This window comes from Asterias amurensis, chromosome 1 (assembly GCF_032118995.1).
Source record: "Asterias amurensis chromosome 1, ASM3211899v1".
Classification (NCBI taxonomy): Eukaryota; Metazoa; Echinodermata; class Asteroidea; order Forcipulatida; family Asteriidae; genus Asterias; species Asterias amurensis.
This window is the reverse complement of record NC_092648.1, coordinates 3063538-3571186: the sequence shown is the minus strand read 5'-3', so window position 1 is coordinate 3571186 and position 507649 is coordinate 3063538. Positions and strand designations below refer to the sequence as shown.

At 39.1% G+C, this 507649-nt stretch overlaps 20 protein-coding genes and 7 long non-coding RNA genes across 53 annotated transcripts; 14 read left to right on the top strand and 13 right to left on the bottom strand.

Moving 5' to 3' along the window:
• Positions 1-7717: 7717 nt before the first annotated feature.
• Positions 7718-21444, bottom strand: LOC139944706 (potassium channel subfamily K member 1-like). Of its 2 annotated transcripts, XM_071941792.1 has the most exons (5): positions 20433-21444; positions 16241-16399; positions 15501-15536; positions 12065-12316; positions 7718-9066 (listed from the first exon to the last, which is right to left on the bottom strand). In XM_071941792.1, the coding sequence occupies exons 1-5, from the start codon at positions 20752-20754 to the stop codon at positions 8843-8845; spliced, it is 993 nt and encodes a 330-aa protein (XP_071797893.1). In that variant the 5' UTR covers positions 20755-21444; the 3' UTR covers positions 7718-8842. The 2 variants fall into 2 exon arrangements, with proteins under 2 accessions (XP_071797893.1, XP_071797892.1); XM_071941791.1 differs by lacking the exon at positions 15501-15536 and having other exon boundaries at positions 20433-21437.
• A 1843-nt stretch (positions 21445-23287) lies between these two features.
• On the top strand, positions 23288-29202 carry LOC139939894 (tubulin epsilon and delta complex protein 1-like). The gene is made up of 6 exons (XM_071936055.1): positions 23288-23434; positions 23810-24283; positions 25110-25208; positions 25720-25806; positions 26616-26798; positions 27712-29202. The coding sequence occupies exons 1-6, from the start codon at positions 23297-23299 to the stop codon at positions 28039-28041; spliced, it is 1311 nt and encodes a 436-aa protein (XP_071792156.1). The 5' UTR covers positions 23288-23296; the 3' UTR covers positions 28042-29202.
• A 1895-nt stretch (positions 29203-31097) lies between these two features.
• Positions 31098-48655, top strand: LOC139942685 (cubilin-like). Its single transcript, XM_071939497.1, is given in 7 exon segments — positions 31098-31331; positions 32899-32965; positions 34132-34247; positions 35017-42682; positions 42685-42827; positions 42829-44833; positions 46133-48655. Coding segments are annotated over 7 exon segments (10407 nt in total). The 5' UTR covers positions 31098-31202; the 3' UTR covers positions 46414-48655.
• A 10965-nt stretch (positions 48656-59620) lies between these two features.
• LOC139944550 (uncharacterized) lies at positions 59621-67286 on the top strand. Its single transcript, XR_011786974.1, has 3 exons — positions 59621-59690; positions 59936-60116; positions 66444-67286. It is a non-coding gene; the product is annotated as an uncharacterized lncRNA (long non-coding RNA).
• Positions 67287-96014: 28728 nt separating this feature from the next.
• Positions 96015-119527, top strand: LOC139942675 (presenilin-1-like). Its single transcript, XM_071939493.1, has 11 exons — positions 96015-96175; positions 101668-101930; positions 106365-106609; positions 107258-107399; positions 108688-108755; positions 109345-109565; positions 109872-109970; positions 110912-111004; positions 112682-112882; positions 113894-114006; positions 114677-119527. The coding sequence occupies exons 2-11, from the start codon at positions 101823-101825 to the stop codon at positions 114830-114832; spliced, it is 1446 nt and encodes a 481-aa protein (XP_071795594.1). The 5' UTR covers positions 96015-96175; positions 101668-101822; the 3' UTR covers positions 114833-119527.
• Positions 119528-125032: 5505 nt separating this feature from the next.
• On the top strand, positions 125033-155146 carry LOC139942650 (WD repeat-containing protein 64-like). 2 transcript variants are annotated; one of them, XM_071939482.1, is made up of 26 exons: positions 125033-125713; positions 127714-127844; positions 131698-131803; positions 133164-133270; positions 134008-134040; positions 135450-135560; positions 136029-136240; positions 136833-136875; positions 137641-137738; positions 138725-138944; positions 139990-140116; positions 140731-140879; positions 141614-141737; positions 142863-143038; positions 143644-143832; positions 144210-144334; positions 144919-145047; positions 145671-145855; positions 146585-146796; positions 147648-147753; positions 148566-148627; positions 149167-149279; positions 149783-149995; positions 150886-151063; positions 151963-152097; positions 152686-155146. In XM_071939482.1, the coding sequence occupies exons 1-26, from the start codon at positions 125560-125562 to the stop codon at positions 152758-152760; spliced, it is 3513 nt and encodes a 1170-aa protein (XP_071795583.1). In that variant the 5' UTR covers positions 125033-125559; the 3' UTR covers positions 152761-155146. The 2 variants fall into 2 exon arrangements, with proteins under 2 accessions (XP_071795583.1, XP_071795581.1); XM_071939480.1 differs by having other exon boundaries at positions 146582-146796.
• Positions 155147-155289: 143 nt separating this feature from the next.
• On the bottom strand, positions 155290-157116 carry LOC139942663 (testis-specific serine/threonine-protein kinase 3-like). Its single transcript, XM_071939488.1, has 2 exons — positions 156897-157116; positions 155290-156267 (listed from the first exon to the last, which is right to left on the bottom strand). Exons 1-2 carry the CDS (start codon positions 157002-157004, stop codon positions 155437-155439), a joined length of 939 nt encoding a protein of 312 aa, XP_071795589.1. The 5' UTR covers positions 157005-157116; the 3' UTR covers positions 155290-155436.
• Positions 157117-182520: 25404 nt separating this feature from the next.
• On the bottom strand, positions 182521-190559 carry LOC139940497 (uncharacterized). Its single transcript, XR_011786457.1, has 4 exons — positions 190407-190559; positions 189637-189859; positions 188484-188663; positions 182521-183287 (listed from the first exon to the last, which is right to left on the bottom strand). It is a non-coding gene; the product is annotated as an uncharacterized lncRNA (long non-coding RNA).
• An 86-nt stretch (positions 190560-190645) lies between these two features.
• On the bottom strand, positions 190646-192106 carry LOC139940504 (uncharacterized). The gene is made up of 3 exons (XR_011786460.1): positions 192032-192106; positions 191300-191384; positions 190646-190736 (listed from the first exon to the last, which is right to left on the bottom strand). It is a non-coding gene; the product is annotated as an uncharacterized lncRNA (long non-coding RNA).
• On the bottom strand, positions 192101-200055 carry LOC139940493 (uncharacterized). The gene is made up of 4 exons (XR_011786456.1): positions 199964-200055; positions 194441-194522; positions 193431-193784; positions 192101-192126 (listed from the first exon to the last, which is right to left on the bottom strand). It is a non-coding gene; the product is annotated as an uncharacterized lncRNA (long non-coding RNA).
• Positions 200056-205456: 5401 nt separating this feature from the next.
• Positions 205457-209477, bottom strand: LOC139940291 (uncharacterized). Its single transcript, XR_011786438.1, has 4 exons — positions 209138-209477; positions 208176-208293; positions 207819-207937; positions 205457-206932 (listed from the first exon to the last, which is right to left on the bottom strand). It is a non-coding gene; the product is annotated as an uncharacterized lncRNA (long non-coding RNA).
• A 35680-nt stretch (positions 209478-245157) lies between these two features.
• Positions 245158-254129, bottom strand: LOC139942590 (uncharacterized). Its single transcript, XM_071939451.1, has 8 exons — positions 253724-254129; positions 252509-252689; positions 251688-251827; positions 250742-250871; positions 249984-250197; positions 249360-249426; positions 248495-248613; positions 245158-247921 (listed from the first exon to the last, which is right to left on the bottom strand). The coding sequence occupies exons 1-8, from the start codon at positions 253911-253913 to the stop codon at positions 246362-246364; spliced, it is 2601 nt and encodes an 866-aa protein (XP_071795552.1). The 5' UTR covers positions 253914-254129; the 3' UTR covers positions 245158-246361.
• A 39-nt stretch (positions 254130-254168) lies between these two features.
• Positions 254169-262653, top strand: LOC139942608 (protein arginine methyltransferase NDUFAF7, mitochondrial-like). 4 transcript variants are annotated; one of them, XM_071939461.1, is made up of 12 exons: positions 254169-254280; positions 254940-255017; positions 255317-255480; positions 255965-256045; positions 256545-256658; positions 257173-257401; positions 257761-257819; positions 258004-258123; positions 259012-259155; positions 259750-259855; positions 260052-260119; positions 260892-262653. In XM_071939461.1, exons 2-12 carry the CDS (start codon positions 254942-254944, stop codon positions 261063-261065), a joined length of 1335 nt encoding a protein of 444 aa, XP_071795562.1. In that variant the 5' UTR covers positions 254169-254280; positions 254940-254941; the 3' UTR covers positions 261066-262653. The 4 variants fall into 4 exon arrangements, with proteins under 4 accessions (XP_071795562.1, XP_071795573.1, XP_071795566.1 ...); XM_071939472.1 differs by having other exon boundaries at positions 254209-254280; positions 254940-255072; XM_071939465.1 differs by having other exon boundaries at positions 254275-254411.
• Positions 262654-262787: 134 nt separating this feature from the next.
• On the bottom strand, positions 262788-281612 carry LOC139942602 (BTB/POZ domain-containing protein 9-like). The gene is made up of 11 exons (XM_071939457.1): positions 281566-281612; positions 275340-275931; positions 274691-275057; positions 273753-274017; positions 272186-272408; positions 271236-271355; positions 270316-270425; positions 269298-269487; positions 268251-268358; positions 267496-267574; positions 262788-266709 (listed from the first exon to the last, which is right to left on the bottom strand). Exons 2-11 carry the CDS (start codon positions 275522-275524, stop codon positions 266527-266529), a joined length of 1830 nt encoding a protein of 609 aa, XP_071795558.1. The 5' UTR covers positions 275525-275931; positions 281566-281612; the 3' UTR covers positions 262788-266526.
• A 1907-nt stretch (positions 281613-283519) lies between these two features.
• LOC139942559 (uncharacterized) lies at positions 283520-285845 on the top strand. Its single transcript, XM_071939403.1, has 3 exons — positions 283520-284100; positions 284330-284430; positions 284842-285845. The coding sequence occupies exons 1-3, from the start codon at positions 283601-283603 to the stop codon at positions 285843-285845; spliced, it is 1605 nt and encodes a 534-aa protein (XP_071795504.1). The 5' UTR covers positions 283520-283600.
• Positions 285846-285881: 36 nt separating this feature from the next.
• On the bottom strand, positions 285882-292887 carry LOC139942565 (isoaspartyl peptidase/L-asparaginase-like). 2 transcript variants are annotated; one of them, XM_071939422.1, is made up of 8 exons: positions 292633-292887; positions 291469-291700; positions 291054-291196; positions 290207-290367; positions 289174-289298; positions 288412-288522; positions 287316-287492; positions 285882-286815 (listed from the first exon to the last, which is right to left on the bottom strand). In XM_071939422.1, exons 2-8 carry the CDS (start codon positions 291686-291688, stop codon positions 286793-286795), a joined length of 960 nt encoding a protein of 319 aa, XP_071795523.1. In that variant the 5' UTR covers positions 291689-291700; positions 292633-292887; the 3' UTR covers positions 285882-286792. The 2 variants fall into 2 exon arrangements, with proteins under 2 accessions (XP_071795523.1, XP_071795514.1); XM_071939413.1 differs by lacking the exon at positions 285882-286815 and having other exon boundaries at positions 287101-287492.
• A 5159-nt stretch (positions 292888-298046) lies between these two features.
• Positions 298047-299720, top strand: LOC139942576 (dynein light chain 1, cytoplasmic-like). Of its 2 annotated transcripts, none has more exons than XM_071939443.1 (2): positions 298047-298112; positions 298628-299720. In XM_071939443.1, exons 1-2 carry the CDS (start codon positions 298103-298105, stop codon positions 298918-298920), a joined length of 303 nt encoding a protein of 100 aa, XP_071795544.1. In that variant the 5' UTR covers positions 298047-298102; the 3' UTR covers positions 298921-299720. The 2 variants fall into 2 exon arrangements, with proteins under 2 accessions (XP_071795544.1, XP_071795535.1); XM_071939434.1 differs by having other exon boundaries at positions 298093-298112; positions 298625-299720.
• A 1621-nt stretch (positions 299721-301341) lies between these two features.
• Positions 301342-366271, top strand: LOC139942481 (kinesin light chain-like). Of its 16 annotated transcripts, XR_011786689.1 has the most exons (18): positions 301342-301641; positions 308944-309210; positions 313233-313463; positions 313944-314013; positions 323568-323802; positions 324097-324184; positions 325328-325429; positions 326375-326458; positions 327423-327662; positions 330919-330992; positions 332055-332169; positions 332340-332558; positions 342939-343054; positions 344570-344611; positions 350113-350167; positions 353797-353848; positions 355889-355964; positions 357164-357211. XR_011786689.1 is itself a non-coding variant. In XM_071939305.1 (17 exons), exons 2-17 carry the CDS (start codon positions 308977-308979, stop codon positions 357223-357225), a joined length of 2034 nt encoding a protein of 677 aa, XP_071795406.1. In that variant the 5' UTR covers positions 301342-301641; positions 308944-308976; the 3' UTR covers positions 357226-366271. The 16 variants fall into 16 exon arrangements, 14 of the variants coding, with proteins under 14 accessions (XP_071795406.1, XP_071795415.1, XP_071795390.1 ...); XM_071939305.1 differs by lacking the exon at positions 350113-350167 and having other exon boundaries at positions 330919-330986; positions 357164-366271; XM_071939314.1 differs by lacking the exon at positions 350113-350167 and having other exon boundaries at positions 332340-332531; positions 357164-366271.
• A 1038-nt stretch (positions 366272-367309) lies between these two features.
• On the top strand, positions 367310-378809 carry LOC139939356 (uncharacterized). The gene is made up of 9 exons (XM_071935168.1): positions 367310-367461; positions 368421-368575; positions 369250-369326; positions 369981-370109; positions 371266-371343; positions 373421-373514; positions 375487-375563; positions 376031-376182; positions 377133-378809. Exons 1-9 carry the CDS (start codon positions 367377-367379, stop codon positions 378014-378016), a joined length of 1731 nt encoding a protein of 576 aa, XP_071791269.1. The 5' UTR covers positions 367310-367376; the 3' UTR covers positions 378017-378809.
• Positions 378810-383665: 4856 nt separating this feature from the next.
• On the top strand, positions 383666-387660 carry LOC139942197 (cyclic AMP-dependent transcription factor ATF-3-like). Of its 2 annotated transcripts, none has more exons than XM_071938970.1 (4): positions 383666-383741; positions 385435-385715; positions 386307-386414; positions 387493-387660. In XM_071938970.1, exons 2-4 carry the CDS (start codon positions 385455-385457, stop codon positions 387658-387660), a joined length of 537 nt encoding a protein of 178 aa, XP_071795071.1. In that variant the 5' UTR covers positions 383666-383741; positions 385435-385454. The 2 variants fall into 2 exon arrangements, with proteins under 2 accessions (XP_071795071.1, XP_071795079.1); XM_071938978.1 differs by having other exon boundaries at positions 383679-383741; positions 385438-385715.
• Positions 387661-389988: 2328 nt separating this feature from the next.
• Positions 389989-395177, top strand: LOC139939516 (placenta-specific gene 8 protein-like). Its single transcript, XM_071935487.1, has 5 exons — positions 389989-390180; positions 390771-390866; positions 392056-392119; positions 392617-392753; positions 393428-395177. The coding sequence occupies exons 2-5, from the start codon at positions 390777-390779 to the stop codon at positions 393524-393526; spliced, it is 390 nt and encodes a 129-aa protein (XP_071791588.1). The 5' UTR covers positions 389989-390180; positions 390771-390776; the 3' UTR covers positions 393527-395177.
• Positions 395178-396286: 1109 nt separating this feature from the next.
• Positions 396287-402694, top strand: LOC139942474 (placenta-specific gene 8 protein-like). Its single transcript, XM_071939278.1, has 5 exons — positions 396287-396463; positions 399495-399598; positions 400356-400419; positions 401036-401175; positions 401619-402694. The coding sequence occupies exons 2-5, from the start codon at positions 399518-399520 to the stop codon at positions 401715-401717; spliced, it is 384 nt and encodes a 127-aa protein (XP_071795379.1). The 5' UTR covers positions 396287-396463; positions 399495-399517; the 3' UTR covers positions 401718-402694.
• Positions 402695-402814: 120 nt separating this feature from the next.
• On the bottom strand, positions 402815-407709 carry LOC139942470 (uncharacterized). Its single transcript, XM_071939263.1, has 6 exons — positions 406672-407709; positions 405619-405723; positions 404987-405127; positions 404531-404620; positions 404026-404160; positions 402815-403686 (listed from the first exon to the last, which is right to left on the bottom strand). The coding sequence occupies exons 1-6, from the start codon at positions 406870-406872 to the stop codon at positions 403600-403602; spliced, it is 759 nt and encodes a 252-aa protein (XP_071795364.1). The 5' UTR covers positions 406873-407709; the 3' UTR covers positions 402815-403599.
• Positions 407710-412318: 4609 nt separating this feature from the next.
• LOC139942413 (E3 ubiquitin-protein ligase HECTD1-like) lies at positions 412319-465270 on the top strand. 3 transcript variants are annotated; one of them, XM_071939247.1, is made up of 44 exons: positions 412319-412643; positions 413736-413890; positions 423723-423957; positions 425636-425863; positions 426523-426789; positions 427320-427378; positions 431868-432082; positions 433011-433084; positions 433790-433888; positions 434745-434868; positions 435460-435649; positions 436538-436673; positions 437841-438017; positions 439109-439337; positions 439887-440062; positions 440650-440814; positions 441402-441539; positions 442416-442562; positions 443236-443327; positions 443721-443832; positions 444337-444471; positions 445060-445199; positions 445825-445968; positions 447420-447599; positions 448240-448412; positions 449227-449400; positions 450182-450373; positions 451636-451848; positions 453223-453459; positions 454650-454933; positions 455544-455697; positions 456164-456252; positions 456963-457093; positions 457406-457466; positions 458046-458228; positions 458788-458986; positions 459693-459775; positions 460265-460392; positions 460777-460978; positions 461854-461991; positions 462296-462912; positions 463635-463807; positions 464038-464188; positions 464679-465270. In XM_071939247.1, the coding sequence occupies exons 2-44, from the start codon at positions 413751-413753 to the stop codon at positions 464959-464961; spliced, it is 7467 nt and encodes a 2488-aa protein (XP_071795348.1). In that variant the 5' UTR covers positions 412319-412643; positions 413736-413750; the 3' UTR covers positions 464962-465270. The 3 variants fall into 3 exon arrangements, with proteins under 3 accessions (XP_071795348.1, XP_071795347.1, XP_071795349.1); XM_071939246.1 differs by having other exon boundaries at positions 455541-455697; XM_071939248.1 differs by lacking the exon at positions 453223-453459 and having other exon boundaries at positions 455541-455697.
• A 151-nt stretch (positions 465271-465421) lies between these two features.
• LOC139942449 (enolase-phosphatase E1-like) lies at positions 465422-474944 on the bottom strand. Of its 2 annotated transcripts, none has more exons than XM_071939249.1 (7): positions 474807-474944; positions 473842-473965; positions 473450-473551; positions 472541-472740; positions 471833-471965; positions 471117-471240; positions 465422-470755 (listed from the first exon to the last, which is right to left on the bottom strand). In XM_071939249.1, exons 2-7 carry the CDS (start codon positions 473959-473961, stop codon positions 470592-470594), a joined length of 843 nt encoding a protein of 280 aa, XP_071795350.1. In that variant the 5' UTR covers positions 473962-473965; positions 474807-474944; the 3' UTR covers positions 465422-470591. The 2 variants fall into 2 exon arrangements, with proteins under 2 accessions (XP_071795350.1, XP_071795352.1); XM_071939251.1 differs by lacking the exon at positions 474807-474944 and adding an exon at positions 474671-474783.
• Positions 474945-487156: 12212 nt separating this feature from the next.
• On the bottom strand, positions 487157-489306 carry LOC139939297 (uncharacterized). The gene is made up of 3 exons (XR_011786282.1): positions 489235-489306; positions 487719-487798; positions 487157-487200 (listed from the first exon to the last, which is right to left on the bottom strand). It is a non-coding gene; the product is annotated as an uncharacterized lncRNA (long non-coding RNA).
• Positions 489307-489937: 631 nt separating this feature from the next.
• Positions 489938-492217, bottom strand: LOC139942401 (uncharacterized). Its single transcript, XR_011786677.1, has 3 exons — positions 492120-492217; positions 491099-491198; positions 489938-490030 (listed from the first exon to the last, which is right to left on the bottom strand). It is a non-coding gene; the product is annotated as an uncharacterized lncRNA (long non-coding RNA).
• Between the last annotated feature and the right edge of the window lie 15432 nt (positions 492218-507649).

Here is a 507649-nt window from a genome sequence, read left to right as displayed (position 1 = left end):
GGCGAGACCTTAAAACGCGACCGGTTTAATGTACCGGTAGGGCCTATACATCTCTACATATCTGTTGATTAACAAACGGTTCTAAAAAAACAAAGGTATACTTTGTTATTTAGAATTTTACAAACTAGAAAATTGGAGATGGTAATTTTTTTTTTACAAGCACATAAACATTAGTCAGTGGATGTGATTTGTAAAAGGCTTTGAATTGTAATGGTTATCCCTCATGCCTTTTCATTTTCGGTCGTAAATACTATATAAGCACACGCCCCAAATTGTGGTTGTCGCATAAAATTGTCACAATTCCAGTATAATTTATGACTCCAAAAGAGTAAAATTGTAATTGATCGTGTTGTTCATGTACAATGTACTACACAGGTAGATGTGTTGCTGTTTAGTTAAAGTTCCGTTTCATCGCCCATGAGATGGATTTGACTGGTTTACGGTCGAGTTGGCTCATCGTGTCACTAAGCCCTATTTATTAACGTCTACTTTAATTATAAAAAAAAACATTTAAAGGGGTATGACATTGATCTGTGTATATTACACTTTGTTGCCCGGTGTATACACGAGAATAATCTTGTATTACATTTAAGCATGATTAATTAATGTAAATAAATAAAACAATAACAAAATGGCAACGGCAGCAGCAGCCACAACAACAGCAACAATGACAACAACAACATCATCATCAACATCAACAACAAAAGTGACAACATCAACATCAACAACAACAGCGACAACTACAACATGAACAACACTCTCTTTATGTAAAAGAGTGAAAAAGCACTCTTTGAAGAGCCATATGAAGGACAACTCTTTTTCGAGTGCGTGGTCTTCCACTCTTTTAGATTGAAGTTTGCATCTTTTTGAGTGATTTTTCACTCTGTCCTGGAGTGAAACCCCTCTAAAAGAGTGAAATAACCACCACTCTTTTTTAAGAGCCGTATAGAGAACAGCTCGAAATGTAAAGAGTGGTGTTTTTCACTCTTTTTACATTTAGAGAGCGGCTACAACTACAACATCAACAACGACGACGACAGAAACAACAACAACAAACAAACAAACAAAATTACTTCTACAAGAAAACTTGAGGGATGTTAGATGCAAAGCTTCAAACATCAAAACATTCCATTTTTTTTTTAGGTCACACAGCATGTGTGTTGCCACAAGGTCTTCCATCTTTTCATGACAACTACGGTCATTTACACAGAAACATTTGTAAAAGTTTGTTTGACTTTTAAAAATAAGGACATTTCTTAAAGCAGTGCCAATTCAGTAGACAAAACAAAAAGAACATAATCGTTTTAATGACACCGGATATGTTTATTCATTTGGTATTGATCTCGAAGCAACATTTCATTCATTACTTGTTTTCAATAACACTCCCCATGGTCATCGGTACGACAACTTATCGATTATTGTTGATATTTTTTTTTTTCATTCTGTTAAAGAGCGCAATAACACATGGCGACATTGAAGCTCGGAAGACACCGGAAATGCTTGAAGAATTTCGTAATTTTACGGAGCCAGAGGCGGAAAACGCCAACACGAAATAAAACATCAATGACATGCATTTCGTGACGTCAAATAGAGTGGGTGGGGGTACCATATGCATCAACAGACCATGTGGTCTATTACTAAAGCAGCGGCTTTGTACTCTCCGTGGCATTTACTGGCAGGCAACACTGTTGATTATTATTATTATTATTATTAATTCGGCATAAAAACACATACAAAATACAAACATAATCAAAACATAACAAAAGCCAGAGACATATGCCTGGAATTAAAAAAGTTTACAAAAAAACTAGCCCGAAGGCCTTCAATGCCAATATCCCTGGCCAAGAAGTTTACATTTTGTTGTATTGCTATCATACTGTTCACATAGAATCAAGAATTGACAACCGTTTTGATCTTAAGAGATGTTAAATTTGCATCGGGAATAAAGAACATTAATTTGGGGGGGTTTTGTACCCATACACGGATGTGTGTTGCACTATACACTCAGTTCTTGCTCGAGTCCTGTGAAAAAAATATCCCAGGCATAGTTTTGACCTTGTAACAATCCTTCTTTTTTGAGGCAGGGTATACTTTTGGCCATTGTTTCTTCCTAGTTGTTCAGTAATTTTTATTATCTTCTGTGTTTTTTTTATATGCCTTCTGTTGCCTTAATGTATTTTTGGGGATTTAGGAGACATACGCCTTTTGGCGATAGTTATTTTTTATTTTTACTTTTATGCTCTCCTGGGCACCCCACTGTTGTTTTACTTTGTTTTCATGAATATTGTTAATGTATGTACATGTGCTTGTACATGTGATTGCCCGAATAAATATTATTATTATTATGGGCATGGGTATACTTTCAGCAATAATGCCAAAGACTAGCCAATATTATTAGTGGCTCATGATGTCCTAGCAGAAAGAATAGTGTGAGAAACTCTGAGAAACGTAACTGACTGTAAAGCTTCTAAGATTCAAATTATGGGCGCTTACAAAACTGATATCGTTGTTTCATAACCACATCCCTTTGAACGTAAACGTTTCTCAAAAGCTTTATTTAATCGAATGCTGATGTTAAGGCTCTGAGCAAACAAGTTGTTATTGCATTTATTTTTAAGAGGGATTGCCAAACGTTTTTCCTTTTATAGCGTCTATTGATTTTTGTGTAAACTGGAAGGTTTGAACTAATTGTTTAATGGTTTAATGTTTTTTTAAGGTTCGGTTTAGTACCAATCCTTTCTCAACAAAAATTGCAGCAATAGTTAGAAGTTTAATTAAATATAGAGTCTGTCCCTGTGGATTTTATTTAATGGTGTCGCCATCCCAACACAAAAGGGTTGTTAATGTGGGAAACAATTTTAGCAGCTGTTGTACAAACAAAAGTGTGAAATGGTGTTACATCACAACAATACATTAACGCCACGTCACATCATTGTACAAACAAAAGGGGTCCCAGTGGCGTCGATATACCCATTGTTCTGCAATGAAGTTCTGTTGCAATACAATCATTTATTTGAGATATTACCCATACTTTCCCATCCCATTGACTTAAACATATTTTGCTAACCTTCAGAACAAACGTGTGGGCTGGGCAGTTCCGGTCGTTAACTCTCGATAGTTTTTTAGTAGACGGAGATCCTGTTATTTAATTTAAATTTTAATAGTTTTGTCGAGAGTAGGCCTATTCGAACATAAATAAACACACATCTCTGTCTAATTATTGTATACGTACATGATAAATCATCGTGTACGTACACGATGAGAGAGAAAGAATGTTTTATTCATGTGTCAGCACTAAAACGCTTCCGCACCTTTGGTAGATGAGTACATCGTAAAAAAATGAAATTTAAGCTGAAATTGGCATGAGGTCCGCTCTTTAATGGTATAAAAGTCGTTACTTTCCTGTTAAATTGTCCTTGAGCCCTCATGTTTGTTGAATGTTAAAGCTCCGTGCAGTCATGATAATGATTGCTGGTGCTCAAAAGTGCTGAAAGTGTTTGAGTTAAACTGTTCACCTGCGTTGACATTTATATCAAGTGTCACTCCTTGAGCGACAGCAGCTTTCATAACTCGTTGCAGTCTGCACATTCACTAACCAAGATTTTCAAAAAGTAGTCGAGTAGTGGTAATTATTCTTAATAATTTGAAGCATAAAAACTTACTTGGTAACAAGCAATGTGGGAAATGGCTTCCTTTGAAGTAACACCGCTGATTTTACAATGACTAGAATAAATATTGTCGTCTAGTTAATGAATCACATTTTCTTGATTTGTGTAATTCATAATCATAGACGTTAAACCAATGTTTGTATGAGAGAGATTGGTTGTTGCCAGCTTGGTGTTTATATATCCCGTGGGGAGTTTGCCGAGTTCCCTTGATGGGAAGATCATTCAAACACAAACAAACAAACAAACAAACAAACAAACAAACAAACAAACAAACAAACGAACAAACATATTTTTTGAGAAAGGTAATTTCAAACATATTTTAAAGACTTCAGGCCTGAACCTTTTTAGGTATCTGAAAGCACACAAACTTGTGCAACAAGGGTGTTTTTTCTTTTCATTATTCTCCTTCAACTTTGATGACAAATTGAGTCCAAATTTTCACAGTTTAGTTATTGTATGCATAATGTTCGGATACAACACCAAATATTGAACTTTGACAATTACCAAAGTTGTCCAGGGGTGGATTTCACAAAGGTAGTCCTAACTGAGGACTAGTCCTAGGCAATGCTAAGAGATAGGACTGGTCCTAAGTTAGGATGAGTTACTGGTCCTAACTTAGGACTGGTCCTATCTCTGAGCATTGCCTAGGACTAGTCCTCAGTTAGGACTACCTTTGTGAAATCCACCCATGTGCCTTTAAGGGGTTTTAATACAGCCAATAAACGATACAGCCAATAAACAAACGCCGATATGCCACAATTTTATAACGACGTGCATGACTGGTTCATGAGGAATCGGGATATATGCGGGTATGATATATAATAATTATTCCTACATTATAATAAAGTATATATGACTTAAAAAAATAGATATCTGGAAATTTTACCACCTATACCGCTCCAGCAAAAAGTGTAGTCAATGGAAGACCTTCATTATATATACAAACATAAAATTTGTATTTTGTTCATTTATTAATACCCAGACGTCGATGTGTGTTAGCAATGTATGCTCAGTACTTTCCCGAGTCCTGTGAACAAATGTCACAGGCATATTACTAGGGTGGGATTCGAACCCACGACCCTTGCACTTCTAGAGCAAGGAATGTAAATAACTTTGGATTGGTAGGTCAGTGAAGCTCAATATGCATGTATGCTTCGTTTTTGAAAAGGGCAAAACACCAAGGCATTCTCTCCTTAAATTTCTATTGGGGCACCCTAAATTTCTATTTGAACATTTCAAGGGCACCAAGGCAACCATTAGGCATGGAAGCTGTCCCCCCCCCCCCCACCCCCCCCCCCCCCCCCCCAACTGCCTTATTGAGACCTCTCTTTTTCTTTTTTTCTTCTGATTTATTCTCGGTCTTCGTTAACAAATGTTGAAACATCTGTTTCGCTGTCTGCTTTCAGATCCTTTTAAATAGTTTTCGTAATTACCGCATTAATATCTCATTGAATATTTATGAAATAGCCTATAACTACAGTAAAAATAACAATAAGGGAATAACAAATATAGTCATTGGAAGACTACTGGTTTAAGTGGTATGGTATAATAACGTGGTAAATATAACTAGGTCATACTTAAAGAGGTTTTCAGTTTAATTAAAGGGAGTGGACACTATTGGTAATTACTCAAAATAATTATTAGCATAAAGCCTTTCTTGGTGACGAGTAATGGGAAGAGGTTGATGGTATAAAACATTGTGAGAAAAGGCTCCCTCTGAAGTGCCATAGTTTTCGAAAAAGAAGTAATTTTCCACGAATTTGATTTCAAGACCTCAGATTTAGAACTCGAGGTCTCGAAATCAACCATCTAAACGCACACAACTTCTTGTGACAAGTGCTTTTTCTTTCATTATTATCTCGCAACTTCGATGACCGATTGAGCGCAAATTTTCACAGGTTAATTATTTTATGCATATGTTGAGATACACGAACTGTGAAGGCTAGTCTTTGACAATTACCGCTAGTGTCCACTGCCTTGAAAGGATGTTATAGTCATGGATGGTGAAAATTTGTAAGCAATATCTTGCCTTCTGAGATTGGGCCCTGGACCCAATTTCATAGATTGTTGCTGAACAGTTTCCTGCTTAGCAGAAGCAAGTAGGATACCAGTCACATGTACATGTGACATACAATGTGAGCTGGTAACCAGATTCTGGTAAGCATTACTATGTTGTTCTTAGCTACTTTCTGTGCCTAAGCAGCTGTAATGAAATTGGGTCTGGTTCCTATTTCATAGAACTGCTTAAGCAGAGTTTAAATAGCAGGATACCAAAAATGGTGCATGTGACTTGGAAACTTGGCTGGTGACATAATTCTGGTTAACACAAGTAAATTTTACCAGCTACTTTTTGTCTCCTATGTGGAATGGGGCCTCAGGTGCAATGGGAACTTAGTGCTAAAATGAAGTCAACGCTGGCGTGTTTTAATGCAACCTCTGATGCCGAAACCACGGCCACCACGCATGATATGAAAACCCACCTGAGACCTTACATTTCCCTTACATGTTAATTTGATAATATTGGTCTACCAGTTTATGATTTGGTGTTACTTTTGGCGCACAGAATTCAATTATTTCAACAACTCCACCCTTAGCAATGTCAGATCTTATTATTACGGTCATTGCAATGTGTTTCTGTGCGAAGCTATGATCTGTTTTGCAGGGAGCATACAGGAAATAGTTCTTCTACGTTTCCCCCCGGAAAGTGAAACACCGGAAATAGATGGCTGTCAGGACATAAAAAAAAACGTTTGACTTAAGATAGCACCTGAACACAGATATTGACAGAATAGGGAGACGGTCAACATAAGCTAGAGAGCTCGTTTGGTAGAGTGCCGGCATTTAGAGTGCCGGCATTTTAGGCCGGAGGTCTTTGGACCAAATCCCGTTCTAGCAAGTTTTTCTTTGTTCAACCCCAACTTGTTGTATTGATATAGTAATGTTTGCCGGTGTCAGATGCAATTGTCTCCTCCATGCAAAACTGTCCGCTCCGGCAATTTTGCATATGCAATCGTGTCCGGGGCTATGCAAAAACCGTCCGGTGGGCGTGCATGCGCTGAACCTACGTATTTTATGCAACATGGATATTCACGTATTTTATGATCAGCGAATATCCAACTGCAGAACATTTCCCATGACATTCATGACATGCACTTACATGTAAAAAATGGCGAACGTGTTCCGTCGACCAAGAGCGTTTAGTTTACTGCAAGGACGGTTTTGCACGGGGCGGACGCAACTGCATATGCAAGTGTGTCCGGACGGACACATTGTTGCATTTATGCAGCAGCGCCCGGGCGGACACGATTGCATATGCAAAACCGTCCGGCGGACAATATTGCATATGCAATAATGTCCTCCGGATAGTATTGCATAGAGGAGATAATTGCATGCGGCACCGGTAGACAAATACTTTGTGCAAGAGTTTGTAATGTTTAAGAAGATTTGATGTCCCTTGGAAATCTGTCCACCGGGTATTAAGTCCCTCATTGGGGTATAAACATGGACTGAAGGAGAATGACTCAAAAAGGGAAGAAGAATTTTGTACACAGGGTGCGTTCGATAAGTTTCCCTGGGTCGACCCCGCGGTTCTCACTCGGGTGATCCCCTGACAAGAGCTCAATCGAATGATCACATTCTCCCTCTTATGGTGACGTCATGCACCTCGGGTCACCCCCAAGTGACCCACTCCCCAAGCAGGGCACTTGGGGCTGACCCCGGGTGAGCCCCTGGAATAACGTCAAAGCTATTTGAACGCACCGGGGGCAGACCGGGGTCGATCCAAGGAAGGAAGGTAATCGAACGCACCCACAGGGTGTCACAGTTAGTTCGCCTTAGTGGGAGGGGGGCACACAGAGTCTCCTGCCACACTATTTTTAGAATAATATTTTGAGGGCCTACTGGTTTCTCCTTATTTGGTGGGTTTAACCCCCCAATTGCATGCGTCTGTCCTTTTCATCTGGCACCCATCACCACTCTGCCGTCACACCTTTTAAAATAAGACAGGAACCCGACTATATAATCGAATCGTGAAACATTTGATGCTATGGTTAGGTAGGACTACTTTATTTGCTCAAGATCGCTTTCAACCAACAAAGCGGGAGAAAGACAAAACAATTAAGTGTACAAAATGTTTCTTAATGTTATGATCAAAAAGATTGTGAAAATAATGTTTAACATGGCCAAAATCTTGATCATTCTGAGATAAGTGTATATTTTTTACTCTGAAATATTGTAAAATGGCATACATGGTATACTATTTAAAGTTCCTAATAACACATAAACATTAATTTAATATTTTACATGGTTTGATTATTTAATAATCCTTTACACAGCTGCAAGAAGCAACGTAATCCACACTTATCGCAAAAATGGAAGATTGTCTTTTTTTGGAAGTACCAGGGCTTACACATTAAACTAAAAAGTAATCATGAGTTGCTGACTATTGTTCATTATTTTAACAACATCAAATATGACATTGTTGGTTCATTAACTTCTACTCCGGAGCAGACGATACCCCAAGAGGGTAACGGCAATTGTTTAGTTTTGGCGTTAGTTGCACCTAGTTTGTCAATTAATTGATATTAGTCAATTGACACGAATGAGTCAATGAATTAAAAACATTCAATAAATTATAGTGATGACAACTTCCGACACCCCCATGTTCCAAAAACCCATTTTTCCGGGGATATACACACTGTTGTTGGTTGGGGTTAATTAGAGCAAGGGTTAGACAATTAACAGAGTGTCGTAACAGGGGCGTCAAAACTTAAAGCCGGCCTCAGGTCGACCTACGATTTTCTTGCGCCCGCAACAAACCGTCGGCAACGCGCAGTCAAATTACGCTTTTTTTTTGACGCAAGGTCGACCTGAAGCCGGCTTTAGTGCAACCAACTAAACCGTTACAGCCAATGGACTAAAACAAGCCTATGGATTAAAAAGAGTCAATGTATTAAAATGTTTCAAACACATCAAACTGGATGACTAATATGATTTCAGAAGCGCTTTATTAAACTTAAGTTGATTCAAATTCTCATTATATTGCAGCAAGTCTTGGCAATAAATTGTTTTGAGTTAATGGTGACAGGTACATAATTATTTATTTTACGCAGTGAAAGTTATTTTAAAAGATACTTAGGGTATAAAATAAATAACGATGAGTAGATGATCGAATATTATTGAGGAGGTTGGTCTGAGTTTATACTATTGTAAGTGGAGAATGGGATGCTTGTAATGTCAGTTTTCTCTGACCCTGTGTCGTCATCGTCGTCATCGTCGCCTGCTGTCGACGAGTCAGTCATGGGGACCATACTGGCGAAGATGCCGCCCATGATCTGTGGGATCTTGACCACCGTCTCGCAGAGAAGGAGAAGTGAACCGACGCCTATTAGAAGATAAGCTGGAAAGAAGACACAACAAATGTATTATTTAAAAAAAAACTATCCTAAAATTTAACAGCATTCTATAATAAGGGAATCAATGTGTGGTGAAGAACGCTTTTTACTGGTGCTATATCATCCGTTCAAACACCCCCACGTGATGCCCTCTCGACCAATCAGAATGGATAAACTGTCTTAGGTATTTATGAATGAAAACATCACACCAACTTATTGCAGAGAGGACGGTGAAGAAATTCAAGTTCTGTAGGCGTGGGCGGGAAAATCCTATAGAGAAAACCCACACTGTCATAAATGTTTTATATAGTAATTTCGGCTTGTATTTTCCCCGCTTTTTCTGAACACCTTCCCTCAATCCTTTGCTCCTCTGCCTCTGAAAAAGGTCTGGTTTGGATCGAAAGATGAGGTCAACTACCCTACTCAATATAATTATGGATTATATAATGTATTGATTGTTTTATTGATTATGAAACGTTTGGAGGGGTGTGCCCAACCTGTGGTGTGAATGTCCTTGGGCAGGACTGGTGGTTGACCTAAGGTTGTGAGCAAACACTTTCAATTGATTTTGAGAGGTTGAGATTTATGAGGGCATTGGTTGACATAGGGACCTGTTTACTTGGTATTGTACACATAAGACTGTCTTTCCATTTCAAACTGTACTGCAAAAACTGAGGTGTTGAAATTGACACCATTGGTACACATTATGCCCACAATAATCGAATTAAGCACCGTATGGTGTTAATAAAAAGGAATTGTGTTGGCAGATAAAAGTGTTAATTTAACACCCTGTGTTGTATAAAATGTTGATTTATTTCAGGTATCTACATGTGACAACACCCATGGTGTCAATTTTTAAAACGCAGTGTTTGCAGTGTGGCCCTCTATTGTTCCAAATTGGTACAGTTGCCCAAGCAGAATGTCGATTTTAACCACACTGACACTACCCCTTTAACGTACCATGTATATAGTTTCAGTTTATAGTTGTTAAACATGTTTGTGCTTCGCACGCAGTGCATAAGGCGTTTGTTGCCAGCTGCGGTTTATTGAAGCTGTATTGTCTTAGATCTAATTAATACATATACTGCTCGTTTGCTGGCCCACACAGATGTTTTTGTTATCGTCGAATCGTGGCCTTAAATTAGGATGCATGAATGGGTTGATAAAATTATGAATATGGTTTTATGGTTTTACAATATACAGCTTGTCATCATAGGGAATAGTAATACTGGCGATCAAATGAGACTGTTAAGTTTGAACCATTTGTTTTTGAATGAAGATGACGTGTGTTGTGTATAGGCACGATTGACACAGACTAATAATGTGAGCGAATAATTGCGACAAATTGGACGTCGCTCATTTAGTCATTAATTTTATGTTAATTATCAGGATGTTAATTTCAATCTAATAAATGTGAATGTACCGATTTTATGTCACCTTTTTGAGGTAGCAGTAAAATTTATTTCGTTCATTTATTTTATTTTATTACCTTCATTGACAAATACATCAAAAATGACATCGGTGCAAAAGGGAAACCCCGAACAGCAACACCAAAATTAGTGACAAACCTTATCAAAATAAGACATGACTATAGAAATAATAATTAAATACGTCCCGCTTTTTCTGGTCCCAAATGTCTTTGCTCCTCTTTTTGCTATAATTTAAATATTTATTTTGTGTGTGCGCTTGTCTATGCTTCTTGCGTGAGCCCGTTCCCATACAAGTTTTACAAAAAAAAAATCATGTAAAAAATTTAAAACAATTATGTATAAATTAACTTGAATTTGTTTATTTACGAATGAGGGGATAATTGAAGGAAACATACTGACACTAATAATAAACTTATAATAGATGTTAAATTTGCATCGGGGTAAAGAATATTAGTTCTAGAACTGCTAGAATTGCAAGGGTCATGGGTTCGAATCCCACCCGAGTAACATGCCTGTGATATTTTTTCACAGGACTCGGGAAAGTACTGAGTTTACAGACGTGCTAACACGCATTTGTGTATATACGGGTAAAAACTAATAACAATATACTTGTAAATGTGTGTTGTTGTCAAACCTGCCAGCTCGCAACATTTGGACCACAGTAGATGGATTGATAATGACGCCATTAACCGCCATCTTTGATGACAAAAAAATACACAAGACTCTTAGCCAATGGTAGCCTGCCAAGTGTGCACGTGCATGTTTCATTAATGAAACATCATTCCACCCGCCCATTTTCATTAAAAAAAAACAACATTAAAACCACATCGTCTGCTCGGGACTCAAGCTCATTAAATGCAATTTGTATGGATTTCATCAAATTGCTTTTAAATATTTTGGTGTTCGTGGTAAATGGCGTTTATTTGGATTTTCATGCCAAACGAGAGGGAAAAAGACATAGAAAATCAGTTTTGGACCAAGAGTGGATTTCAAACCATTTGTTTGGCAAAACGAAACTAAGTAGAACATTTTTCTAAGTAGAACATTTATTTGTTGACTTTGATTTAGTTTTTTTTGCATTTAAGATTTCATTTAATAACCTTTTGATTATTATGAGTATGAAATTGCACTTAAAGGCAGTGGACATTAGACATGTATTCTCAATTGTTTAATCCCAACGTTTGAATAAAATAACAAATCTGTGTAAATTTTGGCTCAATTGGTCATCGAAACTTGCAAGAAAATAATGAAAGAAAAAACACCCTTGTTGCACAAATAGATGTTCCTTCAGATGCCTTAATAATAAAAGACTTCAAACCTGAAGTCTTTTAATATTTGAGTGAGAAGTTACTTCTTTCTCAAAAAAACTACGTAACTTCACAAAGAGTTAGGTAGTTCTAAGTTAGGACTAGTCCTTGGAGATATAAACAAAACTTAAGGCTCTAGTCCTAAGTTAGGCATGTAACTCGTCCTAACTCGAGATAAGACTAGTCTTAACTCTTTGTGGAATCCACCCAGTGCGTTTAAAGCACTGCATGGGCTGAAGATATGACACTTTGTTTTAAGCACCAACCTGTACAACACAAGTAGTAAAGACTCCTGTAGTCTGCATACGGGCTGTCATAAGGCTCGTTCCCAGGCACGTAGTCTCCTAAACCAATCGTCGAAATAGAGATAAACACGAAATAAAGACTCTCAAGAAAGTTCCACGTGTTTTCCAACTTATCAAAGATGGCGGCCGGGATGACGAAGAACAACGTGAAGACGATGAGTGCGATGATGATCAAGTGAACAATGTGGATCCCAAGATTGTTGAACTTGTCCTCTGTATTTGGGTAAACGAACAAAGGGTGGAGAGTTATCTTGGAACTAGCAACTACCGGGAAGAAACTATAATACTGCCGTCGATTAGGGCCTACGCCAAACTCATCATAACTTCATCATAGGACACATTGAACCCGTCCTAACTCAGATAGGATTAATCCTAGCGTTTCGTGAAATCGGCTGCTGGTCCTCTAAGACAAGTATTGGCTTTATCTGTAAACTCATGTACGTCAGATTTGACTGCGAATCTCCATGACCATGAGGGACACGTAAATGAATGGGAGGTCAAAGGTGATTATGGATGTAGGCTCAAGGCAGATCTTTGGCGTAAGTCAAGAGCCTCGAAGTGTGACGTAAGATGTTCAGGCAAGTTTATAATGAACAACTCATGAATTATTTATTAAGTACCATGTCCGTGTAAGACCCAATGGCTATTTTAGAAACAATTTATTTATTGTATTTTTATTTTTTCTCCAGAAGGCGATCAGAGCATACTGATCGAAACGTCGAGTTGAATCCAACGGTTCTTTTCAGAACCACCTGACTCATTAGAGATAGTCATTACACGGTGTTACCGCGTAAAACTTTCCATATAATATTATAAACATCTCTGAAAAATGAATTGACAATTAAAATAATTATAGTTTCAATACATCAGGGAGTCCTTGTTAGTAAAACAGAACCATAACCAAAGACAAGTCCGTCCCACCACAAATACCACCAGTTGAACACAACAGAACGAACCATAAAATGACTTTGGGCAAACATTGGTTGAACAAACCTCATGTTGCTGAGTTACCAGTGGTTGGGCAAGTTATAGTGCAAGATTAGGAGATAAAAGCCAAACATAGGGGGGTACCGAAATAATATAACAGAGACATAAACTAACCTAGAGTAACAACTAATTGCAAGCTTATTTTGTGTATGTGTAATGGAGTTTTGTGTAGAAAACTTTGTATATTATTACATGAGTGTACCAGACGGGTGGGGATGCACTGTCTTTCGTTTCATAGGAAGACAATAGAAGATTTAAATTTATTTATTTTTTACGACGTTTTTAGGTATTGTTTTTGTCAAAATGGTAAACTTCTCGCTGTGAAGAGACTTTAAAAACAAGTTGTCGGTATTTTGAACTGTGTCCTTTGGGGGATTCTGAACCAGTGAAGGTCAGCAATAGACCTTTATCCAGTGCTGCCTCCATCTTGGTCATGTCCCTCATATCGAAAAACAATAACGAATGCTAATTATCATTTTGAAAATAGGAACCAGACTATTTTGTTTTTCCAGCCTCGGTTTGGTAACATGATATCAATGGGAGAAATTCAAGATGGCTGCACCATGGTAAAGGTCCATAGGGGAGAAGTTGGTGTGTGCTAGGTCATGTGGAGCACTCTTGAAGGACTTATTTTGAAGGGATTGTAAACGATCAAGGTTCTTCTTTGTGATGCCATTATGAGTAAGGAATTGTAGTTCAGCCGAGATGTTCTCAAGGCCCTTGTTATCCGTTGTTTTTATAGCCTCGAGCAAAGCTTGCATGCCTGTTTAGATCCAATTGTTCATCTGAGAGATTTTGTAAACTGTTTTGATCTAGATTCATGCTATAAAATGTTATATGGATATTAGTGTTATCAATGATTTTTACTCATGCTGCTGTGAGAACTACTGTGTGAGTTGGTTTGGCATGATTATAAATAACAAGTTTTGGTGTATGGTCAAATGTGCTCTCTTAAAGGCATTGTACACGTTTGGTAATCGTCAAAGACCAGTGTTCTCACTTGGTGTATCTCGAAGGTACCTTCCCTTTAACAGAGACCAGTTATTATTCCCCATGGTGTCAGTGGCCATGGTTGTTAATGTAATGACTATGAAGATTTTTTTTAGCCCCATGGTTGAACCTTGCAATATGTATAGCTTTTGTCAATTTCCAAAATAGGTTTTTCAAGGAAAATGCGTCAGGCTATCCTTGTTTGTATGTCATACAATACTGTGTGAATACCACTGCGTGCATGCATTGTTGGAGAAGGTGAAATTCGGACGGTTCCATTTCAGTCATTGGGAAAAACAGATTTCACCGAGTGGTTTATTTCGTTTACTGATCTGTCCCACACTCTGTTTTTCTAATGGAGAATGGCGATTAACCCTGTGGTTCTGGTTCACATAGCATGACAGCATGCACCCTTTGAATAGGGTTCATCCGGCTTGCAAGCAGTTATTAGGTGCACCTGATTGGTTTCGTGAGCAACATCATTATTTTCAATTTAAAGAAAAATTTGGGGTCCACAAGCTTTGAGCATGCTTTGAGCATATAATGACCACTGTAGTCCTTTCTTTATGCTTTGAGCTATTGAGCATATAATGACCACTGTGGTCCTTTCTCTATGCTTTGAGCTATACAAAAAGCTTTGAGCATGCTTTGCGCATATAATGACCACTGTGGTCCTTTCTCTATGCTTTGAGCTATACAATTCCGGCCATATCTCGTCCCCTTCCCCATTCATTGTTGGTTTCAATTGCCAATCGCATTCTAAGTTACAACGGGGGCGGGGGCACATTTTTGTTATGGAAAGTGGACAGGGAATTGTATTACATAACGTTAGGAATGGGTGGCCCAAGCATTTTGGCCAGGATTGTTGTCTGGTTCTCTTTAGCTTTGATCTAAAGAGGGAGCAAAATTTACTTTGTGTGTGTTTTTTTCGTGGCTTTTTTAGGGGAGCATGGCTCTGGCCTACGCTCCGAATGGACTGTTTGTTTCGGAGGAATAAATTGTTAATTTGAGAAATATATAGGGCTATATGCTTGAATTCGGTATTTTTGTAAACTTGTAGCTTTGTACGTATGTAACTAGGCGTTGACCTTTGCCCTTCAAATCTTCATGACTGACTATGTTTCATATGTATTAATTGTGTGTAATTAATTGGATGATTGAAATCAATTTAAGTTCAGGAGATCGTTTTATATCTTAGAGATCATCGTATGGATTTTGCTGCAGTTGGTGTTCTGTTTTTCAACTGACTGAATACAAATAACCTTCCATCGCCATCTTTAACGAAACCAAAAGACAACGGGATATCAGAAATAGTTGGTTATTATAAAGAGTAAAACGGCAAACGCCCTAACTCTAAACAAATAAAGGAATCTGAAACATCCCCCTTGCCATCCTAGAAATAAAAGGCGGGGCGACTTACCTTGGGCAGAGGGACTGCGTTTGTTTTCTTTCTTTCCTGGTCCGATTGCGGAACAAAAATAGGGCAAATATTTATAAAGACCTGTTTGAACCCCTTTCATTTCCTCGCATATAATTTTATTGAGTGGCTATATTGTGCAAAGAGCGGGTTATTAATGCACAGATAATAATTTTACTGGTAGGTTAGTATATATAATGCAGTTTCGAAAATACACTCATACCGTTGTGTATTTTAAAAGCACTGTTTACTCGGTACTTTTCTTGCGGGGTGTCTAATAAAATGACCGTTACATTTAATGGGTTTAGAAGTTAGCATTAACATATATGGCTACGAACAAACACTTTGGAACCAATACGTTTTTGCACCCACCCCAAGAATGAGATGTGAGCGAAATTGAAACAAATGTACAGTTGCAAGTCATCAACATGCCACTATGAAATTCCGTTTTTAGTTGAGTAACAAATCAAATGTGACAGTTAGAAAACGTGCCCATTCCTAGCGGGCTTCAAATAAGTACCCGGATCCCAAGCCGAAACCCGAGCCCAAGACAAATGGTTTCGAAAACGCCCAAGTCACTGGGTTATAGGGCAAACAAGAGATTTGCACAGTCTGTTCAGTCGGGGGAAACAGACAGGTTTAAAAAGTGTTTGATTTCTTTATATGGTATAAATGAATTTACTCTCAAAGGCAAATGTTACCAGAATGCTGCTTAAAACAATCGAGAAAGACATTGCACTTACGTAGTTTTTTAATGAGCCAATCGAGGAGACGCTGTGATGGTCGGTTGCATAGCGATACCATCATGCCAAGGAATAAAAATGTAAAAGGGATTCCGATCAAGGCGTAGAATAAAGTAAAGACTTTTGCTCCTTCGGACAGGGGAGTCATGTGCCCGTAGCCTGTGAGAGAAAAATAAAATAGAAACTTTAATATTACTGTTGGTGTATCGAGAACCATTCAGATTAAGGCATTGGAAGGCACTGGACACCTTTGGTAATATCGTCAAAGACCAGCATTCTCACTTGTATTGGTCTATCCTAACATAGGCCTATGCATTAAATAACAAATCTGTATAAAAATGGACTCAATTGGTCATCGAAGTTGCAAGAGAATAATAAAAGAATGAAAAACCCTTTTGGCAAATTGTGTGTGCCTCAAATGCCGAAAAATGGCTTCAGGCCCAAAAAGGTCTCACACTGTTACTTTTATCAGCTCTCCTTTGCTCGTGACCAAGTAAGTTTTTAGCTAACATAAGTAATGCTTTAATTAATTCCCCAATAGTGTCCAGTGTCTTTAAAGTCAAATTATTATACACTATATCCCAAGTATCATATCGTCTGGCAATACAGCGTCAAAACCAAGCGTAAACAAATGTTTGGTGGTCGGTGGTAGGTGATCATAAATCGCTCCATTTGTTTTCCACACAAACAAAACAATTGATTGGAACCCCCCCCCCCCCTCACCCACCAGTCAAATCTACATTACAGACCCTTGCACGAGTACCATGATAGTTTAGCCCCCCCCCCCCCTGGCCTCCCCCTTCTATGGTGATCAGGTTGATGCAGTGTCGTCTTGCTTTGCCTTCCACATCTAGGACCCCGGTTTAAATCCCATATGTAGATTGGGTTTTCAGTCCCTACTTGACTGACTGCGTGGGTTATCAATGGAATAATTCCCGGGGGTTTCCTCTCACATCTGAAACTGGGTCTCCTCTTCTACTCTGGCTTATAAGAGTGTTGAGAATAGCACAGTCCAAAAATGCACACACAACATTGAATAACTAATCCTTTACTTAGCAGTCCCTATTGACATAAACTGATTTCCGATTTATTTGCTTATGGTCGATAGCACAAGAATGAAGATCAACGGAGAAAAAAGACTCCCCACCCGCGCCCTTCTTCTCTGCCGTGTATCGCGTCGAAAAACCGCCGCATCTTATCTCCCACGCACGCTCCATTCACCCAGCCCACGGCTTTACTCTACCAGCTGTGCCATTGGATGGCCTTGATGTTTGGCAACATCAATAATTCATATCATGTCAATAAACGAATACTTGTACAGGAAACATGATGAGAAGGACCCAGATAAAGTTAGATATCAGGCTGAGTTTATTTGTGGTGGTGTGCTTGGTTGATTTATACTTTGTATATTATTATCTCCCTTCTCTAGGAAATGGTTCAGACAGAAAATATATTTAAGTTTGGACACCTTTAGTAATAATTGTCAAAGATAAATATTTTTTTTTTTTTAAATATAGAAGGAAAAATATAGAAGGAACGAATCTAGTTGCTAGATATTTTCCATCTCAAATTATTTTAAATGGAGTAAACATGGCGACTATACATAGCATCATTGTCAATCCAACGGGTGGGTCTATCACACAAACTTAATGGTATGTTGCCAACATAGTGTTATCTTATAACTGCATGACTTGGTTTATGTGTTGTAATACGTTACTCTTCACTGTAACTGGGCAACATAATAAACCTATGGTATGGACTTAAGATTCGGTAGGTTAGATAAACACCAAATCCTTTACAAGGTTGGTTCATGGTTCAACTATTCACCAAAGTCATTGGTAAAAAAACAAACACTTCAAGGGCAATAGGGTGTTGTCACCACACTGCGCTGACACGTCTCAGGTACGAGTTTTGGAGTCTGTAGCTAACCCCTCTCTCGTCATAATTTCTGTATTGATGTCTGACCGAAATCATTCCCTACATTATTGGATCTTCTTTCAGGATTAATATTGTCTGTTTTGGGTTGGGCTAAGCTATCTCTCCAACGAAGGTATTACAGAGGTAATCTCTCAAACCTCTGTACAGCGTATAGCCTTTTTGAGATACGGTCACGGGCGGACACTAGAGGATTGCACTGTTTGGTTTGGGTGTGCGTGTATCCAGACAAATTTACCCAAACTGTCGTATGTCTGTCATACAAAATGGCTTATAAAAACTATTTTGGGAGAAGTGCTGAAGATTTTGAGAGAAGAACCGGTGTGGTCTCGATGTTTCAAACAGTTTACTCATGTGAATTCTACTGTTTAGAGCACTCCACACACTTTAACCAACAATAATACCGTTTCATTATGTTTTTTCCCCTCATTATTCTCTTGCAACTGCGATGATCAATTGAGTCGAAATTTGCACCGATTTGTTATTTTATGCATATGTTGGGATACACCAAGTGAGAATACTGGTCTTTGACAATTACCAAGCGTGTCCAGTGCCTTTAGAGGGTTTTGATACCTTGTGTAGATCAAGTTTTTTGGTCATGACATGAATCGCTACTTACTGTGAACATGTAGAAGTTTCAGCTTCATGTGTCTTATCGTTTTTTAGGGGGAAAAAGTGAAAATCACAGAGTGATGTCTTCAGGAGAGTCGCGTAAAGCTACGTTCTAAATGCTAACATAATTTTCGTGACATTGTTTTACTCGTTTCTCAAAGCACCTAAACAAGTAATATTTTAAGGGCTGCAGCTTCTACCAGCATTCATTTTCAGGCGAAATTGAATGAGCTGGGTATTAAAATGAAGTGATTTTTTTGTTGAAATTGGCCATGAAAACCTATATAGTAGGCCTATGGGGGTTTTATCAATACATTGTCTCGTTCTCAGGCTGGTCCAGCTGTTGGCGCAAAACACTCAACACTCTCATTCATATCGATCTACTGTTTTATCATAACACAATATTTTGAAGAGTGGTGATTTGGGATCATCTGCTATAGTGTGTTTCGGACCTCATTTGCATATGACGTGGCTTAATTTAACGCTGATTTGGGATCTTTTGCTAGTGTGTTTTGGACCTCATTTGCATAATTTACATACTGCATACATTAAGACAACACTGAGTTGGGATCTTTTGCTAGTGTGTTTCTGGACCTCATTTGCATATGACATGGCTTCATTTACATACTGCATACATTGAGATAACGTTGATTTGGGATCACCTGCTAGTGTGTTTCGGACCTCATTTGCATACATGTGACGTGACGTAATTTGCATACTGCATACATTAAGACAACGCCATGTACAATCATGTTTGGTCGGGGTGACTGAAAATTACAGCCAATGAATGTTGACAGTTCAGGGCCCAACTTCAGAGCTGCATAAAAATGAGCTAAGCAAAACAAAATTTTGCTAAACAGAATAAGGTTACCAGCCAAAATACAATGTCACACGAACAATTTGTGACTGGTGTCCCGCTCATTATCGCTAAGCAGTGATATTTTAAGCAGTATTTTGTGCTTAAGCTGGCACTTGATACTTTTGGCAATGTTGTCAAAGATCAGCAGTTTCTCACAATGTTTTAGTATCAACAGCTCAGACTCCATTGCTCGTTACCAAGTAAGTTTGCTAACAGTTATTTTGAGTAATTACCAGTAGTGTCCAGTGCCTTTAAAACAGTTTGGATGCACATGTCTCGTCCGTACCTTTTAGCAAAACACTTAGGCCTACCAGTGCTTGCAACTCCAATAAGTAGTGATTCCCTTTCGATTATTCAAATAGTCTTGACTATCTACATAATTGTTTGCAAGCAAACAAAAACTAACCGACGGTTGTCACAGCATGATACTAACAGTCCAACCTTGTAAATTGTGTCCACTCCAAACAATTTGGACGCATACTATAGGTCTCAATGCCTTTTTGAAACACAGTGCTTGCAACCCCAAAAGTGATATCCTTTTATAAAATAGTATTCTTGACAATCTAAATAATTATTTGTCAAACCAAAAACTAACCGACGGTTGTCACAGCATGATACTAACAATCATACCTTGTAATTGTGTTCACTAAAAACAATTTGGACGCATCCCATGTTTCGTGCCTTTTTGCAACACAGTGCTTGCAACCTAAAAAGGTGTTTCCCTTTATAATTTATTCAAAATATTCTTGACTATCTAAATAACTATTTGGCAAACCAAAAACTAACCGATGGTTGTAACAAGCGTGACACTGTAGAAGACAGCCGAGGCAAAGTTCCAGACCGTAAAGGACGAGCCATCAGGTTCCAGCTTGATCCCTTTACTCCCCGCCGTCATAACCTCCTCCACGAACCCCTGAAGTTTCACCGGGTCCACGCAAGGGTTCTCGTGAAGGAATGTTCCCGTAGCATCCTGTAGCTTTCGTTTGTATTCGCTCTCCACTGGCTGTTCGAAGGCGACAAAAACTCCGGCACCGACACACAGGTAGGCAACATAGCCTAAAGTCAGCACCATAAATCGGAAGTAACTGTTTTCCGTAAGCGCAGACATCGTTTTCTCCTCAGTTATTTATAAATCCAGCATGAACTTAAAAAAGCTTCAAATAATTAGTTTCACGTTAAGTAGGATTTGAAACTTTGCATAGTGGAAAACCGATAATAGTGAAGGCTTGCGGTAACACTATGTGATGACGATCTCTAAAATGAGTTGGATGGTTCTATAAAAAGAACCGTTGGTTTCAACTTGACGTTTCGATCAGTATGCTCTGATCGTCTTCATGAGAAAGCTGATTTCACGTTGTAAAGTTGATAGCAATTACCACCGCGACCTCACTCCCGTTGAATTCGAGTTCTCCAACCGCTTCCACATCATGCTAACTCTGACCCACCGAACTTAGTAGCATCACATTAGAGATTATCAGCAGCTCCTAAATCAGACTTTTCTTCAAATAGAAAAAATTGCCTAAAGGTGTAGACCATGGAGGAATAACAAGAATACGTTTTGGCATTCACAAAGTTCATGTGGACACAGCTAGCCGACCCGTATAGTGTGTGTATGGGCTGGTGAACAAAAACCTAATAAACCTTCAGTTTTGTATGCAATAAAGGCTGGTCTCACACTGACTGAGCACAGCCTTGGTTGAGGGATGTGCACACAGGTCGGACACATAGATGCTGGTTTATTATTCCAGTGTGTGTAGGCCTAAATCTTTACCAATGGCAAACAGATGGTACCAAACTATAATACGGCTGTAGATGATTTGAGGATTATTATGATAATGATGTAGCAGAATACTTCTGATGGTTGGTCGCACAGCCGGAACGAGGGCACGCCCCCCCCCCACATTATCTGAGTTTTCCTGTCACCTCTTATGTGTCTCAGTCTCACTGCCAACTGTACCATAACATGTTATTTTTTATAATAAGTCTTAGTGCTTTCAGATCGTCATTAATGAATGGTCTACAATTCCTCTATAAAATAATCACGTTTGGGCTTCGTAGAAACATAATTGAGACATTATTTTCACATTCTGCAATGAGTGCGACAATTGTGGTGGTTATAATAGACTGATGGTAACTCGTCGCCTGACTTGAGCCACAAGTGAAAGCAAATACTCCATTTACCATTAATATTGTTCAAGAGTTCCTAGTATAAAAAAATACCCAGTTTTATTGTTCAATATAGGCCTATACACCTGCCCATGGAGGATGAAATCCCTAAACTCCAGAGTCACAGTAGGCTAGTTTGTATGTTTTTGTGAGGGGGGGGGGGGTGGGTTCCATCTTGTTTGTCCGTCCAAATGAAATTCCAAACAATGGCATTAATTATACAAGTGCACAGCACTTCGAGCACAATCATTTGATCCAAACAATATTAACTTTGGACCTCAAAATAGTATGAATTTTTGTTTTCAACAGAGCGCTTATTGTTATACTTGGAGAGGGCCCCGCCCGCACCCACGCCCCGCCCCCTTTTGACAGCCAGAGCCTTAAATAACTCTGCCAATGGAGGGCGCTCTTCAATACACATGGATTTCGACAAATTTAGGCGACGATTTTAAAACAGTGACTGCAAACTTCAGATAAGTTCGTAAGTATTAGTTTTCGATTTGTGAATTTCTTGTAAGGTGTGACTTAAGTATTAAATATAACATTGTGCTGGGAACAAAATCTTCAATGAACGTGTACTGTGCGGTTGTGTGTCCCCACCAAGCTTAGGTTCATTCATTTTGTAGTTTAAGTTCTGAATCTTGGGCACGCTGGGTGTTTGTGCACAGACAGTCGGTGACAGATACAGTGTGGTGACAGTGTGGCGTATCAGTGTGTTGGCACCACCAGGGTCTACGGATGGGGGCGGGGATAATTTTCCGTACGTCGCCACCAATTTATCGGCCCTTAATTAACTCCAAAACCACTGAATTTTTTCCTTACCTGAGAAGAAGGGTTACCGCATAGCTTTTTTGTATACTATAGGCCTACCATCCAGAAAAAAAAGAGAGAAAAATAACATCACAGTTTGTAAACAATGGTCAAAATTGGGCCGCTTTTGACTCGCAGTGACATGGAACTCCGCCATATTTATGCTGTATGTGTGTGCGAGTGTAAGTTGTGCAACATTCCAATCAGTCAGTCAAAGGAAAAATCAGGGTTTTGAGGTTTTATGTCTGATAATCGCAGATATCAACATTTTTTGATAATAAGATTACAGATCGCTTGATCTGTCACGCACCTCTCTGTATTAACTTCTATTGTTTTCAAGGTTTAACTTTGTCCTGTGGGTTGAGCTCTTCTTTCTGCTTGATGCAAGTTTTTTAGCAGCTTTTGCAAACAATATCAATCAGAAGTTTGGTTTTACCCATATTAATATGTGTGGGCTATTTAAACTCATTATTTCCTGCGTTCTGTGAAAAAAAATCACCTAGGCATATGCAATTCTTTATCCCAAATGCAATTTCATCATATCAGATGTATTTAGGGGCTGATGCAAGGTGGATTTTTAAGGCAGTATTGATGGGCGTACTGGGCTTGAAAAATGCACAATAAATACAATTTCTTGTTTTATTTTTGTTCGTCACTAGAGGGCAGTCTATTAGATGATGGCATCCTCAAGGTCATCAGCCGGACGGCCGAGGGACGCCATCGGGTCTCTATGTCAACTCCTGAATCTTAAAGGAATTACCGGACTCACCCCAGAGATCTTCAGGCAGGCCAAGTTCAACAAACCAGAAGCTGTAAGTATATTCATGGTTCATAGTTCAATATATTTGTCAACTGTCAACAGGGGCACGCTGCCTTCTACTCCTGGGGCTGAAACAGGGTAACCCCTCTACCATCATCCACTTGAAGCCTGACTGTTAGTGCATTACCATCCCATCTTTTTCAAGCAGTTATGGATAGTAGCCTTGCTCAAGGGTACAAGTTTCATGACCGGGATTCAAACGAACACTCTGCTGCTGACGACACCAGAGCAGGGGTCCATTAGGACTCTTTCTCTGTACTGTAGTATAAAACAAAAGTAAAAGCCGGCAGGGCTAGAGTCCGATGAGCTAGACCTCTTGGCAAGGACACCACAATAACTGATTTATTTATTTTATTTTTATTTTTAGGTTGCTCCGTTATGGTCACTCCTTTACTCCCTCGCCCACTATAACACCCACAAGTGCATCCCATCTAAGACAGACGCAGCACGCCACACAAGACCAACTCACCGCATCTCCTCAACAAAGCATGCTATGTGGGCAGAGGGTTATCGGTGTAACAAGCTATATCGCCTTCCAGATGACATGAGTGGGGGAAGTCGTGAGGTGCTTCTTGCATGCGCCTGGCTCTTGGCCAAGACGGATATCCTAGCTGATATCATTCTTGATGACAGGGCGATGGCGGTAGCCGACACGGCGCACTTACACCTTGAGGAGGTCGTAAAGGCCATGACGAGGATGAAAGGAGCTAGTAACTCCATCTCCGGTGACTTGCTGCCGAGTGACTGTGCTAAGAGGCTGGGGTGGATGGTCGGACGATGTAGAATGGCAATGAGGCGCTTGTACGTCCAACAACAGGAATTTTGTAGCCTCACTCACCAGGTAAAACGTAGTCTCTTGTAAGTTTTTGATACATTCGGGTTGACTGTGGGATTTCTTCACTGCCTTTCACATCTGTGGACCCGGGGATCAATTTCATAGCGCTGCTTAAAGGCAGTGGACACTATTGGTATTTACTCAAAATAATTATTAGCATAAAATCTTACTTGATTACGAGTAATGGGGAGAGGTTGGTGGTATAAAACATTGTGAGAAACGGCTCCCTATGAAATGCCATAGTTTTCGAGAAAGAAGTATTTTTCCACGAATTTGGTTTTGAGACCTCAGGTTTAGAACTTGAGGTCTCAAAATCAACCATCTAAATGCACACAACTTCGTGTGACAAGGGTTGTTTTTCTTTCATTATTATCTCGCAACTTTGATGACCGATTGAGCTCAAATTTGCACAGGTTAATTATTTTATGCATATGTTGAGATACACCAACTGTGAAGGCTAGTCTTCCCAATTACCAATAGTGTCCACTGCCTTTAATCGTAAGCAAATTTTGGGCTAACCATAATATAATAACCCTGTAGGCCTTTCACAGGTTAGCAAGAAAATTTAGTGACCAGTTTGCGCGCTTACCATGGATTTGCATTTTTATGTCATTAATTTGTATACATTTAGCACCATGCCTTTTCATGTGCTGACGGTAAGCAGTGCTATAAACTGGAAACTCTGTTAGTAAGCATAAATTTGCTGTTAAAGCTGGTTATTTAAAGAATAAAATTCTTTTATCATTTTCAGCATCTGCCTTCTAAAGTATGATTGTCAAAATATGCGCCCCTAAATCTTTTAATTATTACTGTAATTCCTTTCGTTTATCAGATTCACGTAGCAACCCAAGGATTAAGTGTTTCCATGGATACCTCGCATCTGTCACCGTTTGAAACCTTCATCACCAGGCATTCAGACCAACTCAAGACGGTAAGCGATTGATAAAACATTTGTATTTGCCGTTCACATAATGAATACGGTTGCCGCAGAAATACACGACATAACTCACCCTTTGAACCCCTTCAACTATGTTCAAAACCACATTGATAATGAATGGGTAGTCAGATGTTTCAGTGGGGTCCTTTGATTCCTAATTATCACTTCAATCTACTGAAATAAATATGACCCCCCCCCCCCATTAAGACTACTATTTTTGCCAAGAGCCTTCGTCTTTGTTTTGTTTCATCACTTGACTTGTGGACAAGTCTTTAATGGTCCCACAGGGTGAGATAGTCAAGTTGTGGCGATGCTTCACTGCTCTCGTGCGAACTGCTGGTTGCCGAAGCAGTCCGAAGCAGTTCGCACGAGTGCAGTGACCTGGCGAGAGCACCGCTGCAACTCGACCATCTCACTACGTGGGACCATTAACGACTTGTCCACAAGTCTATTTCATCACAAGAGTGAAAATAATAATAATTTTCATTGCGTGATTTTCTTGTAGCATCATGACTTCTTAGAGGCAGAGCAATCCAGACTTCACATCTGCATCCGATGGCAGGAGCAGCAACAAACCTTCTGGCAATGGATGGTAGGTTGGATCTGTCATACTAATAATTTATATGCAACGCACCTTTTTGGCAACAAATAATTCAGAAGATTGAGCTGTGCTAAATAAGGGAATCAATGTGTGGTGAAGAGGTTTTCAACTAGTGGTTTAATCCCAACGAGGCCTGGTTCTTGATAATTTTACCGAGACGAAGTCGTGGTAAATTATAAAGAACCAGGCCTTGGCGGGTTTAAACCACTAGTTGAAAACCGATTCAACATACTTTGATTCCCATTCATAAATACCTTTTCGGTCAAAAACATCATCACTTTTGGTCAAAAAGCAAAAATAAATGCAAAAATTATAATTGTTGAATGATTTCTTTCAACACAACACCCCTCCAGCTATGAAATGGTAAGGCCCTCCACCGCCCTGGGGTAAGCAACTCCTTATAAGGGACTGCTGTGCGCGTATCGCGTGAAGAAACTGTCTTAAAAGAACAAGTGCAAGGTCGCGTGTCACGCCAATGAATTAACACTTTTTACCGGTCATAAACAAAGGTTTATACACACCCACGTGACGCGCTCTCCACCAAAAGGAATAGCGAAACTGTCTGAGGTATTTTTGAGTACTTCTTCAAACATTTGCAGCAAATACAGGGCTGTGACTTCAAAATCCTTTAAGCGCAATCAGGAAGTATAAAGTGTGCTTTATTCCCTCTGCATTTTGGCGATATCTCAACAACCACTTTTTGAAATTAAATTTCATGGGTAAGTTTTATTGCATCATAGGATTGAAACATTCAAACAGTGCCAAAAAACCAATGGTATACTTTGCTTTTAATCTTGCAGGAGAGTGTGCTGGACGCAAAGCTTCAAGACTCTCAAGTTGATCTAGAGGAAGAAGAAGCCGATGACTCCACCAAACCTAATTCCTCACCGAGGTCAGGTGACCTCATGGAGATGCTTATCGATTTGGAAGGATGCACTCAGCAACTTGAACGCCTCGTTGACGATGATGGCTCTTCTGAAGATGTAAGATTATCAGGTTTTAAAAATTTTTATATGAACTATTTCAGTACCTGGTGGTTTTTTTTTGCGCTTCAGATTGTGTATTTAGTGGTTATTCTTCCTATTTGTACATAAATTTTTTGTGATATTTAAAAAATGGCACCTTTTGAAATAATTTGTTTAAAGACAGTGGACACTATTGGTAATTGTCAAAGACTAGCATTCACAGTTGGTGTATCTCAACATATGCATAAAATAACAAACCTGTGAAAATTTGAGCTCAATCGGTCATCGAACTAGCGAGATAATAATGAAAGAAAAATAACCCTTGTCACACGAAGTTGTGTGCATTTAGATGGTTGATTTCGAGACCTCAAGTTCTAAACCTGAGGTCTCGAATTCAAATTCGTGGAAAATTACTTCTTTCTTGAAAACAATGGCACTTCAGAGGGAGCCGTTTCTCACAATGTTTTATACCATCAACCTCTCCCCATTACTCGTCAGCAAGAAAGGTTTTATGCCAATAATTATTTTGAGTAATATTTTTTACCAATAGTGTCCACTGTCTTTAACATGTTAGTTTTTGGAGGACCAGATGTATATATGTACATCTACATTTTTATCGGATTAAACCAACCAAATGGTTCCAAATACCAATATTTATTGAATTTTTGGGGGGCAAAAAAGGTGATATCTTTTTCTATAACCCTAGGACTTTGAGGTGAAATGTTACTCAAAATGCATTATACTATCTTCTGTACTTCTTACCTCGTTTGTTTTTTATTGCCATTCATTCTTCAGAGTAATTACCATACGAATACAGACACTTAAAGGGAAAATTTTGTGATAAATGTGCCAATATGTTTTTTCAAACAGGCTAGAGACACTTTAAGGGAATTTTTTTATATGAATGTGCCATTGTGTTTTTTACAAACAGGCTAGATACACCTCTAAGCTGTCTTTGATTGCAGAAGACGTCAGGTCCAGACTCGCTCCACCTCCCACAGCAACTTCAACAAGACGACACTCTCATCAGACTACCAGGTTCCATCTCACAAGCAAACAATCTAAAGCGCCCTCTGCAGCTCAGAATGAACCAGTCAATAGAATCCACATCCAGGACGAGATCACGAGACTCTCGGCGGTCGTCGAGCAATTGAAAGTGGAGTTGGAGGATCTGAGGGAAGGCCATCGGTGTCGGATTGAGGACTTGACCTCTGTGCTCCCTGACGCTGTGTGTATTCCTCCCATGGGGTCATCAAGATGACATGACAGGCCCTCCGTCGATTCTACGTCCTAGACCGAGCCTTCTAGTGACCAAACTTAACCTGGCCACACTACCTGGGGCACATAGAGAATTAGACTGGCCCCTCGTCCTTACCCGCAAGGATGAGGACAGGTATTGGCTAATGTATACACATGTACATCGGATTTAACTGCAAATCTCATGAAGGCAATGTGAAATGATGCAAGGTCAAAGGCGATTATGTATGTGGGCTCAACAGCAGAATTCACAAGCCTCAAAGTGTGGCGTCAGGCTAACTGAGAATAAACCAACCAGATCTTGTCAGAGTGAACACCTCTGCTGAAAGAATTTATTTTTATGCAGTGCCAGTAAGAGTACCCCCAAAACTTATCAAGCTAACACCATTATGTGTACGAAAACCGCAGTCACCATGACACAAGTCCACATGAACTTTCTCCCTGATTACCCTGTATGGAAACAGCGTCAAGTTCACAACAACGAGTGCCCTTGAGAGATCATGCATCCTTAGCGTCAGAGGGGGTGTTTTAGAACTCAAGAAGCCCACATCGCAAATGAAACAAAATGTCAGCAAGGGGAACTCGATGATAACATGTGCGTCTGCAAAGTTCTGCAATAAGTATTTGCATTGTTCGTCAAGGCAACATTTCGTTCAACATTGTTCGTGAAGGTAACATGAACAGCATCACCTGCTGTGTTATGGCTGAGTGGTCTAGCACACAGCACACAGGACTCATGATATAACAGCTGTTTGAAGGGAATAAAAATCTCATTTACTCAGCAATATTTTGATAGGAAAACTTTTCATCAAATTTCAAAAGCAAACTACTCAACTATCTTGAAGATTTCGTTTTCTTTACATAATTAGGAGTTACAAACAAGTTTGTCATCATCCATTTTTAATCAATAGCCAAACCTTATCAAATTCTGTTACTTATGAATGGTTAAAAAAGCATGATAACTTACTGGTAGAGTTCTCAATCCAGAACCAAACAAAACATGGACTTTGATTGTCATGGCTTGGAGTGAATGCAGGAAAGAAGAACTGAAAATTGTGTGGTAATTTTATAAAAATTATCAATTTGAGGAAGATGGAGTGGAATTGTGAGGACTTACCCTGGGCATGACAAGACGCTCAAGGCATCACGGAGCAACAACATAACATATAGGTACTTATAGTTCCTTGAAAGACGGGATGGAGGAATCTTGGGTTCAAATCACACCCAAATAGTATTCTTGAAAGTGTAAGGGTTAAAGACAATGGACACTATTGGTGATTGTCAAAGACCAGTCTTCCCACTCGGTGTATCTCAACATATGCATAAAATAACAAACCTGTGAAAATTTGAGCTCGATTGGTCGTCGGAGTTGCAAGATAGTAATGAAAGAAAAAATTACCCTTTTTGGGTGCTTACCCTTTTTAGGTTGTGTGCTTTCAGATGCTTGATTTCGAGACCTCAAATTCTAAACTTGAGGTCTCGAAATCAAACTCGTGGAAAATTACTTCTTTCTCAAAAACTACGTTACTTCAAAAGGAGCCGTTTCTCACAATGTTTTATACCATCAACCTCTCCCCATTACTCGTTACCAAGCGAGGTTTTATGCTGATAATTATTTTTAGTAATAAGCAATAGTGTCCACTGCCTTTAAAAAAAAAATTGTGGAGGGGGGGGGGGGGCTGTCGTGCTGTCTTTACTACTATTGCAAATTTTTTTTTTCTTTTTTTTTTAAGAAGGCAATCAGCTTACAGATTTATAAACTATAAAGAGTATAAACTATGTTTTTCTTTTTTTAAAACAGTATTTGTTTATCATATATCCTTTTGAAAGGCGTACTTATGTTTTTTCATGGAGCACTCGGCATGTTATTTGGGAGTGGGGGTATGTGCCCCCACCTCGTACCTAGTTTGTTACTGAGGTGTTTTTTTACTGTCTTTAAAAGGGATTACCCCACCCAATCTTGTGGGTCCACTTCATGGCCTCTCATTTTTTTCCCATTTTCTAAGAAGGTAAACCTTAACTAAATAAGAAGTTGGTGTATCTCAACATAAGCATAAAATAACAAGCCTGTGAAAATTTGAGCTCAATCAGTCATCGAACTTGCGAGATAAAAATGAAAGAAAAAAACCCTTGTCACACGAAGTTGTGTGCGTTTAGATGTTTGATTTCGAGTGTCCACTGCCTTTAAAAAGAAAAAGCACTGGTCCTTTATCCATAGTATGTAAAGTATATGTCACCGCTTAGTACGATGTTGAGCCGAGTTTAAACTGCAACTGCAAAATTTAAACCAACATTTTCTGGTTGAAATGTGGTTTTCTTTTGAAAAACATGCAAATTCATGCGTTGACACTTTATATTATAGAGCATTCCTTTTTGAAGTCCATTTACCCTCAAAAGTTAACTGACATAGGGAGGATAGATGTTCAACTTTATTATTATTTTCTTTTGTTTTTTTCTTTCTTTTAAAACCCTTAAGTTTTTTATTGGGAGGAGGGGGGGTCCGAGTTTTGATAGGGTTGGGTTAGAATTTTTGGAAGGGTGACCGTTTTGGGGTGTTTTTTTTATCTTGTCCTGGTAAAACAAGTAATATTGTTACTGGAAACAAATGTCAATTTTGGAAAGACAAAACAAATTTCCTCGCTCAAGGAAAGAAAAAGAAACTAATTTAATAGAGTTCGGATCGCGTTTCTTTTATTTTGAACTGAAACCCTTTATATGGCTTAAGTCTGTTCCGCTTTTTCGAAGGATTAAAAGTGAGAAACTTTTAAATACCATGGGGTGGTCTTGAATTTACAGGCGTTAATCAAAAACTGCTGGGAGGGCCTTCGTAATTTTGATCGAATAAAATTTGGTTGTTGCAGGTTGTTGGGAAAACCCTTTCTGGAAACCTTTTCTTAATTTAGGCCGTGTTGCATCACTACCAATAATACAACTACATACAAGAGAAACGGTTATGCAAATTCGCGTAAGTTTCTTTCAAATTGCGGAATTCGCGCATGCCTGTGGTGGTCGCTACACGGCCTTTTGTACGCCCATTAGACCGATGTTGGAAGTCTACTCGGGCACAACTTCGCATCTTAGACTCGCAGAATTACCATTGTGACTCGATTTTTCCCCCGTTTTCCTTCTGTAACCTGCAGGATTTTTTGACAATCTGGGGGAATAATGTGGACTAAAATCTTGACTTTCTGCGTGGTTTTATTGCTGTATGGAGGCCGTGTTCGTGGCAGTCAAGACGGCACACCAAGAGACCATGCAAGGGTCCTTCAGTTTCTCCGAAACGTTCTGTCGAAGGTGAGTTTAAGAAATGGTCTACGGCGGAAGACATTCTCGCAGCCTAAAATGGACGCCGGTGTAACTTAAGAACATCGGTGTTGAATTTTAGAATTATTATTATTGCCGTAGTGTTTTTTATTCAGCCACTTCTTGGCTTCAAGTCCAACACCATTTGTTGGAATGAAAGCGTTCTCTTTTTAAATGAGAAATGGTTTAGTGAGCCACGCCGTTATAATGGTTTGAGAAGTCTATACTTTAACTTTAATAATTTGTTCAAACGGTGGGATCGTTATAAATTGATTTTTTTTAAGTTCGTACGCGAATAAGACGACTTCGTACGTCTTGAAATTTTAAAGATACGGCCATAAAATAAGCCCGTCAGCCTCATCTTTTGCCACCTTTTGTTCTTTCTCGTTTCTCCATCCTTATCTTGGAGAACCAGCCTTCCTTTCTCAAATGACAGAGAATGAGACGGAGAATTGTCTTATACTTTAATTTAAAAATTTAGGGGCCATCCAGAACATTGCTAATAATTAATAAATTAGATTTGTTTCTTTCTTGAAACGATGGGAGGTGGGCCAAAAGAAAAACCTGAAAATCGAAATTCATTTAAAAAAAAAAAAACGGAAGACAAAATATTCATTTCTGATTAATGTACACATAAAAGTTGTTTGTTTAAGCCAACATTTGTTATATTGATAACACTGATTAGAGACATTTGATCTAAAATATCTGTTCCGTTTGAGGCATTACTTTGTTCTTCAAAATATAGATTTATTTGAAGCCATTAGATATTTAAAAATCGAAATATTATGGCCTGAGTGGGTCAAAAAAAAATTGTTTTTAATTAACCATTGAAGGGCCACTGAGAGAGGGGGAAACAGTGACTTATATCACAATAATGCCTCAGTACAAGTCTTAATTATGACAGGTTCATTTTTAAAATGAAAAACACTTGTAAATGAAATTGCTTAAATAAGACTTCTATAATCTAAGGTATGACTTTATTTATTGGAGCATTTCATCGGGAGCTTACTTTAGGAAATGGTAATTTATAATGTCATATTGACTCTTAATTTCCTTTTTGGCCCTCGTACACATTGCCTTGGATCAGGCGAGTTGGTCTTTTAAAAGTGTTTGAAACCGTTATTAAATGCATATGGTTAGATAGATAATTTAAAAGCAGAATATAATGATCCACAAAAACATGCCTCAAAATTGCACGGTTTTCTTTATAGGTCGCGAACTAACACAGTCGGCCATTGTATTGAGTCAAAATTTTGACTCCACGAAATGGCCGACCGTGTTTGTTCGAACATAAAAGAAAAACTGTGCATTTTCGAGGCATGTTTGTGTAGATCATTATATTCTGCTTTTAAATTATCTATCTAACCATATGCATTTCAACGACCAACTCCACTGATCCAACAACATTTCCCTTTAATTGCCTTAAAAAGGTAGGGTATACTTTTGGTAATTTACATCTTTAGACTGCATTAGTTTTTGCAAATGTGGGTATCTTTTTTGTGTTTTCTGTGTGCTCGTCTATAATTCTTCTTTTTTTGATATCTTTTCTCTTTTCCAGGACTCCCAGCAGTCACAAATCTTCAAGAAACTTGCCCTCGGTCGGTCCCGCAGAGATGCAGAAAAAGGTAAGAAGAAGATAAATGTATGAAGTTATAAAGTACTGCAAAGTTTAGAGGAATGACAAATCTAAGACTTTTTAAAAGGTTTTGTTTTAGACTCACCCCTCCCTCAATGTTTGTAACATACTTTCTATAAAGTGGGGTGTGGTGGCCGGGGGCATGCTAGGGCGATAGACTTAAGTTCTGTATGTTTAAAGAATGTGAGTTTCGATCCTTGCCTCATCTGCCACGACACTTGTGTCTTTGAACAAGGATGTTATCATAATTGCTTTTCTCCACCCAGAAGTACAAATGAGTATTTGCGAGACCAGAGGAGTAACATGCGATGAACTGGTTTCCTGTCCCAGGGAAATATAAATATTCTCAGTCCTGAAAGGAAAATTTTGCCTTGGATCTGTCGAGTTGGTCTTTGAAAAGCGTTTGAAACCGTTTGAAAGTGTGGGTTCGAGTCCCAGTCGTGGCACCTATGTCCATAAAGACACTGGACACTCCTGGTAATTGTCAAAGACTAGTCTTCGTGTATCTCAAAATATACATAAAATAACAAACCTGTGAAAATTTGAGCTCAATCGGTCGATGAAGTTGCAAGATAATAATGAAAGAAAAAAACATTCTTGTCACACGAAATTGTGTGTTTTCAGATGCTAAATCTGAGGTCTCGAAATCAAATTGGTGGAAAATTACTTCTTTCTCAAAAACTACGTTACTTCAGAGGGAGCTGTTTCTCACAGTGTTTTATACTATCAACAGCTCTCCAATGGTCACTACCAAGTAAGGTCTTATGCTGATAACTATTTTGAGTGATTACCAATAGTGTCCACTGCCTTTAAGCAAGACACTTAACCATTGCTTCATCTTTGGATGGGATGTAAAGCCGATGGTCTCCCGTGTTGTGTAAAACACATACAATAAACCATACACTAAAAGAGAAGGGGTTCGTCCTAGTGTTCCTTGTTTGATTGACAGCATATTGTGCCACAGCACCTTGTAAACCATTACTCTAAAGAAATAGGTCTCATACTTCAAAACATAGCTCTACATGCCTTGCAGCTCAAAACACTGAGTGCTTTGATACGCCCCTAGGGATGTGATAAAGCACTATATAAAAACCTAGTATTATTATTGTTATTGTTATAATTATTATTACTATTATCACATTGTTTGGTTCTCAGAATGTGGTGGAGCAGTCCAAGTTGGCGTGGGATCTTTACAGTCTCCTGGCTTCCCAAGGGGATATGCACAAGACCTCCTCTGTGTATGGACAATACAAGCTCCAGCTTCAAAACAGGTATGCCACAAGGAACCACTCATCAAATTTATTTCAAATATCAATTAATATACCACAAGGGGAAACTGACTATAGGATTTGAAACTTTGCAAGGTGGAAGTTTAAATAAGAGAGGTTTTCCGGTAACACCATGTGAAAATTGAGTAGTGTTGGCTCTGAAACGAACCAGTGGTTAAAGACTCCACGTTTCGATCAGTATGCTGAAGAACGTCTTCAGGAGAACGCAATTAGGTATTCACATGGTGTTACCGCAAACCTCTCTTAGGAAACTGACCAGGATTTTTATTTTTCATATTTTGGGGTTCAACAAAGACAACTTTACTAGGTCAGGACTCTAAACGGATGGTTTAACATGCCGGCACTTTACCAACTGAGCTATCTAGCCCTATTGTCGGTCTCCCTATTATGTCAACTTGTTCGGGGTTGCCAGTTGTTGAACCATGCAACTGTTAGCTGTCCTGTTGCCAGGATTCACACCCAAATTTACAATACAACCCTTTTTATAGTATGCAACAGCCAGAGGACCACCGTTAGGGGAATTAGACTTTTGGTGTTGACAAAACAGATATCCGCAAGGATATTGACGAGCAAGTTGGTTTGAGTTCTGTTAAAAATAACTACAGGCATAATATTCATAAGACTTGGGGAAAGTGCTGAATATTCAGTGCTTTATACACACATTTGCATAAAACCAAATAATATTCTTTATGCCCCATGCTTATTTAACATCTATCTGTGTAACATTTGTTCTTCTTTCTTCCCATCACAGGTGCTGCTCCGCTTCATGTCGTTCGATGTCAAAGGGGGCTCTAGAGGTGTCTGCAACCCGGGAGAGGATTACGTCATGATGCGAGACGGCTCAAGAACGGGAAAGAACCTTGGGATATTCTGCAATGCTTTAATGTCCGAATCGCCCTTACCGTCAGCTATTCTTTCCGTCACCAATGAAGTTTGGATCATCTTCCACACAAACCGCAGAGACGAGGGGAAAGGTTTCCTACTCAGCATCCAGGCTGTGACCTCGGTGAAATTCTCGGATTACATTGCCGATCAGATAACCTTTGAACCAAGTACAGAGGCTGAGTCATCCTCGGCAGGCAGACCCTCAATGGAAGTCATTGAGACCACTGAAGCACCTACAACATTGCTGCATCGATCATCTGTTAATCCAGCAACCACCTCTCCTTTTACTCAAGAGAGTGATCAACTAACAATCGCACCAGGAGACAAATTTTCTTTTGAATCAGTTGCAATTGGTAATCCCCAATTGGGCACTTCTTTTTTCGGAAATAGCATGGGCTTGTTTGTAGGCTACACAAATCCACCTCCATCAGATACGCCTTCGACTGTGACTGACCTCAGCACGCAACCTGATTTAACACAGACCCTCCCTAAAGACGCAACTGATAGCAGAAGTCAACCACAAAGAACATCTCAGTTACAAACAATATCATCAACTGATGGGGTAACTTCACATCATGAACTTCAAACTGGGCAGCCTCTAACGCAATCAAAAGAGCATTCTACAGTATTAACCAGCAATAATAAACAGCAAGAGGCTACTAAAACTGAACAGCTACCCGTCACCCAAACCGAACTAAAGTTTCTTACTCGAACTGAGCAGATATATCTACTTCAATCTGATCAAGAATCTGTAAGTCCGCCTGACTGGCAACAAACAACTGGAGTTACGCTGCTACCTGTTACTGAGCCTGAACAATACACTGTGACTCAAGTTAGAGACGTTTCTGATGCTAAACAGCCGTCCGTCTCTAATACAGATTCAGTAACTAAGTCTTGGCAACAGTTTGTGACTCAAATCGAAGAGCTTCCAGTCACTGAAGTTAAACAGGAACCTTTAACTAAACCTGATGAGCTACAACCTTCAACAAGATCACTACCTACGGAACAAGAAACTATAACTCAAACGAAACAACAACTCTCTACCTCCAATCTGATACCAACAACAAAGCCTGGTACACAAATTGTGACTCAAACCGAAGAACTAACCAATCTGAATGGTTTACAGGAACTAACAAGCTCTTGGCAACAAATTTTAAGTCAAACAGTAAAGCTGCAAACTGATGCCAAACAGCAACCAGTTACTAAATTAAACGGACACCAGCTCATAACAACGATTTTGAAAGAGATAACTGTTCCAACTATACAACCATCAGTGAGTGAAATAGATAATCAAGAACCTGGAATTCAAACTGGAAAACAAGTTGGAACTGAGTCCTACAAAACTCAAACTTTAACTATGGCCAAAACAGATGTTCAGCAGCCTGTTACTCAAGCTGAACAACTTCTGACTGAGATCTATGAACTACAACCTGTAACCACGAGAAGGCAGCAATCTGATTCGCTGACTGGACCAGTTGATCCTCTAACAGACAAACCTCAGTATTTAACCGAACCGGATGAAAGTTGGATCAGAACTGAACAAGACATCGCTACTCAGACTCATGCTGGCGAAATTGGAACTCAACAGCTCACTCAAATGTTCACTTATCAAGAGCGAGGTTCTACTGCAGGATACCAACCCATAAGCACAACAGAAGTCATAGTTTCCAATGAGCCGAAAGAAACAATCTCCCAGCAGCATCTCCCCTCTTCAGCCAAGTCAGCATCCACTACTGAACAGCACCTTGATGTTAAAACACAATGGCAAGCCCTCACCACAGAACAGCGCAGGCCTATAACAGATCCAGAAGCTGAAAGACAGTTCACTGTTCCTCCATCAAGTCCTCCAACTCTACCACCGCCTCCTCCAACTCTACCACCACTGCTTCCAACTCTACTACCGCTGCTTCCAAGTCTAACACCACTGCTTCCATCGCCACCACCTTCCTTCTCCTTCCCAGATATTACCCTGGAACCGGGTTTCCCCTCAGAGGAATTTGACCACCCTCTCACTCAGTCTCTGTCCCAAGTATTTAACACTTTGGTCAATGTGAACTTACATGACAGAGAGAGCATAATACAGGCCTGCCAGAATCTGAGCGAGACAATGAATGAAACGCTGGAATCCTTCAAGTCTCTATCACGGCTGGTACAGGGTTTAGAATACACTAAATCATTACTCACAGCAAGCCTTCCAGTTGAGATGCTCAGTTTCAACTTCTCAGGGGATGCAGCTCTTGATAATCCGCAGTTGATCCAATTTCTGCTCATAGAGAGTTTGGAAGACGGCGTTTCAGAAATTATATCACAGGCCAGTCAGTTCTTGAATTACACCATTCAGAATGCTTCCCGCATCCAGTCAGATATACCTGAAGCATCATGCATTCAAGGTTACTCCCAGCAGCTTCTGAATGCTCTACAAAGAGACACAAGTATCAATGGTAGCCTTGCCTTAGTTGGGGAGGTGTTTAATGACCTGTTCGGAGTTAATGTCACTCAAAAACTTCCGCCTAGAGTTGATCAAAAACTTCCGCCTAGAGTTGATGATTACCAACCTGACTTAGCTCTGGACGGAGAGCCCTGGGACTTTAATCAGGTGATCAACAACCCCTCGGGTGAGCTTCAATCCCCAAACTATCCCGATGCATACCCCATGGGTGTTCGCTATCGTTGGAACATCACAACTAGACCACACAGATTAATCTCTCTCAATTTCACCCATTTTGATCTGGATTCGGCACTGATAGATAATCAATGTGACAGCCGATATGCACATATTACAGTTGTTGATGGATCTGGTCTAGAAACTGATAGGAAACATGTGTATTGCGGTCAAGAAGTACCTGAACGAATAGTATCATCATCAAACATGCTTATTGTGACGTTTATAAGTAGTTATGGATATGGTACAGGGTTCCATGCTGACTTTGCTATGCATAAACTGGGCGATTTTATGGGTAACCAGTATTCAACAACAGTGGTGCCTGATCGTGTGTGTGGAGGTGTTTTGACTCAACGGAGAGGTAGTATAAAGTCGCCAAACTACCCTGGCGATTTTGAAACCAGTGTTGATTGCCTGTGGATTGTAACAGTAGAATCTGGACTAACCATCTCCCTCAGTTTTACCGATTTCAACTTGGACTCGTTTCCAGTCGACAATTGGTGCAGTGAAAGCTACGCTCATGTGAAAGTAGATGACGGAAGCCATGGGAGTAGTCGTGTGTACTGTGGGCAAGAGGTTCCACCACTTTTCATATCATCGACAAATTCTATAACCATCTCCTTTGTTGGTATGTATGGTTCTGGTGGAAAGTTCTTCGCGTTCTACGAAGCTATCAAGCAAGATTCAAAGCCCCTCTTAACATCAAGTCCAGATGTTCCATCAACAGAACCAGTGCACCCCTGTGGAGGAAACCTGGAGAACTCAACAGGCTTCATCCAGTCACCAAACTACCCCGGAGATTTTGAAACCAGTGTTGATTGCCAGTGGATTGTAACAGTAGACTCTGGACTAATCATCTCCCTCAATTTCACTGATTTCATCTTGGATTCTTTTCCAGTCGACAACGGGTGCAGTGAGAGCTACGCTCATGTGAAAGTAATTGATGGAAGCCATGGGAGTAGTCATGTGTTCTGCGGGCAAGAGGTTCCACCATATTTCATCTCGACAACAAATACAATAAGCATCTCCTTTGTTAGTATGTATGGTTACGGTGGAAGGTTCCACGCATTCTACAAAGCTATCAAGCAAGATTCAAAGCCCCTAGTAACAGCAATAACAGAACCACAGCACTCCTGTGGAGGAAACCAGGAGGACTCAACAGGCGTCATTCAGTCACCAAACTACCCTGGAGATTTTGAAACCAGTGTTGATTGCCAATGGATTGTAACAGTAGAAGCTGGACTAACCATCTCCCTCAATTTCACTGATTTCAACTTGGACTCTTTTCCAGTCGACAACTGGTGCAGTGAAAGCTACGCTCACGTAAAAGTTATAGATGGTTTTCATGGGAGTAGTCATGTGTTCTGTGGGCAAGAAGTCCCGGCACTCTTCATCTCATCAACCAACACACTAACAGTAACTTTTGTTAGTTTGTACGGATACGGCGGAAGGTTCCATGCAGTTTACACAGCTCTTCGGGAAGATCGAATCAAACCAACGGAATCAGTGTGCGGAGGGAATTTCAACAAGACAAGAGGTGTCATTCAGTTGCCAGACCACTTGGAAGGAGAGTTTGAAATGGGTTTGCACTGCCAGTGGAACATTACAGTGGATATCACTGAGGTCATCTCCTTTATTTTCACCGAGTTCAACTTAGATTCTCTCCCCATTGACAGCAAATGTAACGAGGGTTATGCCCATGTTAAGGTAGTGGAAGGCTCAGGAAAGAGCAACATCTACTGTGGACAAGAGATACCTCTGTCATTCATCACCACCACAAATACGCTTCTTGTTGTTTTTGATAGTTCATATGGATACAGCGATCGCTTTCGAGCAGTTTATCGTGCTTACCAAGTGTATGATAGTGGCTCAGGAGACCCTAAGCTGGGTATTGAGCCTTCCTCTATGTCAGTAACAGAACCTCTGTGCGGGGGATCGTTCAACCAGCCAAGTGGTAGCATTCAGCTACCAAAGCAGACCAGCGATAACTGCAGGTGGAACATAACGGTTGAATCTGGATGGATTATTCTCCTAACATTCACAGCGTTCGATATTGATTCCTACACGGTGGACGGACAGTGTGACGAGAACTACGCTCATGTCAAAGTGACGGATCAGCAGTCGTCAAACATTTTCTGTGGCCAAAATGTCCCGCCTAAAGTCACTTCCAGATCGAGAACACTGATTGTGGACTATGTTGGGGTGTATGGTTATGGGGAAGGTTTTGAGGCATCTTACGTCATACGAGATGCTGATTTCGCAACGCTTGATGCCAGCCAAGTTACAGATGCTATTTCTTCCCCATCCGCATCGACCCAGGCACAAATACTAACTGATGAGACTTTGTACCAGTGTGGTGAAGACCTCAATCTACCATATGGGACAATTCAATCTCCTTCCTATTTGGGTGACCAAGCCACTGGTGGCAGAACTTGCAGATGGACCATCACAGTGGGAGACAACTTACTGATTCAGCTTGCCTTCACAGACTTTAATCTAGATTCAATGGCTATTAATGGCGAGTGTGACCAACGATATGACTATCTCAAGATAGTAGACGGCAAGACACAAGTTGGCAGTTCTGAGTTTGTTTATTGTGGTCAGGATATCCCAAACATTTACGTGTCGTCATCCAACGATCTGATTGTAATTTTCTACACCAGTTATGGATACAGTGGTGGTTTCACTGCCGAATACAAAGTCGTTGAGCCAGACAAGATCCTACCTAATACGTTATCACCTTCCACATCCAAGTCAACACAGGCACATCTAACTGATGAGTCTTCATATCAGTGTGGAGGAAACCTCAACCTACCATATGGGACAATTCAATCTCCTTACTTGGGTGACCAAGCCACTGGTGGCAGAACTTGCAGATGGACCATCACAGTGGGAGACAACTTACTGATTCAGCTTGCCTTCACAGACTTTAATCTAGATTCAATGGCTGTTAATGGCGAATGTGACCAACGATATGACTATCTCAAAATAGTAGACGGCGAGACACAAGTTGGCAGGTCTGAGTTTGTTTATTGTGGTCAGGATATCCCAAACATTTACGTGTCGTCATCCAACGATCTGATTGTAATTTTCTACACCAGTTATGGATACAGTGGTGGTTTCACTGCCGAATACAAAGTCGTTGAGCCAGACAAGATCCTACCTAATACGTTATCACCTTCCACATCCAAGTCAACACAGGCACATCTAACTGATGAGTCTTCATATCAGTGTGGAGGAAACCTCAACCTACCATATGGGACAATTCAATCTCCTTACTTGGGTGACCAAGCCACTGGTGGCAGAACTTGCAGATGGACCATCACAGTGGGAGACAACTTACTGATTCAGCTTGCCTTCACAGACTTTAATCTAGATTCAATGGCTGTTAATGGCGAATGTGACCAACGATATGACTATCTCAAAATAGTAGACGGCGAGACACAAGTTGGCAGGTCTGAGTTTGTTTATTGTGGTCAGGATATCCCAAACATTTACGTGTCGTCATCCAACGATCTGATTGTAATTTTCTACACCAGTTATGGATACAGTGGTGGTTTCACTGCCGAATACAAAGTCGTTGAGCCAGACAAGATCCTACCTAATACGTTATCACCTTCCACATCCAAGTCAACACAGGCACATCTAACTGATGAGTCTTCATATCAGTGTGGAGGAAACCTCAACCTACCATATGGGACAATTCAATCTCCTTCTTACTTGGGTGACCAAGCCACTGGTGGCAGAACTTGCAGATGGACCATCACAGTGGGAGACAACTTACTGATTCAGCTTGCCTTCACAGACTTTAATCTAGATTCAATGGCTGTTAATGGCGAATGTGACCAACGATATGACTATCTCAAGATAGTAGACGGCGAGACACAAGTTGGCAGGTCTGAGTTTGTTTATTGTGGTCAGGATATCCCAAACATTTACGTGTCGTCATCCAATTATCTGATTGTAATATTCTACACCAGTTATGGATACAGTGGTGGTTTCACTGCCGAATACAAAGTCATGGAGCCAGACATATTAACCAATACCTTATCACCTTCCACATCCAAGTTGCCAATGGCTGTTCAACCTCATGAGTGTGGTGGAGATTTCTCAACACCTACCGGGGAAATAAAATCTCCAAACTTCCCCGGCGATTACACCACTGGTGTCAACTGCGTATGGAAAATCACTTTGGATGCTAGCTCAAAGGTTGTACTGAGGTTCACGGTTTTCAATGTAGATTCTATGCCTGTTGGTAATGAATGTGACACAAGATACGCTCATGTACTTGTAGTTGATGGCAGCAGTGAAGAGACAAGTCCAAAACATGTCTACTGTGGTCATGATCTTCCAGAGGACTTTGTGTCAACCAGTAATTCATTAATCATCACTTTCATCAGTCAATATGGCTACGGGGGAAGATTCGAAGCAGGTTACTCTCCACTCGACTTGGAAGACGACTACCTCATACTCCTTCCATCGACTTCAATTCCATCCATTCTCGGCTGTGGTGGTATTCTGGACTCTCCTGATGGTGTAATACAATCTCCAGATTTATCCACAATGGAAAGGACCCAAAGCATAAACTGCCAATGGTACATAGAGCTGCAGGAGGCTGGCACCATCACCGTTGTCTTTGAATACTTTGACTTGGATTCTGTTTTATTTGAGAACGGATGTGAGGAGATGTATGCCAACTTAAAGATCATCGACACAAGAACCGGTGCGTCTCAAGTATACTGTGGTCAGGAAGTACCCCCAAGCTTTGTAGCATCAACTAATGAACTGTTGATCGTCTTCAGTGGATTGTATGGGTTTAGTCGAGGCTTCCGTGCAGAGTATCACTCTACTCAACCCCTTCGAGTGGTGGCCTAACAACTGTTGCTGTTTTACCAACATCTGGTTCAGCAGTAGGAAGTCAGCTTCCATCCTGCGGCAGTATGCTAAGAGAAGACTATGCTGAATTTTCAACCCCAGGCTATCCTAACTTGTACCCTCTCGATACCATTTGCTCATAGGCATATCTTTGTCGATAGCACGCACTTCATCGCCCTCAAGTTTCTAGACTTTGATATTGACAATCCCATGGTGCAACCGGATTGCTCTATTCACTACTCATACGTCAGAGTGAGCTACCAAGGAGAAAGCGGCATCCAGGAAGCCCATCTCCTGTGTGGAAGTGAACTGCCTGAAATATTGAAAATGAGAACGCATTCGGCGGTGGTGTATTTTGAAAGTAACCTTGGTATGGGACAAGGTTTTAAAGCTTCATATCAAGCATACAGTCAATCCAGCAGTGATGTTTGGACAACCGCAATACCAGCTGCTACTGTAAGTGTTATATCCCCCTTGGTCTTAACTGCACAATCTGGACAGATTCTCTCACCAAACTACCCAGTGCAGTTCCCGCACAATGTGGACAAACTATGGATTATTAGACCAGCTCGTCAGACATTCATCACTCTCATCTTTGAAGATATCGACTTTGATGCAATAACTGGTGAGAGCGGACAATGCAATACATTGTACACCAATGTGGCCCTCACTACCTACACCATCGACAGAGGAAACTCAGAATTTCTCATCTGCTCAAATCAAATGACGACCACTGTGTATTCGTACGGTGAGCTTAAACTGGCGTTCCATAGCACCTATGGCATTGGTCGTGGATTTAGAGCAACATACTCGTCTGACATTCGTTTTGGAGATTTTGGGTTTGTCACCGAAGAACCAGATACACCAACACCTATACAAAGCCAATCTACCTATAAGGAATATGTCATGAATACCCGGAATCCCATAGTGGAGATCACAGATGGGTGCCTGTATACCCTGACAAAAAGCAGAGGTCACTTTTCGTCGCCAGACTACCCCAGTATGTATCCACAGGAGGTAGTGTGTCAGTGGATTATGCTTGCTCCTAGTGGTTGGCTTGTACGTCTGGACTTCTCCCAATTCCTACTGGACTCTGACGACTCTCCTCCTTGCGATAATAAATACTCCCACCTTGTCATCACCACTTCTGACGCCTACGGTGGGAGAGACTACACTTACTGTGGTCAACAGCTACCGCCCAGAATCATCTCTCCAACTAACAGGTTGGTTGTGACTTTCAGAAGCATGTTTGGTATCGACTTTGGATTTGTTGCGGCCTATCAATTCATCAGTGCGGAGACATATCAAGGATCTTTCGGCCCAGTTTTCATTGACAGAGACGGAAATACAGGTCATGGGACAGATGCTGGGAAAACAACATCACCCATGAGCTCTCAGGAAGAGGACAGTGCTGCTCGGGTTACTGAAGGCAGTCTTATCGGTGATACTCCTTGTGAACGAGTTTTCAGTAACCCTGAAGGAGTGATCCGCTCGCCGTACTTCCCTCAGGGTATGCCTCAAGGAGAAGAATGTACCTGGACCATCACTGTACCAGGAGAGCAAGGAATTCATCTGTCTTTCCTGGACTTTGACCTGGATGACTACGAGGTTGACACATCCACTTGTTCTGAAGATTCCGCCTCGGTTCGTGTTTTAATGGATGGCAGTCTCTATGAGTTTTGCGGGAACGTCCCACCGTCTCCTCTCATCTCAACAGGGAACTCTGTCATCATCGAGCTTAAAACAATGTCAGGAAATGGTCCAGGCTTCAGGATGCACTTCATTGATGCCAGCCTAGTGTCTGCCGACTCAGTAACATCCCATAACACTGGAGACATCACGGAATCAGGTACTTCAGGAGTAGACTTCCGATTTCTTGGAGAGGATGGCATGACTGTCCCGCCCAATGGTGACAAGAGGGATTTTACGCGACCTGATAGGGAGCGTGTCAACGTGCCAGTTCCGCAGTCAGATGACCCTTCAGCCATAACTGCTTCAACTCCGGTGTCGGGTGTGGAAGATGAGGTGGGGATGACGGGTACTGTCAACACGAAGACGACCGTCAACAAGGACAACATGGAAACCTTGTCAGGGTATACCTCAGTAGCTAAGACAACTGGCACTGCAAGCACAGCTGATGCAGGAGGTAAATTTTCATCTCTCATTTATTTGTAGTTTATACTTTCTGCGAATGTTACAGCAAAACAAATTTTGACGCCACAGCCCTGTTTTTGCTGTGAATGTTTTGCAGGAGTTGAGCACATTTTCACCGATGCGAATAATTTGTTGCAAATTTGTGATGTCAAAGTTCGTATGGCATTTGCATTCGCAGAAAGTATGAACCTGGCTTAACTAGCGTCATACTTCAGAGAGGGCCTGGTTATTGCCAGAGTGCCTCTTTAAATCCTCTGCATAATAGGACTATCAGTCTCACTCTAAAAGGCGCTATTTACCCCCAAAAAGCCAAACGTGATATTCTTCCCACTCTAGTCTGATATCAGATTTGTTTGCCCATGGGAAAAAACACAAACAAATTTGTGGTTGAATAGAACGAAAAGTTCATTGAAACCTACACCATATTTTCCAAAGTTTCTGTCTTAAAAGATGTATTTGAATGATGAAACACAAGCAAATGTCAGCTTTGGAGCTGAGAGTGGGAAAACTTGCAAGGTGCAGGAATTACAAATGTTGGTGATGCAATAACTCTAATTGAATAGGCTGCAATATGTGTTCATTATAAGAATAATATTAGAGGTCCTATAGTTTCTCTTGTAAGGTAGCATTGAATCAAACATTCATGCAATAAGTTAGATTTGGATAATGTCTGAGACAATGATTTGCTTACTCACAAGTTCCCGTTTGAATTTGAATTCCTCAGACTAAAGAGACGGTTTCTATGTGAATTGGTATGAGGGAAGCTTTTGTATAGCGAAATCCAGATGGGCGAAGCCTGGTACCATTGTGCCATACACATGTGTTTTACAAGTTTCCAGTCTCAAGTAAAAGCTTGCCCGAATCATCTGACATGGCAACCGCCTCTGCCTTGTCTGATGAATTCAAACTTAAGTCGTGAATTGTGACTTGGCAGATAATTTGCCAGACACGATTCAAATCTACTTGTTCTCACTATGTTCTGAAAGATTTCTTGTTGCAAGACGATAGTAATGTGCACGGCGAGTAGGGGTCAATCAGGGGATTGCGATAGTTGAGTGAAAGTGCACCGAGACTACATTTTTCAAAATGAGTTCAGTGTGATGGGGGTATAAGCAATAATAGGCAGGATACCAGTCACATATGCTACTCGTAAAACTACTCGTACTGGTATTTTAGCTGGTAACCACTTTCTGGTAAGCGTAGTTGTGTTGAGCTAGTCTTTATCCTTAAGCAGCTCTATTTAGTGCATAAATGATTTTAAGCTCGTTGTGTGTGTGTTTTGCCCACTCAGATGTACTGACCAGCCACCAGCTGCGCGTCACAGCGATTGTCTGTGGCAGTGTGTCCTTCATCCTCTTCTTTCTACTCATCCTCCTCACAACCATCTGCATCTACAAGAGACGTAGGCGTCACTCCACCAAAACCGTCAACATGGGACAATCAGAGAAGAACTACTGGCAGAACTACAAGTCCTGGGCCCAGGAGTACTCCGGCGGTCCGAACAAGCCAGAGGTGGCTGATGAGGAGGGGGTAGAGGCCGTACCGATTCCAGAACAGGAGAGGTTGGTTTGATGGTGACTGTTCTCAGGCACTCTCGCCTGCAATGCCTAATTTCATGGCTCTGCTTAGCACCGAATTATGCACTTATGATCACCATTCTCCGCTTACTGTGCAAGCGCCAAATTTATGTGCTAGCTGTGTAAGGGAAGAATGCACACGCACAAGCAACAATTTCCTGCTTACCCATGAAATTTGCTTGATGTTAGTGCGGAATTCCCTGCTATTGTAAGTGTTGATGCTTTGCTTACGGTAAGCAAAGCCATGATATTGGGCTCAGGTGACCTCAATCCTCTGTTCAGGGTGGTGACTTTCATTAGGCCCACTTGCCTGTCAGTGACCTCAATCCTATGATTTTCTCTTCTCCTACGTCAGTTCACACCAATTTTTGCTCCAAGGTCATGTTCAGTTTGTTGATGCACTCGTTTCCCAAAAGATGGAAAAAGTTGCAAGCACCTTTACCTCATGTAGTTGTGTAAAAATCTCATTTCATTTGATACTCTTATCATGATGTCATCAGATTTCACAAAGAAATCGGTCTGTTATTCCAAAGAGGAAAATGTTTGCACTCTGTCAAAAGGTCAAATTCAATCTCTGTGTATAAACTCTACCAATTGGAAAAGTGAGTGCGCCACAAAGCTTAATTTGACATTGGAGCCTTCTTTAAGATTGAAATGCCTGACCCAGTGATAAGCAATTGTCATTTGGGTCTACAACCCTCAGTCCTTCTGAATCCTTCGTTACAGCAAAGTGAAAACAGCTGATAAGCAATTGTCATTTGGGTCTACAACCCTCAGTCCTTCTGAATCCTTCGTTACAGCAAAGTGAAAACAGAAGGATTCAGGAGGGTTAGGATTAAGGTAATGAATTATGCTTTTAGTAGTGATAGGTGAGTTTTGAATTTAAAAGCACAAGATAAGAAACTAAATGTGCTGTAAAGGGTCGGGAAAACAATATTTTCTTTTGATGGTCTAAAATTACTCTGGCAAAAATAATAACAATGGGAGACTTTTGAACACCAGGGCCCAATTTCATCTCTCTGCGCTTACGATCACGATTCCCTGCTTACATGCAAGCGCCGAATCTCTGCGCTAGCCTTGTAACTGTAGAACGCCTAGTAAGGTGGAGTGTGCACGTGCAGAAGCCAAAATACGCCGCTAACCCATGAAATACGCTTGCCGTAAGCACAGAATTCCCTGCTTCCATAAGCGCCGATTCTGTGCTTACGGTAAAAGCAGAGCCATTGGGCCCAGGTGGCAGCATACTTGCCAGGTTAATTTCCATAGACCTTTTTCGCAAATGGCCATTGCGCAAGCACTAACTTATTGTATGAGGTGCATGCTGGTCTAGCTACACCAGCATGCACCTCATTCCACACCTAATGTGCGCGTATCGAGTATTTGCAATAAGGTCTTTTGTTTATATAGTTCTGAGCATGAGCACATTACAGATAAAAATGGATTTAACCTTGTACATCTGCTTCCACCCACCAAGCATCCCGAAAGTCACCCAATATAATGCAGGCTCATTTCTATCTGGCAGAATGTTTAATAGATGGGTTGCAATACGCGTCGTTGACCGCCATATCAATGATCCATTTCGAAGTGAGACAAACTCTGCTACCAAAGTGTTTTGTTTATTTTCCTTTCTACAATGCAATAAATTATAAATTTATTTATTTATGTACAGTTAAAAGGTTATGAAGAGAAATTTATAAACTTTATTTAAGAATAAGATTGAGATGAAAAGATAAGATTGCTTTCAAGAATTCATAATAATTTTCAATTTGTATTTCCAAGAGAGAAAGAATATAGAGACTACAGTTTTGATTTGTCTGATAGAATTTGTTGTAAAATTTACACCATAAAAGGTTTAAAATCATTAAAAAAACTTTACAGGCATTGCACATTATTGGTAATTATTATAAAATAATTGTTAGCAAAAAACTTTAACGAGCAATGGAGAGCTGTTGACAGTATAAAACATTGTGAGAAACGGCTCCCTCAGAAGTAAGGTAGTTTATGAGAAAGAGGATATTTCTCACTCAAATATTAAAGGAACACGTTTCTCGATCCAAGAAGAGTCTTTCTCTTACTTTTTAGCCTTTGAGAAAGACTCTGCTAGGGTTGAAATAGTCAGCCATTTGAAAACTATTTTTTGTAGTTAAGGAAAGAATATATAAAAATCAAATGAATTAATGATGTACAGAAAAAAATAACAGAGTAAATTGAAATATTTCTGAAGTAATATTTTGTTACATTGATTTATAAAGGAAGGAATTTCAGTTGAATAAATAATTCTCTGTGAAATTATCCACTTTGAAAGCCAATTGAGTTATTTGCAGTTTGGAAGACACTCTTGTTAAGTGATGGTTAGAGAGTTAAAGGGTCACACCACCACACGTTTATGCCGATCAAGTGTTACTCACTGATTAATGTTTTGGTCTGAGGGGGGGGGGGGGTCAGGGGTTGACGCTATAAGCCATGCAAAACCTTTCCCTTGCCAACCAACCCCCACCCCTGAATGATTAGAGGATTAAAGGGGCCACACCACAAGATACTGTATGCCCTATGCAGAGGGAAGTGTACCATGAGAGCTGATGTTCATGCCCTTCAAGTATTACTCACTGATGAATGTTTTGGTCTGGAGGGGGTGAGGGGTTGAAGCCACTAAGAACTTTTGCACCCCCACCCACCCCTTGCCTAATACTACTAATACTAATGCATTTATTTTATCTATCTAGTGTACCAGACCCTATTCTGAGGCGCACAACAAAGAAAACAACAACATTAGCAACAAAGGAGAAACAATTACAGAAACAATGAAAATTTATACAATGAATAATCCAAGTCTAATAAATAATCTAAGTGTATGTTGAGTAAAATAAATAAGTTTTCAGCAAGTTTTTTTTACCCCCCCCCCCTTGCCCACCCCAAATGACAGAAAATTATGAAATAAGGCTATATATAAGCCTGAAGCCCCCCCCCCCCCCAAGCTCAGAACCCTTTACCCCTCTACCTGCAGGGAGGGGGGGGGGGGCTCAATCTAATAAAAACATTCATTTGTTTTTGTATTTTACTTTGCCTGAGGGATGGGGGGGGGGGGCATAGAGAGGTGGAAACGGCTTCTGAGGGGGGGGGGGGGATACATCACATTCCCCCTAGTTATGCCATTTACATAACCGCTATACCCTAAGTACCTCCCCCCCCCCCCGTCCTCCCCCCGCCCCGCCCGCCTCCCTCAATCCACTTGATTAGTTTGCCAGAAGTTTTTTACTTGCCCATTGCAACTTATTAGAAAGAAAGAAAAAAATAAGTCATTAGATTTTACTTTTAGGAAGGACTGATCGAGACAGTGGATAGTGTTTGGCAATCAAATTAACGTCAAATCAATACTTTTTCACCATAACTTCGGGGGAAATATTACCGAAGCCACATCTCCCATGCTGAAATATTTTGTAATTTAAATGCCCTAGCAGCGAACAGCGCCCTCAGTGTCTCGTGCCGGCCCCGCGATCTCTCCGGCAGCATGGCCGAACTGGTAGAAGAAGAACGGCCAAATGGCTCTGAAACAATGCCTGAAAATCACTTAAATTGGACCCAATTTGTTGCGACAAGTACACATTTCAAAAGGGTAGGTACTCTACTATATTGTGTGTTGTTAAAATTGCGAAATATTAGTTTACTTTGTTAAATATTACATTCATTCAGTTTCATGTGCCTTTTGAATTGAGCTTTCCTGAATCTGCCACAATTTTTCCACTCCTTTTTTACAAAATAATCTTACATTATTAATTAAAGTAAGTTATAGGCTTTTCTATGTTAGTCCCTATTTTATTTCGATTTTGGGGGCGAGTTTGTATTGAACAAATCTTTGATATAGTTAAATATTACATTCATGTGCCTTTTGTATAGAACTTTCCTGATTTTGCCACCCCTTTTCCACTGTCTCTTTTTTACAAAAATAATCTTATTATTAAAGTAAATTATAGGCTATATTATTTAAGTCCCTATTTTATTTCAAAAAACGGGGCGAAAAAGTAGTGACAGCTAATAATATTTCCCCTAGGGCTACGTAAGAATTGTGAGTCCACCTACACATCCTTGGTTATTTTTATCTGTATCTGTTCGATATCAACGGTGCGCGGTGGCTATAGTGGATGAATAGTGGGCCCCATAGAGGGTAAAGTAGGCCAAACTTTGATGTTGAAGAATACTACAAAAAACAGTGTTCAAACAACAGTGTTTAAAAAACAGTGTTTAAACAATTACAGACCATTTTCCATTGATTTGCCTGCACTTGTAAGAGGGGGTGGGGGGGGGGGGGTGTACATTTGATAGTTTTTTGGTACTCCCGTGAGCCTTACAGGGTACTTACATTTTTGGCCTCCTTAACGCTAGGTTGATTAGGCAAATATTATGTCGTTTTTGCCTCCAACAATAACTTTAATTTCCTTTGTTTATACACAAGTAAAACTTTTCCAACACACTAAATATGCATTCATGATGCTTGACGATTTCATTATCGAATCGTCCAGGCTTAGTGCCCTGCCTACCGCGTTGTCGCTGTGCACGATGGGCAGGGCACCTGTCTACATCAGAGTCATCTAAGAACACTCAACGTGATGGATGGTCTCAGTGACTGTCTTAAAAATCATACTTTTTCAGTACAAAAATCATCGTGGGTACAATTTCATGCTTGATGTTGCATCTCAAACATGTGGAGAGGCCAGTAGGCAGTTTTCAAGCTACTTCAATTGGTATTTTTGTCATTTGGGGGTAATTGTTTGTGCGACAATCATAGAAATTTGTGATTTCCTGGGTGACTTGCAAAATGAATCTGGGGCACGCACTAGTATGACCGAGAATGACAAGTTTTGAAAAGAGGTGTACAGCGCTCTGGTAACTGGGTCAAGTTTTTGTGGAGGTACCAATAAATTAAACAAAATTGATCAAATTTTGGTTTTTGAAATAAAAGTCTTGGTACATGAACCCACACTCCTGAACAGAGACAGCAAAAGCTGAAGTTTGGTGCTCTAATAAGTGCTCGGCCAAGACCCTAATCCACACTCTGCTGATCAGAAACAACAGAGCCTGTGTCCATTGTGCTTGACCACTTGGCAATGCTTGTTTTAAACTGAATTGAATAGTTGACTAATGGAAGGTATACTTTTCTTCCACAATCTGCTGATTCCTGTCAGTCGCTATAACCCTGACTGGTTTATTGAACTGAATTGAATAGTTGACTAATGGAAGGTATACTTTTCTTTCACAATTATCTGGTTCCTGTCAGTCGTTATAACCCAGACTGGTTTATTGAACTGAATTGAATAGTTGACTAATAGAAGGTATACTTTTCTTCCACAAGTATCGGTTCCTGTCAGCTGCTACCCAGACTGGTTTATTGACGAAGATGACAATGTCTACTCAAATCAGCTCCTTGAAGACGAGGCTAGCGGAAATGTGGAGGTTGAAGTGAACTTAAAGGTAAAATAAACTTGCATTTTGTAAAACATCATAACAAGAAATTATAGAGGTATCAATGTATACTTGGTTTGCGATAACACCATGTGTTTATGTATCTACTTGCCAGGTAGAGTTTGTTCTAAGAGAAGTCTTTTTTTATTCTACTACCGCGGAGTAGATTTATCGGATGTTCGGGAGACTTTTCAGTGCCGAGAAGAACTGTCCTTTTTTTTTTTAGCTTTTCTTTTTGTCTTTTAATAATATAGTCTTCCAAAATAGTGGTTCATGGAGCTAAGGAAACCTTCACTCCATACCTCTAGTAGTTTTGTACAGTAATTGAAATGTGGTACAATTTCTTGCCCAAAATAAGTTGCATGAGTTTTCAAGCAAGTGGCTTGAAGTAAATGTGACAGACAACCCCCTAAAAATACTCTTTTTAAATGAGCAGAACCTCATAAAATTAAGCGGATCCCTGTCATGACGCTTGTGCCAAATTGCTTTGTAAAAAGTTGGGAAGGTATTGCATTCTGCTCTACCAGCCAGGCTCTGTAGTTGATACCCATGCCTACTCATTACAGACAGAAATGGGTAACCATTTTAGCCCCATGAGTAGGTGGCAAAATGCCCCCGGTAGCAGTTGATTTAGGTCGATAGGCCAAAATAGTTAGGTAAGGCCCTAACCTTGTGGTGTAAGATGATCTCTCGTAAGAAAACAATATTTATAAAAAGATTATGACATTGAGTACAGGCACTGGACATCTTTGGTAATTGTTAAAGACCAGTCTTCTCACTTGGTGTATCTCAACATATGCACAAAATAACCAACCTGTGGAAATTTAAACTCAATTGGTCATCAAAGTTGCGGGATAATAGTGGAAGAAAAAACACCCTTGTCACATGAAGTTGTGTGCTTTCTGAGATTTCAAAAAATCAAATTCTAATAGTTGAGAGGAAATTTACTTCTTTCTCAAAACTTACAATACTTCAGAGGGAGCCGTTTCTCACAATGTTTTATCAACAGCTCTCCATTGCTTGTTACCAAGTAAGTTTTGATGCTAACAATTATTTTTAGTAATTACCAATAGTGCCCAGTGCCTTAAATGCATATGTATGCCTTCTCATTTTACAAGCTTTCCATTGGTACCATGTTTGATGTTGTGTTTGTGTAGGTGCTTTTTGTAAATATTTGTGTTTTTTTCTTGTACTTGTCCCAATAAACAAAAACATACTTCTGACAAGTTTGTTGTACTGAACTTTGTTGAAATAATTTGTGTTTTTTATAAACTATTTGACATGATTAGGCTACTTTTCAATGTGTAGTTGTGTCCAGTTAAACATTTTTTTGCACTGTGCTGTCTCGCCTATCCAGTGAGTAACTCAGATAAAAAAACACACTTGTGGCACAAATTGTGCTGATGTATTTTCAATGAACAAATTGATTTTAAAATCCCTTTTCGTAAGGTGTTTCTATTTTCACATACTTTGAACCATTGGTAGTTTTTATGCTCTTCTTAAAATGGATAACGACCCACTTTGCTTGATCGCATCACATTTTATTTTATTGGGTCTATCCCACATCCCTTTTTTTGATCACTTTGTTTTTAATATTAAAACTAGTCTTGTTACTTTGTGTTCCTGGAAAAGACCTTACTCGACAAGACAATCCTCCGTTTCAAACTCAATTTATTTAAAGGCACTGGACACTTTCAGTAATTACTCAAAATCAACAATGGTTAAGTAAAAACTTGCTTGGTAACAAGCAATTGAGAGCTGTTGATAGAGTAAAACAATGTGAGAAATTGCTGCCTCCGAAGTAATGTAGTTTTTGAGAAAGTGGTAATTTCTCACTCAAATAAAACAATACTTCAGGCCTGCAGCATTTCATTATGCATACTGAAAGCACACAAACTTGTGCAACAAGGGTATTTCAATATTTTCTTCCAACTTCAATGACCAATTGAATCAAACTTTTCAAAGGTTTGTTATTGTACGCATACATGTACGTTGGGATACAACAAGTTTAGAAAACTGGTCTTTGTCAATTACACAAGGTGTCTAGTACCTTAAAAGGGTCTAGTCCAGTTTCTAACGAATCATTGATTTTTGTACCAAAAATGTTCAGTTCGTTCCTGAGTTTGATGATATTCAATCAAAACGGCATTGAATTTGACTTTTTGACTGGTCCCAAACTTTCTCTTTGGAAGGATAGGGCCCCATGATGTCGTGTTTCAAACTTAGCTCTGAGAGAGCATAAAATAAGATGACGGGACAAGACTATTTTATCGATAGGTTAGATATTTGTATTTTTTTTCTACAAAATTCAATTTGACCTTGGAGCCCCTCTTTGACTCTTTTAGTTGTAGGTTTTTTCCCAATCCATGGTAAAACTTTGTAACCTTCCATGTTACTTTGTCGATAAAATATTGTTTTTAACAAAACATTTTTTCTTATAATACGCCAATTTGTATGATGCAGACAATAAAATGTTGTGTTCTATTAAAAATTGCAAGATCTTCCTTTTAAACTTAAGTATAGGTCATGTGTGGTGATATTTTTGTCAAGTATTAAACCACAAGGGGAACTGACTGAGTAAAAATGAAATTCTGTTTGTCTTGTCAGTATTATGGTGTTGCAAGTCTTGTGATTGTTCTATGCCTGTTCTTGCCTGTTCTTGTTATTTGGTCTGTTTTACTAGTCTGATTGAGTCTATTCCTCTAGTTGTGTAAGCTTGGGCGACTAGGAAAATTTACTACTGGACTACTTGTGCCTCAACTACTAGTGTTCGCCTGGACACACGGTTTTGGACAGGCGCTGCACCTGTAAAAAATTTTCAAAATACCAAATGCCCCCATTAAAAAATGAAGCACCTGATTGAAATCGTTGAGTGCCTGGGCAAAAATTACTTACGACGCTTTCAATGCGCCTTAAACTAGATCGATCTTTTGGTATAAATAGCCTAGTGTGCAGTGGGTGGTACCCAAAAGTCAGCTAGTTTGTAAAAGATATTTTTGCGTGCATTTATTTCTCTGTGTCACAAGGCATCCTGACTACATTTTTGGCCGATGAGCAGAAACTCTTTCCAACACTCAATAACTGAGTCGACCCCGTGCTATCATGAGAGTATTAGTATTGTATATTGTCCATCAGGGGCCCGAGATTGACAATTCTTTTTGATATTTAAAAACAGCTCGGTATCAGAGATCATAAAAAAATACCTGGATGCAAATCTGAAACTTGCATTCCAAGTAGAAGCTGTTCGGCAATCGTGCACTTTTTAGTTCAAGATCAGGAGTTTTCTTTATGCTCAAGTGGTTTGCACAAAAGTGTTTGCACAATCAGTCGTTCTGCATGAATTGTTTCCCCAATTTGACGATCTTGTAGGATTGGTTTAGCACCCAGACAAAGTTTAGCCTTGTGGAGAACTCTTCTCATATAGTCAAGAATAATTTTAAGATTGCAAGATGCATTGCAGCGTAAAGTTTGTCGCAGGCGCAATTAAGAAAAATTCGCGCTCAAAGGATTTGATGTCACTGATGTCTGATTGTGTTTTGCAAGTAAATTATGCTGTTGTGAATAGTCGTGATGAGCGCCACACAATTGGTTCATCAAGCAGAAAGTCACACTATCTTTGAAGTAGTCATGATTAACCGAGTAGTTGAATTGAATAAAATTAGCCGCGACTCGACTGATCAATCATTAGTCGTGACTTTGACACTAGCTGCACTAGTCGCCCAGGCTTTAAGTCTTGGGTTTCATTTGAGTTACCTTCAAATATCTAGAAGAGGAGACTGTAGAAGCCAAGGAAGAGAACCGCTTATCTTAAGAAATGGTTGCAGCTGGCCTGGGCGACTTTAATGACAAACATTGTCAAACACTCTACATTTAAAGCGAGTAGATGACCACGAAGATGGCAGGAAGATGGTTGCAACTCGGCAGGCATCTGTGACAGAGTTACCCACCAGAGTTGACCATCTGCGAAGATAGAGGTGAAAGTCAGGAATGAGGTGCTCTGATCTGCCAACTCCACAACTATCAGAAACAGATGTTCTGTGATTGACTGGCAACTATATGCGTACGCCTTCTCATCCAGCCTTTTGATGTTGGCAGACGGAAGTCTTTAACACCCAGCATTGCACGCCAGCCAATTACAAGTCATAACTTGGGAACTTATCCGATGGAGAGATGAACTGAGGGCATCATTTGAAAACCATTGTCAAGGTGGGACCAGGGTGTTGTTGAACTCCAGAAATGTGATGTATCCATAAGCACAACTTGCACTGGATTGATAATGATTTGGATGTCTTGATATATGTTTTTCTTTTAATTAACCATTTACTTTGAATCAGTTTGTGATTTGACAAAATTACAAACTCAAACAAACATGTTTGTTATGATGATTCATGTTTTCTTTTTAGAACTTGTATAAATTGTTACAATACATTATGGGAGGTGATCATTTTGTGTGGGCTTTGTTGATATAAAAACTTTTCCAATTTCTTGTCTATTGTTTTAATTGATTTTATTGTGATGATTGGAATAAAACAAAATGGATTTGCAATCAGTGGTATAGCTTTAAGAGGGCGAACTAACATTTCCTTCGCACAACATTTATAGGGGGTGCGATAGGAAGGGTGTAGTTGGTTGTGGTTCCTGAGTGGTTCTTACTTGAAAACTCAAAATAATGCTAAGATTTATCAACGACAATCTTTTCCTGGATGCCAACAACCCTAAAGCTCTGCCACTGATTAACATTGCCAAATAAAACAACTGTCTTTGAACTGTGTCATCCTCAATTCCATTCAATCTTCATATCCCTTGCGCTCCTTTGAAATAAGAAAAACACAAACTCACTTTAAAAGTACATGTATGTGTGTGATTTGACGATTAAAGGAGAATTACTTTGTTCAGTCTGTTGAATTTTTTCTCAACCGTGTCTTTCTTGAATTGTAATAAAATGTTCATACTACCCTTTTGAAAATGATACAAGTTAACACTCCACGTGACTTTCTAATTTATTGATGTATGAAGTTGTTTCTTAAATATGCATTGTGAATTCTGTGGTTTAAACAAATAAAGAGAACTGGTGTATTTTGTCTCGATAAACTAAATAATTATGTTACTGAATCTTGTCATTTTTAATGATTAAGCATGTTCTTTGTTTGTTTTGTGTTCATTGTTTAATGTTAGTTTTGTGTTTGTTCAATTGTTTGTTTTTATGAGGGGAGGGAAGGTCATTTTTTCTCACCAATGGTGATAAATTGTTTGAAATGTTTTCTGAGTGAAGTTGAAAAGTGTAAGTTCAATTTTAAACAGTTGTTGCCATTCCAAAGAGAGTAATTGTTACTGTTCACTAAAAGAATTTATTCAGTTAAAATAATCCACCATTTCATTTTGTGAATGTGAACCAGTTTTTGCCGTTCCAAAGTTCACTTTTCCCTATATTAAGAAGTTAATCAGTTTGATTGATTCAGGTTTCATTTTGTTATCGAGTCCCAAGGAACAAGCATCGAGTCTGAGCCAAAGACCATAAAGTCCGACATCATGAGTTATACTTGAGGAGTTGTCGTACAACACTGCTTTGCATGGAGGACTAACAGATTGAAGAGTCGACCTGGGACGAACTCAGCAGACGGCATCTACCACAGCCAACAGAGAAGTCCACTGCACATCCTACTTCTGTAACTCGTTGTCAACAGAGCAAGCCTTCACTGTGGTGACCTCAGGACTGACGAGCATCTCATCACTGGGTATGTTCTCATAAAGTAGCTAACACTAGGCCTGGGCAACTAGTGCGACCTATGTTGTATTCGAAACTATTAATTGCTTAGTCGTGTCGTGACTATGATTCCTTAGTCGAGTCGCGACTACCGTACATCATCAGTCTGGTTATATAGCACAGATACAGGCATATAGGGCTCTGGGCAACTAGTGCGACCTATGTTGTATTCGAAACTATTAATTGCTTAGTCGTGTCGCGACTATTGATTCCTTTAGTCGAGTCGCGACTACCGTACTTCATCAGTCTGGTTATATAGCACAGATACAGGCATATAGGGCTCTGGGCAACTAGTGCGACCTATGTTGTATTCGAAACTATTAATTGCTTAGTCGTGTCGTGACTATGATTCCTTAGTCGAGTCGCGACTACCGTACATCATCAGTCTGGTTATATAGCACAGATACAGGCATATAGGGCTCTAAAAAATGTTGTAAGTATTATTATTATTATTATTATTATTATTATTATTATTATTATTATTATTATTATTATTATTATTATTATTATTATTATTATTATTATTATTATTATTATTATTATTATTATTATTATTATTATTATTATTATTATTATTATTATTATTATTATTATTATTATTATTATTATTATTATTATTATTATTATTATTATTATTATTATTATTACCATTTTTTTGCAGTGCCAGGAAGCTTGAATCAATGGCATGGAGCATGACTGTATTGATACTCTGTGATGGATTGGTTAGGGACAGCATGCCAGTTTCATCACCATCCCCCATTGGTCGAGAAGTAAATGCCGGGATGTTGCTCAATTTCTCATTCTGTTTGTGAGTATTTTTCTAATTTATTTTTTATTTATAATAAACCACATTGGAAACTGACTGGGTAAGTTTTACCCCTGGAGTTCGGGGCCGTCTTTTGTGGTGAGCCCACGCATCTGGGTGATGGGCATAAGGCCCTGTGCGCCCCCCCCCCCCCCCCAGATCACTGGCAGTGTTCGCCACAAAGTCTCGGGATGGGCAGACGTACAGGCCCACAGGCCCTACAGCTGACCTCTGCCCCATGGGGCTTGAGGTGCTGTCGCCTTGGCAAGGGTTGAGGGAGTATGAGCAGTCTGTCCTGGGGGTCGTTGGACTGCTTGCCTACTCGTGTTCGGAAAAGACTTCCACACCAGATTTCACTTGATGTACTGGAGTCTCAGTTCCCCAGTAGTTGTCCGGGTTTTTTTTTCTTGATGGAGATCCTTCGGGGTTGTTCATAAAAGGGGGTTGGTGTTCTCACTGTTCATCCTCCTTTTCTTGCCCAAGCAACTCTTCGGACAGCCAGGGAACGCAACACCTTGGTGACAATTGTTCTCGAACTGAGTTTTTACAGGCTTGTCAGACCATTTTGGCCTCACTGTCAGCTTTTTTTACCCCCCGGCAGATGGCCGAAGTGGACTGCCCAGTGGCATCACACTGCTCAACCTGCCGTTGTTGGTCAGGGTTGGGTGGCTCAAGTACAAAAGGGACAATCCGCACACAATCCGCCATGCGCCATTGTCCCAGCCGGCCCTCAACCTGCATCCCTTGATGTCTCTTGTGGCTGAGGTCAAGCCTCCAGGCCCGACGTGGCTGTCAGCACCGCTTCGTTGGCGGGCCAGCTCCAGGGTCAACTTGGCCCACCTCTATGGGGGAGGCAGGCAGGCCAGCTCTAGGGTAAACTTGGCCCACCTCTATGGGGGAGGCGGCCTCAAGGAGGAAGAGGTAATTCAGATGCAGCACATTTCCATCGCAGAAACGGGGCTGTGTCTGGTGCAGTGTGATCATGTGTTGTGTGCTGATCAACTGCCTCTCGTGGATGGGTCGCATGGTTTTATGTTGATCACCTTCTGTCAGCAGAGTGCCCTATTAACTACTCTTAACTATAACAATCTCCATTTAGGGGATTAGATCGTGCTAATGTAGTTGATCTCAGAAAATTAATTATTTATTCCACATTTATTTGAATTGCAGCGTGTTAAAACATTTACCAGTCAACAGGTGGATGTCTGGGACCAACCTATGACAGAGTTCCACTTTCCAGTATAAGGTAATTTTTACCACTTTCCAGTATAAGGTTATTTTTTTCCAAAACATAAATTAATATGTGTTACATGTACATTACAGTTCATTTATAAAAAGGTTTGTTTGGTTTTCATTTTAGTTTTGAATGGCTGGCATTTTTGTTGGTTTTCTTCATGCCTTGTGTACATTAAACAATGTCATCCTGCACTTTTTGCACAAAAGAATTATGGCTTTCATAATTTGTTCTCATCCGTTAACTTTATATTTCAGAGCCAGAGGTTTAGCTAGTGGTTCCCTGGAATTAAGTGCAGATGGAATCACCACTACTGACAACTTAAAGGCTACAGGAAAAAGAGAGCAACGTATATGAATACATCGTTGTACTTGAGGCATCTTAGCTGTTCATAAAGAAATCATGACTGAACAACCAAGCAGTTTGTTGCCTTCAAAAGTAAGATATTGTAGAGTTTTTGGTTTAACGTTGTTATATTTTTTATACAGTTGGAAATAAGTACACCAGTGCCGTTCCACTGTTGTTTGATGAGCGCCGGCCTGTGGTGGTATGCCACTGGTTTGCTGATGTTGGTGCACTGTCATTTCTTGAGCGCCGGCCTGTGGTGGTATGCCACTGGTTTGCTGATGTTAATGCACTGTCATTTCTTGAGCGCCGGCCTGTGGTGGTATGCCACTGGTTTGCTGATGTAAATGCACTGTCATTTCTTGAGCGCCGGCCTGTGGTGGTATGCCACTGGTTTGCTGATGTCGGTTCACTGTCATTTCTTGAGCGACTGGCCTGTGGTGGTATGCCACTGGTTGCTGATCTCGGTTCATTGTCGTTTCATCAGTGACCGGCTTTTAGTGGTATGCCACTGCTGGTTTCCAATGATGCTTTACTTTTCTTTCTTGAGCGACAGACCTGTGGTTGTATGCCACTGGTTGCTGATGACAGTTTACTGTCGTTTCTTGAGCGATAGACCTTTGGTGGTATGCCACTGATTGCTGATGTCTGTTCATTCTCATTTCATCAGCGACAGGCTTTTAGTGGTATGTCACTGGTTGCCAATGTTGCTTAACTTTACTTTCTTGAGCAGCAGGCCTGTTGTGGTATGCCACTGGTTGCTGACGTCGGTTCACTGTTGGTTCTTTAGCAATAGACCATTGGTGGTAAGCTACTGGTTGCTGATGTCAGTTCACTTTCTTTTCTTGAGCGAGGTGCCTGTGGTGCTATGCCACTGGTTGCTGGCCGGGTTTACTGTCAATGTTGCTTTGCTTTACTTTCCTTTCTTGAGCAACAGACCTTTGGTTAAATGTCACTGGTTGCCAATGTTGCTTAACTTTACTTTCTTGAGCGACAAACCTTTGGTGGTATGCCTTTTGGTTGCCAATGTTGCTTTACTTTACTTTTTTGAGCAACAGACCTTTGGTGGTAAGCCACTGGTTGCCAATGTTGCTGAACTTTACTTTCTTGAGCGACAAACCTTTGGTGGTATGCCACTGGTTACCAGTGTTGCTTAACTTTACTTTCTTGAGCGACAGACCTTTGGTGGTATGCCACTGGTTGTTAATGTTGCTTTACTTTACTTTCTTGAGCAGCAGACCTTTGGTTAATGCTGCTGGTTGCCAATGTTGCTTTACTTTACTTTCTTGAGCAGCAGGCCTCTGGTAGTATGCCACTGGTTGCAAATGTTGATTTGGTTTACTTTCTTGAGCGACAGACCTTTGGTGGTAAAGCCACTGGTTGCCAATGTTGCTTTACTTTACTTTCTTGAGCGACAGACCTTTGGTGGTAAAGCCACTGGTTGCAAATGTTGATTTGGTTTACTTTCTTGAGCGACAGACCTTTGGTTAAATGTCACGGGTTGCCAATGTTGCTGAACTTGTTTTTTTGAGCGACAGACCTTTGGTTAAATGCCACTGGTTGCCAATGTTGCTTTACTTTACTGTCTTGAGCGACAGACCTTTTGGTTAAATGCCACTGGTTGCCAATGTTGCTATACTTTACTTTCTTGAGCAACAGACCTTTGGTTGTATGCCACTGGTTGCCAATGTTGCTTAACTTTACTTTCTTGAGCGACGGACCTTTGGTTGTATGCCGCTGGTTGCCAATGTTGCTTTACTTTACTGTCTTGAGCGACAGACCTTTGGTTAAATGCCACTGGTTGCCAATGTTGCTTTACTTTACTTTCTTGAGCAACAGACCTTTGGTTGTATGCCGCTGGTTGCCAATGTTGCTTTACTTTACTGTCTTGAGTGACAGACCTTTGGTTGTATGCCACTGGTTGCCAATGTTGCTTAACTTTACTTTCTCGAGCAGCAGACCTTAGGTTAAATGCCACTGGTTGCCAATGTTGCTTTCCTTTACTATCTTGAGCGACAGACCTTTGGTTAAATGCCACTGGTTGCCAATGTTGCTTTACTTTACTTTCACAAGCAACAGACCTTTGGTTGTATGCCACTGGTTGCCAATGTTGCTTTACTTTACTTTCTCGAGCTGCAGACCTTAGGTTAAATGCCACTGGTTGCCAATGTTGCTTTCCTTTACTATCTTGAGCGACAGACCTTTGGTTAAATGCCACTGGTTGCCAATGTTGCTTTACTTTACTTTCACAAGCAACAGACCTTTGGTTGTATGCCACTGGTTGCCAATGTTGCTTTACTTTACTTTTTTTTAGCAACATACCTTTGGTTGAACGCCACTGGTTGCCAATGTTGCTTTAATTTACTTTCATGTGCAACAGACCTTTGGTTAAATGCCACTGGTTGCCAATGTTGCTTTACTTTACTTTCTTGAGCGACAGACCCTTGGTTGTTTGCTGCTGGTTGCCAATGTTGCTTTACTTTAATTTCTTGAGCAACAGACCTTTGGTTAAATGCCACTGGTTGCCAATGTTGCTTTAACTTAATTTCTTGAGCAACAGACCTTTGGTTAAATGCCACTGGTTGCAAATGTTGCTTTACTCTACTTTCATGAGCAACAGACCTTTGGTTAAATGCCACTGGTTGCCAATGTTGCTTTACTTTACTTTCATGAGCAACAGACCTTTGGTTAAATGCCACTGGTTGCCAATGTTGCTTTCTTGAGCAGCAGACCTTTGGTTAAATGCCACTGGTTGCCAATGTAGCTTTGCTTTACTTTCCTTACTTGAGCAACAGACCTTTGGTTGTATGCCACTGGTTGCCAATGTTGCTTTGCTTTACTTTCTTGAGCAACAGACCTTTGGTTGAACGCCACTGGTTGCCAATGTTGCTTTAATTTACTTTTTTTTAGCAACATACCTTTGGTTGAACGCCACTGGTTGCCAATGTTGCTTTAATTTACTTTCATGTGCAACAGACCTTTGGTTAAATGCCACTGGTTGCCAATGTTGCTTTACTTTACTTTCTTGAGCAACAGACCTTTGGTTGAACGCCACTGGTTGCCAATGTTGCTTTAATTTACTTTCATGTGCAACAGACCTTTGTTTAAATGCCACTGGTTGCCAATGTTGCTTTACTTTACTTTCTTGAGCGACAGACCCTTGGTTGTTTGCTGCTGGTTGCCAATGTTGCTTTACTTTAATTTCTTGAGCAACAGACCTTTGGTTAAATGCCACTGGTTGCAAATGTTGCTTTACTCTACTTTCATGTGCAACAGACCTTTGGTTAAATGCCACTGGTTGCCAATGTTGCTTTACTTTACTTTCTTGAGCGACAGACCCTTGGTTGTTTGCTGCTGGTTGCCAATGTTGCTTTACTTTAATTTCTTGAGCAACAGACCTTTGGTTAAATGCCACTGGTTGCCAATGTTGCTTTAACTTAATTTCTTGAGCAACAGACCTTTGGTTAAATGCCACTGGTTGCAAATGTTGCTTTACTCTACTTTCATGAGCAACAGACCTTTGGTTAAATGCCACTGGTTGCCAATGTTGCTTTACTTTACTTTCATGAGCAACAGACCTTTGGTTAAATGCCACTGGTTGCCAATGTTGCTTTCTTGAGCAGCAGACCTTTGGTTAAATGCCACTGGTTGCCAATGTAGCTTTGCTTTACTTTCCTTACTTGAGCAACAGACCTTTGGTTGTATGCCACTGGTTGCCAATGTTGCTTTGCTTTACTTTCTTGAGCAACAGACCTTTGGTTAAATGCCACTGGTTGCCAATGTTGCTTTACTTTACTTTCTTGAGCAACAGACCTTTGGTTGAACGCCACTGGTTGCCAATGTTGCTTTAATTTACTTTCATGTGCAACAGACCTTTGGTTAAATGCCACTGGTTGCCAATGTTGCTTTACTTTACTTTCTTGAGCAACAGACCTTTGGTTGAACGCCACTGGTTGCCAATGTTGCTTTAATTTACTTTCATGTGCAACAGACCTTTGGTTAAATGCCACTGGTTGCCAATGTTGCTTTACTTTACTTTCTTGAGCAACAGACCTTTGGTTGAACGCCACTGGTTGCCAATGTTGCTTTAATTTACTTTCATGTGCAACAGACCTTTGGTTAAATGCCACTGGTTGCCACCGTTGCTTTAACTTAATTTCTTGAGCAACAGACCTTTGGTTGAACGCCACTGGTTGCCAATGTTGCTTTACTCTACTTTCATGAGCAGCAGACCTTTGGTTGTATGCCATTGGTTGCCAATGTTGCTTAACTTTACTTACTTGAGCAACAGACCTTTGGTTGTATGCTACTGGTTGCTTTACTTTAATTTCTTGAGCAACAGACCTGTTGTTAAATGTCACTGGTTGCCAATGTTGCTTAACTTTACTTAGTTGAGCAACAGACCTTTGGTTGTATGCCACTGGTTGCCAATGTTGCTTTGCTTTACTTTCTTGAGCAACAGACCTTTGGTTAAACGCCACTGGTTGCCAATGTTGCGTTGCTTTGCTTTACTTTCCTTACTTGAGCAACAGACCTTTGGTTAAATGCCACTGGTTGCCAATGTTGCTTTACTTTACTTTCTTGAGCAACAGACCTTTGGTTGTATACCACTGGTTGCCAGTGTTGCTTTACTTTACTTTCTTGAGCGACAGACCTTTGGTTGTATGCCACTGGTTGCCAATGTTGCTTTACTTTACTTTCTTGAGCGACAGACCTTTGGTTGTATGCCACTGGTTGCCATTGTTACTTTGCTTTGCTTTACTTACTTGAGCAACAGACCTTTGGTTAAACGCCACTGGTTGCCAATGTTGCTTAACTTTACTTTCTTGAGCAACAGACCTTTGGTTAAACGCCACTGGTTGCCAATGTTGCTTAACTTTACTTTCTTGAGCAACAGACCTTTGGTTAAACGCCACTGGTTGCCAATGTTGCTTAACTTTACTTTCTTGAGCGACAGACCTTTGGTTGTATGGCACTGGTTGCCAATGTTGCTTTACTTTACTTTCTTGAGCGACAGACCTTTGGTTGTATGCCATTGGTTGCCAGTGTTGCTTTACTTTACTTACTTGAGCAACAGACCTTTGGTTGTATGCCACTGGTTGCCAATGTTGCTTTGCTTTACTTTCCTTACTTGAGCGACAGACCTTTGGTTGTATGCCACTGGTTGCCAATGTTGCTTAACTTTACTTTCTTGAGCGACAGACCTTTGGTTGAACGCCACTGGTTGCCAATGTTGCTTAACTTTACTTTCTTGAGCGACAGACCTTTGGTTGTATGCCATTGGTTGCCAATGTTGCTTTACTTTACTTACTTGAGCAACAGACCTTTGGTTGTATGCCACTGGTTGCCAATGTTGCTTTGCTTTACTTTCCTTACTTGAGCGACAGACCTTTGGTTGTATGCCACTGGTTGCCAATGTTGCTTTACTTTCCTTACTTGAGCAACAGACCTTTGGTTGTATGCCACTGGTTGTCAATGTTGCTTTGCTTTACTTTCCTTTCTTGAGCAACAGACCTTTGGTTAAATGCCACTGGTTGCCAATGTTGCTTTACTTTACTTTCTTGAGCAACAGACCTTTGGTTGTATGCCATTGGTTGCCAATGTTGCTTTACTTTACTTACTTGAGCAACAGACCTTTGGTTGTATGCCACTGGTTGCCAATGTTGCTTTGCTTTACTTTCCTTACTTGAGCAACAGACCTTTGGTTAAACGCCACTGGTTGCCAATGTTGCTTTACTTTCCTTACTTGAGCAACATACCTTTGGTTAAACGCCACTGGTTGCCAATGTTGCTTTGCTTTACTTTCCTTACTTGAGCAACAGACCTTTGGTTAAATGCCACTGGTTGCCAATGTTGCTTTACTTTACTGTCTTGAGTGACAGACCTTTGGTGGTATGCCACTGGTTGCCAATGTTGCTTAACTTTACTTTCTTGAGCGACAGACTTTTGGTTGTATGCCACTGGTTGCCAATGTTGCTTTACTTTACTGTCTTGAGTGACAGACCTTTGGTTAAATGCCACTGGTTGCCAATGTTGCTTTACTTTACTGTCTTGAGTGACAGACCTTTGGTTAAATGCCACTGGTTGCCAATGTTGCTTAATTTTACTTTCTTGAGCGTCAGCAGCTTTGTCACTTGTTGCTGAAGTTGGTTCACTGTTGCTTCTTGCTTGTGCTGGTATGTCACTTGTTGACGATGTTGTTTTTGAGCGTTAAACCTTTGGTTGGACCAATCCGGCACAGGTGATAGTGAGATATCCTTCGTCCCACTACCCTCTACATTTTGGAAAGTACAGAGGCAAGCTAGATTTTAAACCTTAATGTCAAGACAAATATGTCGCTTTTGGTACATGTAGTTTTAAAGTGTGCATTTAAATTTGTTGGCAGATTTTAATTTCTGGTCTTCAAACTTGACCTTTCAGAGACGGAGATAAAGGGAATAGTTTCTTCAAAAGATTTTCAGAATGGAATCACCACGACTGATGTCATCAAGGATACTGGGTATAGAGCCACGCATATTAAAACATCGCGATCGTCAAGACATCTTTTATAGCTGGAAGCAATTATGGATGTAACAATCAGTTTGTTGTCTTCAACAGTAAGGTATTATAAATGTGTTTTTATCAACTGAATAAGTTGCAATGTATTCGGAACAATGCCGCCCGCTTTTGGTACAGTCTCCGAGATATCCCTATTCTTCGTTGTCTCCGTCTACTGGCTCCCAATCATGGACACTTGTGTTCAAGCTCACTTACAAGTCTCAACATGATCTCGCTCCTGCATGTATCACCGAACTTAAAAACTCGTATAAACCCCCTCGTCTTCGCTCATCGTCACAGTGTCTGCTGCAAGCTCCCCACAGAGTCTCTGAACTTTAAACCTCGTATACACCTCCTCGTTGTCTTCGCTCATCGTCACAGTGTCTACTGCAAGCTCCCCACAGAGTCTCTACTTCGCATAATGGGAGCCAATGCTGCTCCCATCTTAAGGAACAGTCTTCCTCTTATTGTTTGCCAAGCTACTTCGGTCACTTCCTTCAAGAGTCGCCTGAAAACTCATCTGTATTCGTTTAATTATGCACTTTTTGTGCTTTTAATTCTCGTTTTAAGCTGATCAATTTTTCGTTGTAATTATGGCCAGATGCTGAGGATCTTGGCTAAGGGTGTAAGTGCTGGTAACCTCTCCCCTTTTAAATTTATTTTCTTGTAATGGTATTCTTACTTTTGTGTAGAGGTGTGAAGGCACTGGACACTATTGGTAATTACTCAAAATACTTTTTAGTATAAAAGTTTACTTGTTAACTTGCAATGGAGAGCTATTGATAGTATAAAACAATGTGAGAAACGGCTCCTACTCACGTAATGTAATTTTTGTGAATGAAGTAAATTCTCTGCCAGATAATAAAACGCTTCAGCTGAAGCCTTTTATTATGCATCTGAAAGCACACAAAGTAATGTAACAAGGGTGTTTTTTCTTTTATTATGCTCTTGCAAATTCAATGACCAATTGTGCCAAAATTTGTTATTTTATGCATATGTTGGGATACACCAAGTGAGAATATTGGTCTTTGACAATTACCAAAGGTATCCAGTGCCATTAAGAAGTATCTTCATGTGTTATCATTTAAATTGACATCTTGTAAATGAGTACACCATTGCAAGCAAGCACAAATGCGCTTTGAAATTGCGATAAATTGTGAAATTGCATAATGCGCTTGTAAGCAAATTTAGCGATCTTTGTGGTGCGTCAGTTAGATTAAAGGGACCTGGACACTTGCACGTGGCATGTGGGGTCCTACTTCCGGCTCGGGCCACTGGGTGGTTGATCTTAAAGGTGCATTTGGGCTCCTCATCTGTCAGGATGGTGCCGGTGTTATCACAAATGGTTGACCAACGGAAGTAGTCCCTAGTCCTTTCAACTAGGGACCGCGTTAGTAAGAGTAGGGAGGCTGTCCTGGCGCCGAAGTTGGGACAGTGGACCGGACCCGTCCCCTTAAGGGGCGGTGCAATTGGCTCTTACGATCTCAGAAAGCGTGTGGGGCTGGTATCCTGGAACCTGCACGTTGGTAGCCCTGCTAATTGAACTAAGCTTACCCGGATGACAATCAGCAAAATCTGATGACAAAAAATACTTGCTATGGTGTACTTATGTATAATGTTGTACTTAAAAAGTTTTATAATTATAAGCTTTTATGTGAAAGAAGTTTAGTTCTTGAATATATCTGCATTATATGTTGTGCATCACAAACAAGGATTTGAAACAAAAAATGTGGGAGACATACAGCGTTTTGAAGGCATGTCACCCAAGTATGATGTCTTGCAGTGTATCCCATTATAGTCTGTCTCTTATCATGGGAGTGTCAGCTCCTATAATGGTGACATTGTGAGATTGCACTTATCATGCGAAGGTGCGTGCCACTTCTGCATTGATGCGGAGGTGTGTGCCACTTCTGCCTTGTGCGGAGGTGCGTGCTGCTTCTTAACAGTCAAACTCCCTTAGGCTCAGGCAAAGATAACCCATCAATATTTACTATTATGAATTAACCCCCCCCCCAAAAAAAAAAAAAAAAAAAAAATGTTAAACTTGGAATAGAACAACCCTTACCCTAGTCTTAGCAACAAAAAATACAGCAACTAAGGGAGAATCCATTGTGTTGAAGGCGTGTCACCCAAGTATGATGTCTTGCAGTGTATCCCATTATAGTCTGTCTCTTATCATGGGAGTATCAGCTCCTATAATGGTGACATTGTGAGATTGCACTTATCATGCAAAGGTGCGTGCCACTTCTGCATTTGATGCGGAGGTGTGTGCCACTTCTGCCTTGTGCGGAGGTGTGTGCTGCTTCTTCATGGTCAAACTCCCTTAGGCTCAGGCAAAGATAACCTATCAATATTTACTATTATGAATTGATCCCCCCCCCCACAAAAAAAAAAATGTTAAACTTGGAATAGAATAGCCCTTACCCTAGTCTTAGCAACAAAAAACACAGCAACTAAGGGAGAATCCATCGTGTTGAAGGCGTGTCACCTAAGTATGATGTCTTGCAGTGTATCCCATTATAGTCTGTCTCTTATCATGGGAGTATCAGCTCCTATAATGGTGACATTGTGAGATTGCACTTATCATGCGAAGGTACGTGCCACTTCTGCATTTGATGCGGAGGTGTGTGCCACTTCTGCCTTGTGCGGAGGTGCGTGCTGCTTCTTCATGGTCAAACTCCCTTAGGCTCAGGTAAAAATAACCCATGAATTTACTATGTTGAAGACCCCCCCCCAAAAAAAAAAAAAGTAAGGCCAAACTGAAACAAAATGCTTGTTGTGGTGTACTTTATGTAACTATGCATTACCAGTACTAGTTCTTTATTTGTGATGTTAAACTTTACAATGGGTGTTTACAGTACCTTTGGCTGGTTGTTTTTAGACCCCAAATAAGTATTCACTGGTTACATTTGTTTGTATAGAAACGAGGTTGCTGCTGAAAGGTTTGAGCGCGAGTCGTGCGGACATAACGTCGGCGTTGAAAATATTGCTGAAATATCGGATAGGTTTCGTCATATAGGTCTTGTTTGTATAAATGACTTACACTGCTCGCGTATATTCTTCATAATTCACAGACAAATTATAATACAAAATTTAACAAATAAAAATATAAATCATGAAACTAACTACTAATGGTTTGGGCTTCGTAAATAACAAAGTCTGTTTAATTAGAACAACTTACTTTGATTGGTTTTTTTTTAAACACTGAATTAGATCTTGATACCACTAACATCTCATAATAAATTAAATGGTTTTTATAGTTTAATTATAATACCTAATATGTAATGAAGGCTAGTTTTCGTATACTAACATTCCACAACTAAATAAGAACTAACCTTTATCAATGTCATTTGAATTTAAAAATTGCATTAACCAAAATAACATTACATTTTAACAGGTATGAACTTTATATATAATCAGTGGGGGATGCCAGGCCTACATGTGAATTAGTTTTATGGTTTAGTTTAAATGAAACTGTTTAATTTGGAAATTGAATATATAAAATTATCTGCGTTAACTTTTAGCATCACAAATAGGAATATTCATGCATGTCATTACTATATCAATATGTTATGAAGGCTAGTTGTCTTATACTAACATTCCACAACTAAATTAGAACTAACCTTTATCAATGTCATTTGAATTTAAAAATTGCATTAACCAAAATAACATTACATTTTAACAGGTATGAACTTTATATATAATCAGTGGGGGATGCCGGGCCTACATGTGAATTAGTTTTATGGTTTAGTTTAAATGAAACTGTTTAATTTGGAAATTGAATATATAAAATTATCTGCGTTAACTTTTAGCATCACAAATAGGAATATACATGTATGTCATTACAACAACAATATGTTATGAAGGCTAGTTGTCTTATACTAACATTCCACAACTAAATTAGAACTAACCTTTATCAATGTCATTTGAATTTAAAAATTACATTAACCAAAATAACATTAAATTATAATGATAAGGTATGAACTTTATATATAATCAGTGGGGGATGCCGGGCCTACATGTGAAATCATTATTAAGAACTTATTAATTTCAATAAATATAAACGGACACTGAATGAGTTACACTAAAGTGTAAGGTTGGCTTTGACAAGTTTATAACGTTTGCTTTTTATGAGCGCGCTCTGATATCGGACGTTAATGTGCATTTTATACGCAGTCGGTGCATTTATTATGTTGGGCAAAAAAAAGCAGCCTCGCTTCTGTAAGGGTATCATGTAATAAGGGTATCATGTAAATCATGTAATACATGTGGTAAGGAAAAGCAATCAATTATTTAATTAAATGCTTGAATATTAAATCAGTGTGTTTATAAAGTTAGAGTAAGCTTCATAAATGTAAAACCACTTTTATTTTGTATGACTAGGCTACATGAAATATTACCTTTAAGAAATGTTCTATTAATGAGGAATGTGTAAGAGGGTGCTGTTAGCAAATAAGTGTTTACGGGTTAAATTTGTTGGTATAAGAAAGAGGTTGCTGCTGATAGGTTTGAGCGTGAGTCGTGCGGATTACGTTGTCGCGCGTTGAATATTGCGAAAATATCGTATTTGTTTCGTCGTAGGTCTTGTTTTTATAAATGACTTTAATGCACTGGAATGTGTTATTGTTTTTTTAATTAGATCTTGCCTTTAACACCTGAAAATAAATTAAATAGTGTGTAATTATAATTACTTTAACAATATGTAATAAAGGCTAGTTTCTTCTACTAACATTCCACAACTAAAGTAGAACCAACATTTATCAATGTCATTTATCTAAACATTAAATATTAATAAGATGAACTTTATATTTAGTCAGTGGGGGATGCCAGGCCTACATGTAAATTAATATTATGATACAGTTGTAATGAAACAGTTTTATTTGGAAACAAAATATATAAAATTATCTAATTAAATATTAAAAATAAATATCTTTTATAGTTTAATAATAACTACTATAACAATGTGTAATAAGGGTAGTTTCTTTTACTAACTTTCGACAACTTAGTTGGAACTAAAAATTATCAATGTCATTTGAATAAAATAAATATAAATGTATCCTATGATAACAATTTCATGACAACTTAAAAATTACATTCACAAAATGGGGAAGGACAAAATTATTTTACTAACATTAAAACAATAAATACAGGTTAATTAAAGTTATTACAGGTGTGAACTTTAAATATAATCAGTGGGGGATGCTAGGCCTACATATGTATATTAATATTATGTTTAGTTTTTATGAAATGGTTTAATTTGAAAATTAAGTATATGTAAAATTATCTGCATCAATTTTGAGCATCACAAACAGAAAAATGCATGTATATCTCGTTACTAAAAACAATCTAACCGAGCTGTCTAGGTATATTATGGTTTTCAATTTATGCACCACATGTAATCATATTTGAAAATTAATTCTATAATTATATGAAATACTTAAGAAGAGCTAATTTACTTTACTAAATAGAAAGTGAAACTGATAGAGTTACACCTTAGTGTAAGATAGGCTTTGAGGAGCTCATAAAATCTTGTGTCGCGTCGGTAAAAAAAATATTGGTGTGTTTTTTGTGAACGTGCGCTGCGGATAGCGGACATCGGACATTAATGTGCATTTTAAACGCAGACGGTGCATCTATTAACCCGGGCAAAACAAAGCAACCTCTCTTTCTGTAAGGGTATCATGTAAAACATAAACTGTAATAAGGAAAAGAAGAAATGTTGTAATTAAATGCTATAAACATTAAATTGATGTGTTTATTAAGTTTAAGTAAGCTTCCCTTTTATAAAACCACTTTTAAGAAATGTTTTGTTAATGAGGCATGTGTAGGAGGGTGCTGTTAGTAAGAACGAATAAAATGGCAGCAAGATAGCGGAGCACCCTCTATGCAGTAACCAATTTAAATCTAAAACTATACCATATTGAAGTATGTATAAAATGCTTGCATTGCGAGCTCTGTGTAGTTCTTATTATAAATTTAATTAACTAGTAGATTTTTTAAATCTGATGGAGTAAATTGAGGGGTGGGGGGCGGCAACTTGATAAGAGAATGCAGTTTTAATTGTTATTAGGGGAAACTAATTTTGCTTTAAAATTATTAAGGAAGGCTATGCCATGAACTTTTGAAGTATGTATAAAACGCTTGCAGTGCAAGCTCTGTGTAGTTTATTATGAATTAAGTTAACTAGTATTATTTTTAACTCTGATGGAGTAAATTGAGGGGGGGGGGGGCAACTTGATAAGAGAACACAGTTTTTGAACTGTCAATAGGAGAAATTAAATTTTACTCTTAGATTTTTAAGGAAGACAAGTAATTTGTATTATGCTAATTTAGTTTGTACTTCACATAATGCACTGATAAACTTTAGAAGTAAAATGGTTGCAATACGCACTGTGTAGTGGTTGGGCCAATGCGCAACCTTCTTTGACCTGTAGTTGATTGCGCTTTACGCAAATGAAGTCAGGTGCATGAGGTCCGTTACTCTGTTAAGTATTTTGTAGTATTTATTTGTTAGTTTAAGTTGTAAAACTACTTGTTAAGGTTTTTAGACTTTGCGTTTACTTGAGAAACAAAATTGCTGTAATTCTTAGTAATTTTTGTATATTTTTAAATGTTAAACTACTTAATATGTAATGTATTCTTAATGGTCTTTATTTGTATCGTTTATTTTTGTTCTACAAATAAACCTTTATTTAACATACACCAACTGACATGTCTTTATTCTATTTTTCTTCTTGCAACTCTTGCTAAGGTCAAAGGTCATAGGGTTCATCTCATTTATTTTTTTATTCGACCTTTCCATTCTAAGGTTTAAATATTAGTTCCGAGCAAATTTTTTCAAGAGCCGCCGTGGCGCAGCGGGCTAGCTCACAGCCCCGGGAATCCTGGAGCTGTGAGCAGGGTGGGTTCAAATCCCTTTGGGGACCCTTTTTTAACAGTTAAAAAGAATTTTTTTACAAATCTTGTAAAAATGTGCAGGGCTTGAACCGGGGACCTTCCACTCTGTAAGCACTCTCTCTCACTGCTGTGCTACTGAGCTGTTATAAAAATCTAACGGTTTTTGGAGTGATGAAGTTAAAAATGGCTGACTTAGAAAATATTTCAAAATTTATTTTCCCTGGCTCAACCCTTGGATTTCTAGCTGATCTGAGAGCTGACCAAGGGCCTACAAGGGCCTACCAAGGGCCTTAGAGCTTGGCTGGAGGAGTAAAATTTTTAAGTGCTGAGGGGCCAAGGAGGTTGCTGAGTGGGCTAGGGTAAGGGTCTGGGAGGTTGCTGCAGCCAGTGGGCTCGGTTGGTTGGGATGAGGGCTTGGGCGATAGTAGGAGTGATGATGGGCTTGACTCTTTGGGATGAGGGCTTGGGGTGATGGTAGGAGTATTTGGCTGGACTGTTTGGGATGAGGGCTTGGGGTGATGGTAGGAGAGTGGGGTGGACTGTTTGGGATGAGGGCTTAGGGTAATGGTAGGAGTGATGATGAGCTGGAACCTTTGGGATGAGGACTTGGGTGATGGCGTAGGAGTAATTGGCTGGACTGTTTGGGATGAGGACTTGGGTGATGGTGTAGGAGTAATTGGCTGGACTGTTTGGGATGAGGACTTGGGGTGATGGTAGGAGAGTGGGGTGGACTGTTTGGGATGAGGGCTTAGGGTAATGGTAGGAGAGTGGGATGGGCTGGTTGGGATAAGGGCTTAGGGTAATGGTAGGAGTGATGATGGGCTGGACTCTGTGGGATGAGGACTTGGGTGATGGTGTAGGAGTAATTGGTTGAACTGTTTGGTTTGGGATGAGGACTTGGGTGATCGTGGGATAATGGGATGGACTATTTGGGATGAGGGCTTGAGTGATGGTAGGAGTATTTGGGCTATACTGTTTGGGATGAGGACTTGGGTGATGGTTGGAGTAATGGGATGGGCTGGTTTGGGATGGGGGCTTGGGTTAAGGATAGGAGTGTTGGGCTGAGACGGGCATGATGAAGCTTGGGAGGACTAGGGGTGCGTTGGGATGAGATGGTTTGTTTTAAATTAAAGTGGTTATTCTTAGATGTAATTAAAGGATAGGGGGTTTTCGTATTAAAGGTGTGGTATAATACTTTTTATTTAAAGTATGTAATGCGGTGAAACTTTTTAAATTAAAGTGGTTATTCTTAGACGTAATATTACGGTAGGGGTTTTTCGTATTAAAGGTGTGGTATGGTACCTTTTACTCAAAGTATTTATTGGGGTGGAACTTTTCTATTAAAGTGGTTATTCTTAGATGTATATTTATCGGTAGAGGTTTTTCGTGTTAAAGGTGTGGTATGGTATATTTTATTTATAATGGGGTGACACTTTTGTTATTAAAGTGGTTATTCTTAGATGTAATTTAACGGTACGGAATTTCGTATTAAAGGTGTGGTATGGTACCTTTTACTCAAAGTATTTATTGGGGTGGAACTTTTCTATTAAAGTGGTTATTCTTAGATGTAATTTAACGGTACGGAATTTCGTATTAAAGGTGGGGTATGGTACCTTTTACTCAAAGTATTTATTGGGGTGGAACGTTTTCTATTGAAGTGGTTATTCTTAGATGTATATTTATCGGTAGAGGTTTTTCGTATTAAAGGTGTGGCATGGTATATTTTATTTAAAGTATTTAATGGGGTGGAACTTTTTCTATTAAAGTGGTTATTCTTAGATGCAATTTAACGGTAGGGGTTTTCCGTATTAAAGGTGTGGTATGGTACTTTTTATTCAAAGTATTTAATTGGGTGGAACTTTTTCTATTAAAGTGGTTATTCTTAGATGCAATTTAACGATAGGGGTTTTCCATATTAAAGGTGTGGTAAAGTACTTTTAGTCAAAGTATTTATTGGGGTGAAAATGATCAAATTAAAGGGTTTTTGTAGTTAAGTTGTGGTACAGTACGTTTGTTTTTAAAGTATTTAATGAGGCAGAACTTTTAGCCCACAATACTCTTTTCTGCTGAAGTAAGAAGATCTTATTTGCTGCACTTTCTAACTTGCTGCAGACATCTTTGTTATTATTAAAAGTCTTTTAATGCTCTCAGTTTTGCCTAATATGGTAGACCATTACAGAATAAGGGAATGAAAAATATATTTCTTTCTTCATTTATAGAATAATTTTATTTCAAACTCTCAACAGTTAAAAACAATACAATTTTTTAAATACAAAATACATTATCAGTTTGAAAACAATGGTATAGAAGTAACTCAAACAAAATAACGCTGTGAAGAAAATTATCTGCCCTCTTTTACGAACAAAGCTTTTGGTGAGTACAATTATCAAGTAATCAATATTAAACTGGACAAAATCTTTGCCCTTTTTAACAATCAAAGTTTTCGGAAAGTTAATTTCTTTATCAACTATTTATCAATAATTAAACAAATTATAACTTGGTGGCATGTTAAATTTGACCCCAAATCACTCTTTTAGTGCCAGTTTTGTTTTGAATGCCCAGTCTTTTTAGGTTTTTCAAAACTCTGTATTAATAAAAATTTCTTGTTCACCACACACAATGTATCTTGCTGTTTTGCGTTGCCTTGGAACCTCCCAAAGTTAATACTATTTCTTGGAGGATACTGCCCTCTTGTGATAACATAAAAACAATATTACATGTACCCTAATGGCACTTTCAGAATACATACAAATGTGGTACTTTATTGTCACTGAAAGAGTTAACAGTCATTTAATTTCACCTTCATGTGTGAGCAATTGTGTTTTTTTGCATCAGGTGTCAAATTTGCAGCAACTTTTTTTGAAATCTGCAATTGTGCCTACTCCACTAAATTGGATGCCAATTTGGCATTGGTAAGTTCAATTGAATACTCACATACCTCAAAGTGAAATTTAATAACGGTTTTAACTAGAGGCAAAAATACTTGCTTTAAAGACACTGGACACCTTTTGTAATTGTCAAAGACCAGTCTTCTCACTTGGTGTATCCCAACATATGCACAAAATAACAAATAACAAACCTATGAAAATTTGAGCTCAATTGGTCGTCGAAGTTGCGAGATAATAAACCCTTCCCATGAAATATGTAAATTGCACATAGTGCGTGCGCACTAACGTTTTGGTTGGCAAAATGAGGGAACGTCACGCTGTTTTGTACACGGCTTATGGGAGCGTGACGCAGATGCAATTGCGCGTCTGCTTAGTGCACAATTCTATGGCATTTGCCAACCACATGGGTCTGTACACATGCGTGAATGTGATTAGCATATTTCATGGAATGGGTCCATAATGAAGAAAAAAAAACACCCTTGTCACACAAAGTTGTGTCCTTTCAGATGCTTAATTACTAGACCTTAAGTTCTAATTCTGAGGTCTCGAAATCAAATTCTTGGAAAATTACTTCTTTCTCAAAAACTTTGTTACTTCAGAGGGAGCTGTTTCTCACCATGTTTTATACTATCAACAGCTCCTCATTACTCGTTACCAACTAGGGTTTTATGCAAATAATTCTTTTTAGTAATTACCAATAGTGTCCAGTGCCTTTAATATAAATGCATTAAAATGAAACAGGCATCTATTTTGCACCACCAAAGCTCAGATTTCATGTTCAGGGTAATACTGCAAACCTTATCGGATTTCCTGGCATCCAAAACTATGAAAAAGGTAAAATATTTACCCAAGGAGCTACTTTGAGACTTTTGTGTCACCGTCTCGAACATTCCTGTTCACTCCCCTTTGCAACAATGTTCAGTTGAAGGTTAAAGTTCACAACCACTTTTTGTTTAACCCAGTCAAAGCTTCTAAAAAGGCTATCAAAAAGAAGATCTAATCTTTGACAAACATTTTTTTTTCCTCAAAAAGTTAACTATTAATACTCCTTTTTGTGGGATAAAATAAGTGCACCTTTCAAGCAATATCCTGGCAAGGTTTGTCCAAGCGAGGGCCAATAATTTCCCAAAATAGACATATTGTGACTTGCTTGCAGTTCACCGATCCAGTAGGCTCCGCCAAGGACTCACATGTGAGCAAGAACACATGCGCCTCTCCAATGCCATTCTGCGCAGAAGCACAACTCTGCTGCGCACACCAAGCATGTATTCACGCATGTCAGACTTTATAGTGTCAGACTTTTGGTTGTGCAATGGGTTGTGATTGGTCAATAAGCAATGGGGCGGAGCTTAATGGATCGGTCTATTGGTGCACTTACTTTTTACAAAATCATTGCAACTCCGTTACGTAACCCCATACCAGCTAAGGCAGGAGGTGACTAAATACATCACACCATTAAGATATCAACTTTCCTGATAAAATTGAAACTACAATAAGGCTACCACAATTGTTCTTTTTTTTTTGCCAAATTTATAAACTTGCAATGCTAACTGGCTTTGTAACATTAAATCATTTCAAATTTGACAAGGACATTTTGCCTAGGAATGTGAGTTATCCAAACTGATTTGGGTGATGGAAAGACTTGACAAATTGAAAATTATCCAATTATTCACAGGACTAACTTTTTAAGAAAGTTAAAGCAACTATTTCAAATTATAAGATAATAACATATTAACATACTTTTTAAGAAAAGGCATTAGGAAATTATAAAAAAATCTACACTATTCACTGGTTTTTGAGAGATGTATTATTATGCATTCAATTATGTTCTACTGCACATACAACTAATCTTTGAGTAATCAGTACACTCTCTGGAAAAAACACCTAAGGTTGTGTTAGAATTATAACCGTTAGAGGTAAACGTTAATAAAACATGTTTTTAGATTTTTCTAGAGTGTAATCAATCTGTAGGGAAAACCATTCATTTGGGTTAGGCTGATGCCAGCATGAAGTCCCCAAAATGTTGTGGCATGTGGCGTCGGGTTGCAGATTGTATAAGTGCTGCAAACACAGCCCACTTTTTTTATGTTAGTAGAAAAACCACATACCTCGGTTGTAACCCTGTACAAATCTAAATTGGTGAAAGATCCCAAAATCAATCTTTTTCGTGGTGGATTTCATCTTGAAGTGGGAAACCTTCGAAATAAAAACAGACAAAGTGGTTTAGACAACTTTAGTCAACCTCCTAGTCTACCAAGATTTCAAACAAAAACGCACCAAAAACAATCACAAAAGATGAACATTTTTATTTAAAGCTTTAGTTTGGTGAATCCTACACACCAAGGAAAATGTATCTCTTTAAAGTTGGTAACATAATACGAGATGCTCTCAATAGTCTTTCAAAATCAAGTGGAAACATCTGATATGCAAAACTTCAGTGCATTAAATTTATCTTTCAAACCACATGTAGAAAAAAAGAGATTAAAAAAAGGGATCTCCCTTTGATTGTGAAGCAAATATTGATGTTTTGTTTTGCTTTAAAATGTGTATTCCTTTGAATAACAAAGTGTTAAAAAAATATGTTTTTTTTTTGTGTTTTTGTTTTGTTTTTTTTTGTTTTCTGGGGGGGGGGGGAGACAGCAGAAACTTTACCAGAAGTGCCCTCCCCCCCCCCCCAAAAAAAAAGTTGCACCCCTTGTACCCCCTAAAATATTACTGTAGTTAAGGTACTGCACCTTGGCAATGGCTTTTCTCTACAGATCTACGTGTGTATGCCTCAAAATAGCATATTATGGCGTATGAGTTAATTGTCTACATAAACGCACTAATACTTGAATGGTTCTATTGAATTTACCTTCTATGTGAAGAGCCATCTCATAATGCTAGGTTGACATCCAGCGACAGACATCCACTTGGTTGTGATGAATCTCATTGATAAGCTTTCTATCTGTGCTGAACAAAACAAAAATACTTTATTGCACACATAGAGTTTTGTATGCGAGGGCAAGGCCATATTCATTACGCAAAGGGCACCTCCAATGGAAAACTAAGTCTAAGTCACCACGGCCAAAATCTGGGCAACAGAGACAACGGCATCAATGTTTCATTGTTGTTAAAGGCCAGTAAGACACTGTGACTTTTTTTTATGTTTTTAAAGGCAGTGGACACTATTGGTAATTACTCAAATTAATTATTGGCATAAAATCTTACTTGGTAACGAGTAATAGGGAGAGGATGATGGTATAAAACATTGTGAGAAACGGCTCCCTCTAAAGTGCCATTGTTTTAGAGAAAGACATAAATTTCCATGAATTTGATTTCGAGACCTCAGATTTAGAACTTGAGGTCTCGAAATCAACCATCTAAACGCACACAACTTCTTGTGACAAGGGTGTTTTTTTCTTTCATTATTAGCTCGCAAGTTCGATGACCGATTGAGCTAAAATTTTCACAGGTTTGTTATTTTATGCTTATGTTGAGATACACCAACTGTGAAGGCTAGTCTTTGAAATTACCAATAGTGTGCACTGCCTTTAATAGCAGTCGTAATATGTCACCCACTCTGCAAAAACATGCCAAAAGACGCCCAATATTGAATGGTTTAAAAATTTAGATATCGCAACAGAGATTCCTTGCAACAAGTTTGTTTTATCCCTCGCTATGATAATATGTAGTTTAAAAAACATTCTTTGTCTTTGTTAGGAGGGGGGTGAGCACAATTGACAAATTGTTTACGGTTTGTTCATGAAAAACATGATTTTTCAATACCTTATTTATCAAAAATGTTACATCGGGTTAACCACCCATAGGGGAACCTCTGACAAATTTTTCAATTTTGAATTAACTTGTTTTTCTAGGCTATTGACTTGTTCCATGTCTATTTCAAAGTTGTTGGCCTCGGTGCCCTATATACTGGCCTAGTGCATGTTGGCCTTGCCCCAAAACTTGTTTTGTAACTCCAGGCCTTGGTTTGTAAAATCGGTGTCTGTGGATTAACTGGAAAGTTGCTTAATTTGACAGGTCTGGCAGGACATTATTTGGAACCCCTATTATAAATTTGGTATCATCTGAAAGCTGTTCTCTTTCTAAATGAAATGTGTACTGTTTGGAAATAAAAAAATCAAGGCTAGTATTCATCGCAAGGCTGACGAAAAGTGGGTCCCAAAAGAAAAACTTGGAAAGGTAAAATGAACACACAGAAGTTTCACATGCCTGGAAATGTAAATTTCCACAGGCGTTTTTAAAGGCACTAGGCCAGGGGAATGAAGTTAACTCCCTTTGTTGCCCCTGTGATGTATCAGTCCTGGGCTTGATTTCACAAAGAGCTAAGACTGATCCAAACAACAAATCAATCTTAAATGCCTTGCAAAGTTTGATGTCACACTACAAGTCAGTAGGGAGTTTTCGTTTTTGACGACTGGTGGTTCTGCGAGGGTATGTAGTTTTCAGCCAAATGTTGTCGTTTTCAGCAAAATGCAGATTCATCCCAAGTATTGTTGTAGAAATTGAGAAACAACTGTCCTCGAAGCGACGCATGTGCAGATAACTCGATATTTCATTTTCACCGTCGCAGAACCATCCATCTTCCAAAACGAAAACTCCCTAATTTGACAACTCATCTTAAGATGAGTCTTAGCGCTTTGTGAAACCAGCCATTGAAGATAATCAATAGACTGAAAGTATTATGAATAGTTTTTACCATAAACTAGTTTGAATTACCTTTTAATGGAGAGATGAGTTCTTGCAGATACCAGACTCAATGTGTTTTCAGGCAAGCTCTGACAGTCATACATCTAGTTGCTGATGAGTGGATCCCTTTGGAGATGGCAACCCTCACTGTGTAAACCAAAACAAAATAGAAAATGAGAGTTTGTTTCTCAGAATAACAATAACCCATCATGAAAATGCTTAGCCAATTTTGAAATATTTATTCTCCCTTTATGAGATCACACTTCCTAACCATACATGTACATTGTTCACTTTAACAAGTGAACAGTATGTGTGAAAATATTGGTCATTTAAAAAACAAGTTTATATGCCTTGTGTGAGGAACTTTTAGAGTTTGATGTACTTTTTTTTGTCTGGTTCTGACTATTTTGTTCACATAAAGGATTAAACTTTTAGGTCAATAATATACTTCAGAACGCTAGGTTTTTACTCAGCCCCAGGTCAACTATCACCAGCAGGGTTCACAGCATGTGCAAATGTTGACGCCTGGGTTGCTTCACCCAAAGTCAGGACAAGGACTATTTTTATCAATAACTAGTTGTATCTCTCAGTTTTGCTTGTGCCCTCAAAATTCCCTCAACAGTTAAAGGTGACTGAAGTGGCCTTATTTACAGAAGATGGCAACTAGTGTCCCCTAAGCAACCAATCAGGTCCTGCAAGTATACTTTATTACAAAGTCAGTAGAATTCAAAAGTGTCAGACACATTAAACACTTGAACTGAAGTTGTCTTCCTGAAGACGAGCAGAGTATACTGTTCGAAACGTCGAGTCCAAACCGGCTCTTTTCAGAGCCAACACTCACTCATAAGAGATTTACACATGGCCGCACCCGCAAGTTTACTATTTATTTATAGTTTCTTCCTCTTTCTCCACACCATGCAAAGCTTCAAACAATACTTAGAAGTTTTTGTTCATTATTATTTGTATTCAATTAAAAAAAGAAGACCGCCAGACTTGTTGGTTGTCATAAGAAATACAATGATAGAATTTACCTTCATATTTCAAGAGGTGTCTAACATGTCATACTGATGTTCAGGGCTGGTCAGTTGAGCGAGAGGATGTCTTCAGCCGACGTCTTTTCAGGAAACTCTGATGGTCGCCATCCACGCATCCCAGTCCCACATGAGCGTCCTAAGGGCATATACATCCACTTTGTTGATTAATGAACCTTCACAAGCTTCACTAACTGTGTAAAACAAATCAAAAGTACTTTATTACAGATACGCAACTTCAGCTTTAAGAGGGAACAACCATTTTTTGTCTATTTTCTTTATATCTGGTACATTGGAAAACTTTTCACTGGACACCAATGCCACGATCAGAAAAACAGAGGACATGACACTGTGTTTTATTTATGGGACGAATGTCATAGAACTGTTTAAGAACACAAAGTAGCAAAGTACCAAATGGTTTTGCTTACTGGAATGAGATTACCAGCAATAATGACATCTTTCATCAAACCATTAATGGCTGCACATTTTTGCTTAGCAGAAGTATAAGAACCAGTTCATTTCAAATTGTCCGTAGCCTCCCACGTTAAAATATTTTTACTTGCTGCTTGTCTTAAGAAATACAATAATATAATTTACCTTCATATTTCAAGAGGTGTCTAACATGTCATACTGATGTCCAGGGCACTGTCAGTTGAGCGAGAGGATGTCTTCAGCTGTCGCCTTCTCGGGAAACTCTGATGGTTTTCTTCCACGCATTCCTGTCCAGCATCAGCGTCTAAAGGGCACATACTTCCACTTTGTTGATCAATGAACCTTCACAAGCTTCACTAACTGTGTAAAACAAATCAAAAGTAATTTATTACAGGCATGCAATTTAAGCTTTGAGAGGGCCAGGCCATTGTTGTTTCATTTTTGTTTTATCTTGTTCACTGGAAAACTTTTCACTGGACACCAATGCCAAGACCAGAAAAACAGAGGCCATGCCACTGTGTTTTATTTCTGGGCCCAATGTCATAGGACTGCTTAAGCACACAAAGTAGCTAAGCATCAAATGGTTTTGCTTATTAGATTAAGATTACCAGCAATAATGACACTTTTCCCCACAACATTAATGGCTGCACATTTTTGCTTAGCAGAAGTACTAGAACCAGTTCATGTCAAATTATCGGTAGTCTATTATCTCGGAATGCTTGGATAATGGTGAATAATGGTGAAAGCCTATCCATTATCGCGAATAGCTAAATATCAAGAGAGGGGGCGCTGTTGAACCCACACAAAGTATAGGCGATGCGTGCACGAGTCATGCATGACAACATATACTGCGGTAGTAAATCTACCCCATCTGCCTAGCCATAACGCATTGCGGTTCTGAAACTTGATATACCTTATGTTGTTTGCAACATTGGTACCACAACATGGAAAAAGCTAAGATCAATCTTAACTGTTTATCAATCCTATTGGCTAAGCAAAGTGTAATGTCCCAATACAAACCACTATTAATACTGACAACTCATCTTTCAAAAGATGAATCTTAAGTAGTGCTTTGTGAAATCGCGCCCGGGACAATTTTAAACTTTCATTGGACACTTTGAAAGAGCACCAAGGCATGTTGTCCTTTTGAGTTATCAGTCCTACAGGAATCGATACTAGACTACAATATGATTAAATAATAACAAAAAGAATACAAGGTGTTTATATAGCTCTCTAACTAGTACAATAATAATATTGAAGTCTTATATAGCGCAAGTATCTACCAAACAAGGTACTCAAGGCGCTGAGTATACAAACTTTCAGAACGATGGGTTAATGCAGTGATGAATTCTGAGACCCAATTATTTAGCACCTTATAAGGGTTTACAAGGTGCTACAGCGCAAACAGCAGCCAGAGCCAGGAACACCGGGGCGAACCCCTTCTCTTTTCGAGTGCACTGGGTTCTTTTACATGCTCTACACAACACATGGGACCAACGGCTTTACGTCCCATCCGAAGGACGAAGCAATGGTTAAGTGTCTTGCTTAAGGACACAAGTGTCACAGCTGGGGATTCGAACCCACACTCTGCTGATCAGAAACACCAGAGTTTGAATTCGTAGCTCTTAACCGCCCGGCCACGACACTTCCACTAACAAAGGAAAGTACCACAGTAAAAAATATTTTAATGTTTTTTTTGTGTCAGTTATACCTTGTATGCAAAGCAGAGATGATTTCTTTCGGACACCAGCCCAGACTCATTGTGTTTTCAGGAAGCTATGAAGGTCGGACATCTTGTTGCTGATAAGTGGATCCCTTTGGAGATGGCAACCACCAGTGTGTCCTGTGAAAACGTAGAAAAAAAAGCACAATAGAGTCAATTATTTTTTTCCAAACAGTAGGTTTTCACTGGCCAATTTCAACAAAAATCCATAATTTTTAACCGATTCAATTTCAATTGAAAATGAATACTCTTTTGAATCAGCACGCAACAGTCAACAGGAGTAATTCAATTTAACCAGTTAAGCATTCACTGGTCAAACAAGATCATTTAAATTCAATAGGCTGCAAGAATCATTCAATTTGGTAAAGCCAGCAGCAAGAGCTGGTCAACAGATTAATTTCATTATAATGAGCAAACATTCTCCAAATGTTTACATTCAAATTCAGAATTGTATGTCTCATTTCATAAGCTTTACCACATAAGCTTTACCACAGTGTAGCTGTGTACAAAGACAAAAACATACTTTATTACCAGAATGAAATTTTACCCTCGAGAGGACATGTAAGGCCAATTTCGTTCTGCAAAAGGCACATCCGTTGGAAAATCTTTAATCTACGGGAAACTCTTGAAGGGGGCACCAAGACCAAGACAAGAAGTGGCCCGCCACATCCTCAGTGTTATACCAGGCCCGTTAGTCACAGTCCTTTAGCAAAGGACCGTGTCTGTTATTTCTACGGGAACCATGTCAATGGCCACAAATGACATCAAATGACAAGACCAATGACAATACTGTCGAGAACTGTGAAAAAGGGACCGGCCAAAAGTCTCCCATTGAACAAATAGTTGACAGTATGAGGCCTAAAAGGTTCAATACTACTGTAGACTATAACAATACATGATATTTTTAAAGTGATTTTGTCACCTTTTTTACTATCAGATATATGTAGTTCCATGGACAGTTGTTTCTGTTTCTGTTTGTTTTATTCTCAAGGGTCCCCATTTAGTGGGCCTGTGCTGTGTGTCTGTTTGATGTTTGTGCAATAAAGGTAATGAAATAAAATAACTACCTTTTATGAGCTTCATTACAACTGCACTTTGTAAAGAAGGGATGAGTCCATGCAGCATCCGCCATCTGGTTGTTGGTGAATGCGTCTGTTTGGAGATTGCAACCCTCACTGTGTAAATGAAAACAAAATACAGAATTTTAAACTAACCCATCATGAACAAATAAAATGCCACTTGGATTTGTTTTTCCCTTTTAAGGTCATCATGCTAAACCATGACATCCCTAACTATTAATAGATGAACCGAGATAAATTAAAATTATTAGTAATTTTGTTAAATTTAATACCCTAGTGTTTGTGACTCGCAGCTATTGACATAGCGGGCACGTTCTATTAGTTTCAGCAAAATTTCTATAAAAAAATCATTTAAATTATTTTGGACTTGAGTAAAACTTGAGCCATACTACAGATGACTCAGACTTGAGTTGTGGCCATCACTGAGTCGCACTCGAGTCCGACAAGCCCCAAGAGTAAGGCACTGTTTTCAATCAAGGTTCAGCGAAACAAGTTTGTAAAAAAAGGTTCATCTCAAAAATCAAAAGACACGTAATTGTTACAATTATGGACGTTACATGAATGGAATGTCACAGTGAGATAGTCAAGTCGTTGTGGTGGTGTAACGATTCAGGTTTCCGCCATCAAAAACTGCTCTCGCGAGCTCACACGCGAGGCTGCTGGCTGCAGACTAATGGGACCTTAGCCATGACAGCAGTAGTCTAGTGGGACCAGCAGTCTCTTGGGAAGCCTTGAGAAAGTCAAAATTGCAGCAAGAGAGTCGGATCGATATCACCAAGCAGACAATTGATGACTTGTCCACAAATTTACATAATCACATGCAGTGGGGTTGTTGATGCTTTGATCATTGAAATTTTCTCATCAAAAGCCAGGAGAGCTAGGAGATATGTTTTTCGCTTTGAAAATTGTTTGCAATTTTATATTTGGACTAGAAAGAAAAAGTTGCGGGCAACCCAAAATGTTGGCTTCCTCAAGTAAAGCTTTTGTTTGGTGCACCTTGTGTTTATGGTGAACTGTCCTGGGTCCAATTCCATGGCTCTGCTTATTAGCGCATCAAGCAAAGAATTGGCGCTTGCATAAGCAGTGAACTCTGAACTTACGTCACTGGTTTAAAGGGGAATTTTGGCTAGTGCACATATGTACTCCACACGTTACTAGGCACGTTACTAAGAACTACACTTATAAAGCTAGCGCAGAAACTTGGCGCTTGCACGTAAGCGGAGAATGGTGATCCTAAGTGCAGAATGTGGCTGTAAGCAGATCCCTGGATGGTCAAGGAGTGGGAGGTGGGCGAGGCTTAAATTGATTTATCCTTTCCTGTTTTTGTCAGGTGAAATCAAACAAAGTGAACAATATGGGATATTACTTGTCTAATTACAAGTATCCAATGTACAGTATTTCCCAAAATTTATTAAACAAGCAATCATACTGAGTGTAATACAGTACATGTTAAATGTATAACAAATCAATGTCAAATTATTATTAGCAGCTCTCCAAAAAGACTAACCAAAACAAAATAAGTCCATGTACAGGGACATGATGTAACAGTAACCCAGTCCTAGAAACACCAGCATTCATCTGGGAAGCAAAGTGATGAGAACTCAGAAATATTACAGAGTTGCAAGGAACAGCAGCAGAGTGCAGACTTTGAGATCTTTGGCTGAGCATCTTGGGACTTACTTAAGATTGATGTTAACATTTGACTTGTTCTCTTTTTATGTCAGTCAAATATTATACATGTATGGTACATGTATTATGGTAACCTGATTCTGCTGAGCATCAATTTTTGTGCTTAGCTGCTTTTGTGCTTATTGCTCTTTGAAATTTGGCTCTTGGCCAAATGCCTCCATGAAGTATGAGGCCTATAAAGGCATTAATACTACTGTGGACTATAACAAAACATGATTTTTTTTAAGGTGATTTTGTCACCTTTTTTACCATCAGCTTTGTAGTTCCATAGCAGTTTTTTTGTCTTTTTTTTCTGTTGTCTCTGTTTTAATCTTATGTGTGATCAAGGGTCCCCCAGCCTCTGTGCCTGTTTCGGTTTTTGATGTTTGTGCAAATTAAGGTAATAAAATTAAATAAACTACCTTTTATGAGCTTCATTACAACTGCACCTTGTAAAGAAGAGATGAGTCCATGCAGCATGAGACATCTGGTTGTTGATGAATGAGTGGATCTGTTTGGAGATTGCAACTCTTACTGTGTAAATGAAAACAAAATACAGAATTAACTAACCCATCATGAACAAATAAAATGCCACTTGGATTTGTTTTTCCCTTTGAAGGTCAGCATGCTAAACAATGACATCCCTCACTTCTAATAGATGAACCAGTTATAAATTGAAATTATTGGTAATTTTGTTAAATTTAATACCCTAGTGTTTGTGACTCGCAGCTAATGACATAGCGGGCACGTTCTTTTAGTTTCAGCAAAATTTCTAAAAAAATCATTAAAGTCACCTGGAAATAGAATTGTTTTTCTTTCAAACATAAGAGTATATGCTTAACAATAAAACAATTTTTTTAGTAATTGTTTGTCACGATTTATATGTTTAAAAAATATATAAAGTTGTTTGGGGGGCTGACTCCGCCTACCCCTTTTGTGACGTCAATCCAGGCAGACTTTGCCTGCAATGCGTATAGTAAACACACGTACAAAAAACATGTACGTGTAAGTCGTGAGTTGGTACATTTCAAAAAGTGTTTTTCTGCATTCAGCAGCAATACACCTGGTCGGCATTGCCGGAAAAAAACATTTTTGTTGTTGAAACGTACAAACTCACGACTTGGTCCGTACATGTACTTTGCAATTGTGTTTACTCTACGCATTACAGGCAAAGTCTGCCTCGATTGACGTCACGAACAGCGCCCTCTCGCGTCGGGGTCTACTCTTAAATTTGTAAATAACATAAGAACTGATTTTTTAAAACCTTAGTTAACTGTTTATTCACATTCCACTCATCAAAACACATATATTGGTGACAAAAGCTTTATTTTGAAAAAATACCACTTCCAGGTGACTTTAAAATTATTTTGGACTTGAGTAAAACTTGAGCCATACTACAGATGACTCAGACTTGAGTTGTGGCCATCACTGAGTCGCACTCGAGTCCGACAAGCCCCACGAGTAAGGCACTGTTTTCAATCAAGGTTCAGCGAAACAAGTTTGTAAAAAAAGTTTCATCTCAAATAACAAAAGAACACATAATTGTTACACTTTTGGACAAGTCGTGAATGATCTGTCACTGTGATATAGTCGATTCAGGTTTCCGCCATCAAAAACTGCTCTCGCGAGCTCACATGCAAAGCTGCTGGCTGCCGACAAATGGGACTGTAGTCGTGAGAGTAGAAGTCTCGTGGGGGCTGGCAGTCTCGCGGGAAGCCCAGAGAAAGTCAAAATCGCGGCAAGAGAGTTGATCGATATCACCCAGCAGACAATTAATGACTTGTCCACAAGTCAACAAAATCGCATGCAGTGGGGTCATTGATGCTTTGATCATTGAAATTTTCTCATCAAAAGCCACTATTTGATCTCGCCACCTAGTTTGTTTTCAATGTGTATCGTCGACCAAACATTTCATTGCAAAAGAAGTTTTATACAACACAGACCTTGATAAAAAACTAAAATGGCAGAAACTAGAAGTGTTTTTCGCTTTGAAAAAAAGTTGCAGGCGACCCAAAATGTTTGTTTCCTCAAGTAAAGCTCTTGTTTGGTGCACCTTGTGTTTGTGGTGAACTGTCCTGGGTCCAATTCCATGGCTCTGCTTAGCGCATCAACAAAAAGAATCGGCGCATGCAAAAGCAGTGAACTCTGAACTTACGTCACTGGTTAGTGCGGAACTATGGCTTGTGCGCATGTCTACTCCACACGTTACTAGGCATTATATGCTTATACAGCTAGCGCAGAAACTTGGCGCTTGCACATAAGCGGAGAATGGTGATCGTAAGTGCAGAATGTGGCGGTAAGCAGATCCCTGGATGGTCAAGAAGTGGAAGGTGGGCGAGGCTTAAATTGATTTATCTTTTCCTGTGTTTGTCAGGTAAAATCAAACAAAGTAAACAATATGGGATATTACTTGTCTAATTACAAGTATCCAATGTACAGTATTTCCCAAAATTTATTAAACAAGCAATCATACTGAGTGTAATACAGTACATGTTAACGGTATAACAAATCAACTTCAAATTATTATTACCAGCTTTCCAAAAAGACAAACCAAAACTAATTAAGTCCATGTACAGGGACAGAATGTAACAGTAACCCAGTCCTAGAAATACTGTCAGCATTCACCTGGGATGCAAGTTGATGAGAACTCACAAATATTACAGAGTTGCAAGGAACAGCAGCAGAGTGCAGACTTGGATATCTTTGGCTTACCATCTTTGGGACTTGTTTATGATTCCTGTTAGTATTTGACTATACCTCTGTCTATGTGTAAGGGCAAGGCTACTGAAGTTCTCTTCGTAAAACATTTCAGCAGCAAACAGAAGTATTGAAAATTCTTAGCAACATCACTTGATGTAGAAAAGTTCAAAGAATATTTGCCTCTGCCCATCAGACTGAAGAATAGCTTTGTGTATGATCAACACATGAAGTGAGAAATGATCTTGTTTACATCCACATGTACAATACTTCATTGATGAAAGTTGACAACTACGGTCAATCACTACCAGCACCAGCTTAAGACTGGTGTCGATATTTCTGAGGCAAACAGCGGTGTTCGAAATACTGAAGATGTATCAATGGGATGTTATTATTGTAATTGTACAAGGAACTGTTGGATTTGTTCTCAACACTCTAGCCTGGCTGGTCATCCTTCGCACCAAAAGCCTTCATAATATCACAAACTACTTGCTGGCATATCTTGCTGTAGTTGACAGCATTTTTTGCTGTTATTTAAGTTGGATCCAAGCCCTGGTTCCACCACGGTTAATACCGGAGGGTTTCATTGCAAGAGAGATCTATTGTCGGATTCTCGCAAATGGCTTTATACAGCACATAACAAGGTACTCATCAAATTATGCTCTGTGTCTGGTGACCTATGAAAGATATGTAGGAATAGTACATCCACTGCATTATTCCAGAATGATGTCTCATAAAAAAGTTATCAAGATAATTTTCATAGTGTTAGGGTTGTCATTTCTTTTTTCAAGCCCAAGTTTGTTTGTAGTTGTTGCTAGCAATGATACCAGCTGGCTTAGTTGTGCAATTGCGTTTTCAACCTTGATGGATGTAATGGCTGCGTTCTTCATTTTATTTTGCGACCTGTTGCCCATCCTTTTTATGAGCTGGGCTTACTACAAGATCCAAGCCACTCTCAAGAGAAGTGCTCAACGATTCCAACAACAAAGTGTACAAGGAGCAGCCCTAGAACTTTTAAAGGCCAGACAGAATGTGATCAGCATGCTTTGGATTGCCATGGGTACAGTGATTGTTTTGTGGACACCAATTGTTTTCTATAGGATCATCTGCTTGCCACCTTCAATGGATGAGTGGTGCTACTTCAGTAAATTTTCAGACACAATGTATTTCGTATTGAATATCATGTCCTTCATGAACCCCGTGATCAACCCCATCATTTACGTTTTCCGATACAAGAAGTTTAGAAAGGGCCTTCAAAACATGCTGTGCCGTTGCTTTGGTCAACCTCAAAGGACAAACCGGACTGTTGTTTGGATTGCTATGAATAAACAGAACACTTATGAACCCTAGGAGCGCTCAATCACTAGAGTTGACTTTTATAACCGAAATTGTCATTTCATCCATCGTGATGATACTGACAATTGTGTTCAGGGTCTGTTCATTTTAAAGTTTTGAAAATGTTATCAACCTGGCAGTTGAGGCTCTTTAAAACTGAGCAATGCAGCATCTGTGACGTCACACTTGTGATGAAAGTGTCATACTATTTTTATGAATCTACATTTAACTGTAGATTCGTAACAAATCTACACAAAACTATCGATTTGTTACAAACTTTAATGTAAATAGTTCAACTTGAATTATGATACTGTCTTTCCAAACTGAGAGATAACATGGTGTGCAACAAAACACAGCTAAAAACATCTTATCTTTCAATTTTCAAAACAAAAATCAAATTTAAAGATCACCTTAAGTACTACAAGTGTTGTTAACTAAGCAAAAAATAACATTGTTGTACTCTATAATGTTGCAAGCACTAATTAAAGTATGCCTATGTATATTTTGCTAAATAGTTATATACAATGTTGCCAACCATCATTTGACAAAGTAAGCCTACACAAAATAAGACTTATAATTGTTAACTATTATTGAGAAACCCAAATTCGATTACAATCAATGGGAGAAATACTTTAAGTCAGAGAATGTATACTCTAAAGTGTAGATTTGTGCCATCCACGAATCTACACTTTCTCGTCCATTCTCCTTAACATAATGTGTGTAGTAAGAGGTTGAAATAGTTAGTTTTTTTTATGAGTATCCTGTGTGCATGGTTTGATAATTTACTGCAAGTGTCTTGCCAAGTATACCTCTAGCTGGAGTGCCATTTTTCAGACTGACAGATACCCATTTCCTCTTATAAGAACAAAGTCTGCACTAGTTAAAGGAACATTTCATTCCGATTTAGTTTTTGCTAACAACACAGTTGATGGCAGTATAAGCACATTATGTAATCCACTTTATACATAAACTGACATATCTGTAGAAGTTTGAGATCAATCGGCTATCTGGGTCACAAGAAAATAGTGAAAAACCGATAACACATTTTGCATGACATCAATATTTTTTTTAAATAAAACGCTCACTGAGCGATAAACTCCAAACAGGAAATTAGTTTCAGTTATTTCAGCAAGAAATATTTCAAGGGATGTTTTCTACTATCATCATTATTAGACCGTGTAAGTTTTATGTAAATCTGTGATCTAATGTAAGAGAAGTTTTTTTCTTACCAATTTTGTAATGTTTGTTAAAAAGATTTGTGTACTTTTTGTAACACAAAACACAATGTCCACAGACTTACATGTACCTTAAAAATATTACTTGCTCAATCTGAGGTGCTGTAGGTTTTGAGAAATGAGTAAAACAATGTCACAAAAGTATATTTTACATGCTCATTGTCTCCTGAGAAGAAAATTTTTTTTTTTTGTGACTTGCTTTACTCATTTCTCAAAAACTATAGGACCTCAACAAGTACTTTTTTAAGGGAACGCTTTCTACCATCAATATCTTCAAACTGTGTGAGTTTAATGTGAATCTGTGGACATTGTGTTTTGTGTGCTACAAGAAGTACAAAGACCCTTTAAGTTCAACTTTAAAATTATTTCAAGAAACAATCATATTATTTCCCATCAGAAGCATCATCTTTTTGTTTATGATATGATGCAAGGGACATTAATTTGTAGTATCCATCAACTGAAGTTGATCCTCAGAAAACAACTGAACTATGACTGACAGAATCAAGCTTATTGATGTATTACTCAGTCTAGAAAACATTAGCTGCTATCAGATAATGAGAAAACGGAACGGTTCAATTTGTAAAAAGTTCAATGAGGCGTCGTTCTTGTCACCTTTTCCCAATCAAGTTATAAATCTATATTATATTTCATTGTAAATAAACAGTGACTAAATATATATATATATTTTTTTTCATAGAGCTGCTTAAAGGCACTGAACACCTTTGGTAATTGTCGAAGACCAGTATTCTCACATGGTGTATCTCAACATGTATAAAACAACAAACCTGTGAAAATTGTAACTTAATTGGTCTTTGTACTTGCTAGAGAATAATGGGGGAAAAACACACTTGTCGCACAGTTAAAGGAACACGTTGCCTTGTATCGGTCGAGTTGGTCTTTGAAAAGCGTTTGTAATAATATGCATATGGGTAGAAAGATGCTGTAAAAGTAGAATACAATGATCCACACAAACATGCCTCGAAATTGCACGGTTTTCCTTTTACCTCGTCGACTAACACTGTCAGCCATTTATGGGAGTCAAATTTTTGACTCCCATAAATGGCCGACCGTGTTAGTTCGCACAGTAAATGGAAAACCACGCAATTTCGAGGCAAACTTGTGTGGATTATTGTATTCTACTTTTAAATTATCTTTCTAGCCATACGCATTTTATAAAAAAAATGGTTACACACGCTTTTTTATAGACCAACTCGTCCGATCCAAGGCAACGTGTTCCTTTAAGTTGTGTGCTTTCAGATGCCTTGAATTCTAGACTTCAGCTGAGGTCTCTCATTCAATTCAAATATTTTAGTGAGAAATTACTTCTTTCTCAGAAACTATGTTTCTTCAGACGGAGCCGTTTCTCTTAATGTTTTATACCATCAACAGCTCTCCATTGCTTGTTACACTTATTTTTGAGTAACTACTAAAAAGGCATCCAGTGCCTTTAACGACTGATTTTGTGCTTACTTTGCAATTTCTATTTCATTTCAATGTAGTTCTGCATTTTGTGGAAATGTGTTAGTGGAAATAAATGTGAATTGGAAATTTCAAAAAAGGTTTAAATCTTTAGTTTGTTTCGATGCTATGAAGCTGTACACCTCCTAACCTTGACTAGGTTTACATTATACCTTCATACAAAGCTTTCTTCTTGGTGAAGTTAGAGGTTTATTCTTGCAGGAAGAGGGTTGCCTTTCACCTCTGTGTACCTCAAGACCCAATTTCATAGAGTCACTTAATGGCCGATTTTATGTTTATTGTGCGATTTTCATTTCACAGCGCTGCTTACCGTAAGCAAACGGAAAGGCATGCTAACCTACGGTACTGGTTACTGCATGGAAATCAAATCCATGGTGAACGCGCATGATGGCAGCCTAATTTTCCTGCCAACCTGTGAAATACGCTTACACCTTCCCAAATATTTCTGCTACAGTAAGTGCGGAAATTTGCTTACTGTTAAGCATCTCTTCGAAATAAGGCCCTGCTGGTAAGTAAGAGAGAATGGAAGGATTTCACTAGTTATTTTATGGAACTTGTTAATGTTATCTCAAACGAATCATTACAGGAAACAATGAAATTTCATTGTTAAAGGCAGTGGACACTGTTAGTTAACTGCAAATATCATGACTTCAAACTAATGTTCCCAAAATCGATTTATTCAGCAATTTATTTTCCATTGAAAAGCGATCAGCGAAACTACGTTATTAGACACGTTACAAGTCCTGTGGGTAGGGGTTATGACCGCATTACATGTAGTTGCCGTAGTTTTCCATTCGTGCCATGGCAGGAACTTCTAGCTATATATGCACGTAAAAAAAAATCTGGCGACGGTTCGTGCCATTACCATGATTACATGAATAATGGAAATACGGGATAACTTTCCATATGGCGCCACCACTTTTCCACTCATTTTTACAAAAAGGATATCTAAATGAGGTAAATTAGATACTATTATTATTTCATATCAATGGAAAAAGTGGTGGCGCCGTACGGAAACTTTTCCGAAATACGAGTTAGACTGTGTTTATATGCATATGTTGAGATACACCAAGAAGTGAGAAGACTGGTCTTTGACAATTACAAATAGAATAGTGTCCAGAGTGTCTTTAATGTATAAACATGTACTTCTACATAGTCAGCGAGAATAATAGCTCAACAATTCTTCTTGCACAATACATTTGCGCACGAGTTGGTCACAGTACGAGTTGGTTGGGGTACGACTTGGTTTATTACACGTACGAGTTGGTTGCGAGCTGGTTCAGTTAATTGATAATAACCCAGTTTCCGTCCCGCCGTTGGAGTTCATCATGAAAACACCCGAAATTCCCGTGTGAAAATCTTTTCTAATATGAATAATCATTAGGAAACGTTTCCGTATGGCGCCACCACTTTTTCATTCGAAATAAAATAATATAGTATCTAATTTACCTGATTGACATATCCCTTTTTGTAAAAATGAGTGAAAAAGTGGTGGCGCCATACGGAAAGTTATCCAATCATTATCACAATAAGATTGTTAACTCACCGTGACATTTTATAAGTCGTTCTGTCTTGAAACAGCAGCAAAACTTGCATTTTGTTCGAGAGTGGAACGAAGCCAAATATGCAACTGAGATCGTCCATTTTGTCTTTGAAATTGCGCGCGGCACTCACATACTGAGCATGCTGGATGTATCATGTGGTCACGTACGTCATCATGCTCGAAACTAAAACTAATTAGCATAAAATTACTGAATGACATGGCCCTTAGATTTAGAAACCGATTTACATAACAACAGGACAAATTTTTTAGTTATAACATCATATTAATTCATTAGGTACAAGCCAGTTAACAAAAAATGAAACTCCTTTTTCGTTGAAATAATATGTTTGGAGATTAAAAAAAGGGGGCAGTTGAATATGGTGATTTGTTGTTAATTCAAATAAAACTGATATAACTTTCAGTAGGTTTTATCATAATATGTAGGGAAAACTATACTCCATAGATAAGCAGTACTACGAATTCAGTGGCTACTGAAATGCTAACATTCAAAGCAAAAACAGGGCTGTGACGTCAAAATTTTAATTCGCACTGAAAACATGTTGTTGTACATGTACATGTGTATATTCCGGGTATTTCTATCGAGTAGTATCTTTTTGTTCCAGCAGCAGCCGAAAATCCACCACCGTTAGCTGATGATAGGGCGCCCGCAACGGGAGGAAATTGGCGCATAACTGGGGAGATATCTCACTGGTGGACTTGCGCAAGTTTAATACACGGACCCGACTGTATGTGTTCCAGTGTTCACATACAGTCGTTTATGTTGTAATATTTTTAGGTGACCAGTCTTTTTTGGATGAGAAAGCCTCAGTCGACGTTTATCACGCACAACGCACAGACAAATGGGTTTGACATCACTTCCGCGATTGATAGGAAAGAGTGACTTTTATTAGAACTGTTGGTAAGTAAATACCTTTCATTTATGAAACCTTAGGATAATTATGTTCTTCTGACTGTTAGTGTGATAATGTCTCTATACCTTTGGTCGAAAAATAGAAACAATAGCCATGTGTCTGTGATTTGCGGTTGATCCATTTTCATTGTCACTTTGTCAGTTTTTTTTTTTTGTCCGACACATGTCCGACATTCCACAACTAAACAAAGGTAAAACATGACTAAAACAACACTAACCACTCCAGCAACAGCTCAACAAATGTCATTTTGTCAGTGCATGGAACTTTATAATTAAGTTATGTAAATTTCCATATCCTGCAACCACTTTTTCACTCATTTTAACAACTAAAACTAAAAGGGATTCTCATTGTTGAGGTAAAGTTAGATTATCAACAATATCATGGAGGAAGGAATACTTTATTATTTCATATCGAATGAAAAAGTGGTGGCGTGATACGGAAACTTTTCCTTTCAATTCAAGGGCATTCCCTTAAACATAGCTTGGGAAAAAGTTATAAATCATAATAAAGAAATCATTTGGAAATCCTGCCATAATTTGTTCAATCGTAAGTAAATTCTTGAATAATTAATATCTTATTTACTTTATAATAAAAAGTAAGATAGGAAAAAATATGTTGTTTGACAAAGACAAAATTACACCAGGATTGATATACATGGTATACTATAGTTTCAATAGAAAACAAAAGACAGTCATTTTTAAAGCCATTGGACACTTTCGATACAGAAAAAAAAAAAACCCACAGATTTACAAATAATTTACAGGGTTTACAAAAGGTAATGGTGAAAGACTTCTCTTGAAATATTATTCCATAAAACAATATCAAATCTCGATAGCGGAGTTACGGATTAATTTTAAACACAATACAATACTGTTTACCGAAAGTGTCCAATGGCTTTAAGCGCATATTTTTCTGGCACCAGCTATGTTTTGATGTTTATATAAGGCCAAATAAAAAAAAATACCAGTTGATCGTCCCCGCCCGCATCCTTTTTTTTACTATTTAGTATTTTTCAAATTTTTTTTAAAACCCATCTTTTCAAAAGGACTGGCCTAGGAGCTTTTCCCGAGTCTAACGTGATGCACTCGAACACTTGTGACCGTCTGTTTCATAAAACAATATTAGTGAATGCCTACCGGCAAATCTTTTTAGTGTTATCCGACCCTGGTGTTAGTGTTAACACAGGTCCTCATGTAACAATAGGTTAAATAACAAGTTTGCGATTGACTCAAACTGAAGAATTGGTGGCCTGTTTGATTTGAAATACTATTCAGCGGCCATCTTGAAAAAAAGAGTAAATAATAAGGCCCTCATCCTCCTCTTTTTTGGAAAAATCGGGACAATCAACTGGTATTTTTTTTTATTTGGCCTTATGTAGAGATGTAAATTGTAAGTAAATATTATAATTTAAAAAGCCGCAATGGCACTGTACATGCTCAGTGACTGTTTTCGGGGAACTTTACCAGTGTAAATGTTAGTTCAAGGTTCTGTCTTTACTGATTGTGTTATAATTATAGGAGCAGTAACTGGGGCATTGTAGTGTTACTTATATCTAAAACTTAACAAAAGAAGAACCATCATTTCATATCATGACCATTGGACTCTGTAACTCTATCTATCTTAAATAGTCATTATTTATTCAACTTCTTCTGGCTTCAGCCAGTAGTAGTACATGACAGATGGATTTTCTCTCCCCTTTAAACTCACCTGTTTCTTTTCATACCCACCTGTTACTTTTGTTATATGGCATATTTGTTGGTCTTTAAGAACATCTGTGGTATTGGGCAACACATGCCAGCCTGTTACACAATGTGTATTGTTAAATGTTATGCAATGGTCATAATGTAACATTGTGTCTACATTCCAAACTTATTATTGTTAATGTGCAGTGGGCACAGTGATTTGTGTAATTGCCTAACTGCATTGTGTGATGTTTTTAGCCTATATAAGACTGGGTATGCCTCTTGCTGGGTTACACTCATCACTCCGCCACCACCGAGTCAGCCAGGGGCTCTGCCCAACTCATACATTGATGGGTGTCACCACTCCAACCGTCGGCCACACCATTGTCCAGTATTGGTGTTTCAGCCACTGTTCCAGTAGAGACAGTCGGTCACAACTGTGCTCTTTCTCCTTCAAGTTGATGGCTTGAACCACCTGGGGTGCGTTCCACTTGCGCAAACGTTGCCAACAGTTGCGCACGTTCGCCAACAATTTCAAGTGGAACGAGTTGTTCGCCACCACCGTTGGCGAACGTTGGCAACTTTAGGCGAACATACTTCTGAGGTGTTGGCGAGTGGTTTTTAAAATGGCGGACAAGCATACGGTATTATTTCTTTGTCACAAACATAATTACATTGTATTTTCGGTGGATGATAATGCAGATTTGGAATAACAAAGTTAATTAGTTGATGTAATGATGTCAAAAAGAGGACTATTGCAGCAAAAACGAAGTTTAAAAAAAACTTTGTATGGTGCGCGCCATCTTCATTTCAGGGCGCCACCATATTGGCATCGTGTATACGCTTTAATCGTTCAAAAGATAAAAAACGTTTGCGCGAACAGTTGCGAGTCGTTTGCGCGAGTGGAACGCACCCCTGGTTCTTGCACTGAGCAGTGAGTCTGCTCTGTTCTCCTTCAAGTTGACGGCTTGAACCACATGGTTCTTGCGCTCCGATGGCCTAAAACCCACACCCGCCCAGTTTTGAGGCTCTTCTTCCTACATGTAGATGGCCTACATGTAAACCCATTGCAGGTTTGAGGCTCTCCGTAGATGCACCAACCGATGCTTAATCCGGATAACTTTCCGTATGGCGCCACCACTTTTTCACTCATTTTACAAAAAGTTGAGGTAAACTAGAAACTATTAAAATAATAAAATAATAATAAGACTTGTAATGCGCACATATCCACCCTGCTGGGTGTTCAAGACGCAGTAAAAACCAAAAACATTTCATATCTAATGAAAAAATGGTGGCGCCGTTTTCCCTCAATCTAGTGCCAGATGTCAACTTGGAAGAGACGCCCGTAACCAGCATGTCAAACCCAGTCATCAAACTTCCGGTACCTTGGGGTCTTTTACTTGAATTGTATTAATTTTGCCATGTACATTGTTAATTGTTTTGTAGCTTTAAAATAAATCATGTTGTTCGAGTATAAAACAAATTACTTTTGTTAATATAATTGCTGGTTAGGTTTCACTTACCTTTTCATTTGTCTCTGTCATGCATTAGTTCTTTTTTGACATTATGAATTAGCCGCATGTAACACATTCTCCTTTCTCAACACAATTTATGATGATTTGAATACCTGTCCTTAGACTCTCTTTAGCTGAATTATGATTTTGAATACCTGTCCTTAGACTCTCTTTAGCTGAATTATGATTTGAATACCTGTCCTTAGACTCTCTTTAGCTGAATTATGATTTGAATACCTGTCCTTAGACTCTCTTTAGCTGAATTATGATTTGAATACCTGTTCTTAGACTCTCTTTAGCTGAATTATGATTTGAATACCTGTCCTTAGACTCTCTTTAGCTGAATTATGATTTGAATACCTGTCCTTAGACTCTCTTTAGCTGAATTATGATTTGAATACCTGTCCTTAGACTCTCTTTAGCTGAATTATGATTTGAATACCTGTCCTTAGACTCTCTTTAGCTGAATTATGTAAAAACCCTTTGCAAAAATCTTAACAAATACCTGTTGGATGATTGCTACTTTGTTTGAACCGAAGGTTCTGTGAAAGTTGTTATTAAAACAAGGCTTCCGAAGCAGTAATTTTAAACAAGATTTAAACAAGATTTCTCCCTTGACAGGATTTTACCCCTTTGCTTTTGACCAATGGCTACCCATCTCTAAAGCGCATTCGTACATTCGCATTTGGTTTTTAAAATCATTTCACAACCAATCATGAGATTACATGCAGTCCTAACCCATTCAAGCTCACTGTCCCACGCACCCATAACAAGGCTGGAAAAAGAACTTTCACAGTCACTGCAGCAAAGGAGTGGAACAGTCTACCACGTTCAATCAAAAAATACAAATTCAACTGACAAATTCAAGAAAATTATCAAAACATACCTATTTCAACATAAATCAACTTATTGCATTACAAGTGACTTTCATTTCATTTAATTCAATTGATTTTTCATTTATTGTATTTAATTTCCTGTACAAAATAATTTTTGTAAGCGCTGTGATTTAGTTTTCTAAGTAGAGCATATTTAAAATGCCATTAATTATTATTAATAATTGAGTCGCAGCTACCGTTTTTTCAACTACTCGATTAATCATCCCGCCACGACTACTAAAAAAACAACCGCGACTACCTGTTTGGTGTTCACCAATTGTAATGCTCACAGCTATTCACGACAACATAATTTACTTACAAAGCATGTCACCGATGTCTGGTTATCAGACATCAATGGCACAATACTTCAATCCTTTCAACTTGTGTCTTGAGAGTTAAAAATTAGTCGTGACTAGTGTTGTAGTCTCAACTGTTTGAGGTGCAACTAGTCAAGTAGTAAATTTCACTAGTCGCCCAGGCCATCTGCGTACCTTACTACATGCAGGGTTGATACAGGCAAAGATTAACGAGCGCCGAAGGCGCAAGTTGCAGAACTGAAGCTTTATCTATTGTTGGAACGTGAAATATGCATGGGCGCCATTTCAGCAAGTGAATGTTTTGTTTCCCATTGATAGGAATGGTTATTGTCTGCACTGATCTGCACTGATAAATTGTTGTATCAGAAGAGTTACTTGCCGAATTGGCGTCCAGTAGGATTTCACATTTCGGCCCGAGTTCCACATCTTGCTCCTTTGGCCTCTTTAATCTTTGGATACAAGTCATGTACAGGCATAGAAAATGAACCCAGAGAACACTGAGCTTGGCCACCCTCTGAGTCAACTGTGGACGCGGTGTATGGCAAAATAATCATCGCGTGCGTCCAGTGGGATTTCACATTTCGGCCCAAGTTCCACATCTTGCTCCTTCGGCGCTCTATAATCTTTGGATACAAGTCATGTACAGGCATAGAAATAGAACCCGGAGAACACAGAGCTCAACCACCCTCTGGGTCGTCTGTGGACGCAGCATATCGATACCGCGCGGTACGCGTGTATGGCAAAAAAGTCATCGCGTGAGACGCGTGTATGGCAAAATGAGCATCACGTGACACGCGTGTATGGCAAAATTGCAAGATGTCAGCGCACATAGACCGTGGATAGTGTGATCATTGGTAAATGATAATGTCATTGTATGGCAAAACATTTTGCCATACACGCTTAACAAAAATGGTGTATGCGCATCCATAAAAATGGTCTCACAATGAAACCGCACGCACATTGAGATACTTGGCGTTCTCCTTGTTCTATTTCTATGTGTACAGTACACACAAACTATTTGAAGCTAACCTATACTTGAGTCCATATAAATAATGAATGACATCCTGTCTCTTTTCCTTGGATTACTACAGGAACTATCTGCTTTAGATCGTCACTGACTAGTCTGGTTAGTTGTCTGGTGCCCCACCCTTACACCCAACATCGAAAGTCCATTAACAGGAGTCAAGGAACTAGACCTTCGTGGGCCAAACCCATTTGGTGCTTCCACATGGTATGATATCGGCCTATGGCTAATCTGTGTGCAGAAAACACCACTCTATCAGAACGAAGTGGTCTAATGGCAGAGGTACATTATGCTACGCAGTCTTTAGGAGCTGGACGACCACAACCACAGGTACGTACATATTCAACTACATGTAGATCATGTCGTTGTTTTAAAGGCAGTGGACACTATTGGTAAATACTCAAAATATTTATTATCATAAATGCTTAATTGTATATTTGGTTTGTGGTAACACCATGTGTATCTACTTGCCAGGTAGAGTTTGTTCTTAGAGAACTGTTTTGCTTTATTCTACTGCCGCGGAGTAGATAACCGGAGGTTCGGGAGACTTCTCAGTTCTGAAAAGAACTGTCCTGCTTTTTAAACTATTACCAGGGCGGATGGTATAGAAAATAGACTGGACTACTACTTTAGCTTATATGATCAGAATTAACTGTACTGCCGCGGAGTCAGTTCTGAATTGGTCTCAACGTTTCGACTAGCTTGCTCTAGTCATCGTGACGCGAGTTTATAACGCCGCCCCGGCGCCCCCTCCCCCTCCCGCCCCCTTAGAAGAATCTGAAAAGTTGATGTACACGTACATTGCCTTAAAAGTCCATTAAAGTTTATACCATGTGTAATGTACATTTGTAAGCCAGCCCTTGTACATTGTGCACGTACTCAATATAATATTGCTACTTCTTTCATAAGGGCCAAATATTATGCCCATTTATAAAATACAATGTACAATGTACATGACAGTACATGTCTCATGGGAAACAAAGGCAGGCCTGGACTGCAATGCTATGATCTGTGAAGAAAGGAACACGTTGCCTTGGATCGTTCTAGTTGGTCTTTGAAAAGCGTTTGTAACCGTTTGTTATAAAATGCAATTGGGTAGAAAGATGTTGTAAAAGTAGAATACAATGATCCACACAAACATGCCTCGAAATTGCACGATTTTCCTTTTACCCAGCCGACTAACACGGTGGGCCATTTATGGGAGTCAAATTTTTGACTCCCATAAATAGCCAACCGTGTTAATTCGCACATTAAAAGGAAAACCACGGAATTTCGAGGCAAATTTGTGTGGATCATTGTATTCTACTTTTAAAACATCTTTCCAACCATATGCATTTGATAAAAAACGGTTACAAAGGCTTTTTATAGACCAACTCGTCCGATCCAAGGCAACGTGTTCCTTTAATAGCACAAGATATGGCCCTTGTATTGTTGGTGATATAAATATAAGATTTAGTATGCTCCATCAAAGAGTGTACAGTGTATGAGAAATAGAATGAGTGGATGTGTGTGTGACCACATGGTGACTCACCCCTCTATGTTATGAATGGAATTACGTACACACAAAGCACAACGGTGTCAGTTTGTACGTTAGTCCTGTTTCGTCACCCACTGGAAATAGATTGTGTCCAGGCAGACAAGGTTGGTGTCCACATTTTATTTAAAGAAACGATTTATTATAATTTTTGTAGTGTTTGGTTGATGGATGTTTTTATGGCAAATACGAATTTCAAACGATAAGGAACTGTGTGCTGAGTTCTGAATAATATTTAAAATGTTTCTGTGTGCATTGTTAAAGAAAATAATCACGCGGCAAAATCTGGCTTTTCCATTTCACCAGGGCCCAATTTCATAGCGCTGCTAAGCGGTAGCAAATTTTCCTGCTTACTGTATGAGAAAAAATGGCTAAGTTGTGGTAAGCATATTTCACAGGTTAGCAGGAAAATTAGGCCACCATCTTGCATAATCAGTCACCATAGAAATTATGCATTGTGTCATCATTCATTTTCGAGCAGTAAACATCAGAAGGTTAGCATGCCTTGTTGTGTGCTAACATGTCAGTTACCATCGCTATAAAATGAAAATCATATGGTAAGCACAAATTGGCCATTAAGCAGTTCTATGGAATTGGGCCCTGACTTCGCTTGTTAAATGGAATAGCCCAGGGCCCAATTGCATAGCGCTGCTTAGCGGCCGGTTTTTTGCTTACTGTGCGATTTCTTTTTCATAGCGCTGCTAACCGTAAGCACACGAAAAGGCATGCTAACCTTCCGGAGCTTACCACACGAAAATAAATGACGTCACAATGCAAATCCACAGTAAACACGCAATATGGCCGCCCAATTTTTCTGCTATCCTGTGAAATACGCTAAGGCTTAAGCAAATTTTTCTGCTACAGTAAGCACGCAAATTTGCTAACCGTTAAGCAGCGCTATGAAATAGGGCCCAGATCTCACTGAGTGATTAAAATCTGCATGCATCCAATATTTGAATAGCCTATAACATTAATACGGTTTGTCATAAATGAAAGTGGTCATCGGGTTACTCACACACACACGCACTTTGGTATTATTCATAATAATAGATTTGATAAATGCTGTGACCATCTTTGCTGAATACACCGATCCATAAGGCTCCGCCCCTGACGCACGTGTGAGCAAGAACACGTGAGCCTCTCCAATGCCTTTCTGCACGCATGTCGGACTTTATTCGTCGGACCTTCGTTGCGTTGTGATTGGTCAATATGCAATGGGTCTGAGCTTAATGGATCGGTCTATTCTCTGTGGTATTCAGCACTATTGATACTGATTTACGGTCAGGAATCCAATAATTCTGTTTTGCCGCACATGGAAGAAAGACAGCATGATTTATGTGTTATTGATTTACGTAAAGGCACAGGGGTCGATTTCACAAAGAGTTAAGACTAGTCCTAACTTAGGACTAGTCCTAGGATATATTAAAAATGTATGGCTAGTCCCTAACTCAAGATAAGACTAGTCTTAACTCTTTGTGAAATCCACACCTGGACATGTTTGGTAATTGCTCAAAATAATTGTTAGCATAACAACTTTCTTGGTACTGAGCAATGGAAAGCTGTTGATCTTATAAACCATTGTGAGAAACAATCACTCTGAAGTAACGAGCATATAATTTTTGAGAAAGAGGTAATTTCTTACTATTAATTGTCTTCTCTCTGGCTGTATCCCATCTTAACCATAAAATAAAAAGCCTGTGAAAATTTGGGCTCAATTGGTCATCGAAGTTGCGAGAAAATGATGAAAGAAAAAACACCTTGGTTGGACGCAGTTGTGTGCTTTCAGATAAGAATAAAAGAGTTCTAGCTAGAAGTCTTTTATTGTTTTAGTGAGAAATCACCTCTTTCTCAAAAACTACGGTACTTCATAGGGAGTCATTTTTTCACAATGTTTTATACTATCAACCTCTCCCAAACTACTCGCAATCAAGAAAGGATTTATGATAATAATTATTTTAAGTAATTACCGATAGTGTCCACTGCCTTGCATACATCTAACCTTAAATATTGTAAACACACACAAAGACCATGGATGGGGAATGTGGAGAGAGTGCAGTGATGTTACTGGATATGGACCGCCAAGACGTTGCCTTTGTCAGGAATGGAATTGAGCCAATGAGAAAGGTACTCAGTGCACGAGTGTCCCAATGTTGTGTGTGACAGTGAGTTGTGATACAGTGTGTACATTTGTATGTGGGTCCTACTAAAAGCAGACAACCCCAACAACAAGTACAAAGTGCCGCACACCCCGACAACAAGTTTCAAATACACATGTACCTCAAAAACCGCAAATACACCAAAGGCTTATTAGAACTATGTGTGCTTTATAATATAAACAGAAATGTAATGGCAAAACCTCACAAAAAGTCTACAATTTTAACCAGAAAAAATTAACTTACACGGCGAGCGGTCAGACGCCATCTTGGCCTTAAAAAAAAAACGGGTTTCGACTAGTGCATATTCATATTCTAACAAAGCACAGGTCCTGTTCTAATCAGTCTTTGGTTTATTTGCTGTTTTTTATGTATTTGAAACTAGTTGTCGGCGTGTTGTCGGCACACTGGACTTGTTGTCGGCTTTTAGTAGGACCCTGTGTACATGTATGTAGCTTAAGTTGATTGGATTTTATTTTTATAGCAAATTTAGAGAAGCTACTGTGTTGGTGAATGAATGATTTTATTTATACTTCGAGGACTTTTTCTAGATCAGCTCACCATGACTTTTCAGAGACCATAGCTGCCAATAAAGGGCTTGTTTAAAAAATATTCAAGCGATACACCAACTGTGAAGGCTAGTCTTTGACAATTACCAATAGTGTCCACTGCCTTTAACTTCCTTCCTCCATGGCTGAAGCGGAAGTTAACTTGGTGTTTCTTTTTTTAGTTTGTGTCATGTTGCATGTTGTGGTGGAATGGTTAACAGCACAAAACTCGAGCTGTGGTGTCTCCGATCAGCAGAGTGTGGGTTCGAGTCCCGATCTTGGCATTTGTGTCCTTAAGTAAGATAAATAACACTAGACTTCATGCAGACACGATTTGCACACAGTTCAATTGAAGAAAACATCAAATCGTATATTTCATAGTGATTGCATCAATTGTCTGATTTTCATTAAACGTCGGGCCATTAACTATTTTTTGCCTTTATACCCTCCGTCCTTTTGGTTGGTAAGTTGATTTCAACAGCTAATTCTATTTTCTAATTGTGTTACATTTGTTATCTAATCTATGTAGGATGACACGGCTCGTGAAGTGAGGCGGAATCGGCCTTCGGCAGGCTCCGAGTCGGACAACCATGCGTCGACACGCCCTCAACGGCAACGCAACCCCAGCGAGGAAGCGGAAGAAGAGGATGAGATGCTTAAGTATGGAGCCAAGCACGTCATCATGCTGTTCGTACCCGTGTCGCTGTGCATGATCGTGGTTGTAACGACGATATCGACTGTGTCATATTACACGGAAGCTGGTGACGGATACTTGTGAGTTTTTAATAATAATAATAATAATAACAACAAATTCTTACATGTATATTGCGCATTTCACAATAACCGTATCAATGCGCTTGGCTGTACATTAGTGCCTTGGTCGTAAGGGCCAATAACATTCCTTTTATAGGTTTCTCAGCTGCCTTGGGAGTATACAACCTGGGCAACCGTTAAGATCGCTCCAAATGCTTTTTCATTCACAATATCAACCTCTACCCTCACAGGTACCCATTTTACCACTGGGTTAAGAGAAGCAATTATAGTAAAGTATCCTGCTCAAGGACACACGTGTCACGACCGGGATTCAAACCCAAACTCTGGTGACTTAGCACCACAAATCGGCCATGACACTCTACAATCATCAAATTTGTTATTATTTGTTTTCACTCTTGTTTTGAGTTCTTAATTCTTGAGTCGCAGGCCCTTTTCGAAACCACGGCTTCGGCTCTCCAGATTCGGCTCAGGGTAACTTGGCCCTGCGGTTGTTTTGACAATTATTGCGTTTGCTTTGCGTATGAAATTGTCCTCCATTTTTCCCAGAGGCTCAAATCTGAGTCCAGTCCTTGGTGTCAAACACAAGTATTTCATTCCACAATGTTAAGATGAATTTTGACGGGATGTTAATTTGTTTGTTACCATCAGAATCTACACACCATTTCATGAAGACAAAGGAGGTGCTGGGACCAAGGCATGGAACGCTGTGGCCAACGCTCTTATCATCATCTCTATTGTACTGGCATTGACAGTCGTTCTTGTGTTACTCTACAAGTACAGATGCTACAAGGTAAGAATGCTCTCAAAGACTGTCATGGATCAGAATGGGTTTCGTCTTTAAAAAAAAGGTCCACATAAATACTATTCGGACGGGGTTGGAACCAATAACCAATGCTCTTATCATCATCTCTATTGTAATGGCATTGACAGTCGTTCTGGTCTTACTCTACAAGTACAGATGCTACAAGGTATGTAGGAATGCTCGTAAAGAGTGTTGTCTGTGGTGATAGAGAAAAATGGGTTTTGTTTCCACTAAAAAAGTCCACAGGCATTCTACTCAGGTGGGATTTGAACCAATAACCAATGCCATATTGCGCTTTTTACAAAAAATATGTTCATGCTCTTTATATTATTAGTTGAGTTGAAACTACCGGTTCTTTTCAGAACCACCCCAACTCATTTAGAGATAGTCATTATACATGATGTTACCGCAAACCTTTCCATATCTTATTTCCACCATGCAAAGTTTCAAATCCTACTTAATTATTAGTCCCCTGGTCATTGAGCGGGTATACAGCCCCAGTATGCCATGGCGCTCAATGGCTTTTTCAAACACACTATCAACCTCTACAGTACCCTCGCAGTATGGGTGAAGAGAAGCAAATATATAAAGCATCTTACTCAAAGTGTCACAACCGGGATTCAATCCCACACACCAACGACCTAACCACCAGAACTAGAATTCAAATGCTCTAAGCCACGTGGTCATGACACCCTACTGACATGTTACCTGTTACTTATCCTAAAGTCTTCTGACGGTGGGGGCACCCCTTGAAGACTTGTCAGTTAGTTTCCTCTATCCCTCTCGAGCTTGAGACTTTCTCAGGGAGTCATTCAGCGACAGACCTTTCCAGTCCATGATGTTGTCCTCCCACCTTTTTCTCTGTCTGCCTCTCCGTCTTCCTCCTGGTACAGTACATTGCAGGATGGTCTTTTAATAGCGATTCCTGATAATCGTGAAATGAGCCTATACCACTTCTGTTCACGTTTTTTCACAGTGGTCAGGAGATCGTCGTAGGGTCCAATGACTTGCCTGATTCTGTTCCGTACCTCCTCGTTGATTGGTCTTTGTAGGAAATGCCATGAATCTTTCTGTAGCATCTCAAAGGTAGTTCAGCATTAGACATGGCGACCAGTCTGAAGAATTACGCAAATAATTTCTATTTTAGAAGGTTGTTGACATTTTTTTAACAACTCCAAAGAATCCTTTATACTTGTTCGTTTGGAACCAAACTTTGATTTTCTTCTGTCTTCATTACATCTATATTGTTTGTTGATTGTTGATATTTCTTTTGTAGATTATCCACGGTTGGCTCATCCTGTCCTCACTACTGCTACTGTTTTTCTTTGCGTTCTTTTACCTGCAGTAAGTAGATTTCATTTTCATCTTGCGAGTAAATAATTACTTAGATTTCTTCAAAATTTGGGTAGTTACTCAAAATAACAGTTTGCATAAAAACTTACATGGTAACAAGCAATGGAGAGCTGTTGATAGTATAAAACATTGTGAGAAACGGCTCCCTCCGAAGTAACGTAGTTTTTGAGAAAGAGGTAATATATCAGTAAAATATTTGAGACCTCACGTGTGAGGTTGCGAAATCAAGCATCTGAAAGTCACACATTCTCGTGTGACAAGGGTCACATTATTATCTCGCAACTTCGACGACCAATTGAGTTTAAATATGCGCTGGTATTTTATTTTGTGCATATGTTGAGACACACCGAGTGAGAAGACTGGTCTTTAATGACAATTACCAAAGGTGTCAAGGGGTCCATTTCACAAAGAGTTAGGACTAGTCCTAACTTAGGACTAGTCCTTGGAGATATACAAATTGCATGGATAGTCCTTAGTTAGGACGAGTAACTGGTCCTAACTCGAGATAAGACTAGTCCTAACTCTTTGTGAAATCCAACCCAGTGTCTTTAATTGTCGAACTGGTTGTACTTTTGTACAGAGAGCTGATGTTAACCTACAACATTCCATTGGATTACTTCACGGCAGCCCTTCTCATGTGGAACTTTGGTGTGGTCGGCATGGTCTGCATCCACTGGAAGGGGCCCTTAAGGCTTCAGCAGATCTACCTGATTGTCATATCAGCCCTACTAGCCTTAACCTTCATCAAGTACCTCCCCGAGTGGACACTGTGGACGATATTAGCCGCTATCGCTATATATGGTAAGATTTGTGTCCATGAGCAAGTTATATATTTGGTTTATACATGTGTGTATCTACTTGCCAGTATAATAACATATCTTTCTGTACAAATTTATATATTAAGCGCCTTGAGTACCTTATTGGTATATTATATTATTATATTACACTGGTAAGGTCGATGGACTGCAATGCACAGAATGTTTGAGGGTACCTTGGTTTCGTTACCAGAAAGATTTAGAAATATTGACTACAGGATTTTTAGTCGGATAAAATCTCACTAGAACTATTATGATTAAACATTGTACCTCTTGGTTTTTGTTTTTACAGACCTGTTTGCCGTGCTATCACCCAGAGGCCCACTCAGGGTTCTTGTCGAGACTGCTCAAGAGAGGAATGAACCCATCTTTCCAGCCCTCATCTACTCATGTAAGTACTACTAATAATAACAGGCATCTATTAGATCCTGCCTGAGGGCAGATTTCTTACACCTGGTCCTGCACTTCGCTCTTCCTGCACTTCGCTCGTCCTGCACCGTTAGTAATTAACAATAGTGTCCAGTGCCTTTAAGTTGACAAAATCCAATCTACAAGGGCAATAGACCAATCCATTACGCCCCGCCTCCTTACCAGTTGACCAATCACAGGTGAAACCCGATCACCGTTAGTGCAAAGATCACCAAACGGTTCAAATGGTGATCAGATATCGCGGTTGTGATTGGTCAATGACAATTGGGCCTGGCTTGATGGATCGGTGTATTCCAAGCAAACATGGACCGGACACCAACAAAATCAAGTTTTTGTCACAACTTTCTTTCCACTTAAAAGTTATAGCTAACATATGAAACCAATTTATTTTTAGTTGTTGACAAGGAGTGAACCCAATTTTTCCAAATAAGAACTCAGCTTGGGCTCCATGTAGGTGTGGCTACATTGTCTGGAAAACTGTAATGCGACTGACCGTAATGTGACTGACCATGGTTTTGCTGTGTATCTGTGTATACCTAAAAGTTCAAGTTGCTGACCATTCATAAGTATCCTGTTGGATACTCATGTATAAGAGTTGTGTGTTACATAATAGAAACTTTTTTGCAAGCTTTTTGATATAGGAAATTTTTGAATTGTGACATGTGTGTTTTTTACCATGTCCTTTTTTTGTGTAATGCCACTGCCCGCTTTTTACAAAGCTATCAGTCTATGAACTTAGTGGAAAGAATATCTCACATAGAACTTCTAGCACCAAGATCCAGAAATGACACTGAAAAGTGTAATGCGACTGACCGTGGAATTGCCCACAACCATTGATCATTTATTAAGACTTCTCTCTGCTTCTTAAAAAAACATTGTTATTTTTGTGTTTTGGTTTTACAGCAACCATGGCGTGGATGGTTGGAATGGCCAACACCGATCCTAACCAGGGCAAAGGTCAAGATAACGAGGCTATGGAAACATCAACTGGCAACGGTAAGTCTGAGCTTGGTCAACGCTGATAAGTGTATGATCTTTGGTTATTGTCAAAGACCAGTCTTCTCACTTGGTGTATCCCAAGATATGCAAAACATAACAAACCTGTGAAAATTTGAGCTCAATTTGGTCATCGAAGTTGCAAGAAAATAGTGACAGGAAAAAAACACCCTTGTTGCACAAATGTAAAGGCTTTAGGCCTGAAGTCTTTCTCAGATTCAAATTTTTTAGTGAGAAATTACCTCTTTTTAAAAAAACTATGTTACTTCAGAAAGAGCCGTTTCTCATAATGTTTTATACTATCAGCCGCTTTCCATTGCTCATTACCAAGGAAGTTTTTATGATAACAGTTATGAAGCCTTTTATTAGACATATGAAAGCACACAAATTTGTCGAACGGTGTTTTTTCTTTCATATTATATTTGAGTGAGAAATTACCTCTTCCTCAAAAAAAATGTTACTTCAGAGGGAGCCGTTTCTCACAATGTTTTATACTATCAACAGCTCTCCATTGCTCATTACCATGTAAGTTTTTATGCTAAATACATGTCTTGAATAATCACTATACGTGTCCACTGCCTTTCACCCTAGCCCAAGTCAAGTAAAAAACAACTAAAGTCTATTAAAAACACCACTCCTCAACCTGCCCTGTGTGCTACTCAAAAATGTGCAACCTACCAGATTAAAATGCCCATATTCCTTCCTTTTTAGAGGTGAATAATGTATTTTTTATATGTGTTTTTAAGTGTGTAAATCAGCTTCATTTTATGTGTCATGGCTGAGTGGTTAAGAGCACTGGATTCAAGCTCTGGTGTTTGATCAGCAGAGTGTGGGTTCAAATCCCAGTCATGACACTTGCTGAGTAAAATTGGGGAGGTAGTACTTTCTGCTCTACCGGCCAATCTTCGGACTGATGATACCCAAGCCTACATCCGTATGGACTGTAAAAGGGGCAACCCTGTTTCAGCCCTAGGAGTAGGTGGCAACGGCCTCTGGAAAAAAATAATTGTAGCCCACACCTTGAAGTGGCCTTCAGGCCTTGTGTGTCTGGTGACTTGCATAAAATAAAAATAAATTAAACTGGTTGTGATTGCTACCATTAATACATCAGAAAGATATCAGTACATGTTTAAAAAACTGGGCAACTAAAACTTCCTGAGGCCAAGTAAAATGCATCTAGTTTAGTAGCCCGGTGAGCTACTTTACAAAAACCTCAACTGCAAGGCCTGAACAGGATTCAAACCTGTGACCTCCAGGTTTACAATCAAGTGCTCTGTAGGTAGACAAATTGTTCAAGTCCTGTCTCAAAATATTAAAGACACTGGACACTATTGGTAATTGTCAAGGACTAGTCTTCACAGTTGGTGTATCTCAACATATGCATAAAATAACATAGATATTAATGAAAGAAAAAACACCCTTGTCGCACCATAGTCTCACAAAGTTTTGTACTTTCAGATGCTTGATTTCGAGACCTCAAATTCTAAATCTGAGGTCTTGAAATCAAACTCGTGGAGAATTACTTCTTTCTTGAAAACTACGTCACTTCAGAGGGACCCGTTTCTCACAATGTTCTATACTATCAACCTCTCCTCATTACTCGTAATCAAGAAAGGTTTTATGCTAATAATTATTTTGAGTAATTACTAATAGTGTCCACTGCCTTTAACAATCTAGGAGCGAGCAACACGGATCAGGAAGATGAGGATGAGGACGATGCTGGGTTTAACGTGGAGTTCCGTCAGCGGCAACAAGAAGAACTTGGAGGTGAATTCAGCACAAACTCTGAGGAGGCTCGTGCCGCTGTGAACGCCTTGAGCCAGGGGCAGAATGTCCAGAGGAGGCCTCCACCTGTTGATGACGACGATGATGAAGAACGTAAGTCTGAAAATAAGTCAAGTTAACAATTAAAAAATAAAGTTTTTGTGGTGTTCACACTTACATACACTGGACACCTTTGGTTAATTGTCGAAGACCAGTATTCTTGCTAAAGGTCTGTGAAAATTTTAACTCAATTGGTCGACCAAGTTGCAAGATAATAATGGAAGAAAAAACACCCTTGTCACACAAAGTTGTGTGTTTTCAGATGCTTGATTTCGGTCTTGAAAAAATTCAAATATTTTAGTGGAAAATTACTTCTTTCTCCAAAAATATGTTACTTCAGAGGGAGCCATTTCTCACAATGTTTTATACTATCAGCAGCTCTCCATTGATCATTGACAAAGTAATTTTTTATGCTAAGAATTATTTTGAGTAATTACTGATAGTGTCCATTGCCTTTAAAGGTAGGGTCATACTTTCAAATGACACTGAAACAAAATTATGTATAATTTAAAAAACCACAAGGGAAACTGACCGGCTAAATTGGATATTGTCGGAAGCTTTCCTAGTTAGTTTCCCTTGTTGTTTATTCTTGATATAGTCCTGTCCCATCTGCAGTTAACAGCTGTATGGTTTCTTACTGGCACCCTGAACAAAGATATTAACATGCAAGTAAGGGAGACCACCCACATAGATTTAAATTGCTCAGTTGATGGAGCGCCAGTACATTGATCCGGAGGTCATTAATTCAGATCTCGCCCTGGTCATTTTTTATTTCTTCAAACCCAAAATTATTTCAAACTTACCCCGTCAGTTTCCCTTGTTGTTTATTACTTGATGTTTGAAACCTAGGTGTGGATCCCTGGCTATATGCAACAACAACGATCACGGCGCAAAGAGAAGGCATATTATTGGTTGAATGAGTGTGTGCGTATTCAGTGTGGAGCAATTCAACCAATAGAATGCGTTCTATTTGGGTCGTGATCGTTATCGATTTTGTTATCGCTGCAGTATGACTTGGCCTTCACATTCTGTATAACATCGACATTGACACTTTTTTATTTACAGGTGGTGTGAAGCTAGGCTTAGGAGATTTCATTTTCTACAGTGTCTTAGTCGGCAAGGCCTCTGCTCAGGGAGACTGGACTACTACCGTGGCTTGCTTTGTAGCTATTCTTATTGTGAGTACTTTTAAAATGAATGACTTTGTATTTGTCCTTAAGCAATCTCACAACATCTGTAAACAGTATTGTCCAAAGGCCCACACTTTGTGTATCACAACTTATATATAAAAAACAAACCTGTGAAACCTCAATCGGTCATCGGAGTTGGGAGAAAATAACGGGAAACCCACCCTTTGCTGGTCATGACATGTGTTTAAAATTAATCCGTTATTCTCGATATCGAGAATTGATATTGTTTTAATGTTTTCTCAAAAAGTAAAGCATTTCATGTAATAATATTTCAAGGGAAGTCTTTCAACATTACCTTCTGTAAACTCTGTAAGTTATTTGTAAATCTGTGGACTTTCAATTTTTGTTCTGTTCAGAAAGTGTCCAATGGCTTTAATTTGTCTCGGTGACTAGCTGGGAGGACCATTTAGCTTGTCATTTCACTGGTCCGTCATCGTTTTCACTTGGCCGTATTTCATAGTAAATATTGATGCTTTTTATTATGCTATTACATGGATCTATGTAAAGGTATAGATCTCAAACTTTAAAAATGTAGCTCCACAATACCTTGCAGACAAATACTAAAAGCGCCTTGAGTGTCACTAAGTGAGGGATATGTGCAGGATATGAGAACCACTATTATTATATTTATTATTGTTATTTTTATTCTTTGTCTCAGGGACTCTGTCTGACATTGATCCTGCTGGCGATCTTCAAGAAGGCCCTCCCCGCACTACCTATCTCCATCTGCTTCGGTCTGGTGTTCTACTTCTGCACCAGTCTTTTAGTGTTCCCCTTCACGGACTCATTAGCAAGCAATCAGGTTTTTATATAGAAGCTGTTGTCGCCGTCGCTGGGTACTAACAACAGGGGATGTGTTTTTGTAAAAAAAGGAAGACACAACTTTGTCAATTTCAACTCAGACTGCAAGTTTGAAATACATTCATCTATAGCCTTGGCGAAGAGTGCAACTAGTGTTGTAGTCAGGACTATTGATTGCTAACTCGAGTTGCAACTACTGCTTTTCAACAACTCGGTTAATCGTGCAGCCACAACCAATACAAAAGTAGTCGTGACTACTACAAAAACAGTCGCAACTACCTGCTTAGTAAACCAATTCACAACAACTTAATTTACTTACGAAACACAATTAAACATCAATGACACAATCCTTCAATCCTTTTCAGCGTAAATTTTACTCTACTGCGCCTGCGGCAATGCATCTGGTGAATTAAAAATTAATCGCAACTAGTGTCGAAGTCGCGACTACTTGAGGTGCGACTAGTCGAGTAGTAAATTTCACTAGTCGCCCAGGACTACATTCATTACAAAATTGTCATTCTCGCTTGACGTCACATGGTGTTAAGTCAGCCATCATTACGGGCATCGGTAGCCTTTTTTTTTTCTTCACGTAAGGTTTAAATAAAATCCGTGTACCGAGTTTTAGCAAACTTCTTTCCATGATTGGTTGGTGGACCACTCGGCTGTGATAGAAAAAGTTACTTTTTCAGTGCCCGCTTTTTGTTTGCATTTTGAGCCTAAAATGCCCAGTTTTTTGTTTGTTTTTTTGATTTGCGTATACAAAAAAGGATTTTTCACCAAACAAAATGTATCTTGATGGTCTGTATTGCATTGTTACATCCCAAAGCCAATAGTATTTCTTGAGTGATAATGCTGTCTCGTGATAACATGTATATTATGGGTTGTACATAATTGGTTTATGACATTTTTTGAGTACATAAAAAGATTGGACAGTAAATAGCACTCTCGTATATAAAAACATTTCAATTACGACCTTGAAATTGTTCTATCACAGTCTTTGCCAAAACTCAAGTTGTTTGTAAAGATAACGTCTATCTGGAACTTTTTAGAGATCCTCATGATTTTTGGGAGGAAAAAAAACAATTTTTTAAATAACTTATGTAGGGGATTTTTGTACAGGTCAGCAGTTGTTTGTAGTTCGACGCAAATGTTAAATTAATTACTTAAAATAAATTTAGTGCAGGCATTTTTCATTTATTCATGACAAATGCTCAATTTAATACCTTTTTTAGCATTGACATCAGGCATGCATTTTAGAATCAGCCGATAACCGCTTTTTCCTTTAGTTTTTGTTCCATAGGAATCCGAAAATCACTGCACAAATCGTCACAGATTGATAGAATCACGCTTGAAGTTTAACTATTTTTCAAACTGCTGTTTCGGAATTTGTCTTTACACTTTTACAGGCCTGATCGTTCACAAAGGCAACAAAGGCAATTGCCGCCTCGCCCCCTGGTCATTGCCTGGATGCCCTTTACTTTGTGAAAAAGAAAACACCTAGCTTTGTGTACATAACCATCGATTTTGAGATTTGTCACCTTGATTGAGCTCTAGGTGATTTTTACTTCCTTTTCTTGGGGGGGGGGGGGTTGAGGAACTTTACAAGTGTTCATCAGTATTTAAAGCCATTGGACCCTTTCGGTACAGAAACAAAAAGTTCACAGATTTACAAATAATTTACAGGGTTTACAGAAGGTAATGGTGAAAGACTTCTCTTGAAATATTACTCCATGAAATGCTTTACTTTTTGAGAAAACGGTAAAACAATATAAATTCTTGTTAGCGAGAATTACGGATTTGTTATAAACACATGTTATGACACGGCGAAACGCACGAAAACAGGAGTGGGTTTTCCCGTTATTTTCTCCCGACTCCGATGTCCGATTGAGCCTAAATTTCCACAGGATTGTTATTTTATATATAAGTTGTGATACACAGGATTGTATTTTATATATAAGTTGTGATACACGAAGTGTGGGACTTGGACAATACTGTTTACCGAAAGTGTATAATGGCTTTAAGCGTCACATACAAAGTAACCTTGCCTTATTGTCCATTCACACAAAACATTAATGAATACTTAAACGATTCCATTATTCTATTGATATTTATGCCAAAAACAAATTAAGGTTTTGCTCGATGATATAATGTGCTATAGAAGTATGGTTCCCAGAAGTGTTGTTTCAAGAAGTATAAGCTAACAATGGAAAATATAAAAAAATACTCAAGAACCAAACTGGCACCATACCAGATATTGGGCAAATGGTATCCTCCAATGTTCCCATACTTTAAGACACTATTCCCCCCCCCCCCTAAAATACTCTCATGTCAGGGTTTACCCTGAACTGAACACCAGTGACTGGCCAGCAGGACCACTTTAACTTGTCATTTCACTAGTCTATTAGTCTTGAAGTCAAGACTGTAATTGTTAAGCGCGGTGTGTAGTTACAGTGCGGTGTAGCTGCGGGGACGATACACACACCCTCGATCCCAGTATGTGTGTGTGAGTCAGTCGCCTCGCGCTACCTACGACTGTTGCATATGTAACATCGCACTGTGACTGTTGCATGAAAGGCAGACAAATAGGCAGCGCCTAACGGCTTGTCATCAAGTCTACTAGTCTATCAGCTTTGTCACTGGTCCATGGTTCATATTAACTAGGTCTTTCATAGATGCTTTTCAACACTGAACTAGCCAGTCGGAACACTTGGGAGAGACTTTTGCCTGGTCCTTTGGTATTTAAACTAGCATTTAGCCAGCGGACCACTGTTAAGAAAGAATGCTGGTCATATGACCATGATGCTTGTTATTTTGTACAAGTCAGTTTAGGTTACAGAACAATGTATATATGGACATAACTTCTTTGCCATGTTTTAGTTCTAATCAAAGTTTTTCATTTTATTTGTTCAGCTTTTTGTTTTTGTAGTTGAATCTTAAAGCAGAGAGAGAGAGCAAATTTTAGAAATCTCATGTTTGGAAAAATTTAATTTGCTTTTGGTTTGTTTGTATTTGTGTAGGATATAACCAGACCTGATGTCACTCATTTTTTTTCACTTGTAATAATAGCACAAAAATCAATTAAATCAATGTAAGACTTAATAAAAATCGAATAAAAAAAACTGAAAATGTATCAAAATGTTTGATGGAAATGTGGTTAATAGTAATTGACTTGGTTACACTGGGGTAGAAGGCACTGCAGAGGTTGTCAAAGTCCTGCTTTGCCCAACTACTGCGTCAGAGCCCAACTACTGCATCAGAGCCCAACTACTGCATCAGAGCCCAACTACTGCATCAGAGCCCAACTACTGCGTCAGAGCCCAAACTACTGCGTCAGAGCCCAACTACTGCATCAGAGCCCAACTACTGCGTCAGAGCCCAAATACTGCGTCAGAGCCCAACTACTGCATCAGAGCCCAAACTACTGCGTCAGAGCTCAACTACTGCGTCAGAGCCCAACTACTGCATCAGAGCCCAAACTACTGCATTAGAGCCCAACTACTGCGTCAGAGCCCAACTACTGCATCAGAGCCCAACTACTGCATCAGAGCCCAACTACTGCATCAGAGCCCAACTACTGCATCAGAGCCCAACTACTGCGTCAGAGCCCAACTACTGCGTCAGGGCACAACTACTGCATCAGAGCCCAACTGTAGGCCCAATCTTGTAGTTTCACCAATAAAAACTTTAAATGGGCAGACTCTATAGTTGGGATGGAGCACCCCTCAAAGATTTCAAAATTACAAAATAATTTTCAGCCTTTTACTCGCAGTCTTAAAAAAAAAGTGTGTTGAAAGGGGAAAGTTATCTACAGAAAAATGAGACAATGTTTGTGTGACTAGTAATAACTCAATGGTCACATTATTTTATTGTGAATGTATTTTTATTTTACTGTATTTATGATCAACATATTTTTTTAAAGTCTTGGTTTGTGTGTAGAAAATACTGATTTGACATTTTGCTGGCAGGTGTTTGTATCATCAAAAACTTTAACAAAGCCCTTGCATTATTGCATAGATAACAAGTCCAAACAGCGCCCTCAATAATGAAGACTTATCATTTGTTGAGAGTTAAGTGAACATTGTTTGACCTCGCACTCTTGACTTTTTCCGGGTCAGATTTGACCTGGATCCAGTTTCTGTTAGGTCTGCTGACCCAGTTCTAGGTCAGTTTGAATCGAATTTGGTTTAAAAAATAACCCAGAAATGGACCAATCTGATGCATAATCCAACTTAAATTTGTTTTCCTTTCCATTCTGGGAGTCAGGCTGATCCTGAAGTGTCGGGGGCCCCCACGGAGCCCGGATTTCAGGTCAATTGTGACCCTGGAGGTTTTAGAGTGTGGTGGTGGTAGCCAACGAAGGAAGCCAATTGAAGGACGGTTTCTTATTAGTGGCTACTGCTACAGCCGCATGGCTTAAATACTATCCACTTCATCATGTGTTGAAATAGGAAGTTCACAACAACACCATTTGCAATAGTGCCCGCAAATTATAGTACAACCTAGCACTTGGGAAAACTAGAATATTAATGAAACAATTTTGGTATACAATATATAGTGTCAAACGCAATCTTGCAGTTGGCTGCTCAGGATTAAATTGTGGAAAAAAATGTACACAAGTGTAAATGTTTTTTTCATAATCATTGCTATTATAAAATAAAATAATTAAACAAGTGTTTGTAGTTGTAACAAAACAAAGAATTTGAAAGACATCAATCTCATTAAACAATTGTTTATACCAATATTTGTGGTTTTCAGAATTCTGTCATGTAAAATGTCAACTTTCACCGTGACCAGTTAAAATGTATGTTCAGGTTTTTAGAAACTAACTAGGTTTTCAAGCATTCGTTTTGGAGCTAGAACATTTGTAAATATCACTTTTGACATTCATAGAAAATGGCATTATAATGCCGAAAGTATAGAACTAAGTAAAATTAGGGAGGTAGAGCTTTCTGCTCTACCGGCCAGGCTATCGTATGGACTGTAAAAGGGGTAACCCTGTTCCAGCCCTCTGGAAAAATGAAAAATAAATTGTAGCCCACACCTTGAAGCGACTTGCATAAACAAAACAAAAGCTATAGGCCCCCCCCCCCCCCCACAGAAAAATACTGTCAAATTTCACTCGCGCACATCAAAGAAAACCCAAACCAAAAGAATACTCAAAATAGTTGAGGTTTGCATCTGTTGCAGGCCTGAAATGTTTCTCAAAATGTTTGGTACTAACGGAAGCTGCTGTAGGATTCTAACTGACAGATACTATTGCCCATTATTATTGGACATTACAGAATTATTGTTTGCTAATCAAACAGTTGCTGGTAGTGTAAGTACTTTATGTAAGCCACCATTATACATAAACTGACAAACCTGTAGAAGTTTGAGATCGATCGGCCATCTGGGTCACAAGAAAATAGTGAAAAACTGAAAACACATTTTTGCCTGGTATTGATGCAAAACGAAAAATGTATACAACGCTCACTGAGCGAGACACTCCAAACGCGAAAATTAGATTATTTGTTTTTCAACAATATGACATTTCAGACAATAATATTTCATGGGATGTTTTCTAAGTATCATCATTATTAGACCGTGTAAGTTTTATCTTAAACTGTGATCTTCATGTTTTTTGTTTCTTACAAATTCTGTAACTCCCTTTAAGTGTGATTACCAAACGTATGCTATCCCTTTAAAGTACCCCCCCCCCCCCCCCCCCGATACTGAACTTAAATGCAGCAGAGCGTCACACGGCAGCTCTTTTCGCGGTGGTGTTTTTCATTGTTACGGACGCCCAACCTGTCCATAATTCGATCCGCACACCTTGCCAGTTGCCTCACTTGAACGAAGGTTATTTTAAAGGGGCTTGCTGGCTACGAAGTTGGCTATGAGAAGCATTTAATATGGTTTGGAAGAAGGTAGAATGATTCACATGAATAGCCTTTGGGGAAATGTGTGGTTAATTTCATGACAGAACACGCCATTTTGTTGTACCAAAATGTTGAATCTATGGTGGACCTTGTTCTGCTGTTTGTATTTCCAGGGGGCGTTTTTTGTTTTTTAATTATTATTGAGCGATGACAACATGAGACTTAAAGGCCATGTGCTGCTCTAAAGTATCAAGCCATTTTTGAGGCATACCGTCCCTTTAAAGAAATCGACACCAAGCGAAGCAGAGCGTAACACGGTAGCTCTTTTCACCGGTGGGGTGTTGCATTGTTACGCCTAGACCCAACCTTTTCTATAAATTCGATTCAGCACATCACCAAAGTGCCGTACAGTCGAGAGCGGGTAAACAGTAAACCATTTTTGCAAGCAAACCCAGATTAGTTTGTACACCAATCACATTCATCATAGCATAGAGTCCTTACTCTATGATCATAGACTAGTAGGCCTATGCGCAGATGTTTTGCCGTGCTGGAATGTGTCAACATTTGTGCCTCCGTGGTGTCGAATCCAATTCAATCAGCTGATGGTATTGAACTACATATTGCCGGATTAATTGATTTTTGTTAAAATGATGGTATAATGTGCCGTTAAGCTGTAGGTCTACGCTAAGCGAGAGGTATAGGTCCTGCCCATGACCTTTTATAGCCAAGGAATTCACCACCAGACCGTCGGCGTGAGCGTCTGTGAGTAAACGGGAGAGGATTTGATCCCTGGACTTTCACCTATGAACCACTGAGGAAGGAAATAGATCGAACTAAAGCGAGGAGGACGGGTGAAAGTTTACTACTATGGGCTGGTTCAGAATGTGGTCTACCCGTACGTTGTGTTTATCACTGAGGTTGATGGATGGGATATGACCTATTTAACTATGGAATTCAAGAAAACTGTACTCTTTGGAAATATGTTCACCGACCGTTTGACAGTTGATTGAAACTCTGAGATAGCTCCATGGTTTGAGCCATATTGCTGGCGGATCTTATCTGTGTTTGTGTCATAACATGGTCATAGCCTAGTCGAATTAAACCCGAGCCTAATAATGGAGGCAAGAGGAGGACATAATTCCGGAGCTAAAAAGACTGGCAAGAAAAAAGCTTCGAGAAAAAGCAGAGCTGCGAAAAGAAGAGATCGCGATCTAAAGAGTGGCGAAGCAACGACAATAACATCACAAGACACCCCGGAAGAGACGAGTGAAATTTTTCATGATGCTGATGAAGTGACTGAAATCGAATCATTGAGCTACGACCAATATTCTGTTGTAGCGCCCTCTGTTGACAGTTCAAGAAGCCATGAGAAAAACCAAACTCAAAGTGACAGCTCGGAAGTTCCTGAAATCCAACAGGCTTCTGGTATGAGAAAATCTTACTGGTTGAAACATTACCCACATTCTACTGGTCACAGTATCGGTATTCAAACAGCTGATGAAGACGAAATAAACAGGAGAAATCAACAGTTATCCACAGGCGACGAAGAGCATCTTTTGATGTCTTCTGATGTCTACGAAGATGCAAAGGAAACTCAGACAGATCAAGAATTTCATTTCGAGCAAAGTAAAGACCGCATAAAGAAGAGGAAAAACACTAAGAAAGACAGAGACACAACCCAAGCACTTTGCTCTAAAGAAGCATGTTTCAAGAACATGAATGCGGACTCCAGCCAACAGAGAACAACTGAGGCTCCTGACGACCAACAGGAAACATCTTGTTGTTGGTGCCTCCTCACTGCTCTCTTTTGGCTGGGCGTACTGATGTTTATACTTCTCTTACTGACACTGTTCTTCGTGGTCTTTCTGTTGTTTTCTCGGAACCACGGACTGGGTATCGGACCCTCTTTGCTTTACTCGGATGTGGATCTCGTCCGGTCAACTGTGAACCCGTCACTGGATTTGCGGCACAATGGTCCACCGCCGACATGATCATTAACACAACGACCCACAACTTTTTATCGAACTTCATTCGGTATAGGCCCTATTTATGTCACACCATACGTCAGCACCCCATGTCACAATAGAATAACTGAAATAGAGTGGTGAAGGGAACTGAAATTTAGCATGAAAATTAGCAATGTTTCTTGTAGAGGCAGTATTATTTGTGACAGGTGAGCCGCGCATCGCAGCACACTGGAGGGAGGTGTATACACACATCAGCCGAAAATAAAACACAAAAATAGTTCCTTTACGGTGCAGACCGAATTGTAACAGGCCCAATTCTTTTTCATTTAGACTATAGCACAGGCCTTCAAAAATTATTGTGTTTTCCACTGGTCGAAACACTAACCAGAATTTAAGATTGAGCTCGGCGTGCGTGCTGCACGATAGACTTGTAATACGTTTTACGTGGATCTATACACATGGATGGATGTGTATGTCTGTATAATTATTTTACCATTTTCCAGCCTTTTTTTCAATGATTTTAAGTGTAAGCTTTATTTCTTGTATGTGTGATAGCTTAAGAAATATTTAAGAATGTTTCAACGTCTTCCAAATTAATAAAATACGCTTTACCAACATTACACCGAACCCGCGATGCAAAAACAAAGTAGACAACTTTGATAATAGTAAGTTGAAGACAATTTCTGTAGAGCAAAATTTGTCCCTCAAAAACGCCGAAAAGAACAATAAGGAAGCGATCAAACGAGCAGGGCATATTCATAAAGACTTGAAAGCACAAAAACTTGCTAAGCACAGAAAAGTGTTGCTTAGTATAGAAATTGGTTACCAGCACGCAAAAGTCCATAAAGTTTACATTGTTGTAATTGTACTAACTGGTGCCCCATTATTTTTTTTGCTAAGCAGTATTTTCAGCGTAACGGCTTTATGAAATTGGGCCCAGGGAGAGGCTATGAATTTTTTTTGTCTTGCAGAGGCATGCTTAAAAATGGCATGTCAGCCGTGCAAGGTAGGTAGGGATAGTGTGTGGGGGGGGGGGGGGGGTCCGATGCAGGTAGGTAGGAGTTGTGTGCTTTCAGATGCTTGATTTCGAGACCTCAAGTTCTAAATTTGAGGTCTCGAAATCGAATTCGTGGAAAATTACTTCTTTCTCGAAAACTACTCCACTTCAGAGGGAGCCGTTTCTCACACTGCTTAATACCATCAACCTCTCCCCATTACTCGTTACCAAGTACGTTTTTATGCTAGTAATTATTTTGAGTAATTACCAATAGTGTCCACTGAACACGTTTGGTAATTGTCAAAGACCAGTATTCTCACGTGGTGTATCTCAGCAATGCACAAAATAACAAGCCTGTGAACATTTTGACTCAATTGGTCATCGAGTTGCAAGAAAATGATGACAGAAAAAACGCCCTTTTTTACAAAATATTGTGCTTTCAGAAATGAATAAAAGGCATCTGGCCAGAAGTCTTTTATTTGTGAGAAATTACCTCATTCTCTCCGTTTTATTGTAGTATTGAGTAATTACCAAACGTGTACAGTGCCTTTAAGCCAACCGGCCTCTATTCATTTTAGCTCAACTTTTATTTGTCAGCCGTTGAAATGATTTATAAATCAATATTGTTCAAATTTCTGTATATTTATTGCAGTGAAATATATGATAATAAGAGAACTGCATCAATCAAAGGGCGTAATTAGATCAGATGTTATAGATGTTCTTCCACTCAAGTTTTCTGGCGTTTCCGGTGTTTATGGTATAATAAATTTTAAGATTACACAAAAATGGTACTTGTTTCTTACTTTTTATTTCATTTAAAGTTTGCTGTCATGTCATGCACTAACTACACACAGACAAATGATATATAGAAAAAAAAACATCCTTTTTCACACCACTGAGTGTATTGTTTCGTTTTTATTGTAGTGTTCCTCTCAATTCATCTTTTATTTACCCAGTTTACCTTTTAATTTATTTAACAGCAATGTCACAACCGCGGGCATGGCTGTCACTCCATTCCTACCTTCCTACACCCAAGCCAGTTGCCTCAGGGCTGGCATTAAAGTCACACCTAATCTGTGACATACCCTATATCCCTCGAACATATCGATATATTCCCCCTCATCTTAAATCCTTCGTTAAAAGTGTCTTTCTTTGACCACGTCTCGGTCGATTTGTTATTGAATGTGTATGTAATCAGGAAAACTCAAGGGGTCGCATGCGTAAAAGTGGCAGAGCCCCCCCCCCCCCCCTTCCCTACCGCCATTACCCCCCCCCCCCCCCCCCCGCCTTTGGATGTTGGAAAGCCTCAGCAAGGGCCATGCCATTTGAATGCAAGTTATTAATTAAACTGCTGTTTAATGTACAGTGTTTGTATTAAATTTGCCGACAGTGATTATAATCAAGACATAGAATAGACACTAAGTGCTAAGTGCATTCAACTGTAGGCGTCTGTAGTCATGGGCACACGGTGTAGAAAGGTCAATGGACCGTATCTTCACACACACAACCGCGCTGTGTCGGTCGACTGTGTACTGTAAAGGCTAAGCATGCTTTGTGATAACCGGGACCGTCAACAAGTGAACATTTCTTGAACTGTTGTTTTGCTGTCATAGTATCTGGTTGAAATGAAACCATGAAATGATCGGTTACTTCAGAAAAGCTTGTTGATGTGTTGGGATTGACTGTTTACACCAGTGTCACCTAAAGTTAAACACGACTGCCATTTACTGAACACCAATGCTGAGAAACCAAAATCTGTGAAGTGTCGTCCGGCTATATTCTACCGCGCTGCTGCATACACCGCGCTGGTTTTCTGAAGTTCTCTTTTTGCCAGGATTTATTTGCTTTTGTTTGGGAATGATAATGATGGCAACAAGTGGAATTTATCAAACATGAAAGGCTGCATTCTTCAGCAATTATGGCATCTGTAGAGAAGGATTTTGGTGGACTGGGACGACCGTACACATCGCAGACGTTCACGCTAAAGTTGAAACAATTTGAGTCGTACATTGCGGAACTGACCCAGCAGGACAGCGAGGCTAGCGCAGAGGAGAGACGGCAGACACTCAACGGTAGGTCCCGCTGCTACTAGGGCTGCTCGGACCCACACACTCGCTTTGCAATACTGCCTGTCGTATCAATTTAGTTTGTTCAAATATAGGGCCAAATATAGTTGTGTGGTATACAGATGTCTATGTTATGTTTGGTCGTATTTTTTGTTACAAACTGCCATGGTCATGGTTCTCATTTAATAATGAATTGAATGTTGTTATTTGCTTGGCAAATGTTTGTTGTGAAGCATGGAGGTGTACAAATTTAATGTCTACCATTGTTTGCCGAAGATGGTTGAAGCATGGTAATTTTTCCTCCATGGATGGTTGAAGCATGCTAAGTTCAATGTTTGAAGCTTGTCCATGTTTTTTAATGTTTTTGCTGTCCTAGTCAAGTTGTACAAGGTTTTTTTTCTTCCATTAGTATCTCGCAAATTCGACAACCAATTGAGTTCAAATTTTCACAGGTTTGTTATTTTGTGCATTATGTTCAGATACACCAAGTGAGAAAACTGGTTTTGACAATAGACCAATCCATTAAGCTCCGCCCCATTGCGTATTGACCAATCACAAGCAACGAAGGTCTGACATAAGGTCCGTCATGCGTGCGCGTATCTTGGCGCATGTGGCAGAGTTATGCAGAAAGGCATTGGAGAGCCCAACGTGTTCTTGCTCACACGTGCGTCGTGGGCGGAGCCTACTGGATCGGTCTATTACCAAGTGTCCAGTATCTTTAAGACCAAGGTGACATGCTGCTGAGTGTTATTGTTTAAAACGCTAATTATTCTTGCTCAACAGAAAGTTGTTTTATTTAGCATGTTTTCAGCTAAGCAAAAACCGATTTTAATCGGTCTTAAAAGAGTGATGTATCAGTTGCAACAATGTAAACTTATTGGAAGTCGACTGGTCACATGTCTCTGCTAAGCGAGATTTGTCTTTTATTCGAAATTAGGCCTTGTGTCTGTGAACCATGAATGATTTGGAACCATGGTCGGGGGGGGGGGGGGGACTATGCCAATTGCTGCAATAATATGATGTCATTGTGGTGAATGCAACCATTCTACTGTCTGACATTATCTTCCAGTTTGCAATATGATATTGTGTGTGAATGCCTTTAGATTGTAACCCTATAGCCAGTTGCTTTATCTTCTTGTTGACAATGTTAACATGCTTCGATAAAATTAAAAACCTGTTGCTTGGACAATTGTATATTATTTTAATATTCAATATCCAGTGAATGTCCATTTAATTGAAAAAGTGTCAGCATAGCATAGCACTTAGCAGAAAGAGTTTCTAAGAAAATATCTGATTATGAATAATTGATTGTAATCAAAAGGGAATTAGTTTGAAAGATTCAATGGTATTGATTTATGCTATCACATGGTGAATGCTTCTGTACACAATACACAATTAATCCTCCTAATCATTCACTGTGGTTTTAAATGATTATAAACTATGTCAACCTACAATAACGATGTAATGAATGCATTGTTCTAAACAAAATCAACGCTCCCAAAGTTTTGAAAAAATTTATAAACAACAAAAATAATATGCCAGACTTGTGCAAGTGTCATGTGGTGAATAGGCCTGTAAATAACCCAATAGTACGTACAGCACACATGGCATGAACACAGTTCTAAGTTTATCCATGGAGGAAGCATGGCTTATCATAGAGCATGGGTTCTCTTAGTCCATATTCTGGACGTTCTAAACTAAATAACTAGTATAGTAGTGAGATGCCGCGCAATCCTCTGCATCGACGGCGGCACTGTGGTCGTCACCAGGCTCGTCATCTGTGGACTGTGTGTTGACACTGAAAGCGTAGTTGGAAAAGCTTTCTCTGTGCGTGGAGCCACAAGTATCTCTGCAAGAAAGCGGTCCACACCCTGGACTAGGGTTCTACATGGTGCCATTATGTACACAACCAATCCAGCTGAATTGTTTCATGGTTGGTCAACTTGCTTGAGGGCTTCAATTTTCACATTGCATTCAATTGAAATCTTTTGTTTTTCCATTTGTAGAGAACCTTCGCTTTGATGTTTTCTGCGATGCCATTCGTTCGTTATTTGGTCCGGATATACGCAGTCAAGACTTGAAGGCCATCTTCAGGAAGATCAGCACCAACCCTGATGCTAAGGTGGACTGGAGTGAAGTATGTTTGTAATAATAATAATAATAATGGCTTCTTATAGCGCTCAGGTCTGTCACGCAGTGACGCTCATGGCGCTTGTTACCCCTGGTCACTGGGCCTTAAATCATTTCTTAAACCATCTTAGCTCCCTGGGGAGTATACAGCCTTGTTCAACAAATGGGCTACTCAGCTAAATCAATCACAAGAACCATCTCTGCCCTCACAGGTACCAATTTACCCCTGGGTGGAGAGAAGCAACTATAGTGAAGTGTCTTGCTTAGGGACACAAGTGTCACGACCGGGATTCGAAGTAGCTTCCCTCAAAACTGAGGCAACCAGAGTAGACAATTATTACAACAGGAATTTGGTGTAAATTCAAATGAATGCCAGACATCCGCCCAAACAAAGTCACCCGTTGCCAAGGCGCCTCCCAGAAAAGGACCACCCCCTCCCTCCAGTAGCCCCTTGACTCTTTTTTCGTACATCACATACAGAATCGTTCATTTCTGCCGCTTGGTTTTTAATTTAATATCACATCTCAGAATCATTTAACTATAAAGCAAACGTATTTTCTTTTAGAAAAAAAGTAACCTACTTTATTCATTTACTATCATTTATCAACAAAAGTAACAGAACACTGGTGTAAATTTGGGACATAATTCCACAAAACCGCAGGGTTTGTACACTGTAGCTCAAGTTGTTGACCTGAACTGAATTTTTTTGACAGCCATAATATCAAAAATGAGAAAGAAGCTCTTGGTCTACAAATTTCGTTAAAACGAACAACAAACACTATATGGATTTGTCTTGTTTATAGTGTGTGTATACTTTGTCTAGTCTGATGAAAATCTTTTAATTCTCTTGAGTTACATGTATCAAAGTCAACATTTGAACACACTTCGTTTTTATTTAAGACACTGGACACCTTTGGTAATTGTCAAAGACCAGTCTTCTCACTTGGTGTATCTCAACTTGAAAATTTGAACTCAATTGGTCTTCGAAGTTGCAAGATAATTAATAATGGAAGAAAAAACACCCTTGTCACACGAAGTTGTGTGCTATCAGATGCTTGAATTCGAGACCTAAAAATAAATTCTGAGTTTTCGAAATCAAATTCATTGAATATTTTAGTGTGTGTGAAATAACTTCTTTCTCGAAAACGATGTTACTTCAGAGGGAGCCCTTTCTCACAATGTTTTATACTATCAACATGATCGCTAACAAGTAAGTTTTTATGCTAACAATTATTTTGAGCAATTACCAATAGTATCAAGTGCCTTTAAGGATACTAGCTACACAGAAATTAGGCATACTCGGTTGAGAAACACAAGATCACCAGACTTGTGTCTGAAGCTTACTGGCCTGGTGCAAACCACTGGCCCCAAAACCTAGGCTCCAGTTCCAAGTGTAAAAGTTACTCCACAAAATGGCGGGTTGACCTAGACTTGATGACAAGTCGTTAGGCGCTGCCTATTTGTTACTAACACACATTCATGCAACAGTCACAGTGCGATTATACAAGTATGCAACTGTCGTAGGTAGCTATACAGCACTATAACTACACCGCGCTTAACAATTACCGTCTTGACCTCAAGACTAGGGTTGACCTTGCATACTGTATGTTCCACTGGGTTATAATGTATTTCATGAGTCAAATTTATGGGTTTTTTTAATCACTACTCTTGCTCACTAATTAAATTACAACACACTGCAGGTATTTTGTGTGTGTTCAAACAACTCTTGAAAAGGATAAGATGCAAATCAAAAAAGTGAGCATTTTGAGAGATTTGAAGGCAATGAGCCCCTTTAAGCTAAAGATAGCCAAAATCCAGACAAAGAAATCGAGGACAAAAATTTGATTGATTGAAACTTTAAAAAAAAAAGTTTTCAATACTTCAATACTAATATCTCTTCTGAGATTACGCTTTGTTTGGTCAGTGTATTTGGGTACACAGCAAATCTCCAGTGCTGTTTGATTAGTTTACCCATAGAGCAAGGACCCTTGTAATCTCTAATCCCAACAATAGGATGCCCAGCAACCACTTGCTGCATGCTAGTTATGCAGCCTCTCTGAAAGGAAGCCAGTTTAGCAGCCATATGCGGCCTTTCTAAAAGGAAGCCTCGCTACTGCATGCCAGCCTTAGGACCCCATCCCCCCCCCCCCCCTCATGCCGAATATTTATCTTGATGGTTTTATGTCTACACTAAAGAATAGCGAGTAATTCGCTTCTGTTTGCCTTCGTTTTAACTTTTTTTTTCTTTCAAGCTTATTGATTAAAGTTATTTTGGGACTGAGATGAGTTTATAAAAAGCGCCGTCCAGATCGGGTTGGAGCGGTAGAAAATGACGGCCACTGCTTGAGAAAAAAGAAGAAAGAAAAAAATCTGTGAATAAATGCATACACTGTAGAAAGCAGATATTGCCACAAGACAAACAATAATTCAAAAGTTGAGAAGTTTTGATGAGGGCATGAGGGTCTTCTTTTTTCTTTCTTTTAGGGGCAAGGGAACACTACAGAATCTTAAAGCGACCATTCTGTTTTGAGTAACATTTATCTCATAAAGATTTAACACTCTAGATTTGTGCCAGAATTAGACATCAACATTTTGCAGATATTATGGATGAGGGCTATTTGTTTGATCCCTTTCCTGCATTTATACTCCCTCTTCTTTTGTCTAATTTAGTGAAACCAATAGTACACTTAGCAAAAATCTTATTCTTAAAGACAGTGGACACTATTGGTAATTGTCAAAAGACCAGTCTTCTTACTTGGTGTATCTCAACATATGCATAAAATAACAAACCTGTGAAAATTTGAGCTCAATCGGTCGTAGAATTTGCGAGATAATAATGCAAGAAAAAACACCCTTGTCACACAAACTTGTGTGCTTTCTGATGCTTGATTTCAAGACCTCAAATTCTAAACTTGAGGTCTCAAAATCAAATTTGTGGAAAATTACTTCTTTCTCAAAAACTATGTCACTTCAGAGGGAGCTGTTTCTCACAATGTTTTATACCATCAACCTCTCCACATTACTCGTAATCAAGAAAGGTTTTATGATAATAATTATTTTGAGTAATTACCAATAGTGTCCACTGCCTTTAAGCCTTCATGAGCACAATCCTGAGTTTTGCCCATGTTCACCCTCAATACCCAAGCTTACATTAATCGGAAAGAGGAGAAAGCCTAGTGTATCTCATCTTTCTAATAATAAGGTTGCTATTGTATTATGCAATCCTCTGAAAAAGGAGTGGAAAGATTTGAAATACCAAACAATGTATGGAGCACCATCATAAAGTATTTGAAAAACCAGATTGCTGATCAGAAAGGTCAAAACCAGACTGTATTTACATCATAGAGTTATATAAGAACTAGAGGGCGCACTGAAGATGCTTGCACAAATAAGACGGGACCGCAAGGAGACACGGGCGCCATTCTGTAAGCGCGTTGAATATGAAGTACACGTTGGAGTTTGTGTTTATTGAACACTATGCGATGCTGTTTTTTTCAGCTTACAAAATGGCCGCACAACCACATGCTGTCAATGCTGTTTTGTCAACTTAGAGAATGGCTGCATAGGCCAGTGCGCCCTCTAGTTCTATAACTCTATGTATCATTAAACAATGTATTAGACACTTGTGTATTATGTGCAAGGAAACAGTAAGTAATCTGTATTTGTTGCTCTAAAATTAAAAAAAATATGGTGACTGTTGCATTTATAAAATTGGTCGAGCTGTAAATTTGAATATTGGGCTTTACATTTGAGTGGCCAAACAGTGCGGTCACCAGTGGATGTCAAATCAATTTGGTATCGAGAGTGTTTTCATATTTAACTGTTGTAATGGATGCATTTGTTTTGTTTTGTCTTGGCAGCTATTTGGTTATTTTCAGTCAGAAGACGAGGAACCAGACCAGATCCTAAGTGAAGACATCAGTGTCTTCACTGTATCCAAGAAACACCGCATTGGAGAGGCTGCAGGTACGTTAAGAAGAGCACTTTCTCAGTATTTATTGTCTTTATTTTTTATTGTTAGAACCCTTCTTACCTGTCACTGATTCCAAGAAAATTGTGTAGGTCCAGACCAGTTAAAGGCAGTGGGCACTATTGGTAATTGTCAAAGACTAGCCTTCATAGTTGGTGTATCGCAACATAAGTGCATTTAAATTAACAAACCTGTGAAAATTTGAGCTCAGTCGGTCATCGAACTTGCGAGAAGTGAATGAAAGAAAAAACCACCCTTGTCACACGAAGGTGTATGCCTTTAAATGGTTGATTTCGAGACCTCAAGTTCTAAATCTGAGGTCTTGAAATCAAATTTGTGGAAAATTACTTTTTTCTCGAAAACTATGGCACTTCAGATTACTTGTCACCAAGAAAGGTTTTATGCTAATAATTATTTTGAGTAATTACCAGTAGTCATGGTAGTGTCCACTGCCTTTAAGCTTTGTCCGTCAGCTTTTTCACTAGTCCATGCTTCGTATTGAAAAGGGATGCTTTTCAACACTGTACTACAAAGTAGGCCTAGTAACTAGCCAGGTGGACCTTTGGAGTAAATTTTGGTCCTCAGGTGTTTAAACTGGTGTTCATTAATACCTCAGACAGTTTCGCTATTCCTATTGGTGGAGAGCGCGTCACGTGGGGGTGTTTAAACGGTTGATAATGACCAGCTGGAGCTCTGTTTATAACCGGCTGTTTTCGGATACTACTAGTCTTGCTAGTCTTGGTGCAAGACATTTCTTGTTACGGGCAATGTGGGCGCTGTCGGTGAGTTGGCCGGGCTGTGTGTGACAGGAAAAAGAGAATGTCTTGCACCAAGACTAAATGGCACGAACGGATCCGGAAACTGTTGTCTCGACAATAACAACGAAACACACGGACGTACAGAGCTCAAGCACGTCAGAAACGTATAAGTTTTACAGAGTTTCTTACTTTATTACGCCTTTTAACCAAAAAGGCATTTATGATTTAAAAGGCATATAATGGGAATAAAAGAGCAGGGTTGTTGCCGTGTGATAAAGGCCCTTGCTTCGGCTCAAGCCTTTATCACACGGCAACGACCCTGCCGGTTTTAAACGGCCGTTTAAGAACTTGTCGCTGCCCTGTTACTCCCTTATTAATTGGCCAGAGGACCACTGTAAAAGAAGAAGCTTCCTTTGCAAGTCTTTTGCGCACTTGGCACCAGTTTTGTAAAATTTCTGGTCCTTTTGGAGCCGTTTCTTTTTAACAGAAATTGAGGAGATAGTAATATGATAGCATTTACTCTTCACTGAAGACTTTTGAAGGATAATTTTTCACTTTTTAAAAATGTTCACTGCTTTTGTCGAAAACCTCTCTTCAGGTGACAAGAAGCGACGAGATGTAATTAGTGCAGTTACTCATAATCCTAACATTGATATCTACATATCCGCTTCACAAAAAGGTGCTATATCAGTCTGGAATAGTAAGGTAAGAACTACTATAAGAATATTAATTTTGGTTTTTACCCGCATACATGTACACCGATGTGTGTTAGCACTGTAAACTCAGTACTTTACCGAGTTTTGTAAGAAAAATCACAGGCATAGTTTTATTTCTCGGTTAGGATTCGAACCCACGACCTTTGCAATTCTAGAGCAGGGCAGGTCAGGCCTATATACGTTTTTGTTTTATTTTGTGTCAAATACCTTGCCTAAACCAAACCTCAAACCTTTGTAAATGTTCTCATACTCAAAAAGTAGATGTTTTATATTAGTGTATATTATTTCTGCAGTCCTGTATACTTCGTTTTTGAAAGGGCAAGGTCGCCACAATGCTTTTTTCTTCTTGGTAAAGGGCACCCTTTTAGGAAATTGTAAATTTCTACTGGAGCATTTTAAGGGCACCAAGGCAATGACCAGGGGGCATGGAAGCAATCACATACTTAGTGCATGAAATGGACCCAGTTGAAATCAACATATCAGGCCTCCTGATTTCTGTACATACTCTAAAGCTGTGTTACTTTGTCTATAAAAATATAATGCCTCAAATCCTATATATAAAAATAGTGTTTTTAACTAAATGATTGTTCTATTCTTAAATGTGCCAGTGGAAACAATTTTTTTGTCAAAATTTTTTGATGTAGTTTTTTTGTCAGAGAGTACATGTACCTAGATTTGGCATGAAGCATTCTCATTTAATTGAGTTCTTGTTGTTTCTTTGTACAGAGTCTAAGACTTCAAGCTTGCTGTGATGTCAACGTAAGTTCAAATCTTATGAAAACTTCCTTTTCACTGAAGTTAGAATTGATGTTCTCTAGCTATACTTTTTTCTAGAAGTAAGCTTTTTACTGTTAAAGACAGTAGACACTATTGGTAATTACTCAAAATAATTATCATCATGAAACCTTTCTTGATTACAAGTAATGGGGAGAGGTTGATAGTATAAAACATTGTGAGAAACAGCTCCCTCTGAAGTGACGTAGTTTTCGAGAAAGAAGTAATTTTTCACGAATTTGATTTCGAGACCTCAAGTTTAGAACTTGAGGTCTCGAAATCAACCATCTAAACGCACACAACTTCGTGTGACAAGGGTGTTTTTTCTTTCATTATTATCTCGCAAACTTGACGACCGATTGAGCTCAAATTTTCACAGGTTTGTTATTTTATGCATATGTTGCGATACACCAAGTGAGAAGACTGGTCTTTGACAATTACCAATAGTGTCCACTGCCTTTAATAACATACAATGTAAACATTCTGAAACAAACCCTATTTCTGACTAATTTCCTGATTTGGTTTCCTGAAGATAACAGAGCCGAAAACACAACAAGATTAGCAATGATTATACCAAGCCTGCAACTTCATATTTCAGAGGTCAAGACTATTTTCATTTTGCAAAGATTATTTTCATTTTGCAAAGCTTTTGTTACCCCCAGATTATGCAAATAAGCTGTAAGGTTAAACTTGAGGTTCATTGCTCCTTATGTTGGGGTATCCCCTCTGGGTCAAAAGTGCGCATAATAAATAATTAATATTGACCCCTTACAACCATGGCCAATTGGGTCCTGGCACCAAGCCCTTCATGAATATTTACACCAAGTTAAAAAGAACTTGAACAAATTTAAATGCAGTATCTCTGAAGGGCCTGAATGAATATTCATATAACATCCAAGCATTTGCATTTTTCTGTGACAGATTCTAGAATCTTAATAGGGCACCAAGGCCAAGACACTGGGGCAACACGTGATCTCCATGTAATAAACCCTTCCCATGAAATACGTAAATTTCACATAGCGCGTGCGCACTAACGTTTTGGTTGGCAAAATGAGAGAACATCGCGCTGTTTTGTACACAGCTATAGGGTGCGTGTAGCAGACGCGATTGCGCGTCTGCTTAGTGCACAATTCTATGGCGTTTGCCAACCAACAGGGTCTGTACACATGCGTGAATGTGATTAGCATATTTCATGGGAAGGGTCCATTCCAGGCCTGTTAAAGCCATGTGACCCTTTCGGTAAACAGTATTTTCAAAAGGCCCACACTTCGTGTACCGAAAGGGTCCAATGGCTTTAAACTGAAATCAATGGTCTCTAAAGGTTTGAGAAAGCTGGTCACTAATTTCCTTTTTGATGAAATTAATTGTATTTTTCCTTAAATTTGTCTGATCAGGAAACATCCTGGGTTACTGGTATTGACTATTTACCTAGCCTGAGACGAGTGGCTGCTGCAACTGAGCGTAGTATATGCATATGGGATCACAGGGCTAAAGGCAAGAACCAGGTTAGTGTTCAAAAGCTAGCTTGATGAAAAGTCAAGTTTCTATTTGTGTTGACTTCTTTTTTTCATGTTGTCTCCTTTGATATTGTACACAAAAGCAAGGTGTCCTTAATTGATTGAGTAAACAAATGTTAGCGTACTTTTCAAAATGAGCAGTGTGTTTTGGTGGGTATAAATGCTTCTTTCTTGACTGAAATGTTTCTCTGATGATCGATACTGGGCCCAATTTCATAGTGCTGAGTTAAGCACAAAAAGTTGCTAAGCACATCAAAATTATGCTTACAGGAATAAGATCACCAGCCAAACTCCCAAATCCCACGTACAATTTGTGACTGGTATCCTGCTTATTTTTGCTAAGCAGAAACATGTTAAGCACAATTCTCTGCTTAAGCAGCTCGATGAAATTGAGCCCTGGTATGGCTTTGGTTATTACTTCGTATGTAATATTCACCTGTGTTTATCCTATCTCAGAGTATCTTCAGCATCAAGCCGACCGATAACTCAGTACAGTGTATGACCTATGTCCCATACAACACCTCCATCCATGAAGACAGTATACTGTTTGGTGACGATCTCGGTTACGTCAATCTGCTTAGGATAGCCGCTAAGGACCTCAACACTAAGCATGCTAAGGTGGACAAGAGGAATGGAAACTTGGTTATTGAGCCAGCCACGCTTAGCTAGTAAGTCAACTCTTAAAGGAACATTACAGAATTGGTTTTGCTAGCAAAACAGTTGCTGGCAGTGTAAGCACTTTATGTAATCCACCATATACATAAACTAACAAACCTGTAGAAATTTGATATCTATCACCCATCTGGGTCACGAGAGAATAGTGAAAAACCGATTACAAATTTTACATTGCCAAAACAAAAATGAATCAAACGCTCACTGAGCGATAAACTCCAAATGCGAACTTAGATTATTTGTTTCTCATCAAATATGAAATTTCAGACAGAAATATTTCAAGGGATGTTTTCTACTATCATCATCGTTAGACCGTGTAAGTTTTATGTAAATCTGTGATCTGCACGATTTTTGTTTCTTACCAATTCGGTAACGTTCCTTTAACTTAGAGGAATAGTGATGAAGTTTTTGGCCTTGATGGATGTCCCTTCATCAAATTGTACCAATGCAAGTGCCCTTTGCAAATTCAATATTCTTGAATGATTTCCTCTGTAAACGATCAGCTTTTGTTGAAAGAAAACGAACAATTTGTAGATTATAGTTTATTGGGACATCTGAGAAACAATTTTTGTTTAATTATTTCCACAGCCCGATACAGAAGAGGAAGCTTCATGATGACTGGGTCTTAAAGGTAACTTTTCTATTTTGTTTTTTTCTTTGACAGTTTCTTCGATACTTTTTACCTTGAGTGTTTGGGTGAAGAATATTTCTTTCAAACTGAAAGACTCTTTTAGGACATTGATTAGTAGCATAGTATGACTCAATTTTGAGTCTTATTTGCACAGTTTTATAGAGCTGTTCAAGCAGAAGCAGACAATACTATATAGAAAGGTTTGCGGTAACACCATGTAATGACTATCTCTAAATGAAGTTGCGGTGGTTCTGAAAAGAACCAATGGTTTCAACTTGACCTATGCTCTGATCATCTTCTGGAGAAAGCTGGACAATACTGGTTACAAAACTGTTTAATGAGCAGAAGGAAGCAGGACACCAGTTGCAAATGGTAGATGTGACTTTGTATTTTGAATTTTATTCTAATTCTAGTAAGCAATACTGTTTTGTGCTTAGCTAATTTGTGTGCTTAAGCAGCTCTGTAACATTGGGCCCACCCCCCAGACTTCATTTCAATTAGATTGGTAACTTTATTATAGTAAGCAATATAACATTGGGCCCACCACCGGACTTGATTTCAATAAGATTGGTAACCTTATTATAGTAAGCAATATTGTTTTGTGCTTAGCAAATGTTTTTGCTTAAGCATCTATACTTTTTTATTAAGCTGCACCTTGATAGCAAACTCATTTTCATTTAAGAACTTAAACACAAAGTTTGTAATTTTTTGTTTTCCCCCCCCCCCCTTTTGGCTTGCTGACTTATTGTGACCTTTCACCCTTAGGTCAAATATCTGGCTGATCTTCGTTGTTTTGCTTCATGCTCACCAAGCAGCTCAACGTCATTTGTCCTAGAATCCATCGACAGATTAAGCGACTCAATGTAAGTTCTCAAGGGTGGAGTCGTTTTCCTCTTTATTTCATTTAATTTAATTTCAATCACTTCATTTATTAATTCTGCAGGAATGAGATTGTTCAGACTTTTGGCTGAATTCAGACTTTTTATCTCGGCCTGGTGAAGAAAATCAGACATTATTTTTTCCCTCAATTAAAGAAATCCTGCTCATTAGTCAACTTCTCTAGTGCTTTGGATAATGTTCCCAAAAGCCCCTTTGAATCTATAACTCCAGGGGTTACCAAACGGTAGAAAACACATTATTTCAACACACCTTTGAATTTTATTTCCAAGTTTCAGAATTTTTTGTGAGTAATGACTCTCACCCCTGATTCTGGTTCTGAAGCAAATGACTCTCATAAAGGCAAACTTAATCACCGTACTAGCCAACAGCCCAATGGAAGAGGACAAGGGGGGAACTTTCAGTTTTAGATGTGGGAGGAAAACCTCACAGAGTTATTCAAGGGGAAAAAACCCACAGTCAGGTAGGGACTGAAAACCCAATCCACTGGGACTAGTTTTACTTTCACCTCAGAATTCTTATGAAGTTCCTATTCCAGGGGTGGATTTCACAAAGAGTTAGGACTAGTCTTATCTCGAGTTAGGACCAGTTACTCGTCCTAACTTAGGACTATCCATGCAATTTGTATATCTCCTAGGACTAGTCCTAACTCTTTGTGAAATCGACCCCTGGTCTTGATACTTTTGGATACTTGTTATTAAAAGAATTAATTATTATAAGATCTAATAGATGTTAAATTTTAATCGGGGCAATCTCGGTAATCTAGTTGGTAAGACACTGCTTTAGAATTGCAAGAGTCGTGGGTTCAAATCCCACCCGAGTAATATGCCTGTGATATTTGTTCACAGGACTCGGGGAAATTACGGAGTATACAGTTCTAACACACATCGGTGTATCGGTAAAAACCAAAACTAATATTATAAGGTCATTCCATTTGTTTTCATGTTCACAGCCCTTGTAAGTCCTTGAGTATACCAAAAGGTGTCAATTGTTTTGCTTTCTGCGCCCACGCCAACGTGATCGCAACGGGAGGCAACGATAAGATCATTCGTATCTGGCATCCACATATATTCTCCAGACCCACCGGCAAGATGATCGGACACTTGTTTACCATCATTGACGTTGCTGTCAATGAGAAAGATCAACATGTCGTCAGCTTATCCACAGCAAGGGTGAGTTGATCCTCTTGGTTTTAGTGGATATTATGTCAAAACTATGGTGGCCCTGAAGGGACATCGCATATCGCAAACGTGTGGATTCAAAGGTATGCAACATGGTATGCAATAAAATTCACGACATCGCAAATAATATTCGCAGACGTGTGCGCACATATTCGCGATTTGTTTCACGACATTGCATACGTGTGCGCACATATTCGCGAATTGTTTCACGACATTGCATACGTGTGCGCACATATTCGCGAATTGTTTCACGACATTGCATACGTGTGCGCACATATTCGCGATTTGTTTCACGACATTGTATACGTGTGCGCATATATTCGCGATTTGTTTCACGACATTGCATACGTGTGCGCACACGTTTGCGTTATGCGATGTCCCTTCGGGGCCACCATACAAAACCAATTTGGGATGAACAGCCAGAGTGTAGACTGTGGGGGAGATGAGCTTTGCTGAATGAGTTGACAACTTAAAGTGTATGTCAAGGGGTGTCCTGCTTCAGCATGCCCATGTGGGCTCCAAGGGAATCTACACGGAAGCGGAAAGCTCTGTGTTATGGATGGATGCAGTGCAGTGTCCTGCTAGCTTGAGACCGCAAACATTTTGTTTTCTACTTATCTAATTTGATTCAATCCGTATTTAACCAAGGTGACCCATCAAGCAAAACTGATCATTTGAAGATAAAAATTTAGAATAACTTTGTTTTTTTTAATAAAAAATAAAGATTAGACCCAAAACAAAAGCCCAATAACACAAACAAACAAAACAAAAATGTCATGTCAATTTTCCTTTTGTATTTACTTCACATCTCTATTAACTTTTACTTCTCTTTTGTTTTCTTCTCAAAGCGCATAGGGACTTCTCTGTGATTGTGATATGCGCTCTACAAAAAAGGTTCATTATTATTATTATGGAGGAAATACAATAAGGCTTCGGCAGTAAAGGGCACAAATGGAACAGTTTAAAACTTGTTTGTTGAAAATGTTCAGACATTAAGGCAATGGTGTTCACTTTGGTCCATTGTATTTTTGATTAGGTATTCCGTGTGTGGGACATCCACACCCTGACTAGTTTACAGGTCTTCACTGATAATGAAGAACGACCAGGTGAGAAGAGGATCCACTGTATGGTGTATGATGAGAGACATGAACGACTCATTACAGGTATAAACATATTCAATAATAATACTAATAATGGTGTCTTCTATAGCCCCACCATATGTTGTGTAGTTATGGTTTGCACAAAGGTTGTATTGCAGCTAATAGTTATAGCTCTTCTGACTGGCACCCCCAAACAAAGATATTGGCTCACAAGCCTTTTTGAGTTATGGGGGACACAATGCTACAACACTGTAAAGTTGTGGTAAATTTGTGCGTATTGACCATAAAAATAGAACATATTATGTTATTCAGTGAAGTGTGCATTTTAGGCGATGCGGCGTTTACATGTTAACCTAATGACTACCAACATGGTGAGCGTAGCATCAGTCGCGGTGTGTGACACAAGTGTATAACTTCCGCCATACCACAAAAAGGCTTCTAGGGAGACCGCCAACAAAGGGCTGATTAGCTCAGTTGGTATAGTGCCAAGACGTTAATCTTGAGGTTGTTGGTTCAAATCCAACTCCAGTCAATTTGTCTTTGTTCAAACCCCAAATATTAATTTTAAAACTTACCCAGTCCTTTTTCCTTGTGATTTATTCACTTGATATATGTTATCTTATTGCCACACAGAAAGCAAAAAGTTCATTCTGTGTTAACGTTTCTTACTCCTGAAGGTTCAAGCGTTCTGGATTTATGGCCATTAACCAGGACGGTACAGGACACCATGCAAGTACCTCACACTCATGATAGACCTATAGCACAAGTCCTCTTCAATCTAGAACTCAACCAAGTGGTGACAGTGTGTACAGAATCTATCATCAAGGTAAGAAATGGATAAATCAGTTCTAGTTTATTTATTAGCCACCGGGCAATCTCGGTAGTCTAGTTGGTATTGCACTGCTCTAGAGTTGGAAAGGTCGTGGGTTGGAATCCCACTCGAGTAATATGCCTGCGATTTTTTTTCACAGAACTCGGGTAAGTACTGAGTATACAGTGCTGACACACATAGGTGTATATTGGTATTAAAGAACAAAAATTAACCACTCACAGTCCAACGACTCGCAGTTGAGTTGTTAAAAAAATCGCCTATACTTGACTGATTTGGGCTATCAATCTAAATTAACTGCCACCAGGGACACGTTGTCACCTACCAATGGAGATGAAAGATAGCGCCACAACAGCCCAGGGCTGTACACTTCCTTGGAGCTCAGAAAGATTGCTACATATTGCTTCACAAATTAAGTAGATTTTGGTACCAACCATCCCGGCCATATCTCGTTTGGGCCCCTGCACCACGGCCCCCGTGCCCCCTTTCAATGTTGGCTCTCCTTGCGCGGTCTTTGGCGCTTTCATTAATATTGAGTGGGGGACTAGTGAGAAAAATGTTTTTTGTCACGGGGGAAGTGGACAGGGAATGTTTAATGCGAATGGGTGGCCCAAGCATTTTTTTCAGGATTGAAGCTTTGTTTTGGCTCATCAATGCCTGGCCTTAAAATGTTTTATAGATTTCCGGAAAAAAATAATATACTTTGTATTTATAACTTTGTTAAATCTTAGGTATGGGAGTTGGAGTCAGGCAAGCAAGTGTACCATGTGACCGAGTCACATGGTCCTAATGTTGAAATCACGGCGATCGCTATCGACAAGACTGGCTATAGATTAGCATCAGGGGCATTAGATGGTAAGGGTCTACTAACGGAGTCAATATGAACACTACATTGTGCTACAAAATTGCGAAAAAAATGTATGCTTGAAAACGCATCTATTAAAAAGTGGCTTTATGGTCAAAATCAGTTGTGGTGTGTCTTGGCGCAGTTCTGTTGTTGTCGGCAACAAGTAGGGCTTTAAATCTCGGTCATGACACTTGTGCCTTTGAGCAATGCACTTAACCACAACCGTCACCAAAACAAGGGCTTAAATAAGTTTCTTGAATAGAGGTACATGTAGATACAAATTCTTAATTGTTTTGCAGGATACCAGAACTGAACGTCAAGTTTTTGGGGTTATTCGTTGTACTGTTGAATTGATTTTACTTCATATTTTTATCGCTTTTAAAGTATTACATTCCAAACATCACATTTAATTGTCATGGTTATAAACTACGTTTAAATAAAATAATAGACGACAACCAAATCTCGCCCATGTAAAACTCCATATGGTGTGAACCACGGTCACAAAAGCTCAAATACACGCAAAAATTGCAAATTCTGTAGCTAAATATCATTCTCATGACATCTGACTGTTCTAAACGCCGTGCTTGTCTTATCAAAGGCACAATTCCCTCAAATATTTCAAATATTTCCCCTGGCTGGTCCTATGTTGGTGAGCTGAACTTTTTCCTTTACAAACGACAATTTGTTGTCAAATCATTAAAGGGAAGGTACATGTTTGGTAACCATAAAATAATAAGCCTGTGAAAACTTGGGCTCAATCGGTCATCGGAATTGCAAGAAAATGATGAAAGAAAAAACACCCTTGTTGGACGAATTTGTGTGCTTTCAAAAAGGAATAAAAGACTTCTAGCTAGAAGTCTTTTATAGAGATATTTTGGTGAGAATTTACCTCTTTCTCAAAAACTATGTTACTTCAGAGGGAGTCGTTTCTCACAATGTTTTATACTATCAACAGCTCTCCAATGTTCGTTACCAAGTCAATTTTTAAGTTAATATTCGTTACCTTCCCTTTAAATAAGTTCATCTTGTATTAGTAACATCTACATTTTTGGGGGATTTGAAAAACGAGGCTCTTAATTCTATCTATTTAGAGTTTCTTCCTCTTAATTCAAAATTCTTTTTCAATTTAACAGGGTCATTAAAGGTGTGGGATTTTGGAAGTGGGCAAGAGATTAGGTCTTGGATGCCTAATCTGGAGTCGGAGCGAGGAGATGAGGACATTGGTGTGACCAGCCTGCTGTATATTGAAGTCAACGAGAGACGCTGTATAGTAGCGTCAGGTTGGAACAATAAGCTAAGATTACTAGAAGTAAGTGAACAACTTTGTTGTAGGCCTGTAGGGAGCATCTCAAAAATTGGAGCAGCAGGAATCTTTGAGGATAGACTTGTAAATTTGAAGTACAAAGACAAGAGCATGGCAGCTGCAGAAAGAGACCTGTCACCCCAGGAGTGTCGAGACTTGGGTTCATTGAGGAGAAGCATGTTACTGGATCAAAGATTCCTTAAAGCAGTTCTGAGATACAATAATAATATTAATAATCAGTTTTTATATGGTGCTTTTCACACCCTCAAAGCACTTCCAACATTATTACCCCTGGTCACTGGGCCATTAATTCATTCCTATTATAGTTAAGTGTCTTGCTAAAGGACACAAGTGTCACAATCGTGACTCAAACCCACACTCTGCTGATCAGAAACCAACAGAGCTTGAGTTTGGTGCTCTTATTCGCTCAGCCAGGACACCCTTGAGGTTAAGTGCCTTGTGGACAATGAGCATCATTGAAGTAGTGTTTTTACTAAAAATATAAGTAATTTAAACTGGTCCATTCTTGATAGTTGATACCACCATTTTTATATGTTTGGAATACAAACTTTCAAGATATTTTATTTATTTATTTATTATTTATTTTCTAGGACTCCCAGGATGTTGGTGACCTGACTTTGTATGCCGAGTTCTCTGATTTATTTCACCTCTCCTCGTCGGACAGTCCATCGTTACATCCAGGGAGTCTTAGCAGTCGTAGTTCCAGCTCGTTCAGTCGGTCCAGACCGCTGCCCGATATCGGCCACGCATCGGCGCAAATCACAAACATCAATAGAAAGGTACGGCAGACTATATTAAAATATCTTAATTTGTGGGATGAAATTTTTCAAAAGTGACAAGCAGAAATTTACCTCTCATGTCATTGAGAGTGGTGAAACGGGCCCAGTTTCATAAAGCTGCTTAGCCAAAAAAATAAGCTAAGCACAACAAAATTAAGACCAGAATAAGCTTTCCATTTTGTTCAGTTTGTGGCTGGTATCCAGCTCATTATTGCTAAGCAGGAATTTTGAAAGCAGTATATTCTGCTTAAGCAGCTCTATGATTGGGCCCAGGTCAACTCATCCCCCAGGCTCACTTGTACCCAAGTCAAATCCTTCCCAATGTTAACTTTATTTTCTACTATTGTTTTTTGCATATTTGCTTTTTTTCTCACCAGGAAAATATTCTCGAGAGTCATGAAGTGACGTGTCTAGCGCCCCTGACTTCCGACTCAATGGCGACTGGTTGTGCTAATGGAAACATTGTCATATGGGACACTGTTACTGCTACAGTACAACAGATGTGAGTATTACATTAAACTAAAATGACAACTTGCTAATTTGAATCCTATAACTAGACCCCTTCTCAAAACTGTTCTTCGTTGCGGAAAGGTTTATCCAAAAGGGGTAAATCATTGAGGATAAGATGCAGATGGATTTTTTTTCTTTTGGAAATAGATGTTTTCCCAGTTTAGAGCTCATTTTTTTCTCCAAGAATGTTGACAGACTACCCCCACTGAACAGTCTGGTTTTCAAGTTTTTTTTGTTTTTTTTCCCCCATACGTCATTCAAGAAAAGTTTGTTTGTTTAGATGATCTTCCCGTCAATGGAACTCGGCTAATTCCCACAACGGGGTATAAATGCCAAGCTGGCAACAACCAATCTCTCTCATATAAACATTGGTTATTAAATTTGATTATGAATTGCACAAATCAAGAAGTTGTGATTCAGTAACTAGACAACAGTACTTATTCCAGTCATTATGAAATAATGTCTCTCATGCATGTAGATATTTCTCCAGCTGTCCCAAACCCACAACCCACATAACCCCGGTACTGAGGTCGCTCCCATAAAAATGATTCATAAGTTTTACTCTCCAAATTGCAGATTTCGGTTGCCAAGCATGTCAGCTAATGATAAGAATGAACATGAAGAGAAGACCACACATCCACGACGGGTCAACTCATTACTGCTGATGGTACATCGGACAAGAAAACCTGATCCGGCATACATCAAGTAAGATCCACAAGGATGCTAAAATATGCATTTAATCCACCAGCCAATTCAGTAAACTCCTGTAACCTATTTTACTGTTACACACACACTGTTGTACTGCCTCTAGCTGCCAGGCAACCTCGGTAGTCTAGTTGGTAAGACACTGCTCTAGAACTGCAAGGGTCGTGGGTTCGAATCCCACCCGAGTAACATGCCTGTGATATTTTTTTCACAGGACTCGGGGAAAGTACTGAGTACACAGTGCTATCACACATCGGTGTAGGGGTAAAAACCAAAATTAATACAATTGTACTTGTTGTAGGTGGTATTTTTTTTATTCCCCTGTTTTAAAGCTGTTGTTTTGTTTCGTTTTGTAGGCTGCTCCTTGACAAGCCCAGCTTTTTGGAATGTGCCTTCACATTCATATATTGTTGACCTTTATTTTTTGATATAATGATATGATGAATTAAATTTTTTGAATTTGAATTAAATTGAATTGAATTGGATACAAACAAACTAGCATCCTCTGTCATCACTGAGGTTGAACAAAATCGCGAACGCATTTACTAACAACAAGTCTTACTTGGCCTCTTTACCAACAAAATTCCAATTCCAATTCCAAAATTCGAATTCCATTTGAACAGGAAGTTGACGGGCCACGTCTCCCCAAGTGATCACAGCTCAATGGATGAGGATAAAGAGACTGGTACTGAGTCGTTCACTGGTTCCCAATCAAGGGCTATGACAAGTGTGTCGCAGAGGGACGCTAGCACAGCAGTAGGAACTGCTGAGGAGATGGAGACCAACCAAGGAGAGGGAGGCATACCAGGTAAAAACAAAATCAGTAGACAATCTTTGGCATTTTCTGGCAGGCGAGATGTATAATGCTGGTCATAATGAGATGTGGGCTTGGTGTATTTGAGTCACAGGGGTGACAAGACATTTTGAGCTTTATACATAGCTGAAAAGAGCAATCAACATCAGCAAACTTATGACTGGACAAGTTCTTTTCTCTTTCAATTGAATAGCAATAGTAATTCTACAAGGCTATCAACAACCTTGCCCCTAGTTATCTTTCTGCCATGACTCGACTCCAGAACACTGGTTCCGCTGAACACAGACCAAGACTGCGCTCCTCCACTGATCGGACACGGCTTGTTGTCCGAAGATCGTACAAGAAAGCTGGTGACATGACTTTCACATCTACCGTGGCTCGTCTTTGGAATGAACTTCCGATCAGTCTTTGTGAAGCGCCGTCTTTGTCTATGTTTAAGCGGAAATTGAAAACTCATTTGTTTCCGTGATTCACTGTTCTTTTGTTCCTCTTCTTTGTTAAGCGCTCCGTTCTTCATGGGGCGCTATAGAAATGCTTGTGTATTATTAGTTATTATTATTAATTTACCTAAATGTGTCATATAATATCTTCAAATTAATGTTAAAAATAGAGGTTCAAAATGTTGACTATGAGTCTGATAAATATTTTTCAATTTTAATGAACATTGAAGTTTACTAAATTGTCATTGATTTTTTTCATTTTACTATTTTTTTTTACCAGCAGAAAAAGATTCGGTCAGTAAAGTAGAGCTAATGGAGGACAATGCGAAAGATGGGACAGAGAGACTGCCGACAGCAGAGGGCGCCGTCCTCGATGAGGATGCTGACGAGGAGTTGGAGAATATTGACCCAACGGCTAGGATGATCGTAACGACCTATGACCCCATCCTGGTGTCGTGTCATTCAGATGCTCTCATTCAATTCTGGAACATGAAGGTACTTGTTAGGCAAGAAATAAAAATGAGTAACAACCTGAAGAGTTCCTGTGGTAATAAATATTGCTGTGGTATTTTGTGTGGTAAGATCAGGTACCAATTTCATGGAGGTGCTAAGCACAAAAATTTGCTTACCATGAAATTTCTTCCTTGATAAAAACAGGATTACCAGCCAAATTTCCACGGCATTTTTAGGATAAGCAAACAACAACTGAATACCAGTAACAAGCAATATGCACCAAATGGAAATTTGGTTGGTAAGCCTGTTTTTATCAAGGAAGAAATTTCATGCTGATCGAATTTGTGTGCTTAGCAGCTCTATGAAATTGGGCCAAGGTACCAAAGAAAAAAGCAACTAACCAACAGCCAGTCTGTTGACATTACCACACAAGTTCCTCTGGTATTTAATATTCCTGTGGTTATTTAATATTCTTGTGGTATTTTGTGTGGTAATATAAGGGACCACAAGCATTGCCACATGACATTTTTGTAAGGGATGGTAAAAAAGAGGGGGTATGAGTGCTGTCAACTCAAGCCGCCTATGGCAAGAGAAGGGTTTATATAGACGATGTGACCTATGTTTACGTTCAAATCGCCCTCTGTTGACGAAACACTCTATACGTCATGTTTTGCCGGGCACTGAGTTGCGTAGTCATAGTAAGATTGCATACACTTTCTAGCTGGCTGCCAAAACAGAAAGGTTTTGCCCGGCGGTATGCGCGCAAATCATGTTATGGTTTTCGTGTGACGTCAGAGGTCACATCATCTATACTCTGCACTGTATGCACAAGATGTATTTATAGGGATGTAGAATACCCCCAGGGGCTAACCTTTGCCTGTTTTTTGTTTCAGGGAGAGATGGTACGTGAGATCTCGGCCATGACCCGGAGGCAAGGTTCAGCTGTTACTGCTATATGCGCTGATGAAGACTGCAATGTACTCATCACTGGAGACAATAGTACGTACACATCTTGCAATTGTAAACAGCAGTCAGGTTGGCTCAGTGGTTTATGTCCCTCGGTGGGACACCTCTGTGGACCCCGGTTCGAGCCCGGTTGGCTCAGTGGTTTCTCTATGCCTTGCACCTATTTTGACCCCGGTGTGAGCCCGGACCGGTGCCTTTCATGTGGACGGGTTTTTTCACTCCCTATATGGCTGCATGGGTTTTTTTCTATGGCAGTTTTCCTCCCACGGTTAAAACTTAAATTTCTTCATTGTCTTCTCTTGAAAAAGTTGGTGTGATGTCTCTCAATGTTCAATATTCTACTCATGCTTGTGTGATAATTATACGTATAGTATTATTATTCACCTAAGATGGTTGCATTGAACTGTAAGAGTGACTGCTACTTAAAGGCAGTGGATACTATTGGTAATTACTTAAAATAATCATTATCATAAAACCTTTCTTGATTACGAGTAATGGGGAGAGGTTGATAGTATAAAACATTGTGAGAAACAGCTCCCTCTGAAGCGACGTAGTTTTCGAGAAACAATTAATTTTCCACGAATTTGATTTTGAGACCTCATATTAAGAATTTGAGGTCTCGAAATCAAGCATCTGAAAGCACACAACTATGTGTGACCATGGTGCGACAAGGGTTTGTTTTTTCTTTCATTAATATCTCGCAACTTCGACGACCGATTGAGCTCAAATTTTTACAGGTTTGTTATTTTATGCATATGTTGAGATACACTACTTGTGAAAACTAGTCTTTGACAATTACCAATAGTGTCCAGTGTCTTTAATAATATGTGAATTTTGTTTTTCAGAGGGATATATCACAATGTGGAGTGTGGACATGTTTCTGGAGAATCCACAATCCGATGAGAATGTGAGTATTTATTCTTTCTTATTCCCCAAAATTTGTGAGGTACTTAAATGATTGATTGGATGGTTTGGAACCCTGGGCTTGTTGGAAAAGTACTACTAATCATTTCATTAATTTGATTTAATAGTATTTAAAGGAACGTTACAAAATTGGTAAGAAACAAAACTTACACGGTCTAATATTTGATGAGATATAAATAATCTAATTCCGCGTTTGGAGTTTATCGCTCAGTGAGCGTTTTATTCATTTTTATTTTTGGCATCGATGTAATACAAAATTTGTAATCGTTTTTTGCACTATTCTCTCGTGACCCAGATGGCTGATCGATCTCAAACTTCTACAGGTATATAGAAGTTTGAATATGGTGGATTACATACAGTGCTTACACTGCCAAAAACTGTTTTGTTAGCAAAAACCAATTCTGTAATGTTCCTTTAATTAAGCAACTGATTTTATTGACTGCTTTTATTTTGATTTGATGGCGGTTGTTAATGATGAGTTGGTTTTGATTGATTATTGATTGAATTATATTGATTTGATAGGAATTGATTAAACAGTTGATTAGTTGGAGGGCACACCTTAGCCGCATCGTGACCCTCGTCTACACCAATCACATGAAATCCATCATTTCAGGATCATTGGATGGATCCGTCAGGTAAAGTCATTTTCCTCTTTTTTTCTCTTCTCAATTGTCCAGAAACTGTGGAAAGACTAATATGGTTTTATGTTTGTATATTTGTTGTTGTGTCATGTGTACTTGGGTCGGCTTTCATGACAGGAAAGCTCCATCGAAGAAGAGGCCAGAATAAAAACATCCTTTTCCTCTGACAACTCACACCTGTTATCGCTATGTAATTCCTTTTCAAAACAGTGAACTTAATTGCTCGACCATTTAGTTTAAGGACCCAAGTAGTTCAATGTAAATACACCCACTTATTGAAAAGGATGTTTAATTTCCGAGTTTTTCAAACTCGACGACAAGTCGTAGCTTTCCCGTTATGCCATTTTGCGTGTAATTTTTATCATTTATAGGAGATTCTTATAACAGAAACTGATCAAGAGTTTCCCTCCCAAAATTTCCCTATGTTAGTTTTAAAAGTCTCTTTAGATGTCTCCCTATGTTTACATCAAACTCTTTTTGAAACCCATTTCTTTTAGACTCTGGTATGCTGAGGACCCAGCTCGTGGTCACTTCATGGGATTCTTCAGTCAACACCGTCCCTGGAACTTCCCGAGTCTAGAGAGGAGTAGCACCCCCGTGTTGCCTTATGACATCACCGAAGGGCCCCTCAGGCCGATGAAAAATGTCAATGAGAAGAAGCACAAGACAACTCAGAGCTACGAGTACCCGCTGGTGTTTGACGACAATAAGTAAGGGAAACAACAAATAAGATTCGGGCCCATCTTCATAAAGCTGATAGCAGAAAACACTGCTCAACAAATTTCTCTGCTATACCAAAAAATAGAGGGGCACCAGTCGCAACAGTGTAAACTTTATGGAATGTTAGCTGGTAGCCTGTTTTTGCTAAGCAATATTTTCCTGTGCTTAGCAGGTTTTTTGTGCTTACAGGCTTTATGATATTGGGCCATGTACCCTAGCAGTGTCCTGAGTTGATTAAATCGCCACACGTTTAAGACTGTATCAAAATCGAAATCCACATTGTAATGAATCGGCCACCACTTGAATTTGGTGTGCTAGACTGCTTTGCCACGTCACACAACACAACAGTAGATAAATAGCACAACAAGACTACCCATTCCTAGTCTACCTGTGGCAGTAGAGAAACAGCAGGAGGATAAGTTCTAATTTTCACACGGTATTTTCACGTTTCCCAATACTCCATAGCAGTTGATAACCAACAGGACTAGTTGTTATCAGAACTAGGTAGTCTCCTGATTCCCCATCTACTCCATGGCAGTTGATAAATAGCAGAACACGTTCTTATCAGAATAATCATCACATCAAAGTAGACTTATCACATAAGCCTTTTTGAGGTATGGCGGACACAATGCTACAACACTGTAAATTTTTGGTAAATTTGTGCGTATCAACCATAGAAATAGAACGTATGTTATTCAGTGAAGTGCGCATTTTAGGCGACGCGGCGTTTACACGTAAACCTAATGACCACCAACATGGTGAGCGTGGCATCAGTCGCGGCGTGTGACGCGCGCGTATCACGTCTGCCATACCTCACAAAGGCTTATGGTGTTGCCACAAACAGAATATTTATCCAACATTCTTGTTACCTTTTCAACAGATGGAAGCCATTCCGACGTTCAGCCTACGTCCAAACCAGAACCAAACACAAGGAACCGGAAGACATGAAGTTCTTTGAGGCCTTGCAGAAGCCACAGTTCTACAATGATCACCTGAAGAGTGGAAGGACTGGCGAGATGAGTCTAGGTGCTGTCTTCAGAGCACTACCTGTGTACACTGTGAGTAGTGCAATATTTTGTTGTGTATACTTTTGACTGTATAAACCAAGCTGCTATTTCAACAACTTTATCCTCATACACATTTATTGTTCAGGCCTGTATGCTTCGTTTTTGAAAGGGCAGGTACACCAAGGCTTTTTCTCCTTGGTAAAGGGCACCCTATGAGGTAACTGTAAATTTCTACTTGAGCATTTCAAGGGCACCAAGGCAATGACCAGGGGGCATTGAGGCAATTGCCTTCGTTGCCTCCATGAAGTATCAGGCCTGTTGTATTTTGGTTGTTCTTTGCTGTTTGTCTTTCATACAAAGGACATGTACATAGTTAATGTATTGCATAATGTTAAGCTCTGTTGTTTCTCTGGAGTGTGAGTTTGAGTTCAGGTCGAGTTCTTAAAAGCAAGACACCTAACCATTAATTGGTTTGTCGATAAGGTTCCCTGGGTCGACCCCGCAGTGCTCACTCGGGTGAGCCCCTGACAAGAGCTAATTGAAGGATCACACTCGCCCTCTTGTGGTGACGGCATGCACTTCAGGTCACCATCAAGTGACCCACTCCACAAGCAGGGCACTGGGGGCTGACCCGGGTGAGCCCCGTCAAAGCTTTTCGAACGTACCGGGGCAGACCAGGGTCGACCCAGGGAAGCTAAACGAACGCACCCATTGCTTTGTCCTCAGGACAAGCAATAAATCTGTTGAACCTATATATTGTGTAATGCATTAGAACCAGTACAATTACACTTATTGTTAAGACTAAGGGGTTTGCCCTGGCGTTTCTGGCATTCTGAATGAGCCGCAGCAAATTGAAAACCCTAATAAAAAGCTGCATGAATGGGTCTCGGTTTTAAAAAACATGTCTTTATGTCGTTTTCAAACAAAATGTTGTTGATGGTTTTTCTTAGGTGAAGACTCCAGAGCTTGTGAAAACTCCTTCTATGGAATTTGGTAATTCAACATGGACGACAGACTCCTTCCTGTTTGCCCCGCCCCCTTCTAAAACTAACAAGTCAACCTCTCCAACCAAGGAAGCAGGAAAGGTAGAAATATTTTGTTGTATTTGGGAAAGCTCCATTAAAGAGGGGAGAATAAAAACATCCTTTTCATCTGACAACTCACACCTGTTATCTCCATGTAATTCCCTTTACAAACAGTGTGCTTAATTGGATCATGCACAAACCAGTAGGGCTGCTGACTGCCCTAGACAGATTTATTGCTTATTCATGAAGTTCAATAACCAAAGTAATTCAATGTCAACACACCCACTGGTGAACATTATGTATAGTGTCTGAGTTTTTGTGGCGAAACTCGGAATGTCTCTAATGGAGCTTCTCCGTTAAGTTAATTTCATTGGTCAAAAGCTTGTATACTTTAATTGATAATAAAATGACGTCTTTTCTTGTTGACTGAACAGCGTTTTTACTTTATGACTAAAAGATGTCTTTTCTTGATAACCAAATGAAGTCTTTTCTTTATGACTAAAAGGCGTCTTGTCATGATGACTGAATGGTGTTTTTTTCCTGATGACTATATGGCGTCTTTACTTGATGACTAAATGGCATTTTTTCTCGACGACTAAATGGCGTCTTTACTTGATGATTAAATGACAATCTGTTTACTTGATGCAGGTGAAATCTCAACACAGACGCAGCGCGAAAGATCCTACATCCACGAGTCCCATGCCATCACCGAGGAAGAGGTAGTCATCCCCAAAGAGCGCCCTCTATCGAACCATGACAAGCAGAAGCTGACATCGGGTTCAGGTCAAAATATCTTGTTTTTGTTTTTTTACACTCAGATTTTCTAACCAAGTTATGCAATGTTTTTTTTATATATTCATGTTGTACATTTTTTACTTCAATGATCTTGAGCACAACTCTGATGTAACATTCACAAATTAATCTCTTATGTATATATTTTTTATACCTTTACTTTTTCATTGAATGAGATTTTATACAGTAATCATTGTAAAATTGTCACAAGTTTTTTTTATTTTGAAAAATCCACCGTCATTGAGCGTCTTTCTTAAAAATTACTCCTTGAGTCTTGCACAACGCAAACTTTTGTGCAAACTTTTGTGCAAACTTTTGTGCATGTTTGAGCACGATTTTGACTCCCAAACCGGCGGACGGGATAGGCGTGTTGTGCAAAGGGGCATGAGAGTTACCATGTTTATCCTGTTTTTATATTTATTTTTCATTTTTTATATGCAAGTCGCCAGACACACGAGGCCTGAAGGCCACTTCAAGGTGTGGGCTACAATTGTTTTTTCCAGAAGCCTATGCCACCTACTCCTAGGGCTGAAACAGGGTTACCCCTTTTACAGTCCATACGAATGTAGGCTTGGGTATCATCAGTCTGAAGCCTGGCCAGTAGAGCAGAAAGTACTACCTCCCCAATTTTATGTAGCAAGTGTCACGACCGGGATTCGAACCCACACTCTGCTGATCAAACACCAGAGCTTGAATCCGGTGCTCATAACCGCTCAGCCATGACACGCCATGTAAGTTATTGGCAAATGTGTGAGCATAATATTACCAATGTTGTGCACACCCTAAAAAGCCGATTAGAACAAAGAAATCTGTATTTTAAAACTTGTGTCGTTGAGACTTGATAATATTTTTTAACTAGAAGTCTGCGATCTGAACAAATTTGGGAAACTGCAGGAAATTGTACTCAAATCCAGGCAAACATTGTGTGTGGTACAATCATGTTTGAATAACTATTTATAAGAAGATTTTTTATTAAAGAATGTGATTCTATCTCTTGAATTTGAAAAGCTTTTTTTGTTGTTCATTTTTGATTTATTTTTGTTCTGTAGATTGTGTGTTTCTTTTATGGACTATTCTTCCTACAGGGACATAGCACCGGACTTTCGACAAAATCTTAAAATGCAACCACCCTTTTAAGTGAAATTTTCAGATGTGAGTTTAATTGTTTACATTTGTAAAGGATTAAAACAATGGAACGGTTGCAAAAAAACAAAGGCATACTTTTCCTGTAAGTTAGTCTTTCGAAAGAGTCTAACTCTGAACAAATACGATGATGATAGGAAGTTTTTGTTCAATTCATTTCTTCAAATAAACTCAAAACCTGTTTTGATTCATTAGTTTTATTTTATTAATCTCAATTCACAATTACAATTTCCTTCATAAACAAAATATTTGCATTAAACAATCTGTTTTTTTTTATATGCGGCTATATTTCACCATTTATTACTTATGTAGTTATTTGTGGTTTGGTTGGTTGTGTTTGAAGAACCATTACCATGATTCTGGTATTTTCTTGGAAATTCATAGTAAGTTCTAGACAATGGCATTTCAACTAGTTATGAAATTCCATAAATTATATTTTTGTTCAATACTTGTGAACCAGTTTAGTACTTGTGAAGCATGATTGTATCTTTTTTTTCCTTTTTTTGAATTTGCAAAGACTTGTGGTCATTTTTTTTCTTTCTCTAAACTATCAGTTCTTCAATGTATATTGCATCTTAACTGTTCTTTCCCAAGTTAGTTTGTCTCATAAACTGTATATTAAAATGAGTGGATCGCTCTATAACGGAAGTGTTAAAGGGGCATTGACACAAATTAATAATCATAACTTATATCCCATAGTTATTACTATAGTACCAGTCATAATAATGACTTCTATAATACTTATCAATATAAATTACATCTCATAAATATGACTATGTTATAAATATGTTTTAATTAGCACATGTTTTAGTCAATGGCAAATGTACTATGGCAAGAGGTGTAGCCCAACATTAGTCATGACTTTACCTTATATCATAATGAGATAATATCTCATAGTTATGATTGATAACAATTCATAAATCTGTGATACCAGGACACAAGTTCATAGAGCTGCTAAGTACAACAAAATTGCTAAGCATGAAATGTCTTCCTTGATAAAAACAGTATTACCAACCAAATTTCCATATTAATTTTGCGTATTGCTTGTTGCTGGTATTCAGCTGTTGTTTGCTTATCTTGAAAGTCATGCGGAAATTTGGTTGTTACTCCTGTTTTTATCAAGGAAGAAATTTCATGCAAGCAAATTTGTTGTGCTTAGCAGCTCTATGAAATTGGCTCAGTTATTAGAGATAACTTATGCCAATTCATAGCTATGACCTTTTTCTTCTGCTAAAAAACCCTTTAACACTTCCGATCTCTTCGATTTTTAACCTAAAACTTTATCAATGAGCATTAAGAACACTTTCTTCCACTTCGCCTTTTCTTTGAATTGAAACCCTTTCCCTTTTAATTGTCTTTGATCAATTTTGCCGAAATGAAGTTCTGGATTTCTTGTACCACCCACGATATATTGCAACACGTGGAAGTGTTACTAATTCTGTTCAGGTTTAAAAGTTTGCCTTATCACTGAGTTGTTGATGTTGTAATGAGGCTTGTAAACCAAGGATGCACCACAATGCACTGGATACTCTTTCTCAGGCTAACGTCAAGGGTCAGCATAGCTTTAATCAACCCCTTGCATTCCTCGCTTAGATGTACCCTGGAGTGGCCAGGAAACCTTAGCCCTCTCTGCTGAGACTCCAGAATCTTGGCAACGTTACGGACATCGTCACCGAACGGCATGTACCCAGTCGCAAGGATGAACGCTACAACACCGAGCGCCCATACATCACTCATATACGGATTGTACGAGAAAGAGCGGATGATCTCCGGTGCCGCGTACGCCGCCGACCCGCAGAAGGTCCGGCTTAGCTCACCCATCCCGACCCGACGGACAAAACCGAAGTCGCTTAGCTTTATATTCTTACGAGAATCAAGCAACAGGTTCTCGCACTTCACGTCGCGATGAGCCACACCTTGACCGTGCATGTAAGCGATTGCACGGGCGGTCTGTAGCACCCATCGCCTGGCGAGGGTCTCACCCACGGAACCTCTGGATTTGGTTCTGACATACTCCAAGACATCACCACACTCAGCTAACTCAATGATCTGGTATATCTTCTCGCTCTCTTCAAACCAGTCGTGGGTTTGGATGATGTTGGGATGCTTGAGGGTCTTTATGATCTCCAGCTCCCGGGGTAGGAAGGACCGTTGGTAGTCGGACGGTGCGCGGCGTCTGTCTATGATCTTTATTGCTACCTTGTGGAGGGATTCTTTGATGAAGGCGAAACGAACTTTGGAGTAACTTCCTGAGCCGAGCTTCTCACCGAGGAAGTATCCCCGTTTCGCCATAACCTACACATAGTTTGTAAAAAGATTCTGTTTAGAAATTCAGAAAAATAGTCTGAGTGTTTTCTTTAACTTCATGGAGATATCGAGTATTGATAACGAAGTTGAAACTTTCCAAAAGCGGCGTCAATGTCTCAGGGGAAAAAGGTTGTTACGTCCAAATTATTCATTAAAAATCAGATTTTTTTATATATGTTTTTTAAAGACGATCAAAGCATTCAGATCGAAACGTCGAGTTGTAGTCTACACCACAAATCACAACATCGGGTCTGTATTCAAATGACGAACGGTCGTCAGGCAAAAGGTCAAACTCTCGCTGTTTTTTTTTTTTTTTTTTTTTGAAAGGCAAGAACCAAAAATGTCCATTCCTTGTGTACGTACAGGCTGAAGTATTTTAAACGTAACGTCTTTTTGGGGGGGTAGACAAGTTTTCGCACTGGTTAAATAGAAATTTGAGCTTGATGTAAGATATAATAATATAATAATAATGGAAATTTATATAGCACCTATCCATGTAAACATGCTCCTGGGCGCTGAACAATTAAAAGAAGATACCTTTCGTACCATTTTAATAGGGACTTTATCTGTTGAAAAATGAATAGAAAAAATATATATATAATTCGTATCTACCGTACCTGTTTATCTGAAAGAGGACTGGCGTTCAAAAGCTGATTTCTCCGTGATTTGGCAACAGCCGTGTCACTCAGTGACTTGGATGATTTGTCCGCTGGCGAAGAAGCCATTTTTATTTCGTCGATATTACCGATTATACAACTCAGTTTTACCAAAGATAATATAATGTGTAGTTTACTCTCTGAATCATTCGTTTGTAATGATTAGTTTTGTTGTTTTGTGTATTTTGGTTTTGAGTCAAGGGAGATCCCGCTTGGCAACTTTGTGCGCGCTCACATGGTGCATTGTAACGTCACAACTCCGTTTTGCCATTTTACGCTCTCGCATGAGCGCTCGAACATTCTTTAAAGATTGGCCGAGTGAAGTGTTTCAGAGTCGAAGAAACTTGCAGAAAGATTTGAGAATCATCATAAGGAAAGATTCTACAATCTTATCAGATTAATCTGTAGTTGTATTGGTGCTTAGCTATTCAATACAAGGATCGTTAAGTTTTTCATTCGGAAATGTTAGTGTTAGAAGCTTAAACTTTGCACAGTGAAGAGTCCATGCTGGCCGTCAAAGACCGGATCGGTGCGTATGCGTGCGTGCGTCTCTGGGCGCCCTGCGCGGCCTTCGTGCGTTGTGCAACGCACTGATACAAACAACGTTGTGCCTGGAAGACAGGCGTACGCCCTTCTTCCAGGCACAACAAGAATCATTCTTCCATTCCTCATTGCCTCTCCATACCCCCCCCCCCCAAATTGCCGGCCCCATTATACTTCATTGCCCCTCCATACCCCATGATTGCCTCTCCACCCCCTCATTCCCCCTTCATCACACTGTCCCTCCATCCCTCATACCTATTGTCCATATACCAGTCCATCCCTCATTGCCCATCCATACCTCCATTCCCCATTGCCTCTCCACACATCCAGCCCCTCCATATCTCTATCCCACCCATTGCCCTATCAAACCTCATTGCCCATCCATATACCACCATTCCTCATTGACCTTTCATTGTCTTGCAAAGTAAATGCTTGGTTTATTATCAGTTGACACATGCTGTCAATCAGTCATAATTATAAACCCCTGCTGGATTAAAAAACATCATCAGAAACTGGCTCCGCTTAATGGCTAACTTGAATTTAAAAAAATACCAGCCTAATGGAAAGATGATTAATACATCAACTTGATCTCTCCAATTAAGATTATTGGCGTTGGTTGCCTGACAGGGTTGTGATAACAAACCCTTCATATTGTGGGGAATGGCTTATGGGCATCGTTGATGCTATTTATCATTCTTTAGATTGCAGTACAACAAGCGAGATACACGTACAATTTGTGTCAATAGGTGCACACGGTTTTACTTGAGACGCCTGATTGAGACTTTGAAGCAAAACGTGCGGTTCCAATGATCGGATCTACCACCTGTGTACAACTTCTATGCAACTTCTAAGTTGCATATTACTTTAAAGAGCGTAATCATCCTGAATTTAAAAATTGATTCTTCAGTTTAAACTTTTTGCACGAAGATTTTTCCCGGCTGATGTTTGTCTAGTCTGTGCTTGAGTTTCGCGCTCACCTCATTCCTCAGATAACTGTTTATTAAATTGGACTGCCATTTTGTTGTTGCTGATAAACTCATTGAGCTGACGATGAATACTACATTCACAGACTCTGTGGTTCTGTCCCCAGTCCTCATCGCACTCCGTACTTGCTTCATGGCCATCATTGCACTGCTGATTATATCTGGGAATATTCTTTCAATTGCTGTGACACGCCGTGTAACAACCTTAGCTGACAGCACTAAAGTTTTGATGACGTCACTGGCTGTATACGACTTCATGATTGGAATCATTGCACTTGTGAATGTGATACCTTCTGCATTGGATAGGTGGCCTTATGGTAACTTTGTCTGTGATGCTACTTCAGCTTTAACCACAGTATGTTTCACCATGTCAATCCTCACTATCATTTTTCTGAACATTGAACGGTATATCGCTATTACCAGGCCGTTTAAGTTCCCAAAATGGTGTACGAAACGTCGTGTTATCATTATTTTAAGTGTAGCTGCATGTTGGACTCTGGGCGGTCCCATTGCATTTAATTTTATAATATTTAAGTTGGAAGCTAGTTATATTCGAAACAGTGTAACATGCTATTATGATACAGGTTCGAATGCTTTTAATATAATGTACTTATGTTTTGCTGAAGTCATTCCCGTTGTGGTACTTGCGTTTCTTAACTATCGTATGATCAAAATCAGCCGTCGGCACGACGTGCGCGTTAATCAACATGAAAGAGCCGTTGGGGGAATCCATGACAAAATATTAAAGACATGCATTGCAGTCACTGTCTGTTATGCCGTCTGTTTTACGCCACTCAGTTTTTTAGAAACTGTATCTGGTTTATTAGATAGACCCAAACCTACATGGCTTGAATTCTTCTCGATGCAATTGTTAATTTGTAACAGCGTGTTCAACGTTATAGTCTACTTTCTATTGAATAGCACATTTCGTCAAACGGCTAAGAAATTACTCGCAGAGAGATTTCCTTGTTGCAGCAGATCGGTTGCACCGGTTGATATTCCTTTGTAGTTTGAGAGAACAACATCTTACGATTATGAAATCAAGTTAAAAGGTTTAGTGGCCATAGATGTTTTTTGTGATCGCATTTATTGGCACTGAACTTATAACAAAACAGTCAATAAAAGTCTTATGTGAAAAGTTCAGGGAGTACTTCGTCACCGTTTTCACGAAGGGCCAATATTGTAAAAAACCAATAAAAAAACTAATTTTGATTTTTTGGGGTGGTTTTAAACTAGCTTAACGGTATCTGACACTTCTCTAATTTATAGACCTAAAAGTCGTCTAGTTTCTTATATAGATATGCTAAGATGGTGAAGGACAAAAACCTCAAGATCCTTGATTTGCGTTTTCACGAAGTTTCCTTTTTGTGTGTTAAAGACACGGCTGGCACAGCACCAAAAACGAGTGCTCCGGTTTATATTCTATTCTATATCTATGGCTTATACCTGTAACCTACATTGTTTTACGCACGCGCGTCTCAAACGGGCACTTAATGGCCACAACTTGATTTTTCGTTTTCACGAACAGCCATTTTGTGTATTGCTCTAACGCGTGTAAATGTCCCCTTGCACTGCAAAAAAAAATAGGAGATCCGGCTTTTGTGTTTTCACGAACAGCAACACAGAGACCACCTTTTGTACAGTTTTTACGAAAAGGCACTCTTGTTAATTGAATACCTACTCATTAATTAAACCATTATGGACAAAATTGGAAACAGATTTGTATGATTTAGGATCTCTACTTTCCTGATATGTAAAAATTTCAAAGATTAAACATCGAAAAGTCTGCAAACCAGTGATCTCCAAACATACATTTTTGGCTGCAGTGGACAAAGTGCCCCTTCGTGAAAACGGTGACGACTTGCTGACGACAAAACAGCAACAAATTTCAACTGGTTGTTGCTGGTTATAACAAAAAGTAATAGTTATATATAAAAAATCATTGAAATCATCATTTATAGATATAGGTTTTATAAACGGAATTATGATTTGAATTATTGTTAGTTTTTAATAAAAACAGGTTCCCTTGTAATTTATGGCAAATAAAAAAAAACTGTAAAATTGTTGCCCCAATTCTCTTTCGTGTAATTCAAAAACTTCACTGATGTGAATTTCACTCATTGATGTCTATGCCCTACAAGGTGTCCCCGCCTATTTAAAATCTGGAATTATGAGATTATAAATAAAAAAGCGGGGGTTTTTCTGATTACACGCAACACACAGACAGTTTTTTGTACCTGGACGGAACTTCTTTTAACCCTTTAGTCCCTGCACCGCCCGAGTTTGCTGAAATCCCATTTTCTCAAGATTCTTGCAGTCGTAGAATCGTAGTTCAAATTTTAAAAGATAGCCATGGCTTAATGTGTATGCACAATTTTTTACCCTTTCGGTAATATTTGTATAAAAGTACAAGTTCTCATGGGAACAATAAATGCCTCTCGTTAAACGGCTACGGTAATTTTTATGGGGAGTATTTTTGTGCACGGATAAAATGGACACAATATCTTTGTCTGGCTCAATGCTCATACTGGTTAAATGCGAAGGCGTTAATTTGCGACAATATCATCATAAATGAACCCCCCCCCCCAGTGCACCGTGCACCCCTCGTCTAACGCCTACATAATGCCCCCTAAAATTGTATCTTTCGTTTGAGAGGGGGGGGGTTGAGGGGTGTCCGTAAAATGGTTTTGTCCTCTTTATTGGTTTTGTTAGGTTAATTAGGCTATTTTCCAAAGCATGGATTCGGCTTTGGATTCGGCTTCAGGCTCCGTTCTCTCGTCTAAAGCCCTGAGCAAAGCGCGCGCATTAACCGTCAAAACAACCGCGGGCGGGCCGCGGGGCCATGCTAGCCTGGAGCCAAAGCCGTGGTTTCGAAAGGGCCCACACTTTTGGGTGGACGGACCATGTCACGTGAGTGCCGGCCGCGCGCGTGGTTTTAAAGACAAAATGGACGCTGTCAGCTACACATCTAAGTGGCTTCTACTCGAACAAAATACAAGTTTTTACTGCAGTTCCAGGGACAGAAAGACCACAAACTACCACGGTGAGTTAAACATCTGATTGTGATAATGATAATTCTTGTTTGAAAGGAATTTCACACAAACAGTTTTGAGAAATGTACGGTATTTTTGGCTCAACAAGCTGCAAACCCGAAACCGTAGGACCTATAAAAAAAGCATGATAAGAAATACATTCGTTTGACCAGTTCTGGATCACTTTTTGAATTCACATTGTTTTTTGTTGCAATATCTTTGATATCTTAAACAAAAAAGTTTATCAGTTTACCTAAACATGACATAAAACTCACCAAGTATTCACTGACAAAAAACGATTAGTTCTTTCAAAGAGGCTTTGAGAAAAATATCGTCACCTGTTTGACCAGTTCAGGATCAGTTGAATCTATTCTGAATCAGTAGAGTGCCCTTTATTGCAAACCCATACTCCCATTCATAAAACTGTTCCTCAAGGACACGAAACTTCAGAGGTGTGTTGGCATGTACTTGGACTTCCTTTCTTTAGTGAATGTCATGCAAGTGTCTTCAATAGCAGCGCAAAAACCCAGCGACAAAACCACAAAACAACAGCAAAGGCAAATGAAAAAGTGAAGCGAACCTAAAAAGCATGATTGACTTCTCCAAGTTTAAATTTCTCACACAAAAACAAATCTACAAGAATTTGTTGAAGTAATGTTTCTCAAAATCAACTCAATAAACTTTCTATGGAGACTTAATAAACTGTAAATAAAAACAACTCAAGATGCATCAAAATACAACAGACAGGAATTCGAGTCAACTCGTCCCCAACCAACTCGTCGTACCCAACCAACTCGACCAACTTGTCTCAGGTTGGACTCCTTTGTTGCATATTAACTGAAGGTTTAGGTCCCCTGCCATTGCATGCAAATGTTTTGTTTTTATTTATTTATTTGTTTACTTTATGTAAGAAGTTTAGCTTTACTCACACATTCCTCATCAAAAAATACATCATGGGACGGATAACTTTCCGTATCATGGCGCCACCACTTTTTCACTCATTTTTACAAAAAGGGATATCTCATTGAGGTAAATTAGATACTATATTATTTCATATCAAATGAAAAAGTGGTGGCGCCATACGGAAACTTTTCCTAGTCCTGAACTATCAGCCTAATTTTATCCTTAGATGTCATTTATTTGTGGAAATACAATGGAAATTGAGGGCCCTGTTACTACTAGACTAGTAAAGTGAATTCTTAAATTTGTATATTAATATATGCATAACGACCATGATTGATTAAGTGAGCTCGACTATACTCCAACATGAGCTTACACTGTCAATTGGTACATGATGATAACAACACCAGTGCCTTCCTGTTTCAAAATTCAATGTTTAATACAAAAATACTTTGATTAAATGAAGGTATTTTCTAAATGAAGAGAGCCTTTCTTACGGGTAAAAAGGGAATACTTTTATAACAAGGCCGATTTTTATCAATCACTACCGGTTCGCTAAACATTGCGATGACTAGAGCAAGCTAGTCGATACGTTAGAACAATTTAAGAACTGACTCCGTGGTTAGTACAGTTAATTACGATCCCATAACCTCAAGTAGCAGTCCCAGCTTATTTTCTATACCATCCGCCCTGGTAATATTAACAATTTATTTTCAGAACTGAGAAGTCTCCCAAACACCCGAACAATCTACTTCGCGGTAGATACACACATGGTGTTACCGCAAACCAAATTATATATGAAACACTAATTGTTGCAAATTTTACATACATTTACTTTTATTACAGTAAGGCTGACCATCATCAAAGAGATCTACCTGTCAACAAAGTTTGGCTGGCCTGTTGTAAATGAGCTGCATGCACTGTCCAGTAGAAGGTAAATTTACCAACATTTTAAAAATTATTTACATCCAGTCTAAAAGTGTACTCGCCAGTAGTTATGCAGAATAAATAGAGTTATAGGGCACACTTGCCTATATACGCAGCCCGGCATGCGTGCATGCGGCCTTTTTTTAACTTGTCAAAATAGCATCGCATAGTGTGTGTTTATCAACACTCACATTGTGTATTTCACTTTCAACGCGCATACAGTGTTCAGTTTACAAAATGGCACGAGTGCCGCCTTGCGGTCCTGTCGTGTTTGTGCACGCAGCATCACCAATGTGCCCTCTAGTTCTATTACTCTATGGCAGAATATAAGTTATCACACAAGCCCGAGTGGAATACGGGGAAATTTAGTGCTTCTGCGTCCCATATCCAACGAGGATGAAGTATTTATCTTCAAGCAAACTTGGCGCGTGACACAGAACACACAAGATGCAAGTAGGGATATCAGCCGTGCAATATTATAAGTTATCACACAAGCGCGAGTGGAATACGGAAAAATATAGCGCTTCTGCGTCCCATATCCAACGAGGCCGAAGGCCGAGTTGGATATGGGACGCAGACGCGCTATATTTTCTGTATTTCCATGAGTGCGCGTGTGATAACGTATTTATCTTAAAGCAAACTTGACCACTCAAGATGCATGGTAGTGATATTAGCCATGCAATATAGGTTTTTATCACCACTCCATTCTGCCAATCTGATTGGAGGATTAGCGCGTACTTGAAGATAAAGGTTTGTAACACCACACCATTCTGCAAATCTGATTGGAGGATTAGAGCGTACTTAAATATAATGTCAGTTGTTGCTTTGATTTGAACCAACGACCTCCGGTTTAACGTGCCGGCGCTCTACCAACTGAGTTATCTAGCGGTAGTTGGCGGTCTCCCTATTTTGTCAATATCTTTGTTCGGGGTGCCTGTCAGACGCCATTCAACCGCAAACTGCCATGTAGCCAGGGATCACACCCAGGTATCACACCCAGGTATCACACCCAGGTATCACACCCAGGTATCACACCCAGGCATCACACCCAGGCAACGATACAACCTGGGAAGCGGCAGACAGGGGATCACCTTAAGGGGATGCGATATTTTTTATATCAGATATCAAATAATAAACCACAAGGGTAACTGACTGGGTACATTTTTAAATGATTTTGGGTTGAACAAAGATAAATTTTGTTTTAAAAGCATTTTGTATGATTTGTTCGTATTGCAGAAAGGCTTGCCATCACCACAGAAATCTACGCAACAAGAAGTATGCCGAGGGGCTTGAGACTGGACCATGATAAAGGAGCTGCATGATCTCCCTAGTAAAAGGTAAATAGTGCCAGATTTCTGCTTTTATTTCACATTTAAGACCGAGGTGTGTTATAAAACACATATTGACTAGCAACGAGGTAACTAGTGTCATCTATTCTCCCTCAGGTCGGTGAGTGGCCAGTAGAGAGGCCTTATTCCCTCGGCCTTCTCAAAGTCTCTTGGGGAATAGACGTACACTAATTACCTCATTGCCAGTCAATATTTTTATTATAGTAATGTGCAGAATGTCTGTAATTGTAGCAGTGGCAAAGTGCCTTGATGCTGGCCCTTTGCCTTAAAGTTACCTGGAAGTGGTATTTTGTCAAAATAAAGCTTTTGTCACTTAAATATGTGTTTTGATGAGTAGAATATGAATAAACAGTTAAGAGTCATTTCGGGTAAATAGTTGACATACTTGCTCACGGACAAAAAAATGATTTTTTTTTATACTTTGTGGGTGGAAGGGCCTTGGGCTGCAAGTAAACAAAATTGCATTTTCAGTTCCAAATATAGCCCGTTGCCATGCTTACGGCTCATTTTGTTTTTGGGCCATTTTAGGCCAATTTTGGGGTCTGAAAAACTGGTTTTTAGCTCATATTTACAACTCCACCCCACCAAAATGCAAAATTATTTCAAAAAACCTTGTATATCACTACAAAGTATCATCCTTGCCCTTCCCCCATGTTTTTGGGGAAAAGGGTCTATTTTTGAGACAGTACTGCTACATCAGGATACATTTGCCCAAGGTTTTCTTACAAGAAATAAAAAGAAAATTTTTTGCCCTATTCAAAACCGAAAGGAAAATGTTCTCCTGAAAAGAAAAAAAAAATTGAGGGCAAAAATATGGTAAAAATGTTGATTTTGCAAGTTCTAAAAACACACTCTAATGCACGTTCTAAAAATAGCACAAAGGTGAAATTTATAGCAATAATTTTTTGTCTCAAGTAAAGCCAAAGATGATAATTTGTAGTGATGGAAAAGGTTTTATGAAATATTTTTGTTTTTTTTGGTGGGGTGGAGTTGTAAAAATTAACTAAAAAACAGTTTTCAGACCCCCAAATTGGCCAAAAGTGGCCTAAACACAAATGAACCGTTACCATGGCAACGTATTATATAATGATTTGAAATGTTAATTTTGTTTATTTGGACCCCAAGTCCTTACCATCCACAAAGTATAAGAAAAATATTCTTTTTTCCCACCGTGGACGACATAAACAATATTATTTGAAAAGACCCTTAAAAAGCATATTTTCACGTTTTTGGGAAAAAAGTCTAGTTTTGAGGCAGTACTGTCACAACAGGATACAATTGCCCAAGTTTTTCTCACCAGATATGAAAAGACCAATGTTAGCCCTAATCACAGCCGAAAGGAAAATTTTCTGAGACCCCTGGCAAGTTGACATTTTGGGGTCCAAAAATAGGGTAAAAATGGCGATTTTGCAAATTCTAAAAACATACTGTAATGCATGATGCAAAAATAGCACAAGGGTGATTTTTAAAGCAATAATTTTTTTTTTGTGAAGGAAGGCCAAGGATGATACTTTGTAGTGATATACAAGGTTTTTTGAAATAATTTTGCATTTTGGTGGGGTGGAGTTGTAAATATGAGCTAAAAACCAGTTTTTCAAACCCCAAAATCGGCCTAAAATGGCCAAAAACAAAATGAGCCGTAACCATGGCAACGGGCTATATATGGAACTGAAAATGCAATTTTGTTTACTTGCAGCCCGAGGCCCTTCCACCCACAAAGTATAAAAAAAATTCATTTTTTGACCGTGAGCAACTATGTCAACTATTCACCTGAACTGACTCTTAACTAAGGTTCTACAAATTTAGTTTCCATCCATTTTATTAACAAACTTAAAAGTAGGCCCGACCCGAGAGGGCGCTGTTTGTGATGTCAATCGAGGCGCGATATTTGAAGCACGACGGCTCGAAGTGTTTGTTGGAAAAGACGGCGGACCGGACCACTTTGCAAACTGACCCCATTTTTAGCTGTTTTGCTGCCTCCAGCAGCAATACATCAGCAGCAAAACACCTGGTCGACATTGCCGGAAAACTGCAAGAAATAAACCTTTTTTTTTTCAAAACGTACAAACTCACGACTAGGACTTGCATGTACTTGCACATATGTGTGTAATAATCAACGAATCTCAACCTAAATATAAGCTTCTAATGGGCACGCAAAAAGATAACCATTTCTTGTATTATAATTACTTGATTAAGACCATAAGATTTAGAGCGTCTGTTTTGACAAGACCTGTATAGCACCCTCTTATGGTGGTAGGGTTATTGCATTATTGTTGAAATTGAAGGAAAACAACAACATACCATTTTTACAACATTATTTTTTTTGTATTTAGGCTGGCTACAGACAGGCCATTGCCATATGAAGTCCACCTCTTCAGAAGTAGATGCCTGATGTGATTGCAGCACATACCTGTACAAGATTCAACAATGTCTTCTCCATGAACAGGTAAATTTATGACACGCCATTAATTTGAGATGTGGTTTTTAAGGGAAGTTTGGTAGTTACTCAAAACAAATGTTAACTTTAAAACTGACTTGGTAACAAGCATTGGAGAGCTGTTGATAGTATAAAACATTGTGGGAAAAGACTCCCTCTGAAGTAACGTAGTTTTTGAGAAAGAGTTAATTTCTCACTAAAATAATAAAAGATCGACTTCTTGCTAGAAGTCTTTTATTCCTATCTGAAAGCACACAAATTCGTCCAACAAGGGTGTTTTTTCTTGTATCATTTTCTCGCAACTTCGATGACCGATTGAGCCCAAATTTTCACATGCTTGTTATTTTATGCTTATGATGGGATACACCAAGTGAGAAGACTGGTCTTTGACAATTCCCAAACGTCTACAGTGTCTTATATGTGATTAATTCTGTGAATGTCCTGGGGGGATTTTTATATCATTATTTTTTGTTGTTGAGATTATCGTTGTCACAATCAAACCATTCCTTTCACCAAGATAAAAAGACAACAAATCCTTCTCAAGAAATGCACCAGTTTTTTGTTTCTCTTTCAAGAGAATGTGGATTGTGTTCACCCTGAATCCACCCTGCCATTCCAAATACAATGGGGGCTGCCTATCAATCTCTTGTCATCATGTCAAGCAAAATAATGGAAGGTCTAGAAATAGTGCAATTGTTACAAAATAGAGATTATGAGCATGAGATCCAGTACCCTTTTCCCCTCTTTGTTATGGGGTAAACAAAGCATTAAGATTTTTTTGTTTCAACGTCTGCAACATCCGGAATGTTGGTTTTTACCCTCACAGTGACATGCAAAAGGTTTTGCGCACTGTGTGCTTTCCAAGTCCTACCAAAAATTGTAAAAAATCTCTCTGAGTTGCCTGACTATTCACTGCTTATCTTATCATACCACACAATGTAGTGAGGGTGAAACAAAAACAGTTTATGGTTAAAAGTGTGACAAATAGGTAAATGACAGGAAAAAAGCTAATCTCAAACAACAATTGCATTTCATAACTTGTAAAATGTTTAAACAAATATTAACTTAAAAACTGACTTGGTAACGAGCATTGGAGAGCTGTTGATAGTATAAAACAATGTGGGAACGATTCCCTCTGAAGTAACGTAGTTTTTGAGAAAGAGGTAATTTCTCACTAAAATAATAAAAGACTTCTAGCTAGAAGTCTTTTATTCCTATATGAAAGCAAACAAATTTGGCCAACAAGGGTGTTTTTTCTTTCATCATTTTCTCGCAACTTCGATGACCAATTGAGCCCAAATTTTCACAGGCTTGTTATTTTATGCTTATGATGGGATACACCAAGTGAGAACACTGGTCTTTGACAATTACCAAATGTGTTCAGTACCTTTAAAGCAGCTGAAGCATTATTTTGTTCTCTGTTTATATGATACAGCGAGGGTTGTCATCTCCACAGAGATCTACACATCAACCAAGTAGATGTCATGAGACCTGCAGTTGATGAGCTTCCTAACAATGTACAAAGAGTCTGATAAGTGAACTGCTCTCTCCTTGATAAAAGGTAAGGGAAACTCCTGAGTCTTGCACATTAGAACAGCTGTGAGTTCATAAATTTATCAGAGTTTTCTTCAAACTTTCCATGTTTTTCCTCTATTGTACCTCCTACTGGCCAACAAACTGTACAATTGAATGAGCTATTTTTAGGGGGAGAGGGAAAGTGACACTGTTTTGGGGAGAATCAAATGTCAAATTTCCCTTGCATTAAAATTTTATAAAAAACTATACAAGGTAGAACATAAATGACAGTGTGTAGATTATTTTGTCTACCGAATGTTGCTATAAGAAAAATATTAAGCAAAATTTAATATAAAATTATCATTTTGACCTTTTGCTTATAATGTGGAAGTTTGTCAACTTTTTGCAGCTGTTTGTGGTTGCTTTGGGCATTTTGTTACAAGCCCAGTCAACAGTGCAAGAAAAAAAAAACATGGGTCATTTTTGGTTGATATGCTTGAATTGCTAAAATCATACTTGTATACTTGTAGGAGGCCCTCTTATGGTCAGAACATTATCAAAGTGTTGCTGCAGATGATGAAAAACAACAACACACCTCTTTTACATAATATCGTTTATTCTTTTTAGCTACAGACAGATGCCATTTGTCAGATGGAGTCTACCTCTTCAAAAGTAAATGATGCACATGCTGCCAAGTGTCACAACAATGTCTTCCCCATCGACAGGTAAGAACCAGTTTCAACAGCATCGTTTGGCATAGACTTGCTTGCGCAGCCCCCTCGTCCTCAAATTGTAATGGGGGCGTGCCCCTAGAGTCGCTGCCTTTACCTGGTCTCTTTCAATCGCTGCTCTTCTCAGCTCTCCTTTCACTCCGCTTCTTTCACTCCACTTTGTTTAAACATGTCGGTTTAATAACTAACGGCGCATAGTGTTGCTTGTTTAGACTTTTTACAATCTTCGCTCAACAAAAACCACAGACAAAAAGGTTTTTTAAACATACATGCCAAAGATTCAGGGACTTCATCATCAACAGTTAAAGGAACGTTACAGAATTGATTTCGCTAACAAAACAGTTGCTGGCAGTGTAAGCACTTTATGTAATCCATCATAAACATAAACTGACAAACCTGTTGAGGTTTGAGATCGGTTAGCCATCTGGAATAATGAAAAACCGACTACAAATTTTGCATTGCATCGATGCCAAAACAAAAATGAGTAAAACGCTCACTGAGCGATAAACTCCAAACACGAAATTAGATTATTTATTTCTCATCAAATATGACACTTCAGACAGAAACATTTCAAGGGATGTTTTCTACTATCATCATCATTAGACTGTGTAAGTTTTATGTAAATTTGTGATCTTCACGATTTGGGTTTCTTACCAATTCTGTAACGTTCCTTTAATCAAATTGTATGAGCTTTAATTTTAGATTTTGGACAGTTCAAAGCTAGGTTTTCCTCCCCATAATTTTGTTGACACTTGATTCATGAAACTCTGCGTTTTGAGCAAACTCTGCAAAACTGATCAAAACGATTTCATCATTTTCATTTTCAATTTTATCAAACCATTTTGATTGAGTTTTACCTAATTATTACACATTCTTTCACCTTTTTATAAAAAGGAAAATACATATTCAAGTTGACCTTAAAAATGTTGAAGTTAATCTTTAATGGTAAATGTTCAAATTACCCTTGTACTTCATTACTTGCTATTATTTCAAAGCTAAATAAAGCTTCATTATATTTTCTGTTTGCATTGATAGTGGGGGCAGTCAACAGACAGCGAGGGCAGTCATCAGACAGCGAGGGTTGTCATCTCCACAGAGATCTACTCATCACCGCTTCCTAACCATTTACATTGAATCAGGTAAATGAACTGCTCTCCCCTTCCTTTACAAAAGGTTGCATAAATTATTTTGCACGTTACGAAGCTGATGGATCAATCATGAATCTATCCCAGTTTTGTTTTCATTAGTTTTTTTCACTACTTTGTCTTGATAGTTCATGCAATAGACCGATCCATTAGGCTCCTCCCTCAGTGCTCATGTGAGCAAGAACACAAGAGCCTCTCCAATGCCTCTCCAATACCATTCTGCACAACTCAGCTGTGCGCTCCAAGCATACACGCACGCATGCTGGACTTTATATTGTCAGACTTTTAGTTGCGCATTGGGTTGTGATTGGTCAATACGAAATGGGGCGAAGCTTTATGGATCAGTCTATTGGCAGTAGAGTAGCTAGACTTATAAAGTACGGTGTAAAGAGTTGGGTGGGGAATTCCACTGTACCATTCAAGCCAAACAAATCTATTAAAAACTGTGAATGATGTTCTTAATATATCTACAAAAATTTAAATAACAACATTTTCTTTTTTTTTTTGGGGGGGGGGATTTCGGAAGCAAATAATTTCAAATTTCTTTCTGAGAAAAAGTTCTGATACATTTAAACAAACAAATGTACACATACCTCAACATAAGGGTTGTAGTTTCAAATGTTTACATCTCATTATTCGATCTCAATCATCTTTATTATTTTGTTGAGTCCATGAAAAACTAAAATTACAAATTTAAAGTAGCATTCTTATTATACCTTAATAATAAACATATGTTTGTCTTAATATGTAGATGGTGTCTACCTGTCACACATTTCCAAGACCTGCAACTGCGTGGAGTCAGCCCACTGTCCACATATCACCAGTTTAGATATGTGAGGGTTACGCAAGAGGAAGGTAAAATACCTGTGGTTGTTTTACACTAACATCAAAGGGTGGTCTGTTTTTGCAGCACTCATACCAACAGAATATCTCGTCACATGCCACAACATTTTTGGGGATGAAATGCTGGCACCAGCCTAACCCGAAATGAGAGGTCTGTCCCTACAGATTGATTACAGATTTAAAAAATAGGAAACATGTTTTTGATTAACAAAACCCCTTTGAGTTAAAAAGGTTTTTAGTACAAACTATTGATATTTTTTCTCAAGTTACACCATCAACTAGGAATGAAATTATTTCGCATCGTATGATGATAAGTAAAAGATCTGGAATGTGCTGAACACCATGCCTGACCTGAAACAAATTAAAAATGTTTAGTTAAGGCAAATCAGATTCAATTTATTTAAGGTACACTTTGGCAAAATTTTTCTGAAAATCTAAATGATGTATAAATGGAGTCATCATTAATGGATCACCATATTTTGATGACAAGGGCAAATCAAGCGCCCCTAGTTAGGGTTAGTTCATTTAGTTCATAAATAATAACAAATATAATAATAGTGGCAATTTATAATGTGCCATGTCTGTCTTAAAGAAACTCCTGGCACGGGAGAGATGCAGAAGCAAGATTGCAATGAGTTACATAGTTAAGCATAAATAGAAGTTTTTGACTTCCTTTATTGTGTCCTGTTACGTCATGATCTTACATGTAGGACACCTCAATGTTTCCATTTCACAGCATCAATAAAGCTGATATCCTAAAAATGAGAGAGTGTAGCAAATAACTCTCATTACAATCTTGAAAGCTTCCCAAGTTGAGAGAAAAAGTAATATTATCGAAACCTCAAAGTATATAATAAAGGAATCCTAAATGAGCAAGAAGCTTGTTGATTTCATTTGTAAGAATTATTTAATGTCAGAGGTAGATGTAATCTAACATTCAAGTAAATGTTCTTGTAAAAAGTAAGTGTACCATTTGCAAGCAAGCACACAATGTGTGTATTTTGAACTCACAAAGTTGGAGAAAAATTAACTGTTTCTCAGGGGTAGAATACTTTTCGAAAGAGTGGATTTGCAAGCAAGCACACAATTTGTGTGTCTTGAACTCACAAAGTTGAAGAAAAATGTACTGTTTCTCGGGGTGGAATACTGCTCGAAAGAGTGGCTTTAAGATTTCAGAAAGATAGTGGGTCTGGTATAGACTTTTGTTACCAGGAGGAAAAAACCTTATCTTAAAATTAGGTTTTATATGCAAGGTACACATACTTTACTCCACAACTTAAAGCTTCATAAAATTTTAAAGTAAACATATAAATCAATAGTTATAAGTAGCCATATTCTTTGCGTTTAATTTTGTAGACTTTAAGGGAAGGTACATGTTTGGTAATTACTCAAAACAAATATTAACTTAAAAACTAACTTGGTAACGAGCATTGGAGAGCAGTTGATAGTATAAAACATTGTGGAAAACAACTCTCTCTGAAGTAATGTAGTTTTTGAGAAAGGGGTATTTTCTAACTAAAATAATAAAAGTCTCTAGCTAGAAGTCTTTTATTCCTTCCTAAAAGCACACAAATTCCTCTTACAGGGTTTTTTTTTGTTTCATCATTTTCTTGCAACTTCGATGACCGATTGAGCCCAAATTTTCACAGGCTTGTTATTTTATGCTCATTGTGGGATACACTTAGTGAGAACACTGGTCTTTGACAATTCCCAAACATGTACCTTCCCTTTAATTATTTAATGTCAGAGGCAGATATAATCTAACATTCAAGTAAATGTTCTTGTAAAAAGTAAGTGCACTATTTGCAAGCAAGCACACAATGGGTGTATTTTGAACTCACAAAGTTGGAGGAAAATATACTGTTTCTCGGGGTGGAATACTTTTCGAAAGAGTGGCTTTAAGATTTCAGAAAGAAAGTGGTTCTGGTATAGACTTTTGTTACCAGGAGGAAAAAAACTTATCTTAAAATTAGATTTCTTGCAAGGTACACTTACTTTACTCCACAACTTAAAGCTTCACAAAGTTTTAAAGTAAACTCATAACTTAATAATTATAAGTAGCCATACTCTTGCATTTAATGTAGTAGACTTAAAGGCACTGGAAACTCATAGTAATTACTCATTATAATTGTTCGCATAAAAACTTACTTGGTAACGAGCATGGGAGAGCTGTTGATAGTATACAGTGTTTTGAGAAAAAGCTCCCTCTGAAGTAACATAGTTTTAGAGAAAGAGGTAATTTCTCACTCAAATATTGCGCACCGTGTACAGTGCCTTTAAGAGGTATTATTTGCATAGTGGACAAAGATCTTAAAAGCAAATCATTATTTAAAAAAATAAAAGAAGCTAGACATTAAAAAAAAATGTCCTACACAAGTTTTGTCTGATTTGCGATAGGCTGACGAGACCCTAATCTCTGAGTCGATAAGTATTGTGATATTTTCTTGATATTAATGCAGATAAGTTTCAAGATGTGCTACATTGCAGATCTAACTTAAGTTGACCAAATAAAAACCTTGATTTAAAACCAAAACCTAATACCAGACATTGTAGTATCTTGACATGAATACCTGACTTGATGACAGAACTGTTGCACCATTATCAATTGGGCAAGAAAACATTCCTCATAATAGTAAAAAGTGTTACTTGCAAACAATCTGTTGCAAAAGCTTTTACTGTGATTTCTGGTATTTGGATTTTAAAATGTGCCCAATTTCATAGAGCTGCTTAAGCACAAAAAGTATTGTCAGCACAACAAAATTATGCTTACCAAAATATGGTTACCAGCCTTACTACCATGCTATGTAAACAACTTGTGATTGGTATGGTATCCTGCTCATTTCTGCTAAGCAGAAAATTGCTCAGCAATATTTTCAGGTAAAGCAGCTCTATGAAATTAGGCCCTTGGTAGAAATTTGAACTATTAAATAATAATAATAATATCAAAGTCTTATATAGTCTTTATTCATACTAAACAAGCTACTCAAAGCGCTGAGTGTATACAAACTTACAGAAAGATAGGTTATTGCAGTGATTAATTCTGAGAATGCATAAAATATCACTCTGCAAAAGATTCAAAGTTTTTGAAAAAAAGTAAATTAAAACTATTGTCTTACGCTGATAATGTTAAGATTACTTTATTTCGTTATAATATACTATTTGAAGTTTGAGTTGACAAATAAAATGATTCTATAAATGAAGCAAGAAATCTCTCTCATTCCCTTACTTTAATGTGCTATTGTTTTACATATATTGTGTTGTGGATTATAAGTATTAAAGTAAGACATAGAACCCTGTCCCTATCCTTCAATACAAATAAGTGATGACAATTAAATCTACATTGTGAAATGTACCTAACCTTTAAAACAAACAACCAGGCCCTACCTTTAAATTATATCTACACTGTGAAATGTCCCACACCTTTAAGACAAACAAGGGGGCCCTACCTTTAAATTAGATCTTAGAACAAAACCACTTTAAAACAAAATATCTGATAGTCCATCTCTACTCCATAAATACTTTGACTAAAAAGTACCATACCACACCTTTAATACAAAAAACCCTTAAATTACATCTAAGAATAACCACTTTAATAGAAAAAGTTCCACCCCATTAAATACTCTTTACTAAAAAGTACCATACCACACCTTTAATACGAAAAACCCCTACGTTTAACTACACCTAAGAATAACAACTTTAATAGAAAAAACACCCCATTAAATACTTTAAGTAAAATGTACCATACCACACCTTTAATACGAAAAACCCTACCGTCAAATTACATCTAAGAATAACCACTTTAATAGAAAAAGTTCCACCCCATTAAATACTTATTACTAAAACGTACCATACCACACCTTAAATACGAAAAACCCCTATCGCTAAATTCATCTAAGAATAACCACTTTAATAGAAAAGTTCCACCCCCATACGATACCACACCTTTAATACAAAAAACCCTATCGTTAAATTACATCTAAGAATAACCACTTTAATAGAAAAATTTCCAACCCCGTTAAATTACATCTTAGAATATCCACTTTAATTTCAAAATATATATAGATTTTTAAATGCATAGTTTCATTAGCCACTTTAAATCCAACTAGAGTCTACCCTTCAACGAACACCATCCCCACCCCCGGATACCATCTCATCCCAACGTACCCCCTAGTCCTCCCAAGCTTTATCATGCCCGTCTCAGCCCAACACTCCTATCCTTAACCTAAGACCCCATCCCAAACCAGCCCATCCCACTACTCCAACCAAGTCCTCATCCCAAACAGTTCAGCCCATCACTCCTACCATCACCCTAAGCCCTCATCCCAACAAGCCCATCCCACTCTCCTACCATCACCCCAAGTCCTCATCCCAAACAGTCCAGCCAATTACTCCTACACCATCACCCAAGTCCTCATCCCAAACAGTCCAGCCAATTACTCCTACACCATCACCCCAAGTCCTCATCCCAAACAGTTCAGCCCATCACTCCTACCATCACCCTAAGCCCTCATCCCAACAAGCCCATCCCACTCTCCTACCATCACCCAAGTCCTCATCCCAAACAGTCCAGCCAATTACTCCTACCATCACCCCAAGCCGTCATCCCAAACAGTCAAGCTCATTATCACTCCTACCATCACCCAAGCCCTCATCCCAACCAACCGAGCCCACTGGCTGACCAGCAACCTCCCAGCCCCTTGCCCAGGAGTCTCTGAGCAGAGGCAACCTCCTTAGCCCCTCAGCACTTAGAAATTTTACTCCTCCAGCCAAGCTCCAAGGCCCTTGGTAGGCCCTTGTAGGCCCTTGGTCAGCTCTCAGATCAGCAAGAAATCCAAGGGTTGAGCCAGGGAAAATAAATTCTCAAATATTTTCTAAGTCAGCCATTTTTAACTTCATCACTCCAAAAACCGTTAGATTTTTATAACAGCTCAGTAGCACAGCAGTGAGAGAGAGTGCTTACAGAGTGGAAGGTCCCCGGTTCAAACCCTGCACATTTTTACAAGATTTATAAAAAAAATCTTTTTTTGATGGTAAAAAGGTCCCCAGAGGGATTTGAACCCACCCTGCTCACAGCTCCAGGATTCCTGGGGCTGTGAGCTAGCCCACTGCGCCACGGCGGCTCTTGAAAAAATTCGCTCGGAACTAATATTTAAACCTTAGAATGGAAAGGTCGAATAAAAAAATAAATGAGATGAACCCTATGACCTTTGACCTTAGTAAGAGTCACAAGAAGAAAAATAGAAAAAAGACATGTCAGTTGGTGTACGTTAAATAAAATAAAGGTTTATTTGTAGAACAAAAATAAACGGTACAAATAAAGACCATTAAGAATACATTACATATTAAGTAGTTTAACATTTAAAAAGATACAAAAATTACTAAGAATTACAACAAATTTGTTTCTCAAGTAAACACAAAGACTACAAACCTTAACAAGTAGTTTTAAAATTTAAACTAACAAAATAAATACTACAAAATACTTTACAGAGTAATGGACCTCATGCACATGACTTCATTTGCGTAAAGCGCAATCAACTACAGGTCAAAAGAAGGTTGCGCATTGGCCCAACCACTACACAGTGCGTATTGCAACCATTTTACCTCTAAAATCTATAAGTGCATTAGTTACATTATATAAACTAAATTTGCATAATACAAATTACTTGTCTTCCTTAATCATTTTAAAGTTAAATTTAATTTCCACTATTGACAGTTCAAAAACTGTATTCTCTTATTAAGTTGCCCCCCCCCCCAATTTACTCAGTCAGAGTTGAAAATAATACGAGTTAATTAAATTTGTAAGAACTACACAAAACTTGCACTGCAAGCATTTTATACATACTTCAAAAATTCATGGCATAGTCTTCCTTAATAATTTTAGAGTAAAATTAATTTCCCCTATTGACAGTTCAAAAACTGTATTCTCTTATCAAGTTGCCCCCCCCCCCCCCCCCAATTTACTCAGTCAGAGTTGAAAATAATACTAGTTAACTAAAATTTATAAGAACTACACAAAGCTTGCACTGCAAGCGTTTTATACATACTTCAAAAATTCATGGCATAAAATTAATTTCCCATAATAACAGTTCAAAAACTGTATTCTCTGATCAAGTTGCCGCCCCCCCCCCAATTCACTCCATCAGAGTTGAAAATAATACTAGTTAATTAAATTTATAATAAGAACTACACAGAGCTCACACTGCAAGCATTTTATACATACTTCAATATGGTATAGTTTTAGATTGAACTTGGTTACTGCATAGAGGGTGCTCCGCTATCTTGCTGTCATTTTATTCGTTCTTACTAACAGCACCCTCCTACACATGCCTCATTAACAAAACATTTCTTAAAAGTGGTTTTATAAAAGGGAAGCTAACTTAAACTTAATAAACACATCGATTTAATATTCATAGCATTTAATTACAACATTTCTTCTTTTCCTTATCACAGTTTATGTTTTACATGATACCCTTACAGAAAGAGAGGTTGCTTTGTTTTGCCCGGGTTAATAGATGCACCGCCTGCGTTTAAAATGCACATTAATGTCCGATGTCCGCTCTCCGCAGCGCACGTTAACAAAAACACAATATTTTTAAGCTCCTCAAAGCCTATCTTACACTAATAGTAAATTAGCTCTTCTTAAGTATTTCATATTATAGCATTAATTTTTAAATACGATTACATGTGGTGCATAAATTGAAAACCATAATATACACAGACAGCTCGGTTAGATTGTTTTTAGTAACGAGATATACATGTATTTTTCTGTTTGTGATGCTCAAAATTGATGCAGATAATTTTATATATTAAATTTTCCAAATTAAACTGTTTCATAATAAAAACTAAATCATAATATTAATCTACACGTAGGCCTGGCATCCCCCACTGACTATATATAAAGTTCATACCTGTGATAATTTAAATTAACTTGTATTTATTGTTTTAATTGAATTAATTGTGTCCTTCCCATTTTGTTAATGCAATTTTTAAGTTGTCATAAAATTGTTATCATAGGATATATTTTATTTCTAATTTAGTTGTGGAAAGTTAGTAAAAGAAACTATCCTTATTACATATTGTTATAGTGTTATTATTAAACTATAAAAGATATGTTATTTTGATATTTAATTGGATAATTTTATATATTTAATTTCCAAATAAAACTGTTTCATTAAAGCTATATCATAATATTAATTTACATGTAGGCCTGGCATCCCCCACTGACTATATATAAAGTTCATCCTAATATAATTTAATGTTTAAATAAATGACATTGATAAAGGTTAGTTCTAATTTAGTTGTGGAATGTTAGTAGAAGAAACTAGCCTTCATTACATATAATTATAGTAATTATAATTAAACTATACAAAATATTTAATTTATTTTCAGGTGTTAGAGGTAAGATCTAATTAAATGTTAAAAAAACAATCAAAATAAGTTGTTTTGTGAAAAATAAGTTTATGCTTGTATTTGTTAAATTTTGTAATATCTACATTTGTCTGTGAATCATGAAGAAAAAACGATAACAAATTCCAGTGCATTAAAGTCATTTTACAAACAAGACCTACAACGAAACAAATGTGATATTTCTGCAATATTTTCAACGCGCGACAACATTACGTCCGCACGACTCACGCTCAAACCTATCAGCAGCAACCTCTTTCTTATACCAACAAAAATACTTATTTGCTAACAGCACCCTCCTACACATTCTTATTAATCGAAAATTTCTTAAAGGTAATATTTCATGTAGCCTAATCATACAATAAAAGTGGTTTTACATTTATGAAGCTTACTTTAACTTTATAAACACACCGATTTAATATTCAAGCATTTAATTACATAATTGATTGCTTTTCCTTACCACATGTATTACATGATTTACATGATACCCTTATTACATGATACCCTTACAGAAGCGAGGCTGCTTTTTTTTGCCCAACATAATAAATGCACCGACTGCGTATAAAATGCACATTAACGTCCGATATCAGCGCGCACTCCTAAAAAACAAACGTTATAAACTCGTCATAGCCAACCTTACACTTTAGCGTAACTCTTTCAGTGTCCGTTTATATTTATTGAAATTAATTATTTCTTAATAATGATTTCATATTAAAGCATTAATGTTTGAATTTGATTGAATATTGTGCATAAATTAGCAAGAGAAATGTACACATTCAGCTCGGTTAGATTGTTTTTAGTAACGACATACATGTATTTTGTTATTTGTGATGCTAAAAAAATAATGCAGATAATTTTATATATTTAATTTCCAAATTAAACAGTTTCATTTAAACTAAACCATAAAACTAATTCACATGTAGGCCTGGCATCCCCCACTGATTATATATAAAGTTCATACCTGTTATAATGTAATGTTATTTTGGTTAATGCAATTTTTAAATTCAAATGACATTGATAAAGGTTAGTTCTAATTTAGTTGTGGAATGTTAGTAGAAGAAAACTAGCCTTCAATACATATTAGGAATTATAATTAAACTATAAAAACCATTTAATTTATTATGAGATGTTAGTGGTATTAAGATCTATTTCAGTGTAAAAAAAACCCAATTAAAGTAAGTTGTTTTACTTAAACAGACATGGTTATTTACAAAGCCCAAATCATTAGTAGTTAGTTTCATGATGTATATTTTATTTGTAAAATTTTATATTATAATTTGTCTCTGAATTATGAAGAATATACGATAACACGTTCCAGTGCAGGTCATTTATATAAACAAGACCTATATGACGAAACAAATAAGATATTTCAGCAATATTTTCAACGCGCAACGTTATGTTCGCACGACTCACGCTCAAACCTATCAGCAGCAACCTCGTTTCTATACAAACAAATTTAACCATTGAATACTTATTTTGGGTCTAAAAACAACCAGGCAAGGTACTGTAAACACCCATGATAAAGTTTAACATCACAATTAAAAAAATAGTACTGGTAATGCATAGTTACATAAAGTACACCACAACAAGCATTTTATTTCAGTTTGGCCTTACTTTTTCCTTTTTTTTGGGGGGGGGGGGGGTTCTTCAACATAGTAATTTCATGGGTTATTTTTACCTGAGCCCAAGGGAGTTTGACCGTGAAGAAGCAGCACGCACCTCCGCACAAGGCAGAAGTGGCACACACCTCCGCATCAAATGCAGAAGTGGCACGCACCTTCGCATGATAAGTGCAATCTCACAATGTCACCATTATAGGAGCTGATACTCCCATGATAGGAGACAGATTGTAATGGGATACACTGCAAGACATCATACTGGGGTGACACGCCTTCAACGCGATGGATTCTCCCTTAGTTGCTGTATTTTTTGTTGCTAAGATTAGGGTAAGGGTCGTTCTATTCTATTCTGGGGGGATTTCTCTAACATAACTAATTGATGGGCTATCTTTGCCTGAGCCTAAGGGAGTTTGTGACCGTGAAGAAGCAGCACACACCTCCGCACAAGGCAGAAGTGGCACACACCTCCGCATCAAATGCAGAAGTGGCACGCACCTTCGCATGATAAGTGCAATCTCACAATGTCACCATTATAGGAGCTGATACTCCCATGATAAGAGACAGACTATAATGGGATACACTGCAAGACATCATACTTGGGTGACACGCCTTCAACGCAATGGATTCTCCCTTAGTTGCTGTACTTTTTGTTGCTAAGATTAGGGCAAGGGTTGTTCTATTCTATTATGGGGGATTTCTCTAACATAACTAATTGATGGGCTATCTTTGCCTAAGCCTTAGGGAGTTTGACCGATAAGAAGCAGCACGCACCTCCGCACAAGGCAGAAGCGGCACACACCTCCGCATCAAATGCAGAAGTGGCATGCACCTTCGCATGATAAGTGTAATCTCGCAATGTCACCATTATAGGAGCTGATACTCCTATGATAAACGATGTATAGTCTCCCACATTTTTTGTTTCAAATCCTTGTTTGTGATGCACAACATATAATGCAGATATATTCCAGAACTAAACTTCTTTCACATAAAAGCTTATAATTATAAAACTATTTAAGTACAACATTATACATAAGGACACCATCACAAGTATATTTTGTCATCAGATTTTGCTGATTGTCATCCTGGTAAGCTTTGTTCAATTAGCAGGGCTACCAACGGGCAGGTTCCAGGATACCAGCCCCACACGCTTTCTGAGATCGTAAGAGCCAATTGCACCGTCCCTTAAGGGGACGGGTCCGGTCCACTGTCCCAACTTCGGCGCCAGGACAGCCTCCCTACTCTTAGTAACGCGGTCCCTAGTTGAAAGGACTAGGGACTACTTCCGTTGGTCAACCATTTGTGATAACACCGGCACCATCCTGACAGATGAGGAGCCCAAATGCACCTTTAAGATCAACCACCCAGTGGCCCGAGCCGGAAGTAGGACCCCACATGCCACGTGCAAGTGTCCAGGTCCCTTTAATCTAACCGTCGCACCACAAAGATCGCTAAATTTGCTTACAAGCGCATTATGCAATTGCACAATTTATCGCAATTTTAAAGCGCATCAAAATCGCATTTGTGCTTGCTTGCAATGGTGTACTCATTTACAAGATGTCAATTTAAATGATAACACATGAAGATACTTATTAATGGCACTGGATACCTTTGGTAATTGTCAAAGACCAACATTCTCACTTGGTGTATCCCAACATACGCATAAAATAACAATTTGCACAATTGGTCATTGAATTTGCAAGAGCATAATAAAAGAAAAAACACCCTTGTTGCATTACTTTGTGTGCTTTCAGATGCATAATAAAAGGCTTCAGCTGAAGTCTTTTATTATCTGGCAGAGAATTTACTTCATTCACAAAAACTACATTACGTCAGTAGGAGCCGTTTCTCACATTGTATTATACTATCAATAGCTCTCCATTGCAAGTTAAGAAGTAAATTTTTATGCTAAAAAGTATTTTGAGAAACTACCAATAGTGTCCAGTGCCTTCACACCTTTACACAAAAGTAAACATACCATTCAAAGAAAACATATTTAAAAGGGGAGAGGTTACCAGCACTTACACCCTTAGCCAAGATCTTCAGCATCTGGCCATGAAAAACAACAACACAGAAATGATCCGCTAAAACAATAATTAAAAGCACAAGAAGTGCACCATTAACTCAAAGCATATTAAAAAAGGGGAGAGGTTACCAGCACTTACACCCTTAGCCATGATCCTCAGCATCTGGCCATAAATACAATGTAGAATTGATCAGCTTAAAACGAGAATTAAAAGTACAAAAAGTGCATCATTATTTTGAAAACAGATGAGTTTTCAGGCGACACTTGAAGGAAGTGACTGAAGTAGCTTGGCGAACAATAAGAGGAAACCTGTTTCATAAGGTGGGAGCAGCATTGACCCCCATAATGCGAAGTCAACTCTGTGGGGAGCTTGCAGTAGACACTGTGATGAGGAGCGAAGACAACGAGGAGGTATATACGAGGTTATAAGTTCAGAGACTCTGTGGGGAGCTTGCAGTATACACTTTGATGATGAGCAAAGGCGAGGGGGTTTATACGAGTTTATAAGTTCGGAGATACATGCAGGAGCGAGATCATGTTGAGACTTGTAAGTGAGCAACCATGGCTTGAACACAATGCAGTCCTTGATGGGCAGCCAGTAGAGACAGCGAAGAATAGGGATGATGTGCTAATATCTTGGAGACTGTACCAAAAGTGGGCAGCAGTGTTCTGAATACATTGCAACTTATTCAGTTAATAAAAACACATTTATAATACCTTACTGTTTAAGACAACAAACTAATTGTTACATCGATAATTGCTTGCAGCTTAGATGTCTTGAGGAAAGCGATGTTTAAAAATATGCGTCGCTCTCCTTTATACCGAGTATCCTTGTTGACATCAGTAGTGGTGAATCCATTCTGCACTTCATTTCAGAAAACTATTCCCGTTATCGCCGTCTCTGAAAGGTCAAGTGTGAAGACCAGAAATTAAAATCAGCCAGCAAATTTTAATGCACACTTTAAAACTAAACTTACCAAGAGCTACAGATTTGTTTTGACATTAAGGTTTAAAATCTAGCTTGCCTACGTACTTTCGGGTAGAGGTACTAGAGGGTAGTGGGACGAAGGATATCTCACTATCACCTGTGCCAAATTGGTCCGACCAAAGGTTTATCGCTCAAAACCAACATCATCAACAAGTGACATACCAGCACAAGCCTGACAAACAAGAAGCTACCGTGAACCAACTTCAGCAACAAGTACCATAGCAGAACAGGCCTGCCGCTCAAGAAAGTAAAGTAAAGCAACATTGGCAACCAGTGGCATATAGTACCAGAGGCCTGCTGCTCAAGTAAGTAAAGTAAAGCAACATTGGCAACCAGTGGCATACAACCAAAGGTCTGTTGCTCAAGTAAGTAAAGTAAAGCAACATTGGCAACCAGTGGCATACAACCAAAGGTCTGTTGCTCAAGTAAGTAAAGTAAAGCAACATTGGCAACCAGTGGCATACAACCAAAGGTCTGTTGCTCAAGTAAGTAAAGTAACATTGGCAACCAGTAGCATACAACCAAAGGTCTGTTGCTCAAGTAAGTAAAGTTAAGCAACATTGGCAACCAGTGGCATATAGTACCAGAGGCCTGCTGCTCAAGTAAGTAAAGTAAAGCAACATTGGCAACCAGTGGCATACAACCAAAGGTATGTTGCTCAAGTAAGTAAAGTAAAGCAACATTGGCAACCAGTGGCATACAACCAAAGGTCTGTTGCTCAAGTAAGTAAAGTAACATTGGCAACCAGTAGCATACAACCAAAGGTCTGTTGCTCAAGTAAGTAAAGTTAAGCAACATTGGCAACCAGTGGCATACCACAAAAGTCTGTCGCTCCAGTAAATAAAGTAAAGCAACATTGGCAACCAGTGGCATACCAGCAAAGGTCTGTCGCTCAATAAAATAAGTAAAGCAACATTGGCAACCAGTGGCATACCACCAAAGGTCTGTTGCTCAAGAAAGTAAAGCAACATTGGCAACCAGTGGCATACCACCAAAGGTCTGTTGCTCAAGAAAGTAAAGTAAAGCAACATTGGCAACCAATGGCATTTAACCAAAGGTCTGTCACTCAAGAAAGTAAAGTAAAGCAACATTAGCAACCAGTGGCATACCAGCAAAGGTCTGTTGCTCATGAAAGTAAAGTAAAGCAACATTGGCAACCAATGGCATTAAACCAAAGGTCTGTCACACAAGAAAGTAAAGTAAAGCAACATTGGCAGCCAATGGCATTTAACCAAAAGTCTTTTGCTCATGAAAGTAAAGTAAAGCAACATTGGTAACCAGTGGCATTTAACCAAAAGTTTTCCTCAAGAAAGTAAAGTAACGCAACAATGGCAACCAGTGGCATACCACCAAAGGTCTGTCGCTCAAAAAAGTAAAGTAAAGCAACTTTGGCAACCAATGGCATTAAACCAAAGGTTTGTCACTCAAGAAAGTAAAGTAAAGCAACATTGGCAGTCAGTGGCATACCACCAAAGGTCTGTTGCTCAAGAAAGTAAAGCAGCATTGGCAGCCAGTGGCATTTAACCAAAGGTCTGTTGCTCAAGAAAGTAAAGTAAAGCAACATTGGCAACCAATGGCATTTAACCAAAGGTCTGTCACTCAAGAAAGTAAAGTAAAGCAACATTAGCAACCAGTGGCATACCAGCAAAGGTCTGTTGCTCATGAAAGTAAAGTAAAGCAACATTGGCAACCAATGGCATTAAACCAAAGGTCTGTCACACAAGAAAGTAAAGTAAAGCAACATTGGCAGCCAATGGCATTTAACCAAAAGTCTTTTGCTCATGAAAGTAAAGTAAAGCAACATTGGTAACCAGTGGCATTTAACCAAAAGTTTTCCTCAAGCAAGTAAAGTAACGCAACAATGGCAACCAGTGGCATACCACCAAAGGTCTGTCGCTCAAAAGAGTAAAGTAAAGCAACTTTGGCAACCAATGGCATTAAACCAAAGGTTTGTCACTCAAGAAAGTAAAGTAAAGCAACATTAGCAACCAGTGGCATACAACCAAAGGTCTGTTGCTCAAGAAAGTAAAGTTAAGCAACATTGGAAACCAGTGGCATACAACCAAAGGTCTGTTGCTCAAGAAAGTAAAGTAAAACAACATTGGCAACCAGTGGCATTTAACCAAAGGTCTGTGGCTCAAGAATGTAAAGTAAAGCAACATTGGCAACCAGTGGCATTTAACCAAAGGTCTGTGGCTCAAGAATGTAAAGTAAAGCAAGATTGGCAACCAGTGGCATTTAACCAAAGGTCTGTTGCTAAAGAAAGTAAAGTAAAGCAACATTGGCAACCAGTGGCATTTAACCAAAGGTCTATCGCTCAAGAAAGTAAAGTAAAGCAACATTGGCAACCAGTGGCGATTAACCAAAGGTCTGTGGCTCAAGAAAGTAAAGAAAAGCAACATTGGCAACCAGTAGCATACAACCAAAGGTCTGTGGCTCAAGAAAGTCAAGTAAAGCAACATTGGCAACCAGTGGCATTTAACCAAAGGTCTGTTGCTCAAGAAAGTAAAGTAAAGCAACATTGGCAACCAGTGGCATACAACCAAAGGTCTGTTGCTCAAGAAAGTAAAGTAAAGCAAGATTGGCAACCAGTGGCATTTAACCAAAGGTCTGTTGCTAAAGAAAGTAAAGTAAAGCAACATTGGCAACCAGTGGCATTTAACCAAAGGTCTATCGCTCAAGAAAGTAAAGTAAAGCAACATTGGCAACCAGTGGCATTTAACCAAAGGTCTGTGGCTCAAGAAAGTAAAGAAAAGCAACATTGGCAACCAGTAGCATACAACCAAAGGTCTGTGGCTCAAGAAAGTCAAGTAAAGCAACATTGGCAACCAGTGGCATTTAACCAAAGGTCTGTTGCTCAAGAAAGTAAAGTAAAGCAACATTGGCAACCAGTGGCATACAACCAAAGGTCTGTTGCTCAAGAAAGTAAAGTAAAGCAACATTGGCAACAAGTGGCATTTAACCAAAGGTCTGTGGCTCAAGAAAGTAAAGAAAAGCAACATTGGCAACGAGTAGCATACAATCAAAGGTCTGTGGCTCAAGAAAGTAAAGTAAAGCAACATTGGCAACCAGTGGCATTTAACCAAAGGTCTGTGGCTCAAGAAAGTAAAGAAAAGCAACATTGGCAACCAGTAGCATACAACCAAAGGTCTGTGGCTCAAGAAAGTAAAGTAAAGCAACATTGGCAACCAGTGGCATTCAACCAAAGGTCTGTCACTCAAGTAAGGAAAGTAAAGCAACATTGGCAACCAGTGGCATTTAACCAAAGGTCTGTCACTCAAGAAAGTAAAGTAAAGCAACATTGGCAACCAGTAGCATTTAACCAAAGGTCTGTTGCTCAAGTAAGTTAAATAAAGCAATATTGGCAACCAGTGGCATTTAACCAAAGGTCTGTTGCTAAGTTAAATAAAGCAACATTGGCAACCAGTGGCATTTAACCAAAGGTCTGTTGCTCAAGTAAGTTAAATAAAGCAACATTTGCAACCAGTGGCATTTAACCAAAGGTCTGTTGCTCAAGAAAGTAAAGTAAAGCAACATTGGCAACCAGTGGCATTTAACCAAAGGTCTGTCGCTCAAGAAAGTAAAGATAAGCAACATTGGCAACCAGTGGCATTTAACCAAAGGTCTGTTGCTCATGAAAGTACAGTAAAGCAACATTGGCTGCTCAAGAAAGTAAAGTAAAGCAACATTGGCAACCAGTGGCATACAACCAAAGGTCTGTCGCTCAAGAAAGTAAAGTTAAGCAACATTGGCAACCAGTGGCATTTAACCAAAGGTCTGTCGCTCAAGAAAGTAAAGTAACGCAACATTGGCAACCAGTTGGCATTTAACCAAAGGTCTGTGGCTCAAGAAAGTAAAGTAAAGCAACATTGGCAACCAGTGGCGTTTCACCAACGGTCTGTTGCTCAAGAAAGTAAAGTAAAGCAACATTGGCAACCAGTGGCATTTAACCAAAGGTCTGTCGCTCAAGAAAGTAAAGTAAAGCAACATTGGCAACCAGTGGCATACAACCAAAGGTCTGTCGCTCAAGAAAATAAAGTTAAGCAACATTGGCAACCAGTGGCATACAACCAAAGGTCTGTCGCTCAAGAAAGTAAAGTAAAGCAACATTGGCAACCAGTGGCATTCAACCAAAGGTCTGTGGCACAAGAAAGTAAAGTGAAGCAACATTGGCAACCAGTGGCATTTAACCAAAAGTCTGTTGCTCAAGAAAGTAAAGTAAAGCAACATTGGCAGCCAGTGGCATTCAACCAAAGGTCTGTTGATCAAGAAAGTAAATTTAAGCAACATTGGCAACCAGTAGCATTTAACCAAAGGTCTGTTGCTCAAACAAGTTAAATAAAGCAACATTGGCAACCAGTGGCAGTCAACCAAAGGTCTGTTGCTCAAGAAAGTAAAGTAAAGCATAATTGGCAACCAGTGGCATACAACCAAAGGTCTGGGGCTCAAGAAAGTAAAGTTAAACAACATTGGCAACCAGTGGCATACAACCAAAGGTCTGTGGCTCAAGAAAGTAAAGTAAAGCAACATTGGCAACCTGTGGCATTTAACCAAAAGTCTGTTGCTCAAGAAAGTAAAGTAAAGCAACTTTGGCAACCAGTGGCATTCAACCAAAGGTCTGTTGATCAAGAAAGTAAATTTAAGCAACATTGGCAACCAGTAGCATTTAACCAAAGGTCTGTTGCTCAAATAAGTTAAATAAAGGAACATTGGCAACCAGTGGCAATCAACCAAAGGTATGTTGCTCAAGAAAGTAAAGTAAAGCAACATTGGCAACCAGTGGCATACAACCAAAGGTCTGTTGCTCAAGAAAGTAAAGTAAAGCAACATTGGCAACCAGTGGATTACAACCAAAGGTCTGTGGCTCAAGAAAGTAAAGTAAAGCAAAACTGGCAACCAGTGGCATTTAACCAAAGGTCTGTGGCTCAAGAAATAAACTAAAGCAACAGTAAACTAACATCGGCAACCAGTGGCATGCCACCACCAGACCTGCTCCTCATTGAATAACAGTGAACCAAGAATTGTGTACTTTGTTTACAAAATGTTAATTGTATTTAGTGCTGTAAAAATCTATCAAAAAATTAAACTGAAAACTCTACAATATCTTACTTTTGAAGGCAACAAACTGCTTGGTTGTTCACTCATGATTGCTTGATGAAAAGCTAAGATGTCTCTGGTATAACGATGTATCCATATGCATTGCCCTCTTTTTCCTGTAGCCTTTAAGTGTCAGTAGTTGTGATTCCACCTGCACTTGATTTCAGGGAACCACGAGCCACACCTCTGGCTCTGAAATTCAAAGTAAATGGATGTGAACAAATTATGCAAGCCATGATTTATGATGAGCAAAATCCATTGCAGGGGTGCTCCAAAATCTGTCGGAAACTCCGAACCCCCAAGTGTGGGATTGCGCACCATGTGACCCATGGCCAGTCAGGTTGCCCATATTAAACCATCACTCCCTGACACCATGCACCATGTGACCCATGGTCAGTAGGGTGGGCAGTCACAGGCCAGTGAGGTTGCTCATATAAAAGCATCACTCCCTGACACCATGCACCATGTGACCCATGGCCAGTAGGGTGGGCAGTCACAGGCCAAGTCAGGTTGCCCATATAAAAGCATCACTCCCTGACACCATGCACCATGTGATCCATGACCAGTAGGGTGGGCAGTCACAGGCCAGTCAGGTTGCTCATATAAAAGCATCACTCCCTGACACCATGCACCATGTGACCCATGGCCAGTAGGGATGGGCAGTCACCCACAGGCCAGTCAGCTTGCTCAAATAAAAGCATCAATCCCTGATGCGCCATCCGACCCGAACCATGATTTATGATGAGCAAAATCCATTGCAGGGGGTGCTCCAAAATCTGTGGGAAACCCCAAACCCCCAAGTGCAGGACTGGCACCATGTGATGTGACCCAGCCAGTAATGGGCAGTCACAAGCTAGTCAGGTTGCCCATATAAAAGCATCACTCCATGAAACCATGCACCATGTGACCCATGGCCAGTAGGTTGATCAGTCACAGGCCAGTCAGGTTGCTCATATAAAAGCATCACTCCCTGACACCATGCACCATGTGACCCATGGCCAGTAGGGTGGGCAGTCACAGGCAAGTCAGGTTGCCCATATAAAAGCATCACTCCCTGACACCATGCACCATTAGCGCCAGCGCCCATAGCCGATCTGTGGCTGAGGGTGGATGTACTGGAGAATATCATTTTAAGCCAAGTATTTTAAGTTTGTATAGAATTTACCTTCAACGAGGGTGCATTCATCCAGCTCCATGGGACACGAAACATTTTGTTCCTTAGAAAGTTCACTTTAAAGAGCAGCTCTTCTTGATGAACAGCTAAGACGTCTAGATGATAACAATGTTTTCATACGCATTGCTCTCTTTTTCCTGTAGCCTTTAAGTTGTCAGTAGTGGTGATTCCATCTGCACTTGATTCCAGGAAACCACGAGCAACACCTCTGGCTCTGAAATATAAAGTTTACAGATAAGACAAAATGATGCAATCAACTATTTATGATGTGCAAAATCCATCGCAGGGGTACTCCAAAATCTGTGGCAAACCCTGAACCCCCAAGTGCAGGATTGCACACCGTGTGACCCATGGCCAGTGGGCAGTCACAGACCAGTCAGGTTGCTCATATAAAAGCATCACTCCCTGACACCATGCACCATGTGACCCATGGCAGTAGGGTGACCCATGGCCAGTAGGGTGGGCAGTCACAGGCCAGTCAGGTTGCTCATATAAAAGCATCACTCCCTGACACCATGCACCATATGTGACCCATGGCCAGTAGGGTGGGCAGTCACAGGCCAGTCAGGTTGGTCATATAAAAGCATCACTCCCTGACACCACGCACCATGTGACCCATGGCCAGTAGGGTGGGCAGTCACAAGCTAAGTCAGGTTGCCCGCATAAAAGCATCACTCCCTGACACCATGCACCATTCGTGCCTGTGCCCGTACTGGAGAATATCAACATAAACCAAGTATTTTAAGTTTTCATGAATTTACCTTTTACGAGGGTGCATTCGTCCAGCTTCTTGGGACAGGGTGTGAACGCAAAACATTTTGTTCCGTAGAAGCTTCACCAGAAAGAGCAGCTTCTCTATCATGAGAGACCAGTCTCAGACATCTAGATGGGATGGATCTAGTTGGGATGGATCTAGTTGGGATGGATCTAGTTGGGATGGATCTAGTTGGGATGGATCTAGTTGGGATGGATCTAGTTGGGATGGATCTAGTTGGGATGGATCTAGTTGGGATGGATCTAGTTGGGATGGATCTAGTTGGGATGGATCTTGTTGGTGATGGGTAGATGTCTTTCAAGATGCTTAAGCCTGACTATAACACAAACAAAATTTACAATTTACAGCATTAAGATCATTATCCATCTCTAAAACAGTTATTTTGAGATCTTTTCCACATGATTGTATGGAACACAAGCAGCAATAAAATGGTTGGAGAAACTCATGCATTTTACGAGTATATTTATTTTTGCAAATAAGTAAAGGCTGAAACCAACATTAATTCGTGGGAAGGGGGGGTGGCTTATTTACAAGAAACAGTTCCACTGACGACTGGTGTTCGTGTTGATTTTCATCATCAGTTGGCTCTCAGAGTGAAACTTATCTATAAAATGGCATGCAAAATTTTCAACAGTTGAGATTTTGTCTTGATATATGGGTTAAGCACATGGATTTTTCCAAATCTTTCAAACCTGACCAAAAAACGAAACCCAGCCCTGTCAACTCTAAAATGATTGCAAAACAAAATGCAATCGTCTTTGAATGAATGGTATGTAGGCTAAAAGAAATCGACTTGTAAACTTCAGTTGAAAAAAGAGCAACAGAGCATCAGTTTGGACCAGGACTAATTTGGAAAAATGTTACTTTTCTCAAATTTACCTTTTACTGGAGGGTGGCTTCAACATAGGTTGGTCTTGGGCTTGTACATGTTGACGGGTAGATGCGTTGGAGGTGCTGAGCCTGACTGTAAGGCAACAACAGTATACAAAATTTGTAACATTAAATGTTTAAGAATGTTACCTCTTATTAGCTAGGTTCAGGGTCAGTTGCTTTTATGTACGCATGGTGGAAAAATACTAAGTAAGCAAGGTTTGCGGTGATCGACACCATTTAAAAATGTCCGTAGTGGTGGCTCTGAAAATAGACGGTTTGTAGCTACTGCTCGACGTTTTGGTCAGTGTGCTGAATACAACGATTGAGTTGAACTAATGCCTCTTTTCAGACCCAAACACTACTCACTTAAGAGATGTTTAAATGGTGTCACTGTAAACCTTACCACTTAACTTGCTTTTACATTTGATTTTTTTGTTAAATACACTTTCAGTAAAAAAATGTTCTGAGTCACTCATGCCATCAGGGGCCGATTTCACAAGCCAAGCCAAGCCAAGCAAAGTGTGATGTCACCATACTGTGGTAATACCGACACTTTGTCTTGCGATGAATTTCATCATTGCCTTGAGAAATCGAGCCCAGGATAATTTTGATTGCTTCAATCACAACTAGCAGCAGTAAATTGGGAGGTAAGATGCTTAGCACAGTTCTCTTGAGGATTAGTGTTGGTATGAAGCATTTTGGGCTGGGTGTTGCCATTGCCACGTTTTGGAAATTTACCATTTACTGGAACGAGCAGCTCTTCTACCATAGTCTTGTCTTGGACATCTAATTGTTGACGGGTTGATGTCTTTACCACAAACAAATCACACAACCTGCAACAATTACCCAATATCATTAAAACAAACAAGCTTTTAGATAAACTGTTTTTCCCCGACATTTATGTGCTTTCAATAAAAATGTCAATGAAGACAAAACATTAAAAGCAACTTCAAAATGGCTAGAGGAAATGATCAAGTCAGGATTAATTTGTTTGTTATAAGCAACTGTTATTTAGGGGACTTTCTCTCAAGTATTTTTGTGATAAGAACTTTATTTGAACAAAATTATTTTATTTTATTAGAAGTGTCGCGGCCTAGTGGTTAAGAGCACCGAATTCAAACTCTAGTGTTTCTAATCAGCAGAGTGTGGATTCGAATCACCAGTCGTTACAACTTGTGTCCTTAAGCAAGACAATTAACCACTGCTTCGTCCTTTGGATGGGACATTAAGCTGTTGGTCCCATGTGTTATGTAATGCATGTAAAAGAACCCAGTGCACTTACCAAAAAGAGAAGGGATTCGCCTAGGTATTCCTGGTCCGATCAGAAGCAAATTGTGCCACGCACCTTGAAAAACATTACATGGCGCTATCAGAACTAGGTCTCATAATTCAAACATAATCCAAAATCTTGCAGGAAATACTGTATATTACAGTGTAAGGAGTGTCACGGAGTGACGGACATGTGCGCTATATAAGAAGCCACAATTAATATTATTATAAACAAATCTAGCAATTGGCAAGAAGAATTTGAATAAGCAAATCCAAGGATTCGCTTCAATATCATGTTTAACATGAAGCACCCTTAGGGACCCCCCCTGAAAGCTTTTCAATTTTTGCTAAAAAAAATATAGCCCTGTCGTCAACTCTGATGAAGTGATTGTCAAAGATCAAATAAACATTTTCAGATGCAGCACTCCAAGAAAAAACAGTGGAACGTTACAGAATTGGTAAGAAAACAAAATCGTGAAGGTCACAGATTTACATCAAACTTACACGTTCTAATGACGCTGATAATAGAAAACCTCCCTTGAAATATTTCTGCCTGAAATGTCATACTTGATGAGAAATAAATAATTTAACTTTGCGTTTGAAGTTTATTGCTCATAGTCAGCGTTTTATTCAATTCTGTTTAGGCATCGATGCAATGCCAAATTTGTAATTGTTTTTTTTCACTATTTCCTTGTGACCCAGATGGCCGATCAATTTTAAACTTCTACAGGTTTGTCAGTTTATGTATATGGTGGATTACATAAAGTTTCTTTAAATCAGATTCACAACATGCATGCTGCACAATATTCTAAAACAGCTCCATTTTGGATCGGGGGAAATATTGAGAGTCAACTTTTCGTGAATTCACCTTTTCCTGGAGTTCAGCTCCTTCATCACCATCATCATTTTCGACAGCGGAGCAGGCAACTACAACTACAATGATCTTGGGCAAGTGTGGAGATTTTGCTCGCTCATAGGATGCATGCATCATCTCCAAGCAGAAGTTGAACACGTGTCAGGAATGCTGTGCATTGCAGAGCAGGGGACTACAAGCTTCTTCCAACTCTGACAATCTTGGGCATCCTCTCCAAACAGGCGTTGAACATGTCAGGAATGGTGTGCGTTGCTTTCCTGGTCTTCTTTTCCCAAAGTCCCTTCATGATGTGCTGGTCTTGGACCTCTATTGTTGATGAGTTGATCTTTGTATAGATGCTAAGCTTGGCTGCAAAACAAACAAAAAGCACAATTTGCAACGGTTAGTATATTAAGAATTTTACTTATCATTAAAACATCCTGATAAGTCAGTTTCACCTAAAGTCTTTTTCAATCAAAATTTTCAATCTAAATCAATTTGAATCAAATGCCTGAAACAGTTCTCTTAGCTCTCAGAGATAATCATATCTAGCAAAAAATGACAAACCACAACTTAAAATACCAAACAATTTTAGTTTTGATCTTTGTGTTTAACATGAAGCATTCTAAGGGAACTTTTCCAACCCAACATGTCAACTCAGCCCAACCTGTCAAATAATTGCCATAAAACATACAAACTGTTTCCAATTAATTGTTCATGCTTGGAATTGTATCTCTGAACATGTTGAAAGGGCAAGGGCATTTTAATTTTGAAAAGGGCATTTCCCCTCGAAAATCTTGAAAGCCAATGATAAAAATTTATGGGGGACAAAGGTCAAGATCAGGGGCAACGGAGGCGTTTGCCTTCATGTTATTCCAGGAGTGAAACTTAAAACGCTAATTAGCACAAAATGATTATTAGTTTCATCTATAAACCAAAGCAAATAAAGGCATTCTGCACAATTATTACAGACTCCATTTGATGGACCGGGAGTAATTATTTATAGTTAGCTTTTCAAGGATTACTGTGAAGGGCAGCTTGGTCATCATAGGCTGGTCTTGGACGTTACTTGTTGCTTGGTAGATCTTTGCAGATGGTAAAGCTTTTCTGCAACACAAACAATCACACAACTCTATTAGCTCTCAGAAAGATTGATTGATTGATTGATTGATTGAAAGAATCTTATTTGGCCTAAGCAAAAGAAACACAGATATCTAAGAGCAAGTTCGATTGGGCACAAATAGTCGACCCATGGTTGACTACAGACCAGCAACATATATACGCAGCGATGCACTCGCTAATTTGGAAGTCTAGTCAACCTTCTGCCTTTTCACTATAGTGTCAGTGGTTCCCTCTGTGCTGTACACATGTTAGATTGGAACATGCTGTTGGGTCCAGTGACCCTGGGTTTGAAAATACTGCTGCCCGCATTGTGACACTGTCTAGAAAATCCTGTTCTATCACCCCCATTCTGAAACAACTACACTGGCTTCCTATCTCTCAACGAATCATCTTCAAGCTGAGGCTCATTGTCCACAAAGCTCTAAATGGCAAAGCTCCCCACTATATTTCTGAACTGCTTCAAGTTTACACTCCATCTAGGAATCTTCGATCAAGTTCCATGCTTCTTCTCATTGAACCCAAGTCTCAACACTCATGGGGTGACAGGTCTTTTTCTTCAGCCGTGCCACGCATCTGGAACTCTCTACCACTTAATCTTCGATCTTGTGTTTGTACCGCAAAATCTTATGTCACAGGTTTTCAATGACTAATTTTGTTGTGTCTGTTTTTCTTTGTGTTGTGTTTTTGTTTTTGTTTTGTTTTTGGTTTTACTGCGCCTTGAACACCCAGCAGGGTGGATATGTGCGCATTACAAGTCTTGTTATTATTATTATTATTATTAACCACAGCAGTCAAACAATGGTCGAACAGCCTGGGTTCGAGTGCAAATGTTCAACCATTGTGCACACTCGAACTTGCTGTAAGTTGCCAAATACCAAAAACCTGTTTAAAGTTTCGCGTTTACCATGACACATCCAAAGTAATGGCGACCTTCCCCAAAATACATTGGTGAGCTCTGAAATGATTGCCAAAAACATTTAAACATTATGACACATGTATGAACACTTAGGTTAATAGAAAATGACACAAAGTGCATTCTTAGTGGTTTACTTTGTAGGAATTCAAATTTAACTGGGATGTGCAGCTCCTCTATTACAAGGGCCAGTCTTTGAAGATGGTAACCATTACAACCAAATAAACAAAATGCAACATGTTTAATATTTTGTGAATTGACAGAGCATAACAACACTCATCTACAAACAGACCTTCAAAAATTGAACATAAACCCTGTTATCATAACAACCTGTTAAGTACAACGAACTCTTGCTTAACAGAAACTAGTTACAAGCTGAAATTCCATAAAGTTCCCATTATTGCAACTGGTGCAACTCACTTTTGGCAGTATTTTCTGCCGAACAGCTTTATAAAGGGCCCTGATGGCTACATGGGGGGTTTGACATTGTTTTTTACCTTATTTACTTTCAATAAAACATAGAAGAAAACCACCGCTGAAAATAGCAAAAAAACGTTTGGTGGAACTCATGCATTTAGGGCGTCATGGCCAAGCGGTTATAAGAGCACCAAATCTGGTGATTCTGGTCAGCAGAGGGTGGGTTCAAATCCCAGTCATGACACTTGAACTATAATTGCTTCTCTCTGTACCTAAATGGGTAATGACATTGACCAGAAGTTGCACAAATTTTATAAACAAGCAAAAATGTATTGCTGCAGTGAAACATGCTTACAAAAGGTGTGGAATCTTCTGTTTTCCTAAAAGCTGATTTGACAATTAATCACAGTAGTCTTAACAATAAAATTGGAACAAAGTCTAAAATGTTGCAAGTCAAATATAAAGTTGGAATGTTAGACATGGGGTGTTTTTTTTAAACAAAGCATAACATAAAATAACAGCAAGGTCTTGTGACAGCTAGTTATACACAAGGAGATTTTCTTTTTGGCATCTTGGACAGGAATGCTTAGACTAAAGTCATCATATCGTGTTCTCCATCGTCTGAGTGGCTCTCCTTGCAGTGTATGTAGCTACACACATAAACATGTCAGGACTTCTGGAACTTGAATAGCCTCACAATCCAACTTGGCAGCGTTCGCTCTAAAGGAGCTGGATGTTTTTTCTTCATGCTTGGATCTCCCATTCTATTGCTGTGCAGAGACTCTCATGTTTCAGCTTCAGTGTAAGTGGAATCTAAGGGGTGTTTCCATCCTGCTTCGTATCTTCGGGTCCTGCAGATAGTTCCTTTGGCAGTGGCAGTATTCCTTTCCGAAGAGTGACTGATGGTTCATACATGTTGTCATTAGAAAGTCCTTCATATCTCATCTTGGTACGATAGTCGTACTTCCAACCACTCTGATGGGATGACCGTGTAATCACGAACTCCATCCATCCCTTGCGTCACTCTCAGCATTATCAATTGCTTTAGGTTTACTCATAGGTAAATGTGAGAACACCTCAGCATAGCTGGATCACTACCAGTCCTATATCATCTCCACTCTGGTTGGATGACATCAATGGCTTAGGTTCACTCCAGGTGAATGCTTTTAGCATAGCTGGATCACTACCAGTCCTAAAACATCTCCACTCTGGTTGGATGACATCAGTGGCTTAGGTTCACCTCCAGGTGAATGCTTGAACACACCTCAGCATAGCTGGATCACTACCAGTCCTATATCATCTCCACTCTGGTTGGATGACATCAATGGGTTAGGTTCACTCCAGGTGAATGCTTTTAGCATAGCTGGATCACTACCAGTCCTATATCATCTCCACTCTGGTTGGATGACATCAGTGGCTTAGGTTCACCTCCAGGTGAAGCTTTTAGCATAGCTGGATCACTACCAGTCCTAAAACATCTCCACTCTGGTGGATGACATCAGTGGCTTAGGTTCACCTCCAGGTAAATACTTGAACACACCTCAGCATAGCTGGATCACTACCAGTCCTAAAACATCTCCACTCTGGTGGATGACATCAGTGGCTTAGGTTCACCTCCAGGTAAATACTTGAACACACCTCAGCATAGCTGGAACACTACCAGTTCTACATTTCCACACTTTCACCCATTGGAGTTAGCTGCTAAGGGATTGCTCCCGCAGTGTAACGGTCAGATACCATGATTATACATCATTTGCCATTTTTATTTCCAAATATACCACCAGAAACAAGAACAGTTCATTTTATAATCAATTTATAACATTATAATGGAGCTGCTTACAGGCACTGGACACTATTCGTATTTACTAAAAATAGTTGTTAGCATAAAAGTTTACTTGGTAATGAGCAAATGGGGTGTTGATAGTATAAAACATTGTGTAAAAGTAATGTCGTTTTCATATTTTTTTCACAAAAATTTGAATTGAATTTGAGACCTCAGCTGGGGTTACTTTTGAGGGCAAATTGGTTTCCTTACTCTGACAAAACAACGAATCACAGTTCACAAAATAGACAGCACGACAAAATACTGACATGGAATAGACAAATTCACCTGGTCATGGTTTAAATTCCTTTTTTATTTTATTTATTATTTATATGTATATATATATTTTTTTTTCTGGGGGGGGGGATGGATTTACGTTCTTTAAGATTAAACTGAAGGAAAATAAATTACTGTTCTTTTGTTATAGAAAAGTAAACAAGTGTGTACTGAAAACATAATTAGTGAAGCTAACCACAACATTTGTTCCCTGGAGTAAACAAGAAGTGACTATTTTTGAAGTAGTCCTGACTATTTTTGTAGTAGTGGTGGTAGCACGATTAAGCAAGTAGTGGAAAAAAAATGGTAGTTGCGACTCGACTAATGATTTACGACACTATGACACTAGTCCCCCACCCCTACTGACAAACATCGGATAACCCCCCCCCCCCCCCCTCCCTCCATCCCCTCTTAATTTACTTGTTAAGAGTGGTGACATTTACAAGCTAAGAATCGTGGCAGACTGGGAACAAAAAGAACAAGATTGGTTGTAAGGGTACTCATTGGTTTAAGGGGAGGTATACTTTGATAATCACTCTTAAATAGAATGGCAATTAAAAACATTTGGCTAAAAGCCTACAGCAGTCTTCAACTGAATGAAGCATCTTGAGAAAACATTCACTTTGAAGGACAAAACACAACACAATGATACTGAATAAACAACAATTTACTCTTTAGGGTCTGTGAATTTAGGGCAAATTTATTTCCTGACTCAGCACAAGAAGTATCCATAGTCCATTCAAAATAAAGAGTGGAACACTATTTGTAATTGTCAAAGACCAGTCTTCTCACTTGGTGTATCTCAACATATGCATAAAAGAACACACCTGTGAAAATTTGAGCTGATAATAATGAAAGAAAAAAACACTCTTGTCACACGAAGTTGTTTGCATTTAGATGGTTGATTTCAAGACTTTAAATTCTAAATCTGAGGTCTCAAAATCAAAAATGGTGAAAAATTACTTTTTTCTCGACAACTATGTCACTTCATAGGGAGCCTTTTCTCACAATGTTTTATACTATCAACCTCTCTCCATTACTCGTCACCATCTAAGGTTTTATGCTAATAATTGTTTTGAGTAATTACCAATAGTGTCCACTGCCTTTAAAATAATATCTGGTGTTACATACATACATTGCTTTCAAGACAACCATTCTAATAACAAAACATACATCACAAAAATTATAAGGCACAGAATAAAAACCGAGACATATCTTAAAAGGGTTAGGGTTGCTAGAGTAAAGACACCTTCATTTGGCAACAAAGTTCATCAAATTTTCAGGTCTGGTTGACAATAAAACAAATAGTTACGGTCCATTAACAGTGACCAGCCCCAAACCTGGTCATTACTTCACAGTGAAGACCCGGTTCTTAGTTTGGCACTGTCTGGCCATCGATTGTGTATTTGGGATAACTTTCCGTATGGCACCACCACTTTTTCACTCATTTGTACAAAAAGGGATATCTCATCGAGGTAAATTAAATACTATTATTTCATATCGAATGAAAAAGTGGTGGCGCCATACGGAAACTTTTCCTGTATTTGATTAATAAAGCCACACCTTACCTTACATAAAATTTCAAAAACTATTTTCAAATGTTGACTTTGAGTTTGATTAACCATGTGTGTTATCTTTCATTTTTCCTGAACAAAAAAGCGTTATTAAAGAAAAATTACAAGACAATTAAGCAAATATTTTTTTTATTAATATAGTGGTTAGTCAGTGTCGTTCCATGTCTTTTTGGTATTAAAAAACTGTTCCAGCTTAGGGCATTGTCAGCACACACGTGTGTTTCAAAGACTGCCGCCACATTGAAGATACAAGATGGAGCCTATACCGCCACACACTGACCGCCCACTGAACAAAGCCAACCGCCACACTGAAACAGTTAAGCCAATGCAATGCAATGTTTGCTTCATTTTCCAGCCGTTTTGAACCCCTCATATTCACCTTAGGAACCCTTCAAATGCATTCTACAACTAAAATTCAACTCACCTCGCTCACTTTGCAGTGTTTTCGCCACCCGATTTGGCTAGAAATACGGAATGAATGAAGAGAAAACTTGCAGCATTTCCCGGTCAGCCATTTTGTCTTGGTGGAATAGGCCATCGCCTTACCAAAAAAATGTGCACATCAATGTTGTCTGATAACTTGACGTCGCACCACCAGGCTCGTATATGACAAAGACAGTGGACCAGTCTAAAATTAAAGGTACTTTGACTACTTTGCATATTCATGAATACAATAGTTCAGTCAAAGTATTTTATGAGAAACACTTTTTCCGGGATGTTCCCAAATTATGAACAAATTATCTATCCCGAAAATATGGGTTTAAAGTTAAAATATTTAGTAATGTCGATGACCATTTTGATAACTTGAAGCGTTGAGAAAGATGTACTTGGGTTAAAAATAGTTTGGGGTTTTACCATTCCTTATAAGGGATTATTAAGCTTATTGACCATTAGTGAAAGGACCCCCCCCCCCACCACGACCTTATTATTTTGACAACTGTCCAGATAAATTACCTGAATATCTGATAACCAGCGCTGGACCAATTTCAAAGAGCTGCTTAGCAGAGAATGTCTCTTTGCTATATTCTGCTTAGCAGAATGATAGGCCAATGATGATTAATGAAAAGTTTTTCCCGGAGACCAATAATTACTTCTTTGCTTGATAATGCAACAGCGCCCCCTACCCATCTCGCCTTTCCAGGGTCCAATTTTATAGAGTTTATAAACAGTCAGAGACCAGTCTCAAACTGAACATGATTCTGGAACCCAATGGTGACAATTGGTAACATTATTCTGCTTAGCATAATTGTTTTTTGCTTACTTTTTGTGCTTAAAAGCTACTCTTCAAAATTGGACCATGGACTGTGATTGTGTTTCAAAAGGATGCTTTTTGTGAAGCATTCAAAATTGAATGGTTTTTATAATCCGGGAACTGTTAAAACCAAAATATATTTTTTATTTAATAATCCTGACTTCACTTGCTAGTGGGTTACCAAAATAATCACTTAGCAAGAAACAAAGTTATTTTTTTACAGGATGGCAAAACAAGGTCTCAAATTTCAAATGAAACTGGGCCTAGTTTCATAAAGTTGTTAAGCAAAAAGTTCTGCAAAAAAAAACTGTTTACTAAGCTTAGCAAAAATTAAGTGGGTCACCAAACATTACTTCTAGAAACTTTAAAGCTAAGCTCCCCCATGAGAGTTTCTAGAAGTAACCAAACATCACAATGTAAAACTAATTCAATTTTGGCTGGTAATCTGTTTCTGTTAGACAAGACTTTTTTGTGATTATACGGCGCTTACATGCTTTATGAAATTGTGCCCTGTTCTTCAAACATGACCAAGAAAATTTTAATAATTATGTTTGCCATCATGGTCCTATGCATTAAATAATGCTGCCATTACATCAAAAGTCACTGTGAATAATTAGCAGTAGTGCCACATGGTGGTTAAGCCAAAATACTTATGTTTTGCTACCCTATGCATAAAACAATGTTGCCAACACATCAAAAGTCACTGAATAATTTACAAGCTTGAGCCTTTGTTCAAGTTCTTATTTACTCTTTTATTATTTTAACAAAAGATACTCTCAAAATACAGACAATCAACTAATTACATGTTGCTCTTTACTTTTTCGGCAAATACATAGTGCCACAGGATAAAAAACCAGAGATAACACTCAATGAGCAAAACCCTCTGGAAAACCTTGTGGCTGCCAGAAACTTGTAACTCTTTATGGTTTGCTTTTTGATATCAACCAAAATTGTCTGATATTTTTCAAATAATACTAATAGCTGTGTTCTAAACTGAAGTTACAAGCCATACCCAAATGGGCCTATAGCCCTTCTTTTGGTAGCAATTTTCCAAATACCATCTTTTGTCCCTCCCCTTACCCTTTGGAATTTTTTTTAATCAGACACATTTTGCTTGCTAAACAAATGCAACGCAGGCAAATAATACAATTACTCTAATCAAACACAACAAAGTATTAATACAAGAGAAATGAAGGCAAAGTTTTCCTGTACATTAAGTTCTGTCACAAAATGAGATTTGCTGACCAATAATGTCAATATCTTGTACAGTATTGTGAGTTTTTCCCAGTTCATTCATGACACACTTCTCATTGGAAAGATATTGTCAACAACTGTTTTATAAAAAGAGAAGTTTAATCTCTTTTGATTTGAGCTCGTATAAAAGGATCAAACACTCATTGAGCGAAAAAGCTCTGGAAAACCTTGTGGCTACCAGAAAATTGTACCTCTTTAAAATTTGCCTTTTTTTATATAAACCAAATTTGTCATTTGTATTAGCATTACATTACACAAACAACTTGGTGCTCTTCATTTTTTGGCAACAATATTATACAAAGTCCCACAGGACTAAAAACCAGAGATAACACCCAATGAGCAAAAACCTCTGTAAAACACAGAAAATTGTAAATCTTTATGGTTTGCTTTTTAATATCAACCAAAATTGTCTGATATTTTTTCAAATAGTTATATTAGCTGTGTTCTACTCTAAAGTTGCAAGCTATAAAAATTACCCATATGGGCATAACCTTCTTTTGGTAGCAATTTTCCAAATACCATCGTTTGCCCTCCCCTAACCCTTTGGAATGCTTTTTTATCAGACACATTTTGTTTGCTATACAAATACAACATAGGCATATAATACACTTACTATTAAGTAAACACAACTAAGTATTCATAAAAGAAAGCAATTTTTTTTCCTGTAAATTGAGTTCTGTCACAAAATGAGATTTGCTGACCCATAATGTCAAGGATCAACACAGTGTACAGTATTGTGGGTTTTTCCCAGTTCATTCACGACACACTCTGCATCTCATTGTGATATCATTGGAAAGATATTGTCAACAACTGCTTTATAAAAAGAGAAGTTTAATCTCATTTTGATTTGAGCTCATATAAAAGGAATGTAACACTCATTGAGCGAAAAAAACTCTGGAAAACCTTGTGGCTGCCAGCAAATTGTAACTCTTTAACATTTCCTTTTGTATATCAACCAAATTTGTAATTTGTATAATACAGCAATTATTACACAAATAACTTGTTGCTCTTCAATTTTTGGCAACTATACATAGTGCCACAGGATAAAAAACCAGAGATAACACTCAATGAGCAAAACCCTCTGGAAAACCTTGTGGCTGCCAGCAAATTGTAACTCTTTAACATTTCCTTTGTATATCAACCAAATTTGTAATTTGTATAATACAGCAATTATTACACAAATAACTTGTTGCTCTTCAATTTTTGGCAACTATACATAGTGCCACAGGATAAAAAACCAGAGATAACACTCAATGAGCAAAACCTCTGGAAAACCTTGTGGCTGCCAGAAACTTGTAACTGTTTATGGTTTGCTTTTTTATATCAACCAAAATTGTCTGATATTTTTCAAATAATTATATTAGCTGTGTTCTAAACTTAAGTTGCAAGCTAGACCCAAATGGGCCTATAGCCCTTCTTTTGGTAGCAATTTTCCAAATACCATCTTTGTCCCTCCCCTTACCCTTTGGAATGCTTTTTAATCAGACACATTTTGAGCTCATATAAAAGGAATGTACAAAATAAAGTTTACAGAACAATAATCATGTACCTCGTAATAAATTCCTTAATCTGATTGGTTAAAAGTGGAGCCTCCTTTTTCTGTCAAGATGACATTATAATTAACTGTGCGCGGGGGAACAACAATCGTTTGCGCCCGCCCTGAAAATAATTAAACACCCCAGTCGCAACACACTGTATTAAAATTCAAGGCCCATGCTGTAGACCTTGTCAGTTCAGGGAATCATTTAACCAATCAGATTACAAGAATTTATATTATTTGGTTTATACAAGGAATAATGACTTCTAAATATGCTGCGCACAGTTAAAATTATAGGCCCTCGGTGATGTTTACACCACGAGGGTCTAAAATTTTAATAATTATAACTGTGCCCCTCACGCTTTGTAACTGAGCCATTTTCTCTTCCAGTGGTGTAACCTGTGCCCAATTGCATAGAGGTGCTTAAGCACATAAACTAGCTAGGCAAAAAAGATGCTACTAGAATCAAGTTTTCAGCCACACTACCATGTCCCATGTACAATTTGTGATTGGTATCCTGCTCATTTCTGCTTATAAGCAGACAATTTTTAAGCAATACTTTATGCTTAAGCATCTCTATGAAAGTGGGCCCAGGGGGTGTTCAGAAACCTTGCCACCCCCCCTAAATAAAACACAAACTGAATTTGATAGGCCCCCCCCCCCCTCCCCGCCCAGTATGTAATTTTCCTCGCTTGCCCTCTTCCCAAATAAAAGTGTCTGTTTACACCGCTGATTTTTATATAAAGACCTGTTCTCATACCCATACTCTTTTTCTGACTCATTTTGAAGATTGCTGAACCATATCTTCATCTAGGATAATGCTGTGCAAGTTTATCACTTGGCTAAAAAGGTGCATTCGCTGTTATCGGTTATAATCACAAAACAAAGGCAACATGGCCATATTCCAAAAAGGAACTGTAGTTTACATTGGTTCAAATAGTTTTTTAAAATAGCCACAATGACATGGTAGTAGAAGTTTCCTGAAAACAGATGACAAAGATGCATACAATCACTACACCCAATCACTGTCCACTTTACGATCACCAACACACACAATCACCATACATTGCCAAAAGTTTCCAGTCACAACTACTGCCATGCTAAAGCAACCATGTCTTATAATATTGGATTACGTAAATTCACAGTGAAGTTTGTTGCTGCAAGCTTGAAAAAGGCGTTTTAACTTTAAATCTATGTACAAGATAATGAGTTGGACATAAAGTATCATGATGTACAAAAGTTGTACGTAATAGTATAAGTCTCACATACGATTTAATAAGTCATACATATCAAATAAATCATATGTATGTAAATTAGTCATATGTATGAGATACTAAATTATACGTACAAAGTGGTCAGTTGTACATGATACATGAAAAATAGTACACAAGACCTTGTGTACATATAATAGATACAAAAGGTAATAACTCATGTGTACGCGAAGTGACCCGTACACAGTACATGAGTTATCATTAATAATGTGTAATAGTTAGACTGCAAATAGCAGCTAACTATAGAGTCATACGCCTGAGCAGGAAGTCAGGCATATGAAACAATGACAAACTAACCATCTTGTACAGTGATTTCAGAAAAACTTAACTTTGCAACATAATTTTTGTGTTAGAATTTACTTAACTTTTTGTCTTAATACAGTCCCAAATGGCCACATTCACCTTTTGAAATAGTCTCTTTTGGTTGTAGTGTAAATACCACTAGATCTTTTCTTAAATGTTCTTATCTAAAATCACTTTTTGGATTTAAGGAGAGAGTGATATTGATTACAGGTCTTTGAGCAAAAGTTTCACATTGTTGGTTTAAATCAAAGTGCACCCCCCCCCCCACACCCAACATCACTGGACAGAAGGCTTTTTTTACTCAATGGGGGACTTTCGTGACGCTTTGGTGGCAGCAGACCTACCAGGTAAAATCCTTTGTTCACGGTAATGTGCGCACGCTCAGAACTACATAAACAATGAAATTTACCGGGTAAGTCTGCTGCCACCTAGCGCCTCAAAGTCTCCCATTGGTATTAACTAATAGTCATTGAAGAAATAACTAAGTAGGATTCTTATGCTAACTTCTTTACAAAGCTTAGATCAATGAATGATTTTCCTATTGTAGTTTAAAGGCACTGGACATGTTTGGTAATTGTCAAAGATTAGCATTCTCACTTGGTGTATCCCAAAATATGCATAAAATGATTAATCTGTGAAGATACTGGCACATTTGGTCAACTGCAAGTAAATAAACACCCTTGTTGCACGAACTTTGTGCTCTTTTAGATCCCTGAGAAAGAAATCAGGCCTGAAGTCTTTCGCAGATTCAAATATTTTAGTGAGTAATTAACTTTTTTCTAAAACATTAATACCCACAGAGAGTTGGTTTTTTTTCAGTGTTTTATACTATCACCGGCTCTCCATTGCTGTTACCAAGTAAGTTTATTATGCTAATTAATATTTTGAGTAATTACCAAACATGTCCATGGCCTTTAACTGCACATTAAAGACACACGTTGCCTTGGATCTGGCGCTTTTGCCGGTAAAAAGTGCTTGAAACATTTATTAAGAGACAAAAATGGTTGGAAAGAGGTTCTAAGAAGTATGCCTGTGTGGTTTCCTGTTTGCTTCATGAACTAACACGGTCCGCCATTTTGTGGAGTCAAAAGATTTGTTCCACAAAATGGCGGACCATGTTACATTAGTTCACAAAGTAGAACCACACAATTGCAAGGCGAAATTGTGTAGATCAATCAAAACACTCAATCGAAGGTAAAACGTGTCTCCTTAAAATTTTTCCCATGGGGTCTTTTCTGCCTTTCTTATGCAGTTTCCAAAAGGAAACAAAATACCAGAAACGCACTTTTTTGACCAGAAAATTAATTTGAGAATTTGTTGAAACATTTATTAAATTACTTTTTTCAACTGCATTCTGAATGGCAGAAAGACCCAGAGGAGGCAAAAAATAGATACAATTTCTCCAGGGCCCAATTTCATAGAGCTGTCTAGCGGCCAACTTTGTGCTTACTGTGCATGTTTCCATTTCATAGCGCTGCTATTAAACTGTAAGCACAAAAAAAGTTACGCTAACCTTTTGGTGCTTACTGTGAAAAATGAATGACGTAACAATACAAAGCAAAGGTGTATACGCAAGATGACTGCCTAACTTTTTGCTAACCCGTGAACTACGCTTATGCTTTAGCAAATTTTTCTGCTACATTAAGCACAAAAATTGCTTGCCATTAGTGCTATGAAATTGGGTCCAGGTTTGTCCTCAAGCAGCAGAAAGCAACTGAGAAGATCAAGACGGCACTCTGATCATCATGCGGGAGATAATCTTGAAACTAGGAGTCTCTGTGAAAGAAATGGAGAAACAAGACGAGTGAACTTTGAGCCTGATTAAGAAACAGTGCAATTTAAAGAAATCGCAATAAATAACCCAAAAAGACTAAAGACTTGAATTTTGTTTTAAAAGGAAAATAGCCAAACACAGCAGTACGCATACTTTTAAAAGGTGAAACAACAAGTCAAAGTGAAGGTAAAATTTGAAAAAAAGGGTTCCTTTTCGAAAAACCAAAACCCCCAAACTATTTAAAAATAGGGGTGAGGCGATCAATCAAAATGAGTCTTTTTTAGACCAGGGTAATTAATAAATATTTTTTACATTGATCAATGCTTTAATACTGTTAAATCCCATATTGATACCACTTTTGGTTCGAAATTTGTGGAAGTACAAACAGCGAAGTATGCAAAAGATTATTTTCTTTCCATGCTAATTTCAACCCCTTTTGGATGTTATTTGTCAAAAGGAAGTTGCCCCCCCCCCAAAAAAAAAAAAATAAGACATTTTGGCATTTAAATATAAACAAACATATTTTTGAAAATTGTATGCTTTTATTGGCATGTTTTGACTTGTTTCTTCATTCTGATATTTCCGACAAATGACCCATTTAGTGTGTAAGCATCACATGGTGCGTTTGATTAGCTTCACCGGGTCGACTGTGCGGTGCTCATTCGAATGAGCCCCTGAGAAGAGCTAAACGAATGATCACTCGCCCTCTCGTGGTGACACCATGCACCTCGGGCCAGCCCCAAGTGACCCGTTCCACAAGCAGGGCACTTGGGGCTGACCCGAGTGAGCCCCTGGAATGACATCAAAGCCATTCGAATGTACCGGAAGCAGATCAGGGTCGACATGGGGAAGCTAATCAAACGCACCCACTGTTATCTTTAGTTTTACCTTTGAACATCTATCATGTATCACAAGAATGAAGACTCATCAACATCAGGGTCCCAGAGCACCATCTCCTTAGAAAAATGAAATCATCCCAGCTCCTTTATGCATCTTGTATCAAACTCCTGTGAACAAAATGAGGTACTTTGTTAGATTGTTAAATATTGTCTTTAAAACCAGAGGCGTATCCAGGACTTTCCAAACAGGTGCAAATCCAGGATTTTCCAAACAGGTGCAAATCCAGGATTCTCCTTTATTTCCGACCAAAAAAAAGGGGGGTCCGCACCTAAATTTAAAAGAGGAGGATGTTTCAGGGCAAACAGAAGAAGAAAACAAAACACTTGTTTTGAAAAGGAATTTTACCTTAAAGGATCACAGCAGTATGCCTACACATCCCACACATCGTAGTCTCATCAAAAGCACCAACTCCTTGGGTGAATGGCATCATCTCAGTTACTGGTCCTGAAAGCTCCACAAGTTACTGTGAATCAAATGAGGATACGTTTGGTAATTGTCAAAGACCAATAATCTCACTTGGTGTATCCCAACATATGCTTAAAATAACAAACCTGTGAACATTTAGGCTCAATTGGTCCTTGACGTCCAAGAGAAGCTTATGAAAGAAAAAAACATCCTCGTTGCACAACGTTGTGTGCTTTCAGATGCACAATTAAAGGCTTCAGGTGAAGTTTAGCATTATTTGAGCAAGTACCTCTCTCTCAAAATCTATGCTATTTCAGAGGGATTCGTTTCCTCACAATGTTTTATATTATAAAACCCCTTACAAATATTCTGCCTTTTCATTGGTAATGAGCGCGTCACATTAAATGTCTTAGTTTTACTAGAAAAGGGGGCCATGTGATAGTGCATCAGTCTGACGACTTTCACACAAGGTGCAGTACCTAGACATCTTTTTTAACCACCTCGAACCAAATCAGTTGTGCATCTGTGAGTCTGAAGTGTACGAGGATAATAAATAGTCTGTTGGGGTGTTATAAAACATATATTGACTGCTTTAACTCGTGCTATGGTTAAAACTCATGACTACCTCGGTGATCCCTGGACCGTTCCATTTCCCCTCGGCTGCGCCTCGGAAAATAGAATGCAGTCAATATTTGTATACTATCAAAGGCTCTCCATTGCTCGTTACTAAGTAAGTTTTTTTTGCCATCATAAACATTACACCGACAGAGTACAACTTACTTGGGTAAGTTACATTATCTAAGAGACAGGTCCTCAAAGCATCTCATGCCAAAGTGCTATGGCATAATGAGACATTGGTTTACTTAAAACAAATTCAAAGTAAAGAAATTCTTAAATTTTACCTTCTACAGCTGAATAGTACATCCTTCATGGTAAGGCAGGTGTAACAAGAAGCCAAACTCGTTGCATAGAGCATCACCTACTCACAGGGTAATCCCATCCAACCTACAAGTTCTTAAAAGCTAAAAAAAAAAAGGGAAATTGTTGTTTCAATAAAGGCACTGGACACTGTTTGTAACTAATCAAATAATTGTTAGCAAAACAAATTAATTGTACCAAGCAAAGGAGAGCTGTTCAGAGTAAAAAAAAACATTGTGAGACTGACTCTCTCTCTCTGAAATAACTTAGTTTTTGAGAAAGAGGTAAAATCTCTATCAAAATACAAATGACATCAGCTTAGCCTTTTAATATGCATCTAAATGCACACAGAGTAATGCAAAATAAGGCTATTTTTTCTTTTATTATTCTCTTGCAAACTATGACCAGTTCAGCCCAAACAGGTATATTATTCTATGCAGGTGTTTGGATGCACAAAGTGAGAATACTTGTCTTCGACAACTACCACAGGTATGTACCTTTGAAACATAAACACTAAAGAATGAAAATTACTTGAAAAAAAAACCAAATTCTTCCCTGCACAACTTACTTCAAGGATCATCATTACAGTACACATCTAGTTAACCACAATGAGGCAGAGACGGGTGTCATGAGAAGCAAACATCATTAACGTTGGATTGACGGAGCACCACCTTGCAGAGTAAAATGTCTGCAGAACAAAATGGTGCTATTGTGCTAAAACGGCCACATTGGAGTAGTTCATGGAAATTGCCCAGAACATCTTCGGCTTGATGTTAAGAAGATTTCAGATGATCAAGAACAGAAAGATCCTAGAGAAATGGAGACGACAGACCCATAATGGAGGAGGAATGTAATCTCCTTCTGAGCCAGAACAAAAATAAAGAAGAACGAGTTCTTGATGAAGATGAGTCTCAAGTTGAGACTCTTAGTATAATGAAGGTGAAGTTGGCCAGTAGGTCTGACATCTTGATGTAAAGAAGATTTCAGTTGATCAAGAAGAAGACAAAATTCCACAATAAATACTGTATGAAGAGAAGTCTGTTATGTGAACAGTGATCTGGTGATTGGAGAACAAAAAAGAAGTGCTGGATACAAAACTTACTGACGTCAAAGCCTTTCATGAAAATCTTGGAGGTAAAAGTTGAAGATAGAATGTAGGAGAACTGTCACCTTCTTCTGGGCCCTAACCAGGCACTGACAGATGTTGAGCCAGCTTAGCCCGGGGGTTGCAGTTTATATTGTCATACTCCAGGACAACATAGTTCCGACAGTGGGGGGGGGGGGGGGAGGGGGGGTAACGGTTTGTTTGTAGATAGAACACAGGCTTTTATTTGAAGGAGAACATTTGCATTCTTTTAACTTCAAGTCTCCATTTTGAACAAAAGAGGTACTCTTGTAATCAGTGCTACAGATATGCAGCAAAGAGTTCAAACTTATTGCAACAGAAACATGAAGAGAAAAAAACGAAGAAGAATATCTTCTTGAAGAAGACGCGATTTGAAGAGGACTTCAGTTATCCAACGAGAGAAAGATCCACAACAAAAAGAAGAAGATAGGCCCATAATGGAGGAGAACTGTCATCTTCTTCTGGGCCCTAACCAGGCACTGACAGATGTTGAGCCAGCTTAGCCAGTGGGTGCAGTTTATATTGTCATACTCCAGGACAACATAGTTCCGTCCGTGGGGGGGGGGGGGGAACAGTTTGTTTGTAGGTAGAACGTGGGCTTTTATTTGAAGGAGAACATTTGCATTCTTTTAACTTCAAGTCTCCATTTTGAACAAAAGAGGTACTCTTGTAATTAGTGCTACAGATATGCACCAAAGAGTTTAAACTTATTGCAACAGAAACATGAAGAGAAAAAAACGAAGAAGAATAACTTCTTGAAGAAGATGCGATTTGAAGAAGACTTCAGTTATCCAACAAGAGAAAGATCCACAACAAAATGAAGAAGATAGGCCCATAATGGAGGAGAACTGTCATCTTCTTCTGGGCCCTAACCAGGCACTGACAGATGTTGAGCCAGCTTAGCCTGGGGTGCAGTTTATAATGTCATACTCCAGGACAACATAGTTCCGTCCGTGGGGGGGGGGGGGGGGGGGTAACGGTTTGTCTGTAGATAGAACACAGGCTTTTATTTGAAGGAGAACATTTGCATTCTTTTAACTTCAAGTCTCCATTTTGAACAAAAGAGGTACTCTTGTAATCAGTGCTACAGATATGCACCAAAGAGTTTAAACTTATTGCAATAGAAACATGAAGAGAAAAAAACGAAGAAGAATAACTTCTTGAAGAAGATGGGATTTGAAGAAGACTTCAGTTATCTCAAAATAGAAAGATCAACCAAAAATGAAGAAGATAGGCCCATATTGGAGGAGAACTGTCATCTGCTTCTGGGCCCTAACCAGGCACTAACAGATGTTGAGCCAGCTTAGCCCGTGGGTGCAGTTTATATTGTCATACTCCAGGACAACATAGCTCGTCCGTGGGGGGGGGGGGGGGGTTACAGTTTGTTTGTAGGTAGAACGTGGGCTTTTATTTGAAGGAGAACATTTGCATTCTTTTAACTTCAAGTCTCCATTTTGAACAAAAGAGGTACTCTTGTAATTAGTGCTACAGATATGCACCAAAGAGTTTAAACTTATTGCAACAGAAACATGAAGAGAAAAAAACGAAGAAGAATAACTTCTTGAAGAAGATGCGATTTGAAGAAGACTTCAGTTATCCAACAAGAGAAAGATCCACAACAAAATGAAGAAGATAGGCCCATAATGGAGGAGAACTGTCATCTTCTTCTGGGCCCTAACCAGGCACTGACAGATGTTGAGCCAGCTTAGCCTGGGGTGCAGTTTATAATGTCATACTCCAGGACAACATAGTTCCGTCCGTGGGGGGGGGGGGGGGGTAACGGTTTGTCTGTAGATAGAACACAGGCTTTTATTTGAAGGAGAACATTTGCATTCTTTTAACTTCAAGTCTCCATTTTGAACAAAAGAGGTACTCTTGTAATCAGTGCTACAGATATGCACCAAAGAGTTTAAACTTATTGCAATAGAAACATGAAGAGAAAAAAACGAAGAAGAATAACTTCTTGAAGAAGATGGGATTTGAAGAAGACTTCAGTTATCTCAAAATAGAAAGATCAACCAAAAATGAAGAAGATAGGCCCATATTGGAGGAGAACTGTCATCTGCTTCTGGGCCCTAACCAGGCACTAACAGATGTTGAGCCAGCTTAGCCCGTGGGTGCAGTTTATATTGTCATACTCCAGGACAACATAGCTCGTCCGTGGGGGGGGGGGGGGGGTTACAGTTTGTTTGTAGGTAGAACGTGGGCTTTTATTTGAAGGAGAACATTTGCATTCTTTTAACTTCAAGTCTCCATTTTGAACAAAAGAGGTACTCTTGTAATCAGTGCTACAGGTATGCACCAAAGAGTTTAAACTTATTGCAACAGAAACATGAAGAGAAAAAAACGAAGAAGAATAACTTCTTGAAGAAGATGCGATTTGAAGAAGACTTCAGTTAACCCAAGAAAGAAAGATCCACCAAAAATGAAGAAGATAGGCACATAATGGAGGAGAACTGTCATCTTCTTCTGGGCCCTAACCAGGCACTGACAGATGTTGAGCCAGCTTAGCCTGGGGTGCAGTTTATATTGTCATACTCCAGGACAACATAGTTCCATCCGTGGGGGGGGGGGGGTAACAGTTTGTTAGTAGGTAGAACGTGGGCTTTTATTTGAAGGAGAACATTTGCATTCTTTTAACTTCAAGTCTCCATTTTGAACAAAAGAGGTACTCTTGTAAGCAGTGCTACAGGTATGCACCAAAGAGTTTAAACTTATTGCAACAGAAACATGAAGAGAAAAAAACGAAGAAGAATAACTTCTTGAAGAAGATGCGATTTGAAGAAGACTTCAGTCATCCCGAAAATAGAAAGATCCACACAGCAATGAAGAAGATAGGCCCATAATGGAGGAGAACTGTCATCTTCTTCTGGTCCCTAACCAGGCACTGACAGATGTTGAGCCAGCTTAGCCTGGGGTACAGTTTATATTGTCATACTCCAGGACAACATAGCTCCGTCCGTGGGGGGGGGGGGGGGGGTTACAGTTTGTTTGTAGGTAGAACGTGGGCTTTTATTTGAAGGAGAACATTTGCATTCTTTTAACTTCAAGTCTCCATTTTGAACAAAAGAGGTACTCTTGTAATCAGTGCTACAGGTATGCACCAAAGAGTTTAAACTTATTGCAACAGAAACATGAAGAGAAAAAAACGAAGAAGAATAACTTCTTGAAGAAGATGCGACTTGAAGAAGACTTCAGTTAACCCAAGAAAGAAAGATCCACCAAAAATGAAGAAGATAGGCACATAATGGAGGAGAACTGTCATCTTCTTCTGGGCCCTAACCAGGCACTGACAGATGTTGAGCCAGCTTAGCCTGGGGTGCAGTTTATAATGTCATACTCCAGGACAACATAGTTCCGTCCGTGGGGGGGGGGGGTAACAGTTTGTTAGTAGGTAGAACGTGGGCTTTTATTTGAAGGAGAACATTTGCATTCTTTTAACTTCAAGTCTCCATTTTGAACAAAAGAGGTACTCTTGTAATCAGTGCTACAGGTATGCACCAAAGAGTTTAAACTTATTGCAACAGAAACATGAAGAGAAAAAAACGAAGAAGAATAACTTCTTGAAGAAGATGCAATTTGAAGAAGACTTCAGTTATCTTAAAATAGAAAGATCAACCAAAAATGAAGAAGATAGGCCCATATTGGAGGAGAACTGTCATCTTCTTCTGGGCCCTAACCAGGCACTGACAGATGTTGAGCCAGCTTAGCCTGGGGTGCAGTTTATATTGTCATACTCCAAGACAACATAGTTCCGTCCGTGGGGGGGGGGGGGTAACAGTTTGTTAGTAGGTAGAACGTGGGCTTTTATTTGAAGGAGAACATTTGCATTCTTTTAACTTCAAGTCTCCATTTTGAACAAAAGAGGTACTCTTGTAATCAGTGCTACAGGTATGCACCAAAGAGTTTAAACTTATTGCAACAGAAACATGAAGAGAAAAAAACGAAGAAGAATAACTTCTTGAAGAAGATGCGACTTGAAGAAGACTTCAGTTAACCCAAGAAAGAAAGATCCACCAAAAACGAAGAAGATAGGCACATAATGGAGGAGAACTGTCATCTTCTTCTGGTCCCTAACCAGGCACTGACAGATGTTGAGCCAGCTTAGCCTGGGGTGCAGTTTATATTGTCATACTCCAGGACAACATAGTTCTGTCAGTGGGGTGGGGGGGGGGTGTAACTGTTTGTTTGTAGGTAGAACATGAGCTTTTATTTGAAGGAGAACATTTGCATTCTTTTAACTTCAAGTCTCCATTTTGAACAAAAGAGGTACTCTTGTAATCAGTGCTACAGGTATGCACCAAAGAGTTTAAACTTATTGCAACAGAAACATGAAGAGAAAAAAACGAAGAAGAATAACTTCTTGAAGAAGATGCAATTTGAAGAAGACTTCAGTTATCTTAAAATAGAAAGATCAACCAAAAATGAAGAAGATAGGCCCATATTGGAGGAGAACTGTCATCTTCTTCTGGGCCCTAACCAGGCACTGACAGATGTTGAGCCAGCTTAGCCTGGGGTGCAGTTTATATTGTCATACTCCAGGACAACATAGTTCCGTCCGTGGGGGGGGGGGGGGTAACAGTTTGTTAGTAGGTAGAACGTGGGCTTTTATTTGAAGGAGAACATTTGCATTCTTTTAACTTCAAGTCTCCATTTTGAACAAAAGAGGTACTCTTGTAAGCAGTGCTACAGGTATGCACCAAAGAGTTTAAACTTATTGCAACAGAAACATGAAGAGAAAAAAACGAAGAAGAATAACTTCTTGAACAAGATGCGATTTGAAGAAGACTTCAGTTATCCCGAAAATAGAAAGATCCACACAGCAATGAAGAAGATAGGCCCATAATGGAGGAGAACTGTCATCTTCTTCTGGTCCCTAACCAGGCACTGACAGATGTTGAGCCAGCTTAGCCTGGGGTGCAGTTTATATTGTCATACTCCAGGACAACATAGTTCTGTCAGTGGGGTGGGGGGGGGGTGTAACTGTTTGTTTGTAGGTAGAACATGAGCTTTTATTTGAAGGAGAACATTTGCATTCTTTTAACTTCAAGTCTCCATTTTGAACAAAAGAGGTACTCTTGTAATCAGTGCTACAGGTATGCACCAAAGAGTTTAAACTTATTGCAACAGAAACATGAAGAGAAAAAAACGAAGAAGAATAACTTCTTGAAGAAGATGCAATTTGAAGAAGACTTCAGTTATCTTAAAATAGAAAGATCAACCAAAAATGAAGAAGATAGGCCCATATTGGAGGAGAACTGTCATCTTCTTCTGGGCCCTAACCAGGCACTGACAGATGTTGAGCCAGCTTAGCCCGTGGGTGCAGTTTATATTGTCGAACTCCAGGACAACAGAGCTCCGTCCGTGGGGGGGGGGGGGGTTACAGTTTGTTTGTAGGTAGAACGTGGGCTTTTATTTGAAGGAGAACATTTGCATTCTTTTAACTTCAAGTCTCCATTTTGAACAAAAGAGGTACTCTTGTAATCAGTGCTACAGGTATGCACCAAAGAGTTTAAACTTATTGCAACAGAAACATGAAGAGAAAAAAACGAAGAAGAATAACTTCTTGAAGAAGATGCGACTTGAAGAAGACTTCAGTTAACCCAAGAAAGAAAGATCCACCAAAAACGAAGAAGATAGGCACATAATGGAGGAGAACTGTCATCTTCTTCTGGGCCCTAACCAGGCACTGACAGATGTTGAGCCAGCTTAGCCTGGGGTGCAGTTTATATTGTCATACTCCAGGACAACATAGTTCCGTCCGTGGGGGGGGGGGGGGGTAACAGTTTGTTAGTAGGTAGAACGTGGGCTTTTATTTGAAGGAGAACATTTGCATTCTTTTAACTTCAAGTCTCCATTTTGAACAAAAGAGGTACTCTTGTAAGCAGTGCTACAGGTATGCACCAAAGAGTTTAAACTTATTGCAACAGAAACATGAAGAGAAAAAAACGAAGAAGAATAACTTCTTGAAGAAGATGCGACTTGAAGAAGACTTCAGTTAACCCAAGAAAGAAAGATCCACCAAAAACGAAGAAGATAGGCACATAATGGAGGAGAACTGTCATCTTCTTCTGGTCCCTAACCAGGCACTGACAGATGTTGAGCCAGCTTAGCCTGGGGTGCAGTTTATATTGTCATACTCCAGGACAACATAGTTCTGTCAGTGGGGTGGGGGTGGGGGGTGTAACTGTTTGTTTGTAGGTAGAACATGAGCTTTTATTTGAAGGAGAACATTTGCATTCTTTTAACTTCAAGTCTCCATTTTGAACAAAAGAGGTACTCTTGTAATCAGTGCTACAGGTATGCACCAAAGAGTTTAAACTTATTGCAACAGAAACATGAAGAGAAAAAAACGAAGAAGAATAACTTCTTGAAGAAGATGCAATTTGAAGAAGACTTCAGTTATCTTAAAATAGAAAGATCAACCAAAAATGAAGAAGATAGGCCCATATTGGAGGAGAACTGTCATCTTCTTCTGGGCCCTAACCAGGCACTGACAGATGTTGAGCCAGCTTAGCCCGTGGGTGCAGTTTATATTGTCGAACTCCAGGACAACAGAGCTCCGTCCGTGGGGGGGGGGGGGGGTTACAGTTTGTTTGTAGGTAGAACGTGGGCTTTTATTTGAAGGAGAACATTTGCATTCTTTTAACTTCAAGTCTCCATTTTGAACAAAAGAGGTACTCTTGTAATCAGTGCTACAGGTATGCACCAAAGAGTTTAAACTTATTGCAACAGAAACATGAAGAGAAAAAAACGAAGAAGAATAACTTCTTGAAGAAGATGCAATTTGAAGAAGACTTCAGTTATCCAACAAGAGAAAGATCCACAACAAAATGAAGAAGATAGGCCCATAATGGAGGAGAACTGTCATCTTCTTCTGGGCCCTAACCAGGCACAGACAGATGTTCAGCCAGCTTAGCCTGGGGTGCAGTTTATATTGTCATACTCCAGGACAACATAATTCCATCCGTGGGAGGGGGGGGGTAACAGTTTGTTAGTAGGTAGAACGTGGGCTTTTATTTGAAGGAGAACATTTGCGTTCTTTTAACTTCAAGTCTCCATTTTGAACAAAAGAGGTACTCTTGTAATCAGTGCTACAGATATGCAGCAACAGAAACATGAAGAGAAAAAAACGAAGAAGAATAACGTCTTGAAGAGGATGCGATTTGAAGCAGACTTCAGTTATCCAAAAATAGAAAGATCCACACAGCAATGAAGAAGATAGGCCCATAATGGTGAGAACTGTCATCTTCTTCTGGGCCCTAACCAGGCACTGACAGATGTTGAGCCAGCTTAGCCTGGGGTGCAGTTTATATTGTCATACTCCAGGACAACATAGTTCCGTCAGTGGGGAGGGGGGAGGGGTAACGGTTTGTTTGTAGGTAGAACATGGGCTTTTATTTGAAGGAGAACATTTGCATTCTTTTAACTTCAAGTCTCTATTTTGAACAAAAGAGGTACTCTTGTAATCAGTGCTACAGATATGCACCAAAGAGTTTAAACTTATTGCAACAGAAACATGAAGAGAAAAAAACGAAGAAGAATAACGTCTTGAAGAAGATGCGACTTGAAGAAGACTTCAGTTATCCCGAAATAGAAAGATCCACAAAAAAATGAAGAAGATAGGCCCATAATGGAGGAGAACTGTCATCTTCTTCTGGGCCCTAACCAGGCACTGACAGATGTTGAGCCAGCTTAGCCCGTGGGTGCAGTTTATATTGTCATACTCCAGGACAACATAGTTCCTTCAGTGGGGGGGGGGGGGAGGGGGGGGGTGTAACGGTTTGTTTGTAAGTAGGACACGAGCTTTTTTTGAAGGAGAACATTTGCATTCTTTTAACTTCAAGTCTCCATTTGGAACAAAAGAGGTACTCTTGTAATCAGTGCTACAGGTATGCACCAAAGAGTTTAAACTTATTGCAACAGAAACATGAAGAGAAAAAAACGAAGAAGAATAACGTCCTGAAGAAGATGCGATTTGAAGAAGACTTCAGTTATCCAAAAAAAGAAAGATCCACACAAAAATGAAGAAGATAGGCCCTTAATGGAGGAGAACTGTCATCTTCTTCTAGGCCCTAAGCAGGCACTGACAGATGTTGAGCCAGCTTCGCCTGGGGTGCAGTTTACATTGTCATACTCCAGGACAACATAGTTCCGTCGAATGCTTGTCATCCCGCCACCTGACAAGCTCGCCACCAACAAAACCGCCCCCTGCAGAGTAGCCCCCTACCCGGCTCGCCCCAGGTTGAAATAAAGTCGCCCCCTTGCAATGTCGCTCCCTAACAATGTCACCCCCTAGCAAAGTTGCACCCTGACAATGTCGCCCCCAGCCAATGTCACCCCCTAGCACAGTTGCCCCCAGATGTTGTTCAGAAAATAATTGAGGCTACAATAACTATGGTCAAAAAACATAGTTGAAACACTTTCAGAAAAAGTTCTGCATGAAGTAATGTGCTTGTGGAAGGTCTAACCCTAGCCCTAAACCTGACCCTAACCCTAACTCTAACACTAACCCTAACCCTAACCCTAACTCTAACCCTAACACTAACCCTAACACTAACCCTAACACTAACCCTATTCCTAACCCTAACCCTTAACTATTTTCTGGGGGCGACTTTGCTAGGGGGCAATCTTTGGCTGGGGGCGATATTGTCAGGGGGGCGACTTTGCTAGGGGGCAACATTGTTTTGGAGCGACATTGTCAGGGGGCGACTTTGTAACAGTTCGGGGTGAGCCGGTTAGGGGGCGACTTTGCCAGGGGCGACTTTGTTTGGGGCAAGCTTGCTAGGTGGCGAGATGACCAGCCCCCGTTCCATCAGTGGGGTGGGGGGGGGTACTGGTTTGTTTGTATTAAGAACATAGGCTAACATTTGAGGAGATTATTTGCATTTTTTCCTTTAACTTTTCATTTTAAGCAACAGAAACTTGAGAAGGAAAAAACGTAGAAGAATGAGTTCTTGAAGAAGATTAGTCTCAAACTGAGACTCTTAGTATACTGAAGGAGAAGTTGCCCAGTAGGTCTGACATCTTGATGTAAAGAAGATTTCAGTTGATCAAGAAGAAGACAAAATTCCACAATAAATACTGTAAGAAGAGAAGTCTGTTATGTGAACAGTGATCTGGTGATTGAAGAACACGAAAGAAGTGCTGGATACAAAACTTACTGACGTCAAAGCCTTTCATGAAAACCTTAGAGGTAAAGGTTGAAGATAGAATGTAGGAGAACTGTCATCTTCTTCTGGGCCCTAACCAGGCACTGACAGATGTTGAGCCAGCTTAGCCTGGGGTGCAGTTTATATTGTCATACTCCAGGACAACATAATTCCGTCAGTGGGGAGGGGGGGGAGGGGTTAACGGTTTGTTTGTAGGTAGAACATGGGCTTTTATTTGAAGGAGAACATTTGCATTCTTTTAACTTCAAGTCTCCATTTTGAACAAAAGAGGAACTCTTGTAATCAGTGCTACAGGTATGCACCAACAGAAACATGAAGAGAAAAAAACGAAGAAGACTAACTTCTTGAAGAAGATGCGATTTGAAGAAGACTTCAGTTATCCAACAAGAGAAAGATCCACAACAAAATGAAGAAGATAGGCCCTTAATGGAGGAGAACTGTTATCTTCTTCTGGGCCCTAACCAGGCACTGACAGATGTTGAGCCAGCGTAGCCTGGGGTGCAGTTTATAATGTCATACTCCAGGACAACATAGTTCCGTCCGTGGGGGGGGGGGGGGGTAACGGTTTGTCTGTAGATAGAACACAGGCTTTTATTTGAAGGAGAACATTTGCATTCTTTTAACTTCAAGTCTCCATTTTGAACAAAAGAGGTACTCTTGTAATCAGTGCTACAGATATGCACCAAAGAGTTTAAACTTATTGCAATAGAAACATGAAGAGAAAAAAACGAAGAAGAATAACTTCTTGAAGAAGATGGGATTTGAAGAAGACTTCAGTTATCTCAAAATAGAAAGATCAACCAAAAATGAAGAAGATAGGCCCATATTGGAGGAGAACTGTCATCTGCTTCTGGGCCCTAACCAGGCACTGACAGATGTTGAGCCAGCTTAGCCTGGGGTGCAGTTTATATTGTCATACTCCAGGACAACATAGTTCCGTCCGTGGGGGGGGGGGTAACAGTTTGTTAGTAGGTAGAACGTGGGCTTTTATTTGAAGGAGAACATTTGCATTCTTTTAACTTCAAGTCTCCATTTTGAACAAAAGAGGTACTCTTGTAAGCAGTGCTACAGGTATGCACCAAAGAGTTTAAACTTATTGCAACAGAAACATGAAGAGAAAAAAACGAAGAAGAATAACTTCTTGAAGAAGATGCGATTTGAAGAAGACTTCAGTTATCCCGAAAATAGAAAGATCCACACAGCAATGAAGAAGATAGGCCCATAATGGAGGAGAACTGTCATCTTCTTCTGGTCCCTAACCAGGCACTGACAGATGTTGAGCCAGCTTAGCCTGGGGTGCAGTTTATATTGTCATACTCCAGGACAACATAGTTCTGTCAGTGGGGTGGGGGGGGGGGGTGTAACTGTTTGTTTGTAGGTAGAACATGAGCTTTTATTTGAAGGAGAACATTTGCATTCTTTTAACTTCAAGTCTCCATTTTGAACAAAAGAGGTACTCTTGTAATCAGTGCTACAGGTATGCACCAAAGAGTTTAAACTTATTGCAACAGAAACATGAAGAGAAAAAACGAAGCAGAATAACTTCTTGAAGAAGATGCAATTTGAAGAAGACTTCAGTTATCTTAAAATAGAAAGATCAACCAAAAATGAAGAAGATAGGCCCATATTGGAGGAGAACTGTCATCTTCTTCTGGGCCCTAACCAGGCACTGACAGATGTTGAGCCAGCTTAGCCCGTGGGTGCAGTTTATATTGTCGAACTCCAGGACAACATAGCTCCGTCCGTGGGGGGGGGGGGGTTACAGTTTGTTTGTAGGTAGAACGTGGGCTTTTATTTGAAGGAGAACATTTGCATTCTTTTAACTTCAAGTCTCCATTTTGAACAAAAGAGGTACTCTTGTAATCAGTGCTACAGGTATGCACCAAAGAGTTTAAACTTATTGCAACAGAAACATGAAGAGAAAAAAACGAAGAAGAATAACTTCTTGAAGAAGATGCGACTTGAAGAAGACTTCAGTTATCTTAAAATAGAAAGATCAACCAAAAATGAAGAAGATAGGCCCATATTGGAGGAGAACTGTCATCTTCTTCTGGGCCCTAACCAGGCACTGACAGATGTTGAGCCAGCTTAGCCTGGGGTGCAGTTTATATTGTCATACTCCAGGACAACATAGTTCCGTCCGTGGGGGGGGGGGGGGGGGTAACAGTTTGTTAGTAGGTAGAACGTGGGCTTTTATTTGAAGGAGAACATTTGCATTCTTTTAACTTCAAGTCTCCATTTTGAACAAAAGAGGTACTCTTGTAAGCAGTGCTACAGGTATGCACCAAAGAGTTTAAACTTATTGCAACAGAAACATGAAGAGAAAAAAACGAAGAAGAATAACTTCTTGAAGAAGATGCGATTTGAAGAAGACTTCAGTTATCCCGAAAATAGAAAGATCCACACAGCAATGAAGAAGATAGGCCCATAATGGAGGAGAACTGTCATCTTCTTCTGGTCCCTAACCAGGCACTGACAGATGTTGAGCCAGCTTAGCCTGGGGTGCAGTTTATATTGTCATACTCCAGGACAACATAGTTCTGTCAGTGGGGTGGGGGGGGGTGTAACTGTTTGTTTGAAGGTAGAACATGAGCTTTTATTTGAAGGAGAACATTTGCATTCTTTTAACTTCAAGTCTCCATTTTGAACAAAAGAGGTACTCTTGTAATCAGTGCTACAGGTATGCACCAAAGAGTTTAAACTTATTGCAACAGAAACATGAAGAGAAAAAACGAAGCAGAATAACTTCTTGAAGAAGATGCAATTTGAAGAAGACTTCAGTTATCTTAAAATAGAAAGATCAACCAAAAATGAAGAAGATAGGCCCATATTGGAGGAGAACTGTCATCTTCTTCTGGGCCCTAACCAGGCACTGACAGATGTTGAGCCAGCTTAGCCTGGGGTGCAGTTTATATTGTCATACTCCAGGACAACATAGTTCCGTCCGTGGGGGGGGGGGGGGGGTTACAGTTTGTTTGTAGGTAGAACGTGGGCTTTTATTTGAAGGAGAACATTTGCATTCTTTTAACTTCAAGTCTCCATTTTGAACAAAAGAGGTACTCTTGTAATCAGTGCTACAGGTATGCACCAAAGAGTTTAAACTTATTGCAACAGAAACATGAAGAGAAAAAAACGAAGAAGAATAACTTCTTGAAGAAGATGCGACTTGAAGAAGACTTCAGTTAACCCAAGAAAGAAAGATCCACCAAAAATGAAGAAGATAGGCACATAATGGAGGAGAACTGTCATCTTCTTCTGGGCCCTAACCAGGCAATGACAGATGTTGAGCCAGCTTAGCCTGGGGTGCAGTTTATATTGTCATACTCCAGGACAACATAGTTCCGTCCGTGGGGGGGGGGGGGGGTAACAGTTTGTTAGTAGGTAGAACGTGGGCTTTTATTTGAAGGAGAACATTTGCATTCTTTTAACTTCAAGTCTCCATTTTGAACAAAAGAGGTACTCTTGTAAGCAGTGCTACAGGTATGCACCAAAGAGTTTAAACTTATTGCAACAGAAACATGAAGAGAAAAAAACGAAGAAGAATAACTTCTTGAAGAAGATGCGATTTGAAGAAGACTTCAGTCATCCCGAAAATAGAAAGATCCACACAGCAATGAAGAAGATAGGCCCATAATGGAGGAGAACTGTCATCTTCTTCTGGTCCCTAACCAGGCACTGACAGATGTTGAGCCAGCTTAGCCTGGGGTACAGTTTATATTGTCATACTCCAGGACAACATAGCTCCGTCCGTGGGGGGGGGGGGGTAACAGTTTGTTTGTAGGTAGAACGTGGGCTTTTATTTGAAGGAGAACATTTGCATTCTTTTAACTTCAAGTCTCCATTTTGAACAAAAGAGGTACTCTTGTAATCAGTGCTACAGGTATGCACCAAAGAGTTTAAACTTATTGCAACAGAAACATGAAGAGAAAAAACGAAGAATAACTTCTTGAAGAAGATGCAATTTGAAGAAGACTTCAGTTATCTTAAAATAGAAAGATCAACCAAAATGAAGAAGATAGGCCCATATTGGAGGAGAACTGTCATCTTCTTCTGGGCCCTAACCAGGCACTGACAGATGTTGAGCCAGCTTAGCCCGTGGGTGCAGTTTATATTGTCGAACTCCAGGACAACATAGCTCCGTCCGTGGGGGGGGGGGGGGGTTACAGTTTGTTTGTAGGTAGAACGTGGGCTTTTATTTGAAGGAGAACATTTGCATTCTTTTAACTTCAAGTCTCCATTTTGAACAAAAGAGGTACTCTTGTAATCAGTGCTACAGGTATGCACCAAAGAGTTTAAACTTATTGCAACAGAAACATGAAGAGAAAAAAACGAAGAAGAATAACTTCTTGAAGAAGATGCAATTTGAAGAAGACTTCAGTTATCCAAAAAAAGAAAGATCCACAAAAAAAAGAAGATGAAGAAGATAGGCCCATAATGGAGGAGAACTGTCATCTTCTTCTGGGCCCTAACCAGGCACTGACAGATGTTGAGCCAGCTTAGCCTGGGGTGCAGTTTATATTGTCTTACTCCCGGACAACATAGTTCCATCAGTGGGGAGGGGGGGGGGGGGGGTAATGGTTTTTTGTAGGTAGAACATGGGCTTTTATTTAAAAGAGAACATTTGCATTCTTTTATCTTCAAGTCTCTATTTTAAACAAAAGAGGTACTCTTGTAATCAGTGCTACAGGTATGCACCAAAGAGTTTAAACTTATTGCAACAGAAACGTGAAGAGAAAAAAACGAAGAAGACTAATGTCTTGAAGAAGATGCGATTTGAAGAAGACTTCAGTAATCCCCAAATAGAAAGATCCACAAAAAAATGAAGTAGATAGGCCCATATAATAATGGAGGAGAACTGTCATCTTCTTCTGGGCCCTAACCAGGCACTGACAGATGTTGAGCCAGCTTAGCCTGGGGTGCAGTTTATATTGTCATACTCCAGGACAACATAGTTCCGTCAGTGGGGGGGGGGGGGGTAACAGTTTGTTTGTAGATAGAACATGGGCTTTTATTTGAAGGAGAACTTTTGCATTCTTTTAACTTCAAGTCTCCATTTTGAACAAAAGAGGTACTCTTGTAATCAGTGCTACAGATATGCACCAAAGAGTTTAAACTTATTGCAACAGAAACATGAAGAGAAAAAAACGAAGAAGACTAACGTTTTGAAGAAGATGCGATTTGAAGAAGACTTCAGTTATCCCGAAAAAGAAAGATCCACAAAAAAATAAAGAAGATAGGCCTATAATGGAGGAGAACTGTCATCTTCTTCTAGGCCCTAACCAGGCACTGACAGATGTTGAGCCAGCTTAGCCTGGGGTGCAGTTTATATTGTCATACTCCAGGACAACATAGTTCCGTCAGTGGGAAGGGGGGGGGGGGTAACAGTTTGTTTGTAGGTAAAACATGGGCTTTTATTTGAAGGAGAACATTTGCATTCTTTTATCTTCAAGTCTCTATTTTGAACAAAAGAGGTACTCTTGTAATCAGTGCTACAGATATGCACCGAAGAGTTTAAACTTATTGCAACAGAAACATGAAGAGAAAAAAACGAAGAAGAATAACTTCTTGAAGAAGATGCGATTTGAAGAAGACTTTAGTTATCCAAAAAAAGAAAGATCCACAAAAAAAAGAAGATGAAGAAGATAGGCCCATAATGGAGGAGAACTGTCATCTTCTTCTGGGCCCTAACCAGGCACTGACAGATGTTGAGCCAGCTTAGCCTGGGGTGCAGTTTATATTGTCTTACTCCAGGACAACATAGTTCCATCAGTGGGGAGGGGGGGGGGGGGGGTAATGGTTTTTTGTAGGTAGAACATGGGCTTTTATTTGAAGGAGAACATTCGCATTCTTTTATCTTCAAGTCTCTATTTTAAACAAAAGAGGTACTCTTGTAATCAGTGTTACAGGTATGCACCAAAGAGTTTAAACTTATTGCAACAGAAACATGGAGAGAAAAAAACGAAGAAGACTTACGTTTTGAAGAAGATGCGATTTGAAGAAGACTTCAGTTATCCCGAAATAGAAAGATCCACAAAAAAATAAAGAAGATAGGCCCATAATGGAGGAGAACTGTCATCTTCTTCTGGGCCCTAACCAGGCACTGACAGATGTTGAGCCAGCTAAGCCTGGGGTGCAGTTTATATTGTCATACTCCAGGACAACATAGTTCCGTCAGTGGGGGGGGGGGGGGTAACAGTTTGTTTGTAGGTAAAACATGGGCTTTTATTTGAAGGAGAACATTTGCATTCTTTTAACTTCAAGTCTCTATTTTGAACAAAAGAGGTACTCTTGTAATCAGTGCTACAGATATGCACCGAAGAGTTTAAACTTATTGCAACAGAAACATGAAGAGAAAAAAACGAAGAAGAATAACTTCTTGAAGAAGATGCGATTTGAAGAAGACTTCAGTTATCCAAAAAAAGAAAGATCCACAAAAAAAAGAAGATGAAGAAGATAGGCCCATAATGGAGGAGAACTGTCATCTTCTTCTGGGCCCTAACCAGGCACTGACAGATGTTGAGCCAGCTTAGCCTGGGGTGCAGTTTATATTGTCTTACTCCCGGACAACATAGTTCCATCAGTGGGGAGGGGGGGGGGGGTAATGGTTTTTTGTAGGTAGAACATGGGCTTTTATTTAAAAGAGAACATTTGCATTCTTTTATCTTCAAGTCTCTATTTTAAACAAAAGAGGTACTCTTGTAATCAGTGCTACAGGTATGCACCAAAGAGTTTAAACTTATTGCAACAGAAACGTGAAGAGAAAAAAACGAAGAAGACTAATGTCTTGAAGAAGATGCGATTTGAAGAAGACTTCAGTAATCCCGAAATAGAAAGATCCACAAAAAATGAAGAAGATAGGCCCATATAATAATGGAGGAGAACTGTCATCTTCTTCTGGGCCCTAACCAGGCACTGACAGATGTTGAGCCAGCTTAGCCTGGGGTGCAGTTTATATTGTCATACTCCAGGACAACATAGTTCCGTCAGTGGGAAGGGGGGGGGGGGGTAACAGTTTGTTTGTAGGTAAAACATGGGCTTTTATTTGAAGGAGAACATTTGCATTCTTTTAACTTCAAGTCTCTATTTTGAACAAAAGAGGTACTCTTGTAATCAGTGCTACGGATATGCACCGAAGAGTTTAAACTTATTGCAACAGAAACATGAAGAGAAAAAACGAAGAATAACTTCTTGAAGAAGATGCAATTTGAAGAAGACTTCAGTTATCTTAAAATAGAAAGATCAACCAAAATGAAGAAGATAGGCCCATATTGGAGGAGAACTGTCATCTTCTTCTGGGCCCTAACCAGGCACTGACAGATGTTGAGCCAGCTTAGCCCGTGGGTGCAGTTTATATTGTCGAACTCCAGGACAACATAGCTCCGTCCGTGGGGGGGGGGGGGTTACAGTTTGTTTGTAGGTAGAACGTGGGCTTTTATTTGAAGGAGAACATTTGCATTCTTTTAACTTCAAGTCTCCATTTTGAACAAAAGAGGTACTCTTGTAATCAGTGCTACAGGTATGCACCAAAGAGTTTAAACTTATTGCAACAGAAACATGAAGAGAAAAAAACGAAGAAGAATAACTTCTTGAAGAAGATGCAATTTGAAGAAGACTTCAGTTATCCAAAAAAAGAAAGATCCACAAAAAAAAGAAGATGAAGAAGATAGGCCCATAATGGAGGAGAACTGTCATCTTCTTCTGGGCCCTAACCAGGCACTGACAGATGTTGAGCCAGCTTAGCCTGGGGTGCAGTTTATATTGTCTTACTCCCGGACAACATAGTTCCATCAGTGGGGAGGGGGGGGGGGGTAATGGTTTTTTGTAGGTAGAACATGGGCTTTTATTTAAAAGAGAACATTTGCATTCTTTTATCTTCAAGTCTCTATTTTAAACAAAAGAGGTACTCTTGTAATCAGTGCTACAGGTATGCACCAAAGAGTTTAAACTTATTGCAACAGAAACGTGAAGAGAAAAAAACGAAGAAGACTAATGTCTTGAAGAAGATGCGATTTGAAGAAGACTTCAGTAATCCCCAAATAGAAAGATCCACAAAAAAATGAAGTAGATAGGCCCATATAATAATGGAGGAGAACTGTCATCTTCTTCTGGGCCCTAACCAGGCACTGACAGATGTTGAGCCAGCTTAGCCTGGGGTGCAGTTTATATTGTCATACTCCAGGACAACATAGTTCCGTCAGTGGGGGGGGGGGGTAACAGTTTGTTTGTAGATAGAACATGGGCTTTTATTTGAAGGAGAACTTTTGCATTCTTTTAACTTCAAGTCTCCATTTTGAACAAAAGAGGTACTCTTGTAATCAGTGCTACAGATATGCACCAAAGAGTTTAAACTTATTGCAACAGAAACATGAAGAGAAAAAAACGAAGAAGACTAACGTTTTGAAGAAGATGCGATTTGAAGAAGACTTCAGTTATCCCGAAAAAGAAAGATCCACAAAAAAATAAAGAAGATAGGCCTATAATGGAGGAGAACTGTCATCTTCTTCTAGGCCCTAACCAGGCACTGACAGATGTTGAGCCAGCTTAGCCTGGGGTGCAGTTTATATTGTCATACTCCAGGACAACATAGTTCCGTCAGTGGGAAGGGGGGGGGGGGGTAACAGTTTGTTTGTAGGTAAAACATGGGCTTTTATTTGAAGGAGAACATTTGCATTCTTTTATCTTCAAGTCTCTATTTTGAACAAAAGAGGTACTCTTGTAATCAGTGCTACAGATATGCACCGAAGAGTTTAAACTTATTGCAACAGAAACATGAAGAGAAAAAAACGAAGAAGAATAACTTCTTGAAGAAGATGCGATTTGAAGAAGACTTTAGTTATCCAAAAAAAGAAAGATCCACAAAAAAAAGAAGATGAAGAAGATAGGCCCATAATGGAGGAGAACTGTCATCTTCTTCTGGGCCCTAACCAGGCACTGACAGATGTTGAGCCAGCTTAGCCTGGGGTGCAGTTTATATTGTCTTACTCCAGGACAACATAGTTCCATCAGTGGGGAGGGGGGGGGGGGGGTAATGGTTTTTTGTAGGTAGAACATGGGCTTTTATTTGAAGGAGAACATTCGCATTCTTTTATCTTCAAGTCTCTATTTTAAACAAAAGAGGTACTCTTGTAATCAGTGTTACAGGTATGCACCAAAGAGTTTAAACTTATTGCAACAGAAACATGGAGAGAAAAAAACGAAGAAGACTTACGTTTTGAAGAAGATGCGATTTGAAGAAGACTTCAGTTATCCCGAAATAGAAAGATCCACAAAAAAATAAAGAAGATAGGCCCATAATGGAGGAGAACTGTCATCTTCTTCTGGGCCCTAACCAGGCACTGACAGATGTTGAGCCAGCTAAGCCTGGGGTGCAGTTTATATTGTCATACTCCAGGACAACATAGTTCCGTCAGTGGGGGGGGGGGGGGGGTAACAGTTTGTTTGTAGGTAAAACATGGGCTTTTATTTGAAGGAGAACATTTGCATTCTTTTAACTTCAAGTCTCTATTTTGAACAAAAGAGGTACTCTTGTAATCAGTGCTACAGATATGCACCGAAGAGTTTAAACTTATTGCAACAGAAACATGAAGAGAAAAAAACGAAGAAGAATAACTTCTTGAAGAAGATGCGATTTGAAGAAGACTTCAGTTATCCAAAAAAAGAAAGATCCACAAAAAAAAGAAGATGAAGAAGATAGGCCCATAATGGAGGAGAACTGTCATCTTCTTCTGGGCCCTAACCAGGCACTGACAGATGTTGAGCCAGCTTAGCCTGGGGTGCAGTTTATATTGTCTTACTCCCGGACAACATAGTTCCATCAGTGGGGAGGGGGGGGGGGGTAATGGTTTTTTGTAGGTAGAACATGGGCTTTTATTTAAAAGAGAACATTTGCATTCTTTTATCTTCAAGTCTCTATTTTAAACAAAAGAGGTACTCTTGTAATCAGTGCTACAGGTATGCACCAAAGAGTTTAAACTTATTGCAACAGAAACGTGAAGAGAAAAAAACGAAGAAGACTAATGTCTTGAAGAAGATGCGATTTGAAGAAGACTTCAGTAATCCCGAAATAGAAAGATCCACAAAAAATGAAGAAGATAGGCCCATATAATAATGGAGGAGAACTGTCATCTTCTTCTGGGCCCTAACCAGGCACTGACAGATGTTGAGCCAGCTTAGCCTGGGGTGCAGTTTATATTGTCATACTCCAGGACAACATAGTTCCGTCAGTGGGAAGGGGGGGGGGGGGGTAACAGTTTGTTTGTAGGTAAAACATGGGCTTTTATTTGAAGGAGAACATTTGCATTCTTTTAACTTCAAGTCTCTATTTTGAACAAAAGAGGTACTCTTGTAATCAGTGCTACGGATATGCACCGAAGAGTTTAAACTTATTGCAACAGAAACATGAAGAGAAAAAAACGAAGAAGAATAACTTCTTGAAGAAGATGCGATTTGAAGAAGACTTCAGTTAGAATTACGTCTTAAAGAAGATGTGATTTGAAGAAGACTTCAGTTATCCAAAAAAAGAAAGATCCACAAAAAAAAGAAGATGAAGAAGATAGGCCCATAATGGAGGAGAACTGTCATCTTCTTCTGGGCCCTAACCAGGCACTGACAGATGTTGAGCCAGCTTAGCCTGGGGTGCGGTTTATATTGTCTTACTCCCGGACAACATAGTTCCATCAGTGGGGAGGGGGGGGGGGGTTAATGGTTTTTTGTAGGTAGAACATGGGCTTTTATTTAAAAGAGAACATTTGCATTCTTTTATCTTCAAGTCTCTATTTTAAACAAAAGAGGTACTCTTGTAATCAGTGCTACAGGTATGCACCAAAGAGTTTAAACTTATTGCAACAGAAACGTGAAGAGAAAAAAACGAAGAAGACTAATGTCTTGAAGAAGATGCGATTTGAAGAAGACTTCAGTAATCCCGAAATAGAAAGATCCACAAAAAATGAAGAAGATAGGCCCATATAATAATTGAGGAGAACTGTCATCTTCTTCTGGGCCCTAACCAGGCACTGACAGATGTTGAGCCAGCTTAGCCTGGGGTGCAGTTTATATTGTCGTACTCCAGGACAACATAGTTCCGTCAGTGGGAAGGGGGGGGGGTAACAGTTTGTTTGTAGATAGAACATGGGCTTTTATTTGAAGGAGAACATTTGCATTCTTTTAACTTCAAGTCTCTATTTTGAACAAAAGAGGTACTCTTGTAATCAGTGCTACGGATATGCACTGAAGAGTTTAAACTTATTGCAACAGAAACATGAAGAGAAAAAAACGAAGAAGAATAACTTCTTGAAGAAGATGCGATTTGAAGAAGACTTCAGTTAGAATTACGTCTTAAAGAAGATGTGATTTGAAGAAGACTTCAGTTATCCAAAAAAAGAAAGATCCACAAAAAAAAGAAGATGAAGAAGATAGGCCCATAATGGAGGAGAACTGTCATCTTCTTCTGCCCCCTAACCAGACACTGACAGATGTTGAGCCAGTTTAGCCTGGGGTGCAGTTTATATTGTCTTACTCCAGGACAACATAGTTCTGTCAGTGGGAAGGGGGGGGGGGGGGTAACAGTTTGTTTGTAGGTAGAACATGGGCTTTTTTTTGAAGGAGAACATTTGCATTCTTTTAACTTCAAGTCTCTATTTTGAACAAAAGAGGTACTCTTGTAATCAGTGCTACAGATATGCACCGAAGAGTTTAAACTTATTGCAACAGAAACATGAAGAGAAAAAAACGAAGAAGAATAACTTCTTGAAGAAGATGCGATTTGAAGAAGACTTCAGTTATCCAAAAAAAGAAAGATCCACAAAAAAAAGACGATGAAGAAGATAGGCCCATAATGGAGAACTGTCATCTACTTCTGGGCCCTAACCAGGCACTGACAGACTTTGAGCCAGCTTAGCCTGGGGTGCAGTTTATATTGTCTTACTCCAGGACAACATAGTTCCATCAGTGGGGAGGGGGGGGGGGGGGGGTAACGGTTGGTTTGTAGGTAGAACATGGGCTTTTATTTGAAGGAGAACATTTGCATTCTTTTATCTTCAAGTCTCCATTTTGAACAAAAGAGGTCCTCTTGTAATCAGTGCTACAGGTATGCACCAAAGAGTTTAAACTTATTGCAACAGAAACGTGAAGAGAAAAAACCGAAGAAGAATAACTTCTTGAAGAAGATGCAATTTGAAGAAGACTTCAGTTATCTCAAAATAGAAAGATCAACCAAAAATGAAGAAGATAGGCCCATACTGGATGAGAACTGTCATCTTCTTCTAGGCCCTAACCAGGCACTGACAGATGTTGAGCCAGCTTAGCCTGGGGTGCAGTTTATATTGTCATACTCCAGGACAACATAGTTCCATCCGCAAGATTGGAGGAGACTGTCACCTTCTTCTAGGCCCTAACCAGGCACTGACAGATGTTGAGCCAGCTAAGCCTTGGTGTAGTTTATTGTCATACTCCAGGACAAGATAGATTGGTGTCATCCGATGAGGGTGTGTCTGTAGGTACAGAATAGAGATGAAGCTCCGTATTTACCAGTAGGTGGGCGACTTAAGAAGCCTCTGCAAGTTGAAATGTCTTGCATCTGCAGTGAAAAAGACTATAATGTAATAATAATTTGGTTAGTTTTCCTGTGTACTATACCTAAGCTATGTAGATAAAAACATTTCACACAAAATAGTTTTTTTTTTAATTCGTTTTATATTAAAGGATCATGCTGCCTTGGATCGGACAAGTTGGTCTATGAAAAGCGTTTGAAACCGTTTGTTATGAATTGCATATTGTTAGAAAGACGTTTTAACTCTCTATTCATAAATACCCTAGACAGTTTCGTTACTCCTATTGATGTAGAGCGCGTCACATTGGGGGCGTTTAATTGGTTGACAATGACCAGCTAGAGCTGTTTAGAACCGGCTTGCTTTCGCGTGTCTAAGCGTGCGCGCGTACACACAAAGTCACTCTGTTTGTTTCAACCATGACACACCTAAATGAAAAGTACTCAAAACAAGAATTTAATTTTCTGTTTACTAAACCTAAATTCAGTCTGTATGTTTCAACAAGGCCACAACTACGCGTAAAACCTCAAAGCAACCTTTAAAGTATTTTTTGTTTACTAAACCTAAAGTCACCCTGTTACTTTCAACAAGGTAAAACCTGTTGACGGAAAAATCACAACAACCTTTTGTTTATTTTTTGTAAATGAACCCAAAGTCACTCTAAACGCTTCAACAAGGTCAACCTGCTCCCGAAATACTCAAACTGAGCTTTTTGTTTATTTTCTATTTACTTAACTTAGAGTCAATCTGTATGTTTCAACAACGACACCCCTAAATGCAAAGGACTCAAAACAAGAATTTAATTTATCTGTTTACTAAACCTAAGGAGTTACTCTGTTTGCCTCAGCATGGGCAAACCTCTGTAAAGTACTCAAAACAACCTTTTGTTCATTTTTTCTTTACTAAACCTAAAGTCATTCAACAAGGTCAACCTACTTGCACAATTACTCAATCGAGTATTGTGTTTATTTGCAGTTCACTAAACCTGAAGTCACTCTGTTTGTTTTAATATGGTCACAACTACGCCCAAAACACTCAAAACAACCTTTTGTTTATTTATTGTTAACAAAATCTTAAGTCACTCTAAATGCTTCAAAAAGTTCAACCTACTCGCGAAATACTCAAACAAGAATTTTGTTTATTTTTGGTTTACTAAACCTAAAGTCACTCTGTATGTTTCAACAACCACACACCTAAATGCAAAGTACTCAAAACATGAATTTAATTTTCTATTTACTAAACCTAGAGTTACTATGTATGCCTCAACATGGGCAAACCTACATGCAAAATACTCAAACGAACATTGTGTTTATTTACCGTTCATTAAACCTAGAGTCACTGAATGTTTCAAACGGGTCACAACTACCATCAAAACACTCATAAAAACATGTTGTTTATTTTTGTTCACTAAACCTAAAGTCACTCTGTATGTTTCAAAAATGACAAACCTAAATGAAAAGTACTCAAATCAAGAATTTCATTTTCTGTTTATTAAACCTTAAGACACTCTGTATGTTTCAACAAGGTCAACCTATTCGCACAAAATTCAAACTATTGTGTTTATTTACCGTTTACTAAACCTAAAGTCACTCAGTATGTTTCAATATGGCCACAACTACGCGCAAAAACCTCAAAGCAACCTTTATTGTTTACTAAACCTAAAGTCACCATGTTACTTTCAAACAAGGTCAAACCTATGGAAGGAAAAATCACAATAACCTTTTGTTTATTTTTTGTTAATAAACCCAAATTCACTCTAAACGCTTCAACAAGGTCAACCTGCTTGCAAAATACTCAAAATGAGCTTTTTGTTTATTTTCTATTTACTTAACTTAGAGTCACTCTCTGTTTCATCAATGACACATCTGAATGAAAAGTACTCAAAACAAGAATTTAATTTTCTGTTTACTAAACCTAAAGACACTCTGTATGTTTCAACAAGGAACCTGTTCGCACAATACTCAAACGAGTATTGTGTTTATTTACCGTTTACTAAACCTGAAGTCACTCTCTATGTTTCAACAATGACACATCTAAATGAAAAGTACTCAAAACAAGAATTTAATTTTCTGTTTACTAAACCTAAAGTCATTCTGTATGCTTTATCAAGGGCACAAAGGAAAACAATCATCAAAGCAACATGTTGTTTATTTTTTGCTTACTAACTCTAACCTCACTCTGTATGTTTCAACAAGGTTAACCTATTCGCACAATACTCAAAGGATTATTGTGTTTATTTACCATTTACTAAACCTGAAGTCACTCTTTATTTTTTCAATATCATGGTCACAACTACGCGCAAAACACTCAAAACAACATTTTGTTTATTTTTGTTTACTAAACCTAAAGTCACTCTGTATGTTTCAACAATGACACAACTACATGCAAAGTACTCAAAACAATTTAAAGTCACTCTGTATGCCTCAACATGGGCAAACCTCATGCAAAGTACTTAAAACAACCTTTTGTTTATTTATTGTTTACTAAACCTAAAGTCACTCTGTACTCTGTATGTTTCAACGAGGGCACTTTTAAGTGAAAAAAAAACCTCACAGCATCCTTTTGTTTATTTATGGTTTACGAAACTTAAAGTAACTCTGTATGTTTCAACATGGTCACAACTACCATCCAAACACTCATAACAACATGTTGTTTATTTTTGTTTACTAAACCTAAAGTCACTCTGTATGTTTCAACAATGACACAACTACATGCAACATACTCAAAACAACAATTTAAAGTCACTCTGTATGCCTCAACATGGGCAAACCTCATGCAAAGTAATTAAAACAACCTTTTGTTCATTTTTAGTTTACTCAACCTAAAGTCACTATGTAGATTCCAACGAGGTCAACCTACTCGCGAAATACTCAAACAAGTAATGTGTTTATTTACAGTTCATTAAACCTGAAGTCACTCTGTATGTTTCAATATGGTCACAACTACGTGCAAAACACTCAAAACATCATGTTGTTTATTTTTGTTTACTAAACCTAAAGTCACTCTGTACGTTTCAACAATGCACAACTACATGCAACATACTCAAAACATTAATTTAAAGTCACTCTGTATGTTTCAACAAGGGCACACCTAAGTGAAAAAAACCTCAAAGCAACCTTTTGTTTATTTATTGTTTACTAAACCTAAAGTCACTCTGTATGTTTCAACAATGACACAACTACATGCAAAGTACTCAAGACAAGCATCTATATTTCTGTTTACTAAACCAAGAGTTGATCTGTATGCTCAACAAGGCAGACCTAAGGAAAAAAAACTTTGTGTTCATTTACTGTTGACTAAACCTAAAGTCACCCTGTTACTTTCAACAAGGTCAAACCTGTGGGGAAAAAAATCACAGCAACCTTCTGTTTATTTTTTTGTTAATAAACCCAAAGACACTCTAAACGCTTCAACAAGGTCAACCTACTCGCGAAATACTCAAAATTAGCTTTTTGTTTCAACAACGACACCCCTAAATGCAAAGTACTCAAAAGTGAAGAAAATAAACTCAACGCAACCTTTTGTTCGTTTTCTGTTTACTAAACCTAACGTCACCCTGTTACTTTCAACAAGGTCAAACCTGTGGGGGAAAAAATCACAGCAACCTTCTGTTTATTTATTGTTTACTAAACCTAAATTCACTCTGTATTTTTCAATAGGTCACAACTACGCGCAAAACACTCAAAACAACATTTTGTTTATTTTTGTTCACTAAACCTAAAGTCACTATGTATTTTTCAGCGAGGTCAACCTACTCGCACAATACTCAAACGAGTAATGTGTTTATTTACAGTTTACTGAGCCTGAAGTCACTCTGTATGATTCAACATGGTCACAACTACCATCAAAACACTCAAAATATCATGTTGTTTATTTTTGTTTACTAAACCCAAAGTCACTCTGTACGTTTCAACAATGCACAACTACATGCAACATACTCAAAACATTAATTTAAAGTCACTCTGTATGTTTCAACAAGGGCACACCTAAGTGAAAAAAACCTCAAAGCAACCTTTTGTTTATTTATTGTTTACTAAACCTAAAGTCACTCTGTATGTTTCAACAATGACACAACTACATGCAAAGTACTCAAAACAAGCATCTAATTTTCTGTTTACTAAACCAAGAGTTGATCTGTATGCTCAACAAGGCAGACCTAAGGAAAAAAAACTTTGTGTTCATTTACTGTTGACTAAACCTAAAGTCACCCTGTTACTTTCAACAAGGTCAAACCTGTGGGGAAAAAAATCACAGCAACCTTCTGTTTATTTATTGTTTACTAAACCTAAATTCACTCTGTATGTTTCAATAGGTCACAACTACGCGCAAAACACTCAAAACAACATTTTGTTTATTTATTGTTTACTAAATCTAAAGTCACTATGTATGTTTCAACAAGGTCAACCTACTCGCACAACACTCAAACGAGTAATGTGTTAATTTACAGTTCACTGAACCTGAAGTCACTCTGTATGTTTCAATATGGTCACAACTACGCATAACACTCAAAACATCATGTTGTTTATTTTTGTTTACTAAACCTTAAGTCACTCTGTACGTTTCAACAGTGCACAACTACATGCAACATACTCAAAACATTAATTTAAAGTTACTCTGTATGTTTCAACAAGGGCACACCTAAGTGAAAAAAAACCTCAAAGCAACCTTTTGTTTATTTATTGTTTACTAAACCTAAAGTCACTCTGTATGTTTCAACAATGACACAACTACATGCAAAGTACTCAAAACAAGCATCTAATTTTCGGTTTACTAAACCAAGAGTTGATCTGTATGCTCAACAAGGCAGACCTAAGAGAAAACTTTGTGTTCATTTACTGTTGACTAAACCTAAAGTCACCCTGTAACTTTCAACAAGGTCAAACCTGTGGGGAGAAAATCACAGCAACCTTCTGTTTATTTTTTTGTTAATAAACCCAAAGACACTCTAAAGGCTTCAACAAGGTCAACCTACTCGCGAAATACTCAAAATTAGCTTTTTGTTTCAACAACGACACCCCTAAGTGCAAAGTACTCAAAAGTGAAAAAAATAAACTCAACGCAACCTTTTGTTCGTTTTCTGTTTACTAAACCTAACGTCACCCTGTTACTTTCAACAAGGTCAAACCGGTGGGGGAAAAAATCACAGCAACCTTCTGTTTATTTACTAAACCTAAATTCACTCTGTATTTTTCAACATGGTCATAACTACGCTCAAAATACTCAAAACAACATTTTAATTTTCTGTTCACTAAACCTAAAGTCACTATGTATGTTTCAACGAGGTCAACCTACTCGCGAAATACTCAAACGAGTAATGTGTTTATTTACAGTTCACTAAACCTGAAGTCACTCTGTATGTTTCAATATGGTCACAACTACGTGCAAAACACTCAAAACATCATGTTGTTTATTTTTGTTTACTAAACCCAAAGTCACTCTGTACGTTTCAACAATGCACAACTACATGCAACATACTCAAAACATTAATTTAAAGTCACTCTGTATGTTTCAACAAGGGCACACCTAAGTGAAAAAAACCTCAAAGCAACCTTTTGTTTATTTATTGTTTACTAAACCTAAAGTCACTCTGTATGTTTCAACAATGACACAACTACATGCAAAGTACTCAAAACAAGCATCTAATTTTCTGTTTACTAAACCAAGAGTTGATCTGTATGCTCAACAAGGCAGACCTAAGGAAAAAGACTTTGTGTTCATTTACTGTTTACTAAACCTAAAGTCACCCTGTTACTTTCAACAAGGTCAAACCTGTGGGGAAAAGAATCACAGCAACCTTCTGTTTATTTTTTTGTTAATAAACCCAAAGACACTCTAATCGCTTCAACAAGGTCAACCTACTCGCGAAATACTCAAAATTAGCTTTTTGTTTCAACAACGACACCCCTAAATGCAAAGTACTCAAAAGTGAAGAAAATAAACTCAACGCAACCTTTTGTTCGTTTTCTGTTTACTAAACCTAACATCACCCTGTTACTTTCAACAAGGTCAAACCTGTGGGGGAAAAAAACACAGCAACCTTCTGTTTATTTATTGTTTACTAAACCTAAATTCACTCTGTATTTTTCAACATGGTCAAAACTACGCTCAAAATACTCAAAACAACATTTTAATTTTCTGTTCACTAAACCTAAAGTCACTATGTATGTTTCAACGAGGTCAACCTACTCGCACAACACTCAAACGAGTAATGTGTTTATTTACAGTTCATTAAACCTGAAGTCACTCTGTATGTTTCAATATGGTCACAACTACGCATAAAACACTCAAAACATCATGTTGTTTATTTTTGTTACTAAACCTTAAGTCACTCTGTACGTTTCAACAGTGCACAACTACATGCAACATACTCAAAACATTAATTTAAAGTTACTCTGTATGTTTCAACAAGGGCACACCTAAGTGAAAAAAACCTCAAAGCAACCTTTTGTTTATTTATTGTTTACTAAACCTAAAGTCACTCTGTATGTTTCAACAATGACACAACTACATGCAAAGTACTCAAAACAAGCATCTAATTTTCTGTTTACTAAACCAAGAATTGATCTGTATGCTCAACGAGGCAGACCTAAGGAAAAAGACTTTGTGTTCATTTACTGTTTACTAAACCTAAAGTCACCCTGTTAGTTTCAACAAGGTCAAACCTGTGGGGAAAAAATCACAGCAACCTTCTGTTTATTTTTTCGTTAATAAACCCAAAGACACTCTAAACGCTTCAACAAGGTCAACCTACTCGCGAAATACTAAAATTTAGCTGTTTATTTCAACAACGACACCCCTAAATGTAAAGTACTCAAAAGTGAAAAAACAACCTCAAAGCAAACTTTTTTTCACGTCACCCTGTTACTCTCAACAAGGTCAAACTTGTGGGGGAGAAATCACAGCAACTTTCTGTTTATTTATTGTTTACTAAACCTTAATTCACTCTGTATGTTTCAACACGGTCAACCTACTCGTCAACCTACTCGCACACTACTCAAACGACTATTGTGTTTAGTTACCGTCCACAAAACCTAGGGTTACTCTGTAGGTTTCAACAAGGTCAACCTGCTCGTGTTTATTTACAGTTCACTGAACCTGGAGTCACTCTGTATGTTTCAACATGGTCATAACTACATGTACGCACAAAAACTCAGCTATTTGTTTCTTTACTGTTTACTATAGTCACTGTGTACTTTCAACAAGGTCAAACCTGTGGGGAAAAAAATCACAACCTTTTTAATTTTTTTTTTTACTAAACCTCAAGTCACTCAAAATGCTTCAACAAGGTCAACATACTCACTAAAGTCACTCTGTTTGTTTCAACAAGGGCAAACCTAAGGAAAGAAATCCCTAAAGTCACTCTGTATATTTCAACATGGCCACAACTACTCAGCACAGTAATTTGTTTATGTTTTGTTTACTTAACCTATTCAAAGCGACTGTTTCTTTCTTTACTTATTAAGAAATCTAAAGCCACCCTTGTATGCTTCAACAATGACACAACAAAATACTCAAACAACAATTTTATTTATGCTTACTAAACCTAAAGTCACCCTCTTACGAGGTCAAACATGCGGAGAAAAAACTCAAAGCGACATTCTTTTTAATTTTTATTTACTAAACCTAAAGTCACTGTAAAAGCTTCAACAAGGTCAACCTACTTGCAAAATACACAAACAAGCATTTTGTTTATCTGCTGTTTTTGCTGTTTACTAAACCTAGAGTCACCCTTAACATTTCAACAATGACAATTAAACCTACATGCAAAGTTCTCAAATCAACAATATAATTTTCTGTTTTCTAAACCTAAAGTCACGCTCTCATTTGTTTTAACAAGGTCCATCCTGCGCACAAAAAACCCTAAACACTATTATTATTTTTCTGTTTACTAATATAGAGTCACTCAATGACACACATGCAAAATACTAAAAACAAAACCTTTTTGTTTTTTGTCTTTACTAATCCTAAAGTCACTCTGCATGTTTCAACTTGGACACCCCTACGGGAAACAAAACTCACAACAAGCATTAAAGTCACTTTAAATGCTTCAACAAGGTCAACCTACTTGCAAAATACTCAAACCACAATTGCGTTTATTTTAATGGATTTTTTTTAATCTAGAGTCACACTGTATGTTTCAACCATGACATACCTACATGCAGAGTACTCAAAACAATGATTTTATTTTCTGTTTACTCAACCTAAAGTCACTGTGACTTTGTATGTTTCAAATGACACCCCTATATATGCAAAGTACTCAAAACAACCTGTCATTTATTTTTGGTTTACTAAACCTAAAGCACTCAGTTACTTTCAACATGGTCAAACCTGCGGAAAAAAAGTGATATTGAGTATTATAATTTCTGTTTACTAAACCTTAAGTCACTCTGTATGTTTCAACAAGGTCAACCTACTCGCAAAACAATCAAAACAGCATTTGGTTATAAAATAAACTCAAAACAGCAAAGTTTTTAATTTCCCCTGTTTACTTAATGTATTTGTATACAGTAACTTAGCATACAGGTACACAATAATTCTATATTTTCAACGAAGTTACACCTAGCGGAAAACAAACACCTGATTTTTATTTTTATTTTTATATATTATTTCCAGTTTGACTATAAAACCTAAAGGCACTCTCTGTATACAATAAATCTATTAATTAAACAGTTTGTTATTGTATTGCTCCCTAGGACCACATCTAGGAGGAAGTCCAGGCTTACACACCGAATTTTGTCCACATTTTTTAAAACATTCAACTCCTTTAATGACAACGCCAACAAATAAAACACACCACTTCTCCCTTTTCTTCTCGACCACTAGGCCCCTATTGTAAAAGTTTTCCTATCTCTTTTGAACAGACTTCATTTTATTCATGCCTTTACAGTAACCCTAATACAATTTGCACCTGTATTGCCACATGTCAACGTCTACATTCCAACTTTCATTGTTGGTGTCTAGCCAGACGATGTGCATGTCTATTACAACTTGGATTTTGCTTAGCCCCCTCCCCCCCCCCCCCCCCCAGCCAATCATTGGCTGCTAATCCACCTATTGTCTGGTTCAGCCAAAATGTTACATTAAACAATGTTGGTATAGAATTATAAATACCAGTCACCAGTCACCTATGACCTAGCTCCAGAAACGATTCATCTATTTTCAATGACCTATAATGGCTGAACTTAATTAAGCTATTGTGCACAAAACACTGCTTGACAAATTGTTTGGCTAAGCAAAACTTGGGAAGGGGATTTATTTTGTGAAAGGATGGCTAAAAATGGGATTTCCCAACGCAAGACGGGCCTGAGGAGTGTACGTTGTAATATTGGAATTGAGGCAATGGCATGTTTTAAAAATAATTACAGAACTAAAGGAAGAAACTTTGACGGCGAAAATTAAGTAAGAAATTTCACATAAGAACGTTTGGTTTGGCAGTCGTTTTATTTTAAAACACTACCATGGTTAATGTACAGCTTCGTGAACTTTATTTTGTCGGGACAGGGGTGGCTAAAAAAAAAACGATTTAGACTTGACGCTCGACGGGTATGACGGTATCTTTGAAGAAAAAAAAAAAAAAAAAAAAAAACGACATGAACGAAGAACTTTTTACGGCAAAAATTTAGGCTAGCGTTTCATGTGAAAACATTTCGTTTGGCAGTTGTTTTATTTTTAAAACATTACCATGGCTAATGTACAACTTCTTGTGAACTTTATTTTGTCGGGACGCTCGACGCCAGACGGGCAGACGGTTATCTTTAAAAAATAAAAAACAAATTAAAAAACCGAACCAAACGAAGAAACTTTTATGACAAAAATTGGGTCTGAAATTTCACATGAGAAGTTCAGTTTGTCGGGTTATTTTCTTCTTCTCCTTAAAATCTGTGCGTGTGGGGTGCGTGTGGGCAACTATTTTTTTGGCGCCAAAAATTTAGTCAAAAATTTCACAAAAGACAAGTTGTGCGCGTGGTTAACTTTTTTGACGGCAAAAAATAGTTTACAATTTCACAAAAGACAAGCTGGTTTGGCAGAGGAATTGTCTACGTAAAATCTGTGCGTTTGGGTAAAGTTTTTGGCGGGAAAAATTTAGTCTAAAATTTCACGAAACATTTTGGCTTGGCAGAGAATTTGTTTTCTTCAACTCGATGCGTGTGGGTTTGGGAGCAGTTTCTCTGCTTAATTTAATGGGTATTTTCTGACTCACCCCAGACGAACTCTTGAAGTTCGTCTGAGTCCGGCGCTGTGAAGTGTCATGAGTGTAGGGCCTGCCCTGCTGCCTCTTGTCGTCTGCGAGCTTCGTTTCGTCGGGGAGGAAGAACTCTCGGTCTGCAGCAAGAAAAACTTCTCACGGTTGTTGCCGCCCTGCGGGGAAAAATAACAAAGCAACATGAAAAATCTTTGCACAACTGTTTAGTTAGATACGCATTCTTTTGCAAGATAGGCATCGGTCTAGAAGTTTTTCGGCTGCCGGGAAAGGTGAGATGGATGTTGAGTTCTAGCCTCCCTTTTCAAGCTAAAAATTGGTTTAAACACGTAGTTTATTCTTACCTTGTGACAACAGAACTCTTTGGCTGGGTTTAGGGTGTGAAACAGCTCTCCAAACTTACGGGAAAATAATTTTAACAAAGGTTGAAATTTGACTAAAAGTTACCGCTGCAATAACACAACCACACCCGTTGAAATTCAGCTCCAGAGTGATTTGCCCGCCCAGGGCGTCCATTTATATAGGTCCAGCAGCATGAGCGACCGAATAGCAGTAATGAGGTTAATTTGTACACAAACATATGTAAATCTGGAAATCAGAGTGAACTTATCCCTCCGCTCGAGACATTTCTCTATACATTTAGACATTAAGTTGTAATTTTCCAAACAAATTGTGACTGAATTTCCTTTTTGAGTAAAAATCTCACAAATTGTCAAAATATTCTTCATTCCCAACGACGATTAATAGGTTTTTTGAGGTGATTTACGGGTCTAGTTTTCGGTCCGCACATTTTTCCAACCCAAAATGGTCGACTGTGATTGGTCTGGAGTGCAATGACATCATCGTTTTCAGAGTTGCAGACGATAAGTAAAAAACAAGATCCGGATCCGCGCCAAAAGGACGAAAAGAAAATTTCGACTTCCAAAGACAAAGGGACTTAATCCCTTAACAAAAGGTTGTTTTTCCAAACGTGTGCGCATCCACACCGGTCATGTCACGGACGTCTTTACTCCGACAGTGTACACATTAATGAGATGGGTTTGGTCGTGTATTGAGAGCGCTGCTAATTAATAGATACAATCGATTTTATCGGCAATTGCCAATAATCAATGAATATACGTTGTGATATTTCTCCTATATTAGCTAAGAAGATGTTTTATATTTCGAGGAATTTGACACATCTCACATCCCATGTCATTTTGACACATCTGAGAGATCTTAAAATAATGATAAAACTAAATAATTTTTCTAAGTAGGCCCCCAGAAAGCTGGTAAGCAGAAGATATCGCTTGACAAAATTCTTTGCTTAGCATAATTGAGTTGGGCACCAGTCACAACAAAAAAGTTAACTTACATTTGGCTGGTAACCTGGCAACATTTTCCTGTTGCGTGGCATTAGATGTCTGTGCTTAGAAATGTTTTGTGCGCATCCAAATCGGTCATGTCACGGCCGGACGCCATGGCTGTACACACTGTACACACTAATTGAATTGATTTTACTTGTCTGTGCATTAACAGCACTGTTAATTAAAATGGACACCATCTATTTTACCAGTTTTAAAAATGGTCAATAACGAAACAGATACGAGTTGGTGGTTCTCGTATATTGCCCAAAAAGATGTTGAACATTTGAGGGTTTGACAAGTTGACATAGAATCACCTCAAATAATTGTCAAACTGAATAATTTGTAAAGCAGGGCTAAATGACAGCAGGTAAGCAACGATTGAGTTGGGCACCGATATCACAACAATTTCAAATTAATGTAATTTTGGCTGGTAACCTGTTTCTGTTAAGCAATACTATTCTGAGCTTACCAATTTCATGAAGCCTGTTAGCATAACTGTTTTTTGACACAGAATAGTACTGCTTGGCAGGAATACTTCACCAGCCAAATTATATTAAGCTTGCTTTGTTGTGGATGGTGCCACCCTCAATTACTGCTTAGCAAGGAAATTTTGTCAAACAGTATTTTCTGCTTAACAGCTTAATGAAATTGGGCCCTGACAAAAGTCGGGTGATACATGGGAGGGGTGGTAAGGGGTCACAATTGTTGCTGTTATGCTTAGTGGGAAAAACTAATTACAGGTACAGGGATTGGAAAGGGGGATTAATTCTGATGTATTGAGAAAAGTGAATAATATAAAAATTTATCTCCATACCTACCACTCTCAAACTACCCAATACAATAGTGGTGGCCAGTTCAAATGGTGGTGCTGATGGGGTGGGGAGGGGCGGGGCTTAGGGTTGGAGAGGTGCATATTTCATCATTCCTCCCCAAAGAATTCAAAATACAACATCGTTTCATAAACAATGTTCATTTGCCAATTTATTTAAAATGTCTGGGTGCGGTAAGGGTGGGGCAGGGGTGGGGATGCTGCCTTATCTATTAATTTTATGTCAATCAAAATGATGATAATGATTTATGTCTGGTGTTATGATGGCACAATGTAGTGCAAAATAACGTACTCAAGTGCGCAAAATGTAGTGTGAAATAAAGTACTGAGGTGCGCAGTGTAGTGCGAAATGATGTGACAATCCTGGTGATAGTTCGGTTAATGGGTGGAGTAAGATGGTAGGAGGGGAATGTTCCTCTTCATTTTTTTTAGTTTAATGTAGCACATCTCAAGTTGGTATCACTGTATAAGAAAACCTTTTAGTATTAAAACAATTTGTTCTTCCAATTCTAAGTAAATAAAATTGTCTAACAGCCACCCCCCCCCCCACACTTCTCCCTTGAGAGCTATATTCCTCCGACTCCACCTAATACAGGGCCAAGTTTCATGCTTGAGAGGGGCTCCAGTCAAAACAGTGTAAACTTCATGGAACTTTGGCTGGTAACAAGCTTCTGCTAAGCGATATTTTCTTCTGCTTAGCAAATTTTTGTGATGACATGCTCAATGAAATTTAGCCGAGGATCTAGGTCTGAGTAAGCTAAGTAAAAGAAACTCTGCACAAAAATGATGACATCAATGAATTTATTTGCATACCCGTTGTACTGATCATTCCATTACATACATAGTGCAGGGGAAATATTACCGGTAGTAGAAAAATGAGTGCTCTTTTAATAATTCAACGTGAATTGTTTAATGACCAGCGAGTGGTCAATATAAAATAATTCTTTAATATGGGTGTTAAAGCACATGTATAACATTGGTAAATTTCAAAAACCAGTTTCAGCACTATATGTGACCCAACATATTAATTAAATAACAAACCCGTGAAAGTTAAATCAGACATCAGGGTCATGACAAAACAGTTTCGATGTTTTCAAACATTGAGTTTCATTTGGACGCACCTGATAAAGAAAAATTGTTTTATTAATATTTTCTAAAAATTGAAAGCAAAATTATTTCAAGGAAGATTTCCCGCTATGACCATCTCCATACCATTTATAAGCCATGTGTCCAAATCATTTATATTTTAAATCTTACCAATGTTGTACAAAGCCTTTTTAATGTGCTATTTTGTTTAATAGAATAGGGGCTACCTCCACACTAGTATTTTGACTGTTTCAAATAACTGCTGAATTCTTTCAGGGAAATTTCGCTTTCATGTGACGGAATGATTTTTATTGCTTAAATAATACACTACATACGTGTACCCTTAGATTTGTGTAATTTTAACTACTTCAAGTCATGATTGTTATGAAGTCCCCACATCTCCCTTGAGCTCATGGCCTACGTGTAATCTCGGGCCTGTGGACATGGAGCCCAAAATTTGTTAAAGTAGTTGTTTAAATATTTATAAATCAGTTACATTGAATGTTAGTTGATATAGTGAAATGCATTACATGCTGGTGGTCTGGAACATTAGAACATGTTAACTTAGTGAGCATGCACTCCCTAACTAGTTTTGTAACCCTCTCTCTCTCGCACAACGAGTAAAAAATAAAAAATTAAAAAGTTTGATAAAATCTTTTAAACCCCTTGCGTAAGGCGAAATGCTACACGGAAGCTGAGCTCATGCGAACGTTTTTACACACAAAGAACAACTAGTGCCCAATCAATTCCTTCCTTTGACCCCCGTGAGGGCGCTTTTGACCCCAGTGAGGGTTCTTTTTGAGTGGCGATGTCACATGCAAGGGGTATATGGATGGTTACGGGTTAATTAACAATATTAGAAATGTTCATAAATGGATCAGGTGAGAAACCGATCAATGGTTTTACTCTGTGCCTGAATTGTCTTTATTTTTTTTCACTGAGTTTGATCTGTACTTCCGTTGAGATCTTTTGGATTGATTCTTAAACTTATGAAACTTATTGCTGTGCTGTCCCTCGACATCATCCTGAGGCAAGTCTTCTACATGGTTTCCCGCCATTGCTCGAACCTGTGACATCTCACCGCTACAACTTGGCAACTGCGTACTGTCGTCGTTTGAGTTGAGCAGTGATAAAATATGACTACTCTCGTCTTGGCGTTCAGTTCCATGAAAAGAAGATGAGCTCGGATTTGAATCTAAAGTCACATTTGCGGGTGAGTTTGAATTGTGTACACTGGACTGCAATGGCGTGTGTACTGAAGCGTGGTCACCATCTGTAGTTCTTTGGTTTGGCATTGTGCTACATGATGGCGCTACAGAACCTTCTGGAAAGGTTCTAATACTGACATCTTGATGGTCCTGTGATATATTGTTTGATTCCCTCACCTCTGTCCGGGCATCTCCAAGGTTTAGAATATTCTCCTGCTGGAGCCTTTGTCTAATACGACTGATGGCAAGGCGCTGTTGGGTTGCCATGGCCCGTTGTTGGAGGTGCTCATTAATGCGTGTCATATCCCCTTCATTACCGCCTGAACGCACCACCCTGTCACCCGGTTGCCTGATTTTCCCTCGTAACACCTTAGAGATTGCTATCCTCTGCTGGAGATTGATAAACCTGTCCGTGTTGACTTCTTTCTGTCCAGAGCTCGGCAGACTCTCGTCAGAATCAGTTCCTGCTTTCCTCTTCTTCTTCTTGACAAACCTACGCAGCATTCGGCTTTTCGCTCGAAGCTCTTGGAAGTTCATGTCCTCGTCACTGCTTGAAGAGCCTGGGGAGGTAGAGCTGCTTGGCACCGGCCTATGCTTCCTCTTTGATGATGTACCCTCACTACCCCTTTGGGTCTTCTTATGAGCAGCACCGTTCTCAACAGGTTCGCCGACTCTTGACGTACCTGCAATCTCATCAGCAAATGTGCTGCAGTTTTCCCTCAACCCTGAGTTAGAGTGTGTTGCGGATGATTTCTCAATCAGTTCTGACTTTGATGTCTTCACTTCACGATCGTCATCGTCACTACTACTCTCAGTTAATTCAAGCACTTCATGAGCCGATGCTCTAGTGGCTGAAGTGAGGTTCCACAATGTTCTCAGCTGTGATGTAGGGCTGGTGTCATCGTTCCCTGCAGCCATCCTGACCACATTGGCCCGGAATGAAGCAACAGACGAGCCACTATTGGAGTCTCTACCATCTTCGCTGTCGTCGTCCTCACCAGCAAAATGTAGATAAAGGCTCTCTGGGCTCATCTCGCTGTCGTCCGAGTCACTGAAGCTCCGATTAATCTCCCGCTGCACCAGGGAGTCAAAGAAAGCTATCATCCTGGGATCCTCTTCCATGGATTGGTCTGCATAGTCGTGGGATAGAGCGGTGCCGCTGTTGATGACTAGATCGATGTATTGCTGGTGAGAAAACATCTGCCTTGGATTCTCATCATTCTCGGTGTTGGGAAAATCAAACGGACTCCACAGCTACAAGAAAAAAAAAAATAATAATAATTGTTTTGAATAAAGAGATTTAATTCATCTTACTATGCTCCCCTTAATCAATAAAATTGGAGTTAAGTATTTTTAGAAATAAATAGTTAACTTGCTTTACGTTACCACAGCGGCTCTTTTAAGAGCCAACATTCCCACAAAGGAGATTTTCACACGGTTGTTTCTGCAAGTTAACTATTTATTTATAGTTTCCTCTTACATTGGGGGTGTACTGAAACATTTAGGTCAAGTTTGAGTCTGAGGGGGAGTCATGTGAGTCGATTACTGGTGGTGAGCTTACAAAGGCCTAGACTTGATTCAAGTCCCGTTCTCGTGCGAGAGGTCCCTAAGCACACCACACCAACTAGCCAACAAGCCGTATAGCAGTGGGTCCTCACCATTAAAATGTAGCTATTGTGGTCCTGAGCAGTGCGTAGCACAGGTTGGGGGATGCGGGCCACGCACAAATTTTCAGCCGTTATAGGCGATAGGACTAAAAATGAAAGGCCCAACAAAGGCCCTATCTTGAAGACCAACTGCATTTCGCTAATTGATCTGTGAGCTTACCTTAATGATTTTCTCCACACCAGATGAGACAATGTTGTGGGTGCAAGTGTTAAATCGTACTTGGTTCACGATTGACCGATGGCCTTGTAGTACCAACTTGGCCTCTCCAACCCACGTCACTGAAACAAGTAAGGAAAGCCTCATAAAACACTAGTACTAATAATAATCCACATTTATAAAGTGCTTCTTACACATTGTAAGTGGTCATTATTTTCTTCCACAACAATGCATAGTACCACATAATACTTAAAAGTACTGCAACACAATCTGCAACCAACCATTTCAATAAACACAAGGGAGAACCCATTCACAAATGCTCTGGGTTCTTTAAACAACACAATACACAATACACAATTTATGTCTCATTTAAAGGCAAATCATTATAAGGTCTTGCCTGAGAACACATGTGTCAAGACCGGGTTCAAACCTACTCTCTGCTAGTCATGGGGCCTTTCTCAAAGCTCGGCTTGGGCTCCGGCTCAGGCTCCGCGTGCTGATATCTGTGTAACACGCGCTGCTCCAAAATGCAGGTTACAATGCAAGCTGCGTACACAGCACACGGAGCCTAAGCCTGAGCCGAAGCCCAAGCCGATTTTTAAGAAAGGCCCCTGAAACACTAGAGCTTGAGTCTGTGCACTTGACTGCTCGACAACAATTGAGCTTTTCTGTCATGTGGCTCAGAGTGTTGGAGGAACTCTACAAGAAGTTTTCTTCTTTCAAGTTCGATTTGATTGAATGTTCCTCAAACAGGTGGACAGAGCCCAAGACAGACCCTGAGCCTGACCCCTGCAATAGAAGGATTTGGGAGGGTTATTAGTTAAGACGGCAATCTCATGAAGAAGGCTTTTATTTCAAAGTGACTCACCATCTTCCGATGCCTCTGGTACTTCCCACATGTACAGACTGAAGTCATCAGATCCTGAGAGAACGTACTGAAAAAGCAAAAAAGGAAACACCTTAAAATCAATCAGGGTTATAGGCAGATTTCGTCAAAGAATCCCTCGCATTGGTCAACATCTTTGATGTCAAAAATGGAAATGAGCAAGCCTGTACAGGCTATGCACAACTCGAACAGCCAATGATAGCTCTTCATAGATCTGAGCGAAGGGGCTGTTTTGGGCTTGTGATGTCACATGCGCCTTTTCAGTCTTAGCTCCAACACTTTGGAACAAGCTACCCACCCACATTCAAACAGCTCCTTCCTTGAACCTTTTAAAACATTACTTAAAACCCATCTGTTTTGTCGATCTGGTTATAGCACTTAGAAACTTTGTATTTAGCACTCTTTAAGTGTTGTAATTATGTTATTATTTGTTATTCGTTTACATGCAAGGGGTTCATAATACACAGTTCTTATTGACTCCTTGCACCAATGTCACACACGGCTACTGTCTGCCCTACGCGTTATTTTTTGGGGGAAGTCAAATTTCTTATACAAATTATTGTAAGAGTGTAAATCCAGTTTGACTAAAATGCATATATTAAATACCTGGTCTCTGTCCCCAGCAAATGTACAGCTCTTCATTGTACATGAGTTGTAATAGCCGGAATGGTTGAACTGTATTGCAGCAGCACTGCTCTGTATGTTATACACAACGGGAGGTAGACGCCTACGCAGTGCCACTAGTCTGGTTCCCAGCTGGTTGAAGCGTACACTCATGGCATTCTGCTGTGTATACGCGCTGCCGTACCGCATCAAGCAACTGTAGAAGGAACACATGGGAAGAAAAACTCAGGGTTATTAATTTGGGACCATCGGGTGTGGCATCAGCATTTTAACAGATGTGGCTTAAAGCCAGGGTTCAAGCCTATTCACGAGGAGACATCACATTTGATAATTCTCAAAAGAGAACAGACAATTCTGGTGAATTTCATGGGAACAGTTCACGTTACTTTTTGTAGTCATGGTTTGGTTGTGAGAACGATACTCTCAACAACAAAAGCAGCTTTATAAATTCTGCGAAAAATATACTAGGCAGAGGCATGGGGAAAGACTTAATGTCATAATATTAATGACGTGACATGTGTAATGCCTCCTCCTGGCAGTTGTAGAGATAGAGAGAGAGAGACATCAGCTTAGCTGTGTGAACTTCAAGAGATTTTTCACATGAACAATTGGCAGACAATTAATTAGAAGGGAACATGAGAGAGGATTATATTCATGTATGTATGCATAGTTGAGTGTAACATCAACTCCTCGTCAAGGATTAATACAATAGAAGTGATGATTAATGAGAAAACTTGTACCTTCGAGGAGCTCGCACATCCCACAATGCTACTCCTTCCTTGGAGTTAGCAGTGGCCAAGAACTGCGGTTCCATCGGGTGGTGCACCACAGCGTAGAATGCTGTCTGGTAGTTTGCTATCACTAAGGGCTCTGTGCAGTAGAGGACAAAAAGCAAGAAAAAGTCTGATTATGGGTTCCTTAAAAACTCCCTATGTTTTAAAAGAAATTGAACATGAACTTGATCAATCACAATCTTTATAACAGATGGTGCAGTTTCAATGAATGAAAACCAAACAGGACAAACATGTTTGATTTGACAGCCCAGAGCCCAAATTATAAACCCTGTACGCACAAACAAAAACTTGCTAAGCGCATAGAAATCTTGCTTAGCAGAAACATGCTACCAACTGACACTCCATAAACTTGGCATTGTTGCGACTGGTACCCCACACGTTTGCTAAGCAGTCTTTTGTGCTTGTGAAATTGGACCCTGTTCTAAAAACCCTCCTACTCGAGGGAACAATTTCCAGTGAGTTTACCACTCAGTTGCAACCATTCAACTGCAAGGGTTGTGTGGTACAACTGTGCTCAAAACATGCAACTACTAATGGATTCTTTCAGTGCTATACGACTGCGGAGGTGATCCTCAGCAGGTTGTATTTACTCAGAGTAGAAGTCTGAGAAAATAGAACAAATAGCAATCACCAACCCATGGCACATCGCAGGCTGGCACAGCTAGCCATCAAAACCATAGTGGATGATATTGAATGGTCAAACAGTAGGAGGGTTGACTACGTAATAAATGCCTTAATAATCGCAGGCTGGCACAGATTATATATTATTCAAAGCCACAGAGGGTGATATTACACACATGTGAATGGTCAGACAGTAGGAGGGTTAGGGTTAAACCTAAGCCTAACCTACCAAGGGATGCATTTTGAGGCAATTCTTGAATAATATTCTCACCTTGATGACTTGGAACTCTTGTATCCCACTGCAAGATACGTCCATCAGCGCATGCACTGGTGAATATATGCGAATCTCTTGGATCTACTGCCAGACCATACACAGCGTCTTCGTGCAGAAACACGTTCAACGTTTCCTTCCTGCAAAAATATGTACAAATATCTTCCTCTTGAATCTAAACAAGAAGAAGGAAATTGGAGTGGACTGTTTCGCTGTTGTGTTTTGTGTAAGTGCTTCACTTTCACTGCAGTGACCTTTGACATTTTGTTGACTGGGAATGGGCACCACATAAAAAGCTTAAACATTATACCAGGATGCATATTCTTGTAAAATGTTCAAAGTTATTTTTGCAAAGAATTAGCAATGTTAATGTCTGAATAGATTACGTGTGTGATTGACAGGACAGCATGGCTTGTAGCTCAAAACTTTTATCGGACCAAAGAACGTTTTACAAAAATGAAATCAAAATGAGAAGAACACTAGTAGCCTACTATCTATCAACACAGTTTCAAATTTAAGCTGTTTTTGGAACAAGCACTAGGACTCGGAGGAGATTTATCTCAGGTTTCTTATACTAATACTTTACAGAATTAAAAGATATTTAGATTGTTTTTATTCAGAAAATAAACTCAGCCAGTTGCAAACTGCTTACCAAACAAAAGGACCTAGGGTATAAATGCACAAAGTACTTAGTAGCCTTACGTTTCAACCCTATCACATTCTTTCTTAGCCTTCAAAAATGACTCTGCTGTGGTTGAGATGTCAGGCCACTAGTTACTTTGTTTGCATTGTGTTCGTTCCTGAGTCTGATCTACACTAACCTTTCGATATCATGCACCAACACTTGGTCATCATTTCCCCCAGAGTATAACTTGGTGTTCTGACTGTCAAATGCCAGGGAGAAGACGTTGGAGTGGTGTTCACCTTTCATGACCTCGAATCTGCTGTCCAACGATAAAGCCTCTTGGATGTTCCACAGAAGAATACGACGGTCATCTCCACCTGTAGAACACAAAGGGCAAAGGTTATGCACCTTAGGAAAATATGTAGAATCTGATGCAGCCAACTAAAAAAAAATCTTATTCTGGTATGACTATTGACATTAAAAAAATATTGGGCCTATGATGATTCTGATGTGGGGCAATGAAACGTATCTGACTGACACTTCAATCTCTAAATCAGAGTCAACCACAGCTGTCCAAAAGATTACTATGTTCCGACACTCCTATAATCATGATAATGTATTGTCCTACATATAATTCTAGGAAAAGTTTCCGTATGGAGGCCACCACTTTTTCATTCGATATGAAATAATATAGTATACAATTTATCTCAATGAGATATCCCTTTTTGTAAAAATGAGTGAAAAAGTGGTGGCGCCATACGGAAAGTTATCCGTTCTGACACTCCTATAATCATGATAATTTATTGTCCTACATATATAATAACTCTAACCCTAAGTCAAATCCTAACCCTAACCCCAATTCTGGTGTAGATTATGAGAGTTTATCAGAAGACAGGGTGTCGGAAGAAAGAGTAGTCGATGTCCAGAAATGTTAACAGAATTAAAGAGGACCATGCCACGCACTTTGATCTAATTAACACAAAGTGTTGAAATGATAAAAACAAGCCCAGCTTCCGTGATGGTATTGACAACTTAATTTGATAAACACAATTTTCTTTAGTTCCTAAAACAATAATAATAGGTTGACAGGCATGACAGGTCAGCATGGACCCTTGGTAGGGGAATTGTTCCAGCCACGAGAGTAAAACCAAATGCACGCGCTTAAACTGTTTTAAATTCCTTGAAAACCAACCTCCATCTTTGTGTAATCCAACATCCATCAACCCCCCCCCCATGCCCCCGCCCTCCCCTTTTAAATGACAGGGACTGAGCATGCTGAGTAAAAGCCAGCTGGCCAGTGCAGCAGTGATGTGGGACTGTGCTGTGGGCGATTTTAGTTAAATTTATCTCAGATATTTAGCAATCTGTTCTGTATTTAATGTAAGGCATCCAGTGTAAATTTGTAACTTACCTGAAGCCAGAAATTGGCCACCTTTATTGCTGAATTCAATGGCATTCACACAGCCAAAATGCCCAACCAGATTGCGATTGTACAACGACTTCGCTTTGCACACACGGTCACGGAACAGTCGGTTACAAAGTAGTGGGTTGCCGGTAACTGCTCGTTCGTTGATGAAGCCAGTGAGAGAAAGACTAGCCATAACTAGCAATTGTCAAGAATCTATACCCGAAGATCGCATCTTCTATCCACAAACAAACCAAGGGAAGACAAGGAAACTGGGGTTTGAAGAGAGGACGTCGTCACTGTAAAGAGTTGGTCGTGAGTCTGATACGGCAGCCACACTAGATTATTAATCGATTACTTGCAGTTTGAATCTTATCGACTCTCGACTCGAAGTTGCGCTTCTAATATATTTTGCCGAGTTGTGACTGATCGACTCTGGACAACAACAGTTGTGTGAGGGCGCTGTGTGCAAAAACAACAACAATCAAAAGTTTCGTGCACTAAAGGAGAACAAGATGCAATAAAAACACTCATTGTGATCGACCAGTCGAGGGGATCGTTAAGTATGCTTTGACAGTTATATTATAATATAAGCTCCTGAAAATGCTGCCCTCCCTCTGCATTATTCTGAGAGAAGTTTATTTGTCAGTGTGACAGTGTCAAAAGTGTCAGTGTCACTTCTTTCTTACTAAAGGTTACTATTGGTTGTCGCTGTCAACTTTTAATAAAGTCTTAATTTCTTTTCTTCTGTTCAAGCACTGAGTAGAAACCATTTTTATTTTGGGGTTTTTCAAGTTGAATTAAATCTCAAGTCCAAAACCAAAATGAAAACAAGTAGGCCCCTACGCCTAGTTGCAGAACTTTAGAAACTAGGATGGCTCTAAAACTTAGCCTAGTTAGTAATACTAATAGACCTTAATGCACATGATGTAATTTCAGTACGGTGCCCCGGCATTGAGGTCAAAAGGAGGTTGTTCATTGGCCAATCTATGTGCGTTTCGATTGTTTCTTCACCATTTGACCTCAAAGATGGCGGCTGGTTGACGTCAATGCATACGCTCTATAGTATAGATTGGGCCTATATGTTTCTGTAGTACTGGTTCTAGTTCTATGGTATTGGTAGTGAACTTTATGTTTAGGCTGGCAATGCCAACAAATTTGTTCTGCGGAAATTCTAAAAAATTGACTGTGTGTATGTTTCTGTTTTTCTTCCTTTTTTCAGACATGGCACCACTCTTCGCTACCAACAAGTTGTGCTCTCTACTACTAAGAAATAAGTGTATCAGCAGCCCAAAGACAAGTGCGTGATTATAATTGGAGACTTTCAGGACGCTTGGTGGCAGCAGACTTACCAGGTAAAATCCATTGTTTTCGGTAATGTGCGCACGCTCAGAACTACGTAAACAATGGCAATTTACCTGGTAAGTCTGCTGCCACCTTGCGACTCAAAGTCTCCTATTGAATCTTTTGATTTTATGTTTTCATGACCCCCTCCCACACCATTCCTTGACTACCCACACACACACACACACATAGTACAGAACCCATCACATTAAAGCTAATAATTCTTTATAACTGCTGTCAACATTATCTGTGCAGGTTGTTTACAATGGCTGCGGGTAAACACCTGCTTCAGGCACTCCAGCTCTAAGACGAAGAGCCAAGAGACCCCTGTAGTCAAACATCTCAGACGTTGTATCCAAACCACTGGCCCTCTGACTGTTGCTGATTACATGAGAGAGGTGCTGACAAATCCAATCACTGTAAGTTCTCTCCAAACTTATGAGGAAAAAAACTTCTCAAACTTCTTAGACTTATTCAAACCGCAGTTGGGTGATTTGAATGATCAGATAGTAGGAGGGTTGACTGTGAACTTTGTAGATGCAGGCATCACACACTTTTTGATATTATACATGCTGACCTACTGTATCTTTGGTTCAAAACCACTGTGGATGAAAGTGAATGGTCACTCAGTAGGAGGGTTGACTGTGAACTGTGTAGATGCAGGCACCATTGCTGGCTGACCTAGTTTGTCATTCAAAAAAATCACAGTGGATGAAAGTGAGTGGTCAGACAGTAGGAGGGTTGACTTTTTGGTGTGTAGATGCAGTCACTGAAAGATACCATATTGCAAGTTGGCATAGTTTATCTATCATTTTCGGAAAAATTTAGACAGGTTTTCAACTACATTCATATAATTTACTTTCTTCCTGATTCTTCCAATCTTTGTCCATTTACTCCGTGCAGGGTTATTATATGAGCAAAGATGTATTTGGTACTCAGGGAGATTTTGTGACGTCGCCAGAGATTAGTCAGATGTTTGGCGAGGTAAGGGAAGTTTTTTAATTGGTAAAGTAGAGAAAGAAATATCTATGTTAATGAAAAAAACAAAGTCACAAACTTGGCTGATTTAAACACAAAGTGCAGGATTCAGTTTGTGCAAAATGCATGTTGTGCCCAGATAAACTCCATTAGCCTTTTCGAGGTATGGTGACGACTATAGGAGTGCACTGTTTGGTTTGGGTGTATACAGACACATTTACCCAAACCAAATAGTGTTACAGTAATGTGTCCACCATACCTCGAAATGGCTTATTTTTCGTGGTTCAATATCCTGCCAAACTGTCTGTTTCGATAAAATACCACAAGAGGTGGAGACTTTAGTCCAAGGTAAACAAGCTTAAGTTTTCACAATATACCAGATGTACAAATAGAATAAATCTATGCTCCGGAATTGCAGTCCAATTGTAGCCTAGAAGCATAATAAGCAAATTTTATTCCTTCTCAAGTTAAAGAAAAGTAAGTGAACTTGTTTACATTCTTTCAGCTCATTGCTTTGTGGATCATCCATGAATGGACCCAGTCACCAGGCAAGTCCTCTCCACTGCAAGTGGTTGAACTTGGTCCGGGCAGAGGGACCCTGGCTGATGATATGTTACGGGTAAGACTCCAATAGGAATCTTCCAAGTCTTCAATCAAAACAGCAAATTAGTTAATTTATTTACTCCATCACACATCAGCGCAAGGGCCAATAACAGGATGGTGATGGGATATGAGAGGAAATGTTCAGTTGGGAGGAAAATCCTAAATGGGGATAACCATGCAACAAGTGGGACTCTGAAAACCCAATCCAAATACAGGGCTCTGGTCTGAGGTGGGATTCCAACCGGGGTCCACACAAGTGAAAGGCAAGAAAAGACACCACCTAATAACTTGAGCACTAAAAGTTGAGATTGATGCACTAGACTGCTTGGCCCGAGATAAAGTCATACAATTTGAAAAATCTACAGGTAAGAACCTGCAACATTCAACAATCCTAGAGCAAATGTCTCGAATGCTAGACCCACCAAGCTGAGCTGTAGAGGAGATGCTAACATAATGCCAGCTCAATAAGATGAGGACCAGGTCGTTTTAGTTTTATCCTACACCGATCATGTTGTCTGCACACTTAACAGGTGTTCAAGCAATTCCAGCACATCACAGGCGACTTACTGTCACTTCATCTCGTCGAGGTCAGCCCAAAGATGAGTCAACTGCAAGAAGAGAAGCTGACCGGGCGACCAGGCTCAAGAGATGCAAGCTCAAAAGTAGAAGACAGTACAGAAGAGAAGGCTTATAAGAGTGTCCAGAGTAAGACTGGGGTTCCTGTGTCGTGGTACAGGAGACTCCAAGATGTACCAAAAGGTGAGAAAGCAAGTTAATTTCTCGTGTTTGAGTCCTCAATCCCCAAGTCCAAGTCCCAAGTGTTGACTCCATGTCCAAATCTGAGTCATTTACAGCATTCATTCTTAACAATTGGTCTGCTTGCAAAAAGGTAAAACATCTGATGACCAGTCAAAATTTTCTCTAAGCGGTCCGGCTGACTACATGTAGTTCAGTGTTGAAAAGCATCCCTATTCAATATGAAATATGGACCAATGAAAAAGTTGGCAGTCAATGCATTGGGACCCTCATGCATCAGATGTTCAGGCTATAGCTGCCACCAGCATCTCTATAGAAGTCTCATAGTATTAAGGTCCTTAATGTTTTTGTTTTTGCACTAGGAACATCCTGTTTTGTTGCCCATGAGTTCTTTGACGCATTACCAATACACAAGTTCCAGGTAAAGTATAAGTTTCATAATTTATTTTTGAAGATTATTACAGAAGTAATTCTATCATGTTTTTCAAGTTCAACAGATTGTTCAAATATTGTAATCATTACCATAAGCAAAACCTTTTATGACCATAACAATAACCATTATACTATGAATAACCATAACCTTGTCCCATAAACTTCTGGAACAGAGAACCAATAAAGGATGGCGTGAAGTGATGGTGGATGTAGACGATGATGAAACTAGTCCTCATCATCTAAGATTTGTCCTGTCACCCGCACCTACTCCAGCATCTATAATTTATCCACAGGTAAGACGCTGTTAATCACTGATGATGAACATTTTAAGCTTCACTTCATCATGGGGTGTAAATGTGCACCTGCGAGGTAGAGGTTGATATTGTGTTTGAAAAAAGCCTCTGAAGCACCACTGCAGCCCAAGCATAGAGTCAATCAATCAATCAATCAATAAAACATTCATTTCCACATTCACATCACATGGAGGCATCATCCTAAAAGCCGAGGCTTGTGGCGGATGTGCCCGTGCCCGTTACCGGATTACAGAACAAAACAGGAATACAGCACTAAATATAAGAAGTAGAGGGCGCACTGGTGATGCTTCTTGCACAAATGCGACAGGACTGCAAGGAGACGCGCACGCGCCATTCTATAAGCGCGTTGAATATGAAGTACACGTTGGAGTTTGAGTTTATTGAACGCTACGCGATGCTGGTTTGTCAACTTAGAAAATGGCCGCCTGCACGCATGCCGGGTCACCTATATAGGCCAGTGCGCCCCCTAGTTCTTATCTATAACTCTATGAGCCCAAGGCTGTACACTCCCAAGGGAGCTGAGAAAGATCAAAGGAATGTAATTGGCCCATTGACCAGAGGGCATTATGTCAAGCGGATTGGTACGTTATTTCAAAATGTAACAGCTAGTTATTATTATCATTATGATTATTACTCTTAACCCTACTCTGACCACTCAATATCATCAACTGTGATTTTAAATGAAAGATAACGCCAGCCTGCAGTTTCATACCATGTAGCGAATTACTAAGCACATAGTTCTGGAACTATGGTTGGAAGTACTAAGTTCTCAGTACTGGAATAAAAATTCCAAAATGGTTGGTCAACTCCCTGGTAATTGTATCTAAAAGTAATAGTGTTTTTTTCACTTGATTGTTTGATTCAAAGGAAACTGAAAAGAGAGATCAAGTTGAGATTTCTCCAGACGGAGGATCGATCATAGAAGAGATTGCAGAGCGGATCTTGCAGGACGGAGGAATGAGTCTCATTGTGGATTATGGTCATGATGGAACTAAAACAGATACACTCAGGGTGGGTTATTATTATTATTGACCATACAATTTGAACATAATCAGGCCTGCAATTACATGGTGGGGATGGCCTCTATAGACCGATCCAGTAGGCTCCGCCCACGACGCACATGTGAGCAAGAACACCCGGGGCACTCCAATGCCTTTCTGCACAACTCTGCCGCGCGCGCCAAGATACGCACACACATGTCGGACCTTATTTGTCGGACCTTCATTGCGTTGGCAGAGCTTAGTGGATCAGTCTATTGCCCCTAGTCTTGACCATTGGTGCCCCTTCAAAAGGTTTTCCAATGGAAGTGCCCTTTACAAATTAGAAATGGCCTTCCCCTTTCAAGCTTGAAGTTCCAGGCCTGCCTAATTGGAAACTGGTGGTAGTTATAATTTTTGTGTTTATCAAGGACTTCAATAATACAAAAGAAACCATATGGGTGACAGCCTGGGGCTGAAGTCGGTTCAGTTTGTCTACAAAACCAATTGAGACATTCCTAAAACGAGTCCAACGATGGGAGAACAAACAGAAGAATATATACAAAGTTGACAATCATACATGTGGGTGTGATTGTGATTCCTTTCTTTTTATTTTTTTTGCTAACAGGGATTCAGGAAACACCATCTACATGATGTGCTCTGCGAGCCTGGCACTGCAGACTTGACGGCTGATGTTGACTTTTCTTATTTCCGTCACATCGTTAAAAGCAAAGGTATTTAGTGGTTACATGTGAAGAGAAGACTATATTTTATGATCTAGCTTTGACCACAATTAAACAAAATGCAATTTAGCTCTTTTGATAAGTTTAGAAATAAGTGAGTTTTACAGTTTAATTTTGAAATGGACTGCCTGATGATCCGTATCAGTTTCAAGAGACACAATTTGTTTCTCTCTTTACTTTTCCTCAGTGTCGACTCATGGACCAATTACTCAAGAAGTTTTTCTGAAGGCCATGGGCATTGAGACCAGGCTTAAGGTGAGTCTTCAGTGCAACACTAACATCGGAATGATGAGTTTAAAGCGTGATGTCAAATATTAGGAAATACAATCTGGGCCCAATTTCATGGTGCTGCTAAAGGACAAAAAGTAGCTAAGCACAAACAAATCTGTGTACTAGAGAAAGTTGCAAGCCCAAATACATCTCACATGTGCATGTGCACCCTCTTAAAGACACTGGACACTGTTGGTAATTGTCAAAGACCAGTCAGTCTCACTTGCTGTATCTCAACATATGCATAAAATAACAAACCTGTGGTAATGTTTTATACTATCAACCTCTCCCCATTACTTGTTACGAAGTGAGGTTTTATGCTGATAATTATTTTAATTAACTACCAATAGTGTCCACTGCCTTTAAGCAGTTCTACAAAACTGTGTGTAAAGGTTCGGTATCCCCCACAGATGGGCCTTCATAGCAAGAATATTCACTCATTGGTTTTACAACAGATATCTTCAAGAATTGTTTATGAAAAGATGTTCAAAAGGTTTGATCTCCTAGAAAGATATAGTTTTCATTCAAGTTGTTTTCACGTTTCGACTGCGTGAGACTAGCACAGTCTTTTTGGCTCTGGGTCTAAGTTGAAGATCTCTTTTGTCTTCATTGGCTATAACCTTTAAATTAAACGTAGATGTATTATGTTAAATTCTGGATTCAGCTTTCATGGCATCATTTCTTTGTTTTGTAAATCTTAACAAATGAGCAGGGAACGCATCGCTTACTCTGCCTCATTTTTTCTTCCAAATTGTAGATGTTGTTGAAGAGTGCGACCCCTGAGCAGAGCCGAGACATGATAAGCGGGTACAAGATGCTGACTGACCCAGCTCAGATGGGAAACAGATTCAAGTTCTTTTCCATGATGCCTTTGAATCGACAAACACAGCACAACGGACTGCCACAAAACCCTGCTGGTTTCCCCAGTTGACCTTGACTCCTGTATTGCTAAACACAAACTTGACAGAAGATCAGGATTTGATCTAAATCTAAACTAACTTCTTAAAGAATGGCAACCTCATCCCTGCTAGTTGGCAAAAGGGAACATCACGCTGTTTTGTACCTGGGTAATGGGTGCGTGACGCAGACGAGATTGTGCGTCTGCTTAGTGCATAATTTTATGGCGTTTGCATGTTTCATGAAAAGGGTCCATTACATAGAAGCAATGTTAACGTAGTATATTGTCTCAAGTGGAGAGGTTTGAAGTTGGAATAAATCAGGAAATAAAAATAATTTTCTTCATATCAGTTTGCAGTGGACTTTATAATGATTTATTCAAACTCTTTTTTAAATATAATGATCATAACACACCAAACGAATAATATTTGTATATATTTGTACATTTTTATATATTATTAAGAAATTATAATACAATACAAACTCAGCTTCAACTTAAACCAGATCTGTAACATTCAGACCCAAAATGCATGTAAAAATGTTATGGTTTGTTTGTTTTCATGAAAGAAGGAATGACCAAAAGGACATCTTATTAATTTATAAAAAAGCCAACTCAAGTGGTTTTTAAAGGAACATGTTGCCTTGGATCGGACGAGTTGGTCTATAAAAAGCTTTTGTAACTGTTTTTTTATAATAAATTGCATATGGTTGGAAAGGTGTTTTAAAAGTAGAATACAATGATCCACACAAGTTTGCCTCGAAATTGCGTGGTTTTTCTTTTACTGTGCGAACTAACACGGATGGCCACTTACGACCCTGTTAGCCGACGAGGTAAAAGAAAAACCGTGCAATTTCGAGGCATGTTTGTGTGGATCATTGTATTCTACTTTTACAACATCTTTTTACCCATATGCATTTTATAAAAAATGGTTACTAACGCTTTTCAAAGACCAACTCGACCGATCCAAGGCAACGTGTTCCTTTAACTAGGATCCTTCCTCGTTCTAAAAAATCCAACACAGTTTTGTGTGTAAGTCAACAACAAAACTGTTGGAGTCTGATTATGATGGTATGCCTGATCCCATGTAGAGCATAATAAATTTACTAGTGCAGTCCTCAGTCCAACACCATACAGTAACTCAACACCCAAACTGTTGGACTCTGATTATGGTGGTATGCCTGATCCCATGTAAAGCATGATCAGTTTACTAGTGTAGTCCTCGGTCCAACACCAAACAGTAACTCAACACCCAAACTGTTGGACTCTGATTATGGTGGTATGCCTGATCCCATGTAAACGGTAAAGCATGATCAGTTTACTAGTGCAGTCCTCAGTCCAACACCATACAGTAACTCAACACCCAAACTGGTGGACTCTGATAATGGTGGCATGCCTGATCCCATGTAAAACAAAAAGTAATTACTGCATGTAGTGCAGTCTTCTGGGGGTATGTTTAAATACAAATGTGTATTTATTGCATCTTGATTATAAAAATACCACAAGTCCAATTATCAACACCACTGATGCATCAAATGGAATGACAAACCCATTTGACATTCCGAATCACTTTAAACCAAATCATCCAGGATGTAAAATAAAAAAAAAATAAAAAAAAAAAAAACGATTAATAAAATCCTTAACCACACAGATAGACTTATAAGGGCTCAGTTTCAGGGAGCTGCTCAAACTGGAAATACTGCGAAACCGTTTTTTTTGCTAAGCAAAATTGAGCAGGATGCCAGTCACGAACGGTAAAATGGTGTTTTGGCTGGTAAACTTATTCTACTAAGCATATTTATGTTGTGCTTAGCTACTAGTTGTGATTGAGCAGCTCTATAAAATTTGCCCCCTGAAATTGTCCCATCAATTTCAACAATACATGTGTACAAGCTGTGTTTTGATCATAGAAATAGAACCCGGAGAAGGCAGAGTGTCTCATTGTGCGTGTGGTTTCATTGTGAGACCATTTTTATGTACGCGCATGCACCATTTTTGTTACGCGTGTATGTGGCAAAATGATGACGTCATCAATGAACAATGAACACACTAGAAACGGTCTATGTGCGCTGACATCTTGCCATTTTGCAATACATGCCTCTTGCGCGATGATCATTTTGCCATACATGCATATCGCGCGGTATCTATGCGCCATCAACACAGAGGGTGGCCGAGCTCAGCGTTTTCCTGGTTCTATTTCTATGGTTTTGATCCAAGTGCCATAGAGGCTTTTTCACAGAACTACCAAAAAAATCCTTATTCGTTCGGAAAGGTTCATACTTCACACACAAATTGCGAAAGCGAAGCAAATCTCCCTGCGTCACAATTAGAAAATGGCGCTCACAAGATTGTTTGCGTTATGTAATTCGCTTTGTGTTCGCTTTCACATGAATTATGAACTGGGCTTAACAGTGTGTTGGAAAGGCAAAACCCAAACAGCAAACGAAAAACATTATTAAAAGTTGCATGCAAATTGAATAATAAGCAATTTCATATTCATAAATCTAGCAAAGTAAAAAAAGAAAATCTATAAAAGCAAAATTATAAGTGCAATAGGTTATTTAGAAACTGCAAGACAGATTAGGAGCATAATAAAATGTCAGTAGCAGTTAATAGGAAAACGTTGGCTTTAAATTTCAACTTAATTAGATGAGAAAACTAATACGGTTCTATTCAGAACCAAAATCAGATGAATTACACTGGTGGCTTTTACTGCATTTTGCATCACAAACTGACATAAATCTATTAAGGGAGTGTTCCCTAAAGTATCAATTTGCTATAGTGACACTGGGGTGGACTTGAACCCACACCCATTGAGTATAATGCCTGTAGCATGTGCAGTGCTAGAGGTTCCACATTGACACTGGTGGGATTCAAACCCACTTTAAACTCACCCAACAAGGTGTACATGTATCTAGAATGAACTCCATGTGTGGTACTATTTTGCTCCATAGTGACTAGTGGGACTCTAACCCACCACTATTGTCAAATTTGATTCACATAAGTTAACAACTTCACCCTGCGTTTCAATATTTAAAATGATTAAACACACCTTTTTCAAATCCCCACTGAAGCTAGCTCTGGTGGTCTTACACTTTCGTATTATACTACAATGATGTCCTGGAAATCAGGGTCCATTTCTGGGGCGAAAAATTTGTGAAGAATATATGACGACCACAACCCACCGCAGACATATGCCGCCATGGAATGTGAATCTGTTGAAATTAGTGGCTTGTTGCAGGTAAGATTTGAGTTATGAAGCTTTGAAAATGTTCAGCCTCAGAAACATGCCTTAATAGTTAGGACTCTGTATCTGTGTACAGAGAAAGAGTCCTATATAGGGCTACACTGAAGCCTACTAGCTTAAGTGCCCAAGAACCAATGATGAAGTATTGGACTTTACATTACATGCTGGAATAACCAAAACTTATACTTGCCCAAAAAATTGTCCAGAAATCCACCACATAACTATTTGGTTCCTTTACAAATGTCTCCATCTGAACACACTGTTATTTATACATGGTGTATTATATTAGAACATTCTACCAAAAATCCCAAGGAAAAACATGGAAATTTACAAAACATTGGATATACTTAAAACTATCCAAATCTTATGAGGGTTAGTGGGGGGGTTTTCAGTGAAATTTATACAAAATTAGTGATACATATTGCAGCATTTTTGTATTGATAGTGTGGATCAAGTTTAACCATGAGCTCTCTACTGCAAAAAGGAAATCATTCCAACAGAGGGCGATATCATCCCTTAAGCTGCTATTGTCCCATGCAGCGGCCAATCGGTCACTGATAAGTTCATTTCCGGAAGCAATGATTTGTATTCCTTGGCAAAATTCCTTTGCATTATTTAACAAATGAACCACCCCAACTCATACAAAGATAATCAATGGGTGCGTTTGATTGGCTTCCCTGGGTCGACCCTGCGGTGCTCATTCGGGTGAGCCCCTGACGAGAGCTAATCGAACGATCACACTCGCCCTCTCGTGGGGACCGGAAGTCATGCACTTCGGGTCACCCCAAGTGACCCACTCCACAAGCAGGGCACTGGGGGCTGACCCAGGTGAGCCCCTGGAATGACGTCCAGCTATTCGAACAGACTGGGGGCAGACCGGGGTCGACCCAGGGAAGCTAAACGAATGCACCCATCCCCATTACATGGTGTTACCGCAAACCACCACTATATCGTAATTCCACCATGCAAAGTTTCAAATCCTACTTACAATGAACTTTCCTCTAACATCAGTTTGTGGGGTAAACATGGCCCCAGTTAAATAAATCATAGACCAAAGTGGATGATAATGAATGGTCAGACAGTAAGATGATCAAATGGTTTACACAAAGTTGACAGGAACTGATTAAGGAACTACAATCCCGGCCATATATCTCAACACAACTCTTTTTTAATTTTTTGTTAAATATATATTTTTTAACTTAATTATTTGGCCTGGAATTTCATCTTTGAACATGTTGAAAAGAGCAGGGCCATTTTCATTTTGCAAAGGGCACTTCAAGTGGAAAATCTTAAAGTTAACGGGAAACTTTTGAAGGGCACAAAGGCCAAGACCAGGGGCAATGGAGGCGTGTAATTCCAGACCTGGTACGCCTCAGCCTGCAAGCAGTGAATGTTTTCTTTTTTTATGTTGTATTAGTTTTTAGAATTTTTCATGCGAAAAAAAAAAATTAAACACAATCTTGGCCCTACATGTATATCATTGGGCCCTGCCCCCAGCCCCTGTTCAATGTTGGCTCTCGTTACGTGGTCTCCCCTCCAGCTGGGGTTAACAACATACATTGAGTAGGGGGGAGAGGGGGATGGAGAAGGGTATGTTTAGTTTCACATGACCCAACCATTTTGGCCAGAATTGTAGTTTCCTGAATTGAAGCTTTTTTTATTTTTTATATTTTACATATTCATAAAATCCATCACATTTACATTTGTACAACAAAAATGGTGCCAGTCAGAAGGGTTTGAAATTGGCATAAAATCAATCAATAAATATGTGACTTACTCGGTTCCTATGTAAAAAGTATTATTCACAAGAAGAGAACAAGATACAGAAAAATATTTATAGAAATCAGTATGGAATTTGTTCTCATGATTACAAAGTCATGTTTGTGCTCTTTCATTTTAAAGTTAATGAATCTTTAAAGGGTCTGGATACTTTTTGTAGGACTCAAAACACAAAAACGCAATTTTCTCCTCATGAGACGAAAATTATTTTAGCATGTAAAATATATTTTCGTGACAGTTGTTTTACTCATTTCTCAAAAAACTGTAGCACCTCAGCAAGCAATAATTTAAGGTAAGCTTTCTACTATCTTTATCTTCAAACAGTGTAAGTTTAATGTAAATCTGTGGACATTGTGTTTTGTGTTACAAAAAGTAGCCAAATCCTTAACCATTACAGATTTAGGTTTGAGTATATTCATGAACCATTTTTGGCCTTTTTTTCTATTTTCTATGAAAGTCCCCGTGTGTCTCCTATATACCTTGATGTAAACTCCTATGTTGGTTGGATTGCGATGAAGAAGGTTGACCCGACAGCCCTTGAGGGGGGTTATTGTTGTCCCCGCCTGCAGCCTCTGGGGCAGGTGGGTTGTCATCCCCTGGGGGCGTGTCCACAGTTGATTGGGCGGGGCACTCAAAATGAACGCAGTGGAATACCTGACAGAGTAACGAGGACAGAGCAACGTGAACGTCAAATACAATATTTGTCAGTGTGTTATACATGGGTTAACAACTGCATTGGTTGTTTCTTATGTATGTTGTAACAAAGTAAACATCATACACAAAAAGCTAAGGGGACGTCTCAAAAGTCAAGCACATTCATGGCATGAAAGAACATTCCCGTTAACAACTTTGGGACAATTTACAGGCAACCAGTTCCAGGCAATCTCCATAAGACCATTCATTCACATTTCATTTTTTTCATCTATATTTTCTTGGGAATAATAATGCTAATAATATAAAAGGTTCTTATATAGTGCTTTATCACACCCCTAGGGGTGTATCAAAGCGTTCAGTATCTTTTCCTGCAAGGTATGTGGAGCACTGTTTTGAAGTATGAGACATATTATTCCTAGTGAGGTTAGCGAGTTACAGCTAAAAGAATGTCTCTTGAGCTGCCGAAGTGTTCCTTGTGCATGCAGTGCAGTTGGTTGGCTTCAAGTTGCCTGAAAACAGTGCCCTGTGTGACACAACCTTATTAAGGCCCGATCCGAATTGGCGGCTATGGCTGCGGCTACGGCCGGATCGCCGCGTCATCATGCATTGAAGTATAGGACGCTCTTAGCAACACCCCTGGCAACGGTCGTAGCCGCAGCCATAGCCACCAATTCGGACTCGGCCTTAGTCTGTAAAAACCAGCTTAGCCTGTAGTTAAAGTAACACAAGTTATCTTGATATTACCAATAAAGACCATTTTATGTCAACTGGTGATTTTCAACTTACCTCATTGGCTGTATTGCGAGTTCCAACAATTCTAACAAACGTGATGGCTTGCCTTTGAAATGTGAGATACTGCCAACCCCTGTGAAGAAACAGGTAATCCAGAAATCAATATCATTAAGGTCGTCGCCAGCTGTTAAGTATCAAGCCTGCGATTTCATCAACCTTGATCCCATTTCATAAAGCTCCCAAACACACAAATCTACTTAGCATGGATAATTCTGCTAAGTCAATTACCAGCCAAGTTGAGGTGAATTCAATATACTAATATGGAATCCACTACTGGTTTCCTATTAACCTTGCACTAGCTGCTTTAGCAGCCCTGGACCCTGATCTTAAAACTTAACTCAACTTAATTGCATTGATAAATCGCTTTAACGCTGTTTTGAAGCGCTGCGCAGTCAAATACATATAATACAGAATAAAAACATGAGGAGAAATAGCAATTTGATTTAAAATACACAACAATACACAAATACACAACAGTTAAAAAAGAAGCAACTGGAGTAGTTGAGTTTGAACATCTTTGTTGCATCTTCTGTGGGCGCTTTGTAACCTTGGGAAAAAGTCGCCTCATATAAATGCTGATATGTATGTAGGTAAAAACAAACACATTATATACAATAAAGCACAAAAATATGCGTCACGTGGACCCAGAGGAAATCCACCTCGATAAAGAGCAAGACAAATTTAATATAAGAGCAAGATCTCCTCTTCGACCGAAAAAAACGCACACATAAAAATTTAAGGGGACCCACCTGCAAGCCTGCTTGGTCTTATCAGCAACCTTGACCCATGTGTTCTGATCTGTAGACACTTCCACATAGTAGCTATAGGTCCTAGCATCACAGTCCCAAAGCAACATTCTAAAACAGAATACAACCAATTAATGTCAGAGGCGCTTTGATACACTCATCGGGCTGTGATTAAGCGCTATACAAAAATCAATTATTAGTATTATTGATATTATAATAACTAGACAGTAAGTGTTCTTAGAAAATGGAACACGGTTGAGTACAAAGAAAGATTCACTTAAGTACAAACACAAAAACTATATCAAAATTGTATTCAAAAAGTACTCATAAACCCAATAATATGATCCATTACAAATAATGTTTCTACTTGAACTTTCTGTTTGTTCAAGAAGGAAAGGTCAAATATGGTCAAGGGTGTAAAATAGAAATGTCATAATGTTTATTTCATTCATAGTCGAATGTCCACATAATTTTAGCAAAGACTAAAAGCAATTAAACAGTCATGATGTGGCATTTTGACAATATAATACTAGCAAAATGTACACAAATTATAGAAACAAGAATATAAGTCAACGATATATAATATTATGTTATGGATTTGAAATAGAAATGTCCTAAGTATATTTCCTTCAGTCACATACAATATCAAAAATAAAAACACAGAAAGAGCATTGGTTAGCAAACATCACCAGCAATAAAGGCAATCATGTGGCCATTTTACAATAGAATATACAAATAAATGTACACATAAAAAGTATACAACAATGGTCAAAACATCAAACTGAAGCGCTAAGGAAGCATATAAAATGTCAACAATAAACACAGTAAAACAGGGTTAAAGGAACATTACAGAATTGGTTTTTGCTAAAAAAAAACAGTTGCTGGCAGTGTAAGCACTTTATGTAATCCACCATATACATAAACTGACAAACCTGTAGAAGTTTGAGATTGATCGGCCATCTTGGTCACGAGAGAATAGTGAAAAACCGATTACAAATTTTGCATTGCATCGATGCCAAAATAAAAATATATTTTTCTTCTTCTTCTTACCTCATACAATCTATGACGTACGGCTGGGCTAACTGTACCACTATGGACCCACTTCCAAGTTGATGGCATGTGTACCCCGAGTCCCAATCGTAGTTCTTTGTATCACCGTTCAGTAGAGCATTACGACTGCGACTCACTCCTTCAATAACGCTAGCGCTGGCTTGGATGGTGGCTACACTCTCCTTCGGCACTGTATGGATGGAGCAAATTATTTATTTTAAATCTTTAGAAGTTTACACAAGAAATACAAGTTGAACAGTAGGACAGTTCTTTTCAGAACTGAGAAGTCTCCCGAACCCCCGAACATCTACTCCGTGGTGGTAGAGTAAAGCAAGACAGTTCTCTAAGAACAAACTCTACCTGGCAAGTAGATACACACATGGTGTTACCGCAAACCAAATATACATTGAACAAAAGAGGACAGAAAAGTTTGAAAACTGTCATCTTAAGATGTGTACAGCCAGACCCCTGCCAACAATAAACATATAATTATTTAATTATTAAAACGAAGATTGCACACAAAAGATCATGTCACACAGATAATTTACTGGCTGGACAAACATTCACATTCCAATTTTCATTGAGCATAATTTATGGGGAGATTATCAGACACTGCTATAAGACAGCAAAAACAAAAGTGTACAAATTTTGTACCCTGGCTATTGGTTTGTGTTTCCTGTCGTAAGCATGTCTCCTATAATATAGTCGAACTCCGCTAAAGACATGGTGACCACAGGTTTGTCCAATGTTAGAAATTTGTCTGTGCCATCCAGGCCGATCCAGGGCAGCTTGAACAGCTTGATCGTATTGTAGGCCTATGGCGTTGAGGTCGTCTATAAGCTGTGATATGTAGGTGCAGCGTAACCTTCCACCATGTCGAAAGGGTTTTGATGGCTGGTCAGATGTCTCCATTGCTGCACAGCAGTATTCCTTTTAGATGCTTTTCAGTTGGCTGCCTCCAAGTGGCATATTAAAATTACCCCGTGTGATAAAAAACTTTATTTTTTTCAAAACTTACCGACAAGGCCCTTCTCCAGTTGTAGCGTTTTGTCTGTGAACATGCATTCGAATGAGACTAGATGGAAAACCTTGTTGACTGTATTACGAACTCCAACAATGCGAACATACCTACACAAAGAGGAATAATCATTTATTAATAATAATAATAATAATGTTGACCATTTCTAGTGCGCCATGTCTGTCAATGATGACACTCCTGGCGCAAAAAACAAGAGCTATGCTAATACACAATGACACAAGACAACCAGAAGTTTACATGTATATACGCAACGGACATAAGTTCTGCTCAAAATCAAGAGTATGTGTTTAAATGGCAGGGATAAGGGATGGTGGTTTGGGTTTATGGCCGCTGTGGAGAGGGAGTGGTGGTGGTAATGGTGGCGATGGTGGTGGTGGAGAGGTTATAGTGGTGGAGATCGGGGATGGTGGTGGTGGGTTTGTATCCACATTCAAACCGGGTACCTATAACAAAAGGGACAATGGCTCCACGGTTGCTATCACAAAGGAGTACAATGGGGTCCACGGTTGCTATCGCAAAGAGTTGAACAAAGGAGGGTCCACGATTGCAGGGCCCAATTTCATGGCTCTGCTTACCGTAAGCACAGAATCGGCGCTTACGGAAGCAGGGAATTTTGTGCTTACGGCAAGCATATTTCAAGGGTTAGTAGCGAAGTTTGGCTTCTGCGCGTGCCTACTCCACGTTACTAGGCATTCTACGCTTACAAGGCTAGCGCTGAAATTCGGCGCTTGCACGTAAGCGGGGAATCGTGATCGAAAGTGCAGAATTCGGCGGTAAGCAGAGCCATGAAATTAGGCCCAGGTGTTTACACACTTGTGTAGGTGGGTGGGTTCGAAAGTGGTGGTGAGAGACAGCGATACTGGGGAGGGGTTGCTAAAATGTTGTTAATAGTAACTCACCTACAGACCCTAGGTGGGAAGAATAGCGTCTGCCAGGACCTGCATAGGTATTGTGAATGATCTACAATCCGCACCCAATCCTGTTCATCAATGGAAGCTTCAATGTAGTAAGAATACGACCTAGAGAAAAGACATTGAAATCAGCATCAGCTATTGAGACTGAGACTTTTATAGGATGAAAACAATAAACGACACATCAAGATTGTCAATGATCTTTAAAATGGTTGTAATAAATGTATCTACATTTATATTTAAAAAACACCAAGCATTACATAAAACCAAAGGTATTCTTTGCCTTGAAAAAATAAAAATAAAGATAGTATTAATAATGGAGACTTAAAAAACGCCATGTCTCTCACAGAATGACTGTCCTGGCAGGAAAGACCTTCACTAAACTGATATCCGAGAACCTTGTGCAAATAAACAGAAGTTGAAACATCTTATTGAAAGAGAGTTAATTCTTGAATGTAAGTGAGAAAGTCTCCTTTCTCAGTTTGATGGGGAGTGAGTCCCATAGGGAAGGACCGGACCGAAGAGAAAAAGCAGTTTCCCCAGGTGTGATGCAAGAGGGGCACTCCAAGAAGATTTGTATAAAATCAAACTACATTGAATGCATTTTGTATTGCATTGTCACGTTCTGTGAAATCTGGATTTCCATTTCACCAAGCAAGTGAAATAGTCCAGAGCCCAATTTCATAGAGCTGCTTAGCATAAAAATTTGCTCAGCATGAAATTTCTTCCTTGATAAAAACAGGATTACCAACCAAATTTCCACGTGATTTTCAGGATTAGCAAACAATAGCCAAGTACCAGTAACAAGCAATATGCAACAAATGGACATTTGGTTGGTAATCCTGTTCTTATCGAGGAAGAAATTTTTGAAATTTTTGTGCTTAGCAGCTGTATGAAATTGGGCCCTGATTCCACCGTTTTCCAAAATCATTTTTTACCTCATGTCTCGATCCCATAGTAGGAGTTTGATCTTGTTGATGATTGATGGCTTTCCGAGCTTTATAACAATCCCTTCTGGTTTGGCCGTGTCCTCGATGGGATGTCTGGTGAACCCTCGATCCAGGTCATAGTTCATACAGTCCCCATCTAGTAGAGACGCTCGCATGTCACCGTTGGTCACGGCCGCATTGTACTTGGCAGTGGCGATGTTTTCATTAAGTACTGAAAGTTTGAAAAGAATACTGTTCAAGTATGATTTGAAAGTTTGCATGGTGGAGACACCATCTAAACATGCATGAAATTGTTGGTGACCTAATGTTTCGACCCTTGCAGAGTCGTTCTCAAGGACTAAATGACTAAGCGACACACATAAACAGGGACACTGTACATTACTAAAGTTACAACAGCAGTCAAGTGGCAGGAAATGTTTCAAAAAAGCATTAAATGTTTCATTAGAAAACCACAAAAAGACATTGAGCAAAGTTTCACAAAACTATCCAAAGCCATCATAATGAACACTTTAACACAGCATGCACACTTAGTTTGATAGACTGGTTGCCAGTCCCACCATTGTCCTATGGAGATTGAACGTACAACAGTGACTAGGATAATGTGGATCAGGACAACAGACAATGTGGAAACAGACTGCAAAAGTCTTGCAAAATAACCTGCGAGTGTTCTTCTCTTTATTATAACATTGTTGAACCACACTTGTTGGGTCTGATACAAACCTTAATAATAACACCTAGTTCTTATATAGTGCAATGTATCAATGCACTTTACATTAGTGCCCTGCCGTCGATTTCACCAAACTCTTCCTAACTTAGGGTTAATCTAAAGGACTTAGGACGAGTCCCAGCCCTGCACTGTAGCATGCAAACCTTAAGATTAGTCCTAAGTTAGGACGAGTTACTCGTCCTAACTCGAGATACAATTAATCCTAGCGTTTCATGAAATCAGCTGCAGGTCATTGAGCCAATAACAACCATGAAATCTTTGTCAACATCAACCCTCGCAGGTGCCCATTTATACCCCTGGGAATTCTTTGAAAACAGCATATCATAAATCGTACAAATAAAGAACGAAACAGTAAAACAATAAACGGGTGTAAAATATTGCCAAATTTGTACCTGTCTCGAAGTCTGGAATAGTCGAGTTAGCATTTTTATAGGATAATAATAATGATTTGGGGGGCTAATCATCCTTACTCGCAGCTAAGAGCTGAATTGCGAAGGACGCGACTACAACGTGTTCGAGAAGCAGGCATGCAAGGGTGCCTCTGGCTGCCAGCCACATCAACCCATTATGACCACAGGGCACAGCCAAGATCGAAAGTGTTTGATTTTTCCTGGAGGGAGGAAAACCGGATGCTTTGAAAAACCCTCGAGGCACAGCAGAGAACTAACGCACAACTCAACTCACTTATGGCCCTGGTCCTAGCCGGGAAACAAACCGGGGTCACCTTGGTGAGAGGCAACGCTTTACGCACAAGCCAACCGCGCCAACCAAAGGATGCAGCAAGGCTGAGGAATTTATTTTTGTCGCAACCCTCTGCAGTCAGCTTACCTAAAGCTCCTCGGAAATTAAGGTCCACATTCCGGCTTTCCTGCTTGATCTTTATTGCATCCAAGATGTCGTCAGCGCTAAGCAGTTTTGTTGGTCGGACCACATTCAGCAGCTCCTTCATTGTCATCAGGGGAAGCCGGATAGCCTTGGCGATCTCACTGAAGTTACTGTCTTTGTTAGCACGAGTCCAGGCTTGAACCGCTTTGAAGATTGCAATTTCAGAAGCGTAGAAGGAGTCCCTGGTGATAACTTCTTTTAAAGCGCTCTAGCAAAATAATTATAAGAGAAAGATTCATGATGAAAAGAGAAAACGTAAACACCAGAACAATGTATTTGAGGATTTAACAGTTTTAGACTAGTGTCCAATTTAAGGGCTTAACCCATCACGATACCATTTCTGCCCTCTTAGGTTCCAATTTATACACCTAGGTTAAGAGAAGCATTTATGGTTAAGTGCCTCGTCAAGGTAGGTGTTATGAGCCGGAATCAAACCCCTAACTCTAATGATTCAGAAGAAAACAAATGCTTAACAATTTTCTGCAAAGCAGAAATGAGCAGGATAACAGTTAAAAAATGGGGCAAGTGACTAGGTGTCTTTATCCAGTAAGCATAATTTTGTTGTGCTTAGCTACATTAATGCTTAAAAGCAACTCATGAAATTCGGCCCAGAACTTAAGTCTGATGCCCTGCCTTTGATTTTATCAAAATCTTCCTCACTAAGGATTAATCTTAGGACTTAGGAGGAGTTAAGTTCCGTATCCATATAAGCATTAGGGAGCATTGAACCCATCCTAAGTTAGGACGAGTTACTCATCCTAACTCGAGATAAGATGAATCCTAGCGTTTTGTGAAAACTGCTGCACCGCTCGACAACAACCTGCCACAAACCACTGAACATGGTAATTGTTTTGTGAAGTCCAATAAATTATTTCCAGTACCTCGGACAATGAGAGGAAAGATTCACTGTTCATAACGTCCCCAGCGTTGGCTTCAATGAAGTGGTAGCACGTCTCCTTCAGCGCGTCCAACGTGTACAAACTCGCCACGTCGTAAATCAGACAAACGTTGTGGATGCTCAAGATGGCTCTCAGGTAGTCCGAGATGGATCCCTCTAGATCCACAAAGCCGTACTGGTGGGCTAGGCCCAGTACGTCTAGGAGGACGTCTTCTTTGAGGTCCAGGAGGTTGATCCTGCCCGTGTAGATGTACTTCAGAAGAGCCTCGAAGGCCTGCGCCGTTGTGTCTTGGAGTTCGATTTCATTGCAACCTGGGGCGGACTCTTTCATTCCACCAAAAAGTAAAGCCCTGTAAAGACAATGGGTGGAATTAAGCACAGCATTTATCAAACTTTGAAGGGGTAAGGCGGGATTAACCTATTTATTCCAATCCAGCGTTCGCCCCCTAACAGTAGTCCACTGGCCAAAAGGCTAGTTAAACAGGATGGTTGCAGTACCCGCTGCTAACAAAAATAATTCGAACTGCCTCTAGCCACCAGGCTAGCTTGGTAGTCTAGTGGTAAGACATCTGCTCTAGCATGTCAATCCATGCAACAGTCATCGGTTTGAGTCCCACCCAATTTCTACTCACCTAAAATACTGGCATCTTGCTGCCAGGATGACCCGATGGGCATGGAAGTATTTGTCCTCGACCACCAGCGTCACATCGCTGTAGTCTTCATTGGCAAACAGGTTCCCAATATCCTGGGACAGAATGTTAGCGTGCTCCACCTCTCCCATCGGCAGTTTTGGACGCAGACGATGACTGTCACTCATGACGAATTGGGAATCTCACCTCGCCATAGAAATCCTCATTCGGAATCAGTAAACAAAGTCCTTACACTACGGTCTCACCATGTGATAGTACCATGTGATAGTAACGCTCAATCAGAATCAGTTAAACAAAAAGCCCTACAGTTCGGTCTCTCTTCGAAAATCCAACACGACGCTGCTGTGGAAATATTCAGAACGATTGAATGTTGACTGTTTTGCAGATGTGCATTACGAAACCACGATGAACATTTGAACCTCAGTCTTAGTCATCGCTAATGTTCAATGACTCAAAATCCAGACGCATGATGCATTTCCAATGTTAGTTTTTTTTACGCAGTCCTGTGTCAATTTCTCTCACTGGTTCTCTTCTCTCTCACCCGTTCCAAGAAATAACTGCACTCATCAGCGCCCTGAATAAATAGAAAACAGTGGTGTCATAAGAATTCATTATAAACAATAAGTAAACTGTTGGGTACAACCATGTATAAAATCTCTTATGTGGGAGTGCTGGCTCTGAAAAGAGCTGGTGTGGTCTCGACGTTTCAAACAATGTACTCTGCCCGCTTTGGAATAATGTTTTTGCACCATGCAAAGCTTCAAACAACACACATGTGGTATTAGTTTAATTACAAAACAATACAATACAATTCAATGGGTTTTTATATAGCGCCATTTCATTTAGACCACAGCGCTTTAGACAAACAATAGCAATGCAGATAATACAATAAATGAACAATAAAGCAATAAACAGATACTAAGGAAAAAGATGTTTTTTAAGAGCTTTCTTGAAAATTGAGGTGCGTATTGTGATGGGAAGATGGTTCCACAGTCCTGGAGCGGCTAAGGAAAATGATTTATATGCAGCGGATTGAAGAGATTTGCTGCTTAATTGAATGTAATACCATGTTTAAAGCCAATTTGTATGTGCAACATGTGCAATGCAGCCATTTACAACCACCTGCAATTATTGTTTGATTTCACCTGCTCCTCCTAGTTCTTTGAAAAAACCAAGACCACCCTGAATCTTAGGCGATTTGGATGTTTGTTAACAGATCCAACAGCAGCCATCTTGTTTGGATGTTGCACGTCCAATGTACGCTATGTACTATAATCTGGAATTTCATGTTAGAACGATCACATTCAAAATCACACTTGTAAAATGTCAACAATCCTTGAACCTTTTGTTAAAGTACATGTAACTTTCGCTTTGCAATGAAAACAGCCCCATTCTTGAGTGATTGTTCATGCATAACAATTGAACAAATCCCCCTTTTCAGGATCTTGTATGGAGCTTTCAAGGACACATCCAACTGCATGGAACTAATGTGACCTGTACCCTCACACATTTGAGAGGTGCTACGTGTATGCAGCCGACACCATATAAAAAGCTGTTTCAATCTGTTTTTGAGATATCGCCGGAAATTTTACATTACTCAGTTTGGTGCATTTAGCATGTTTAAAATGACAGAGAGATGGTGAGAACATACCACTTGCTGCACAAATATAGAAATGTGTTCAGTCATTGTATGGGAAAACTTGCTGCTTTTGTAGCAGCAACTGTGGGCACTGGGCAGGGTTATTGTAAACGGTTTAGTAGCCTATTTTGGAGGATTCAGGAAGGTTTCCGGGGTCCCCTAAATGCAAATTCAGTGAGTTAAAAGGACAACGGACCATTCTGATGATAATACACACACTTCCAAAGTCACCATGGTCCAGTGATTTGACTACATACTACACAGGTCTTGGAATCGCATCAGTGTGAATTTGAATCTGACCAACTACTGTTCACAATGACTTTTGTTGTCTACTTGTGTCGAACACTGAATCACAATTTATTGATTCTTGCAGTTCATAATCATAGGTTAAAGACAGTGGACAGTACACTATTGGTTATTGTCAAAGACCAGTCTTCTCACTAGGTGTATCTATGCATAAAATAACAAACCTGTGAAAATTTGAGCTCAATTGGTCATCGAAGTTGCGAGATAATAGTGAAAGAAAAAACACCCCCTGTCACACGAAGTTGTGTCTCCCTGTCTCCAGTGTTTTATACTATTAACCTCTCCCCGTTACTCATTACCAAGTAAGGTTTTTATGCTAATAATTATTTTGAGTATGAGAGAGATTAGCAGTTGCCAAATAGGCGTGAACATGTATTTCCCCTTTTGGCAGCTTTGCCAAGTTCTCATGTACATAAATGTAATATCCCCCTTTGGGAGCTTTGCCAAATTCCCTTGTAGGAAGATCATCTAAACAAACAATGAATACGGAACATGGCTTCTCACCCCACCATCTCATCCAGATGACGCATTTTATTGCATTGTTTCACAAAGCAAGACCGAATGATACTGCATATTGTTAAAGCACAGAGAAAGGACTTCAATGGTTAGAGAAACCCCCAGTGGAAGTCCTTGCCAGACAGTGTGCAATTAGTACGTCCTGTTCAAGTTGATGAGCCACCCAGGAGACACACCTGTGGATATGTTGCATTAAGCTTTGAGTGATTCTAGTCTACAGTTTAGTGGTTAAAGGAGCAGTCTGTAATTAATTTGGTGGAGTGTGTCAATCCAATCTTCTAGTTTTCATTAATGAATTGTACCGTCTAACCAAACCTGTGAACATTTCATTAAAGGGTTTGAGTACTTTTTGTACGTAACACAAAATAATATTGACGTCTTATATAGCGCACGTATCTACCAAGCAAGGTACTCAAGGCGCTGAGTATATACAAACTTTCAGAAAGATTGTAGTGATGAATTTTGAGACCCAATTAGTTAGCACCTTAGGCGCATTTAGCAGCCACAGCCAGGAACACCGGGGCGAACCCCTTCTCTTTTCGATAAGTGCACTGGGTTCTTTTAATTGCGTTACACAACACATACATGTATAATATAAACGTCCACAGATTTACATTAGACTTACACGGTTAAAAGATAATGATGGTAGAAAGCTTCCCTTAAAATATTACTTGCAGCGGCGCTGCAGTTTTTTAGAAATGAGTTAACGCTTTCACCAAAATAATTTTCATCTCAGTGGAATGAATTATTTTAGCAAATGTACACTGCATTTACGCGACTCTCAAAACTTGACAACTAATGAAGCTGAAACTTCCACAACATCTTCGTTCACAGTGAGTGGGGATTCGTGTCATGGCCACTTCTTGTTAGAGTAAAGAAGAGTTCCTTCCTCACTCTAACAAAATCCAGTACTAGCCATCAGTGTGCACAAAACAAGTTTAAATATTTTTTTCCCTGGTAACATGTACACTGTGTATGTAAAAAGAACACAACTGCACACAACTGTACCTCCAAACAAGATGTGCAGTTGAATGGATTCAAGTGGCTGGGCATGGTGGGTGTGTCATTCTAATGATTGGTGCTGTAGGTTAATATACAACAACAAAATAACTTTAAAAGTGTTCATCAAAGTTTTAAATAAATAGTTCCCTGGATGTAGAGTGCCAGCGGGTTCATGTACATGTTCGACTAAACACAGTGTACTATACACTGATAGGATCGGGATAATTACCGGATATGATTCACGCTGTGTTATTGTCAATGTTACGAACATAGAGTCAGGATTCTCCCAGGTCTCCCAGGGTTTTAGAAAAGTTAAGGGTTTTTAGAAAAGCTATATTGAAATATTTAACATACAATGTACCTTAGTGCTATTTTTCAAAGAGTATACATTATTGACATTGCGTTTGTTTGTTGGGGGGGGGGGGGAGAAGGGGGTGGGTAGAGAGTGAAATATTTCACATCCTCTTGTTTTCAATAAGCATAGCAGTCTTTAAAGGCAGTGGACACTATTGGTAATTACACAAACTAGATATTAGCACAAAACCTTTCTTGGTGATGAGTAGTGGGGAGAGTTTGATGGTATTAAAACACTGTGAGAAACGGCTCCCTCTCAAGTACCATAGTTTTCGAGAAAGAAGTAGTTTTCCACGAATTTGATTTCGGGACCTCAGATTTAGAAGTTGAGGTCTCGAAATCAACCATCTAAGCGCACACCACTTCGTGTGGCAGGGGTGCTTTTTTTTTTTATTATTATCTTGCAAGTTTGATGACCGATTGGGGTCAAATTTTCACAGGTTTGTTATTTTATGCATATGTTGAGATACACTTACTGTGAAGGCTCGTCTTTGACAATTATCAACAGTGTCCACTGCCTTTAACCATGGATAGAATTCTACCTCCATGCTCCATGTCATCAAATTCAATGGTCAAAGTTTGGTGAAAAGGAAGCATTGAGTGTTTCATCTTTTGGCAAAAGTGCATAATTGATTTATGAAGGTGAGTTCACGCCTGGGCCCAATTTCATAGAGCTGCTTAAGCACAAAAATATACTTAGGACAATGAAATGATGCTTACCAGTTTAAGGTTACCGTCCAAAGTGCCATTCCAAATGCACCAAAGGTAGTTGGTATCCTCATTATTATTGCTAAGCAGACAACTGATAAGCAGTACTTAATGCTTTAAAAAGCAGCTCTATGAATTTGGGCCTCACGCGGTTGTGATAATCATAACCTATATAGGCCTAATCATCGTATTTCTTTCCATGGTCATCTAAGGGACTGCGATACTGCAGCTGTTCTTAAAGGGCTTATTCAGACTACAGTGATCGAAATATGCAACAGTGTTCAGTGGTTTGCCCTTTTATTTTTCAGTGGCTGTCAAGCAGGATCAGCTAGCTTAGCCTGTCAAATGTCAATTCACTGGTCTGTAAGCTTTTTCATCATCAGTCCAGATTTCCAATGAAATAGGGATGCTTTTCAGCACTGAACAAGCCAGCTGGACTTGGAGAGAAATTAAGGGAGAATGATCCAGTAATGTTAGGGTACGACAGTGTTTCAGATATTCTCAAACTTATAAAAGGAAGATAAAACATTGCCCAAGAAACAATGCCCTAGGATTTTTTTAGAACTCTCTTCACCACACACCCAGTCTATCTGTGTAGACAAAACAAGATCAAAATGTGCAAAGTATATGAACCAACACTCAATTTGCCGGGAATGACACTGTTCAAAGTGGACATTATAGCAACTTGATTTGATGATCGAACTTCCACACACCTATCAGATGTGTGAGTGTGAAGTTTGAGTTTTTGCACCGAGTCGGAAGGGACAACAAGGTTAACTGCAAAAAGCAAAATAAAGAGAGGGCGCTGTTGAACCAACACAAAGATATAGGCGATGCGTGCGTGAGTCGTGCATGACAACATACACCGCATAGCAAATTGTCTCATCTGCATACCCACATGATGAGTATAAAAAATAAATACAAAAACAGCATTTTCTTTTTGTGTTCTGCCACCACTTTTTCAGGTGTCATGAGATAAATTACTATCTTGTTTTAATACTCAAATAAGATTTCCCTTGGTAAAAATATCAGAAAAAGTGGTGGAAGAATGCACAATCTATTTTAAATAAACAAATCTGCCCCTTATTTTTGACTGATTGAAGTTGTACACACAAACAAGATCGTGGTCATTGAGTTGACAATTGTTGACACATGATGACATATTAAACATATTAAACAAAATTAAAAAAACACACATTCTACAGCCCAGGTTGGACTCCTCCGTTGCTTGCAACACGACGGACTGACGTCCTACCAGGGCTACACATTCTACTGCATTTGTAACCGTACTTTTTAATAATATTTATTAATCCTTATTGTACTTATACAATAAAAGGAAGGGGAGACTTTGACACGTTTGGAAAAAGCGGGTTTACACATGTTGGTCTTTTTGTACGCTGCATTTTGTAGGCTCAAGAATCGGTCGTGGAGAGGGGGAGTAAATCTTGTGGTTTATCGGCGATCAGTCCCCCCACCCACCCACAATCCTCCTCACAACTTCGATTTTCCGATTTCACCAACTCAAAACATAGCGATTAGATTAAGAAACTTGATACCAATTCCCAACAAATGTCACTGAAAGTCTATATTACCCATGTCATTTACAAACGTACACTTTGATGGTTAACCCCACTCCACAAATCAATAAAATGAACGAAACATCACAGTTGTTTCTAAACTTACCGTGTTCTGTTTGTTGTGTCGCCATGTTGGATTTGCATAGATCGTCCTAAATTAATAGCTAGTCGGGCACCTAAACATTTTCTGGTTACTATAGCGTCTTATAACGTATCAACCGACGTCTAGGTAACGGTCGTCTGGCAGCTACCCAAGATGACGTCATTAGTTTTGGCCTTAAAGGGGGGATGCAGTGACCGAAACTAATTCCTTCACATCGCCCATAAAGGTACAATTAAAAAGGGTAGTGGTCAACGTTGAATAGAAAACTTGAAAGTAAGGAGGTTAGCTTTGGAAGTTCTTGCCTTACATTGGTAACCCTGTGCTGGGAGGTTTTGTGTTGTTTTCTTTAGTGTTTATATAAAACAATTATAACCCACTGCCTCTGTACCGCAATATTGTGACCATCACGTGACTCAAGGCGAAATAAAAATAAATTTTCAAGAACCAGGCCTCGTTGGGATTAAACCATTAGTTGAAAACCTCTTGGCCACACATTGATTCCCTTATTTCCACAATAAAGTCTTTTTAAAGGCTTTATTCTCAAATCTCAAGATTCATCTTAACATTTGAGTCGCCATAGCAGAATTCATACAATTATAACATAATAGGTCGTGCCCGAATCGGCGGTTTTGGCTACGGCTTCATCATGGCGTCACTACGTTCCTACGTCCTCTTTGAGCCAACGCCCTTAGCAACAGCCGTAGCCATGCACGCCAATGGGACCTTTTTGGAAGTCATAATGTCAAACGCGAGCAATTCGGACTCCTCCCCCTAAGAGAAAAAAATACTATAGCGTCGTCGTTTTAGAGACATTTCTTAAAGGGCAGAAACCGAAATACCTTCTTCCTACTTTCCTAAGTATACCACTCAGAAAATGGATTTCGTTTCTGTAAAACAGGTACACAAATAAAGTGCGTCACATACATACATGATTGTTTTGTTTAAAAAATCAATTTCGCTTGGGCAAAGCTGTGCATAAAAACTACATAAAAAACTGATCTTGAGTTTTTGAAAATCACGATGTGGAAGGTGAAGGTAGTGTGTGTTTTTTTTAATTTTTATTTTTAAATAAATTACTGGCAATAGGCAGCAACTGATTCACTCTTCAATTATACTCCTTTCTATCAGGGTGTTGGGGCTACTGGGTTTTAAAACAAATAGGACACCAATAATAAAAGACATGGTGTATTTGTGGCACAAGCGGCTGTCTGTATAAAACAAATTGTTTTCCAGATGAGGTATAGGCCTAGGCCCCACCTCCAATGTTGAATTCATTTGTCAATTTAATAGGCCTAAAAAGCCACGTGTGTAAGTAAATGCTTTAAGTTTCCCGGTAGATCGGCCCAGTCCAAAAAGCTTGTACCATGGTCTACTCCACACAGCGGCATACGCATTGGTCAACTTGAATTTTACCATAAAAAGTTAAATGCAAGTAATGTGAGCGCTTTTATATGACTGAAAAAATCTACGGTACATTCATAAAAGTAGACTCATTGCATTGGCTGGTGTTGCTGATGACGTGCACGCACAAAGGGCTCTAATTGGCCGAGAGCCGTGCGAGCGCGTACAGTCGAGTGAACGTTTCCATCTGTTCCAAAGCCAACGCACATAGACCTTTTCGCAAATACTGGGGCGCGCGCGTAAAGCTTGGAATTAGATGCATTGTGGTCTAGCTGGTAGCAAAATTTGATTCATATCTATCCCACAATGCACCTCACTCAACAGTCTGCGCTTGCGCATTGGTATTTGCGATAAGGTCTATGGGCACTATAACGCGCCCACCGTATAGAACAACCGCGCCTATGTGACGCTGTAAAACCATGCATCTTGGCTGCATTAGAGTTGGCTGTGCGCCGGTGCAGCGGGCCGATGCGCCGGTGCTGCGTGGCGCGAGCGCCGGTCACATGTTTAATAACAACCAATTCTGTTTATAGCAACACGTTTCTCATAAAAAAAACTTGCGTTCAAACGAGTCGGCAGACAAATGTTTGCAATACACGTTCGAAAAGTGAAAAACATCGTGAATAATTCGTAAGAAATGCCTTCTGCCTTGAAGTTCATCAACTTGTTGGTCACCGGCGTAAGCCTTGGCCTAGTGTGCCCGACCAGCGGTTGCGAGGTGTTTGGGAACGTTTCAGCTGCTTCGCCCGATGTGTGGGAAACTTCCACGTCTTGGCAGCAGTCGACACCCAACAGTGTCTTGTTCATCAACAGCACCAACGAGTTTGTGGTTGATAAGGCATGCCACACCCAAGAACTGTCTTCAGTCAATATGTATAACTCACTATCATCCTTGGAAGACCCTAAAATAGTATTCTTCAAGCAAGGCACAATCTCCGGTACAGACATCAAAGAGAGCCGCGGCTTCCATTGGATGCGTTATGATGTCCAAAATACCATCCTCATTTCGGCAGGTTTGTGCCTTTGCACAGCAATCCTATTTGGGTTTATTTACTGGATAAGACCGGCAAGCCAATCGCCATGTAGTAGCTTCCAAACCAAGCAAACTGGACGTCAAGACCACCCCAGGATTGCCAGGTATTATATATTTCTGTAAATTCATATAAACTAAAACTAAAAGGCTCCCCGTGGGCCCTTAAGTTTCTAAAAATAAGTATTAATCACACGTTTTGTTTGTTCTTTTTAATCATATTTACCACAACAACAAAAAATACAAAAATATACCTTTGCATTTCATTTTAAATGATGCCTTTAATTGTGTCCAGTAACTAACACAGCATAACATGTATTTAACTCCCTCTACTAGAAGTAGAAGTTCACCTGACCGACGAGCAGAATCTAGTTTTGAAAGATGGATTGATCCTCTAAATTGTTTTCCACCTGTCATCCAGTCACAAACTACACAAGGTATGATGAGCTTTTAATGTTTTGTCTCTAGTTATAAAAGTCTCTAGTTATAAAAGTATCTAGTTTTGCTTTGCTTCAATTTTTGTCCAACCAGTTCTTCTTTGAGATATTTAAAGAGCAAACTAACTATCAACTTTCTAAATTATCTGTGGCATTAGGAATGCAGAATCGGAAGGCCATATCACACTAAGTAAATTACAGGCAACTTGTTCCAGGCTATCTCCAATAAGAAAACTCATCCACATTTAAGTTTCTCAATATTTTGTTGAGAATAGTGAGTATCTCATGCTGCCAAAGTGTCCTTGTGCATGCAGTGCAGTTGGTTGTCTCCAAGTTGCCTCAAAAAATGTGTACCTTGGCCTAAACATTAAAATTATGCATTATAAGAACTCTTGAATTTTTTTTTTCCAGTTTCTCAAACATTGGATATCTACAAGTCAAACCAACTGCCAAGCAATGACAACTCAAGAGAAACTTCCCCCAGAAAGGCACATGCCAAGAAACAGCATAAGTTTGTGCAGTGTGCATCTGGAAGATCACTGCCAACTCAGCAGTTTTCAGCAGCATCCAATGAACCTGTCCAGTCTATTCCACAGCAGCCTTCCAGCATCATCAGTCCTGGAAGATCGTCTCAGTTGCAGCCATCTTCACAGCTCAAGGTGTCCGGAGGGTCTCCTTTGCAGAGCCCTCATCAACCTGTTACATCTAGATCTTTAGGAACTGGTCACCCTAAGCAGTCATCACAATGCACCCCGCCAAGAAGGCATGCACCAAATCAGAAAGAAGGCCTTCCAAAACCAACTGGGTCGGTTTCGCCAAAGCAATCTTCACAGACCAACTTACATGGAAGTCCTGTGTTTATTCAGAAGCCCCATCAACCAGCTAGATACAGATCTTTAGGTAGTGGACACCCTAAGCAGTCTCCACAGTGCAGCCCACCAAGAAGGCATGCACCAAATCAGAAAGAAGGCGCTCTAAAACCAACTGGATCGGTTTCGCCAAAGCAATCTACACAGACCAACTTACATGGAAGTCCTGTATTTATTCAGAAGCAACCAAAACCGATTGGACTAACATTTAGAGATTCGATACCACTGAATGCCTTGCAGTGCAAGGGATGTGGGAGACTCAATCGACCTCAAACACCGTCATTGCTGCCTATTGGAAGCTTGCTGCAGTCGAATCAGCGGCTCAGCTCTTGGGTCAACGAATCAACTCTCAGTGACCAACTGGGCTCTAAGCCAGCACAATCTACTGCTCAAAAATCCCTCAAGCATTCCCAGCAAAATGGACTGGGTGGCCCTGTGCTGATTCAGCGACGTCCAAAACCAATAGGCCTTAAATTTAGAGATTCAATACCATTAAATGCTTTGCAACTCAAGGGATACCGTGGACTGCTAATTACACAGTACTAGAAGCAATCTGGATAATAAGAAATGGCTACAAAATCAGATGTGTAGTGTAAACAACTTTTATTGCAGCATCATATGGTTTTCTACAAGATTAAAACAAGGATCATTTCTGCAGCAGGTTTAAAAGATAGTCCAATAACATATTAAACTAAAAAAGAGAAAACAATTCTCAAAAAGTGTGACCAACTAGTAAGATAGCCAGGATTAACAGAGCTGGACACAATTTCATAAAGCAAGTAAAGCATACAAATTATTTGCTAAGCACATACAAAATCTTGCTTTACAGAAACTGGTTACCAGTTTAAGTTCCCTAAGGTTTCCATGGATCCAACTGGTGTCCCACTCATTTTTGCTTCTCAAACAAATTTGCTAAGCAGTATTTTCTGCTTAACAGCTTTAAGAAATTGGGCCCTGGTATCCATATCTAGCTAGCCTTTTGTCAAGACCTTCGTGGCTCGGACAGCTTCATAGAGCCGCTATCATAGGTGACTGGAGGAGAGACCATGCACTGAGTGACGCAGCACAAGGGCATTTGACAACCCATTTGCAGTTTGTTATGTTTTTCTTTATAAATCTCAACTTTTGCTACCAAATCGGTAGCAAAGTTCCAAACCAATCAGAAGATACATGGGTCAGTGTGGGTCGCTATGGATCGCAGCTCTACGAACCTGTCTAAGCCACAAAGGCCCTGAATACAGGCTAATATCACACTGAAAACTTAACAAGTTGACTCAGTTCAAAAGTGGGGCTTTATGAAAGATAAAGCAGAGAGTAAAATTTCAAAACACTTTGTCCAAATAAAGCACAGACACGCCCCTGGTACACAGTGTCATGGCCGGACGGTTAAGAGCATCGAATTCAAGTTCTGGTGGTTAAGTCACTGGAGTGTGGGTTCGAATCCCGGTTGTGACACTTGTATCTTTGAGCGAGATACTTGATATTGCTTCTCTTCACCCAGGGTATAAATGGGTACCTGTGAGGGTAGAGGTTGATATTGTGAATGAAAAAGCCTTTGGAGCAATATAAACTGTTGCCCAGGTTGTATACTCCCAAGGGAGCTGAGAAACATTAAAAGGGATGTTATTGGCCTAATGACCAGGGCACTAATGTAAAGCGCATTGATACTGTTTAAAGCCAAATGCGCTACATAAGAATTTGTTATTATTAATAATTATTAGTTATTTTCGTATTTACAGTTTTACAAATCATAAAGTAAAATGCCATTTGGAAAGGCTTTCATTTTTTTTTTTTAATATGGTTGTTCAGCTGCAGTCCATAAAAACAGTTCTAAATCTCATGAAGTAAAATGTCCATTTTGAAAGGCTGGTTCTTTTTTTCTTTTTTTTCCGCTGCAGTCCATAGAAAACCTAACAATAAATATAAATTTAACACTTATTGTTCATATTGTGTGTATTTGTATTGTATTTATTTAATGATTTAAAAAAAATTAACTGATTACAGTGAAATCTTCACCTGGATTTATACCGAAATGCATGGAACCACTCTTAGCCCAAGCCCAGGCCATACGCTCTGTACTAAAGCTTATCCCGATGTCACCCGTTTTGCTCACTGCAATGGTTCCCCCTGAGCCGTGCACCCTGCTTGACATGTATGAGATGGCTCTTTCCGCAGCTTGCTGGGCGTTGTCACCTAGTGGGAGAAAATGTTATAATATAATATACAAATGTTGACGGCCTTGAGTGTTATTATTAAAGGCAGTGGACACTATTGATAATTGTCAAAGACTAGCCTTCACAGTTGTTGTATCTCAACATATGCATAAAATAACAAACCTGTGAAAATTTGAGCTCAATTGGTCGTCGGAGTTGTGAGATAATTTGTTGTGTGCGTTTAGATGGTTGATTTTGAGACCTCAAGTTCTAAACTTGAGGTCTCGAAATCAAATTCGTGGAAAATTACTTCTTTCTCGAAAACTATGGCACTTCAGAGGGAGCCATTTCTCACAATGTTTTATACCATCAACCTCTCCCCATTACTTGCCACCAAGAAAGGTTTTATGCCAATAATTAGTTTGAGTAATTACCAATAGTGTCCACTGCCTTTAAAACTATGACTCCAGAAGTGACCCATCAATTTTAAATATTATTATCCATGAAGCCGACGGAAAATATAACCCTCAAGAAAAAATGTTGATTTATAGGCAAAATTATCAAGAAAAGTACAATAAAATTCACATGTGAAACTTCCAGATTAATACCATGTCTATTCCTGAGAAGATAGCAAAACCTGCCATGGTATTTTCACAAGAACGTTGAATCCATCCACTTCTAGCGAGTTGACAGCCGTTACCAACTGCATTCACAAATCAAAGCCAACCCTCACAAAACTGAGACACAATTCATGCATGAATCATTTCTCAGACTCAAATGCTTTGGGGTGAAAAACTATCCAAACCATATTACTTCGAAAGGGAATTAATCTTTCTCAAAATTTGTTTATACTTTCAACAGCTGCAGTGCTTTTCATCAAGTAAGTTTTTATGTCCATCCAATTTTGGATGTTTTACAAATCTGTGACTCTACCTTTAAGATAAACTTCAGCTACGTACCATTTTGCATGTTGTACAGAACCTGCCTTGCCAATGTGACTTTAACGATGGACTCTCCATGACCTGTGGTGGAGGCTGCTCCTGACGCATTATCACAGTATGCACCACTTCCTTTAAGATTAGAAACAAAGATCTTGACATTGTATCAACCTGCAGGGTTTGGGTTTAGATATGTGAATTGAATTTGGCCATATTGCACATTTTAATGAGACAATTCAGGGAATATACACCTCTTTTAATATTTATGCATAGAGTACATCACAATTCTAACCCAAAACCAGGCTTTAGGCGCAGCAACTGCAAGTGGTGGCGGACAGGCCCCTATAACCTCTTTTTGGGTAAGAATTATGACGTCATGCATGAATATTAAGAGAGGCGTATGAGTGAGCAAGTGCTATCATGTTTTGCATAAATTTATGCAAAACACAATGTGTTTGCACACTGGCAGGTAGATTTTAGTACAAGGCTGTTCAGATGTAAAGTACAGGTATGATATTCTTTCTACTTTAGTCTTATTTCCAATACTTAGACATTGGGGAAAATCAGACAAATTATAATTCAATAGCATAAAAAGTGAATTTTAAAGCCTACACCATGTACATGTAGATTGGCCCTTGCAGTTCTCAATAAAATATTCCTACTTATTTCCCAAGGACTGACCAAATCATATCATGCCCACAAAGGGCACATGGTCAACACTAATTGTAAATTTTGGGGCAAAGTTTTTCTTTTAAAAACAGAGTACATTTCCAGCGCCCTTACCAATGATGGGACTGTCACCGACTCTGCCAACCATTTTAGCTGAGATTCCTCCAGTAGATGTGGCACATGCTACATTACCGTGTCTGTCAACGGCTACGGCACCCACTGTGTCGTGGCCTTGAGATCTGAAAATACACAAGAATCAAAATTCAATCATGAACAACCCTTCAGCCAGGATAAAAAAATTGTAAAGTTCAAAAAATCACTCGCGACAAAGGACAAGTAGCCGGTGAAATTGCTAGGAGTCAGCGCTTCTTGCAAACACTGTTATTTCAAACATTACATTGTTAGACCTTTTGGCACACTTCTGAGAGAGCACATCATTTTGTGTTGTTATACCTCGGTAACAAATTGTGAAGTTTTATTGATCCAGAACCAATCACGTGATGTGATACAAAGATGCATGTTCCATTGCTGCACAGCGCGGAGGGTAACATGAGCTTTGTAAACTGGTACACCCTTGGGGGCAAATGGTACCCTCCGCTTTGCCTCAGGTGCCATTTTCCCCTCGGATGTACAAAACAACATGGACCCTGTCACAGCATGCAACAATTGTAGAATGTTCCGTGGCCAAAAAAATGGCACTTCTCAGAACTAGTGAATAGCAAAGACACCTAAACATCAGCCATGATATCAATGTAATGTGTTGTCTTGAACATTGTAATTGTTGAGAAATACTTCTTAATCAAGTGTTATTTTAAAGCTCTTCTTCTTATCTATTTGAAGAGCAAATAAACTCAGCTACTGCATCGTGGAGTTTCCTGTTGGGGCCACATTTTCAAAATTACAAAACGGCGATAATGAACCCAATAGAGATATGACAAGGAATGAAGTTTCAATTTTAGATCTTTGAGGAAAACCCCAGATAAATATTCGAGAGAAAACCCCTGCAATCAGGTAGGTAGTAGGGACTGAAAACCCAATCGTGCCCAAGTGTGATTTGATTCAGGTTTCTCGAGGTGGAAGGCGATGAAGTTACGTATTTTCTAACATATAATTAACTAAGAAATAAAGACGAATCTCCTAAACGTACCTCGAGTGAAAACAATGATCCACAACCTTTCTAAATTTTTTAAAGTTCTGGAAATCTTCCATGGCCTTGGCGTTTATAAGAGTAGACATCGGTACCTCATCCATCCCCATGGCTTTTGCGAACTTATTGGCTCCCTCGCCGACAAGCATAGTGTGATCTGTCTGTAGAAACAAAGGCAATTTTTTAGTTCATTCGTTATAATCAAGCAAAACAATCTTGCACTGAGTGGTCGGGTTGGTGTAGGTGCATCTCTCCTCGCCTTCCACCTCTAAAACCCTGGTTCAAATCACAACGGGGCACTATGTGGACTGGGTTTTCAGTCCCTACCTGACTGTGTGGGTGTTCTCTGGAATAATTATCTGAGGTTTTCCTCCCACATGTAAAACTGAAACTTCCTTTCTTGTCTTTTCTCTATTGGGTTCTTGGAATAAATGAAATGAAAAAAATTAAATGAAATGTTTGAAGCTTTGCATTGTGTGGATAAGTACACACAACAGTAGACTTGACTCAAAGTCCCAATCCCGTGCCATCCCAAGGAAACTACAGTTTGTGATGCTCTGCATTCCAAAACCTGTTCCCCATTCTCGGGACATTTTGACCGTAAGCACCCAATGTGTTGTTTTATAGTAAGTTGGGGTAATATGTTTAACTACCTCTCACATGAGAATGGGACTTGTATCAAGTCTATCTCCTGCCACACCAGTTAACTTAGAAACCCTGCATCAGTCATTTTCAATTTGAATTAGAATTCACTAGAACCGAAAGTCACAAGTTATGTTTAACCATTTAGAAAACAAATGTATACATGCATAACCCTAAAAAACAAATTAACACAAGGCCAACAAACCTTTTCCAAGACTAGTCTTGCCAGTTTAACAGGATTTTTAATGTTTTTGACGCAAGCGATGGACCCTGCTTTCAGCTCCCGTCCTTCCATGACAACAGAGTCCATTTCCACCTCACCCTCTTCATTCAGCACCGAACCCGTACCTACAAAGTAAGAACAACAATTATTTTAAAAATAACCTCATCTAGAAAAAAATAAATGTGCAACTCCCTACTATTATATCTATATATAAATTTGTGTGGATCATTGTATTCTACTTTTTAAACATCTTTTTATCCATGATGCATTTAAAAAAAAAACAGTTACAAGCTCTTTTTATAGTCCAACTCGTCTGATCGAAGGTAACGTGTTCCTTTAAAGTTTATAAGCCCAATGACAGGTTCTCCAAGATTCCTCTATCCCTGCTAAAGCTTACCCGCATCAAATGCTGGATCATCTTCTAAGACACACACTGCAGCCACTACAGCATCTAAGGCAGTCCCTCCTGCCTCCTCCAGGGTTCTGTACCCAGCCCTTGCTGCATTCTGCACCCCTGCTTTACTATCCTCAACTAGATCATCAGGTATCGCCCATGCACCCCCATGTACCAAGACGACTGGATTCACACCCACGCCATTAACCTCATTGAAAGACATTCCTGCTGGATTCTGAATAAACATAAACATTTATGGAAAAGCTATTGAATCTACCACATTTTAAATATTTATTAAAAAAAAACACTTAAGGCCTTCTGGCTGTGTCGACATTTAGCATGAAGTGAAACTTTGTACGGGTCTTCTGTACTTCTTAAAACTATATTGCTCCCACCCAGTGAGAGCTTTTTAAGTTTTACTAGTTTTTTTCTAGTATTATTATAGCAAGGAGTAGGTCTTGTGTGTATTTTGTTGGGCGCGATCGGTCAATCTGCGCAATCGGTTGATGTGTGACGTCACTATATAAATCACTATGGTGATAATGAAAATTTGTCCTGCTATGAATTTTATTGCTTTGAGAAATCGCCCCAAGGAATAGTTTACCTGCACGATCGGTCGAACGCGCGAAACCATTCCTGCACAATCGGCCGATAGCGCAAACCCATTCCTACACGATCGGTAGATCGCGCAAAACTTTTCCTGCACAATCGGTTGATCGGGCAAAACCTTTCCTGCACTATCGGTCGATCGCGCAAACCCATTCCTGCACGATTGGTAGATCGCGCAAAGCCTTTCCTGCGCGATACGCTGATAACGGGGAACAAACTCGTAGCGCAATCGGTTTGCCCAAAGATGTCATTGCGTCGACCGATTGCTACGCGACCAACTGATCTTAATTTGATCATTCAATAGGGCAGCGCGGTTGATCATAGAGATTGACAGATTGACAAGTAAGTTCAATAATCTCACAGTTGAATTGGTTTTGTTTACAAATTTTAATATCTTGAACGTTTGACTGAACTGAGTTTGAGGTTCATCCCGCTACTATATGAAACCTCATCATAGTTCTAGGAGGACTAGAGGGGGAGACGCACACAATGTCCTCCTTCTCTTCCTCCGTACGCACACATGAATCATCAAATAAGTAAACAAAACAGCAGACTTACATTTTGCACTTTCTTATCTTACGACACATTCAATTTCGTCTGTATCTCGACAGCTTTCCTCCTGAGACGATCTCGTTTGTTCTGTAGATACTGCCTGTATATCGTATTGCACCTATAGCCCACTACTGTTCCGATCATAAAGCTAACGGTTAAAGATATTGCCAAGACTTTTCCAGAGATTTCTGCCATACTTTTTAATGACCCGAGAAGGACGACAAGTTTGTTTGGGAAGTCTTCCGAAGAGCAACACGAGTGTTTTCTTTGGAGAATTTACACAGCGCCCTCTTCGGCTAGATACTGCTAGGTTGGTTCGCATTGTGATGTCCGATTTAGGGGTCATGGGGTGCGAGTTTTTCAAGGGCCAGTTTGTGGCCATGCAGCCAGCTTCATCTGTAATAATCATTCTGAGAAAAACAAAATTCGTTAAAAAATGTGTTTTGTTCCCAAAGAAAATCGGATCGTGCATATCCTAGCACCCATTTAAAGTAACCGCAAGGATTGTTTCATGTTGAAACTTCATCACGCCAACCCGATTCTAAAGTCTGCTCTTTTATTATGTGTATATCAAAATATAATGACTTCAATGCAATTCATAGGAATGAAACTATCGAATACGTTCTGAAATAAAATATATACATTTTCGGTCTTTGTTCTTTGAAGTAAATACGGTTTCACAAAACAATTCTTCCCGGTGCGCCTTCTGCTAGTTTTAGGCAACTACATTAGGCATACGTTATTCAGTTCGCCGAAATGTGTAAGGATGTTGTACTGAGACTGTCGGCAAAAATAGTAGCTAGACCTATTGTGTATTTTGTAACGCCAGGCATAAAACTATGGATCAATAATCAGAGATGCCAAGTCCAGAGGCCAGCTATGCGTGAGATTTTTCAAAGCTCAACCTCCCCCCTCCCCCCGAAAAAAAACATTGCCAGTTTTAGAAGGCTTTTCGAATTCGCCGCCCTTTTTCTTTTTTTTTTTTTAATAAAAAAAAATAGAAATTTAATTTTGGACAAAAAAGTGTTCCAGAATGCATCAAAAACCTCTACATAGTAATTAAAACTAACATGAGGTACACAGAATATGTTGATGGTTAATGTGGAGGTACGATTGTGTCAGATTATTTCCTTCCAAACTAAAAAAGTCAATAGGAAACTACACAACCATACACAAGTCAATGGGAAACTACACAACCATACACAAGTCAATGGGAAACTACACAACCATACACAAGTCAATGGGAAACTACGCAACCATACACAAGTCAATGGGAAACTACACAACCATACACAAGTCAATCGGAAACTACACAACCATACACAAGTCAATCGGAAACTACACAACCATACACAAGTCAATGGGAAACTACAAAACCATACACAAGTCAATGGGAAACTACACAACCATACACAAGTCAATGGGAAACTACACAACCATACACAAGTCATGGGGAAACTAAACAACCATACACATGCCAATGGAAAACTACACAACCATACACAAGTCAATGGGAAACTACACAACCATACACAAGTCAATGGGAAACTACACAACCATACACAAGTCAATGGGAAACTACACAACCATACACAAGTCAATGGGAAATTACACAACCACACACAAGTCAATGGGAAACTACACAACCATACACAAGTCAATGGGAAACTACAAAACCATACACAAGTCAATGGGAAACTACACAACCATACACAAGTCAATGGGAAACTACACAACCATACACAAGTCATTGGGAAACTAAACAACCATACACATGCCAATGGAAAACTACACAACCATACACATGCCAATGGAAAACTACACAACCATACACAAGTCAACGGGAAACTACACAACCATACACAAGTCAATGGGACACTTCACAACCATACACAAGTCAATGGGAATTGACACAACCATACACCACTCAATGGGAAACTACACAACCATACACAAGTCAATGGGAAACTACACAACCATACACAAGTCAATGGGACACTTCACAACCATACACAAGTCAATGGGAATATACACAACCATACACAAGTCAATGGGAAACTACACAACCATACACAAGTCAATGGGAAACTACACAACCATACACAAGTCAATGGGAAACTACGCAACCATACACAAGTCAATGGGAAACTACACAACCATACACAAGTCAATCGGAAACTACACAACCATACACAAGTCAATCGGAAACTACACAACCATACACAAGTCAATGGGAAACTACAAAACCATACACAAGTCAATGGGAAACTACACAACCATACACAAGTCAATGGGAAACTACACAACCATACACAAGTCATGGGGAAACTAAACAACCATACACATGCCAATGGAAAACTACACAACCATACACAAGTCAATGGGAAACTACACAACCATACACAAGTCAATGGGAAACTACACAACCATACACAAGTCAATGGGAAACTACACAACCATACACAAGTCAATGGGAAATTACACAACCACACACAAGTCAATGGGAAACTACACAACCATACACAAGTCAATGGGAAACTACAAAACCATACACAAGTCAATGGGAAACTACACAACCATACACAAGTCAATGGGAAACTACACAACCATACACAAGTCATTGGGAAACTAAACAACCATACACATGCCAATGGAAAACTACACAACCATACACATGCCAATGGAAAACTACACAACCATACACAAGTCAACGGGAAACTACACAACCATACACAAGTCAATGGGACACTTCACAACCATACACAAGTCAATGGGAATTGACACAACCATACACCACTCAATGGGAAACTACACAACCATACACAAGTCAATGGGAAACTACACAACCATACACAAGTCAATGGGACACTTCACAACCATACACAAGTCAATGGGAATATACACAACCATACACAAGTCAATGGGAAACTACACAACCATACACAAGTCAATGGGAAACTACACAACCATACACAAGTCAATGGGAAACTACACAACCATACACAAGTCAATGGTAAACTACACAACTATACACAAGTCAATGGGAAACTACACAACCATACACAAGTCAATGGGAAACTACACAACCATACACAAGTCAATGGGAAACTTTATACTATGTGCCAATCACCAAGAGAGGGCGCTCTTCACCAGGTAATGTCAACAACTAAGGAATAGGAGAAGCATGAGTGACGGTCACTGACAGCAAATACCTTGTGTTTTGCGTGTTTTTGATTTTGTATTTTAGATTTAGCCAAACTGTATTTTGTTTTTCATAACACATTGCCAGCATAAACCAAACTGTTCTGGAACAGGACGTACTGGACACGAGTTCCCCAATGATAACGAACGGTGTGCATGAGTTTTTGGGAGTGTTTCTTTTAGGGTAATTAGCAAAAATTCCAAAATGCTGACCTACCAAAAATTGAGGAGAAATCTGAAGTTTAGTTGTATGACAATGTATCTGATTTAATTTTCAAGGGGCTGAGAGACTTCTAAATATTTTTTGAGTATTTTTGAATTTTTAGCATTTACCATTGTTTGCTATAGGAGTTGTGCACCCTTACCTGGTAGGTCTGCTGCCCTCTAGTGGCAGAGCTTTCAAAAAGTCTCCCATTGGAAACTACACAACCATACACAAGTCAATGGGAAACTACACAACCATACACCAGTCAATGGGAAACTGTACAACCATACACAAGTCAATGGGAAACTACACAACCATACACAAGTCAATGGGACACTTCACAGCAATACACAAGTCAATGGGAAACTACACAACCACACACAAGTCAATGGGAAACTACACAACCATACACAAGTCAATGGGAAACTACACAACCATACACAAGTCAATGGGAAACTACACAACCATACACAAGTCAATGGGAAACTACACAACCATACACAAGTCAATGGGAAACTACACAACCATACACAAGTCAATGGGAAACTACACAACCATACACAAGTCAATTGGAAACTACACAACCATACACAAGTCAATGGGAAACTACACAACCATACACAAGTCAATGGGAAACTACACAACCATACACAAGTCAATGGGAAACTACACAACCATACACAAGTCAATGGGAAACTACACAACCATACACAAGTCAATGGGAAACTACACAACCATACACAAGTCAATTGGAAACTACACAACCATACACAAGTCAATGGGAAACTACACAACCATACACAAGTCAATGGTAAACTACACAACCATACACAATTCCAGAGATGCCAAGTCTAGAGTCCAGCTAGCTATGCGTGAGATTTTTCAAAGCTCAACCCCCCCATCCCGAAAAAAACATTGCCATTTTTTGAAGGCCTTTCGAAATCGCCGTCCAACTTTTTCTGTTATAAAAAAATACAGCAATTTAATTATGGACAAAAAAAGTGTTCCAAAATGCATCAAAAACCTCTTCATAATAATTAAAACTAACATGAGGTACACAGAATATGTTGATGGTTAGTGTGGAGGTACGATTGTGTCAGATTATTTCCTTCCAAACTAAATTTTGTTTTACTAAAAATGATGTCCAAAATCCTCCGCTCACTTCCTCTGCCTGTTGTGTCTTCGCTAGTGGAGCGTGAGAAAATGGTTACTGTGCGTGTGAGCGTGTGAGCGTGAGACAGAGACCAAATGCGTGAGTCTCACGCCTAATGCGTGAGACTTGGTAGGTCTGAATAATATATTGCGAAAAAAATAAGGAATGCATAATGCAACTAACACGTATGTCGTTGGCAGTGTTGTTGTAACCAAGTCATTTTTTTTCTCAAGTCAAGTCAAGCCGCAAGTCAAATTTGCTCAAGTCAAGTCAAGTCACAAGCCAGTTCTGCCCAAGTCAAGTCAAGTCACAGGTCATTTTTGCTCAAGTCAAGTCAAATCACAAGTCATTTTTTGTCCAAGTCAAGCCAAGTCGCAAGTCAACAAAATTGCTGACTCGAGTCTGACTTGAGTCCAAGTCACCGACTCGAGTCAACAAGACTGGTCGTTGGTGAAAAAAGGTATCCTAAACTACAATTGCTACCAAAACAAGTATGACAGTACCGAGCCACAGGTTTGGTGATAACTCAACCTTAACATTGCATTATTCATTCTGAACCCGATGGAATGTTGTTTACTTGAAATTTTCTTTGTCCGTCGGACCGTAAAAGAACGCTAAACTTTCTAACCCTTTGTAGAATCCGTAATGGGGTAGCTGTCACACTCACTGAATCTTGACCAGACCAAACTACCGCAACCAAAACGAACTATTGTCCAATCACGGACTGCCCTGCGAGTCAATAACCAATCAGCGCACGAGCCCACCCACTCGCGTAAAATGAAAAATATTAATAAAGATTTGTCAAGTTTTATCACTTATTAAAAACAAAAATAACTCAGCTCAGATATTATTCTGTTTTGGGGAACACCAGATAACAGCTCGTCATTGTCATCAATGAAAAAGAATTCATTCCACATATGCAGAAAGGTGAGTTTGTAAATCGGACGTTTAGACATACAAAACAGTTAAAATCAGCAACCATCGTTTCAACTGTATCAATTGAACGTTTCAATAAATTTGGCTTACACAAAATAAAACAATAGGGGAAAAGATCGTCCCATAATGATGTCGAAAGTTCTTGGACAGAGTTGTCAACAGGACAGTTTTGCTTATCTGTATGAGCACTGAGCAGGACGGGGAGTTACTCGCAGGTCATGGATCAGCCATGGCCGGCCTCCGTTGTCCCTGTGACCTTGTGCCCTTCGAAAGTTTCCAGTTGACTTTAAGATTTTCCAAATGATCATGCCCTTTGCAATAGAATGGCCTTGCCCTTTCTATGATGAAACTCTAGTCGTGCTATAACCTAAGACAAAACAAAACGGTGTTTAATCATTAGGCCTAGGCCCTACTACAAGAGGTGTGCCATGCCAATGGGGATAGGCCTGTCACCATCACTTCACATGGGTGTTTTTTTCTTTCTTTTTCCTTCTTTCGCCCAGCAGTCTTCACCAATCTCACAATCATGACTGATCATAAGAAAGCCTTGGTTAAGAATGCCGACATGTCAGACAACATGCAACAAGACGCTATCTACAGCGCTAGAACGGGCATAGAGAAGTTCAGCATCGAGAAAGACATCGCAGCTTACGTCAAGAAGGAGTTTGACCGGAAGTATAACCCGACCTGGCACTGCATTGTGGGAAGAAACTTCGGAAGTTACGTCACGCATGAGACTAAGCATTTCATCTACTTTTACCTCGATCAAATTGCGATTCTCCTCTTCAGATCTGGATAAAAGTGGCCGTCGTATTATGAATTGTGACATTTAACCATTGACACACAAAAGAGACATTTCAGAGACACCTTGGGTTATCATTAACGTAAAAATATCTCCGTGAAAAGTTTAAGGCATTAATTTTAATCTGAGAAGCGTCACCGCGTAACGCTTGTCACAGATTCTGTAGGCTACTCCCTTTTTTGTAGTGATTATTCGACATAAAAAACGTGACCATCCTTTGAATAAAGTTTTCAGATCTTGGTCTTTATTGTGTATTAGGAATACAGTAATAGTCGAATGGTTCCAAACAAAGGTATACTTTGTCAAAGGAAAAATATTGTTTATCATAAAACTTTCATTTATCAACAGTTGTGTTGCTACAAGTATTATTAAATTAGTAATAGGATAGTTATTGCAATCTACGGATATGCGGGTTGTGCCGAGATATTATAAGCATTGTATGATCCAAAATCTCAGTAGTATAGGGTTTGCTTGATGATGCGGGCCTTTCTCCCACCAATTCAACAAAAACCATGAGGGATAGATATTATCTTGCAGCTTTCTTCTGCAACGAAACCTGCTCACAGTCAGCCAAAGGGATCATTAGCTATTTCCAAGCTAGCGATCGTCTTTATCAATCTTCATTAATTATCAAATGATAGGAGGGGGGTCATACTGGGCGAATTCAAGCGATGTGTGACTGTGCCCCCGTACCGTTTTGAACGGTCGTTGCATACAGCTCGAGAGTTTCAAAATAATATTTTTATTATATACTGTGTTAGGCAACAATTATCAGTATGTTGTAGAGCTAAAGTCGATGTAACTGTATGACGAGAATGGTATGTTTACCACCTTTTGATAGGGTGGGGGGGGGGGGGGGGTTCAACATCTTGCTGATAAACTTACTTCTCTTACCTGTCTTTAGCTTCTTCAGGGAGCCACTTTGAGATTCGTGGCTCCCGGGGCTGAGTTATATGAGTAACATCCGCTCAATGTGATTATTTTTCAGGGACGCTGGTCTATCATTATTTTACAGTAGGCTATTATACTTGTTGAAAAATAATTTATCCGTTCCGAAATTTGGCAAAGGGGTATTTTGGGTACGTATTTGAAGTCATGGTGTGCAACTTGCAGCAGTCGGACGTGAAGTAAACGTTTTAAAATAACCAAAGCCAACCATTACTGCATAAAGTAAGTAAAGTGACGTTACACTAAAGATTTGCATAAGTGAATAATTATTTTAAAACGTTTATTTCACGTCCGATTTGAAGACTACTTGCCACCATGACTTCAACTACGTACCCAAAATACCACCTTGCCAATTAATTTATGTTAAATAACATTGAATCATGTGTTAACACTGTTGATAAAATGACCAACGCCCAAGGAGAACACAAAATATTACCCCGGGGGCCATGATACAGAAAGTGGCTCCCTAAAGAAGCTAAAGTCAGATGAGAGAGAGTGAGAAGACAATAAACATCCTAAACAAAACTGGTACTCATACTTGACAAGCGAAACACGTTAATCCTGTGTATATTCCCTTATTAAAGCACTTACAATCCTTTAAAATGTCATACCTGCCCACTTTTGAAAGGGATTATCGTCGTAAGTAAAATTACGAATAAAGTTGTTTACAAAAAAACCTCCCGAAAACTTGTGTGTTTTCCTTAACCATGTTGCTGCCCAAAGCATGGCGAGTCACACAGGAAAAAATCCATTAATTTGAAAAGTAGTCAAAATGTAGCGTAATCAGGTTTGTTGTCATTTGTCCGGCAGTTAAATTAAACTTTGCATGTTGTATGACGCTCGTAGGCATTATTATTGTCTGCGGGTGAAGGACCACAGACATTAAAAAAAAGCAGTGCGTGCAAGAGACCGTTAAGTATGCATAGCGCCCTCTGTTGGTTTCGAATCATTATACAGATCGGTGTGAAGGAAGAAGGTAGCCTTTATTATAGCCATAATCCCTGAGAAAACAGTACACGCCACTACAAACAAATTCTTCTTTGTTACATTAAAAGTCACGTTCAATTAATAGGCCAATACAGAATGTGGCTCAGATGATTAACTGAGGGGCTTGTTGAAAATGCAACCCCGCCCACTCACTCTTTTCCGTCGCGCACACAATCGAACCACTAATTTGGAATACTGCCCTCTTTTGTTAAACATCTCTTACACTTTCAGTCTACCCTGGCAATTAATCGACATTCCTTGCCGAAACAAAAAACAACCGACTCTTTTACAGAATCGATTCCGACTTTCGTTATCTTTATGCCACTTTTGCCTATAGATTAGCGTTACCTTTTCAAAAATTAGTGTTCTTTAAAATATTCGACTCCAGTAATCGGCTAGAGTTTCGGTTATTTCTATTATTTGGAAATCGGTATCATTCATTGCAATTATTAAAATTAGGAACCGCCATCTTTGTTATTTTTTCATGCCGGGTGTGGAGACTGAAAATTGCTTCGTGGAAAAATACATCTGTCACCTTTTTTTAGGTCGTTGTTTTTTATCCTTTGGAAGGTTAGCGCTGATGGCAGACTTAAGTAATTAACTGCATTTTCTGCAGTTATTTCCTACCGAAAATTCCGTCTTTGGCTATCGTGGACTCGCAATTTCATCAGGTGAATTTCAACTCTTCAAATATTCAACAACGGGGAACGGGGCCGACCGTGGGAAACACTCCCCGTCAGTTTAGCCAGCAGCCTGGGCGGCAGAAGGTTGGGCGTGAGTGCGGTAAGTGTAAAGTTAGGTTAATTAATTATTCGAAATGTTTACGATAACTTATATGACTTGAACATTTTCGCATTTAGGGAAAGTTTCCGAGTCCTGACGAGTATTGTTGTCACTTGGCTTGTTTGTCTTGTCAAAAATAATATTATTAATCATGTTTAATTAAATATTTAATAACTTTTCCTAAATCTATAATTTTTAACTTTATTTAACTAAAAATAATTTATTTTATTTTGTTATTGTTAATTTTTATTTTATTTACCTCAATGAGATATCCCTTTTTGTAATAATGAGTGAAAAGGTGGTGGCGCCATACGGAAAGTTATCCGAATGGGTTTTCCCGTTATTTTCTCCCAACTCCGATGACTGATTGAGCCCAAATTTTCACAGGTTTGTTATTTTATTTATAAGTTGTGATACAAGAAGTGTGGGACATGGACAATACGTTTACCAAAATTGTATATAATGGCTTTAAATAATGTTATACAGCATAATTTTAATAAGGATTTTTATTGTATTTGGTTTCTTGCCGAGTTACTCCTTTAAAACTAAACTTCAGGCCTGTAATTTATTTATTTTTTAAGATAGAACTACGCTCTGGTCTTGAGTGGAATGAGCTGAAATGTTAATGATGTGCGGAAAATTTGTCTTTTATTTTGATTGTCATCTGGTGATTAGGCACTCTAAAACTCGATAATTATTTAGTAAAATCAAGTAAAATGTGGGTTTATTTTGTTTTACAACTCAAAATGTAATGGATAATGGCCTATGTGCCTTTTCTATTTTCACATTTTTGGCCTTGGTGCCCTGGTGAAATTTGAGGCCTGCCCTATCAGAGCAATGACAAGGGCCTCCGGGGCTAGCCCCCTGTTAAGTCTGTCACCACCAAATGTATCTGAACCTAGACCCAGGTTATTCAGTAACTGTACTCCTTTGTAAAACAACTTTGACATCTTTGTTGTGGTTTTTTTTTATGGCTGGGTGTCTTGTTGGGCAAAATTATAGCAAATTAAAATATTGCATCATTGCCTCCCAATTTTTCCCCTAAATACGTAGTGTCAACTAATGTTGATGGTAGAGCACACATGTTAAAAACTATAAACAAATCTCAGCCATCATTTTCTTCTTCATAAATCTTGATAATGAATGATTAAAGGCAGTGGACACTATTGGTAATTACTCAAAAAGTTTATTAGCATAAAACCTTACTTAGTAACGAGTATTGGGGAGAGGTTGATGGTATAAAACATTGTGAGAAACGGCTTTCTCTGAAGTGACGTAGTTTTCGAAAAAGAAGTATTTTCCACGAATTTGATTTCGAGATCTCATGTTTAGAATTTGAGGTCTCGAAATCAACCATCCAAAAGCACACAACTTCGTGTGCAAGGGTGTTTTTTCTTTCATTATTATCTCGCAACTTCGACGACCGATTGAGCTCAAATTTTCACAGGTTTGTTATTTTATGTATGTTGAGATACACCAAGTGAGCAGACTGGTCTTTGACAATTACTAATAGTGTCCAATGTCTTTAATAATTTTAGTAAAGTACGCAATGAGAAAATAAAAACTGACAATACTAGCTGTTGCCATTTTCAGACCTGATAGTGATACTTCACGGAGGCAACAATGGCGATTGCCTCCATGACCCTGGCCATTGTCGTGGTGCCATTGAAATGATCCAAGAGAAATTTACAATTTCCTCATATATACGCCTTTCTTAATATTTATGCATGAGGTACGTCACAATCGATTATACTCTTAAATTCAGTGGACACTGTTGGTAATTACTCAAAATAATTATTAGCATAAAACCTTTTTTGGTGACGAGTGATGGGAAGAGAGGTTGATGGTATAAAACATTGTGAGAAACGGCTCCCTCTGAAGTGACGTAGTTTTAGAGAAAGAAGTATTTTTCCACGAATTTGATTTCGAGACCTCAAGTTTAGAATTTGAGGTCTCGAAATCAACCATCCAAAAGCACACAACTTCGTGTGACAAGGGTGTTTTTTCTTTCATTATTATCTCGCAACTTCGACGACCGATTGATCTCAAATTTTCACAGGTTTGTTATCTTAATATGCATTTATGTGAAATACACCAATTGTGAAGGCTAGTCTTTGACAATTACCATTAGTGTCCACTGCCTTTAAATTGTTGAGTTACATTTGAATGAATTCAAATGTAAATCGGCTGCTGTGCTGCAAGATTTGAGTGTCTCTAGCAAACCAATTTAATTATAATTGATCGATAATATAAACAATCTTTTGGTTTCGCTTTGACAATACATTCCTACAATTTCTGGCCTTCAAGTGAATGATTAGTCTATTTCAACACTTGACGGCTTTAACGTAACGATAAAATTGTAAACAACACATGTAATACAAAGAAAACAGTGAGCATTTTTACTTACAACACCCTGTGTGTGGGTGTGGTGCTGGTGGTAGTTTGGGGGGGGGGGTGCCTGGCCTGCATGATTCTCTATGGGCAAGGCAATGGGTAGCCTGAACATCTGACGTAACACATCAAGGCTTGTGAATACCGCCAGAGACCGGCCTTTAGCCGGCGCGTGTACATCCACCTTTGAGCTACATTCATTTCACATGGAGATACGCAGTCAAATTCTACACCAACATTTACAGGCAAGTACATTGTACATGTACATGTACATGCACATGCACACATGTACTGTATACAACGCACTTGCATTCGTTCACAGCATGCAGCAGACGACCGAAAGTAAGCTTTCCATATCTGTGATTTGATTGGTCGTCCAAGGTGACCTCAGACCAATCAAAACAAACCCAGATACGGTAGCTTTTAGTCACTGCATTTATCCAATGATATCATTGTGTCCAATGGAATCACTGGATCTGAGTAGCAGGTACCTGTCTTTACCCTTGCGGATAAAGACAGGGGCTCAGTCTCCATGTAGGCAATGGGAGCATGTTTTGGGACAATGGGTGGCAGCAGACTGAACAGGTAATCAATTGTTCTCTGCAAGGTAAAAGGGTGTAAAAATTTGCTGGAAATTTAAGAACTGGCTGTCGAAAGACACACGGACACCCCTCACGCTAATACTATGGTTTTCTGGAAATGTGAGCATGCTTAGAATATGTATACGTAAACAATGGAAATTTACCTGGCAAGTCTGCTGCCACCTATGTACATTTAGTGCTCCAAAGTCTGTTAATAAATCTAAATTTATAGACATTTCAAAAGACACTCCTCAAGGCAATGACTTGGGTCTCCGATGCCGAAGAAATAATGGGCCTAAGGGGAAAGGAAGGGGAAGGGGAGGATTCTTACAAGAACTTTACGATCCCTCATGTCCTGTTGTCCTGTTGTGTGTTAAAACAATACAGTGTACTGTTGATAAGTCAATCATAAACCAGGTCCACTTCACAGTACACGATCAAACAGTTATCAGAAGCTCATTGGAATTTCATTGAATAAGTAATTGTACACATGCAGTAAATATTTTGAGCTACAGTACTACATGTACAAGCCCTGCAGTCTTGATGTTAATGAGGATTTACACAGTACAGGGAGTCCATGTTTTTTTGTGGATCAAAACAACATCTCTCTTCTTGTGTCTTACATTTTACGTGCATTGCCTGTCAAACTCAATGTCTAAGTCCAGTGGCTGCAGTCATTGCATATTGCATCATGTTTGTACTCGGACAGACAGTGCCTCCGGCAGGCAGTGATGTAGCCTTTAATCAAGGCGGCACCCCCAGATATCATGCATGAAAAAAGACAAGCGCGAGCATAACATGTGGGGGTGCTGCGTGCGCCTTGACTAAAGGCTAGCAGTGATGATGTGTTCAGACGTCTGTAAACTAGCCGCCACAGTCACCTTTTGGAGACTCTCTCACAGTCTGGAGTTTAGAGAATTTTATAAAAAAATCTTTTTAATTGTTCACTTTTTATCAAGTTTATTGAAGTCTTGTCTAATCGTTGGATTGTCCGTTTCTAATTGAACTGAAACAAAATGGGTAGGTTTTTATTTTTTATTTCAAATTAATTGAAGTCTTGTCTTAGTTTTGGATGGTCCGTTTCTAATTTAATTTTAAGGCCTACAATGTAGGTGTTGTGAATTGAAATTCATTCAAATTCATCAAGCATTTGTTGTCAAAATCTAAAATCTGAATTTTGATGTTATCCAATCAATTAGCATTAAATTTTACTGGTGCTAAAATTCCTCAAATTTTTAAAGTTAGCTATGTTTCAAATTCACTCTGAAAGTGAAAGACTTGTATTTTTTTGCTCAACTTTCACTTTCACTTTCATTATTTAATGGAAAATGAATTCATCTCCAAAAAAATTGCGTTAGGTTATAGATCCACTAAACAGTTTATTCCAGGATACTTGCAGTAGGCCTATATACTGGCTAAGTTAGGTTTTAAAGTTATTTATTTGTTAGTCTTGGAATAGACCCTTCCCATGTAAATTGCACATAGCGCGTGCGCACTAACGTTTTAGTTGGCAAAATGAGGGAACATCGCGTTGTTTTGTACATGGCTAATGGGTGCATGACGCACACGCGATTGCGCGTCTGCTTAGTCCACAACTCTATGGTGTTTGCCAACCAACAGGGTCTGTACGCATGCGTGAATGTAATTAGCGTATTTCATGGGAAGGGTCCATTACATTTAATTCATGACTGTAAATGATGCAGTCATACCTTTAATTTATTTATAAGTTACGTACATGAGTTGCGTCATACATGTACTACGAATACTAATTTATAACATTGAATGGAATTGCCTGGTTGGAGATACTGTAGTGACATGAAAATTAATTCACTGCATGCACAAGCTGACTTGCAAAGCGAGATTGCTTTTTATAAGTAATAATATTAGATATCAAATATATCAAAAATTTGAATAAAATAAAGAGAGGTGCACATGAACATATGAAAGAGAAGACAGTTGGTTGAAGAGAAGTCTTTGAACGGAAAAAGTTAAAACGAATAAGCGTGTTTGCGATTTAATCATCAATCTGTTTATGTCGTCAAGTTTTTTTTTTATCAAGAAGAGATCCTACCAAGACTATACAATTATACAAACATAATTGTACAATTCATATTAGATTATGTAGGTCTGACAATGATCTTATTAAATTGTTATTAATGTAATTAAAGACAATGGACACTAATGGTAATTGTCAAAGACTAGCCTAAACAGTTGGTGTATCTCAACATATGCTTTTAACAAACCTGTGAAAATTTGAGCTCAAATCGGTCATCGAAAGTGCGAAATAATAACGAAAGAAAAAACACCCTTGATAAAAACAAAGTTGTGTGCTTTCAGATGCTTGATTTCGAGACCTCAAATTCTAAATTTGAGGTCTCAAAATCAAATTCGTGGAAAATTACTTCTTTCTCGAAAACAACATTACTTCAGAGGGAGCCGTTTCTCACAATGTTTGATACTATCAACCTCTCCCCATTACTCGTTACCAAGAAAGGTTTAATGCTAATAATTATTTTGAGTAATTACCAATAGTATCCACTGCCTTTAACTAACTGTACACAAGTTTGTTGTGATAGCATTCAAACTGTTTTGCATTAAAATGTTAAAAACCACTGCATTTTCTGAGGAGATATTCATTCCACAGAGTCAAAACAAATTGTATTTTAATAAATTCCACCCTGGCCCCCTAAGAGGTCCTCACTGATGCACAGACATTAAATATCCTCTACACATTCACACACACACTCATACAGAGAAGAGCTCACAGACACTAAGTATAAATATTCCAAGTAAAAAGACCCGAAGCCATCCTCTCTGACGAATCAGAGAGCAGATGACGTCAACTGCAAGGATGTATTTTTTTCCACCTCGGGAGGTGAAAATCATGAAGCCGTATGCATGAGAGCAGTGGGTTGATGCTGTATTTTTTACATGCAGTGCACGGAGCCACTGTTAGATCCTGCATCACATTTATGAGGGAGTGGTAATGATTTTAGAGTGTAGTTGCGGATGGGGTGACCAGTGCATGAACAATTGGCTGTAAATATCAACACTGACCAGGTAGGATGGGTTATTGTAGGGGACTCTACCCACTGCTTGACCGACTGGTGTTTGACTATGGGTTTTTGTGGTGGGAAATTGTCCGTTTGTGCGAGATGCTCGGGTGTTATTCGCTGTAGTGCATGTGTAATTAACATATTTCAAAACCTTGAACGTGCTTCGCGAATTCAACAGATAATTGAGCAAGTGCATCGTGCATGCAGTTGTATAATTTATGTGTTTGTCAGGGTACATCTAGATTGGGTTTTGTAATGAGAATGCTAAAAATAAATTGATAAAATACAGTATTTTGTGTAGACAAATACATGCGTTTACATAGAAGATGTTCACAGCTGTTGGTGTGAGCAATTTATACAATTTTCACACTGATGTCAGTCCGAACACACAAACATTTTCTTGTTTGTTGTCATTTTTCGTTTTGTTCGGGTATTGGCATCTAGCCTATAAAATGTGAATAATATGGACACTGCGCAAAACTGTTCTGTGATGACAGCATACTTCCTATAATTATGACTTATTTTCATTGTACAATTGTGTAGATTTTTGAAAAAAAGTTCAAGTGTTTAAAAATGGTTAATGCTTCACCTGTATTGATTGTACACAGTATACATTGTACATTGTGCAATGTAGTAACGTTAGAAATGAAACATAATTTCTTTTGCCTACGAATGAGATTGTCTCAATGTAGATGTGTGCATGTAACAAACAAACGCCATTGAATAAATATTCGCAGTTTGCTTATAGTGTACATGAAGCACAGATGCTGCACCGTACCTGTTCATTATCAACGTGCACCATGCCAAGCCATGTTCACAGTCACATGAAAAATCCCGTGTTTCAATCAGCCTCTGTATCATGGGCAGCGCGACGTATCTTGTCGTTAACCAATCAAAGGGAAGCTCTTAGAATCAACGCTCATTTGCTGACCAAAAATGAACACAGGCCTGTCAAAAAAACGTTTGATCGCTTGTTGGGCGCGTGTAAAATGCACATTTTTGTACGCAATACATTTCAAATGAATCACTGTCTACGTGAACACCCCCAGATACAATACAAATAGACGTATCACAAGCTGAAAAAATGAGAGGGGACCAGTTGCTCTTTGATTTGATGGGTCTTTTGATAGTGCACTCTGCCAAGTCTCTAAAACACAGGACAAAACAAACCCATCCATACTCGAACAAAATAGCCATTTTGAGCCCTGGATTTAGGAGGGTAAGGGTTGTGGAGACTTTCTCTCATTGTTTTCCCCATCTCAATCTCTCAACAGATCTACCATCTCTAAGTTCTTCCCGCATCCAAGATGTCCACCACCCAGACGCAGACCCTTAACCAGGAGGCCATCAGCAACGGCACCAAGGAGGTGATCAAGGGCCTGGAGCAGCTGAAGAATGAGCACAATGACATCCTCAACAGTCTCTACCAGTCCCTCAAGGTAGTCAAGAAGGACCATGGAGACTCTAACCTGGTGGAGGAGAAGACGGGGATCATTGAGAAGTCTCTGGAGAGCCTCGAGTTGGGACTCGGCGAAGCTAAGGTTAGTTTTAGTTTTCATAATCGTTGCAGAATTATGCAGATTGTATCTGTTTGTTTGTTTGTTTGTTGGAGTGTTTGGTGGGGTGTTTGGTGGGGTGTTTGTTTGTTTGTTTAGATGATATATTTCCTTCAAGGTTGTCAAAGGAACTCCGCAAACTCCCACATGGGATTCAGTCTCCAGCGCCAAAATAACATGGGATGAACAGGAAAACAAAATTGTAGAAGATCAGCCGTCGATTTCACAAAACTCTTCCTAACTTAAGATTAATCTTAGGACTTAGGACGAGTCCCACCCCTGCACTATAGCATGCAGACCTTAAGATTAATCCTAAGTTAACTCGTCCTAACTGGAGATAAGACGAGTCCCAACTCTTTGTGAAATCGACTGCAGATTGACAGGAGATAGACCAAAAAGATCTTTGAAAGTGATGGTTTGTAACTTGAATACAAGTACGTTGAATGAGTTTGTACCCTCTGAATCAGGGAAAACGTTCGGTTATAATAATCTTAAAGAAGTGACTGTGCTTGAGTCATGTAGTCATCTAGTCATACGCAGTGTGAGGCTTTGTATTGTAATTTGTAATGTATGAGCTCATCCAACTGGACACATTACGGTGGCTCTTTGCTCTTGATATGTGTGTGTGCACATGTAGCAGTTATCGCGTAGCTGTCATTGTCAGTTCCGCTTCTGCCGTTTGGACTATTCTTCCAGTCAGTTTCTTGTATTCCTCCTTGGACTAGAAGTCTTAGGTAGTCTAACCCAGCTGTGCTTTGTAGACGCTTGCCTACTGTCTTGAGGTCTTGGTTGAGCACCACTATTAGGGTGATACAAGGGCGAACATGTCACTAGGGGCATTGGAGGCCCCCTGGTGTTCGCCTTGGTGCCCCTTGACATTTTCCTGGATAGTTGATTATTATTTGTACATCATCTTAAAGCCAAAGTTGATTTGCTCTGACAATGTATCAAGTATTTTTATAAAATCTTTAAAGGTTATTCTATTCACAAACTGTAAAAGTAAAAAAAGAAAAAAGAAAATTAGTTTGCACACCAATGACATCTAATAGGCCCTATTTAAGGAAAGCAAGACAAAAAATGGTAAAATAGCAAAATGTACAAATGTTAACAGTGCAAAAGTTACCTTTAATTTTTTGTTTGTTTGTTTTAATCGGAGTATTGCACAGTTGTCTGGCTGTGTTTGTTATTTCATCAGTGGAATTTAGACATCGAGGGCAAGGGATGCATATATTGAGGATTGTGAACACTTTACTAGGCACCGAGGTTACCACATGTAGGCACATCTGCCGCTTTTTATAATTATTTATTCTCAGAAATCAATAAATTCCATTCCTACTTGGACTTATTTGCTGCAGAAGTCTGCAATGCACATTTTAAACAAACACAAAATGTTAATTTTGGTTTTTACCCATACACCGATGTGTGTTAGCACTGTATACTCAGTACTTTCCCGAGTCCTGTGAAAAAATATCACAGGCATATTACTCGGGTGGGATTCGAACCCACGACCCTAGCAATTGTATACAGTGCTAACACACATCGGTGTATGGGTAAAAAACAAAATTAATATTCTTTATCCCCGATGCAAATTTAAACACAAAATACTAAACATTTATAATAAGAATGATAATATTTTTTGAGCTCTCTTTATACTGTGGCACAGTGCTTATTTTACATGCTTTACATGAGTACTTACACTATTTACATCTAGGCTTTTAGTTTGAATGGCATTTCTGCTGTGGCCTTCAAAGAATTAAAACCAATGTAAATTGATTGTTAAATTCTTGTCAATCTTTCTCTGAAAGCTGACATGGGCAATTTGTTAGTTGAAATTATTTTTCCTCAAAATGCATTCCCTATTTTGAATTATGACTGAGTTTTCCTGGTTTTTTTTTTGTGTGTTTCTTTCTGTGGCTTCAATTATGCTAATTGTCCATTATAGAGACTCATTTGCTGGAAAATTGGGAGGAGACTGAAAATAATTGTTGTCAGCCACGTTTTGGGGACATCTGCTAAAAGTAGTGAACAATAATACCATGGAACAAAAACCATGCTGTTTATTGTCTGTGTACAACATTACATTTACATGGCATTAGCTGTGTACATTTGCGGTTCTTTAGTCAGCAAATTTGTAAAACTGTATCTGTCTAGCTGCACTGCAGGAGGAAAGCCGTGACACTTGTGTCCTTAAGCAAGACACCTTGCACCATTGCTACGTCCTTCGGATGGGACGTGAAGCCGTTGGTCCCATGTGTTGTGTAACGCATGTTAAAAGAACCCAGTGCACTTTTCAAAAAGAGAAGGGGTTCGCCCCGGTGTTCCTGGCTGTGGCTGCTGTATGCGCCGTAGCACCTTGTAAACCATTATAAGGTGCTAAATAATTGGGTCTCAAAATTCATCACTGCAATTACCTATCTTTCTGAAAGTTTGTATTATACTCAGCACCTTGAGTACCTTGTTTGGTAGATACATACGTGCGCTATTTAAGACTTCGATATTATTAAAGCCTCTTCACCAATTCTCCATTTCACTCTATCCTGCGCTGTCTGTTGCCAAGCAATGCCCAGGGTGTACTTAGTTCATCTCTCCATCTTCTGGTTGTCTCCCTCTTTGTCTTGTTTGGTTTCTTGGAGTTCAGTTGGTTGTTTTGCATGCTGTGGTCATTTTTCGTGCGGAGTAGAATGTATACAGTGCTTTAAAGTGTCCCAATCATACAGCAGTCACACAATACATACAACAGTACACTTTTAAAAACACAGTAATGCAATATTGATTAGCTCTATTTTGAAGGACACACAACAAAGGAAATCTCAACGCAATACTTATTATCTGTCTGTGTGGCTCTTTCTTTACCATGTAATATTCATAAAGCATACTCTGTTTTGTGATTTTGTAAATTGATAAATTCCATTAGGCCTATAATTTGCACCTACAACATGTACTTGTCTGAAACATGAGAAACTAAACACAACTCTACACAAGATTGAAAGTATGGGAGATTTTAAATGAGTTGATACCATTATAAAAATCAGCACATCAGTACTTTACAAATTAAAAATCCTCTTTAGTAGATTTTCACAAAGAGTTTAAAAGACGTAGTCTTATCTTAACTTAGGACTAGCCATGCGTTTTTAATATCTCCTAGGACAAGTCCTATATCAGGACTAGTCCTAATTCTTTGTGAAATCAACCCCTGAACCTGCCACCTCCCGATTGCCGCACGAGTGCTCTTCCAACTGAGCTAACTAGTCCTACATATGCATGAAGGTGGGCAATGTTTAAGATCATATAATGTTATAAATCACCGTCGAGGCCCAACACAGGGGAATATCTATTTGAAGGGTTTGGCTGTCTTATAGGGCCCAACACAGGGGAATATCTATTTGAAGGGTTTGGCTGTCTTATAGGGCCCAACACAGGGGAATATCTATTTGAAGGGTTTGGCTGTCTTATTTAATTTGTAGCTCACAGGCCAAGTTACTCGGCCCTACATTGTACACGGTGGATGGCTTCCAATCAAGTATCGACCTCTGCATATAAACTCGTTGACGTTAATGCGTAGCGTACAACATGCATCTATTCTGATGCATACTGTACACATCATGTCAATTCAGATAGGCTACACATTTATTTCCATTACTTCCATGAAAAATAACGACAAGTGCATGCAATTGATGGATTAAAGCCAAAGTAGCGGTTAACAAGATAAATTTATGTTCATTTTGGTTTTTACCCATACACCGATGTGTGTTAGCACCCTTAGTATTTATGACTAAAAATGCTGAGTCAAACTGCGGCGATAATGAAAACGATCACGACGCAAAGAGAAGGCATTCTATTGGTTGAATTGATCCACGCATAATACGCAAACGCTCATTCAACTAACAGAATATGTTCTCTTTGCGTCGTGATCGTTATCGTGTTTGTTAAGGCTGCAGTGTGACTGGGCCTTAAGACGATTGGTGTTGCATAACACTAATTGGTACTTTGTGTCTGTGTGTGTACAGGTGATGATGGCCCTCGGTCACCATCTGAACATGGTGGAAGCTGAGAAGCAGAAGCTGAGAGCGCAGGTACGGAGGCTCGTTCAGGAGAACGCCTGGCTTCGTGACGAGCTGGCGGCCACCCAACAGAAGCTTCAGACCAGCGAGCAAAACCTCGCTGAGCTGGAGGAGAAGTACAAACATCTGGAGTACATGAACTCCATCAAGAAGTACGATGAGGACAGAACACCTGATGTGAGTTGCAAGTTGTGTGGTTTGATTTGATTTTGTCGCAAATTATTGCCCTACATGTACAGTATACAATTGTTGCACGTTGTGGCGGGGTCCATGGTGTTTTGTGTACACCCGAGGGGGAAAATGTGGCGGGGTCCATGGTGTTTTGTGTACACCCGAGGGGGAAAATGATGAGGGGTCCATGGTGTTTCATGGCACCCGTTACATGGCACCCGAGGCGAAGCTGAGGGGTGCCATTTGCCCCCCGACTGTGTACAAAACCCATGGACCCCAATCACAGCGTGCAACAATCAGTTTGTTATACCTTGGTAACATTGTTATTCCTCTTCTCAAAGTTCTGTTGTCATCTTCAAACATTATTAGGACAGAGTATGCATTTAGTAAGCAGACAAACAGTTGTTCCAATACGTCAATAGTTTAAATAATATCAACCTGTAGCAATCCCAGAGTATTGATGATTACTTTATTGATGTTACACAGAGTGAAGAAACAGCAGAGCCACTAGACTTGGGCTTCCCTGAAGATGATGATGATCAACAGCAACCAGAAGGTAACTATAAATAATAATATTAATAATAATCACTAATTCTTACATTATGTCGCCCATTTTACAATAATGTGCATGTATCAATGCGCTTTACATTAGCACATTGGTTTTTGGGCCAATAACATTCCTTTAATCTTTCGGGAGTACACAGCCCCAAGCTGCAGTGGTGCAACAAAGGCCTTTTCAAACACAATATCAACCCTCTACCCTCGCAGGTACCCATTTATACCCCTGGGTGAAGAGAAATAATTATAGTAAAGCATCTTGCTCAAGGACACAAGTGTCATGACCGGGATTCGAACCCACACTCAGATGACCAGAACTTGAATTCGATGCTCTAAACCGCTCGGCCATGACACCCCACTGTACCAAACTACTTCAGTATTTGTCAATTTATTTGGACTAGGTCTAGGAAAGAAAATGTATGAGAAAATACAATTAGCTGTTGCCAACTATTAACCAACCATAAGGACCCTATTGCAAAAAATAATTAATGGTCTGACATTAGTTAATGGCCTTTGAGACAGGCTTTGATTGAATGGAAACGCTCTGCCATTAACTATTTTTTTTCCCAAAGAATTTGTGTCTAATGTGAGTAATTATGAAAAATTAGGGTGGGGAAGCCTATAGCTACGTACTGTATATCGGTCAAGCGTGAGTTTAATCATGATTTCTAGAACACCAAATTGAAAGTATAATTGGTAAGTGGCCGTGAAATACACATGTTAAAGAAAAGGAAAAAAAAAAAATCATCATCCAGGCAATGACGGCCAGCTTTGAGGTTTGAGATTTTTTTTTAAAGAGCCTTTTTGAAAGACAAAACCGCTGTTTAACGTTTCATCGCCTGTAGGGGCGGTAAGGCTGTTCCATTAGTGGGAGGAAATAGAACAGGCCTGGCAGAGACAAGAATTCCACAGTAGCTGTGAAGTTGTGTCGTGCCGAAGCCTGTGGATAGATTTGCTCTTGCAGAACACACAATTGTACAACCAAATGTTTTTTTTCTTTTCTTTTTTCTTTATTCTCTTGCAACTGCGATGACCAATGGAGTAAAAATGTTTGCAGATTTGTTATTTTATGCATTGGTTTGGAAACACCAAACCAAGTGAGAACACTGGTCTTTGACAATTACTGAAGGTGTCCAGCCGTCGATTTCACAGAACTCTTCCTAACTTAAGACTAATCTTAGGACTTGGGACAAGTCCCAACCCTGCACTGTAGCATGCAGACCTTAAGATTAATCCTAAGTTAAGACGAGTTACTTGTCCTAACTCGAGATAAGACGTGTCCTAACTCTTTGTGAAATCGACACCTTTGCCTGTAACATACATTGCAAACATTTGCCTTCTGAAATTTCAATCCTAGTTTTAGACAGCAATGACTCTCAATCCTGCTTTTTTCAACGCCTCTCCTTCTCCAAAAATAACGCTCACCCATTTAATATAAATTCACCCAGGAGGAATGAAACAAAAAACTGACAATTGATTTTATTTTAATGCCATGCGGCGGCGGAGGGATGCATAAATGTCAAGAGCTTTATGTATAAGAACCATCGGCACGATTCCCAAGATTGCAATCTAAAAGGGTCGAATCTTAATAACACACTGGCTGACAGAGAGAGGACTCTTTCGGTTAAAGGCAATGGACACTATTGGTAATTGTCACCGACCAGTATTATCACTTGGTGTATCCTAACTGATATGCATAAAATAACAACTCTGTGATAATTTGGGCTCCATTCGTCATCAAAGTTGCAAGATAATGGGCCCAATGAAAGAAAAAACACCCTTGTTGAACAGAATTTGTGTGCTTTCATATCCCTAAAAAGGGCTTCAGGCCTTAAAGACACTGGACACTATTGGTAATTTGTCAAAGACCAGTCTTCTCAGTTGGTGTATCTCAACATACAGTAATGCATAAAATAACACACCTGTGAAAATTTGAGCGCAATTGGTCGTCGAAGTTGCGAGATAATAATGAAAGAAAAAACACCCTTGTCACACGAAGTTGTGTGCATTTAGATGGTTGATTTCGAGACCTCAAATTCTAAACCTGAGGTCTCAAAATCAAATTCGTGGAAAATTACTTCTTTGTGAAAACTATGTCACTTCAGAGGGAGCTGTTTCTCACCATGTTTTATACCATCAACAGCTCCCCATTACTCGTTACCAAGTAAGGTTTTATGCTAATAATTATCTTGAGTAATTACCACTAGTGTCCACTGCCTTTAAGTCTCTTATCAGATTCAAATATTTGAGTGAGAAATTACCTCTTTCTCAAAAACTTTGCTACTTCAGAGGGAGTCTTGTTTCTCACAATGTTGTATCACAACTCCCCATTGCCAAGTACCAAGTAAGTCTTTATGCTTTCAATAATTTTGAGTAATAAGTGTCCAGCAGCCGATTTTACGAAACCCTAGGGTTAATCCTATTTCTAGTTAGGACAAGTAACTCGTCCGAACTGACATGATGTACATGTAGGATGGGTTCAATGTGTCCTAACATCTATGGATACGGAACTGAACTCGTCCTAAGTCCTAAGATAAATTCTAACTTAGAAAGAGTTTGTTGAAATCGAAGGTACATGTAGTGCCTTTAAGGGGAGTAGGGGGGGGGGGGCTGTTTTCGTTAGGGTGACATTTAAGCCATGACTCAGACTGATTGTAATAACGCACAGAGAGGAAACCCATCTCTGCAAGGAGTGCATTAGCATTTTTTTCCTGGAGAGTCCTGAAGCGGACGTGCAGTCAGACTGAATGAGTTTTTTTTTTCTTCAGCGGTTGTACTTAAGTTATTCAAGTTTGGCTGCTGAATGATTTGTTTGCAAGACATGTTGACTTAATGCGCGGCGGACGGAGAGCTATGGTTCAACCACTCCTTCACAGCATGTGTTTCCTTTCTTGTCAGGCCTACATAATGTAATAATAACAACAGCATTTATATTGTGCGTTATGGATTAAAGATTTTGATGTATGTAGAATAGAATAGAATAATGATTTATTGTCACTTGTAAAAAAACAAATATTTGTACAGTGAAATTCGTCTTGGTGTTGCTTGTCCAAAAATGTGGTATATAAAAATCACACTACAAATTTAGTTTGGGTCTTTGGGAAAAGACTATGCTATTGTCGAAATGTCAGACTAAATGATTTCTGCATTTAGATCATACTGTGATTTTGGCTTGTAAGCATTGCAATTAGCAAGTCGAAATCTAGAATTTCTCATGGCATTTACCATGATTTGGCACAGCAACGGAAAGGTCAAAAGGTTACTCTATGGACCAATTTGTGGTTTGCATGTCACCATATGGAGAGCATTTTCTCTGGATACTGCTGGAGAAAGAAACATTTTGAAATACTGAGAAATCAAGCATCTGAAAGCACACAACTTCCTGTGACAAGGGTGTTTTTTTCTTTCATTATTATCTCACAATTTTGACGACGAATTGAGCTCAAAACTTTTACAGGTTTGTTATTTTGTGCATATATTGAGATACACGAAGTGAGAAGACTGGTCTTTGACATTAACCAATAATGTCCAGTGTCTTTAAGCCAGAGCCAGTCACATTGTACTATAGATGTGCAATGCATTTTGTCTTGTTTATTAACCAGGGTAGCCCCATCAGCAGTGTATAGAAGAGCTGATCTCCCTTGGGGTCCTGGGGTCACATGAAAAAACATGTAGTTGAGTCCCTAATTGAAAATTTTGCCTTCTAAACTGGAGGCTTAGAGGGTCTCCAAGGTTGAATTCAGTTTTGTGATCCGCTCATTTTTCAATAGAGTCTTCATTAAAATGGAAACAAAAGTACAAGTAAGAGTAACTATAAATATAAATACGTATGAATAGTAGACTTGCGGGTACAACCATGAGTAAAATCTCTTTTGAAGGAGTGTTGGCTCTGAAAAGAGCTGGTTTGGTCTGGCCGTTTCGGAAAAGTACAAGTTTCTACAAAATAACCTCTTGTTTGTGTAAAATGCCACTTTGTTTTGATACTCTTCAAAAGGTCATACCTTTAGAACAAACAGATACACAAAGTGTCCAGGCCTCGACATTACCCACGGCACCCACAGCAGTTGCCATGGTACCCTATGCTTTTGCTGTAGTGCCCTTCGCAAAGTTCACATACAAATTGACTTTTTCCTCACAGAGCTGCCCCTTACCTTCAGAGGAAAATTGCTTTGCCACTTTAAAAACAAAATGCAAGTTCTAAGAGTGTCTAAGATATGTCGAAATGAGGCTTGTTGTATGCTCATTTAATCTGTCTATAAAACTTGGAAAGGTAATATCCCCCCCCTCCACATGTGACTCCATTTTACAGAGCCCACATCTGTTTTTGTTGTCCGTTGATGTCATGATTCAAGTTTCACTCTGGAAGAGTTTTAAATAAGTTGATTTTAGATCCTTTTGAAGGAGAGGTTAGAGACTTTTGCCCCACTTTCATGAAGAATTTATTTATTTGAAAATAAGTGCATCACAAAAACTGCATCTGCATCTGGGAGAGCCCCTCTTTAAAACCTGTTGAAACAGCATGTTATTGTCATTTGGCTTCACTGTGTATGAGCTGTACTCAAACTAAGTGATGGGAAAATGTTGACTTAAAAAGGCCCTGTCGCACAAGGCAAATTTACAGGCAACCATCAATTCTAAGCAACCTTTGAGGATGGAAAAAGCAGTCCATTTCACAGTTGACATAATTTTCTTGAAGGATGGCTTCGTCTACGTGTGGATCTTGTGGAACTGAAGTGTTTACATAATGTATTTGAAATGAAGTGTAGGTGGTTGCCTTTAAGATGCCTACATAAAAATAGCTTTATATGACGAGGCCCTTAGCATAGATGACAGAGCGCTGAAGGTGTAAGATGGAGAATAAGCCATTTGTGTGTTAGATTTGAATATTGTCTGGTACAATGAGGTGCTTGATCACAAGTTACCACTTAATAAATTGAGGCAGGATTTTCTTAGCTTACATGCAAATGCTACATACACAGTCTTAGAAGATATGACATGCTTTTCATCTGACAACTAACACTCGGCTAAAATGTTGCATGCCTGAAGTATGTACTCAAGTGATGGTAGTAATAATAATGTCTTCTTAGAGACGATGTGACCCATGTTTACATTCAAACCGCCCTCTGTTGAAAAAACACTGCAAACGTCATGCTTCGCCGGGCAAAATGACGCCCGTCATGGTAAGATTACATACACTTTCTAGCAGGCTGCCAAAATACAAAGGTTTTGCCCGGCGGAATTTCAAGTGACGTCAGAGGTCACATCGTCTATAGCGCCTCTATCCGTCACTCAGTGACTCTCCTGTCGCTGTAACATACAGTATTTCCTGCAAAGTATGTGGGACTACACTTGAATTATGAGACCTAATCCTTTAAAGGAACACGTTGCCTTGGATCGGTCGAGTTGGTCTTTGAAAATCGTTCTGTAACCGTTTGTTGTAAAATGTATATGGTTAGAAAGATATTGTAAAAGTAGAATACAATGATCTACACAAATATGCCTCAAAATATGCGTGGTTTTCTTTTTACCCTGTCGACTAACACGGTCGGCCATTTATGGGAGTCAAAATTTTGACTCCCATAAATGGCCGACCGTGATGGTTCGCGACGTAAAAGGAAAACCGTGCAGTTTCGAGTGATACTTGTGTGGATCATTATATTCTACTTTTAAAACATCTTTCTAACCATATGCATTTCATAACAAACGGTTTCAAACGCTTTTAATAGACCAACTCGTCCGATCCAAGGCAACGTGTTCCTTTAATTAGTTAAGTGCCTTTGGATGAGCGATAGACATACGCAATGACCTTGAAGCTCTGTCTTGTGTCGATTGCAGTTTGTGTAGAAATGCTATTTTGCATAACCTTGATCTTTTTAATGACCCAAGTTCAATGAATAATGAGTCATCTTTCAACATCTGCTTCAACTTACCGGTATTAGTTCAATTTAAAATCAACAGTTTCTTGTCCTGATAAAAGAACCTTTAGTTTTTTTAGAAATCCAAGAACTTAGAAGACATGTTTTCCCCACAAGATCCATTAACTGATGTAGACCCGTTGCATTGACCCCCATCTTTGATGCGGACTCTCGGACTACGATAGGTCTAAGCACCCTGAACATGGCAAATTTATTTCAATGGCCCACCCAAATATTTAACTGCTGGGCACCCCACCTTGACCCTGACTAGATACGGCGACAACTCTATGGGTAATTGTACGTTAAAGGTAAAGATACAGAGTCTGTAAACCTTCTGAATTGTAACATCTGAACAGAAAAGTTCCAGATCTAGAATAAGGGGGACCCACTAGACCTGCAAGCCATTTTTCAGAATATTTGTCTTCCATCCATCCTGTTCCTGAAACAAGAGAGGCAGTGAAAAATGTCTTCCGTGATAAATTTGTGTTTTCAGAAGTATTTTATACAATATTTTTTTAATGGCCGAGGCGACTGTTGTATAAAGAAGCAGTTGGGTACGAGAAACTGTTTTATTTTTCTATTTGGCCTAATTGACAGTCATTTCAAATGTTCCAGACAGGTGTAATTAGTCGGCTGTTAGGGCAGTGAAGGTTTCATCAGCATCTTCAGCACTTCACCAGTAATTGCCTTGACTTGTATTTCAAACCACACTGCCAGTTGTTTTTCCTTTATTATTGGCAATACAATTGTACATCTGTTTGTGTCCTTTGGTTTAAAACAATTGTTGCTACATTAGCTTTGAAGTACAAAATATTTTGCTCCTAGTATATATGTTTAATGTGATTCTGAATTTCTTCCCGATTATTGTACTGTCTCGATAAGATTATTCGACTCTGATTAACCCATATTTATTTAAATATTAACCCAAATTTCAAGTTGAATGTGGGGGCCCAATTTCATGCCTTTGCTTACCGGAAGCAAAGAGTAGGCGCTTACAGTAGCAGGGAATACCGCGCTTGTGTCAAGCGTATTTCACAGGTTAGCAGGGAGTTTTTGCTTGCACGCATGTGTACTTGTGTGCATGTTACGTAGGCATGTTTTGATTACACAGCTGGTACAGAAATTAGGCACTTCTTGCACAGTAAGCAGCGAATGGTGAATGATGATCGTAAGCGCAAAATACAATAACGGCGGTAAGCAGAGCATTGAAATTGGGCCCTAATCTCTAAACTCAAATCCGATTCCTGCACTAAGTCTTTCTCCTCCTGGGGTCTAATTAACCCAAATTTCATGGTCAACAGTTTTCTGTGAACGCTAGGGGGAGAATACAGCTCAATCTCCCCAAGGGGGAAGCTCGGCAACTCAACCAGTGAAATATTCATCCCTACGAGATCGATCTTCTCGTAAGACAGGGATGTCATCTAAAGTGCTATTCACACGACAGCAATTTAACTGGGGTCCCTCGCTTAATTTTAGCATGGTTGTAAAATGTAGCAATGTTTGACAAGATTTTGCAAGAGAACTTGGACAGAAGAAAAAATGGTTGTCCTTTCACACGAGGTACATTTTGTAAAGTTCTACAACCAGGCTGTAATTTAGCAAGGGATCCATGCTAAAGTGCTTTCGTGGGAAAGGACTATTAAAGTCTGTGCCGAGGAAGTGAATCTCATTTCAGCTCATGGGTCCCGATTATTATAACCAGCGTGCGGTTAACGTGTCGATCAGCGTGTTTGTTCTGGGGACCTGTACAGGGATTCTATTAACCTTTCCTCATTTCCTGGATGGATTATGTTTGGTTAGTTCAACTTTATTGATTCTAAGGTGGACCCTTGTACAAGATCTGGAAAATCAAACATAAATGGTTTTGGATTATTTGTTGGAAGGATAACAAAGGTCAGACCAGAATTGGCGGCTACGGCTCTGACTTAAGGTGTTGCTGAGGACGTCCTATACATCAACACATGATGACGCGGAAATCTAGCAATGGCCATAGCTGTACTCCATTTCAGACACGACCTAAAGATTTGGTTTTTTTGAGCTAGTTAAGCAACTCAACAATTGAAATATTCATCCCTATAAGATCTTGTAAGACAGTGATTTCACCTTAGAGTCAGTGCCGAGAAAGCGCATCTCATTTCAGCTCATGGATTCTGATTATTATAACCAACGTGTCGATCAACTGAATGTGTTTGTTCTGGGGCCCTGTAGGAAATCAATTAACCTTTCCTGGTTGGATTATGTTGTGAGCAACCTGGGCTATGGAAGAGATCTGGAAACTTCAAACAAGAATGGTTTTGGAGTATTTGTTGAAAGGATTATAACGAAGTCTACTTGGTTACCTTGTTTAGTGGCATAGTGAAAAGGCACTGAACTAACAATGAACAGATTAAAGGCACTGGACACTTAAGATAGTTGTCAAAGACCAGTACTCACTCTTGATGATCCCAACATGTGCATAAAATAACAAATCTGTGAAAATTTGGGCTAACTACAACACCTTGTACATGTAAACCATTTAAGTATAAACTATTTGATTTTAGGTATCATACTTCCAAAATCCTACATTTAGCTCCACTTTATACCTTGCAAGAAATAATACTAAACGCATTGAATATGCCCCTAGGGGTGTGATGAAGCGCTTTATAAGGACCTGGTAATATTATTATTATTATTACGTAAAGAAAACCTGCCATTACAAAACAACTTTCCTCAGTTGCGGTCGAATCATTGATTGAATTGTACATGAACCAGTAATGATCATCTAATTAGATTACTGTTAAATTCAACGTGTACACATAAAGCTTTCCACAATACGTAATTTCGGATCCTATCCCTCCCCCCTTAGGCAAGTCAATATACAGCAACCTTGAGCGGACTGAATTCTCAATCTAGTCGGTCGGTCGGAGGATGCCGTCATCTCGTTCTATACGCTCGGAAAGACGGTGCCGTCATGTATTATAAGTACATGTGTAAAGATGCAGGTGCGGGCTGCATTGGGGGAAAGTGTATTAAATTAAATTGACCTAAATTCTTGCAAGATGCAGACTCCCATGTACATTGTAAGAGCAGGTGCCGAGACAGTGGAATTGATTTGGTGGACTGTCTTATCCGTCGTCTGATCACGAGCAAACAAGTATTGTGTGGGGGTTGGATTAAGAAACGATTTAGATTTATAAACTTACTCATAATTTGTATACATGTATGGTGTCATGACTGGCTGAGTGGTTTAGCAGCATCATATTTAAGTCGTGGTTGTTAAGTCATTAGAGTGTGGGTTCGAATCCTGGTCATGACACTTGGTTCTTGAGCAATAGGGTTTACTACTGTATAATTGCCTCTCTTCACCATGGGGTAGTATACTCCCCAGGGAGCTGAGGAAAGTTCTCATAACAAGCAACCTTGTTTACAGGTATCCTCAGGCTTGCAAGCTACAGCAATTAAGTTTACTTAAAAGGCATCTTTGTTTTCATTACCCAAAATGCTATAATAATTTATAATACCAATAAAGTATCTAGTTGTATAGAGTGAATTTTTCAATGTCAAGACCAGTCATCCTGAGGAGAGTAATTCAAAATCCTGTTTCTAGTAAGATGAAATTAATTTAATTGGAACAACTTTTTGTTTTGTTTGCCAACAGACCAATACCCGCAGCAGCAGGCCAGTCCAGGTGCTGCAGCAGCCGCAGCAGGCGGCTACGAGATCCCAGCCAGACTACGCACTCTACATAATCTTGTCATCCAGTATGCGTCGCAGGGACGCTACGAGGTCGCCGTGCCACTCTGCAAGCAAGCCTTGGAGGATCTGGAGAAGACATCAGGTCACGATCATCCAGACGTGGCCACGATGCTCAACATACTTGCACTGGTCTACAGGTGGGTTGACTAATATTCACACAATGTTAAGCCTGGGCGACGAGTGTGACTACTGTCAAAATGGCCACTATTGATTGTTTAGTCGAGTTGCGACTACCGTTTTTCAATTACTCGATTAATCGTGACACCTTGCCTACTACAAAAATAGTCTCCCTGCTTGTGTTGCTCATGAATATTCACAACACCATTATTTAATTATTAAAGATCATCGTAAGAAACAAGCAAACACTAAACCGTTCTCACTAAATAAGACTAAATAAGACCCTCAATGTTATTATTTATGTTTCCGTACAGAGATCAGAATAAATACAAGGAGGCCGGTAATTTATTACATGATGCTCTCGCTATCAGAGAGAAGACCCTCGGACCTGATCATCCAGCAGTAAGTACAAACCTTGAGACTAAGGTCATGAGATTCCTCCCTTCTTCAAGTTCCCATATCCCTATCCCTGACTGCAGCTTCTTCCATCATGCTGGCCTCACTCTCTGGAACAGTCTCCCACCTGCCCTTTATCAAGCTTGCCTTGTATTATTTACAATTTTGTTTCATATGTCTCTGTATAGTTTGTATATTACATTAGGTTTTGTAATTTGTTGCCCTAGTCGTATAAATTTCGTACATTAGAGCCTTTGTTCTGCAATGAGCTCTGTGTCGTTGGAGTCTTTCACAAAATAAAAACAATCACTGTTTTCACTACTTGTAGGTAGCAGCGGCGTTGAATAAAATTAAATTTAGATTTGAATAATGTCTGGAACGACTTGCTTAGTCACAGGTTACCTGCTAAATTTGAGTAGTTATAAAAATGTAAGTGTCGTTTCTTACGAGTGATCTCGGCGATTCTAAACAGGGTTGCGATTTTTGGAGGAGGTCTTGATCCCGGTTGTTTATTACGCGGGTCCGTGGTGATTTCATCGCACGGGTTCATTTCACACGACACAAATTTGTGATTATATAACGGGAATGTGATTTCACTCCCAAAGACCATGGTTTAGAAAGCTCGTGTGAAACGGGCTTAAGAGACAGCGAACACCCATACGCAATTTTGAAATTCCTGTGGCACAATGGTACAAGGCTTCACCCATCTGGGTCTAATTTCATAGAGCTGCTAAGCACAAAAATTTGCTTAGCATGAAATGTTTTACCTTGATAAAAACAGGATTTCCCAACCAAATTTCTACGTGATTTTCAAGATAACCATACAGCAGCTGAATACAAGTAACTAGGAAATGCAACAAAATGGAAATTCGGTTGGTAATCCTGTTTTTACCAAGGAAGAAATCTCATGCTAAGCAAATTTTCATGCTTAGCAGCTCTATGAAATTGGGCCCCGGAGGTTTCTGTACAAAAGCCTGCCCCCAAGCTTTGGACATGTACAAGTAGCAAGTGTCTGAGGAATTCATGTTTGAGCAGTGACTAAGCAAGTCATATTACAAGACATTGTAATCTAGCTCACGCATGGCATACATGTATATAGAGAGTACATGTACTTTGCTGTCTAACAATGACTTTTTTCACTACTTGTAGGTGGCAGCGACATTAAATAACCTTGCTGTGCTGTATGGTAAGAGGGCCAAGTACAAGGAGGCTGAGCCGCTGTGCAAGAGAGCTCTGGAGATCAGGGAAAAGGTAAACAAATCCATATTGACCCCTTGCACGCGCGTCTCACGCGGCGGCTTATGCCCACTCACCATGTTGGTGGGCAGTTAGGTTTACGTGTATTAACGCCGCGTCGCACTTCACTGCATAACACACGGCATAGAGTTATAATATAAAAACGCACAGTGAAATTGCCCACCAGTATGGCGCATTCAAGATTTGTCTGATGATGACGTCAGGTGAAATGGGTCAATAGATCATTATTCTGCACTTTCACATGGTGTGTCATGGTCCAGCGGATAAGAACACTGGACTCAAGCTCTGGTGTTTCTGATCAGCAGAGTGTGGGTTCGAGTCTCTTAACCAGTATTGTTGCGTAATTCGGATGGGACCTCAAGCTGTAGGCCCTGTGTGTTAGAAAGAACCTAGTCACTTATCGTAAAGAGAAGGGGTTCGCCCCGGTGTTCCTAGTCTGATCAGCAGCATATTAAGCCACCTTACTACATAGTGCTTTAAAGGAATTGGGTACTTTTTCAAAATGTCCATAGATTTATATTAAACTTACAGGGTTTGAAGATAATGATTGTGGAAAGCTTCCCTTCAAATATTACTTACTGAGGTGCTGTAGTTTTTGAGAAATGAATACAACAATGTCATGAAAAACGTTTGTACATGCTTACAATAATTTTCGTCTCATGAGACAAAAATTATTTTCATGACATTGTTTTACTCATTTCTCAAAAACTACAGCACCTCAGCAAGTAATATTTTTTAGGGAAGCTTTCTACTATCATTATCTTCAAACCGTGTAAGTTTAGTGTAAATCTGTGGACATTGTGCTTTTTGTCCTACAAAAAGTACATAGACTCTTTAATGTGCATTATAAGTACTTGTATTACCTCTCATGGCATGTTGAACATTTCTCTTGATCTGTGTTGGTTTTACTTCAATACTAATTCAATTTCTGGTTGATAGGTTCTGGGAACGGGACACCCGGATGTCGCCAAGCAACTGAACAACCTTGCACTCCTCTGTCAGAACCAAGGCAAATATGAAGAGGTAATTCAGATTGTATTAAAACTGACACTTGAGTCTCGGCTTCTCATTAAGTTGTCCACGTTCAGGTCCTCGACTAGAATCAGCATACATTTGCAGTTTGTGTGATATACTTTCAGTTTGTTGGGTGTCATGGCCGAGTGGTATAGGGTAGTAGACTCAGGTTCTGTAGTTTACAGAATGTGGGGTTGAATCCTGGCCTTGGTTTGATTTCACAAAGCAATAAAAGCCTGACAAATTTTCAGTATCACCATAATAATAATAAATAATAATAATTAGAGATTTATAAAGCCCACATATCTGCCTAAAAAGGCACCCAAGGAGCACAAGAAAAAACACTAGAAACAGTAATTAGCAGAATGACAAGTATGGAAATGACAGTTAATCGTTGGATTCCTTAATGAGATATGTTTTCAGATGCTTGTGGAACAATTCTGTAGTTTTGCTAGTTTTGACGTATGTGGGAAGTGCATTCCACAAAAGTGGGACTGCGGCAGAGAAAGACCTGTCACCCTAAGACCTCCTCGTTCTAGTTTCCATAGTGATTTGTATTGTGACATCACACTTTACTTAGCAACTACGATTGATTTGCAGTTACGATCAATCTTAGATCTTTGTGAAATTGGCCTCTGGTCAGTGCTTCTACCACCCAGTCGAACAAATGCATACCGGTGAGAGTTGGGGAGTAACCTGCGATTGACTGGCATCCTGTGCGGGGGGAATAGAAATATTCTCAGTCGCTTATGCCAAGGAAACCTGATACAAATATCGGTCTGATAAGTCATATTGGCCCGGGGCAGACTTGGATTTGGTAGGGCTTGAGTCTGGGAAGAAAATCCACTTGTACTTTATGGAACATTTTTACTGGACCAGCAAGACCAGTGAAAAAGACTTGGAAAGGACTTCAAAGCTGTGCGCACTACATGTACTAAATGTTGTTCCTTTCTGGACCTGATTGGCTCTTTAGGTGGAATGGTACTACAAGCGTGCTCTGGAGATCTATGAGACTAAACTAGGTCCAGACGACCCCAATGTCGCCAAGACGAAGAACAACCTGGCCTCGGCGTACCTGAAGCAAGGGAAGTACAAGGCAGCTGAGACGCTGTACAAGCAGGTCTTAACCAGGGCTCATGAGAGGGAGTTTGGCGGCACGGATGACAAGGATAGTAAGCCCATATGGATGCAGGCTGAAGAGAGGCAGGAGAAGGTAGGGTCTGTTACATGTATGTTTGTTTTGTACACAAGCATAAGGGGAAAAGTTGACCAAAAGCGCATTGTATGCTCAATCTTTTTTTCTTCCCATTGTTGACACCTAATACAAAGACCATTATAAGGGCAATTCCACGTCATGGACATTACGTTTTGAGACATTTTTAGAACTTTGTTGGTCAGTTAAACACACCAAGTAGCTTTGATTTATAGTTTTGTGTTTGATACTAGTATCTTGTGTCCTAGTAAGTCAAATGATACTATGTATTTGGAAAAGTTCAAATTAATTAAGGAGTCAGAGCACTACTAACGAGCGTCATGGACATTACGAAAAACGGAAGTGGGTTTTGGGTACAACACACTCAATTCCAAAACTCTGTGAAGTTAAAGTTCAAAATTTTTAGAATACCTTTTTATTTGCTAAACAGGGAAGTAGTTAACATGAACAGTGATAATATTTTTAAGAAAACCTGTCAACTTTCTTGTTACACGTCTTAATAGAGCGTCATGGACATTACATTTTGGGTTATTTTTAGCGTCATGGACATTACGTCAAACTTGTAAAATGATGCATCATGCTTTTACCCTGAATTTGTAAACCCATGTGCTGCCTTGCTCTTAATATGGGTTTTAAACTATAATGAATGTCCCTATCTTAATGTTTAACCTCTTCCAAACATTTTTAAGAACCAAACCTCCCCCAGAATCTCACTTAAACCCCGCCCCTCGGTAAGTCCCCTTTTTGCACTTTCCGTCCACATCCAACCAGGCTGGCTTCTGCTTTGGAGTAGTTATGATAGACCAGAGATGTAGGTATACATGAAGTAACCTTTTTTTCCCAATTATCTTTAACATAATTGGTGATTGGTGATAATAAGGTGATAATAAGGTGATTGTTCATCTTGAGTAATATACTGAACATCTTGCGTCAACATTTTGTGACGACAGTAAATGGAAATTAAACATCAAAGGTTTCTGTAATTTTCAAAGTTGATCTGGATACTGCTATGTTCAAGACTGGGTGAACAACTCCCAGAAGATCAGTTAAAATGAGTTGGGAGGACTTCTTGGGAGGAACAGGCCAAACGTAGATGCTTCCTTAGTTTTCCAAATACGAGACAGTCATTGAGGTCATCCTCTACACGTTCCACCTAGATTGACATGCAAAACAAGAACGGACAACAACAAATGAGGGAAAGATTGGCTGCATGGGGCTTTGTTTATCACAATCATGTTTCCATGTTTTGTCTTGTTTTCTCTCTATACCTTTTCTGCCTCTCTACTCAAGTCTTAGCCATTCTGAAATTATGTAAAAATAAAAAATTACTTTATGTATGACGTCTTTGTATCCAAGCTATCCGTAGATGTGTACAAATCTGCATTACGCCTAGGCCTTGAGAAGTCTTCTTTGATGATAAAGTGTGTGTATTATGTCCTACATTCATTTAAACTTGTCTCAGCAACAGTTTACATACATTTCAGTATGAAAATGTCACTTGAATGTTTTTAGGAAAGATCAGTTCCATGAGAAAACTCACCTGAAAATCTCGGATTTGGGCTGTCAGTTTGTAGAATCTGTGCACGATGTTGCCACTAAACGCGCTGCTAAAAAAGAGCTTGAAACAAATTTCTGATGAGGTCTATGACAAATGTTCTCTTTGACTAGTCCAGGTTTACCTACAATAGGTCCAATTGATAAATTGTAGCATTTACCTTCAAAAAGGTAAGTTTCATGTGACATGTAATGTCCATGACGAAATGTCCATGACGCTAAATGTAATGTCCATGACGCTCGTTAGCACAGTTGTAATTAATTTTTTATTAATTTTCTTGCATTATTGGATTCGCCCATAAAAACTAGCTTTGCGTATGAAGTCTCATGAAAATATCTCTTACTGGCTTTAAAATATAAAACTAAACACCATGCAATGTCATGGACATTACATTTCATAATTGGTAATTAAGGGCTAATTAAAACGAGTGGCAGCACCCTGTGAATAAATTGACAATGAAGTTTCTTTAAAATTGTGAATACTTACCACTAGTTATATGTTTTAAGCCAAGAATAATTGAAATATCATCTAAAATGTAACCAGGAGGGCATTTAAGACAATTGTGCCAAACATTTCCCAAAAATCATGAATTTGGCACAAAAAAAACTTTTTTAATAAACGATGAAAAACATGGAAAACCAAGGGAAAAAAATGAAACAAACATAGATTTGAAATCACTAGGTATCACTCTTTCTTGCTACTTTAAATTTAAATCCACAAATTTGACTTCAATTTTTTGGGCTGAGGACACTTTTTGGTGGAATTGCCCATAAGCTGACAGTTTACTTGCCTGTTGACGGAAAGCAACTTGTTCGCTTGATGCAGAGTTGACACAGAACGTTTTTTTGCATATTTTGTTTTGATGTTGCACCCATTGCTCAAAAATCTTTTTGACGAGAGAGCACATTTTGCAAATTACGTTAAGGGGGCCATCGATTGGAAGTATACTGAAGTTTCACTTGTTTGTTGACGGAAATCTTTTGACACGGAACACTGTTTGTTTAAAGTTTACTTCTGTTTTGATGCACATTATATGCTGGATGGAGATAAATCTTGTTGACAGGGAGTGCTTTCTGCAAATAACGGCGCTACTGACAGGAAGGATATGCCTGCTGTGATGATGGCGTCAGGTGAATTGGGTCATAAACACATTGTACAGACCATATGACCGTTATTTACTATAAGTGAGATATTGTACATTCTTGGGTTTTCTAACAAGATAATGCACTGGTCATATGGGAAAATCCAAGAGTTCTTAAAATAACAGTTTTACAAGATTTGTGATGTGTCCCCTCTAATCATATTAAAAGTTGAAAACAAGTTAGAAAATTAGAATGTGCAATCTTCATCAGATATATTAAGATGTTTTCTTCCATTGAGCTGTGTACAAATCAAGCTTGCAGGAAGTCCAGGCTCGGTGGCTTTTTTGTAAACATGTGATGTCACAGGTCACATCGTCTATATAACTTCACAAGCCTAAATCAGTCCCTTCACAATCCATTGACATGATTGGTTTACATCAAAGATGGCGGCCAATGCAAGGGGTTTATAATATCACACATCCTATTGGCTTGTACTTAACATGTCCCATCAGCTCACATCCGCCGTTTAATAAAGACTTACTAACAAGCACTTCTAACATATGAATGTCTTTTTTCCTCCTTTTTTGTTTCTATTTCCCCCCTTGTCATTGTTACTTAGGGAAAGTTTAAGGACAATGCTCCGTACGGTGAATATGGTGGCTGGCATAAGGCAGCCAAAGTTGACAGGTACAGGTATATTCCCCGCACATTCCTCTGCGATCTTTATGTAGTCTTGTGTCCAAGTCTGAATGTTTTTGTATCTTGTCCTCGTTGAGTGTTAGATTACAAGTAGGTGGCGGAATATCTCTACTCAGGTAGGCTGTTCATTTTTCCCCCCAAGTGGGGGAATACTTCTACAGCGTAGTTACACGTTTGCATGCTGCTTTCTCAGGTAGTGAATATGAGGTACCAGACGATGGTGTTGGGGTGGGGGTGACTTTACTTCTTGTTGTTTTTAAACCGGTTATTGTCATCTCTACCATTTTGGCTGCATGTAGTTTCTTCTTCTCAAATAGGTAGAGGTAGCTTCTAAAGAGAGTTTGTCGAGCAATTTCATTGAGCTAAGCATATTATGGGGGCAAAAACAATATGGAAATCTTCTAAAATTTTTATAGATGTCATAATTGCATTGAGGGTGGCGTCTGTAAAATGTTCACAGATTTCAGTGCTTAAGGGATTCGAACTGGCTTCTCATTGAGCGGTCAATTCAGGGATTAAGACCTACTCTAGAATTGCGGAGGTCATGGGTTCGAATCCCACCCGAGTAATATGTTAGTAGATTTTCCACCCACAAAACTCATGGGTAGGGGTGGGGGAGGAGCATTCAGTACAAAGCTCATTCACACATTTATGTATGGTCAAAACCCAAATAATATTATTGATTTGATTAATTACAGTATTGTATGAAATATTCCGTTTAGGCCTACAAGTACTTTTTACTTAAGAGATTTTGTAGTCGGTTTTGGATATTTTCTCTGATTATGGGTACCTTCATTATGAAGAATAGTTTGAACAATGATGGCGCAAGGCAGGGTTAGATTGTTCACAAAGCGGAGAGATTGATCTTAACCCTAATTACACCAAACCCATACAATTTTAGGGTTCAGTGAGTTAGGGTTCAGACCAGTTAGCCAAAGCAGCGATCGTAAATGCCAAGCAAAACACAATATCGCGAATCAATTCAGTTTTTTTTATACGGATCGAAAAAGTATTCTCACTTACTCATTTTTCGTTGGATCTTTTCCCACATTACAGTAGTAGCCCCACAGTGACGACAACTCTGAAGAACCTTGGCGCCCTCTATAGACGACAGGGTAAATACGAAGCTGCCGAGATCCTGGAAGAATGCGCGTTAAGGTCCCGAAAGAATGTAAGTTAACAACCTCCTCTAAATATCTCAAAATAGGGAGTACTCTTTGTAGGTTAAGAGTTCAAGTGATAATTTTGAGCCCTGCTTAAACTGAATGAATGATCTAGACATTGTGTGCCTAAAATATTTTTGTCATTGTCATTCCATTTTTTTTTAATCGTAACTTGAAGGCGATGGATGCAGTTAAAGAATCCAAAGTGCGAGAACTCCTGACGAAAGATCTCTCCACCGACGTCCCACGCCATGAAGCCAGCCAAAGAGACCGCAGCAAACACGACCATCGGCGCAGCAGCGGCGGCTCAGGGTCGCGGAGAGAGAGCACGGACAGCGTGTCGTACGAGAAACATGACGGCGCCGAGGAAGTGAGTATTGGCACAGCGTGGAATGGGGTGAGTACTGCAGTATTCGTTTGACCACGCAAAGGCACAAGTGTTTGTTCTTTCAAGACGCACAAGCAAAAAAAAAAACTTTTCTTTGAGTGTGGTTTCAAAGGGAGCTGTCTTAGAGTACTGGGGTTTCGAGGCAGGGTTTGGTTGGAAAGGGAATTGAGAAGCATGATTTAGGGCTTGGTGAAGAGAGCTGTCTTTCTTGTGGTAGCTTAGGGTTTTAGCTTTTCCTGATAGCGGCAGATCAGTGCGATAGATTGGCCAGAGTTGGGCTGTGTCTGATGGGAGTGGCTTTGGCGATGCGATGGCTGTCCCCCATCTCATAAAGCTGGTAATAGACCTTATGCGCATGATGTCATATCAGTAGGGGGCCTTCACCTAGAGGTTAAAAAGCAGCCGTTCATTGGCCAAACATGTGGGCTGCGCATACAAATGTGTGCATTTTTTTTCTTTTTTCGTCTTCGTTTTACCTCCAAGATGTCAATGATGCCAATGCATAAGGTCCGTTGGGAAAATTTTGCTAAGCAAAGAACAATCTGGGCACCAGTTATTTCCTTGCATACTGCATGTCATTTTGGCTGGTATCTTTTTCTGCTTATTTTTGAAGGAGCAGATTTATTTGCTTTATGAAACTGGTTCCCTGCCAGCTTGGTAATGCTGAAGTAGGGGGGCAGTCAGAGTACCAGCCGAAGCTCTCATTTTCAGACACGGCCAAATGTTTTGCTTTAAAGCTACGAGTTAAAAATACATACTAACAAAACTATCCATCCTTTAGTACATGTACTCTCCGTCCACTGATATCATCTAATCCAATGGAATGTATTGTTTTTTGCTGATTTTTTTTTCTTCTGCAAATGTCCCATGTTGGTTTATAACTACTTGCTGATAACTTCCTCCCCTATCATGCAATGTCTGTGATCTGGTTTATTTGCACATGAGATTCATATTTGCAAGTGTCACTGCATGCCTCATTTACTGACAAAAAAAACCCCAAAAGGATGCATTGATGGAAAAGTTTCCCTTCTGTGAGTTTTCTCTGGATGAACGAATACAGGCATTCTGTTTTTGATCCTTTTTTCCTTTCTGATTTGATCTTTCGCACTGTGTTGAAATTTACCTTAATGAACAATCCTACTTGTAGCTCGTCTTGTGTAAAAACGAACAAACCTACGTAGCATGTCTTGTGTACAAAGCAAGTCATTGTACCAGACTTTATTCAAATCAAACTCGCAAATGGCAATAATTAGAGAGACAGAAAATCTTCACAACAAAGTTAGTACACGACATGCTGTCAGAAGCACTTTAAGAACCTTTAAGAGACCAAAGTGACCATGCAGCATCTGTTTGCAGCCACCCTCTGCGAATTTTGCATAGGTTTAGTTACACTTGCCTAAAATGCCACCACAGAGACCCGCTAAAAAAGAAGCTTGCAGTGTGAAAACATAAGCACACATTGTAGTACTCGCAGGATACATGCATTACATTACCAGCCCTGTATTCTTTGTGTTTGAAAGGGCAAGGGTACCAAGGCATTTTCTCCCTGGTAAAGGGCACCCTTTGAGGAAATTGGATTTTTTTTCTGGAGCATTTGAAGGGCACCAAGGCAATGACTAGGGGGCATGGAGGCAATCAACTTCGTTGCCTCCGTAAAGTATCAGGCCAGCCGTCGATTTCACAAAGAGTTAGGACTCGTCTTATCTCGAGTTAGGGCGACTCGTCCTAACTTAGGATTAATCTTAAAGTCTGCATGCTACAGTGCAGGGTTGGGACTCGTCCTAAGTCCTAAGATTAGTCTTAAGTTAGGAAGAGTTTTGTGAAATCGACGGCTGGTGTTTTAATGTATCCCGATGAAGAGTGTTGGTCAGAACATTGCAAATTTCGGTGTTGAAAATTTTTTGGAAGAAAAAACATTAGTTGCCCTCCCTGGAACAAATATTGGTGAATATTTTTGGTGGTAGTGGGTAACAGCCTTGCTTTGTGCCACTGCACTTGTCATTTTCACATCATCCACATATGTAGATTGTTATGGAATGGTAGAATAGCGTAGGCTTCTGTAAAACGCTCTCTGTTCTGGCGACTCTCCCCTGATTCTCCATTGTTTATTTGTTCATGAGAAGAAACTTGCAGTGGTTGTATCGTAGAGTTATATATTAATAGAACCAGAGGGGGCACTTGTTATACATGTACACACATATAAAGGCTGTGAACTTTGCTCTTGAAGAGCACAGCACTTCTATGAAGAAAATGTTAACTTGCATTGGAATCTTGCAGAGGGCACCAAAGCAAAAGCACAAGTCACCACAGCAATTGCTGTGGGTGTTATGGGTTTCGAGACCTGTACATGTAGACAGTACTGTCACACCATGGGCATGAATCCCATGTGTATTGCCTACAGAAGCCCACTTACAAAATGTTGGTTGTGTGAACTGGTTCATGACCTGGTAGGTTCAGCTATTTTCTCAGTTGGCAAAAATCCTATTTGTCGGGCTTTGTTACATGGTTTTGTACGCCCTCTAGTTCTGATAACTCTATTGGTTTTATCATACAGAGTCATTTGAAATTGACCGCGCAGTATCAGAGATAGACCTACCCTATTTTTGGTTTGGACAGAAAACCTAATGCATGTGTTATTTTGGCATGTGTAGCGGAGCTAACATTTATTTGTACTCGTTGTTGTTTTCAACATGCTTCAGGTTTTACAACTGGAGTTTGCATATATTCTAACATTTGTAAATGTGTACTGTATGCGGCTACGTTCTTTTCATTCTGATTAATTTGCCATTCGCTAACATCTCATTTTCCCAACTAAATTTCAGCATTGCATCACTGGAGTAGTTTTTTGTCTAATTTGGAGACGCCAATGTCAAATATAATATCAAGTTGGTTAGGAAACAAGGTAGACAAATGGCCTACATTTAGCGATCCATTTTTATTTTTTATTAACCCTTTCATTACCATCTAGGCGACTTTTGTCATCGCATAAACAAAAGCCTCACTGAGCAAAAAGGTCATTTTGTTATAAAGCTCTTGGTTTGTCTGTGTTCACCCTCCATACCCAAGCTTGCCATCATTTGAAAGAGAATATCAGATCTTTCTAACGATGATAAAATAAAGCAATCCCATCAAATCAGAGTGGAAAGATCCAAAATGTTATGCCAAATGCATGGAGCGCAGTACAAAATGTCTTTGAGTTTACAGATCACACTGAGGAAACACAGACAAAGAAGTTGGACATTTATAGACCTATCTCAATGTTCTATGGATTATATGAAAGGGAATTTTTAAAACAAGTACATTGTACATGTACATATAAGAACTTTTTTGTTTCTTCTTTTGATGTAAAACTATATCTTCAAAGTAATAATAGCGTTTGTATGAATGGCTTACCGAGAATTTGTGCTTTACACTTGAGAGTGGTCAAACAACGCAGTCACCAGCAAATGTTTATGTCAAAACAATTTGGTAATAAAAGGGTTAAGTAGAGGTAGTCCCAGCACCCATCTTACAACATGTTATAGATGTGTCACCACAAAGCTTCAGGAGTTAACAGAGCCTCTGCCAACTCGACCTGAGTCTGCAGAAAGTTCCCTGAAAATAAACCAATCTTTCCATGTACTGATGAAAAAATCTGGAAATCTCCTTGGCAAATGTTGGCAGCTCTAGAGTTAATCCTATCCCACCTCAACCACCGCCCCATCTCTCTCGCCCCCCCCCCCCTATCTCATGCCCTCGATTAAAAAATACATTAATACATTATTTCCAAGCCACTAACCGTAACAGTAAGCGTTGAAGTATGAAGCAGTTACAATAACGATGTCATGCTACGCACAATGAGCTGTGACTCAAAACCCTTGCAGACACGCCACCCATAAGACCCGCTCTGGCCAAACCATTTAAGCGACACGCCCATAAAATGTCACAAATTGACCACCAAGGGCCAGCAGGAGGATTTTCACATCGTATCATACATATGTGGAGCATTTTCTCTATATTCTGATGGAGATCTGAAACTTTTGGGGGACATCGTTAAGTTCCATTGTCAATGCCAAGTTCTCATTGAAGAAAATCAGGTCAAAGGTTAAAGGTTTTGCCAGAGTCAGTCACATTATTAACATGCAGGCCCGATACTTCTTGGGGCAATTGCCTCTATACCTTTGGTCATTGCCTTGGTGCCCCTTTGAAATGTTCCAGTAGCATTGAAAATTTCCCTGCCTTGAGGAAACCTGCCTTGCCCTTAGAAGAAGGAAGTGTCAGGCCTGTATATTACCATACACAACTCCTTGGGGCAGAATCACACAACCACACGCTGCTTGAATCTCACACAGACAATGCATCATTATTAACAAGGCAAAGTTTACCCCCAACAGTATCAATAGACTGTGCAAGTCTCGTACGTTTTTGAACATTTTAGGGAAATTAATGGGTTGTTAATTTACTTTGAAATGCAAACAAAGTGCCGCTCTTTAAAGGTAGGGTCATACTTTGGTAATGATTCTGAAATAAAATTGTGTAACTTTTATCCAAAAATCTACTGCTTGTGAAAAGTGTATGGTTATAAGCATCCTGCCGAATTGTTTTCACCTGAAGTGCCCCTGTTGATGAGAAATCAATGGAAGTATGTTTAAAAAAAGTTGAATTTCCAAACATTGCCTGTTTGGTGCCCGTTTGAATGCTGCCCTCAACACAGCTACTAGAGACGCTGAACCGTGTTGGTACCCGCTGTGACCTCCTTGAACATGGATTTATGCTCTTGATGAAAATACCCAAGTGACATTTTTTTCCTGTTTCCTCAACAAGTACGCAGACGCCGTTGTCAGCTGAAACTTTCACAGGTGACTGTTTTTGTGCGATCTCTCTGGAAAATTTTTCCTATAAATCGACAAAAATCAACAAAAAATAGACAATGATCCTACCTTTAATAGGTTCCAGTGTTCAAACATGTGCGAACATGTGCTAGGCTTGCACAGTCTCTATGCAGTCCATGAGTTTTACTGTTAACAATCATTGCAAGGGTTCTCTCCATTGCAAACTAGTCTAATGTACACCAGGTTTTTTTTCTCCAATTACTGACGCCACATTTAACAACTCTAAGAACTGTATCCCACATGCCCCCTTTGTGACGTCATATGTAAGGGGTCTCTTGTTATGTGCATGTAGTTTTCTTTGCGTGCTTCACTACAAAAACATAATTAAATCAAACATTTTGTCAAAAATTACACTTTTGTAATCTGTTAAAAGTGTAATTTCAAAATGTGCATTCAGTTAAATGAAAGAGGGTACGGCATGTGCATCTAGTGAATGGGCGGTATGCATTTTACTTTCTGCTGTTGTTTTGCTGAAAAGGGAACTGGGAACTGGGGAAAATGCACGCTGTCAACAAAATCTTGAGTCTAATTCACAAAGCTTCTTTGTAAAAGGGGAAGACAAAACTACCCCAAATCATGCCACCGCTGGTCAAGCATACTACAGTTCTATGCCATACACATTGTTAATTCTTAATCATTTCTGTCACGTCTTACATTTTCTTTGCCTCTTTGTGTTTTAATTAATTTCATCTTAACGAGGGAGCCGAGAGATTGTTATGTCTCAGAAATTTGACACCGTGTTAATTTTCTTTTAACAGATACATTTACATACACCTTGGTTCATCAAAGGAACATTGCTAACCTTTTGTATTTTTAAGGATTGTATTTTCAAAATGGAATTTTTTTCTTCTTTAATGAACAAGGAAGCTGCACGTTTATGAACCCGGGATTCTAACCCTTTCATGAAAAACTCAGAACTCAAGTTTTGGGCTTAAAGCAGGTCTCAATTGTGATGCGATTAAACAAAATAAAGTTGTTTGTCAATGCATGTAAATTTCCATTTTGTTGTACATTTGAAAAGAGCATAATCTATGCTTGATTCTGTTGAAACCCCATGTTAATACTACCTTTGGTTTATGCAACGAGAAAACACCATGAGATTTGAGAGAATAGAACTGAGAAAAGGGGTTTTTTAAAGTCAGTTGTTTATTAAAAATCCATGGATGAATTTTGTCTCATGCTAATTTTAACCCCTTTTTGAAGGAACTTGCCAATACAAAATAAATTATTTTGTACTGTAGCATTTAAATTTACACAAATTTTCTTTTTGAAAAATGTCACCCCTCTCGGCCTGTTTTGGCGTGTTTTTCCATAATACTAATATTACTGACAAACTCATTTAACTTGATCGCACCACATTTGTATGAATTTACCTGACGCATTCGTTTGAGGTTCAATATGCAAACCTTTGGAGAGAAAAACATAGCAATGAAAATAGTTCAGATGATTATTAAATGCAAAGGGGGCAGTGTTTCTTCTGAACATTCAAATATGAGACAATCCAATCCTTCCCTTTCAAATTTGGTTCCATTTTAGTATGGTTTCTTTTGTAGGTACTGATAGAAAAAATAAGTAAAGTTAATAACTTTTTATGAAATCAATTTGAAAAACTTGTGTATAAACTGTTTTGGAATTCCTGTATTTGATGTGTGTATCATAAATTGAATTGATCATCCAAGTGCTATGCATGTGACACCTGCTCTGGACTACTGTGAACGTGTACTATTAGCACTCATGCTAAAACAAAAGTTCCTTTATTTTGTTTTGTTTTGTAGAATTCTTCTTCCAGGTTTGGAGTGTTTTGTGTTTTGTTAAAATGTTTACGGCTGCACTTGTCGGCTGTCTTTGATTGTTCTATTCACTATGATTTTTTTATTTCAGCGACGATTCTACAAGACATTCTTTTATTAAAAACTGGTGTGAGTGTAGCAAGGCATTGTTAAATGTGCACACGCCCGGTAGCGTCAATGCATGCTTGTTTATTTTATTGGTTCACGTTGCATCTAGCGGATCAGCAGAATTGTTTGTTCACCTTGGCATACCTTCCAACTGTCCCTATTTTCAAGGGACCGTCCCTAATTTGGAGAGTTCCAATGTCAAAAAATAGGGACAGTCCCTAATTCTGAAAATCTTGTAATATTAAAATATGCAACTAAAACATTTGATGTGAATTTGGTAACGAAACTGTCTATCATAATAACTGATGGCCATGATCTTAACTTTCTGGATGTTACAAATGCCTGAATCCATTGAATTATTTTGTTTCATGCCTATTTGAGTCTTTGCGCACATCTACTTACAGACTGTAGGTGTTGGTGCCTAGACACACATCTGGCCAGTGTCCCTTATACTGACTCTGCTATGTTGGCAGGTATGCCTTGGGTGATCAGAGCAGGTCGTATTAAAATGACGAAATGAATAAATTGGAGCAGGTTCCGTTTCTAATGAAATTCCACTCTGCTTAAATTGGAAGGGAATTCAGAGTTAATTTTGATGCTGACTTTTTTTGATGAAATATTGTGAACATTTAGAGGGAGGTTCTCTGAGATACAGTGGCTCTGCTCTGAGTTTATTTTATCCAAATCTAAACGGCAAATTTCTTCACACATCAAAGAACTTACTCCATTATAAACCTAATCATTTTCTAATTCTGGCGGGACTGTGGGATTTTCTTAAGCCAGAGGTGAAATTTTTTTCTGTTGCTTTATTTGAAGGAAAAAAATAAACAAAAATTGGGGCATGCCATTTTTTTAAAATCAGCGTCAAGTCAGCAATTACAGAAACAGATTTTTTTACAAAGCAAGACGAGTTGCTTGGTATGTGGTTGTTAGGAGTGCAACATTTGTCTGGAAATTATGTTGTCTTGCATCTGTCAATTGGTTTTTGTCTTTGTGTTTATTTTGTTGAGTTTAATTTGGTTGAAGGCAGCAATTAGTTGAAAAGAAAGGAAAACCCCAAAATACAAACAAAAAACAAATTATGTTAGTCCGACATAAATAAATCCTAGAAATCTGTTCAAATTCTTTGGAGAGGCTAGAAACATAAGCATCGCATTTTTAAAATTTATCTTGGCTGCCCCTTCTCCAAAGAGCTGTAATTATGGCTGAATCTTTGTGAGCAAGTTTATTTGACTTAATACACGTTGAAAAGCACAGAGATGAGTAGAAGATGATGAAGAAATGTTCAGTTTTACATGTAGATGTGGGAGAAAACACCCACCACAATCAGGTATAGACTGAAAGCCAAACCCATTTCACCACGGTTCCGGGCCTGGAACCCTAAGGTCCATGATCCAAACCAGGGTCTGGATCCAAACCAAGGTCCGAGGTCCAAACAGGGTCAACAGAAAGGCAGGGAAAGAAACCACTGTGCCAATCTAATCCTTGAAGTTGTTTTGCTGTTGACCATAAATGAACTTTTCTTCATTTCTCAGAAATGTGAGATTTCTTTGGGTTGAAATGCGATGCAGCCAGCATGGTCAGTTTTTTTCTTTTGTTTGAAATCCAAACGAATGTGACAACAATTTTAGAATACAATTTTTATGAGTGAATGCTTGTGTTTGTACATGTAGCATGTGCTAAATCATGCTTTGTACCTCCCCTCCATGGACATTATATGCATTGTTCTGCATCAACCACAAAGAAGCAAAATTTAAAAAGCTCAACGCAACAAAACAAACAAAGCATAGTGCCTGAAATAATTGTAGCTACTCTACATGCATGACAGATACTAACATGCTATAAAGCTTTGCAGTATTTTGTAAAAGAATTTATACTCAAACAATGAAAAAGTTGTTTGTGTTCATTGTGAGTTTGGGTCGAGTTTATGTATTTATGGTAGAGGTATGCTTGTCAAAGGTTTTTGGAATACTAGAAAAAAGACGGGAGTAGAAAGTTTGTGTTTTTTGTGGTCGCGGTTGTAATGATTGTCAGCCATGTTGTGTCATAATGGTGAACAAGGAACCAGACCTGCTTTCACAAAGGTGTACTTCGGTTGCAGCAAAATCGGATCCACCATTTGTTGCTGTTTTACCCTTACGAAGATATGCATTTATACAGTCCCTCTGAAGCAAATATATTGTAACTTTCCCAGAACATTAGTATCACATTTAAACAAAAAAATGAAATTGACGTCATCTTTCAAAAGTCACTCGACCCCTCCGTCTTCTTCATTAGTGTCCAGACAGAAGCTAAACACAGTTTATTGCCCCATGGTTTAATCCAAACCAAACACATTCTTAAGCTTTGTCATTTTAGAAACCCTCCTTGAAAAAAAAGTTAATTAAATTACATGCTAGATAAATAAATGAGGAAGTCGTGTCTAGACATTTAAACTATCCCACTTCTGACACTGTTTCTGAGTGCTATGCATACTTATATGTCACTGTTGACATCAGATTTTGATTGCATGCCCGACTATCCTACAACTGTTTACTGATCAATGATCAATACACTTTGGCATGTATGGGAGCCTACAATCTGATAAATGATACGATGAATTATAAATTCAATGCATGTTGTAAACAATACGGTGTCCAATTTATAGGTTTCTCAATATCCATTGAGGACTGACAGTTTGTTTGCTTTTGAACAAACAGTTAATTATATGTAGCAGAAGAAAGGGTGGTAGAAATGTATATTAAAATGTCTCTTTTTGTACAGGTATAAATCACAAAGTTTCTAATGAGAATTCTAGTGTAACTTGATTAAGGGTCAAAAGAATGGGAGACTTTTGGGAAAACAAGGTGGTAACAGACTTCTCCGCTGAAATTATTGTTTTGGGATACGTGAGCAGGCTCAGAACTAGTGGGAATGCACCATAGAGTTATATATAAGAACTAGCATGACTAGAAGGCGCAATGGTGATGCTACATGTACGTGCACAAACGCGACGGGACCACTAGGAGACATGTGCGCCATTTTGTAAGAATGTTGTACGCCGCGTTGAATATGAAGTGCACGTTGATGTGTGTGTTATGATAACGCTATGCGATGCTGTTTTGTCAACTTAATAAATGGCCGCACACCGGCCGCGTATCGAGGCCAGTGCGCCCTCTAGTTCTTATATATAACTCTGTGGAATGAACCTACATGTAGTAAGTCTGCTGCAAAATCGCATTCCAAAGTCTCCCATTGCATGTATTTGCTTTGATTGAATTGTATATATTTGACTTTTTGTTTACAATGACTGCGAAAAAGCCCGCCAAAAACCCTGCAGGTTTCTTGATCATTGAAAATGCTGATTTTATTTTTTCCTTTTCAGGTCATATTTTAATCTCTCTTCCTTCGTTTTCTTTTTTTACTTTCAGCTTGTAGTGCATGAAATAACGAATGCCGCACACTTTTTTTCTCATACTTCTGCCACCACATTGTTTAGGTTGTTTTATCCGACTGATTGCATTTTTCATCCCAACTCTCTCTCTTTCTCTGTATTAGATTTTTACAAAATCTCTGAACTTGTTTTGGAATGTGTTTTTTGTTTTTTTATCCTGTTCGTTTAAACTTCCCAATAACTTCAGAATGAGAACGGCCTGAAACGTAGCGGCTCACTGTCCAAGCTCCGGGCGTCGGTCCGTCGCAGTAGCACCAGACTCTTGAACAAATTGAAGGGGCGGGAGTCGGAGGATGAAGGAGGGTGCGTATCTGCGTCTGCTCATTGTCACCCTATTAACCCAAGTTTCTATAGACATAGCTTCCCGCCCGTTAAGTCACTGCTCAGGGCCTACAACCCGTTTGGCGCTGGGGATGTTTTTAGTGAACTGGACACTGAATCTTGAAAAAACAAAACATAACCTGTAGTTTAAATCCAGCTGTGGTGGTACCTTTTGTGTAGCCGTCAGTGTGCCTGTTGTACACTCGGGCCACGAGATAGAGGCCTTATTGTTTTGCCGTGTAGTGCAAAGCCCTGGCTATGGGTGATTCCACAAACCTCCGGGGTTGGGGGGAGGGGGTCGGGTTGGTTATACATGTGTATTAACATAATCACAGAAAATCCAAATCACTGCACAAAGCCAAGCCAGTCAAATGGTTTTGGTCGAACTTGTCATCTCATCGTAATGGGTTCACTGGTAGGGGTTAAAGGCCTGGACACGTTTGGTAATTTCTCAAAATAATTGCTAGCATAAAAACTTACTTGGTAACGAGCAACATAGAGCTGTTGATGGTATAAAACATTGTGAGAAACGACTTCCTCTGAAGTAACATTGTTCTTGAGAAAGAGGTAACTTCTCACTTAAATATTTGAATCTGACATGTCTGAGAAAGCATTTCTCAGCCATCTGAAAACTCACAAATTTGTGGAATAAGGATGTTTCTTCTTGCAACTTTGATGACCTGTTCAGCCCAAATGTTCACAGATTTGTTATTTGATGCATATGTTGGGAAACACCAAGTGAGAACACTGGTCTTTGACAACTACCAAACATGTCCAGTGCCGTTAAGCTTCAAACCTGTAACAGTGCAAAGGAGGTACCCATAGCTAGGGCGTGTATATAACCTTTCCCAGTTCAATCTAGCTAAAGCTCTTTGTCAGTGAATATCTAGTTAGTGTAGTGACGGCAGTGTAACAGTGACATATCTCCTTACATTACTCTCTTCCATAGAAACTTGTACTTAACTCATAGTGTGGTTTTGTTTATGGTGGATAGTGTATTAACATTCTATTACTAAAAAAAATTACTTCATTCACATTAGACTAAAAGACCTACGTCTGAGCCGTAGAAGTATAACGAATAAATCGTGTCCAAGCCTTCAGCAATTTTATCTTTAAGCGTCTATTTAGCTATGCAACAATTTTTACCTAATTGGCTGTTAAACAGCATTAACCGATATCTTTTCTACTAATTTTATGACGATGTCAAACAAAAGTATAGCTACTTTTTCTTTTGCAAGGACTCAAAAGTTACCTCCGAAAACTAGAATTTTGCCAATTTCTACGCTTAGATATTTTGCTCTTATTGTAGAAGTTTTTCTCTGTCCTTTTTAAAAAACCAAACCAACCAGTGTGCTTCAACAAAACCGCCTTATATTTTTTTTTGTACTGTGATTAGTTTTCTAGAAATATTTACGAATAATTAGAGTTAAGGTTGGATGCATTGGTACTTTTTACTGAGCTGTTTCATGCTTATCTTAACTTTTGCACGACCCAAAGGTCCGACATTTTTGATGATTTTGTGGATATGGTGAAATCGGGGTGAGTGGCTTCGTGTAATGGAACGATCATCCAAGTATTGTGTTGTCATAGTGATTCAATCAAACTTGAAATCCAGTGAAAAGTGATGTTACCTGAACATGGAAGAAGCATGAAATTACATTAAACTTTTTAAGGGGGTTTGCTAGACAGATTGTTTGTTCTTTCCCATAAACATTTGGAAAAAAATTCAACTGCTAAACATTGTTAAAACTAAAAGGAAGCTTAAGTTTGAAGAGAAGAAATACTAATATGAATAAGTTTGATTTCCTAGTTTACCCAAGTCATGGTCTGAAACTAGTTGTGTCTGCACAGCATTGCTAAGTAGTTACCCAAATATTGATGGAAAAAAACAAAACATTTTTGAAGTCAGACAACATAATGTAATGTTACTCTGAAATTTATTCACATTTGATTTCTCAAGACATGTCTGCCCATCTAAGCGAAATTATGGAATCTTTGCAAAACTTATTTTGGTTTGAAAAATGGCTCACAAGATAACGATTCATGTGCTAAAGCTCACTTTGAAGCGGGCAATCCCAATAAACCTTAAGTAAGCTGGACAACAGCTGAATTGTATGTAGAAGGGTATCCTTCTCACATGACAGCAATTTAGCAGGGCTCCCTTGTTTAAACTGTCCAAGGTCCCTAGTTTGATCTTCTCAAATTTGCGGACAGTATCAACATTCTTGTCCTTTTCACATGAGGTTTCAATTGGTAAAGTTGTGCAACCATGCTAAAATAAAGCAAGGGATCCTTGTTTAATTATTGCCGTCTGAAAGGGCTTTAACAAAAACTTATTCATGTCAAAAGATTAAGAGCCTTAAGAATATTTCCAACATTACATCATGGAATGATGCTTAAAGTGTAAACACTTATTTGCTATTCGTCCTCTTATTTTTAAGGGATATACTTAAAGTGCAAGTGGGTCATCTTTTTCTGTTCTTGTCAAAGCTTCTCAATTTCCACGCAGTTTCTTCTTCCATGTTCTCTCTCTGTGTTTTGTGTGCCAGTTTAGTCGGTTGTCTTTTAATATTGTGCTTGTTGTTGAAGAGACAAATCTTGACAAACAATCTCGTAAATACTTCATGAGGAAACTTGTCAACATTTTATCGTAACAAAGTTTTTTGTTGAAGATTTTTGAACTGTTTTAGAAGTAGCACTACTATATTTTTTTCTGTGTACGTGTAATTTGTGTGTTGAATGTATGTATGTACATCAGAACGAAATCACATAATTTTTTTTATATTGAGCACTGTGCACCTTTTGCAAGCATTCCAGAGATACATGTGTTATTATTTTTTTACTCCATTTTATTTCTTGTTATTCATGTAAGTTATTTATCAATCAGTTTCCTTTTGCAGCGATTTCAAATTTGTCTGAAAACATTTTTTTTCTTCTTGCTTGTTGATTTACTCATTCAGATTTTATCAGTTCTCCAGCAATAAGTTATAAGCTATTTTTTCTTTTCTAAAAACAATTCTAAACTTCTTTGGATCACTGACTTTCTCACTTATTAAGAGTAAACAATTAGTTGTAAACACTTTGGCTATAAATTTCCATGTGGAGGATCAAACGCAAAGAAGAAGAGTTGAACATCGGAGATTGATCATTAGTTCTCTAAGAGGTTATTTTGTAATACTTTTTTATATTTTAAAATCAATTGGTTGTCTTTGTGTTTCATGTGGCGAGCTGATTTTGTCTTTTAGAGAATGTTGGTTGGGATGAATTGCCAAGTAGCAGATGATGGATTTTTTTATGGTTGAGATTTGCTGAGGTTACTTTTGAATTTTGATTTAATGGAATGGATCAAGCGATCTTTCAGGGATAAGATATTTCAGACTTTCTTTATTCTGCCTTGGAAACTGAAAATGGTGTGTTTTTCTCCCCCCTAAAACCAAGTCTCTTTGATCTACTTCTTGAGCACTGAGGATACTGTTCCCCAAAGCTCCTTGGATTCTGTAACTCAAGGGTTATCAATCGACCGCAAAGACAGCAAGGGTCTGTCAGGCCGATCTCCTGTGTCCACATCCTACAGCCTCACGGCACATGTAGTCGATTTCGCTAGGCCGGCCAAGTTGTTGGGCCCAGGATGATCAAGGGTGGCCTCTAGGTCTCTTCCAGCCAGGAGACGGTGCTAGGCCTCCCCTGGAGTTGATGGTGATACTTACAGCCTTTTTAGCTGGGATGTTGTCAGGCGAGTGACATGACCGAAGAAGGCAGAGCGGCGGCGGTGAATCAGTTGGTTGATGGGGGGCAGACATGTTCTTTGGGTGACCTCATTGTTGTTGACGAAGTGGAACCACTGGATGCCGAGAATTGATCGTTGACACCTCATGTACCTCCTAAGATCTGGATCCCAGTTTCAGTCTCTGGTCTTTACTTTGAGAAAAATCTGCACTAAAATCGTGTGTTTGATTTCGCAGGATTTTTTGTGATTTCTTCAAGATTTGTTTTCAAAATTCCCTTGAGCATTGTAATTTCTTGAAGTTACCAGCGGGAGAAAAAGAAATACATGTAGTCCACATTGAGTCCAAACCTGTAGATTTGTATTTCTGGTGATGCACCAAGTCTTTTAACCACCTGGAGGTTTTGTGTCTAAAATAAGGGGACTCCAAGCCTGCAAGTAATTTTTCATGAATTTTCACATTCCATCCTGCAAACTGCATCAAGTTGGTGTGTTTGGAAATTTGGTGCTGTCAGTCCATTCCAGTTCAGGCATTGAACTTCGCTCTTGAAGGGGCACAGCAATTGCCCTCTTCAAAGGGGCACTTCTATGAGGACAATTGTACATTTGTATTGGAACTTTGCAAAGGCCACCACGAGTGATTTGCCTGAATTCTTTTCGGGGGAAGTACTGAGTATACAGTGCTTCATACACATTGGTGCGGTAAGAGTGAAAACAAATGATACTAGAGAGTTGTTTTCCATCAGAGTTGACTTGAAGGTGGGTGTAGCATAAAGACGTCGTTTCTCTATGGGTGATGGTTGAGTTACTGGAAAACAGTGATATCGGAGTAGTCGTTGTAGCACATCCACGGTCCATACCTGTCAGTGGGCATAGCTCCTGTCATTCATCAGCTATTTGTGCAAGACGTCAAATGATCCAAAGTGCTCCTGCAGTCCTGCTGATATTGTGTAGCTCTACAAAAAACCTCACCTTTGATATTTTCCGTCTCTCAATTAGTCTCTCATCTCAAGATTAATGAAATTGGAAGTGCGTGTGTTGCAGCTTTATGTTTGCTGAGAATTGATAGTTATTAGGGATGTGATATTTTGATCAGACTTTTATCTTAATTCAGACTTGTTGAACGTTGTTTGTTGTAATTTTCTCTTGATTCGCATTTGCTCCACTAATGGTACTGTTCCTGGAAGCTTCATGAAATTTGTAATTCCATGGGGACGATTTCACATAGAGCTAAGATTGATCTTAACCGTGTATCATTCTGAACTGCTTAGCAAAGTGTGACAGCACAAAACAAATCACTGTAATAATATTGGCAACTCATCCTAAGATAAATCTTAGTGCTTTTTGAAATTGAGCCCTGGGTTAATGAAGGTGGAAATGCCATCATTTCAAAATACTTCCTAAGATCTGGAGCTAAATTACAGATTTTTTGGCAGCATTGACTATCCTGTTTATCTCACTCAATCCTAGATTTGTTGTACTTTTTAACACTTCGAAATAAGTTGGCTGTGTGTGGTGGGGCTGTGGAAGGGGGGTCCTTTGTTAACTGAAAAGGATTAATTCATCATAATAGAACATTTTAGGTTTTTCTCATTCGGCCGTTTTACAGTGTCCAAGAAACTTTGTCAAATGGTGACACTGCTGTAATAATTAAACACATACACCATACGTATGCTTCATTTTTGAAAGAGCAAGGGCACCAAGGCATTTCCTCCTTGGCAAAGGGCACCATATGAGGAAATTGTAAATTTCTACTCGGGCAATTCAAGGGCAATGACCAGGGGGCATGGAGGCAATCGCCTTTATTGCCTCTGTGAAGTATCAGGCCTGACACGACATTAGCTTGATGTCAATGAGGACACTGTTCATCAGCAGTATCTTGGAAACGGTAACCAGTTACTTATTCACATTCGCATTCAAGTTGTTCAGGGGGGAGTCACCAATTAGACAAAGTTTCAGTGACACGTACTTATTATTTTGATATCCAAAGCCCCCTCATGTTTGATTGCTTTGCAAATGCATGGTGTGTTTTTTGAAGCAATTGCAACACTGCATGATGTCTTGAAAAGTTTGTTGGGCATTGTGCATACCTCCCCCGCCCCCGCCCCCTCCCCCAGCCTCTTTTACCCTTCCATTACAATCATGACCAACATCAGTCCTAGGCTTTCTCTAAAATTTCAAACAAATACTCATCAATTATGGTCACCGGTTCCACTACATTGCGCATTAGACTTGTGCTTATACTTGCAACTTCATTATATTGTTCGAAAAAACTGAATTTTTAAAGAGCTTTTTAACAAATTTTTATTACTGCATTTACAAACAAATAATCACAAATTATGTTCACCGGTTCCACTTCAATGCGCATTATTCTTGTGCTGATACATGTACATGTACTTGCAACTTCATCATTCATCTAATACTACAGTACTAGTTCGTAAAACAGACATTTCTGAGAGCTTTGTTTTCTTTAAAATTACTGCATTTACAAACAAATATTCATAAATTATGGTCACTGGTGGGTTCCACTTCAATCACATTAGACCTGTGTTGATACTTGCAACTTCATAAATCTAGCTTGAAAAAAAATTCTGAGGTTTTGTTAAAGAGTTTTCAATTGTTTTCATAGTAATGGGCTAAAAGAACTTCATGCAAAGACGAAAAACTTACAAAAACTTGATTTTATTGAGGTATTGCACCCTGTGTCATGCTGCTTGTTCCTGTGTTGTGCATTTTCCTGCATGCAGCACCCAACTAATCGGCAGCAACTGACGTCTTTTATAAAATTTAAAAAACATGTTTTAGAGCAAAGGAACATACCATAGACAAACCGTGAAAGTGGAAACTTGACAGTCCTGTCTGAGCCTGAGAAGATTTGTGTAAGGATGTAAAAGAAGAATTTCTAGATCTGTGATAAGAAAGGATAAGTAAAGCTCTTCTACCACCCACAAATGTTATGGACAGGGTAAATTTTGACATTTTGTTGACCTTCAGATTTGAAAAAAATGGTGAAGTCAGATACCCAAAAGATCAATTTTGTTATCATTTTTTTTTTTTGCCTGAAACTTTTGTAAAAAAAATGTAAATTTAAGTCTGCCCTTCAAACTGAAGAAGTTTGCATGAATTACATAAATATCAAAAAATGCTTTAAGTTTTTTAATATGGCTATTGAAGCCGTGATTGGTTTGTTAATTTCGCTAGTTCTTCGTCTTTCGATTTCGTTCTCTTCATACATGAAAAAAAAAAAGCTTAATGTTATCTCTTTTTGTCTCTCGTCCTATTTGTTTATCCCATTTCACGTACCACCCTGACCCAGTTTGCATAGAAGTAACTGCATAGAAGTTTCTAGAAGTCTCTCCGTTCCTATAGAGGTACTAGTATCACCCTGTGTGTCACACCTAGTGTCACCCTGTGTGTCACCCAGTGTGTCACACCTAGTGTTACCCAGTGTATCACATAGTGCACCACCCTCTGTGTTCTCACATTGTATTTTAAGTGTCTCTGGAATGCAATCAAAAGCAAAAGAAAAAATGTGCACAGCCTGGCTTACTTTGCAGGGATTGCTCCTTTAGCTTGGCTCAGGGGAGCCAATGAAATGGAGAGGTTGGGGTGACCTCACCTGGAGCAATATCTGGAAATAGTCGGGTTTCTCTAAAATGATGACCAACTATTTGAATGTGCGTACAACAGTTTTGTGGCGGCATGATCATCCATCTTGTATTTTCTACCTTTATTTAAATGTGACTTTTATTTTATTTTTTTAATCGGTTACATATATTTTTTTATTAGGTATAATGTAATTCTATATTTGCTGATATTTACTGGCCGTGTTTTTCAACAACCAACATATTGATCCTGTCAAATTTTTGTTTTCAAAAAGGAAAGAAGTAACTGGAAACATTTATTCAGTTTAAAAATGGGTATAGTACATGCCTACTGACATATAATACAGACATACTAGTATAATAGACAGGGATATACAGTAAGTATCAATATGCCAATAGTACTTCTTGGTAACAAGGACATGTATCTCCACCATGAAAGTTTCAAACCCTACTCATGTACATGATGTCACCACAAACCTTACTACATTACATCTCCACCATGAAAGTTTCAAGTCCCACTTATGTACATGGTGTTGTTGTTAACTTTACTAAATGGTATTTCCATTATGAAAGTTTCAAATCCTACTCATGCACATGGTGTTCGGCAAACCTCGCTACATGGCCGAGTGGTTAAGAGCACCAGATTCAAGCTCTGGTGTTTGATCAGCAAGTGTGGGTTCGAATCCCGGTTGTGAAACTTGTTACGTAAAATTAGGGAGGTAGTGCTTTCTGCTCTTCCGGCCAGGCTTCGGATTGCCGAATGGACTGTAAAAAGGGTAGCCCTGTTTCAGCCCTAAGAGTAGGTGGCAACAGCCTCTGGAAAAAAATAATTGTAGCCCACACCTTGAAGTGGCCTTCAGGCCTTGTGTGTCTGGCGACTTGCATACAAAAAAAATTACATCTCCACCATGCAAAGTTTCAAATTCTTCTCATACATGGCATTACCACAAACCTCGCTACATTGTATCTCCACCATGCAAAGTTACCAAGTGTATGGTGTTCCTACACACCTTACTACATTGAGTCTCAACTATGCAAAATAACAAAGGTACAGAGCAAACTCATGAACTTAGTGTTACAACATAATTCTTACCATGCAAAGTTATGAAACCTACTCATGTACTTGGCGTAATCACAAACCTCTCTACATTATATGTCCGCTTTACAAATTTACAAATCCTATTTCAATATTACAATCATAAGGGTTATCGCAAGCATTTTGTTGGTCTCTCATTTTCATTGTAGTCTCACAAACTTCATGAGATAATTAGGGACATGTTCAGATTAGGCTTTGCAGAGATATGCAGATTTAACTTTAAAAAAATAATCGCTAATTTGATTTGAGGAAAAGATATTCGGAATATTTAGGAATAGGAGTAAGTCTTGTAAATATCACCTCTTGGAAAGGTTATTTTGTTGTTACATAATAATTGTTACATTATTGAATGGTAATGAGATAATGCAGAATTTCTGCCTGTTTGTGTAATTTTTTACATTTATTTGGTCACATTTTATTTTCAGTGGATATATTTCTTTTGGATTCAAGACCGATCCAAAGTGCATGAATTTTCATTTTAATTGTACAGAGAACATTCAGCTGATTGTATATATATAAATATATTTAAGTTCTTTTTTGTTATATAAAGTATCTTGTCATATTTCTTTGTTTGTTTAAAAATGTGACGATATACCAAGATATAAACTTATGCGAGAAATAAGGCGATTTTAAGTTGAGATGTTTATCATTATCACACTAATATTTAAAGGCAGTGAAAACTATTGGTAATTACTCAAAAAAAATATTAGCATAAAACCTTACTTGGTAATAAGTATGGAGAGCTGTTGGTAGTATAAAACATTGTGAGAAACGGCTCCCTCTGAAGTAGCGTAGTTTTCGAGAAAGAAGTAATTTTCCATGAATTTGATGTCGAGACCTCGGATTTAGAATTTGAGGTCTCGAAATCAAGCATCTGAAAGCACACAACTTCGTGTGACAAGGGTGTTTTTTCTTCCATTGTTATCTCGCAACTTCGGCGACCAATTGAGCTCAAACTTTCACAGGTTTGTTATTTTATGCGTATGTTGAGATACACCAAGTGAGAAGACTGGTCTTTGACAATTACCAATAGTGTCCAGTGTCTTTAACAATTGGATGAGAAAGAACCATCCCCAGTAGTCATGAAGTGGGCTTATGTTCCTCATGGTGAAATATTTGTCAATCTTTGAGAGGGTCAAGCAAAACAAAGATCAAGAAAAGATGAAGAACAATCAAGCATTTTGACGACGATTCTTTTTAAAAAGAGACAGTCATGTTTCAGTTTCATTATTTCAGGGCTGTATGGTTTGGAAAACTGGTAGTGCTCTCCGTTTTTCGAACACAGCAGAGTCTTTTTTTAAAGGCTGAAAAAAGTGTACACTTAAAAAAAAATCAATCCTAGATAATGTAGGATTGGTGTTGGTTGTTTCCGTAACTTCCTACTCATGTCTGATGAAGCCACTAGTGTAGTGGTGAAATGTCACTGAAAAAGTTACGAGTTCGTTCTCAATTTTTCATCCATATATTGGAATTGGTGAAATGAACAATTACCAAACTTTACACGTGTTTCAAATTGTGACCGTCCAAAATGCTCATTGCTCTTCAGGCTCCCATCTGACGAATGCTTTGCTTCAATTCTGAATAATAAGTCACAACGGCCCACCTCCATATTGTGTTGTTTAACGTCAAACCTGCAACATAATCCACTGTACTCCTCCAACTTCATGCGAGATATGTGCAGAACTCAAGCCTACATCCGTATGGACTTTTAAAGGGGTAACCCTGTTTCAGCCCTAGGAGTAGGTGGCAACAGCCTCTGAAAAATAAAATTGTAGCCCACACCTTGAAGTGGCCTTCAGGCCTTGTGTGTCTGGCGACTTGCATACAAAAATAAATTTTAAAAAAAGTAACAATATGAAGGGCATTTCTAGCAAAAAATTCCATAATTTGATCATCATCATTCAGCAAAGACTCGAGTCTGTGGCTGCCTCATCCTCAAATTGTAATGGGGGCGCACTCCTGGAGTCGCCGCCATCACTTGATCTCTTTCAATCGCTGCTCTTCTCAGCTCTAATTTGTTGTTTAACTCCAAACCTGCCAGATATACTTGGTATCGTGAGTTTGGTTTTTAAACAAAAAGGATATTTTTCAACTGGAAAACATGTGGATGATGTTGTAGTGTTGAAGTTAGTTCCGCCAAAGAAAAAACACACAAACATCTGATTTTTTGTTTTGGTTCGACATCCTGTAATTGCATGTGAGTAGTTCTTGAAACAACTAACAAAGCGAGATGTTTTTTATCTGTGTTCTAATTCTAACGTTGCCCATTCCCCTGCCTTCCTCTCCTTGCTTTTTACAGCATGAAACGAGCTAGCTCCATGTCAGTCCTCACCAGTCGGGGAAATGATGATGTAAGTAGACTTCTCAAAAAGACATTTTAAAAAACCGACAACGTCCAGAAAAATTACCCGTGAGAAATATGAAATTGCTCTGAAAATAAACCTGGGAATAAAGCCCTGTTCTTACTTCCTGCAAATGCGAATGCGATACAAAATTTGATGTTACAAATTGGCAATGAATATTTCGCATCAGTTGAAATGTGCTCAACTCCTGCAGCGAAAACATGGCTGTGACGTCAACATTTGTATCGCATTGGCAGGAAGTATGAACAGGGCTTTATGCTCTTTAAGAATGTAATGTACTGGATATTTATTCAGACCCCAAAATATGTTTTATGAAGATAGTGAAGAATCAATGAAACATTTTTTCGTGTTTTTGGGGTGTGTAACCAAACAGAGAAATATTGTATCATAAGTTTGTGCTTACTGTGAATTCTGCGCTTACAGCCGATAGGATCTCTTAATAGAACAATGTAAGCTCAAATTTCCATGGTAAGCAGTAAGCAGTGCCTTGAATTTGGGACCTGATTGCATCTTTGAGCAAATAAAAATCTCTGCCCTTAGATATGGTCAGTTATAATCCTAGATGAAGAGAAGCAATTTAAGGATTTTTCTGAAAACTTTTAGTTGTTGGCTAACTCTGACATTCAAACCAACAACCGACTCATTGATTGAGCTTAACCACACAGACTTTTTTTTTTTTTTGGGGGGGGGGGGCATTTATTGTTCAAGCAGCATTCATGTAGTTGATTGCCAGAGACAGAATCTAACACTTCATGCTTAGCTTCTTCTGCATAACTCACCTAGGCCCTGATTTCATTAAACTGCCGAGAAACGGACAAACTTGCTTAGCAAAAGCAAGCAGGGTACCAGCCACAAGGTCCACACACCACATGACATTGTGGCTGGTAACCCATTTCTGCTAAGCAAGATTCTTTTGTGCTTAGCGTTTGATGAAATCAGGCTCTAGTTGTCCGAGTGCATGCTTATTTTTCAAGTAGACATACCATACTTTTCATAGTGCTTATTGCATTACCACTCCCTCGAGAAAACCTTTATTATTAATAATAATTGATAATGCCGATTGCAAACACTCGTTCATTTTGGTTTAACTCGTATACATCGTTTTTCACAGAGAACTCAGGAAAGTACTGAGTATACAGTGTTAAAGGAACACGTTGCCTTGGATCGGACGAGTTGGTCAAAACAAAAGCGTTTGTAACCGTTTTTTATATAATGCATATGGTTGGAAAGATGTTTTAAAAGTAGCATACAATGATCCACACAAGTTTGCCTCGAAATTGCGTGGTTTTCCTTCTACTGTGCGAACTATCACCGTCGGCCATTTATGGGAGTCAAAATGTTGACCCCCATAAATGGCCGACGTGTTAGCCGACGAGGTAAAAGGAAAACCACGCAATTTCGAGGCATGTTTGTGTGGATCATTGTATTCTACTTTTACAACATCTTTCTACCCATATGCATTTTATAAAAAACGGTTACAAACGTTTTTCAAAGACCAACTCGACCGATCCAAGGCAACGTGTTCCTTTAACACACATCAGTGTATACGGGTAGATCCAAAATGATTATTCTTTATCCACGATGCAAACTTAACATCTATTAAGATCTTATCGGATTTTTCAGGAGACTTCTCAGTTCTGAAAAGAACTGTCTTGCTTTTTTAACTACTACATATACCTAGGTGGAAGGTATAGAAAATTGGCTGGGACTACTACTTTAGCTTATAGGATCGTTATTAACTGCACTACCGCGGTGTGAGTTCTTAAATTGGTCTCAACGTTCCGACTAGCTTGTTCTAGTCTTTTCAGAACTAAGAAGTCTCCCAAACAATCGGATAAATCAACTCCGGGGTAGTAGAATATATAGCAAGACGGTTCTTTAAAGAACAAACTCTACTTGGCAATAAGTAGATACACACATGGTGTTACCGCAAACCAAATATATATTGATACCTCACCATGCAATGCCTCAAATGATATGTTAAGATCTTGATGAGTTTTTTCTGCTTGATGGTTTTTACCCTTACAGGCCGGCCCTCCAATACAGCTCAGTCAACGTGGGCGAGTGGGAAGCCATGACAACCTCTCCAGCCGACGCCAGACAGGTAACTTCTGACCACTCAACTCTTCTTCGTCTTCTGTAACATAAAACACTATACAAAGCTTCGCTGCGGCGGGCAGGTCAAAATTCCAGTTGAATCTAGTTAAAACTGGGTTTAACTGTTGAAAACCAAGTGATAAACTAGTTAAACGTGGTTAAAACCAGGTTGTTTAATATGTAGACTGGACAAAATCAGTTGGTTTATACAATTAAGCATAGTTAACATGGTTAAACATAGTTCAAACCAGTTGGTTTTATATATAGATTGGACAAAACCGGTTGGTTTATACAAACAAACATAGTTATCCTAGTTGAAACCAGTTGATTTTTAAAGGAAATTGGACACTAATCCGGCTAAACTAGTTGACCCAGTTAACTGGGTTTAACTGTTATTTTGACCTGGGTAGGGATCAGCCACCACGACCTTGCTGACCCACGTCGTGTATTTTGTCAAAACAAGGAATGTATATCAGTGTTCTATTCGCATTGGAAGCACAATTAATTACAGTTGGAAAGAATTGTACAAATTTAGCCATCAATGGTGTTTTATTAATAACGGTGACCGTCGCGGCAATGTATTCAAGATCCATGTTGAGTTTTGTTATGGTGATAGTTTGTGAACGACGATGCTTGTGTAATAACAGTTCCATGCTTTAGAAACTGGAAAACTAGAAGGAACAGGGTTATGGAAACAAATGTTGACTTGAATACTAACTCGCATGGACTATAAAGGTGGGGACCTTTTCAGCCCCAGGAGTAGGTGCGACAGCCCTGGAAAAATAGTTGATTTCTAGCCCACACCTTGAGGTGGCTGGCCTCCAGGTCTTGTGTGTCTGCATAAAAATATATATATACATGTACATTAAAACAAAACTTGCCTCTGAAGAAGGTCCGGATTGGATTGAAAGCTAAGGCCATCTACCCTATTCATTATAAAACAAAACTAAGGTAAATTTAAGCTAGAATCGTGAAGCTGTGACAGTATGAACAAGTTTGGGCTACAATTTGAAACTTTAGCTACCTATAGCTACCGAGCAACCACGGTAGTCTAGGTGGTAAGACACTGCTCTAGAATTGCAAGGGTCATGGGTTCGAATTCGAAAGTACTGTGTATAAAGTGTTAACACACATCGGTGTATGGGTAAAAAACCAAAATTAATAATTTGAAACTTGTTGTTTTTTTCACATTTTTTTGTTTTCTAGATGTCCTTAGTGTTGAAATAGAAGGATCACAGGAGCATGTCGAAGAACTTCCAATAGCTTAAAAAAAAGGTTAACATTATTTGGTCATTTTACCTCAACAGAAATGCCACTCACGTACTAAAATAAAACCACAGAAAACCTTACGCCTCTCATCCCCATGTATGGCTTTGGTATTTCCTATCATGGAGCCAATGATACTGAACCCATTTGGTCTCATTTTGTATCATTCCCGATTACTCCAAAACTTGCAGATGTTTTGGAAAGTTGTCAGAGTTACCTGCTATCTGTCTTTGACAAAAAACAAACTCACATCGGGGAAAGTTTTACTAACAAAAACTCCTTCCACTTGCACTTGACATATCATTCCTCATCACATTGTTATTTAACCAGATCAAATATTCCTATAACAGACTCTTTGGTATGTTTTATAAATCCGGGATCAACAAATTTGTCTTTTTTTTTTTAACGGAAACCTTTTTTCAAAAGTTTGTTGAAATTGAGGTACAAGTCAGAATCTGTGGCTACTTAGAATTGCTTTTGATTTTAAACTATAGTCCTATGAAATATATGAAGCAAGAATACTCAACTATAAAATCCTGCCAAATTTTCAGCAATTACTGCTTTGTCTTCTTGCTTAAAACAAGCATTATTTCGTTCACTTTTACATCTTGGTCAAGAGGCTCCATGGGAGGGGGGGGGGGAGGTCTGTACCATTCATCATTCAATCACCCAAGGAAGAACATCATAGAAATGTAATTTCTTTCGTGAGCATGAAGGAAGAAAGTGCAATCGTTACATACAATTTGACTCCTAAAGTGGCAAACTAAGGGGCAGACAGTGCCCTCTTGTGACATCACTGCAATGTTTTTTTTTATTGTTGGACTATTAGTCAATAGTCAGATCCCCCTATTCCCCCCCCCATTGTTATCATTCATAGTGAAGTCTGGAGAATATACAAAAACCAACTTGGACTGTCATAATAATAATTACAAAGACTTTTAATGCGCACATATGTACCCTGCTGGGTGTTCAAGGCGCACATCATACAAAGTGCAGTCGAGGCTAGAGTATAAACAAAATCAACTTGATTGTCCTTGAAAACATTGCTTGCAGTGGGTTCTTCGGGTACATGTACATACTGTCATCTCGCTTACAAAAAAAACTATCGCACAAACTGTCATCTTGCATAAGCTATCACCGTATTCACTTCATAACATGGATGTCAGTGCATTGTCATGGTGACCGCTATCATTATTATTGTATATATTAAATCTTGTCTTATCTGGTAATGAAATAATTATAAATGCTTGGTACTTACATTAATTGGCATCCATTTTGGACTGGACTTTGAGATTGTAACCCTCATGTTTAAAAGGGCAAGGCCATTTTCACTTTGCGAAGGGCACTTCCATTCGAGAAACTGAATGTCTATGGCACACTCTTGAAAGGGCACTAAGGCAAAGACCAGGGCATCGCAGCACTCCGTGTTATTCTAGGCCCGGTGACTGTAAATGAAATGGTTCTCGGTTTTGGGTATGAGGTTGAGACAATAAAATGCTTTAATCAGTGATTTTTTCAATGAGGAAAAAGGGAAAAATTAAAGTTTTAATCTCAAAGTCCAGTTAACCAAATGTCATTCCTCTATGTTCTTGAGTGGGAGCTAATGAAGAATACGTGGCCCTTTCTCACAATAGCTGTCTTCAAAAGAATTACTAACAAGTCCTTAAAAAGCACTGTCCCACTCCGTCCTTTCTTGCTGTTTTTAAAGATGGAAAGTCTAAGGCCGTGTCTGAAATAGCAGCTTCATTGTACGGCTATGGCTAGATTTCCGCATCATCATGCGTTGAAGTATAGACCATGTGAACTTTGTTTACAATACTGTGTGACCTTGTGCATTCGTTGGGTATTGATTCTGGCAGGCAAATTACTACACTAGTCCTATTGGAAACGTGGCATTTTGTGTCATAATTTCCACATAAATCCAGGAGTTATGAAAGTAAAAGCTGGACAGGTTTTGAGATGTGCCCCCCTTTCATCATATCAAAAGTTGATAAGAATTAGGACAGTGCAGTTTCCATAAAATAGAAGATTATGTTTTCTTCCATTGAGCTGTTTACAAATCGTGCCTGCAGGTTCTTTGGCTTTTTTTGTAAACATGTGATGTCACAGGTCACATCGTCTATAGAGCGTCCTAGCAACACACTTAGTAACAGTTGTAGCGGTAGATCTAGCCGCCAATTCAGATACAGCCTTACCTCAAAAACAAGATTTAAGTTGGTGTGTTAACTCTTTATCTCGCACCAATTATTTTCTTGTTCAAATTCTGCTGAGAGCTGAATGTTGACTCTATGTCTGGTACCCAGAAGGCAGCAACAGAAAAAGGCCATGTATTCCAATTAGACTGGTTCATCACAACCCGACTGGTGTATTTCTTGTATTATTGTAACCATAGTTTGACAGTATATAAAAATATATATGTACACTATAGTGTTCAGTGTAAATGTGTAATTAATGTATGCCGGTAAACACATGCATACGTACATTAAGCGATTCGCTACCAGTATTTTTTGCAGTGAAAATGTGTATTAGGAAGATCTGCTCCGTTTGGGGCATTTGTACACAACTTTTGCCTTTTGAATACAGAATTTAGGGAAGAATTTGTTGTGGATGAGTGAATGAAAAGTTTTATTCCATAAAGGAAGTCATGAGAGATTGTTCTTAATGTAAGCATTAAACAGGCTCAGAGCTTCATCGGGCACGCGTTATAGACAGGGCAAGGGCACCAAGGCATTTTCTCCTTGGTAAAGGGCACCCTTTGAGGAAATTGTAAATTTCTACTGGAGTGTTCAAGGGCACCAAGGCAAACCAGGGGCATGAAGGCAATCGCCTTTGTTGCCTCTGTGAAGTATCGAGCCTGCTACATTATGTGGACTTCGGAAGTAGACAATTCTCTACATTGATTTGTAACAAACTATGGTCCGAAATTGTGCAACTTGGCATCATTTAAAAAGTCCAGCACAAAAGCTGAAAATCTTTTGGATGGTTATTGTCATTCATTGATGAAGCAGATCTATACATTTTCACTCCAAAATGCAGCATTCTAAAAAAGGCCATAGTCTTGCTCAAATCTTTTTTTTTTTTATAGACATCAGGATCGACATAGGTATATCTTCAGTAGACGCTTTTGGGGATTTTTTTTTTATAACTTTAAAATATGAGCATTAAAGAAACAGTCAGTGTCGATGCTTTACAAATTGTACATAAAGCTGTGCCTTTTAAATTGGGTATAAATTGGTAGTTATGGTATTTGTCAACCCATTGTTGTACATCTGGATGGCAGGATTAGGTAAAAGAGTACATGTATATGTTTGAGGAAAATCTTGGGATAGCGTTTGGTATCTGTCAGTGTCGCTGTTGAAGTAGAATTTGTTCTCATGTTTTTGTTAGCATTCAAAATCACTGAGGCAACATTTTGCCGTTTGTGGTGGGTTTTTTTATTATTAGAACTTCCAAACAGTGTATGCCAAAATGTGCTCCCAAGCATGTTGCGCCTGTATGATAGAAAATGTTGTTAAAAACTGAAGAAATAACTCAAAAGCAATACGGACAATAAATGTTTGAGTAATTACACATTTTAAATCCATTGATTATTAAAATGCTTACTCCCTGCTAGATCATTGAACCTTTGGTGCACTGGACCAGTAGGAACTAATTTCATAGAGCTGCTTAGAAGCACAAAAAGTAGCTAAGCACAAAACAATTGTGCTTACCGGGAAAAGGATACCAGTCAACTGGTTATTAACATCCACATTAACTAAATCAACCAGCCAAATATAGTCGACGATTTCAAAGTGGTAAACTGAAATACCTTTTGGTGTATATCATGGTTTTCCTTTGAATTGTCTACTGGTCCTGATTTGGAAGATGATACAGACAAGCTGGAATTTTGGGAGTGTTGTATTTGTACTTGGAAAGCAACAAACTATCAATGTTTTGATACCTCATTTTTAAGTATTTTTCTCTATGAAGTACTTGTACTTTATACCATTTATTTTGAAGTATTTTCCTTTATAAAGTACTTGTACTTATAAGGATCCATGTACTTGGTACTCATTTGTTGGACTCTGTTCACAGAATACTTGGTACTTGGAGACTTGCACTGGTACTCGATGGTCCAAGTACTTGTACTTGATGGTCCAAGTACTTGTACTTAAGTACTACTCTGCAAACCTAGTACTTGGCAGTACTTGATACATGACTGAAAAGTATTTCTACTTAGAGATCCGTGTACTTGGTACTCATTTGTTGGACTCTGTTCACAGAATATTTGGTACTTGGAGACCTGCACTGGTACTCGATGGTCCAAGTACTTGTACTTAAGTACTACTCTGCAAACCTAGTACTTGGCAGTACTTGATACATGACTGAAAAGTATTTCTACTTAGAGATCCATGTACTTGGTACTCATTTGTTGGACTCAGGTTTCAGAATACTTGGTACTTGAAGACTTGCACTGGTACTTTGTTCAAGTACTTGTACTTAAGTACTACTCGGCCACCCTAGTACTTGGCAATACTTATACATGACTGAAAAGTAGTTGTACTTGGAGATCCATGTACTTGGTATTCATTTGTTGGAATCTGTTTTCAGATATCAGAATACTTAGTACTTGGATACTTGCACTGGTACTTGCCAATACTTGATACATGACTGAAAAGTACTTGTACTTGGAGATCCATGTATTTGGTACTGAGTTGTTGGACTCTGTATTCGGATATTAGAATACTGAAATTTTGTAGCAGTTTTGGGGTCCCAATGAATAGCATACTAATAAAGATAATAGCTGTTAATTAGGATTAGAAAACCATCCTTGCTAATTTTTTAAACAAACCTTAAGCAATACATAAATGTACAGTGTAAGACTGTTCAGTTTTTTATAATAGATGAAGAAATCAAGTCTCTATACACTATTGGTAACACCTCTGACTATCCCAAATTTCCTTTAAAAAAAACACATCAAAAATATTGGGGGTTTTCTTGTTCTCTTTGGTGAGTTGTGTATGTAACTATTTCTTTATAAATAGTTGATTTACAAATTGGTTGGTTTCATTTAACCGTCTCTAAGAATTAACAAACTGGAAAATTTGTATTTTTTTTATATTTTTAAATCTTGCTTTTAGTTCCTTGTGAAACACTTTAAAAAAATTTAATGATGCTTCTCGAACCTTCTGGGTTGATGAATTTACAAACTGGTATAAAAACTTTATATTGTAAGTTATCACACAAGCGCGAGTGGAATACGAAAAAATATAGCGCTTCTGCGTCCTGTATCCAACGAGGCCGAGTGCTGGAAAGATAAGTTTTTTTAGTTTTTTTTCTTGTGTATTTGGTTTGCGGTAACACCATGTGTATATCTACTTGCTACGTAGATTATGTTCGTTTGAGAACTTGTTTTGCTGAGTATATTATACTACCCGGGAGTAGGTTTTTGGGAATTCGGGAAACTTCTCTACTACCGCGGAATAGATTTTCAGAATTTGGAATACTTCTCCACTGTTGCAAACTAGCTTTTAGAGTTTGAGATTCTTCTGTCCTCTTTTTTTTTATACCTGTTATGGAGTCTAAAATTGAGTCGTTACCAAAAGTGTATATGGACTTTATTTGTTTATTTTGATTAACTACCTGTGTGTTTTTTGAGTTGAAGATAACTCCTTCATACTCGTGTACCCTACGTGTATCAAATGCAATATAATCCTGGTAGATGACATAACTAGACAGATAGACATCAATTTATGAGTTGTAGGTTGACTGTAGTCGTAATACTTGCATGATACATCCCTCTCAGAAGAAGCAGGGTTTAATATCTGTCTTTGAAAGGCAGGGTATTTTTTAAGTATCTGCCAAAGACCATTATGCGCACTTTGTGCATAAAATAACACACCTAAAAAGTTACAAGAAATTAATGAAAGAAAAAACACCCTACACCCTTGATGCAAGAAACTGTGAGCTTGCCTGAGCTGAAACCTTTTTAAGATGCAACTTTTTGGTGCTTCAGGGTGTAGTTTCTAACAATACTTTCTAATATTGACAGCTCTTCAGTGCTCTTTACCTAGTAGGTTTTTTTTTTTCATTAAGTATACCCTGCCTTCAGGCTGAAGATTATGAAGAAAGGGGAAAAAACATATTTGGATGGATCTAAACCCTGCTTCTTTTGAAGTTTTATACTAGATCATATTTTTGTCAAGCAATAATTTCATAAGCAAGGTTGGTTCAATTGTGTTTGTCCTTTTTGATTTTGATTTTTAAGGGAAGTTGGTATTACCATAGTCTTGATTAGTGATGCTGTTTTTTGCATTTAGTCACTAGGCTGGCTCAGAGGGACTGGGCAAGTCTATGAATCTAAATTGAAATTGGGCAAGATGTTTGTGTGATGCAGATATCTCTTCTCCAGTAATTCATGTTGCACTATTGGCAACCACAGTAACAAAACAAACGTCGCAAGACTTGTACTACCACAGACTGGCAAGATGTATTTTGAAGCAAATACTTTAAAATATGAGTTGGAAACCAGTTTGGATTTTTGTTTATGTAATTTTTGTCCCCTTCTCGTTTTGGGAATTTTATATCCTATGATTTGTGTGTGTAGGTTGGTAAAAGAAGTAACAGATTTTGAAGCTCAAGCATATACATGTACTCTTAGTATAAGACTCGATATTATAAGTGTATGGACTTTGCGTCTTATAAAGCTCCTAATGTAATACATTACATTCCAAATGTTCAGAATTTCCCAGTTAACATAGCACCTTGTACAAACCTATATAGTTGTCAAATGTTCATACCTAGAACATTCAAGCTAAAAGATAAATGTACATCTACAGCTGGGAAATTATGTATCAATTTTAAATGTAAAGAAATGGTAAAGAAATGGTAAACTTGGGCAGTTTTCATGGCTGCTTTAAATTCAGATTCTATGCGCTTACAGTCACATAGAGCTGCTGAAGCGCAAATGTAACTAAGCACAAACAATTATGCTTACCAGAACAACCATGTGGCATGCACCTGGTATCCTGCGTTTTACGCTGAGCAGGAAATTGTAAAGCACTGGCATACAGCTAGACTTGACTCAAGTCCTAATCCCGTGCCAGCGCCACAGAAAACAACTGTTTTCCAGGCCCCAACCTGTTCCGCTTGATCGCTGCTGCAATAACTACATTTTGACGATGGGGGTGCACTTGTCTTATGTGACTGCTGGCGTGTTACGTGTTTGGGACCTCACACTATAAAGGGACTTGAATCAAGTCTAGCATACAGCCAACATTTCGAATGATATTTTGCCCGGGACAAAAGTTACTCATTTAAATTATATGTAAATTTGTTTGTAGGTAGTGTAAATTGGACATAATTACATGTAGCGTCACTGTTCAAATGAATTTTACCAATTTTTGCTGTTCGCAATGGCAGGGCTGCACATACATCTTCCCAAATTAACTTATTATTCAGATGTGTGAGGGTTTTTTATGATTTTATTAATTTATAGATATTTATGAATGTTTCTATTTGTCTCCTTAAATAAGCTAAATATAACACGGTACAGGGCACTATCTCAGCAGGGCTAAAAAAAAATTGCGGGAAATCCACAAGACTGCATGACTTGTTGCCCAGAATCTTCACTGGGCCGGGATTTTTATTTACAAGTCCAGAATCAAAATGAGAAGAGACTAGAATCAGAATGAGAAAACGGTTTTATCATCTAATTTGTTTCATATTTAAACAAAACAATAAGAGAAGATTAATCTATTCTGTTTAAAGACAGTGGACACTTTTGGTAATTGTCAAAGACCAGTCTTCTCACTTGGTGTATCTCAACATATGCATAAAATAACAAACCTGTGAAAACTTTAGCTCAATTGGTCATCGAAGTTGCAAGATAATAATGAAAGAAAAAACACCCTCATCACACAAAGTTGTGTGCTTTCAGGACGATAGTGTTCACTGCCTTTAATGGGTGATACTCAGCAAAATTGAAAGATATTTGTTAGACTCAGACTCAACATTTGAACACCTTTTTTTTTAGAGAAAGATGTTGAATTGGGAAAGACCACTTGACTTGTCCTGTCTTGAGTTTACTGGCCCGACACTGAATCATTGGCCTTTGGGCCAGTGGTCCAGTGTAAAATTTGAGCCCTGTGTTGGAAATAACAAAGAATTGCTAAAGCATTTTCACTGAGTGTGTTCGTCGTCTGCTGATGGCTGTCAAATTATCATCGGTGGCTCGCTCAGAGTGAAATTATCTAGGAATATCATTCAAGATATTGGAATATTATGTGGACTCGACAATCGCTAATAGTTGCTTCATAGAAATTGTATAGGTTAGAAATGATCCGTAGATATACTGTCCTCAAATTGCTGCTGCTTGTTAGAGGATCCTATTAACCAGGGCCCAGTTTTGTAAAGCCTGTAAGCACAAAAACTTGCTTAGCACAACAACTTTTGCTTTATAGGTCACCAGCCTGTTATAACAGCTGTGCTGGTACCCAGGTCAGTTCTTGCTTAGCCAAGAAATTTGCTTAGCAGAATTTCTGCTTAACAGCTTTATGAAGTTGGACCCAGTAGATTCTTATCATGGTATGGCCATCTTTTTTGGATCTCTCGAGTACACACACGCATTGACGGCTATGGGACCAGACTGTTGGTTATCCTGTTTACAAACTGACAAAGACAGTTATAAATCTTGTCTCATAAAAAGGGACCTGACTGTTGGGTTCCCTGTCACACATTGGCCAAGATGGTTATCTAATCTTGTTTCATACAAAGGGACCAGACTGTTGGGTTCCCTTTTCACACATTGGAAAAGATAGTTATCTATCTCATTTCAAACAAAGGTACCAGACTGTTTCGACATATTACCCTCACTTCAGTAACATTAGGATGAATTTGATAAAAAGAAAGATGGCTGTGCCGTGATAAGGATCTATTCTGTTCAAGTTGTCTTGCTTCAAATGAAACAGCTCGACCAAAGATTGGTGGACGTTTGTGTGAGCCATGGGTAATTTTACATAACTATAATTATTTCAATGTGAAATAAAGATAAATTAATGCTGTATGAAATGATGCTTTTTCTTGTTTTTTATTTCTGTGTAAAAAGACTCCTTGCTATAATTATGACGTCAAAAGCGCAAACAGTGTCCTTGCCTGAGGTCAAAAGGAGAGTGACCCATCATTGGCGCGTACACACATTCACAATCTCATTGTTTGACCCAGTGATGTCTGACTGTGTTGACTGGTCTGAAAACAAGCACAATGAAGGCTCGTATCACCCTTAACAAATTACTGGATCTGCACATACCAAGTGGCGCGAGCGGCCAACGAGTAACCCCTTGTCCCATTTTTTTTTTCGAAATGGTTGGCAAGCAACTTCGCTCTGAGTCCGCTAGAGTGGGTACTGGGTATACAATGGAAACAAACGAAGACAGCCCAATGTTCATGGGAAAAGCAAGGTTTCTTCCCAGTGCTTCTGTCATAAAAGATGGGAAATAGCTGGATTCACTCTTGCTTGGTCTGGTCTTATGTTGGGGGGGGGGATAAGAAAATTTGGAGAGGGCTGTATATCTTCAGCTGTCGCACTGTAGCATGCATACCTTAAGATTAATCCTAAGTTAGGACGAGTAAAGTTACTAGTCCTAACGACGAGTAAAGTTACTATTCCTAACTCGAGATAGGATTGATCCTAGCGTTACGTGAAATCGGCTGCAGATCCCCTAAGATGTTTATATTGTAAATGTTTTCTCTTCTTGTATACTCTTATCAAAAGTGGCTATGTAGCCTTCTTCAGGTAGACCTTGCATAACAAAATGTTCCAAACTTTCCAAAAACTACTTCGTTTTAATTGTTTATTGATTCATCTTTTCAACAGTTGATGTTTTTCCATAATTCTGAGTTGTATAATAGATTTGATATTAGAGCACCATAAAAACAACATTTTGTGATGGGTAATGATTCCCAAATAAGACCTGTATATTTTCCTTCCAGAGATTGTTTGGCAACCCCCCCCCCCCCCATTTGCACCAACCAGACACGCCCACCCCTTCTCTGTCTTGCCTATAGAGGGCGCTACGTTTAAAACGTGAAATTCGGCCCTGTGCTACACCCAGACGTTATCGTCTGTTGATTAAACGTGCTCAACGATCGCGACCAATCTACAAGTAAAAACAAGATGTCAGCCTCCATGTGGAACCGATGTGAAGTGTCTCCGCCACCTATTGCAAGCTGTTCCTACGATTGCTACGAAGTTGAAGAAGGTGTGTAAAGCTAGTTTGAATCTCAATAAGATAACTATTTCATCTAGTGCAGTAGAAGTATGAATTATGACGCCTTACTGCTAAATTTACATGCGTTTTTGCTTGTTCGAAATTTGGTCATGGACGTACGACAACGAAGACGTTGTTTGGTCATCTCGCCCCCTAGCAAGCTCGCCCCAACAATGTCGCCCCCCCCCCCCCGCCCTCTCCCTGCAAAGTCGCCCTATAGCTAGCAAAGCAAAAATAAAGTCGGCCCTAGCAAAGTGAGTCGCCCCAGCCAAGATTTTAATTTTTTATTTAATTTAGTTTGGAAAATATTGTCCTTTTCCTTCCTCCATCCATGCTGGCTTGGAGCAAACTCTAAATGGAACAAACACATCATTGTTTGTAGATTTCAGAATTAAATTAACATATTTTGTTTGAATTGATTTTAAAAAAAAATGGTTTTAAAATTAATATTATTATTAGTCTTACTCTTAGTAGTAAATTAGTAGTTATGGTACGGTATTGTACGGTATTGTACACAATTTCCAGCCCCATTCCTTCAAAATCCTATGTTTAGCAATTGGATATTCAGCGTTATTAAAGACACTAGACACTAATTGTTAATTGGCAAAGACAAGTCTTTTCACTTGGTGTATCTCAACATATGCACAAGCACAAATTAACAAACCTGTGAAAATTTGAGCTCAATTGGTCATCAAAGTTGCAAGGTAACTCTGAAAGAAATAATACCCTTGTCACACAAAGTTATTATGAGGTCTCGAAATCAAATTCGTGGAAAATAACTTCTTTTTCAAAAACTACGACACTTCAGAGGGAGCTGTTCTCACAATATTTTGTACTATCAACCTCTCCCCATTAATCATTACCAATTGAGGTTTTATGATGATAGTTAATTTAAGTAATTACCAATAGTGTCCACTGCCTTTAATACTAAATATGTTTTTTGTTCACAGATGATGTGGGTAGACTGAAGACAGCTTTGCAGGCATTACAAGTGTCTTATTCTGTTGGAATACGTCTCTCTAGTGAGGAATACACCTTGAACAGATTGTTGTACAAAGTCAATAATCAACAAAGACAATGGAGGTGGCACCAGATGATGAAAAAGGTGAGTAAAACAGCCACAGCTTCTGTAGCCTTTGGTTAAAAAAAGCTCTTGTTGTATTAGATAGGGCCCAATTTCATAAAGCCTGTTAGCACAAAAACTTGCTGAGCAAGAACAAGCATACAACCCAGAATACCAAACAGTTACCATTGCTTTGACCACTGGTACCCTACTAATTTCTTGCTTAGGAAAACAAAATTGCCAAGCAGTATTTTCTGCTTGTTACATCTTTATGAAAAAGGGCCCTGCCGTCGATTTCACCAAACTCTTCATAACTTAGGATTAATCTTATTCTTAGGACTTAGGACCGGTTGTGAATGAGCTCATGTTTTTTAGTGTTGGTACCAGACAAGGGCCTAATTTCATGGCTCTGCTTATAAATGACCACCACATTCCGCTCGCTGTGCAACCGCCAAATTTTTGTGCTAGCTGTGTAAGTAAATGATGCCTAGTAAAACTGGAGTACACACACGTAAGCAGAAGTTCCCTGCTAACCTGAGAAATACACTTCATGTTTCCCTGCTTTCGCTAAGTGCTGACTCTTTGCTTTCAGGTAGCAGAGCCATGGGCCCAGAGCAACATCTCAAGTAAGATCACTGTGATTCTTGTTATTATAGAATTAAAGTTATCCATAAAGTTATTCATAAGCTCTGATTTTTATCATTTTTACTCGATAGATCCAAAAGTGTTTGATCAAACTCCAATCCACACTTCCTGTCAAATTTATCGAAGATGCCGTCTGCTGTTGTCAAATGTAAGTGATGAAAACAGTTTCTGACTTTTATGAATATTTTTTATACTGTATTTACTATTTACGGTTGCTATGGTTTAACCTGAGATGCCAGAGGAGTTCCCTGGAACATTCCATTTTCCCAAGGCGAAGTTGAGAGAAATGGAATGCCCCGAGGATCACTTTAAACGAAGTGGACACTATTGGTAATTACTGGAAATAAATATTAGCATAAAAACTTACTTGGTAACAAGCAATAGAGAGCTGTCGAAAGTGTAAAACATTGTGAGAAATGGCACCTTTTGAGAGAGAGATAACTTCTCACTCGAGTAATAAATGACTTCAGCTGAAGCCTTTTACCAGGCATCTGAAAGCACTCAAAGTAATGCAACAAGGGTGGTTTTTCTTTCAATATTCTCTTGCAAATTCGATGACCAATTGAGCCAAAATGTTCACAGATTTTTTTATTTTACAAATGCTAGTTGAACATCAAGTGAGAATACTAGTCTTTGACAATACCAATGGTGTCCACTGCTTTGAGAGAACAACCTATTGATTCAACTTGGTATAAAACTCTCGGGTTTAATCACATATGGACTTGACCAATAACCATTTGAGTCTTGAAGTTGTGCAGCAAAATTTGAAATAAATGTCTGTTTTGTTTGACCTCCCCTTTAGTACTCATGATGAGAGAAGTTCTACCATCCGGCTCCCATCTCGTCAGATGCTGGAGTACATTCTCATCAAGTTAATGGGCCAGGCTAAACTCTGTGTATACATCCTCAATATGGCAGAGTCTGTCTATGTGTATCCTTATTCAACATATTCCAGCAGGCCAATTCCATAGCACTTCTTAAAGCCAGTGAACACTATTGGAAAATGTCAAAGACCAGACTTCTCACTTGCTGTATCTCAACATATGCATAAAATAACAAACCTGTGAACATTTGAGCTGGATTAGTCTTCGGAGTTGCGAGATAACTATGAAAGAAAAAAACACCCTGGTCACACGAAGTTGTGTGCTTTCAGATGCTTGATTTCGAGCCCTTAAATTCTAAACTTGAGGTCTCCAAATCAAATTCGTGGAAAATTACTTTTTTCTTGAAAACTACATTACTTCAGAGGGAGCCGTTTCTCACAATGTCTTATACCATCAACAGCTCCCCATCACTCGTTACCAAGTAAGGTTTTATGCTAATAATTATTTTGATTAATTTAATAGTGTCCACTGCCTTTAACTATAGCAGAAAAAAATGAGAACACAGTATTGTCATCTAAAATGTTTCATTTGAACAAAACACTAAGAGAAGATGAATCTATTCTGTTATTTGCACAATTGAAAGATATTTGTGAGACTATAACTCAACATTTGAACATCATTCAGTTAAAGGGAAGGTACACTCAAAACAAATTATTAACTTAAAAACTGACTTGGTAACGAGCATTGGAGAGCTGTTGATAGTATAAAACGTTGTGGGAAACGACTCCCTCTGAAGTAACGTAGTTTTTGAGAAAGAGGTAATTTCTCACTAAAATAATAAAAGACCTCTAGCTAGAAGTCTTTTATTCTTACCTGAAAGCACACAAATTCGTCCATCAAGGGTGTTTTTTCTTTTGTCATTTTCTCGCAACTTCGATGACCAATTGAGCCCAAATTTTCACAGGCTTGTCATTTTATGCTTAAGATGGGATATACCAAGTGAGAAGACTGGTCTTTGACAATTACCAATAGTGTACCTTCCCTTTAATGGTAAGTCCAGTTGTTGTGATTAAAGCAATACCAATGTTATATTATACCAGGATGATGGATGTTGAATTGAGGAAAAACCACAACCCCTGGACTTGTCCTGTCTTGGGTTATACTAGCCCGACACTGAAACCACTGGCATCAACCCGATGGTCCAGTGTAAAATTCTTCAAGTTTAGTATCAAATGTACTACTACCCTTAACCATACCATGTAGATTTGCTGTTCAGAATATCACATGTGGGCAATTCCTGGGACAAAACATGATCTACTCGTCCATAGTGAGCAGAGTATGGTAAGTTCTGATCAAAACCAGCATTGGCTTCTAATTTTAACATTTAACAGGGATGAGATTGATCAGACTTTTGGCTGAATTCAGACTTTTTATGTCGGCCTGGTGAAGAAAATCAGACAATATTTGTTTCCACAAATCAAGAAATCCTGCTCATTGGTCTACTTCTCTAGTGCTTTGGATACTGTTTCCAAAAGCTCCTTGGAATCTATAACCCCCAGGGGAAATTGCATCATTTCAACATACCTTTGAATTTGTATCCAAGTTTCACACATTTTTGTAAGTAATGACTCTCACCCCTGATTTAAAGGGGCACGTTGCCTTTAAATCTCTCAACATTATTGCTGTTTGGAATTACTATTTATGATTTTGAAGAGTTATTCATTCACTCAAAATGAACAGTTTGTTTGTTAAATAGTAAGTAATGATAAATATGCATCTGGAAGAACAACCAGCGGAACATACTGTCCACCATATGTGGAGTGAAAAAATACTTTATAAAAAAAATACACTTTTGAAGGTTTATTTATGTGAGTCATATACCTTTTATAGCCCATAGCGCCGGATGCAATGTGCCCCTTTGAATGTTGGGTCTGCTTCAAACAACAAGAGCAGGAGCTTTAATTACTTAGTAGAGTAGATTTGAAAGCATCCCAAAGTCTTGGAAGTGTCGTGGCCGAGCGGTTAAGATCACCGAATTCAAACTCTGGTGTTTCTGATCAGCAGAGTGTGGGTTCGAATCCACAGCCGTGACACTTGTGTCCTTAAGCAAGACACCTAACCATTGCTTCGTCCTTCGGATGGGACATAAAGCCATTGGTCCCATGTGTTGTGTAACGCATGTAAAAGAACCCAGTGCACTCATTGAAAAGATAAGGGGTCTGCCCCGCTGTTCCTGGCTGTGGCTGCTTTATGCGCCGTAGCACCTTGTAAACCCTTATAAAGTGCTAACTAATTGGGTCTCAAAATTCATCACTGCAATAACCTATCTTTCTGAAAGTTTGTATGTACTCAGCGCCTTGAGTACATTGTTTGGTAGATACGTGCGCTATATAAGACTTTGTTATTATTATTGGATAAGCAGACTTTTAAGCAGATTAGTTGTCATCCCTCAAAGTTGCTGTCTTAGTTTTGGATATCCATGGCCAAATGTCATAGCCTTAAGCATAAAAACTTGCTAAGAACAGACAAATTGTGCTTAACAGAAACAGGTTACCATCCATAACTTCATATGGTTGACATTGATCCAACTGGTGCCTGACCCATTTTTTGCACAGCATAGAAATTTGCTAAGCATTTATTAAATTGGGCCCAGGTCTCCAGCTAGCTCTTGAACTCACAAGGTTCTACCTCGGCTTTAGTTTTCCAGGGTCCTACTGAGGTTGTTGACTTCAAGGTCTCTAGCTAGTTTATCTGGGGGGGGGGGTCTATCTCAGTGTTGCACTTCCAGGTCTCTTGTTTCAGACGTTCATATCATATCCAGATTGTCTGGTTCCCAGCCTCAGTGCGCGACATTGGTGTCTAGACACTAGACACTGGCAAGCGCCAAACACTTCTTCACCAAAGTACCCTGCACTTTTTTGATGTTATAACACCCCTGCTACGAGACTAAAGGCACTGGACACTACTGGTTGTTACTTAAAAAGAATTGTAGCTTAAAAACCTCTTTGATAACGAGCAATGGAGAGCTGTTGATAGTATGAAACATTGTGAAAAAGTAATGTAGTTTTTGAGAAAGAGGTAATTTTTCACTGTTGAATCTGAGAAAGACTTTCGGCCAGATTTTCACAGGTTTGTTATTTTGTTCATGTACATAAGTTGGGATACACCAAGTCAGAATACTGGTGGAAAATTACTTCTTTCTCGAAAACTATGTCACTTCAGAGGGAGCCGTTTCTCACAATGTTTTATACCATCAACCTCTTCCCATTACTCGTCACCAAGTAAGGTTTTATGTTAGAAATATTTTGAGTAATAACCAATAGTGTCTACTGCCTTTAATTATACTCGAGAGTGGAGTAACCAGCTGGAGTGTTGGTGGCTGGATGGCCTTAATAGTAGAAGTGGTTCCTTCCTGTAGGGTAATGATGCGCTCCATGCTGAAGGACATGACCTCCTGGTACTCACACCTCCTACCCTGGATGGACAAACTCAAGGCTACACTAATGCAATGGGTCAGTATAAAGTATATATCAGCCTTAGGAAACAAGGGCCCTAATTTCATTGTAATACTTAAAGGCAGTGGACACTATTGGTAATTACTCAAAATAATTATTAGCATAAAACATTACTTGGTAACGAGTAATGGGGAGCTGTTGATAGTATAAAACATTGTCAGGCGGCTCTCTCTGAAGTAACGCAGTTTTCGAGAAAGAAGTATTTTTCCACGAATTTGGTTTTGAGACCTGAAATTTATAATTTGAGGTCTCGAAATCAAGCATCTGAAAGCACACAACCTCGTGTGACAAGGGTGTTTTTCCTTTCATTATTATCTCGCAACTTCAATGACCAATCAAGCTAAAAATTTCGCAGGTTTGTTATTTTATGCATATGTTGAGATACAACACGTGAGAAAACTGGTCTTTGACAATTACCAATAGTGTCCACTGTCTTTAAGCCCTGTTCGGAATGGACTTAATTTGGTTAAACTCACCAAGCCAGTTGTGCATACCACGCACACCCATTATTAGAACTGCACCAACATGCGCTACGAAACGCAACATTGGATGGTATTACGAGGACATGTTCCACATGGGCATAGTATGCAAGCTTGGCGGATGTCCTGCACTACTAATGTAATGTGTCATCAGTGGGAAGGCTCTATTGTCTGCTTGCTAAAGTGTTGTTAAGCACTCAAATCCATTAGCTTACAAAATAATCAACAAAGCTGATGATATATTTTTGTCACTAATTGTACAATCACTCTTTTGCTTGTTAAGTTGACGAGAGAGCTGACTCGTTTACAACAGGTGACCCAAGGTCACCTGTTCGAGTCAGTTCAACTGTTCGAAGGTCACCTGGTCAAGTGACCTGAGGTCAGTGCGAGTCACCTGTAGTTGATGATTCAAGTCAAGTTTGAGTGTGACTCAAAATTGACTCAAAGTTACTCAATTGGTAAGCAGTGACTAGAGTGATTGCTCACAACTTGAGTCATTTCAAGCACAGTGCATTGTCTTCGTAAAAATTTTCTCACGGTCTGTGGATGATGTCATGGTGCCTAGACTATACTAGACTGACCTCAAATAGACCTAGAAACTAAACCTGGATATTTCCTGCACCTCAAATAGAACCTGGGTATTTCCTGCACTGGCAGGCTTACTTCTGTGTTGTTATATATAAAGTTAACCTCCACTTGACACCAATTCAACTTTAAGATAGTGTACCCTCAGACCAGGGCCCAATTTTATAGATTTGCTTCAGCACAAAAAAGTAGCTAAGCATAAAAAAATGATGCTTACTAGAATAAAGATACCAGCCAAAATAAGTTGTCCACATTTCTGTGACTGGTGACTGGTATCTTGCTTTCTTTTGCCAAGCACAAGATGATTTTGAAGTAGTATTTTCTGTTTGAAGATTTTGTTGTTGTTGAAATCTTCAAGCCCAATGATATTTATGATTCTGGGGTGTCGTGGCCGAGCGGATAAGAGCCAGAACTTAAGCTCTGGTGTTTCTGATCAGCAGAGTGTGGGGTGGAATCCCGGTCGTGACACCTGTGTCCATGAACAAGACACTATACTATTATTGTTTCTCTCCACTCACGGGTAAATGCACAAAATAACAAACCTGTGAAGATTTGAACTCAATTGGTAGTCAAAATTGCGAGATTATAATGGAAGAAAAAACACCCTAGTCACACAAAGTTGTGTGCTTTCAGATGCTTGATTTCGGGACCTCAAAATCTAATTCTGAAGTCTGGAAATCAAATTCAAATATTTTAGTGGAAAATTACTTCTTGCTCGAAAACTATGTTACTTCAGAGGGAGCCGTTTCTCACAATGTTTGAAACTATCAACAGCTCTGCATTGCTTGTTTCCAAGTAAGATTTTATGCTAACATATATTTTGAGTAATTACCAATTGTGTCCAGTGCCATTAACTAAAAACAGCAACTTATCCCTCTTCATGTTTTTTTTCCTGCTATCGATAGATGACAACGGAAGACGCGTTTCCCCCAAGTTTACTGTTATGGTTAAAGCCGGACTATGACCCTGCGAGATACGATATGTAAGTATTTCTGATTTTTTTGTATTTCATTTGTACTTATTTATTCTGGTTGTGCAAAAAAGCGAACTTAATCCATTGGCATGTACATAGCCAAGAACCCAATTGGGTCTCAAAATTCATCACTGCAATAACCTGTCTTTCTGAAAGTTTATATAAACTCAGCGCCTTGAGTACCTTGTTTGGTAGATACGTGCGCTCTCTAAGACTTTGATATTATTATTATTAATGGAGAGAAGACGAGGAAGAAGTTTCAGTTTTAAATGTGGGAGGAAGTATAATTCCAGGGAAAAACCCTGGAGTCGGGTAGGGACTGAAACCCAATCCACATAGTGCCCCTAGTGGGAATTGAACCGGGGTCCCAGAGGTGGAAGGCGAGGTAAGACACCACTTCACCAACCTGACCCAACCAGTACCAACTTTATGACTCATAAAAGTAACACATTTTGCATGATTATCCACATTCTCAGAAAGCAACCTTCGAAGAAAAAACCCTCCACTTTGTTGGACAGCATGTTTGCTGATCAAGCTGATGGCAAGGCATTGAAGAACGAGACTGAGGAAAAAGAACATAGCCTGGAGGAGTCTCTGACAACCAAGGAACCTGTATTGGACCTTGGAGGTAAGGAAAAACCAGGCTTTATGTTTAAATCTGTTTTGGATGCCCTCAGAAAAACAATAAAAAGGCATTGTCAAATTATGGAGACCAGCAACATAGGGCTCAGTTGGTAGCGTGCGTAGAGTTATATATAAGAATTAGAGGGTGCACAAACGCGACGGGACCGCAAGGAGACACGTGCGCCATTTTGTAAGATGAAGCTTGTACGCGCGTTGACTGTGAAATACATGTCGTGTGTGTTGATAAACACACGCTATGCGATGCTGTTTTGTCAAATTACAAAATGCCCGCATGCCGGGCCGCGTATATAGGGCAGTAGATCCTGTAATTCTTGTATACAACTTTTTGGTCGCGTGCCAGCATGTCATATGTATAGGTGTCATGGCCAAGGTGTTAAGAGCATCATATTCTTGTGTCTGAGTCTTCAGGATGTGTGTTCGAATCCTGGTCATGACACTTGTGTCCTTGAGCAAGACACTAAACCATAGTTGCTTCTCTCCACCCAGGGGTGAATGGGTAACTGTGAGGGCAGAGATGGTTTTTGTGATTGATTTAGCTTAGTGTGCTACATATTTGGCAGCACAGGCTGTATACATCAAAGAGATAGTTTATGGAATTAAATAAAATGGCCCAGTGACCAGGGGTAATAATGTTGAAGGGCCTTGAGTATCACTGAGTGATGGACCTGAGCGCTATATAAGAAGCCACTACTATTATTAATATGTCACAGGTTCAAGTCCTGCTGTAAAAACAGTTTCTTTGTTCAACACAAAATTGTTTCTTAAAATTACCCCAGTTTGTTTCCTTTGGTTTATTACTTGAAGTAAATTTCATTTCAACTTCATTTGAGGGAAGTTGACTGAGGAGAGAAGAAAAGAAGGATACAAATTTACGTCTTATCAATTTTGAATCGAGTATTCATATTTACAATTGTTATGTTTGTTGAACTGCAGAGCCAGTGGCATTAGATGAGGTTGCTCAGAAGAGGTCAAAGGTCAAATTGAAGAGGAAGCGATCAGAGAGCCGTATTGTTGGAGAGCCTGCGACAAATCTATCTCGGCTAGAGGAAGAAACAATTGCTGTGGACGCCAATGGAATGTACCCACCACGTGTTCAGTTAGAGGATGATGCTGATGAGAGATCTGCAGAAACAGAGCAGACGTTAAGTTACAAATATGAAGACACAAGAGATGCTCATCCTAAGAAAAAGAGAAAAAGATTTGAAAAGCGTGAAAATGAAACGACCATTGTTGAGGAGGATGAAACATCTGTACCGGTCGGGAAGAGACTTAAGAAACTCCTGACGCATGGTCTCAAGAAGAAATTGAAAGAAACATTACGCAAGAAAAAAAGAGAAACTGCTGTGACAGAGCAGATGGTAGATTGTGAATCTGAAGACATGGGAGATGCTCATTCTAAGAAAAAGAGGAAAAGATTTGAAAACTTGAGGGACAAATTCAGATTGACAAAGAAAAAGAAGAATAGAGAAGGTCTTAGTCAAGATGTTAAACAAACTGAAAGGCAAGCAAACAAAGAATCTGTAAAGCAACAGAACCATCAGAAGCTGGTTCTTGAAAAACTAAAGAAGAAGAGTAAAGGATTGATCAGTAAAGAAGTGCAGGAACTAGACTCGTCACCATCAAGGACAGTTAATGCACAGTGGGGCGGGATCAGCCAAGATGCACCTCCCGGAGGCAGTGGTGTTTTGGAGAAAGGATACAAGACAAAGAAAGTGAAAGCATCCACCCTGGTGTGTGAACTTGACAAGATAAGTGAAACCAAGTCGCTAACAAGTCGGACCTCGGATATTGACGACATATTTGCCTGTTTGGAATGAGAGAATACTGGTATGATAAGACTTTGATGCAATTTTTATTGACCTGTGAAATGTGCAATATTTGTGCAGGTCCAGTCCCGAAGGAGTGGGTTAAATCTGATTTGAAAAGGAAGAACATACCAGTCTTATTATAGTTACAAATACTCAAATATCTGCCCACAACGTGGCGTCTGTGTAACAGTAAACATAAATGTAATAAATAAAGTAATTATACCGAAGTCTTATATAGCACACGTATCTACCAAACAAGGTACTCAAGGCGCTGAGTATATACAAACTTTCAGAAAGATAGGTTATTGCAGTGATGAGTTCTGAGACCCAATTATGTAGCACCTTATAAGGTGATACGGCGCATATAGCAGCCACAGCCAGGAACACCGGAGCGAACCCCTTCTCTTTTCGATAAGTGCACTGGGTTCTTTCACATGCGTTACACAACACGTGGGACCAACGGCTCTACGTGCAATTCGAAGGATAAAGCAATGGGTAAATAGCTTGCTTTTAAAGGACACAAGTGTCACAGCTGGGGATTCGAACCAACACATGTGTGGGGCTGTTTTGATTAAGTTGGGATCCCGACACTACTTCATTGTTTAGTTTTTTAATTATCTGCCACTTGGCTTTGGCAGATTGTTTCTTGCAATAATGTAAACGAAAACTTGTAACTTGATTGAATCTATGAAAATATGAATTTGAACTTTAAATCTAAATGTTCGCATAAAACCCACAAAGAAATGGATCTAGCATCTTAAAAGGAAAAGGATACTCTGTTGAATTTTTGTAATCAAGTAGATATTTACAATAAAAGTAACCTGTGAAAATTTCTTTTCAAAAAGATGATATATGTATGTATATCTTTTTTGAGATATCGCAGTTCCGTCCAAATAAAAAGTCTCTTAGAAATCAACAAAAGTTAGGTCTTAGCCTAAACTTATGTTGAATGTAACGAAAAGTTAAAACGGATCAAGAAAAAGGTCATAGTCCGTGAATAATTGTCACAAATTTTGTTACCTGACCGTCAATATTTGTTTTCCCATGGTAGAAATGTGTAAGATTTGTTGCCCTTCTTTGATGTATGTAATCATAAAAGAAATGCTGCTCATGTACTAATAGACTGGTCCCCTGTCCTTAGGATAAGGACATGTATTGGCTTTATGTATACACATATACGTCAGATTTAACTGCGAATCTCCAGAACCATGAACGCCATGTAAAATGATGCAAGGGCAAAGGTGATTATGTACGTGGGCTCAACGGCAGATCTCTGGCGTTTTTTTAATGTATGTATGCATACAAGAAATGCTATCGCCCTGATAGACTGGTCCCCTGTCCTTAGGATAAGGACATGTGTTTGCTTTATACATGTATGTACACATGTACAGTGTAAACACATGTGCATGTACGTCTGTTTTAACTGCGAATCTCCAGATGAACGCCATGTGAAATGATGCGAGGGCAAAGGTGTTTATGTACGTGGGCTCAACGGCAGATCTGTGGCGTATTTCACTAGCCTCGAAGTGTGACGTCAGACGGTTGTTGCACTGTCTAGTTCGGCTCTTGACTATTTTTTGTATCATTAGATATAGTGTAATGAAACCAAGGATGCCTCATAAGTAAAGTCAATCACAAAAGCCCCAAGCCTGAGGAAACCTGTTTGCGAAAGTATAAACGAAGAGGAGTACGAATCATGATACAGTTATACCATAAAGGACCACTCAATGGTTATACCGACGGTGTGTGTTTGGCTACCAGTTTATGGCACTCGGTGCCAAGAAATTAATCACTTACTTTTAGTTGTTACATGAATGACAAGTCAGTGATGACAAAAAAAACGTCTGCTGTAAACGATGACACACACAAACAGAAAAGTTTTCCCCGCCTTCCAAACTAAAACATCTCGTTGCCATAACACTTAACCCATCCCCATTATTTCACATTAAGTGTAGGCGCCATTGTTTGCACAACCCTCCCAAGGTTGAACCCTCCCATAGGCGTATATTATCCGGTCACGTGTCTTTCGTCCAATCAGGGAACGCCTTTCATGCTGAGATACTTTCGATAGCGCGGTTATGGAGGGATGTACCCTTTTCCGGTCTACTGGTATCCTGTAAATGAAAACGGTTGTTTACTACAAAGTTTTTACTAAAAATATAAATGAAAGATGTTGGGAAATGCGTCAATTGATGAGCATGTTATGATTCACCCCAAAAATAGACCACACTAGCCCAATTCTGTTTGGCTGAGGTGCGCCGTTGCACACTCGGGCAAGAATTACATTGCACTACTTTTAGGCTGTGTTCACCCCCGTCGTGTAGACGCCATTCATGTATATTTCTTGCAGTTCTTGTCCATGTTGTTCCTGTATAAACCCTGATGTCATCTCCATCTCAATCTTCTTCTCTGTCTACCTCTTTTCTTTCCCCTGTCCCGGTGGTTGTCAATCCATAATTCTTGTTGTCCATCTGTTGTCATTTCTTCGGGTAGTGTGTCCAGCCCACCTCCATTTTAGCCTGGTTCATTGTCCTAACACTGCACAACTCTTTGCTTATTAGAGATACCACATTGTTGTTATGTTACTGGAGTCACGGTGTTGACATTTTTTTTAGTGTGTCTCTCCTGATGGAGTCTCAGCTTGATTAACGATGATGTGTGTACACCATTAGTCCATTTGTTCAAGTTCTCTTGTTTTACCCCACTCTCTTAATGTAAAAGAGTGAAAATTTTCACTCTCTTGTCCGCGTGGTGTCAGTTTCGTTTTTTTTGGGAGTGAAAGTCAATCTGTGTCACTCTTTTTGAGTGAAATCTGAACAAACTTCACACTAAATCGAGTTGAAAGTACCCGTCTTTCACTCTTTAAAGAGTTGTACGCCATGGCTCTTTGCAATAGTGGTATGGCGGAAACGAGTGGTTTTTTCACTCTTTTACATTAAGAGAGCAAAGATACGTGATATAATATAATATAATAATATTAAGTCTTATATCTACCAGCAAGGTACTCAAGGCGCTTAGTATATAATATACATTTTTACAGAAAGAGAGGTTATTGAAGTTATGATTTCTGAGACCTAATTATGTAGCACTTAGTTGCTAAGGCGCATACAGCAGCCACAGCCAGGAACACCGGGGCAAACCCCTTCTCTTTTCGATAAAGTGCACTCTGTGGACGAAGCATTAATGTTTTAGTGTCTTGCTTATGAGGACACAAGTGTCACGACTGGGACTCGAACTTAACCCACAATCCGATGCAATTGTTGCATCATTTAGACCGATAGGCCTACATTGAAGGCCGAAAGTACTGGCGCTAAACACACATCGGTGTTTAAACTAAATATATATATAATTTTTTATTCTCGATGCAAATTTTAAATCTATTAAACCATTGTTGTACCCGCTGCTAAAACATAGGATTCGAACTGCCTCTAAGCTAATCTCGGTGGTCAAGTTCGTATGACACTGCTCTAGAAATAGAATTGCAAAGGTCGTTGGTTCGAATCCCACCCGAGTAATATGCCTGGGTTTTTTTTCACAACTCGGGAAAGTACTGAGTACATGTATACAGTGATAACACACATGAATTTTGTGTAAGGGTGAACAAAACAAAATAAATATCTTTATCCGCGATGCAAACTTAACATCTATTGTGGTTTATATTGATATCTATTTAAAAAGGCCGAAATGTTCGTGTTTGAATATACACCTTGGGTGGATTTCACAAAGGTAGTCCTAACTTAGGACTAGTCCTAGGCAAGGCTAAGAGATAGGACCAGTCCTAAGTTAGGATGAGTTACTGGTCCTAACTTAGGACTGGTCCTATCTCTTAGTATTGCCTAGGACTAGTCCTAAGTTAGGACTACCTTTGTGAAATCCACCCGATCGTCTTTTTTCTGCCTTAGACATCAACAAATGTTTACAAAACAAGCTGTCATTTGGTTTACTGTTACTCCCTTGTTTATTTATTTATTTGGATTTCTGTTTATTGTTTACTTTGGAGGAAAGAAACATCCCACGATTTGGAATCTGGTTACGCCGCGAAGAGCTGATACGCGCAGGCCTGCGGTCGTTAGGCCTAATTAAATTTCCTGGAAGCCATTTTTTTTTTCCGGGTTTGAAAATATGACGTTCCACCATTTCCGTATTTTTGTTAGGATTGCATTAAGCCTCACAAACGAAACGTCATGCCTTTAACTTTTTGTTTTGCATTTATACAATAGTTACCTTTTGGTTGTTGGTAGTTGTTTGCGACAGGAGTTCTATTTTCTCAATCAGTATTTCGTAGGATGTTTTTGTTTGTAACGTTATTGTGGAGTTTTAATAACTGACACTCGTTGACTTTCACTTGCGGTAATTTTGTATGACCACCGAAGTTGTTTTAAAAAACGTGCATACATTTCGTATGAAACATTTGCTGAGATGTTTTTTTCTTCAATCATCTGAGCGAAACCCTCAACCATGATTCAAACGTTTTGAGCATGTGCTCCTGTGTGTTAACACAAATTAAAATATCGTTTTCGCTCTTCGTCTGTTAAGTTCAAGAAAGAAAGTTACTTCACTTCACTCCAGCCGATTATTCAAAACACAAAGCGAAGAAAAAACTCTCTTAAAGGGAACTGGACTTATTTGGCAAAGACCAGTCTTCTCACTCGGAGTACCCCTTCATATGCATGAAATAACTAACCTGTGAACATTGGCTCAATTGGTCATCAAAGTTGCAAGAAAATAATGAATGCAAAAACACCCTTGTGTGCTTTCACACGCCTGAGAAAGGCTTCAGGCGTGAAGTCTTTCTGAGATTTTTTATGTCAGTGAGAAATTATCTCTTTCTCAAAAACTATACGTCAGAGGGAGTCGTTTCTCACAGTGTCTTATCAACAGTTCTCCGTTGCTCGTTTTTTATACAAATAGTCCTAACTTAGGCCTATGTCCTAGGAGTTAATCAAAACTTAAGGCTGGTCCCAAGTTAGGAGGAGTCACTCGTCCTAACTCGAGATACCACTTTGTGAAATCCATCCCAGTGTCTTTTAACTGGTATCCAAGTCAAAATGCATGAAGTTATAGACGTAGAGATGGGAAAGATATTGTTTGACCTGTATGAACCCTAGACTTGGTTCAAGTCCCGTTCTCGTGACGTGTGAGAGGTCCCTCATAAGCATGCGCCTATAGCAAACAACCCGTATAGTGCGAGCTCGCCGTCAAAATCATGGTCCCGAGAATAGCATTGGAAATGCAGATCATCATAAGTTTTCTTGCGATGGCACGAAATCGATACTTGACTCAAGTCTATATGAACCCCGGATACAGTCAGCCACTGTTGAGTTTAGAGACAACGAACTTTACTGGCTTGAACACTTTGCCAATATTAAAATTTCACTTCAAGCAACACTCATCAACGTGCCAAGTCATGTGAGGCTTTGTCATCGCAAAAACAAAAGACAACCCCGGCTGTTGTTGCTGTTTAAAATTCATTGCGGTTCATTTTTTTGGGGGGACACCAATTTTGAAGAAAAAAAAACCTGTGAGGGAATCCCGGAAGGATGCGTTAGTCACATCTATCAGAGGACAATCCCCAAACCGCAGAACTGAGTCACTGTACCACAGATTCCAAGCAAATATAAACAGGAGGCAAATCCTGAACCCTGGCAGAACTTTAGAACTCGGACAGTGGGACGCTTCGGTTTGGAGAAGAGATCAACTTGAGCGGAACTTCCAGCTGCACTTTTTTAAATTGGTAAGTTGATTGTTATTATGGTATAAAAGGAATAGGTATAGGCTTATATATTGCAACATTAATTCAGGATACCATGCACTTGTGTTTAATAGTGACTACTTGTCAAGTTTTCGAACTTCGTACCCAATTGCCTTCCTCCATGTTCGTATTATGCATAACTTTCTAAACGCTAGTCTAGCTAAAACTTGGCGAAATGTTATACAGTTATGGACACTTCGTAATTGCTCAAACAATTCATAGCATACAAAATTGCTTGGTGAGAAACGTCTCCCTCTGAAGTAACGTTGTTTTTGAGAAAGGGGTATTTTCTCACACATAATATAATACTTAAGCTGAAGCCTTTTATTGTGCATATCTGAAAGTACACAAAGTTGTGCAACAAGGGTGTTTTTTCTTTCATTTCTCTTGCAACTCCGATGACCATTGAGCTAAAATGTTCACATTTTTTTTATTTTTTGCATATGATGGGATACACCAATTGAGAATACTGGTCTTGACAATTGCCAAACGTGTCCAGTGCCTTCAAAAAGATACCAAAAACAGAATCAAAATTTACACCATATTATGATGTTAAAATGCCATCAAATCCTTCAAATACAATTACATTGGTGATAACACCGTGTGGTGTTGAATCTCTCCGGTTTATGTGACAACACCAATGCTGTCGAATTCTAACACCCCGTGTTTTTTTTTGCAGTGTAGGCTTTAATAAGCAATTTCAGATTTGTCATTTACAAACAAAACGTATTGGTTTGGGAAGTTATTGCATTCGAAAGAACAACAGATCGATTCTGCAGGTTGCATTCAGGGCCAGGTAGCGGGTTACACAAAGTTCGGCAAACGTGAACTCGCACACTGATGCCAATGTAGACCTTGTCTTTACCCGCAAGGATGAAGGCATGTACTGGTCTTAAAATCCAACTGATTTCATTGGATCCATAAACGTGCAGTGACGTAGAAGTTGTCCATATCTGCGTTTTGATTGGTCCAAGTTGATCTCACACACTGATGTCAATGTAGATCGGTCCTTTGAACAGGTACTTGCTTTTTAGAATCAGTGATCAAATTGGATCTGAACATTTTATTGGATAATTGGCAGTGACGTAAGCATTCTGTATCTGTGTTTTGATTGGTCCGCCGAGGTGACGTTTGGCAGCAACACTTGCGGTCGTCTGCTCATGATGAATCTAGGTGAAAGGTGAAAATGATGATCTACGCTAGGGGCCACTCTCTGGCGTTATTCACGCGTCTCGGATCGTCAGATGTTCTGTCTAATGTCAATGTACCTTTATAATGATGCTCTCTACATGCTATTGTCTATTTCCGGAATCCAAAAACCCTTAATATGTTTTGCAGAAGTGATTTGTTTAACATGGCCCCGGGAGGTCACTTAAAGGTTTGTGTAGTCTTCATTGCCGACACTGTTTTTTGTATACTAGTCCTCGGTAGAGGGCGCGGCATCAACTGTTTTGGAGACTGACTCGGAGGGACTGTTAAGTCTATGAACTTAGCTCGATCATTTTGATCTAGATGTTTGTGTGATACAGATATCTCTGCTCCAATAATTCATGTTAAACAATTATTATTTGTTAAAAAAAGATTCGTAAAAAATAATGAGTGTACACTTTCATCAACAAAGTGCACTTTCATCAACAAAGTGACGTCAAACAAATCATGTTTAATTTTCTTTCAGGAGATAGCATTGAAACTAACATGGAGCGAATTGTCATGCCTGGTGACGAGCTTTGGGATCCGGCTGGCGGCTTTGACTTGACCGCTAACGGCTTGCCTACACTCAATAATGGCTTCGACCCCGTGAGCCCGCCACCCCAGCAAACTAACACTGAGACTGATGCGGAGTTCATGCATCGTACAATGTTACGGGAGGAGTTGAGGGTTAATATACTACAGAGGAGATTGCAAAAAGGTCTCGGGGCGGTCCAGCTTGACTGGAGGTTCACCAAGCCTGAAAATGTAAGGAAAAGTGCCGCAACATATAAACAAAAACACACACACCTAAGCACATGTCGTTTTGGTCTTGTTTTGCGTCTACCACCAAAACTCATGACTAATGTTCCCTCTTGAAGTATTATTTTAAAAAGCGGTGGACGTATTATTAACTTATTTAGAATCTAAACCGCACTGCATTTTTAAAAAGGAAGAAACTAAAACAGAGCCAACACTCCCACAAAGAAAATTTACATATGGATGTACCCGAAAGTTTAATATGTTTGTTTTCTGAGTTTTTTCGACGTCAAGATTTTGTTGGTTTCCAAGAGCTACAATCTATTATGTAGAAAACTTCATGTACGTGAACTTTCTGGATGTCTATTTTGATGTCCCACTGCCCCTAATATATGTTGGGAAATGGCATTGGTCTACGTCAAATAAGTGTAAAGGTTGTTTTTTATTTTTGCAAGAAATAAACAAATTCTTTGATCGGACATGCATCAAATTGTTCCAGAGGCCTTTCCTTAAACTTTACCTGGTTACACTATTGATAGAACTTAAATTACAGGGGGAAATCGTTATTTGATATTCTTTTTCGGAATTTGTCTTTTTCAGCTGACACCAGAAGAGGAAGATCGAAGAAAACTTCGCCGAGAGAGGAACAGAGTTGCTGCCTCAAGATGCAGGGAGAAACGACGAGAGAGGACGTATGTTCTTGTCAAGGTGAGTCTAACACCCACAGGCACTCCATGAGTCGCGCCGAACTAAAATCTGAATTAATTACATGAAAAGTTTGACGTCCTCTGAAACAGTTTTAGGAGTGACTGGACGCGCTAGAAGTCGAAAGATCGACGGTTGCATCTGGAGCGACTTCGTTTTAGACGTGAATCATGTCATGGATAGAGCCAATGTAAATGTTATGTTAAGTTTGTCAAGGCTTTGGTGGGGGTATCTGGGACGGGAGACCAGGCAAGCGATTGGTGAAGCCATTCGCTTGGGATCGGGACCCTCCAAGGCACGAAGACATTGAGAAAAGGCTAACCATGGAGGAAGAAAAAGCCTTAGTCTAAGAATTAGCAGTGGTTTCAGCAGCACAATATAAAAAACGATTCGCCACTTCAAGGACAAACTTCTCTACTTTATTTCCAATCTATAATATTGTAATCATAAGTGCACTCAAAATGCTTGGTAAAGCGCTACGAAATGGCCCTGTTTTTTTTTTTCAGGATGCCTGGTGCATCGAAGGACACATTACAATCATAGGGCCTTTTCAAAACCACGGCCTCGGCTTTGGGTTCGGCTTCAGGCTTCGTCCTCTCGTCTGAAGCCCTGAGCGCATACGCAAATGTACGCGCAGTTGTCAAAACAACCGCAGGAGCCGATCCAAAGCCGTGGTTTCGAAAAGGGCCATAGCTAGTTTTATGACTACCCGTCGTTGTGGGTTACCACGAGAAACCGTGAGAAACCGCTAACACGTGACGATTACTACATACATGTAGCCTTTGGAGATACGAGGACACTTTAGAAATGACTGTTTTGTGTGGGTTTTATACAAAGAATGGTGTACAAAGTGGGTTGTGAAAATAATATAAACTACAGTCTTCTCCTTCTCCTGAGGGAGAGCAGAGTCTTCTCCTGAAGACGAGCAGAGTATACTGCTCGAAACGTCGAGACCCAACCGGTTCTTTTCAGAGCCAACACTCACCCTATATAAGAGATTTACACATGGTTATACCCGCAAGTTTTCTATTTGTTTATAGTTTCTTCTTACAGTCTTTATGCTTCACTCTTATCATTGCAGGAGACCGACCAACTTGAAACCAGCAATCAGGAATTAATCCGAGAGATACAACAATTAGAGACGGAGCGCCAGGAACTTCTGGCAATCCTGTCCTCCCATCAGCAGACGTGTGGCTGCAGCCCTCCCGTACTCAACTCTAGTCTCGATGACCTCCACATTGACCCATGAACATAAATCTTCACAATTTTTTTTTTTTTTGTAAAATAATATTTGTAAATTTTGAAACGCAGTTGTGACTGAAACATATCACACTGCAATGATGTATATTAATTTCAACTTGTACAGTTTTTATAAATAAAGAATATGTTTAAGTGTATGTGCACCTTAGCCAGATATTCTGATTATTTCTTTTGTAAATGTAGTTGTGTATCCTATTTTTCACATTATGTGGGGAGGGGGGGGGGGGAGGGGGGAGCGATTCGGAGTTCCAAGTTACGTACCAGCGCAAACGTACCAGCGCTATGAAATGGCAATCGCGCAGTAAGCACAACTTAGGCCGCTAAGCAGCTCTATGAAACTGGGCCTTGGTCATCAGAAAACAACAAATAACAATATTCTAGAGTTATTAGAATGTTTTTTTGATTGTTATGAGTCAAGGATGTGTGACTAATTTATATGGGTTGGGGTTTAAATGTTGAGTACGGTGAACGCCATATACAAAAATAGCTGTAGAGCCGTCGTCAATATGCTATAGCAGTGGTTTCAATACGCCTCTCTTAATATTCATGCATGACGTCATAATTCTTACCCAGAGAGGCTAACGGCGCACGTCCGCCACCACTTGCAGTGGCTGCACCTATGGACTCGTTTTCTGTTAGAATTGTGAAGTACTCCATGCATAAATCTTAAGAGAGGCATATAAAAGAACCCTTCCCATGAAATTATGTAAGTCGCACATCGCGCTTGCGCACTAACAATGCCGGGGCCAATTTCATGGAGCTGCTTAAGCAAACATTTTTCTTAAGCACGAAAATAGCTTGCTTATTTTTTAACGTGTTACTGTAAAGCCGTCGTCAATATGCTATAGCAGCGGTTTCATGCCATATTCATGTACATTGCTTGTGACTTGTTTTTAGCTGTTGTTTACTTAGCATAACAATTGAGTGGTGTCTTGGCCTGTAATCTGATTTTACTAAGCAAGGATTTGTTTGCTTAAGCAAAATTTTGTGCTAAGCAGCTCTATGAAATTGGGCCCTGGTTTGCAAAGGGAGGGAACAATTTCTTCTTCTTCCTTACAAGTGCTGCTTCATAAGTGAAGCTTATACCGTGCCATCCGAATTGGCGTCTACAACTACGGCTACGGCTGTTGCTAAGGGTGTTTCTAAGGACGTCCTATACTTCAACGCATGATGACGCGGAAATCGAGCCGTAGCCGGAGCTGTAGCCGCCTATATGTTTTTAAATAAACCATACAGCAAAATATTCGGACACGGCTCTGCCTACATGTGTTTGCCAGCCAAGTGTCTGTGCGCATGTGCGAATGTAATTACCATATTTTGAGGGTGGGGCCAATTACAAATCCCTGTGTGAAATCACAGCAGCTTGACTGTCTTACCACACTAGTCATGAAATCTTCAAAACGAAGATAGAAATTATCAAGGTATAAACCCTTTTCACACTACTTGTCCAATTCCCCGGGATGATTGTGAAACCCCCGGAAATCCCTGGGGTGTTTTAACCCTACGGCTTACTTTAAGTTTGTTTCACTTTGATGCAATTTTTGTTTGCTGTGAAGAAAAAACACAAGCAATTGGTACTTTTTGCCCGGGAAATGGCTATTACCCAGGAGGTTGCTGGGTCAGCAATTGTGAAAGGGTTAGCTACATTTTTGTCGTGGGAATTCCCTGGGAATCTCTGGTATGAAAGGGGCTTTTAGTGCAGGCCTTTTCGAGACACCCCAAGTTTCATCACCTAAAATCAACCCTCGAAAGCGACTTGTTGAACTATGTTGTTGAGACTGCACATTCAATCCCCACTGCTGCAGGCCAAGTAAACAAAATAACAGTTGATCGTCCAGGTTTTTTCCACAAAAGAGGAGGATGAGGGTCTTTTTATTTGCTATGTTTTATTTCTTTTAACGGGTGGCCACCAAGCCTTTTAATTCAAACTATGACCACCAATTCTTCAGTTTGAAATTCACCACTTAATTTATGTAGTTACAAGTTCTTAAAAGATTTGCAAGTTGTGCACAGACAATTTGTCTTTTTGAAAACAAAATGTAAAGAAAAAAAGATGTGGTCTTAAAAAAGACGAAGGATGGACGACCAACTGGTATTTCTTTTTATTTGGCCTTATTGTAGAAACCTTCTAGTGAATAAACACACTCTTTGCGTAGGTGTTCCTCAGACTGCAATAATACTTTTTCTAGTTGTTTACGTAAACCCTTGGTAAAAAAAAAATAGTACCCTCGACATACAATTCAACAGACCAAAAGGGCCATTGTGGCAACAATAGAAGTCGGTTGGCATTACCATATAAATAGCTTCATGTTCATGGACTTCAAATTTTAAATAAAAGAATTCTTTCTGAATGCTGGCACTACTGGCTTAAAAAAAACCAACCCATTGGTTTTTGGCATAGAGCTTGGTGTGGGTGTGTCATATACTTGGTGAACATTTGGACTTGTTGCTTATTCCGTCGACAGAAAGCTGTTTTATCTGTTATTCGGAAGCTCCCCTCAACAACTTGGTAGGTACAGAGAATGTCAATTGTGTGTTTTCATATCAAGATATGTTTTGGATTCATGCCATGTTCATGTTTTTGTGATGATTTATCCAAAGAAACTGAAGTTTTTTTGTGCAGATATGTTTGGTCTTGGACAAGACTTTGTAAATAAATTGACAAAAGTGGCGTCTACGTGGGAAACGCTTGGCAATCACATTACACGCTTCTTCATTTTGTTTATACCCTCCCAAGCTTTGAGACGCCCTTCGGTTGTATAAAGCGCTATGATATAAAACCGATTATTATTGTTCTAAAGTAGGCATAATTAATCTAGCAAAGATCATTATAAAAATGTTAGGATTGATGTATATTTGATAATAACTCTTAAAATGAATGGCGAAACAAACTTCTGGTTGCAAGCCGAAACACCCAAAGGTGCTACATAATTGGGTCTCAGAATTCATAACTTCAATAACTTATCTTTCTGTAAAAACGTATATACTTGTATATTAAGCGCCTTGATAGTACCTTGTTGGTATAGGCTATGTGTGCTATGTTATGAGACTTCGATTTTATTATTATATTGTATTCTGTATTGTATGATGTTTGTATAGGACACCATGCAGCAGCAGACCACAACCACAGTCACTGAGACTACCATCATCAAGGACCAGCCTAGCGTAGGAGAGAGCCGTACCGTCATAATCCGCGTAAGAATAATGGCCTTCGGAAACCCTTTTCGAAACCACGGCTTCGGCTTTGGATTCGGCTGCAGGCTCCGTCCTCTCGTCTGAAGCCATGAGCGCATACGCACAGCACTCGTAGTGTCGAAACACGGGGCCAAGCTAGCCTGAGCCGATCCAAAGCCGAAGCTGTGGTTTCGAAAAGGGCCATATAGTGTTAGCCGTAGAGGGGTGTGTCCCTTTTGAAACCACGGCTTCGGCTCCAGTTTCGGCTCAGACAATTGTTTTGACAATTTTGCAAGTGCTTTGCGTACGTGCGCAGGGCTTTAGACGAGAGGACGGAGCCTGAAGCCGAATCCAAAGCCAAAGCCGTGAAATCGAAAAGGGCCAGAGGTGTGTCTGGGTGTCTGGACCCACATATATATAATATTGTTTATTTGGCAATTCACAGAAGAAATACAAAATTGCAAATAATTTTTATACGAAAAGGATAAAGCTCTTAAAAACATTAATTATATAAATATATACATCTGGATTGTAAAACAGAAAAAAAATGGGTACACATTAAGATATAAAAAACTAGGGCAGGCAGTAAAATAGATTCGTTTATGAATGACTTCTGATTTGTTGCATTAGAGTCTTCCATACCAAAGAACTGACGACAAGTTGTTCCAGTTAAACTTTGAAATGATTAAAAGCACCAGACACCTTTGGTAATTGTTCACGACCAGTATTCTCACTTGGTGTATCTCAAAATATGCATCAAATAACAAACCTGTACAAATTTGGATTCAATTGTTTGTTGAAGTTGCGAGAGAATAATGGAAGAAAAAGCACCCCTGTCGCACAAGTTGTGTGCTTTCATATGCCCTGAAATTCAGTGAGAAATTACTTCTTTCTCAAAAATTACGTTACTTCGGAAGGAGCCGTTTCTCACAAGGTTTTATACGGCTCTCCATTGCTAGGTACCAAGTAAGTTGTTAAAATAACAATTATTTTGAGGGATTACAAACAGTGTCCTGGGGTGGATTTCACAAAGAGTTAGGACTCGTCCTAACTTAGGACTATCCATGCAATTTGTATATACTAGGACTAATCCTAAGTTAGGACTAGTCCTAACTCTTTGTGAAATCGACCCTAGTGCATTTAAACTTTGAAATGATTAATGTTACATAAAAGAGATAAAATGTCAATATTTGTTGTGATTTCCACACAGGGCCCTCAGCATGAGCATGATTGGTCATCTGGACTATTTGAATGCACCAAAGATAAGAAATCATGTAAGTTTGTAAAATTCATAATCTTTTGCGAAATGTTATAGTTCTTTTATTTAGATGATATTTTCGTTCATAGCGAAGAAGTTTTCAAAGTGCACAAACTTTTACTTTTCGCTTGGCGAACATATTTAAGCAAACATTGACTGGGGAACCAATTAGTGTAATTCTAGCTGGATACCTGTTCTGTTAGGCAATATTTTTCTGTGCTTAGCAAGTTTGTTGTGCCTACAAGCTTTAATACAGGACCCAATTTCACAAGGCTGCTTAAGCACAAAATTTGCTTAAACTAAACAAAACCTCTAAGTAAAATCAGATTACCTGCCAAGACTCACCTCAATTGTTATGCTATTGTAAACAGCAGCTAAATACCAGTCACAAGAAATGTATATGGCATCCATTTTTTGGCATTGACTTGTGTATCAATAAGAATGCTATTTTCGTGCTTATGCAAAGTTAAGCAACTCGATGAAATTGAACCCTGTTAACATGTTTATCTTTAGGTTTGATGTCATTCCTGTGCACATGGTGTTTTGATTGCATGCTGGCCAAGCGACTCAATGAGAGCTTCTTGATAACCTGCTTCCCCGGTGCTGAGGTTGCCATGCGCGCCAAGCTTCGCACCTCGGAAAATATTAAAGTAAGATCCCACCCAATTACCGGCCATCCTCAAAAATTTTCCTAATAAATCGATTTAGAAGAACAAAAAATTCCCCACTGAAAAGCAACGTGGACAGTGGCAATTGTGATGTACATAATTGTGTTTTATGTAAAGACCGTCCTGTCCTCCCATCGACAACAGTTGAGTTGGACAAGAGCCTTTTGCCTTCTTGTGACCCCATGGGGGCGGTGTTCGGTCATTTTGGTCAGTGTTATTTTGTTCAGGACACTCAGATTTGTTTGACAGTTTGAAGTGGTTTCCTTGGAAACCACCAACTATGTTTGCGAACACATTTAAAATCGGCCTGTTTGCAAACAAAACTTGTTTTAACAGTACTTGTTTTAACCGGTTACTTTTTCAAACAACACTTTGTTTCTGGTTACCTTTTCAAGCAACGCATTTTTTAGCCAGTTACTTTTGCAAACAAACAACATATATTTGAACCGTTCCTTTTTGAAACACCACTTGTTTATCTGGTTGGTATCTTTTTCAAAAATCACACTTGTTAACCAGTCACTTTTTCAATGACACATCTTATAATCGGTTCCTTTTTTCAAATAGCACGTCATTTAGGCATACTTTCAGTGAAATCTGAATGAACATTGTCAAATCTTCACTGATTGATTTTGTCTTATTCCATCAAAATCACACAGGGCTCCATCTGCAATGATTGCTTGACCTGCTTCTTCTGCCCGTGTTGCACTCTAGCCCAGATGTCTCGCGAGTTGGACCACGTCGACCACAGGATCTAAAGACAGTGTCCACCAGTCGCCTTCACACGAGAGCAAATTAGCAAGCGTCCTTTGCTAAATTGTAGCATGGTTAAAGTTTTTCAAAAAAATGTACCTCTCGTGTGACTAATCGAATGTTATATCCAATGTATGCCTCTTATAATTACAGACCTTTCTTGCCGCAATACTCGCTTAACTTTAGCTGAACAAAATATACAATTTGCAAAAACTAGTATAATTATAACTATTAATTGTTAAATGCTTTAACGTGTAGAGTACAATAAATGTAAGTGCTTATTTTAGGTTATATGTTTGCAAACACTTCCAACTAGTCTTCGTTTCGGCGTTGAAAATGTGTTTTAAGAAGGCTTGTGACTTAGTGCTAATTTAGCGGTACTTAAACTTTTGCTGCGTTTAGAAGGGAGACTACCTGTAACCATAGAGCAAGGACAATGCTGAACTAAGTGTGGTTTTGGGGAGGTATGTCGAGTGGTCTTTCTAGTGCTTGTTTTTCTTATTATATTTTATGCGAGATCAAGAATGCGTCATACTTAATCGATTTCAATTTGAACATGAAAATGACATACTATGAAACCGTAATGATCTGGGTGACTTTAAAGGCAGTGGACACTATTGGTAATCACTCAAAATAATTATAAGCCCAAAACCTTTCTTGGTATTGAGTAATGGGGAGAGGTTGATAGTATAAAACATTGTGAGAAACAGCTCCCTCTGAAGTAATGTAGTCTTCGAGAAAGAAGTAACTTTCCACGAATTTGATTTCGAGACCTCAGATTTAGAATTTGAGGTCTCGAAATCAAGCATCTGAAAGCACACAACTTCGTGTGACAAGGGTGTTTTTCTTTCATTATTATCTCGCAACTTTGACGACCAATTAAGCTCAAATTTTCACAGATTTGAGCGTTTATGCAAATGTTGAGATACACCAACTGTGAAGGCTAGTCTTGGACAATTAACAATAGTGTTCAGTGTTTTTAAGGACATGTCCGAATTGGCGGTTACAACTGCGACTCGATCGCTGCCTCAACGTGTGTTATCCATATAACACCCCTGAGCAACATATATACAGTATATGGTATTTACTGTTGATATATGAATGAAACTGCAGTGTATGGGACAGTCCGTTTAAAATCCATGCATAATATAACGCGAATTTTTGTGGACACACTGACACAACAATATACGACCCAATGTAGTACCATGCCTGCCAAAAAGGCCTTGGCATGTTTAAGGTCACTCTTTGTGTACAAACAAAGGTTACGAGGTCTTTACTTAGCTAATGTTGAGGCCAACATATTTGTTTTTCAATTATTATTAATAAATGCATTGCATTGATGAGCCATTGAGATGGAAGTTCACAATAGACTCTTATTTTACACGGTACCATATTATTCGCTATACATTAAATGCACTGAACACCTTTGGTAATTATTAAAGACCAGTATTCTCACTTGGTGTAACCCAACATATGCATCAAATAACAAACCCGTGAAATTGCGCGATTATTTTTGAGAAATTACCAATAGTGTCTAGTGCATTTGGTGCCAGGTACTTTTTGTTCAGGAAAAGAGTCAATAAAATTTATCCCCGAAAGGACAAGAAGCCAAATAATTGTAAAGTTTTTTTTGTTTTAATCCACGTTTTGGGATTAAAAAAAGGCAATCAAAACTAACTTGTGAAAGTGTTTTAATGGTATGGTTTTATTATCAACATCTATTTCCTTAATGTGGAATTTTTAAGCGTTGACCATCAAGGGGCGATCCAGGGAATTGAGGGAGGGGAGTATCAATGCCACTTGTTGGACACTCAACAACCCCAACCCCAATCCACCACACCCCCACCCTGCCCCACTCCCGACGACCCACCCAGCCCCACCACACCTCACCCCAAACCAACCCACCACACCCCAAACCCTATCCACCACACCCCAAACCCTATCCACCACACCCCACCCTGCCCCAACCCCGACGACCCACCCAGCCCCACCACACCCCACCCCAAACCAACCCACCACCACAACCCCAAGCCCACCCCAGCCCCACCACACCACGCCCAGCCCAAACCCCAATCCACCCAGTCCCACCACACCACAACCCATACCCCGACCCACCCAGGCCCACCTCACCCCACCCCACCCCAACCACCCACATCCCAACCCCAACCCATACCTCAACTTTTACCCCAACCCAACCCCAAAACACCCACCCCAACCCCCGCACATACAGCCTACCGGACGAAGGACTGGGAAACTCTTGAGAAAACTAGGCTCTCAAAAACTAGCCACCCCCCCCCCCCGACTGGCGAAATATCCATTGTACCTCAGATACAAATAGTTCACCCCTACTTGGGAGATTTCCAGTGAAGTAAAAAACAACTGACGGCGTAAAAATTTCAACAAAAACTGTGCTTGCATTTTCTTGGGTTTATTTTCCCGGCCGACAATTGGCTCGCATTTCCCGGCCGAGAATTGGCTCGCATTTCCCGGCTGAGAATTGGCAAGCATTTCCCGGCCGAGAATTGGCTAGCATTTCCCTGCCGAGAATTGGCAAGCATTTCCCTGCCGAGAATTGGCTAGCATTTGAAGGGAATGGCATGGCGTGTAGATGAACGTACATGTACTGTAGATATACTTATATACTTAAAAATGTACTGCAAGGCTGAGAAGGCACCCCATAGCAGCACGCAGGGTACCTCATTACCATATTAATGTCTTCGGTATAGGGTTCACTGCTTCTCGCAACAACATCACCATATGAACTGTCCTATGGTATGCCGCACCATAGGACTGAGCTAACAATGTACGGTACTATGGCTCAACTGGTCCTCGCGCTAATGGTTTGACAGCCAGAAGCATAGCTACTTTACATGGGCGTGCCATTACAACAACCGGTATAGGTTACGAGGATTGAGTATCGAAGGATAGGAGTTCGAGTATCGGTAAATATAGCTTTATTGCTTGTATTGTCAATTGTCTCTAACACAGAGGGATCAATATGCAGATCGATAGTGTATGTTTCAATTGTGTGTGATCGTTGTCAAATCATCTTAAAAGTGAAAGTGTTGGACGTTTGTTTGTTTGGTTCATATGAACGCACACCAGTATAGTGTACAATCATGTACGTACATTGTGTACGTATAGTTTAGACCACTGTCAAAGTGCATGGAGGTAAAACGAGCACAACATGGAGGTTTGTGACAACCGTCGATTGCGCCAAACTCTTCTCTATTTTTGTCACCCCATGCTTAGGACTAATCTTATGGACTTAGGACGAGTTCAGTTCCGTATCTGAAGACGTTAGGACGCATTGAACCCATCCTAAGTTAAGACGAGTTACTAGTTAGTATTTACTAGTATGTTTTACCAACAACATCAAGAAAGGCCTATAGGCAGCTTGGAGGCAACCAACTGCGATGTTACAAATGTACTCAAACGAATATTTTGGTAGCACCATGGCCATTTGTAAAACAATGTCTTGATCTTGCTATCGGTGTAAGTTGAGATGCCAATTACGACTATACTCCTCTTTAAGATTGCGTGTGAATTATTTTCTCTTCGTTTGTCATTGCCCCCAAGGTTCAGTATAGGTGTTAAATCATGGTCGAACAATTATTCCCCTGGGTAAACTTTTCTCATGGGACGTGTTTGTATTTCTTTATAGTGTTGCCTATACATGAGCACTACGTGTTCAAAAACAAATGGACCCTCTTTCTTAAAAAAAACCTCTTCAGTTGTGGGTACAACTTAAAGGCGTCATGCGCCTCATTTTGAGCACACAGGTTTGTTTGTGCATTGCTCTGTATACGGTAGGCCTTCTTTAAAATGAAGTTGTCGTGTACACCATACCCGCACCCTTGGCCTTTCAACCCTATGTGTTGTCCTTGTACTTTTATAGGGGCTAAACCACATTTACCTTTCATGAGTTTATTGATGTAGGACCATGAAGTGAAGGTAACGAATAAACCATGCAAGGTCGAGTACTACATTTATTAGTTATAGTAGATGTTAAATTTGCATCGAGGATAAAGGATATTCATTTTGTTTTTACACTTATAACAGATATGTGTATAAGCACTGTGTACTAAGTACTTTCCGATTCCTGTGGGAAAACAAAATTACAGGAATATACTTGGGTGTGTTTGTGTCACGTTTTTTGTGTGTCAATTGGGCTCAATGTCATGCGACAATAACATTGACGTTGACGGTTTGTTCACGGAACTTTGGGAACATTTTTTTAGCTTTCTTCAGGCCCAAAGTCTTTCAGATTCAAATAGTGTAGTGACAATTTACCTCTCTCTATAAACCACATCACTACATCGCTTTCGTCAACAGCTCTCGATTGCTTTTTGAGTAATGACCAAACGTAATCAGCATGTTTTTTAATACTCAATCGTGGTTGACTTCGAATGAGCCTAGACTTGTTTCAAGCCCTGTTCTCGTGCGAGATGTCCCTAAGCATATCGTGCCAACTAGCAAACACAATGCATAATGTCGTCCAGGTCGCGCAGTTTTTGTTTACGCTATAGCCAATGGGACTGAAAATAAAAGGACACTGACGGGGTTAGGACTTGGGTCAAGTCTATGAATGAGTCTCACACGTAGACTGACCTTCAGGACACCACAACGCTCTTTTGGGGTAATTACATTTTACACCAACACGCCAGCTTTTCCTATCAGGGGTGTCAACAATCTTCGTGTCCAAAATGGTGGCTACAGCTTCGGCTATGGCTAGATTTCTGCGTCATCAAGCGTCGAGGTATAGGCCGTCCTATAGCAACACCCTTAGCAACAGTCGTAGCCGTATCTGTACTGCCAATTCGGATCCTCATGTCCAATGTCCAATGGTGGCTATAGCTTTTGATACGGCTAGATGTCCGCGTCTAGTTTGAAAGTATACGACGTCCTTTAGCAGCACCCTTGGCTACTGCCGTAGACGTAGCTGTGAGCCGCCCATTCGGATGAGGCAATTTACAGCCCTTTACATTTCAGTGTTCCCATATTTTTCGTTTTATTTTTTTGTATGGATCGTAAAACTTTGTTTGAAAGAATGGCTTCTGCTCTACCAAAGTGGTCCTGTAGCAAACACTTCAGTTGGTTTCCTCCAACTTACCCAACGCCCCATGAATACGTTTTTAAAGCATTTAAGGTTCCAAAACATGATTCTCCATGTACAAGGAACGAATTTTTTTATAATACTAAACCTAAAGCTTTGTGAACACTTCCGAGTGCATTCTGGTCCTACTGTTTGTTGTGTTTGTCCTCGAAAATAAATCTCTATGATAACCATAATGTATATTAATCAACATGTGTTTGTGGTCACGTTATTCTCACCTCATGGTCTGTTTGCACAGGGCTACACGTATGATTTCGCTTTTCCCCTTTATATTATATTATTTTCGGAAAAGTGCAAGCATTCACGCGAAAAAGTAAACCGTTATGGCTAATCTGTGCGGTCAGTTGGAATGAAAGCTTCAATTGGAATGATGTGTAATGTGAAAAGTAAAAAGGGGGTGGCCTTAAAAAAATCAATATCGTATTCTGTTAAAGGCAGTGGACACTATCGGTAATAACTCAAAATAATTATTAGCACAAAACCTTACTTGGTAACGAGTGATGGGGAGCTGTTGATGGTATAAGACATTGTGAGAAACGGCTCCCTCTGAAGTAATGTAGTTTTCGAGAAAGAAGTAATTTTCCACGAATTTGATTTCGAGACCTCAGATTTAGAATTTGAGGTCTCGAAATCAACCATCAGCAAAGCACACAACTTCGCGTGACAAGGGTGTTTTTTCTTTCATTATTATCTCGCAACTTCGACAACCAATTGAGCTCAAATTTTCCTAGGTTTTTTATTTTATGCATATGTTGAGATACACCAAGTGAGAAGACTGGTCTCTGACAATTACCAATAGTTACCAGTGTCTTTTAAAGCACAACAAGTAGTGAATTTTTTGCTTGTTTTATCTAAAGTTCATTTTTAGAACTACGTTACGATGGAGACTACTTCCACAACAAGGACGACGGTAATAAGTGAGCAGCCACGAGAGGGACAGAGCCGATCTGTCGTCATCCGGGTAAGAGTTTTTTTGTATCTATGTAATTATTTTGTATTGACTTATTTCATACATTATCCAGAAAGGAATGGATATTTTGGTTTGTTAATTAACAAAAGGACAACAATATATTGTACATACATGAACATACAACAAACACAGTTAAAGGCAGTGGACAATATTAGTAATTACTCAAAATAATTATTAGCATAAAAACCTTACTTTGTATCAAGTAATGGGGAGAGGTTGATGGTATAAAACTTTGTGAGAAACAGCTCCCTCTGAAGTGACCTAGTTTTGGAGAAAGAAGTCATTTCCACGAATTTGATTTCAAGACCTCAAGCTTAGAACTTGAGGTCTCGAAATCAAGCATCTGAAAGCACACAACTTCGTGTGACAAGGGTGTTTTTTTCCTTTCATAGTTATCCTAGCAACTCCGACGACCGATCGAGCTAAAATTTGAACAGGTTTGTTATTTTATGCATATGTTGAGATACATCAAGTGAGCAGACTGGTCTGTGACAATTACCAATGTTGAGATACACAAGACAAGGGCTCCACCTATAATTATGAGACCTTATCTCAAATACTCGGCACTCGCGATTTAGGCATGGAATGAGGTGCATGCTAATCTTGCTAGCGCTCAAGTTTGATCCCTAGCTAGTTTACACTGGGCGTTTTGACCCTTACAATTATACGTATATTTCCCAAAGATTGACAATACAAAAAGCACAACAAATAAAGAATAATGGAGTATGTTATACTATTTTTATTGCAGGGGCCCAATACAGAACACGGCTGGTCTACAGATCTGTGTGACTGTATGACAGATCCAAAGTCATGTGAGTATACTGTAAAATGATGTGCATGTCGTGACACCTGTGTCCTTAAGCAAGACACGTAACCATTCCTTCGTCCTTCGGATGGGACGTAAGGCCATTGGTCAAGCGTGTTGTGTAACGCACGTAAAAGAACCCATTGCACTTATGAATTTAAAGTGTCCTTTGGAAGGTTTCTTAAGTTTCCAAGCAGTTGACATTATTTGTATTCTCCTCAATAATAAATGTAGGCATAATATTGCTACTACTAATTATAACATTCTGAGTTTTATCATATTATTTATGTATAATTTGTTTACACCAACGTGCAGCAAAAGTACATTATGTTCGTCTGTCCTATTGTATTGCACGTCTGTCTGTTTGTTTGTTTTGTTTCTTTGTCTGTATGGCTGTTTTTATTTACGAGCTTTTGTTTATCAAAACAGCCGCTTACTCTATTTATTACAACTATCCTGCTTACTACTACAACTTAATGTTAGTTTTGTTTTACTCCATACAGTTACATTCAATTGTTGATATTTTTCATGGAAGTATGGACATAACTGTCGAAGGAAATCGTGCTGAAATTTCTGGACAGTTTATAATATTGACGTCAGATTTGTTTTGATATTTTTTAAAGGTTTGTTTGCCTTCTTTTGTCTGCCGTGTTTTGACTGTTACCTGGCTACTAGAATGAGGGAAGCCTGTTGTATACCAATCCTGGTACCCGGCGGTGAGACTGCCATGCGGACAAAGCTTCGAACACAGGAAAACATCTACGTAAGTCTTGCGGTTCACATCCCGATGAGGACTATTTTGATTCATCTCTCATTCCATAAGTGGTTATTTCACTTTTATTATGATTAAGGCACCATACCATATCAAAGAATATTGCGTTTGTAAGTCTATGAAGAAAGTATAAAGGAACATGTACATGTACACCCTCACATCGCTAAACGCACACCGTACGACTACTGTGCACAAGTCATCCGCACTCGTACCACTAACCCGCATGCGGAGGGCCGACGCATGCGGATAGTGTACTGGGGCATCGTGTCGTGCGGTGTGGTTATACGAACAGTGCATACGGGTGGGGGTTTTGTATACATGTAAACACCGGCGGTCTTTTTTCGGAGTGAATAATTCGACTGCCTTGAGCAAGGCTACTCTCGCAGTGAAATGTTGCCTTCTGATGTTGCTTTTCTCCTTTTTCCTGTCTACAGGGTTCCATCTGTGATGACTGTCTGAAAGTTAGCTTCTGTCCCTGCTGTGCCTTAGCTCAGATGTCACGAGAATTGGACCATATTGAGCATAAGATCTAGCGCAAGTAATCTTCGCCAAGAAAATATATGTATTCCCCTTGCCTCTGTAATCGTAGTCGCACATATTCGCTTTAAGTGTATAGGATCGGATTGTTGCAAAGATATCATGAACACTTTCTTTTCGAAATTGTAGTCCACCACTCATAAGAAGTATGGCTAAATTACTGTATGTTAAAGGCACTGGATACCTTTTGTTGTCAATGACGTAAGCTTTCTAACGTATATCTGTGTTTTGATTGGTCTGAGTTGACGTTTAGCTGCTGCACTTTAGGTCGTCTGCATAGTAGCTGGGATTGACCTAGGCTTGAGGCCACTCTCTGGCGTTATTCACTAGCCTCGAAGTGTGACGTCAGGTGCTAAGGCTAGGTCTTCATTGATCTCAGTGAGTGAGTGAGGGCACTGTTTGGGTCTTATGGCGTCATGTGCAAACGGGTACACATGTACACGTACATGTACATTCACTGTACTCGTATAGGGCCGAATCTAGGGCTGGACTTTGCTCTTTGACGATTGTTTTCCATACGTATTTTAAATAGGGTCGTCACACTTTCTGTAGGCCTATAAAACTTGTGTTTACTTTTTTTCAACAGAAAACAATGTATGCTTTAAATAAACAGGTAGGTCACTACGTAGACTAAAGACCAATGATGTATAATGACTTTTCTATATTTAAATACTGTAGGCATCAGACAAAAACTTTGGATTCGGTGAAAACAAAGAACACAACACCAGAAATTCTGTTAGTAAGATCTAAATCGCATAGTTTATATCAACACTATTATGCTACTGTTTTTATATGTAATTATTATTGCTGTATTTATTGTTACACGGTAATAAACAAGCAGCTCAGGTCACAGTTTAGATATTATTGGCATCTTCCAATCAATGGATATTAACCGTTTCATATACATGTAGGCTAGCAGTGCCTTAGTTACAGCCATTTTGTATCTGATAAATTAAACTTCTCTTGTTTTTTTTATCGAAAGTGTGATATTGGCATTCATTACCTGTATTGTATTATATGTTGTTGTATCACAACCCGTATCTACAAGACGTGTACGTTCAAAGGCGCTGGGCACCTTGGGTAATTCTCACTTGGTGTATCTCTTTAATACGCATCAAATAACAAACCTGTGAAAATTTGGGCTCACTTGCTCATCAAAGTTGCAAGAAAACTAGATACTTCCGAGGGAGCCGTTTCTCACAATGTGTTGCTTTCCATTGATTGTTACCAATAGAGTCAAGTGCCTTTAAATACAAGGGACATACGTACGCCACTTTCGCCATACATACTATTACTAATTAATTTGATCGCCACAGTTATGGTAACATTACTGATACTCGGACATAATTTATACACAAAAACTGACCTATATATATACAAAACTACAGTACTGTAAACGTGAGTGGGGTTTAGAATCCTCCCCCTTCAAGAAAATAAACAAATGGTTCGGTAGGCCTTCATTAAATAGCACCCCTCAAAAACAAACAAACAAACAAACAAACAAACAAACAAACAAACAAACAAACACCCCGAATGCATTGTTCTCCCGTAACAGTTATGCCAGCTCAAAGCACCTGGCTGATCGGGACTAGTCAAAATTATCTCTAGTGGTCCAGCTGTGACTAGTAGCTCAGTGCTGGATACCATCCATAACGGACGGGCCAGTGAATTGAAAAGCTAACTGGTCCTGCTGGCCAGGCACTCACATGCAAAAAGTTAAATGCCAACAGTCTTTTACTCTGCCTGCCCCCCCCCCCCCCAAATGGAAACGGCTGGTTACGCCCCGGTTTTGCGGTCGTACCCAACATACCCATGATCGTTTTTATGTTTCTGATTGCAGAATGAGTCAATACCATCTCTTGGACCTGCATGCATGTTTTACTGAATTGAACAAATTGTGCTTTTATTCTGTTCCAGGGTTGTAGGAAGGTTGGATTTCTTGTTTCGATGTAGCCGGTCGATCACCTGTAATAAAAGAAACAAACAAGACTTTGATTCCCCACATAGTTTAAAGCAAAAAATCATAAAAAAGCACAAAAACAAGCGTCTAAAGCCATAATAAATAGTAATGTAATATATTTCTCTCCAGGACCAGTTTGTTCGAGGGCGAAGACTTTCAGGGGTCGGGGTTACAGAGCTTACGTACAAGAGGGGAAGAGTGTGTACAATCTTTGGACCATTTTTTGGAAACCGTCTACCACATATCTGCCATGTTGCATTAGGGCTACAATTCCAGCCGAAATGCATGGGCCACCCATTTCCAACTTTGTTCAACCCCCCAAAATCATGTTATATTTTACATACCGCAAGACACTCCATGAAGTCCAAGTCACTGGATCCATCAGCGTCTATTTGTTTGACGATATCTCTAACCTGCTGCTTGGTGAACAGTAAACTGCTACTCTCCAAGATTCGGTCAAGCTCATCTGCATCAATTGTCTATTTATAGAAAATATTTATTTAAAAATGAAAAAATAATTAAAGTGGGATTTGGACCATCAACTCAATGACAATATATTTGTTTTAAAAATGAGAATTCCCTGAAGACTATCAGAACATTTACCAATTTACCGCAAGTTTCTCACTCGTTTACCGGAAATTCCTCATTCATTATTACATCGAGTCATGTTTCTCGCTATTTTACTTCAAGTTCATCAACACTCTTTTACCCCAAGTTCCTAACTCGCTTACCTCAACTCGCCACACAGTCACTTCACATTCCTCTTTATAACTAAAAGTGCACTTTGTGCTTTGGACAATCAAGTTTACCGTCGGCAATAATTACAGTTCATTTTATGTGTTAACTTACCCCATCTTTATTGGAGTCAGCTTCTATAAACTTCTTTTCAGCGACAAGCAGGACAGACAGCTTCAGTTCGGGATAGGTCTGGGCGATCTCCTATGAATTTCATTCACACCAAGGAATAGTCAGTTAAAATCTGTATTAACAGAGGGCAGAGGGTAGAGGGTATCCACCCCCCCCCCCCCCAAATGTCCACTACCTTAAAGGCACTGGATATGTTTGGTCACTTGTCATTGACCAATATTCTATTATCACTTGGTGTATGGTGTATTCCCAAGTGTAAGGCCGACAGGGTTAAGGTTTTGGAGGCCGGCTGTGCAAATGTTTTCTGACGTTAGGCGATGTGACTGAAAACAAAATGACTCTCATTAAATTTGGGACTTAGTCAAGTCTACGTTTACGTAAACATATTCACCACTCTTCTTCACGTTATAATAATATTCCTATAGAGGGCGCTCATACCTCATAGTACTTGTACGTATCTTTCTTTTCCGCTTCCTTTGCCACTTCGACCTTAATTTCCACGGGAGGTTTGAGACCCTTCCTCGGCTTCTGTCTTGGGTTGGCATGCTTGGCTGTCTTGGGACGAACTTTGCGGCCGTTCTGTTTACCAAGTAAAGATAGGACAAAATAGCTGTAAGACATTTAGAACTGCACAGGTTTTGGTGTCAGGTCACTTCTAACATTTCGTACCCGTGTGTCGATTTCATGAAGAGTTAGGACTAGTACTTTAGGACTATAGTCCTGAGAGATATTAAAACTTAATGCTAGTCTTTTAGTAGTACGATTAATTCGTCCTTACTCGAGATAAGACTTTATAGTCATAACTCTTTGTGAAATCCACCCGGGGTCGATTTCACAAAAGATAGTACTAAACTTTGGACTAGTCCAAGGAGCTATTCAAAACCTAAGGGTAATCCTAAGTTTGGATATGGAGCAAATATTCTGTATATTATTGCTCCATGGTTAGGATGAGTTACTCGTCTTATCTCTTTGTGAAATCCACCCCTGACCACTTATGTATTACTTGAAAGACAATGATGAAGTGATAACAATAGATTATTCATTTCGAACCAGCCATTTTGTTCTTTTACCTTAGGTGTTGAGACTGGCGTGTTGCCTGCTGCTGGGCTAGCAGATGGAGCTTGTATCTTATCTTTGGTTTCTGACTTGGAACCCTTCCCCTTCAACGCTTTCAGCTGAAAATGTAATTAATAAAGAAAGCACATAATTAAAATGATAATTATATACTATAACTTATAAGCATTTAAAACTGTGTTAATATGCATGCAAGTTGATTTTTATTTAAACTTACATGAATGTTAAAATCAACAATAAACGCATACAAATGTTTTATGTGTTTTTCTCCTTTACAAAAACACAAGATCAAAAACACGTTTGAAGCATTGCATCGCATTACATTAATTTCAATACGCGTCATTTTTGGAGGGGGGGGGGCGTGCAATAGGTTTGAGACAGAATTTCTTGAATTAATCTTGAATTGAAGTTCATGAAACAAAGACATTTGTTTGCAGTTGTATTCATAAAGGTATATCTTTTGGGAAGTTTTTAAATGCAATACAAGTTTCTACAACGGTGTGAGTTTGTTGTGCATTCTCAGTCAGTCAGTTGTATTTGACTCAATCGTGGTTTGAACAAGAAACTTGACGATTTTCAAAAGGCCTTTACACAAAATCACCATTTATTTTTGCTACTCAATTAGCATTCTGTGTGCACAAAATCTGCTATGCAAAAGTGCTGATGAAATCATTCGATGAGAAACTGTTCATTATTTTTATATGCAGAAATTACAGCAAAATCGTATTTCCATTGATTAGTTATCAAATGTAAATACATATCAGATGACCACTGCGATAGTAATATTTGTATAACGGTGACAGGTTCTGTGTTGCTATGGGTTTGTACGCAAAAAACTAGTCCCTATTTATTTACATTGACTGCACGTACGTCTAATAACATAACGGCTCCATAAAAAAAACGCCTCCATAAAAAAAAAAAAAAAAACTTATACAATGTGATTTTATCATTAGTGGGCTTTTCGACATTTTGAAGAGGATTTATGTTATTAGATTTTACTACCGGCGTCCGTGATTGTATCAATATAAAACAATAATAAATTGTTATACCTCCGTCTCCAATTTGTCAATTTTCTGGTAAAGTTCGAAAGATGTACTCATGGCACTATTGAGGGCCTTTTCTTTCTCATCTAATGCAGTTTTCAACGCTTCCTTGTCTCGTAGTAAAAGAACAAACTCCGAGGTTTTCTGTGTGCGTGTTTGGTCCCCACCCTCCGGTGCTTCGGTGCCGTTTTCCCCGGTGTCAGCCATCCTGAGCTCTGGTGGTCACCGAATACAATGTAGTCCGGTTTCGTAGGAGTTTCTCTAAACCGGTTCAAATCGACTTTTCCTAATGCGTCCGAAACGGAATGTGTACTTTTAGAAGACCTTTTTCGGCAATCCTGAAAGTTCAGTTCCCTTTTCTCTCTTGTGTCATTGATATTCCGCTGGTGTCACTGATGTTCCTCTGGCGTAACTGATGTACCGCCTGTGTCACCCTTTAGTGTCATTGGTAATTCATTTTTGTGTCGCGGCTGATATTGATGGTGTCACGATGCTCCTAGCGTGTCACTGAAGTTCCTCTTGTGCCACTGATACTACACTGGTGTCACCAATGTTCCTCTTGTGTCACTAATGTTCCTCTTGTGTCACTGATATTCCTGGTGTCACTGATGTTCCTCTTGTGTCACTGATGTCCCTTTGGTGTAATTTGTGTTCCTTTTGGTGTATGTAGATGTTCCCCTGGTTTCACGCGGTGTTGTTATGCCTTTCCTCTGTAAATACCCATTAAATACCTCACCACAGATATTCGATGAGTCGACTTTCGACTTTGAATGAGCCGGATAATGCTTTATTATTCGCCTTCTAAGTAAGTAGTCGCCAATCGATGAACTGTGTATCAACAATCAATAAGTTCTGAATGCATTCTGTTACAATCGCTGCACGGTATGAACTTTGTCATCCTCCTGGAATGGTCGTTTACATGCGTGGTGTGACGTTTATTTAGTTGCTATCATGTTTGTTGGTAGCTACAATAATGCATGGGGATCATCCAGCTTGAGATTTTGTTTGCTCTCTTGCCTTTAGTGGATCTTTGTGGTTTTGTCACGGCTGTGTGAATGGCAGATTTGGTTGGCCTATCTTTGCCTTGTATTTGCGTAACAAGGGGACGGGAGTTTGTGTTGACAGCAGTCTCATGAATAATTACATTAAATCCCGGCGATAAACAGCTACGCAGTGCTATCTGTTCATAGACCAAGGCTCTTCTGTAAAGTTTCTCTTTTGTTAGAATCGTCCTCCCTTGATGATCAGAGACCCTGTTCATTGACCCAGAGACTAATTGGGGGGGGGGGGGGGGGCACGGGGCTGGTTTCTAGGTGGGTCTGGTTTAGGGTTGAGTGGGCATGGTGTCCTTGCTCTGGGTTGAGTAATAACCACAGAGTAGATATTGTACACAACTCTGTTCTCCGTGTAAAGTTTCCCCTTTGTTAAAAATAATACTCGATCTGTGCATTTTTCCAGACACTCATTAGTGATAATAATAATGACAATAAGACTTGTAATGCGCAATATCCACCCTGCTGGGTGTTCAAGGCGCAGTAAAACCACAAACAAAACAAAAACAAAACACAACACAAAGAAAACCAGACACAACAAAATTAGTCATTGAAAACCTGTGACATAAGATAAGTTTTGAGAAGAGACTTGAATTTTGCGGTACAAACACAAGATCGAAGATTAAGTGGTAGAGAGTTCCAGATGCGTGGCGCGGCTGAAGAAAAAGACCTGTCACCCCATGAGTGTCGAGACTTGGGTTCAATGAGGAGAAGGATGGAACTTGATCGAAGATTCCTTGATGGAGTGTAAACTTGAAGCAGTTCAGAAATATAGTGGGGAGCCTTGCCATTTAGAGCTTTGTGGACAATGAGCATCAGCTTGAAGATGATTCAAGTGATGAGCACCAACAGGAGCTGGTTTCTTGGCAGGTCTTGTGTAAGGGTTGAGCAATGAGCATAAACCCCTACGTCATTCAAATTGAGTACAAAGGAAAGGTAGGCATATTACTGGGAAGGGATTCAAACCCACGACCTTTGTGCAATTCTAGAGCAGTGCCTCCAGAATTGCAAAAGTCGTGGGTTCGAATCCATACCCAGCAATATGCCTATGATACTCACAGAACTCTAGTGAGTACTGGGTGCACAGTGCTAACACACATCGGATGGGTAAAACAGAGATGCCAAGTCCAGAGGCCAGCTATGCTTTTTTTCAATATTTTATTTATTTTTTTTATACAAAAAAATCAGAAATTTAATTGTGGATAAAAAAGTGTTCCAAAATGCATCAAAAACCTCTTCATAATAATTAAAACTAACATGAGGTACACAGAATATGTTGATGATTAATGTTGAGGTAGGATCGTGTCAGATTATTTCCTTCCAAACTAAAAAAGTCAATTGGAAACTACACAACCATACACAAGTCAGAGGGGAAACTACACAACCATACACAAGTCAATAGGAAACTACACAACCATACACAAGTCAATAGGAAACTACACAACCATACACACGTCAATGGGAAACTACACAACCATACACAAGTCAATGGGAAACTACACAACCATACACAAGTCAATGGGAAACTACACAACCATACACAAGTCAATGGGAAACTACACAACCATACACAAGTCAATGGGAAACTACACAACCATACACAAGTCAATGGGAAACTACACAACCATACACAAGTCAATGGGAAACTACACAACCATACACAAGTCAATGGGAAACTACACAACCATACACAAGTCAATGGGAAACTACACAACCATACACAAGTCAATGGGAAACTACACAACCATACACAAGTCAATGGGAAACTACACAACCATACACAAGTCAATGGGAAACTACACAACCATACACAAGTCAATGGGAAACTACACAACCATACACAAGTCAATTGGAAACTACACAACCATACACAAGTCAATGGGAAACTACACAACCATACACAAGTCAATGGGAAACTACACAACCATACACAAGTCAATGGGAAACTACACAACCATACACAGGTCAATGGGAAACTACACAACCATACACAAGTCAATGGGAAACTACACAACCATACACAAGTCAAAGGGAAACTACACAACCATACACAAGTCAATGGGAAACTACACAACCATACACAAGTCAATGGGAAACTACACAACCATACACAAGTCAATGGGAAACTACACAACCATACACAAGTCAATGGGAAACTACACAACCATATACAAGTCAATGGGAAACTACACAACCATATACAAGTCAATGGGAAACTACACAACCATACACAGGTCAATGGGAAACTACACAACCATACACAAGTCAATGGGAAACTACACAACCATACACAAGTCAAAGGGAAACTACACAAACATACACAAGTCAATGGGAAACTACACAACCATACACAAGTCAATGGGAAACTACACAACCATACACAAGTCAATGGGAAACTACACAACCATACACAAGTCAATGGGAAACTACACAACCATATACAAGTCAATGGGAAACTACACAACCATATACAAGTGAATGGTAAACTACACAACCATACACAAGTCAATGGGAAACTACACAACCATACACAAGTCAATGGGAAACTACACAACCATACACAAGTCAATGGGAAACTACACAACCATACACAAGTCAATGGGAAACTACACAACCATACACAAGTCAATGGGAAACTACACAACCATACACAAGTCAATGGGAAACTACACAACCATACACAAGTCAATGGGAAACTACACAACCATACACAAGTCAATGGGAAACTACACAACCATACACAAGTCAATGGGAAACTACACAACCATACACAAGTCAATTGGAAACTACACAACCATACACAAGTCAATGGGAAACTACACAACCATACACAAGTCAATGGGAAACTACACAACCATACACAAGTCAATGGGAAACTACACAACCATACACAGGTCAATGGGAAACTACACAACCATACACAAGTCAATGGGAAACTACACAACCATACACAAGTCAAAGGGAAACTACACAACCATACACAAGTCAACGGGAAACTACACAACCATACACAAGTCAATGGGAAACTACACAACCATACACAAGTCAATGGGAAACTACACAACCATACACAAGTCAATGGGAAACTACACAACCATATACAAGTCAATGGGAAACTACACAACCATATACAAGTCAATGGGAAACTACACAACCATACACAGGTCAATGGGAAACTACACAACCATACACAAGTCAATGGGAAACTACACAACCATACACAAGTCAAAGGGAAACTACACAAACATACACAAGTCAATGGGAAACTACACAACCATACACAAGTCAATGGGAAACTACACAACCATACACAAGTCAATGGGAAACTACACAACCATACACAAGTCAATGGGAAACTACACAACCATATACAAGTCAATGGGAAACTACACAACCATACACAAGTCAATGGGAAACTACACAACCATACACAAGTCAATGGGAAACTACACAACCATACACAAGTCCGGCGAAACACATCCGGAGACGTCACTGGAGGGGCCTCCGCCAGACCGCACGTTCCACCCGATCCCTCCGCCCTCCTCCGTCAACACAACATTTTTGCCAGAATAATTTTGTTGTGTGTTTTCCTTCGTTTCGGGACCGGCGTGGACATGTACAGGGAGCGGCCGTGTCGGGCGGGGTCCCCGCGCTGTGGACCTGGCGCGGGTCCTTTGTTCGTTCCTCGTTAATGATCATTCCGCAGGTTCACCTACGGAAACCTTGTTACGACAATTGACACAACCATACACAAGTCAATGGGAAACTACACAACCATACACAAGTCAATGGGAACTGACACAACCATACACCAGTCAATGGGATTATACACAACCATACACAATTGGAAAACCAGTTAATATTCTTTATCCCCACACCAAGTAACATCTATCTATAACTACTTCTTCTTTCCAACACCATGCAAAGCTTCATACAAACTTTTACTATACTATTTCCCTTTTGGTTTGAGATGTAGGGCCATACAGTCAGTGTTTCTTCAAAATGTAGTTATAGTTTCCCGTCATGGCAGATTGTGTTAAAGTTATGTTTTTTTTCCCACTGGAAAGTTAGTTTTCCAGTTGGTTTGCAAGCCAACTCGAACGGTTTATAGAGTTTTTTTTAACAAAATAAGTATAAAGAAGTTTACATAAACACACACAAATTACACTTTGTCCAATTTTACATGGGTGGAGGACTTCAGTTTTCAATTAAACACGACTTATCATTGACAATCTTTGTGCAAACACATCAAACGAAAGCTTGTGACATTCTTAAAAATCTAAAAGAAGTGCCACATAAGAAGTTGAACTTAGCAATAAGTGAGTCATCTAAAACAAATCTTTTTTTTCTTCTTACATTCAAAAGTTCTATCAGAAAAAAAATGTGAGTAAATCATTCTATAATGTCATTGGAAAATACATTTTGAAGGATCGATTAATATGAGACAAAAACATTATTATAATCCCAAAGTTGTCTTACTTATTTCGTTTGAGGGCGCCCTTTAGTGTGGCTTGAATTCCAACTCCTCTGTCAAACCGAGCGACGTGCACAAGTCTAATAATTAAATGCAAAAAATTATCCATACGTCCGTCGTGTACGAAATGTGCAGACAACATAACAACGAACTCGCGGAAATCTGAGACAAATTTTTGCTGGTAAATGGTTGTTCTTACCCGACCCAAAGAGTAAGAATTAAACATTCCTATGATATAAGTTTGCTTCTATCGCCAGTTTTCTGGTGAATATTGGAGTCTTATGGTCACAGAGGCAACATTTTGACTGGAAATTCTTCGCCGGAAATTCTGAAGTTTTGGACCGTACGTTCTCGTCTGCTCAGCTTGGCTTGGCGTTCGTCCGTTCATCCACGTTGTTTGTTGTGCTGCATGACTGAATGAACAACAAAGTCTTCGGTGCAAACTTCACAAGGTGATTTGGAAACAAGTTCTTTGTCTCATGTCAGGAACTTCCTCGTGTTTATTTTATTGCTTTCCTTTGTGTATCTTGTCCGGATAATATACATTTTTTGAAGGGGTTTTTCTTCTCCTTTTTTGTTGGGTTGACTCAATTTGTTTGTTGTGTCTTTCTACATAATTCGCCATGATGGTTGTTGGGGGGGGGGGGGGGGTTGCATAACTATTGTTGACTACCAGCAATTCCTCATTAATTTGTTAATTATCGTTTTTACAAATTCAATTTCAGTAATTATGAGTAGGCCTATCTATGACCAGAGCGTGACAAACCGTCCAAGAATTAATCAATTGTTTTCCCTTCCTTCAAGTTCTTCCATCCAAAAACCCAATAATTTTCTGAAATTACAAACAAAGTTTCATTTCTTTTTTGGCAGAACATGAGTGAAAAGAATTTGCATCTTTCCCAACATTTTAATTTGTATTGTAGGACCACGTCTTTTAAAATTAGATCCTGTAATGAGTGTAAGTTTTATAAACAAATTCCAAAGCAAACTTCAATACATAACGTTTACTTCAATGAGTTTATCAGAGTGGAAACCAGGTTCATATTTCCTGCGCATGTGAAATGCAAAGCGAATTTTGGTGGAGCAAAAATCGGTAGGCACTCCCTAGTTCCCTTTGTGAAGCAGTGAAATTCGCTTTGCACGAAGTATACACAGGAAGTTTGAACCGGGCTTAAAAGTAACCGTTTGGAAAAGTTTTTGTATCGCGCCACTACTTTCAATGATCCCTTTTTATTAAAATTAGTGAAAAAGTGGTGGTGCCATCTGGAAAGTTATCTTACTGTTTTAGGGGATTTGAGGGTGAAGAATTGAGCAAGGTAGGTTTTTTGTGTGCAAATTTTGTTAGAAAAAGGTTTACATGTAGATTGATAGGCCAACATGTACATGTACCACTGCACTGGCTGAAGTAAGTGTACGTACATGTACTTGTGTATAATTACCATTTAACTAATATCAAATGTTGGTGTGCGAATGGTTCTTCAAACCTATATACTTTGCCTTTAAAAAATGTTGTTAACAAAATTGTATTCTTTGTTTGAAATCAGGTTGTGACTCTGAAGATGGCTGACGTAGATCCAGAGACGCTATTGGAATGGCTCCAGATGGGCCAGGGGGAGGAACGAGACATGCAGCTAATTGCTCTAGAACAACTCTGCATGCTGCTTCTCATGTCAGACAATGTAGACCGCTGCTTTGAAAGGTGAGTAGTTGTTGTTTACACACTCCCCCTGCCTCAACTCAATGAAATGTTATTACTATCCAGCGACGAATGGTCACCAGGTCATTGTCAGTGGATTCTCAGTACAGGCCTGCATGCTATGTTTTTGAAAGGGCAAGGGCACCAAGGCATTTCCTCCTTGTTAAAGGGCACCCGATGAGAAAATTGTAAAATTATACTGTCACTGGGGCATTTCAAGGGGTCAAGGCAATGACGAGGGGGCATGGAGGCAAAAAAGTCGATTGCCTCCACGCCCCCTGGTCATTGCCTTTGTGCCCTTGAAATGCCCTGACCGTAGAAATTTACAAATTTCTCATCAGTGCCCTTTATGTGTATTACTTGACGAGGAATCATGTCTAAATGGCTGGAACTTTTTAGTTGAGTCCGGTGGACTGAAAGCATGGTCATAACACCATAAGGGTTTAGAAACATTTTGCCAAGTCATGGTGTATTGGTTTGACTCCTACAATATATAATTTCCAGCCATGTTTACTTGTGTGATTGGTTGATAGAACATTTGCATGTAAAGCAAAACTTTTAAATAGTCACTCTTGCCATTTTAAACAAACAAGTTGTTTTTCTGCAGAGAATATTGTTGCAGAGGATGTCGATGCATGCAAGCGTGCTAGATGAGTAAGCGTACTTTTGAAATGGGCAAAATTCCAAATTAATTAGCCTTTTAGATCTGTGGTGGACATAGGAGTGCAGTGGTTGTTATGGGTGTAAACAGAGGAATTTACCCAAACCTGCACAAAGTGTATGTATTGTGTCATAGCATTACATCCTCTCAAACTGGCTCATGGATGGATGCTTGTTTGCTTTCTGTTTATCTTCGGTTGGAGTCGTTGTGGTTCTTTTGAGGTTATGACAGAGTAATTTTGAAACTTTAAATTCAGAAACTTTGTGGTGTTGTCGCCATGAATGATTTCTCTATTGAGTTGTATATTTAGTGAACAGCTGTAACTGGTCATCATTTGTACAAAAATATAGTGGGACACCACTTTATTTTAAACTTTTAAATTGGTATTGTTACGATTGTGGTTTGTTATGTACACGTGTAGTCAGAGCGCAAACAAACTTCTCTGCCAGTGAGCAATCAGGTCTTTTTGCTCCGAACATTCACTGAATCAGAAAAAAATCCTTTAAAATGTTTTACAGACTTTTCAACATGATTTGCGCTTTTCAACAAAAAGGGCATAAATGGGAATAAAAGGCCTCCATGTAGTTTGTAAGTCTTAAAAATTTCCATTTAAAACCGGGTCATGGCCAAGTGATAACGGACTCTCCGCTCAGACCTTTATCACAGGGCCAGAAGGTTCCGTGCACTCAGTACATTATTAGATTGGGGAACACATGACTAATTTGTTTGCCAAGCTCATTATTTATTTTTCACTTATAAAGAGGGTCAAAGGTCATGACTTTTGAATTACCTGTCTGGTTTTGGGCATTGGATTGTTCAACAATGCCAATGAACGTGTTGAAAATGTAGAGCAAGGACCACTTGTTCTATGGTCTGATGGATTTATACCAGTTTGTATGAAAAATAATGAAATAAGAAATCAAACTTATTTAGACTAAAAAAACCATTATGCTTGTGTGTGGCGAGTGTACTACATAATGTACGTATACGTACAAATAGAACTTTTCATGAAAACAATGACCTTGTTACCTACAGGTACATGTAAATGTAACATCATTTATGTACATGTGTTTCATCGTTTTTTTTAGACTGAGGACCAGTTACATACTAATGTAAATTCAAGTGTACACCATTTGAGTACATGTTATATACATGTACGTAAGCATTCCCCTACACGGACAGCATTCACGTACAGTGCATGTGGTGATGTCGTGATGTACCATTCATGTGACTGTGTGTCCTTCCCCATACCACATCACATAAAGGGTTAGATATTCATTACTAAGAGCATGAAGGTTATGATTCACAAACAGGAGTGTTCATACATGATGCATTTACCACCATTGATAAATGAGCCACTGGATAGAGGTGCACCCAGAACAATGAATACACAGTTTTGTAGTCATCCAAACAATGCATTTTAATCTGATGATTCAGGAAGTATTTGAAATAGTGAAATAGAACAAAGGAAACTGGTGATTATAGTAACAATAGCTTGGGTGCAGATTATAGTTCTTAATCGCATCATTCGGGAATGGTTTTGTGCTGTAATTTTGCCTCTGAAATTCATTGTGATTGAGCTTTTGCTTTATAGCAAATGATAAATAATAATAATAAAGACTTGTAATGAGCAATAGTGTAAAACCATCTGCATGGTAAAAACCAAAAACAAAACGAAAGAAAGACACACACAACAAAATTACCCTTGAAAACCATGACATAAGTTTTTAAGTTTTGAGAAGAGATCTGAATTTCACAGTATGTATGAATGAATGTATGAAGGAAATCATTCACTGCACAGACAGACCAATCAATGAAATCAGGTGGTACTGCCATTCATTAGTGGGTAGGCAATGATGTTTGTATTTTACAGCAAAATACACAAATGTGCCAGGTCACCCAGGTGTGGTTTTTGTGTATGTGAGTGTGTGTATTGCGTCCCAGTATGGGGGCATTTTTTGACAGTGACAAGACTTAAATACAGACACATTGTACATTGACACATGGTACACATGTTTGTAAATATAAATTAATTAATTACTCATCAAATACAATAGACCCTTCCCATGATATGTAAATTGCACATAGCGCGTGCACTAACCTTTTGGTTGGCAAAATGAGTGCGCACTAACCTTTTGGTTGGCAAAATGAGAGAACATCGCGCTGTTTTGTACACGGCTAATGGATGGATGCGTGACGCAGGACGCAGACGCGATTGCGCGTTTGCTTAGTGCACAACTCTATGGTGTTTGCCAACCAACAGGGTCTGTACGCAAACGTGAATGTGATTAGCATTTTTCCTGGGAAGGGTCCATTGAATTGTTCATTTGGTACTATACGTGTCAACATTACACAACCTGACAAGGAGAGTTTGTCAAGTTATTTACTTGATTTGAAAATGTACAATTTGACATGATCACACATCTGAGATTCCTCCATGGCATAATGTTCATGCATACTATGCAAAATGATAAACGTTGGCAATAACAAGTTCAGAGTCGGCTAAGTACCAACCGTACCAGTCTCTGACCTTTGAAAACATTCAAAAATGTGCACTTCACTCTACATAATGAATGTAGAGTGAAGTGCACATTCAAGAAATAAATACACATACCATAGGAATACCTAGGACTGGTATCAACAGGACACCATGTCCACACGTCTCATGCATGTTGACAATACATTGTCATTGATATGAGGATGACTCATGTGTAAAAATATCAGCCAGTACACCCATACACCATAGAGATTATTAAGGTCAAGAGCTCTTTGCACTCTGTCACAGTGCATCGATTCTACGAATCAAAATATCATCTCAATGAATTCATCATCGGGGTTGTTGTAAATGTTGATTCAGGCAGATCATGTGCAAATTGATAATTTTATAAAACAAAGTCATGTAGTCGTATCATGAAGGCATTGCGTGCATTGCGTGTTTAGCACAGTATGATTTACTTAAGTATCATACAACAATACAAATTTGTAGTTTAGACATCATGTAAGACTGATCAGTGGCAAGTCATTTTGTGTTCATGTCACATGGTACATGTATACATGTAGCCAAAGTATTCAGCAAAATTGTGTGCTTAAATGTTAGATCTTTGCTTCTGCGTTTTTCTTTTCTGCTCCATCATGTTCAGTACATGTACCAAAATAACGATGCTACACAATGTGTAATTTTATGTGGTTTTGGTGCACATTTTAAATGCAAAAAAAATATTTTCAAATACTTAATTGATCTTGGTCATAGTTCAGCTGAATGTTATCAAGCTTTAAGAAAGTGAAAATATCTTATTTTTTCCCATTAGGCCTAAATATATTTTTAGATTGAGTTGACCCCTTATAGCAAAAATCTGTACCCTTTTTGTTAAGAACTGTCAGAATGGGTAACCAGTCAATTAAAGCTTTTCAGGCTGAGAGTATTGCCTATACGCAATTATCCAAAGGTGTGATATTTTGCTCATAGATTTTGAAGCCTGTTCCTGGCCAGAGTTGTCATTGAATTTGTTGACCTCAGTACCTGGGAAACACGAATGACAGTTCACTACTTGGCCTCGAAGAATAAATTAGTATTCTGAGTCCCCCTGTTTTGTAGGGAACTAAGATCGTGCACAAAAAATTGATTGATTGTACATTCGTCGTGACATTCATTATTATGTTCAACATCATCCCACGCCAAGCTCTTCTGGGAAATTATAATCCTGGCAAATTTAAATGAAATGACAACTGAAGCATCAACTACAATTGATATGAATGTGATATAATGTGTTCAACATTCTATTAAGAAATATGGGCTACACATTATCAGGTCTAGAATTACATGGAGGCCATGGACTGACGGAGGCCATGGCCCCTGTTGCCCTGGGCCCAATTTCATGGCTGCTTACCGTAAGCACAGAATCGTTGCTTACAGAAGCAGGGAATTCTGTGCTTACGGCAAGCGTATTTCATGGGTTAGCGGTGAATTTGGGCTTCTGCGCGTGCGCACTCCATTTTACTAGGCATTCTACGCTTACAAGGCTAGCGCAGAAATTCGGCGCTTGCACGTAAGCGGGGAAACGTGATCGTAAGCGCAGAATTTGTTTGGCGGTAAGAGCCATGAAATTGGGCCCTGGTCTTGGCCTTGGTCACTGCCCCTTCAAAAGTTTCCCATAGAGACTTAAAGATTTTCCAACTGGAAGTGCAGGCCTGTTTGCTTTGTTTCTGAAAGGGCAACGGCACCAAGGCATTTTCTCCTTTGCAAAGGGCACCCTACAAGGAAATTGTTTTGTATTCAAGGGCATGAAGTCAATGACCAGGGGCATGGAGGTGTAATTGCCTCCATTGCCTCCATGAAGTATCAGGGTCAGGCCTGGAAATGCCCTTTTTAAAATGAAAAAAGGCCTGAAATTCCAGGCCTTTATTATTTTCCCTAAAAATAAAAGCTCTTCTTTACAGGCAAATAAAACGTATTGAATTGTGAAACAAAGTGCCTTGTTTTAGGGCCTAGATACATAAAATGTATAAACAAAGAGCTTACATAAACTGGCCCCTCATCACTGAGCATGCTCATTGGTCTACTGGTTGAGACACCTGCTCAAGAATGCTGTCGTCGATCTCACCGTGACTCTTCCTTTAAGTAAGGATTAATCTTGGGACTAAGGACGAGTTAAGTTTTGTAACCATGGGAGTTACATTTAGAATGCATTGAACCCATCCTAAGTTACAATATGTAGGACAACTTAATGCTTGTCCTAACTCAAGATGGGATTAATCTGAGTGTTTTTGCACCCAAGTACAGTAGCCTGTATTTTTTTTCTTCTGCAGAACTAAGGGGAAAGCACTCATTACTGCTTCAAAGCACACATCTTTATGATGAGTAAAACAAACAAATTTGATGGTATTCTTTATCAGGGTTTATGTAACATTCCCCAATATGAGTTTTATTTTCACTCGGCATTGCAGTGGTCTACAAATGGTAATTTGCATTTCATTATGTGAGCACTGACAAGACAAATCATTCATTTTGTAGGTGGTTCTACACAGGCCTGATACTTCACTGAGGCAATGAAGGCGGTTGCCTCCATGCCCCTGTTCTTTGCCTTGGTGCCCTTTAAATGCTTCAGTTACAGCATGTACAGTAGAAATTTACAGTCATAAATTTCCTCCAGTCATAGGATGAAAATGCAGTGCAATTTGCCCTTTTAAAAAATGAAGCATTAGGCCTACAGGCCTGTGTACAGTACTGTACAAATCTGTAGGCTACATGTACCTTTCTACATGTACCTCTCAGTGCATACATTCTACACGGCACACATTATGCGCAAAAGATGTCTTCAGACCTTTAAATCTCCCAGATTACAGAGTCTGAGGGATTTGACCTGACCTTTACCCTAAACAAACAACTGTACAGATTGCTCATTTCATGTGCACACTGTATGAGTAGAATACATTTTAGTGCATATCCAATGCTAGGAGCAGATGTTTCATATGCCTGCATACACATTGAAACTAATTACAGAATGTGAGGGTTGTAGCGCTGTAGAATATTGGCAGTGTTGGGTCAAATATCTGATGGCCGGCCTAGTATGCTTCATTTTTGAAAGGGCAAGGGCACCAAGGCATTTTCTCTTTGGTAAAGGGCACCCAATGAGGAAATTGTAAACTTCTACTGTAGCACTTCAAGGGCACCAAGGCACTGACCAGGGGGCATGGAGGAAATACTGCCTACAACAAGCACTGTACATGCTTTCATGAAGTACATCCCTATACATGTATCAGGCCCGTCTACGTCTGTGATGGGATGTTTGTTTCATGTGGTGGATGCTTAAATAATTTTCATTTAGGCAGCAGCACTGATTGGCAGGGCTCCGTGACAGGCTTGGAATTTCATCTTCGAAAGGGCAAGGCGATTTTCATTTTGCAAAGGGCACTTCCATTATAAAATCTAAAAGTCTATGGGACACTCTGGAAGGGGTTCTACAATGTAAGGCCAAGACCGGGGGCATTGCCAGGCCTGCTTATTAATCATTTTTTGTTTGGCAGCAGCACGGATTGGCAGGGTTCCATGAAAAACATCATCCTAATTCCTAAGATGTTGGCCTTCATTTTGTACACTGCATCCAGTGCACAGTAACTCATACCTTTTAACATTGCAATATTCAGCATTAATAATATTCTTGATTTAGCAAAATCTCAATTTTGTTCTTAAATCCAGGCTATTTAAAGCGAGATGGTTGATGCTTTGGTAATTCACGCATAACGTTTGTTATTTTAGGAGATACAACGTTTTTGCACTCATACATGTACGATGTTCCATTGATAGTGTTTTTATGAATAATTTTTTCAACGGTCTGAGCCATCCATAAACTTATTTGAAATCATACGAGTACAGTAGGAAATCCCTCTCGAGAATGTGGCATTCCTCAATTTGGGTACAAAACTAAGCGTACTTAAATTACGTTTGTTCTGTGTAAGTATTAGCCTAGATATAAATGGTACAATATCATTCCAAACCAAACAATGTGTACACTAACTAGAAGGACATGGTCTTTGCCTTACATGTAAAATAGTCTGCTTGAAGGTACAAACGCAGGTCATGCAATTTATGTACATTCTGTGAATAAATTCAATAAAACTCTTTAACAAATTTGTATTTTGTATGCAGTAAAACAATTTACATGTTTCTGTAAAATGGAGACCTGTTCTACAATTTATTAAATTAAATTTTTACATTAGCATTGCATATTTTTTTTCCAGAGTTCACCAGGGTCCAATTACAGTTTGGCTACACTTTATGTACAATAGTGTACTGCTAAAAGCATTGGAGGTTATTATGACTTATCTTGGCAATGTACTGAGTACTGTGGCACAGTTCTTTCACAATTATTCACCACCAATGATAAAATGACTCCGTATGTAAATTGTACATCACTAGTACATGTAACAGTACACTCTGTGCACCTGTGTTTCCAATCAGTGATTCATACCTACATGTAGTTGGTACAGTTAAAACTGTAATAATATTAGCACAATGAAAAACACAGGCATTGTGAAGGTGTACACCAGATCAAATGACACGCTTCAAACTACACGTACTCAACTCAACAAAATGACGTCTCAAAAAACAGCAATTTTTAAAAACCTTGCAGGATCGTGGCTGTGCCGAGGGGCATAGATGACATTTGACTACCCAACCTGTGTAGCCATGCACTTACATGTAATCAGGCTCATTTTTATCATTTAAATGCACTCTGATATAAAACAAAATTGGGATTAAGAATTACAGGACTGTTCATGTAATTTTTTTATATTTTTAGAATTTGCCACTTTTTTCCAATACCTTAGCTATAAAGTAATCGTTACCAGAAGATAAAGTTCTGTCTCTTTAAGATTTTTTTGGGGTTTAAAGGCAGTGGACACTCTTGGTAATTACTCAAAATAATCATATATAGCATAAAACCTTACTTGGTAACGAGTAATGGGGAGAGGTTGATGGTATAAAACATTGTGAAAAACGGCTCCCTCTGAATTAATGTAGTTTTTCGAGAAAGAAGTAATTTTCCACAAATTTGATTTCGAGCTCTCAGAAGATTTTGATGTCTCGATTTTGAAATCAAGCATCTGAAAGCACACAATTTTGTGTGACAAGGGTGTTTTTTCTTTCACATTATTATCTCACAATTTCGACGACCAATTGAGTTCAAATTTTCACAGGTTTGTTATTTTTTGCATAAAATATGTTGAGATACACATGTACACCAAGTGAGAAGACTGGTCTTTGACAATTATACCAATAGTGTCTAGTGTCTTTAAATGTAGACAAGTCAAGAAAGGTAGCATGTTTGGCCAGATCGTTATAGTTTCTTATACAGTGAATGTATTTGTTTTTAAATTCCTTCGTTTAAAAACCGAACAAACAAATATGCATTAAGTGAACAACGATTCAAGCGAAAAGCTATTTCTGTTTAAGCCTTCAGAATAAGCTGTGTTGTTGTCCTTAGTTGATTCTGTTAAACCCTTGACTGTCTTGAGATCATACATGACTAATGACATTACTACTGGCTTGTTACCCAAGGCCAGGCTCCAGTCCTTGAGTAACCAGCACTATTGTATTGCCAGACGTCATTAGTCATTTGCCACTTTTTGATGAGATGTGAACAGACAGTGAATAAAAGTCAACACCCGTAGGCCTGTATGCTTCGTTTTTGAAAGGGCAAGGGCACCAAGACATTTTCTCCTTGTTAAAGGGCAGCCTCTGAAGAAATTGTAAATTACTAAACTGGAGGGCACCAAGGCAATGACCAGGGGACATGGAGGCAGTCACGCCCGTTGCCTCCATGAAGTATCATCAGGCCTGCCACAGCCTCATTCATCCATTTCTTTACAAATTCAAAACAAAGGAGCAATAAATTAAAATAAACTAAATTGCTCCTTTGTTTTGAATATTGTAATGAAATGGGTGAATAATAACAAATTACAGACAAATTACAGACATTTTTGTCTTTGAAAAACTGACACTTTTATTCAGAGTTTCATAATTTTCAGTTAGTTAACACTGGGAAAGCCTTCCTCACGCTAACAACATCTATCCCTAATGGCAACTCAACACCCAAACTGTTGGACTCTGATTATAAATTTAATGACCTCATTGAGCAGGGTATTCTTTAAATGCTGATACAGTTATGTATCTTATTTATTTTAAAAGTTGCAAAGCTGTTTCTTTTTAAGCTGAATCTGATTTTGTTAAGAATTTTTTTATTTCAATAGCAGTTTGTATATTTGCAACTTGTCACACCATCGTGTACACCACCTGTAAATAATTTCTTGATTAATTTACCTTTGTGCCTCATAGCTCAGTTGGCAGAGCATCTGCCTGGAGTGTCAGGGGTCTTGGGTTCAAAAATAACAATGAGGACCATTTGATTTTTCTCTTATCCCGGATCCCATGTTTGGTTATTTCACTAGGCACCATACCAAACATTGTGTTTGTTACTTTGCCCTGTTAAACATCATGAGAAAAATGTGGTTCTTACTCTGGGGAAAACCTGAGGGAGTAAACCCCGGTGCCTCATAGCTCAGTTGGTAGAGCATCTGCCTGGAGTGTCAGGGGTATTGGGTTCACATCCAAATGAGGACAATTTGATTTTTTCTCTCATCCCATGTTTATATATTTTTTCGTTCCTCCCCTTCTAGTTGCCCGCCAAGAACCTTCTTGCCTGCCCTATGTCGTATCTTCCTTGATGAGCATGCCCCTGATAATGTCTTAGAAGTGACTGCCCGGGCTATCACCTACTACCTGGATGTATCGGCAGAGTGCACGAGACGCATCGTCGCAGTCGATGGCGCTATTAAGGCTCTATGCAACCGCCTGGTTGTGGTGGAGCTGTCGTCTAGAACCAGTAAAGACCTAGCAGAACAGTGTATTAAGGTGAGGGTTTAGGCTCATGTATAATGATAATGATTACGATAATGGTGGCTATTTACAGTGCGCTATCCGTCACTCAATGACGCTCAAGGTGTTTTAACTTTTCCTGCAAGGTATGTGGGACTACGTTTTGAATTATGAGATCTACCTTTGTTTTACGTACCATGTAAGGGTGTACAAGGTGCTGTGTCGCAATGTGCTGCCAAGCAAACCAGAAACACTGGGGCGAACCCCTCTCTTTTCCATCAGTGCTGTGGGTAATTTTATGTGCGCTACACAACACACAGGACCAACGGCTTTACGTCTCATCTGAAGGACGAAGCAATGGTTAAGTGTCTTGCTTTAAGGGCACAAGTGTCACGACTGTGACTTGAACCCATACTCTGCTGATCAAGCAGAACAAAACCATTGATGAATGAATGAAATTGCTGAAGGAATAAAATACAACACCAGTATTTTATTTTATTTGGTGTACATGTTCGGTAGTAGAAATTTTAATTAAAACTAACTGGCACTACATAGACTGCGTGTGGGCTGACATACATGTAGCATGCGTGTAAAATGTTGGAGCACCACAAGTGCCACTGAGTGGCGGATGTGAGCCCTATATATAAGAAGCCACTTATTATCTTAATACAGGAGCTGCTGGTACAGTTAAATGTACACATTGACTTGTGGGTGTTTCATGTTAGTTCAGGAAGCTACAACATGTACCTCAATACACATGTGCCTGTATAATGCTGTTAACTTTTCATACTCCATTACAAGCTCCTATCCAACCTAACAAAACTAAATTATTATTCTCATCATGTAAAACTACACAAACTCCAGGGGAAATTCCTCTTGAATTGTGTGAGTACATGCGTAAACAAAAAAGCTTCCCTGTTTCGTACCCTCATTTTGATTTATATTGCAATTGTAAATAATTCTTTTAACAGGAAGTACTGTTTGATAAATGTGTTGAAGCATGTCAAGTGGAAATGTGTTACAAATTATTTAAATTAAATTCATAGAACTTAATGTAGTTTCGATTTGTCCCAAAAATTATTATATATACATTGCTCGCCCATGTACTTGTATGCACATTTTGGCAAGCAAGGAAATGTATTGGTTCATTAGATGAATACTATACATCACTTGTAATTGTGTTTTATACAAATGTTTTAATGCTATACGAAGTATGGACCTGAGAACAGAAGAGGTACACATAATGCAGGGACCTGAAACACTCTGTGGACTTAACACACTATGTCCACACAGTGATTTTTTACAGTGTTGTAGAATTAAATTTAAGTGTACAGAAAAAAAGGAATGTTCATCCACAAGAGTGACTGCAACAGAGCTGTGTGTATGTATTGTGTACACTGCTTTTGGTCATTAATAATTGTTGTACATGTACCTTAAACGTGCTCAAACAAAGTAGAAAGTAGAAATTTACAACTTCCTCATAGGGTGCCCTTTACCAAAGAGAAAATGCCTTCCTGCCCTTGCCCTTTCAAAAACAGGGTATACTGGCCCGATCCCGCGCTTAGAAATCCTGTGTTACAACTTGCATGTAAGCACTACATAAATAAAAGCTATTATTAATATTATTATTTTATATTTTAGGCAGATTTTCTGACATAGTGGAATTTAATGGAGTAAATTATCGTTTGATTTCCTCCCCTTGTGTTTATCCTAGGTCCTTGAGTTGATGTGTACTCGTGAATCAGGCTCCATCTTTGAGGCAGGTGGACTCCACTGTGTGTTGTCGTTCATACGTGATAATGGCAGCCAGGTACATAAGGATACTCTTCACTCCGCCATGGCCGTGGTGTCCAGGCTGTGTGGCAAGATGGAACCCAGTGACCTGTCTCTAGAGACCTGCGTGGAGTCCTTATCTACACTGCTCAAGCATGAAGATTCACATGTGAGTCAAGTATGATATCTTTTTTGTTAACGTCAAAGGTGTAAGTCACTCCAACCCGTAAGGTTCGCTGCCATCGGTTGGCCCACTCTGCTAAGGTCGAATAATCTGCCATATAAGTAATAATAATAATATGGATTTATAATGCCCTCTTCTCCAGCAAACCGATCAAGGCGTCTATACAAAAAGAATTATACAATTGAAAATGAAGAATAGGCCTATAAAATACTTGTAGTTAAATTAAACTCAATTAAAGACATTGCCTGTAAATAGGAATTTGTGTACAGCTACATACAATGTCAAACAAAATAAAAATTCAGTTGGATTGCTGGTGTTTTCATTCAGGAAACTTAACACTAACACTTCCGCTTTGTATTTTGCACTTTTGTTTTGTAACATTCATCATACAACATGAAAGGTCAATGATATAATTTCTTCTCGCGCTATACAGATAAAATGTCAGATTGCAGTGAACTTTCCGAGTGCTTCTGTTTATCCAACACATTTACAGAAAAACAGACTTAAGTGCGTAAATTCTCCTTTTATTTTGATATAAACAAAAGAGTTGAATCACATAATGGATGGATCTAATAGGCAAGCTTGATTCCCCTGTGGTTACTTATCTTTATGACGACATCATCTCCTATATGTTTGTTTACCAGGTCGCCGACGGCTCACTACGCTGTTTTGCCTCATTAGCCGATCGCTTTACCCGCCGCGGAGTGGACCCCCTTCCATTAGCCAAGCACGGCCTGCCCGAGGAGCTCTTAGAAAGATTGGCCAATTGTGGCATGACTGCAGCCATGGCAACGGGAACAAAGACAGCCGGGGCAGCAGGGACCACCCCGGATGCAAAGGGTAACCCTAACATCTCCACCGTCATCAGTCTCTTGTCAACCTTGTGCAGAGGATCCCCGAGCGTCACGCATGTGAGTGATTTTCTGAGATTATACTGAGAAGTGAAATGTTTCTCAAAATCCTATATGTACTTTGAAACGCTGATGCTCTAGGCTTTTAACGAAAGGTTTTTATCGTCAAAGACCAGTATTCTCACTTGGTGTATCCCAACATATGCATCAAATAACAAACCTGTAAACATTTTGGCTCAATTGGTCAACAGAATAATGAAAGAAAACACCTTTGTTGCAATAGGCCTACTTTGTGTGGTTTCAGATGCATAATAAAAGGCTTCAGCTGAAGTCTTATTATTTGTGTGAGAAGTTACCTCTTTCTCAAAAACTACGTTACTTCAGAGGGAGCCGTTTCTCACAATGTTTTATACAATCAACAGCTACATGTCTCCGTTGCTGGTTACCAAGTTTTTATGCTAACAATTATTTTTAGTATTTACCAATAGTGTCCAGTGCCTTTAAGAGTGATTACCAGACTAATACCTTCCATTGAAGTTGCAGATAAAGAGATGTGACGCATTGTTTTTGCTTTGTTTTCCTACCAACAGGACTTACTCAGATCAGAGCTTCCAGATGCAATTGAGAAAGCTTTGCAGGGAGATGAGAGGTAAGACTTACTTCCGTTTAGTTTCTTATTTTAAATGTCACAATTTCCATGAACCTACATATATATTAGCAACCGCACTGCCGGTCATTAGCAGAAAGGAGAGTTTGTTTAAAGACACTTGACTCCTTTGATAATAACGGAAGAAAAAGTACCCTTGCCACATGAAGTTGTGTGCTCTCAGATGCTTGATTTTTAGACCTTAAAATCTAACTCTGAGGTCTTGAAATCAAATTCATGGAAAATTACTTCTGTCTCAAAAACTACGTCACTTCAGAGTGAGCCGATTCTCACAATGTTTTATACCACCAACCTCTCCCCATTACTTGTTTCCAAGTAAGGTTTTATGCTGATAATTATTTTGAGTTATTACCAATAGTGTCCACTGCCTTTAAGTTGTGACATCAGCTATAAATGGCATTTTCTGGCTTTGTCACAAGAAATTCTGATCTTACATTTTTTGACTTTCTTCCCCAAGTTTTTGAAGTTTCACTTCAGACAGAAGTTAAGATCTAGCAGAACGCTACTTTGAACTTGCCCTTTTATTCTCTGGATGAAACCTCTTCGTACAGCATATTTCAGAACAAGTGCTGATAATTGTGGTTGAATGACAAAGATCGCGCGGTGTTCAAAATTTGTGCCTGAGCTATTCTGGGTAAATTTTAAAATTTTGCAATGAAACAAAGTTTGCTAAAAAAAAAAAAAATGACACACCGCGAACATTTTGTTAAAGGTCATGTGCCCAACAGTGCATTGTTTGTTTGCTAATTACTCAAGACTGGCGTTCTTGCTGAGAACTTTTGGAATCTGAATCTCCAGCAATTATTCTGTTAAAGCCATTGGACACTTTCTGAACAGAACAAAAATTACACAGATTTACAACTTAACTTAAAGGGTTTCAAGAAGGTAGTGGTGAAAGACTTCCCTTGAAATATTGTTCCATGAAATGCTTTACTTGTTGAGAAAACATTAAAACAATTATAAATTCTCGATATCGAGAATAATGGATTAATTTTAAACACATGTCATGACACGGCGAAATGTGCGGAAACAAGGGTAGGTTTTCCCGTTATTTTCTCCCAACTGCGATGACTGATTGAGCCTAAATTTTCACAGGCTTGTTATTTTATATATAAGTTGTGATACATGAAGTGTGGGCTTTTGGACAACACTGTTTACCGATGTTGTGCGAATGCTTTAAAACCCGCCAAGTACTCTTAGACCCACAGGGGTCGGAACAAGATGAGATTATTTATACATTTTAGCAAGTATGGCCATGGCCTAATAGAGGTGCCCTTCACTAAAAAAGAAAGTGCCTTGCCCTTTCGAGGATGCAGTCAAATCACTTTTGTGTTGGGTCTCAGAACCCAAAACATAGAAACATTGTGCTCTGCTCTTGTTCAGTAACTTCATTTATTTGTTTATTTATTGCAGACCATAGCCCATCCAGTGTAGTCTGATCATTTGGGGCCATTATGAAATTAAAATAATAAATAAAAACAATAAAGTGTGTCAACCAATTACATCGGAGTGAAATCATTCAATATACATGTAAAAATTCTAAATCTCTTTTTGAATGAAACATTACATGAGAGCATTTTAAGTTTACATACATGTGCCAATTATAGTAAATGAAACCTACATTACTATACATTTGTATACCATGACACTTGATACATCCAGTGTACCAAGAACTTGAAAATCTGGTGTTGAATTACTGTATTGCCTGGGATTTTGTTAGCGAGAGGAAATCATTCTATGGAGGTACATTAGTGTTTTAATGTCCTGTATTGTGAGGCCTGGGTTGAGGCCAACCTACAATAATGTGTTTACAGGTAATGTAAGTTGTGTTTCCTGCACAGGCTAAGCCAGTTACGCGGAAAAGGATTTATCTAATATCACACCGTGTACAAGTCACCTTCACAATGATTAAGGGAATTATAAATAAGGCCTTTAGTTCCCAACAGTGATTTCATTAAAACTTCTTTCATCCAGCGCAAAGCAGCATACTTTTGTGAAGACTTTTGGTGGGGGTGTGTAAAATTCAGTATGGGAGTAGCCGCCAATTTCACCGAACTCTTCTGTAACTTAGGATTAATCTTAGGACGAGTTCAGTGCTGTATCTGAAGACGTTTGGATGCATTGAACCCGTCCTATGTTAGGAGGAGTTACTCGTACTAACTCATGATAGGGTTAATCCTAGCGTTTTCTGAAATTAGCTGCTGGGTTGGATTTCACAAAGAGTTAAGGCGTGTCTTCTCTCGAGTTAGGACGAGTAACTTACATGTAGGACTAGCCTTTAGAAGCTTTTAATATCTCCTAGGACTAGTCCTAAGTACATGTAATGTAAGGACTAGTCATAAAAATTGCCATTTAGGCAGTGGCTGGTTTTCTGCTTCAATTTTGTTTCTCTACACATCTAATTTATTGACTTGAATATCTCTATGAAAAATATCTGCTAAGAGCTATCATTACCAGATGTGCACCTCTTGAATGTTATTTCAGGACAAGTGCACTTAAAAGTGTAGTTCAAGTACATGTATTAAATTGGGTTCACTTCCTCGGCTCCTTTCCAGTCCCCAAGCTCTACATTAGTGCGCCTCATTAGACTAAAACCTACTGGCAATTTATATCCACTTCCTCAATCCTGCACATTGATTTCTTCCCATTAACTCATGCTTTTCAAAATAAACATTTTGCGGATGATCCTCCTTGGAAAGACTCTTGTCTGAGAAAGTATTGATTATAATTTCAATTATGTACTTGCATGTACTTAAGAAGCGGGTACATGCTTTTATGGGCTCAGGCCTTGAATTAACCCATGGCAACCTCATCAATTGCCGTGGTTCCCTGTGCTGTAGTGCCCTTTGCAAAAGCTCAAAATACAAATTCACATTTTCCTCACAGAGTGCCTCTTATAAGAGAAAACATTGCTGTGCCTCTTCATAAGTGAAGGTCAAGGCCAAAGTCATTTGGGTGTTAGATTTGAAAATTGTCCGGTACGATGACGTGCTTAATGGCAAGTTGCCACGTAAATTTGAATTCATCAGACTACATTTGAAAAGTTCAAATACAAATTCACATTTTCCTCATAACCAGAGAACAAAAAAATTGCCTTGCCCCCACTAAAGTGAAGTTCAAGGCCTTTGGCTTGTTTTACTAATTGAGGATTGCTCTGTATGTACATTAGATATCACCTTCAGCTTAGCACAAAACAATTTTGACTAAGCAGGAAAAGGTTAGGATCCAAATCACATGTACACTGTATCATGTCTTCGCTTGGTGACTGGTTCCCTGCTTATTTTTAAACAGAAAATATTTTTGAGCAACTGTCTGCTTAGCAGAAATAAACAGGATACCACTGACAAATTGTTCATGTGAGATGGTACCTTGGCTGATTACCCTGGTCTGGTATGCATAATTTTTCTGCGCTAAGCTACTTTTTGTGCTCTAAAAAATAGGGCCCTGATCGTCTTTGGGAGAAAAAAAAACACACACCTCCTCTTTTACTTATATTCATGAGTAGATTAATACTCCCAGGGTATTCAATCGGCATTGGAGATTATTGAGTTAGATTCATTGATGCAGCTTCTCCCATGAATAACGTTAACACTTGAAGTCCTTCGAAGCTTTCTGAATCGCTTGCAAAGTAATTCAATTTCCTAGGGTCAGACGGGGTCTTTAATTCCTGGAAATCAATTTTAAATTCAATGCAAAGAAAATTATTATTGTAAAAATATTTTGAGAGACGGAAAGTGTTTATAGCTAGGATGTAATTCAAAGATTGTTTTATGGTGCAAATAAGTTTTTATTTAAAGGTACTAGACACTATTGGTAATTACATTGTGAGAAACGGCTCCCTCTGAAGTAACATACTTGTAGTTTTTGAGAAAGAAGTAATTTCTCACTAAAATATTTGAATTGATTTTGAGCCCTCAGCTGAGGTCTCGAATTCAAGCATCTGAAAGCACACAACTTGTGCGACAAGGGTGTTTTTTCTTCCATTATCCCCTCGCGACTTCGGCGACCAATTGTGTTCAAATTTTCACAGGTTTGTTATTTTATAAATGCATGAAATACACCAAGTGAGGAGACTGATTTGCACAGTGTCAACAGCAAGTAAAAAGCCAAAATTCAGTCAATAGTTTAAAAAGCACAATTGAAAAGAGAATGTTGGAAGAAACTATAAATAAATAGTAGGAAGAAACTATAAACAAATAGTTTCTTCCTATTTATCCACTCCATGTAAAGCTTCAAACAATACTAAAAAGAGAATGGTTTAAAAAGTATTTCTATTGACTTAATAATAATAATAATAGCAACCAGTTTTTATAGCACTTTTCACACCCGAAGGGCTTCTCAAAGCGCTTACACATTATTACCCCTGGTCACTGGGCCTTAAATCATTCCTTAAACCATCTCAGCTCCCTGGGGAGTATACAGTAGACTTTGACTGACAATTGTTTGTTTATTTCTTTGTCCTTCTGTCCAGGTGTGTTTTAGACACCATGCGATTGGTAGATCTTCTTCTTGTATTACTGTTTGAGGGTCGGACAGCCTTACCCAAGTCCAACATCGGCACCACGACGCGCACCATGAGTGGCATACGACGTCTTGATAGTGCTGGGGAACGCTCACATCGTCATCTCATTGATTGCATACGAAGCAAGGATACCGACGCTCTCATAGATGCTATAGATACTGGCGGTAAGGGAACCAGTGATGGTGTAACTGCACAGAAACCTTTCGATTTACCCAAATCCAGGGAACGATTTCATCCTGCATTTTTGCATAGCAAAATGTTTCGACTGAACAAGTTTTTGCACACTGAATTGTAATATTGGGTAGAAAATGATGATTTTTGAATAGCAACTGATACATTCTGCATAGCATTTTACTCTGCTATACAAGAGAAACTGTTCGCTGCCCAAATCGCATCATGGGGTGTCGTAGCCAAATGGCTAGGGCAAGGACTAAAGTTCTGTAATTTACAGAATATGGGTTCGAATCCTGGCCTGCTAAGTTGCGAGACTTGTGTCTTTTGAGCAAGGCACTTTACCATACTTGGTTCTCTCCACCCAGGAGTACAAATGGGTACCTGGCAACCAGGGCCCAATAACATGGCTCTGCTTACCTCCGAATTCTGCGCTTAAGATCACGATTCCCCGCTTGACGTGCAAGCACTGAATTTCTGCGCTAGCCTTGTAAGCGTAGAATGCCTAATAAAGTGAAGTATGCACGCGCAGAAGCAAAAATTTACCGCTAACCCGTGAAATCTGCTTGCCGTAACCACAGAATGTCTTGCTTTCGTAAGCACCGATTCTGTGCTTACGGTAAGCAGAGCCATGAAATTGGGCCCTGTCCAGGGGAAATAGAAATATTCTTAGTCATTTAATGCCGAGGAAACTGGATATATAAACACCAAACTGATGAGCTATATTGGCTCGGGACAGACTTTACTTTTCAAGATGAAACTATTTCTCTGTTTGCTTGGGACTGCTTTGAACTGTTTTATCCAAGAACTTTTTGATCAAAATTTAATTAAACCACTTTCTTGCTTTGTTTACTAATTTATCTTCCTGAACTTTCTCCTTTAATATAAAGTTCTTTCTTTCTCTTTTCTTTATTTTGACAGTGGAAGTTAACTACATGGATGACGTTGGCCAGACGCTTCTAAACTGGGCGTCTGCTTTTGGAACTCAGGAAATGGTAAGAACATGTTTCAATTTCTGTCCACTGTTTGTTTAAAGGCAGTGGACACTATTGGTAATTACTCAAAATAGTTATTAGTATAAAACCTTACTTGGTAACGAGTAATGGGGAGCTGTTGATAGTATAAAACATTGTGAAAAATGACTCCCTCTGAAGTAAAAGGGAAAGAAGTAATTTTACACGAATTTGATTTGGAGACCTCAGATTTAGAATTTGAGGTATCGAAATCAAGCATCTGAAAGCACACAACTTCGTGTGACAAGGGTGTTTTTTCTCTTTCATTATTATCTTGCAACTTCGACGAACGATTGAGCTCAAATTTTCACAGGTTTGTTGAGATACACCAAGTGAGAAGACTGATCTTTGACAATTACCAATAGTGTCCACTGTCTTTAAAGGCAAATTATACATTTGGTTTTGGGGGCTGTTCGATTGTTTTAAAACCTGTATAATGTAGATGTATACAATAAAGTCATACAAATATGTCCATGCATGAAAAAGAATTCCTTATATAGAAATACACAATCTGAGAAGTGTTACTGCAGCGAAGCTTCTGGGATTCAAATTTGAGCTCGAAAAAAATAACTAACTTTTTACATAACCACATTTCTTGGAAGTGAAGTGTTTTGCATAATAATTGAGAGTTTTCTGCATGTAGTTCATGTTAACTGATTGATGTTCATGCTCTGTTTAATATCAAAGGTTGAGTTTTTATGTGAACGAGGAGCTGATGTCAATCGAGGTCAGAGGTCATCTTCACTGCACTATGCAGCCTGCTTTGGGCGACCCCAAGTAGCCAAGGTAATTTCCTTCAAAGTCTCTCCCATCTTTCATTCGCTGTAAACCTCTTAATATGTAACATTATGTAAAATCAGGACTCTTCATCTACAGACCAACAGAAAATTGCTGTCCATTTTTCAGGATGTTTCATTTTCTTACAACCGCTGATAACAGACATTCAAAGGATTGTTAGAATGAAAATGTTTGAAAGTTTCTTTGTGATTTGGGTTTAATCATAGAGAAGTCAGAGGTCATCTTCACAGCACTATCCTTCAAACCGGCATAAAGCAATCCCTCCTGCTTGAAAGTTTCTCAGGAAAACTTAAAATGTACTTCTTAAACATGTATTCACAAAGCCAATAGTATCTATTTATTTATCTGTCTGGTGTCATCTGTCAGTCTGTCCTTTTCCAGTCCAAGTCTTGTCTGTCTCAGGGAAAATATGGAAAAGCACTATGGTTCACATTTTCCTTGCATATTGGTAATAACGTTAACAGAGTATCATAACCATGTACATGTAATAATGATGTTTCAATTGATGTTGTAGTTTGTATGTAATGGTTAAATTACATTTTATACATTTGTTTGTTGTTGCCAATATTGGAATAAATGTCTAAACTATAAAAGGATAAAAATTGACTATGAGTGGGAATTGAACTGACGACTGCCGGATAAACGTGCCAGCGCTCTACCAACTGAGCTATCTAACCCCCAGTCAGCAGCCATACGACCATGTAGCCAGGGATCATACCCAAGTTTTAATACAGCCTGGAAAGCATCAGCCAGGGAATCGCACTAATTTTGTTTCTTTAGATATCAAATAATAAGCCGCAAGGGAAACTGACTGTTTTTTAAAATTTTTTATATTTGTTATCAGACTCTTCTACGACACGGTGCCAATCCAGATCTGCGAGATGAGGACGGTAAAACTCCTCTAGACAAAGCTAGAGAGAGGAACGATGAAGGTCACCGAGAGGTCATGCAGATACTTCAATCACCTGGTAAGCAACAAATTATGATAATTGATAAATAATTTTAATAACTTTTTTAAGCTCTGGTAAAGTAATGCTAAAAGTATGGTTGGAACACTAGGCACCAATTTGAAGGGACCAGAGAAACTTCTAGGTGAGAGTGGCACAACTGTGGCACAGCAACCATTCAAATTTTTGACAATTACTTGCACTCAGTTGGGAAGGTAGTGCATGCTGCTCTACCAGCCAGGCTCCTAGCAAATGATACCCATGCCTTCATCTTTATAGACTGTGAATGGGGTAACTCTGTTTCTGCCCCAGGAGTAGGTGGCAATGTGCCCCTCATGAAAGTAGATTTGGGTTGGCTGCCCCAAATCGGTTAAGTGTAGTCATCACCTTCAAGTGGTCGTTGAGACTTGTAGTGTGAGGCGATTTATCATTAAACAAAAATTGAAATTTGGGTTTTGCAAGCTTCCTTTCTCACTTATTTTATGAGCAAACAATTCCTATATGAATTTCAGCATAAAGTGCCTGGTTTTGTTATTCAGAAATGTTGTAACAAACAGAATAAGGACCTACAAATGTAAACACCCCACTAATTAGATGGTCTCTCCCCCATAGGTGAATGGATGGTCCCGGTAACACCCACATCTGATGCAGCAGTCTCAAGCCCGGAAGAAGCCACTAAGCCAGAGGGGGAGTCTGACTTTGCAGAGCCAAAGGGCGACCCAGAAATGGCACCCGTCTACCTCCGCAAACTTCTGCCTATCTTCGCTCAGGTCTACAACAACACCATGATGCCTTCTATAAGGTACTGTCCTTAGCTTCAACCCAACTATTGCATGTATTGAAGCATTGTTTATGAGAGGTATAAATTAGTTTAACAGAATTCTCAACTGTTGGGTGTTCGGGTTGGCGTAGTGGTATCTTTCCTCGCTTTCCACTTCTAGGATCCCTGTTCGAATCACGACGGGGCACTATGTGGATTGGGTTTTCAGTCCCTACCTGACTGTCAGTAGTGGTATCTGTCCTTGCCTTCCACCTCTAGGACTCTGGTTCGAATCACACCGGTGCACTATGTGGATTGGGTTTTCAGTCCCTACCTGACTGTCAGTAGTGGTATCTTTCCTGACCTTCCACCTCTAGGACTCTGGTTCGAATCACACGGGGGCACTATGTGGATTGGGTTTTCAGTCCCTACCTGACTGTCAGTAGTGGTATCTTCCCTGACCTTCCACCTCTAGGACTCTGGTTCGAATCACACAGGGGCACTATGTAGATTGGGTTTTCAGTCCCTACCTGATTGCGTTGGTTTCCCTGGAATAATTTCTCTCCTGTAGCAGAAAATGCCTGCTTAAATGTTTTATAAAATTGGGTTTTCAGTCCCTACCTGATTGCGTTGGTTTCCCTGGAATAATTTCTCTCCTGTAGCAGAAAATGCCTGGTTAAATGTTTTATAAAATTGACTCCAGGGCCCAATTTCATAGAGCTGCTCAAAAGCACAAACATTAACGAAGCACGACGAAATTATGCTTACCAGAATAAGATTACCAACCAAAATATCTTGTCACATGTATCATCTGGGTCTGGTACCCTGCTTATTTTTGCTTAGCAGAAAACTGTTAAGCAATATATTCTGCTTAAGCAGCTCCATGAAATGACTCTTGATGTCTTAATCTTATTGTTTTTCACTCTACAGGAAAGCTAGCCTTGCTTTGATACGTAAGATGCTTCACTATACACCGTGCCCGCTACTGAGCGAGGTGTGTGTTGGGGAGTTAGGCTGCTTCACTCAGGTACTAGTTGAAGTCTTGGCTGCTGTACTGGACCATGAGGTAAGCTCTTCCTAAGTGCCATCTAGGGGCCTTTCTTAAATTTGGCTTGGGCTCCGTCTATGTCTTAGGCTCTACGTGCTACATGTGCAGCGGAAACACATTTCGGCCTTCAGGCATGAGCAGTGTGTATTTTGCATGCGGTGGTTTGAACATCAGCAGACAGAGTCCTTAGCCCAAGCCAATGTTTCAGAAAGTCCCCAGGCCTGATTTACGCTCTGTTTACCCTGGAATTATGCGCATTCAGTCACCATTCTCTGCTCACATCCAATTGCATTTAAAGTAAGCACCAAAAACCTTCTTAGCATAGAATAAATCTTACTTAGCTAAAACAGGTTTACTGCTTAAATTTCATACCGTTAACATTGTTACCAATGGTTCCCAACTCATTTTTCACTGAGTGAAAAAATGCCCTAAGTAGTATTGTCTGCTTAGCAGTTTCATGAAACTGTGCCATTGTAAACACTATGTAGCAACTGTTTATTGGTATTATTAAGGGTCACAAGAAATCTGGTTAATGCAAGCTGAATTCTTTCTACTTTAGTCTGATTTTTTAATTCTTATTCGCAGTTGGGAATTTCAGGGAAAATCATGATTAAATAGCCCAAAAGGTCTATCAAGGCATACACCTTGTGTACATGTAGGTCAGCCCTCACACTCAATGAAATGTGCCTACAGTACCTTTGCCCCAAGGACCAAATATCATGCCTGTTAATGCCTTTGTATTTTTAATACTTCTATTTATATAGAAAGGTTTGCGGTAACACCATGTAATGACTATTTCTAATGAGTTGTGGTGGTTCTGAAAAGAACCGTTGGTTTCAACTCAGGCAGAGTTGAAACCAACGGTTCTTTTCAGAACCACCCCAACTCATTAGAGATAGTCATTACATGGTGTTACCGCAAACCTTTCTATATCGTATTTCCACCATGCAAAGTTTCAAATCCTACTTAACTTATATTTATTGAGTTACATGTTTACTAACAGGTTAACTGTTTTTTTTTTTACTCCTAATGTTATAATTCTGTTTCTTATTTTTGTATTTGTCCATTACTAATGCCATGTTCAGTGCCCTAGAGCATGTCAACATTATTAAGGCACTATATAAGTGTTGGTATTGTTATTATTAATGCCAATGTTAAAGTCATGCCTTCTGATATGTGATACAGGATGATGACGATGGTCACCTGACAGCTCTACAGATCATCCAAGACATCATGCGTAAGGGACAGGAGCTCTTCTTGGATCACTTTGCACGGCTGGGTATCTTCAGTAAAGTCTCGTCACTAGCTGGTCCTCCTGAAGTCATTGAAGAGGAAGGGCCGATGGTCCACGACAAGAAACAGGTAAGGACAGATGCATCTATGTGATATTTCAACTCTGGTAAGGGGCACCTTCATAAGGAACTATTAAATTTGTGTAAGAACAAGGCATTACAGCAAAAGCACAGGGCACCATGGCAATCGATGTGGGTGCTGTGAGTTATTTCGTGGCCTACATAGGTACCACAGACTGCCACAAAGTAGCATGGCCTCTAGGCTAGCATTTGGTGCATGAACTTCTTCTGTTCAAAACAGTGGACACTATTGGTAATTGTCAAAGGCCAGTCTTCTCACTTGGTGTACACATCAACATATGCATGACATAACAAACTTGTGAAAATTTGAGCTCGATTGGTCGTCGGAGTTGCGAGATAACTATGAAAGAAAAACACACCCTTGTCACACGAAGTTGTGTATTTTTTTAGATGGTTGATTTCGAGACCTCAAACTCTAAACTTGAGGTCTCGAAATCAAATTCGTGGAAAATTACTTCTTTCTCGTAAACTATGTCACTTCAGAGGGAGCTGTTTGTCACAATGTTTTATACTATCAACCTCTCCCCATTACTCATAATCAAAAAAGGTTTTATGATAATAATTATATTTCAGTAACTACCAATAGTGTCCACTGCCTTTAATACCATTGGTAATAATATTATGGGGAAACCCAATGGCTTGTGTAACATTTCATTTTGGTTTAAAGAAATGGGTGAGGAGTTCTGGAACTAATGTTAAATTTTTACTTGCAAAAAACTTCTAAACAAGGAACTTGTAGACCATGTAACCTTTGTTTACAAATTAGTAACCTAGTAACTTTCAGGGCCTCACTGGCAGGCAGGATACTATGCTAGTCATATTGACAAATTTGCATTTTGTGTCATAATTGAAACCTAAATTCCAGAGTTCTACAGATAGAATTGAGCGGTATACAAATTGTGCATGCAGAAAGTCCAGACTCTATGTTTTTTGTGTGAATATGTGATGCAACAGGTTATACAAACATAGAAAATGATTACTGAATTTGCAAATACATTGGAGCTTTGCACCGATTTTGATTCTCTAAACCACTCAGCCATGACACCGTGTATAATAACATTTGTTTGTGTGTGTTTTTAGGAAACTGGCGATCAGGAGATGGAGGATGCTAAGGAGATAGTAGCCGGTCGTCCCTACCACTGGAAGGACTGGTGTATGGCAAGAGGCAGAGATTGCTTGTATATCTGGAGTGATGCTGCGGCATTAGAGCTGTCAAATGGCAGTAATGGATGGTTTAGATTCATACTGGATGGTAAACTGGCTACCATGTACTCTAGCGGGAGTCCGGAGGGTGGATGTGACAGCTCAGGTAGGCGCAATCAATCGGTCAATCAATCAATCAATCAAGTTTTGATGTCTATAGGGAGGTCATTCCATAACATTATGATTGTTAGCAAACTTGAAAATGCACAGCCGCCATATGAATTAAGTTTCCTTTTGGGAACGTGGAAAAGTGTATGGCTGAAAGGCCATGTCACGAGAGGCAATTTACAAGCCAACAATCCAGGCAATCTCCAAGAAGTAAAGTCTTTCAAGAAGTAAAGGCAATTCACATTTCTTGTGGATCGTAGGGTAATGCTCCAAAATTCACTCATGTGCTACCAGTTGGTTGCCTCCAAGTTGCCTGTAAAAGTTGCCTTGTGTGACAGTAAAATAATAAATAAATGAATAGATAAAAAGAAAAAAAAGAAGAAAATAATAATTCTGGAAAGGCAAAATAGTCTGGTCACTGTTGGTTTTATTACGAAAGTATTCATTATAGCTGTCCCAGACAGGGAATATGACCAAGATGGTGGTGTTATGACAAAGGTGTATAGATCAACTTATTACTGATCCTATCACTCTGTTTGATTTACAGAGAGCCGTGGAGAGTTCCTTGAGAAACTCCAGCGTGCTAGAAGCCAAGTGCAAGCAGGATCATGCAGTCATCCCATCCTAAGCTGTGTTGGACCCACTAAGCTGGTAGTCGGTAACTGGTCCCTGCAGAGCAAGAAGGATGGGGAGGTCATTGTCAATAACTCTGATGGACAACAGGTGAGTGGATTGAAATAAGGAGGTGTCCTAAATGTATGTAATAATCATGTGGGAGAAGCAAAAGAAACAAATGTGATGTTATCAAGCATTCATCCCATCCTAAGCGGTGTCGAACCCAGTAAGCTGGTAGTCGGTAACTGGTCCCTGCAGAGCAAGAAGGATGGGTTGAAGTTTTGGGTTGAAGAAAGACAAATTTACTACAGCCGGATTTGAACCAACAACCTCTGGATTAACATGCTGGCACTCTACCAACTGAGCTATCTAGTTCTAATGATTGCATTCTCTCTGTTTTACGGCATCACATGTAGCAGTCCTTTTTAGCGCCTGAGATTCAAGTGCTTCCATTCTGTAAACATAAAAACTTTCTAAGCACAACAAAGTATTGCTAAACAGATACAGGTTACATGCCAAAGTTACCTTAAGTTTACATTTCTGTGACTGGTGCCCCGTCAAATTTTTGCTTAGCAAAGGGATTTGGCGAGCAGTGTTTTTCTGCTTAACAGCTTCATGAAATTTGGTCCCACATCACCCACCCAATCATTTCCGAAAACTACCACAACTTTTTTTTTTACATATCATGTTAACAGGCAACTATCCTACGTGAGGATCTGGCTGGGTTTGTGTTTGAATCCAATCGCGGCACCAAGCACACCTTCACAGCGGAGACGTCCCTAGGCCCTGAGTTCTCCACCAGCTGGACAGGGAAGAGAGGCAAGAGGCTCCGCTCCAAAGTGGAGCAAGTCAAACAGAAAGTACGTTGCAGATACAGAACTTCCAACCTTTCCTGATTCTACAGAAAGTTCCCTGAAAATAAACCAATATGTATTTTCTATTGTGAAGCTTTTAATAACTATTGTAATATTTTTAACGATTGTGAATTATGTCGCAGCTCAGCAGTACGCGATTACTTTTTAAAAATCAATAAACCATAAACCAATCTTTCTATGTTCTGATGAAGAAATATAAACATCTCCCTATAGAGTGCGTGCATTTTTATCGTTGTCATTTTTTTTTCTCGTTATCGGGGCCTGTGTGACCGGGCCTTTACCCTGAATAAAGCCCAATTCGAACTTCCTGCGAATGCGAATCGAATTTGATGCCACAACTCTGTTTTTCGCAGCGATATTCGTAAGAGAGTTGAGCACAACTCAACCCTCCTGCGAATTATTCGTTGCAAATACATATGTGACGTTAACATTTGTATCGCATTCACATTCTCAGGAAGTATGAACCGGGCTATGAACATGTTCGTACCTGTTTAGCCTTATACTCTCAATACTAAATGAATCTCCACAAAGACCCTTTTAGAATAATGTACTCAAACATGGGTTTTTTTCAGGTGAAGAATCTTGCACGTGAGTTGTACGACTGCCACTTTAAAGCGGCAGAGTCACACCCTCGGGACATTGTGGCTAAGCTCCATAGCATCGTACAGCACATTGAACAGGCATGTGAGATGCACAGTGATCTCTCCAAGGTAAGACACAAATAGATCAAAAATCATCCTATCTTTATTTTCTTATCTATTTTGGTAATATGGGATTTGGGGCATTTTATTTTGAGGTATAAATATATAATTGGTCTGCGGTAAAACCATGTGTGTATCTACTGGCTGGGTTATTATGTTCTTTTGAGAACTTGTCTTGCAATATAATCTACTACTGCTGAGTATACAGGTATACTGATCAAAATGGTATTCTTGAAATAAGAAAAACATCTTATTTTGAGAAAATATTGCTTGTGTCACTCCCTAGAAAAGTTTCTAGGGAGTGACGCAATAAATATATTCTCAAAATAAGATTCTTATTTCAAGAATACCATGTTTAGCAGTGTAGAATTAACGTGACTCAGGAGACTTCTCAGTTTAAAAAGAGCTGTCTTGCTATTTAACTACTACCTGGGCAGAAGGGAGAAGGTATTTCTGGTAATTTTTCAAGAATCCTTGTAAAAAATCTGGAAACAGATGCTTATATTCAACATATATTTATTATCTCATGCAATTCATTAACTATTGGAGAACAGGTTATGAATACAATAATAGACAAAATATTGGTCAAACGATAGGTCAAAACAGGCTGACAAACAGACAATTACTGGATTTCTTTTTAGCAAGATGATAGTAAAGACAAAGAGCTGAATAGAAGATTGAAATAAAGGATATGCTGACTTCTTTCTCAAAAACACAACCACCTTTTGTAATTAAATTTTCACAGGTTAACTTTTATTGTAATCAACTACGTTTTTTATTGGATTAAAACAATCAAAGGGTTCCCAAAACCAAAGGTATACATTGTCATTAAGACTGTCTGGTACACAGCGCTGTATTAAAAAAAACTTGTGTTATGTTTTTCAGCCATCAGAGGGAGAGCAAAGTTGGTCCGAGCTACTAAAGACCGCTCTAGAGTCCCTGACAATTCTACTCAAAGATGAGAATAACATCTCAGCATATGAGCTTCATAGCAGTGGTCTGGTTCAAGCTCTGCTGTACTGTCTAAACAATGTAAGTCTGGATTGAAAATTTTTTATTTGACTTAACCCTCCTACTCTTGGTACCATTTTGTTCAGGGTATTAAACAATCTTTTAAAACCATTAAATGCAGTATTGTGTTTGTGGCACAAATGTGCACATAGCTATCTGAGTTCTGTGTAGATTATGCATTTACCGGATGATATCATAATGCAGGTTGGCATAGTTTATTTATAGTTCGGAACCACAGTGGAAGGTATTGAATGGTCAGATAGTAAGAGGGTTGACTGTGTACTGTACGGATGCATTCAACCCGTAATATAATAGTTTATAATTCAGAACCGACGTAGATGATAATGAATGGTCAGACAGTAGGAGGGTTGACTGTGTACTGTACGGATGCATTCAACACGTAATATAATAGTTCATCATTCAGAACCGATGTAGATGATATTGAATGGTCAGACAGTAGGAGGGTTGACTGTGTACTGTTTGGATGCATTCACCACATAATATAATATTGCAGGCTGGCATAGTTTATCATTCAGAACCAACGTAGATGATAATGAATGGTCAGACAGTAGAAGGGTTGACTGTGTACCGTTTGGATGCATTCACCACATAATATATTAGGGCAGGCTGACAGTTTATCTATCAAAGTTTGAAACCCTACTGATGTCTTGAATTGATGGTTCTTTCGTTTCAGGGTTTTGATCACGTTGCATCTCATGACAGACATCTTAGAGAGAGGATCAGCCTCTTCAAGGCGGCATTCAGAGACACCATGGATGAGCAAGGGTAAGCAGAGTTCACCCTAGACTGGTCCCCTGTGAGAACAGCTTTTACAGAACCAGCGATATCATTGGATACAACGTACATGCAATGATGTTTTATATGTAACTGTGGCGAAGAATTTGATTGCAAAGTGAATGCGAGATCTACGGTACATCCGTACCACTTGACCGTCAGAATATTGATTCAGGCTCAAGGCCATTCTCTGACGTAATTCACGAGCCTCTAAGTGGGACAACGGATGTTTAGGCTAGGTTTTCCCTTAACTGTTTCAGTGACTGTCCAGCAGGACCAGTTAGCTCGTCCTTTCGGTAGTCCCCCAGCTTGTTCACTAGTTAGTCCATACTAAATATTAAATGTATTTAAGTTGTTTTTGTTTGACTGTTTTTTTGTGTGTAGTGCGGTGACTCCAGCAGTGATGCTAATCAGGAAGCTTGTTGCAGTCTTGGAGTCCATAGAGAGATTACCGATGTTCTTGTATGATACACCAGGATCAAGCTATGGGCTACAGGTAAGAATGTATTCGGTACTATGTAGCACGCCCTCTGTTAACAGCTTTGGGAACCATTTTGCTAAGCCGACCCCTTGTCTTTATCCACAAGAATAAAGATAGTCACTAATTTCAATGGATGCAGTGGCGGGTTGGCATAGTGGTAACTTTCCTCGCCTTCCATTGAATTGGGTTTTCAGTCCCTACCTGATTGCAGGTTTCCCTGGAATAATTCTCTAGGGTGCACTCCCACATCTAAAACCAAACTTCCTTCCCATTCCCAAACTGAAACTTTCTTCCATTGGGTCCTTGGCTAGTACACTGATTAAGTTGGCTTTTTTGAGAGTCCTTTGCTTCACAACCAGAACAAATGAAAACAAATTAATTAAAAAATGAAATTTTTTAAGGATATGTACTCCAGGGGGTGGATCTTATAAAGAAGACATTACATGTAGGTCCACAAATCCTTGATGGAAAACGCTCATCATGATTTAGATATATTTATTTATATATATTGTTGTTTAGGTCTTGACGAGGCGGTTGAGGTTTCGTCTAGAGAGGGCGTCTGGAGAAGCGTCTCTGATTGACCGCACCGGGCGGACACTCAAGATGGAGCCACTGACCACCGTAGCTAGCCTGGAAAGATACCTGCTGAAAATGGTAAGAAGAGAACAGACACCTCATCCAAGATTTAAATAGTGTCATAGAAGTTTTGAGTCTAAGTGTTCTAAAACGTTCAATTAAGAATAATGTAGTTCTGATAAAGCGATTTATCATATCCGATGGGCATCTCCAAGCTCTCGGTATTGTTTCATGCAGAGTATGCACATCGGACCGGAGCCTTGCATGTGGATTGGGTTTTCAGTCCTTACCTGATTGTGTGGGGTTTCCTTCCATATCTAGACATGAGCTTTTTGAGATAATTGTGCTGTTGGATTCTTAATTTTAAAAAAGATTTAAAAAAAAACACCAAGATTTCTTGTTGGTCACATTTGTATTTATTCACCAGGCAAGCATGATATTATTTCTACTTCAGTCTGATTTCCTGTCTTTTTGGGGGGCAGTCATAAAAATCAGCAAAATTGAGATTAAATAGCCAGAAAACACTATTAAATTCTGTACCATGTGTACATGTTGGTGAATCCTTGCACTCATTAAAATGTTCATTCTTTCTTAAGTGACAAGTATACCTGACTAGGGAAAGCAAACTGTTACTAACAATGTTTGTGGTTGTGTTCTTTTTGTCAGGTTGCCAAGCAGTGGTACGACTACGAACGTTCTAGCTTTGCCTTCATCAAGAGAATGAAGGAAGGTTCTGCAACCACCTTCAGACATACTCATGACTTTGACGAGAACGGAATTATCTACTGGATCGGAACTAATGCAAAGTAAGAAGCTGTAGATAATAATTATGTGCCCTTCTTGACAATGATAAAGAGTTCTCAACAGTGTTTGGTTTGCATCAAATGAAACTATGGAGTATGGTGGCCATGTGGTGTAATGCACTGTACTCGAATTCTGGGCCCCAATTTTTGAGCTGCATAAGCAAAAAATATTGCATAAACAATTTCTGCTTAGCAAAGTGCTGTATAACAACTGAGTAGTATTTTGGGGGAATAAGACATTTTGGGGGGAATTCCTGTTTAAGGTGTGGTCTGAAATTATATTTCACAAATTGGCCTAGTCTGAACTACATGTAGGTGTCTACATGTAGGTGTCATACAGAAATGAACTTGAAAATAATGCATTTTGAAATTTAAAGCAAGATTGTCTAATACCATTGCCATGTTGTGTTTTTTGTAACACCATAATTCATTTATGGGATGTGAGGCATTGCATGGTGAGGTATCATGTTGGTTTGCGGTAACACTATGTGTATATACTTGCTGGATAGATTATGTTCTTTTGAGAACTTTTCTTGCAATATACTTAACTGCCTCATAGTAGATTTTGCGAAATTCAGGAGACTAATTTCTCTGTACTAAAATGCTATTAACTGCCCTTAATCCCTAGGACTGGATATGAGTGGGTGAATCCAGCCCAGTATGGCCTGGTAGTTGTCAATTGCTCAGAGGGACGCACCCTTCCTTACGGCCGGCTGGAAGATATCCTAAGCAGAGACACATCAGCTTTGAACTGCCACACCAATGATGACAAGTAAGTAGGAAGAGAGATATAGGACCCTGCAACAGGGGAGGTGGTGTCTCTTTGGTCTCACCATTGCTGAGTGGGACTTGCAGCTCTAGTAATGCACCGTTATACATGGTTACCAAACAGGAATGAGCAGTCAAAAAGCTTGGTATTTGATCAGCTGAAAAAGTAATGCACCATTATACACGGTTAGACATTACCAAACGGGAATGAGCAGTCACAAATTGTGGTATTTGATTAGCTGCAAAAGCAGGTATTAGCACAATCCAAAATGTCCTGAGAAATCCACTGTGGTTTGATCAACCATCATTCATAAATACCTCAGTCAGTTTCGCTATTCCTATTGGTGGAGAGCGTGTCACGTGGGGTTGTTTAAACGGTTGATAATGACCAGCTGGAGCTGTTTATAACCGGTTGTTTTCGGATACGTTGAGATGCATACTTCTACGCCCACGAATGCATATCCGAAAACTGTCTCAGTCATAGAAATGCAACACACGTACAGAGCTCAAGGACGTCGTCAGAAAATAAGAGAGTAGTGACTCGTTCTTAAATTGCCGTTTAAAACCATGCAGGGTCGTGGTCCTGCAATAAAGGCCCTCGCCGATCGCACGGCCACGACTCTGCCACGACTCTGCCGGTTTTAAACGGCAGTTTAAGAACTCGTTGCTACACTTTTATTCCCTTCACTAGACAGGACCACCAGCTTAAGTACACCATAGCAGATCATCCTTTCAATATATATACAGGTTCTCAATCGAACCACCCTCACCACCAGTCTATTTGCTAGTTATCAGCACTCTTAGTCATGCCTAGGTGCTCTAATGCCAGCTCCAGTGATCTGTAATCATCTTTGCTATTTAACTTGAACATTCCTCTTGTGTTAAAATCACCTGCAACTTGAACATTCATTGACGGTGCCGGATATACCATTTTAGTGTAGGAATCAAGCACTTCATAAGATAGACGTTTACACTTAAAAGGCTCTTGACACTATTGGCAATTCCTCAAGATAATTGTTAGCATAAAAACTTACTTGTTAACGATCAATGGAGAGCTGTTGATAGTAGAAAACATCGTGAGAAACGGTTCCCTCTGAAGTAACGTAGTTTTTGAGTTTTCCTCTAAAATATTTGAATTTGATTTAGAGACTTCAGATTTAGATTTTGAGGTCCCAAAATCAAGCATCTGAAAGCCCACAACTTCGTGTGACAAGGGTGTTTTTTCTTCCATTATCATCTTGCAACTTCGACAACCAATTGAGTACAAATTTTCACAGGTTTGTTATTTTATGCATATGTTGAGATACACCAAGTGAGAAAACTGGTCTTTGACAATTACCAATAGTGTCCAGTGTCTACCCAACTAAACGACAAGTGTAGATTGTTGTTTGCAACACACACATCACCACAGACAACATGTTTATTTACTTTTTACTACATCTATTTATCCGACAGGAAAGCATGGTTCTCAATTGATCTTGGCCTTTGGTTTGTCCCGTCCGCCTACACCTTGCGTCACGCCAGAGGCTACGGGCGATCAGCCTTGAGGAATTGGTTATTCCAAGTATCCAAGGACGGCCAGAACTGGCTGACATTGATTACTCACTCTGATGATAGCTCACTCAATGAACCGGGGTAAGAATAACAATTAAGCAGACAGATAAAGACTATATGTAGGGCCCAGTTATAATCATCTACTTACTTAATAATAGTGGCTTCTTATAGCACTCATATCCGTCACTCAGGGACACTCAAGGTGCGTTAACATTTAGTATGGTACGTAAGGTATGTGGGACTACATTTGAACTATAAGACTTTTTCCTATAATGTACATAGCACCATGTAATGGTTTACAAGATGCTGTGGCGCAATATGCTATCGTTCAGACCATGAACACCGGGGCGAAACCCCATCTCTTTAAGAAAAGTGCACCGGGTTCTTTTACGTGTGTTACAGAACACAGGACCAATCGTTCTACCTCCCATCCGAAGGACAAGGCATCATGGTTAATTGTCTTGCTTAAAAACTAAGACTGTTTATGTGGCAAAGTTGGTGTCAGTAATTGTCTTAAGTAACAATTGAAGTCTGGTTGTTTGGACCTTTAAGGACACAGATGTCTCAACTGGGACTCACACCCACACTCTGCTTATACTTTAACCCTTTGTAACTTTGGTCAACTGAACCTCTGACCTCCTCTTTCTCATAATTCTGCCCAGTTCTCTTCTTACCTCGCAAAGTTTCAAACCCTACTTGTGTGTTATTGTTAACCTTGCAGTTCAACAGCCACCTGGCCCCTGGAGCCTTCTAAGGATGAGAAGCAAGGATGGCGCTACATCCGACTGCAACAGACCGGCAAGAATGCTAGCGGACAGACACACTACCTGTCACTCTCTGGTTTTGAGCTGTATGGAACAGTCACTGGCGCTATAGAGGAATCACTCGGCACTAGTAAGTCATTCATTCTTTAACCCTTTAGAGACCACTCATGGTTTTCCTTTTACCTCGTTGACTAACACGGTCCGTCATTTATGGGAGTCAAATTTTTGACTCCCATAAATAGCCGGCCGTGTTAGTTCGCGACGTAAAAGGAAAACCATGCAATTTTGAGTAATACCTGTGTGGATCATTGTATTCTACTTTTAAAACATCTTTCGAACCATGTGCATTTTATAACAAACGGTTACAAATGCTTTTCAAAGACCAACTCGTCCGATCCAAGGCAACATTCATTTAACAAATCTACTAATCTACACGTACTGTAGATTCATAACGAGTCTACACTTAATTGTGTAGATTTGTAACCAATTCTACAGTTGAGTGTAGATTCATTATTAACTAAATTAAGTTGGTCAACTTGAAAATTACTGTCTGTCTATACTGAAAGATGGCATGAAGTGCAACAAAACAAATAAATATCTTTCAATTTAATGTGTTTATCCATCATGTTATTGGTGCTTGTGCTTTGGATTTGGGTGAAATAAAATATAAAATAAATAAAACACACAAACAAATAGGCTTCATTTACACACCTTGGATCTTGCTGTACATAAGTATGCTGTCTGTGTGAATGATAGGGCTTACAGTTTACAAGAGGACTTTTCTGCTCTAAGCGCGGGAACACACACTGCTGCGCACCTGGAACTCCTACACAATACAGCTGTTTGCTGCCAGCGCGCATTAAGCCCCACCAGCCTGACTGACTCCGCAACCTTTTGATAAACTTTACAATATTAATGTTTTGTGATCCTCATTCATTTGACAGGCAAGGCGGCTAAGGACACAGAGGCAAGTGCACGTAAGCAACGTCGCTTGATTAGATCACAGGTTTTGAGACAGATGGTAACAGGCATCGGCCGTGGACGAGGAATGGACTGGAAATGGCGCGAGCAAGAGACGCAACTACTTGAGGGTGTAGTTTTAGCTGAACACCGAGAAGGTAAGACACTTTTCTTTGTTTTGCATTCAAACATTTTGGGGAACTACCGGCTTCAAAGCACATTGCTTTAAATATCTTTTGAAGGATTTTATCTCATCTTACTACTGTTGCTAGTCATCGACGTATACATATAAAACAAACACTCTTATTCTTACTTGTTGTACATAGGTGTTTGTAGGTGTATTTTGTTTATTCGTCTATTGTTTCGTTTTTTAGACTGTTCCTTGCCATGCCCCGCTTTTTGGAGTGAGCCTCGGCATTCATATATAATGACTGTACTTTTTTTCTTTTTCTTGATGATGATATGTAGAAATAAACATTGCTTTGAATTTAATTGAGTTGACGATGCCCAACCATTGAAAACATAAAATTTCCTTTCAAATAACACACAAAGCATTTTGGGCCACAGCAGCACAACAAACGTAAAGTCTAATTTTACAGAGATGAGGTCCAGCATTTTGACTACAGGTAGTTATACGCGTTGAATTCAGTTGAAGTAGCTTGAAGTCCGGCTTCTTCCAGTTTGAAAAACGATGCCTATTGCGATAGCATTGATCTATGCAAGAGCAGATGTCGAACTTGGCTCTTGAAGGGGTACAGTAATTTTCCTACGATAAGGGGGCATTTCTATGAGGAAAATGTAAATTGTATTAGAACTTTACAAAGTACACCACAGCAAAAGCAAAGGGCACCATGGCAATTGCTGTGTGTGCTGTGTGTTAATTCAAGGCCTGCAAGAGTAATTTCCTAACGATCCTGCCTGACTGGATTTATACCTTAGCTGTGGTAGCATCTAGCAGTAAACACACAACGTCAAGCAGTGACCAGACCTCTGGAGATAAAACCCCAACAGATAAAGGCCCAGCAGCAGGCGCTACAGGAGGATCAGGAACGTGCCTAGTAAACAGGAAGAGCAGCTCTACCCCAAGCTTAAATGAGTCCGCTGTAGGGTCACACAGACCGGCACCTAAAGGTAAGCTGCACATTACTCCATGAAGTCTAAGACCTTGAACTATGCTCTTGAAGGGACACAGCAATTCTTCCTCTGGTAAAGGGCACATCTATGAGGAAAATGTCTGATAAATAATAATAATATTAAAAATTACAACATTTATAGAGCGCTAAATACGGATGTTTCTAAGCGCTATAACCAGATTGACAAAACAAATGGGTTTTAAGTTGAGATTTGAAAGTGTCCAATGAAGGAGCTTAATTGAGTTGACGATGCCCAACCATTGAAAACATAAAATTTCCTTTCAAATAACACACAAAGCATTTTGGGCCACAGCAGCACAACAAACGTAAAGTCTAATTTTACAGAGATGAGATCCAGCATTTTGACTACAGGTAGTTATACGCGTTGAACATTTATAGAGCGCTAAATATGGATGTTTCTAAGCGCTATAACCAGATTGGCAAAACAGATGGGTTTTAAGTTGAGATTTGAAAGTGTCCAATGAAGGAGCTGCTTGAATGTGGGTGGGTAGCTTGTTCCAAAGTGTTGGAGCTATGACTGAAAAGTCCAGATCGCCATAGCGTGTCATGGTGCAGGGTCCCGGGGAAAGCTGGAAATGAGCGATTGAAGAAGAGTGAAGGCGTCGGGTAGCTGATGAAAGTGAAGAAGAACGAAGGGCTATGAGGTCTTGGAGATATACCGGAGCCAACTTATGAATAGCTTTATACACAAGAAGAAGAATTGGAAATTTGCAAAAACACAGGGCACCACAGCATTTTGCTGTGGGTGCCGTGGCTTATTGCAAAGCCTGCACTCTAGTACTCCAGTAGATGTTAGCTGGGATTATTATGCTAGGAATCAAGGCCTCACTTAGCCAACAAAACCAGAAGCACCACTTTCCCTACCCTGAACATCTGACGTCACACTTTGAGGCTCGTGAATTACGCTTGAAATCTGCGTTGAGCCTACGTCCCCGTTTATAAGCATCTTTGACCTCGCATTAATTGTACATGGAGATTCGCAATAGAATCGTACAAGAAATGCACGCGGCTGCATGCAAACGACCGAAAGTGCAGCCTTCAAACATTACCTCGCACCAATCAAAACACAGATATGGAAAGCTCACATCACTGCACGTTTGTCCAATGAAATCATTGTATCAAATGAAATCACTGATTCTGTAAAACCAATACCTGTCATTTTCCTTGCAGATAAAGAACTCTGAAAACTCTTGTAATAGTGTAGCAAATCCTTTAAGAGAGTATCAATATTGCTTTCAGATCGTGATCATGCCTCGACCTCTGACCTGACTGCCAGCATCAACATGGCAACCTCAATGGTTGAGACTGCCCTCATGTCGGCCAGCCGAGGGGGTTTGCTCAGTGGATCGGAGGACATCGCTGAGAGTCCAGAGCTAGCAGCTGAGATGGAGCAAGCCGCGACCGCCATGAATGAGTGCAACGCAGCCAATAAACAGCCTCCTCCTATTACTGGTAAGTGGTGTGAACATTGATATCAATACTTAGGAGATCAGGGCCTGGTTTCATAGAGCTGCTTACGCACAAAATATAGCTGTACAATTTTCTGCTAAGGTCAAATCAGCAGGGCCCAATTTTATACAGCATGTGAGCATACAAACGAGCTTGAGGAAAGGATTACTTAACAGAAACAGGTTACCAGGCAATTGATTAATTTGCTAAGCGCAAATGAGCAGGGCCCAATTTTATAAAGCGCGTAAGCACACAATCGAGCTCAGCATAGACAATGATTACTTAACAGAAACAGGTTACCAGGCAAAATGACATCAAGTAAACATTGTTGTGACTGGTGCCCAACTCAATTTTTGCTTAGAAAAGAAACTTTTTCAAGCAGTATTTTCTGCTTACATGTAACAGCTTTATGAAATTGGGACCAGGGAACGAGTCACAAGAGGTAATTGTGAGATAGTAGTTTGGCTGGTAACCTTTTGTTACGTGTATGCTAAAGCAGCTCCATGAAGTTTTGCCATTTTTTTGTACTTTTTTGAGTACCAAGCTTCTATATGGCTTATTGACAAAGTTTCGCCCACATCCCTTGACAAGTTAAATAAATCCAAGGGTTGGGTTGGTGTTTTTGTTTGCACTAATCAGAGTTTGCCCCATGCCTTGATCTAACTGAGTGGCATTAAGTGATGCATGTCATTTTGTGCATGTACAACATATGTTTACTCAACACAGTCTGTGTAGATCTTTATCACAATTTTTTGTCGCTTACAAATACAAATGATGCCTTATGTAGGTGAAATAGTCTGGCGCCTCACTAATAAAGCTTATCTATGTTCTTACTCTACTACATGTATAAGGAACCAGACAAAAAGGCTGGCAATGCTACATGTATATGTAGGTTTTTATAAAGTAGAAAGAAAACCGCTGTAGTACATGTAAGATATAGTCTTAGCCCTCCTACTGTTGGGCCATTTAATAGATTGGTTTTGAATGACAGATGAACTATGCCATGCTGCAGTATGATATCATGTGAATATATGTATGATCTACACAGTACACACATTTGCAGTTAGTTCTTTGCACAGTGGTGTTAATGTGCACTGTGGTATCATCATACAAAACCCTTGCATTTGAATGGTTTTATATGGCTCCATTAGATTGCCTGCATTGTGCACCCCAGCACCTTGTAAACCATTTTTATTGGTCAACTTCCTGGAAAATGGAACCAAAAGTAGGAGGGTTAATGCACAAAGTAAAGCCAACTTGTGATAAAGATCTATTGGCACTTAAAATAAACTGACAATAATGTCCCAATGTCATATCCTAACATTTGATTTTGCAATGCACTAAAGTGTTCATCCCCCGTGCCGTCCCCCTCCTTAGGTGTCCCAGCCTCCACAACACCCACCACAACCACCACCAGTACCACAAGCAGTATGAGCGTGAGCGTGCCCAATCTATCCAGCACCCGGGACGTCGTGGCGGGCCTGATGGAATCGTTCCCGGCCCTCATGCGCCGCAGCGGCAGCGGGGGCAGCGGGAACGCCGTGCTCTCCGGCCGCGGGACCAACTTCGCCTCCAGCTTTGTCAGGTTCCCGCTGTCGTCTGGACTATCTAGCAGTGAGTAGAGGGCAGGGGATCTGACTTTCATGGGGGCCAGTTTTCATAGAGCTGCTTAAGCACAGAAACTAGCTAAGCACAATCAAGCACAACCAGCCAAAAAAGCATTCCACCATGTACCATTTCTGGCTGGTATCCCGCTTACTTTGGCTTAGCAGAAAACTGTTAAATTAAGCAGCTCTTTGAAATTGGGCACAGGATCCATTTTCACAAAGCTGTTTAGCAGAAAACCCTGCTTCACAATTTTTTATGGCTAAGCAAAAAATTAGTGGGGCACCAGTCACAACAAAGCAAACTTAATGTAATTTTGGCCGGTAACCTGTTTCTGCTAAGCAATACTATTCTGTGCTTAGCAAGTTTTTGTGCTGACATGCTTTATGAAATTGGGCCGAGATAGTTCTGAGCAAGTCAATGGTTGATTAGTCGCTTATCCAACTTTTAACAATGTGCACACTGAACTAAAATCACACTCGACTGTTTATGGTGGAACTATCCTGCTTAGCATAGTTGCAATAGTCCTGCTGCTCTTTGCAATAGCTTGAAGGGTTATGGTACTTTTTGCACCACGCAAAAAACAAAAGTCCGTAGGTTTACATTTAACTTACATTTAATGATGATAGAAAGCTTCCCTTACATGTAAGCTTTATGAAGTTTGCACTGGTACTTACCCGCATGACTGGTCAATTGACAGGCACTATTGCATGTGCATGCTGTTTTGCTAAGACCTCCATATTGGAAGTTCATCCTTGAGTCGGTGGATAGTCTTTAAGGATTTGAAACTTTGCATGGTTGAAGTATAATTAAGCGAGGCCTTTGCTAACACCATGTGAAATTGGTAAACACCATGTGACTAGTGTGGGTTCTGAAAAGAACAGGTTGTTGATAACTTTCTCCTGAAGACGGTCAGAGCATACTGATCGAAAAGTTGATTTGTCAACCACCGGTTCTTTTTAGAACCAACTATACGCAAGTGAGATTTACAGATATTGTTACCTCAAACTGCACCTAAGGATAGTCTTTTAGTAATCAATTTTTTGTTTGTCAACATTCAAACGCAGCCTCTAGGACTAGTCGTTATATCAACCATCACAGGAACTTGCTAGCAACTGGCGCCTTTGAATGGTTTCCAGATATCGTGCGCCTTATAAATGTTATGGTATGATTAACTTAATGTTCTTGCGTTCTTACAGGTAACTTCCTCAGCAGTGCGCAGAGCGCCCCCAACCTACCAGCGGCCACCACATCCTTAGCCAACACCACCAGCGCCACAGCGACAGTCGCGTCTACCCTCAGCTCTGTCCTGGCCACCAGCATGACGTCAAACTCCAGCGAGAGCGACAACGAGTTCCTTGAGAATTGCCGCGCCAGCTCGCTCCTCGCCGAGTTGGAGGACGATGAGTTCTGTCCGGAGCCTGAGGAGCTGGACGATGAGAATGAAGACGACAGCGAAGGAGATGATTATGAAGACTGTACGGTAAGTATCTGCAAAGTTAAGGACAGGTATCGGCTCTATATGTATTAACATTTAAGTCAGATTTAACTGCGAATCTCCAGAACCATAAAAGCCATGTGAAATGATGGGAGGTCAAAGGTTTTATGTACATGGGCTCAATGGCAGATCTCTGGCGTAGTTCACGAGCCTCGAGGTGTGACGTCAGCTGTTCCGGCTACTGTACCCGTTGCCTGACATCCAGTTTGGGTTTGTGGGTTTGTTTTTTATGCAAGTTCTCCTCAAACAGTAACTCTTAATAAGGGGTTACAAGAGAAAAACGTCAAAGAAGAATGTAACTGATATTCCTCATATATGATTGCCAAGTGGTTTAGAGCATTAAATTCAAGTTCTGGTGGTTAAGTCATCAGAGTGTGGATTCGAATCCCGGTTAATACACTTGTGGCTTTGAGTACTTGTGTCTTGGAGCACTTGTATCTTTGAGCACTTGTGTCTTTACTATAACTGCTTCTCTTCACCTAGGGGTATAAATGGGTACCTGCAAGGGTAGAGGGTGATATTGATAATGAAGTTGATTGGGACGTGTTTTGATATTGGAAAAGATGAAAGCACCTCAATGTTTCTGCCCTAGGAGGAAGAGGATTACGATCCGAGAGGCAGTCGAAGAAGGACCTGGGATGATGAGCACGTCCTGAAGAGACAGTTCTCAGCCCTCGTACCGGCGTTTGATCCACGACCAGGTAGAACCAATGTACAGCAGACAACGGACCTAGAGATCCCGCCACCAGGTATGTTCAATTCTACCTCCTGAGAGTTCCGTCGTGGCCATCACAAAACTAACCTACTTGACCCCTTGCACGCACGTCACACGCGGCAAGTGTGCCACGCCCACCATTTTGGTGGGCAGTAGGTTTACATGTAAACGCTGGGTTGCCTAAAATGCGCATGTCACTGAATAACACACAGTGACGTTGCCCACCAGTATGGCGCATCTAAGATTATTCTGATGATTACGCCAGGTGAATTGGGTCAATATGACATTCTTTGGAAAGATCCGAATGATCGTCAGTTGTCCCTGAAAACCCACAGTGATAGTCCACTTCAGGGACTCCTTAACTGTTAAACCTACAACTTGCATATTTCTCTAAGCCTTAGGCTTCCGCGCTAGATTCTAGGCATGGTCTAAGGACCTTTTAGCACTGAGCCAATATTAATTGTTGACCTTTTTTTAATGTTTACTCATTGCCTTTGTAGGATCTCCAGATACATCCTTCAGGGAGGACGGTGACTCCACTCCTTGCCCTCATCTTTCTCTCTTCATCAGAGGACCAGGAATCCCAGGGGTAGGTTTAATTGTTCAGATTGGTACGTTGGGACGAGTGGATAAGAACACCGGACTAAAAGCTCTGGTGTTTTTGATCGGCAGAGTGTGGGTTTAAGTCCTGATTGTGATTCTTGTGTCCTTAAGCAAGACACTTAACCACTATTGCTGCATCCTTCAGATGTGTCGTAAAGTTGATATCACGCGTTGTGAAATGCATGTAAAAGAACCCAGTGCACTTATTGAAAAGAGAATTCCAGATAAAATGATTTACAGGACGCTTGCAACCGCTACTGTCTTAATAATAAGAAAGCTTACAGATTGCAATTAGAATTTGGGGGGGGGGGGTGGTCATTACCAAGCAACAACCCTTCCTTTAAGCACGTTATACTCGGTACTTTGCAAAGTCCTGGGGTCGATTTTACAAAGAGTTATAGGACTAGTCGTAGTCCTAGGAAATATTAAGACTGATCCTAAGTTAGGACGAGTTACTTGTCCTAACTCGAGATAAGACACGTCCCAACTTTTATGTCCCTGTAAAAACAAATCCACAGGCATATTACTCCAGTGGGATACGAACCCGCGACCTTTGGCATACTACAATTAAATGTCTTTCTTCTAGAGGCAGTTGAAATATCTTTTTTTTAAGCAGAGGGCACCGCAATGATTGAATAGATAATAATTTTGCATCAGGGTTTAATGATTTCCTGATTTCTTGATTCCATTTTGCAGATTCCAGAGACGGAAGTGTTTTGTGAGGATCCCAATTCCACAGTGTTTAAATACATCCAGATGCTGTATCAAAACACACCAGCAGGAACTAAACAGGACAAACTACGTCGTATATGGGAACCGACTTACACGTAAGAAATAATGACAAAGTATACGTTTGGTTTTTGGAACCGTTTGATTGTTTTAGTCCTATATAAATGTCCAGTCGATGTCAAAACCCGGAAAACTTGAGGCGATAACTCAAGTTCTGTAATTGAGTATGGTTTCAAATCCTGGCCTGGTCTGCCATTGTGTCATTAAGCAATGCATTTTATAATAACCTGGCTTCCTGTCCCAGGAAATAGAAATATTCTCAGTCCTTTATTCTTCTCCTTTTACTAGAAGCTATAAACTGAACACATCATCAGTAAATGTGAATTCTTTTGTTGTCTTGTTTTATACAGCGTTGTGTACAGAGAGTTGAGACCTGAAGATGGATCCATGTCACTCACAGAAAACACTGAGGTAATAACGCACTTTTGATTTTCAGGGTTTTTTTTCTGGACCCAACAACCCACAATGATGAGGAAACCAATCTGAATTTGTTATTATTGATAAATATATATACCTCATGTATAGAGTCTTCTAATCTGATTGGTTAAAACGGAGTCATGGAAATAGCTATGCCCGCTTTTTCTATTTAGATGACGTCATATTTGACTAAAGGGCATAGTCAATCCACAATGCCCGCCCTGAAAATAACAGTGGCAAATAGGTCGTTCGTGTGTACTGATAATGGTATGTGCATGTGCAACCAGCGTTCCGTGTCACGTCGAGACCTTTCTTCACAGACGACCTTTCACCGTTGTCAGTTTTGTGAAGAAGAATCTTTATTCGGTATATAAAAGAAATATTGACTGCTTAATAATCGGGGCACAGTTAAAATTATAGGCCCTCGATGATGTCACAACCATTCTTCGGGCATAGTCATGGTTTTAAAATCACCTTGGGCCTATAATTTTAACTGTGGCTTCTTGTCTGAAAAATCAAGATGGTTTGATATGAAAAGAGAGAACTAACTGTTTTTCTGATCTTGTCATTCAGGGTCGCTGGTCAATCCCGTTTGTGGACCGCCATCTGGGTTCAGACACCTTACCTAAGACTGAGTTAGTTTCGTATCTGCAACACAACGGGGATGTGCACTTCCTAAGACGCTGGAAGTTGACGGGGGCAGCGAAGAATATACGCAAGACCCGGAACTGCTCTCAGCTCATTGCTGCTTACAAGGTTAGTGTTGGGAAGTCATGGTTATCATCAGGCTGTCATGACCCGAGTGGTTTAGAGCTTTGAATTCAAGTTCTGGTGGTTAAATCATCGGAGTGTCGGTTGGAATCTCGGTCATGACACTTGTGTCCTTGAGTAAGACAACTAATAACCAATATTGCTGCGTCCTTCGGATGGGACGAAAAAAAATGTTCCTGTGTGTTGTGTAATGCACATAAAAGAACCCAGTTACACTTATTGCTAAGAGAAGAGGGTTGCCCTGGTGTTCCTGGCAGTGGCTGCTGAATGCGCCACATCATCTTGTCCACCCTTATAATGTGCTACATAAATATCATTAATATGGTCTCACAGTTAAACGAAATCAAAAACCTGTCTTGGACAGTTTCTGTCCGTTCAAGCGCCTTGTGTATCTTATAGTAGATACGTCGTTATATAATACTGTATGTTATTTAATATTATATTGTCAATCTTGTGGTTTCCATATCAGGTTTCCATGCTTTTGGTCCTCGTCAATGTTTCCATTTAATATCCTTAACTTTTCAACCCCCATGTCCAATTTCAGGAGTTTGTACACCTTGGTCTAGCCAAGCCAGCTCACAAGCGAAGCAGACATGGTTCCAATCACTTCCTGGGTGATCTAGACTGTGGCGGACCCTCGGTCTACCCATATGACCCTTCAGCGTCTACAGTCAGCGATGTACTACAGCTTGTTAGGATCCTATATGCAATCGCTAGTGACGTCAGCAGCATCAGTCTAAGAGGTCAGTCAAGCCCACACAACAACAAAAAGTAGTATTCATTTTGGTTTTTACCCATATACACTGATGTTTGTTAGCACTGTATACTCAGTACTTACCCGAGTTCTGTGAAAACAATCACTGGTATATTACTCGGGTGGGATTCGAACCCACGACCTTTGCATCTAGAGCAGTGTCATACAAACTAGACCACCGAGATTGCCCAGTACCTAGAGGCAGTTTGAATCCTATATTTAATAATTTTAACATCTATTAAACAAAATTAGCTAAGCACATCAAAATAATGCTTACTAGAATAAAGTAACCAGCCAAAATACCATGCCACATGTACAATTTGTCACTGGTGTCCTGCTTTTTTTCGCTTAGCAAAAAAACTTTCTGCTTAAAGCAGCTCTTTGAAATTTGGCCCTGGTTGTAAGTTGGATTAAATTGTTATTGCTGTGTGAAGAGTCAACCCACACCAACAACTGGGCCCAATTTCCAATTTCATAAACCTGTTAAGCAGAAAATACTGCGTAGCAAATTTCTTTGCTAAGCAAATATTGAACGGGGCACTATAGTTGTACAACAATGTAATTTTATGGAGTTTTGGCTGGTAACCTGTTTCTGCTAAGCAATATTTTGCTATGCTTAGCGATCCTGCTCGCTAGTCACTGATAAAGTTCAAGGTGAATCCCACAAGAGTTAACTGTCTTGTTATCTGTCACAGGTGGAGACTACCACTACTATAATGTGCCACCAGAGGAATTCTGCAGTAAAAAGATCACCAACAAGCTGGTACAGCAAGTTCAGGTTAGTACAGCTTGTTAAAGGGTGTGGGTACTTTTTGTAAATGTATGACACAAAACATTAGCATACACAGATTTATAATAATCTTACTTGGTTTGAAGATATTGATCGTAGTGTGCTTCCCTTAAATATTACGTGCTGAGGTGCTGTAGTTTTTGAGAAATTAATAAAAAAAATAACAAAAATATTTTTTGTCTCAGTGATACGAAAAGTATTTCAGCGTGTCAAGGGATTAACACGACTCTCCTGAAACCACTACTCTGTGCCTTTCACTTTTTTTCTCAAAAACTTGACAACTATTGAAGCTGAAACTTCTACAGGTAAATTAGATCACATACAACTTCATTCACATTGAGTAGGGATTCATGTCATGGGCAAAAACTTGATCTACAAAACCCTTTAAAGTAGATGTTCAAGTTGAGATTATTGCAAGGTTTCTTCACATGTCTATGGCCCTGCATATGACAACATACTTCTCTTATCTTCCTTCAGGACCCTCTGGTGCTAGCGAGTCTAGCCTTGCCTACTTGGTGTGAGAAACTCACCAGAAGATGCCCCATGCTATTCCCGTTTGAGACTAGACACCTGTTCTTCTCATGTACAGCGTTTGGCGTATCAAGGTAAGATCAGGGCCCAACTGGAGACTTTCGAACACTAGGGGGCAGCAGACTTGCCAGGTAAATTTCTATTGGATACCTAGTTGCGCACATTTTCAACAGCAATGAATTTACCTGGTAAGTCTACCGCCAGCTAGCATCCCATGAAGTCTAACCATTCATAAAACTTGTTAGGCACACAAACTTGCTTAGCGTAAAAAAATTGTGTCTTGTAGGGGTACCAGTTAAAAAACCATGTATTGCATATTGTTTATGGCTGGTTCCCTTGTAATTAGTTGTATCGACCATGCAAAGTTAGAAATGTACACAGTCCTACACCAAACCTTACAAGATTGTTTCTGAACCATGCAAAGTTTCAAATTCATTTTATCAATTGATTTTACATAGAGCCATTGCCTGGCTTCAAGAAAAGCGTGACGCTAGCTCTGAGAGAGTCCGTACCCCAAGCACTCGCAGGGATGACCAGCATGAGTTCAGAGTGGGCAGGTTAAAGCATGAGAGAGTCAAGGTACCACGCAGCGAGCAGCAACTGTTGGAGTGGGCCATCAACGTCATGAGACTCCACAGCAGACGCAAGTCCATTCTGGAGGTCAGTTCATTCGTCGAGAGACTCACAAAGTTTCTTGAGTAGTTTTTTTGGCTGTGATCTTTAGAGGATGTTTGCCATCCTTGTACATGTGCCATATACAAATTTTGCAGTTATTAATTAAAGAACCAACTGTTATGATCCCCCTCGGTATGATTTGTCAATTTCTTTATAATTTCAAAAAGGGTATGCCTGGAATAAAAGATAACTACCGTCATCCAGCTTATTGCAAGAATAACTCATTAAAGGGAAGGTTCACTTTTGGTAATAACTCAAAACAAATATTAATTAAAAACTGACTTGGTCACGAGCATTGTAGAGCTGTTGATAGTATAAAACATTGTGAGAAACAGCTCCCTCTGAAGTAGCCTAGATCTTGAGAAAGAGGTAATTTCTCACTAAAATAATAAAAGACTGCTACCCAGAAGTCTTTTATTCCTGTCTAAAAGCACACAAATTCATCCAACAAAGGTGTTTTTTTCTCTCATAATTTTCTCGCAATTTCGATGACCAATTTAGCTCAAATTTTCACAGGCTTGTTATTTTATGCTTATGTTGGGATACATCAAGTGAGAAGACTGGTCTTTGACAATTAACGCGTACCTTCCCTTTAAGCTATGTAACATGCATTATTATGTTTCTGCCTTAATCTGATTTCACAAGTCGAGACCAGGATTTGATCCCACACTCTGAGAACTTGAATCTGGTGCTCTAAACCCTTCGGCCATGACAGCCTTTGTACTTAATTTGAGATTCTTACATTTTTGCAAGAGTCATGTATGAATGGAGCTATTTAAATGATTTTCTTCAGTGTTTCTCTGTAAGATGTATTAGATGTTGCAGAATATTAACGTATTCTTTTCTGCGTTTGATTTCAGGTTGAGTTCATGGGTGAGGAAGGCACAGGTCTAGGGCCAACCCTAGAGTTCTATGCCTTGGTAGCCGCAGAACTCCAACGTAAGAGTCTCGGCATGTGGCTTTGTGATGACGAGTTTCCTGATGATATGGCTAGAGAGGTTAGTTGGTTTGTTGTCAGTTTGTTTAGACAGGAATGATATTCTCCCTACTTAAGTCTGATTTCCGATTTGTTCTGGCCCTTTAGAGAAACCAACAAAATTGTTATTCAATAGCCCGGACAGTTTTTTAAAAGCCTTCAATATGTAGGTCAGCTCATGAACACAATAAAATATTCCTACTTTTTTCCAAGGGCCAAACATTGTGCCTATTTAGATTATTTAAAACCAAAACAAGATGCTAGACTGGAAATCCCTCATCCAAATGTGTAATTTGTTCCTGAATGGTTTCATTCATCATCATCAGGTTGACATCGGTGAAGGCGTTAAACCCAGAGGATTCTACATCCAAAGGATATGTGGTCTCTTCCCAGCTCCATTAGTCCAAGACAGCGAAGACATCAACCGTGTCGTTCAAGTCTTCCGCTTCCTTGGTACCTTCCTCGCTAAGTGTCTCCAAGACAACCGCATCGTTGATTTCCCATTCTCGCGCCCCTTCCTCAAGCTCATGTGCATGGGGGAAGCTGGTAGTAACATCCACCCCTCCTTCACTCCGGAGTCCTCCGTCCGCGACTCTGAAGTCTCCAATGACACCCAGTCCGAAGCCTCCCTGGACGATGTCCATGATCTCATCTCGGAGTTGTCCATCGAGGAGTACGAGTCAAAATCAGAACTGATCATGGGCGATCCACCCAAGCCCCGCACGCCTGCCTGGTTTGCTGGCCTCTTGACCCTCGATGACTTGGAGCTAGTTGCCCCTCACAGAGCTCACTTCCTACGGCAGTTAAAGGTCTTGGTGGACAGGAAGAGACAGATCTTGAAGGATAAGTCCAAGACGGAGGAAGAGAGGAATAATGAGATCCAGACACTTATTCTAGCTGAGGAGTCATCTTTAGGTCCTCCCGTGCGTCTTGAAGACTTGGGGTAAGTACAGGAGGAAGAGACTCTCCAAATGTTTTGTAGAAAAACTGTTTTAACCAGTGTTAACATTTTTTATTTTAACCAATTCTCAGGGATGTTATTTCTCCATTTGTTTGGATTAAAAAAAAATATATATAATATTATTTTAAATAATTAGGATCAATTTCATAAAAACATGAAAATAACACCATATTACATTCCCCAGATTGTAGGTTATTAGGCTTTGTACTTTGCGCTCACAGTTTTTTTTTCAACATCCCCGATTACTGCACCCAGTCATCAAATAACTTTAAATAAATATTTAAAAAATTTGATTTTGGTGAAGGTAAAATGGCTGAAGACTCACTAAACACTAGAATTCCCAAAACCGAAGCCACTGTTGCCACGCCGCAATGGTTCAGACAAGCTTTCCAAATTCAGGAGACTTCTCAGTTCTGAAATGAGTTGTCCTGCTTATTAACTACTACTTGGGCGGAAGGTAGAACATCGGCCGGGACTAATGCTTTAGCTTAGTGGGTTGAGGGGACTTCTCATTGTTAACTTCACTACCGCGCAATGAGTTCTTTATAATTGGTTTCACCGTGTTGACTAGCTTGCTCTAGTCATCATCTAACTTGCTCTATGTACACCAGAAGTCATTTTTTTTTTGTGTAGATGAAGTAATTTATTCCAGAAATCATTCACCCAACTAAGCCTGATCTCATTTTGTTCTATCTTGTACCCAGGTTGACGTTCCAGTTCAGTCCATCCTCCAGTGTGTACGGCTACTCTACACATGATCTCAAGCCTGGTGGTGGTGAAGAACTCCTAACATTGGACAATGCTGAGGAGTATGTTGAACTAGTAACTGACTTCTGTCTGCATAGTGGTATACAACGCCAGGCCGAGGCATTCAAAGGTAGGATTACACTCCATTTTAGATCTGAAAATTTGAAAAAAGTAATGAAGTGATTAAGATTTCTCCTTAAGTAATGCTCTTGAACTGCAAAGGTCGTGGGTTTGAATCCCACCCGAGTAATATGCCTGGTTTTTTTTTCACAAATTTAAAAGCCATTATTTTAAAGCCATTTTATACTTAATGATGGAAAGCCAAAATAATACTCTTTTGTTCTTCTTTGAACTTTGCAGAGGGTTTTGATGAGGTATTCTCAATGGAGAAGTTGCACAGTTTCAGTCCAACTGAACTGCAGACAATGATGTGTGGGGACCAGGCTCCGACGTGGACCAGGGAAGATATCCTCAACTACACCGATCCAAAGCTGGGCTACACAAGAGAAAGGTATGTATGATTTAAGAAGGGGTCGATTTCACAAAGATAGTCCGAACTTCGGACTAGTCCTAGGAGTTATTTAACACGTAAGGCTAGTGCTAAGTTATAGGACGAGTAAGTTGTCCTAACTCGAGATAAGACTCTTTTGTTAGTTCACTTAATATAATTGTCTATTTCCTGCATGCACTTTTGTATTCTCGTCTTTTTTGTGATATGGAAATAAATGTTATATGAATGAATGAATGAAAATACGAGTAAAATATATATACCTTTCTCCTGTGTCTTCTCCTGAAGACGAGCAGAGAATACTGTTCGAAACGTCAAGACCACACTGTCTATTCTCAAAGCCAACACTCACACAAATGAGATTTACACATGATGTACCCGCAAGTTTACTATTTATTTATAGTTTCTTCCTATTTATCCACACCATGCAAAGCTTCAAACATTAATTTAAACTAAACTGTGGGTATTCATTGCTGCTTTTCTTTATTTCCAGTCCTGGATTCCAGCGCTTTGTCAACGTGATGACCTCCCTGACCCCAGACGAGCGGAAATCCTTCTTGCAATTCACCACGGGTTGTTCCTCCCTCCCGCCCGGCGGCCTGTCCAATCTCCACCCACGCCTTACCATAGTCCGCAAGGTGGACGCCAACGACAGCACCTACCCTTCAGTCAATACCTGTGTACACTATCTCAAACTGCCTGAGTACTCGACCGAGGAGATTCTACGAGAGAGACTACTCAGCGCGACCTACGAGAAGGGATTCCATCTTAACTGATTACTCACCTCGCTCTGGCTCCGGTCACTCGCAAGTTCTTGTATTTTTTTCCCAAGGGAACTTTATGTCAGAAGAAATCCTACGAGAGATATTACTCAGTGCAACCTATGAGAAGGGATTCCATCTCACCTCGCTCCGGCGGTCACTCGCGAGTTCTTCGATTTTTTTCCAGAGGGAACTTTTTTTGTTGGAAATAAAAGTGTTTCTACAGCGTGCACTTTTGGCTGTTACTGCTGGCTTTAGCAGTAATGCTTAAAGAACTGGGCCTAATTTCGTAGAATTGCATAAAAGTTTGCTCAACAATATTCTGCTTAGCAGAATGCAGGATACGAGTCACAGATGGCACATGTGAGGCGATATTTATGCTGGTAACCTTCTTCTGTTATACACATTAAAGTAGCGACGCATAAAACAGCTTTGCTTATCTTAAGCATAAACGTTTGCTTAATAATGTGCTTAGCATAAGTGAGCAGGATTGATCATATTTTTGCTGATAGCGTTGTTCTGCTAAGCAAAGTTGTTTGGTGCTTAGCTACTTCTTCTGTCTATGAAATTGGGTCCAGGGAAGCACAGTGAAATAGCTATAACCAATGACAAAGCCACTATTATTAACAAGAAGGCTTTATGTGCAGCAAGTGGTATCAACATGGCTATGGCTTAGTATTGACTCTATAGACACAATGGTGTAGCATGAACTGAAGCCAAAGCCGATATGAGACTTGCATCAGTCCAGTTATCAATTGTTTTTTTCGCGGAGTTGTTCTTTCAAGGACTCATTGAACCTCAATTTTGTCAATATTATATTTAAACTTTCTTCGTTAGTGCCTGAGTAACACCTGTGTATTTGACTTTGTATGAGTGTGAGAGAGACTTGTTAGTGCCTGTCTATTTTTGCCTCTGTGTTTAATTTAGTCCGTCAATCCCCTGATCAGGAAATCTCTACACTTTGATGCCCTTTTGGAAGAGACATTGTCAGCCCCAGAAAAGTCTGTACATAATTCTAACTACGCGCACCAAAAGCACAGAGTCGACGTTGCTTTGGCCCTCCTTATTTGGGGTCACATTTGCATTGTTGATGAACCATTTGATACCATTCAGCTGGACAGGTTTTGTATGGTGGTACTACTATGCACAGAACTAACTTGTGAACAGTGTGCATTCACCATATGGTGTCACATTGCAGGCTGGCATAGTTTATCTGTCATTTAAAACCATTCAGTGAATGGTCAGACAGTAGGAGGGTTGACTGTGTATTATGTTGATACATTCACCACGTTATATCATATTGCAGCCTGGCATAGTGAGCTATCAATCAAAACCACAGTGAATGGTCAGACAGTAGGAGGGTTGACTGTGTATTTTGTTGATACATTCACCACGTGTTATCATATTGCAGCCTGGCATAGTGAGCTATCATTCAAAACCACAGTGAATGGTAAGACAGTAGGAGGGTTGACTGTGTATTACGTTGATACATTCACCACAATATATCATATTAGAGCCTGTCATAATTAGCTATCATTCAAAACCACAGTGAATGGTCAGAAAGTAGGAGGGTTGACTCTGTATTATGTTGATACATTCACCACATTATATCATATTGGAGCCTGTCATAATTAGCTATCATTCAAAACCACAGTGAATGGTCAGAAAGTAGGAGGGTTGACTGTGTATCATAAAATGCATTCACCACATTATATGAATGTGGTTGTCATAGCTTTAATTCAAAGTTTTTTAAACAACAGTGCGGTCATCCCAAGTCAGATCCCCCGTGTTCACATTAATGATAACAGTGCTACGTGTACATGCAAACCAGGCATCAGTCTTTTTTTCCCAGCCTCGGTTTTGGACTTGTGATTTTTTTAAGAACAAAAGAACATGGCTATGATGAGATAACTTAGGTTAGTTTTTCTTGTTTAGTAAAATATCTCATAAGAGAAATATTGATTGATAGAATTTTCAGCAGCCTGGCAGTTGTATCTCATTTTTGTCCCCCTTAGCATCCATGAAAACTGCAGAGAATAGAAAACAGTTTTCTGTTAAAAGAATTGCAAGCTCGTTACTTTTTGGAGTATTTCTTCTTAGGATAATAATCAATGCATTTAAAGAGGTAAACATCACTATTCCTTTGTTCTATTGTTTTTGAAATGGTGCTGTAGTATTGAAGCCAAATGTTGTTTTTGTTTAACTGTTTCTTTGATTAATTAACTTAATTCATAGTGTATGCGTCACTAGAAGAAAATTCCTCTATTTCTGGTAGTTTACTGGAAAGATTTGTTTTCCAATTTTATTTTGTATATTTACCATTTAAAAGAGGACAGTCATTTTGATTCTGCTGCTAAGTTGCCTGTTTGATTTCTGCAAGAATAACATCCAAAGATTTCCCATCATTTCACTTAAGTCCATGAGGGAAAAATAGTCAGAATATGTTATCCAAGATTAAGCCTGTGCGTTTACAGTATTTTTGGAAATGTTTACCCGTTTCTGAAATGGTCGGCTACATGTGTAACCGTCTGTCTTATTAACAAAATTTCCAAGACTAAAGCATTTGATGTACATCTAAATGCACGAGTTTATCTGTTGTAAGGTGGGAAGAGGCCATGCTTTTTTCATGCACACTGCATGCACACTGCATGCTGCCTGGGCCCAATTTCATAAAGCCTGTTGCTACGCACAGAAAATATTGCTCTGCAAAACTGGCTACCAGCCAAAAGTTCATAAAAAATACATTGTTGCGACTGGTGCCCCATACATTTTTTGCTTAGCATAGACATTTGCTAAGCAGGATTTCCTGCTTAACAGCTTTCTGAAATTGGGCCGTGCTTGGTTTGTTGACATTGTATACCCTGTAGGAATCACTTGACAACGGTCTCGGATTGTGTTTAATATTTCCAAATTGAGCACATCAATCGAAAGTTGGTTTTGAAAGAAGTAATTCTGTAAACGGGTTCAATTTGGATGTCGTGTCAAGGTAGAGAATTCATATATTGTATTTGAAAATTTAAAATTGTTGGTGTTTTTTTGTTTTTTTTCTGGGTGGTAAGGACACTTTGATCTGCAGAATTTATCACAAATCATGCACAGTGTCGGAGGGGTGGATTTGCTTTGATCTTAAAGGTTTAATTTAAAATAATTTAACTTAATTGGCCAAGTTTAACATTATTATATAGACAAAAAAAAAACGTAAAAACTAATTTTTATATACCAGAGAAGATAATTGGAAAGGCTAGTTGTTTTTGCTGTGTTATCCCATAATGTGTGTATGAATCTCATATGATTGTAGTAAAAAATAATAAAAAATTGGTTATACATGCAAATATACTTTTTATTTTTCATTTTCTACAATTTTGTCCAAGATGCAACAATGATAGATTTTCCAAATTTTTGTTGCATTTGGCTCCCCATATCAAATTTGATGTCTGTTAAAGGTAGTATACTGAATTGGTGAGAATAACAAACATTGTTTAATTTCATTCTGTAAGCTTACTGATTGTGAACTTAATACTACAACCATTTTGTTTCTGTGAAATATTTCCCTCTGAAAGTCAGTCATAATGGAGAAAACTATCTGAAAACATAAACAAAACGTAACAGTTGATTGCTATTGGTACAACCAAAATTAAGGACAATGTGTTTACATGCTGAAAAGTGTGCATGGTTTTAATAATAATAATGATAATAATAATAATAAGACTTGTAATGCGCACATATCCACCCTGCTGGGTGTTCAAGGCGCTATTTTCTCCCAACTCATACAATGGACTGAGCCCAAATGTTCACAGGTGTATTAACAAAACATGAACACTACTGTCTGTGACATTTTTTGTGTGCGACAGTTTTGTCAGCTCTACCACTCATGTATAATACCTTTAATTATTAACAAGTTGCAGTAAGTATTTTTGTATTGATCAAATTTTACCCCATGTCACAACCAGTGATTATTTTTGGTTGCGCCATTTTAGGAGTCAAATTACCTTGTGTCACTGTGCCGTACGTATTGTCTTTGGCATAGATTTGTGTGAGCGCCAATCTGTGGCCCAATTGCATAGAGCTGCTTACCAGCCAAAAAAACAATCTCCATGTACAATATTTGACTGGTATCCTGCAAATTTGTGCTTAGGAGAAAATTGCAGAGCAATATTTGCTGCTTTGAGAAACTCTACTAAGTCAGGCCCATTTTTACCTGCAATTTGAATTGCAAAACATCCGACCGTGAGCAGAATGTTGTCAGATGTGGTGGAAGAGCACATGGCTCAATTTCATAGAGCTGCTTAAGCACAAAAAGTAGCTAAGCACAGCCTAACTATGATTACCAGAACAGGGTTACCAGCCAAAATACCATGTCACATGTACAAATGCATCTGGTATCCTGCTCTATTCTGCTAAGCATAAACTTCTTAAGCAATATTTTCTGCTTAATCAGCTCTATGCAATTTTGCCCATGTTCTAAAGATTTTTGTTTGTAGTTTAAAACACCAAATTCAAGACCACAATACTAGAAACACTTCCTTTTTATCATTTATTGTTTAAAAATACAGCGGCTGCCATGGATAATACACAAAATCAGTAATGCAAACTTATTACTAATGGAGAACAGTTAGGACATCGTTGAATGTGTTTTTGTGCAACTTAGAGGCAACCAACTCACTGCAAACACTTTAGTTTCACAAGAGCAGAGCTGCAAACTCCCTGATTCTGATGAAAGTTCAGTGAAAACAAACTAATCTTTCCATGTTTTGATGAAGAAATTTTACAGATTGTGAAAATATTTTCCCTACTATGAATGTGATTTCTAAATATATATCCCCCTGATTGTGGTACAACAACTACCTGACTGCAAGATGCAAATGTTGGCAGCTATATAAAGGCAGTGGACACTATTGGTAATTACTCAAAATAATTATTAGCATAAAACCTTACTTGGTAATGAGTAATGGGGAGCTGTTGATAGTATAAAACATTGTGAGAAACAGCTCCCCCTGAAGTAACTAACATGTAGTTTTCGAGAAAGAAGCAATTTTCCACGAATTTGATTTTGAGACCTGAGACTTAGAATTTGATGTCTCGAAATCAAGCATCTGAAAGCACACAACTTTGTGTGACAAGGGTGGTTTTTCTTTCATTATTATCTCGCAACTTCGACGACCAATTGAGCTCAAATTTTCACAGGTTTGTTATTTTATGCATATGTTGAGATACACCAAGTGAGAAGACTGGTCTTTGACAACTACCAATAGTTTCCAGTGTCTTTAACAGCACCATTTATTTTAGTGATACATTTAGGACTATACACATTATTTGTTTTCTTTTACTTTTGCAAATTGCACCCCCCCACCCCCCAGAAACAGGTCACTATAGCACCATCAAGAGTCATTTTATCCCATTCTGAAATCTGTGTGGCCAAGCGGTCTTTATTTTTGTTGTTTTACTACTTTCCTGAAGGGATTGAAAGGCGCAGAACAGATTATTAAAACATCTCTTTTTATATTTCAGAAAAGTTGTGTCTTTCAAAGAGCACCAGTATGTAAACTTCATAATCAATGAAGCGTATTCTTTCACACACTTTACAGTGACAATGTGGCATAGAATTGTGTGTAGAAAATCTAGCTTAATGAAGGCAGTTTGCGATCTCATAACTTTCTAGATTTTTTTGATGGTACATTTTCTTCCGGTAGAAGCTCACTAAAAGATTTGATTTGATTGAAGGACTTGATTTCCTCTTCGGTCAGGGGAGCGTTGCCGTCTCGTACGACGATGGCCGTCTTGAAGCCTGCTTGGTGAGCTGAAGTTGCTTCTATATTAAAACAAAATTAATATTTCATTAGGGGAGATCTTCATTGAAAATATTACAATAAAATAATAACAAGTGTTTGTTTTACCCATAAAAGTTGAACCTGGAGATCGTGTACATCAATGCATTCAAGCTCTTCTCTAAGCTTAACCTCTTCGACAATTTTTTGATAACATTCTGTTTCTACTTAAGGTCCAGGCTTTGTGTCGAAATAACCAGAGAAATACTGCAAAATTTCTATTGGTCTAGATCACTTCATATAATATTGAGCAAAACATTTATGTCGGACATGGTACATTGAGAAAAATTCTCAAATTTATTTTGTTTAAGATGTTGACAAAAATGAAACTAGATCAACACTAACCTCTTGTAACGTCCGTCAGGAACAAAATTTTTGATGGATCACATTCAACTTCTTCGGCAATTTTCTGATAACTTTCTTTCTCTACTTTAGCTCCAATCTTTGTGTCGAAGTAACCAGAGAAGTACTGCAAAATGTTTAACAATTATAAAACTTTTATCAGTCTATGTCATTAATAAAGAAGTTTGAATCTCCCCCTCAACAATTTTGTGCTAAGCAAACATTAGCAGGATACCAGTCAAAGATTGTGCATGTGATATAATATGGTAGTTTGGCCGGTAACCTTATTCTGGCAAGCATAATTTTGTTGTGCTTACCTACTTTCTCTGTTTAAGCAGCTCTATGAAATTTGGCCCTGGTTGCAAAGGGTTTTCCTTCCACATCTAACATTGAAGTATTTCTTGACATCTTATTTACAGGTTGCTTCAGCCCTACATTCGAGTTACTGTGTGCGGCACTCTTGGCATTCCCTACCTGATCTGATTGCAAGGGTGTCACCAGTTCATGGTTTTCCTCCCACATCTAATATTGAATATTTCTCCCTATAAAGTCAATATCTTTGTTCAGGGGGTGCCAGTCAGAAGCCATATACAACTGTTAGCTGCCGTGTAGCCAGGGATCACAACCAAGTTACGATGCAACCTGGTTCCCTTTCTCCATTACAATTGTATTAATAACAAACAAACTTGAGAATGTTTTAGGTCAGTGGAGTATCACACCTTAAGAAGGCTCCCATGTTCAGTATGTCCAAACAGAAGTTTCTGTGCCTCAACACTCCCTGATGAGTAGATGTAGATCTTTTTCTCTTCAGATGCCCAATGTTTAATAACTGGCAGTACGTCGCTAAAAAGTCTGCAGAAAGGAAATTTCTTTTTAAAGAAAGATTTTTACACATCACATACTTTATCCATTATTAGAGGACTGTGGCACCACTACTGCTGATGAAATCAAGACGCTGATTATATAATGGTACATGTGGTACTTGTTATAATTCCACGTGGTACTTGTAATAATTGCTTCATAAAAAGTTTGGAAGATCGAGCAGCAGCCAGGCTCATACTGGATGGTACCCAAGCCTACATCCTTCTGGACTGTGAAAGGGGTAACCCTGTTTCAGCCCTGTTTCAGCCCCAGGAGTAGGCGGCAATTTTTTCCTGGTAACAGTTGATTTGGATGGATAGCCCAAATCATTCCAGTGTAGCCCTCGCCTTGAAGTGGCCATTCAGCCTTGTGATGTAAGCAATATCTCATAACAAAAAATTGTCAAACAAGATCCACAATCATACCCGGCACAAGTGCAAGTCCATCAATAAAGATGATTTTGGGGACTTATAGAAAAGATGCACTTGTCAACAGGGGGTCGATCAAGAATATTTGCACTTGGACTTAAGATTACAATTTCATAGTTACATATAATCAGCACTTACTCTCCAACAACCTTCTTCTCTTGGTATCCTGACCTCCACATATGACCCTGGAACTGTTTCAGGGCAGTCACTTTCCTGTCCTTTGCCATCAGCCATCGAATGTTATCAACGACGGCTTTCCTTACTGATGATGATGAGGAGACTTCCGGTGCCTCCTCGGGGATGGCTACTGCTCCTTCAAGATCCTTATCGAGAAGAGTCTGCCAACGAGGGAAGACGATTAGAGTTAAGAAAAAAGAAATAACGCCCATGGTAATGAACAGCTTGAAGAGCTCGCACTGTCAAACTAACTGCAAAGATGATGCATGTAAGTAGGATTTGAAGCTTTGCATGGCGTTCAAAGTGAGTATAAACTTTTTGGGGGTAGTTTCTCAGAAGTGATGTTCTGAAAAGGTTGAACATTTTTTAACAATATGTTCCATTTGTCTTCTCCAGAAGAGGGCACAGTGTTTGAAACATTAAACCTCTCTCACCCTAGCAGAAAATACTGATTAACAAAATCCTTTGCTAAGCAACAATTGAGACGGGCACCAGCCACAACACATCAAACTTAAAATAACGTGGGCTGGTAACACGTTTCTGTGCAGCAATAATTTTTCTGTGCTTGGCAAGTTCTTGTGCTTACACGACATGCTTTATGAAATTGGGCCCTGGTCCGAGCCTACATTTTTTTAAGAGCTTGCACATGATTGACACCTTAAGGCCATCTTTAAAGAACAATGTCCATGCCTAAATGTTCAACTGTTGTAAGGGCACGACAGGTTTTCTTTAAATTAAAGGACACCTTTAAGTTTTACTGGAATACTTCAAGGGGCACCAAGACAGTAACAAAGGGCAGGGGGGGGGGGAATTGCCTAGAGCTGTATCCAGCCAGCCTGCATTTGATAATATTTTAAGCTCAATAGTTACCTGGTCCCTAAGTGCCTTTACATCATCTTGACATTCCGTCTTCTCCCAATTCTCCTCAAGATACTCCTCTAGATGCTCTCTCACATACCCAAAGAGAATGTCCTGAAGAGAACAAAATACACACTCCTTTTAGAATTACAAAGAATCAGCGTAAATTATATACCCCACACATACCACTAACAAAGAGGAAACTGCATAAATTAAATCACACACAATACACATGTAGCAGTGTTTTTCCGTTCTCAATGTTACTAAAATATAGAGATGTTGTTTGCTTTTATAACTGTATACTCAATCACTTAGGCAAGGTTTTTAAGTAGTTAAAGTCATAATAGTTTAACAAAAACCATTGTCAAATCTGTGTTCAAATAGAATATGTCCGACCAATTTACCTTGACAAAACTAATGGGAGTTGTTGTTCCCTCAATGTCGAGCACAATCACTTCAACACCTTCCAACAGATCCAGAACATTGGAAGAATGTTTCAGGGACTTTTCCTCCGAGTCTGACATAGTTCTATGCAGTAGACAAAATGAGAAAATAATAAATCTAAAGTCTCATGACTGATGGGATGTGAGTTACTGTTTTACTACTATTGCTAAATCACTGACCATTACCAGGAGTTTGCTCAACAAAAACTGGGTCAGTGTTCCAATGTCGAGAACTGGTCTGACACAATTTGAGGGGGGGGGGGGGGGGGGGCTCAAGTAGACCAAGTCTAATAAAAGAGCCCAAACCTTTAACCTTAGTTAGACCCGGGCCTACTTCGTTGTTTTACCTCAGTTAATCGAATCGAGTGCATGGTGGGTATTATTGCCTACGGCTAGGTGAGGACTAGTTCAATAGTTGCGATAATGTAACCCTCCTGCCATCGCAGGAGGGTTACGTTATCGCAACTACTAGGTGACGACCGGTTCATTTACTTTTTGCAAATCGATGAAAGGAAACCGGTACTCCTAGTCCTAGAACTATGTTATGATAATATGGGGTCGTCTCGCTATTGTTTTCCATTGTGGAGGCGATAGTATAGCGGAATGAACCTCATTGTTCAAATTCTTGGAGTAGGAAACTGGTGGTTTTTTGGTAAGCCCAAATTGTAAAAAATTGCACTACTGCTGGAGTGCTGGCCAGTTTACCAGTATTCATCTAGAGTCTAGCTAGGTCTTAGGAAGGACTAGGTCTAGAACTTAAAAGTGACTGCTACTCTCTCAACTTACTCACTGTAAAGTGTAACTGTAGTATTTTATTTAGTAAACGGCAATCTTGATACTCAATGAAATAAAACCGATGCTTGCTGGAAAAGATATGAAATGATCACCTTGATGGGAAGATCATTCAAACAAACAAACAAACTCACCTTCATGCACAACACACTACACCGGTATCCAACCATAACAATCACACGTGTTGTGATTTCCACTGGTGATTTCCGCATTATACCGCCCTCAATAGTTGATTTCCGCATACATTGGGGGGGGGGGCGGATCTGGCGTAGACTGATGGGCTTGGCGCAATTCTAGTTTTTATTTATAATAATAATAATAAATAATAAGGAAAATTTATATTGCGCATCCACCTAGGCTAACATGCAAAAAGAAAACACCCAAAAAATAATTAACTCGAGCTTATTCCCCTTTTAAGTTTGTTTGGTCGATATAGTTAAGTCGTCTGCTATTATTACGCGACACTTCACAGGCAGGTCACCGACCGATTCTTGGTCTTGAGACCTTGTGCGCATGCTTGACATGTAAACAAGTTCATTTTGTCAACTTTTAATTTCTCATTACCCCTTTACAAAGCAGTGTTCCTACTTCCCGGTCGCATATAAGATGTGTCGATTATTAGATAGGTCCTCTTGATCAATTCTAAATTCTCCTTACCTCAAGACACAACAAGCTATGATACTGTATACCATCGTATATTCCATTCTCTTAAAGGGTATTGTTCTCTTCATAAAATGCAAATCCGCAAATATTAATCAGAATCACACCTCAATAAACTGGTTCACTAATTTTCAAACACACAGTCTGTATTTGTTTACGAGTATTAGCTCTAACCACCCCTGTCAACAAAATAGCCTGTTCCGTATTTCCAAATATGGTGGTAACTTTGTGCCAACCAGAAGACGGCTTTTTTGTTATGCAAATGAGGTTCAAGGTGGCGTGATTTGAGGAGAGAGGGGGGAGAGGTCGTCTGCGCAGCCTGTCGGCCATGTGTGTTTACTTCGAAGACAAAATAGACGACATGAAACATTCTTCGTGTATTTTGCTCCAAAAAACTTCGAGTTTTCACCGGAGTTCTGAAGGAAAACTGCTGGAAAAGTGTAATGGTGAGTTGAGAATTGTCTTGTGTTATAAACTAAAGTGTTGAATAGGCTTTTCATTCACAAAAAATGAGAGAAATTTGTGTGTTTTCTTCACTGAGGAACCCAAAAAATGTTTTGAGACCCCCGGACGGAAGGATGTCAGTCTGTATAGCTGCTGTGTGTCCCCAGACGTCATGTTTTATTATTGTAAAATTGCCAGGTAGAATTTTTACTAGTAAAGCGGTTTTGCTAAGAAGAAGTAAGTATATGGTATTTTTAAACCAACTCCTCGTACTCTATAATAAGGTAAACCGTACTTGTGCTCCAAGCCAGCCAATATTTGGGGAAAATTCGTAGGGCCTTCTCCATTCAAGGCAGGCTAAATTACTCTGCTCTCGACCCTCCAACCAAAAACCAACCAACCCATGTGCTATATTTTGCGTGTAGAGTACAGTCATTTGACCAGTTCGGGATCATTGACCAGTTCGGGATCACTTCAACTTTGCAATAACCAAATAATTATATAATTTCTCATTATTACCAATTTCTGTTGATAAATGTGAAGATTAACATCCATTAAACCAACAAACCCAAAATAAGGTGCCAAACATCATCAGCAAATAAATTATGGCCGTTTTCCTGAAGGTTGTCTGCAAAATTTGTCATTTTTTTGTTGAAAAATGTTGGTTGAAAAACACTGTTAAAACTTCTTACCTTTAGAATTGGAGTGCAGGGGCAAAAAATATTTATGTAAAATGATAAGAATGTGTAAAAAACATTCGTGTAATTACTGTGCAGTCATCTTGTTTCTTTGAGGAGACAAAGTTATCAAAATCTTCTTTGAGGGGGCAACTTACCCTTGACCAGTTCGGGATCACTTAACATCTCATTGCGTCAAATGGTGCCGCACTAACTTACTAAGTCTGGTAAAATCATACTACTGCAGTAGAAAGTTTATTTAGTTGATTTTGAGAAACATTACTTCAACAAATTCTTGTAGATTTTTTATTTTGTGAGAAAATTAAGCTTGGAGGGGGTCAATAATGCTTTTTAGGTTCGCTTCACTTTTTCATTTGCCTTTGCTGTTGTTTTGTGGTTTTGTCGCTGGGTTTTTGCGCTGCTATTGAAGACACTTGCATGACATTCACTAAAGAAAGGAAGTCCAAGTCCATGCCAACACACCTCTGATGTGTCGTGTCCTTGAGAGACAGTTTTATGAATGGGAGTATGGGTTTGCAATAAAGGGCACTCTACTGATTCAGAATAGATTCAACTGATCCTGAACTGGTCAAACAGGTGACGATACTTTTCTCAAAGCCTCTTCAAAAGAACTAATCTTTTTTTGTCAGTGAATACTTGGTGAGTTTTATGACATGTTTAGGTAAACTGATAAACTTTTATGTTTAAGATATCAAAGAGATTGCAACAAAAAACCATGTGAATTCAAGAAGTGATCCAGAACTGGTCAAACGACTGTAGTATGAATGAACATGGAGAATGAATGTGATACTGGAAATAGTTGAGGGATTTTTTGTAATTGTGTTGAGTTATTAAGACCCAGTTGGGGCGTGGTACACCGTTTAGTTTTAGAAATCTTGCCATTTGCAGTCATACTATACCTATGGAGGAATTTTCCTTGGAAAAGTTTACGTATGGCGCCACCACTTTTTTATTCGATATGAAATAATAATAGTATCTAACTTTACTTATTAATGAGATATCCCTTTTTGTAAAAATGAGTGAAAAAAGTGGTGGCACGGAAAGTTATCCCTTTCCTTCCCCCATAGGCTACTCGACCAACTCGTCTTCCAATCCAACCAACTTGTTCTCATCCAGAATTGTACGGGGCAATCAACCTGTAATTAGTGTATTCCAACTCAACTCTTTCTCCAACCAACTCGTTTAGCATGGAATGTAAACTTTATAGAATGTTGGCTGGCTTTTTTTTTTTTTTTTTTTTTCCTCCAAGCAAGATTTTCCTGGGCTTAATTGTGGTAGGTTTTTGTGCTTTAACAGGTTTTATGAAATTGGGCCTATGGCGATATGTGGTGTTTTCTATGTTGTGCAATAAAATTAATTTCACCTTTGAAAATTAAAATACGAACTAGGCATCAGTGTCAGGGCCCAATTTCATATAGAGCTGCCTAACGGTTTATTTGTTTCAAATATCAAGTAAATGACCACAAGGGATCAACCGACTGACGACTTCTCAGGTTGTATTGTAGACTTGATCCCTGGTTTACCGATAAAGAACTCAATTACAGATTTTACGCATTAATTTACATCTCCCAACAGCCCTGTTACTCTTGCTTGCTATTTAACTGCAATCAAAATAATCCTTTTGTCTTTAGTTTTTGTTTACTTGAAAAATGAATCATGAAACTTTTTTTTATTGAACCAGCAGAAAAAAAACCTAAGGTAAAAGCAAATTATCTGACACACTTCATGTTAATGATGGATAATGCTCTTTAACACCAAGTTCTTTTTATTTTTGATTGCAGTTAAGCTTACCATCTCCAGGTATACCTATCGACAAGCCTGGCCCACAATAAACGAGCATCAGTACTCTTCAGTGAGGTAATTTCCTAACAAGTAAACCTTTAACATTACTTGTACAAATACTGTAAGCAATTGCTGGTCACGGACAATGGTTTCTGAGCTGAAACAAGTTACCAGCCAAAATGTCAGAAAGATTACATTGTTGCCACTGGCTCCCACCTTCATTTTAATGTGTAGAAACTATTTTTCTAAGTAGTACTTTCTGCTTAACAGCTTTTTAAAATTGGACCCTGCTGAGAAATGACGTGGGCCCAATTTCATAAAGCTGTTCAGCAAAAAACACTACTCAGTTGATTTCTTTGCTAAGCAAAACAGTTGTGTGGGGAACCAGTTGCAACAATGTCAACCTTTTGCAATTGTGGCTGGTAAACCAGTTTCTGCTAAGGATTATTTGGCAGTGCTTAGCAAGTTTTGGTGCTTATACAGGCTTTATGAAGCAGGGCCCTTGGTTGTAACAAACTGTACTTCTGACCAGGCAAAAATACTGTAGCCTTGACCGGGGGTTGCGATGCACACAGCTTTATAATGACACAAGAATACAAATAACTAGCTTCTCTGTCCCTTGTTCTGGAGCTTTATTTTAGTTACCCTCAACAAGTACTGACTTTTACACGAGGGAGAAGGCCTAAAGCCAGATTGGTTCCCCAATCGGCCTGCAAGGGCTGCGAGCAGTGCTCCGGCAGGGTGTCGTGCTGGCACCGATTAATAAGCACAGTCGATACAATGCCATAATTTACATTGTGAAAGATACAGGAGAAGAACAAAATTATTCCTTCAATAGAGAATTTATTCCAAAGAAAAAGTAATATTTTATATCCTTTGTTGCTGGAATACAGCAGCTGGTGTACAATTGTTACAAAAGTGAAACAAGCAGAGATTTTCTTAGATATATAAATAATAACTTTTGCACCCTCCTCAGAATTGATGACAGCTGTTTTGCTTCAGGAAAAATAGAAAGTGATGGAAAATGCATCTGTAGTCTTTAGATATACATACCTGTTGTAGTCTTGACCATATGAAGAATTATTTTCGTGGGCCTATGATTAATTAAGTAAGGTGTAGAAATATTTGTTTTAAACTAAAAATGTGTTTCTTTTGTTTGCCAGCAGCTCCAATCTCCTAAAGATCAACATGTCTGAGACCCACTTATCATCATACGTAACCTGGCATAAAGAACAACATTCTCTGTGAACAGGTAAATTGAGACCCTTACAATCTCAACCCCTTCTTCAGTATCCAAAGTGAAGGATTCAGAAGGACTTGGGACAGTTCAGGCTCAAATGACAGTTGCATGTCACAACAGGTCACATTCCAATCTAATAAAGTACAACCAATTTATGGAGTGACAAAGAAGAAGAGGTAATGGAAAGATTGTTGCCACATGCTGGCCAAGATTCTTAATAATAAATTCTCTTTTCTCATCATTTCCACCTTGAAGCGCCATCCTCTAAATTACATTAAAACCCTATTGGGGGGGGGGACATGATCCCAGTACCAAATTTGTGCCTGTAGCTTTTTTGTATGCATCTGACCACCACATCTTATGACTTTTACCATTAGTTACTTATTGTCAGAAAATAGTAAGGTCAGCTGGTACCATGGCAACCATTCATTGTTTGCCTGTGTGAAATGATAACAACAACTGTAGTTATTTTGGGCTTGTTTACCACAATTTACAAACTTTCCATGCATTGCAGGAATTCAAAATGGCAAACATATGCAGCGTCCATCTTAGATTTTTTTTATTTCAGCATGTACTGAGGGGTTCAAACTGTCAAAGAAATACTAGCAAAATTATCAATTAGGCATTACAGTCCACCCATGTTGGCTCTCAAAGTTAACGGGAATGTCAATATTTTAAGATGGGATAAAAAGTGATTTTTTTCAACAACAAAAAAGTAATAGACGCTTAATAATTACAGTGCCAACAACAGTGGTCATTTAATGGTCTCCTTAAATGATCCATTTTTTAAACTATAACTGTTTGATGGAAGAATCAATTTGACTAACAAAATTCTGATTAAAAAATTTGGTTTGTTTAAACACCAACACAAAAACCTCAAGCAAACTGTTTTAGGATTTGACTTCACCTCCAATCACTGTTGCTTAAAATAATCCTGATGTGCACAAATTCGTCAGAATAATCTTTCCTTGTCTCAATATTGGTGTTCTGAAGGTATTTTTTAAAACAAATCTTAGGTGAAACCATTTCATTTGAAATTAATTCTTGTCTACTATTTGTTTTGTTACAGGAAGGCTTCCGACATTCCACATGGAAAAATACACTTCACTGTTTATTTGAGCAGTCCTAGTGTTACCTTTTTTTTGAGCTTTAGAAAATCAGTTTTGTTAATTTTTTAATCTCTGCTTCATTTTGCTGTTATTTAAAGTTTTGCTTGCAATTTGTTTGTGTTTGTTGATGTTTTCCTGTCTGTATGCGTGCTCACATTTATTGGTTCGAGAATGCCTCGCCCTAAGCGCACTTCCAACCAACAGCGGCAGATACGCGGCCGATTCGGGCATTATGTTAAAGTCCCCACGATCTTTAGGTTTTCAACCTCTACTCCTGTTGTCAACATGGACCTGGTTCGGGGCAGCAACTGTCTGTCACTTCTGGAATTGGTGAGTTTCTACTTTCAATTTTGATTTAGTAACTGCACTCTCTAGTAAAAGGTACATTTCTAAAAGGCAATTAGTCATATTTACACCTAAATAGCCGCTTAAGTTAGGCTTTACACAAAACCAAGAAATGGAAAGCAAATTAACATGATGCAAATAATCAGAATGCTTTGTTGAGACTTTGAACTTAATCTTTCAGAGCCAGAGATGCAGCTGTTCCCCAAATCAAGTGCAGAGGGAATCAGCTCTACTGACATCGCTGAAGGCTACACATAAGGGAAAGCAACTTTTATGAAACATCAGCATCTAGTAATCATAACACACTATAGCTGTTCATTGTCAAGTTATGAATGAACCACCCTGTAATTTTTCTTAAATTTTAAAATTTATTCTAGATGTGTTATTAGGCCTCACATGTTTTAATGGTGTTTTTCAATTAAGTTTTTAAACTACTTAAAACATTTCTGTAAATAAGTACACCATTGCAAGCAAGCACATATTATGCGTTTTTATGCGCTACTTGGCGATCTTAGGGCCTTGGTGGTGCGGCACTAACCCTAACCCTATTAACCCTATTAACCCTATTAACCCTATTAACCATGTTAACCCTATTAACCCTATTAACCCTATTAACCCTATTAACCCTATTAACCCTATTAACCCTTACTAATTGTTTGGAATACGGAAGTACAAAGCATGGGACATTCCAGACTTATTGCGAAAAGGGACTTGGACACATGCACGTGGCATGTGGGGTCTCAGCCCGGCCGGTTGTTTCACATCTGGTGGTTGATCTTAAAGGTGCACTCCGGTGTTATCACAAACTATGGTTGACCAAACGGGTTAGTTCCTAGTCTAGGCCATGTGACTAGGGGCCGCGTTCGGGAGTAGGGGGTGCCCCCCTCAGACGGGGGCATGGACCTGGGCGCTCTTTAACTAGAGTATGAGGGACCTGATGATCTCCTGGGCGTGTTTTAGGGATGTCTTGGTACTAACCCTAACCCTAACCCTAACCCTAACCTTAACCTTAACCCTAACATTGTTTGGAATACGGAAGTACAAAGCATGGGACATTCCAGACTTATTGCGAAAAGGGACTTGGACACATGCACGTGGCATGTGGGGTCTCAGCCCGGCCGGTTGTTTCACATCTGGTGGTTGATCTTAAAGGTGCATCATTTGGTGTTATCACAAACTATGGTTGACCAAACGGGTTAGTTCCTAGTCTAGGCCATGTGTCTAGGGACCGCGTTCGGGAGTAGGGGGTGCCCCCCTCAGACGGGGGCATGGACCTGGGCGCTGATTTAATATAGTATGAGGGCCCTTATGATCTCCCGGGCGTGTCGGGGCTGGTATCCTGGGACCTGCACGTGGTGGCCCTGCTTTTAACTAGCCTTACCAGGATGATATAGGCAAAATTATGAACCAAATAAATTAAACGCTTGCAATGGTGCATTTATACAATACCTTACCTTTACTCTCACAAGTGTAATATCCAATGTAATACTGGCACAACTTTTTAGGTCATCAATTTTCTAATTGTGGTTTTTCAGCTGTACTGTTTGAAAATAGGTTAAAGTACATTGCTGTGCCAGAAATTCACTCTTTTGCTCATTAAATTTTGGTTGCATGCCTGTTGCAACTAGTCATTAGAAAAAAAACGTGTTTGAGTTTACTCTTTGGCTCTCACGATCAATAAAAATAGAGAGGAAAAGGGCGTTTGAGAGAACTTGAGAAAAAAATAAAATAAGTGCATTGTCATGAATACATCTGAAGTCTTGTTTTGTGTAAAAAATTGCTCAATAAAAACCAATAAGTTTATATATTCATGTTGAGTCTGTCTTTTTATTTAATCTTGTTCTTTTGACTGATTTGGGATCATTTTATTTTTCGGTCAATTTTCGCAAATGGGCCATTTTGAGCCAGGATCTTTGGTTTAAAAAACTGCATGGGGTTAAAATTTTTCTCTTGAATGATTTGGGATCATTTTATTAGTTGGCCAATTTTTAATAGTGGGCTTTTTTGAGCCCGGATTTTAGGTTTAAAAAACTGTAAGGTGGTTAAACTTGTTCTTTTGAATGATTTGGGACCATTTTATTTTTTGGCCAATTTTTAATAATGGGCTTTTTTGAGCTAGGATTTGGGGTTTAAAAACTGCAAGGGGTTAAACTTGTTCTTTAGAGAGATTTGGGACCATTTTATTAGTTGGCCAATTTTACAAAATGGGCCTTTTTGAGCCAAGATTTGGGGTTTAAAAAACTGCAAGGGGTTAAACTTGTTCTGTAGAATGATTTGGGGACCATTTTATTTTTGGCCAATTTTTAAAAACGGGCCTTTTTGAGCTAGGATTTTGTGTTTAAAAAGCTGCAAGGGGTTAAACTTGTTCTTTTGAATGATTTAGGACCATTTTATTAGCTGGCCAATTTTACAAAATGGGCCTTTTTGAGCTAGGATTTGGGGTTTAAAAAACTGCAAGGGGTTAAACTTGTTCTTTAGAATGATTTGGAACCATTTTATTTGTTGGCCAATTTTTAAAAATGGGCCTTTTTGAGCCAGCAGTTTTGGTTTAAAAAACTGCAAGGGGTTAAACTTGTCCCTTTGAATGATTTTGAATACGGCCTTGGCCGATGGTGTGCCATGAACTTCAAGCCGGGGAGGGCGCTTTACAAGGTACTAGGGATGCTAAGTACTTCCGCACTCAAGAGGGCGCTATAGCAAAAACTTTTAGGAACTTTTTGATGCGGAGTACTCACGGCCACTAGAGGGCGCTATAACAAAAAACTTTTAGGCAATCAAAATGATGGGGAAAAAATGCATTTGTGTTTGTTACAGCGCCCTCTTTTGACTAAACTTTACATTTTTTGATGTAAAAACTGCCCTAATGAACCCCCCTCCGATATCCATCCACTCAAAAAGGCTCATTAAATTGACTGATAATAATAATGGTCCAGAATCAGTCAAAGGAACAAGTTTAACCCCTTGCAGTTTTTTAAACCCCAAATCCTGACTTAAAAAGGCCCATTTTGTGAAATTGGCCAACTAACAAAATGGTCCCAAATCATTCAAAAGAACAAGTTTTAACCCCTTGCAGTTTTTTAAACCCCAAATCCTGGCTCAAAAAGGCCCATTTTGTAAAATTGGCCAACTAATAAAATGGTCCCAAATCATTCTAAAGAACAAGTTTAACCCCTTGCAGTTTTTTTAAACCAAAGATCCTGGCTCAAAACGGCCCATTTGCGAAAATTGACCGAAAAATAAAATGGTCCCAAATCAGTCAAAAGAACAAGATTAAATAAAAAGACAGACTCAACATGAATATATAAACTTATTGAGCATTTTTTTACACAAAACAAGACTTCAGATGTATTCATGACAATGCACTTATTTTATTTTTTTCTCAAGTTCTCTCAAACGCCCTTTTCCTCTCTATTTTTATTGATCGTGAGAGCCAAAGAGTAAACTCAAACATGTTTTTTTCTGTTGACTAGTTGCAACAGGCATGCAACCAAAATTTAATGAGCAAAAGAGTGAATTTCTGGCACAGCAATGTACTTTAACCTATTTTCAAACAGTACAGCTGAAAAACCACAATTAGAAAATTGATGACCTAAAAAGTTGTGCCAGTATTACATTGGATATTACACTTGTGAGAGTAAAGGTAAGGTATTGTATAAATGCACCATCGCAAGCCTTTAATTTATTTGGTTCATAATTTTGCCTATATCATCCTGGTAAGGCTAGTTAAAAGCAGGGCCACCACGTGCAGGTCCCAGGATACCAGCCCCGACACGCCCGGGAGATCATAAGGGCCCTCATACTATATTAAATCAGCGCCCAGGTCCATGCCCCCGTCTGAGGGGGGCACCCCCTACTCCCGAACGCGGCCCCTAGTCACATGGCCTAGACTAGGAACTAACCCGTTTGGTCAACCATAGTTTGTGATAACACCGGAGTGCACCTTTAAGATCAACCACCAGATGTGAAACAACCGGCCGGGCTGAGACCCCACATGCCACGTGCATGTGTCCAAGTCCCTTTTCGCAATAAGTCTGGAATGTTCCATGCTTTGTACTTCCGTATTCCAAACAATTAGTAAGGGTTAATAGGGTTAATAGGGTTAATAGGGTTAATAGGGTTAATAGGGTTAATAGGGTTAGGGTTAGTGCCGCACAACCAAGGCCCTAAGATTGCCAAGTAGCGCAAAAAATCGCATGTGTGCTTGCTTGCAATGGTGCACTTATTTACAGAAATATTAACCGTTTGTTTATTGGAAAAACTTAATTATGTTACTGACACATCTAGAGTTGTTTTCAAAATTTAAGAAAAATTATTGGATTGTTCTTTATTAAGATTTCTACAAGTAACATCTAGGGTGTCCTGATGATTAGATGCTGATATTTCATATGCCTTGTACTTTGTAGCCTTCAGCGATGTCAGCAGAGCTGATTCCCATTGCATTTGATTTTGGGGAACAGCTGGCTCTGAAAATTGTATGAATGCCAAAAAGTGTGATTAGCAAAACAGTTTGCAGAGATAATTAAAAACTGGAATGGCCCTGCTCTCAAAGTATTGAAAGGTATCAAATCAAGCTATAACAATTAAAAACAATAAACACTGATTATTTGCAATTTGCTTTGCATTTCTTGATTTTGTGTAAAGTATACATCAGGTGCAACTAGGAACCTTTTTAGGTGTTCATATTATGACTAATAGAACTTGCTTTTTAGGAATATACCTTTAACTAAAGAGTTCAGTTCCTTAATCAAAATTGAAAACAGAAACTCACCAATTCCAGAGGTGACGGACATTTTGCTGTCCCGATGCAGGTCCAAGTTGATAACTGGAGTAGAGGTTGAAAACTATTAGGCCTTAATATCGTGGTGAATTTAACAGAATGCCCGAATCGACCGCGTATCTGCCGCTTAGGTCTACCAACCGCCGAAATCGTCTCTTGGGCGGTTGAAAATGCGCTTAGCGTAGGGCATTCTCGAACCAATAAATGTGAGCGCGCACACAGACAGACAAACATCAAACACAAACAAATTGCAACGAAACTTTCAATAACAGCAAAATAAAGCAGAAAGGAACAATAATAATTAACAAAACTGATTTTCTAAAGCACAAGAGAAAAAGGTAACAGGAGGACTGCTCAAACAAAAGTGAAGTGTTGCAATGTGGAACGTCGGAAGTCGTCCTGTAACAAAACAAACAGTTGACTAAAAAGAATTACTTTCAAATGAATTGCTTTCACTTCATACATTTAATTATTAAAGAGTAATGGGATACTTTTGGGACCCTTGGTGGCAGCAGACTTACCAGGTAAAATCCATTACTCTCGGTAATGTGCGCATGCTCAGAACTACGTAAGCAATGGAAATTTACCTTGTAAGTCTGCTGCCACTTAGCATTCCAAAGTCTCCCATTTGTAATAAACTGCCCATTGTTGTGGGCACACACATTGTGTTTAGATAATAAAACTTTGTCTTTTGTATTTCCTCTTAATGATTGAAATTCCTGTTATCTTTGAGGGAAGAGAGTGCAACCAAACTGATGATATTTTGATTGTATTTCTTTTGAGTTAGAAACCCAAAGTACATGCTGAAATTTTAAAAATAAAGATGGTCACTGCATATAGTGGTCATTTTGAATTCCCACAATGCATGATAACACTGTCATGTGACAAATCACTTCCATTTTCTTGATAAAACTAAAAAAGCATGTGGACAGTTTGTTAATTGTAGTTAAAGACCCTAAAAGTAACTACAATTGTTTTGTAAATAATTTCACCCTAGGTCAAACAAAATAATGGTTGCCATGGGCCAGTCGACTCGATGTTTTGTTTACAAGATGAGCCTAAATAATTATTGCTTTTAAAGGACACCATGCCCCTCCCCCCATTTCGATAGTGTTTTAATTTAATTTAGAGTTGTCATACAAGGTGGAAGTGATGCAAAAAGAGCAATTATTAGAAGTTCCTGCCAGCATGTGGCCTCAGTCTTTCCATAACCTCTTCTTATATCACTCTAATCCAAATTGGTTGTACTTTTTAAGATTCGAAAGAGGCCCTGTGATATGCAACTGTTAATTTACCCTATACTGGCCCAAGTCCTTCTAAATCCTTCACTTTGGATACTTGTGAAGGAATTGGGACTGTAAGGGTTTCAACTCGCCTGTTTACAGGAAAGGTGGTTCTTTATGCCAGGCTGTATGATGATAAGTGGGTCTCAGACATTTACTTGTTGACATGTTGAAGTTGTGGACACTGGAGCTGCGCAGGAAGGAAAAAACAAACACACCTTTTTGTTAAAACAAATATTTCTAGCCTATAACGAAAGAAAAGCAACAGTGATTAAATCAAATTCCTACAACAGTTTGCTGGAGGTTTTTGTGTGAACTTTTGAATTAATTCTTCCCTGAAACAAGTTACACAGAACCTAGACTGGGCCCTCAGATTTACAGGACAGAGAGGGCAGGGGATTCATAGTGGCCCCCTTTGATTTTCAAAAGTTTTAGAGTTACTTTTATGAAATAATTTGTACATTTTTACCAAGCTCTGCATGATGACATGGGTATAGTTACTTTCTGAATCCTTCACTCAAGATACTGAAGAATGAATTGGGACTGTTTAGCCAGGTTCAAACTTCCTGCGAATGCGAAGTTGACACGAATTTGACGTCACAACTCGTTTTTGCTGCGATTTGCGAATTATTCGCTGCAAATTTGTGACGTCAACATTTATTTTGCGTTTGCATAAAAGATGAACCAGGCTTGATGGTTTCAACTTACCTGTTTACAGAGAAGGTAGTTCTTTTTACAAAGCTGTATGATGAACTTGATCTCATCAGATATTTACTTGGAGACTGGAACTACAGGCAGAAAAACAAAACAAACATACCTTATTGTTACACAGGATAATTCAAGCAAATATTCCAAGCCCAACCAAAGTCATTCTGAATAAACAAGAAAATAGGTATGTATCACTAAAAAATATAGAATAATAATTTTCTCTCTTTCTACTTTTCCTGAAGCACTGGAGCTGTCATCCGATCTAAGGAGATTGCAATTGTACCCGGCCAGCTTGCCAGGGTTGTTTACAACTTGATCTTTGAAATGAAAAATCAAATCCCTTCAAGGTGATCCCATGGCTGCTCCTTTCCAGGTTGGTATCTTAAACTTGGGTGTGATCCCTGGCTACATGGCAGTTAACGGTTGTATGGCTTCTTACTTTCACCCCAAACTAAGATCGACAAAATAGGTAGACCCCCAGCATCAGCCTATTATAGTTCAGTTTGTAGAGCGGAGCTAGCACATTTATCTGGAGGTCATTGGTTCAAATCCTGCTCTAGTAATTTGTTTTATTATAGTACAACCCAAAATTTATTAAACAACACGTACTGATTATTTGCATCATGTTAACTTGCTTTCCACTATTTGGTTTCGTGTAATGTATGCACCAGGCCTAACTAGGAGCTCTATATTTGAGACTAAAAATTACTAATAAATATTTTTAGGAAATTTATCTCTTTATTAAAAAGTGCAGTTCCTTGATCACAGGCTTGTTTATTATCTACTTGTTGACATGTAGACACCTTTGGATATAGCAAGCCTACCTGTAATAAAAACGAACAGTAGACTTCAAATGTTTACTTTCAAACAAACTGCTTTTACTTTGAAATTTTTATAAAAAATACTTCCAGATCAAGATTGTGCAGATCAAGATTATTTTAAGCAACAGTGATTGGAGGGGGAGCTCAAATTCCTGAACAGTTTGCTTGAGTTTTTTTTTTTTGGTGTGAACTTTTTTATCAGTTTAAACAAACCTACATTTTAAGTATAGTGTTGTAAGTGTTTAAGTACCGGGCCCTTTCAGACTTTGAGGGAAAGGGAAACATAGTGACCCCTTTGGATTTTCCAAAACTCATGAGTTATTTTTATGAAATTTGCCACAATTGTACATTTTATCAAGCCCTGCATGATGACATTGATGTAGTTTCAAACTTTAATCACTGAAAGGGTACTTTTCATTAGAGCCTACTTGCCAAAATCATTCTGAATCCTTCACTTTGGAAACTGAAAAAGGTTTTGGGACTGTTAAGCCTGGCTCAAACTTCCTGCGAATGCGAAAGCGATGCGAAGTTGATGAGAATTTGATGTCCTAACTCTGTTTTTGCTGCGATATTTGCAAGAGAGTTGAGCAAAACTCCACTGCTTCGAAATATTCCTTGTGAACTTGTGACGTTAACATTCGTATCGCATTTGCATTTGCGGGAAGTATGAACCAGGCTTTCGGCTTTCAACTTACCTGTTTACAGAGAAGGTAGCTCTTTTTGTCAAGCTGTATGATGACAAATTGGTCTCATCAGACATTTACTTGAAGTTTTGGAGACTAGAGCTGCAGACAGGTAAACAAAACAAACACATCTTCTGTTAAAAACAAATATTTCAAGCCCAACCAAAGTCATTCTGTATAAACAAGAAAACAGGACTTATAACTAAGAGTACCATTTTTCTCATTTTCTACTTTTTCTGAAACACTAGAGCTGATCAAATCTGAGGAGATGCACATGTACCCAGACAGCTTGCCGCGTTGTTACAACTTGATATTTGACATGAAAATTCAAATCCCTTCAAGGTGATCCCCTGGCTGCCACTTCCCAGGTTGTATCGTAAACTTGGATGTGATCCCTGGCTACACGGCAGTTAACGGTTGTATGGCTTTTTACTTTCACCCCAAACAAAGATATTGACAAAATAGGAAGACCCCCGGCATCAGGCTACAAATCTCAGTTGATAGGGTAAAGTGGAGGCCATAGTTTTGAATCCCGCTCTGTCAATTTTGCTTTGTTCAACCCCAAACTTTTAATAAACAAAAAAAATGCTTTCTGATTATTTGCATCATGTGAGCTTGCTTCCCATTAATTGATTTTGTGTAAAGTACACATGAGGCCCAACTAGAATCTCAATTTGGGTGTATATATTACAAATTTGCTCTTTAGCAAACGTTCTTTTTACTAAAAAGTGCAGTTACTTAATCACAGGCCAGTTTCTTAGACATCTACGTGTTGAAGTGTAGACATCTTTGGAGATTGCAAGCCTTGCTGTAACAAAAACCAACAGTAGACTTCAAGTAAATATTTTCAAATGAATTACTTTCACTTTAGAATTGTTATCAAAAATACTTTCAGAACACCAACAGTTGGAAAACTATTCAGATAAACTTTTGCAGATGAAGATTGATTTATAAATTAAGATTGAAGTAGATACACACATGGTGTTATCGCAAACAAAATAAATCTCCATGCAATGCCTCAAATCCTATATAAGATTGATTTAGTTGCTGCAATCAAAATAAGCAAAAGTGATTGGAAGGGGGAGGTCAAATTCATTTTTGTAGGCTTGATTTTGGTCAAACTGATTCTTCCCTCAAACAAGTTTCACTTAACCCTAACAGGATTGGCTTTTTCAGACCTACATGGGACAGGGGAGAGGGGAGGGGCACATAGTTGCCCCCCATTGTATTAAGTTCTAGAGTTGTTTTTATAATTGTACGTTTCACCAAATGTTCTGCATGATGACATAGATATGGGATTTGTTAGATATAGTTTCAGACATTTAATTAAAGGGCACCTTTGATAGTTAATTGACAACTGTTGTGTGTGCTGTTAATTATGAGTCTATCGTGTGACAAATCGCTTCCACTTTCTTGGGAAAACTAAACAAACATGTAGCAAGTTTATGGTGAAAGACCCCCAAAATAACTACAATTGTTTTTTCACATAATTTCACCCAAGGTCAAATGGTAACAGAGGACCTTCGTATTTTGTTTACAAGATGACCCTAAATAATTATTGGTTAAAGTCATAAAATTTGGTGGTGGTCAGATGCAGCAAAAAAGCAACAGGCAAAAGTATAGTAGAGGGTATCATGCCCCCCCCCCCCCAAAAAAAAAGTGATGCAAAAGGAGCAGTTATTAAAATTTCTTGCCAGCCTCAACCTTTCTTCTCTTCTTCTATATGACACTCCACTCCAAATTGGTTGTACTTTATAAGATTGAAATGAGACCCTGTAAGAAGCAACTGTTATTTGAGCCAACTGGCCCAAGTCCTTCTGAATCCCTCATTTTGGATATTGAAGAAGGAATTGGGAATGTAAGGGCTTCAATTTACCTGTTTACAGAGAAGGTAGTTCTTTTTGCCAGGCTGTATGATGATAAGTAGGTCCTAGATATTCATTTGTTGACAATTGTTGATGTTTGGGAGACTTGAGCTGCAGGCAAGAAAACAAAACAAACACACCTTTTTGTTAAAAACAAATATTTCTAGCCCCACAAAAATCATTTTTATATAAACAAGAAACGGGTATGTATTTACTAAAAAATATGAGGTAGTATTTTTCTCACTTTCCACTTTTTCTGAAACACAACAGCTGTCATCCAATCTGAGGAGATTGCAAATACACCCTGTCAGCTTGCCACGTTGTTTACAACTTGATGTTTGAAATTAAAATTTGAATTCCTCCAAGGTGATCCCCTGGCTGCTACTTCCCAGGTTGTATCGTAAACTTGGGTGTGATCCCTGGCTAAATGGCAGTTAATGGTTGTGTGGCCTCTTACTTGCACCGCAAACAAAGATATCGACAAAATAGGAAGACCCCCAGCATCAGGCTAGTATACTTCAGTTGGTAGAGTAGAGCGCTAGCACATTAACCTGGAGGCATTTGGTTCGAATTCCGCTCAAGTAAATTATTCTTAGTTCAACCCAAAACACTTCCCATTTATAAGCCATTTGCGAGTTAGATTTGAATAATGACTGGTACAATTATGGCTTGCTTAGTCACAAAAGTTACCGCTTACATTTGAATTCCTTAGACTACAGAGACAGTTAATATGTCACATGATTCAGAGCAAGCTTTTGTATAGCAACCTCCAGATGAGCAGACCCTGGTACCATTGTGCCATACAAATCCATTCAAAAGCAAAAGCAAGAGCTTGCCCCGAATCATTTTACTTACATGTAGCAACTGTCTCTATACTCTGAGGAATTCAAACTAAAGTGGTGACTTGTAACCAAGCACGTCATTGTACCAGACAGCATTAAAATGTAAAGGCAAATCGCTCTTTGATTTTGTGTAAGGTATGTATCAGGCCTAACTAAGATTTATAATTTGCTTTTTTTTTTGCAAATTTACCTTTCAATTAAAAAGTGCAGTTCCTTAGTCACAGGCCAGTTTATTAGACATCTACTTGTTGAAGTGTAGACATCTTTGGATATAGCAAGCCTGCCTGTAAAAGAAAAACAGTAGACTTCAAATAATTACCTTCATTGCTTTCAATTTTTATAAAACATACTTACAGAACACAATTAATTTGGAAAAACTATTCTGAGGAACTTGTGCCGATCAAGATTTTTTTAAGCAACACTGATTGGAGGGGGAAGGCCAAACAGTTTGCTTGAGTTTTTTTTGTTGGTGTGAACTTTATTATCAGTTAAAACAAACCAATATTTAAAGTTCAGTGTTGAGTTCCGGGGGCTTGATTTGGGTCAAACTGATACTTCCCTCAAACAAGTTTCACTTAACCCTATCAGGACTGGGCCCTTTCTGACTTACAGGGAAGGGGGGCTGTCACATTTTTGTTTGGAAACTTTTATTTTTTTCCTAAAATTTACATTCCCTCTCACTTTGAGTGAAATACTAATTAAAAGCTACAGGCACAAATATGGTAGAGAGTGCCATGTGCCCCCATCCCCCTCTTGGGGTTTTATTGTAATTTAGAGGTATCATTTTAAGGTGGAAGTGATGCAAAAAGATCAACATTGTTAAGAATATTTGCTAGCATGTGGCCTCAACCTTTCCATGTCCTCTTCTTCTATGTCACTCAACTCCAAGTTGGTTGTACATTTTTAAAGATTGGAATGAGACCCTGTGATATGCAGCCATCATTTGAGCCTACTGGCCCAAGTCCTTCTGAATCCCTCATTTTGGATACTGAAGAAGGAATTGGGATTGTAAGGGCTTCAATTTACCTGGTTACAGAGAAGGTAGTTTTCGATGCCAGGTTGATGATGATAAGTGGGTCTCAGATATTCAAATGTTGACACATTGAAGTTTGGAGACCAGAGCTGCAGGCAGAAAAAACAAAACAAATACACATTTGAAGTGTAGACATCTTTGGATATAGCAAGCCAATCTGTAACAAAAACAAGCAGTGGACTTCAAATAATTACTTTCAAAAAATTGCTTTCACTTAGGCCTACTTCCAGAACACCAACAATTTATAAAACTATTCTGAGGAACTATTGCATATCAAGACTTTTTAAGCAACATTGATTGGAGGGGGAGGTCAAACAGTTTGCTTGAGTTTTTGTCACTCTAATCCAAATTGGTTTACTTTATAAGATTGGAATGAGACCCTGTAATAAGCAATTGTTATTTGAGCCTACTGGCCCAAGTCCTTCTGAATCATTCACTTTGGATATTGAAGAAGGAATTGAGACTGTAAGGGCTTCAATTTACCTGTTTACAGAGAAGGTAGTTTTTTGCCAGGCTGATGATTGGGTCTCAGAAATTCAATTGCTGACACCTTGATGTTTTGGAGACTAGAACTGCAGGCAGGAGAACAAAACAAACAAACAAACAAACCTTTTGTTAAAAACAAATATTTCTGACAGTATTTCAATTACAATTATTTTGTATAATCTATAGCTAATAAAACAACAGGCATTTTTTGCTTACTTTCCATTTTTCTTGAAACAATACAGCCTTGATCAATGCTGATGAGAATGCAGAACCTTTTTTTTTATAAAACAATAACAGAATGTAGCAAGTATTTACCTATTTTTGAACCTGTCATGACCAAGTTGACATTCATTAAATACATTTACTCAATGGTTTAGATTAATTGAAACAAAATCAGGCATAAGCCCAATTGCAAGTAAATTTACATTAAAACTTCCACTTTCTAGAAGTTTTGCATAGATGTGTCTACAGATAATTATGCAAATAGTGTGTGAATATTCATTATTTTGTCAACACATGAGCAATTATTTGTTTTCTTAATTGGGACAAAGTAAAATGTCAGATCTTTTAATGTGGTCATTCTATTCAGTCATTTGTATAACTATCATGTTTTATGGGTGTAATTTTCAATTGTATAAACTATTATCTCTTGAATGTCTAATGTAATGTATTCCTGATTTTTTATATACAAAAATGTCTGTGTTTTAATTTTTTTAAGCACAAGATACAAGGCAACTTCTATTGTATCCTTGTATATAAATAGCAATAAACCAAATCAATCGAACAATAGAATACATTGGCCCAAAAGGTATAAGAATAGCCAAGAATGTCTGGATCTAGGTGTTTCCTTTATGTGAGTGTGTAGTAAAATGTGAGTGAGTGTGTGCAAGGAGAGAGTGGTTTGACCAAGAAACACCTTAGTCATCAGCAATGCATGCATGGGCTCAATTTCATACAGAAAAAATGCTAAGCAACTTTGCTAAGCAAAAAAATGAGCAGGGCACCAGTTGCTACAATGTAGACTTCATAGAATTTGGGCTGGTATCCAGTCTCTGTTAGGCAAGATTTTTCTGCTTACAGGCTTTATGAAACAAGATCCTGATTTTTGGACACTACATGCATTGATCTCACTTCTATCTTGAAACTGTTGGGGCAATTGGCTCAATGAAAAATTCCATTTGGTCTATAAGCAGTGGAAGGCAGTGGAACACTGAGACAAACTTGGATGTGTAGAGGTTGTGACTTGCCCAGTGATGGACAGCAAGGTGAATCATCAAACTGCAAACTCGTAAGTAATTGATCTTTTTATATTAGAAACCCATAATTGATTATTTTTGTATAGAATTGTCAACCTCAGCAGGTAATGGACAAAGTAGGCCTACAATAATATTCTCTCACGATAATGAGGGATCGACTAAGTATTGAGTCTCTTGGACACAAGATTGCATTTATCAGCTTACAGAGTGTGTTGTCAGGTTGCCTTTCCACACAGTACAAAAATACACACTAAATCTTCTGGGTACCAGCCTTTGACTGTCCACATCAGAACGACAATGTGTTGCTGATCACAAGGGATAACTTTCCGTATGGCGCCACCACTTTTTCACTCATTTTTACAAATAGGGATATCTCATTGAGGTAAATTAGATACTGTATTATTTCATATTGAATGAAAAAGTGGTGGCGCCATACGGAAACTTTTCCATCACAAGTAACATTAAAGTTTCTTGTCCAGAGCAAATTATTTATTGTTGGCTTACAGAAGTGAAATAGACATCGGTACATTTTGCATACAGTTATTAATTTTTTTGGGGTAAAAACCCGATCTTGTTTTTTTAGCTTGAATATGTATGATAATTATAACTATAACACCCCTTACTAAATATTATGCCTTTTCATTGGTTTAGAGCGCGTCTCATGATATGTCTTAGTTTTACTAGACGGCCGCCGTGTTATAGTGCATCGTTTGCCGTGTGAAATAGTCTATGATAGTCCGACGACTATCACACGGCGTGCAGTACCCAGACGTCTTTTTACCCACCTCGAACCCAATCAGTTGTGCATTTGGTATCTGAAACGCGCGTATGAAACGTTACGTGTACGAAGACGATAAATAGTCTGTTGGAGTGTTATAAAACAAATATTGACTGCTTTAACTCATGGTATGGTTAAAACTACAACTCCCTCGGTGATCCCCGTAGCGTTCCATTTTCCCTCAACTTCGCCTCGGGAATTTAGAATGCTCCGGGGATCACCTTGGGAGTCGCAGTTTTAACCATAGCACTCGAAGCAGTCAATATTTGTATACTATTAATGGTAGGCCCTTAACAGAATTAAGGTTGAGTTCAACTGTTGCCCATATTTTGTTGTTGCCCCTGGTAACCATTAATCTCGCACCCTGACAGTGCAAATGTTTCTGTAGTGATAAAAATCTGTTTACCTAGCAAGATATCATACACAATTTTGAAGGCCCATATCTTTCAAATAAATCAAAGAGTCCCTAACGTAAGCATTTTCGACAGACCTTAACAACCTCTTAGATAATTGAGGTACTTAAATGATCAAATGTTCAGATTTGCAGGAGTATTTATTTATCTTTTGAACACGCAGGTGGTAAGGGATGTTGACAAATAATTTAATTTGACAATCAAAATCCGACAATTAAAAAATATATATATATAAACAATAAGAAACATGTGGCTTTTTTTTTTTAAACATTCAATTCAATAAGTTGGAAAAAATACGATGAAAACATGTTTAAATAATAATTATTTTGTAACAATGATTGCTGCGATACCTGGTCAACAATAACAGTTATCGGTGTTTCAAATCTCCAGCTATGTAATTTTTCCTTGGCTGTCAATTTTTTCCCGGGACAATCAAGAATTTCCGATCGACCTGTTAGTTAACTTTTGACACAAGACGTACCCCCTCGATCGTCTGCTTGTAGTCAGGCACCCTCGGTGTTTTTACGGAACGCGCGATAAGCACATGTTTTTCTGCGCAATCTTATACTCATGCAAAATAAATCTGTCAAGAAAATAACATGAGGCATTTACTAACGTTCGAGAATCAGGATGAAAAACCAAAACGTCATTCTTGTTTGCATCTAGCAACAATTTCTTGAATACTTAGCAAATCTGTGTAGCAAAAATTAATTTGCAATCAGCAAAAATGGCTTAAATACTCAGCAATCTGCTAAGAAAAAAATTGTTTTGCAGCCTGGGCCAAATTTCATAAAGTTGTGCTAATTAAATTTCTTTGCTAAGCAAAATTTGAGTGAGGCAACAGCCACAACAATACAAACTTACTTTAACTTGGGCTGGTAACAAGCAATCTTCTAAGCAATACTATTCTGTGCTAAGCAAGATTTTTGTCCTTACAGGCTTTATGGAATTGGGTGCTGTAAGAATGGCTTGCACACTTAGTCAATTTGATTGACAAACAAATGTTTGGAACCAGTAAGAATGGGTTTTATTAAAAAAATTTGCAGCCAGCAAGAATGGCTTTCACGTTTAGCACATCCGATCTGTAAAATTTGGTTTGAACCAACAAGAATTAGGCCAACTTACACGGTTAGCAAATGTTTGAAAAAAATAATAAGTTTGCATCTAGCAACATGGATTAAGCCTAAATACTTAGAAAATCTGCTGAGCAAAATTTAGTTTGCAACCAGGGCCCAGTTTCATTATGTCAATGAGCTGATAAGTAGAAATACTGCTTGACAAATTTCATTGCCAAGCAAAAATACAGTCAAGCACCAGCCAAAACTATACAAACTTAATGTAACAAGTTTTTTTGTGCAAAAAATAGTTGATGGCCTGACGTTTTGCCCCTAGCAGAGTCTAAATGACAACACAGCAAACATGAACAGGTAACTAAGTGAAACAAGTTTTTTGTGCTTACAGGATTTATGGAATTGGGCGCTGTAAGAATGGCTTGCACACTTAGCAAATCTACTTAGCAAAATTAAGTTTGCACCAATAAGATTAAGAATGGCTTGTTTGCTTAACAAATCTGCTTGACAAAAAATGTTTGCAGCCTGTGGAAATGGGTTGTACATGCTCAGCACAAATTCCCCCCCCCCACCCCATAGAAAATGGACATAATGCTCACAGAAATTTAAATAAAAAGAAGAGAATTAAAAGAGGAAAATGTGTTGTTTATTATCAAAAATAAATCTAAATCGGGGGCCAAACAATGCCCTGAGTCGTGGATTGAGGGAAGGCACTAAAAACTAACCTCTACAGCGGTTCGGAATTTTTTGTGTGCTCTCGGAACATTCCGGCACGGTTCGCGACGATCCCCCACGCAGCAGGTTTGGGGAGTTGTTACATAAGAGTGGACTAACCACTAGGACCTGGTTGTTAATGATTTCATGTCAAAAAGATGCAAGTACTGATTCAGACCTCTTTATTCAAGTACATTTGTGGCAGCAGGTTTGGGGAGTTGTTACATAAGAGTGGACTAACCACTGGGACCTGGTTGCTTATATTTTCATGTTTAAAAGATGAAAGCACTGCTTCAGACCTCTTTATTCAAGTACATTTGTAGCAGCAGGTTTGGGGAGTTGTTACATAAGAGTGGACTAACCACTAGGACCTGGTTGTTAATATTTTCATGTCTAAAAGATGCAAGCACTGCTTCAGACCTCTTTATTCTAGTACATTTGTAGCAGCAGGCTTGGGGAGTTGTTACATAAGAGTGGACTAACCACTGGGACCTGGTTGTTTATATTTTCATGTTTAAAAGATGTAAGCACTGCTTCAGACCTCTTTATTTAAGTGCATTTGTAGCAGCAGGTTTGGGGATTTGTTACATAAGAGTGGACTAACCACTAGGACCTGGTTATTAATATTTTCATGTCTAAAAGATGCAAGCGTATGCAAAATGAGGGCGCAATTCAAATGAGGGCGCAATTCAAATCAAAGTCCAAAAGTATGAGCACAAGTGTGTGTTGCACTTGCACTGCATTATCAAATTTTATGCTTGTTCTGCAAACGAACTTTGCGTTAATTCGACTACTTTTTTGGGAAAATGTTTATGTGAAAAAAGAGTAGTCTTAACTATTTTACTACAAAGGTTTAACTTTCGTCAGCGAAAGTCCTAGACATGGATAGAGGAACTTTTCTGCTATCAGTATCGGCTCATGACGTTGAGTTGACTTTTTATTTTAACAACAGATTACAGACAGAGTCACAAAAATAAAAAAAACGGCCGGCAAGCGCGAGCCGTACTCTATGCTCTAAAAGGTTTACAGTAATTTCTTCTTGAAAAAAAGGAGACAAATGCTCCAGTCGGTAATTCGCACCTGCAATTTTTAATAAAGTGGACTGAACAACGCATAAAACACATGCGTCTCAAAACTCATTACTTTCGTTCGGGGAAGAAAACTTCCCAAACTCCTTCAGTTCAAGATAGGCGAATAAAAATACTTTTCACAGTTACACACTTTAGTTTATAAGACAAGGACATTCTCAACTTACCGTCGCACCTTTCAGTAGTTTTCTCTCGGTATTGCGATAAAAACACGATTTTTTTGGAGCAAAGTCATGGAAACTTTTCGATGCCTTGCATTGTTTCTAAGTAAAAGTTCAAGTTTCACGCACGGCAGAGCAAGAAGAAAGCTTAAAAGACAGCCCCTGACCTTTTGGTCACGCAACCCGTTCTCATTTGCATAAAAGCCGAAACTTCTCCTGCACCAAAAACATCACCAAATATGGCAAAAAATGGGCGGACCTTTTAAAGGGCGATACCATTTACTTCGAATGGGGTTGATTTAAGACATATACTCTCTGCCCTGCTCTTCTTTAATTATTAACCAGTGTTTTAACCAGTGGGATATGGATTGTTTAATAGAAGAACAATATCCCTTGAAGAAAAATGGAAGACGAAAGGATATGCCGGACGTTTTTAGCCAATACGGTATGGATAATTTAAAAGTCAATCAATGTTTCCCATTCGATAATGAACACATCTTGCGCATTAAGAAGGTAGAGAACGCTGTTTTGTATGTACAAGGGGTTGTTGTTTGAAAATTAAATTAAATTAGTATTATTTGTTTGTACTTTTTGCAGAATACTTTGTTTGGCTGTGTACAGGCAAGTAGAACAAGTTAGAGTATAGAGTTATATAAGTTCCCTTCAGTAAATAAACTTTTTTTTCGTTCAGCCCCGCCCAACCTCATTATGCACGAATTTATCAAAAATGCCGAAGTCCACAACATTGTTTTGGAATTAATTAAATAATGCGATCAAAAAAGTATCTTTTAAACGACCGTGTTAAAAGTTGACCCCAAGCAAAGAGGGCGTAATTATACCAAGGTCAATGCACTTTTTACATTTCATAGAGCAACAAATGGAGCTTACTAGAATAAGGTTACCACCACCACCCCTATTTCTATGCCACCACACCCAAAGTGTTGACTGGTATCCTGGCTCGTTGTTACATGCATTAGCAGAAGATAGAAAGCAAAGAACATGGGGCTGCCGATTGATCTCCATATTCCTTGCCGCAACAAAAAAGAACCGAGTTTTGACAAGAATCGATTTCATTTTTTGTTATCTTTGTGCTAGTTTTGCCTATAGATTAGCGTGTTGTTTTTAAAAATTGGTGTTCTTTAAAATATCGACTTTAGTAACCGGCTAGTGTTTCGATTACTTCTGCTATTCGGAAATCGGTATCATTGGGTCTGTTCTTCGCGCGCCAGACTATACTGGGTTTCCAACGAGGCAAGCATGGGATGCAAAGTGTAATCTGTGGTCGAGGTAAATGTCCATTATTTCTTCATTTACCACCACTTTTCCTTCATTTAACTGAATGTCATATATCTTAAGGTGTTTCTCGTTTTAAAATTCGAAATGATACTCTTGCATAGCCTGTTTAACTTCAACAAATTGTGATTTTTTTTTGTCTGGTCAGCGGCGATTTAATTTTAAATAAATCGCGATTTTACCCGCCGTATACGGGACGTAGCCTGTATTGTTACACACATACATGTGTTGCGAAGCAGACACGCCCGATATGGCAAATAATATGCCGTTTCTGACACACACTTTCAATATATTTTTTGGTTTTTCTAGAATTCTATAAACAGACAAACCACAAACAAAAACAAAGAAAAATAGTTTTAAGTAATTTCTGCTTGAGTCTGAAGTGACATGTAAAAACTACTGATTTTTGAATTGTATTGCCCCATCATATAAACTAATTAAATCGAAAATTCAAGCATGCTTCATGTTTAACATGATATAAGGTTTATCGCAAATAGCAAAATATCGAGAGAGGGCGCTGTTGAACCCACACAGAGGTATAGGCGTTGCGTGCGCGAGTCGTAGAAACTGCATAGAAACCCCCGCAATGCATTGCGTTTCTTGGGATTTGATTATTCAAATTTTTTGATTTGGATATTCAAGATCTTTGGTTTGGTTATTCAAATTCTTGCTGGTTATTCAAATTATTCATGCCAATTGCTAGACTCGTTTCATTCGAATAAAGTTTCTTATCACGCATATACTTGAGAGAAAATCCCTGAAATAACAGTCGCTTATAACAATCAAAATAGTTTTGATTTCATCAGTACCTCCAGCCATTTTGTATTTGCTTTTAATGTTTTGTCTTCATTTACATTTTCATTGAAAGCACAGGACAACACAAAAAATATCAAAGAAAAAGAAGTTTATCTAAAAGCTAATTTGTTTGAATGATGTTGGGTAACTGTTGCAGGTTGTGTGATTTGTTTTGAGTGTTATAGATTGTGTTGCAGAACGGCTCAACATCTCTAAAGACATCTACCTATCAACAATTAAGCCTAGATGTCCAAGACAAGACTATGGTTGAAGAGCTTCTTGTTCCAGTAAATGGTAAATTTCCAAAACATAACAAAAGTAAAACCTAGCCTAAAATGCTTCATACCAACACTAATCCTCAAGAGAACTGTGTCAAGCATCTGACCTCCCAATTTCCTGCTGCTTGTTGTGATTGAAGCAACCAAAATTATCCTGGGCTCGATTTCTCGAGCAATAAAGTTCATCGTAAGACAAATTGTCAGTTTTACCATTGTAATCTGTATTGTGACATCACACTTTGCTTCGCAACTCTGATTGATCATTCTTAGCCCTTTGTGAAATTGGCCCCTGATGGCCCCTGAGTGCCTCTTAACATGAAAGTTACTGAAAGTGTATTTAAAAAAAATTCAAATGAAAAAGCAAGTCAAGTAAGTAAGGTTTACAGTGACCTATTCAAACATATCTTTAGTGAGTAGCGGCATCTCTGAGAAGAGCCGATTTGATCTGCTCAACATTTCAGTCTGTGTATACTGAGACACTAAGACCCTGTATTTTTCCACCATGCGTGGCAAGTAACCCTGCACCTAGATTGCCAGAGGTAATATTCTTAAAGATTGACAAATTTTGCATTTTGTTAGTGTTACAGTCAGGCTTAGCATCTCCAATGACATGTACCCGTCAACATGTAGACGTCCAAGACCAACCTATAATAAAGCGCACTCTCCAGTTAAACGTGAGTTATAGAAAATTAAACTTTTACCATTTACTACGCTTCCAGTTGATGCTCTTTTCTGCAGAACGAATGTTGTTGTTCTTTTTTCAACAGAAGTTAAAACAAGTCGATTTCTTTTAGCCTTACCACTCATTCAAAGATGTTTGAATTTGTTTTGCAACCATTTTAGAGAAATATTCGCGAAAGACCATTTTTAAGCACAAATCTCAAAACAAAATCTGAACTTTTGTTAGTTTCGCAAACCATTTGATACACAAAGTTTTCATTCTGAGAGCACTCTGCTAGTTATGAACATCATATCACCACAAGTCCTCAAATGAACTGTTTCTTGCCAATGATGCCCCTACCCCCCTCGAATTACTGTTGGTTTCAGGCTTAATTTATTTGCAACAATCAAAATACTCATAAAATGCATGAGGGTCTCTCCAACCATTTGTTATTACTGTTTTAGGGATGTTAAATGTTCTTAATGCTGTAAAGTGTAAATTTTGTTTTTGTTGAAGTCGGGCTTAAGCATCTCCAAAGACATCTACCCATCACCAACAAGATCCATCCCAACTAGATCCATCCCATCTAGATGTCTGAGACAGGTCTATCATGATTGAGAAGCTGCTCTTTCTCCTGAACCTTCTTAGGAGCAAAATGTTTTGTGTTCACACCCTATCCCAAGAAGCTGGACGAATGCACCCTCGTAAAAGGTAAATTCATGACAACTTGAAATACTTGGCTTATGTTGATATTCTCCAGTATGGGCACAGGCACGAATGGTGCATGGTGTCAGGGAGTGATGCTTTTATATGGGCAACCTGACTGGCCTGTGACTGCCCAGCCTACTGGCCATGGGTCACATGGTTCATGGTGTCAGGGAGTGATGCTTTTATATGGGCAACCTGACTGGCCTGTGACTGCCCAGCCTACTGGCCATGGGTCACATGGTGCATGGTGTCAGGGAGTGATGCTTTTATATGAGCAACCTGACTGGCCTGTGACTGCCCACCCTACTGTCCATTGGTTGGATGGTGTACGGTTTCACATGGTGCCAGTCCAGCACTTGGGGGTTCGCTGTTTCCCACAGATTTTGGAGCACCCCTGCAATGGATTTTGCACATTATAACTGATGGCTTGCATAATTTTGTTTTCTTATTCGTAAACTTTGCCTTTCAGAGCCAGAGGTTTAGCCAGTGGTTCCCTGAAATCAAGTGCAGATGGAATGACCACTATTGACACTTAGTAAAGGCTACATGAAAAATAGGGAACCCGTATGAATACAACGTTATCATCAAGACATCTTAGCTGTTCATCAAGCAATCATGACTGAACAACCAAGCAGTTTGTTGCCTTCAAAAGTAAGATATTTTAGAGTTTTTAGTTTAATGTTGTTAAACTTTTTACAACACTATATTCAATTAACATATGGTAGATAAAGTACACCATTCTTGGTTCACTGTTATTCAATGAGGTGCAGGCCTGGTGGTGGTATGCCACTGGTTGCCGATGTTAGTACACTGTTGCTTTACTTTACTTTCTTGAGCGACGGACCTTTGGTGGTATGCCACTCGTTGCCAATGTTGCTTTACTTTACTTTTTTTGAGCAAAGGCCTATAGTGGTATGCCAATGGTTTCCAATATCAATACACTTTTGTTCCTTGAGGGACACTCCTCTGACGTTATGCCATTGGTTTTCGATGTCGGTTCACTTTCGTTCCTTTATGAGCGACAGGCCTCTGGTGCTAGTCACTGGTTGCTGATTTCGTTCGCTGTCATTTCTTTAGCAACAGGATTGTGATCCTAAGCCACTGATTGCCAATAATGCTTAACTTTACTTTCTGGAGTGACAGACCTTTGGTTGTATACCTCTGGTTGCCAAAGTTGCTTAACTTTACTTTCTTGAGCGACAGACCTTTGGCGGTATGCCACTGGTTGCCAATGTTGCTCTACTTTATTTTCTTGAGCGACAGACCTTTGGTTGAATGCCACTGGTTGCCAATGTTGCTTTACTTTACTTTCTTGAGCAACAGCCCTTTGGTTAAATGCCACTGGTTGTCAATGTTGCTTTACTTTACTTTCTTGAGCAACAGACCTTTGATTGTATGCCACTGGTTGCCAATGTTGCTTTACTTTACTTTCTTGAGCAACAGACCTTTGGTTAAATGCCACTGGTTGTCAATGTTGCTTTACTTTACTTTCTTGAGCAACAGACCTTTGGTTAAATGCCACTGGTTGTCAATGTTGCTTTACTTTACTTACTTGAGTGAAAGACCTTTGGTTAAATGCCACTGGTTGCCAATGTTGCTTTACTTTACTTTCTTGAGCGACAGACCTTTGGTTGTATGCCACTGATTGCAAATGTTGCTTAACTTTACTTTCATGAACCTCCGACCTTTGGTGCTTTGCCATTGGTTGCTGATATTTGTTCACATACGTTTCTTGAGCAACAGATCTTTGGTTGTAGGCCACTTGTTGCCAATGTTGCTTTACTTTACTTTTTAGAGCGACAGACCTTTGGTTGTATGCCACTGGTTGCCAATGTTGCTTTACTTTACTTTCTTGAGCGACAGACCTTTGGTTGTATGCCACTGATTGCAAATGTTGCTTAACTTTACTTTCATGAACCTCCGACCTTTGGTGCTTTGCCATTGGTTGCTGATATTTGTTCACATACGTTTCTTGAGCAACAGATCTTTGGTTGTAGGCCACTTGTTGCCAATGTTGCTTTACTTTACTTTTTAGAGCGACAGACCTTTGGTTGTATGCCACTGGTTGCCAATGTTGCTTTACTTTTCTTTCTTGAGCGACAGACCTTTGGTTGTATGCCACTGGTTGCCAATGTTGCTTTACTTTTCATTCTTGAGCGACAGACCTGTGGTGCTATGCCATTGGTTGCTGATGTTGGTTCAGTGACCTTTCTTGAGCAACAGACCTTTGGTTGTACGCCACTCGTTGCCAATAGTGCTTAACTTTACTTTCTTGAGCGACAGACCTTTGGTTAAATGCCACTGGTTGCCAATGTTGCTTTACTCTACTGTTATGAGCAACAGACCTTTGGTTAAATGCCACTGGTTGCCAATGTTGCTTAACTTTACTTTCTTTAGCAACAGACCTTTGGTTAAATGCCACTGGTTGCCAATGTTGCTTTACTTTAGATTCTTGAGTGACAGACCTTTGGTTGTATGCCACTGGTTGCCAATGTTGCTTAACTTTACTCTCTTTAGCAACAGACCTTTGGTTAAATGCCACTGGTTGCCAATGTTGCTTTACTTTACCTTCTTTAGCAACAGACCTTTGGTTAAATGCCACTGGTTGCCAATGTTGCTTAACTTTACTTTCTTTAGCAACAGGCCTTTGGTTAAACGCCACTGGTTGGCAATGTTGCTTTACTTTCTTGAGTGACATACCTTTAGTGTTATGCCATTGGTTGCCAATGTTGCTTAAGTTTATTTACTTGAGCGACAGACCTACCTAACTTTACTTTCTTGAGCGACAGAACTTTGGTTGTATGCCACTGGTTGCCAATGTTGCTTAACTTTACTTTCTTGAGCGACAGACCTTTGGTTGTATGCCATTGGTTGCCAATGTTGCTTAACTTTACTTTCTTGAGCGACAGACCTTTGGTTGTATGCCACTGGTTGCCAATGTTGCTTTACTTTTCTTTCTTGAGCGACAGACCTGTGGTGCTATGCCATTGATTTCTGATGACGGTTCACTGACATTTCTTGAGCAACAGACCTTTGGTTGAACGCCACTGGTAGCCAATGTTGCTTTACTTAATTTTCTTGAGCGACAGACCTTTGGTTGTATGCCACTGGTTGCCAATGTTGCTTTACTTTACTTTCTTGAGTGACAGACCTTTGGTTAAATGCCACTGGTAGCCAATGTTGCTTTACTTAATTTTCTTGAGCGACAGACCTTTGGTTGTATGCCACTGGTTGCCAATGTTGCTTTACTTTACTTTCTTGAGCGACAGACTTTTGGTTGTATGCCACTGATTGCCAATGTTGCTAAGTTTATTTACTTGAGCGACAGACCTACCTAACTTTACTTTCTTGAGCGACAGACCTTTGGTTGTATGCCACTGGTTACCAATGTTGCTCAACTTAACTTACTTGAGCGACAGACCTTTGGTTGTATGCCACTGGTTACCAACGTTGCTTAACTTTACTTTCTTGAGCAACAGACCTTTGGGGGTATGCCACTGGTTACCAATGCTGCTTTACTTTACTTTCTTGAGCAACAGACCTTTGGTTGTATGCCACTTGTTGCCAATGTTGCTTTGCTTTACTTACTTGAGTGACAAACCTTTGGTTGTATGCCACTGGTTGCCAATGTTGCTTTACTTTATTTACTTGAGGACAGGCCTTTGGGGGTGTGCCACTGGTTACCAACGTTGCTTAATTTTACTTTCTTGAATGACAGACCTTTGGTTGTATGCCACTGATTGCCAATGTTGCTTAAGTTTATTAACTTGAGCGACAGACCTACTTAACTTTACTTTCTTGAGCGACAGAACTTTGATTGTATGCCACTGGTTGCCAATGTTGCTTAACTTTACTTTCTTGAGCAACAGACCTTTGGTTAAATGCCACTGGTTGCCAATGTTGCTTTACTTTACTTTCTTGAGCAGCAGACCTTTGGTTGTATGCCACTGGTTGCCAATGTTGCGTAAGTTTATTTACTTGAGCGACAGACCTACTTAACTTTACTTACTTGAGCAACAGACCTTTGGTTGTATGCCACTGGTTGCCAATGTTGCTTTACTTTACTTTCATGAGCAACAGACCTTTGGTTAAATGCCACTGGTTGCCAATGTTGCATTACTTTATATCCTTGAGCGACAGACCTTTGGTTGTATGCCACTGGTTGCCAATGTTGCTTTACTTTATTTTCTTGAGCGACAGATCTATGGCTGTGTGACACTGGTTGCCAATGTTGCTTTACTTTACTTTCTTGAGTGACAGACCTTTAGTGTTATGCCACTCGTTGCCAATGTTGCTTAACTTTATTTACTTGCGCGACAGACCTTAGGGGGAATGCCACTGGTTGTAAATGCTAATTTACTTCACTTTCTTAAGCGACAGACCTTTGGTTGTATGCCACTGGTTGCCAATGTTGCTTTACTTTACTTTCTTAAGTGACAGACCCTTGGTTGTATGCCACTGGTTACCAACATTGCTTAACTTTACTTTCTTGAGCGACAGACCTTTGGTTGTATGCCACTGGTTGCCAATGTTGCTTAACTTTATTTACTTGAGCGACAGACCTTTGGGGGTATGCCACTGGTTACCAACATTGCTTAACTTTACTTTCTTGAGCGACAGACCTTTGGTTGTATGCCACTGGTTACCAACATTGCTTAACTTTACTTTCTTGAGCGACAGACCTTTGGTTGTATGCCACTGGTTATCAACATTGCTTAACTTTATTTACTTGAGCGACAGACCTTTGGGGGTATGCCACTGGTTGCCAATGTTGCTTAACTTTACTTTCCTGAGCAGCAGACCTTTGGTGGTATGCCACTGGTTGCCAATGTTGCTTCACTTTACTTTCTTGAGCGACAGACCTTTGGTTGTATGCCACTGGTTGCCAATGTTGCTTAACTTTACTTTCTTGAGCGACAGACCTTTGGCGGTATGCCACTGGTTGCCAATGTTGCTCTACTTTATTTTCTTGAGCGGCAGGCCTTT

Bases quoted from the DNA above. Each gene is read 5' to 3' on its own strand.
- LOC139944706 (XM_071941792.1), bottom strand. From the start codon at position 20,754: ATGTCTGCGCTTACGGAAAACAGTTACTTCCGATTTATGGTGCTGACT. The intron at 16,400-20,432 runs GTTAGTTTTTGG...TTTCTCTCACAG, and splicing joins CACGCTTGTTACAACCATCG to GCTACGGGCACATGACTCCC. The intron at 15,537-16,240 runs GTAAGTGCAATG...CAATCGGACCAG, and splicing joins TTGGCTCATTAAAAAACTAC to GAAAGAAAGAAAACAAACGC.
- LOC139939894 (XM_071936055.1), top strand. From the start codon at position 23,297: ATGATGGCATCCTCAAGGTCATCAGCCGGACGGCCGAGGGACGCCATC. The intron at 25,807-26,615 runs GTAGGTTGGATC...TTAATCTTGCAG, and splicing joins AAACCTTCTGGCAATGGATG to GAGAGTGTGCTGGACGCAAA. The intron at 26,799-27,711 runs GTAAGATTATCA...TTTTACAAACAG, and splicing joins ATGATGGCTCTTCTGAAGAT to GCTAGATACACCTCTAAGCT.
- LOC139942675 (XM_071939493.1), top strand. From the start codon at position 101,823: ATGGCTAATCTGTGTGCAGAAAACACCACTCTATCAGAACGAAGTGGT. The intron at 101,931-106,364 runs GTACGTACATAT...TAATCTATGTAG, and splicing joins CTGGACGACCACAACCACAG to GATGACACGGCTCGTGAAGT. The intron at 108,756-109,344 runs GTAAGTAGATTT...ACTTTTGTACAG, and splicing joins TTTGCGTTCTTTTACCTGCA to AGAGCTGATGTTAACCTACA.
- LOC139942650 (XM_071939480.1), top strand. From the start codon at position 125,560: ATGGCATCTGTAGAGAAGGATTTTGGTGGACTGGGACGACCGTACACA. The intron at 136,241-136,832 runs GTAAGTCAACTC...TTATTTCCACAG, and splicing joins GAGCCAGCCACGCTTAGCTA to CCCGATACAGAAGAGGAAGC. The intron at 138,945-139,989 runs GTGAGTTGATCC...ATTTTTGATTAG, and splicing joins TCAGCTTATCCACAGCAAGG to GTATTCCGTGTGTGGGACAT.
- LOC139942663 (XM_071939488.1), bottom strand. From the start codon at position 157,004: ATGGCTTCTTCGCCAGCGGACAAATCATCCAAGTCACTGAGTGACACG. The intron at 156,268-156,896 runs GTACGGTAGATA...AACTATGTGTAG, and splicing joins GTCCTCTTTCAGATAAACAG to GTTATGGCGAAACGGGGATA.
- LOC139942590 (XM_071939451.1), bottom strand. From the start codon at position 253,913: ATGGCTAGTCTTTCTCTCACTGGCTTCATCAACGAACGAGCAGTTACC. The intron at 250,872-251,687 runs GTGAGAATATTA...TCTACTGCACAG, and splicing joins AAGAGTTCCAAGTCATCAAG to AGCCCTTAGTGATAGCAAAC. The intron at 248,614-249,359 runs GTGAGTCACTTT...TACTTGTTTCAG, and splicing joins ACCAGAGGCATCGGAAGATG to TGACGTGGGTTGGAGAGGCC.
- LOC139942608 (XM_071939461.1), top strand. From the start codon at position 254,942: ATGGCACCACTCTTCGCTACCAACAAGTTGTGCTCTCTACTACTAAGA. The intron at 255,481-255,964 runs GTAAGTTCTCTC...TACTCCGTGCAG, and splicing joins TGCTGACAAATCCAATCACT to GGTTATTATATGAGCAAAGA. The intron at 256,659-257,172 runs GTAAGACTCCAA...CACACTTAACAG, and splicing joins TGGCTGATGATATGTTACGG to GTGTTCAAGCAATTCCAGCA.
- LOC139942602 (XM_071939457.1), bottom strand. From the start codon at position 275,524: ATGAGTGACAGTCATCGTCTGCGTCCAAAACTGCCGATGGGAGAGGTG. The intron at 274,018-274,690 runs GTACTGGAAATA...TTATTTTGCTAG, and splicing joins CTTTCCTCTCATTGTCCGAG to AGCGCTTTAAAAGAAGTTAT. The intron at 271,356-272,185 runs GTAAAAAATGAT...TCTTTTCTCTAG, and splicing joins CTATGGGATCGAGACATGAG to GTCGTATTCTTACTACATTG.
- LOC139942559 (XM_071939403.1), top strand. From the start codon at position 283,601: ATGCCTTCTGCCTTGAAGTTCATCAACTTGTTGGTCACCGGCGTAAGC. The intron at 284,101-284,329 runs GTATTATATATT...TCCCTCTACTAG, and splicing joins GACCACCCCAGGATTGCCAG to AAGTAGAAGTTCACCTGACC. The intron at 284,431-284,841 runs GTATGATGAGCT...TTTTTTTTCCAG, and splicing joins CCAGTCACAAACTACACAAG to TTTCTCAAACATTGGATATC.
- LOC139942565 (XM_071939413.1), bottom strand. From the start codon at position 291,688: ATGTCTTTCAATGAGGTTAATGGCGTGGGTGTGAATCCAGTCGTCTTG. The intron at 290,368-291,053 runs GTTTGTTGGCCT...TTGTTTCTACAG, and splicing joins CAAGACTAGTCTTGGAAAAG to ACAGATCACACTATGCTTGT. The intron at 289,299-290,206 runs GTACGTTTAGGA...GTGTATTTTCAG, and splicing joins GATCATTGTTTTCACTCGAG to ATCTCAAGGCCACGACACAG.
- LOC139942481 (XM_071939289.1), top strand. From the start codon at position 308,977: ATGTCCACCACCCAGACGCAGACCCTTAACCAGGAGGCCATCAGCAAC. The intron at 330,993-332,054 runs GTATATTCCCCG...CCCACATTACAG, and splicing joins GCCAAAGTTGACAGGTACAG to TAGTAGCCCCACAGTGACGA. The intron at 353,849-355,888 runs GTAAGTAGACTT...TTACCCTTACAG, and splicing joins CCAGTCGGGGAAATGATGAT to GCCGGCCCTCCAATACAGCT.
- LOC139939356 (XM_071935168.1), top strand. From the start codon at position 367,377: ATGTCAGCCTCCATGTGGAACCGATGTGAAGTGTCTCCGCCACCTATT. The intron at 371,344-373,420 runs GTAAGTTCTGAT...TCCTTCCTGTAG, and splicing joins TCCATAGTGAGCAGAGTATG to GGTAATGATGCGCTCCATGC. The intron at 375,564-376,030 runs GTAAGTATTTCT...CCACATTCTCAG, and splicing joins GACCCTGCGAGATACGATAT to AAAGCAACCTTCGAAGAAAA.
- LOC139942197 (XM_071938970.1), top strand. From the start codon at position 385,455: ATGGAGCGAATTGTCATGCCTGGTGACGAGCTTTGGGATCCGGCTGGC. The intron at 385,716-386,306 runs GTAAGGAAAAGT...TGTCTTTTTCAG, and splicing joins GGTTCACCAAGCCTGAAAAT to CTGACACCAGAAGAGGAAGA. The intron at 386,415-387,492 runs GTGAGTCTAACA...TTATCATTGCAG, and splicing joins GGACGTATGTTCTTGTCAAG to GAGACCGACCAACTTGAAAC.
- LOC139939516 (XM_071935487.1), top strand. From the start codon at position 390,777: ATGCAGCAGCAGACCACAACCACAGTCACTGAGACTACCATCATCAAG. The intron at 392,120-392,616 runs GTAAGTTTGTAA...GTTTATCTTTAG, and splicing joins CACCAAAGATAAGAAATCAT to GTTTGATGTCATTCCTGTGC. The intron at 392,754-393,427 runs GTAAGATCCCAC...AAAATCACACAG, and splicing joins GCACCTCGGAAAATATTAAA to GGCTCCATCTGCAATGATTG.
- LOC139942474 (XM_071939278.1), top strand. From the start codon at position 399,518: ATGGAGACTACTTCCACAACAAGGACGACGGTAATAAGTGAGCAGCCA. The intron at 399,599-400,355 runs GTAAGAGTTTTT...TTTTTATTGCAG, and splicing joins GCCGATCTGTCGTCATCCGG to GGGCCCAATACAGAACACGG. The intron at 401,176-401,618 runs GTAAGTCTTGCG...TCCTGTCTACAG, and splicing joins GAACACAGGAAAACATCTAC to GGTTCCATCTGTGATGACTG.
- LOC139942470 (XM_071939263.1), bottom strand. From the start codon at position 406,872: ATGGCTGACACCGGGGAAAACGGCACCGAAGCACCGGAGGGTGGGGAC. The intron at 405,128-405,618 runs GTAAAAGAACAA...CTTGGTAAACAG, and splicing joins CGCCAGTCTCAACACCTAAG to AACGGCCGCAAAGTTCGTCC. The intron at 403,687-404,025 runs GTATGTAAAATA...CTTTTATTACAG, and splicing joins ACTTCATGGAGTGTCTTGCG to GTGATCGACCGGCTACATCG.
- LOC139942413 (XM_071939246.1), top strand. From the start codon at position 413,751: ATGGCTGACGTAGATCCAGAGACGCTATTGGAATGGCTCCAGATGGGC. The intron at 444,472-445,059 runs GTAAGAAGAGAA...TCTTTTTGTCAG, and splicing joins AAAGATACCTGCTGAAAATG to GTTGCCAAGCAGTGGTACGA. The intron at 445,969-447,419 runs GTAAGTAGGAAG...TTTATCCGACAG, and splicing joins TGCCACACCAATGATGACAA to GAAAGCATGGTTCTCAATTG.
- LOC139942449 (XM_071939249.1), bottom strand. From the start codon at position 473,961: ATGTCAGACTCGGAGGAAAAGTCCCTGAAACATTCTTCCAATGTTCTG. The intron at 473,552-473,841 runs GTAAATTGGTCG...TGTTCTCTTCAG, and splicing joins CTCCCATTAGTTTTGTCAAG to GACATTCTCTTTGGGTATGT. The intron at 470,756-471,116 runs GTTAGTGTTGAT...GTTTTAATATAG, and splicing joins CCTGACGGACGTTACAAGAG to AAGCAACTTCAGCTCACCAA.